This window comes from Pipra filicauda, unplaced genomic scaffold, assembly GCF_003945595.2.
Source record: "Pipra filicauda isolate LSUMZ 115617 unplaced genomic scaffold, ASM394559v2 scaffold61_size3293851_pilon, whole genome shotgun sequence".
In the NCBI taxonomy this organism is placed as follows: domain Eukaryota; kingdom Metazoa; phylum Chordata; class Aves; order Passeriformes; family Pipridae; genus Pipra; species Pipra filicauda.
Genome location: NW_024104776.1, coordinates 1,735,940 through 2,312,655, shown reverse-complemented (window position 1 = coordinate 2,312,655; position 576,716 = coordinate 1,735,940). Strand labels below are relative to the sequence as shown.

Below are 576,716 nucleotides of genomic sequence, written 5' to 3'. Positions count from 1 at the left end.
CAGGGCTGTTTTTCTCACATATTCTCACTCCTCTCTCTGGGTGCAATCACTGTTGTGCAGGGTGCACTTTTTCCCCCTTAACTACAATTATCGCGGGGCCTCTGGTGGTCTAGTGGTTAGAGTGCCTGACTCTCACCTCTGCGACCCGGGTTCAATTCCCGGCCCCCTGGGCAGGTGGAGCTCGTCAGCCTTGGTAGGCAATCCACCTAAGAGAAGGTCACTCTAAACAAACCTACATCCTGGGGACCTCACTGCCACTGTCCAAGCTTTGCTCGGCCCCGGCAGATGAACCTCAGGACTAAAGGGTGGGCTCAGTTCAGCGCACGCTGTGTCTCACCTAAAAAATCCACTGCGCAGGCTGGAAGGGTTAATGACCTTTCCCAAAAATCTTCGCTCGCGAAGACTGGCCATTACATTACATTACAATTATCGCAGAGGGGTTACCACCATCAGTGATGGACTGGCCCTTGGCCAGCATTGTGTCCATCCTGGAGCTGGCTGGCATTGGCTCTGTCAGACATGGGTGAAGTTTCTGGCAGCTTCCCACAGAAGCCATTCCTGTATCCCCCTCCCCCCACTCCCCCATCTAAACCTTGCGAAAGCAAAGCTTTGCTGTGTTTGCTTGTTTAGTACGTGCCAGCACTTGGAAGAAAATGAGAGAAATATGTTATCCCTTTTTTGCATTTCTAATTTTATAGAGAAATTCTAGAAAATATTTAGCCTGTGTCTTTTTCCTAGTCTGTGTATCAAACAGAACTGCACTATGTTTTCTTACACAGAGTAGTCTGCATAAGACTCATGAATTGAGATTTTGGTGGTTTTGTTTAACTGTTTTATCCTTTCTGTAACTAACTATATCTTCATAGGTTTGCTTTTTTGTTATATAACTTTGTGCTTCACTTTTGCTGCTGGGGAGATGGGATTCAAAATCACATCACATTTTTTGTCCCCATTTTCTTCTTCAGGCCTTGGAAGTACCTTCTGTGTCAAATTGTCTTCTATGTGTTTTCATCATCTAAGGAAGCATGTCTGGGTTGAGGTACAGTAAGGGATGACCTCCTATCCTTATACTTTCAAAAGCATTGTGGTGCTTATTGTTTCACTTGTATGAAATTGTGTGGAATAATATGAAATAGTAAAATTAAAAGTTAGTCTCCTGAACAGACAACTGAGTATTTATATGGTTTTGAGAACACTTGAGGAAGCCCAACTTCAAAATGTTACAATTCAAAAGGTTACAATTTTAGTGCTTCATACCCCTCTCAGTTTTCCAATTCCACTAATAGGAATGTTCCCATTTATTACCATGTGTACTTGAAGTGCTTTATTGGTTTTGGCTTTAATAGTAATGTAATTTAATTTCTTGTATCTGCTAAGGAAATTGCATCAATGCAGTAAATATTCTAAGTTTTGAAAAAGACTTACTCTAGCTTTTTCCTCTGAGACAAATTATTTAATCTTCTTCATTGGCTCAATAATCCTAAAAGGATCCAGTCTCTTCCTTTGTGACCCCAAAGGGATGAGTCTTGACATTTAAAAATTCAGAATTTGGCTTTCGTGTTCTCTTAATGCTTCTCTATGGATCTTGAAAAAAGCAGGTCAGGCATGCTGCCAAAGTTCAAATGTACTCAAAGTGAAGGGATACTACCCCACTCTAAACAGGGGTGCAACACCAGAGTTTACAACTAAAGCCATGTATGAAAACATATGTTCTAGATTTTTGGTGCTATCTATAGTATTTTTCATGTTTTCTCAGTAAAATTTTCTTACAAAAATAGTGACCAGAGTCTCATTCTTTTGATGAACGCATGAATGTTCTTAGTATGAACTAAGAATTGTTTACATACTCAGAGACTTCTAGGAAGATAATTCAGTTCCCTAGTGGAGGACAAGTGTTAGCAAGCTTGCTTTTGGCAATGTCTTTTCCACAATTATTACGGTGACTGAAAGCAAGGTCCGTGGTCAAATGAGACTGAAAAGGAAGAATATATTTCCAAGTAAAAATACAAAAATACCTAACTATTCCACTTATTTTTTTCAATAAATATTTACAATTGCTTATCAAATGTAGCACCATAGGTGTGTCAGGTTCCTTCCTGCCTTTCCCTAATAGTATCTCAGAGTAATTTCCCTGGTAATTCCCTGGATTCATGGAGGGAATTCAGATACTTACTTAGTATGGAAAGCTTTTGAGTTTGCTAAGTTTTGATTTTTACTTTTTTTTTTAATTTGATTCTCTCATCAAAGTCAATGATAGTTTTTATCAAAGTTTAGAAAACCCAATTCATATGGTAACTTCCCAAACTGACAGTATAATTTTTTAATTAAATTTGAATGTATCTTTTACAGTGATACAAAATCAAGATTCCTCCAAGAATTGGTGATGACTACAGAATGTAACAGAATAGAAGCTGATTTTGGGTTCACAGAGTCACAGAATATGCTGAGTTAGAAGGGATCCACAAGGATCATGGAGTCCAACTCTTAGCCCTGCACAGGACCATCCCCAAGAGTCATACTATGTGCCTGAGAGTATTATCCAAATGCTTCCTGGGCTCTGTCGGGCTTGGTGCTCTGACCACTTCCCTGGGGAGCCTGTTCCAGGCCAACTACCCTCTGCATTCAGAGATTGTAGTAAGTGAAAAATGGTGGAAAGTGAATGTCATGAATGGGTTTAAATGTGAATAGTTACAAGTTAATAACATAATGTCTAAGTTATGATGTGTGTATAATTTGATTTCTAAAATGTGAAGAGATTTCCTAAAGTAGGGATAATGGAATGTAGCCAGAGAGTATTCTGGTGGGAGATGAAATGTATGTAGTTGCTAAAGAAGCCATGGAAGAGGCATAAAACAGCTATTGCTTTATTTTAATTTTTGGATTTGGGTTTTGTTGGATTGAGGGGTTTTTTTGTTTGTTTCTTTTTAATTTGATACAGACTTGTGGTTTGGTTTTATTGTGGGGTTTAGGTTGGGTTTGGGTTTTTTTTTTGCTTTAGTTTGGGGTACTTTTGTGTGGAGTCATTTTTTCCTCAGGCTTTTGGGGGATTTTTGCTTTGGTTTGGGGCTTTTAGTTTTTGGGGTATTTTTAATATATGTCTAGGTGGGTTTGGGTTTAGTTTTTTTGTTTTGTTTTGTTTTAGCTATTTTAATGAATGTCTTTTGTCTCCTGGCAGTGGAATAGATTTTGTGAGTCATGGAACTCACAGAATACCCACGTAATTGATGAGAGTGGGAGGATTTGCTTGTTCATTTCCTGAAAATAAATTTTAAAAAAATTTTAAAAGTCTAAATATCAAACAAGAGAGGAGTCCTGTAGCTATAGCTACTATTCATGATGAAAAGACTACCTGCTATATTGCTGCTAAAAGTGTTGTGATGTTAATACAGAAGTAGAGCTATGTTCCTTTAAACTATGAGAAAGGAAATCTGGTTTCTCCATCTGAGATTGTGACATAGGAGTTGTCAGTGTTCTGTATATTATGAGGGCTTTTTTGTTTTAATGAGAAATATTTAGCTTTTCAGACCTATGGCAAATCATTTCAGCTGTGTCTAACTAGATCAGTTTTATGTCTTGAGGACCTACTGTTTTGGTGGCCTGTGATATCAGCCTTGGGACAGTGGTGTCATATGTTGTCATGTCAGTTACAAAAATCTTGAAGCTTGTATTCTGGAAGGAAACATTCCTTACCTTCTGTTTTAATATGTAGCCATAAATTTTAATGCAAAATGAGCTTCTCAAAGTCTATATTTTTCTCAAGTTTCCTCACCATGGTCTTTTCGTATCTCTCATAATCTAGAGTTTTTCATAATAATGTCCAACAGCCCCTGGCTAATTGCTGAGTTAATTATGAAAATGCATGTAATTGCAGGACCATATATCATCTAGCTGACTAAAAACTTAGTCTTATTATAAGATATTGAAAACTCAGGAGGTATACTAAGAGCAAGTAGTGGTTTAAGAATCCACTCAATTTGGTTGGGTACTAATACCTCTGCTTAAGTACTGTGATTCAAATAACTAATTTAATTTTATACATAATATTTGGGGGACTCAGTTCACAGTCTTCAGTTTAGAAAGGGAAGGGGGGGCAAAAAAAATGAATATGTAAGGCTCAGTGAAGAACAGTATGTCAAAAAGTTTTATTTTCTGTAAATGACTTTACTTAAAAGAAAAATGTGGTTTTAGTTTTGATAATGTCTGACCAATGAGAATCTTTTTCAAGTTACTGTGGAGTGGCCTTAATGCTGTAAATAATCCAATTGGCCAAGTCCCAGTACAGTGCAGATGAGAAAAGGATGCAGGAAATTCAGTTGTTTACACATGTGTCTGTAACACTGAGAAGCAAGAGGAGCCCAGAAAACTCAGAGGGTAAGGGGTCTTAAGCTTGTGGGTTTAATGTTTAATTTCTATATTTCTCTTCAGGGACAAAGCATGAGTTACTATCAGACTGATGGTAAGGAGGAAAATAATCTGAAATACCCAGCAAAAGTACTGAAGATCAGAAAACAGTATTGGAAGTATGTGGCTAAGTTATATCTAACTAGATTTTTCTCTTCTGTCTTTTTGGCTACTGTTAGAAAGTATTAGTTTTAACACCCCATTAAATATAGCTTGTTCTTCAAATCCTTACTTAATCAGGTAAATTTTCAAATTTTTCAAAGTTATTTCTTATTTTTCATTTATAAATTAGTATAAATGCAGAAATTTCAAGGATTATACACTTTTAATATTAAAACCATTTTTTAAATTACTTTGTGAAATGCATCTGCAATAGCATAAATTGGTAACTCTTTGTTACCTTTTAATAAGTATCAGTATTATGGATATAAGTGTAGTGAGAATACTGTTAGGAGTTTGCAGAAGTTCATACTCCAATTTTTATTTAGAAGGCAGTGTTTACACAGTGTTTCTATTTTCATAAGTTATAAAACTCAATAATGAGTTGTATAATCCTGACTTCCTTCAGAAAATATCTGAAGATGGGATAAGAAAAAAGTGCGTTCTTAACTATATGATATTATTCTAATGCAATGAAACATATTTATTCATACTCTGATTTGTTGATGTTGGACAGAGATATTTAGTTCATCATTTTTTTCAATGTCAAGTAACAGAGATGGTATGAGAGTGTGGGTGATCCATCACCAATGAGAACAAGGGTCAAATTCCAAAATTAATGTTGATGAGTTCAGTAAGTATATATAACAAATAGTACGAATAGGCTTCCTACGGACTATGTAGATAGTTGCATTTTGTTTATCATAGTTCTCACTGATTCTTAAAACCCTTTGATGCAGCAGACTCTGTTATAAATAGTCCTATGGCTAGAATCCTAGCTATGCTAGACTACCTATGCTAGAAAAATTACTTTTGAGTTTCTGAATGCAGTTCTTTGAGTAATAAAATGAAGATAGATGGATTTCCAAAATATGTTAGGCATCCTTTATAGAACTAGTTGTATCGCTTCCAGAGACATCTACAAAAAACTAGTGAAAAATGTGAAATTAGTTGTCTGTCTTTTTTTATGTATTTGTATGTAGAAATTTTGAATTGAGGCCACTCTTTCACCTTAAATATAAAGTACTAATATCAATCTTGGGTAGATTTGAAAAATAAATTGCTTGAAAATGAATACTCTAAAGCAGCTGGCAATGAACAGACTTAAAACACTGTCATTGACTTCAACACCAAGAGGGGTAGATCTTGGTATTGTTTAAAGTGTATCAATCTGATATTGATGGAATCATAGATTCACAGAATGGTTTGGGTCGGAAGGGACCTTAAAGATCATCTAGTTCCAACCCCCGTGATACAGGCAGAGACAATTCCCAGTAGATGGGGCTGCTCAGGGCCCCATCCAACCTGGCCTTGAACATTTCCAGGGATGGGGCATCCACAGCTTCTCAAGGCAACCTGTTCCAGTTCCTCATCCCCATCAAATAAAGAATTTTTTCTTATATATTCTAGTAGCTGACTCTTCTGTGAGTTGAAGAGACAAGCGTTACCCACAATAACAATTCTATATTGATAGCCTTTATTCCATTAGAATCTGCTAAATTTAACAAAAAGAAAGATAAATTTTTCTTTTCCAAATAGTTTTTCAGAGTAAAAAAAGCATATCTATTTTCACTTTTATTAAACAAGTTTTATTTTAACCTTTTCCTATATGTATAGTTAACAAGAACATAGGGACATTTAAGGCAACATGCTATCAGGAAAAACTTCTAGTGCAAATATAGATTTTTGTCGCCCATAAAATGTTCTTACAATGAAGTATGTATTATTTTTATTTAAATACCACTTTCTTCTTATATTCCTGTAAACTCTTGGTGTCCATCCTCTTTAATGATTTTCTATTCACTAGCTTCCTTGCTCTTAGTCTTCACTTCTTTCTCAGCTTTGAATCTTCCACTCCCCTTAAATCAGTGAGTTACAGTGCTAATTGAAAACTGAACATTAATCTCACAATTTCATAAGGGCTACTTTAATGTCAAAGATTTTCCTGCATCCCCAAACAAAGAGATATTTATTGCAGTTACAATGATGTCCGGTAAGTTTTCTATATAACTAAAAAATTAGGCAAATTAGCTTCTAAATAACAGTTTTACTGTTATTAATAGTCAATTTCATTTGTAGAGACCCTTATTTGGCTTTTTTTCCACATAGTTAGAAACCCCATTTTCTTCCCCCTGGGTATTTTAATGTGGTATTAATAGAATTGTACAAGAGAGGTTTACTTTTTATTTAACTAGGATAACATACAGGTGTATCAATATATAGTAACCACATTATCTTGGTATTAATTTCCTGTTAAAGCTACTAGAAACAATATTCATCTTTCCTTTGAAAAAGCAGGTCTCTAAGCAAAGGCTGCTTTCGCTGCTATTCCCTTATTAATTCAACCAATAATCTTTAATAGACTGGTTTATTGTGAAAATGATCCTCCCGGAACAGCTTGATTCTCTGCTCATGCTGATTTGAGTAATCTTGGTCTGATTTACATTGGGTTAAATGAGACTCTGTTTATGCCAAATCCAGTCTTATTTAATGTCAATCACATTACTGGAGGAATACCAGAGAGGAAATGCCATGAAAGTTCCTATTGTTTTGATTATTTTTTTAAAATGTATTTTCAGTTGACTTGAAGCTTTCTCCATAACTTTTGTAGGTATCCATGTTGGCAAAATGATGCCAGCTTCCTTTCTGTCTAAAGGACAATATTCAAAAGAATGTATGCTTTTTCATGCCTGAAAGAGGCAGGCTGAATAACCACCACTTATACAATTAATTTCTTCACTTTTATTGGGAGTACTCATTGCCCTACAGTGAGTGGTCACTGAGAGAAAAAAATAGAGATTCTTCTCCATACATTTAAGTGACCTCTAGGATGCAACAGAAGGTACTTTGTGATTTATTTTATGTGACTAGTCTAACAACTCTGGAATCATGGTTAAAGTGACAATATGAATTATTTCTTAAGTTTTTTTCTCTCAGAGAAGACTTACTGAATTTGGAGTCAACACAGGATGGTATCTTGCAGTATTAAAGGAGTCCTTGAGGTGTTGAAAGACATAAGATGGTGTTAAAATACTAAAATATTTAAGAAAAATCAAGAATAATTACATTTAAATGTCCAAGTAACAATCTATTTGTAAAGAATATTCTTCAGAGACATAATTATAGAAGAGATTGCTTCTAAAACTGTTCTGATAAAACTGAGAACATCTCTGCAGAACAGAATTGTTAATTCTGATGCAACTATATCAGAGTAGTTGAACAAGTCAAAGGGATATGCTCTGACCCAGAGAAAGCACGATATTCATCAGCATTCTTACTTGTCTGCTTATGTGGGTGGGAAAATCACTTGTTTCCAGATTGAGCAGTGTTTTGAAGAAAAAATGTTTTGTGTCCTAATAAGCATTGGAATGTTTTATGTTGTCGTCTGAGACAAAGTTTCAGATATCTGTGATTAGTTTTCCCAACTCCCAGTGTTATGAAATTTCTTTTTGAAAGTAGGTCATGTTTTGAATAAGAAAGCATCGTAAATGATTTCAACTCTAACAAGACAATTCCTGATCTCTCATACCATAAAGCATATGGTTTTAAAAACCTGAAGAATTTCTCAGTGTATAAGCAAGGACTAGAAACTTAACTTTTTCAGGGATATGCTATTACATCTTCACACATTGGAAAAAAAAAAGAGATTAATTTGACTTTTAAACATAAAGAAATAAAACAGTAAATAGTAGAATGCTAATATTATCAATAATTGGGAAAGGAATTTAATCATTGAGAATGCAACATGATAAAATTGTCTTTGGTCTAAATAGTGTGTTGTAAGGTTATTTATAGCTTACTTGCAAATATTGATGTCTAATATATCTTAAATTTTTTAACAAACACCCTGGATGAAAATGACCAGCTGAATGAGATGTTTTTAGATTTCTTGTCTTCTTTCACTTTTAACTTACAACTGGCTTTAATGCTTGCAAATTTTAAAGTCTTCTAAAACCAATTATGAATCACATGCTCAAAGGCAGGCCTAACCTTGTGGAGGATGTATGTCTTGAATATTATTTCCCTGCATTTCTGGAGTCTACCCTCTCTCTGAAAAGCTCAGAGCAAATCTATGAAAGATGCTCTTCTATGTCATATTGAAGGGCTGTCTGTCAGTTTAAGCAAGATAATGCATGTGTGTGCTGACTGAGTTGCATATTCTGTAATAACATACTGACAACTTGGATTGTGTGGAGACTTTTCAGATTCTCTGTTGTTGACTGACAACTGGCTCTGTTGTAACTGAGCTGAGTGGTGCAAAAAGTTACCTTTCTTAGCTTCCTTGTTCCCTGTGAAGGGTCTATGACCCCTTTAGCACTGCAGTTCATTTCAATATGGGTAAAAAATTGTCATGTTAACACTCACTGAAACTAACTTACTCTGCTTTCTATGGAAACAGAGGAGTAAGACTCATACACTTGGTTATTCTTTGCCTTAGCTGTGGAACTTCTGAAAACAAAAACCAAACCAAACAAAAAAACAGATACCATTTTAATGTGATTAAGAGCAACTCTCATTGTGCCTGAAAAATAGGATACCTATAGGTGTTTTCATAAATCACACAGAGTTCACTTGCATCTTTGGCCATAAGCATTAAAAAGGTGTGTTTCAGTATAGTGAAATAGTATTAACTAATATGAACACTATTCTTCTGAAGCAATATCTGTTTCAAGTTTGAGTACAAATACTATTGTTCTAAAGAAATCTCTCTATGCTATTCAGGAGATTCCTATTAGACCAGATGTTAAACTGATATGAATTAATTTGTATGAATTAACTATAGTCTTATATTAAATACACTCTGAATTCGTTATCAAAGTTATTATTCAGATTATTCATAACTTGTCATTCCTAATAGTCACACAGAGCATCATTCAGGCAATATATTCCATACGAATACCAATCTCCACATAGAATCAATGAGACTAGACTGGAATTTAGGGGACTTGGCTACTTGTTTAGTTCAGAAGTTTACACTAGGTTTTGTAGACCTGTTTGTAAGTTGATTATCCTGAAAAGATCTAAAAATTTGACAGTTCATACTTATCCTAATTACCTAGGAAATTTATTTTGCCTCTTTTTTTTATTGATCATATCCTAATAAAAGGTGATAAACAATCTCAAAGGGGAGCTAGCCAAGAAAACTGTTGTGTCTCAAAAGCCATAGCTACATAATTAAATCAGATTACGCTTGGTTTAGCTTTTGCTTAGTACTTAATTCTGTTTGAGACTGTCTGGGAAAATTGTTCGTTTCATACACACTCCCATCCCTCCCTGTGTAATCTGATTATACAATATATTTTTTCATGTGTAGTGACTGAGGAATGAGTATCAATTCTACAGACTCAAATGTATAAAAATTATAGTTGATATATTATGAAAGTTTGTAATCAAATGAAAAATTCTTGAGGAAATGAAGTTACTATAAATTATGTTTAAATCGGTACTTCAGAACTTCTTTTGGCTTTGTGGGTAGTAAATGACAACATCTCTATGTATAAATATTTATATTACTCATATTTAACCCTAAGGATTTGAATACAACTTCAAAGATGTGAAGAAATATCAGCTTGTCTCTGCAAAAGACTTGAAACATGTTGCAAGGATACGTAATAGCTTGTATTAACGAATAGACCTAAATCAGAATAAGTATATAATACTGGTTCTCATCCTGAAGAAATAGTATCTGAACTGGTTAGAGTTTATTGAAAGCGGCAGACAAAAAAAGGAAAGAAAGAGTAACATCTGTTTACATTTACTGGAATCTGACTACCTTCCAAGTTGTCTTTTTTATGAATGTGTATGTCTACAGTATGTATATATAGTATGTACACAGTGTATATAGTCTGTATAATATTATGTAAGATATTCATGGCTGGGCTTCGTGAACGAAGATTTGGGAAGGGCTCTACCCACGTTTGTTACAAGCGCGTTGGTGACTAAAAAGGCCAATTCGAGACAGGCATGACCAGTTGCAAAAGGCACAGCAGAAAGACTCCTTAGGTGGCATATTCTGCAAGGCACGATTCTTTCTGCTTTGTCTTTTCTCCTCAAGGGTGATCCTGCGTGCTTTCTCAAAAGCATCAGCAGCGTTATAGATGGTGTGTCTCCAGACCTCCCGATTTGAGGCCAGAGTAGACCAGTTATGATGTTGATCAATATGGCCAAGGCTGAGATGTTGTTTCAGGGAGTCCTTGTATCTTCTCTTTGGGGCTCCTCTCTTGCAGCAGCCAGTGGCAAGTTCACCATAAAGCAAGATCTTAGGGAGGCGGTGATCTTTCATCCTTGAGACGTGCCCTGCCCATCGCAGCTGTGTTCTCAGCAACATGGCCTCAATACTTGTGACTGTTTCCTGTGTTTTAAAACTAATTGAAACAGTGAAGAGGATTTTACCTTAAAGTGAATATTGAGACATGGGAAGAAAATGGTCAAAATGAAAAAGGATAAACAGTACATAGGACCACAGACAAGTCGACCAAGTTCTTTTCTGGTGCATCTCTTTTCAAAGAGAATTACAGCATTTCATTTTGAGCAAGAACCTTTAAGACCACCCACCATTGGCAACAATAATGTAAGATTTGCTGTGGAAGAATTCTTGTCCTACTTTACTGCTTTTAATTATTGGCACCTTATGTCTTAATGTAACTCAGTAGAACAAATTCTCTTTACCTAGGGGTGTTTTTGTTCAGTGGAAAGAAAAAAAATGGTCAGTCTTAAAAGCTTTTAACCATGCTAGTTTTACCTCTTCTGTGGTCAAGTTCTATTAGCATAGAAAGTTGCCACTATATTTTACAGAAGCAACTCACACATTGAGAGAAATATATAATATCTCATGGTTAGATGAATTACAGTAAAGGTATTAATTTCAATAAAGGCATCAGTCCAAATACAAAATTTTTCATGGAGAAGTAAACGCTTCCTGCAAGTCACTAATTGTTGCTATTACAGGCATATTTTTTCTGGATTGTTTCCACCTGTGCATAGAACTGACCTTAAGCCTGGGAAGTATCTGAAAATACTTGATTATCTTGTTCACCCTTTTCTTTCACACACAGTGCTCTCATGTTCTCAGTGTCTGTTGGCAGAACAAATTTATGGGGATAAAGCCTTCTTTCTTCTTTTTCCGTGTGCTTTACAGCTGGTTCTTGACAACAGTGCACAGTTTCTGCTTCTAGGCAGTTCAGTATTGTCTCAAAACTGGTTTATTTCTTATGGCCTTCTCTACTTACACGGTGTTTTGTGAACCATTTGGCTAAAAGTTATATATTCTGAGATTCACAATTTATTATCTTCATTTCCTCTCAATTCCTGATTGTTATGGCAACAACTGGAAGTAATGGGCAGAGCTCCTCGGAAATCACACTGCTCAGAGAATCATGGAATGGCTGAGGTTAGAGGGGACCTCTGAGATCACCTGATCCATCCACCTTGCTCAGAGCATCTTACTCAAGACTTCTACATAGCATCCCTTTGAAGAAAGAATTTCTGTAACACTAGAGATTTTATTTTCTCTAAAATGAGCAGGACTACTTACATTTGGAATTGTAAATCTTATTTCAAAGGAGTAAGTTATGGGAAAGGATAGCAAATGAGAATAAACTGGCAATGGGACTGTCATGGCCACCCTCAGGGTCACTTTTTTTTCTACTTGAAAAAAGGCTACTTCATATTTCTTTTTGTAAATTTATAAATTATAGATATGTACTTTTAACCTACATGTCTTCATGTGAATTATTAAAACCTTCAGGAGAAGCAAACTATGTTAGTAATAGAAAGAATTCTTCCTCTGGAGTCAGAGAATTTTTGTTTATTACAATGAATACTGGAATATCAGGTAGCAGTATACTTAGTACTGTTGTATAGTGTAAAATGCTTATTCCAACATTATGGTAATTGCTTTCTTTTCCTTTGGTTTCTGGATAGTCTGACTAAACCAGAAAAAAAAGATTAAGCCATTTCTGAGTCCTCATTTCACTTATTACTCCCTCTATGGTTTATTGTCTTTCAGTATTATCTTTACTATGCTCATCCTTTGCCTCTTCTCCTGGGAATTTAGCTATACATGGACAGCTAATATAATAATGTACTTTCTGGGGGTACTTCAGAAACACCTTGTCTGTCACAAAGTTTTATATGATAGTAAAATGCAATTTTCCCCGCAGAAATGCCACTTTCCTGAAGTTACTTTCTGGTATTGAACTTTTTAAGTCTGATAGAGTAGTTAACAAGCCTTATTTATGGATTTTTCAATAGAAAGACAAGTTGAAATGTGGGCCTCATTTTTTGCCTTCTCTCTCTCACACACATTATTCTCTCTCGTCATTTAGTGTTGATCAATTCAAACATGAAGTCTGACTCCATTTATTCCATTTTTTGCATAGATTCTACTATTGAGTGCTTACTGATATTTGATCCTACTCTTTTTACTGCCTCTGGAGTTTTTAACATCTCCTGAGATTTATTTATTTGTTTTAAAGGCAAAGCATTATAGCATAATGAAATAATGAGGAAAATAGTGAAATTCAGTTTTCCCAGGATTATATATTTGGTCCTATAGGAAACGTAGAAGACTACTCAGCACTCCTCTCTTTACTGCTTCCTCTCAACCGGTCTAAATATTTTGGTTTCTTTCTCTTTCAGTTCTATCATTTTTTTGATTAAAACATTCCTGTTCTTTAGGAACTTTGAAAACTGAAGAACTTGGAAATTAGGATTTAGGCCTCCCATTGTCTCTTACACTTCAAAAATTCAGGCTGAGGATACACTACAGAAGGAAGACATGGTTGCATAATTTTAATTGTGTGTATCAGGGTATTAATGAATTGTGATTTCATTTGATCTCATAGATTTACTTAACAATCCATACTGTCTGAATTGATGTGGTAAGAAAACCATTTTCTTTCAGACACTTCTAAGATTTCATGTTTGGATAAAAAAAACCAAAAAATCCCTCACTGAAACAAAACCTCAGAAACCCATAAATATTTATCTTTGGGAAGTTAGAAACATAACTTTATTTTTTATTATTTTCATAGCATAAGTGGTTTTAGTTACTGGACATGAGAAGTAAATAAAGCAGGATTTGGAAATCAATTAGGTTTGTGTTGATATTTTGATATTAAAATGAAGCTAGAGAAATATAAATAGGAGGAAAAAATTATCACATAACTTCCAACAGGAAGTAAATAATTTGCATTATTTGTCTCTTCAGGCCATTTTTGGCTTATTTTTAGTTATGACACATGTAAGGAATACAATGTTTGGAAACAATATAAACAGCTTAAAAATATAACATATGGTTTAATATTGTTATGATTTATAACTGTGGAAAAAATAAACAGAATCATCTTTGGCTGTGCATTGAAAAGTCTTGAAATCACTATCTTTTCATTTTCATATGGAATTGTGATAATCTGCATATGATAATCTGCATGGTCTCTTTGGATCTCCCAAATTTACGACACAGTGTACTTTGTGAATTAAAATTTATTTTATGAGCTTATGACCTCATTAGAAAAAAAACATAAAAAAAATGAAATACTCTGCCTCAGAAAACCCCACCAAAACATGCGAAGACATCAAACAGTGGTGGAATCATCTTTGTACAGACTGGTACAACACATGAACTCACTAATTTAGTATTTCACTAATTCACAAACTCTCTAACTTATGAGTTCTCTAAATCATATTTTCTCAAATTGGTTACCAAACTGTTGGTGAGAGCGCTCATTTTGTCTTCTCCATCATGGTGTGAGTGCCCCTCATATCACACCGACAAGCACAAAAGTCTCAAAAGTCTGCCTGCTGTTGGATCTGCTTCAAAAACTTTAGGAATAAGCTTAGGCATTTACACTTTCCAGGTCAGAAGTTTAGTCTATAGCGTTTCCATGAGTTAGCAGATTCAAAAGAGACTGTCAAGTAGTTACGTTTTGAAGATGCAGGAGATGATGGCTGCAGGTGATAGCCCACATGCTGCTCTCACATTGACCTAGTGACACTGCTCTCAGCATATGTCAGACTTTAGCATGAGCGGTGTGATCATTATTACCATATTATTACCATATTTTTACTTTTCTTTCCTTTAAGCATTTTCCAAGTCATTCTAGTTATCCTAACTTCAGTTTCTCCTAATACTGACAATTTTTTTTGCTAGGGTTTCAGTAATAAATTAATTCAATTCATATACCAATTACAACCAACAGAGTTTGAACATCTCTTTTACTTCTATCCCCTATTGGTCAATGACTTTGTAGCCACCACCACGGAGATGGTCACTGTTGTCAGTACTAGTTTTCTGCCATGCAGGAGTGTATAAATTGGTAATGTTCAATGTACGATCATTGTCATTAATTTTGGAACCATAATCATAGGCTCTTGTCCATCATGCAATTGCATTAAGTGAAAGGAACTTTTATTAATAAGTTGTCTGGATTGTTTTTTAAGATTGCGTAATTAGGAACAGATGGTAGCTTAATTTTGTCCATTTACATTGACTTGCACAGCGATTTTTCGGAATGTTTATGAAAAAATTCACGTGTATTGTTTTCTCATTGTGAACAGTTGCCATAATTTTCGTGGTCCACTAGTGCATGATTACTTGCCTTACATGCCAGTAGTGCCCATTTCACTCTGTTGTTGTCACAGCCACGTACAGCTTCACGTCCAGTGTTACTACATATAGTTAAATTCAGGTTAACTTTAGAATTTAGGATTAATGTAATATTATTACCTACTGTCAGTATTTGCCCTTGTGGTGTTGCAGATGATATTCCTTCTGTAACTGGTTTCGAAGTCGAGTTATGACTGATCTGCGGTACCTGAGTTGTGCCATGGACAATGTTAAAAGGCAGGATCTGTTAGAGACAATGTTTGGGTGTATGTTCCAATTAACAGTGTTGTCATGGTGATGTGGTAAGGACAGTGAGATCTTGGACATAATCCAAACCTCAGTTGTAGTTAACTTGTTCCTTTTTCATTGTAAAAGGAGAGGCACACAGATAACCCTTGAGGTGGATGTTTAACTGCAATATTATTTTACAGATTTCAAGAGAGTTTTACTTCTGTTTGAACAAGAATTTGAGCAGCTACTGATATGAATCCCTTATCTATGGTTCTTCTTGGGGGGGTTGTCGCTTGTGTAGCCATCTTAGACGTTTTCACAGATAGGATCTCCACATACAGTATTAACTGATTCATTCTTGTGTAGCTGATGGTTTAGTAGTTCATTCCATCTGTCTACTGTCATGTTATTTTGAGGTTGATACAGTAGGTAGAAAATCCATTGTACAACATTTGAAACACACCAAGCTTGTCCTACTTTATTCTTAAAATGTTATTCATTATCAGATTGTGTTTCTCTGGATAAGGGAAAAGTAGCAAACCACTGGCTTAAAGAAGTAACAGTTGTGAGACCAGTGGTAGCTTAGGCAGGGAACACATTCCCTACACCACTATTTCTGCTCCTTTAAGGATGTGTTTCCACCATCCAGGTGTTTGTTCTAAAGGATCGATATAATACACATGAGAAGTTTCCCAGATTAAATTACCTTCCCTGAAGCTAGTAGAATGCTTGTAATGTACCATTGTTTGACAAAAAATGGCACGAATATAAAATTTGTTTTGCCAGAATTTTTGCTACTGGGTATTCTTTCCTATTGAAATGACCTTGATAGCCTGTTGAAATGAATCCTAAATCTAAGGATTTAGGATTGTGTACAGTGTGTCTAAGCCATTCCTGTAAACAGGTAGTCATTCTGCCTCAAAGTTTTGTGTAAAATTTTTCGGCACAAATGATAAGCCACTTGATTATGTGTTGCCAGGATTTTTAGGGATTTGGTAACTAGATACATTTTTATGGATATGTTCTTAGATTGAGCTATATCATAAATTGCTTTCCAGTGTGATGGCTTTCTTCTGCCATAAATTTCAGCAATATTTTTTCATCCCGTTCTCTAGCTACTGATTGGAACCCTTAAGGGTTACTAATTAAAACCAGCTTTACAACAGGAACAGCCATGCATAATTTGATCTCCATTTCTTGAATCGATAGCTTGGTAGTTAGCAGCCCTTAGTAAAGAGCCAAGCTTTTTGACTGACTCTCACTCCCTTTGTTTTTCCATAATGACCCTGTCATCCCTGGCCATTTTCTCTAAGCCTTTGTCAGGCTTTTTGATTGAGTGGTGAACTGCAGCAATACTATGGAAAGTTCTGACTTTCTAGTAGCACTTAAAAAAGAACACATACAGTGTCTACATTTCATTTTGTCCTATTAAATTTATAGATTAGACAAAAGAAAACTAACTGGCTCACTCTGAAGCAGACATTTTCTTTAAAGACAGAATGCCTTTAAAAAAAGTTTGGCTGAGGTCTTAATAATTAAGAGGCATGTAACTAAGGGTTAGGTCATGCAATTAGTAAAAGGGTGTTGAAAAATTATCCTCAAGCTGCTGCCCTAGCTACTGAACTAAATGAAAAAGCTGAATTCAGTGAGCAGGTATTAACATGGGGAAAGTGCACTAATACTTTTCTCTCATGGTGATTTTGTTAACTGTACTACCAAGGGTTAATATGCTTCTGTTTGCCTATAAAAATAGCTGGCAACAATAAATCAAGAGCTCTTCTTTTTCTTACTGGTGTTCAGAATCATTAAATAAATAAGGAGAGGTTTCAATACAGTGAAATGTGGTTTAGAATTATGTTCCTTATCTCGTTCAACAAATGTTTGTCTTTTCTTTTTCTGTGAGAACTATCAGCGCTCTCACACACTGTCCCCACCCCACTCACATGGTACAAGGAATGTTGCTTCACATATTTTGTTCATACTTATTTTAAATTATTCAGTTAAGAAAAAGTACTCTGAAAGGGAATTTGTGTTCCTTATTATCCTTCAAATGTTAAAAATGGAACTCAGAAAGTTTCACTGAAGAGAAAACTCCCACTTTCATCCAATTCTTTATCTTGTCTTTCCATCCAATTATCTTTTATTAAGTAATTAAGCTCACTGAGCTCCATATGTTGTGCTAACTAGTCTGGTGCTGCAAACTCAAACTAACAACTTTAAAACTAGCTGCACACAGGTTTCTTTTTGTCAGTTTTCAGACTTATGGATTTTCTGATGTTTAGACATCTTTGTCTAATGACATTAACATATAACTTTCGTCTTTTAATTATCTTTAACATACAAGTTAGAAATTATTCTTATTCTCCCCTGGAACATATATGGATATTTTATAGATGAGACCTTTCTGAGTTCAATGTAGATATATGAAATTTTACAATTAAATACTTTTCTATAAGCTGACCATATACCAGAGAAGAGAGGGAGTTTTTTTAAAATATCATGATAACTATAGGGATGATTAAAGACTCAGTATCAACTTATTCAGTATTACAAGAGTCTTCAGTTAGCTGGACTACTTTTACATATTATTGAATAGTGCAATATTTTTTAAGAACACGAAAGAGCAAATAGATATGAAGTGCAAATAAAATAAAAAATATATTCTAATCATCCCATTGGAACAGTGAGATTTTTGACCATTTCAGAATTTTTGCAAAGATTAACACATTTTTCTAATTTCTAAATCTTTTCTTTCTTTCAAGAAATATATTTTTGTTGGGGAACACAGGGCAGAGTGGGAAGAATATCAAGCTTGGCGAAAGATCTACAGCCCTGAATGAGACAATATTTCACTGGACTTTGCTATTATCACACCGGATTTGACACTACCCTGAATTGGACAGTTATCCCTAGTTGTGTTCAGTTTGTTGTTGTATTGTTATACTGTTATTTGTACCCCAGTTGTCGTTTTAAAATTTTATCCTCCATGTTGTCTCCCTCTTCCCCTCATAGTTTTCCCGCCTTTTCCCTGTTTTCCCGCTCCTCTGCCTGCCATTGGTTAGAGTTTGGTGCAGTGCAGAGGTAGCTCTCATTGGTCCCTTCCCATAGCTACGCCCAAACTCCTCCCCTCCTTAACCAGTTATCCAATCGCCCTCTCTCTTGAGTTGTCAGTCCCATGCTCCTCCCCAGTTCTGAATCCTCCCCTCAAACCTACCCTATTTAAGTCCCTGAGTTCCTTGAATAAATTGGCATTGCCTCACGAGATCTCTACTGTGTCTCGAGCCCTTCTTGCAGTGCCCGATCCCTTTCCCTTCCCCCACGGGTCGTGGCATATTTTAGACTACTTTTTTAAAAACAGATATGAGCACAAATCTCAATAATTCATAGTTGTAAGAAAATTCCTGTTACCAACAATATTTCTATTATTTTATGTTTTAATCTTGACTCAGCCAGCCACTTAAATGGGTTATGTTGAGATTTGTGTCTTGTAATGAAAAAATTATATCATTCTACCTCTAGTAATCTTAAAGAGGATTGCTACAAAATAGTTTGGATTAGATTTTCTGAAAAGTACATAGGGTAGCTAAGACTCCTAGAAACATCTCCTTTTCCTTATCACCTTGAACTGAGCCAGTACTTCTGTTTTCTGGAGGAGGAGCAACTTATTTTAATTCTTAATTTTTTTTAATTTTAGGTATGGAGTTGGAATCATCTATCTATGATGAAAAGTGCAGTCAAAGTTCAAACTATTAGAAGGCTAAGAGACTACTAGCTTGTACAAGCCTACTTCAAATATTACACCTGTAAGTTTGATCTGACTGGCAGTGTCCCAGTCTTGATAGCACTTGAGCCATCACAGCGGAGAAGAGCAAGAATTCATGACCAGTGACTCTTTTTTTCAGTAGGTTACGGTTAAGTTTCTTCACACCCATAATGAAACCACAGCACGGAGATATTCTGATTCATGAAGATTTCTCAGGTCTTTCAGAGTTTCAGCCACAGAAAAATATTTCCATTCTTATCTCTCCAAATATTTGTAAACTAGGCATTCACTTCTTTTAGTGAATACGCAAAGCTGCTAACAAGATCCATTAAAAAATCTAATGATTATGAAGAGTGTAATAAACATTTCTATAGATATAGATAGTTTGGTACAGAAAAAAAATAAGACAAAATTTAAAACCTCAAAAGTTTCAACAGTTTCATTATATGTTTATTATATTACGTAATATATTTATATATATTATTATATATCTAAAATTTACTGTAATTTTGTTTGGGTTTTTTTTCATTAAAGCTTTAGGAAACAAAGGCTTTATCATGACCCAAAAGTTAAATTAACAGCTTATTGCAAGAGTTTAATATGTAGTTATTTTAGCTCTACTGAGCCTCATACGAAATTGTGGGTGGCAGTATCTTTGTATTTTGGATAAGACATATTCAAATTAAGTTGCTGGAAGTAGGTCAAGAAACATAAAAAAGACTTAACCTTGATGAAGCTTTGGCAGCAGCTGTGTTACATCTGTGTAGAGTTGCTCTGGGGGTTGATGCTGAAGGGAGTTTGGAGTGTTTTACTGTCCTTTTCCTTCTCTCATATCCATACTTCACTACAACAGTTCTCCATAAGCTTCTAACAAATGGTAAATAAATGTCCTGGAAATCATGGAAAAGTTGAAAACAGCTGGAAAACTGGAACACAACCTGCAAAAACATCTATTTAGCTGAAGTGAAACATGACTGAATCTCAATGCCAAAACTGCTCTTCAGAATTTTGTTTGCAGCATTGACCTTCTACATTTCACATGCAGGTGTTAATACTAATTGCAGTAACAGATAAACATGACTTTTTTTACAAATGGACATTGGAATATAAGAGCAATTTCTTTTCTACTTTAAATAACTTGGTCTTCTATTGAAATAGTAAGATTTTTAGGTTTATTTATTTGTTTTTATTTTGTTTGCTTTGTTGGTTTGTTTTGTTTTTAAGATAAACAAGAGGAAAAAAACTCAAGGAGGTGTAAGTGATTAGTCTCTACAGACTGTCCACATCAGCATTTTCTCAATACAGGAGTAGGAAAGAAATTTCTGAGATACTTTTTTTTCCTTTGGCCAAATGAGTAATAAATAATGAAAAGATAAATAATGAATAGGAAAGCAACAAGATTTACTAGCAGAGTCATATCATCAAGAGGAAGGCCGTACAGTACAGTAGGATAGCGTTACACTTTCAAGAATATTGTAAGAATATGCTGCCTGTACGTCTTCTGTAATGTAGAAAACAAAATAAAGCCCCCTGTAAAAAAGCTTGATTTTTCTCATGAAACAAAGCAAATGCAAAGGCTGGGGGGGGGGGGATTGATCACATTTTTTCCTTAGGTATGCAAATCACAGGGTACGTTTTCCTAGTATGAAATTCCACAGTTTGGAGAAGAAAGGAAATGAATTGTGATTGCAGTTCTAGGCAAATAATCTCCTCTTACTATATATGTAAAATATATATTGATTCAATTTAATCTTGTCTTGAAGGACAAAAGCTTTTTTCTGGTTTCTTTGGACTAAAAAAATTTTTGACAGAACTATGATTGTTTAATGACGCTTCCTTTGCTAGCAGTTCCTAGCCAAGTAATAAGTATGTATGTTTATGCTGTACTAGAAAAGTATTACATAAAAGATATTTTAATAGCTGTTTCTTTTTGATTAAGCACATTTCTAAAACATGAACAGTATTATTAAAATTAACCCATTATTATAGCAGTAAAAAAACTGTTCTGTTGGAGGTTATTCCTACAATCTAATTGAGTAAAGCTAAATTATTCTCTGTCTTTGTCTTTTTTAGAAGTGAAATTAGATGATGAATCAAAACATGAACTTGGGCTCCATTCAGAAACAAATGGAAGAGACACACATTTTTGGGACCCAAACAAGACAACCTTATACATTAGGTGGAGATTGCCAACCAGATGACCATCTATGTAATTCAAATCTGCCATCTCAAAGTTTCTACCCATGTTCATCTCATTATACATATATGCATATGAATTACAGCAGTGACTGGGAAATTTTTGAAGCAGTAAAAATTCAGGAATTGGAAGAAGTCAAAGCCAGAGCTGCCCAAATGGAGAAGACCATGCGCTGGTGGTCAGATTGTACTGCTAACTGGCGGGAGAAATGGAGCAAAGTTAGAGGAGAAAGAAATAAAGCCCGAGAGGAAGCAAGACAACTGAGAATCAAATTAGACAGTGCTATAAAAGAAATAAGTATGCTTAAAAAAATAAATCAAAATTTAATAAGTGAGAAGGAAAACTTAGAAAACGGAACTGCCTGGAAAACAGAATGCAGTTGCTCAGAAATATATTATGGTAAAAAAGACCGAAACCTGTTAACATTTCTGGAACCAGAACCTGTGAAAGAACTGAGTAAAATCATCAAAATTCCTGGGGCAGAAGACAAAAAGAAGGTAAAGAATGGGGAATCTTTTTTTAGTTCATGAAGAAGCAACAAAATATGGGATTTTTCAAGCATTTTGACCAAAATGCTGCCTCGTCCATTCACTAGCAAAACCATTTTTCTTCACCCATCTAAATATTCCTAATATAGAGAAATACAGAAAATAATTCATACCCATGCACTATGACTAAACATTTAAGTAACAGAGGCAGACTATTCTATCTAATAACTTACAGTATTGCTCTGACTCTCATGTTTTAAGGTAACAGATTACCTCTGTTATCGAAATTCATCATGTTCTGTGTACTCACTTTTTCTTTTCCCCTCCAAAAAAAAACAAGCTACATTCTTAGCTTTTAAAATAAAACCATTTAATTCTCTCCGAACTTCAGAAATATGGGAATAGATGAGGCAAAGTCTTCTGCAAATTTGCAAGAATTTTTGTTTGATAAGGAGGGCAACTAAATCCTGACATAGAATTAAACAATCAGGCATCGTTTAATCAGCTCCCAGTTCTATACAAAAGATCCAGTTATATTCATCAAAAATGGAACTATTTACGCATGTTTCACCACCTTTAATTTTGTGCCTTGGCATGCATTGTATAATCTTCATAGACAGCATCATGTCAAAACTGTATTTGTTGTCTGATAGATAGTAGTCATTGTAGATATAGGTAATTTTTTCATACATTGGAGAAAAATGGTTCTCCCTACATTGTAGTACATAGGAAATTTTTTACTTCAAGGGAAGTCGTTGAGATTTTAGATCTGAACATGTTCTGTTCAGAATTTTCATTCACTCTCTAATGTATGTAAATTATATTAAATTCCTGTGAAATCTGTGTGGGAAACAGTGGTTTCTAGTATTTTCTGATGTAAATTTTGGGCATTATTCTAAAAACTTAAAAGAACAGAGTGGTATGAAATTGAACTATCGGTAATCTACTCAAATGACATTAGCTTTTAAACACTATTCATCAGAAGTGGTAAAACAATAACATTTATAAAGGAAACTTGTTTATAAGAGACATTCAGTCTTCCTACTGATTATGTATTTTATTTTTTAGTTATTTTTCCTAGTTGTTGTTAGTATTGCTCATTTTTTCATGCAAAACATTTGTTTTCAAAATAGATATTTATATACTTTGCTCCTTATGAAAAACTTGTATGATCCTATCACCTGCTTCAACACAATTTACATTAAAAGTTTAAGAGTTCATAAAGTAGAATTTCTTTATATAGTGTTTATATGCAAAACTTGCATTCTGGGTTTTATTAGTTCCAGGATTCCGTCTTCACCATAGTTATAGCCAACAAATGATAAATGAAATCTATTTCTTTAGTAAAGACACATTAGAAATATTTTGGATATGAAGTCATAACAGAAGGTGTGAGACATGTCACAAAATTACAGTGATTCAACTTTTTCTTCCTATGTGACTTCACTGTCTAGAAGAGCCTTGGTAGGCTCTGCAGGAATTGTCTCAGACTTTCCCTTTCATTTGCGTTTTTCTCAGATGCCATATTTTTGTTTTCTCAGGATGTAGAGGTAAATAAAGTCCAGAGCAATCACAATAAAAAATTCGCTCCAAAGTCCCCTGATTTCTTCCTTGATGGACTTCCCAGTATCTATTTGGAGGAAGCTAAAAAAAGTTTGGACACTACAGCTAAGACAACTGAGAATGACTTAATACATGTTTCAGTCTTACATTTGCATTTGGCTGAGATTAAGAAAATCTTACAGAAGGAAAGAGAGTAAGTACAAAATATATCCTACTTGGGGAAATCTCTATTAAAAATAAAGGGGTTTAAGACACTTTCTAATATAGATATGGTGATTTTTGCATTTATATCTCATATGCTCTCATGTCTAAGCTTTAATCACTGCTATTTACAAGGCTCTGATAAAAATTTAGAGAAAGAATTCAGCATAGTGACTATGTGACTAATTTCAAAATCAGTTGAAGTTAATCAGAAAATCAAAATGAAGAAAACCTCAACCCTGTCTATTGCAAATATATTCAACCATGTCCATTCAGAGAGTGTAATGGTAAACTGTTTTGAAGAATTTCTTTACTGTCAGTTTGTTTCACAATTGTCCTGTAGATAGCACAAGCCTGAGTAAAAAAAAAAAAAAGCTTTAAGTTCCCAAATAGTATTTAATGTGTTTTGTTATATGAAATAGATAGCTGTAGAAAGTATACAATAATTCTTTACTTGAATCATATCGCAGAAGATTACCAGAAGTATGTTCTCTCTCCTTAAAAAGTGCTTAGGTTTTTGTGGAAGCAATATGTATATGTGTGTGAGTTAGGAGACTAATGCTTCACAAATTTAATTTTACTCCGGTTGAAATATTTAGAGTCTTAGGTACTTTATCTTTCAATAGCAATCAAGGATACATACATGAGTATGTATGTATAATAATTTTCTTTTAGAAACATGATTATTTTTCAACTCTTGTTTTTAGTCACTTTTTAGGCAAAACTTTTATAAACTATGCTTTTACCTAGTGGTTATGGTTTTGGTTTGTGTGTTTGTTCACATGCTTCCTAGCTGATTTGTAACTGTATTTCAGAGAGACAGATTTTGGCATTTATGCCTGGATGTATACTGACTGGCACAAAGTAACAAATTTACTGGCACAGGGTAAGAATTGAGGCATATCTAGAACATGCAATATGTGGCTGTGCCAACCTCAGGCAGCAAATGCTCACAGAGCAGTGATTTCCACATAACAGCAGGCATTGATATAACAACTCCCTCTCTAGGTCAGTTTGGGCAGCATTTCCTCTGTGTAAAGATGTTATATTAGCAGAATATATGCAACTTCACAGTATGAAGCAATTTTATTTGACAAAGCACACAATGAATAGCTAGGAATAACATTACTGGGAAAAGTGATATCATAGCCACTGGTCTCTTGAGATAGCTGGTGAATCTTCATTGGGCTGGCTGTCATCTGCTGGCTCAGAAAGGGTTGGTCTCTGCTGCTTAGTGGAATTGACTGATTTTGCTGTTTCCATCTTCAGATTCCCAGTTTTCCCTTTTAGGTTTTGTTCTTGTTCATAACAGTAATTTTGCTTCTGGATTCTGGAGCTGTTAATAATGTCTATCTCAACAATCTCACCTCTGCATTTTTACTTCCCTTATCTTGCATGGTTCTAGCTTCAGTACTTTCTCACAGCTTCTTCCTTACAACTTAGCAATTTTCTCAGTGAACTTGAGCCAAGGACACACACAGCTGTGCTTCATCCAAAGCAAGCAGATCACAGACAGCTTGAACCCCAAGGCCAAAGGTTACTTTGGTAGTCAGTATGATCTTACTCATAGACTAGAGGACTTCTCAGCAGTTTTCTGGTTTACATGCAGTACTCTGAACTGTGGCTGCATTTTTTCCAGAGCCAAGTTAGCTTAAGCAGATCCAGTGTTTGGACTTGCTCTTGTTCCCTATCTAATTTTCCTATAAGATGTTTTGTGTCTTCACCCTGTGACGACCTATGCCTATTGCAGAAAGAAAGAAGATCTAAAAAAAAAATAATAAATAAAAGAAAGAGATGAAAGTTTATATTTTGACTTTCAAAAAATGTCAGGGTTGGATTTGCAATGTAAAATCACACACCATCATCCTCTACAAGGCACTAATAGCTCATATCAAATACACATTTGAGGTCCTATTGACATAAATGGAAATTAAAAACCTTATGAGTTGTTTGAGACATTAAATAATAATTTGCCTAAAATAGTTATCTTTGGTCATTTTTTGGATCAGTGATCTCATCTAAATGTCTTCTAGTTTTAAGATTGTAGTTTGTTCCATTTTGGACTTAAAAATGTTTCTTTCCTCTAAAACCAAAAGCCCACAAACTACACTCATAGTTAATAATATCAAAGAGGAATTTCTTAGAGCTGGATGAGTAGAGTTAGATAGTGGATACAGAAGGCTCTGTCTGAATATCAAGAAGTGCTTTTTTTTTTTTTTCCATGAGAGTGACTGAACACTAGCACAGGTTTCCCAGAGAGGTTGTTGTGTCTGCATCCTTGGAGACCTTCAAAAGCCATTTGAACGTGGATCTGAGCAACTAGCTCTAGGCAACCCTTCTTGAGTAGGGGATTTGGACCAGATGACCTCCACAAGTCCCTTTCAACCTCAACCATTCTATGTAATCATGTAATTTAATTAGATAATAAGGAGTTAAAATAGCTGGTTACAAGAGCCATTAAAATGCTATGACCTTGATCTTTTTACCTAGTAGTAAGCTGCTTCACTGACCTTTGTTATAGTCTTTCTTCCACTCTTTGTTTTCTTTATTTAAATAGTAAACTTTATGTAGTCAGGATCAGTTGTTTCATTTAGTAGTATCAGAGGGACCTGATCTCACTTAAGAGGTACTGTAGCATAAAATAAAGCTATTGTCTTCTAAATAAGCTCCTCATACTGGACATTCCTCTTTTACTTTTCTGATTAGATAATTTCTAAGGACTTTCACTACATTCAATAAAGTCAATAGGCTATTATTCAAAGTATTAAGCTGTCATCTTCTATGCTTTCCCTTTCTACTGTATTAAATGTCCCACTTAATTATTCTTTTAGTTCCCCCATGAAGTCATGATATCATTCCAATGAGATATTCCATTACTTTAGAAGAAAAAATGTTGAGTTGAATTGCATGACATACATCTTGCTCCACTTTGTATTGTGAGTGATGGTGTTTATTATTATAATGTTATGGGAGCTCTAGGTGTTTGCTAAGAGAAGATGTATGATGCTAAATCTAGGCAGAAAAAGGAGATCCCTGGTTCAAGAACAAGAAGATTTTTCACTGAAATGGATTGCTTCATTAATGTAGCTAACATTGCTTCCAGGACCTGAGCTACTCCAGTCAGTGGTAACTCTTGCTATCTTTGTACAAGCCTGCAGTGTGCTGCACAGAAATGCCCCAGACAAATCCCATCAATACACTTTGCTTTAACAGATGGATTTTAAACTAAATGTTCTCAGAATATAGTTCTAGTCTAGCCTGGCAATAGCATCTTTAGTAAAAAGGCTGACGAATTCCATTAGCCTCAGAATGGAAAATAACTACAATCTGGCAAAACAATTTCTTTAATTCCAGTATTGGAATTTTTGTTTAAACTGTTTCAATATTTTTTTTCATCCTACAGGCATAGTACTTCTGAGCTAAATAGTCCATTTCCCTAAAATTCTTCTAACATTTTCTTTCAAGAACAATTATTTATTGAAACATGAAATATACATATTTTAAAAACTTTTTTAACATCTAAAGTCAATCAACTTTGATTTGTGTTATGTCTTCATACTGTATATTTTCCCCTCTAGATGTATGTTTAAACTAATCTTCTGTCTATACCAAAAAAAATGATGTAATACCCTTTCTCTGAGGATCTTCACTACCTTGATATAAACTAGGTGATCTGAATCACTAACTGAAGTCAAAGTTCAAATTTTCTTCAGTTTATCCCAAAATTTTATTTTATTAAAATTTTAATTCTGTACTACTGGATTTCTTTTTTCTCTGTAGCTATTAATTTTGGTAAATCTCTTGGAATAATTATGTGATGATAAGTTTTTAATAAAATCAAGATATATCATTGATAAAGGCAGCAAAATATAACAAGCTATGGAAAGGATATTCAAAGTAATTTGTCTTTTGTCAGCTTAAAATGGTACAATGCTGAATTTTAAAATATTTTTTCAGAATGAATGCATTTCTGGAAAAAGAAATGGAAAAGATGGAAAATGAATTATTTCTTTATAAATGGAAATATGAAGAACTGAGGCAAACCAAACTGGAAAGCCTGAAACAGGTATGTTGGCAGTACATCATTATCACATGGAATAAGAAAGAGAATTTAGACTTCTGATTTCCTGTGTTATAGCTAAGAGTAACTGGTAAGGAGGGGTGGCAGCGTTCTCAGAGATGGTGGGGACATTCTGAGATCCAGGCTGTGGCCAAGAGAGGTAACTCCTGCCTAGGGAGAGCTGAGTGCCACTTCAGACCCAGTTGGCAAGCCCAGCACATGACCCATGTCTTTGGGGAGTGGTGGTTTCTCCAGCAGTTTGCGTGTGGGAGGGAGCTGATGGCAGTACGAGACACAGCAGCAGCTGTAGCAGCACAGCCTGGAGCATGGTCTGCAGCACCAGCTGGAAGAACTGCTGTTGGCACGGCAGAGACCTCGGCTCAGAGCTGCTGAGGGAGGATGCAGGCTCCCAGGCCTTGACCTGCAGACAGCTAATGAGGAGGGCTTTGAACTAGGAAAGGAGGCAATGAGAGATTACAGACCATAGTCAAATGAAGAACTGGTGGTTATGTGGAAAGTTTGGGGCACAGGTTGATAAGAGCAAGAAAGACTTCAGGAACGATAAAAGAGTGTGAAGTGACAACTGTCTCAAGCATTGGTAAAGAAATGCACACATTCTGGAAACAAGCAGGAAAAATTAGAGCTGTATGGGGTTACAGGACTGCAACATATTTGGAACAATTCAAATACTGTGTGAAGTTCATGCAGCTGGAGTATTATGAAGGACTGCCAGAAACACTGGCAAGGAAGGGCTGAGGGGGTGGAACTATAGGGGATCTATAAGCAGCACAGGTCTTTTGAGATCTCCACCAGGATGGGGGTTAATCACACTTGTGACTCAGGATCAGAGGAAAAGGTAATAATGATATCATTATGGTAGGAGTTTGTTACAGACTACCTGATGGGGAAGCAAATAAAGTGTTTAAGGAACCCAAAACTCTTGAGTTGTAGACCCCAGTTCTCATGAGTGACTGACTAGAGCTGCTAGAAAGACAACATGGCTGTTGCAATCAAAGAGATTTCTGGAGGGTTTCAAAAATAAATTCTTCCTGAAGATATTAAAAGGATCAACCAGTGGTGATGCATAGCTGAATCTACTGTTGACTGATATGAAGGAAACTAGTTAGGGTTGTGATGATGAATAATTTCCTTGTCTGTGGTAACTTTGAAATAGCAGTGTTGGTGGTCCTGAAGGAAGTCAGAAAGATGAGCAGCAGAGTACAGACCCTGAACCTAAGGAAGCAGGATACTGGCTTACTTGGGGAACTATTGGAATCATTGGAGGCAGCTCCGACAGGTAAACAAAGGAGTCCACCAAAGCTGGCAGGTCTTGAAGTACAGGATCTTCCAAGTGGAACAAATGTTTGTCCTAGTGCTCAGGAGAACTGGTAGATTTGTCAGGAGATTGATTTAGCTTATAAGGGCTCTCTTGGTAGAGTTCTGATGCCATAAAGCAATATACTTTTATAAAGAAGATCAGCCTTCAAAGAGTAATTTAAGAACATTACCTGGTTATGTAAGATTGGTGTTAGGAAAGAAGTGTTCATTTCAATCTGAGTTCGTGAGTAGAAGAATAAGAAATACTTGTGTTGCAGTTTACAGGGTTTAGCTTTCTGAACAATGAATTAAGGACCTCTTAGATCCAACAAAACTCAAAATGTGTGTCTATACAAGTAAACATAGACAGTGAATTTAAAATTTCCTATGAATTTAACATCTTAGATTTGGAATAATGCAGGGAATTCAGCTTTCTTTCATGTTTTGGAAAAGATTTCAAGAAGTCTATTAAATCCCAAGTTCTAGTTAAAAACTGGTGCATCTGTAAATAGAATTTCCTTCGTAGATGAACATATGCAGGAACAAATCAACATCTATCTCTCATATTTGAGTTCCTTCAGATTTTAGTTCTCTATTTTCTGCTTGCTCACTAAGTAGAATTCTAGCTTGCTATTTCTGCAAAATAGAGGAAGTCTAGATTTAGATAATTATAATTTAGAAATGTAATCTTTGTACTTTATGGTGCTGTCAGCAGGAATAACACAAAAAGCAGTAAAAATTTACTGAGAATTTGTTGGAAATTGATAGCAATTTTTATGCATGTGCATGCAGACATACATGTGTTGTTGCTTTTTTTTAGAAACATGCTCAATTGCTTTAACTGCTAACAGGAGATGATATTTTGAGCATTCTATTAATTTTCTGAGATTTATAAGACATATCTCTAATTCTTAAATTACAGAAGAACACTGGTCTTGATGAATCTGACTAATGAATGAAATCTGACTGTGAATGAAATTACTTATATTAGTAGAGTTTTTGCAAGTGAAAACCCTTCCTTTACTGAAAAGAAACAAATCTTGTTTGTTGACAACACATCTGTGAATATCATTCACTATATATTACTGTTGAGAAATGGCTGCTGGAACACCATACAAGATTTTGACAGTGAAAAATTTGAAAGTGAAATAAAGGAAAGTGCAGACATGTACTAGGATAAGTATGAAATCTGATTCCTATACACACTTGTAATATTAAATCACAAAGAAATTTCTGGATTAATAACAGATCAATCACTACATCTGGATTATTTTCATGCCCTCAACTAAGAATTTTTGGGTTTAGTTATGCCTAAATTAATCTGCTATTTTCTTTGGTAGATTGCCTAACATCCCATGGGAATGTGAAAAAAGTGCTTGGTTTGCAAGTGACAGTGCCATAGTAAATTAAACCATTTTTAAGAATGTACAGCTCTACTAGCCTTTTGGAAGTTTGAGAGATTTTGTAGAATGATAGAAATTTCACAGCTGCTGAGACTTGATTATTAGTGCTGCCAGTAACTAATTAATTTCTGCTAAAAGATGAATATTTACTTTCCTTGGAACAAACTAAATACAGAAAGCCTTGGTGATCTTGATGATCATCTTTTTAAAAAATTATGCATTCTGCATAAGCTTGCAAATTGTAAATAAGTTTTCAATGTATTGAGTTAACTAAAAAAAAGTAGTAAAGTGGCAATTTATGTTCATAGTAACCATGAACACTATGGAGAGCTTTGTGTGACACTAGCATTGAATTTGTTTGGAGTCATAAATTAGATCATTTTAACAGATATATCAGAAAGCTGCATTTAGTGTTACAATTGATAATTTCCTATTCTGTTATAAGAATTCTGTTCTCCCATTAAGTAATAAAATAAAAAGTTAAGACTAACACTAAGAAGTTCATTGTTCAAATCTTGATTATGTTTGACAGGCCTCTTTATTTTCAAGCAGTCAGATATCATCTGTTTTTACTGCATATCATTTTGTCTGTTTCTCCAAGGACACTCAGAATTTGTCATTCGTTTTACTTTCTCTAACCTATCCTTAATTTCAAGTGTACTTTCATTATGACAATTTCAAACTGAGTCTTAATTGGTTATTCTTAAAATTAACTCCTCTCTACTGACTAGGGCTTAAGTTTTCCCTTACTCGTCTAAAAAACTGAAAATTGTGTCTTGTCTTTCTTTAAAGAGCCAGTGAATGAACACTTTATGTCTGCCAAATATTTTTCCAGGAAGGAAAATGGAAACTGAGTATACCTTCCTTATACTTTGTATTTATCCCAGGGAAAATGTATTCTACTATATGGAGACTACCTTAAAAATTATTGTGAATTTGTGGCCTAAGATTGCTATCAGTATCAGAGATTGCTAGATACCTTTGCAGCTTTTGAAGAGACCTATTTATGAGCTTGTTAAACAATATTTAGTCCATAAAATCACATCATAAACTGAGATTTACGTGTCTATATTTCTTAGCTGTAAAAGACATTTTGTATGTACTGTCTAGTTAATAAACTTCACTTATACTCCTAGAGGAACTTTTAGCTCTTAGTGGGATACTAAATCAACTAATATTTTCTATGCCTTGCTTTCCACATATATTAAAAATAACATATTAACAGCTGTAAAACACCGACATTTTAAAAAAGGGGAAAGCAATTACTCAGTATAAAATTACTTTTATTGTTGTGTTTGCATGAAACTCCACAGAAGGGCAAAAATCAAATTTGTAAAACTGTAAAATAAATGGTGTTGACATTAGATATATTTGAGGTTAAACTACACTTTATTGGAAAAACCAAGAATCTTTAAGCTCTCTGAAGAACATGAACATTTCTACATCAATAACATTATTTGTTGAACGTTCCCAGAAATGGACTACTCAATTTTGTCAGATACAGTTTATTTTCCAATCAATTAACCAAGAGTCTGAGAAACACAAGAAGTGTATCTGAGTCTGATTACTTAGCTGTTTGGACTCCTTCTTAAACAGAGCAAATCCTTAGTGAGTTGCCCTGATGTTTGTAAACACAGAACTGTAGTTAGCAAGGCAGTTAAAGTTTTAGGTTTTAGAAAGGTCACTTAATCTTACAACATACACAATAAAACATTCTTGTTTATACTCATTGTAAGTCTTCCTCAAAATTTTATATCTGTCTTTAAAATTCCTGTAGGAGATGAATTTCTGGTCATTTGAAAATTAAATAAGATGGAATATTTACAAAGCAATTTTATATTATACTGAAAAGAGTGAAAAAATGCATATACTACTGTATTCCACTGGTGTGCACTGTAGACTTACAAATGCCACTGTAGGCAGCAACTTCTGTGTTGCTTAAAGTAATTTTCAGCTAGCTGAAGTGAAGAATGTGCTCTTACTCATGTGCTCTTACTCTGCATTATCTAGTGTTTTGGTAGTTAATGAGGGAAATTCATATTCCAGGTTGTGGGACATGAGACAAAAATTACTCTAATTGGTACTTAACGCTTATCAGAACATCAGTAATAAGAAAAGTATCCCTATATAAAAAGGAAACCAGGCTAAATTAATATTTTGTATCTTTGGCAGAGACATTTCTGTTGTTCCTCTTTTTTACACTGTTGAAGGTAACTCACCAGCTATTGATTTTGCACTACAGCAACAAAAATAATCTTTAAACATCTTTTAAAACAAATGTTTTCTGTTCTCTTTCTCAGTATACAGACGTTTTACATTGTATATTACAGCAATCTATGTATTGTTACTTAGAAGCATTATTTTCTTTAAGAGATCATGAATGGTTCCCTACCTGTTGTTTTGCAGGTGGAGGAAGCTCCACTGATGTGAGTGAGGCTTCTGAATAAATCAAGTCTGCTACTATCACTGTAAACATTTAAATGCTCTTTAAAACAGAATGGTCTTTTTGGAAGCTCAGGTTGTTAACAGCTATGTCCTGTTGAAGATTCTCTGTGATTTCTACCTTCTCCAGAAATCTTTATTCTGAAATTACCTTAGAGTGTGAAGATGCCACAGAGTTGCTTACCTATAATTGCTTTTTTCATTCACTTAGTATATATATGAAATAGAAATAGTGATACTCTGATAATCTTATGGGAAATTTAGATACATGTAGTACAGTCATCTATTCTGTCCCATACTCTTCACCTGACTCAAAAAATGTCTTCTGATTGTCCTCTGAATCCTGCAGAAAACATAATAATCAGGCATAACTCAGTAGCCTGAATGGCTATACTGGTTACTGTGATTTTTTCTTTTTAATTTCTCACTTAAGATGCACAGAAGTATTGTGTATTTTGCATGGCTATCATAGGAATAAGTGTCCCAAAAATTAATTTTGTGGTGCTTTTATATATTACAGAAGAGCCAGTAATCTGTTTTAGTGTGTTAAAGGGGTTTTTATAAAGTTTGATATCAGAATCCTCAAGGCTGAGCTTTAAAATATCACTAGGTAATTTTGTGAAAACAACATCTGAATTATTTGAGAACTCAAATGACTTTATAGAGTGGAAACTCATGCAGTTAATTTTCCTATGATAAAATCTCAATAGTTTTAGACTAGATCTAGAATTTGGAGTGTTCCTTACTGGTCCAATCCTTCATTTGTTTGAGATGCTGTTGCGATTTTCAGGCTGAGTGAAATGGGATGATAATGGTGCCACACATCTGACTTGTACTTTGATAAAAGTATTTTAAAATTACTTTTGATAGACATATTTTTTTTTCCTGTCTAAATTGAAGTAATTGACAGGTAGTTAGAGAGTAAGGAAAGAATCTGCATTATTACTTAAGCAGCAACTGTCATAAAGTCTGAACTATTCTTTCCACTGTTTTCATAAATCAAGTCCCAGTTCATATGCAGTCTTATCTCTAGAAATTATGTACTTAATGTTATGTTCTTACTGTCCAACATGAAGTATAATTTTTCATGTTGCATAACATCAAGGTTCCATCTGATGTTTATTTTCCTAGAAATCTAATTTGGAAAGTGCAGGAAAAGTCTACTGTTTCGTTGACAGTTTTCCCCCATACTGGCTTCCAATAAGATATTTAAACTCTATTGAGTTGCACTTGCCAATGTTTTCTCTGTTTATATTACAAGTTTTGCAATGAACATAACGAGAAAGAACATGATTTTTTATTTTTTTTTTCAATTACTATTTATTTAAGGACATTCTGTTACAACTGAAGGATGAAAACTTAGTTTTATAAGTATGTTTAGTATGTCTGTGCATATTGAAACATATCTGTGCATACTGATTTCTGTGAAAGGAATACCATGCCAATATGGCATCATTTTAGATGTTTGTTTAGCCTGTTTTTCTGCTACTGGCAGAAAATACAACTTAGTGAGGAAATGACTTGAAAATGAAGGATAAATATGCACATGCGCACATTTATGTGTGTATATATATGTGTTTGTGTCTTTATATACATGAAGCAACCTTTGTGCTGGAGGTCAGCAAAAGTGTCCCTGCCCAGGATCCTTCCCAGGACATTCTATGATTCTGTGATTGCATCTTTTAAAAAAACAATTTTTCATAGTTAAGATTGAAACCCCCAAAATTAAGACAAAGTTACTTCTTTATAATGTGTTAGTGTGGTTAGTTAACCATTTGGTTCTGTACCAGAAATTAATACTTTGCTGTGTATAGCTTTAAAAAACACCCTCAAAAAGGCTTTTTAGTATTTTTTTCAATATATGTTTAAATATCCTGAATTTGCCTTTCAGTATTATATTTTAGCATTCTCTCAGTTTCTTGTTTAAGTAAATATTTTTGCTAGTATGCCTATTATTCATTCACATAAAATCAACTTGGGCTAAATTTTTTTAAAAAATAACAAACCACTGAAGAATTAAATCTAACAACAGATAGAACGTACAAAATTGTATTTAATGTCTGACATTAAACATATCAAATTAAAGATACAAGCATTTTACACTTGATGTAGTCTTTTTCTTTCTATCCTTAACTGGATACGGATAGCAATGGGTCATTTAAAAACTAACAATCTAATTTGGGGAGAGTGAGAATAGCCTTAGATCATTCTCTTTCATTGTTTTTGAAAATCAAATGCTCTTTTTTAGATGTGAAAAATCATAAGTGGTCCTCTATTTATCCAGGATCTAATACCTTTGTGCTTATGAACAGTTTCCATTGCAGACTCAGCAAGACTGCTAGGAATCACTGCTTATGTTAAGGCACAAGTCTGTGCAAGCCTTGAAGGCTTGTGAAATCCATTGCTGTGTAGTAATCTAGAGTTTCAGGTTTATTATATGGTAAATGGATTAAGTAATTTTTTTGTATGCCTTTGAAGGGAAAACACATGAGAAACTGGAGTTAAGTTTCTTGGATTTAAATGTTCTTGTCACATTCCACCAATAAAGAAGATGCCTAAAACATCTAGTGTTAGAATTAATGTAGCTTCATGCCTACTGTCTAGGATACAGTTATATTCATACAGATTGCAAGATGGTTAGGTACTTTTGCTTCATAACTTATATGTGAGAAATAAAAGGTTTCGCTGTGGCTGCTGAGATGGAATTTTCTTTTTGACTCAGTTGTAACATACGAGATAGCTGTATTACTTCTGGAACAGAGAAGTAGTACTTTCACGGGAGGTAGGAAGAGAACCCATGCTTCCCCCTCACCACTCCCTACTTTTTCTCTCTTTTTTCCTGCTTTCTTTTTTTTTTCTGCTTAATGTGTAATAGGAATTTCCTCTGATCTTGTTTAGAGAGAACTGTCTGGCAGTTAAGTAAGTGCTGTTCCACTGAAGCATTGCATTTTCAGATTACTTTCAAACAAAGGATTCAATCTTAGGAAAAATTAAGGAGTGTCTTTTTTGGATACAATCGCAAAACTTTCCTTGCTTACATCAGTGAAGTACTGTCTCTGAGTAACAGCATGATTGATACCCTGAAGTCAATGAGAAATCTGCTTTGGGTCAGTTTCTGAATTAAATTCTGTAGTAACAGGTGATTAAGAACTGTGCCAGAAGATTCTTCAGGAATGTTTGTAACTTCAAAATACCAAGATAATGTGTTATGATGGGTATGGCTCAGATAAAACAGAAGAGGTGCCATGTAAACTGTACTGAAAACAGTAGAACTATTGCTACAGGCACTTGCCACCAGACCACTCTGCTATAGAAATTATCTTACATAATTTCTTACATAGATCAAGTGACTAAAGCTGCATATTTCAAGTTCTTACTCTGAAAGGAGAGCTTTATTTAGACAATGTTTTATACTATATTTACCTGAAGTCTGAGCATCAAAAGACTTTAAAATTTCTTTCACTTTTAAAATGGTGTGGAGTGTTTTGACTACAGGAAAGTAATGATTACGAATTCTAGTGTGGTCTCACACTATTTAGTATTCTAGTAGTCTTAGATATACTTATTTGTAGAGACCTAAAGTTACAGGAAACATCCCATTACTAGCATCCCTTGTCTATTAATCTGAAAAGTCAACAGACTTCATCTGTAAGATAAGTGAAGTAGTGAAGTTCCCAAGTTAAATGTAGAAGGCTTTGAATGTTACTCTCAGTCTTGATGTATTTTTGGTACGATTCACTAGCTGTTACATCAAAAAATATACTGTAAACTGAAACAATTTTAGTTAGCATTTTATTTTCCAATTTATCAATTAGACTTCTTCTTATATCTCTAATATTATTAATTTAATAACTTCTCATAAATTAGATGGAACAGTGCTCTGATCTGCAGCATGTAATACTAATACTGTCCAGGAAATTCTTGAGACTGATGAGAATTTGAACTTGCTTTGAGTGTTTCCAATCATGGTGACTACTATTGATTTTTCTGTTTCCTGACAGTTCCTTATTTAGCTATATATTTGTCTCAATTTGGTGGTATAAAGTGAGGATGGAAAAGTAGATTAGAAATTGGTTGGAAACAAGAGTTATTGACTTTCTGTACAGCAAATAAAACTAATAAAAAAAAAGGAAAGATTTTCCATTGCACTATTTACTTTTGTATGTTTGTTTGTTTATTTTTTTCAGAACATTTCTGCATGTCTGCATTCATCTTGTGAAAAATCCCTGTATTTCTAGATGAAAGGTTATCATCTTCTTACAGTGCTTATTAGAAAGGCTTATGTCTTATTCTAGTCCCTGAATCAATTACTAATAATAAATAACAGTTTTATTAAACACACAGTAATAGATAACTACTTGCAGTAAAGGGAAGCAAGTTGTTAAAGTCTGAACTAAAATTAAATTTATACGCTAGTTATCTGTAAAGTACTAAATTTTAAAATTATCTTTGGTAAATGATAAATTGTCATTGCTCTGAGACTTAAGAATAAAAATTTAATTTGCTATTCCTTTCCATAGAATAGAAGCTTATTTTTGCTTTCAATTAAGTCTGTATGTGAATTTCTACTCATAGACATACCAACCAACAAATCTATTCTTTATCATGATATTAAAAAAAAAGTTTTGCATTAATCAGTCTCATCTCTCTGGGGGGATAGTCTGTGCTCCTTGTTTTGGAAAGGAGACTGTTCTATTAGGTTTAGGTAGGAAAAAAAACCAAAAAACCACACGCACACATGGTCCCCACCCCCAGATAAGAGAAGTATAACAAAAGTAAACTAACTTCAGATCATTTAAACTCTTCAACTGGACAACTTCAGTCTTGCAACAACACTTGGATGAAAAGGAAATTAAGCAGAGTTTAGTAAGAAGATTCAAGAGTCATTAAAAACAAACAAAAAAAAGAGGTTCTCAGCAGAGGCTTTTTACAACTTTTTTTGAAACATCAGCCAAAATGTCTGGAATTGAACCCTTAAGCACACAGTGAGCAGTCTTTCATTTCCCCCTTCCCCCCACCTCCACCCATTATAAAACTAAGATGTCACTGAGGCAAATTAAGGGATGAAAGTTCATGGTTTGCTTCAGATCATTTTGTTTAAGAATGCTCCAAACCAGCTGCCTGTTGAGATTTCAAATTAAATTAGGAAAAATAATTGCTGTAATCCCTCTGTCTAAAACAATCTTTGCCATTTACCTAGGTTTTTTAACACAGTTTGTTTAATCTATTACCACTGTCACCTCTGCTGTGTTCTGTCATAATCCAATCAACTGCAAGAAAAGCATGCTACTGTTTGTAAAGCAAACAAAGCAAACCCTTCGGTGTAAATGTCAAGAGCTCTAGCTTCCCCTTGCTTGGTAGCGAAACAGAAATATTAAGGTATGATTTTTTATTTATTTATTTATTTTAAATAAATTGATTTGAGCTACATTTCTTAGACCAGTTGATTGTTAGGCAGTATGGGAATTTTTATTTGTTCATTTCATGTATTAAAAATTCAACCTCTCCATGTGTAGTAGCAAAAGCGACGAGGCATTTGTTAGCACATTGGAATTCTCATTCACCACATGAGTGATGGCTTGTCAAGTTTTGAGAGTTTTGGTTGATGTGTGTCTCTTATAAATTTCAAGCAGTATTCTTCAAGGGATTAGCTGAAATGTGAATTCTTTCCTTGACTGAGATTAGATAACATTTTAAATTCACCTAAACCATTGTATAATGTTCATTTAGATTAAACTTGATTGGAACTCTAATTACGAAGTTCATCTCTAGGCAAAAAAGGAAATGCGGTTTGAGAAGTAATATTAATCCCATCTCAAATATCACTTGCATTTAAGAATATAGCAAATGGGCATATGGTACGTGCCATTTTTATGTAAGGTCATACTTATCTAGGCACCAATATTTTGCTAAACATAACAAAAAAATGATAATTTGAAGAGCTTGCAGTAGGGGGGACGTTGCAAAAAGATGCCCAGTGCATTCAGATGAGTTTAGATTCAGTCTCTCTGTAACTACAGGAAGCACAGAAAGCACTTCAATCTGAGTGTTTTTGTCTTTACCTTTATTAATAAAACAACCTTCAAGTCAAAGGCTACTTAAAGGTTGCCTAATATTAAGGTTATGAGCAAATAGTTGTTGAATTAAGTTGGAACCAATGCTTTAACATTTTTTTTCTGCAATCGGGAATTAATCAGAGTTGCTCTCTTCAGATTTGTACAAGGAGAAATGAAAAGTATTTGACTTACGAGCAATATCAAGGAACTGGGAAATTTTTGGAAGTGGTTAGTATGAAGAAGTAGGCTAGAATAGAACCCAAATAGAAAGCTGATATTAGATGGTCTGAAAGACCACAGGAAAAGGGGACTTTCTTAAGCCATATAGTATATTTGCAGAGTCAAATTACTGAAGTAAGCTAGCGAAGCATCTTTTTGGGGCAGCTGGGCAAGTGACCTTTGATGTAGACGTTGGTGCATTTTATAGCATGAACATTTGTTAGAGTTTGGACCTGGCTCCCTGCCAAGTCCCTGAGACTATAGCAAAAACCTCCCACTCCCTTCTCCTTTGGGCAAAGGAAAAACTATAGAAACTGAAAAAAACCCAAACCCAACTGAATTATATCTATATATATATATTTTTACATATATCATGGTTATATACAGTTAAAATACTGTGTACATATAAAAAGGAATCCCAAACACCCCACAAAGGGAAAGGAAAAGGGACAAAAAGGAAACCAAAACAGATATGCACAATCGAAATCCGGGAACAATCAATAAAGAACTAGAAAAGAAAACCTTACTACTCTCCTTGAGACAGTAGAATCACACCAAACGACCGCCCGCACCCTCCACCTCCCAAGGCCTCCGAGGCCCCACTGGGCCTCACTCCCCCACATGAGCAGGACTGACAGCAGAGAACCTGTGCCTTCAGATCCACCAGAAGGGAACAGGGAAGAGGCTTCTCTCTCCTTCTTATTTATACCCTGGCGTACATAAAAATCGTATGGAATACCGGGAACATGGCCTCTTCCTTGGTTACAAACTAGTCACCAAGGAAGGCCTAGACTAAAACTACCACAGCATTGCTTTTAAAATATGGCAAAGCCACAGAAGTAGGAGGGCAATATATCTGAACAGCTTCTAAAATAGGAAACGTAGAGCAGGCAAGGTTGTGAGTTATGCTGACAGAAATTCTGGAGATGTAGTTAGTTGCCCCAGCCTGAGGCAGAATTTTGGGGTAGGGTTAAGCAAAAGAGAAAGCTTAGAAGTGTTGTTGGAATGGGGCTAGAATCAGGGGAGCGGGAGTCCAAGGAAAGTTAGGAAAACCAAGAGATCTGTACTGTGAGGGCCTTTATGGTGTTAGCCAGAGGTGAGGTTCTTAGTCCCAGACAGAGCTGGAAAATCCTGTTGCTTATATTGTAGTATAGTTATAAGGTCTGCATAAAATTATCTATGTATATATGCATTGGGTATATATAAAATGAGAGAATATGAGTATTTTTTCCCAAAAAACAGTAAAAATTTTAAACAAAAAATTACTTGATGGACCATTTATTATTGGTAATTTAATTATAATTAATTTTTTTCAGTAAGTAAATAGCTCGCACTTATCACATTCATCTTATGGGGGAAGAGAGGAAATTTTCAGGATGTTTCCCAGCATCTTGATAGACAAGATATTTGTAACTTTTAAGTAGCTTTAAAAAAAAAAATTATTATGGCAAATTTTTCAAAATGTAGGAGGAATAGTTATAGATTTCATACCTTTTTTTCTAATCTAGAAATCTTGTGGGGCCATTTGTTCTGAGATTCAGCAAACAGCAAATCTTGCTCTGGCAATTCGCACCAGCAGATGGATGTCCCCATTCCCCACAGTAGGGAGTTTTCTGTTGCTATTATTCACCACTTCCTCCTAATGATCCTGAGTGGCTCAGCCTCATTCACCAGAGAGACTTCTCATCCACTGTAAGGGCAGTGAACCTGTTCTGAAGGTACAAGTTATCAGGTGGGACATAAACCTAGTGCAAAAAGCCACCAGTTTCCAATCTTCATCATGAGAGTTTCCACTTTACAAATTCATAAGTATAGGTTCTTCCTGCTGCTCCCCTAAAGCTGATGGTTCAGACTCTTGAAGCTGCAAGATCTCAGAGATCTAGTCCATCTGTTTCTCATCCTTTCTGATTCTGTGCAGTTTGGTGGCCCCTTCCCATATGTCTTTCACAAGGAAGGAGAGCCCCTTGACAGCTACACATCTCCTGCAGGGTATGAGTGAGAGGCTCAAGAGGCTCAAGGGACTCCCTGCAGCCTGACACTTTCTGTGTCCTTCTGAAGCTTTCTGGTAATGAAGGAGCAGTTACTTCAGTCATTCTTTATGTGACAGCAGCAGAAACCCACAAGTACCTTATGGGGTTCCCATGAGTTCCTCAGTGATCTCTGAGAAAATGCCCAGAAAGTCAAGAAGAGACTTAAATCTTTCAACTTCACCTTGGAGAATGTACTCACAGTGTTTATTTCATCTACTTAGAAATTCAGTCAATATCAATAATAATGACAAAACTGAGGAATGGTTCTTACTCAAATATTTTATTTTGAGGTATGCAAATATATGGCCTGCTACCTTTTTGGCAATATGGGAGCTCCCCAACCAGAAATGGTGATAAAATATTGATATATTAGCAAATATCAGAGAAAGCTGCATCAAGAATGGAAACTGAAATGAGGCTGATATTCTGTTCTATTTTGAAAGGTACGAGAAGATGGTCATGTTTAGTTTTTATTATTTTTATTGTTTTCTTAATTAAATTTGCATATAGAAGATACGTTAGTGCTCATAATAATCAAGTGTATGTTTTGTTGTGACCAGGGAATCCTTTTTTTTCTGTGTTTCTCTCAGCTGAAACACACTTTACTCATAACAACACTTACAGGTATTTGCGTGGACTAGTGATGTATGAAGTTTGCATCTTGAAATACAGATTGATAGTGTTCTGAAAGATAATAAGGTATCTAGTTCATTTTTCATATGCATTAGTAATTTGGTTGATCAGGACACACAGAAAAGATTGATATATTACCTGACTATAAAAATGAATAAAGCATTTATGCATTTTTTTAAGCCATATGTGAGAGCTCTGCAGTTTCCAAGACAGCCTACAAATGGTTTAGCATTTGGATTATATCTCAGTAGAACTGTTTTCTTATGTAAGAACACTTCGTTCTTCAGTATTCTTGTCTGGAAAAATCCTTATTGCTATGTAGCTCTCAAAATACATGTCATCAACCCTTTTCCCTGGATAAACTCTAAACACTAAAATAAACTACATGAGATGTATGACTTTTTCCACATAGTGTGAATGTGAATATTAATTTCAGAATTTCAATAATGTCTTGTATCAGATTGCTATATAAATATATATATATATGTAAGTATATCTCAAAACAAAAAAATTGAATGGAAACCTATATTGTTTGGTAGTCTTTTTGTTTGTTGTTTTGCTTTTTAATTTAATATATGATTGATATCTCCTTTCAATACCATTTGGTCTGCTGGAAAACTGATTTTCATATTGATTTAGGGTTAAGTATTCAGGTGCTTGTATAATTCTTTTTTGATCTGTAGCTTCTGATTATGTACACTAATGAATTGACAGCACCACTACATAAAGCTTATTTATGTGAGAAAAAAGTTATATTACTTTTGTATTTAAAAAACAATTTCTGTTACTACTACACTGTGTTGCATACAGTTTATTCCTATACTGAGCACCAGCTACTAGAGAAAGAATAAATAGATGCTATTGCTAAACAGATACTACTTGCTAAAAAGGAGTAATATATTTCAGGATCCTAATTTCAGACTCTTACAAGTAGGGCTGTAGAGTCAAGGACCAAAGCATTACAGGGCTACTATGTCTTGGAGAGATTGTAGATACTTTTCAGGGGATCTAGTTTTGTTAAGGCTCATTGAGATGAGTTTAGTCGCAAAATGAAATATACTTGTAAGAAGCCTCTTAACCACTAATTGTAATTATCAAACAGTGCAGTGTATTGCCTGTGTAAAACGTATTTTCAGTTTCTTATAGGAGCACCTTTCAGTCAGTCTGGTTCCCACCAGGTTTTGTGCACCGACAGTTATTGTTCTTGTAGACTGTTTTTGGCCTAAAGATAGTAAAAGTGCAGACTTCTTTCTCCTGCAGGTGTAATTAAGGAAGATTTTTTGTCTTTTAATTTTATTTGATGGATGTAGATTTCAGAAGGAAAGCAACTACTTCCCTTCAGTTTTAAATCCTAATTGTCAGCCAGGTCACAGTTTACCTGGTAGATTAACTGTTCTCTCTCCATCAACAGTAGAATCTATTTTGGGGGCCAATGGGAATACAGATTTTTTTATTTATTTTATGTTATACTAAAGCAGAGGAAATCTGAGACAGTGAGGCTCTAAGAAAGTTCCTGTAAATATGAAAACAGACATTATGTGGGAGAAGAGATAGCTAAAACAGCACAAGATTTATCAGACAAAAATAATCATGCTCTTATCTTCCAACTCAGAATATTCTGTGATTTATTTTTAAATATTCATTCAAATATTCCCATTTTTCTGGCATGCCTACAGGAATATCTACTTGACAGAATTGTCCTTACATCTTTTGACTATCATATATTTTTTTGACTATCAGATTTTTTTTTTATCTTCATTCTAACAGTCCTTTCTAGTTCTAACTGGTTTCCAAGATAATTTTTGCAATAGCTCATAATTCATGAAAAAATGTTGAATAAATAATCAACACTTTATAACTTGGGTAGACACTGACAGTTTGGACATTCCTCTAGTGTCAATCTTCTTATGAATTACTGATCACGGTATTACTTAATTCACTAATTACAGTGGAGAAGGCTTGAGTGGGGAGGTTGGACCAGATGGCCCACTGTGGTCCCTTCTAACCTTACCCATTCTGTGATTGTGATACTGCAAGAAACTTTCAGTATTTGCTTAGTCATCTTGACTAATTTTTTCACCTGAAAAATGTAAATATCTCTTGTTTAAAATGAGATAAAACACAAAAACACTCCATAACTTTAAAGTAAAAATGAATGCATGATGTGCCCATAATCTCTTTACTGATCTCAACAGTTTAGAGAGTTAAAAGTAGTTTCTCTGAAGTTTTTAACTATTTTCAGATAATTAGTGAAAGCAGAATTTTGATCAGGTATTATGGATATTTTTTTCTGATAGTCATTGACAGAAAATGTGATTTCCTTGAATGCATAGTAGATTCTCCTGAACCTGGGGGTGTTAATTTTAATGAAATACATAGTCCATATGAAATTGAACTTACAAGAAACTGATAAAAAGCTATGCCAGAATCTACATGGAAAGAAAGATCTCTGAGATCAAGGGTAGTTTTCCCCACCTTGTTCCCAGCATTTTCCAATTTTTGAACTTATTTATGCCTCTCCGCATATATTATTCACAATTGTTGTAAAATTTCAGGTTTAAAGTTTTTTATGTATCTATGGACAACTTATATTCCTTCATAAATCACTTCTGGTAAATTAGTCATACACACAAAAGAGTCTTCTCTGTGTGCAGATGGGGGAAAGGAAAATAAGCGCTGGTAAATCAGCCACTTTTCTTTTAGTGTCAACACAGTACAATGATATCAGCTTGCAGCAGAGTTAAGCAACTGAGTAACACCAGAAGGAAGAAATATTTGATTACTAAACATCCTGGTGCTCAGCATTGTTATGAATATAAGCATTCATTAAAAAAAGTTCAATTTATTGCAGGAATTGGTGTCTCAAGATATTGTCAGGCACATAAACATTTATCATACTTTCAATATAGTTTCTGGTGGGCTAAATGGTGTTCTTGGCAGACTTGCTCACAGTAAGAGAAAAAGCAGAGTAAATTTTTTTTTCCCTATATTGAATATTGAAGTACTTGTCAAACAAAAATGTAGCCAACATTTGTCTTCCCTTTCCTGTGGAAGGACTGCTATGGATTCTGGTAATCTTTGATTGCACCTTTTAGATGAAGAAGGAAAAGAATTCTAGAAAATGTCAGATATACTTTAAATAGTCACTGCAAAACTACCCAGTGCCACACATGCTAAGTAATAATTTGCTGGCCAGCAAACATCACAGCTGCATACAGCAGTGCAGGTTTTGGAAGCAGGAAAGCTGATGGTTTCCTTTCAGACTTTAGGAGCTTTTGCAGTTTTTATCATGTTCTTACAGACTTCTAGCAAAAGAAATCTCAAAACAAACAAAATAAATATAATTTAAAAAAAAAAAAAAGGCAAAAAACCCCAAAACACAGCCATCCCATATCCCAACAAAATACAGGTTACTTTGCAAGTAATGAAGATTCCTGTCTGAGTTGCAGAAAAGGAAAATGTACTTCTTGTGTTGAATTTTTTGACTAACTGTGGGGGAAAAGATCCATAAGAATCAAATTCACTAATTTCTTAATGAAGCTTTATAGTTATTTCAGTAAGTTTTCTTTATTAGGAGGGTGACATGATCCTTAATTCATAATCAACTTGTGGCTTATTAAATTTTCAGTTCAATATCTGCCTTGCTTAAAACGTGTAGAATAATTTGTAGCATTAGGTAAATGGAAATTACTTCCATGCACAAAACAGTGAGGATATTAAGAATCTTGAAAAAGTGTATTCATTCATCCTGCTCTGAAATATGAAAAAGACTGCACAGTCATTTAAAGCACAAAAAAAGCATATTGATTTTAAATCATCATTTTTGATCTGTGCAAACTGAAACAGATATTTTAGGTCTGCAACTGAGTGAGTCTGCCAGAGTTTTCTAATCATTAGTTTAAACAGGAATTCTTGTCTCTCTGGGTCACAAATCCATAGACTTGCCTGTAGATTCCTACTATAAAGACAGATAGCCTTAGAACTTAATATTTTGGTGTGGTAGTGTAAGGTTCAGATTGTAAATAAATAAATCAATAAAACTCTACTAGTTTTAGTCAATTTGGCTGTGGCAGATGCCTTCCATGAAATGTGAAGTATCTTGTATAGACAACTTTTATTTAAGATGTTGCAGAATCTTTCTCAGAAAATGCTGTTGGCAAAAAATGGCAGTTTTGTAGAAGAAAAATTTTTACAGGGTTGAATTGTCTTTTTCCAGTTGAATTGTCTTTTTTTTTCTGATATCACTACCAGTCAGATCAGATCAAAATGATAGGTTTTTTTAACCATAATGCTTGTGCTCTGTCCAGTTCTATTTTAAGTATTTTTTTTTATAAAGCTGAGGATCATAACTCTCTAAATACATTTTCCTACCATTTCTGAACTTTTATAGGAAGCAAACAAATTTTTGTGCTAAAACAAACAAAAAAATAAATTGCTGCTGTCTTAATCTCCCTTTCTCCTGAAGGATGTGTGGAAATTCTGTTTTCTGTCTGAAATCATACTGACTATATTTCTTCTTCATCATCTTTCTTTTTGCTGTCATTACACCTTAACTGTTGCCCTCCATCCTACTCTATCTTCTCTTGACTAAGGGGAAGGAGAAAAATGTTGTTTCAATAAAAATTTTTGAGCTTCAATCACTGTTATGTTGCCTTAAACTGAACTAGGGCATTAAGATTTTCCTGCTAATGAACTGTACAAAGTAGAGTTCCTTTTTCTGTGTCTGGCTTTTTTTCAGGGTTCTGCCTTTCATGGTAGTCATAAAAGGGTGCAGGTTAGCTCTAAGATGTAATTTTCCAGTTTCAAAAGGTCAATACACTGTACTTCATTTCCACTACTCACCTTTGCAATTATTCACTTCACTGACAGTATCTTGACCTCTCTCTATACTTCCACCATTATTCGCGTCTTCCTATTAAAAGGTAAAATTCAGTGGAGAAAAGGTAAAAAATCTGTGGAGACATTTTATGGAGTGAAAATATTCACATTTGAAGGGAAAATTAAAGATCTCAAGATTTTTTTCCAATGTTGCAAATAGTTTCTTATCTTTTGCTTCGTTTATAAATTGAATTCTGAAGTTCCGCGTGAGAGCATCTAAAATAATTATTCTCTGTACAAATATGACAATGTATATTTCTGGGGGAAAAAAGCCTGAAATTCTTTTCAGTGGAGATGTGAGAGAGGTATCACTGCTGTTCAGTCAATTTGAGTTTTTAAACTGAAGTTTCAGTAATACATTTGAAAATGAAAAATAGATATTACTTTTCCAGTGAAGTATTTTTCTGTGAAAAGTAAAAGGAAAGAGTTGAATTTAAGGCAGCAATAGATTCATTTAAAGGATGTTTGTTTGTTTGTTTCTTTGTTTGTTTTTCATGTAATGAAGTACGGGAAAAAAATTAAAAATTAAAAATGCCAGGTTCCATTTAAAGTAGCACAGGGACATAGAATCAGAGACATAGAATCATTTTCAATTGAAAAACAAGCAACATTTCAAATCATGTTTCTGCAGATAAACAGATAAGCTATTTTTTTTTTTTTTTTTTGCTTCTTTTGTTTTGCCTTGTTTTAATGAGAAGAATATATTCTCAAAAATCTAGTTAACACCTAGCATTGCCTTTGGTAATAGCACTTAATCTTTCTTGAAAGATAAAACACACATTATATAAAGAACCTTCTTACAACATCTCAAAGAGGACTGAACAAACTTGGACCATAGCCCTACAAGATTTTTTACAGAAAATTACATTAAAGAGATCACAAATTATCTATTTTTGTTTGTTCTTCCTAACTTAATTCCAGACTTGTTTTTTTGCTTTACTTTAATTTCCCTACTCATTTGGAAGACTGACATGAATGACTGAGAAGTAAGGTAGATTTTATTTTTCTGACTTTATTCTGGAGTTCTTTATATGTTTGGTACACACACAGGTAGGGAGCTAAACACCACACAGGTGTTCACTCAGTCCCCTCCAGTGTGATGAGGGAGAGTCAGAAAAAAAGTAAATCTTGTGGGTCGAGATAAAGACAGTTTGATAGGACAGAAAAGGAAGAGAAATTAAAGAACATACAAAACAAGTGACGCACATAGCACCAGCTGACTGATGACCAGACTCTGAGAAGCAGTCAGCCCCTCCCAGCCAACTACCCCTATGTGTCTTTTTTTCAACATGTCATCACATAGAATAGAATATCCCTTTGGCTAGTTTGGATCAGCTGTCCCCTCCCAGCTTCTTGTGCAGTCTCGGCCTCCTTGCTGGTGGAACAGTATGAGAAGCTGAAAAGACTGACTTAGTGTAAGCACTGCTCAGCAGCAATTAAAGCATTCCTGTGTTATCAATATTATTCTCATACTAAATTCAAAACACAGCACTGTACCAGCTACTAGGAAGAAAACGAACTCTATCCCAGCTGAAATCAAGACAATTAAATATGTAAATTTATCATTATTGGACTCATAAACATCTTGAGTGAAATGAATTGAAATTTTACAGACACAGAGGTAAGTAAATTTATCTTTGACATCAGATCTTGGTTTGGTAGTCATCTTCTGCTTAATTGCCTGATGGAAATTCAGCCTTGGATGGTTTAGTGATTTCTCTCTATTTGAATTCTGCCAAAAATGAATTTGTATTGATTAGTGTCAACACTGGGAAAAGGTGATCTTTCAGGCTTACAATTTTAGCTCTGTATTTTGGCAGATGCTTTGCAAGAACACAGGGTTTCTCATGTCCCAGAACTTTCATGGATACTTGTAAGACATTATGTCTGCATATTTATTTAGGAAAAAATATAAGATTTGTGATCGTAGTCCAATAGACAGTATTTGAACAACTATAAACCTACATAATTTTGGTAGGGAAGAAACAATATTTGGTGCCTAACAGAGGTATGTGACTCCTTCATTTCCAGTTATTGTACAGAAATTCAGTGATCAGAGTTTAAAGACCTGATTGGGAACGTGTGAACGTCAAACAACGTTGTATGCATTGGAGTTAACACCTTGTAGTCTATCACCAGCTGCTACACCATGCCAAAAGAAAAACCAAGCCCAAAAGCAATGCTACAAAATTATCTTTCCCTAATTCCCTGCTTAGAATCACAGTATCACAGAATATTGTGAGTTACAAGGGACCCACAAAGATCATTGAGTCCAGCTGTTAAGTGAACGGCCCATACAGGGATCAAACCCATGACCTTGGTGTTATTAGCATCATGCTGTAACCAACTGAGTTAATATCACAGTTTAATCCAAGAATAGATGTTTATCATATTCTAAAGAATTTAACTTGGTAAATAACCTATAAAACTTATGAAGTAGCATGAATCTAAAATACATAGACCTCTCACTCTGTTGCATTTTAATCAGGTGGACCAGACCCCAAAACTAGTAGTTTTGTAGCTGCATTAGGTCTTTTCATACAAAAACAAATACATAATGCAAAGAAAACTACCGAATACTGTAATTGTTTAAAAAGTTAAATTAGTTCCCAGTTATTTGGCCAATATGATACAGAATATGAAAGCAATGTATTATTTTCTTTCTATCTTGTTGTTTTCCTTAAACTTAGATCAAAAGCTTTAAGAACTGCTTCAGATTTATCTCCAAATACTACCATCCAACAGTGTATCATGATGTTAAGACTCGCCAAGGTTTTAGGAATACTATTGGGGTGCGGGGGAAGAGTTGTACACGTGTTGTTGTTTTGTTTGTTAAGGGGAGCACATAATCCATGATGAGAAGGAACAGCCTGTGGAAATATCTATTGCTGATAGAATAAAATGCCTTTAAACATAATCCATTCACTTTTTAAGTCTTTGAAAATTTAGTTTTCTGAGCGAAGTAGCTGGTAGTTAGAATCATAGAATCTCTCAATTGGAAGTGACCAATAAGAATCATTGAGTCCAACTACCTGCTACTTGAAGGACTACCTAAAGTAAATCATGTGACTAGGAGCATTGTCTAGACACTCCTTGAACTCTGGTAGGTTTGGTACTGTGACCACTTTCCTGGGGAACTTTTTCCAGTTACCAACCACCCTCTCAGTGAAGAACCTTTTCCTAATGTCCAACCTGAACTTTCCCTGATGTCACCTCATGCCATTTTGAGTTCTTATCATGGGTCACCAGAGAGAGAAGATCAGCACCTCCCTTAAGGATGTTGTAGGCTATGATGAGGTCACCCCTCATCTTTCTTTTCTCCCAGCTAAACAAACCAAGTATCCTCAGCCACTCCTCAAAAGTGTTGCCATCATGACCTTCCAACATTTGGTCATTCTCCTCTGGACCCAATCTAATAGTCCAACGACCTTATATTGTAGTAGCCAAAACTGCACACAGTGCTCGAGGCAAGGCTGCACCAGCACAGAGTAGAGTAGAATAATCTCTTTTACTGTCCTCTAAGAACCTGTAGGAACCTCTTTAACTTTACAGAGTTTCTAATTGTTTTTATTTACTCAGAAGTAAGGTGGTAACAGACAAGTTTGCAATTTGATTCAGCTAGATAATCACTGTTACTATTCACAAGGTCTAAATTATGTTTCTCTTATTCTGTAACAACTCATTCTCTTTACCTCACATTCAGTAGCTTTTCATTGTTTGCCAGAAATTAATTTTAGAATAAAAGTAACCAATGTCTTAAAAAGTACACCTCTATGGCTCTTTCTAAAGCACAGATATTCTGTTTCTTTAATGAAGAAGTGCCTCACAATGTTATCAGTCTCTATTTTTATCAAACAATTGATTTTAGTTCTTACAAAACTGAAAAATTGTAAAATGTTCTTAAAATTCTGAGGTTTATGTATTAACATTTCTGGTTTTTTTTTCATCTCAGTTGAAAGAACTGGAACCTTTTATTTTCACAGTTTTTAATCTATCTTAATCCCTTTTAATCTATTTTAAGAACCAGTTAATAATGACTTGTTAATAATAATACTTAGCAATAACAATCTTCTGTTCAATATGTATTAGCACCTGATAAGTACCTGTTTTGTGCTATAAAAATAAATTCATTTTACCGTTTTTCTTTTGAAATCTGAGGAACATTTAATGCAACCTTGACAAAACCTCTATGTACTTGTGTCTGAAGTATAACTCAGTTCTTAAATAATTACTTTATATGACTTAGGAACATGGGTTTTTGTTGATATATTTAATTCTTCCTATATATGGATCTGATGAATGAATTCATAAAGTTATCCTAAATTAAGGTCACAGCATTGGCCATAAAAGATAATATTTCCCTTAAGCTATTAACTGCGACCACAGGAAACAGATTAGTGTGAAAATTTAAAAACCTTCTTTTCTCTAATTATGAGGTTAGCAGTATGCAATACTGAAGACATACTTTAGAACTTCTTCAGTTTAATGAATATTCATTATCATCCTTCTAAATTGTAAACAGAGTAAAACCATGCTGATTTTTCATCTTTTGGAGAATAAAAAGTGAACTTTGACAGTGTCAAGCCAAAATCAGCCTTAATGTTATTTAAAAAATTTCATTATTTTCTTTAAACTATTTATTTCATAAATAGCAGGAAAAGAATAAGATTTTGTTACCAGTTGCTATATTAAAAAAATATTTACGCTTTACTTTTGTAGAGGTACAGTTGATGAAAAACTGACTGTCTTTGTTATTTTCTCTTCAAATTCAGATATTTAACTTTATGACATGTGGAAGACTTACAGTTTGGACTGATTTCTAAGACACTGACCTTACTTTGAGGTGAAGCCATTAGCCTCACTCAGTGAAGAACAAGAATTTTTAATTATGTTATTCCTCTTTCTTTTTTTCCTTTTTTGGTTATTCCTCCTCCCATTCCAACCCTTCCCAGCTGGAAAGAATGCAGTGGGAGAATACCTCTGAATGGGGAAAGAGAGAACGACCTGAAGCAGAAAAACACAGTTTAGAAGAAGAGACTAGAAAACTGAAATTACAGGTAAAATAAATAGAGGGACATCTGGAGATGAAAAAATAAACCAGCAAAAACTAAACTGAGTTGTGATCATAAACACACACAAAATAAGCTGTTGGTTAAAAATAAGGTACGTGTAATACTTTGATTTTCTGGGGAGAACTCGCTCCCAAAATTACTGTTTCACAATGTTCAAATGTGTCCCTAAAACAAGGATTATACAAGACAGAACAACCCATTCTCAGACCTGGAAAATTGGAACTCAGTGACTTGGAACTTCCATAGGGTACAGAAACAGAATTAAATATCTTTTCTTTTCTAAAAGGAGCAGGGAGACATGACAAGTCTAACAAGACCAGGAAACAAAAGTGAAGACTAGGAAGAACAGAAGAGATTAAGTAAACTTTGGTAGCTACAGAGTCCTGATAAAGGTCAAAGCAAAAAAAACCTATTAGACAAAACATTTCTCTGTCTTATTTAACATTGAAATACTTCTTAGGGGAGGGAGAACAGAAGGAACAGTCTTACTGCTTTTTTCCATATTCCTCTAAAGATCTGTTCACTTTTAAACCTTATTGTACTGCTAAAAATGATGTGATAAATTATTCCAAGACTCTTAGCTGAGCATATTTCCTTTATTTTATGCTTTTCTATGCCAATAGCTAAGTAGTAATCCAGAAGACTCCTACTTTCATTAACACTCTGAAAGCTGTGTAAGAGAAAGCAAAAAAAACCAAAAACCACCAACCAATCAGCAAGTGTGCATACGTTCGAGTTGGGCGGTGAGAAACAGTAACATTTTTTTAACTTGCCTAAATAACAAATCATTTAATCTAATTTATGTGCATTTATTGTTGAATAATTGATTCTGAGTAACTAGATTTAGGGTTTAGTTACAATAGATAACTCCTCTTGGGAAAGACTGAGATCTCTACTTGATGTCTGCTTTTAAATGTAATTTTATGATTTTTCTATATTTCTGTGGTGGGTAAGGAACAGCAAATTGAAGTTCATTCATATAGCATACCTTTCTAAAACATCTCACATAGCACCAGGTATGGACTTTTCGTTACTAGTATTTATTTTATCATAACATATCATACATATCAGAAAACATCATAACATACCACATCAGCATTTTCTTGATTTCTGTGTAATGCAAGTTATTTGACGTTGAAGATATGTCCAGAAAGATGTTCACCTGCTAAGGCATGCTACTGTTTCTCAAATATCTTATATGACTGTGCTAGTTTATTTATTTGTTTGTTTTTTTTTAAAAACAGTTGCTTGCATAGACTATTAGACATCCGTGAGCAACTCTATTAGTATCAGCACTATCTGTCAGTATCATACCTCTATATTTGATTTACAAGAAATGCAAAACATGGAATCACAGAATAAGCCGGACTGGAATGGACCTCAGGAGATATTCAGTGCTACTTCCTGCTCCAAGCATGGTCAACTCTGAAGTCAGAATTGGTTACTCATGGTTTTGTCCAGTGAGGTCTCAAAAACCTCCAGGACTGCACAACCTCTCTGGGTATCATGTTTATGATGGGCTGACCCCAGCTGGCAGTTAAGCATCCACCCAGCCCTCATTCACTCTGCAGCAGTGAGGTGCAGGGCAGAATTGGAAGGGCAAAATTGACAAAAAAACTTGTGGATTGAGATAAGGAGAGATTAATAGTTGGTGAAGGGGAGTGAGGAAAAGCAAAAAAAGAAAAAAAAAAGGGATGCAAAAGTAATCACACACCACCAGCAGACTGACTGCCTAGCCAGTCTCTAAGCAACAGTTACTTTGGAAAAACCATAACCCCTCTGTTGTTGCAAGGGACTCTTCTACCCATGGTGAAGGACTTAGTCATTACTCAATTTCAAAAGGTTCCTGTTGGCCCCTCCTTTCAGCTTGGCAACAGAACTTTTTGATCCCGTCTACAGGCAAGGATATTGCCTCTGCCTGCCCAGCCTCAGAGGGAGATAACAAGACCTTTATGCAATTCTCCATTTTGGGCTGAGAAGCATGCCCTGGGATGCATCATCACCAAGGCTGAGTGGTCTTGTAGTCTTCAGTAGTGCTGCCAGCCAGGACATCTTGCCAGGGCCTACCATAGTATCCTAAGCATACTTGCTCACTGTGTCCAGGGCTCCTGGCCTCTAGCTGCAGGGAGATCAAAAAGTATCACCATAAAACAGTTTTCTGTGACACTGAGCACCCATTGACAGCATGAGCAAAACAAAGGTCAAGAGTGTTAGAGGAAAGGACTGTGGTGAACCCTTAATGACAAAATGAACTCTTCACAACTGGAAAAAGTAAGGTAGAAACAGTCTTATGAGGAAACTACTCTAGCAATGAGTTCGTGTCCAAATCAGTCATGGCACTGGGGGCTTGGTCAGTCATATGTGGAGAAGGCAGAGATGTGTAGAGTTAGTTAGCATACTTTTTAAAGTTACTGCTGCTGTTAAATGAAAAATGGGAGTTAAGGAAGGACAGAGTTTCTTTTTCAAGGATTTCAGTATAATTTGTATCTTAGATGGAACCTCTCTATTCCTATGTAGACACATCCTGATATCACCACTGGACCTTTCTAAACTCTGAGACTGTTTCTCTCTAATTTACCCTAATACTGTAAATAACCTGAAAAGAATGGCTTTAACTTCTAATTCAGGAACCTTTTATTTCTGGGATGGTAACCTGAGCCCAAATAAAATATCACATCATATGTAGGGTTAGAAGAGTACAAAAGGATGATTTCTGTAATATGGGTTATGGTTAGGTGTTTAAGTTAGCAAAGATTGAAATTACAGATGCCTAAAGGTCTTTGTCCATACCAATCTCTATGATTATGGTTTTATTTAACAAGTAGACAAAAGAAATATACATAAGGTGTTATAGAATGAATTCCAGAGCAAAACACAGTTACCTAATGTCCTAGCTTTTCCAAAACCTGTATTTGGGAGATTATTTGGGAGATTCATTGTAGTTGCATAGAACAAAATAGTGGTATTAACCTATAAGTGGCTGATTCATACTTGTAGAAGGTATAAGCAAACAATGGCAACATTTTTTTTTTAATAACAGATTTAATAAGATCAAAAACATGGTATCAAAATACAGAAATTAAATCCTTACATCCTTTTCTAAATGATTTCAAGTTGACAATTATCTTGTTCTTTAATATCTATGTCTCCACAGAACACAGAATTTGTGCCATCTCTTGCCATTTATGCAGACTGAAGTTCTGAACCAACAGTATGTTAGTTTTAAATATTTCCAAATGCAGTTTTTGAAGGTTGATTTCAGTTGCACAAGATGAGCTGAATTGATGAAACAATTGTTATTATGCAGTTTTATTGACTGTACTTCTTGGAATGGAAAATACAGTTTGAATTAATAGCTATATTATTTGACAAATAGCATGGTGACAAATATTAAATGGATCTAACTGGTTCATCTAGGAAGGGATAAAATGAAGGAAAAAAGATCCTTGGTGGTGGTACAATTCAATACCCAAAATATGCTGTTTATGGAAAAATACTTTCTATTTCATCTGTGACTGTGACCATTAAACAAACTCATAAATTAATTTTCAGGAATAATAACTGGCTTTTTGTATTATCTCTAATGATTATGGTAAATAGCTAGTTATGAAATACTAGATTAACTGAATATGTTTTGCAGTGGACTTGTGCAGAATGCTGAACTGTGGAGCTTGTAGATGCATAGACTAATTTTTTTTCTAAGTTTAATTTCTAAATTAACTATGATAAGTTTATCTTATAGGCCTCATAGATCTTAAAATGGATTGATGAACAACATGTATTTTTAAGAGTAACCCAATTTATGTTAACATTAACTAGCAAGATATTTTTTAAATCATCAATATTTTAGATTTAAATTTTCAAAAGTAGGAAACAATTTCTTTATGTAAATTATTTGAAAAACTATCTGTGTCTGGTTTACACAGAAAGGTTTTGGTAGCAGGGGTGGCCTCTATGAGAAGAGATTCAGGAGCTGCCCCATGCCAGCCACAACTAGCTCCAACTTGTTCCAAAAGGAACCCACCACTGGCCAAAGCTGAGCCTTTGTGAGAGAAACAGTCCTGCTGACACTGAAGTCAGTGAAGGAGAAGGACGAGGAAGTGCTCTGGGCACCAGATTAGAGATTCCTCCTCAGTCCGTGGTGCAGACCATGGTGAGACAGACTGTCCCCTTGAAGCCCATGGCAGTCCATGGTATAGCAAATAGCCATAGTACAGTCCACGGATGACCTTTTGCTGGAGCAAGTGGACTTGCTCTGAAGGAAGGTGCAGCCTTTGGAAATTATATGCAGGAGGCAGACTCCTGGTAGGAGTTGCAGTCTGTTCCTAAAACACTTTCTGCATGGAAAGGTTCCATTCTTGACCAACTCTTGAAGAACTGTGGCCTGTGGGAAAAACCCATTTGATCATTTGATGGAGGAGTTTTATGCATACTTAATTCCTTTTTTAATGAAACTATGTAGGAAGTTCTGTTTTAGGTATTTACTGTCCTTGTTCCAAGCCCTAAGAGAGGGGATGGGGCTGGAGCATTGACAGTTTTTGAGGTGGTGTTATACTACACGTGGATTAAGGGCCATAGGAGAAGCAAAGTCTAGACTCTTGTGTTTGTGCACGGGCCTCAGCACCTGCTGCTGCCATCTGCTTACCAACCTCTGCTCTGCTGACTTACTGGTGTGAATGGGACAAATGCAAAAGGAGATGGAAACTGCTTCCTTGTCAACAGTGACCACAGTAAACAGTGATCTGCCTATCCACTATCTGAATGCCTGTGGACTGCCAGATGTACTTGAGGAGGCAGCAGAGTGTGGAGTAGGAGTTATATAATTTGCCTGGACGATAAGAAAGGAGTTTGTATAATACGGTCTTATACTAGTTGACACGTGTTTCATTCCTGGTTTTGTGTCACAGATCTCTTGGACTGAGTTTTTAATATATTTTTTACTCTTCATCAGAACAAAGTTCAAGAAAAGATATATTTATGGTATTGTACTTAAACCCTTTGATCTTCATCTAACACTATTCATCCAATGGAGAATTGTATTTATTACAATGTAAACCTCTGGGGCTGGTTGTTGCAATGATAAAGCAGGCTGCACAGTTTGCTCCCTTAACAGATTTCTAAAACACAATATATCTTGTCAGAATTATGACTTTGGCTACAGTTGTTTCTATATGATTTTTTTTTCTAATTATTTTCTGGTGAAATGCTCATTTCAATTCCTTAGAAAACCCACTTAACTGTAAAGCTAAAGCCAAATAAAAAGAGTTTTACAGATGTTTTCATTTCCTCTAGCAAGTTATGCATATAGTTAATAAAAAGGAGAAAAAAATTACTGGATTACAATCTGCTATGAATCAACTCTCAACATTGTACTTTTCTCACCAAATTATTTCCAGTTTCAAAAATATTTTATTCAGAATTCTTGACAAGAAAAGCTAAAAGTCCAAGAACAGATTTAAAAATTAATCTCTCATTTGCATCTGCCTAGTGGTATAACTTAATATGCTTCCAATTTTTCATTTAAGTTTAGTATTTAGATCTTTAATTCTGTTTTTCCCTATTTTATTCACTCCTGAAATATGTTCTTTATATTTTTGCTGCTGATACAAGGTCAGGAATTTTCCCTTTGGTGTTTCTGGTGAGGGTTTTTTGTTGTTTGGGGTTTTTTTTGTCTGGTGATTAAGTTGTCAGTTGGTAAAGGGGGGATATATGTGTGTTGATATAAAGTGTGTTGATGCTCAGTTCAAGTATCATTCCTTTAAATTCATCCTGTCAAATATGACAGTTCCAGTGATTAATCTTTCCAGATAAAAACTTTACCCCTATGTGGAATATCTGTAAGCTTGTCTCAGTTGGCAAGGTAATTCTTACGCTTACTGAATATTTGAAAAGAGTTCTTCTGATTAACATCTGACTTTGAAGTAGCAAACTTTCAAATTCACTTGTTGCAGGAACAGGAGTTGGACTTTGATGATCCCTGTGGGTACCTTCCAACTCAGGATATCCTATGATTCACGTTCCTTTTCAAGAAAAATAAAATAAATTAAAAAAAAATTAGAGAGAGGTTAACTCAGCCTTCAGTTTTGGGCATCTTTTAACAGTCTTGGAAAAAAAGTAGAAGGCATTATTCCTCAGCAGCATTCCTCTTAAGAATGCATGCTCATGGATTTGAACTCTGTTTTGTGATATTTCTTATCGACTTTGGAAATTTCAGTTCTTTAAACAGTCAGCAGTAGATGCTCGGAATACCTTGAGCTATGCCTTGCTGTGCTATGCATACTGCATTGCTTGCTTGCTTGCTTCCTTCCTTCCTTCCTTCCTTTCCCTCTTTCTTTCTTATCTATTTATCCCAGTATATTACACTTGAGAAATGGGCCAGTGGAAATCTCACAAAGTTTAACAAGACCAAGCGCAAGGGGATTGGACCATCTCCTGCTATCAACACAAGCTGGGGAATGAGCAGATTGAGAGCAGACCTGCCAAGAAGGACTTGGGGGTGCTGGTGGATGAGAGGCTGGACATGACCTGGCAATGTGCACTTGCACACTTGCAGACCAGAAAGCCAATTGTAACCTGGGCTGCATCAAAAGCAGTGTGGCCAGCAGGTCAAGGGGAGGGTATTCTGCTCCTCTACTCTGTTTTAGTGAGAACTCACCTTGAGTCCAGGTCTTGGATTCCCAGCACAGGAGTGACATCAACCTGTTACAGCGAGTCCAGAAGAGGGCCACCAAGATGATTAAAGGAAGGGAACACTTCTCCTATGAGAAAAGACTTAGAGAAATGGGATTGTTCAGCCTGGCAAAGAGAAGGCTTAGGGGAGGGCCTGGTTGTGACCTTGCAGTACCTGAAGGGAACTTACAAGACCAAGAGGGGGTTTTTACAAGGGTGTGTAGTGACAAGACAAGGGGGAATGGCTTCGAACTGAGAGTAGTTTTAGATTAGATATTAGGAAAAAATTCTTTACTGAAAGTGTGGTGAGACACTTGAATAAAGTTCCAAAGAAGTTGCAGATGCCCCATCCCTGGAAGTGTTCTAGGCCAGGTTGGATGGGGCCCTGAGCAACCTGGTCTAGGGGAAGGTGTCCCTGCCCATGACAGGGGGATTGTAACTAAATGATCTTTAAGGTCCCTTCCAGCCCAGACCATTCTATTATTCTATATGGAAAGAGTAATATAATTGGAAATAACCTGGTTTTTCTTCATTGGACCTTATTAAAAAAAAAAAAAAAGAGCAGTGCAGCACACCACCTTCAAGGATTAAGAACTACATAAAAATTAAGCCTTGTGCCAAAGAGATAACAGCAATAACAGCCTTTATTTTGTTATTAGATAAAGTAATTTTGTGTAGAGATTTCTTAAAAACACCAGTTGTTGTTTGTGTACTTTGGAGACAGACAGTCGCCAAATGGCATGAATACTTATCTATAGATCTGAACACCTCTTGTCTGGCCCCATCTGTTCCCATATGCTTTGCTTTTCTCAGTTTAGGAATATTGACCTCTCTGTCTTTCTTCATTCCAGAATATTTGTGATGAAGAAAAATGATAGGCTATGTAAGGTAACCAAAATTATTTCTCTATCTGAAGTTAAAATTCCCTTTTTTTTTTCATTTTTTTCTTTTTTTTTTTAAGATGCTATGAGCAAAATTTTATTTTTACTTGATGATGATAAAGGTGTTCCTTAAAAGACAGTGTTGTACCCTACAACTACCCTTCTAAATGCAGAAATATTGTGAATGAAATTACACTTTTTTTTTGGTTTTTGTAAGTGAAGTATATTTAATATATCTGGTCTCTTTGTTTAGATATAGTTGAAAAGTGAATATCAAAGAAAAACTCAAGATATTCTCAATATGTTGTTGTCATATAAGAGGCAAAAACCTGGAAACAAATTGCAAAGGAAAACAAATAATCTTCAACATTATTGAACTTTTTATCTACAAGCAGAAATATCAAACAAGAAGTCATTTAGCAGGAATGCTTAGATACCATAATAAATCCTTACTTCAAACCATACATTTTACCAAGGATATTTATTTACAAATTACCAAATCTGGCAACCATGTTGGAAGATGCCATTTCTTTAGTATCAAATAGTGTACTATGTTTAATACATTATTGTACACCTTACTCAAGCAAGTTTGTAGACATCTTTCCAAATGTTGTCTAGAAAATATTTTTGTCACTATAGAGTTAGGGGTCCTTGTAACTTAGTAGGTGATTAGTCAGTGGAGACTGCTTTTTGTGCCAATATGTATGGATATATTGTGTCTGTAAGTATTTGGAATCCAGAACTCCTCTTAAGTTGTACTACTGTAATTTTGGTATCAGTGTCAAAAACAGTATGTTAATGTCTACCCTAACATGTCAGAGGGACACCTGTTCCCCAAGGGAAGGAAAGCCAGGAGCTGAGCAGCACTTGCTTTTGATTTCCAGCAGAGCTTTCTGGTCCTTTCTACTTAAGGTCCTTTCTGAAAAGGGAGCAGGGGCATGTCCTCAGCTATACTGTCTCTAAATTGACCCAGAGCTCAGGCAGCCAAATCTCTGCCCTATTGTCATTTGATACGTAGTATCAAATGACAGTATCTGCATTAGAACACAGCTAAGACGCTACAAAACCGTAGAAGAGGGAGAGTGTCTAGCCTAATTCACCAAAATATTAAGTTCCTTCTGCTCAGAATAATTAAATATGAGCTGAGTTTTTTGGGAGCTTTTTTGTTTGTTTTTTTTTTTTTTTTTTTTTTTTTTTTTTTTTTTAGTATTGTTTTGTGATTATTGGTTGCTCTGGTAAATTCATCAATTAACAACCTTTATGTCATGTTGAAGGTCAACACTAGTGATTGCTGACCTTCAAATGGAAATGACTGTAATGGGTTTCTGTATAGTTGAGTGGAAATACCTTTTACCAAGCCTAATGGCCTAGAACTGATAAGTTTAAATCAATTACTCTACATTCACACTCTTGTGGTTTTATGATTACTAGGTGTAAAGGTATCTGCAGTTCTGAATTGTCTTAGTCATTTACAACTCATCACACAACATATAGAAGCCACATACCATGATTGAAGAAGGTGCTTTTTCGTGAGAACTTATATTTCTAGCTAACTGAGTGGAAGTGAATGCTTTTGGCAGTTCTGCATCCCTGGCTCCCATGGTATAAGGCGGATCAATTTACATGAAGAATATTGTTGGTAAAATCTGAAAGGTCATGGTACTCAGACATACATAATAGTCTGCCTTCTGAAAAATCAATCTGTCTGAATTGATTAGGTGAAGAAAGCTATTGATGTTTCTGTTTGTTTCAGAAACTGATGGTTATGTTGAGAGTGAACTTTATTGCCATTGACCTTATTGGGACTTCTTAAATCTAATAAATAGGGGGTTTTTGGATTTAAATACAAGAATAATCTTTATGATTTAGAAAATATCAATTCCATAAATCTAAAGTTTTTAGGAAATTGTGCTATAAAGAGAAAGAACATAAGGTCTTAGAATAAAATAATGAGAAATAGGAAAACTAGTCTATAATCTACTCTGGGGTAGATCCTCTTAAAACTATTTCAGTGATGCTCTTTCACATAATAATAAATCACTGCAGATGTGATTGAGGTGTTCAGTTCTCATCCAGCCTAAAATCTAGCAGTTAAGCTGCTATGAAGACCATATTATTTTTGTTCATCTTTCATTCTATATATAGAATGAAAATATACTGAGAAGCATATAAGCAACACTCCACTCAAGTCTCTGGACTTATTCCAGTATAAGTGGGCAAGTTTTTGTCTTTCAGTCTCCTGGGCTGTTAATGCTCAATTCTAACACTGTCGAGCTCCTCAGAGAAATATTTTAATCTTACAGATTTGAAAACAACATTAACATGAAACATAATAAATAATTTGTGAAAAGAGGCAGGCAGTGTTTGGGATCAAGGAGATTTATTTTCATTCTCTATGTTTACTTGAACTTTTCAGAAAATAAGATTCTTGAGAGACATTGCATTCCAACTTGAAAATTAGTCTTTTACCTTAAAGACAAACTTTAAAGTTTTGATAGTAAAGGGTTCAAACTGGATTGAGGTGTAAAATTAATTTGTAGTGACAATGATAGACTTTTGACTTCCACATTTAGAACTTTTTTTTTAATTAAAGAAGACGGAGTGATTGTTAACGCCGAAAGTTGGACTGTTTAGGTCAATAGGTGTTCAACCTCAACTGTTACCAAGAGAACAGAGGCAATTGTATAATTTTTTAGCAGTACTTGGAACATAAGCTTAGTGTTACTGTTCAATTTATGTAGATCTTTTTTGTTATTTTATACTGCATTAAGATACTTCAGTACTTTATTTATTTAGTTCTGTTCTGATGTTGTTGTATATAATAGTGGAATGCTTTAAAATGTATTTGTCACAGCAAGATTTAATGAGAGGATTATTTTTTATCTCATTGAGATTTTGTGAATTTGCTTAACTGTCCTGTTGTGGTTGTACTAGTCACTAGTTACCTTCGTGTATAACAGTACATACTGCTACAGTACCCCAACTTTCATACTTCATCTCAAAATAAATTGACCTTAAACTTGTATCATATTAAGACACCTGAATCTGCCAGTATGACCTCTGAGTACAGTTACCCAAAACATGAGAAATTATCTGTCCTACCAGCTTCTTCAAGGTGAAAAAAAACAGAAGGTCTTTGCTAACCGTGTCTCAGACTATCAGCCTTTGTATGACAGGGACTATACATACTGCTTTTATTTGGAACATTATTGTATTTGAAAAATTGGTGTGGATTCATATGGATACAAATAATTACAACAATAGTATTATAGTCAGGTCTGTTAGATGAAGACTTGATTGTATTAGGTCTTTGAATAGGGTTTAATCCCTTAGTTTATGCATCACTAGAGTTTGAGCGTTAAACCATTTAAAAAAAAGTCTGTGCAGATGTATCATTGCTATAGCATGGTACTAAAAAATCAGTGTTCTGTAACAAAGGACACCAAGAATAAATGTATTTTTAGCACTGTACAGAGCATAAAAACAACCTGGGCACTTTGGGTTTGATGTTCATCGACAGTTCCAAGGTTCCCTTTTTTTTGCAATAAGGTATTGATTATTTGATGAGTTCTGTGAACACTCTGAAACTCTGCTGTAATTCTCAGTATTACTCTTTATGTTCATACAAACTGTGAGAATAAGCTGTATTTTCTTATATATTTTTCATATGTCTCAATGTCTCTGCTGTCTCAATTTCTTCAGATTCGTGTGTTAGTAGTAATCACTCAAGTCTTAAGATTACATACTTTGAATAGCAAGATGTAGGTATGCCTAAGTCTGTATACATACTGTGTGTTTCTGCTCATCTGCATATTTATATAAAAATATGGACCATATATTGTCACTTTAAACTATAAATCATAAGTATCTTGCTTTTCCTTGGAAGGCAGTACAATTTAACATTTTACACATTGTTCACACTGAAAGAATTTTTATTTTCATTTCCACATGAGTGCAGTGAATGCAGACCTCAAAAATCAAATCAAATCAAATCAGAGGCAGTACTCAGATATATTCTATTTAAAGGTTTATAGATTTATAGCACGTCTTAATCTAATCTTTGATAGTGAACAGTCCTTTTTCTTCATTTTCAGCTATGAAGGAGGTAGAGAAGGCATGTTGGAGGTATTAAACTCTTTGAATTTTATGGGATTTTTTAGAAACAATACCAAGGAAGTTATACTTCAGACTTACGATAATACAGTGATATGACAGAAGTAACACCATTGAGATGCTCTGCTCTAGAATAAAATATTTCAAATAATTTTTATCAGAAATAGTTCATTACATGACAGCAAAATCCAATGGTTTTGTTGGTGTAAGAAAAAATTGTACTGAAGGTATAACTATAAATCTGCATGCTTTTAAGAGATAAAATAGTCAAATATTTTCACTTGAAATTGAAAATTGAGCTCTTACAATTTAATGAAACAAAAGGAATAATATTGTCAAAAATAAGTGTTCTGTCACTATAGAAATTGTCAATTTAAATTGGGATGACAAATAAATTTTCTTTCAGTTTTTCATACAACTGAAACTTTTAAGTCACTTTAGCACCTTTTCCCTCATCATTCAATATTATATTCTGAGCTAACTCAGTTAAATGTTTTACTTAGGTGGTTATGTCATTAATTTCTTTTTCACTAATAAATTTAATTCAGACCTATATTCTTAGTAAGTGTGTATGTAGAAAAAGTTGTGTTATCTGGCTTCATTCCAATGTTTCACTGTTTAACTGAAACATTATTGAAAAGATTAAGTAAAAATTATTTACACCAAAAGTAACTAGGGTAGCTTTTAAAAAGTAGAAATAAATCAGATATTTTAGCGTGTTTGGACATGTGTTGGAAGGAAAGAAAATTGAAGGGAAGGGAAGTCTAAAAAGAATAAATGGGTACTCTTATCAAGTACTCTGACAAAAGACATGACATAAATTACTATATTGAAACGTATTTAAACATTTTCCAGTGGTGTTACAATCTGTGGAAGCACACATGCTATAGTATAGAATGCCTCAAATTTTGCCATAGGAAGGAATAAAGAATAGCAGATGGTTAACACTCTTTGAGATATATGTCCCATTTTATTAAACTCTAAACTTCATTCATTTAATGAATTTTTATTAAACTTTTAAAATTCATTACTGTCTTTTTTTCACAGCTAGGTAATGAGGTTTAATTTAGGAAGAACTCTAAGTTCTTAAAAGTGTTTCTGTGTATTGTTCCGAAGTGTAAAAAAAAAGATCAATGTAGGATAAATTAAAAGAAGTCTGATTTGCAGTGTCTGTAATGTGATTCTGGACAAATGCAGTAGCTGTAACCATTACAAATTGTTTTCTACTCCACATGTGTTTTATTTAGTGAAAATAGAGTGTGTTGTTTTGCTACAGAAAAGAGAAAAACATACAATAAGATGTGTGTAGCTATAGTACAGTGCCTACAAGGTAATTAATTCTCTTGCAGATATTCAGAGTTTACAATACCACCGTTGGTCCCTAGTAGGTAATGGACGGTAACTGATTTTTTATATTGTGTCTTACTGTAACTTCAAGTCATCTCTTGAGTGGCAACTCGTGTAGAAAAATGAGGAGAAAGCATTTGTTCTTGTTGATCTATAAAAAAAATAATTGAGTTGTGGGCTCGTAGAGTGGTCTTGTTTTGTCATTTCTGCATTTGTGGCTACATGTGGTCGCCTTTTCGTCCTAAAACAATAAATCCCAGTGTTTCTGCACTACTTTCTTCCTAGTTAAGAGAAATGTATTTGCAGCCCTATATGTATAAGAAATCACCTCTGTCATATATAATTATAAGTACTGTAGAAGAAAAAATCCAGTGTGGCCATACCTTACATCATAATTTATTCTAATTCAATTGAAGTGATGGTGGTGATATTCAGGAAACAGACAATAACAGAATTCAAGATGTTGATCTGAGGAAAGGAAAGATGTGGTTTTGAGATTTGGAGGGGGATTGTTTATTTGTTTGTTCAAACAAAGAAATTGTTAACCCCCAAATAATCTAGCGTCACTCATCTTTCTGCACAAAAATAAATAAGTACAACAAACTCATAAATCAAATTTGCCAAATTCAAACCCAACAGATGCTACTCCATCCACTGTTATTAATGAAAAATATTTTAACATTCTTCAATACCAAAATTTGTTTTACTAGTATTTCTATAACTATGCTATCCTCAAGTACTTTATAGCACTGCATAACACTTTAATGTGGCCTTCAAATGCTTAAGAAAGAAGATATTATTCTTTCTTGGATCAGGGCTTATCGTTATGATAATGAAAAAGTTATAGAATCATAGAATCAGCTGGGTTGGAAGGGACCTCTGAGATCATCAAATCCAACCCTTGATCCACTACCACCATTGTACTAGACCATGGCACTAAGCGCCACATCCAGTCTCATCTTAAAAGCCTCCAGGGACAGAGAATCCCCCCCTGGGTAGCCCATTCCAATGCCTGATTACCCTTTCTGTAGAGAATTTCTTCCTAAATAAGTATGGATTGGATGTAACGTAAACAACAGTACACAGGCCATGGTACTAGAAATAATTTGGCAATGGAACTATATTTTTGTAAGGACCTTTGTGATTCTCTTACTATTTTACAGGAGAGTAGTGAAAATCTGAACCAATGTCCATAGTGCTTTAGAAACAATTGTTTTTCAAACATGAGTCATTGATTTTTTTTTTTAAAGAAAAGACTTTTAAATGTGGAAAAAAAAATCCCACAATTTCAACAAAAGTTAATTTTATTCTCATCCTCTTTTCTGATTTCAAAACATTCCACAAAAAACTTGCAGCTTATAAACTGTTAAGTTTGTTTCCATCAGGATGTATTGAATGCTTCAATAATGTAAAAAAATTGCGGTGTTCACACTAAAAGATGAAGGATATTGAAGACAATTAAAAACCTTGAATGTTTATAGTTTTTTGATAAATGTATGCATTCTCTGAATTAGGAAGAAATAAATTTTCATGAAATTATATGCCCTAACCCTATTGTGACTACAATTTAGTAATCTGTTACTAATTAATTAGGTAATGAAGGATTAGAAATCACATTTTATGAATTTCCAGGCCTATTTTTCACTGTCCTAGTTAGTTCTTATCCAATACCAAATTATTTTATTTTTTTCAAGTGTTTTTTTTTTTCCGAAATGTTTCAGGTCATGAAATTCAGCTTATAATTTATTTATAAAGAATTTATTATTAGTGACCCAAATATATGATGACAACTCGCAAGAGGTTTTCAAGGAGATCTTTCAGAGTGTGTGGTACTTACTAGCTTCTAAATGCAGATAGGGTAATTTCATTGAACAGTGGACACAACTCACACAGAAATGTTAAACCAAATGCTTCAGGATATGCTTATATTAAATTTCATAAGAACAAATCAGGCTTACGTGCAGAAGTTTTGCACTCTGGAATGCTGAAGGTCATATACCAATCAACAGAAGTTGTGAAAACTGGAGTTTATGAAGAGCAATGACTAGAAATGTTTTAAATTCCATTTTTTCCTCCTATAGAGGAAAAAAATATTTTTCTTCTTAATGAAAACAGGATTTGTCTCCAAATCTTGGACATGATTCCCTAACTTACATATATTACTTTGGAATATTAGAGTATGTCCTATATCATCTTTTATAATTTTCTGAATAGGTATATTCATTCCATGCATTTGTGTTTTGTCCATTATAAAGATGTGTTCACATAAGGAAATAATAAAATAGAATGAGTTGATGAAAAAACCCAACATATCTATAATCAAAACAATATAATATTTGAAAAGGAGTTTTAAAAATATTGATATTCAATACTGTAAGCTAAGATTTCATTTGTTCTTTATGCTAAATACAGTACAGTAAGGGATTTTTTCTTATCCTGAAAATAACTTCTCTGAATATGGTGAGACATGGAGAGTACAGAACTTTGGGACTTTTTTTTAACCTACAACATTGATATCAATGACAAGGCAATTTATAAAACATAGCTATGTTACATAATCCTAAATAGTATATGTAGAATGATAGAATAATAGAATCACAGAATGGTTTAGGTTAGAAGGGACCTTAAAGATCACTTAGTTCCAATCCCTCTGCTATGTGCAGGGACACCTTGCCCTCAACCATGTTGTTCAGAGCTCCATCCAACCTGGCCTAGAACACTTCCAGAGATAGTGCATCCACAACTTCTCTGGGAAACCTGTTCCAGTGCCTCATCACCTTCACAGTAAAGAATTTTTTCCTAGTATCTAGTCTAAACCTGCTCTCTTTTAGTTTGAAGCAATTCCCTCTTGTCCTGCCACTACATGCTCTTGTAAAAATTCCCCCTCCAGATCTCTTGTAGGCTCCCTTCAGGTACTGGAATTTGATCACCCTTCTATTAGGTCATACCTTCTATTTTCCAGGCTAAACAAACCCAATTCTATCAGCCTTTCCTTGTACTAGAGCCGCTCTATCCCTCTAATCATCTTGGTGGTCCTCCTCTGGACTTCTCCCAACAGATCAATGTCCTTTCTGTGCTGGAGACCTCAGAGCTGAATGCAGCACTCCAAGTGGAATCTCACCAGCACAGAGTAGAGGGGCAAAATCCCCTCTCTTGCCCTTCTGGTCACACTGCTTTTGATGCAGCCCAGGACACAGCTGGCTTTCTGGTCTGCAAGTGCACATTGCCAGGTCATGTCCAGCCTCTCATCCACCAGCACCCCCAAGTCCTTCTCAGCAGGGTTACTCTCAATCTCTTCATCTCCCAGCCTTTATACCAGGGATTGCCCCATCCCAGGTGCAGCACCTTGCACTTGGTCTTGTTAAAACTCATGAGATTCCCATGTGCTCACTTCTCAAGCTTGTCCAGGTCCCTCTGGATGACATGCCAACCTTCAGGTGTGTCAACAGCACCACTCAGCTTGGTGCCATCTGCTTATTGTTGTGGCTGCACTTGATCCCTTTGTCTTTGTCATTAATGAAGATAGTAAATAACACTGGTCCCAATATGGACCAGTATATAAAATATAGTTTGGTTACATAAATAAATATAAATAATATAAAAATAAACATAAATAAGCATGTTATGCAGCCACGGAGAATTATCGGAATATTATGGACCATCCAATTCATGGCATGTTCCAAAACTCAGGCACATTGATGTGAACTCGCATTCTTACACCTTCACACAGTAAATCAGCATAATAACAGAATCAGAAATGCTTGACAGATGCTATTCATGAACTCTAAAATAGACACTGTGCAACTCTTATTCTACATGGTGTACAATTCTTTTAACAGAATTACTATAAATTCTGATATTCAGTATCTGAAATTAAATGAGTACTCTGTGTATAAATTACTAATGAGTGGGTTTGCAATAGGGAAGGTAAGCTGAGTCTAGCTTGGATGTGCATCTAGGCTGGAGTATTTAATATCCGTCTTGGAACTGTGGCCAAAAGGATAAGGCTTTGTATTTTTCTAATACTTAAACAGTGCTTCTGGGCTAAGGAACTTCACTTGCACTGGAGTATTTGTTCAGTTTGGCTCCAGAGAAACAGAATCTGTGTTTCATAAGATCAGCTAAATTGATATTTAGAAATGTCACCCATGATATGGTGGCCTTTTCTAATATATCCCAAGGTAAACATAACCTTTCACTCAAAATTTTTGTTGTTGAAATTATGTGGTCATATAGCCTATTTCTTATTTGGAACCTTTAATATTTAAATGATATTTAAAAAATAACTGGATTTATAAGCAGATTTGCCTTTTTTTTTGCCACTCAAGATCATTGATTTCTACTATTTATACATATGGTAGAAAGCATGCCATTAGCATGGTAGGGAATGGTTGAGCAGAAGTTAAATGTTTGATCAAAGAATTCCCACTGAGGAGGGGAAAAATGAACCTTGTTAGACTAAACAAAAAGGAATTTTTGGTATGAGAAATATATATGGGTGGAAAGCATACATACCAACTAAAACTTTTTGTGAAATGGTGCTATCCTTCTATGCACAACCTTCAGAAGCCAAGAAGAATGCTGTAGTATTTTCATCTTTAAACTTTTTTACTTTTTTCTGTGTATTGTGTCCTCTTACCCTTTTGCCCTGGCCTGCTGAAAAATTAGGCATAATTCCCCTGATGACACCAGCAAACGTTGACAGAAAAATTATGCTCATAATAGTCCTCAGGTAAATTGCTCAAGGGACCTGTCAGAAATGCCTTACTGTTCTTGTAGCACACACATTAGAGTTACCTTCTGGGTGATCTGAGGGAAGAATAATGTTGCATACTTTCTTTTAGAGACTGGAAATAATAATATTATCCTGCAAGAAGGCTTTAGATGTGCTTTGAAAATTTCTTATTGTGAATCCTTTCCACCACACTGTACTAACTCAATGGCTTTTAGGAACATATCAAAATTACACAGTTTTGGAGTGGGTTTTTTTAAACCTTTGTGCCAGGCAGCATTTCCACATAGTTACTGCAGAGGTCTATTCTTCAGGAAAAAAACCCCAACAAACAATCAAAACAAAAGGAGAATCAGCCCACCAAGGTGATTACATTGCTATGAGGTAGGCAGCTCTCAATTTAAAAATCTAGTCAAGTACAGTGTATCAGTAAGAAAGAAATTTTAACTATAAAATATGAATAAATTAATATATTGTGCTAATATAAAGAGTTAATGTGTATTTAGAACAACTTTATGAAATTGCTTAAACAAGGTAGTAGGATAACCTAGGTGGGAATGTTGCTTTTAACTTATCCATATGTATTAAATATGTAGCAGCTGTATGAAATGGGTAAACTGAACTAGACTACGGTATGCATGAGATATATAAGATAACATATAATACAGAAGGAGTGTATTTACAGAAGGACTGTAACTGGCAAAATTAATGATTTTTTCAGTGTGATAGCAACCATCTCAAAATGCAGCATGAGGTTGCAATAAAAAAGAAGTGAACAAAAAAATATATTGATGTTTTAGACAAGGTGTTCATATCTCTTCTCTCCCCCACCCACAGAAATTGTATCCAAGTGGTATTCAGAGATCTTGTTTATAGATGTTTGAGAGTGGTCTTGTTCAAAATACAAGTCCTGAATGGATTACAATATTTCCTAACTGAAAAATGGGATCTTGGACAAGTCCATTATGCAGATCAGCTTCATAAGACTTGTGCAGTGACACTCTGATTTTGGGAAATGCAGAAGTTTTGTTGCAGTGCTGTGCATCATCGGTCTGACTATACACTAAATTTGACATGAGAAAATTATGTTGCCTTCCCTGAGTGTACTCATACCATTTGTGCACATCATACCCAATAAATCTGACTTGGAAATTTTGATTTGTCGTACTCATTTGCTAAGTAGGACAGCTATACATGTTGCTGAACACTTGAGCAGTATGACCACCTAAGAAAGGTAAATTGTGATAAAACTAGGTGTTTCTTTTGTAGTTTTCCTACTTATTCAAGGTGTGATAAAATGGATTAATTGAATTATTTTCCTGGTATAATTTGTTACCTTAAATATGTGTAGCTCTTTGTTAGTGGAGCAAAATCATATTTTAAGAAACAGAGCTTCAGGGCATGTTGTGGCAGCCAGGGCAGGTGCAGCAGATTTCAAGGAAGGGTGCATGGGAAGTGCTTGTCTCCCTAGAAGTCCATTCCACTATCTGAGTGGGAGACCAGGAATAGGACCTGAGGGAATGGCATGAAGCTGTATGGTTTGGCAATGGAAAGGGGTCACCAGGGAAGTGGTCGCAGCACCAAGCCTAGTAGAGTTCCAGAAGCATTTGGACACATGGTGTGATTTTGGGGTTGTCCTATGAAAGGCCAGGAGTAAGACTTTTATAATCTTTGTCGGTCCCTTCCAGCTCAGGATATCCTGTGATTCTGCGTTTCTGTGACATGGTGCATGAATGTTTCTTAAAGCAGTTTAGCACTTTTTTTTCCCTTTCTTTTCATGTTGTGCTTTGGGATTATGACTGTTGTATTCTTCCATTTTCTGTGCAGTCTGGCTTCTTGATGCTATGGTTAGAAACTAAAAATTAAATTAATAATCCAATTATACGTCATGTAATTTATTGTTGTGGTTTAACCTGGGTAGGTAGATCAGCCCCACAGAGCAGCTCACTCACTTCCCCACCTGGTGGGATGGTGGGGTGGAGAATTGTGAGGTTAAAAATGAAAAAAGCTCGTTGGTTTAGATAAAGACAGTTTAATAGATAAAGATTCATATACAAGCAAAGCAAAAAAATTAAATTCATTTCCTACTTCCCATCAGCAGTCAAATGTTTAGAGTCATTCCAGGAGAACAGGGCTATATCACACCTAACAGTTATTTGGGAAGACAAACTCCACCACTATGGGAAATTTCTTCTTGAAGGAACAAATCTGTGAGGTAGGAATAGTGGACAGGGAGACAAACACAGTGATTTCACTTCCAAAAGGACTCCGCTCACTTAGTAGCTCCTGGTTTCCCTGTAGCCATCAATAAACAGGAACACACTGTACCTACAGAGCCAATAACATAAGGTTAGTATAACTGTGTAATCCAAATATCTAGTTACTAACCCAGTTACAATGACATTAAAATTTACAGGATGAAATACCTAGGTAATAAAGAAAATGTTCTGTAGGAATACAGTTAAATTTGTGGTACCTAAATTACTCAGGTTTTCACTTTTTTTCTCTGATATTTTGTTCATCTTTCTGATGTCAGTCTAGTATCTAAGACTGGTACTCATCCTCGAGAGGGATAGGGTGGGGGAGAGGATTACAGAAAGTTATCAGTCATGAGTTCTTTTCACAAAGAAGTTTATTACTGGTGGCCATTTCTTTCTTCTCAGATGTGAGTCTGTCATGGTATTATTTTTTTTTAATGTTTTCAAACACAATGCTATTGTTTAACTTTTATTCATTGGTTGACACCTAAAAAACTGCGATTGTCTTTGCCCCTTAGTGAAGACATTTTGCAATTATCAGTTTAGGTTGTATGATACCCTCCTTCAACTCCAGTGTAACATATGGGATAGCGTTTGTTATTCATCAGCTTTGTATATTTGTTAGACCTTTGCCATAAATAATATTCACAGTCAACAGTTACTTGACTGCTAAACTCAATTCTGGTGAAGATAAAACATGAGATATCTCACTACCAAGATAACAGAAATCCTGTGGCCTTCCACTAAAAGGTCAAACTACTATATGGACTGGCATCACCACCACACTCTCGGTATAAACTTTGGAACATATTCCATGTAGACACCCTTTACTGTATGGATATTTTCATTTGGGTTTTGTTCTCTTTGGTTTAGGAGTTTTTAGTGATTTTTTTAGAGGTTTTTTTTTTTTCTGATTTTGAGGCTAATTAATGAAATTAGTTGAGACCTGTTGATCCTCTAGCAGGTAATTATAGCCAAGCTACACTACAGTTTTTATTGTATTTACCTGAATGTTCCAAATTAAGTTACGTAAGATTCATTGTCGATAGCGAAAGAGCATTTGGAAGAAAAAGATTAATAAAAAATTAATCTTTGAAAAAAAGGAAAGTAAAGTATAAGTCAATATAGAATGCCAAAGCATATCCACTGTGAGCATATCCACACTCCTGTTCTGTAGCATATGCAAGGCTTGATATTCTAAAGCCTTACTCAGTGACCATTTTTCCTGTTTTAACTTTTCATAGAAGGGGAGTGAGGGACAGTGGTGTCTTCAGTGATATATTATGAAACTAAACATCTTCAGTGGACAGCCTACTTTTCTTGTATTTTGCTTTCCCAGCTCCTAACTGATAACAAAACAAACAAAAAAATTGCCTCTCCCCACGCTCTAAAATACTTCCTTTCAGAGTGAAATAACATTTAGTTGTAGTTATGTACCCGTCCTAACACCTGTTTTCAAAATTCTCCTCAGGAACATGGGGACTTGAATAAAAATTTTTGCTACAATGCTGTAAATCTCTATAACTGAATGGCCTGGGGTCTGTGGGTTCTTTTGAAGGTGGCTTGTTTAAATCCATACATAACTGATTATACCACATCCTGGCAGAGCCTGATCACATGGAAATCTATAAAAGCTGTAAAGTGGTTCAGGTAATACCCATAAAAGAAAATGATTGACTTGGGAGTAGAAGGAAAGGCTTATCTGGTCACAAATAAATTCTTTTCCAAGATATTGTGAAGATACTACTTGTAAAGGAATTTGCTGGGATTGAGACTGAAGAGAAAGGTTAAGAGGACAAGTTCATATTAAAAGTTCAATATTAAGAGTGATTATTGATAAAAGAGGAAAAAACAAACAAAAAGGTTTAGTAAGAAGCCTTACATAGTAATTTTGGCTCTAATGACTTTGAATGGATTTAAACATTTGAACAATATTTACTGTTTTTTAAAAGAGAAATATGAGAAGTAAGACAAGAAAAGAAGGTTGTTATTCCTCTGTGTACGTATTACACACAAGCTTTAAAAGTTAACTTTGAATATCCTTTTTGTACTATTAAGTATTTTTGTAGTGGATGGTTCTTTTTGCAATTTGTCTTTCCAACTCATTAAAATTCAAGAACTTTTGAAATCAGTAAACTGACATTTATGTCCTCAGAGCAGAGAGGATAATAAATCTTTTACCTTGAAAATCTAGTTGTTTGATGCATCAAAGTCCTGTGAGTAGAAAAACTAAGGTAATACTGTTACTTAGGTCATATATGATGGATTCTGCAGATATGGAACACTGTATACCATAGATGTCTGTACTGCAGTCTTAAGAGCTAAATTTGCTGTTGAGTTTTGTTTTCTATTTCTGTGAATCGGATGGTTGCACAAGACTTTTCATTGCTTCTTCTTCTGACAGTTGTTGTCAACAGACCTGAAGAACTGCTAAATGAAACATAATGGTCATTTCTGTAATTTCCAGCAGGAAAAAGGACTCATAATTTTACAATATTTGCATCAGCAAGTGTGATAGTGGTGTGATGCCATTGTCAGTGTATGCTTCGTGCCTGCTAAGCAGAATTTCTTATTTGGCATTTTAAATCTGTGGAGACCTGCCCTTGTTTAATAAAAGACAGATGTAAAGTCAGGAGTGTCTTAACTTGAATTCAAACTCCATGTATACATATTTGCTAAAATACAGGTAAAGCAGGCAGCTGCTTTTTGACCCAGTTTAAAGGTATATGGATCTACTCAGAGACTATTTTATGCAAAGAAGGTTGGTAACATCCATTTCTTACACCCTTTTTTGCAAATTTGAGGATAAACAATCATGCTGAGTAAATAATTTTCCTGCTTACTGAATTTTGTTAGTCTTCTTGACATATCTGTTAATGGTGTTGGAAATACCACTGGGTATTAAAGTAAGTAATTATTAGAAGTAGTTGATAGCTTAAAGAAAATTTTCAGTAAACTATATGATGATATGAGATTTTTATTTGCTGCATCTATCCAACTGACAATCGATAAGGATGAAAGGTTTTGATGTACACTGTATTTTATGCCTTTTATGCCTACCCTGGAGAATTTTCAAGCTATGTGAGAGGAATTTTATATAAGTTACATCAATAAATAGACTACTTTCAGTGCTTTTTTAAAATTACTATTACAGTACTCTAAAAATTCACTATTCTTTATTTGTTTCTGACCAAATATGAAAGCAATGATAGCCCTCAACAGGTGGCATTAGTAGGAGGTCACAACAATATTTACCATAAGTATCTACATGGCATCAATGTGACACAGTCTTTTGTGTATCATTTTGAAATTTAGAACCGTATTGCAGAAGTATCTCCAAATTTCTGAAACTATGTGAATTTAAAGAGGAGAACTCCTAGTTGAGCTCTGTAATGGTACATCTCCTCTGCCATCCCCATATAATGATCTTATTGAGAGAATTTTTCCTTGAAGATGCTGCATTATAATGCATAATATATAAATATTATTTCTTGTCAATCCTTAATGAGGTGGTCATTTAGGAAAAAAGTACTGGATTAAGTCTTAACAACATGTAATTCCTACTCACATATCTTTCTGTAAAAATTCATGAATGGCCTAAAGGGTCAACAGAGACTGTTTGCTCCATCTCTAATGCATCATTCATTCAGAACAGCTTCATCTTTTGTAATACCGCAAATTCTCATGATGGAATATTTGTATCTCATAAAATTAACTTGAAAATCATATTTAACTCTTCCCAAATCTGTATATGAATGCAGAAGGCCTAAGAGAACCACTTAGAAGGTAAAATATTTTAGTTAATTTTTACTCAGTAGTTGATCTTAATCAGTAATGATTAATAGCCAGCATTAATACACTAGATGAGTAGAGCTAAATTATTTGCAATGTTTCCTGTATCTAAGTAGCTTCAAGATATGATATCTGAATAAAGATTTAAAATAATACCCACACTAATAAAGTCTAGCTTTGAGATTATGTTTATTTCTCTGTGCTTTAGGGGCATTAATTTTGATCTACATTTACACAATTTGTGATCTGTAGCTGAGAAATCATTCAAAGCTAAAAAATTGCAAAGAAGAGATGACTATGAGCGCAATATGAATAAAAGTGAAAATAAGATTCTTGACTTGGTTTAGTTTTGGTATAGTGTACTGTAAGTTACTGTAATAAACAGTAGGTCTCTCAAGGTAGTGATATTTTAAGCACTAAACTTCTTGTTGGGTAGGTAATTTTAGCTAATGCTACAATTCCTTTCATGATGGGGAAATTTTTTAATCTCCATGATTTTTTTCTGAGTGTTGCTGTAAAAAATCAAAGTAAAATAGGGTAAAAGAACACAGAATCTTTTGGTGTGAGTAGCTGCCATATATATACATGTATTTATGTTCTACCAAAGTAAATAAGGAAGACTTTTCATTTCAAGAATTTTAAGCATACTGGGATATCATCAGTAAAACTTCTACACTCAGTTAAATTTAGCTTGCTGTATTTTAGTAGAGGAATCTTAGATTTAGAGTTTCTAGATCTTCAACGACATTTTTTTAAGTAATCAAAGTGTCCCTCAATATTCTTGTAACAAGAATTAACAGGAAGTCCCCCACTAACTGAATAGAATAGGTTCTGAAATTACTATATTTTCATTTTCACAAAAGCTTTGCTTAGGTAGCCCTAGCCTCCCCTAAAGGTTTTCCTAAGCAGAGAGGCATTTTTTTAAAAATCGTGATTCTTAAAATAATTTTATTTGTAAAGATGTCTCCTTATTTTCATTGCTTTGATTTAAAAACAATGTTCACATAAAGTGAGTTATAAAATAATTTAAGTATGGATAAAGCAGCAAATCTGTGGGTTTTAACTTGTAAGAAATACATGGTTCATTTGGTTTCTGCATATTGATCATGCTGAGAATATAAAAACCTTGATAAAGTGGCAAAGATTGCAATTTGAACAAAAGGAAATGAAGCTGAAATATTAAGAAAGCCTTTGGATTAACATTGGCAAATGAAGTCTCAAAAATTTATCCACATTCCGAATCTGTGTTTTGTTTCATATAAACTGTGAAACATCAAAGTTGGAAATTAATGTAATCTATTGTGAACATAAATGATATATTGTTCATATTGACGAATATTCAACACCGAAATACAGCTGCTAAAATCAAAGAACATGGAGAGAATATTAGCTTGTGCATAACAGTAATTTAAAAAGAAATGCAGAGAGGGTAGCGACATCATTTTCCTGTGATATTTAACTTCAGTACAATTGAGACTGCAGATGTTTTTAGGTACCATTCAGAGTAGTTGCAAAAAAAACTGTTGAACAGATTAGAAAAGTGAAAGACAAAATTGTTAGAGTTTGGAGAACCTGAAGTACTGCCCTACTAACAAGTGTCTCAGTTGGCTCAGAATGAGCTTTTTGGCTACTACCAAGCAGCAGCAGGGCTACTGCTGAGTAGTTAACATGGCCATCCTGCAAGAAGATAAATAGTTCAACGCTGTTCTACCATTTCACCACCACCATTTCCATGATTACCATAGAAACAATCAAGTATGAGATGTTGCTGACAAAACTGCAGACTGCAGCTACAATCCTTAACTTCAGAAAGGCTGAGCTTCATGATTGATCAACCTGAAACTTAACAATGGGCATTTTTTCCTGCATTTTGTAGTCTGTACTTTTTCAGTGGAATAAGCAGGGGCTAAAAAAAGTCTTGAAGTAAGTGTGGATTGATTGTTGGGTATTCAGACTTTGGCTACCAGCTTATATGTCACTTTTTCTGCTGGTGCATTTATGTCTGCATGTGGTCATATTTACTTGGCAGAATCTCAATGGAATATAATCATGTAATAGTTTTTACGTGAGAAGAAATGAAAATGAGATTTCATCATAGTTCTCATGATTGATGAGATTTGTAAAATAAGAGAGAGTCCAATTACTAAACGGTGTTTCAGGCAAAAAGATCACTGAGTTTCTCAGTCACTGCTGACTGCTAATCAATTTGTTGAGTGATGATTAAAATGTTTTGCTTTGACCTAAAATGACTTTGCAGTTTGAGTTCTAACTAAATGGCTCTTTCTGATAAGGAACTGCATTCCTTTTCTGTATATAAGTTTCAGGTCCCTGTTTTAAGATGAAAAATTATGAGTAGCTCTTTTAGGGTTTTATAATTTCCTCCATTTTTTACCTACTCAAAACAGGAATTTGTCATCTTCATAACACTTGCATCATTTTTTTGTTCATGAAGGTAGGAAAAGAGGATGAAATACATCAAAGATAAAGAAGATGCTGATGTTTTCAGTCTATTTTTTAAGATCTTTCTCCTTAACATTTTGACATACTCATTTTCTGTTTCATAAAGGATGGTTGAGACAACAGTGTAAAAAAGTACCTATGTAAATGCAGGTGAACTTCTATTCACAACAGTAGAATCATGTTTCTTAGATAAATGAAAAAAATGAAAACACACTAAATTGTAATAAGAATCATTTAGAAATTTTTTTTTTCTGTAAGATTTCATGGAAGAGTTTACTTCTATTTCTGTGGTTTTGTCCCCATTAGGTTTTATTAAAAATACATAATGGTAGAACATTTGTATTACTATATTACGAATCAAGAACTGCAACTTCCAGAAGAAAAGAAAATTCTAATAGAGTGGTATCCCATTTGCAGGTAGTCCAGATTTCAATGCAAGCTCTTCAGATGCATACAGGTGATGCATGGGTACGATCCAGATAAAATTTTGTAGAACAGAGCCATCATTCCTAATAGTCTCAGTAATCCTTTTGTAAGATTTATCTAACAGGCAGATACGATCATATCCAAGTTTAATTTGTTTGGTTTGGGAAAAAAATTGCTAGTACATCAAAATGTCAAGGTAACTGATAACATTGAAGATAATAAACCTTTCCCTCATAGTAACATATGAAACCCCTGAACCTATCATTTTCCAAAACAGATTTATGATATAAAATCTTCGTGCAGAAGTCAGTTATGATTCAAACGCACAATTCTGGCCAACGTCCCAGATTAAATACTGTAGCATTAAATCTGTTACTAGTCCAAAATTCAGACTCTTATAAAAGTCTCCGTACTGTTTGTGAGGTGATTCAAAACCAAAAAAGTCTTAATACTCTTAGGTAGGTTTATTTAGGCAAAGTTAAATTTGCTTTAATGTTTTATTTTGAGTGACTGTTAGCTTAAGCAGGATATTAGGATACTAGGATATATGCTAATTAGAGAATTAATATATACTAGCTTAGAGAATGGAAATGTCTTTGGAGAGCTCTAAAAAAATTTTGATAATTTTGTACAAGTTTGTATTTAACAATTAAAATTGCAGAGAATAAAATTATAAATTTTTAGATTTATTTTTGGGTTGATTTTTCTTTTGTATTGATCATATTTAAAGATTGAATAGCTCAGGGCATATGGAAATCTATAAGAGTGTATCTTTCTTTAATTAGTAAGGAAAAGTCATATTCCATATGCAGGGCTGTTTTGTTTTATTCTTTCTGGATTTAACTGAAATCTTTAAACACCTTAAATATTCCATTAAAAGAAAATGCAAAAAGTCAAATGCAGAAAGCAGTATCGAGTCTTTAACTGTGTAGGGACATCCATGAGAGCAGAACATATAATATACAAACTTTCTTGAAAAGTGCAAAGGTGGAGAAAAGCTGAATTAGCTTATCCACCTCCTAGCAGCAGAGTCAAGCTGTTATTCGGAAGAGTTTGTTTTGCCCACAGGCAGAAGTAGTGACAGTGTTCCCTCTCGACATTTACTCTAGGTAGCAGAGCTTTTTGGGAAAACACTCTAAGCAATGCTTAGCAGGCAGTTGGAAATGCAGAGCAAGCAGACTGTTTGCTTGTGGGGAAAAGACAATCTGTTGGTGTTCAGAGGAGTAACATCTCACTTTAACAAGATTTATTGCAGCTTCAAACTGAAACAAATTTCTTTATGTATATGTGTATATATATATATGTATAAAAGAGGATGTGGTTGTCTTGATCAAAGCACTGTCCTAATGATTAACTGGTCTGTGTTGTATGTTCAGTTTTGTTCAGACTTGAAGAAGATAGGTAGTAGTTCCCTGCTTCAAATTCCTCATCAATCAAAATGGATGATAGTTTCCTACTTTGTCAGTTTGCAATGACCGAAAATTATTGCTCATAGGTTTCTAGTATTGTTGGTCCATAGTTCCATAAAGAAACTTAAAATATTAATATTCCGTACCTCTACATACTTTCATACTAATATTTCTTCATTGTGTTGTGATCTCTGCCAAGTGATTGTCCCACTGCTTTGTTTGGATTTAGAGCAATTTACCTGTATGACACATAATAGGCTGTGAGTAGCTCTACCTTTCATTTGTATGTACATACATGGAAATTATTTTTTCAGCTTGATTTTAGCTTTACACCATTCAGATATGTAATTATATGACAGCTGTTGCCTTTTTAAAACTGCAAATTATTTCAAAAAATCAGAAAAATATATATAGACCTTGTTGACCACAGATATATACTTAATAGACATTATGAATGAATCTATAAGGTAAGATCATATGAGATAAAAATTCTCTATATTCACTACATGATGAGGCATGTCTCCTGTGTATTACCAAATATTTATAATTTTTCAGTTTTCCATCTTAACCTTTTTGCTGAGAAGTGCTGTAGTTTGAATATCTTGAGAAAAACCCAGGTGATCTTCCAGCAGAGAAGTATTTCTTTAATGAATAAGCCCTTTAATTATGTTCTTTTTCTGCTATATGCTCAATATTGTAAAATTGCTGAAGAGAAGAGCAAGTAATTGAATAGCAATTTAAGTGTGAATTTATTAAATCAATTAGATTTACAAAAGTTATTTGAGACACAGTGCTGCTATGTTGGGCACACCAAGTATATAAAAAAATTAAAATAGATGCTGATAAGTGTAGCATAGTTTCTAATGGGAATTTGTCTTGCTTATAATAGTAAAAATGATTGATTCTACATGTCTTGCAAAGCTTATTCTGTAAGTCATTCTTACTCTAATAGCACCTCAGAGGTAGGCTATTTCATTTCAGATTGCTGGGGAATCTCTAGGCATAATAAAAGATTTAATAAACTGATGAAAATTTACAACAGTGATTGAAATATTTCTGTGCTTTTATTTTCCTGTAAAACAAACACGTCTTCTGTATTAACTAGTTTGATAAAGGTATTAATTTCTCTGCACTCTGAACTTCCATGAACATTATGTTAAAATTTTATGTGTAATGTACTATGCAATATTTTATGTGGTACTTAAGAAAGCTAAAGGAAAATGTTTTTGTGTAATTTGATGGGTCTGTTTACTGTAACTAGCCAAACATATGGACAGAAAATGGTTACAAGGGCTTATGTGACCAGTAGCTGCTTTAGCCTTCCTGAAGACCTGAACTCATACCATGGTGTTATGTGCATTATATCAGAGTGTGAGAGAAGTTACTAGGTATCAAAACCCACAAAGACTGAGTCTATCATGAGGAGTGTGACTACTACTCTTTGCTTACCTTTTCTACCTTCCAAATAGTGGGAAGGGATATGTCTGTTCAAGCTTTCCTTAGTGTCAAAAAATAGGATGTAATCAACACAGAATTTATTGTCTCTTAATGGAAGCAAGACCTCATGATACGCTTTTCACTGTTCCTCCAGTTTAGTAACAATCTAATTCCTCTTCTACCTCACATAAAATATAAGCAACCCTTCAGAACATCTTGACCACACGTCCTATCCCATGAGACACTGTTTCCCTGTTTGCTCTCCAGAGATACACAATACCTTGAAATACATCTTTATTCTTAGGTTTTGGGGTTTTTTTTCCTCTCCACTTCCAACTGTCCTTTGAAATCTGACAATTAAAACTTCAGTCGCTGTTGTTATGTTCTTTCCTCTTTCTCTTACTTTATTTCCACCAGGTTGCTTGGATATTCAAGGTCTTCACCCTTTCCTCTTACCAATAAATATTTTAGTTGACAGATTCTGTACGTTAATTTTTCACTATTCTCCTTTGTCATCTGAATTCAGAAAAGTTTCAGTCTGAAGAAGCAAGTTTTATATTTGATGAACATTTTTTATTACACAAATTTGTTCCTGATTACTCCACTGTTTACAAGGTCAATGTGTGGGCTACATGTTAATGTTAACATCAAAATAGGATAGGAGAGTGAAATCAATAATATTATTTGTTAAAGAGTACATACATATTCCCATGACATTCAGTGAAGAATCATAGAGATCAAAGCAGTGATCAGTATTAAATAGATAGATTAATCATTTATTTAACTAAAAGTGAGACGCGAAAAGCTTTTAGTTTAAAAGCACAAAAATGAGTAGTGAAATATTATCAACAGTTAATTTATGACCTCTTTGGGTATTAGGCAATAATTTTTGGAAGTAAAGTAATAAACCTCTGGTCTTAAAATATTGCAGCTCAATGAACAGGAAAATATCCTAAAATTCAGTTGTCTATTTTTTAAGATAGGAAGTGTTGGAGAAGCTAATGAAAAACAGTAAACTTGAACTGGTTGGTTTTATTAAGGTTCCTGCATATTTTGAATTTATAACCACAAACAAAAACAGTGAAATGTGGAGAATGGAAGACTTACAATTAAAAACTCCATAATGTCTAATTGATTGCTGGAACTGCCAATAGAAAAGCTGATTGCATGTTTTCTCTTGAACAAATCACAGAATCACAGGATGAGTAAGGTCAGAAGGGAGCACAATGGGGTCGTTTGGTCCAACCTCCCTGCTCAGTCAGGGTCATCCTAGAGCACATTGCACAGGATTGCATCCAGATAGTTCTTGAATATCTCCAGTGAGGGATACTCCACAACCTCTCCTGTCAACTCATTCCAGTGTTCAGTCACCTGCACAGTAAAGCAGTTCTTTCTCATGTTCAGGTGGATCTTTGGGTACATCAGATATTTATGTTCAGCCATCAGGGGTTGCCTGGGTAGTATTTCCATACTCAGGAAATATTATTAGCAGCAGGTAACAATGACGCTTAAACACAGAAATATCTGACTGTTTGTCAAGTTGGGGCATCAATAGGTAGAACTAAGTCTCCAGCGTCCACAATCCCCACACTCTGCTTTCACATAACTCATGAGAGTAAAATGAGTTATATTCCAGATCTCACAGCATCTCTTAGGCCTGGCTCTACTGTCTTAAATTAGTAATCGGTTGCCCCATCTTGCATTAGGACCCAACTCCATGCATCACCTTGTGTACTCTCACATACTACACACACCCCAGTCTCTGCCTCTCGCTAATTACTTGATAGAGCCATTGCCTAGCTCACTGGATAGGGTGTTATGTACTAAAGCATAAAAGCCCTTTAGATCAGCCAAAGAACACTGGTGGTTGCAGTTTCTTTCCCCAAGAAGTCTACTTGTTTAAGAATTCAGAAATATATGTTCTACTGTGAAGTAGACAAGTAGGATGCTAGTCACTTTACAACCATTTTGTTGACCCTTTTAAAGGAATTCACCTATTAGTGGGTGTAAAGTAAGTGATGTCTATTGGAAAACTTTCTGGAAATCAACTAGTGATACTGACCATCAGGAAAAACTGAAAGAGTTTTATGTACTCACCAGAGTTGGGAGTAAGGGGACGGCCCTAAGATTTTATTCTGTTTCAGTAGGGTCAATGATTTTTTTTCACTTTCTCTTTTCATCTGGAGTCCCAATGCACCAAAATTTGGCAGTATTGTTACTCAAGGAGAGAGTAAATTTCTTCGAGAAGATAACCATTACCGCTTCACTTGCATATAAAAGGGTCATAGACTGAAGAAATGTTTTATTGTAGTGCAGTCTGACTGAACATGTGACCAATATCTTACTAACTAATGCATTTTTGGTATGCACTCTTACTTTAGGCAGAAAGAGTGCCAATTCTAGGGCTAGTAGTTACTGAATTTGAATGGACATTCTTGTGAAGGCTTGTATCCTCTATACACGAGATATTTAACAGCAGGCTTTTAAATTAACATCACCCTGATGGCATGTTTGAAGCCAGGCAAGGTATGGTGCAGTAGTATTGATATAACAGGTAATAACAACTCTGTCACTCTTCAGGCAGGTCTAGTAGGTCACTTCCAGAAATAAAGTTGAGATATTGCACATTTCTCAAGGGAATGGAAAATAAGAAGACGATACTTCCTATAAGAAGATGATACTTCTTTTCAACTGACCTCAACAATAATGGCTAAAATCTTGCTGAGAGCAGTGTTGAGTCACAGCAGATGTAGTAACAATCACAAGGATCCTGGGTAAAATGTGGGAAAATCACACTAATGTGCTGTGATATGCAAATATGCCAGCAGTGAACTATCTTCTTATTTCTCCTCTTACTGGATTTCTTGGGGATCTCCAAATACTTATGGAACATAGTAAAAGAAAAAGCATTACAGTTACAGTCACTTAAAGAAAAATCTTAATGCATGTCCGACTTAGTCCAACTGTCTTAGTCTTATCTAAATGTTTTTTGTATACTGAAGTTAATGTTCAAACTTGACACTCACTTGGAAGTATGTCTTTGTCTCACTTTATCTCAACTGTTCCGCAGTAAGCAATTGTCCTTTCAGATTACCTAGTAAGTAACTAATAATAATTATTACCTTAGAATAGGTAATCACAATTATAACATGCACTTTCTGGTATCACAGAATATTCTGACGACTGTAAAAGGGGACCAAGACAGACAACAGGAACTCTGCTGTGACATGGATGGTGGATGCTATACAGGGTTATGAAAAATACTGCAAGTGTGCTGATGTTCTTCAGTGAAGCTATCTTAGCTCAATGTGCTAGTGCCTTTATCCATAGTACAAGTGGCCTGAGAAGAAACTGGCACTTTTGCCTGAATCCTTTTAGCAAACAGACTAGCATAAAAGTTCGAATTCTCACCAACTTCACTAACAATTATGTTTTGGAGTCAAACATAGGCATGTACATCTGTCTTTAAGTTCTGTCACGGGGCTGGAAACCAAAAGATGAGACAGTCAGGAGCAGTAGAAACCTCTTCAAATATTACATCTAAATGCACCAGAGCTGAGCTATTGATGCTGATTTTTGACAGCTTTTGTTTGATGACTTATTTCAACTTCAGTAGGATATATCTGTGTACAGATTTGCATTTACAAAGAATTGCAAAGTTTAAAATGAAATTACTATATTCTGGTCTGTGAATACTGTAATACAGACCTTGTTCTCTGTGTGGACACACACACACATGCACGTGTACATGCGCATGAGCGCACACACACACACACACACACACACACACACACACACGAGTCTTTGCTTTTTTGCATTCCCGGAGTTCTTTGTGACAATGAACTGTGACATGGAGACTTTTGATAGAATTGCAAACAGCAGTCAGATTTTGTTGCTGCTCTGTTGTTGCTGGTTGAAATTCTTTTTTCAGAAAAATGTTAGTTTCAATGTAAGACTTATTTTTTACACACTGGCACTCAGCACTTCATGGCTTATCTCTAATCAGATACTTTTGTGCTGGCTTCTCCAGTAGGTAAAAGGGATAAAATTCTTAGTATTAATCACTGGTTTACCATTTAGTGTAAACATCCAACTTGCTTTGAGAGAAGGATATTAGAAATGTTAGGAGATAACAGACCTAAGGCTATCATCATGGCTCATCACAATGTAGATTGATATGATTGAATCCCACACCTGTGACAAAAAAGGAGGCGGCAAAAGAGAGTGTTTCTCCAGTTACTTGGTGTGCCTAGACTATCCAGTATACTCTGCATTTTTCAAAACCTTGGCAAAACTTGTGGTATTGAACAAAGGTGTTCTTGCTGTAATTTACAGATTGAAAATTAGATACATGTTGAGAGATCATTTCTGTTTCCTCCTTTAGCTGTGACTTCAAAGATTAGGTTACCATGTGTTGGTAGGACTAAAACACTCTAATGTTTTAGTCTCACTGAATGACAATATTAAACTTTCCCCATTTCTTCACTTATGGGCTTGACTTACAAAGCGGAGGACACTCTCAGAAAAATACTTCTTTATTCAGTCACCCCAAAAGTAAAGAGTGTGCTCATTCCAGTTAATAAGGGAATTCTTATTTATTTGTCATTGATGCACATTTTACTGCTTTTCTGAGAAGTGATGATCTTCTGGGATTGATATTTAGGTAATTTCCTGTGACTCTTTAAGATCTTATGATGTTCAGAACATCTATTATGTTACGTAAATTTCTAGGTCACTACATAAATAAAGACAGTTCTCCTCCTCTAGTCAATATTCTTGCATCAATTGATATGGAATGCAGAACTGATAAACAGAATACTGTAACCCACTAGCAGCCAAAGAAATTTGCAGCAGGTAAAATATAGATATATAGAGGAACAAAAATGATTTTTTAAATTATGCATCAGCATTCAGAACTCACAGACAAATCTTGTATGCTAGTTTTTTGCAAGGCTCTTTACTTAATCCTAACTTTTTGCAGATAATACTATATCTAAAGTCCTTTTTGATTCTGTCAGAGAATCAGATGTGTTTTCAGGTTGGAGTGAATCTTGTCAACTTTGAAAGTCATAGATACAGTAACCTATTTCAAGGTTCTTGAATTATTCCAGACCATCTTTCCTGACAATGCTGTCTATATGTATTTATCTGGGGGGAGGAATGGAGGGAATTAAGCACTGTTAATAGCAAATTACAGTAGAATTCTAATTTATGTTTGAAGATAATTAAATATTAGTTATAGGGGTCTACTCTCTGAAGAAAGGTGAATATACACCTTAGCTCAGAAAGGAGTGGATAGTGTAACTCTGGTCTTCTGGAGGTAAGCTGGTAACAGAACAATTAGCTGAAAAATAGACTGTATTTAGAAAAGCTGTTTACTACGTAATAACTATTTTCTATAATAGTAGTATTTCTCAGTTACTTTGAATTGAATAGAAATATTCATTTTGTCTTTCTTTCTGTCTCCCAAGTTTTCTACCTGCATGAATGCAGATGAAATTTCAAATGTAACTTTGGATACAAATAATGAAACTCATTTAACTTAATTTAGCAGAATGGGCTATTTTAGGATACAGTTCATTTCATCCTAAAGTGGATGTCTCTCTGAAACTTTCTGTTATCTAACAAGTCACACATGCAACATAAATATAGTAGATGAGATATGAGTGTGCAAGGTCTAGAAATTACTAGTTCACTGCATTTAGAAGCTCAAAACAAATTTTATTCAGTTCATTCATTACAAATGTCATACTGACATATTGTTGTCCATTTGTGAACTGCAGAAGCTGAAAATTACAGTAATAGATGTTGGAGATGGGAAATATGGACCATTTTTTTCATATAATCACCAATGTGTTTTTTTCAATACTAAGAAAAATTAACACTATGGTAGTCAATGATAATTGTTCAGTTTTGCACCTAATGGGGCAGATTTCTTCAAATTTTACTTTCAGCCAAGTTTCATTTTATTTATGTTCTAAATTGTTCAGAGTAATGATTAATTTTTCTGTTTGCTCTTACCAGAGTGTAATGGTACTGCACTGCAGTCTAATGGTGCCAAACACCAGTACGATAAAAAACTTTTGTTTTTTAAGCTTTTGTTTTTAAGTTACTTTAACACATTTATAGCCTATTTTGTGTTGTTTCTTTCAAAAATTGGTTCCATCCTCTGCCTTTACAAACTAAAAATATTAAAATTTTTTACCAAGTTACAACATTATCACAAGGAGGGATGGTGTTGTCTCAATGTACATATACAATATTATTTCAAAGGAAATAGAAGACTGTGAACTAGTAGTAAAGCACAAGCTAATAGTGATAGTTAGAGAAATATTTCTGCTCAAAGGACTATTCTTTCTTTGTCAGTGTCTGGAACAAGGGAACGACTGTGCTGTGATAAACTCTATCAGTGACCTTTGACAATTTACACTATCTGCAAACAAGTCACAGTGGGTTTTTTTAAGTCTCTTTTTTTCCCCCAAATAACCTCTCGTATTACTTGCATTTCAAATACAAAAACATACTAATAAAGTGTGAATAACCTTTATTAGTATAAATAGAGTATGAATATTTTAAAAATAATTCTTAAGCAAGTCTTTGTCTCTGAAAGTCTTATCCTAGATAATATAGCAAATGTGGTCAAATACAGATTTAAAAAAACACCAAACAACACCAATGTATCATTTTACAATGTCTTTGTCCGTATCTACTTGGAAACATTATAATGGTGTTTTCTTTCCCCAGCAATAATCAGATTCTTCTATGTAAGATGTTGGAGTCTCAGTTTTATTTTTTTGTTCTTAGTTAAAAAGTAGCTTGAAAATCTGCAGCATGCTTACACCAAACTAAAAACAGAGTATCAAGAAAAAGTAGGAAAACTGCTATGTGCAAACAAAGTAGTAGAATAGAACAGCATGAAGTTGAAGTTAAAATACCAACAATTCTTAGGAAATCTTAGGGAGCTAAAATATTCAAAAGTTGAGGTAGTATTTTGAAAATTTATATATTTATTGGAAATTAATCAAGTCATTTGAATTTGGACAAGGATCAGTCAAAATCATTGTTGATATTGTCCTTTCTATATCTTTCCTCTCTCTATATATTTGCTTTCCTATTACCGTGTGTGTATGTGTGTGTGTGTCTATGTGTGTGTGTATGTATACACTTTGAAATGTCTGTATTTGTATAAGTAATTGAGACCATGACAGGCTGATTTGTAAAACATTGCACTGTTTGATGGCAATATCTTAATGTGTTTTAAAACATATTCAGTATAAGTTGAAAGAAGCTGATTTTTTGCTGCAGTCTTAGGATTATTTACTTTGATATAAATTAAAATTGTTAATGAGAAGGGAATTATACAGTTAGGTATCTAGAAAATGGTATTGGGGAGAGGTAATACACCCTTGTTAATTAACTGCAAGCGTATATAATTTTTAGCAGGTTTTTTTTTTAAATTCTTCATGAATACTTTATACTTCCCTCAAAAGAGACATTATGTGAAAGAGATCAATCTTTACCTTTTAAAACTGTATGTGCAAGATATGCATTCTTCCTTCTTCTCCATCTGTCCCCCTTCTGAAAATAACCTTCCTTAATACATATTTTCTCACCAGTCTCAGAATAAGGGTTTCTTCTTCTTCTTCTTCTTCTTCTTCTTCTTGTGATGTATAAAGTATCCTTAGTTAGATGATGAAAGTAGCTGCCTTTCCCATTCTCTGGAAAATGGTTGGACTTACATTATTACACTTCATTTAAAGGATTACCCTTCCTCTAGCAGTGCATGGAAGTCACATGTTTAGTTTCCTCTGAATTCATGTAAGGGACAGACAGAGGTGAATCACTAGCTGCATTTTGAAATCTATAATAGTCCTTTCTGTAATCATAGTCATGATACCAGCATAAAGAAGACCCCTCCCTACCATTCACCTTTGAGTTTTTCTTTCTTGTATAGAAGTGTGTAAGGTTAAACATTTTCTTATCAAACAATATGACCCTTGTGAAATAACACAGTGTTTAAAATCTCTGGTGAAGATGAATTAAACAAATAAATTCTTCCCTTAGTCTTAAGGATGTGTCTTTTTTACTTGAGCTTTTGTTAGGTTTTTTCATTTCCTGTGATTGCATTTCTAACAGTCAAATACACCCAAAGACCAGAATTTAGCAAACAGATCTCAAAGAAAAGATAGGAATGGTAGGAATAATAGGAAAATACAGGATGGTGAGCATTGATAGGATTTTAGGCTTGTTTTGAGTATTTTGGAATTGGGTTTTTTGTTGTCGCTTGTTTGTTTTAAGACCAAATCCTTGCTATATATATTCCTGTGTAAAAACTTCAATTGCCTCACTTTAGCTGCAAAAATAAACTTTGCTTTTTCGTGATCTTCCTTAATCTGGACATCACCTCTCCTTTAACCAGTGACCCAACAGCTTGCTTGGAGATGAGGTACATACAACTGCTCATGACTTCAACTGCCACAGGTTACAAGTTCTTTAAAACTCCGAGTGACAGATCAAGAATCACTACAGTCAGTAGGATTATCTTTCAACAGAAAAGACTCTGATTGCAGAATGCATTAGGAACCTTGACTTTATACTTTTTTGTCAACAATGTCTTCACAGTATCAATAAAGTACAGTAATATAATACAAATAGATACACACATATTTGGGATGTCTGCTCAAACATTTTTTAGTAATAAAAGCACCTGAACAAAAGTGTTTGAAGACCTCTGGACTAGACCATCTCCAGAGGCACCTTCCAACCTCTGCACTTCCGTGGCTCTATGATTCTGAAATTACTTGGTACATTTGCTAGAAGTGACAGGAAAGAGCTTATATAAGAAATTAATACAAAATAATTTAACTTCCTTTATTAAAAGATTCATGTTGTGGTACTGTGTTTTTTAATAAAATTACTGCATATCTGGAACCTTTTTTGTTGTGTGAAAACACAGGTTTCAAGTTCACAGTTGTTTACCTACTGATTTCCCTGATCTTCAGTAAAAGCCTTCTCTCTGATCTTTCTGGGGTAATAAGTAAAACAAAGGAAAAATGCCTTCAGTAGTGGAGGAATATGTTTTCCTTTATTGCTTAAAAAACCCATGGTGCCAAGGGAGAGATAACTTGTATTTTGAAAATATCGCATTTACTTAAGTTCTTTTCCTTAACAAAGCAGTTTATCAGTGATTTAGCAAAAAGCATGAAGATCCTGTTTTCATTCTAAATCTGAGTGATAGGAATAAAGGGATAATAGTAAATGCTAGTGTAATTTTCTTTAGATGGCACATAGCTATGGTATATTCGCTGCTAATATACATTGCACAAAAGAATTGTACTTAATGGTACAGGCAGTGTGTCTTTAACACACCACAAAAGTAGTTTGTTGTTTTCTCTGTTTCATTGCCAGGAAATTATCTTGTGTATTCAGATGAAATGTGCAATGTGATTATTTGTATTCCCAGACTCATAGGAAAATGGAAAGTTCTCAGGTTTTTTGACTCTGCTATTTTTATTTTACTATATGATCCATATTCATTTTTACTGACTCCTCTTAGGAGTACATTTATATAGCAGGTTTTGAAGGGATATTTGACATGTAGTTAATACTCAATCTGATTTATGCAGATTATTGCAACTGTCTGATGAGCCGTCAGATATTCTCATTATTTTATGTACTGTTTAGGACATGAATCATTGAAGTGATCAAGGCTTTTCTGAGGTAAGTGGGATTCGAAACACTTATCAGTGATTCATTAATAAAGCCTACAATTTCAAGAACAAAGGGGTTCATTTTACAATGTGTGGTAAAAATATGTAGCACTAAGTTTTGTATGTGAAATTATGTTTATGTGCAGCTCTAGATATGGCTGCAAATAGTAATATTACCTTGTTTCCAATGAGCTAATAGGTCATTATTATAATATCTTCCTGCACAATGTAGTGTGTTTTCCTTTTTTCCTACAGTTGTAAATTTTTAGATTCTGATCATGTGGTTGATGATTAAATTATTTATGATGAGTAAGGAAAACTCAATTTTTCTCATGAGAGAAAGAGATACTCCTTTAAAGATTTGCATCAAATATTTTTTGCTGCATAAAAACACATTTATACAACTAGAGTATACATGCTGAACAAGGTGTAAGTTATTTATAAACAAACAATGTTTAATCCCCAAAACAACATAATGTGGCACTGGTTAGAAACAAAGAGAATTTTGCTGCAGCAAATGTTTCCATCAATAAATAAAATCAGAAACACTTATCTTTTTCTAACACTGCTAGGGATACTGCTCTATTAATTTCTTTTGTAAGCAGGGATTTTAATTTAGTCTCTACTCTCTGCAGTGCCTTGTGGTCTGTTTTCTGAAAGAGTAAATAGTTGGGGCATTTTTTTTCATGTAGTCATTTCAGAACTTTGTGTAATCATGTTATGTTTTCACTTTACCACCGCCACTACCACCAAAAAAATAAAATTAAGAATGGAAATGTCAACAGTAATGTTAAGCTGTCCTCCTGTACCTTCTGACAGTAATCTGTTGTAACCTCCTGTAACCAATCTGACAGTTATGGATGCAGTGAGATCTGTGCTTCCCAGAAGTAGCTGAACTGATTTAAGTCTTTCAAAGACTGGAAATATTCTTCAGTATCATCTTTACTGTGTTTTATCTCAGTGAAAAATGAGGCTCTTTACACTTGGTAACTGGTGATTGGAATGTGGTAGGGAATAAAGAAGGAAGAAGAGAATAAAGAAGAGAAAATTTGAGTATTCTATGAGCCAAGAAGCAGCAGAACAGGGCATTGAATCCATGGGTAGAAAATGAGATCAGCTAAGATCTTGCTTTAGGGATGCTATATGAACAAGTGGATAATGACTTCTACGGTTAGAAGCAGTCTCACATTACCAGATCCTGGTTCCTGGTCCTTAAGGGGGACTTCAATCACCCTGATATTTGCTGGTTAATATTCAGTGATCTTCTCCTCTGAGCTCAAGAGCAGTCCCTCCCACTGAGCAAGTCAGGTAAAAGTTCTAGGAAGTCTGAGGGGATGAATATGGAACTCCTGGTAAAACTCAAACACAAAAAAGGATTCTACAGAGGGTGGAAGTAGAACAGGTAATTTGGGAGGAATACAGAGATACATTTAGGAAAACCAACACCCAAGTGGAATTTAATCAGACCAGGAATGTGAAGGGCAGCAAGAAGAACTTCTATAAGAACATAGGTGACAAAACTAAAAATAAGTAGAATTTGAGTTCAATACTAAATGGGGCAGGGGCCCCAGTGACAAAGGAAATGGAAAAGTCTTTAGTCTTGAATGGTGCCTCCATCTCAGACTTTACTAGCAAGATCAGCTTTCAGGAATCCCAGGGCTCAGAGACAGAGCAAAAGTGTGGAGCAATGAAGACGTACACTTTCTGGAAGTGGATCAGGTCCAGGAATACATAAGAAAACTGGACATACATAAATCCCTGGGGTCTGATGGGATGCACCCAGAAGTGCGGAGGGAGCTGGTTTATGTCATTGCCAAGGCAACTCGATAATCTTTGTAAAACTATAGTGGTTGAGAAAGATGCTTGAGGACTGGAGAAATGCCAGTGGCAGTCCTATCTTCAAGAAGGGCAAGAAAGAGGACCCAGGTTACTCAGTCTCTGGAAAGGTGACAGATCAAAAAATTTCCAGATGTGGTAGGTTGAAGATCATTGGGTGTAGTCAGCACGGATTCACAAAGAGGAAGACATGCTTGACTAGCAGAAAGAACCTGTCAAACCTATTGAGTTTATTTTATGAATACCAGGATCTGAAGCAGAGCAATATGCAATGCATGTGCATACACATGAGGTGACAGGACTGTCTTCATATTCAAAAAACATTTGAGAAAAGAGACTGGATTGCACGAGAAATATTGACTTGTGGGTCTTCTTTCATTCGGGACTTTTTTTGATGAGTTTTGCATTAGTTAGTTGAAGGATGGATAACAGCATATCCCCTTCTCTGTTTCAACTATTTCTTTTCAAATACCTCTCACAGCTTCTGTCCTTAAAAACTCCCATCATTAAATTGATTTATTCCTTTTCTTTCTGTAGATTAGCAACTTTTCTAATGGGTTTTTCAATTTGATCACATGGCACATTTCAACAAAAAACACTTATCCTTTCACAGAAGAGAAAAACTTCCAACACTGTGAATGTTTCCTTTCCTAGATGTATTTGCTTGCTTTTGATCTCAATTCTGCTTTTTACTGCAATAGAATCTTTTTCTCTCCCCTACATGTTTTATATCACTCTATACTGATGCCTTTGTAAAGTAGTCTGTTCATTTTAATTTCTATCAAATTTACACCTCTTAAATGATAATATATGTAAACTAGTAATGTAAATTTTATTCATTCAGTTCAATTGGGTATACTAAAATCTCTGTAGACTACCACCTAAAGAACTGTCAGAACCAGGTCATTCTTGTGCACTTGTTCACAAACACCGGAAACCCTGTTCTATATATTCCAGAGTATATGTTAAAATAAGCGCATAAAACCCCTTATATTCATAAAATAATCTCATATGGTAGCACATACATTCCTTTAAAGCAATGCTGATATACTCATAGAATAGTTGATAATAATTGTAAGCATAACTGTTTTAACTATCCCTGTTGATCCTACCCCAGTGAAAAATGGGCAAGAAAAGTGTGGGATTCTTTCTGGGAAACAATTCAAGGTGAAGTCTTGAAGCCTTCAATTGCAAATGAGATAATTAAACTCCTATTAGGCAGGGTCAATATTCGTGTTTTTCAGATTTTGGTCTTGATTACAGTTTATTTGCTAGATATTGTGGCTCCCAAAGATAAACAAGGTGGGATAGATAAAGTAAAGGCAAATAATTTTGGCCTGCAGCGTGCAAAGGACAAAAGTGCAGATGGCTAACTAACCAATTAATCACTGGGTCCAAATGCAGTTTTTCATTGCTTTTAGGTGAGAAAGTCTATGAAAGGAATAAAAATTTCTTTTGTTTTCCTTATTTCTTTTTAGTAGGATCACAGAGTGCACTAACATATCATGTAAAAGTGTGAAAATTGTCCCAAACTATTGCACAGTTTGAATCCATCAGATTTATAAGATTGCTAATTGTGCTGATAAATAATAGACATGATAACAGCTCCATATCTTTCACAATGATCTCTAGTACAGGTCTCAAACAGTTGAGAAAGCTGAAGAATTGTGAGGAAAAGTTAAATGTACAGTGTCATGCTAGTATTTATTTGAAAGGAAGTAAAGTGCTCAGCCCAACATATTCGAAATCTTTTCTGCAGGATGCCAGGTGACTTAGAATAGAATCATAGAATCATAGAATCGATTGGGTTGGAAAAGACCTCCGAGATCATCGAGTCCAACCCTTGGTCCAAATCCAGTCCATTTACTAGATCATGGCACTCAGTGCCACGTCCAATCTGCGTTTAAAAATCTCCAGGGATGGTGAATCCACCACCTCTCTGGGCAGCCCATTCCAATGCCTGATTCCTCTCTCTGTAAAGAATTTTCTCCTGATATCCAACTTAAATTTCCCCTGGCGGAGCTTAAGCCCGTGCCCCCTTGTCCTATTGCTGAGTGCCTGAGAGAAGAGACCAACCACCACCTGGCTAGAACTTCCCTTCAGGTAGTTATAGACGGTGATGAGGTCACCTCTGAGCCTCCTCTTCTCCAGGCTAAACAACCCCAGCTCCCTCAGCCTCTCCCCATAGGACTTATGCTCCAGTCCCTTCACCCTTGTTGCTCTTCTCTGGACCCGCTCCAGCACCTCAATATCCTTTCTGAACTGAGGGGCCCAGAACTGAACACAATACTCAAGGTGTGGCCTCACCAACGCAGAGTACAGGGGAAGGATCACTTCCCTGCTCCTGCTGGCCACGCTATTTTTGATACAGGACAAGATCCCATTGGCCTTCTTGGCCACCTGGGCACACTGTTGGCTCATGTTGAGCTTCCTGTCAATTAGTACCCCCAGGTCCCTTTCTGCCTGGCTGCTTTCCAGCCACTCTGTGCCCAGCCTGTAGCGCTGCAGGGGGTTGTTGTGGCCAAAGTGCAGGACCCGGCACTTGGCTTTATTGAACTTCATCCCATTGGAATCAGCCCATCTCTCAAGTCTATCCAGATCCCTCTGCAGAGCCCTCCTGCCTTCCAGCAGGTCAACACTCCCTCCCAGTTTGGTGTCATCAGCAAATTTGCTGATGATGGACTCAATCCCCTCATCTAAATCATCAATAAAGATATTAAACAGGACTTAGTTTGCATAACAAGTTCAACAGAAACTTCTCTGTACATACTTGATTATTATAGAGGGAAAATAATTTAAAATGTAGTATCTAAACATAAGAAATGATTGAGTGATCCTAGGCATTACTGAGAGGATTTGATTTTTATAGATAATTCTCTTAGTGGAATATTTGGCCATTCACAAAGTTCTTAAGATCAATATTATTCCTGCAAGGTAAGAATAATAATAAAAAAAAGATGTCTATACATGGAAGAGTACAAATAAATTGTTTGTATTCTGGAGTCGTATCTTGTTATAGGTGAACAAATGAATTGGCACTGTTTCTGTTCTTAACTGCTTTCCCTGAAAATAAGTAATAATGTCTGTCATAGCTAAATATATAATACCCCTTGAATTTAGATCAATATTGTCTGAGTAAGCTTGCCAAGATCTAATAGCAAAATCCCTACAGAGTTATATTTTTATCTTTCACTGACTTGAAGGCCAATACAACTTTATATCCTGTACATTTAACAAAAAAAGAAGACCTATGTATTTTCTTTTCAATATTTCCATAAAATAAACAGTTTGAATATATGCTCAGTATATAGTTTATCAAGTTCCTTCTTTACTTTGAACACAAACAATATTCAGGTGTGTGTGAAAATAGTGCAGTTTTCTATATGTGCAGTTTTAGATTTTTTTTCCTATGACTGTGTGGATGAAGGCTTCAAATAAGCTTACTATCATGGTCTAAACAGTTGTTATATAGATAAAGCAAGGCCATCCCCCTTGTGAAACTCTCTCCATAAAAAAGGCCACACTTGTCTATTTGGAATTAAAATTTATTGTCCTATTGTTGAACCATGAGTCCTTCAAAACAGTATGAATTCACTTCACAGAGTGAAAAACAAGAAGTTTAAGAGGGAAAAGAAAATTTAGAGATATGTTAAAAGTAAGATTAATCAAATATTTTATTAAATTATGTTTTAGATAAATGTCATAAAAACTTCTAAGAGACAGTTGAGGTCATGGATATCACTGCCATGCAACAGATGATACAGTACTGAATTAAGGCTCAGAAACCTTGAATTCTCATTCTGTTTCTGTCACTGAGATATCATGATTTCAAGAGAGTCACTTGTCTGTACTTCAAAATCACAGCCTTTAAAATAGAGATAATTACATGTCCTGAGTCAGGTATCTTCTGATATACTCATGTTTTATAATGTACTATTTCAACTGACTACAAACCATGGAGCAAAACCAACATAGAAATAACAGATTACTTTTCTTTCAGAATTTTAATTCTCTGAAGAACTATTATCAGTCTAAAATATAGTCCATTTCAGATATGATACCTGGTTCTCCTCTCCCATGTCTCCAGCCTGGAAGGTCATGCTCTAAGTCAGTTCTGTGGCAACTGAAGATTCTTACTGTTTGGAAGATTGGAAAGATTTCTAGGAGGGTCAATTATTTAAAGATAATCTATCGAATGTCTACTTCTTCAAAAGAGGCACAAAGCCAAGGTTCTGACCACTTGCAGTGGTTAGCTCCCATGGCTCAAAGGGTTTAACTGGTGTTGAGCCAAACCCTGCCCATCAATTTTAGTGAGATGATATGACTGCAACAGATGGCAGAATTTGTCTTTTGTTTCTCTGGCCTCCTTTCAAATTATGTAATTACATTCTATATAACTACAGTTATGTACGGTTTTGGTTCAGTTCAATATTTTTCATCCCCTTCATTGCTAAACAGCCTTCATACTTGAAGAACCTTTATTTCTGTTTTATGGTTGCATAGATGATATTTTTCTATATTAAAACCAGTATTTTTTATTTATAACAACGTAGCATGCTTATGCTCATATTATTGCTAAGACTCTACACAGAACTGAACACAGTGCAAGTCTTGAGGATCTTAGGGTCTACTTAGTTTGTTACACTTCTAATGCATTAAAGTCTATTTGGGACACATATTTATACAATGTCAAATGTATTGGCACTGTAACAGCCACCACTTCCAGTCCTGCAACCAAACTGAATTAAGGATGGTGTACTTTGCAGTGGGATGTAAATAAATTATTTCACCATCAAATAACATTTATTTAATCTGAAAAAGCCAAACAAAAACCCTTCAGACGAACAAAACCTCCCCCACCAACCCAAACAACCCTACAAAAAAAAACCCAAAAGAAAATAGAACAAAATACTTTTTATTAACAAAGTAGTATTATGTTCCAAAATGCATTACTAGTGGCTTGCTTCACTCTTTTCATAATTGAAGTTAAGAAATAGAGATGCAAAACAAGAAAATTTTGCTCTAAGTTCTAGCCTAAAATATGATAGGAAAATAATAACCAGAATAAATCATCTAAAGATATTAGAGTACAGAAAATTAATATCTCTGTGTGAAGAAAAATTTACACATTTAAGCATAGGCTAGTAAACTACTTGAAAAAGTAGTTATAATAATTGCAAATCTTACTAGAACTAATTCTTGACTTAGTGAGAGTCTTGATCTCATACCTATTAATGTTACCTTAGAAACTTCCTTTTCAGAGTCTTTGAAGAATTCCAACTCCTTCTCTTCCTCTAATCTCTGTCATAAGACATAAAAAAGAATTTTCATTTAAAGGAGCAGATTTTTACCATATATTAGGCTAATTATACTCTTTTGAGGTGTTTACTATTTAGACTTCACTGTTTAACTGTAGATATAACCTGAGTTTTAATTAAATTCAGCAACAGTGAGATGCCTGTGTTCTCAACTTTCTGTGTTCTTATAAAAGTATACTTTGAGATTTTTGAATTTGAATGCTTACAGTTCCAATAAACATTTCAAGTGATTTGGAATCTGTCAAATTGGAATACTTTTGAGCTTTTCCAGTTTCTTCGTATTTAGATACTTGTTTAGTTCTTACCCTCTTAATATTATCCATCTCTGCAAAAGTCCTCTGGTTTAACTTTTACATTTAGTCGATACAATCAATATAAATTTGTGTAGTTATACACATGATCTCATGGAGGTATTAAGAGTGACTACATTCCTTTCCATGCAGCTGAAGATTCACTCCAGTAAGGAATGAAGTTGTATATAGTATGCCCATTGAACCCATTTATCTGAAACTACTCAGAAATTCACAGTATGTCTTCTGGGATTCCAGAGGTCATGATTAGGAAAGACAGTTACATTTCTTTAGGTTTCTTAATTACTCCTGTTTTAAAGAGTTTTATTCTCTAGACTCCTTTACCGTGACTAAACCATCTGGCTGGGACGTGTTTTATTATTTCTTAGGGACTGTGATAACATGGCTCATTTTGTGGCTTTTTTCCACAATAAACTTCATGTAATGATAGTTAGGTCCTCCCAGATAAGATCATGATGTTATCCTAGTGTGAGTAGAACTTATAGTAAATGATGCAGGCATGCTTTGGACAAAATAAGCTATTTGGTATGCTTCATGGAGAATGAAACTCCCTACATGTGTTATGTGTAGGAGAAACTCTCTTGTACAATGAAAACTCTTAGAAAGGATATTTGATTTCTCTCTCCATCAGCGCGGTAGCCGTTGTCATCAGTATCACTAGGTATTGCCAATAACATTCGTGCAGAGTTGGAGAGGCAGATGAATCATGTTGCTAATTGTTGGGAGGTAATTTAAGAAATTAAGATAGAAGCATTTGAGCTATTACAATGAAATTAGCCATTGCAATGGTCTAGATGACCCTTGCATCTAGAAAAGAAGTTGGAGGGCATCAAAATCGTTACACTGAGTTTGTTTTCTGCTTCCTCCAGTTTGAGTCTGGTGAATACCCTCCCAAGACAACTGCTGACTTTCCAAATACTGTTTTGAATGGTTCTTAAAAAAACTTTTATTTGCTTTAAAGTCTAGGTTGCTCATGATTATTTAATTAGTTTTTCTTTTAAATAAATAATTTTTAGTCTTCTGAGAAAACTATAGAACAGTACAAATGTTTCCTTTCTCTCTTCTGTTCAGATCCTGCCTGTTTATTGATTTTAATTCTTGAGAACAAGAAGTATTATTTAATTCTTATCAGTGAGTATCATCAGTTTTCTCACCTTTCCTTCTATGAAGAAAATTCCTTTCTTCATAGAGTTACTAGGATGGTTATTACTGTTATTTCTGTCAACCTCTGACAATGAATTTTATTAACAAGATTTAGTTCCCTCATGAAAACAATGAGTAACAGTTCAGATCTAGGATATGTACAAGTGACAAGACAATAAAAAGTTATTAATATTTTTGTACAGAAATGACCCATATAATTATTGCATATTCATGATTATTTTTTTTTCCCCCAGTTTCTAGGGACCTATTCAAGTTTGGTCAAACCGTAAAAGTGGGTCTGGTTTTATTTAGAAAAGAAGCCAGGTAAAAGTGCTACACCTAGTGGAAAACTTAATGAATTCTTTGTGCCTTCTTTTTGTAGATCGAATAGTTTAAAGAAAACAACGACATGAAAACTGTATTTTTACTTCATGTTCCAAATTCGTTGAAGAGGTAATACTCCTTATACTGAAATATGCACATTAAACAGAGCTGTCAGTCTCTTTTCTCATCCACTTTTGAGTGCTCTGTTAAATTCAGTCATTCTATATTTATATCTCATAGTTCCTCAACTAAGTACAATTTCACAAACAATTGAAATAACATTCCCCATGTCTCCACTAGGCATCATGTCCTTTGTTCTTTTAAAGCAACTGGACAAAAAGCCTATTTTATCTCATTCTGACTGTTCACAATAGTCTTAAAAGTTTTATTTAAGCAGCAATAGAAGCAGAACTCACTCAGAGTGAATGCACTTTCAATTCATGACCCAACATTGTCTTAGTTTTCACCAGGTTCATACATGTGTTTTATGTCTGATAGATTTATTTGTCTACAGTGTGTAAATTATATGTTTAGGGTTTTTTTTTACCATACTTAATTATAGAAAAGATTCCTTTATTCAGTTATTTAAGAGGAATCATTTGCAAAATTTCTGAAGACAAGAGTTTATTCTAATTATTTTTTTCAGAGGTGTTGACTACTTTCAGTTCCTGTCTTCCAGAACTAACATATCATCTAGTAAACAAAAGAGAAATTATGTTGCTGAAATGATTGTGTTCAAGTTTTAAACAAAAAAAGAAATACATCTAATAGTATTGCAAAGTTAGAAACAGAAATAACTGTCCTTTTCTGGAGGAAATATTGCCAACTATGTCAATGTCACTAACCTGTCAACTGATGCTATAATATTTTATTCTTCTTTCCAAGGTAATCAAGTAACAGTATCTGTAGAACAGCAGTTTCTCCTGTGATTGATAACAGTCAGAAATACAGTACAATCATAGTAACTTAAAAGTGTGTCATGTTTGTATGGAAGAATAAAAGAATAGATACGGAAGACAGTTTTTTCAATGTCCTTTTTTTTAAAATACATTATTATTCTATACAAATTATTTCTCTTTAGCAACTAGTCGTGTAAAATTTGAACAGAAATCTGCTTTTTCCATTGCAATTCGTATTTCAAGTCACATTTTCAATATGGGACCTTCTGCAAGTCTGATTCATATTTCCTGTAATGTAAATTTGTCTCATGTAATGCTGAGTAACACAGATAGTCTGATTAATGAGAACATACTACACTATGATTGAGTACCTTTCCAGAAAATCAATATTTTTTAAACTAGCGTAATATATAGAATTTCATGTCAGTTTAGCAAACCAAACAAATGCTATTTTTTTTATTAATTTTGGTATTTCAAACATTTTTGTTTCAGTAAGACATGTTTTCCAGAACTGTAGTTTATGACACTTTATGCAGTATTGCAAATTATTAAGTGCTTTTGAATTATCTTGGACAAAATGACAAAATGTTAACTGACAAGAAACAATTCAGTATGCCAGTCATCATCTTCTTCTACTGCCTCTGTCTAGAAAAGAATTAGAATTTTTTACAAGTAGCTTGATACTGATCAGAACAGTTTCTAAGCCATAATGTCAACTCTCTCATTAAAAACTTCTCCTCTATGTTATTAAATATTGTCATTATGGGTTTGTATCATTTTCAGAAATAAAAATGTAAGATTTTGACCCCATAGGTTATGCTTTTTAGAAACTTAATTGCCACATTATATTCACTTCACCGTTCAAGACTCATATTTGTTCTTGAGACTAAGAATACAGTCCATCAACAGCCTCTGAAAGTACAGAAGGCATTGAACATGGAAACCAGCTCAAAGTCAGATAGAACCTTTACAAAAATGCTGGTCACACATCATTTGCTAATGTATCAAAACCAGAAAAGAATAGTTTCATCCATTATTAGTTTTCATTGCAGAGATTTCATAGCGCTCAAATTACATTTCTGTAATGGAAGTTAAATGTGTCCTATTTCTAAACCATCTCTGTACTATACTGAATTTCCAGTCTTGTGACATATATTTAGTTGGCAGTGACACAGAAACTGGAGAAATACATTAAGATAAAGAAACGTCCTTCTCTGTGATTAGAAGGAAAGATCTATGTGATGTCCTGTTGTCCATAAACTGTTATATAACATTTTAATGGAAGAATTTCAAGGTAGCTAAGGCAATGAGATTTCTGTGGATAGCCTAGAATATACTGTGCAATGATACACCTGCCATAAAATCTGACAACTTTAATTTCAGGCATGAAAAGCAGGATACTACTCTTTGAAGTTGAACATTTTAAAAAGTGAAATATGTACATGTATAGAAGACAGCTTGAAATATTCTTGGATGTTACTTTGCATTATAAGCAACATCAAAGTAAAAATGTGCTTAGGATACTTGAAAATTAGTCTATTTATTCTCAGCTTGATGTTTTGCTAAATTAGATTCAAAAACTACAACAGTGCCTGAATAAGCAGAAAGAAGCAAAAGAAAATCTGCAAATTCAGTTTAGGTATTTGAAAAGTACATAGATGACTTTAATAGCTGGGTCTTAATGGGGATGTTAAAATGGGTAGATTAAGGGAAGATGTATTGTAAGTCAACTTGTTCTACAGTTTACAGCAATATTTATAGTGAAAATATTTTTTTTAATTTTCTGTTCTACATCTATGTTTTAAATACAAAATGTTGGCTTTAATGGTGAATGGATGTAACAATGTTAAGACAAAGTACAGGCAAACAGTGGTGTTTCTAAAAGGAAAATAGATCATGCTCCTGTGTCAGGTTCTTCATGAGAGACAGCTAATTGTGGATATTCATATTGTGCCTATAGATGCTGTTCCTAATTGCTCTTTGAGAAAATAAAATTATTTGGCATAGATATTACATAACTGGTATAAAAAATTAATTGCATAGCAATGAAAAGACTAGTTGAAAAGAAGTCTACACAGAAAATCATAATAGATAAGTCTGATATCCCTTTGTGTTAACCCCTTTAATGATTGGATTGTTTCTCAGTATAAGAGTACAACCTCAAGGGGATCTTACACTGAATGAGGAGTGCTGATTCTTAGAATGGTTAATCTAATCTAATCAATAATATTAAATCTGTGTTTCTTTATGGGAATAAGAGCATTTGATTTTCCAGGAAGTTGATTGGAATGAAAGTGTTCTGGAATAATATCCCTAGGAAGAAATGTAATAATCTTCAAAAAATCTTCTCCAGAAAACCTCAGTCCAGACAATCCTGTTTCTCCTACAGGTTATAGCTGATCCTAAGACTGAACAGGTTCTCCTGTGTTGTCATGGAAATATACTCAGTCATTATATTGAGTTTACTGTTACATACTTTTATTGCATGGACATGGCTAGGCCACATCAAATAGCAGATTACTCCAAAATTTGATGTCCTTTGTATTATCACATTCAGAATTAATTTCAATATATTGGATGTAATGCAATAATCAGCTACTTTATTCTTAAGTAACAGGGGTTTTTTTTCTTTATTCTGTGGATGTTCTTTATGAAATCCAACTGTTCACCTTCTAATGCCACATAATCCTAATAAGCATATTTTTGACAGAGATGGACATTCAGAACAGCAAACAGTGAAAGATCAGAGAAATAACATTGTGTGTGCTAGCACATATGTTATTTGTGACACAATAAAGTTAACAGCTGCTCTTTTCTTTTTAACATCAAGTTTATGTACTTTGCAGCTTTATCAAATCTGAGTGTCATAGACTAGCATTTAAACCAAGAAATGAATGAAAGCTCCTTTGTATAGGAGACAATTAGCAATGTGTTAAATCAAAAAGATTTAACATTTACACCATTTCTAAATATCCCTTCAGTTATTTTCCACTATCTTATGAAAGAGCAGATCAGCTGGCTGTGCAAGTTTTTTAATGGCAATGCTACCAGCCACGTTACAGAAACTGGTTACCACAAGTAACCAACTAAGCTCTTAAATGCAATATTCTTCTTGATTTTGTACTGTTACCTTCTCAGGATAGCTGAAGGTTTATGGATTTAATAAAGCAAGGTGTTAATTAATACACTAAAATTGGCAGACAACTTTGTGGGGTCTGAGTGTACTTTGGAAAGAATCTGCAGGTATTGGAAAAGCTCCAAACCACATAGGAGACCTCTATATTCATGCCAGCAGATGGGATTTTGTTTGAAAATGCAAGGTTGCAATAAAAATTTGGGCTACTGCTGGAGTTGTTTGGTTCCATGAGCTTTTAATGACCAGCTGTTTTCTGTATCCATGGTTACCTTGAATGTTAAAACATCCTTTTTCAAATAGTTTATCTGTATACTACTATTTAGGTATTTTGTAGTGCTACATATAACTATTGAACAATATTAAAGAAAGGTGTGAAATACTGCAATTCTGTTTTTACCTAAACAAATACACATGGGTAAAAAAGCCTAGGTGTGTAGCAATCCAAAATTTGGATACCGGAAAAAGAAACTACTGGGTCTCAGCAGAAAGTCTTAACTGGGGAAAAAACCTGCATTTGAGGACCAGACAGAATGTCACCTGTTTGGAATGTCCTGCCAAGATACAGAGACACTGTGCTGTGATGTTATCAAGCCTCTATATAAAATCCATTGTTGCTTTCTCCCTCCCTGTGTATTCTGTAAACTTGAATATCTCTCCCCCATGTAAATCCCCAAAAATGTAATCCTAAGATAAGTGGGTTTTCCCCATGATGTAAGTACTAAACCCAAAAGGTGTAGCTTGGGTTTTTCCCTTACCTCATCTTTGCAAAACCCCCTGTTTATAATAGTTTGACCCCCCTATGAATATGTAGACTCAAGACCCTTAAAATGTCAACCTGTATGTCCAATAAACCATTCCAGTTTTTGCCCCATAACTAGGATCGTGTTAGTTTTCTTGACTCTCACATAGGTGCATCTAAATGAAAAAAAGAAGCTTATTTATTTATAGGTCTTTTCTTTTACTAATTAATACTCATGAAGAAATCAGTTACTGTATAGTCTAATAATGGTCTTACATTAAAAAAAAAGTGACCATAAATGAGAAATTCACCATTTCAAGAAAAGGAATATATTTAAATATTACACAGTGCAATGTGTTGGCATTTTTACTTAAGTACTGATGTTAAGTTATAGAAGTTATAGGCTGAGAGTTATGAAGTCTCAATAGACAATAATTACACATGGAATGGTCACAGAACATTATGTAGCTAATAAGACACATAGAGATTTTTGGGACTACAACAACCTTAGTATTTGTATACAGCTTCATTTAAGTATCTTTTTAACATATTTTTTTAGGAAAAAAAAGTTAATATTATTTTCAGGATGCCAGTTTTTTTGTATTATGCACTTGAAGTATTACACTTAAGCACTGTATTTAGCACTTGCCTGCAGCTTCTTGTATACTCAATGATTTCAATCTTTTAAATATGTTTATACACTTCCAACCAGTTCAAGATATTTTCTAGAGTTTTTCTGCTAAAAGTGCCCTGTTGTGCCCTGCAGTCAACTAAAAGCCGCTTAGTATTTTAAATTGAGTTAATAGTGAGGAGAAGATAGTATATCTGGAAGGAATCAAGATGCCTAAACATGTATGATACAGTTCTTCATAAAACAGAATATCACGTTTAATCTGCTTCTCTCTGAGTCTTGAGGGCAGCCAAGTGAACTGCCATCATGCATTTCAGAAGCAAAATCTTCAAGCCTTCAGAAGATCATTTTATGACAATATATTTATTTTTTCATCTTTGGATAACGATTCCACTTATCACCATAAAAGTGTTTTATAATATATAAGAAATACAGATATTACTTAGATTGAGTCATTATTCATTTTTTATACAAATCAAAATTACTTTGGAAGTGTAGTTTACTTCAGAGATCTTTCCAACTTTGGCTGATATTTTTAAAATTTTTGTGGTTTATATTTTAAATAAAAAAAGAATATTTTCAAAAAGATGTGTTTTAATGCCCACTAGATTTAGTAGAATATTAGTTTCTGTTCAAGAAACTAAACTGCAAGAGACAAAGTTGATATGCAAATTTTGCCCTACTTTGCACATTAACTAGACTGAGTTTATAGTTCTAAGTAAATGTTCACTGATTTAATTTGAAGGAAATTTGTATTTCAATTTGAGGTAAATTTTTATTGACACAAGGTGTTCACAGTTTAGCCTTTATGCAGTCAGGATCTTGGCTGTGTAATTGTCTAATTTAGTGTCTTCCAGTATTTTAAGATTGATTCATTTTGTAGTGTTACTCAGAAAAACAGATTTTGCTTTCCCAGTAAAGATGTGAAACAGCATACCTATGATAAATTTAGGTTTTGATATCAAAAAAGTGATATATTTATGTTGGGAATTGTACTGAAGAATGTCTGAACTCAAAAAATCTACTTTAAACTAAAAAGCCTCCCCTAGACTTGCTGTGACTTTTTGGCAAAGGCAGATCCCAGTTAATTTCAAGCTAAATAGTTTTGAAAGATTCAGGTAAAGCATAGTAATGTCAAAAAGAAAAAGAAATAACTCAATAATAATCTTTCCATTTCTCATTATGTCTAATTATATACGTCTACTGGATAAGATATCTTCATTATGTTATGAAAGCACCATTTATTGTTAGTGACATGAATGAACTGCTCTGGGTTACCAGTTGGTTGATTAGACTAGGATTTGAGACATGCTGTTCTCTGACAGTGACTCTGCAGTAGATCTTGGATCAATCACTTCACTGGTGATTTTCACTTCTTGAATCAATCACTTCTTCCCTCTTCTACATCCTCTCTTTGTCTCTTCATTTTAATTTTCTTGTCTTTTTAGACGATGAAGTACTCCTTATTATACACTTCTGTAACATCTAGAACAGTTGGGATTTGAATTGGGCTGTAATTTTAGCGCTTCAGCATATAAATATTCCTGAAGGACTTCAAAATCACTGAGGTTGTGATAATTACAATTATATGAAGTGTTTAAGATAAAATAATATTCCTGAGTCAGTGCTGTAAAAACTGAGCCTGCTGGGTTCTAAAATATTTAGCATGAGGTTTCTCTCAGAACATTTCTGCATTTTATTATTGGAGGATGCACCAAATCTGATTTTCTTATTCGTGTTCTCACAGAGGAAAAAAGATATTGCAGCCAATTACTCTGCTGGCCTCTTTCTTTCTCTCTTCCCTTCTCCCTTGCATTAACTCTGTCTTGGCTTTCTTTTTTCTTTTTACAATTGCAAATTTCTATTCCAATGAGAAGGAAGATTGTTAATACTTCACTCTCTTCTGCATGGTAGCTTGCTGGTTGCTCTACCTCTTTACTGATGGTGTTCTGGCAGCAAGTGGGTAGTAACCCCTTATTCTCTCTCTCAGTCTCATTTTTTGGTGGTCTTGTTTTGGGGTTTTTCTTGGTGCTACTTTTTGTTTTTAAGACAGGAAAGAAGTTATCAGATGTCTTCAGATATCATGGAAATGGTTCAATGAAATTTTGACTTTGCTAAAAGTTAAATAATGTAAAACTGATGTTTTCTTTAATTCAGGTTATCATAATACTCCATTCAGATGCCAGTAGTTGACTAACTGTTCCAGAGCATTTAAAATGCATAAAAATAAGCTCCATCAATTCAAAGGCTGTTGCTGGTTTTGTGAGTTCCAGATCATTCAACTGGGAACACGATGAAAACAAAAATGTCCATATATTTTACTCTGCACTTGTTAGGCATGTTGGAAATGAGAATCTGTCTCACAGTCAACTGGAGGTAACAAAATGCACTGATAGTGTACGCTGGGAAGGAAGATGCTTCAGTGTTGTTTTGGAGAAGTAGCATTAAGCATAAAGAAAGTGCTTGGATTTTGAACTTCAATGTTTTATGTAAAGTAGAATTTTGATATTTAAATGCAAAATATAAAAGTCAGTTAGAGATCACTAATGGAAAAAAAGCAACCCACACACAAAAAACCCCAAGCACTAATGAAATTTGAACTATTTTGTGTAAATCTTGTTATAGTTCTTAATGATTACAATATTACAGTATCATAGTTCTTATATATTCAGTCTTCTGGGCAGTCAGACATGCTACTTTTAGCAATAGATCTTATGCCTAATATATGGTAATATCTTGATTTCAACATCTTGACACAACCTAATCTGGCTACATTTAAGTACATCTAGTACCAAGAACCAGAAAATATTTTGACTTAACTTATTCATTTCAGTTTAAATTATATTTATCTGTAACTAATAGTACATAGCTATAGCAAAGAATCCCAAACTTGCAATAAAACATAAATTCTAGTAATAATTGAATTATTAATACATAACAAAATAAAATTCAAGAATATTACCAAATTCAAAACGAGTCTAGGAAGGACAGCTAGTAAGATGTTTGAGAATTGTTTTTGGTTCAGTTTTTCTGTATGGATAAATTTGCTGTGTGTTCTTTACTATAACTCTGCTCACTAGATTAAAAATTAGAGAAATAAATGTGTTTAAAGTTTGTATTTACTTCTCACTGACTTGTTGTAGAAGGTTTCTTTGTAATACTTACTCTCATATGAATTTCATGTACCAATAATACTCAATACATTCTGGTTTTATTAACTTTACTAAGTACTTTAATTCACAGGGTAGGATGACAACACTACCTAACCATTCTTCTAGTAAATGAAGTCAAATAAATCATAAGTATGTTATTTGTCTCCTTTAAGAATGGGCTTTGTGGTTCTGCTGTTCATATAAAATATCACAGCGAGGTCAGGGAGTAGACTCTGTATCTCTCCAGGTATTTTATCTCATTTTAGAGGGGGTGCTGATAATAAATCATCCAGAAACAATTTTACTCCCATTTTCTCACTGTGGTACTATTCTGCCAACTTATCTTCTTTTTTAGTAGCCAAGCATTTATTTATTTTTACATGTGTACTAAAATATTTTCCTTCCTTGAGCTCAGGGTCGGAGTCCATGAAAATGCACCTTTGAACACTGACTAGTATACTGCTTCCTCTGTGAGATAGCTCTGAACTTCAAATAATTGACTGTTCATATCTGATAGATTCTTACCCCTATATCTTCATATATTTTGAGTCTGACTTTTGAAATCATGCTATTACAGTTATTTGAACAGTGTAATATTTTTAGGTGAATCATACAAAAACAGATCAACTTGACATATTTCACATTCACTTATGTGTAATAAATGTTGTGATCAAGTTTGTTATGCTGTTTACAAAGGTAGTAGTTGTGACTTGGAGTCTGACTTTGGAAATAGTATTCATATCTTCAAGCATAGACATTTTTAGAAGAGGAAATCAAGAAATTATTACTCATAAGATTTTTTTTAAAGTCAGTAAATATGACAAACTTCTGATGTTTCCAAACTATTAGGAGTGGGACAGGGTAAGAAGGGAGTTGTTTGTATGCTAGCATGTATGTATAATACTTTTGTGTATTACTGTGCTTTTAAATAACTTTATAGAAAATCTAAAATAACTTGGAAACTGCCAAAATAACAATTCTGATAGTTGGAATTATGCCAAATTTCTCCATGAAAATATGAAATGCTTCAGTAAAAAAAAAGTTTTACTTTCAATTAATGATTTTTCCATTTATTTCTGGCTACCTCATTCTTCCCATTATGCAAAGCACTGTCTCCCTGTGTAACATTTATGCAACATTTGAAGCCAAGGTTTCCTTTAACTTCTGTGTTTATCCTAAATCTTACCCTCAGGTGAAGTTTTAAGAGAGATATTTTTACACAAATGTCATTTGACTTATCCTAACAGACACTTATCCTAACTTACGTACTGTAAGTTTTCCATTATATTGTCTTTAGAAATCTAGAACTGATGTTCAATTGTAATTAAAGTTCTGGCGAAAGATGGGAACATGCCGCTGTGTGTTGGTGCTATTGCATCAGAAAAGTACAGACGCAGTGAGATCTCTCATGAAAAAAACAGGTAATGAAGAACAGGAGTAGAATAATAAAAAGCAAAATATTCTGAAAATTACTGAAACAAATTTCCCTTTGGACATTCAGTAGGCTGTTACAAGTCCGTGGATGTTGATTATTTAAGGTGAAGACAGAGTGTTGAATACTTTGTCTTTCAAAGATCTTTGTCACCAACACCAGTAAAAATAGAGCAGACTTTCATTGAGTGCGTTTGATCTTCAAAGTGTATGGCTGTGCTGAGTAGATGAGTATAGATTTGTAGATGTGTGCGTGGGAGTTCTGTTTAGTGTTTGTTACAAATCTCTACCTGCAGACAAAGATTTGTGACTATCAGAGCCTTTGAAACATAAATATCAGAAATCTCAGCAAGGAAGAAACTTCTCTTTCCATTATTTTGTAATTGTGTTAGGAATTGGGCTTTCTTTTTTTTTTTTTTAATAAACTTTTTTTAGCTTTATCACAAGAACTGGCTGGGTAGAGTGCACAAAGAGAAACCCCACGGTCTACTGGTTAAGTTCTCTGTGTCACAAAGGAATTAAAATAAAAATCAGACTTAATCAAGCCTCATGAATGAATAATCAAGTTGAACATTAAATCTTAATTGCTTTTTCTAAAATATAACAAAATTATTTGAAGTCATTGTTGCAGTGACGCAGCATTTACATTAGCACTTCTCAGTCCGATAATATTTCATGTTCCTTAATATGGTTAATGAGTGGCCTTTTAATTCCTTTCATTATTTATTATCTTTCATATATCAAAATGTTTACGTATTTTTTTAGAACCATGTGGAAAAAAAACCTTTATGGGTTTACACTCTCTGATACATTTCCATGAACTATGCAGCAACATGATCCACCTGAATTATTTCAGTAAAATTTTCTTCACTGTTGTTGTACACTTGAAATAACTTATATTGCCTGATCCTACAAATGCTGCATCTTTTTTTGCAGTTGATCAAAAAACCATTTAGCAGCTTTGGAAAAGCAGCATACTTCTAATGAGTTATGAAGATTAATAGAGGTGTTCTGTCTTGAAAAGAATAAATGTACAAATGACTTTTTTAACAAAAATTTCAGATTTAAAATTGAATTTGTGAAATGTAAGGAAAACTGAGGGTTCACAAGTCCTATAAACAGAACAAATAGATTATTATTAGATTATTAGAAAGGAAATAACTTTGTGTTGTTTGCGGAAGTAACTTTGATGTGATGGTTGTAAATGACAGAAAATGACAGTAAAGCAAATAGAAGAAGTGATGTGAATGGTTGATAACAGAAGTTGAAGATTATTTTAGTTAGAAATGCATGCATTATTTTTTAATCATAATTTGCAGGAAATATATCTTTTCCAGAATAAAGTAGTATTCAAATTAAAGAGGGTCGAATCTAGCTACTAAAGGAGTTTTTGGGGGGGGTGTGGGGCGGAACGGGGTGTATGTAAGTCACTTTTCACATTGCTAAGCAGCTCTAGATGAATACCAACTGTCTCTAGGGTGGCACTAACAGTTACTAACTAGCAATTGTCTAACAGATAATAAGAAGTTGCATTTGTCATGTTGAACTGAATGCTAATATTCTCACGTCTATCAAAAATAGTAAAGAAAAACAGATGCATAACTTGACTATGCTGTCAAACTTAAATACAAATATAGTGATCTAGCCAAAGATGATGTTTGTGCCATGCCTGCAGATGCACATTTTTCCTTATAATTCTTGAAATTGGAATATTAATGGTTATAATGACATGAATTCCACAACCACTATAAGAAAAAGTTAATCATTAACTGGAATCACTTTCTGATAAATACACTTTTTAAAAGTACACAGATTCTAATGGATTAAGTACTTTCACTGAAATATTTCTGATCAAAAGTAGAAACATATGAATGCTTTTATTTTTTCTGTTATCAAGAAAACTTCTCATTGAATACCTGGATAATTCTAAGAAAAGAAGATTTAATTAGCCTAAAAGTTTGTGGAGAAATGTATAGTAGCCCTTCTGTCCAAGCCACTGAAGCCATTTATTAACACTTTTTTCCAAAGGGCTTTTCCCCTTGTCCATTAATAAAGCTAATTTGTTAACTTTTAATATTCAGCATAGTTTTTACTGTTATTCCTAATTTTTCTGTCACTGGCATTTTGATGAGAAAAGTATATTATCATAGGTGCTTCACTCTAATTTGCATCAAACTAACTGAATTATTTGGTTTACCAGATATATTCCAGTTTATTACTAAGAAAAAAAATATTTAAATAGGCTTTGGGAAAAGAGGGATCAAACTCAAATTCCCTTACACATTCCTATTTCTTTGTATTCAAGTCAATTAATAATTTCATGTAGAATACTGAGACAGTTCTTCTCATGGACAGAATCAAAGAATCTGTCCTCTTAGATGAGTAGCATTAGCCATGAAGTTCCTGTATATTCTTGCCCTGGATTTCAACTTATTCATTACAGAATTAAATTATTCTGACACACGTGGTCTATCAATTTCACTTTACTTAGACATTTACTTTGTAACTTACAGTTTCATTAGGCAGAAAATGTAGGTTCATACCCATTTAGACAGAGAAAGAATTTAATCTAGTTCTAACCTTCAAATAATGCATACTAAGCATAATACAAGAACTGACTTTCCAGGCCACCATAAAAGCACTATAGGTTTTTCAATCTTTTAAGGGTAATGAATTGCCACCAAAGAATGATCTCCTGGTCAAGTGATCTGGATTTGTCAGTGGTTTATGGTCTGCTTTTTTGAATTACTCATGACTAGGAAAAAACCTTCTGATTATAATGAAACTTTTCAGAACTGAAGTTCATATTTGCAAGTAGTGACTCTAATTTGTTCTAATAACTTCATAGTTGTGCCCAAGTAGTGATATTTAGTGTGTATTTCATATTGCTGATACTTACTCGTTCCCAAGGTGACATCATATTTGGCATAAAAAGATAATATTGAGTTGTACAATGTATTCAGAATGGTTCAGGGTGTTTATGGATTCCGGTTCAGGTCCTTAGGATGAACTGTGTAGACATCAGTAACCATTGTTATTTCTCTATTTTAATGTGTATTTAACACATTATCTCATCTAATTGACACAATAATGATGGGGTTTTTCCTGCTTTCTTATGGCGATTGCTGCTTTGGGATTGTTTGGGTTTTATCACATCCTTCATAAAACATTAAATACTGTGGCTTTAGTTGCCAAGATTCAACTGTAGTTCACACTGTCTGAGATTTCCAACCTCAATTTTTGTAGATCATTAGTTTCATGTAAATCTGTTCATTGCGTATAAAGCCAATGTTGCTTTGCCGGTGATGGCATAAAAATTGAAACATAATTTATCCAAAATGCTGCAAGTTCATAGTTCTCTTACTTTTGTGTTCAAGATTTCCAAGTTCAATATTTGTTCTCTACAGTACAGCTTGATTATACATGTTTTCTTCTTGTTTTGTTGTTATGAAACAGTGTTTCCAATAAATGGATTTTAGTGTCCTTGCTCTAACACACCAATTTGTTAGTTCACTGATAAATGTCTTTTGCTCTTTGTTATTGTGAAGATAAAATGGTTATAAGTGCTAAGTGCTCTGAGAGCTTTGTCTATTCCAATACACTGTTTCATGGCTCTGAGAGTTCAAATTTCGGTAGTATGAACCTGTAGATCTAAGGATTACCTACAGTAACAGAAAACTTAATTGTATATCTCTTTGCTTGAATATCTGTGTTTATCTCTTATTGTAGAAAATAGCACTGGTTATTGATACTTCTTTTTTCTAACTTTGTCACACACCAAATTCTACCTGCTATTTTAGTCAGTTAATAATCCCAACCCACTTCCAGAAATTATTGCAGCCTGGAACAAAATCAGAAAGTCCTATTTAGATCCAGGTTCAAGGCTAGGTTGGTACATGAAATCACTGATGATACAAATTCATTTATTTTCAGTCTTTTCCCTTGGCTTTGCACTATCTTGTATCCTTCCTGTATGCCACTCCCTCCAGAAACCAGCATCGTTACCTGAGGATATGTCCATTATTTCATAGTGAAAAACCAGAACTCTGACGCCTTCATTAATTTCATTTAAATATTAATATTTTCATTAGCATTTTTTTGCCTGCATTTTTATGGCAGGAAACAAAAGTGCCTCTATTGTAGTAAAGATAACACCAGAAAATATTTGCATTATAATGTACAATGTATAGAATTGGTGACTGGACTTGTTTAGTTTATTTTATGGGGGAGGAGGTGTTGGTTTTTGTTGTTTGTTGAGAGGGTTTTTTTAGTAGTTTCATCACGGTCCCTGGGACTAGTGGTCTTAGCAAAAGATATGACATATGGAAAAATGGTAGCAGAGAAATTTTGAGAAAATACTTTTACTGCTGCCATTATATGAATAAATAAAGAATATTAAATGTAATTATATTTTAAAAGGGATAATTTCAATGTGACACTGTCACATGCTGTATCTGTTACCCCTCTTAGAAGAATCCTACTTGTTGGATATCTTTTTATGTGTGTGAGTAGTCCCTGCCACTCAATCATCCATTGAACAAGATTAGTCATCAGTGTTTCTTAACTGTTTTTAATAAACAAGAAGAGACTTTTTTCTCTTTTCTTTGTTTTTTTTTTTCTCCTTCTCCAGACTTCTTCCTTATTGGACTGATACTGCTTAAGTAAAAGAGGGCATATTTAGTATTTCAGGCTCTATTTGTTAGAAGACTCTGGTACAGGATTCTCCAAGAATTCTGTGAAAAGGAGTTCTGTCTTCAGTAGAAGTTGAAGCACATTGTGTCTAATTACTCTATGTTGTTAATCCAAGATGCTATCAAAGTCTATAAGACTTCTTGGTAAACATAAACATTAGGCTATTTAAAGAAGATAACTTTGTGAACATATTTCTCTAAAAAAAACCAGTTAACTGTTGCATAAAAGTAAATTCCATTCAGAATATTCAGGAGAAGTAACTAAGAATTAAACAGCAATTCTAGACTTAATTTTGAGGGGGGGAGAAAAAGAGAAAGACTATATTTTTATAACATGCCTTTAATTGCACATCACACTTTTTAATTTTCTGTTTAAATTCTGTTTATATCGCTATTTTTCCTTTATGTGAAGTAAGGGTACTGTAAACTTTATAGCATAAAATTAGATATATAAAATAACGTGTTCAGTTTGTACAACAGATCTGACTATTCTTAGTAAATTATGACTGCTATCTAAGCAAATCCGTACTCATGCCTTGTGTCTTTGGATAAATGCTATGCCCTTCAGGAATTAATAGGGAAGATTATAGATGTTCTGGAACTCTTGTAGATTTTAAATAATGAAATTATGTTTTCAAGATTTTTCAAACTAAATTAATTACAATTGATACAAATCTTGACTTAAATCTGATAGTGTTTGGTCTTCAATATCAAACATTGTACTAAAATAATGTCTTCAGCAGGAACTAAGCTGTAAATGATTAATCATCTGCATTTATTCTTTTTTGTTATCAATCCAGTATATTTCTTTAAATCAGGCTGTAAATGTATACTATGTGAACTTTTTATGCTGGAAAATAATCAATGTACCTAAATACTCCTAAGAGTCTCTGTTGTAGAATCCAGTATCATGTCCTATTTCTAATTAAAATATTTGGAAACAAAAATCAGACAGCATGTTGTGTTTCCCCACCATTTCAAAGTGATTAACAATCATTACCTTTTCAGCAGTAGGAAAATTGAAAAATTAAGTTTTGTATTTTAGTCAGACCTAACTATTCCAGTTTCAGTAGCATTTTGGAATCACAGAATAATTTAGGCTGCAAAGGACCTAAGAACCACAGGACATCCTACCCAACCCTGTGCTCAAAGCAGAGTTGACTTCAATGTGATTGCTCAGAGTCTCACCCAGTCAATTCATTGGATGTTTGCAGCAGCAGAGATGCCACAACCCCAAACAAGCTCTTTTGTTGGAAGATGTGTGCATTCAACAACAGACTTTATCCTGAACACAAGAGATGGTAAGCTTCTGAGAGCAAGCTCAATACTAATGAATAAATGATAAGTAAATATTGTCTGAGGGAACAGACACAGCGTGCTTCTGAGATACCACCTATCTATATATTTGCAATAGTTCTATGGTAATAAAGAAAAGATAAGTTTTTGAGAGGATTCTGAAAGATTGAAAGAGAGTAAAAGAAACGACTAAATTCCTATCTAGTTTAAGCAAGCATAATGTTGTTGACTTAGTCAAAGCAATGCATTTTTATCTCAGTCCGGGAACTTCCTTAAACCTTGTCAATTGTAATCTCAAACTTAGGGGTTTTTTGTTCTGTGTTTTTTCATCTACTTATTTTTTTCATTTAATGTTACTTTTTATTTATTCAAGATCTCTTAACTCTTATATAAATAATTTTTTTTTCTCACTGTATTGGTTATGACAACTGTTGTTCATTAAAAGTACTGAAAGTATGAATCATAGTCAGGTTTCCAAGTCCAGTGCTATAAAACATGAGCAAAAATCTTTGATAAAGTGAAAGAGGTGATTCCATTATTTCCACAAGATGTGAGAGTGAAATATAAGTTCCATTTTTTATGTGATACCACATAAAGGGATTAGGGCTAATACTGTTTCTCTTAGAGTCATGGAGAAGGATATTTGTCTCTAACATTGAGGGAAAGGGTAAGATACAAATGTGTCTGAACTGGAGCTAGAACAAGAGGTTAGATATACAATATCTTTGTATAGGCTTTTCTGTGGTCAGTGTGCACTCTCGGTGCAAGCCAAAGTGAATTTGTCTCTCGGGGGGGAAAAAATTCTGAAGTCTGTGTTCCGAACGAAACAATTACCTTGCAGTCAACATAAACAGACAACATTTCTGCAGCTGTCTAAATCACGGATGCTTACTGTATCATTTTTCCCTGTAGTACAAGACTAAATGCTCCATCTGCAAAATGATTAAATGGATTTCATAGGTAAACATATTTGCCATTCCATTTTAATGAGTTACCCTTCATTAGAGACTGTCATTCAAAATTAATATGAGGAGCTATTACTGTGGTGTCTAAAATGAAGAACTGAATGTCGTAGTACTCATTTTTCATAAGTACGAATGCTTTTGAAATGGGAATTGAACAATGATAGCAGACTGATGTAATACTTAGTTACATTTTATGTCAATTGCTCCTGTCAGTCAAAGTGTGAAAAACTAAAGGAGAAAATACAACAGAGGAAATATTCAAAGCAATAAGCACAAACAAAAGAATGTCCTCCTCTTGTCCATTTTGCTTGTAACACTTCCACAAGCGTGGAGGAATGTTCTGGGTTCACTGTTTTTGGGTTTTTGTTTGGGTTTTGGGGGTTTTTTAGATAATAATGGAATTAATTTGAATTTCAAGAGAAACAAATGGGCAATGAGCCTATATGAGCTTAGTGAGCTAGAAGACAATTTGTATATCACTGTTGGGACATGACCAATAGACATGTTTGACGTTTATATGTCTCAGAGGAATGAGCTACATTTTATTCATTTAAAATTATTTGATTTCATTATAGTTTTTAAATAAAAATAATAATAAATTGTGTTTTAATGGTGTTGAATCCTTGCTATTATCACAAAATATGCAAGGCAGAGCACTGTATAACTCCTGTATTTTAGGTTTTCTTCTGTCACTGTAACCTAATTAGTAATGAGGTTAGTGATGGAAGGCTTTATAAGTCTACCTCTTTGCAAACCTGTTTGGCCGAATAACCACTTCCTAAAACCATTTGAACTTGTATGTAACATTTTGCATTTTTTTATCTCAGTTTGCTTTCTATTGCAAAATATTCTTGTGTTTACTTTGTACCATTGTTTGACAAGAAGTGAGTATAGACAGAAGAACAAAATATACTGAGTTGGAAGGGACTCACAAGAATCACCAAGTCCAACCCTTAGCCCTGCACAGGACTATCCGCAAGATTCACAACATGTGCCTGAGAGTATCATCCAAATGCTTGAACTCTGTCAGGCTTGGTGCTGTGACTACTTTCCTGGGGAGCCTGTTCCAGTGCTGAACCACCCTCTAGGGGAAGAACCTTTTCCTATTATCCAACCTAAACCTCCCCTGACACAACTTCAGGCTATTCCCTTGGATTCTGTCACTGGTCACCACAAAGAAGAGATCAGTGCCTGCCCCTCCCCTTCCCCTCAGGAGGAAGTTGTAACTGCAATGAGGACTCCCCTCAGTCTCCTCTTTTCCAGGCTGAACAGTCCAAGTGACCTCAGCTGCTCCTCATTTGGCTTCCTCTCAAGGCCCTTCACCATCTTCATTGCCCTCCTTTGGATGCTCTCTAATTGCCCTTGTTGAAAATATACAACACGTAAAAAACATAGGAATGTTATTGAAATGATGTTCTAAGACTTCTTTTCTTAACTAAAGTCAGAAGACAAGGGCAAGTGCTTGATATAATTATTATCTCTGGTCTATATTTTACCTTACTCCTTCTCTTCCCTCCACCCACAGACCGAATATAGAAGAGGAAATATAGAGAATATAGGACTATATAGGGGAAAGGTGTTGGTTTTGTAGAACGGAATGTACATTTCATTACTTGATAATGGTTTCTAGGTTCAAACAAATAAAAAATTGGCACTACCTATTCTTAGCTGATCTTCGGTTCTTAATCTAAGTGCAGATTAATGGTAAAGCAAATCACAGATAAATGTGAATGACTACAGTGACCATTCTACTTAGTCTTAATCCATTGTCATTTTTTTTCCTTCCCCTACTTTACTTTTAAAAAATACACATATAAAAACTGTGTAAACATAAGTGATGAGAAAGGAAAACACTCAGCAGTATTTCCATCAGAATTTAAATATGCATTATTAAAGTGCTGATCCTTCCTGATTCTTGACAGTATTCATCAGAATAAGTTAAGATTGATCTAGTGTAAGTTTATTTCGGGAAATCGGAAAGATGAAAAATGTCCACTTAATAAATGCACTGAACTGCTAGTTTTAGTTACGTTCTGTTGGTTTCATAAAGCTGAAGCCACATGTTCGCATCAGTATTCAATGAGCATATGTAACTGATGAGTAAAAATGTTATTTCAATTAAACATTCTTAATAAACCATAAAGACTAGATTGGAAAAATGACAGTTGTCCAATTTTAGCATAAATAAAGGAAAAGCATGAGAAAATTAAAGTAATCTAATAATCTTTATAGTGACAAATCAATTTTTTAAAATAAATTTTCATGAAGAAAAGCTAGTATTTTGCTGATAAGCTCCAATTTTCTGCATAATTATCTTTTAAGGAACAATCACATTTTAGTAAAATGACTAATTAACTCACTGTGCTGCTGTGCTAATAGCGAAGGAAGCAAAATAGCCGAATATTGATAGTATGAGTTTTTAATAAGAAAAAAAATTAAATAATGTGTGCCCCATATTCCATAGTAGCAATTTAAATGCAAATGTACAATACAAAAATGGGCCCCCATTTTCACCCTACACAGAAGGGATATGCATTCTGGTAAAGAACACTTTTATTCAGGAACTGCTCTGAGAAAAGAGACGAGTTAATGAGGAGATATCTGTTGTTAAAACACAGTCGATGAGTTCATCAGGGGGAGATTTCAAGCAGGGTTATCCTCCTTGAAGTGAGAATTCAAAAGCGCTAATCTCCAACAACCTAATTTCCTGAGTTCTTTGCTTCTCAACAATTGCAAAGTCCACTTGTCATTGGGAAAAAAACTGGGACTACAGGTTGTTGGAGAACAAAAATCTTTTCTCTAGGAATGTAATAGATTGATATAATATTGGACGAATCAAGGTCTCATTGCTTCCAACTCACTTCTTTGCCATAATATTCAGAATTTTGCTTTACTTAAGGAACAATGCATAGCACAAAGGGTGGCTACATTGAATGTAAAATAATGGTAAGAAATGGACTGACTGAAATTTTTGCTGAGAGAGAGAACCTGGAACAAATAGTAAAATAAAAGTAAAATGGAGATTTTTATCAGTCAATATTTTCCCCTGTCTAGTCAGAACTGGGTTTATCGTATGCATAGACCTGTATGAATAAGAGCTCACACTAAAGAGGAAGGCTAGAATTACATGGTGCTTCAAGGTATATGTGATCAACAAATTAGAACTGTTTTATACGTTATTTCAATATTCATTTTCAGAACAGCACTTACCTTCTATAGAGAAAGACCTGACACCCAAATTTTACATCCAGCTAGATATTTCAACACTACTATCATATTTATAGCTTGATAACCTTACTTTGCTTTGGTATTTCTTATTTATAACTAGGCAGTCCTCTAAATAATTCATATTGAATATTTGCACTTGCAAAGTGGAGAAAGTTGAAAGACTATGAAAGAAAAATCTTTTTCTAGCATCTTCCAATCATGCTTCCAGAATGATGAAGGGAAAAACAGATACTAAACTGACATTTGGGCATATTAGATTTGGTGCTACATTGCGTATCAATATGATATATAATCCCACAGTGTTAGTTGTGTCACTGCAAAGGTTGCTAACAAATAGTTTCCTAGTATGAAAATCTAGTATGGAAGCACTTGTATCAGAAGGTGAGCAAAATACAAAGAAATACTGGCTATGGAATTTTCAGATGGTACTTTAGATTTCTACTATTATTATTAGGTTCTGATTTTTTTTTTTTAATGAAAAGGTGTCCTAGATTCACTTTCATTCTCACATTATGTCATGTCTCTAGTTGAGAGGAACTTTTCTTCTTTCTTTTGTACCTCGTTTTATTTCTATTGCTCTTGTTCCTCTCTAATTAGAGTAGCCAGTAATCTGAAAACTGTGGGTTTTCTATGTGTATTGAAGCAAGAACTGATGAAGGGACTTTCACGCTGAATTTATAATGGACATTATAAGAACCAATTTTTTCACAATGGTGCATTTTGCTATAATAGTTCATAGCTAAAAGTACTGAGAAATTATTCATGTCAAAATTAGAATTAAAAATGAAACTTAAAACTGCAGAAAGCAAAGAAAGCAAGAATTTGACTTTCACAAAAAACTGTAACCAAGACTAGTCCTTTAGAAAGTTGGGTGGGGATAAGGATGGAAATTTACACCAGAACTCAAAAAGTGTTATGAATGGTTCCCGGGGCCAGAATTATGATGAAATACAGCATTTCAGATAAATAATGCTGATAATCAATGCAATCTTTTAACACCAGCCTTAGACAGGACCATACTAAACATAATGTGCTATTATATACTGTATGCCTGCCAATCAGCCCCACATCACTAGTTAAATAAGATTTATGTCTTTACAAACATATCTGGAAAGAAGTTTTTCACCATAATTTTAATTTCAATTATATCCAATTAGTAGCTACCCATATTCTTAAACAATATCTGTTCCTTAAAAATGTATTGTATTCTGAAATGTGAAATTTCCTGTGTTCTTGTCACCTTTTAACAGATCAGTGATGAGAATCTCCATCAGGAAATGATGAGTTGGGTCCCTGCTTTGCTTTACTCAGATTAGCAATTTGCTATTCCAGCTATAAAACTGAAAAAAATCCCATATATTTGAACTCCTACTTCAGTGCATTTCTTTAGCCTCAGTTCTCTGGTAACCTTTTCTGTCTGTCAAATCATATTCCATATGAGTATTCAAGTACAGGAGATCTCTTATTTTGCAAATAATAATTGTAATAAGATTTCAGGTATAGACAAGTGCTCATTTCTAGAGCCATTGGTCATATTTTTAATTATCTCTAATGCAGTTGAGTTGCTTGCCAGCGAATTAATTGAATAAATAAAAAGAGACCTTTTCATATACTGATACTTCATGAAGAGGATTGATCAGAACTTTGGTTGTAGTTTACAATTTAACTATCAGCTTTAAGTAGAGTCTGGATTTTGAGAGATATTGTGGTGACTAAAAAAAAGAGAAATTCATGCTATGTCAGCCTGCAGCCTTTCTTCAGTGAAAGATTAAGTTGTTGTGTCCCTTTTGAGTTTGCATTTTTCTTACAGTGGGTCATCTTCCATCTTTCTTCATTTTAGCCTTTAGAAAAGTACTGATGAAGAGATTTGTTTGAGATACAGAAATAGATTATACGTGGAAATACTTGCTATACAGGTCAAATGCTTTCAAATAATGTAAATGATCAAATCTATCAGCACACTTTTCATTCTCCTTTCTTTTGATGAGTACATAGGCAAGAACCAATTCTTCTCCTGAGTTTTTGGGATTCAGAGTTTCTGTTTGGAAAAACAAATTGGAGGTTTTCTGTCCTATCATCTGTAGGAAATAAGGCTATGAAGAAAAACAAACTTGCATAACTTCATGATTCATACTTACTTGCAGTCAAAATATAACATGGCCTCCATAATCTGTCTGAGCTGTGCTGAAAATGACAGTATATGAAATGTGAAGTTTTCAGAACAATGGAAGACTGTTTTCTTAGTGAGTGATACCTAAGCTGATACCTTTGACGGCACATCTTCATGTAACACTTGTCATATGTTCTGAAATTTGATACAATTTGAGGTTAAAATGTAATTAATTTGTAAAGGAACTATCTATAACATACATTAACTTTCTCATAACTTTAATTCTATTTCAAAAGCTAAAGATCTTACTTAAACATTCGCGGCACTAATGGGAACTTAATCTACAACTCTGTTTTAGGAGATTTTGTTCTTTTTTTATGTAAGAGGTATCTAGAAGTCTTGTCAGAATGCAGCAATTATTTTTCTAGCAGCTTTGAGAAATTTACATGTATAATATGTAGGCAACTGTTTGGACACATTAGGAAAAATCCATGGGAATATTTCATAAAGGTATACTTCTGTGTGTGAATGGACAACTTTTAGCTCTCTTAGACTGTGATATTTTGTTGGTTTGATAAAGACTCTCGGATAGTGAGCAGTAGGCAGCCTTATGTGGCTTGCAAAACCAGTTATACTTCTTGAGTTTTCAGTTAACATTGGCTTAAATCCTTGTGATTTCCCACTATATAAACTCCAGAGTGATAATCTGTCATATGCTGGAGATCATAATCAAACCCTGAGCACTGTAAAAAAAAAGTTAAAAAAGCTTACACATACGCAAAATTTCTTTTTTTTTTTAATTAAAAGTTTGATGACTTGGAATGTAGTGCTTATTTAGTTGTTTAAAATTAATATGAGCTGCAAATTCTTGCAATAAACAATGATTAAAATGTATGATTCAAAACTATGGCTGCTGGGTTGGCTTTTTTTAATTCCCAAGTATCAACTAAACACAAAATTATGTGCTGTATGTAGTGGAGCACCATATAATTACTGTCAGGAGTGACACCACTCAGTCTTCTGAGTGACAAGGCTGGGCTTTGGGTTGTTGTTGTTTTTTTCTTCTACTGTTAGAGCTATGTGTATATATTAAACTGTCAGACTCCCTGATTAAGTTATTATTGTTGAGATTGCCTTCTTCAGACCCAAATGATTTTGGAATAACTGGGGTGTAGCCTTTTTGTTGTGTTATTGTTAGGGTTTTTTGGTAACACCAAAACCAACAAACCCTCAGCCCCTTTCATTTCTGATGTTGCGGAAGTATATTTGCATCCCATCATGGGAAAAGATTTTTGCATTTGTTGTATTGATCTTAGAAAAAAACATAAAACAACATACTGCAGGCTGCTTGACTAACTTCCGCTGTTGACATCCCCTAGTGATATCTTACGCTTCCAGAAAAGTTTCTAATTTCTTACTTGAATTTTTAATCTAATGTGAATACTAATGTGATTTGTGAAAAACATTCCTGGAACAAAGATTAAACCTAGGCATAAACCCTTTTATGACAGGCCATTGAAGAAAGTCAGATTTTATTTAAGGTTATGTAAAAATATAAAGGAAATCTCTTACAAAGCTCTTCATATTCAAGATTAAAAATGTTTTGAATAAACTTCATTGTAACATACACACATGCACAGAATACAGGGAAACAAAAAGCCTGAAAAATAGTTAAAACCATTCCACCAAAGAAAGAATTATTGCAATTAAGTAACTTGTGAAGTTAATTACAGAATAAGTTATTTAAAGAGTTTAGGTGGATATTACTGTGTCCCTTGCAAGAAGTGATTTGTCAAATGAGTTAATTGATGTTACAACTGTCAAGGAATACACGGATCCCAAAAGATCTTGACTTTGTCTCATTGAAGATAACAGACGCTTTTATCATAGAATTACAGAATACCAGATTGGAAGGCACCTCAAAGATCATCTGATCCAGATTTTCTTGTTCAGAGCATGGTCTAGACAAGATGACCAGCTGAATCTTAGAAGAGTCCAATGTTAGGGAATCCACCACCTTCCTGGAGAGATTATTCCAATGGGAGATTATGGTTATTGTGAAAAATTTTCCTCTTGTGTCCAGTTGGAGTCTTGCCAGGATTAAGTTGCACTCGTTACCCCTTGTTTTTTCCAAGGAAGTCTCCATCTTTGTATCCACCCTTTAAATACTGGAACACAATGATAAGGTGTGCCCTAAGCCTTCTTTTCTTAAGGTTGAACAAACCAAGTTCTCACAGCCTTTCCTCACATAATGGGATTCTCAGTCCTTTGATCATCTTTGTGACCCTTCTGTGGACCCTCTCCAGCCTGTTCACATCTTTTTTTTATAGCAGGGATCAAAACTGAGCACAGTATTCCAGATGTGGTCTGACAAGTGCCAAGTAGAGTGGGATAATCACTTTCTTTCTGTAGGTAATGCCCTTGTTGATGCAGCCCAGCATCCTGTTGTCTTTCTTTGCTGCTGCAGCACACTTTTCAGTCTTATTGAGGTTGTTCACCAGGATCCCCAGGGCAGTGGGAATCCGTATCAAAAGCCTTGGAGAAATCCAGGTAGACAAGACACTGCTTACCTCACATCAACCAAACAGGTTACTTTGTTGTAGCAGAAGATTGAGTCTGACAAGTATGATTTGCCCTTGGTGAACCCATACTGGTTTTTCCCAATCACCTGATTCATCTGAGTTGGGAAAGCCTCCTGGAGGATTCATTCCATAACTGTCCTCAGGATTAAGACTGATGGGCCTATAAGCTCCAGGATGCTCCTTTAAACCATTTAAGCCTTCTTCTATTCTTCTAGGATACTCTCTGATCTGCACAACTTTTCAAAGATCATGGAGGGTGGTCTCGCAATTACGTCAGCCAGCTCCCTTAACACTCTTGGGTAGATAATTTCAGGGATCATAAATTTTTAGGGGTCATGCTTGTGTAATAGCTCACACACCAACTCTTCCTCTGCTGATGGTGAGTCTGTGTTTTTGTCAACCTGGATTTTTGTTCCCAAGTCAGGGGGCCTAATAGGAAAAGGTGAATGGAGTGTTGAGAACATTTATCTTTCTACCTCTGCTTTTTAACATCAGTTATTTATTTCAACACCCAGAAGGATTTTTTCTAAGATCTTAAGGAAATTCCATCTTCTAGGCACTTTTTTATATCCCTTGGATATGTTATTCTTAGTCAAAACTTTTAGAAGTTTGTCACTAATAACAATCACATAAAAATGGAAAAGAATCCAAACAATAGCATGTAGTACTTACACGTATCTTATCTATTTAGATCTTGCCCCTTGTAATTCGGCATGAGATCTGGATTTGTCTCAGGAGCTAATGAAGGGCAAAATACTCTGGCAGGAATGTGTCTGTATGGCAAGTACTGCTTATTTTTACCGCAAAGAATTGAAGTACCATCTTTATTTCTTGCCTACAATATTTTTCATAGCATTGTTGACTACTCCTGATTATCCTAGATTGTCTGACTGAAATGAGATATTTATTTGCTTGTTGGCTCAGAACCTTCAGCAGTGTTTTGCTTCTCTGAAATTGGCACTAATACTGCCTATTGGCTTTGATAATTAAATTGTACACCTGCTCAAAAATAAGCACCAGATTGTTAATGATTCTTGGCCATCACACTGTCGGTAGTTTTCCAACAATATTTCCCTTCAAATTATCAGAACGTTTTTGTATTCCTCTAATTGTGACATTAACAGTTCTAACATTCTTCCATGGCAATATATGGGTAAAAGAGTAAGGGTCTGTATTCTAAATCAATAACACTGTAGCTGAAGTGGGGAACGTGCTGTAATGAGGGTTATTATTATTAAGGATTTATTTAATTAATAAGCTCAGAATTACACTTTATAAGACATATTTAATTTTGGTTATTTCTACAAAGATATGACAACTCTACATGTAACTGGAGGTTAAGAAATTATAGTAAATCAAAATTCATCATATCAAATTCTCTGAAAAAAATAATCTCTTATATTTAAAATTGCTTGTTTCTGAGTAACTATGAAGGAACAGCAGAAGTAGAGTATAATGAAGAATAAACTATCCCATACATAAATGTTATTGCTCAACATCTTTTTTAAGTAATAGATGCCATCATATACTATTACTATTAACATATTAGAGCTTTATGAATAAGTCTTGGAAATTCCTTTACTAAATATGTTATTATGAGATTTATGAGCTTTGTGTTTCATGTAGAACCTTTCCACCAGGTCAGGGCTTCATTGCACAAAACGATTGTTGAACAAACAAAGTACAAAACGGACTAATACAGTATATTAAAACCTTTCCCTATCCCCAGTCTTTGAATTTATTGTATTATTATAGTCTCATTCATTTCTAGAGACCAGAAGGGCAGAAAGAAGAGTCATTGGATACTTCCTGAGTGTTATATGAATTAGAGTGTTGTCTTCTGTTGTCATTCACTCTTTGCAAATCTGAATTCATTGTACAGTTGAAGTTTGGCTTCTAAGGGATTGTTCAATTTTTAAAATTTTTTTATGGCACATTGCCTATAAAAGAATTTATGTTTACTTTCTTGTGAGCACAATTCTATCTCTCCTTCATAGCTGATTTTTTTATCTGATTACTTGTGGTCTGTACAATCACTAAAGCATGAACTGTTTTGCTTCCTATGGTATCTCATCCTGTTCAGTTGGGTCTCCATTGCTGGGCCTCCCAGACCTAGAAACAAAGATACAGCAGCATGTAAGCACGTCTGTCTGTTCCAAAGTGCCATCTGTGTGGTACTCTGAAGTTGGTTACTGCATCTGGCAGCAGTACTGCTTTTCCTGGGCTGTGCCTTATTCTCACCTTGCAGAGATGGAATCTCAAGAGCTGGCACTGCAGTGAGATGAGCATTACATTCAATAGGGTCATCTCCACAATATATTTTAACAGCTTCTGCTCAGACTACACATCTGCTGTACGGCCAAAGGCAAATTGATGAAACAGTCCATGCAAAACAGCATAACCAGTAACTCTTTCTCCATCTTTCATCACTTTTTATATGCCTTGACTGACTCCTGATGTCATACAGAGCACCAAGGAATCTTTACCTGTCCCAGGGGAAGTCTTACTGCTTTCTTCCTACTGATTTTTCATGTTTTTTTCTGGTTCAGTTTGTACTACCTGTCTCAAGGTTCTTCAAGCTCCAAACTAATAGAGAAAGGAAAATTTCTGTTCAGATCGTATGCATCATTAGACTATATTCATATCTGTAACAAAAAGATTTATACTGTAAATGGCACACTACTTAGACATCTTTCTATAATGTTCTCAGAGGTCAGTGTTTTAAAGGAAGGCTTATCTGGTTGTATGCTGCACCAATCCGAACTTCTTTCTGTTTTGAAGCTGAGCCTCATTTTACCTGAGCAAAAAGTCCTGCGTAATCTACAGAAGAGAAACAAATTCTGTACAGAGACAAAACATATAGTTGTGGGGTGCGGAGTTGAAGAGTAGATAACCTGCTTCCACAGTTCATGTATTTCACTAGCCTTATGTTAAAGTTACATTACATATATTCCCACTTTTACCAATAAAGTTTCCAGAAATAATTACCTACTATATTGTCTATATGATGAACATTTTTCTTTCTTATTTCCTTGTTGCTCTCTCCACTATATTGACATGGCCCTAATGTCTGCATTCTGATTTGTTTCATGCCTGTGATATCTCTTGAAGCCTGTGAATTTGCACCAAATCCTGTTCCCTTTACTTACATTCTGCCATTTTTACCTGGGAAGCTTGTCCAAAGCTCCCCAGAATCTGTGATGCACACTGGAATCACACACCCTTCAAATAATCCTGTCTTTTACATGTTTGATACATGTTTAGATGTTAGATTCCTCAGTTTTCCAACACATGCACTGAAGTCTTTCCCATTGGATTATATCTTGCCTCTTGTCATATTAAGAGTCTCAAGGGCAAGACTTATGAGGAGCAGCTGAGGTCACTTGGCTTGTTCAGCTTGAAAAAAAGACTAAAGGGTCTTAGTCTTTGGGTCAAAGTCTTTACATCCTCAAGAGGATCATGGAAGGGGGAGATGTTAATGTCTTTCTGGTGACCAGTGACAGGACACAAGGAAATGGAATGAATCTGCAACAGGGGAAGGTCAGACTGGACATTAGGAAAAGGTTCTTCCCTCAGAGGGTGATTGATCACTGGAACACCGGGGAAGTGGTTCTGTCATGAAGACTATCGGAGTTCAAGGAACATCTGGATGATGTTCCTAGTCATGTATTTATATTTAGCTAGTATTGCAAGGAACAGGGAGTTGGACTCAATGGTCCTTATGGGCCCTTTCTCACTTGAGTTATACTATGATTCTATGTGACCTTCTATTACCACCTTCTAGGTGGTAATAATAAAGCTCAATATCAGGTCTTAATCATAGAATCATAGAATTGTTTAATTGCCCTTTCTTCTCTCTAGGGTGACCACTTACTCCAAGTTTCATGTCCCACAGAGTAAGAGCATGAAAAATTCTTGCTTATTTAACTAAATGGGTTCCATTTTTTTAGGGAAAAACCAGTTTAAATAGACTCGTGGCTACAACTAGTATTTCAGACAAACTTTCTTACATCTCCTCCAGTATTTTCCCTTGTGTAGTATGGGATCTTATGGTCTTTCATTTAATCTAAAGGTAGACTGGTGTAATCCGTGGCAGTAAAATAACGTCCACACCCTCTCCAAAGCTTTAGCCTGAATCAAAATGGAGAGAATAATCCTTCCTTCATCCCATCACAGGCCACAGAAAAGAAAGTATGTAAGGGAAAATGAGTTTTGTTAATCCTGTAACTGGAAAAGCCAAGCTTATTCACTGCTTCTGATATTTTGCAGTTTAGCAGAGTAATTTGCTACAGGGTCTGTGTTGACTACCATCCCTCTATTCCAATTATCAAAAACTTTTGTCTTTACTAATTATTGTCTAACACATTAGAGACTAAAAATTAAGTTGTTCTTGACGGTCAACATTTGATGCCTTTCCAAGCCTTGGTTACCTAGATAGTCAATATATATAAACAAATCATGAGGAAAGGGTGTATAAAACTATTAAATCCAGGATTAAGGCAAAAAATAAAAATCTTTTCTTAAACAAATACATTATTCCCAATCAGACTTTGGTAGAATTAATACATATTGTTCTAAAATGACTGATACTCTCCGAAGATTATGAGGAATTTTCACACTAGAAATATACTGGGTTGATCAACAAAGACATCTTGTATAGCTATTGCAGTGCCCAAAGAAGGCTGCATTTTCAAACACAAAATCATTTTTGGAGGAAAACAAGTGACATGGTTACATCTCCGTGTTGGAAACATACTGTAGCTTGTTTTGTTTATATGATGTATATACTAAGTAATATACCAAGTAATAGAAAATTGAAAAATTTAAGAGATGTCTCATAAAATCTTTAAAAAAACTCATGCTAATTATAGGTATTGCTGGCGTTTAATTAATATTTTTGAAATTTTAAAAAATTATGTTTAGAGAAAATAAAGAGTTTCCAAGTATTTCAGTTGTGCATGCATTTGTACTGAAAACATGAAATAACAATTTTTAAGTCAATTTAGTCTTCATGGGACTTAAATTTGAATTCTTGAACTGTAGAGTTTATTCAGTGTGTTTACCTTTGGTTAATTTTTAACTCAGTATTGTTTCTAATCTTTTAGTCGGTAAGTGCCCCACTTCCCACTCCCTCCTTGCCAGTCTGAAGGCCACAGCTCTGGCACAGTATCTTACCTGCACTAGCATGTGCTCCTTTCTCTACTGTGCAGTGGGACCAGACTTAGCACCAGTACATTCAGCCCAACAAGGAATTAAGTCTGGGAAAGAGTCAGCAGACTGTCAAGATAATGGGGCAAGTGGGCCCCACTGTCCCTGGTAGTAAGAGCCTTCCTCTCTAGTTAATTAAAATTACTTTTGGATAAATCAAGTGAAACAGAGTTAAATCCACACTAATTGATAATCCCTTCATATAGACATGGTGCTGGTGTTAAATATGTTGAGATGTAATGTCATAAAAATATAAAATTCTGTAAATTTTAGAAAAACCTAAAATTACATACTATTAATAACAGATCTCTCAAATGAATTTAATAAATGCAAAATTTTGACATTTTGTATGTATCCATTTTTGTTAATGAATTCAGTACTTACTATATGTGCTATGTACTGCAATCAATAATTCATGAAGAGTTATATGACAGGTTCTACATCAGCAAGGAGCTTAAGTTGCTCAGATATTATTTCTAAATGTCTTAAAGATATCTAAATATCTTAATTAAATCTTCAACATTGAAATCAGGTTCTTAGGAGATATTGTTATAGTGTAACCCATACATATTAACATATATAAATGAACACAGAGTGCATACAGGCACCACAGAGAGCTGTCAATGCTTTCATATGTGGAGATCTACCAACTGACACCTTTCAAAAAATTTAGCAATTGTGTAATAAACCTAAAGCAGTGGAGGAATATCCCAGGTAATTTTCCTGGAAAAAAAATTTATGTACCTACAGATTTTATATTTTCTTCTAGTGTTATTGCTCTAGTTTATTCTGTAGTTTAAGAGATTAAGCTGATATCTACTGCATAAGTTTTTTTCATCTAAATTGCTACAACAGCATAATTGCCACCAAATAAAACTTGGTGAAAAAGGAAACCCAAACAACACTACACTTTCTCCGACACTGTTCGTGCCACCCATTTGCTCTTCATCAAATACATGATGTAATTTTTAGTGAATTTGAAGCAAGAGTTCAGCAGCTAGTTGACAAATAAATACTACAGGGTTTGCAGAAGCACATTTTTCAGCCCAATCTAACTTGAACTTTAAACCCTTGACTCATTTGTCATTTCAAATTCCTTTTGAAAAGCTATTCATCTACTGTATTTCCCATTCACATACAAATATAAATAATGACCAAAAAGTTGGAAAACAAACTAAACAAAGCAAAAGATCTCCAAATTAATTAGAGTGGCAACCAAATGCGAAATATGATACAATAAAAATACAGATTTTTAAAAATATTACATTTCAGAATATCGTGTAATATGTATTTCCTCTTAGAATTTACTTAACAAGAAAGTACCGGTCTTTACCCTTCAAAATCAATTCATCTCTTTTGAAATACATGAATAAATATTGCTATTTTCTGGATTCTTCCCACTGTAATTTTAAGTGTAGCATGTACTCATGAGGTTTTATTGCACACTGGAAAGAATGTGCTAGCTTCATGTACTGTCCTGCAGGTTACAAGGGAAGAATAATAAGATTTTAGCTCCTATATTCACTTTAGACTTTAAGCCAGAGGAGGCCATGGAGGCTATTAAGAAACCTGCAGTTCTCTGAAATTAATGAAAAGTGAAGATGTGCCATGTTTTATTTCTGTGTTTAGTAGATTAGAAAAAGACTGTGAACATCAGAAAAACAGTATCCATAAATGTTGAAAAGCTTTGCCCTAGCACAGTAGCATGCATGGAGAGACCAATCTTGATATTCAGAATATTGGATGGATCAGACCCTTATAAGGTAGACTATTCCATTTGCACAATCTCCCATAGTTGCTCATATATAAAAAATTAACAAATTAAAAAATATATTAAATTGTATTATCCTATATTGCTTTGCTTAAAACCAGGTTATTTTTATACCAATCATTGCACCTGGATATGATAATGATAATAGTAATAGCAATTAAAAACCTTTGCCTGTCATTATCTTGTCAGTTTGACAAACTACTATGGTAGAGCACTACATTGTCTGGAAAGACCTGAAGCTATGTGTGCATGTGTCTCTGACATACACACACACACATATATATAACTATACAATGCTGTAAGGATTTGGCAGCCTCCCAGAAAACATACTGATTTGCTTACCTTAAAATAATTCTTAAGTTTAAACTTTTGGACTTATAGTGCTCTGAAGTATATACTATAAGTAAGGTAAATTCATAATTCTGCTGTCAGATATATGCCTTTTGCCTTCCCCATGAAAACATGCAATATTCTGATGAAGCTTGCAGAGGTCAATTTCCCACCCTGGAGACTCATTAGAGTTTTGAAGAAAAATGTTTCTTGGTTTCTCTGTCTACCTTGTGTACATCAATCCTGACTCACTAGATAATGTAATATTTGTTAGAACTTCTTCTTCTAGCTGCAAAGGACATCTGCAGTGTTTTGAGGCAGGTTCTGTTCTGTTTGCAACACTCCCCCTCTGACACCCACACCTTGAGGAAGAGCAGCGAGGCTGAGATGGTCAAAGGTCAGTAGGACTGGGCTTGACATGGTGCAGAGTTGAGGAACTGGGGGGACAGAGGCAAAACAGGAAGGGTAAAAAAAAGTATTAGGTAGTAGGAAATGGGACAGAGGAAGACTGGGAGAAGAAGCGGTGATTAACAGAGCAGATGGGAACAGGGAAACAATCCTCAACCATGCACGTAAAACTAAGAGCTGTGGGTCTCAATTCTGCAATTTTTAGCTCATGAGATGTTTGATTTTGCAACTATTACCCTTGCATGGATGTAGTAGCAATGGGCAATAGGACAGCCTAACTATAAGTCTTACCTTTCCTTCATACATTTCCTCCACCGTTTGATTTTTTCACTTTTTCCCTGTGCTGAGTAGAGGATAAATTCTGAAGTTCTGTATCACATCTCTCCACCCAAAATGGTTGTAAGGCCAATTCTGTCTCTGTCTTTCTGCCAGTAACAATTTGTTTTCCAAGAGTAAAGGAGGAGGAGAAGGCAGACAACTTTTCAGAATAACCGATGTGAATGAACTGATTAATATCTCTACTGAATGAAATTAACTTTGTTTTATATATGATTGAAAGAAATAAAGTTAGTGTTTTTCCTATATTAAGGGTTTTCCTAACCTCCAGTCTGTGGTCTTACGAGGCAGTTATCTCAGTTCTATAACTCAGTTCTCTGTTGAACATACATGAGTTATCTCCACGGGAAAAGAGTTGGAAAAGAATATATAGAATTTTCATTTCTTGACATTTATAAGGGCAGTAATCTTATTTTATCTAGTTTAATCTTCTTTCACTGAAAACTTGCTTTCCCTAATAGCCATCAAATATTCAACCAATATTTAAATTTTAATTATTATGAGTTTGGTTTCTTATCCATGTGTTGTGTTTACTGCATAAAAGCTTTCAATGAGGATTTGATCATATTTAGATATTCAACCACAGAGAGGAATATAAAAAAATTAATTAAAAATTATATAGTCTATGAGCTTACCAACAGCATTAAGCAACAAACCTATAGAATAAACATTAAAATAATAGTTTAAATAACTCTTTCTTCTAAAAATAAAAATGTATTTAAGCAGATCCTGCTATTCAGGGAATGAAAAAAGGTGAAGGTTTCAATACCATAAAGCTAGATACTTGAGATTTGGAACGGACAGAGCCAAAAGGATGTAAAATCTGATTGGTGTGCATGCTACAGTATTATATCCTGCAGGAACAGTAAATTATGGCTACAAATTGATATATTGTAACATCAACAAAGTTGCTGAACTTTTATGCTTATGTCGAATTCAAAGTGAAAAGTTTATTTGAAAGTTGGCTCTCAAAAAGGATTTTTTTTCCCCTTAGTAAAACACTGTGAAGAATTGCATTTGATGCTGTTGCTTCTGCAGTGGAGATATTAAGTACCTTGAAAGGATATCTAGTTATTTTATTTTTTTTAATGGATATATATACATTTTTCATAGTGGAGCTGACGACTCAAAGAATTGTGATTCAGTGGGTCTTGGGAAATGAGTCACTTCATGGGGATTGATTGATTCTAAACTTATAGCACCATAGCAACTCTTCCTCCAATCTAGAGTTTAAAATAATCACATTTTTTGACCTACCAAGCTGGCAGCCAGGAATCACCAGGGCACTATTTCAATGAATATGAGATATTACATTGTGTTGTGCAAAATGTATGTGGGAAAAGAATATTGAGTGATATGTAACAGCTTTGTAAAGACAAGATCTTGCATGCTTCTTCTACTAGATAAAAAAATCCCAGGCAAAGGAGAAACTGCACAACATCCTGATTCTATTAGCTTGTGCAAAATAAGGAAATACTAATATTCTTTCTCTAGAGCTTTAGAATTGGTCTTCCAGAAAATTTATATTCATAATTACATATATTTTCTATGTCCTTCATTCTCAAAATTGAATCTATTTTCTAAACTGACATCAACAATGAATTTATGTCATGTCACATTTATTAAGACTTTGAATAGCTTGTTTTCATTCATAAAGTTTATTCTCATCTGTCAGATGTAGATGGGAAAATGCATTTCCCCAGGTCCTTAATCTAATTAAGAAATCAGTTTAAAAAAATAAATCATAAATTTTTATTCTTTTTTATATATTCTATATTTTCTATTTAACTATAAAATGTCTAAGCTAAGTTGCTGTCCTTTTTGAATGCTTTTACCTATAGGTCTTTGAAAATGAGAAATACATTTGTGCAAAATGGTTTTGATTGATACTTCTACAATTTAAAAAGGCAGGCTGATCTTGAGCAGGAATTTCATGAGACACTACTGTGTTGTTTGCATGCTCACAATCCCTAAAAAAGTCTCTTTATCACTAATTTTTTGGGTTTTGTAGTTTAGTAGAACACACACAGAAGCAAATGTAAGGAGATGGTGGATGGATTACTTATGAACATTTAGAGGAACATAACAGAAGGAGAGTTTCCATGTTGTTTGACTTGCATAGAACACTACAATTGTGTTTGCCCTCTCTATTAAATTGGAAAGCCAAAGTGTCTTTGATCAATGACCTGCTGAAACTATAGCCCTCTTTTCTACACTTTCAGTTGCTAAACTGAAATAGTGATTTAATGTCAGCACAGAAATGGCTTTCAATATTAGAAAGAAAGATTTAATAACCAGACAGTTCAACTCTTTTTTTTTTTTTTCATTGTGACTAACAACGTAATGCCCCCAGCATCAACCACATTGCTTCTTATAGGTTTGGAAAAGTTCAGTTAATGAGGATATTTTTATATTATGCTGATTACGTCCAACAGTATATTATATATCATACATATTGTTGGTGTGTGTATATATATATATATCTATATATCTCAACAGTATATGTATTATCTGCTTATCTGCAAAGACACTTTTCTTAATATTATCTTCTTTTGTGTTTTGTGTCTGAAATAAATATCCACCCCAGTAAGCACAGGCATTTTGACATCATTCTATAAATGTTCCAAAAGGAAAAACTTGGCATATGATTGCATGAACAAGATGCACCATTTCTATTTCACTTTTATTATTTAGAAGTGATTAGGTCACTAGTGGAGCAAGTATTTCGCTAAATCGCCAACATTTTTTGAGGCAACAAACAATTAGATTTCAATATGTGATTTTTTTTCTAATCTTCTTAATTATGGAAATAACACATTTTTTATTCCAATGGGATTGAATTCATTCAATGACTATTATGTACGGTAGAGATAACCATTGTATTATTCTGAAAGCTAACCTTAGGTATTGCATGATTTTCTGAACTATTGATAGAGTAGCACCATGATTGTTCTTAAAATGATCTTTCCTGAAATATTTCTGTCACGGAACACCATTAGTAGATCGATTAATAATATTACTAGCTTGTATTAAACAGCAAAGTGCTTTACTGATGATAATAAATATCATAGTCCTAAAATGTGATTTTATGGAGAAGTTTTAAAAGAATAACACAAGTTGCAAAACAGTTGTAAAAGAAAGACCCTTCTTTTTACAAATCATTTGGAATTTCAACTTTTCTGAATGTATCAGAGTAAGTGGATGACTTTATGCTGAACATTATAAATGTGTATCATTGCCCAGATTAGCTAATGGTCTTCAGCAAGAGTTTTAAAACATTTTTTCTAGTCAACTGTGTATTTTCTGGTTCTTAAAGATTCTTCAAAAGATAATTTGTCATGACAGTTTCTGTGTCAGCAGCTCTTTTCTTTATTCCTGAGAGCTTTAATTAAATCTTTTAGATGTGCTTATCACTTCCCAGCACATATTTCAGTTATATTTTATTCTGAAGATGAGAAGAGTAACTTTCTTCTAGTTTTCAGACAGCAACGTGAAGCATTTTTATGACACAGCTTCTTTCAACAACATTTCCAAAAAGTTAAAGCTTACATTGAGTACTTTTTTTTTTAGGGTAGCAGGTTTGTCATCCATACTTAAAAGCCTTCTGCTGTGCTTTGCACTTAGTGTCACTTGCAAAAAAATATTAGTGTATGTTACTCATTTTTTTTGAAAGAAATTTCTGAGATGCTTTTAAAGAATTGATTTTGTCTGCTTGCCCACACTGGAGGCATGTTTAAAAACATAGAAGCAAACAAAAAATGTGGAGATTTTTGAAGCATCATCACAGATCTGTAGTGACCACCATTAAAATTCAACAAGTTTCACATAGAACAATCTGAGAAAAATTCCCCAGGGTGTGGTATCATCACATCACAGCAGTAGCTGGACTAAAGTTACATTTCAATAAAAATTCTTTATTTGCAATCAATAGACTTAATAAGAGGAAGCCATATGATCAATATTTAGATTTTGAAGAGGTATAGATTTTCAAAACTTAGGCCAAACTATTTACTTGAAACACACAGAGCAGTTTTTGGTTATAGGGAATTTCATTTTAGAAAACATTTAGTAAATATAAGTGTATATTCTTTATTGCATTGTAGTTTCAAATAAAAAATTGGAAGCACTAAAAAAATTCAGAAGCACTAAAATTTTTGTGCTGGACATCTAAATGAAAAATGAATACATCTGCCCAGAACTGATCTACCAGAAAGCTTGCAATTTGCTGTAAAGTATATTGCTTCAGCATAATTAAGAAATTAATTGATATATTCACAACAAATAGACACAGCAGAAAAATGAGAATGTGGAAAGTAGTGTAAAAGAGGAACATTAATTAGAAAGTGATGCATGGCCAAGTGCTGGGATTTATGAGTAATAATGCACTTTGCAGAAGGTCCTGCAAACCTGTCATTTGAATGATTAATTATTTTCATAAGTACCTAGAAGACTTACTTCCATATTCTAGTGAAATGAGATATCTTTGGATGGGATGATAGGAAACTGTAGTGCTAGAGAAGCAATATTGTAAAATTTCTGCCAAATAGGCTATCTTGTGTGAAACTGGAGCATACATCAAAAATTAAAAGAGAGTTCTGATGCTTCCAGTGTTACATATTTTAACAAGGTGCAGCTTTGTTGGAGTCCATTACTATTATAATGGATTTTAATTCTTAAGGGACATTTATGGAGATGTTATTTCAACATTTTTAAGGCCATATTTGATCTCAAAAAAGAAATAAAATATATTATAATTATCTGAATTACTTAAATTCAATTTAGCATTGATTGCAATGAAATGTAGGGGTAATGATAGCCCAAAGTCTTTGAAAGAAGAAACTGTAATTTCGCCTCATCCTTGAAGTTGTAATGCATGCAAAATACCACTGGACTTTACTGGACAGAGAGAAATCGCTTTCTGAAACCAAATAGCCTGAATTTTGTGTTCTCTTTTGCTGCACTTTGAGACATTGGTACTGCTTTAATGTAAAACATAAACCCATGTTTATGAATCTGAAAGTTTCTCCCCAGTCAGTAAGGCTTTGTGTCTTAAATACAGTTTGACACAAAACCCAGCAGAAACAAAACATCCTCCAAGTTCTAGCAGAGTGCATTTCACACTTATAATTCTTCTTGTGCCACTTTAAACCCCGGGCATGAAAAACACCCCCTTAATTTCAGGTGTTGTTCTGTATGCTCAGTACTGCCTAATGAGTATAACAGAATAGTATCACTCAAAATTCCATCTAAACTGGTGTCCTCTTTCTAGTGGTGGACAAAAGTGGGTCTGTGCAAGAATTTAAAAGCAAAGCAGATAGGTAGACATATGTCTCAGGGGATCGTGCAAGATTCCAGGAAAATCCAGATCAAGGATTCTCAGTAAGAAGTGGTATCTTTTAAGCCTTATATTGAGTTTTCTTTTATTAAATTGTTCAATTGCTTTCTGGACCCCTGTAAAGCTTTTATAACAGTCTAATACAAGAGGTCTCAAGACTTAATTGTGTTCTGTTAGAAGTTACTCTCCTTTGCATCAAAGATGCCTTTTGCCAGTTTCATCCGCTGCTCCCTGTTTTCATTTTTGATAGAGGTTGTGACCTATTCCTATTCACTCCATCATATGCATCCTGAAGTTTGTTTAGTCACCCCTGCTGTGCAAGCCAGACCAGACATTTGTTTACATGTATGTGGTTCTGCAAACCTTTCCTTGATTTGGTGTGATTTCTTCTCAGATACTGTAAATATTGTGCTCAGTATTCAGGATGTGGTCATTTTATTGGATTAATATAGCAGCATAGCTATTGTATCCTCTATTTCTTTTCTAACACTTTACTTTTTTTTAACAACTGTTTTTCCTACAAGGAAGACAATAACATATTCTCAAAACCAACAGGACCACTAAAAAAAATATTAGTTTTCTAAATGAAATAATTCAGAAGTTTTCAACTTCAACTACAGCTTATTTAGATTATTTAGAATCTACTTATCTATAAGTAATCAGAAGTTAGTTATTCCTGTATTAAATTTTTCTTCTTTCTCTGAATACTAACAGTTTGATGATGCTTTCCACTGAATTGATCTCACTGTCACTACATTGATCTCAAACTATCATCTTTAGAGATCCTGAATGAGGACGTGCTAAATTGTTTCTTGAGCCTATTTCAAACTCCAAATATTGCACTTTTTTACTTCTATCCTTTTATTCAGAGAAATAGTAATGTATTTTTCTATATCCATTATGGTGTGCTTCAGTTAAAAAAAAAAAAAAAAAGAAAAATTAGTGTATTTAGCTACAAAAAATTTAGTGTCAAGGAGGATGTGTCAATATGGGCCTGTCAGCATTTGTGGTGCTTACAGGGTGGTGCTTCTTTATTATTATCTGTAAACTATTTGTCAACATTACTTTTTCATTATTGTTGTCATGTTTCAACTGAGATGTGTTTCAAAATTTAGAAAATATATAGAAAAAAAGAACACTCTTATAGTTCTTAGATTCATATCTCAGAAGTCTGTTCTTCCACCAGACATAAGATGTTTTAAGTCAAACAGCATCTCAGACTTGGAGAATGCTAATGTATTCCTCTTAGAAGGACTTTCATGTCTTCATTCTGGAGATGACAGTGCCACTAAGGAAGTTCTTTCCCTTCCCAGTAGAGTGATACTTGTCATAAAAATTTCCAAGTGATAATTGTGTCAAACTGAAAGACTGTAAAGTTTAAGATTATTCATATTATTTGCATACTGTTTTTAAATTTCTAGGTTATAAGGAAGGAAGACTTAAGAAAACTTAGAAATTCTTACTAACATTAAAAGAGTTGTTCCATGGAAATGATTTATGTATGCTCAGAATTCGTGTTAGTTTTGTGAAAATAGCTCTGTGAATGTTAGATACATTCTACAGTGTGGAGCTGTCAGTGGTGCTTCTTACACAATTTTCAGGGGGAAAATTGTTTCTCACATCAGGCTTATGAATAATTAAATGCTGTGTCTTCTTATTCAGATACACATACACTCATACACATACATCCATTTGTAACAAACAGACTTCTATATATTCATATATCATTATATTAACCTCAGTTTTCTAATATAACTTGAAAGAGATGAGCTACTTACCTCACCAAAATGTCATGGCCACTCCTTACTAGAATCTAATAGAGAATAATTCTAATACTCTCTGTGCATCAGTTGATGGAGTTAATGTAATTATACTGGCACAAAACTGAAGAAATCCAGCACCTACAACACAACATATGAATAGAGTTCAGAACAATATGATGAAACAAGGAGTTTCATTTTTTGCGTTTCCTAAATTTAGCATAGATTATGTATGTGCCTCTGACTTCTACATATTCTATGGATTTCTCATCTTCTATAAAATGCTGCTAAACTTCCTAAAATCTAAGAAAATCTATCATGCCATATTCTCAAACTGATTTTGTTATTTCTGATCCCGGTAGAATGATACTTACTCTAAATCCCCTGCTGTGATTCATAATTTTTAGGAAATAATGAGAATACATTGAATAAGCTATGCTTGGTTTAAGGACATAACAAAAAGCTGGATTCTATTTCTGATCACAGAAAAGCATGTCAGTCCAATACCCTATTAATTTTAATGCCATAAATAGAAAGATTTTATTTTTTTTTATTATTGCATCAATATTTTGAGAAGCAGAGATTTTCAGGTATTGAAAGAATATTGTGGCAAATTTGATCTTTGGAAGCAGCAAAAGATTTAGAGATCTGAAAAACCAAGGAATTGCAAAGCAACAGCTAGAAGGAGATTTGTAACAGTAACAAAGTTAATCAATCCAAACAAAAAAGAAAAAATACAAGATTTTTGTATTGTTACTGAAAGACAGAAAGAATGTTCAATATATAAGACCTTTTCTATTATCAAAAGCAATAAGTAAAATTGCAGCAGATGGAAAATTAAACTTGACTACATATAATCGGAGCTACTAATATTCCATCTTTATATGTATGCTTTTTTAAAAAACTTTTGAGCATAAATGTACAATAAACCAACAGTTGTGCATGCTTCAGCTTTTGAATATGTCAAATGGATGGATGGGCTGCTTTGCAAGGAAAGAGGCAGAGAGCTGAGGGGGCTATGAATGAGAATTACACAATCGTGAAGGCGCTAGATAAACTGAGCATGGCATCGTTGTTGACCAAATATAACAACTAGGGGGCACTGAATCCTGAATGAGAGTACAAATAACAGAGGCAGCAAACAGACACAGCAGTTTACACAGTCTTTTGCACAGCAAAGGGCAGAAGATGGATATGGGAAACCACAGAACAGTCAATCTCACCTTGATCCCTGGTAACAGGTACAGCTAATCCTGAAAACCATTTCCAAGCATACTGAGGAGAAGAACATGGCTGTAAGCAGTCAGCATGGATTTCTAAGGAGGAAGTCATGACTGATCAACCTGGTATAGTCTTCTGCAATGAAATGTCTAGCTTTCTAGATGATGGGAGATCAATGGATGTTGTCTATCTTGACATTAGTAATACTTTCAACAGTGTCTGTCATAACATACTCATAGACGATCTGATGCAGTACAGAATAAATAAATTAAAAGTTAGGTGACTGGAAAGTTAGATGAACTACTGGGCTAAAAGATTTGTCCTTAGTGAAATGAAGTCCAGCTGGAGGGCTGTCATTAGTGATATACCCCAGTGGTCAATGCTGGTGATAGCACTGTCTAACTACAATAATCATCTGGATTATGGGACAGAGAGCCATCTCAGGAGATGACACAAAACAGGTAAGAGTCATTAATAGACCAGGTATTTCTGCTGTCATTTAGAGGGACATCAAGAGGGTGGAGGGATGGACAGACACTGACTTCATAAAGCTCAAATGGAAATGCCAAATCCTGCACTTGTGTAGGAACAAACCCTTGCAGTAGAGCAGACTTGGGGCTACCTGGCTGAAAAATAGCTTTGCAGAAAGGGAGGTGGAGGATCCTCTTGGACAATATGCTGATAATGAGTCAGCAATGCACCCTCAAGGCAATGAAGGCTGACAACATTAGAATAAGCACAGCCATGAAGTAGAGGGAGATGACCCTTTCCCTCTACTCAGCACTAGTGAGGTTCTGAACCCCCAGTGTAGGAAAGATGCGGACATACTGTAAGGAGTCTACAAAGGTTTGCAGAAATGATTGAGGACTTCACTGCTGTGAACCTGTCTCAAAAGATTTCTCAGACTAAGCGTATTATCTCTTCTGAATTTCTGGACAACAGGTCAATAAGGCAATCCTGAAAGTACTGAGCAGGAATGCATCCTCAGATATTCCTGATACAATGGTTCTGGATGCTGGAGGAGTATCAGAAAAAAAGGACAGTAAAAACACATCCATTTTGTTATTAATTTTGTCCTGGCACTGTCATAATCCAGAGACACTAAAATTAGACTTTTCAAAGGAGTGTGTAAATAATAGGTCAATTTATCCTGAACTGTATTGAGAATTTGGTATATCATGAATGTAATTGAGATATGGAAAAACTTGAGGCATCTTTTCTTACAGAAAAAAAAAAGCAATTTAGAAAAGTAATATTTTTTTCTTCCAGATCTATGAATGGCATTTGGCAAATAGCAATTTGTTTTACCTTGGTAAATAGATAAAACTTTGTTACAAAAAAAGGACAAGGAAAAAAGTAAGAATTCTCTTTATCTTATCTACTTGTGTATTATCTCCTATCTGTAACTGCTTTACTCTTTCTCTGCTTTTGTCTTTATCTGCTTTACTACCATGTAGGGATCAGCGCTTGCCCCCTGATGTTTGCATGCATAAGATAATTTTACTGGTCCTGAGAACACCTGTACTATTTTATCAGACATGGTAGGTCCTAAGATAATGAAACCCTCACATCACTAGATTACCATCACCATTCATTGCTTTTCACTTCAGTTCCCACATGATTTCAGCAGTCAAAGCCCTACAAACCACAGAACTGGAGATTAGTGACTTGTGGTATTTGAAAGCTGAGGTCCCAAATTCCAGTTAGGTGATTTTCTAGCTGCATGCTATCTTTAACAGCTGGTGAGATAGTAGCTGCTATCATTTCAGAATTTGAAGCTGGGCAGAGTGGAAGGGAGTAGAATAAGTAATTGTAATGCACACATTCACATTCTATCTTTAGCCTTACAAGTCTTAAAAGAAATGCTTTCACTGTTGCAAAGCTCGTAATCGCAGCACAGCAGTTGTGCACAGTATTTGTTTCTACTCCAGCCGGTTCAAGAGATACCAGACTTTAATACTGTCAAAGATGAGCAGTGTTTTGGGCAATGATCCAAGGCAGAATATGACCTATGGCATAACTTCCTAGTGCTTCCCAGAACGCTCATATAATTTTCATTCAAAGATTATAAATAGGAGGCATAATACTGAATGATACCACAGTATAGTAAGCAATATTTTCAGAAATTAAATTATTTATTTTGTTGAACGCACATTTTTTTTCCTTATTTTGAAGAGAACTTCACTTTCAGTTTAAATATTAGCATGGTGTGGTGTTTTCAGAGTGAAAAACTAGTACAAAGAACCTCAGATATAATTCTGAAGATATCCCATTCAGTTTCAAGACATCTTTGGATGGAGAACAGGACATGGGTAAGGGAAGTGGGGAGGAAAGTTAATGTCTGCTACAGGGATGCACCTTTCATACCTGGAAGAAGTAAGAGGAAAGTAATGAAGATGCGTGTTGAGCAACTGTTGAAAGTTAAGAATTCTGAAAGGGTATCATAGAATCATAGAATCATAGAATAGGTTGGGTTGGAAAAGACCTCCAAGATCATCAAGTCCAACCCCGATCCAACTCCAATTACTATATCATGGCACTAAGGGCCATGTCCAATCTCTTTTTAAAAACCTCCAGGGATGGTGAATCCACCACCTCTTTGGGTAGGCCGTTCCAATGCCTGATAACCCTCTCTGTAAAGAATTTCTTCCTAACATCTAACCTAAACCTCCCCTGGCAGAGCTTGAGCCCATGTCCCCTTGTCCTATTGTTGGTTGCCCGGGAGAAGAGACCAACCCCCACCTGGCTATAACCTCCCTTCAGGTAGTTGAAGAGAGTGATGAGGTCGCCTTTAAGCCTTCTCTTCTCCAGACCAAACAACCCCAGCTCCCTCAGCCTCTCCTCACAGGACTTGTGCTCAAGTCCCTTCACCAGCCTCGTTGCTCTTCTCTGGACCCGCTCCAGCACCTCAATATCCTTCCTGAAGATAAAAGGAACTAAATTGAAGTTGGCAACCATGTAATTATTGGGAAGGGAAATGATCATGCTTTTTATCGGCCTGAAGATTACGTAGGTGAAAATATTACTGTGGCAAGTGAATCTTAATGTATAAAAAAAAGGAATGAGAAAAGAGCTTGTTCTAAGTGTACTTTCTTAACCTTTCTTCAGCTATTAAAAAAAAACCCTTCCATGCAAATCAGGAGTGTGTATATTACTTATAACTTCTCTGTAGGACCAGAAGAATTATTCCTGTCTTCAGAATCAGAAGGTATTTTGTAAAGAAATATTGAAGCATGTTACATCAACAAGTCTTATAGTACCTATTTGTAAGTCCTAATACAACCATCTATACTATCTACTTCCTTCAATATTCCTGACATCTGCCTTTCAATTTTTACTTTTAAATGTGTTTAAATTTTGAGTGCTTGGAATATGAATGTAGAACACAATGATTTAGATAACGAGAAAAATGGCAAAGTCAGTTTGTATTTAGTCTTCATGTATGCTTAGTAATATTAAAAGAGCTGGAGGATGCTTTGTATTCAAATATAAGGAAATTTTCTGTTATTGTACTATGGAAGAAATTAAATATTTATTGGCACAATTGCATGAGACTGATAAATAGTGACAGACATAGGGAAAAAAAGTATTTTCAAGCAATTTTTGAAAAGTGTAGGTTTTTTACCTTCTTTCACTGTAAAAGCATATGATATGAACATTCTGGTTCATTCCAGTAGGTTCAGAGTATTCCAAAAACCAAAGGTAGAAAGGCCGAATTTTTTTATTTCTTGTGTTTATTTTTTTGGGGAGAGAGTGGACTGAATTTTTCTTCTGTCATGTAATTGAAAGAAAGAGTGGCTTTATTTGGTTATGCCATAGCCTGGTATGATCATATTATAAAATATTAGAATTGAAGAAAGATGTTATTATTCAAAGCCAACTGAGTAAAAATATGTGATTACCTGAGAATGCAGTGGTGCATCCACCTCTCACCCCTTGCCCTGGTTTTGAGCTACCCTAAAAAACTTGTTTCACAACAATTAAGGAAAAATAATTAAAGAAAAAGGAGAGCTTTTCAAAGGTCATTTTAATTCTTATTATATGTCAGAACAGTGAAACAATTATTTTACAAATGGGAATGATTCTTCTTTTGAAAAACCTCACTGTTAACAAGACCTGAATTTACAAAAGGAGTCCTTTCCTGCTAGGTAGACACTGAGTACTATTTATCCTGACCTGTAGTTTTGATCTGTATAGTTACAGAAATACAGAAGTAAAATGTTGCTTGTAGTTTGCAGTACCAAAAGTTTGATCAAAATTGTAATTTTTGTCATATTCTACTTTAGAGAAAATATTAAATGTAATTATACAGTAAATTTCATTGGTCCCTATTGTAACACACTGTGCCCACAAATGTACTACAGAAATTTATTCTGAGACAAATTTTGAAGTTAAAGTGGGTTATAATTATATAGGAAAACACAAATATCTTCTTGTAGAAAATCAAAGAATAAATTTTTATGAGTTCAAAAAAAAAAATGAATGAGAAATACAGAAAAACATGGCATAAGGTCTTGTGGCTCTCAAAAAAGATACAACATTTAACATTTGAAGAAAAATTCATGCTGTTTGAGAGCTCGTATAGTATTTTTAATATTGGAATGGCGTAGTGGATGAGTTTGCACTGGGTCTAAGATATTTCTGCTGTGTAAAAATATGAAACCTAATTCAATATCCATATGTTCACTCACGATCTTTCACAGTCCCCTAATGCTAAAGGGCAAATGTGTTTTAATTAAATCAGAAGCTAACATAAATCCGTGGTCTATAATTTGGGCAGCAACCTGTAATTCTACTCAGAATATTAATTATTTTAGTCATTAATAAATGTCTAAAAGTAAGGTGTAGTTTATACCAGTAAAGATGCTAGCTCAAGTTTATAATGATTTCCTTTCTTAACTCGAATTTGGTTTCATACCAGAGATCCCTTCCTTCTACACCCACACTTGGAAATAATCTATGCATGACTTTTCAAATAGTTTTGCATAGCACCACAGCCACTGGTGAGACAGAAAATGAAAAATCATAGTGGATCTGGGCTGACATTTATTATTATTAAATGAACTCTCACCCTTTATATTTTAAAAATATGTATTCAGGATATTACTTATTTGTCTAATGATTTATTTGAAAAAACGTTTCTGATGCAAGTATCTGAGATGTTGTAGGGGATATTTTTACTCGAATTTCATTTTCTATATCAAACTTATGAAATAGTATATGACTCTTTTAGAAAGGAACATAAGATAATTAACAGTATTCCTTTGAGAAGAGAACTATTTTTTAGTTTCCATGAGGAGCCTTGAAATCAAACAGGAACCTTGGTAGGATTGACCTAGTGTGGGAAAGTTCAGCCCTTATAGGAGGCATGTGAAATCTCTCAAGTACCAAAGAGAGAGATAATGTGTTTTACAAATAAATTTCATCTTACCTTTGGAAATCCTGAGGTTCCTTAAACTTTAGGTTTTCAAGAATAAGTGTTTCTTGATGTATTTCCTTTAACACTGTTACACTAGTCCCTTACTATTTTGCCACTAATTTATACTCCTGGGAAATACCCACATCTGTCCTTGGGAAGTCATCATTGATTAAAACAAACAACAACCCTGTAATGTCTCTCTGTAGCATCATTACAGCAAATTGTGTGAGGATTAAATAAGACGACAATAATAATTTAAGTATCATGTGTAGCTACCTTAAAATAGTTTTATCTAGCTCTTCCTTTTAATTAAGGTTTGGAAAGAATCCCATCTTACATTAATACTTACTGTGCACTTACACTAAAAAAAAAAAAAGATTAATTTATACGGCATTGAAAAATTTTAAAATGTTCTGTGGAGAAACGCACACGCAAACTATATTAATCGAGCTCTAAATTTGTGATGCTAAACAAAGAAAGCAAGGAAATGCACAGTGAAGCAGGAAATGTACCATATGTTATTGTATACCTGGGCACAATGGGGACACTATCTTAATGGCTTTCTTAATGTTCCTGTTGTACTAGATATCAGTGGACATATGGTATGCTGCCTTTTTATGCTTGTGTATTTTCATGATTTTGTTACTGACTTTGATAGCATTTTCTATTTGTCTACTGTTAGGAAAAAGGTTTTAAAATGTTTTGCTCTGGAGTCTGAAATCCATGCATTTTATTTTGATTATTCATTTGTATTATTAGTTTTTTACTTTTATCTTTCTTCTTAAGCAGTTGTATATTACTTTTATTATTAGGCTTTCCACAGTTTTAGTCTCTTTTTGGCAATAATTTGGAATACAGTTGTGCAGTCTTTCCATGTACAGAGGGGTTTTGACTCACTGTCAGTGCTGGCCAAACAGATGGCTAAAGCAACAGCAGCAGCTGCAGAGCTCACCAGGCTTTGAACAACTATGATGGTACAATGATAGAATCATAGAGTTATAGAATTATTTAGAATGGAAAAGGTCTTTAAGATCATTGAGTTCATCCATTAACCCAGCACCGCCAAGTTCAACATTAAACCATTTCCCCACGTGCTATCTATCTTTTGAATACCTCCAGGAATGGTGGCTCAATCACTTCCCTGGGCAGCTGGTTCCATGACAACCCTTTCGGTGAAGAAATTTTTCTTAATATCTGATGTAAACCTCCCCTTGCACAACCTGAGGCCATTTTCTCTTGTCCTGTTGCTTGTTACTTGAGTAACAAGCAATTGGCTTCTTCCCTGCCTGCCCCAAGGAACCTCAACAAGCTCCAGTTGGCAGCAGGCAAGTGCAGAATTACTCAGAGGAAATATAACTTGTAAACAGAGAAGAGCAACTGAGCCAAATCCTTTTGACATGACTTACTCCAGTTATATACTGGCAAATATTCTCTTGGTTACAGCTGTGACCTCAGGAGTTCTTATAGGAGGTGTTTGAAGACTGTTGTAAAGCAGTGGGGAGATAAAAAGGAGTTGCTATCAATAGGCACTCTTAAGTGTTTTGTGTTGTTACACATCAGGACTAGTCTTTTAAATAAGATTGTCTATATGCTAGTGATTTCTAGCAGGTGTGAGTACTTTTGTCTAAACTTTCAAAGCTTACCATTCTATATATTCATGCAGCGGTTTTAGTAGCAGCTCATGATATTTTCAGCTACATTAATCTAATTATGAAACAGAAGGCAGAATAAAACTCTCTTAACTTTTTATAGATGTCAGATAGCTGTATGTGACATCTAGAAATGCAGGACTAAGTGTTTCTGAAATGCTTAAGTAAGAAATACTTTAAAAACAAATAACATGGTTTGTCCTGAAAATTTACTATGTGTATTCCCAGTGGAACAGGAGGTAATTTAAGCCCACAGCCATAAGTTACAGCTATTGTTTTTTCATATATTTTAGTTTACTTTCTTTAATTTAAAACTTTTTCAATTGCTAATTTTAGGGATTCTATTTTTTAAGTTTATATTAACATATTTTTAATTAGCAAATGAATGGAAAAGATAGAACTATGACTAATATTGCACAGGTATTTTAATAAGGAATTGTTAACAGAACTTGTATAGATTTTTTTTTAAGGCAAAGTCATTATTGAAAATCATTAAATTAAAGTAATTAAAAAGGAAGCAGCCATCTCATTCAAAAAGATTCCAGTAAAATTTGATAATGACAACTAAGTTTCTGAGCAGCCCAGTCTTGTGTATCCGGCAGGGTGAAGAATTTGCCAGTTTATTGATTCTTACTGATGTAGGGCTTGGCAATCAGTTTGTATCTGGAATTAGTAGGCATGTTCATCAGTAGACAGGAGCATCATGAGGTCTGTGACGCTATAAACAATCACATGGCTATGCTAGCTCAAAGGCTTTTATAATTGGGCAGCTTAAATGATTTTGACAGGTGATGCTGTTTTTATTAAGAACATGATTGTTTTATAAGTAGACAGATTATATTACATGTGTATTCATAATGGCATGACTGACCCATCCACACTGTCAGGAAATGGGTTACAACTACAAAGAAGCAACAAGGTATCACCTGTTATATCTGATTATTAAAATTATTAGAAATGCCTCTCCCCAAATTAAGGTGCAAACAAGATCATATGCCAAAGTCAATTGTATGTTTTTTATTTAACAATAAATGTGAGGCAGAAAGAGAGAGATAGAAAGAAATAGAAAAAAGGAGAGGCAGGGGAAAAAAGAGAGTGACACAGAAAGATTAAATAGAAAATATATCACCACTCCATGTAACCCAGTGGCATTCCGTGAATCCTCTTCTTCTGGTCTTCTTGGTGGTGAGGGTCTCAAGTTCCCATCACAGCCCAAATTCCAGTCAGGAGGCATATTCGGGAAGGGGTGTGTTTCAGTGGTCACAGACAGGTAGTTGCTTTCTTGCAGTTTGACAAAAAGTCTTTCTATGATTTTGACAATATTTAAGACATTAAAACATTTCATTCTATCACACCACCACAGTGTTCCACAGCTTTGTAAAAAAGTCTCAGGTTCCCTGATATGTTGTTCAAACAACAAGAAGACTTTTTAGGGTCCCAGAGTCAGGAATAAACCAATTGGTTTGTGGATTCCATTTTCTGAAAACTTGTTCAAGATACATAAAAAAAATAATAATAAAAAGACTAGAAATACAGTAAATTGCACTGTTGCTTGCGGTAGAATGTCAATGAAAGCGCAAAGATGGCATGGAGAGAATTGAAGATTCTTTAAGCTTAAAGCACAGGAAATTTTCAATTAACCATGGATGAAATGAAAACTAGTAATATATAGAAATAGTTTGGATCTGCCAGGATTTCTTTACTCTTACATGCAGTCTTCTCGAGTCAGTTTGTAGTGTAACTACTTCGGGCAATACTTAAGATCCTTAATTTTGATAAATCTCACTTATTCTATAAAAGGCTACTTTCTGTTCATTGTGCTCTGAATTCCTCAGAGCATAATAGCCTGTTTCTGGTGCCCAATTGGAGTGGATGTTCTTGGTCTGCTGCACATTGTTTTTAGAATGTGATTTATCAACCCCAGAATTATAAAAACTAATATATTTTTAGCATGGTTATGTTTTAATTATAATCTTTATGGTGATCACTTTTTTTGTAAATAATCTCTCGCTATTGTTATTAATATAATATGAAGATATTATGCTGAACTAGTACCTGAATTCTGTCAAATGAAGGGTTTGAGATATCTTTGATCTTTTTCACTATTTCCCACTTTCTCTTCTCATGAGTTACAAGTAAGTACTTTAAATGTATCTTGAATAACAATAGGACTGCAGTTCAGAACTGCCAATCAATAAATAATGGCTTCTAGTCATCAAAAGTGTAGCTTGCTTCTCACTGTGAAAGAAAATGCCAAGTAATTGCTCTGAAACCCTATACTTTTTTGTTCTTTATTAAGGTATCAGCTGAAAAGGTATCTGGTATGTACTATAAAGTTAAAAATTCTGAAAGATTTTCTTATCAAAATTCTACTGTTTCCTACTGAAATTTTTTCTTAGATGAAATTTGATCTCCAATTGTTTTAGCTTCAGTTGACTTTTCTGCTTCATGTTGCCATCACACCATTTTAAAAATTTTGTTTCAGAGCAAGGAGGTGGAAGAAAGTGAACACAGGATTTGGGACCAGACGAAGTTCCTTGTATGTTGCTGGAGATTCTCCCAAGACAGTGAGTGAAGATACAGGAGATCATCAAACAACCCTGCCAGCAGCAAGACCAACAGCAAAGAGGAGGAGCAAACAACTTATATTCTTCATAAAGACTTACATGAAAATGTAATTGAAGAAGTGCACGTCGGACATATAAAGGAACACTGCGTGCATTATTTTTACGTATTCCTGATTTTTTGATAGGAGCAAGGGAAACGATAGTGTCAGTGGGTACAAATTTAGAATTTTTGTTGGCCATTATCTGTCCTTCCTTTCTAGTTGTCTTAATGGCTCTCTTCTAAAGTAAAATGTGGATTTGAATTAACATGTCCTATATTTTATCTTTGGGGAAAAGTACTTTAGAATGTGCATGGCATAGCTGAGAGGTTCACATTCTGTCCTGGAAAGACAATGAGTCTGAAGTAGAAGTCGGTGGTTTGCTTCTTGCTTTGCTCTTGCATTTTGCTTTCATATAGCAGTGAGCAAATACACCTGTACTTCAGGTCTTCCTGCAAATGATTGGAAGCTGAGATCTACATGTTTTTCTGACCCTCCCTGAGCTTTTGTCTGCTGCTGGAGATGGAATGCTAAAGCAGAAGGATCTGTGTTTTGACTGCCTTCATACTTTCTTAACCCTACTTCGTGTCTATAAATGCTGACCTAATCCCAGTCATTACCTCTCAGGACAGACTAAGGGATATACAATGAGGGAATATTGTCTTTTTCTGTTGTCAGTGCTAATACACAAGTTCATCAACAAGGTATACAGAGATACTGTGAGATAATGTATTTTTAAATAGAGTTTAAACATTTTAAACTTCTAAGAATGGACAATAAAATAAGATTCGTAATATTTTTTTCATAATCCAAACTTCCTCCCTTTATTAGTTCACTGGTTCAAGGTTTTTTATTAAACAAAATGTTCTGGTCTTGTTCCCTGCGTTGTGAAATGACGCACTGACTTTCTCTAAAACTCCATCTACTTTTCTTCTACCAGCGTCTTCTTGCCACCTCAGTGTGTAACAGCAGTATTGAAAACCTTGATGTGCACAGTATTAATGGAAAGTGCATAATTATTGATTTTCAAATGCTATAACAGCCAAGTGCACTTTTATGGTTACCTTGAAGCACTTGAAAATACAGCAGTACCACTCAACATCTTACTGATAAAAGCTTGTATCATTTAGATAAGCTTTACAGATAAGATTTTTTTTTTCTCCTATCCTCTGACAAACCATTAGAAATATACTTGTTTTAGAGCCCTAGGGTTCCAGCATTGGGCAGAATCTGTATAAGCTCCAGGGTCTCTTTTCAGCCCACAGTAACATCTGTGGCTAAAAATCAAGTCAAATGATTTTATGAGTTACTAGGGAAACTGGGATTCTGTCTTTCCCCTCTATATTTCTAAACAAGTAGGAAAAACAAGTAACCTTTAAGTGGTGCTGGAGAACATTTCTGTGCTTGGTAGTGTAATAAGGATATTGATGGAAATCAAACTAGCAGCTAGTTTCTTCTCCTCTGTCTAGCTCTACCACATAAATATTTTGTACTTGTTCACTGTATTATAATACTCAGCAGATGTGATACATCTGGGTAGTCTAACAGTCATGGTGACAGTAAAAAGATCATCAGATGATGCTAGTTTAAAAATTTATATTTCAGAATATCAATGCAGTATCTTTTCTTTCTCATGAGGAAATTATACTTTCTTGTGGGGTAGTTAGTATTCGCATTTGTCCCACCCATGTCTTTGTAATCACTTATTGATCATATTTTACTTTCAAGTGCCTTCTGAGTAGCACTTTTTAAGTTTTCTTGCTTACCTATGATAGATCACGCAAGATGCCTTAATTTTTCATAATTTCTCCCTATTCTCTGACGTAGAGAAAACTAGCTACTTCCATTAACTTCATAAAATATTTATGTTGTCAATACATACACAGAGAACTTCAGAGGCGTCTATGAAGAAGTAAGCCCATGAATTAGTCACCTGAAGGTAAGCCAAAATGAGATGATGCATGATTGCCCTGGCTGGAGTTGAGTATGTCTGACCTCTTCATAATAATACTAGAATGTCTCTTGATCTTAAATAGACATCTATGATATTTGCTATATATCAGTGTTCCCGTCCATTCCTCTTCAGACTTTACACGGTGACTAAGTATAATTAACCACACAAACTCCTAACGCTAAATCTGGTTGCAAACCTTTGAGCTGTTCTTCATCTCTTAAATGAGTGGTGCCTAAAAATGTGGATTGTCTCTAGAAAAACTTCACAAAATAGTCTTTCTTGTTTTCCTTTTCAAGGTGATAGATAGTATGAATGTTTTATGTGGATCAGTTTTACAAACAGATTATAAACACAGTGATAGAAATACCTGCAAATAATTTTCACAATTTTCAATTAAACCTTGTTTAATACCATATATAAATATATATATATTATTTAATATTGGAATACATGCAGAAAGATAAGAAAGAGTGATTTATGTGGTTTTGTGGTCACCTAGTAGTTGATAGGAAAACAGTGGGTAACACTGTGTTTAGAACATAATAGAATAACTCATCTGGAAAGGATGTATAATAATCATCTGGTTCAACTGCCTGACCACTTCAGAGCTGATGAAATGTTAAAACATGTTATTAAGGGCATTGTCCAAATGCCTCTTAAACACTGATGGGCTTGGGACATTGACCACCTCTCTAGGAAGCCTGTTCATGTGTTTGATTACCCTTTAGGTAAAGAAATGCTTCCTAATGTCCAGCCTTAACCCCCCATGGCACAACTTTGAACCATTCCTATGCATCCTGTCACTGGACACTGGGGAAAAGAGTTCAGCACCTCCTTCTCCATTTCTGTTCCTCAGGAAGCTGCAGACAGCAATGAGACGGCCTTTCAGCCTCCTTTTCTCCAAACTAGACAAGACCAAAGTCCTTAGTCCTTAGTCACTCCTCCTTCCAGCCCTTTCACCAGTTTTGTTGTCCTTCTCTGTATTCATTCCAGACCTTCACATCCTTCTTAAATGGCGGGGCCCAGAACTGCACACAGTGCTCATGATGAGACCACAGCAACACTGAATAGAGCGAGACAATCACTTCTTTTGACCAGCTGGTTACACTGTGTTTCAAGCACCCAGGATGGGATTTGCCCTCCGGACTTCCAGGGCACTCTGCTGACTCACATTGAGCCTGCTGTCAACCAGCACACCCAGATGCCTTTCTGCGAGGCTGCTCTCCCAATTTATACTTGTGCCCAATATTACTCCATCCTAGATGCAGAATCCAGCATTTATTCTTGTTAAATTTCATCCCAGAAATTATCACCTAATGCTCTGTTCTTTATAGATCCCTCTGCAAGACATCCCTCAAGAGAGCCAACAGCACCTCCCAGTTTGGTATCATCAGCAAATCTGCTAACGGTGTATTCAGCTCCTGCATCCAGATAATTGATAAACAGATTGAACAGAACTAGCCCTAGAATTGAACCCTGAGGAGCACCGCTGATGCTCAGTTGCCAGTCAGATGTAGCCCCATTCACTACAACCTTTTGAACTTTGCCCTTCAGCCAGTGCAGCATAAACAAACTCATCCCACAGTTGAACAAATTGTCCAGAAGGATGCTGTGAGGGACAGTATCAACAGCCTTAGTAAAACCCAGAAAAACCACGTATATCATCTTCCCTTTCTCCACAAGGCAGATGAATTTATGATAGAAATACCTTGAATTAGTTATATAGGACTTTCCCTTTGTGAATCCAAGTTAACTGTGCTGTGTTGACTTCCTCCTTCTGCACTGAAGTGCTACTTATCTGAGGGATGTCTCAGTCTCCCTCTACAATACTTTGTAAACACTTTTCAAGATACATGCCAAAACAATGCATATTTATTCCACTGTTCACTTGATTAACAGTAGAGGATAACTGTGAAGGACATATGACCAGCCCCGAACTTTGTCTTTGGTAGGGTGGGAGGTATCAGAGTTTAATTAAAAATTGGTGACTATTTTCCACTGAAATATCTACCCTTGTATTCCCCAATCCTCCTATTTCCATGACTTCCACAACTGAAAGGTTGTCTCAGAATAACGGGAGTCTACTTCCCCCACTTTAAAGGGAAAGAAATCTCCAATATTGAATTTATGCCAGTAAGCAATTATTTCTCAGAAACTATGAAGATTCTTGGATGCTTTTTACCATTACAGATCTTCTATCACATGACTTCAGGAAGAAGGAAAGAAATTTTATTCAATTGAAATCAAAAAGGTCTATTCAAAATGATCTAAAAAATAGCACTAATTTAGGGGGATATTCTAAATATATTCAACAAATATAACTATGTTAGACTGCAAATGTGATTCACTTGCCTCCTTTAATCATGAATAGAATATTTTCCAGGCAATGCCATTTCAGGAATCTATTGATCATAATTAGAAAAGGACCATGAATGACTATTTATGCTAAGATTGGATAAAAAATTCTTAAGGTTATTAACATTTGAAAGGAAGAAAATGTAGATAAGAAAAGGACAAACAAAACCATGCTATTTAACATTGAAGCTTTGGGTTTTATCTTCGTAAGAGAATTTAAAATGAAGAATCATTTGCATACCATCAATCAGTGAACACATCAGAAGTTAAAAATGGATTTGCTAGTTTCATTAGCTCAACAAAATGCAATGGTACACATACAATAGACTGTATTTCTGTTAGTAAATTAATGCTTTTCTTCCAGTCAGATAATCAATAAAAATACAAATGGATTCAACAGCTGATGTTTTACATAGCTTCTCATTAAACATTGTACTGCTTTATTGGTATCTACAAATGGAATTTAAGAAGTGGAGCTTTGAGAATTTTGAAATGGCAGCATATTCCTGAAGGCCCTTAGTTGTTCCCTAATGTTCTATGGGCATTGATTAGAGATCAATAAAATCATGGATCTCTCTCTTAGGGAGAAAAAAAAAAATTAAAAAAATTGTGTGGACCAAACAGTGTCATGGTAATACTCTAAGAAAATAATTTAGAATAAGGAAAAATATCAAACTTTGAGCTGTCTGCATTTAAAAGAAAAAAAGAAACTCAGTATTTTTAATGTACTTTGATGTATCTTAGACAGGTATTTTGAAAAATCACGATTTTTTCTTAATATAAAACCATAAATTTATGTGATTATTCTCATATTTTATTCTTTCCTTACTGTGCACTAATTCTGCACCATATTTTACTCCTTTTATGTATTGTCAGATATAATGTTAAAAATCAGATTGAGCGGAATAGGAAGTATTAGATGCTTTTACTGCATCTAATGGAACAATAATTTTTTTCCCAACTTAAATGCCTTATGAAAGCTTACATGTAATTACATATAAATAATCATCGGTCAGATTCTCTTTTTACAGTGTTGTGGTGTGTTAGCCATGGCTGACTGCCAGGTGCCCTCTGAGATACCTCTCCACAGAAGAGAGGGAGAAAATAGGATTAAAGAGCTTGAGAATCAAGCTAAGGACGGGGTGATTTTTTATAAGGTATTTTCATGGGCACAACAGATTTGACTTGGGGAAATATAGCTTATTGCTAATTAATTATAGTGAGAAATAAAAAAACTAAACAAAAACCACCTTTCCCTCCCCCTTCTTCCCATGTGTGGCAGTTTGAGCCGCATTAGAAATCTAAAATCCAATTTCCAGGCTTCCCCACCCCTTCCTACATTTTATCCCAACATCGAAAAGAAAACTTTCAGGCCAGAGGCTTCTATAGGGAAAGGGGGAAGCATATATACATTTTATTTACACAAATAAATATACTGTACAAACTAAAAGCGGCTATATATATATCTTATTACACTTCTATCAGTCCCTTCGAAGTTTCTCCTTTTAACTTTAGTCCAGGAAAAGCCTTTCAAGGCTGATAGGTAATGCAGTCTCTCTCTCGTGGGAGTGTTCGGGGCCCCTGAACACTCCCCCACCAACCTTCAGCTGCTTGTGGAAGTCCTTCCTTCCTCACAAAGTCCAAGAAGGCAGCTCTGAGTCCTTTCTCCTTTGTCCTGTGTCATTTCTGCTGTGTGATCTCTCCCTCTCGGTCTCATACCTCGGTTCGCTGCTGCTGTAGTGTAGCTTATCACAGTAGGCATTTGGAATCGTCATTCTTCCAAGCCAGTTTCCAGCTGCCCCCTGTCAAACCTCGGCAGGGCAACTCCCGAGCCCTTTGGCCCGTCTCCAATTTCGCCTGGGATTTCTTTCTCTGGCTCCAAGCTGTTTTGTTATCAGCCAGTCCACTTGGCTGTGCTTCAATGCTGAACCTTGCATCCACTCCCACTAAAAAGTGAGAGGGAAAAACAGCCCCCTTCTGCAGCCTGGCTTTCCCAGGGGGAAAGAAGAAGAGGGCCTGGCCACAAGGCGTGCCTCTCTCTCTCTCTCGCTTACCAGTTGTTTGTGAGTCACATCCCTCACAAACACACACTCACTCCAATCCTGTCTCTAACTTTGGCCTAGGCAGAGCTGGTGGGCCACAGGGTTCCCCTCTCCCCCCTGGAGGGGGGGAAAAGAAGGAGCCCAGCCACCCCCTGTCCTTCTACACCTACACGCAGCAGACACCAACAGAAAAACTGCCAACAGCTTCCAGTGCTGTGATATATGATTTTAAGAAGAAGCGAACAAGACGAGGGGTGATTGGCTCTCCAGGGAACACTGCCCTGGCACCCAGTCATCTCTGAGCCCCCGAACCTCAGGGGGAGCCAATCTCAACCCATGACACCATGTTAAACTTCAGTCTTCACTCCTGACTCCTCTGCCTCTTTACTTCAAGTAGCACAGGAGTATGGGGAATGAGGTCCATAACATCTCCTCCCTGCCACTGCTTCTTTCTCAACATGTGGTCCCTCTCACAGGATACAGCCCATGAACTGATTCAGTGTGGGTCCTTCCCATGAGGCATGATCCCTCAGGAACAGACTGCTCCAGCATGAATTCTAAGCTGCAGGTCTTGCCGGAAAATCTGCTCCTGCATGGTTTCTCCACCGGCTGCACCTTCTTCCTGGCATGACGTGGGGCTGCTCCTGCTCTGACGTGGGGCCCTCCATGGGCTGCAATGTGGATCTCTGTTCCATCATACACCTCCAAGGGCTACAGGAAGACAGCCTACCTCACCACAGTCCTCTCCAGAGGGCTGCAGAGGAACTTCTGCTCTGGTGCCTGCAGCACCTTCTCCCTACCTTCTTCTGTGGCATTAATGTCTCCAGGGCTGTTTGTTTCACTTTTCCTCACTCTTCTTTCTCACGGCTGATGTGCAGCATTTTTACCCGTTCCTAAAGGTGATATCACAGAGGAACCAACAGCTGATGGCACAGCTTTGGCCAGTGGCAGGCTCTTTTAGGAGCTGTCTGTAATCAGCTCTGTTGGACATGGGGTCAGTTTCTGTTGTCTTCTCAGAGGCTACCTCTGCAGCCCTCTCCCTGCTACCAAAACCTTGGCACAAAAGCCCAATACAAAGGTCTTCATTCCAATAGTAAAACACTTCTTTCTGGAGTAGTCTGAACAGTGGAAAAAATATAAGTCAGAGTCAATTTACCCCATTGTCTTATTTAAACGGATTTATTCCACCATTATTCTATTGTTGTGATCTCTTATAAAGCAGTGTATCAATTTTTTGGGGCTACTTGAATTATTCAGTACAATCCTAGCTGTACAGCAGTATGCTGAACTGTTCCAAAGAGGTAAGAATTAATATATTTCTCCATGGTTGATAAGAGTTGTTTCCAATACTGTCATTCATTACACTATTTAGCAATGAAAAGTCAAGAATACAAGAATGACGCAACTCGATTAAAAAGCACAGAAAATTTTACCTAGCTTATTGTTAGTAAAGTAAAATTGTTTTCAAAACACAAGTGTGTTTCTGTTCTGTTAATAAAAATATAGCCACTTTGTAAAACTTACAAGTTCATGGAATCATAGAATTGCTTGGGTTGGAAGGGACCTTAAAGATCATCTAGTTCCAACCCTCCTGCCATGGATGGGGACACTTTCCGCTAAGCCAGGTGTTAGGATATGATTATTAAAACATACCTCTGCCCAAATTAAGGCACAAACGAGACCATATGCCAAAGTCAATAGTAACAGTAAATATGAGGGAGAGAGAGAAAGATAGAAATAGGAAGAAATAGAGAGAGATATTAAGTGAAAAGGTAAAGATACCACCACTACTTGGATTCTGACAGCATCCCACCGGTCCTTCTTCTCCTGGTCTTCTCAGGGGTGAGTGTCCCAAAGTCGTGCTTCTGGGGTACTGTTTCTATACAAGTCATGTCATGGATATTCACAGGGCATCTCAGATGTTCCCATAACTTGAGATGGCATTGGTGTAAGCAGTTGACTTCTTTCCCACAGCTTGCACAGTGGAATTTTGTTGGTGCACTAATTTCAAACCTTTACCTTCATTTAGGTCTGGAATGAACTCTTTCCTTTCTCACAGTTTTTCACTGTTCAAACCTTTATTCAGGTAGGTTACCCAGATCTGTCTGGTTCCTTTCTTTTAAATGTCTCAAACTGCTAAGCTTTGAGATGAACAGAAAATATGTTCAATAACAATATGATTTAATTATTTTCAATCTCCCTTTCTGGTAAGGAAAATTTTTTTTTCTTTTTTTTTTCACTTTGAAATTCTTCTCTCCCAGTTTTGCTGCCAAACTGAAAAATTCATTCTCACAATCCTTTTTTAATGCTGCATAGAACAGCAGAGGCTTCTGGACAGGCACAAAAATCTATTCTAGTATTTTTTCTTTAATTTTTAATGGAAATACTTTTTTTTTTAAATCTAACTTTAAAGACTTGGGTTTTTTTTTTCAAAAATATTCTCAAGGTAAGAAGGTGTTCACAGTATTTTTACCAATTTTCAAGAGGATGCATTTTTCTGTCATCAGCAAGTAATATCTGGAACTTCTTTTTTAAAAAATATTAGATGTCTCTTGCACATTTTTCCATCAAAAGGGATGATGTCAGTTATTTGTTTCTGCTCCACTGTGTTTCACAATACTTACTTTGCTTTAGATCATTATTCAAACCTTGTATCATATAACAAGCAGCAGTAAGTTAGAAAATACTGAATATAAACAAATCTTAGTGTCATATATGTATTAAAGGAAAACAGGAAGTCTTTTAACTTATTGTAAATTTCTAGGGTCAAAATTGCATTATTTTTCACCATGATCAGAATATACCTCTATATTAATTTTTAAAAATAAATAAAAATTAAGCTGAAAGTGTAGAAAGTGTAATTATAATGCTTTACTCTTTGTTAGCTCTAAAAAATCTGCTATTGTTGCATTTCTTCATTTGTGTTTTTCACAGAAATGCTTTTTTGCATATTCTGGGTTAAAATTAAAAAAATATTTTTAAAATGTATGAGAAAATGCAGCAGTGTTTTTGGAACATGAACAGGACTTCAGTGAGAATGAGGACTAGACATATAACTTGGCAGGCTAAAGATAGCTGGGAGCTAAAACTCACCATGATCTTCAAAAATAATGAAGTAAACATTCCATTTTTATTAATTCAAGCTATTAAAATTCCCACAGTTTACATCAATCTGCATTCCAATCTAGATGAGAAGGAAAATAGAAAATATTAACTATATGTTGGATGAGAGTCTTTTAATGCATTCAGGGAAAGAGGGAACCTTATGAGTTGGATGGTTATTGAAAGTCTTGCATATTTAAAATTTGGTTTCAAATGTCTGTTATTAAGGAATATAAACAGAAACTATAATTGTGACTGCTCCGTAGTTCTTTATCTATGAAAATACTGCCCATAGAACTGAAAATATGCTCCTAAAGAGACTTTAATGTCACAGTCCTTTTTAATTGAAGCTCATCCTGGACTTCTCAGGTAAAACACTACAAACGTAATTAGGTACAACACTGACACAAAAGTAATGAAGAAGATATATTTTATTTATTAATTTTCTTTCCATTCTTTCATTTGTTCACATTGTTTGCATATATGGAAGCAGAAACTTCATGTTTTAGTTCTCCCAACTCCCTCAGTAAGATGAAGTTTAATCCTTCAAAACTTAGATATTGTAGTTTGCCTTTGTGTCCACATAAGGGATAAGAAAGTCACCTTCAGTTTTCCATGTGTTTTTTTCTTAGAAAGTTGATTTTTTTCTGTGTCTGTATTGTATTATTAGGTATTTCTTTACAAACTAATCTGAGTCATGCAGAAGCAGCTTTTATTATATTTAAAGTCAAAAATTCAGGATGGTAGAGAAAAAAAAAATCAACTGCTGGCTAAGTCAGTTACATTTTCCTATATCTCTACACATGATGGTTTCTAAACAGGAACATTGGGACAGAAGTAAGGGTCACATGAATGAAGTAGTGACTACTGTCACTACTCCGTGAAAAAAAATAATTTACTATTACTGGTATCCCTCTCTTAAAGCTGATCCTAAAGAGAAAAAATTGCTTGATTTTCCTTTAGAACTAATGCACAGTATAACTCAAAGTCCTCCTTAATTGCCATTTCTTCAGGCCTGACTTCCCATAATAAAACATTTCACCCATAGGAAAAGATATATTTGGCTGCTGAAGATTTAGCCATTTTCTTTAGATAGTGCCCTGTGGGAGAGACAAGGAAAGGGAAGACTTATTTTTTACTCCTAACTAATTTTCAGACAGTAGAAAGGAGATGTTAGGGCTCAAAAGATGCTAGTCTTTTCTTCCTAAATATTTTTAGATTTACAGCACAGTTTGCTGCAGCACTGTTGAGTGGGTATATTTCTTTGATTTGGCCAAAAGTAAACTGGCCCTATAATATTTTTAAATGGAAGATTCTTCTTAAGGTTAGTTTCCAATTAAACACTTGATGCAGTAACCATCTAAGCTACTCATTTAAGCATATCGGTGTATTGGAGGATGCATAAGATGTGATGCATATATTCAATATACGAAGCACAATCATACATTTGGAAAGCTTTTGTACATTTAGCAAAAACAAACCAGAAAAATCATGGAGTTTTAGTATGAAAATACTCTGCTAATTGTTAGTTAATGCACTTCTCATTCAAGCTAGAAAGGGTATAACATAAAAAGGGAAGTTTTGTGCCCTGGAGAAACTGATATGACAGTTATTTTTTTCTGAATGGGAATATCATAGAGTGTAGTTCACTGTTTGTATTGCTTTCTCAAGCTAGAAGTTCCATATTCTCTGTTCTAAACTTTTAGATTTAGAACTGTTATTGACTTAACCTTTCCACTGAATGTTATCCTTTTCATATATCTATACTGAATTTTAATAGCAAGTGTTCTTGCATGCAAGTACAGAAGATAATAAGAAAGTGTTACAGGTACGTAATCTTAATCTTTTTCTGACACACATCAAAGCCACCTGACCAAAGGCATGACACTGAAAAGGAAGTCAAGTACTAAAGAGAGAAAAATCTGTGGACTCATGGGTCACAGCACTGTAAGAGTTCAGGCCAGAATAACATTTTTTTTTGTGAAAGGCTTGCTAGAGCTACAAATATATTTGCAATGCACATCATCTCCAGCAAACAGCATGTTCCGTGTAATCCCAGATTGAATACATTTAGCATAATTTCAGGTAGTGATATTTAGAGGCTTGATGAACCTCATAAGTATTGGTGAAAGTATCTGAATATAAATAATGTAATGAAAGATCTGTACCTATTAACTTCACAAAAGTCCTGTCAGCCTCTGTTCTTACTCATGGAAAGATTCCATCAATGAGGAACCTTTAGAACAGTAATATATGTATGTGTGTATGTGTGTAGAAGCACATAACCTAAAATACAATTTTTTCTTTACAACATACCTTTAGGTTTGACATCAATTAGCAAAGCAGAATTAAACTATTATAGATTTAGCATAAAGTGCTATAGCACATTTTTAAAAAATATTAAAATGCATAGAATTTAAGAGAACTATTCACTGTGCATGTTACTGTATCTTCCTCGGTGCTTATCACTCAAAGAAAATCTTTGTGTCCTACTTTTCTTCTTCAAGTCATATGGATTTGAAGAAAGTTGACCAAAGTGACCAAAATTAGAGAACATGACCAAATGATGAGGGGATAAAAGAAAGAGGTATTGCAGAGGTCAATAAAGCTAAGACGATTCCAGGGAGGCGAGAAAACTGGAATCATTTATTGGACATACAACTTCATATTTAAAGGATTTAGGGTTTACATATTTAACAGGAGCTTTACATATTCATGCTATTAAAATTGGGGGGTTTCACAAGGATGACATAAGGGAAAACCCAGGTTAACACATCTTGGGGTCTTAGGAATTAACTCATGGAAAAAAAACTACTTTATCTTGGGTATTTTACAGGGGGGTTATGTATTGGATCTACAGGATGCAAGGGATACAGAGTATACATATGCAAAGGGGGGAACACAATGGATTTTATGTAGAGGTCTGATGAGATCAGGATGTGGATTCTCTGGCTCAGGTAGGGCATGTGATAACATCATGTAAGGAGTCTCTTTAAATCCTCCTGAAGAAGGCAGGAAGAGTCCACAGAGATGAGGTTAGTGAAGAGGGGTTTTTCCAGTTTCTGTTCTCCATGGCCTGCTGCAGAGACCACTCAAATTTCTTTCTGCAGATATATTTTGAAACCCAACAAGGTATGAAACTAAAAATGATTAATGCAGGTAAAAGAAGAAGTGTACAAAAGTAACACAAGCAAGTATGCTCAGAAAATTGTCCATAAAAGGATCAAAACAGAAGCATAATAGACTTTTCATCCTAACATTGCACGGCATACTGGGACTCATTAGGCCAAACCTTCTTCCAAAAGTTTTCAAATGTTGTGTGGTAAAATGCATGAACTTCAGAAAGAAAGTAGATAGGAACATATTTCCATAATTCATAATACTGTACATACTTAGGTTCTTTACCTCCAGTTTAACAAGAAATATAATCCTTTCCGAGTAATATAATTTAATTCTATTAAAAATACAATTTCTCATGGTTTTGCTATTCAGCATTTGAAAATAATAGCTTCAAAGCGTAGATGGCCTGTTTTTTCCAGGATTGGTTTTACAAAATATCACTCTTCTTCTTTTTATTTTTTTGTTTCACAAAATCATAGAATGGCTTGGATTGAAGGGACCTTAAAGAACATCTAGTAACCTCTTCCACCACACCAGGGTGCTCAAAGTCCCATCCAATCTGGCCTTGAACACTTCCCAGGGATGGGGCATCCAAAGCTTCTCTGAGCAACCTGTTCCAGTGTCTCAGTAAAGATTTTCTTCCTAATATCTAATCTAAATCCACCCTCTTTCAGTTTAAAGCCATTCTCCCTTTTCCTATCATTACATGTCCTTATAAAAAGTCCATCTCCAGCCTTTCTGTAGGTCTTCTTTAGGTACTGGGCAGCTGCTTTAAGCCTCTCCAGACTCTTTTATTTTTTCCAGGTTGAACAACCCACGCTCTCTCAACTTGTTTTCATAATTTCTTTGTTTTTAACTGTGACCTTTTGAGTACAATTCCCACTTTCAGAAATGACAATACAGAATTGAAAACAGGTTGGAGGTAGTTTCTCAAATCTGTTTAGGGTAATGAAAAAAAAGCATGTTTGGGTTGTTTTTTCTTTACTAAAGCATAATAAAATCATCTTTGCTGAAGATGAATTTAAATTAATTCTAACAATCAGATGTTTTAAAATTTTATCAGGTTCATAACTACTAAATGCATAAATATTTTTTGGGTCAAATGTAAGTTTTTTTAGAAGTCTTTTCATTTACTAATTTTTACTGGTTTATGAAAATGTCAAATGGGATTGAAAAACACTTATTAATAGATTTCCTCTCTAGTGCTGGTCTTGTGATCTATCTTGTTTTATAGGTTCATTAGTGGTTTTGACACAAAATCTAGAATATGCTTACAAAAGTGCTGACAAAATAAAGACATTATTGTCCAAGCAAAACAGAACTGGCATATCATATAAGCGTGAAATAGAACTCAACAATCCAGTGACTATAATATAAATAGTGCAATTAGAAACTGACCATGTTTCTCCTTTATCTTGTGATAGATTTAGTCAAAAATGAAGAGGGCAAGGAAGCCACCAGCAGGTTTCAGAAGCACTTTGGTGTTAATAGAGGAAGTAGTAATGAGAGGCACCAGAGGACACATAATAAAGCTACATACAAATCTGGTTGCCAGTGTTCAGAAAAACAGAATTCAAATTTGAACCATTCTATTCAAGGGTTACTAAGATGGGTATATTTGACTAGAATAGTTTGCCTTCTTTTAGTTTACTATATAAAGCTGAGGAGGACTCAGAAACACACTGGATGTGGGAGAAAATGACAATATAGGCTAAGCAGCAATGACAGTGTCACATCATATGACCATAAATTTGCTATGAAAGATTTGTCTTCACAACTAGAACAAAGTCCCCACCCTCTCTTTTGGGGTCGTGGTATGTTACAAGGTGAGTGATGTAATGATTTTGTTAAATTTTAAAAATCAGTTAAATTGAAATTTAAGTATTATGTATTACATGGTGTTAAAAGAGGGATGAAAATGTGGACTGCAAGACCTTCAGGAGACTAATGCATGAGTTTAGTCTGATATATTAGGAATGATAGAAAGTGGTTGAATGACTGCAGTTATCCATCAACCAGGCTGCAAGCCGCAACACTGTGTTCCTGCCACAATAATGTAATGCAAGGACTGATCATGCTGTTCCAAGATTCCTGTTCTCCAAGGTGTTTAAGAAATATTGCATATGAACTTGTAGAAACAACTTTAATAGTAAATTATATTCAAGTGATGTGAAAGTGTGATACTATAGTCCTGTTAACAACAAGGAACCTGTGTCTACTGCCTCCGAAATTCTGCACCCTTCGGGATATTAAAAGTAAATTGTTTACCTGAGTTTGTAGACTGCATGAAAAAGTTTCCTGACATGTTTGAAATGCCCCTGAATCTCAGATGAGGATTAATTACCAGATGCAGCAGACAGCTGGCTCTGCCATTGCCAGCTCAGTCTGCAGCTGAGCAAGTCAAGCAGTGGCAATGCTGTGCTATACCACCCCTGCTCCCTGACTCTGGAGTGAACTCTGGAGAAATCCTTCCATTTCATAAAGACAGAAGAGGCTTGCTACCTTTCACAATGAGAGGAGGGACTCCACGAGGCTGCAGAGGTATTTCTCAACTGCTAAAGAGGAGAAGGTCATTAACCTTCTCCTCTTTAACTTAGTATGTTATATAATAACCTAATATATTGTGCTATGGCGTTTCTATGCTTTGAAATAACGCACAGTTTCAGACTTAACTAGATCCCCAACATTCAGTCTCTCTGTTCACAAATGTCATAGTGTTAAAATATTTATTATTCAAATACATTTTTAAGTGACTAAAAACACCAGAGACCTGAATACTGCCCCTCAAACAACTGTATGGGTCTGACTACAAGAAAGGGCTGCATTAATTATTTTGTCTTCTATGTCTTCATTCCACAGACGTTAAGTACCATCAACCCTATCTTGTCCAACAGCAAATTGACATTTTACTTCTCAACAACAGCAGGAGAATTGATCTCTATGTGGGAATGACAGCTAAAACAGTTGGTGCTCTCTGGGACTTGTTCAACATATGCTCATCCATTGAAATGTTCTACGTGTTTCCTTCATAATAGGGGTTGGACCTCAGCCATTCACAAAGTAGAGGACAGCCATAAGCACCAGGCCAAGAGCTATATTCTCTGTATGGCCTTTTCTCTGCACACCTTCTGTTCTACTCACTCCCCAGAAAATAACTTTTTTTCTAAACTTAAAGTTTTTAATCAAAATGAATTCCCCGTTTTTTGCCAAATCTGGTAATTGTTCATATTATCTTCAATTTAAATGAAGAAAGAAACACTATGCTTTTTAGCAGAGTGTTCCTTTCTTAATTAGAAAACAGGAATTTATCCCAGTGGAATAAATTATATTATAGCACAACATTTTAAAGTATCATTAAAGCATCATTAAAGCATCAATAATATAAATACATATCCTTCCTTTTTGACAGAAGTGTCACTGCTCTATTCAAAATTGAAATTAATTTTCAGACTTGCATTTCTTCAAACACCATCCTTTTCATCCGGGACTCCTAAAATAATGCATTCACTTTATGTGTTAGAGAAGTGCAGCCTGATCCCATATAACTTTTCCGATCTCCATAGCTTTATAAAAATCCTGAGAAAATAACAAATTTTTTCCCAGATAATCTTTAAGTGATAGCATTGCTGTTACTATGATCATATTTAATTTTCAGTTTCTGGGTCTGTAACATGTAGCTACTAAACTGTATTAAAAGTGGTAGGACATGGCATTGTGGTTGGGACTTATGCTGGCTGCAGAAGATCCATGAAACCATAGATGGTTATATTTTCACAAATCAATTAGAAATTTGAAAGAATGGCTTTATAAGCATTTGAGGAGCCAATAGAATTCTTCTCTGTAAAGATGTAGATCATTCATTGGTCCCTGGGGCTAAGAGTATAGGATATCAAGACTTTTTCACTGGCTTTGAGATCAAAATGACATAGCCCAGTTTGCATTCACCGGTACTCTCTTCTCCCCCAAAAGAAGTGGGCAGCAGCAAAACTGCCTGTGTGGCATGTCCTTCTCAAGAGTTGTTTGTGCCAGCCTGTGCTTGGGCAGCACATGGCAGAATGCCACCTGACATTGGCCAGAACTGTAAAGGACCATGCCAATGATTGAGTGTGCAGCCATAACAGACTGTAACCACAATACAATTACAGACCATAATTGTGGTGCTGTCTCAAACCTAACACTGTTTTGTTTATTTGTACAGATAGGACCTGTGAAACCTGTGAGATAGCAAAGGAGAGGTGTTTAACATTTGCAGAATATTAATATGATATAAGCTGATGGAAAGATTATAATGTGCTAAGAAATAAATTTTTTTTTTTGTTCTCGCTTCTATGAGAACAATGAATTTTAAAATCCTAGACATCTTTTGATGGATTCTGAGCTGTATGTTTTTATTAACTATTTAGGTTCTGTTTTAAAGAAGCCTCATCATTCCAGATACTTAAGTTCGCGGGTAAGTCTCACAGAAGTACAGGGGGGGAACAGTCCCAATATACCTGGGCCACATAGGTTAGTTATTTCCTGTAACAGGATTCCCATGTATTACCAGTCTTGCTTTGATTTTTAGCTATAGGCTCCACCTTCTGTCTTTTTTAGCAACTTTTTTTTATGTCTTTCTTACAATAGGTGTAAGTTCTCCTCCCGAAAGATATAAATAGAGGTCTCAACTCATCATTAAAAGCATATTTTAACCTTTGAAACCAGAGGGAACTTGGATAATAGAATGGGACTCACAGACACAGAAAGTAGACATTACCGTAAATAACATATTGTAGAGGTCTAGTAGAGTGAAAATATATCTCGAACCCAAATCAATACTAGTAAACTAGTCACAAAATAGATTTATTACTGCGTACTGTGTACTTAAAGTTTTGAATTGACTTGAAATTCATAAAGCTATTCCTTGTGAAATTATTTAGATCTTACCTTTATTAATATGTGTACAGAAAGTGCAAATGATCATTGAGGAAACTTGTCTACTTTTTAATGTTTTCATTTGCAGTGAACAAAGTTGCCAAGTCTATGTCTTGTAAAACTTAACACCTTGAATCCAGCTGGTATATAAAAGCAAGCTATGACCTATCAGGGTTTGGAGCATGAGTAAGAAAACACAAAGAACTGCAATGTAAGGAAAACATTGCTTACTTTTAAAAAAGTATGTGTGCTTAAGCAAATTTTTTTTTTCCTAATATCAGTCTGGAGAGGAACTTGAAGAGACAGTCACAATCTGAGTTCTAAATCACCATGTGTGATTTACTCAAACTCTGAGAAAAGAGAAAGGAAGTATTTTTTGGTTTAGATGTGTGACCAATGCAAAATCATTGTAGAGAATTTTTTTTCTTAGAGCTTTCTTTGGACTCAATTTAGCTTTTATTGTGATATTACAATACCTGAAAATCTCTATTTGTAATTAGTATAAAATTGTTCTCAAGTCTTGTGTCAGTGCTTACAGTGTGTTCTAAAATCTTTTTCTATTTCAATGTAGAATTGCCCTTTTTTGTTATAGGACCACATTTTGCCATTAAAAGAATATGGTTTTAAATACTTTAATGGTATTTCAGAGTTGATTATGTATAATGGCCAAGTCCAGAAAGCCTTTTTAGACAATAGTGATAACTAGTTCTTTCTGTTGTCTTGTACATGAAATATTGTAGAATTATGATCTCCTATGCAAGTGTGGCATCATCAAGGTCCAGTTTGAGATTCAATCAAGCTTTATTTTGGGCAACTAATGCTAAAGGTATCAAATTGGAAGTAGCAATACTAAGAAGAAAACTTTATTTTCTTCTGTTATTCCTCAATATATAACCTGGAAAAAAAGATCTAATGGAATAGCAGTTCTTTTAATAATTATTCCATATAAAATATGAAGTCCTCGGATTTTTTATATTCTGATTCTCTCTGCATCTATGAAATACTTTGCTGTTTTACTTGACTTTATTGAATTAGCCATAAAATTTTATAAAAAAACCCTGAATATTTGGCTTTAGTTTCTCTTAATATTAAAAAATTCCTTGTAATACTCCATCTACATTATGAAAATAATGCTTCTATTGCACATAGGATAATTTAATCTCATAAATGTCATGGCAGGTGTCTTTAAAATGAGGTATAAAACACTTTATGAAAGTACAGTGCTGTGTAAAGGTACAAATGCTAGTTTTTTTAATATCTTCCTGGTGATTTTTTTTCTGAAATTATGTCTGTTTAATATAAAACTAAAAAAGTTTGGTTTATATAACCTAAAATTATTATGTTTATTTGAGCATATGTTATATGTTCAGCTCCAGCATAATTTTGCTCATGCACCCTCCTAGAAGACTCAAAAAGTCTGAGGAAGACTAAAAACTATATATAACATACAATTGACCTCCAGGATCATTTTCAATATCTGAGACTTTAGGAACAGAATACATAACATTGATGAATAGGAAACATAATCAGCAAAGTCCATGTCAGTGTTCTCCTTTCTCAAAAAACTTCTTTAGCTTGATATGAACAGTCCAAATCAGGATATTTTTCATAAATAATAATTTATTTATTTTGTATTACATGGCAAAGATGGGCTTATTACTCATAACTGTCCGCTTTTGAAATCCAAGTGATTACTTATAAGAACAAAAATTTGTGTCAAGGGTAGGGACACCCACCACTAGACTAGGTTGCTCAAAGCCTTGAGCAAATCCAACCTTGCCTTAAACACTTCCAGGGATGGAGCATCCACCACTTCTCTGGGCAACCTGTTCCAGTGTCTCACCAACCTCATAGTAAGGAATGTCTTCCTAACAGCCAATCTAAACCTACTCTCTGTCAGTTTAAAGCCATTCCCACCATTTAAAGCCATTAATGTTCTGCAGGTTGGGACAGCCTGTGGGGTGTTTATCGCAGTCACGAGGTGAAGATGCAGACACGACATGCTGCACAACATCTTGCGGCTGTACATTCTCTCAGTGTCTGTTAGTCAAAATGCAGCATCTAAATATAACAGGCCAGGGGCCACTTGCACAGCATTTTGTTGACATTGGGATGGCATCACGTGCAGCCAGATGCCTACACTACCCCTCAGAGCCATATTCAGGTTCCTCTCAGTCAGGGTCAGGGCAAGAGCTGGAGGCTGCCCGAGCATCTCTCTGGTCAAGCCTCCACTGGGAGCATGCTGAAAACAGCAATATAGAAATGGCAGTAATCCTACACTGTTGTCTGTTTTATTTAATGATAAAATCGTAAATCAGAGAGAACGACAGTATTACATCCTTTTCACCTTCTATTAGAGTTCAGTGTTCCCCTGATAGGAAATCAGTTTCTCCAGAGAGAACGAGCTGATCCTGGATTGATTTCTGAAATACTCTCAAGCTTCTAGGATTTAAGAGGAGATGGAAAATTGATTTGTATTTCACATGCTACATTCATTTGTAGAACATGTCCTCAGCTGCAGTAATCTAGTATTTCTCCATTACAGTAATGTGTATGAAGCCTGATTTACATTACAGTTTTGTAATGTAATTATCTTTTAACTCCCAAGACTGCAGAAGACATTGATACTTCTCACTTACTTTTGGCATGAACACATGAAATGTTTGAAACCTGTTTCTTGAGTCAGAACTTAATGCTCCCCTCTCTGCCCTCTGAATGACCTCTTTTCTGAATATCCCAATGAAGAGAGATAGCCTTTTCAAGGCAGGAAGCAGGAGACATTAGTCTATTCCACTGTCTCTGCTACATGAATTAAGTACAATTAAACTGATGACAACGTTTAACTGTCAAAATGATCATTCCTGAGAGAAACAGCATAATGAGCGTTTCTTTTAGAAAATATTCAGGTGAAGTTTGTATATTCAGACAGAATCTTATAGACTGCATAAAGCCAGCATTTTTAATATTTTTTCAGTTCACTGTTTGATTTAACTTCCTCTGATAAGTATCAGTTTATTGTTTCTTAAATAGAAATTATACTGATTGTGAAGAATGCCCTGGTCTTTTGAAACTATTAAAATTATCAAATCAATTTCATTTATAACCCTGACCTTTTTCAAATGTGCTATGCCAGGTCTGCTCCATGTCATTTGTTTAGTTAAGTCATGGTCTTGCTTGTTTCTGTTATGATTATACAGAAATATAAAATTAGTTTTGGTTTGGTCAAGTAAGCTGAACAATCTGAATTCCAGAGTTCTAAAACTGACTGAACAACAGAAGGCTAGGAGGTAAAAAATCAGACCTTGTTCAGTGTCAGGAGGGTATGAATTCACATATGGATTCTCATTTATGACAATTGACTTTGTGCAGCATGAAATAGATGCCTCAGCACAGAAATTATGACATATTGCTTTCATAAAGTCTCTTAAAAATGAAGGAGACTCTGCAGGTAATTCCCCTAGGATTTTCAGCTTTTTATTGGCATAAACAAGTGGGAGCAGTTTACATCCTGCTACCTCTATTTCAATGGTTTTAAAAATTCCATAAAATGTAGTGTCTATTTTTGTTTGTTTCTTTTTTTTTTTGGCATGCAATAAATATCTCCTTGATTGAGAACTATAATTTTTATAGGGAATCTTATCTGTTCCTTTTCATCAAAGAACAAAGGAGCAAAGATTGTACTATTGTGCATTGCTTCCTGAAAATACTGCATTTTTTTTTTCTTTTGACATCTTAAGATGTCAACACAGAGATACCAAGCAAGCTTCCATTATCTATCTTTAGTAAAAATCTTAGTTATTACTTGAGTTCCTAAAAATTCTCTTGAGCTTTCCTAGGTACATGATGTGATGTGTAACTGAAGAATGACAAAACACCATAGGAATTGGTCCTTTAGAAATGTTTCATAGAATCATAGAATGGTTTGGGTCGAAAGGGACCTTAAAGATCAAGTTCCAACCCCCCTGCCATTGGCATGGACACCTTTTACTACACTAGGTTGCTCAGAGCTCCATCCAGCCTGTAATTGAACACCTCCAGTGATGGGGCATACACAACTTCTCTGGCAAACCTATTCCAGTGCTTCACCACCCTCACAGCAAAGAACTTCCTCCTTGCATCTAATCTAAACCTGCTATCTTTTAGTTTGAACCCACTCCCCCCTTGTCATGTTGCTACATGCTCTTGTAAAAATTCCCTCTACATCTTTCTTGTAAGTTCCTTTCAGGTATTGTAAAGTCAGAATTAGGTCACCCCAAAGCCTTCTCTTTTCCAGGATAAACAAACCCAATTTTCTCAGCCTTTCCTTGTATAAGAGGTGCTTGATGCCTCTAATCCTCTTGGTGGGCCTTTTCTGGACAACTTCGACAGGTCAATGTCCTTCCTGTGCTGGGGACCCCAGAGCTGGATGCAGCACTCCAGGTTGGGCCTCACCAGAGACAAGTAGAGGGATGGAATTACCTCCCTCGACCTGATGGCCATGCTGCTTTTGATGCATCTCAGGACACAATTGGCTTTCTGGGCAGCAAGTGCACATTGCCAGGTCATGTCCAGCCTCTCATCCACCAGCACCCCCAAGTCCCTCTCAGCAGGGCTGCTCTCAATTTGTTCAGCCCCCAGCCTATGTTGATGGTGGGGTTGCCAAGACCCAGGTGCAGCAGCTTGCACTTGGTCTTGTTAAACCTCATGAAATTCCCATTGGCCCACTTCTTGAGCTTGTCCAGGTCCCTCTGGATGGCATCTTGTCCTTCAGGTGTGTCAACTGTAACACTCAGCTTGGTGTCATCAGCAAATTTGCTGAGGGTGCACTCTATCACTTTAATGGAGATATTAAACAACACGGGTGCCAATACAGACCTTTGAGGGATGCTACTTGTCACTGATGTCCATCAGACCACTACCTTCTGGATGCGACCGTCCAACCACTTTCTTATCTATCTAACAGTCCACTCATCAAGTCCAATTCTCTTCAATTTAAAGAGAAGGATTTTGCGGAGTCTGTGTCAAAGTCTTTACAGGAGACCAGATAAATGAAATCTGTAGCCCTTTTCTTGTCCACTGATGCAGTCACTCCATAATTTTTATTGTATCCAATAGTCCACAAGATTTCTTGTGTATTTTCACCATGACAACAATTCATTAGGTAAATCTGGAAAGAACAATAGCATTATTGATATTTCCAGCAGTATTTCTAAAGAAGTTGGTGAATCCTAAGTACCCTCTGAGAATATCCATTGAACATACTTTCATACTAGAAATCCTGGCACTGACACTTTGCATGACAAAAGTCACAAGGACCTGTCGCCCAGCCAGAGGACTGAAAACTCAGACACACAGCAGGAGCCTAGACCCCAGACTTTCCCAGGCTTAGACTGTGAGGGGATAAAAGACCACGGGTATGTTTGTTTGGGGTCCCTGCTTGGAGGCACCAGCTTGAGCTGCTATTTTGTTGTTGCACCATGGTTAAATTATTTTAAGGATTGATTCTGCCATGGGAAACCTGGGGTCAAGCTGGGAAGGAAACTTGGTCTGACTGTGTGAGTGCGGGGTGTGTAGGGAGTCAAGTGGCTCACTGGAACTACCTGCTGTGAAGGGGTCTCAGTCCCAGCTCAGGCGGTGCAAGTCTGATGGCCAGAGCAGCTCCTGGATGGTCAGACAGGAAAGTTTCCTTAACAATCCTCTAGAGAGATACCACTGGCCTGTTGGTTGTTTAATGTAAGAGAGTCTGAATTCTCTTCTGTGTTAAACATACTACCCACTCAGAGTGGTAAAAATTTGCATGCATTTTTTGCAGAAACAAAGGGAATGTGCTGTCGAAACAATCTTTGCCAGAATCTAGTCCTAAATTGTGCTTTAATTCCATCAAGCCATCAGTTTATCTCCTAGATGTTGTAAGGTAGGACATTAGATTGCTATTGCTATTTCTTCCCTTAAAGAAAAATCAATAGTTAACATGATGGATAGTGCTAGGCAGAGAAAGAATGGTCCTGATTACGAAAGATGCCAATTACATTTTGCCCTATAGGGCAAACTTTCATTTCACAAAAGTGCTAATACAAAGCAACTCTTTCTCTCAATCAGCACTTATTTGAAGACTTTAGTACTCTGACTTGCAGCTCTAAAAAATATGGCATGGAAACTTTTCAGTTATATCACTGTCAGAAACACATTTTTGCCTTCAAAGCTGTTTACAGCAATGCTGTGTCAAAGAAAGCTACTTTCTACATGTATTTAGCCATTATCCCAACATGGTATCCTAAAAAAAAATTTCCCTGTTTTTTATTCTGCTGGCTCTTTCTCTGCTATTTACTTTCCCTTTCCTGTAGTTCAGCCTAGGGACCAGGTACGATTCCCTATCTTCAACCTTCTTGTCTAAATATTGCTATGTGTTGCTGTTAACTGAGATATAGGTCAGAGTACCGCATATCATTATTTATTAAATTACTGTGGTTATTACTTCGTCTTGTCATCAACAAAGGAAATATGCCTGTGAAAACTCTCTCAAAAATATTTCCATATCACCATGAAATATCTGAGAACAACAGACAACAAAATTGCTTTTTCTTCTTTTGTGTCAGAATTTATCTAATGTACTGTTAGGAAAAACTGTCTCCATTGTAGAAAAGCTTTCAATGGTTCACTGCTCTAACACTGTTCAACATGCACTAAATGCTGTTTTGAAGAGATGAAGTGACAAATATATGTGAAAAATGTTGTGGTTTTACCTGAAACACAGTATCTTCTTACAGTCTCCTTCCATACTTTCCAAATCAGAAATTGGGTAGGAGGGAACTGGATCAAAATTGCATTTAAAAAAACAACAAGTAAAAAACCAAGCAAAATTTTAAAAGAAAAATATTTTATATCTGAACTCTGTTTTCGATAATTTAGAATTCGTTTATTTATTATGTTCTTACTTACAGATACATATTTATAAAAATGTTTGTAGTGATATAGACCTCTTTAATAAAAAAAAGAGGAACTTTAAAAATCTTGCAAATCTGAAGCATCATATTGTTTAATAATTAATATTTAGAAATTCAGTTGGCTTACTTCATCATGTCAGAATTGCATCTTTAAGGATTTCTACAGCTGACATAGTTTCTGCCTGTGTAGAATTCAGATCAATAAAAAAACTTTAAATGGCTGCAGGTGTATTTTCTCTATTAATTTTCCACAGAATATAACTTAGAAAAAAAGGTGTGGAGAGATGTTTCATGATAAGATTTTTTTTAAAAGTCTCTTAGTATTGTGATTGCATTGTTGGCTAATGCAAAGCTCCAGAATGGGAAGTTAATACTTAAAGTACTCTATTTCATATGATCTCTATTTCATATAGCTTACCCTGGCCAGCAGTGTAGACCAGACAGACATGTGACAAGGAACTAAACCTCTCATATTCAGCATTTGTATCCTCTAATCTTTATTACAATCTGCACCCATTCTCACTTGCACATGATGTCCTTACACATTTACTTTTTAAAATCATTAGTGATTATTTTGTCTTTCATCATTATGCATATGGCTGTCTTTTCATTTCACAGACAGTGAGAAAAAACATCAACCTTGGAGTCTAAAGTCTCTTATCATCTCTAACTGCTAATTCTTCAGCTGAAAAAGAAGACGTGAATTTTATACTAGGGCCTTTGAAGGAAGAGTCACTGGTCAGTGTCTCTCCAGGTTCTGCTGCTGCTTTTCGAAGTATTTTTGGCACCACGATACACCAACATTTCAGAGCTGTGAGTGCCGCCTTGGTAATGCCTTGTTTAGGTCTGCCATTTTCTCTGGGAATATATCAAGCAAGAGGAAAGTAAAGTGCCGTGTCGAAAGCAAAATACTTGACAGTTTTGACCTGCTGTAGACATGATACCGACAAACAGCAGCAACGTGATCCAGTGGATGGCATTTCATGGGTGCTATGCTGTGCACACATACCTGTGGTTCTCCTGATTTCCATCCCTTTCCTTCACCTCTTGGTGAGCTCAGACAATGCTCAACCTTCAGAAGTACAAGTCCTTTTACAATAAGAAGCTTATAAACTGAGACTGTGCAGGCATAAAGTGTGAAAAGTCCCTGTAGAGTGCGGCATAGGACAACAATTTCTAGCAAAGAAAAATTAATTGCGATATTTTATAGCTCCTGGCAGTGAAATTATGATTGCTCTTTTGAAAAGTGAAAAAGAAATGCAAACTAAGTCTGATTTAAAACATAGAATGTAAACAATTATGTAAATGGCAGAAACCATAGTGTTTATCCACAGTTTTCTAAAACAGGTTCTTTTAGTGTTTGCTATTTTATATATTTTATGAGTTTGGTTATTTGTTCTGCTACTGAAACAAGCTAATAGGTGAGGGGAGAATCTTCTGGAGACAGAAGTCCTGCAGTCTAGGTGCCAGGCAACTTTATGCTGAATCATATCGTCTAAATAATGATCAATATTTTTGATGTATTCTTAGACAACAGACTTATACAATGAAAATTTTGCTTAAATATCAGGAAAATCTCATACAGAAATCAACATAATTATCCATTTCCTAGATCCCACCTTTATATCATGTATAACAGGTTTGACATCATCATAGCAATAGTTACCACACAATTTTATCTGAGAAGACCAGGATCTGCTTTACAGTTAGAATATCTAGAATGTATAGTAAATGTTTACTTTAACATACCATTTAATGAGCTCTAAATGAGATATGAGTAAAGAATAAGAAAAGTCTCACTGCTATGATACACTTTGGTCCATACCATTATATTTATAGCCAGAACTAATATATCTGAGTTAAAAAATAGCCAAAATTCAATATTATTTTCGAATGTCATAAAAACATAATTTTCCTCAGATAAAAACTTAAGTGGAAACATGAATAAAATCACTGCATTTTTTAACATATTCTTAATATTAATCATCATTGGTATAGCACCTAAGACTTCGAGCTTATCTCTTTCATTTAAGGGTCTCAGAGCTCATTAAGGGTTTAAGAGCCCAGGCATCTTTATAAGGTGAAGAAATGTTATTTTCATTTTCCAATAGGAACAGTGACAAAATTAACTTCCAGGAAAGTCAATGAAAACTGTTTCAGGCTCTATTCCTCCTCTTCCTATTCTGTATTTCTGCATATTTTAATTATCCCAGCACTCTTCAAAATTGAAAATGTTTCAGCCAGTCAAAATTCAGGAATGCTGATATGTTTTTGACTGGTTCACCCTTGCAGCTTAGTATGTATACTTATTTCTTAGTCACTCATTTTATTGCACTTATATTTGCATAATGATAGAGCTAAGTTCTATCTTAGTAATTTAGCATAGTGTGCAAATTCCCATACTCTGAATTGCAGGCAGCTATTATTAGCCAAGCAAAGTACAGGGATTTACATTAATCAATGTATTGCTCTTTCTCAGTTACTTTATGGCAATTATCTAAATCTCATTGCTCTGATTATGAAGAAAGAAAGACTCTTGAGAAAACTGAGATGGAGTGAATTGAAGTTTTGAAATCACTATAGTTTTTATTGACAATGATTTTGTGGACCATGTGCTTTCATCATAAAGATTACATAGGTGGAAAAAATCTAATAGGTAAAGACTGTAGAATAATCTGGGTGAGGGCACCATTTCATAAATGCCTATAAGATCAAATGTGTCACATAAGTCTGTAATTCATCTTAGTCTGTTCTGTAAAGCAACCATTTTCTCCAATATCTAGTTTGTTGATAACTATATTTGTTGAATACTTGAATGCTGAATACTTGACACAAAATATAAGAAGATAAAATGTTCTCAACAAAGCATAGGTGCCACGGTCCGAGGGAGGATGGGGCTGTGACACAGCACGGACAAGACCAGAGTCGAGGCAGAGGTGCAAATGGAATACTTTATTGAGGTGTGCCGAGGTTTTATGGGTTTAGGCAGGGAAAGGGCTAGAACACAGGGTGGAGCATGAGACAGACAAACGGGGGAGCAAACCAGGGTGGGGACACAGGCAAAGGGGGAGGAACGTGGGAGGAACTGGGGAAGGAAAGGGCAAATGGTAACTGTCTCCTCTCTGCAGCTTCTTCAGCCTGTCAGAAGGGGGAGCAGGGAAGCAGGGAACAGGTAAACTCATGGCAAGCCCGGGCCTGCCCAGGCTGTGCACTGTGTAGCATGGGTACAATGCAATACACTTATCTGAAACCACATAATAACTGTAAGGTCCATATAATAAAGTCCTGTCAATTGCTGTATGTCTTTCTCCATGCCTGGAACCGCTCCCATCCTGAATCTTGCTCCTTCACACATAGGTACTTAAAGATACCCTAATAATTATGGCATTAGAACAATTAGAAACATTCCCAGTATTATGGATTATCACCACTCTTTTTACTCTGAATTACATCAATTTACAGATGGTCTAAAGAAAACTGTCCAAAACATGTGACTTAGAAGTTCAACTGTAGAGAACTCATCTCTTTGTGTAGGCACATTTTCAACCTTTTGACTTATTTGTACCGGGGAAGATTTAAGAATAAAAAGTCTTAGATGATTCATCCTCCCATTTGGGAGCACTCAGGGTGATATAATTGAGAGAAAATATTTCACATAAAATAATAAGCACAATTTTTCTTCATAAGGAGACAAATCCTCTCTTTCACCTTGTCTTCAGAGCTGCTACAATCTAGTAGATGTGACCATCTTGGGGGAGGTGAAATACCCTTGCCAAGATTACAGACAGTTTATATCAAGAGTTGATTTGGTCATTAGGCTGCCAAAATTTTTTTAAGTGGTAGCTCTTGCTTTAGAGATCATATAGAATGGTGAGGGTTAGAAGGAACCTTAAAGATCATCTGCTTCCAGCCTTCCAGACAGGCGTAAGGATGCCATTCACTAGAACCTGTTACTCAAGGCCTCATCCAGCCTGGCTTTGAAATCTTCTAGGGATGCTATCTACCCATATAAAAAAATCCCTCTCCCCTCTTTTTTATTAAGCCCCCTTAAGGGGCCTGCTTCTCTTCTCCAGACTGAACAACTCCAGCTCTCTCAGCCTGTCTTTATAGGAGAGGTGCTCCAGCCCTCTGATCATCTTTGTGACCCTCCTCTGGACCTACTCTAACAGGTCCTTCTTGTGTTGAGGATCCCAGAGCTAGATGCAGCACTCCAGGTGGGGTCTCCCAAGAGCAGAGTAGGGCGACAGAATTAACTCCCTCGACCTGCTGGCCACACTTCTTTTGATGCAGCCCAGGATGTGGTTGAATTTCTGGTCTGTGTGTATGCACTCAGCTCATGTCCATCTCTTCATCCATGAGAACCCTCAAGTTCTTCTCCACAGGGCTGCTCTGATTTTGTTAGTAATAAAATTCAAGTAATATCCCTGAGTTGAGTCTGTTTTGCCCATGGCACTATTCAGTGAGTGAATCCCTGTCCTCATCTCAACTCATTAACCTTCATTATATTTTGTCTCCCTTGTCCACCTATGGAGAAGAGTGATAGAGGGGCTTTGGTGGGTGCCTGGCCTCCAGGCAGGGTCAACCCACTACAGGTCTGAACTGTTGTTTTGTGCAGTACTTTTTATTCAAACATTCTCCTTGCTGCATACATGAAAAGACATACACACACACACATCTACTATAAAATTTGCTGTTGAAATTCCTATTAGTTGAAAAGCAGTAGAGTTGCCACTGTCTCTTGAATTAAAGGAATGTAATGGATAACCGTATACACCTCTGAAATAACCTAGAGGGAGTCTTTAGAGCAACTTTGTAGCAGCTGTTTTGAAGCTATGCAAACCACCTAGAACTGGGACCCAGAACTGTTCTCAGTGGTTTTAGTTTAATATATCATCCCTCAAATTAGGATTTGTAAACATTTGTAATTGCCAACAAGTTTGAAGCAGCTGAAATAAAGCACTCATTAAACCTCATCTTCCACTCCAGTTATCTTTACTTTTTTCTTTCCCTCAGGAATGTTTTTTCTCTTGACTATTGCCAATTGTGCTAAGTTTTTGCAAGACAATAGTAAAATGTACATACATTTGATATTCATTTCCTTATTTCTCCACAAGCTATCACGAGTGATATAAAAGTTATTGTCTATATTCCAAGGAAAGATAATTTTATAGTATTATTATATATTTATATGAAGAAATAAAGACCTACATTTGGAATGGTTCATGCCTGTGTTTATTCTTTGAAGTATGAGTAGATCCCTGGAACTCAAATATAAGCACATATAGGAACATGGTAAGATTTTGCTTTAAAACTATTTTTAAGGCACTGAAAATATTACAGCGTAATTATAAGAAGAATACACGGCATAAAGAAGCATATCCTTAATCTCAAATTTACAGAGGTAGTTGTAGAGACACTTAACAGTCTCTTCATATCAACTGAGAAGGGCCTAAAGGAGTAGTACATATTTTACCAAGAGGTGTTGTACTTAAATAATTTCCTGCTTTTTTAATCCAGGATGCTAATTTGGCATCTCATCTATTTATAGTATATATGTGTATATATGTACAGATATATATCTATGTGTGTGTGTGTGTGTTTGCATGTGTATATAATAGATGTTTAAGAAAGGAATACAAAAGCATAAGTAGGCTGTTTCCTAGCGAAGGAAATACTGATCTACCAGTGTCTTGAACACAGACAGGTCATTCTTTCCTACTTCTGTTGACACCTTTCAAAAATTAACTATCAGAGCTAGTGTTGTTGTTGTCTCTTACTTTTCCCTCCATAAATTTACATATTAGAGTATTCAGTCAAGGGACCTTGACAAGGACCTAATACATATATATTACTTCCAAAGCATTCTAGCCAACACTTTGTGAGGAGTTCATCTGTGTGAACACAAGCATGCACTGAGAAGCGTGTGCACTCCTAATTTGTGAAGATTTCTGACTACAGCTCAGGCTGACATAACAAATAGTTCAGCCTGCAGTAGATTTTCTTTCTTCACAACAGGCAGAAAGATAAAATATGAAGTGTACTGTACGATAAAACTTGTGGCCCCAAAAATATTTGCAAGTCTCCAAAGTTTGGTAGCTACTGAGATGGGGTTGTTAAAATCACAGTTTTAAAGTAACTGAAATCCATTTTCGGCTTTTGTGTATATTATTCCTCTTTATCCTCACCTGGATCTCGATTAAGATTTTCTTTAAAAGCTTTGACTAAATTAGACTCTTATTACTAAGAACAAAAGCAGTGTCTCTGTTTACCTTTACAAATGGAAAAATGTTTGACTGAATTTGAAGTTACAGTACTTTGGTAAAGAATGAAAGACAATTAAATCTAACAAGGAAATCTGATAAATAATTCACTGCAAGAGCTGGGAGATGCACAATAGTTTTTCTTGTGACAGCTGTGAGAAATCCTGAAAGATTTGTTGTCCTCTGAAGCTGAACAAGACCAGAATAACAGTGAGCACCAGAAAAGCAGTATTGCCTCTAATGTTAGCCAGTTCCTCACAGCCAAGCTTTTGCCCAGAGCTTCTGTTAGCTTTTTCTTCCTGGGATCCTGAAATATTACATATTATTTCTGTTGAAGTCTTTGAACAAAAGCTAACAAAATCTCCACTATAAAACTTGGGTTCATTTTCAAACTCAAAGAATACAGTGATCAGTAACAGAATTATCAGCTGAGGCTGGGTCAGTGGTAGATGTATGGTCTGTATGTCTGGTTTGTGTGTCTGTCAGCTAATACCAAGGTTTGAGTGCAAATATATCGTTATTCCAAACGAAATAGAAACCTTTGGGGGTACAAATTCAACCTTAATAAAACAAAAAACCTAAACCAAACAAAATCCTTTCCCACATGTAGGAAAAGGAAAATATTCTGCCATTATATTAGACAGCAAAATCATAGTTTTTTAAAATATCTGGGAAAGAAATACAGGTTAGCGTTTAATGAAAATCTGCTTTGAAATTTAATGAAAAAAACATGCTGTTGTTGATGATATTGCAATTATAGTGAACTGTATTTTTGCTAAGTAAAATTAGGATGTAAAGAGACCGATTACTAGGAGAAAAGTAAAAGTGAATTTTCAGAACAATAATGTTTCCATCAGGGAAATAATCCAAAATGTCACTATGTCTGTGGAGAGATTCTTTCTTTGCTGAACGTTTTACAAATACATTAAAAATATAAAAAAATAATGAGATAATGCTTTGTAAAAACTAAGTTTTTTCTCCAGGTCTCTTGCCTAATGGCAAAGTTGCAAAGTTGAAGTTTCACAAGACTACCCAAAGGTTCATATTCCTTTGAGTTTTCATAAATTTAAGGATTAATCTGTAATAAATAAGAAACACTCTGAAATGTGTAGCAATCATATAGTTTTGATAGTTTGTCTTTTTGGACTTTTTAAGCACACAAAACAGAATGAGATTAATGTTATTTGAAAAACAAAAATGCTTGTCTATAAAAACTGACATTTAGATTACCATTAATTGTGTCCATGGACTTCTTAACTTGATTTTGTATCAGTTAAAGGTGAAGACTCACCCACCGTTTTCAAAGGAAACAGGCATAAAAGAGCTGGAAAGCAGTGAGTTGGGCTTGCAGTTTATTAAGACAAAACAGGAAATTATAGATTTGCAGCAGCAAATATGTTAGTACATTATTACATAAGAATTCCGATATTGCATATGAGATCAGTTGCTGATAAAGTAATATTAAATTAATTTGAATGACAAGAATAAGATGCACAGAGATATTTCACAGATAAGATTCTTCTTTAAGTCTTTGTTAGATATGTTGTCCTGGTTTGTTACGTAACTACAGATGTGGCTTTTGACCTGCAGAACTGAGAGTCTACTCAAAATTGCTTCAAATATTGTATGACATTTCTTGATAATCAAAGCAAAGCAGTGGTAGCTTACAGCTATTATTCTCTCTGTTTAGCTAAAGTTCTTTCTACTAGAGATGACATTGTGTTTGAAGTCATTTTGATAACTTCCCAAGATTTTATTAGAAGTATGTCATAATTATTTTTCCAACCTGCACCTACTCACAGTGTTGCCCTCTGTCCCAATATGCAAATTAATGAAATAACGAAGAGTTTGGAGTTCAAATTTATATGCAGATCTCACTGTTGGTTTTGATTTCTGTGTTCTTTATTTGTACTTTCAATGAGAAGTGTTTGGATTTGCATTCGTGTTTTAAATTTTTCGTTTTTTTCTTGATATAATTTCAAGGCCCATGAACTTCAGGCAGGATGTATTTTATGCCTGATTTTTAAAGCTTTTTAAGGATTGCTTTGTGGTTTCAAATAAATTACCTTGTTTTGGCCTGTATCTTTGCTTGTTAGCCATTACATATTGCAGTTGGCAACACTTGTTCCACAGGATTTTTCCTGGTTTTGATGATCCACATTCTATTGGGTTATGTTGCCCAACCCAGGGACCATTAACCTAGTTATCTGCATGTTGACAGAGACAGATGAACCTCAGGATTAAAGGGTGGGCTCAGTTCAGTGCACACTGTGTCTCACCTAAAAAATCCACTGCGCAGGCTCGAAGGGTAAAGACCTTCGTTCGCAAAGACTGGCCATGAATGAATGAATGAATGAACAGAGACATTCTTATTTGCTTCCATAAAAGCAGCCAAAACAGACAACTTTTGCAAAATCAGCAAGCTGCAGTTTATAATCTCCAACGATGCTCTTGCTCCTTGACTCAGCATAATCACTCCAACTTGTTTCACAGGCAGCCTGGCCAGGATGCATGTCATCAGAAATGCTTCTTCAGAACCCAGCACTATTTAGACCAGTCTCCAGGATGTAACTCATAAGGCTCGTTAACAGAACCTATGATAGGATCTTTGATATAATTTCTGATTAAAAGTTCCTCCTTGAATAGGAAAAATCGAAATTAATTAGAAATGAACTCCAACTGATCCCTTACAAGAGTTTGCTGATGGTGAAGATTCAAAAGGAGGAGGGGGGAAATTGTATTAAAATGGATTCATCTTTCATAAAAAATTAAATACTACTGAAGATAGGTTTCAGATGCTTCCCCTTACTCTGAGAAATCTCTTCTTATATAACAAGACACGGTGATGTTGCAGTCAATCTGATGAATGGAAAAAAATTATTTTTCTTTTCATGACAGTAAATATTAATATATTATGCACATCACATAATTTAGAAAAAAATCTCTATATGAAACATACTTCGGCACTTCCCTTTACTTCTAGTAAAGGGAAAAAAAAAGGTAGGAAAAACCCCCAATGTTCTTTTCACAGAATATGATAATTTTCTGCTGATTGCACTTAATACTCTTAGTTTATTCTCAGCTATTGCTTTTATACCATATTGATTTGCATATAAAAGGTCTTACTAATTCCTCTCAACTATCCATTCCCCGTACTTCTTTTTCTACCCTTAACTGATTGCTTTGTTTAAATTTTACATAATTTTTTGTCCTTTCAAACTACATTTCTTATAGAATATCAATCTTCTATAAGGAGAAAAAGAGTTGCTTTTTTTCTGAAGAGGACTAAAATGTGCACTGCACTAGAAATGAAATAAAAATCTGTGTATTTATTTACCTTATCAATTCTGAACATACATTAGTTAAGTATTCAGCCATTATTTATCTTCTTTTATTTTTCTCTACAGTGTGAAACCAAAGGACAGTGTTTGAAAAAGGCAAGACTCACAGTTCAAAGAAATAATGTTTAAGGTCATTATTACAGCACTGAAGCATTTGCTTTCTCTTTGTGCATCAAATTGACAGTTTTGATGAAAGATAGAGCTGCTGTTTCTTCCAATTTCTTTCTTAAAATAATGCTTTTTTTCTTTTAAGCGATTCTCTTTCATGTTTTCTTAATTTAATTGTGCAAACCATAGAATTGGACAGGAAAGTAGATGTGGCCTAAAGTTGTAATTATTCATAAAAATCCTCAAAGACTTAGCAAGGAGAAACTGTTTGGTGAACATGATCGATGTAACTGTCATTTGACAAACAAATGTCATCATAGCAGATGTTTTTGTGTATTCCTGGTTAGCTTACTTCTGTTAAAGACAAAGTATGAGTATGAGATAAACAGAATATTTAGTATTTAGGTTTTTTCTATAATTTATGAGAATGCAACTTAAAATTATGGCAAAGATCTTCACAAACTAGTCTATTTCAGAAAGTCAAAAATTCTTCCTCTGATCTGAAATAATTCAGAAGTCCTAATATTGAACTTGGAAGAAAATAAAATAAGACAACAAAAAAAGTGGAAATAGATAATTAGAAACTGATTTTCAAACATAAAGGGCAATTTCTCAAATATAACTATGCAAATAAGAAATATGGTACATAAGAAAAGACTAAAAACCAAAACTTTTCTGGACTAATCATAGCATATAAAAATTCCAAAGGGGCAGCATTTGGAAACAGAAGATTTTTTTATATAGTTTATTGTATGATGCAAAGACCTAAATGCTCTAATTCAGCCTGAAAGGTCACTGAGGGGTCAGAAAGGTGTTGACAAAGGTTGCACTTATGAGAGAACAGAGAAGCCAGACAGACATAAGCCTTTCCAGAAGCAATACAATCTGACATCAGAATAGCTTTTGTAAAAAAATAACTAACCACACAAACCAAAAACAGGGACACACACGCACATCCATACATGCACGCAACTACAGCTGTAAAATACAAAACGGGTTTTAGAGAATAATGCTCATGATTCTCATTTCTAGTTTTGATGACTCATTTCAGCATTTTTTCCCTCATTTCAGAAAAACTAATCTCTGTTTTTTAGTAATGATATCTGGCTGAAACCAGCAGCACCTGCTTTACGTTTTTTCTGCCACAGGCAATCGGGAAAATGTTCATGCAGGTGAATGTCCACTGGCAAAATAAAGAGTCACTAACCTGTTTTCTGTTCTTAATATTTTGCTTTCTTAGGTGACTACCTGGTCTAGCAGTCTGACAGAACCTGTTCTGTGGATCGCTGATGCCCCACGTTTCTTCTTATCTTTCTTTTAATGTTTGACTACACTGTAGTTGACTGATATCTAAAACAGCATTGATTCAGCTGGCTATCCTGCTCCAAAGCTGGCTATCCTGCTCCCTTCCCAGATATTCTGGGTAGCACAATATCTCTTGGCTTCCAATCAGTAAATTTCATTTTATTGCCTAGCTTGCTACTGCATTTCATTTTTTGGTAGTGAACTCACTCTTTAGCCTTTTGACTTGATTTCTGTCACTGTGCTGAACTTACATTAAATTTTCTACCATTTTTTCTCCCCTCATATGTTCTTTAATTCACTATCTTCTTACTGTCTCCTTCTTATCCTTTCACCCTCTGGAAGGCTACCACTTTCTTGTCACTTTGACTGCTCTGGAATAGATGGTGTGTACTCTCATAGCTCTCAAGCTACTGATAACTACCATACTTCTTTTTCCATGTGGCAGGAAGCGAGAGACTTAAACATAAAATAAATAAATAGCATAAAGTATTAGAAAACGCAAGCTCTAACATTTTTCCTTTCTTGCTTTCAGCTCTAAACTAATCTCTAGAGCAAGACTGTTATTCTATTATTTCTTAATCAAAAATGATGTAATCACTAAACCCTCAGTGTCTACTTTAAAGTGTTAATTTCTTCAAGTCCAGTGCCAATAATTTTGCAAAGGAATATAATTTCATTTCAATAATGTCGACATTTTGTCCCAGTGGTCAGAGAACAGACTCTCCTGAAAGACCTCTGTTCTCTTTTATCCTTCTAATCCTGATCTTCTGTAATCATATTCCAACCTAGAAAACAATAGTGAGGATTTTTTTCTTCTATCTATAGATGTTTATTTTTAAAGTAAAATCCAAGATATCCAGGACTGGAAAAAAAATAATATTTTATTCCTACACTGCTCATGGTGTTTCTACTGCCAAATGTCCCACGTTTGATTTTTCAGATTTTCTTTCAAACTTTTTTTCTAGATTTCTTAAGCAATGATCAGTGGAAGTAAAATATAACCTGAAGAACGCAAGGTTTTAGTATTTTTGTTAGCTGTTCTGTAAGCCACTTTCCATCCTGGAACATCAAAACCTTTCATCCAATTCAAAATGAATCATTTCAGTGCAGAAAGTTTGTTTTTGATATAAACCTGAAGGGGCACATCATGGTTTTACTGCAAGTATTTGTGCTTTGGTATTTTCAAGTACCTAAAGTAATTGCCATTCCGGAATATTTCTGAGGCCTTCTTCACCTAGCCATGGTGATGATACTAAGTAGAGCAAGAACAGGGATAGGGGCAAAGATACTGATGGTTCTTGGCACAGGAGTATGATTAGAAAGAGGGAGTGGGGGAGAAAAGAAACCTTAGAACATTTTTTTGTCAATCACAGATCCATAAAAATCCTTAAGGTATGGGCTAACTAAATTGAAGCCAACTGGAATTGTGGGATGAATCTGTCTTGACTTCTTCCTTATACTGTGATACCCAAGAAGATCAAATGACATAATTAAGCACTAAATACAATCTCAATTAGAATTTACATAAAAAATGAAGATTCAAAATAAGAGAAGAAAGAACTGAAAGTTTAGAAGAACTTTACTAATACCAAAATGCAACAAATACTTTAAAAAGTCCCTGCTGTGACTTCTGAGATCTTCCTGGCTGCTGTCTGTCCTCCTGAGCAATATCTCTATGTGAGTTTATTCAGTTTCTTCCTGGAGAGGTTAAAGATCCTCCTTTTTAGTGAGTTCCACCAAGCCAAGTTTCTCCCTTTTTAAAGGAACATTGAAATATATATTAAATGTTCTGTTGAGTCCTGTGTGTAGTTTTGGGCACCACAATATAAAAAAGACATTAAGTTATTAGAGAGCGTTCAGAGGACAGCCATGAGGATGGTCTGCTTCTCTTGTGAGGAGCAGCTGAGGTCATTTGGTCTGTTCAGCCTGGAGAACAGGAGACTGAGGGGAGAGCTCAGTGCCATCTTCAGCATTCTCAGAAGGGGAAGTGAAGGGGCAGGTACTGAAGGGATCACCCTTCACTTTTGTGACCAGTGACAGGAATCAAGGAAACAGCATGAAGCTGAGTCAGCGGAGGTTTAGGTTGGATATCGGGAAAAAATTTTGCACCCAGAGGGTGTTTGATCACTGGAACAGGCACCCCAGGAAAGTGGTCACAGCACCAAGCCTTTGGACAATGCTCTCAGGAATATGGTGTGATTTTTGGAGTGTCCTGCGCAGGGCCAGAAGCTGGACTCGATGATCCTGATGGGTCCCATCCAACTCAGCATATTCTATGATTCTGTGCCTATGATTCTATGAAATACTATTGTCTATCACAGGTTATAAAAGTACAGTTCTGCACTTTGAACCTCTAGAGAAGTTGTCTCAAAATCGATGCACTATGGAAATTCTATTCATCTCCTGGTGATTAACAAGAGGGAGTTCCTTGCACTTGATGTCCGGGTAAGTCCAATTCATATAGAAAAATTTGCATGGATTTTTCCTATTCATCCATATTTTAGAATAAGATTCTTTTTTTTTCTTCATTACAGTAAGTAATCTCAATAGGTATTGCTGGGTTGTTTATTTTTAAAGCACTATATATGTATATACACGTAAATATGTATATATATAAATATACACAAATATATTCTAGTTATCCTCCTTTGCATCCTCTAGTACTGCTACCTTCTCGACTTCTCGACTCTGTGATGAAAACTGATTGAACATCCTGCGGTTCCTGTCAGTGCTACCGTGCCATGTCAGAACACTTGGTTGCAAGTCAAACAAACACCTTTTTTTTTTTTTAAAGTATTCACAGAAAGTTTAAAAAGGCTGAAGGTGACATTTTGGCCTTGAGGCTTACTTCACATTGTTGAAATACAGACAGTGTTTTCTTCCTTATCATCTGAGGAAAAAATTCTGAATGGCAAGAGCAAAAATAACATTTCCATATGCACTAATCTCTATACAAGAACAGACTGACTTGATTCACAGTGGACATCAATATTGCCTATGGGCAATGGTATGTTTTGAGTTCTTTCAGTGTTGGTCCAGTAACTGTGCTCATTAGATGATTTAGCAGGGTTTTTTTCCACTTGTTTGAAACTTCCTTAATATTTTTCACTTGAAAGAACAGCAGCTAAAGCCCCTTATCCTCATGAATTACTGTTAGGTATATGTTGGATTGCAGTTGTATTCCCCTTCCTTCCTCTTGTTCCCTCCTCTCCTGCCCCTATATATGTAGATTATGGTGTCTACTTTATATATATATATATATATATATGTATTCTTTATTAATATGTTGCCTTGCCCTCTCTCCCTTTTTTTTTGTTCTTTCACTGTTACACTTGTTAGGACTCAAAAAGTAGTTGTTACTCCAAGATTAGAAATTTTAAATTTAAGTTTGAACTGAGAGAAGGAAAACATTGAAACAGAAATCAAGTAAGATATTTATAGCCATTTACAACACTTATAGCACTGACATAAGGTCCCAAGGGCCTCAAATTTTTCAGCAGAACTAGAAAGGATTCATTATTTTGTCAGTCAGCTACTGCAACTGACTTTAACAAAAAAAAACAGATTCTGAAGAGCCGATGTAAATGCAAATAGACAAATTCCCTTTATCTACCTCCGTCTTATGTACTGTCTTGACAGAACTGCTGAGCTTTCACTTCTAGGACAAAGTCGAATTTTACCATTCCTATGCAGTGTTTTGTATGCTTATACAATGCCTTGAAGAAATTAGGGTTGATTTTTTCCTTCCCCTTTGAATTATTTCTTTTCATATAACTTCTTTCTTTTTGCAGATAATATTTTCACTGTTCTGATGTGATAAATTGTTGTTCCAAGGAGGTTTAATAGATACATTTATATAAACACATTTCTATTTCCTTTAGTTCATAAAGCACTGATGAAAAAATGTTTGCAAAGAATTAATCAGAAGAATTATGTTGTGGTTGGAAAGTAAATCTTAAAAAGCAAACAAAAGAAAACTATTTAGTGGGTATCTACAAATTGGTTGTCAGCCTGAATTCCAAAAAGCTTTTGAATGAACAAGCAGAAAATTTAGTTAGCTACAAGGTTGCAATGTTTCATTTGAAATGTCTTCCAGATTTAGCGTATTAGAAGACAACTTTCAACAAAACAGGTTAGTGTTGCTGCCTTTTACTTCATCAAATTGTCTCCTGATAGACTTAAGATGGTCTTGTCTGAACTATGAAAATACTGAAAACTGTAATTTAGGTTCCAGTTCTACTGTCTAAGGACAGCATGAAACACATATGTTCTTACAATATTAATGACAGTAATAGAGACAGTCCCTACACTACTATTCAAAACTTTTTTTAAACACTACCTTTGCTCACAAGGGAAAAATTGTTGACTCTTTGTTCAAAAGTTGATAGCAACGGACAAGACATGACTTGCAGATGGCTAGCTGTATATTTTTGTCTCTAACAGGTGCCAGGCTCCTTCAAATATATCTTTGTATACTGCAAATCTGACTACCTTCATTTCCCTTAAATCTGGAGCTACACAGCTTTTCCACTAAGTAAATGAGGACATGTGTTGGATTCTCTTTTCAAAAGCTTGTTAACTTTTTTCCTCTCCTCCAGTATCTTATGGACAACAGGGTGATTAAAATTACTAGAAGACAGGTTTTGAATAGACTACTAATGTATTGTTTTCACAATAAATATCCCATAGCATAAAATCACAAAACAATAAGCTTTCTGCCACAAAAACTTCTGTTACATTCCCTTTAGCTCACTTATTTGCATCTTTATACTGAAGTGAGCAGATTGCTCATTGCAATATCTGTCTACATTCTCACTCATCAGTTATATTCAGTTTCTTTTTTCCATCTTGCTGCCTAGAGATGTATATCTCAAATTCACTTTGTACTTGTACACCAAGTTTAGTCTGGAAAATAAACTTTGCTAGCCTAGGGTATACCAGTCTACAGTTGGGCATCCCACTGCTTCCCAAAAGCCTCAGAACTACTGTTTCCTGCTGATTTCCTTGGTGCTGTTTCTGTTAGTCTAACTTTGGACATGCAGCAAGATATTGTCATTACATTAAACTAAGGAGCATATAGATGTTGTACAACAGTATGATAATATTATGGTAAATGATAAATGGATTTGCTTTTATCTAGGACTGAAGTCAATTTTCATTCCTAGCATATAGGTGTATGTGTATGTATCTGTTCACATACACATTTTAAGCCTTTTTTTAATATATTTAATTTTTATTTTTTGGTAATTAGAAAGCAATTGTTTTCCAAGACACTTTCTTTTTCCTGTATAAATGCCTCTGAATTCAGCAGTGAAAAAGATAACAATACTTCTGCTGCATAAAATTGATCATGAAATACCACATAAAATCACATGGATAAAATACTGGAAATTAATTAATTGGAGCTTTTAAAAAGTGTTCAGCAAAATACATTTTCATTGACGTATACTATGTTGTTGAATAGTTCTTCAAAATATATTTGTTTTGATGGCAATTTCTTTGGATTGTTTTCTTGTATGTGAACGAGACCAACAAAATTAGTCCATACTTTCTTTCCACTCTGTTTCTTTTTTTTCTCCTTGTAACTGAGACCATTTGGCTGAAATCTGGGTTCAAATTTCAGAGCTTTACTCCATTTTAGATGAAGAGAGGCCTTAAACTGGATGTCTCAGAGACAATAATTTTCTCCAGGTTAAAGACTTGCAGGTCTCCTTTACTTCAAAAAGACCTCCAAACTCCAAAAAATTGACTACTGAAAACAAGACACAATTGCTATTTTCTAACCAGCAGCTTACACCAAATTATCAGTGTCATGCTTTCCTATCAATATAATAGAAATGTTTACTCCCTGCACCAGACTGTGATAAGGATAAATTAAATATTGCAGAGCTGAATATAATAGAGAAGTCTAAATTTAGTCATTATTTTTTCAAGCTGTTGCTAGAAGGTTGTGCCTCAAACGCAATACTGGATAATAAGCATTCCCTTAGGATAAAGCTAGCAAGCTACCATCAAATTAAGAAACACACACCACCTACTATTCCAAACACCTCTGTAAGTGTGACTCATACACAGTCTTTGCTAATGTTAATGCCACTGCCTCCCCTGATCTTCCAATTGATCCCTGCTGGGAGATATGAATGAAAATTCATCACAACTTCATAATAAACTATGCAGGTTGACAAATATTTATTTTGTGGCACAGTGTTCACTAAAGGCATGTCACAGATAACATTGTGTATAGCTCCTAGCGCTAAACACTGTGCCTACATAAGCATATATTAGGTGGTGCTATAAAGGAGGTCAATAAATGAGCAGGAATCAGTAGAGCAATGGTAATTGCTCAACTGATTCCTGCTCAAGATAGCTCAAGGATTGAAAATGGCAATAATTGTTTCATGGAAACAGTGGATGGATACTCAATCGTCAGATTTCCAACAGTCCTAGGATTAAGTTATGTGTATGTATTCGAGATCCTTAGGTAATTTCCACTTTTTTTGTGTTTTATTAGCATTACGGAAATATTTCTAATATTCATACCAAGTTACTCTGTAGAACTAGTAATGTTTTACAGTAGTGTTCAAGTTGGAAATAACTGAAGAAATCTACATCCATAGTTGCATATTTGAAGAAGTAATTTCATTTTCCACCAAAATTTTCCAATAATCCAACTACATTTTCTAAGCTTTCCCAAACAGAAATCACACAATCACAGAATCAATTATGTATGAAAAGACTTCTGACATCATTGACTCCAACCTATGATCGAACACCACCATGTCAACTAGATTATGGCACTAAGAGCCACCACATCCAGACTTTTCTCCACAACCTCCCTGAGCAGTCCATTCCAATGTTTAATCACCCCTTCTGTGAAGAAATTCCTCTTAATGTCCAACCTGAACCTCCTCTGGGGCAGCTTGAGACTATGTCCTCTCATCCTATCTCGAGTTGCCTGGGAGGAGAGACCGAGCCTGTCTGGCTACAACCTCCTTTCAGGTAGTTATAGAGAGCAATAAGGTCCCCCTTGAGCCTCATCTTCTCCAGGCTAAACAACCCCAGCTCTCTCAGCTGTTTCTCACAGGACCTGTGCTCCAGACCCTTCACCAGCCTTGTTGGCCTTCCCTGGACACACTCCAGCAACTTAATGTCCTTCCTGAATTGAGGAGCCCAGAACTGGACACAATATACAAGGTGCGACCTCACCAGTGCCAGCTACAGGCAATCTACCAGAAAATCACTTCCCTGGTCCTGCTGCCCACAACTATTTCTGATACAAACCAGGATGTCATTGGCCTTTTTGACCACCTGGCACATTGTTGGCTCATGCTCAGCTGCTGTGGACCAGCACCTCCAGGTTCTTTTCTGCTGAGCCGCTTTCCATACTGTTATAGGTTAGAAATCCAGGAGAATTTTTTCTTCCCCCCTGCCCCCCACTGTAGGAAAGATGGAGTTTGAATGGAAAGAGGGAAGGGAGTCAATTAGCCTTACAAAAGAACTAGCTGGCCAGACCGCATTCCTAACGGATGAACCCATCAGAGGCTGGGGGGAGAGGGGAGGAGTTTTGGGAGGGGGTGGTTGGGCTCTTCTCGGAAGAGGAGAGGTCAGATGGCTGAGTTCTCTCTCTCGGACGGAGATGGGGATCTGCCTGAGGGCATTTGGAGAGAAGGCCTGGAGGTCTGTCTTTCTGGCTTCTTGTCCTGGTCAGCCCTGACTGTTGGCCTCAACTTGCCTGAGAGCTGTCTTTTGTCTCCAGCCCGGACCTGCTGCGTTTTCATCGGAGAGTCTCTGTGCTCACTGGGAGAAAAGGAGGAGCTTTGAAACACCGTCATCTGAGAACAACAGTGAGTTCCACGGGGGGTGGACTTCTTTTCCTCCTGCCCTTCTTCCATTGGGGGAAAGGTCTCTGTTTTCTTTTCGGCTTCTCCTGCGACCCGAGACCACCCCCCAGACCCCCTTCCTGCGCGGTGACTGCCAGCGATCCAACAGTGCCCCCTGCCAACCGTGATTAGAACCACACTGAAGGACAGAGAAGTATTCATTCAGACCTTTTTTTTGTTTGTTTGTTTTTTTCCTTTTGTTTGAAGGGGAATTTTTGGGTACAGGACTATTGCCTAGGGCTTTTTTGTGTTCTGTTACTGTTCTTGCCAGCATACATATATCTTTTAATAAAGGGTTGTTATTTCTTCTGTTTTTTCCACACTTCCTCAGTTAAAACCCCTTAATTTTGAATTCACAATTGCTGAGAGAGAGGAGTTTGGTTTGTCTCATAACTCATCCTCTTCAGCAAACTTTCCAGTCTCTTCAAACTGAGACACATAGAATCATAGAATCATAGAATTCATAGAAATCTATGATTCTATGAAAGTTAGAAAGATATCTTCTTTCTTCTCTCCTAATAAACTTGTGGGGGTTTTATGCAGTCAAGAATTAAGTAGTAAAAAAGTAGGATTGATCAACATTGCAACGATTTTTCTCCTTACTAGAATTAAAATTCAATTAAATCATTTTAGATCTGAATTAGAATGGGAATACAAATTTTAGATCTAACTCAGTGTTAATATTAGCTGGCTTCTTCAGAATAGTTGAAAAAATCCTATTTTTCTAGTGGTACACACTATAAATATATTCAACCTCAGCTGTTGCTCTTGCAGTAATAAATTACAAGAAAAATGTGATTAATTCTTCTAAAGAGTAGTCAACTTTTTACTTATGGAGAAGATCTTAGATTTTTTGTTCAGGTTTTTGGTTCTAATTTTCAATATGTGCTTTCAGTGGAGTTTTGTTTAAAACTGATCATTGAATTTGTCTCAAAGTATTAGCCAGTGGCATTGCATCAATGATGGGAAAATCAGTATTCTTTCTCAACTACTACTACTTCATCCCATTGCTGACAGTCTCCCTGATCTAGATGCTGCTCACTCCAGCTATGTGAAAATGTATTAAAATGCTTAGAGCTCTATTGGTAGTGTTGCTAACACAGAGATAGATAAACTATGACTGAAGAATAGATATTAAAATCACTACAACAGACAAAGCCACAGCTTTAAAATTAACAGTGTGTCACTATAAATCTAACCCTATTGTAAAAATTCATACACATTCTTTCCAATTCTGGATGCCATAATGCTTCTTTGAACATTTCCTGATACAAGTGTTTCTTTCTTCACAGATGCAACTGTATTTCATTTAATGTTTAAGAATCAACCACACAGGAGGCAAATATTTCAGTTGCTGCTGCTACAGACAGCATAAGTCTTTATTTAACAAGCAATCAAGTAAGTGCAATTAAGAAATGGCAACATTCCATATAGTAAGTCGAAAAATAAACACAGTATATGTTTAAATTGTGCATTCATCAGATTATTTACTCATCACACCAGATTCCATAGACACTGGACTAATCTCTGTCCACACTCGTTTGTTCACATGAAACATCCTCCAGAGTACAGAAATGAGTTTTGGAGGACAGAGAATTATTTCCCTGTTCCTTTTACAGCTGCAGTCCTCACCCAGTCCCTCTGAGAAAGATTCTCATTTCCTTCTGAAGTCAAAAGATTCAGATTTTGTTCTGCTTTTTTCCTTTCCAGGCTGAATAATATCAATGTAGCAGTTAATCAAACAGTTGTGATAATGCCCATTTTACAGCCCACCTTGTAGGAAACCATGAATTCCCAGAAAAAGAATGCTTTACCTTTGCACTTTCACACATCCTTGTTGCAAATAGAAAAAATCCCACCCGCACATATATACAAACATATATGGAAAAACAAATTATACAACAGATCTTTCGATCAGTGTCTGACATCTCTGGGAAATTTAAGATGACTAGCAAGGTGCCATAAACACTGGAGAAACAGAAAGTGGAAATGAATTCATTCTGATGGACTTAGTAGTCTAATGTACATTTTATGTCTCAGTCTTTTTGCGTCACCACAGCTTATACTACTGGAGTCACCACAACAGAATGATCTTTACCATCGCTGAGTGTCCGGCTGTGCTGTTACCTCCTCATGAAAGACTTGAACTTTCATTTTTTCTCACTAAAAGCAGTATCCTTTAGCAAAGTAGCATTCCTTGCCCTAAATTGGTTGCCATCTGAACATTCTCCGTCCTTCAAATGTCATCTCTATTTATCTGCAAAAGAAAATCAGAACTTCTCTATTAGCAAGTAAATATTGCAACTTAGCTGTACTTTCTAACTTCTGATTCTTCTGTCTTAAAACAAAACAAAAGAAATAATTATGTTGTTGGGCATGTTAAAGCATTTTTAATGACTACACGTAATGAAATATGCCTCTTAACAACACATACATATTAGTTCCTAATTGAAAATTATCAGACTGTTATCTTTGCAATATAATAGTTGTTGTTAAAAGAAATAATTGGGGTTTTTTTGTAAGATTTTTTTATAAAAATTGTTTTCTTTGATTTGTGTAGTAATAAAATCTAAATGTGGCACTTGGACATAGAAAGGCCTGATGGTCTACTAATGCCATTTATCCATATCACAGAGTATTTGTTTCACTCATTATATGTTAAAGATATAAGGTATGACAAGATAAACTTATAGGGAAATTAATGTGCTATATTTTCATCAGGCCAGCAATAGTTTGACCTGAATTATACTAGATTTAAATATTTAGTTTATCAGAAATGAACTATTCTCTCTTGAATATGCAGTTTAGGATAGTTACTTAAACATATGGCTATGAGTAATGGAGTGGTACTTTAAAACATGTTTCTTAGTATTCATAAAATTTTACTCCTACCTTTCAGAACCACAACCTGTCATTATTACACTTACTATTAACAGACTATTTCAGCTTGTTTATTTTGGAAGATAATGGCTTTTAAGGCTATGTATTCATCCTGTTGCATTAGAATAATTTTTGTAATTCCTAATAACATTCTTGGGAGCTACTCGTACAAATCCTTATTGAATTAAGAATAAAGATAGGGCAGCATAAATGGAAAGAACATTGAAGGCAATAAAAACTTTCGTTACAAAAGATTAAAAGTAAGATTTCAGTGCCCAGTGGCTAATTGGTTAGTTCAACAGTGTCTCAGTTTATACACAGTCAAAATAGTCATGATTTTCATCAGTATTTCATCTTGCATCCAGGACTACAGGATTGTAAAAAACATAATTAAAATAGAATAGTTTTATAATAATTCATGGAAGATATGACCTAAAGGTTGCTGGTTAAGTTTATTTGTTATTTATACTCTAGACATTTCTTACTTTCTCATCTCTGGAAATATGTTCCCCCATAATTTTACATTTTTCTCTCCGAAACGTAAAGAGAAATCAAATGACCTTTTAGCTACTGTAAATGTCATTATGAGCTGTGATGTGAACAAGAAGGAATTGAAAGTTTGTCGATTCAGTCTTATAAATGTCTAGCAGATATCCAATGCAAATAAGATGAGGTGGAATTTCAGGAGCTCTTTAAAGTGACCTTACTTTTACTCCAGTCAAATAGACACATATATGACCTGACCAAAGTAATAAGCAGACACAGCATCTCACTTGTCTTACAAATGACCTTCATTTTTATTAAGCATTTTTAATAGGTATATTAACAAGAAAGAAGTCTTCATATAAAATATCCGCAATAATACTACACTGGAACTCTTCCAGTTTTTGGTATGCATTCTTTGCATTTGGTTTTTGTCATCACAAAATGATAAATAAAAGTATTACATGATGCATTATCTCAAGTGGGAAGGAAAAAAAAAAAAGAACAGAATGGGATTTATTACCCTGCCTAACGATCTGCCTACTCAGTGGAAAACAGCTGGACTTTAGCAAAAAAAGAGTGCTCCTCTGCTGTGTATGCAATCTTTGTGAATGATATGGAATTTGTGAAATTATGGCAATCACTAGCAAAATAAACATCTGACTGGCATTAAAATATGTTTGGGTGAGAGGGAGAGGAGCTGGGAGTTTTCTTTAACATGTTCAGCCTGGCATATATAATTTTGTCTCATGAATTGTTTGTGACAAGTATTTTCATTCCATCAGGATCATTATATATCTTTTTCACTTAATTGTTAAATGCCAATTAGTCTAGGAGGAAATCCATTATCATATTTCATTTGTCAAGCAAAGATATGAAATTTATGTATTAACACTATCAAATCCAAGAAGAGGAAGTTATTAATCTTTTATCTTAATTAAAACATGATTTCAGTGCTTTGGAATTCTGTATTCCTTTTATATCAATGATATTACAGACTGTGCTATGCAATCTGACATGAAGATTGACTATGAAAGGTACAGGATGCCACAGGCTTTATGTGGTTATAAATCTAATTTTGTCAAAATGGTTAAAGTGTTGGATAATGACTGGAATATTAATGAATATCCCATTAGAAAGATTAACAATATATAAGCTAGATTTTCATTTTGGTCCTAACATTGATACAGAGAACTGTAGTGAAAGCACACAGAGACATACTTAATTTTGATACGTCTGTTAATTATAAAATCAATTGCATGGGGGAAAAGGGGAAAGTCCTGTTTATGTGCAGTAAGTAACTCATTTGGGTTAAACATCATCTGAAATACAAAAGGGAAGCAATTGAACTCAGTAAAAAGGGGGTTAAGAGAGGAGAAGATAAATAGGAAGGCCAGGTTTGACTGCCTAATTTATAGATTTTGGTCTTGCTAAAATTATATTGCATTTTCAAAAGTCTGTAGCTGTACTGTTTTCAATGTGCTTTGTTGCTGATACTCCAGATACACTGTGGTATAATCAGACAATGTAACAATTGCTTCCCACAGACTCCTTTCTCTATTTCTTTCTGGACTTGGAGGTAAATCAGCAAAGTGTCTACTCATACTGATTAGATGAAAGAACTAACTTCATCCCCTGGCTTGGTTGGCTACTAATTTTCAGAATTGTAGGGAGCGAATGATCAAATTTAACAAGAGGACAAAAATCAAAGGGCTGGTGTCCGAAGACAATATCATCTTCTAGAAGCAGAAGATGGCAGTCCAGGGCTCATCAGATTATAAAACTGAGAGTCCTGGGTAGGCGAAAGCATAAAAATTAAATTAAGAAGAGGGCATAATGAGCTGTATACTGAATCCTATCTTTTCTAATATTACCGTCAGCTATTCTTCACCTCTATTTCTTCATTTCTGTTTTGGTTATTTAGGTCGTTCTCTTAAGATCAGTTCCAGATGGACAGAGATTTGTGTTTAAACAGAGCAAGGCAGCTTCAGTAGAGTAGACTTATTACAAAACTTTGATTATAAGTACTCTAACTCACCAAATTTTCTTAATATTTCTGTGAAGTCTCGAAAGCTGTTATTTTATGGATAGCCGATATCTGTGAGTACAAACCTGAATATTCTCTGGGTGAACTTCTGTTGACTTTTCTATTAGAATATTAATATTTTATTGTTGTTTTCTCTGTGAATAGTATCTCATTTGACCCTGTTCTCAGTAAAAAAAAGAAGTAACATAGGAAGGTTACATTTAGGAAGGTATCTTCCTTAAATAAGGTTACACGTGGAGATACTGGAGCGGGTCCAGAAGAGTGTGACAAAGATAATTGAGACTTTGGCATTCTCTTACAAGGACAGCCTGAGGTAGCTGGGCCCATTCAGCCTCAAGAGGACATGACTAAGAGAGAATTTCATAAGTGTACATAAGTATCTGAAGAGAGAGTGTCAGGAGGATGGAGCCAGGCTCTTCTCAGTGATGCTAAGAAATAGGACAAGAGGTAACAGGCAGAAACTGATGTACATGAAGATCTATCTGAATACGAGGAAAAACTTCTTTACTTTCCAGGTGACCATGAACCAGAATAGCTTGCCCAGAGAGGTTGTGGAGTCTCCCTCAGTGGAAATATTCAAGAACCATCTGGATGCAGTGCTGTGCCACGTGCTCTAGGATGACCTCGCTTCAGAAGGGAGGTTGGAGCAGATGACTCTCTGTGGTCCATTCCAACCTTACCCATTTTGTGCTTCTGTGATTTTAAAGAAGGTTTTTTCCTCAAAAATTATGGAAACTTTCATAAATGTAAACACTACCATAGAATCACTGATCAGTTTTATGTCCAATTTTATTGTACACAAGAATTGTCTTACAATTAGAGACAGGTCTGGTACTACATTAGGAAAGTTCCTGTTCAGGAAAGACAATTGCTACTGAGGGTTTTCTTGTCAAGGAGAAGAAGAAAAAAAGCCACTCAGAAGAAAATAATTTAAAAGAGTAGGCAAAGGATGCGCAGAGAGACCAGCAACATGAAAAGCTGACATGATTGTGGAATAATAGGAACAGAGAATGGGAAAACTAAGTTGTTTGAATGGGTAGACATAATTTTGGTATGGTTATGATAGGATTATTTGATATGATGGCTTCATTGGAAGTGGTGGGAGAAAGCTTATTTAGTGAAGGCAATTTAAATAACTAGCAAGTATGTGACTTAAAAGTTCAAAGGTACCAAATCAAGAAGGAACCAAAGTTGTGCATCTATATCCACCTTGCACCAAATCAGCACGGATGGTAGAACTGACTCCCCTGCTACTACCTTCCGTGGTCAGCTCAGGTAACAGAGACTTGGCAGGTTACCTGCCTGAGGCAGAGATCATAAGCCTACTTCAGGCTGAGAAACAGAGAGGAAATTCCAGTAATGCATCATTCCAGCAATGGATTGAGTGATGAAACTCACTTCTCTCATGCTCTCCATTCATTCTCCAAAATATATTGTCTTGACAAACCCCAAGTTATGTATTAACGACTGGCAAAAGGACACAGGAAGGCAAGTGGTGATGTTGAGATAGAGCAGCAGTGTTCCCACCACTTGTTACTCAGCTTGGAGACCTTTCATAACACTGATTCTCTTTGTTGCTTTAAGGAGGTGTCAGTGAAAGTGTTAATTTTGCTACTTGAGGCAAACTTGTTTCATCTTTATCAATACATTTTGCTTTCCTTTCTAAGAAGTATTGAGGGAGTCTCGAAAACAAAAGAGGCAAAATTCCCATGAAAACAAGTATTCAATAGACAATGCAAGACTTAATGTGAGTAAATAGCAAAGCTTATAGAGAAATTAGAAACTGGTTTGATACTTCTGAGAGTGGCTGGACATGCAAGAATGTGGGAGACATCACAGCAGAAAAGTAATCTAAAAGCAAGCTATATAGGTGTTGGATATATTAGGTGAAAGAAAGAACAATGAGGAATATGTTACAGACAGGAGAAAAAGAGAGAATATGGTAATAAAATTTGTATCTAATAATCAAGACAATAATTAGCAGAAGTGAAAAAATGTCAGGATTTCAGAAAAAAGAAAAGCATAGAAAAAATATTTGTTTTGGGTTGTTTTGGTTTTTTGTTTTTGTTTTTGTTTTTTTGTTTGGTTGGTTGGTTTGGTTTTGTTTTTATTTCAGTTCAACTGACAGGTTCAGAGATAGACTAGAAATCACCAGAAAGTCATTTAGTCAAAAGCATAATGTGACCTGAGGACCAAAGAAGTAAAACCAAACATGTAAGCATACAATGTTGGAAATAAAGCAAGGATAAAGGAATATTCCTGGAAAAAGCACTGGACACTTGATAAAAGTGTAGCTGTCTGGGCAGTCATGATAGGAACAGGAAAAGAAATCACTTAGAAGAGATCTTGCATAAAGAAGATGATACAAATCTTTTCAAAACTAGAAGTCCTCCCTTTCAAATCTATATTACTGGAGTGAGACTGCTAAGAAAGTGCTTCGAAAAGAACCTTAATCCAGACTACAAGAAGATAAGTGGATCCAATTTAAAAGCAGATGCTTCACAAGACAGGATTTTCACAGACTGCAAGAATACCCTGCTCATGATGTCAAATTATGACTTAATCCCCTTGAAAGGAAGGGATGTGAATGAATGTTGTTAGCAAATTACATTCATATTTGATCGCTGTTCACCTAAGCCTCTTTTAAATACATGGCACAACTAATGAGGCTGGGAAAACACCAAGCAAAAATCATGCTATCAATGTGAGTAAATTATGATTTGTGCATGCAAAAAAGATAATTCCTTGGAATGCACAATAATTAATAAGTATAATGGTTTTGGAAATTCTTTTTGTATAGATACTATTCATGTCATTCTGTTCCTTCTTGCTGGCTCCCGAGCTTTTAGTCCTAGAAGTACTGAATATGTCTGTATAACTCCAATTGCTTCTTGTTCCCAAGAGGGTATTTTACTACTTTAATTCCAGCTCTGAACAAAGTAATATTTTTTAAAATTTAACACCACCACCTTTTTATGGGTGTATAAGCAGCATAACATGTAGTGTTATGGAGATATGGAGGTGGCATCCATCACTTTGAAGTCTGAGGTTATGATTCAGAGCCCCCAATGTACAATAACAGTATCAGCAAGATTGGATCATTTCCTTCATTTAAATATTGCATTTACTTCTCTGACCACACAAAGTTACTCAGCAGATCAAATTGCTTATTTTCAAGGTTTAATTCTAACCTAACCCCTTTCTATGGCAATTATTTTCCTTCTCACAACTCACAATTACTGTGAAAACATACTTCTATGCTGCAAAATAAGTGAAACTGCTCAATTATTTTGAATAACAACAAATATTTTTTGAGGAAATCTTGCCACCATTTGTACAACATTCAAATCTGTAAGTTTTCCAAACTACCTGAGTGAATTTAAAAAGGGGCTGTTCTATATGCACTATGAAGATATGATATGCTTGTTTTTCTGCTAAGAAGCAAGTTTTATATTTCAATGTCATTTATATTACCCATTGCAATGCAAGTCAACTTGAGTATAGTTAAAAAAGTCTGTCGTGCATTTTCAAAACCGCCAGTCTGCCATGAAGAATCAGATTTTTCTTCTGAGAAATAGAGTGTGCTTATTAGTCAAGGAGTCATGAAAGTTTTAGATTCTCATTAGAAAGATAGGCAAGTCCAGAAATATCTGCACCTTGCCTGCCCTTTCTCCTTCACTAACAGAATTGAGATCTTTCCCAGTTGAAATGGCTGCTAGAACTCAGAGCAGGCTACATGTTCACCCTGGTCCACTGAGATTTATTTATGAGGTCTTATGTAGTGTTCTCTACTGCTCTGAAAGCAGCTGTTCCTCCAGCCTGATTTCTGAAACTTTATTTCTCTAAAGCTTGCATCATCACTACAGTTATAGAAACACACATGTATGTATACTAAAAAAAAAATGTTTCCTTAGAAAATCTTTATCCTCAAAAGACGTCAACATTAAATATCTGCAACAAAACTCCAAGTCATGTATGTCTATCATGCAATTCTTTGTAAAGACAAATTAAGATGCTCAAGAAAATACTTCAAATATGAACCATTTACTCCTTTTCTAAGGTAATTACCCAAGATACCTGAAGACTTTTCAAGCACAAATTTTTACTATCTGCTTAACTGACACAATTAACAAATCCTTGCAGGTTCCTTGGGTCATATTCTTCTATCATGGTATAAGGAGATGGAAAAGTCTTGAATCATGGAATCATAGAATCAGCTAGGTTGGAAAGGACCTCTGAAATCATCAAGTCCAACCCTTGATTCAACACCACCGTGGTTACTAGACCATGGCACTAAGTGCCACATCCAGTCTCATCTTAAAAACCTCCAGGGACGGAAAATCCACCACTTCCCTGGGCAGCCTATTCCAATGCCTGATTACCCTCTCTGGAAAGAATTTCTTCCTAATATCTAACCTAAACCTCCCCTGGCACAGCTTAAGACCATGTCCTCTTATCTTACTGATAGCTGCCTGGGAGAAGAGACTGACCCCCACCTGGCTACAACCTCCTTTCAGGGAGTTGTAGAGAGTGACAAGGTCTCCCCTGAGCCCCCTCTACTCCAGGTTAAACAACCCCAGCTCCCTCAGCCTCTCCTCATAGGACTTGTGTTCAAGTCCCTTCACCAGCCCTGTTGCTCTTCTCTGGACCTGCTCCAGCACCTCAATATCCTTCCTGAACTGAGGGGTCCAGAGCTGAACACAACACTTGAGGTGTGGCCTCACCAATGCAGAGTACAGGGGAAGAATCACTTCCCTTGTCCTGCTGGCCACACTGTTCCTAATCCAGGCCAGGATGTCATTGGCCTTCTTGGCCACCTGGGCACACTGCTGGCTCATGTTCAGCTTCCTGTCAATCCAAACTCCCAGGTCCCTTTCTGCCTGGCTGCTCTCCAGCCACTCTGTCCCCAGCCTGTAGCACTGCATGGAGTTGTTGTGACCAAAGTGCAGGACCTGGCACTTGGCATTGTTGAACCTCATCCCATTGGAATCAGCCCAACTCTCCAGCTTGTCCAGGTCCCTCTGCAGAGCCCTCCTGCCTTCCGGCAGGTCGACACTCCCCCCCAGCTTGGTGTCATCTGCAAATTTGATGATGATGGACTCAATCCCCTCATCTAAATCATCAATAAAGATATTAAACAGAACTGGGCCCAACACTGATCCCTGGGGGACACCACTGGTGACCGGCCACCAACTGGATGCAGCACCATTCACCACCACTCTGGGCCCGGCCCTCCAGCCAGTTCCTAACCCAGCACAGAGTGCCACTGTCCAAGCTGTGGGCTACCAGTTTTTTCAGGAGAATGCTGTGGGAGACGGTGTCAAAGGCTTTGCTGAAGTCCAGATAGACACATCCACAGCCTTCCCCTCATCCACCAGGTAGTTTATCTGATCATAGAAGGAGATCAGGTTGGTCAGACAGGACCTGCCCTTCTTAAAGCAGTGCTGGCTGGGTCTGATCCCTTGTCCATCCTGTAAGTGCTGAATGTTTCTCTCATAGATTTCCCCTTACCTGGAAAAACTATGTCTGGTACTGTTCACACCAGTTCCTACTAGATTGCAGGACTGGCCTAACTGCTGTCCTTTCAACTTAGCTCTCCTAAAGCGAAAAACTTCTTTTCATTATCTTAGTCTCAGAACAGTATTAGATGTTCAAAAATACCAAAATTAATACATTTCAAGAATATCTGTCCTTTTTTGTATTGAGTTACAGTCAATACAAAAAAATCATCTTTTTCCCTTACGCTGAGAATATTGTGATCCTGTATGACAATTAAATATTGTCTTACTACTCCGCAGTGTGTGGTACTGCTGTGTGTTAATTACTTTACAAAAGGATAACATCTCCTGCATCTCTTGTTTCATGTCTTTCTTACTGACAGTTTACATGCACCCAGTTGTGATTATGACAATTTTGAAGGAATGGCAACTTAATTTCCTTAAGAGTCATGAGAGAGATTACAAACATGCTACAAATATCTTCCTTTTCACTGGAATTTCTTCATCCTCCATCTCTGCATGTACTAAGCCTCTTTAGATCTTTCTGCTTTATTTTGAGCACAGGGAGATAAGTACTCCCATATCTTACACTTTTTCCTCTGCATTAACATTTGATCTGTCTTCATCCTGTGGTCTGAATTCCTTCAATTTCATTCTGATTATTTGTCCTGAATTATTGATTTCCAATTTTCATTCCCTTTTAAGGATACCTCATCTACCTTCTTTAGCTTGGATGCATGATATATGGGTTAAGTTTTTGTCTTTCAATTAAAAATTTAATTTAATATTTTTAATTTCTTTTTAATTACAGGATTTTTTTCACTATCCGCAAAGTTAATGAGTTCCCATGTCTAGCAAAAACATTTCTCTGCTTCTCATTATCAGACAAAAAACATATCTTCATATTGTTTCATTTTCTAGCGGTAGAGTATTCATCTTATAATTTTATCAGTTGTGTCAATGTTTCAGATATAATTGCTGACAGTGTTTTCACAGATATGTCAGTTCTTATGTGTCAGCCATGCTATTGATTCATGAGACTCCATTCTGAGTTACTCACAGCCCCCATCATATGTTTTTGTAGTGTCTACATCCACTAATATATGTAAATACATTTTTATCTGGAAGTCCAGCATTCTGTTCTGTTGCTATCATTCTCTGATATGCTTTTCCCTGCGTTTTTAATTACTGCACTTTATTTATTTATCACGATTTCTTGTTCTGAGTGTTCCTAGACTGGTAGCTTCCATTATATTTCATTCATTTCTTGCTAGAAAATAGGTAAAAGTGAGATGTTCATGGCAACCTATGACCTTTGTTAAGAGAGCCATTTATCCAAAATGCTAAAAGCAGACCTAACTGCATACCCCACAGTGTTATTCTCTGAAGCATTAACCAAATACCTCTCTTTGTAATTTCTATTCCTTCATCCAGTTATTTTCATGTTAATAAAATTATTAAAGTAGGCTGGATTTGCCAGCAATGGAAAGGTCAAAGGGATGGGCAGAAAGAGGACAGGAGTGTCTGAGGTGTGTCTGAAGACTCTAGGATACCTCGCTGAGCACTTAGAGTTTCAGGAAGAATCAAGTGGGATTCAGAAAATGTGAGACGATGCGTATATTTGAGAGGAGGGTCTTTCCCTCCCTTCATAAACATTCCTATCTCTGTTTTGATCTCCACAGAAGGATTTTACAGCACCGTCCTAAGTCTTTTCCTTCCTTCACACAATACCCTGTGGGGCCCCTCCTCTTCCCCCTGTGCATTTTTTCTGCCTTTCTGCGTGTTTGTATTTTCTCACACAGACTTGATTTTCCAATTATTCTTAACTAACCATTGCATTTGCAAATACTAGGCTTTAAGATGCAGCAAAGTATTATGTATAAGAGTATGGATTTCTGTATAAATCTATTTTGAAAACTGTGTAATGAAATTTTGTGAGAAGCAAGTGATAACCAAAACATGCACAATAAAATGTCAGATTTCTAATTTCTCCTTCCTTCTCAACTGGATAATAATCCTTTTTTCCCTTGGAAGCTGCAGTGTGAAGTCTGAATGCAAACCTAACCATAATTGCCTTTGCTGTATATTAAATCAAAGGTAATGCGAAAGATAGAGTACCAGCAGGAAGATCATTTGTTGGTCAGATTATGTTAGGGGTAAGTCAATTCTAAGTATATTTTCTGTTATTATGACTAGTGTATAAATAGAGCTGTGTGACAACAATGTGCATCTGCTTTCGTCAGTGCAGAGTAACAATACAGAGAGAGTGTCTGTAAGAGAATGAAATTTTATATCTCAGTTGGAAAAGACAAGAAGTAGTTCCCATCTTGTTGCCCTTGTAGCCCTTGCCACTGGTAATGCAATAAAAAGAAGGATCTGCTACCTCCTCAGCCCAGAGGCACATTCCTTCATCAAATTTGCTTGAAGAATTATTCCTAGAGCTTGAATACGAGAGTGTTGAGAAGAACTACAAGAAGTGAGAATGGCAACTGAGTTACAACAGAAATAATTATTAGTTGGAAAAACACTCTGAAAATTGCAACAAAACCAAAATAAAAATAACCAAACAATTACATCAAACAAAACCAAGCAAACACAAAACCCACATCCAGCCAACCAAATAAGCACATGAAGATTCCTAGAACAAATGAGTTTTCCTTGGGGTGGAGGGAAAAAGGAGGTGAAGTACTCTAATTGGATACAGAAGCTGACACCATGAAAACCATCAGTGAGTTTCAATGAGTTTGAAAACCAGCTCAGGAGTTTCAATGAGTTTGAAAACCAGTTCATGTTGAGTTTTTCATCAATCAGCACTCCCAAGTCTTTCTCTGCAGGGCTGCTCTCAGTCACTTCTCTATTTATGCTTACACAGATGATTACGATTAGATTTATTGCTAATATGATATCTAAATATTGCCAATACAGTATAGAATATAAACAGGTCTAAAGGGTTATAATATAAGCAGGTTTGGATAGACAAGTACAGGTTTACAGTCTTTGGCATTGCAGAACGCACAATTACCAAGCAACAAAGCACCTATGGAACTATTTTAGCATTTTATCTCTGTATGTGACCTGATCTTTGCACTTTTATTCACCTGTCCAAGCGCGTTTCCTGTTTTTGGGCTGGACATACCCTGCAAACATCCCTGCCAGGGTGGAGGTTCACCCAGAAGCTGACTGTAACTTTGGGAGACCAGTTTGCCCAGTTATCTCAGTCTCCAACAGAATTTTATACCCTTTTGCAGACCCATGTGTACCAAAGTTAATTGCAATCATCACAGCTCCCCCAGCTCTGCATTCATTATGCAAGCATCCAGAAAATTCCCAACTGGTGTCCTGCAATTCCCACCTGGTGTTCTTATGTTAGGACTAATCACAGTTCCCAATAAAAACAATTGCAAGGGAGAGGGAGTGTGTGAGAAGGGAGGAGCATGCAAAGACCCGACTGTCTTTCATTCCTGTCACAGTAAGTTTAAAGATATTAGGGAATTCACTGGCTCAAGGAATGTGGAATAAAGTTTTGTCAACATGAAGTCCCCTATATGTATACCTACCAATGCAGAGGATTTTATTTTCTAAGCCATGGTGTGCTAGAAAGTGCCATATTTTATTGCATTTACGTTCTTCAGACAGATAGGGAATTATGTTTTTTCTGTTACAATATTACATGTATACTACAGAGTGGTTGGACTATGTATGCTGTGAATTCACCACTTGCTTAAGAAGAAAAGCATCATCAGAACAAAACAGATTATCTCTCCAAAACTGTTGATAGGACACTGGCTTCACCTAGAGTATTAATTGTGGTACCTCTGAGTTTGTAAAATGATCTAGGTTCTTTCTGGAGAAGAAAGAACCATCTGCTTGACAATTCATTAGGTAGAAGTACAAATATTGCCTGCTAGAAGTACAAACCCTTTTGAATTAAATTATTATCATAAATGAAAACTAGGAAAATTAAGAATAAATCCCCAGACAACTCCACTCACTGTAAAGATTGTAACTATAACTCCTGTTCCTAAAATATTGTTATATATGCTATTTGACTCTGGTTTATTAGATTGATAACTTTCATAGAAAATTGTGTTTTCTATGAGAAATAAATTTTATGGGTACATTCTTTGGGATTAAAAGTATTTTTAAGCATCTTTTGCATGACAGTCAGACTTACGATAGTGGATGGAAATATAAGTCCCCTCAGTAGAGTTCCCAGTTTAAGACAGTGCACTGGCTTATGCATTAAAGATAAGCTACATAACTTCTGACAATTCAGATCCAGTGAGGTGTTTCAAATCAGTCATGAATTAACTGAGGTACTAAAAATAGCTAGACATTTTTAGCAATTTGACACAGACTTGTAAATTTGAAATCAAGTTTCAGTTTTCCAACAGTCTAGCCTTTTACATTCTCTGTTCCTCTGTCTACTGACATATTTATCAAAGACAGTATTTATAAAAACATTGGAAAAAGTTAAGGATAGCCTTTTCAGTGTCCCTAATATAATAATGTTACATTTTAACGGGTATAATGATGATAGAAAAAGTACTACTTCAAAACATAAATACCAGACTATATGCCACTGCTAAATGGACAGAGATTCCTGATGGAAAATAAAGCAGTGTTTCCTGGGTTGGATCAGATTTGATCTGTATAATGTATAGGGTGAATAAAATATTTTAAAATTAACATACTTTAAACTGCAGGCTTGTTTATCTGGTTGGTTTTTTTCTTTCTAACATATACATGAAACCTGAGGTAAGTAATTTTTTTATGTACCCATCTGGAACCAAAGCCCTTAATGATTCAAGAACAAAGTAGATTTGATGCACTATTGATTTTCTACCTCAGCAGTATAAAAACAATTGCTCTATGCAAAGATCTGTTTTTCTGGAGCTCTGCCATCAGTCTTTTGAGCATTTATGTAATATAGAATTTACATAGAAAAGGAATATCATAAAAGGTTAAAAAGGAAAAATACACCCTTTCATAACAACTTTAGGCAAGTCTTCATATTGCAAAATAGCTTCTGAAAGGTATTTAATATGCCTTCCAGTATTACGTATCTGTACTTCTCCAGAGTAAATAAATTCCCTCATCTCAGACCACATGCTGATCAGTCTACCTGCAGTGGTGCGCTGACAGGTTAGACACTATGTGCTGAGTTTCCTTTCCTAGAAGACTTGGGTATAGGGGTTTGGCCTTAAACTTTCCTGAATCAAACTGCAGTCTGTGTAAGAGGCATCAGTCAGACATCAGTTTGGTAAATCAAACTTGACGCCTCTCAGCAAACCTAACAGACCTGTGTAAAGGAAACTCCTGTTTGGCATCTGGTTCAAATGCATCTGAGCTCAAAATGAGTTTGTCTCTGTTCTAGCATTTCTTTGCCTGCGATCTGCAGACAGTTTGGAGCTCTTTAGAAGTGAAGAACAAATCACAGAAGCACAGTAACAGTGTAACCTTCTTGCGATATATTGTGCTATAAGGGCTATTTTACAGCAGCATTCCCAAGTCACTAAAAAGTCCAAGACAAAGCAGTATTTTATGTGTTTATAGGTGCAGACAACAGAACATTTAAGGCAACAATCCCATCAGTTTATAAATCATTAAAGGTCAAAGTTCCCCTAGTTCATTACAAAGTTTGAGAAGAATAATATTGTGTAGAAAATATATGATATCTATACAGAAATCTGAGGCATTTATACATGCTAAACATAATAAGTACCTTCCTTCAAAAGGTCTGTTGCAAAACCTCTAGAAGATATGTTATTGCATTCTACTGTCAGGTCTAATCTTGTCTCATCTATTATGTATTTCAAATAGGAATTCATTCCTTTACAAGGCTGATCAAAATTCAAAGTGAACATTTTCTTTCCATAAAATGAGTGTTTTATGGAAATGTTAATAGGATTCAACTGACTGGTCGAACCATGGGGTGGTGCGAGAGTCTGAAAGCCTGAAAGAGTGAATGTCATCATAGCTAGGCTTCACGAATGAAGATTTAGGAAGGCTCTATGCACATTTGTTACAAGCACGCTGGTGGCTTATGAGGCCAATACGAGATAGACATGTCCGATTGCAAAAGGCACAGCAGAAAGACTCCTTAGGTGGTATATTCAGCAAGACACGGTTCTTTCTGCGTTGTCTTTTCTCCTCGAGAGTGATCCTGCGTGCTTTCTCGAAGGAAACGGCACCGTTATAGATGGTGTGTCTCCAGACCTCCCGATTGGAGGCCAGAGTAGACCAGTTATGATGATCAATATGGTCGAGGTTGAGATGTTGTTTCAGGGAGTCCTTGTATCTTTTCTTCGGGACTCGTCTCTTGTGGCAGCCGGTGGCAAGTTCACCATAGAGCAAGATCTTAGGGAGGCGGTGGTCCTTCATCCTGGAGACATGTCCTGCCCAAATCAGCTGTGTTCTCAGCAACATGGCCTCAATGCTTGTGACTGCTGCTTGCTCTAGAACAGATGTATTGGTCACATAATCTGACCAGTGGATGTTTAGGATTGTACGGAGGCAACGTTGGTGGAAGCTTTCTAGGAGACGCAGGTGGTGGCAGTAGACAAACCATGATTCAGATCCGTATAAGAGAGTCGACAACACTATGGCTTTGTAAACACTGATCTTGGTACTTTTCTTCAAGTGTTTATTACGCCATACTCTTTTATGGAGTTTTCCAAAAGCACTATATGCCTTTGCTAACCTGTTGTCTATCTCCCCATCAATCTTGCCATCTGAGGAGATGAGGCTGCCCAGGTAAGTAAACTGCTGGACTGATTTAAGCTCTGACTGGCCAATGGTGATATGGGGATGATGAAAGGCTTCCTGAAAGCCTGAAAGAGTTGATGTAAAGCATTAATATCTCAAATACTGGCAGAAGAGAAAAGGAATGTTACCACGCCAATAAAATAAGGCACAGTTAGAAAAGAGGGTCTTCTGGAGGAAGGATGGTGCTTTTCTGGGACCAACTTCCTTATTTTGGGTAACTATAACTGAGAACAGTTTTGAGACAGCATTGCATTTGTGTCCCTGGTGGGGGAGGGCAATTGAAACCCATGAGATCTCCCAATCCTCTTCTGAAAAGTTTGAGAATAAAAAAATATGTTCATGCACAAGGACTAGCCTGTAAACAACGAAGCTGAGAGGGACTGTAGGTGCACTCACCACCTGGAGGAACTGGACTAGAGATGTCACTGGAATCCTGGGTGATGACCTGGATATTTTATTCTACCTCTATTTTCCTATCTTTCCTTCTTTCTTTCTTCCTGTCCCTAAAAGTTTTATTTGCTGCTTCCACGGGGCATTCAGAAATCTCTGTTGCCACAGAAAAGTTTAATCTGTGGGCTGTTTTTATAAATTGTTGCTGCCACAGGCTGTTCCACCTGTCATAAGGTTTCAATCGTTGCTGCCGTAAGTAAAAACTTCTAATTGATCTTTTTGCATTGTTTTACCTTAATTTAGCCCAAGGGCATCGGGAACGTCAGGTACCTCTGAATAGGCAGTCCAGGACAGCCCTCAAGGTACCCGAAATTTTGCAGCTATCCAAGACCAGGTGGTCCAGGTCCACTCTCTTAGGACCCAACACCATCAAGAGGAAGAAAAAAAAGGGGAAAAAATTAACTGGAAAAATTTCACAAAAATAAAAAAGTGAAATATATTGACTATATTTGCACCATAACTAGTGTTTGTGTGTTTTGATATTCTGTCCTGCTACTGTCAACAGAAACCCAGATCAGCATCCTTCATGATGCAGCATCATCCCCAGATATTTCAGGATGAAAAGAAATATTGGAAAACTTCTGCTTTGAATGGAGGAACTTTGTTTTTCAAAGTCTTTTTCTAGACTGAATACTCTATCACAATTCTGATTCATTCCTTCAGCAGTAGTATCATCCACATAACAGTGTTCCCATACTTTAGTTTAAAATTATTATTTTTACAAACATAATGAGTTTTTCTCCCTCTTTTCCCTCTTTTTATATTTTGTCACATTGCAGTTGTTATTCATGACTGATATTTTTCTTTGCCCAGCCTCAACTCTTCCTCTGCTCTCTAATCGCCATTTGGTAACCACATCTTTTCAGGATTTCAACAATTTAGTCTGTAAAGCTTCTTCAGTAGTACTTTATTAATATAGAACCAAACAAAACTGAAATACCAGTACAGATGTTCCTATGGAAAATTATATTTATGAAAAATTTTTATCTCCTTAAATCTTGGATTTCTTTCTAACACAACAGATATCATCAACAGTCTTTCTATTTCCTTCTGTATGCTTGAGTTACAACATATGTGAGTCTGGTGAATAAAATTTTTATCTTATACGTGCAACATGAAGAAATGAATAGAAATAAATAAGGAAGTTTGGGGAGAGTTAAATTATGCAAATAAACATTATTCCATTGATTTGAAAATGGCCTGTTTTAGAAATAAATTAAATTAACTTACATCAAAGAGCAGTATCCCGCAAAAGACATTTACCACCTGTTGCTCCCACCTTATGGGCCAGATGGCTTTGAGGAAGGAGTGATGATCGGTGGAGTAACTGAATATAAGAGCCAATGCTCAAAATTTTACTGATGAACCAAATAATTGCATCTTTCCAACACATTTTACAGTTTTGTATTTACCATACCACTTGGACAGTTGACAGTAGATTCTGAATGGCATGAATTAAATAATAGCAGCTGCTAATTTTTTCCTCAGTTCCATATTCACATGTTTTTCATTTTCTCTTCTTCTGGTTAATTTTGTTTTGCAGAACTGTGCATGGGTCCTAAAAGTGCTCCATGATAAGATTTTGCTAAAAGGACTAAGATAATAGACTAAGATAATTATCAGTATAACCCAGGAAGGGACTAAACTGTTGTGATTAACTTGAGAGAATGTTAAAGTCTCCTATTTCTAATTGCAGTCTCTTTTTACCTAGTATCATTGGCTTCTTTTGTAAACTTTATTTCAAGATTGATTTTCATGTTTATTCAAAGAATGATTGCCGTATTCTGATAGATGTTTATGATTCAGTTAGATTATCATCACTGTCAAGAAAACACAGCTTTGGAAAGCACAGAAACAGTCAAATAATAAAAAGTGTGAAGCATGTTCACGCAGAGTGTGCCAGAGACAGAGGGACTGATTGATTGAAAAGACAAAATGTTACTGTAAAGTGTTTGGTTTTTTCTAATTTAATAAAAAACTAAAGAACATTATGTTATTTTTAAACTACTAAGCTTCAGACAGATTCTAAGAGTAAACAATTCTTGTTTTTACCCAAAAGAAGTGAGTAAGATTATGTCAAGAAGAGCAAAAACTCTGAAGGAACCGTAAGAATTGTCTGTCAAAGCTTGTAGTTTACAGTTTAGATATTATAAGAGGTTAATGGTAGGTTTCTTAGTGTGAAACAAACTGACTTCTTTTCTCCCTGTATTTTTGGACACGTCAGTTTTGTAGGGTTCTCCAAGGTTTAAGAAATGTTTTTACAAGACTGGTGATTTATGTCTTGATAAGCAAGTGAAGCCACAGTAAACCAGAAGAATCAGCTGAGATGTCCTTGAGCTCCATACTAACAGAAAGCTATCTACAGAGAGAACTATAATGAATCTGTGTTTGATGCATGGTAATTCACTGGATCAAGCAATGATATCTACTATTGTAAGGAAAGCAAGAGGTGCACCCATTCTGCATAAGGACTAATAATCAGGAATCTCAACCAAGTTTGAACAATAAAGAAATAGGAATCCATGTATATGGTATAAACTAACATAAACCTCCAAATTTCTGCTTGTACACCTTCCCCTCTCCTCTTCTGTTTTTCTTTCATAGCAGGAGTAGAAGCAATAAGGAAAGAGGAGTGAGATTTTGGTCCATGCATGCTCCCTTTCTCAATAGGGAGCAATAGCTATAAAAGAAATCCTCAAAGGTTTTTAAAATTTTAATTATTTGATCACCTTTTGTGTTGAAGTTTAGGGTTTAAAAAATATTAAGTCAGTTTTTTAATTCATTATCAAATCTTAAACAAACATAGCAAACACAGAACTCATTACAGAACAAAGGTTTATAAAACTCAAGAATGAAAAAGATGTCTAATATATTTGTTCAATTCTAATATACATTTACACAAAGTGATTAGTCATCAGAATATCTGATATCCTTTGTTACATTTTCACAAAACCAATCTAAGTTTGAAGTTTTCCTATTGCTGAGTTGTCTGTTGAGTCAATCAAGTTTGTTTCATTGTGACTATACATTGCCCTGAAATGTATATGACAAGTATATATTTGTCACAGTTGAAAAATCATACATGGATCTCTGGTAAAAATCGACCTCAAAACTTTTAATGCAAATTTGAGCAGCCTGAACAACTTTGTTGGTGTTATGAAGTCAAACCTGCATGTTTGCATTTTTAGCAACCATTAATTGCTGTCTCGCAGTGTTCTCTCTGCCTTCCACCTCATTAATCACAAGATAGTGGTAGGCCAGGGGGTGCATGATGCGAGCATCTAAACTATAAGGAGTAGATTTTCTGCTTCTGCTCGAAATTGGGCAGTAAGCTGCCCTTTCAGCATTCTTTTTTCTTTTTTTTTTTTTTTTAAATAAGAAATTCTATTTGGAAACCTCTTGTGGAAACTGAGCTATCTCAAAGTCATAGTGAAAGGCACTATTCTCTGTTCTCTTCAACATCTTCATAAATTACTCGGACACAGGACTGGAAGGGATACTAAGCAAGCTTGCAGATGACACAAGGCTTGGAGGATCTGTTGACTCCTTTGAAGGCAGGGAGGCCCTGCAGAGAGACCTCAACAAATTAGAGGACTGGGCAATCCCCAACCATATGAAGTTCAGTAAGGGAAAGTACCGGATTCTGCACCTGGGATGGGGCAAACCTGGATGTTTGTACAGACTGGAGAATGAGATGTTGGAAAGCAGTACTGTGGAAAGGGACCTGGGGTTCTGGTCAACAGCAAGTTGCCTGGCAGCCGGGAGGGTCAACTGTGTCCTGGGGGGCATCAGGCAAAGCATCGCCAGCCAGTCGAGGGAGGGGATTGTCCCACTCTGCTCTGCACTGGTGCAGCCTCACCTTGAACGCTGTGAGCAGTTTTGGGCACCACAATATAAGAAAGTTAAGAAGCTGTTAGAGAATGTCTAAGGGAGGGCCACAAAGATGGTGAAGGGCCTGGAATGGAAACCAGGCAAGGAGTGGCCAAGGTCACTTGGTCTGTTCAGCTTGGAGGAGATTGAGAAGAGACCTCATTGCAGTTACAACTTCCTTGTGAGAGGAAGAGGAGGGGCAGACATCCATCTGTGACCAGTCACAGGACCCAAGAAAATGGCCTGAAGTTGTGTCAGGGGAGATTTAGGTCAGATATTACAAAGAGGTTCTTCACCCAGAGGGTGCTTGGGCAGGGCCAGAAGTTGGACTAGATGATACTTGTGGGTCCCTTCCAACTCAGCCTATTCTGTGATTTTGTGATTCTATGATTCTGGTTCCTGCACTAGTTTCCTTATCTATTACCTAGTGATGGTACATTATGGTTACCATCCTTTGTCACATAAATTTAAAACTACCTTTAGACTATCTATGGGAAACAGAGAAATTAATTAATAATGTATTTACAACTTGGGTTTTGTTGTCTGGTCATTTTTTTAAGCACAAATAAAAGTAATCAAACAGCTGCAATGAGTGGCAACAGCATGTCCTGTGTAGGGTGAGGCTATGAGCTGCCCCATGCTGGTCACAGACTGCTCCAGCACTGATGGGAACAGCACTGCAGTCTGTCAGGGATCCCTGGTGCACCAACCCTGATATATTATTAGGAAAGAGACACAGCCATCATTGGGAGGCAACATGCGAGGAGAGAGGTGAGGAGAAATGAAGGGCATGTGAGGCATGTGAAGGAGCCTTTGTTGGGGGATATGGCTGGAGGTGCACTCTGTGAAGGATGTGCTTCATGCCAGAGCGGAGATTACTGAGGGACCTTGGCTGTGGGTGACCCATGCTGAGACAGAAACACCCCTGAGCGAGTGAGGCCCTTACTGAAGGTCTTGGGAGGCATCGAGTATAAAATGCAGCAGAAAACAATGGGAGATGAAGCTGAGGAAATGCGGACAAAAGAGGTTTCCTGAATGTTTATTTAACTGACCATGTCTTTTTTATATTTGAATCAGTAAAAAAAGTTTCATTAATTGTTAGTAAATTAAATTAAGTAAATTTACCTATGTTGAAGCTATTTTGCCCACAGCAATGTGTTAACATGACCAGTTTTCCTGATATTTTAAGGTATATTGTGGTCACAGATGTTTCGATTTAAATTATCCTGGCTGTGTTCCTCTCTCAATAATTTGACAGTTTATTTTGCTGACCATATGGTTGTAACTAGAACCATAATCTATTGTATTTGAACCGAGGAACAAGGTGTTGAGGACAAATGATAACAGAATATTTCACTTTCCATCTCTGCTATTCCCTGCAGAAATGTTTTGCATAATGAAAATAACATTCTAAATTAAAATGGGTCCTTTTCTCATATCAAGAAAACGTCATATTCAGGAGATTTTTTAAAACATATTCAATGCCTTTTTAATGCTATAAATATATTATTACGAGTAGAAATTGAATTCCTAGAGTCAGAAAAAGGGAGAAAATTATGAGTTCCTGATTTCATTAGTCAAACTTCCAACTAAATATTCTGTGCAAAGTGTGTAAAGAAGGATTGGATATTCAGCACTTAATTACTTTAGCCAATTGCCATCTGTTCTTTGAATTCTGACCTTTTTTTCCAAGTTGCAGCTACATGGAGTGTGTGCAGGCAAGCCAATTAGATCATGGATGTTTCATGCTGACATTACAACAGACTTAATGTTCACCTGCAGAACCCAGGCTGATAAATTTAATACTGATGACACAGTGGCCTTCTGCAACCTTCATCCAGCAAGAAAATAATAATTTATTATGCTTGGCATTGTTCATTTAAAATGTGGCACAACAAGCAGCGATAAAACCACATTTTGATTTGTCTCTTCAGCCCATGACATTATTCATACGCTGTCAAAAGCTTTTTGTGCTAGTTTCTCACAAAGATGATGCAAGTTAACTTTAAAAAACAACCCCATAAAAGTACCCTTTTCTGGGCTAAGAAGAATAGTCACAGACTGAAATAACTTCAAGTTACCAATTCTCCCAAAAAATTCTCAGACAGTAGAGGTTGAACTTGGTTGGAAGTCCATCACTCTACTCTCATACCTCTTGTTGTCTGCTTAGGAAAATAACAGTCTACAGAGTTCTTACACTAGAAACATGAATATGTATGAAATACCACCCTATTTCTAATAGTAATTATATAAAAAGATGATTTATCATAACATTGTATGATATGATACAATGTTACTTTAATACTGTTTACTAGTAAATATTATCAAGGACAAATTCAAGTCTATTTCAGCATCTAATGAGGACCAATCACTTTCATGAACTTCAAAATGTCATAATTTGCGAGTGTAATATTATCATCAAAGAGTATGTCTACAGAACTTATTACACAAAAGTTTCTTTGCAAAGAATCTTCTGGAAAAATATATAGCTTCAGTTTCAGTACCTATCTGAAAAAAATAAGAAGAAAGAAAAAACTCTTCCTTGAGGAACATTTTGAAGCTGACTCTAAGTGCAAAGACGAGCTGGAGGGCATGATGTGAAGCCTATCAATGTCAGTGAGAGTCAGCTCTTGTATTGATTTTAACAGTCCTAAGTGTGGGATTTTGATAACCCATTAAAGTGTCCATATTTTAAAACTGAAGTTCTTCTATTGAGCTACTAACTCAAAGACAGAAAATAAATGTTACATGAAGAAGTGTAAATCCCTACCGTGGTATGGGAACACTCTACTTCAGTTCTTCTGGTGCTTACAGTGCTGAGCCAGACGACTGTATATGTAAAGTACTATGTTGCAGAGTTTCAGAAGCAATTTTGTTGAGTTTCAAGGAGATTAATCTCTTAATAGAACTGCAGGTTATCTGTTTGCTCTTAATAGGAATCTTTTGTTCCTCTCTCCACTTCTTCAGTGCTGAAAAGTGCATTAAAACAAAGCACATTTGCACTGAATAAAATTCATTCTACTTCAGTGCTAAGTAGTGACGAAATTTCTAATGAACCGCTTTGCCCATTATGTTTATTTGGCAGAATCAACAGACACCTCATACATCACAGAGAAAAGTCTACAGGTTATGTGATCTTGCTGGATTTATACCCCTAAATGGAATGTTTTCAGAATTCTGGATAAAGTACTAGGTGTTATTTCAGCCTAGCAGTTGAGTCCAAGTACTGAATTTCTTCAAAGAAAAAATAAAGCTTCTGAGATATTTCAACCATTCCACAATAACATCCAAATAAAGGGAAAATTAAAATTACTTAAATGAAAATTTAGCATAGAACATCTTTCTCAAAGGTGAACACATTACATTCGAAGAGTCACACAGAAATTAAATATATTTTTAAATTGATCTGTGATGCATATATGTAAATATTAATTTTTTCATTTGAAATAATTAGGCACAATAATGTACTTCTTTCCACTAAAGACTGCAAATCACATCAATAGCAAATGTGTCAGTCCTTAATTTACTGAGCTACCTCTATGATCCTTTCTTTATTACCATTTAACCATGTCTGTGGGAAGAAAATCTGAAGACCAGGCATGATATTCTTATGTTGCTTTCCACCATTACTTTCTACATACTTCTTTTCCAATTAAATTTGGTCTAAGAAAAAGTAGTATTCTCTTTGTATCATGACTCTCTTGGTCCCTCATGATAATTGACATGATTCTTTTGGTCCCCTTTAACACTTAAACCTACATTTATTTTTTTATTCTACCAGTATATTTAGCATATGTGTGTGTGCATATACACACAAACAGGCTTAGTATCAGTCTTGTTCAAACCTTCTACTGCCCAGTATACAGCAGATAATATTCAAGCAAACAGAAGTACAGGGGAGGGGGGTTTGTGACTCCTACATCTACTTATTTTATGATCTGACAGTGTGCTTATTCTCACCTGGCTGGTATTTTAAGACTTCTTCAAAGAGCAGACTTATTAATAGCATGGTTGCTAAGGGCTGCCCATGTGGTCTACTCAAGGTCTTTATCTGCTATTGCCTGTCATTTTTGGGCTGCAGATGTCTCCTCCCTGAGGGGAGACTGAGACCAGCTCTAACCTTTTCTTATCTCTGAGTTTCTCTAGCAAGGGTATGTTTCCATCTACCCACAACTGCTGCAAAACTGTAGACCTTGGGTGAATTTTCTCCAATAAATCTATTCCCCCCTTCCCTTCTGCTTTTCCCCTCACTTCTTTCAGTGTTGTCTTTCCCATCTTTCTCACCACCAAAAGGCCTATAAATAGTCTGGAACGCCTTTCTTGTCTTTATCTAGGCACTCCAATTGTCCTTCACCCTACTTATACTCCTAACTGTTCGCTTGTGCCCTCATTGACCCGTACTGTCTAGCATCATGCCCGCTTTAACTTCCATCTGCCCAAAGATATGATTTGTATTAATCACTCCTTACGTTTGTTTCTCTTCTGTCTTGGTGCGGTTGAGCAGCAAACATAGTTACAAAACATGCTTTATAAAGTGCTCAACAAGCCTTGTTCTCAGTTCTGGAGCTGGATCCCCAGCATCTCTAGATGAGGTCTACTTAACCATCAAAGACAGATAAAGTCTACTTTACTCGTAAGCCTACACAAAAAAACCAAACCAAACCAAACCAAACCAACCAACCAACCAACCAAACAAACAAAAGAACCAAACCAAATTTATAACCTGCTTCTTAAGAGCAAAAAATGAAAAGGACTAATAAAAGTAACGTCTCTATCAATTCAGTATGTTAGCCTACAACAGAACAGAGAAACAGTTACCCCCCTACTGCTTATTCCATGTGCTTCCATGTGTTCTCTTCTCTCACTCATGCCTTCACTCGTTACTCTGCTGTGGGGTTGGCATTAGTGTGATGCAATGACCAGAGACAGCCAGGCCCCTAGAGTTCAGAAATCTATTTTTCAAGAATATACCATCTTCTTTCTCTCTGTTCACTTGCCATTTTTTGAAGGAATTTTTAAGTTCAATTAGAAGACTATGAAGAAACATTTGACCTCCATGGTTTAAGGCCAGATTCATGCCATGTTTATAAATTTTTTATTACTGTGCTCTTGAATTCATGATAATACTACAAAGCGAATTGCTTCTAAGCAATTATGGATCCAACAAAACCAATGTTCTTGCTATTTTTATCTTTTACAAACAAGAAGTAAGTACCAGGGAGCATGTAGAACTGACCATTTTTAGGAATAGATTATTACCTCATTAGAAAGCAGCTTATGCTGTAGATATTAGAATTTTCTTGCTCCCCATTCAGATTAGGCAATCATGGAGTTAATTGCTTACTGGCTAGATGAGCTGTTTCGTTAGTTCTGAAGTCAGCTCATCAGTTACACTAATGGTGACAGTGGAAATCACTGAAGGAAAAAATACTACATCATTATTTTAAAAAATCAAAACAAATTGAAACAAAAAAAACCCCTGTATTCTAGCAGTAGCTAAGCAGTTTGTGTCAAAAACCTATTATATACTGAGCTACACTGGGATTAATCATAACACCTAAGAATAAAGGCAGGTACTGAGATAAAAGCAAGAGACCACTGTCCCAAGAAATAATGTCAACAAATAAGAAGAAACACTTTGCTGACACTATAAATTACATAGTTAGACAGAAAGTGGTTTGATAAAAATAAAGGAGATAGAGTTCATGTTGCTGCATTAAAGACCTAACAGAATGTTATGCTCAGTGAAGACTAGGAGAATTATTGATTATATGTACAACAACTGAACAGTTAGTAAAATTCCAAAGGTGTCTCTCAGTCTCAGTCCTAAAACCAGAAGTCAATATGGGCATTTTTATCCTATTCCTGTAAGTCATCCATCATTGTTATAGCCAGCAAGAGAAGAACTTGTGTGTTAGTCACCATCATTCCAGTTGACTTATAGATTTAAGGCTTGTATACTTTATATACAGTACATAAATGTTATCAGTGGCTCCTGAGATTTAAGAGGAAACTGAGCACTCTGCAAGAACAAAGCCCTTAATAATCATTTGTATTCTATTTGAGTAGAACCTAAAGCAGAAAGTTGATTCACATTTCCTCACTGATTGCATTACAATGCACAAAAAAGAAGCCATTCAAAAATAGCAGAAATATTTCATTTCACAGCTTTTTGGTTTAACCAGCAAATTAACAAGAATAGCAAAGCCAATTTCCTTATTTTTAATGTCTGTGATCCTTTCAAATTTTTGGAGAAATTGATCATGCCTTCACTTCCTTGAATTAAATATTATTTTTGTCCTTGATGAAAGCAGCTAATGTTGCCAATTATTTCTTTTCAGGCATGCCTGAAACATTTTAATGGGAAAAATTCATCCCAGTGACATTTTTAAGTAGTGGATTCATGCATGCTTAGTGCAAAACTATTCTTTATTTAGATTAAAGAAGCTGGGAAGTTCTTAATATTGCAAGATATTTAAGACCTTTACTACAATCTAAGGCATTAAAGCTAACAATTTAAGAGAAAAGATTAAGCAGATAAATTTTATTCTCTTAAAATTTGCAGATTATCCCCACATCAATAAACTATGTGAGACATTTGATGAAACAATGAAAATAATTTATAGAGATCTAGTTTCTTATATGCAAATACTTAAAATGCTGTTTTGAATTAATGAATTTGGGGTCCTATGTAAGTTTCAGATGATAACTATTTTTTAACTCAAAAACTAAAATTGAATTAATCTGAAGTTATCAAAATTAGAGTTTTGAAATGTATTTTTTCTTTTACATTTAGCTGGATGACAACAGTGTTCTCCTATCATTGAATCTGATTTTGATAAATTAACATTTTCTGAGAAGGTGTTCTGAGAAATTATTCCCCACAAACTCAAAAGCCGATATTTAATGGAGTATGGGTCAAAGTTTGCCATTCACGATCCTTGAAGACAATAAATTCCCAACAATGACTGTGTAGAGCAGCAATATTATTCCAGTCGGTCTCAGAAAACTGGAGTAAATTCTCTAAATATTTACCTTTACAAAGTGTTCTTTGTTCTAGACACGAAGTAGCTAACAGAATGAAAGTTGCCTGCACAGTGAGGAAATGTACTAGAATTTGTAAAATACTGAGAGAAAAAAAGGATTCTTTTTACAACAGAACTGGCACAAATTTCTATATTTGGCTAATATAACATGAACTACCTTACAACAGAAGAAAGTTAGTATAGCTTTTTGGTTAACCACGCTATGATTTAATAAACTATATTATCACAAAGAATATACACTGGTAAGAAATTTAATTGCCCATAGTCAAATTATATGAGTCCAGCTTGAAACGTCTGGAACATCCTGTAAGCCATCTGAAACATCATCAAAAGCTTCAATGATTAAGCAACATGAATTTTATATTAATATTTCTGGTTTTAATTTACCAACTCATTTAACTGTGAACCAAACTTTATCTGTGAATTTCAAAGCCCAGTCTAAATTATTCATGTCTTTTCCAGGTAACACTAAACATAGAGTAATACAATGGTAGGGGCTGGAAGGAACCTTAAAGATTTTAATCTTTTTTCTCTTTGGTTGGTCAGTTGGGAAAGATTCTAAGTATGCTGCAAGTGCAATATTTTAGAGGAATATGATAACAGTGGGAACTGTATGGCATACAAGGGCTCTTTAGATATTGAATCATCCTTATCTTCCTGTGGTATTAACCATCACACCAGGTGTTCACTTAACATGCTTTGACTGATTTGCTATGTTAGGACAGAGGCAAAGAGAAACCACCACGTAAGGCAATAATTTTTATCCTTCATTTTTTTGAGATGTTATCACAGATTCCAAATACTTTATGTAGATTAAGTTAAAATATATTTCCATTCAGATATGAAAAAATAGAAGAATTTTAAATATTTACTCTTTTGTATGATACCTGTCAGCCGTTACTCCTAAATGAATGATAGTGATCTTGATTTAGTACTTTTCATTTGTCTCATTCTCATTTCTTTCTTATGTGTGTGCGTGTGTGTGAAACACACAAGTATGTTCCAAACAGCACACTTGCTCTGGTTCCTAAAGTTTGTTCTAATTTTAGATATTTCAGATATGAAGAAAAAATGCATTTTGTTTCTTTTGTCATGTTTTATGTTGGAAAGATTTGAAAGATGATTTTTGTCTCTATGTTGCCTTTTACACCTTTCTTCAGACTACTTTCTGTCAAGTTTGTTTGACTTTTGCTAATAAATTCAGTATTATTAGGGGAGATAGATACATGTGACCATGTGCGCTTCATTTACATAAGAAAACAAGTTAAATGTACACTTGTTAAATATTAGTTTTGATAGGGTTTTTTTTATAAAATTCTCTGCTTGTTGTTTTAGCAAGTCAGTGGAAAAGCGAGAGAAAAGAAAGATGTGACAATAAATTTAACTAATTCTTTAAGTGGAAAGGCTATGAAAATAGGCAGACAATAATTAATTTTATTTTTTCTTTAATCAAAAATTCCACACAAATTGCCTGACTCTTTTAGACAGGCTGAAGTTCTGTTTGACTGAATATTCTAGGTTCTAGACCATGCCAATACAACACAGAGTTTTCGACTACAAACATGACTAGATATATATCTGTAGCATCAGTGAACTCATGTACCAGCAAAATACTTCATCTGGAAAAAGGAGAGATATTGCAAAAGAATTTAAAAGGTGGAGAGTTAAGTGGAATATACCAACTGATACTTTCAGTTTTACAGCGGTCACTTTTAAGAGAAGTCATCTCTGGTTTCCCAGCATATTGTTTTGCATAACTAAGAAGTTACCTGGCAGTGCAGCCCAGACCAATGTTTTTGTATCAGTTTACATCTGTGAAGACAATTGCTGATTTGGCCCATACATTCCAGATTGTCAGATTAAGGACAAAAGCATATATTTTCAAGGCAAGTGTGGCTCATATGTGAACTACGTTAGACACAATTACAAAAATTATTGTTGGCTGACTGCAGTCATGAAATAGTTACTATTCTTTTTTGTTGATGCATTTTAACTGCTTTCTTCCATTTATACATTCTACCTAAATGTATCTCTCTGTGAATCGCTTCCATTTTGCTATTGCCCAACTGGTCAAAGAACCATGATGTGTGTTTCCAGGGGTGCTGGTACCTGCCACATGAGGTTGAACTCACTGGACTTCTAGCATGAATTTGGGTGCCTATGCATTATAAACTCACATTGTAGAGAAGTCATGTTCCAGTTGTTCTAAACCAACAATGTCAGTGGTCACTGACATTTTGAATTGAAACTTGCTGTTGATTGCGTCTGTGTTATTGGATAATAGGTTGGGCCATAGAATATATTTTCTTCACAAACTAAGCAGGATTGCAAGAGTTCTCAGGATCTCACTTCCTTCTTTCATTTGGAAATAAGCCATTAGGTTAATCATTCAGTTTTCTTTATATCCTTGTTCAAAAAATAGAATTAATGATACAATGGACCCAAGTCTTCTTGCTTTCACCAGTGAATCCAGAATTCAGTTTAAGAAATTTGAGAGACTTAAGAAACTTAGCTTTCCATAGAGGCTTAAAAGACTTCATGCATTTTAAACCACTTTAATATTTTTAAACAGTTTCCTGATGCAAAACTAGTTTTGCATTGGTTTGAAATAAGAAAACTATTTACAGAATCTAAGGTGTCCTATGCTCCTATTTTAAATACCTTATTATCTTATCTTTGTTACACAGTCTTTGGTCTGTGTTCGTAGTTTAAAGTCAGTTGCAAAGCTCTGGAAAAGATGCACTCCCTGACTTTAAAAGAGACAGAGGGCACAAGACTCTAATGTGATATTGCTCCATCTACTTCTTGGAAAGCCTCGTCCTACCTGTCATCTAATACAGGAATATTTTTCTTTCCTGAGGAAAAAAGCAAGGCTTTGCTGGCAGAATTTAACAGATAATAACCATCCTGAGTAATAAGCCTAGACTTCTTATTTGAAAAATTCTTATGTCCCACCATATTTTGATAGACTGCCTGTTTTGCAGCTAGCTTGTTTCTCTTGTTTTGACAATGCATGAGTTTACTACAAAAAAACATTTCCTCCTTAGTACTCGGTGGCTTTTCCATACATATTACCCAGGACAGCGGAAGTTTTGGAAACCACCTATGGCAAAAGAGGTTGTAGGTCTGAGTTCAGACATGAACATTGGCAAATGTGGAAAGCAAGAGGCACGGAACCTGCATGAATCCAAATCAACTCAAGAGAAAAGTGCTGTACAGCATTTCAGTTAACCATGTTGTCACGGTTTAACCCCAGCCATCAGTGAAGCACCACATAGCCTTTCACTCCCCCAGCAGTAAGATCAGGGAGGGAAACAGAAGGGTAAAAGCTAGAAAATTCATGAGTTGAGATAAAGACAGTTTAATAGGGAAAGTAAAAGGCACGCACACAAGCAAAAAAACAAGGCCTGCCCATGGGAAGCAGTGTGTTAATTCCTCACTTTGTTCTCTCCAGTAGAGCAAGGCTCCATCACTAGTTGCTTGGGAAGACAAACGCCATCACTTCAAACTTCCCCCTTTCCTCCTTCCCCCCACTTTATATACTGAGTTTGATGCTATATGGTATGGAATATTCCTTTGGTCGGTTTGGGTCATTAGTCCCGGCTGTGCATTCTCCTGATCACCCATGAAACTCCAACTTCCTTGCCAGCATGGCAACAAAAAAAGCAGAAAAGGCCTTGACTGTGTGTAAGCACTGCTCAGCAATAACAAAAATGTCTCTACATTATCATCACTGTACTCAGCAGAAATCCAAAACATGGTTCCATACTAACAACTATGGAGAAAATTAACTCTAGCCCAGCGAAAACCAGCACACATATTCTTGAAACATTGCAAATAAACACAGAAGGGCTGAGAAGGGTAACAAAGCTGGTGAAGTGTCTAGAGGGTAAGTGCTATGAGGAGCAGCTGAGGGAGTTGGGTTTATTTAGGCTGGAGAAGAGGAGACTCAAGGGTGACCTTATTGCTCTCTACAAGTACCTGAAAGGAGGTTGTAGCTAGGTGGGGGTCGGCCTCTTCTCCCAGGTAACCAGTGACATGACAAAAGGACACAGTCTTAAGCTATGCCAGAGAAGGCTTAGGTTGAACATGAAGAGGAATTTCTTCACAGAAAGGTGGAGAAAGTTGGAGTCACTGTCTCTGGAGGTGTTTAAGAAAAGCCTGGATGCAGCACTTAGCACCACGGTCTAGTTGACATGGTGGTGTTTGGTCAAGATTGGACTTGATGATCTCAGAGGTCTTTTCATATCTAATTTTTTCTGTGATTCTGTAACACCAACCAAATAGCATCTCAGCCTACCATAAGACATGGACTGTCACTCTCTCTTCATCTCAGTGGATCCCTGGATCTTATATTCTGTTGCCAACAGCAATAAAGAAGCAATATCACAGGTTGTCACTGTTTTCATAATACATAGTCCAGTGATGAGGACTTTACCTCGGAAAAAGACTTTGCTTCTAACAGGTGTGGGAAACTGCCACATGTATAGAGAGAAGACAGAAACACCAGAGACTTCCCAGTCTTGAATGTTGAAAAATTTTACTCTCTTAGTAAGGATGGACCAGGTGACTTTTAAAAGCATTTTCTGACTGGTGCTTTTCAAAGTGCCATTTGGTAAAAATATCTTCTTATTCTGCCTATGGTCTTCGTTACTTATTATTGGTAGATAATTGAAAGAAAAGTCTAAGCCTAAATTGTGCTTTACAGTTCTGAGATTATAAACAGTGATTTAGAACACATTTGAAGAAAGTGAGATGTCTAAGGTCAATTACAGAACATGAGTGAGGGAAATGAGGTCAGACTGGCTGCAAGAAAGGCTGGAAGAATGACTTTACAAAAGTCTATTTCATGAACCTTTCATATTATTATAAAAATTTTAAATTGCATTCAGAGCTGCATAAGATTAAAACACATATTTACATCTTACTTTTAGTAAGAAACTTTCCTCTAATTCCTTCTCAATCTGGTAAAATGAGTAGAAGATATCTGAATGAAGAAGATTCTTAATAGATTTCTATAGCTAATAGGAGTCTAATTTCTACTGCATATTTCAGAGATGAAATTTTATTATCAGAACTTCTGTTTTAAACAGTTGCTCCAAAGATACTCATGAAAAGCTTTGCAGAATCCCACTGAAACACAGAATGGTTGAGTTTGTTAAATCATTTAGCCATGGATCTGTAGAATAATTCAGATTGCAGGAGACTCTGGAGATCCTCTTAGCCCAGAGCAGGACCAATTCAGATGATGCATCTAATTAAAAAGTGAGGTCAGGTTTTTCAAGACCTCATCCAGCAGAAGTTTAAGCCTCTCCAAGGAGATAATACAATTGTCATTAAATTATCCTGAGGTTATCAGTCAGCTTCCTCTCTGGTTCCAGCAAGTCCACTTGGGGAGGCTCCTTAGGTTTGAAGGATTTGCATGGTGCTTTGGAAGCATTTATTTCAAGAATAAACATATTCACACAAATTCTTCAGTGCTAGGTTCACATATAGGCCTTTGTCTCCACGCTGACTGAAAACTGTAGCTATGACTGAACACCAGAATTTCCAAAACCTGTTAGTGTTATGTTAACCAAAGTGGCTTCTAGCCAGGTCAGAATGACTGCAGAGCCCTTTCATGTCTATCTGTAAAACAGACTTTATAGACTGGATATCCCTAGTGTGGCATATCTTATTTGCCTAAGGAGCCTGAAAGAACCATCTGGTCGGTTTTGATCCTCATAGTAATTGTGATGAGAAATTCATTCAGGCAATTCTTTCACAGCTGCAAAAAAGTGGTGAGACAGGCAGTATTCGTGAGAGAAAAAAGAAAGATCTCAAATACTTCTAAATATGTTTCAGGATAATGGTTTCAATAGCACATCTGATGGGTATTTAGAATAAAAGAATTCTGAATGACTTATCAGTGGTAACACAGACAAAGGTTATCAGCATGTGCCACACATCAAACATTGATTCCACTGCAATTAATTTAAGTGAAAAATTGTCTCTATCAGCAAATGCTTTTACACAACATCAAAGCCTATTTCTTTGTTGTTGCTCTTCTTTTTAGCAGGAAACTTTGACCTGTCCAAACAAGTTAGAAATCTCTCTTTTAATTTATTGGTTTCCCATGCTTTGTCATTGACCTCCCAGCCTTGCAGCCTGAATGGTGTAGAAATTTTTACTGATGTTTTCATAAATGGCATTCTTTTTTCACCTTATTGGATTATTTTTATAGAAATATAGGTATTGGATGATCCAAATCACCTTCAGTATGTTAAGAGACCTTCTACTGACTCTATTTTGTACTATCAAAAATTACTCAAATCCCATTTTAATGAACATTCATATTCACTGGAATTTTGAATATATGTCATCATTGCTATTAGAAGGTACTAGTATCAAGGTTAGCCTCTGAGATACAGCAAGAACCTTTTGAAAAGATGATGGCAATGTAGATACCACACTAGTAGAGTCAGTGTGTGACTTGCAAAGGCACTGAAGAAAATAAGCTCTTATAGAGGAATAGAGGCAAAATTCTGTCAGCAGTTTCTTGAACGCAAATAGAAATGATGGGCCACCTTAGATATTTATTTAAAAATACCAGCAAGATGTTTAAAATAAGAGCCGTAATTAGATCACAGGGTAACTGCATTGTGCTCAAAAGACACCTGGAGCAAACTATTTGAGCAACAATTATGGGCATCATAAATCAGTTCAAGAGGTCACAGGCACTGAACAGTGTGAACACAGAGCCACACTTTTCATTTTACCCTATCCAAGTCACATCGTGGAACTGATTAATTGGCTGTGGTCAATGCCACAGGATTGACTACAAAAGGACAATGCCAAAAAGTACAGTAAACAACTTTGCTAAGTAGAAGTACAACCACACAGTCCAGTTTTTTTCCAGATTACTATGTTATTATTTCAACTTTGTAAATTATGACAAAAGAATGATTATTATAAATGAAAGACTGGCAGACTTTTCAAAAGGGCAACACAAAAAATATGAATAGATGACCAACAGTAAAAATATTATAGGGCATGCAAAAAGTATAGGTATCATATATAAAAATGCAGAATTTCTGTAATTATTTTCATTACTTTAACATTTAATTTGAAAAAAGTTGCACTCTTTAAAGCAAAACATTTAAATGGATTTTTCAGTATCTAACTATTCAATACCTATATATGCATTACCTTTTCAAAACATTAAATGTCTTCGTGCACTCTGCATGAAGAGATTGATTATACTAGAGTATTGTAAACTAATATTCTATTTTCATAACATTCACTGGAATAAGGAATGTTTCATTTAATTTTACTCAGCTTTGCCTTAATTTGTAAGAAAACATACACAACCAGTGAGATGTGCAAGAGTAACACATACTCCTAAGTACAATTTATGAAGTTGATATACCATCAACCAAAACTATAAAATTATAGTTTGACTCATAAATGAACCCATAAGAAATTTTAGCTACATGAGGATGTGATTGCTGTCTGATAATGACACATGTAAGTGGCTGAAATAGATATCCTGCTGAAAAACAAACTACAACTTGTTCTTCGAGATACAAGTCAAAGCCTTTGGACAACAAGAACAACCCAACAGTGAGAGTGATACAGTCCTTGAGGTAGAATTCCGAAGTGATTATTTGAAGAATTGTAATTTTCAGAGAGAAGAAATTATTCTTATGGTCTGCAATACTGTAGCTCCCTTTCCTTCAGAGCAGATACAGGGCGAAGAGTAGGTCACATAGAGACCAAGGTAAGAGGTGAACGGGGCAAATGGCAGGAGTGATTTGAATACAGGTAGATACCCTAGTCCACAAACTACTCACTAGAAAAGAAGAAAATTAACTAGTGTTTTCTCCATATTTCCGTAGCATTGTAAACTTAGAAAGCAATATCACTGTGTCACATTTGCCCCCTTATCTAGTTTTTCCCTGCACCAAGTTTCAGAAGTCTTACATAAGGAACAGAGATTATACATGTTTACCCAGTGACTTTGTACCTTTCAGTAGTGCTCTGACTAATACAGAAATATTACTGAATCATTCTCTACCTATATGGTACTTAGATTAAAAGTTACACATTTCTAGTGTCACTTGCTAGTATAGCCCATAGAAAATTGAGAGAGTGTCTGCACTGTAGTTAAACCACCTCCTTCCAAATTTATAAATCACAAATAAGAGCCAGTTTTGAAAGATTTACAGTAAGATTTACAAGCCAAACCTAAATGGTAGAGCAATAGTTATACAGATTTATATCAGAGCCTACAAATTGTAGAGCTACTAAAATCCTGCCAGTTCCTGACATCCAAGTTATATGCTTTTGCATAAAATTAAAGCATCTAACTCATTTTCATAATGGCCCACAGCTTTCTCTACCTCAAGCTTATATATCTTTAGAAGAGAAAATAGTTTTACACCTCTAGCAAAAGCAGGAGAACATTTATTTATCACCAGATGTGAAAGGAAGATCTTCTGCCTTTAAAAATAGCTGCATATGATTACTAATAGCAACATACTGTAATCTTAATATGTTACAAAAAATTAATTAATGCACATTTCCATGGAGATGCAGAAAGTGGATTTGTTTGGAGCAATATCTGACATTAATTCACCAAAAAACAATGATGAAATACATATATTAAATATTAAATATAAAAAAGGAAAATATTTTGGGTCTAGTATTTCTGATAACTTCTCATGGAGAAGTTTCCTCTGTTAAAGAAAAATGTTTCCAGTCATATTGTCAATGAGCTATCTCTACAGAGCTGAGTATTAGCATTTTTAAATTATTTTCTTAGGTTTAGATACACTGCAATGTTATTTATAACTAGATCGACAGTACACAAAAGAAGAGTAATATTTAGAGTGGAGTGAAGCTAAGCCCATGAGCACTAGTGACTGGTGGGTCTTTCTGGTCTACAAAAATAAAAAATATTTAACATTTCTAATTATTAAATAATTTAACAAATATGGAATATGAATGTAAAATTCTCTGTTATCATGTAAAATATGACATGACAACCCAACTTAGAATTAATTCTGAGCACTTTTTCTTTAAACCATTTTTTAACTGATTGGGAAAAAATTTTGTCCTTTTTAGTGTGACAGTACCATGCCATCCAGAGGCCAACTGATCTCATTACAATATTTGTTTGCTAGGGTTATACAAAGGACAGCCATCTTCTGGTCAACATAAGGTGTGGTCCCTTCTTCATCATTACGAAATACCTTTTTTACTATAGGAAGACCTGACTTTGCACTGAAATATATTTAGGTCTTACACAACTCTCAACATCTTCAGAGTTTCTATACAACAGCACTGTTCTGTTAGGTGGCAAACAGGAAGCTTGAGAGGAATGAATATTCTGAAGAATACACTAGCAGAATAAAAGTTAAGCATTAGATAACTAATACACTGAGGCATTTAGCTTCCTAAAACTCCCAGTTCCCTCATCTACTTCCTGTCCTGCAAATCACAGTCCTTGAATGTCATAAAGTGGCAGCACAATGTCGTCCCAGTTTTCACTGGCAATAGCAGAAATTTTATGTATTGCTTTGAAAACCCTTAGGAGCTCATTCTCAAAGCAAATTCTGCACACTCACTGAATATCTAAAAGTAAAACAAGAACAAAACAAACACACAAAACCTTTAATGCCATTGTCCCAGGCTATTTATCTTTGGATCTGATATCAGGACAAAGTAAAGTGCAAAATTCTGTTAAGTTATATTCCAGCCTACAGTGTATATTCATTATAATTAGACCAGAATATTTCTATCTAGAAAAAAAATACAACTTTTTTCTATGTAAACAAAAAATTAATTACACCTTAAAAATTTTGTTTAGAACTAACGTTTTTCATTTTTCCTCCAAAAAGACATGTTGACAAGATTTATGTTGCTTTACACCAAGACAAAATCATTGCTTGTGCATTACAAAAATATTTTTCATAGGAAAAAAAGAAAAAATGCCTTAAGACAAGGGCACATTAAAATAATAAATTCACATTTCAAAGATTAAAGACCTTCGGAATGGAAAACAATCCATAATTAAATGGAAAAGGAAAATAAAATTAATTCAATATTTTACTTTTCAGTGACAATATTAGACTTGACTTTGTTTATAAACGCTAAGCAAAGATTAAAAATTTGACCTCTGTGATTAATTAGTTATGTTCCCAAAATTGGAAAAATTATCTCCAAATATATTTTAAGGTGTGAGAGAAATTGACAGAAAAATTTATGACCATGGACCAGTCAACTCCTACTTGCAGATTTGCTGAGATTATCAGGTTGATTCTTTAACTATAGACTATGAAGTAGGTAATGAGTAGCAATAAAAGCATAGAATAAACTGGCAGGGAGAGACTCAGCTGGAATTTGTAGACATGGCGCATATCTTCAGATACCTCGGTTTCTGAAGAGGAAAGTCTTTCCTCGGAGTCAGTAAAGGTGCATTTAAACTGAAAGCTAAGCTTGAGTCAAGGCTATCTATTTGCTGCACTTGCCACCCCCATGGGCAGCAGAATCACCAAAGTGAGAGGCTTTAGTGCTGAACCATAGCAGAGGAGCCCTGTAGTGTGGTGAAAAGGAGGGTTTCCCACACTTGAATTAACTCCGGGGGAGCTGAGAGAGCCACCAGGAGCTCTCAGCTGGTGTGACAATGGCTGATGAGACCTGGGCAGGGCCAGGAGCAATGGCAGCCAAGCCCCTCCCTCACTTATATAAGAAGCCCTCAGGAAACACAAGTGACCAAGGGCATGGGGTGGCAATTTGGGAGGCAGGGAGGGCCCTGTAGCTTGACCAGAGAGTAATGGTACCCACTTGGCAAAAAGCCATTGTCTCTTTAAGGTCTGCACCCACCAAGACTGAGGCAGCTGAGACAGAGGGAACATGCTGCCAGGTGGGTGCAAGCCGCAGGGAATGTCCCACCCACAGCAGTACTGGCTGGCAGCAGTGAGCACTCCTGTAAGGAGGTGTATCCAGGTGGAGGAAGTCCCCCGCTTAGTGACAGAGGAGAGGGGGAGTGAGAAGATTTAGGACTATCAGGGAGTGAGAGAGACCCACACATCTGGAACCACATCTGGCCTTTCCTGGGACAGGTCCCAAAGGCAGACAATACACCTGATATGGAAGATTGCCTGCTCTCCTGCCACCTGGCTGAATGCAGTGACTGAAGGGACAAGGGGTAATGGTGACAAGTTCCTGCCCATTGCAGCACCTGTGGCACCTCTGTGACTGCCCAAGTGCTCTCACATAGTAGGTATGGGGCTCTGCAAGTGGAGCCAAACAATAACCAGAATGATGGTTCATCTATCACAAAGGTATCACTGAGATTAAGTTGGCCTACACCGTGCATCAAAACCACTTCCATAAAGAAAATAGAAAGGGTCACTGTCATAGGAAACTCCCTTCTGAAGAGAGCAGAAAGCCTGGACCCACTTAGGGAAAACTGCTGCCTCCCTGAGGCTCATGTTAAAGTGCCCCCTCAGTCAGTTTGCAAATGACACTAAGCTGGGTGGGAGAATTAATCTGCTGGAGGGCAGGAAAGCTCCTCTGCAGGGGGATCTGGACAGGCTGGATTGATGGGCCAAGGGCAAATGCATGAGGCTTTACAAGGAGAAGTGCCAGATTCTGCACATGGGACACAACAACCCCATGCAGCGCTACAGGCTTGGGGAAGAGTGATTGGAAAATGACCTAGCAGAGAAGGACTTGGGGGTGCTGGTTGACAGGTAGCTGAACATGAGCCAACACAGTGCCCAGGTGGCCAAGGAGGCCAATGGCCTGTATCAGAAATAGGGTGGCCAGCAGTACTAGGATAGTGATCATACCCCTGTACTCAGCAGTGGTGAGACTGTGCCTCAAGCACTGTGTTCAGTTTTGGACCCCTCACTACAAGAAAGACATTGTCGTGCTGGAGTGTGTCCAGAGAAGGGCAACAGAGCTGGCAAAGGGGTTAGAGCACAAGTTTTATGACGAGTGGCTGAGGGAGCTGGGGCTGTTTAGCCTGGAGAAAAGGTGGATCAGGTGGGACCTTATCAGTCTTTACAGCCACCTGAAAGGAGGTGGTACCAAGGTGAAGGCAAACTGGAGGTCTCACAAGCAACAAGTGACAGGACAAGAGAAAATGATCTCAAGTTGCAACAGGAGAGGTTTAGATTGGATATTAGAAAAAATACCAGAAAGAGAAGGTTGTCAAGCACTGGAACAGGCTGCCCAGGGAAGTGGCGAAGTCACCATACCAGAGGTATTTAAAAGATGCGTAGATCTAGTGCTTAGGGACACGACTCCACGATCATCACAGAAGAGATGTTGTTTCACTGTCTGTATTGGGTCTGGCTGAGCTGGAGTCCATTTCCCCATAGTAGCCCTCACAGTTCTTTACTTTGCATTGGTAGCTAGAAGAGTGTTGATAACACACCAGTGTTTTGGCTACTGCTGAACACAGAATCAGCACTGTAACATTCCTTCCTCAACTGAGGACAAGATCCTGGGAGGGGACACAAGTAGGCCAGCTGACCCCAACTGACCAAAGGGATATTCCATATCATATGACATCAGCTCAGATACAAAAGCTAAGGTAAGGAGCAGGAAGGCAAGAATTCATTGTCTCCAATGGCTTCCTCCTGAGGAACCATTATGCATGCTGAAGACCTGCTTCTTGGAAGTGGCCGACCATCGCAGCTTATGGGAAGTAGAGAATAAACCGTGTTATTTTTTGCTTCGCTTCGCTTTTTGCGCGTGCAAGTTTCTGCTTTGCTTTTGCTTTAAATAAACTGCCTTATCTCAACCCACAAGTTGTTTTCCACCTTACTCTCTCCCCTGTCCCTCTGGGAAGGAGAGTGATAGAGTAGCTGGGTGGGCACCTGGCTCCAGCCAAGGTCAACTCACCACACTACCTCAGCTCTCTTTAGACACTCTTTTCCTGTTCTCCAGAAAGTTGTAATGAAAAGGTAGCTTTGAGAGGAATATAGCTGTTTCTGGGAGAATTATATAAAGATCAAGTGTTTACTAGCAGTTACCACATAGCGTATTATTTCTTTATGTTACAAGGAGCAAGTGCCTATATTTATTTCTCCTTGAACAAGTTGAGAATACCCTCATAATCATAAGCAATTAAAGAATTTACAAGCTATTTTCTCTACAATGTTTGAAGTTCTCCACTCTCTAGTAGATCAAGTTTTAAGCAGTGGCATCAAAGGAGTTGAGATCACTGATTTACTTACATTAAAGCTTTCAAAAAAAGAATTTTTTTTCCAAGTGTTAATTTGAAGAAAGAAAATATTTTATAAGTTTTGTGTAGGTATCATTTATCTTGATAGAAAATCTAGGAAGACTATGTTACATGATTTGTAGTGCTATAACAAATTCATGAGAAAATACAAGAGAAAAATTTGAAATTAATATATTATCATTATTGCAAGTTCAGTCATTGCATTTTTGACCTGTTTTATTCTATGAACTAAAAGACTGTATTGCGAAAATACCACTAAATTAAGCATGAGTTATAACAGCATTAAACTGGTCTTCTGTAACTACAACAAAATTAGAATTCAAAATCTATGATAAGTTTGTAGCACCAGTGATAATTGACCTCAATCAATCATGGTGCGTTGTAATTTAAGTACTAGATAAATACTGAAGTTTTTTAGTAAAACTATAGAAAACCTTTACCCAAATAGAATTACCTTACCAAATAGAATTCATATTATAAAAATTCCAAATTGTCCTCTTCTCTCTGAATACAATCAGTGATTTTTCTATAATTCATTAATATTCTTGCCTTCCCTTACTGTATTGTTGTCAACTTGCCTCTCTTAGAAAGACAAAGTTAATACTTCCAAAAAAAAAATCATTTTCTAAAGAAGGTTCACCCTTCTAAAGTGCTCATGTGAAAAACAAATCCAAAGAAATATTGTTCTGATATTATTTTAATAAAAAAGTAGGATTTAAATTTGCAAATACTTTAGAAGAGCAGAGATATGTTCCCATGTTTAGTAATATCTGGGTTATTGTAGTTACTAAATTCACACTATGTTTACTTCGGTACTCCTACAGTCTTGCTTCTGCAAAGGTTTATCCACCAGCTTAATTATATACAATAAAATTAATCATACAAAATTAAGATTTTGATGAAATTATACATTACATGAAAGGTTGTGGTTCTGGCTATCTATTTGAAAGTTAGAATATAAATTTTAAAAAGTGTATCAATAAGCAGTAGAACGGAAGCACTCTGGACTTCAAATGACCAAATCTATAAATGTTACTATTTACAGTTTCATCAGTTCTCAGGATGGTCAGGTGGGCAAACTCAGCACTTTCTGTATCTGAACAAGAAAAAAGCATGGGAAACCTGGGGGCTGAGAAGAAAATATTAACAGGAGCATGTTTTAGGTATGGACTACAGGTATTTCCAAAAATGGTGGTTATGGTCAATAGGGCAAACCATGTGGTTTCCAACATGCACTACCAAAATTGAATTTGGGTGCATTCTGTCAGTTTGTATTTCTTATACAATTAAAATGATGTATCAGTCTTCTTTTTTTTTTTAATGGCTAGTGACTTGGGTTGTTTTTTTCTCTATATTTCTAATGGTACTGTTGATTACTCTAAGCAATATTAAGAAAACTAGAAGTTGCTTTATTTGTGAGAGCTGAGCTACTTTCAATTATGCAGAGAATGTCAGTTTTCCTTAGCACAGTAATAAGGCTATAAGGTTGAACTGAAATGCTGATTTCACTCGCAATAAAATGCAGTTAATTAACTTGCAGTATGAAGTTCATGCTAAAGAGTCGTTTGAACTGAGTGAAAAAGTAAATTTAATTGAAAATCAAAAGGTAAAATGATCTTTTTATCCTTTATCCTGTGTTTTGACTTGCTCCAAAGTATTAGAATATAACTCCTGAATGTTTTATTACCTTCCTTTAATACTTTTTCTGCCCCTCTTCTGTCTCTTACTTTTTTTAATTTTGATCAGGTTGACTTTGATTAAGACATTTTATTTGTTAATTTGAACCAGTTAGAGCTGATCAAATGGAAATCTGTCAGTGAGCCCCTGAATGTCACAGCACCTCAGCTTCTGTCTCGTGTTTCTAGTCTCTTCTCTGAGCCAATATTTGCATTTGAAATGTATTTTCTGTGACACACCAATCTCCCCCTTGGTTGATCTAAATGTTAATATGTGGCATTTCCAGCAGGTAGTCTCATCTCCAGAGGACAAAAAACATGCAAATTGACATCTCTGAATTTATCTTATCATTGGTAGAAAAAGTTCAATAGGTTAAGTAAAGGCAACCATTTTTTTTTATCCTAGAAATTAAAGAAAATATGTATTTGGCTTTGTATGCTCATGTGAAAGTGAACACTTCAATATTTGATGTTTATATCTTTGGAATTCTGTGGACAATGACAACTTTTAACTGATTTAGGATAAAAATAAGTGATAAAGAGTTTTAATTTATTTCACAGCAGAAATCCAAATTTTTAATCAGATTAATTCATAAGAAATGGTCCAGATCTCCCTTTTTTCAATAAATAATATCTGTCTTCTAAATATGAGCTGAAAAGGCCAGTCGTAATTTATTCTAACAAACAATTTATATGGGACAAAATTATTTCTTGTCTCATTGGCTTTTACTACTCAATGAACTTGAACATATTTCAAGAATAATTTGAAGGATGCAATTTGTAACTTGGAGCCTGGAAATTAGTTCTGTTTCTCCGCGTTCCTTCTTCTCAAAATGGAACTTCGTTAGAAATGGTGATTTGGTCTAACAAAAGATTTTGATTTCTCACAGTTCAATTTAAAAGTTTCACAGTCTGAAGGGAAGTTCAGCCACATGTATCACTAAATTAGGAACTTTGAAGTGTTTTGGTTTTTTTTCCACAGCATTTCTCACGGTCTCAGTAGAAAATGGAAGAAGTATAAAGGACATATTTTTATATTTTTTACCTGTAACTGTGATTCTGACCTATTTAGATGAAAGTTAATATTGACTCAGATTTTAGAACAGGAGCACAGCTAGTGCTAGAGCATAGTATCAAAAAAGGTAAGCATACAATCACAGAGTGGTTGATGTTGGAAGGGACCTCTGGAGTTTACATGGTTCAAACCCGCTCTTCAAGCAGGTTTGGGCAACTGCTAGTTGCCCAAGACCTTCTCCATATGCCTTTGAGTGTCTCCAAAGAAACTCCACAACTTCTCTCTGCAACCTGTGCCAGTGCTTGGTGATCTTTGCAGTAAAAAAAACATCCTGATGTTCAGATGGAATCTCCTGTGTTTCAGTGTTGCTTCTGGTCCTGTTACTGGGTACCACTGAAAAGAACACTCCCCTCAGCTATTTATATACCTTGTAAACAGCACTCCAGGTGTGGTTTCACCAATGCTGAGTACAGGGGAAAGATCACTTACCTTGACCTGCTGGAAACACTCTTCTTAATGCATCCAGAATACCATTAGGCTTTTTTACCACAGGCACACATTTTTGGCTCATGTTCATGCTGTTCACCAAGAACCCCAGCATCCTTTTCTGCAAAGCTGCTTTCCAGGCAGCTTTCCTGCATGTATTAGTTCCTAGGTGTAGTTCTTCTCCAGGTGCACAACTTTGTAATTCCCCTTGTTGAACTGCATGACATTCCAGTCAGCCCATTTCTCCAGCTTGTTGCTGACCCTCTGGATGGCAGCACTCTCTAGTGTATCAGGCACTCCTCCCAGCTGTGTGCCATCAGCAAATTTTCTGAGGTTACACTCTGACCCATCATCCAGATCATTAATGAGGTAGTTGAACAGGATTGGACTCCTGGGGCACACCACTGGCCTCCTCCTAGACTTCATGCCACTGATCAACACTCCCTCAGACCATCTGTTCAGCCAGTTTTCAGTTCACTTAAGTGGGCTGCTCATCCAACCCATACTTCATCAGCTTTTATGCGACAACCTGATGGGTGGCAGTGTCAAAAGCCTTCCTGAAGTCAAAGTAGAAAATACCCGCTGCTTTCCTCTCATCTTCCAAGGCAGATGTCACACACAATGAGCCACAGAACATCATTGTGTTCAAGCAGAATTTGGTAACCCCTGAAAGCTATGATGCAAGAATAGTAGGTTACTCGTATTGTTAAGTAATGAATAAATAATTATATCAGTAATAAATTCACAATAGTGGAAACAGTAAAGAGGAATAAAGATACCATAAATGCAAAACCAGTATAATGATAAATAGGTAGCTTTTAAAAAGTACCAATTAAGCCCTTCAGAAAGATCACTTCAAAACAAATGGCTCCAAAGTAATAACTAAAAGACCATAAATAGTTAGACAACGCATACCATATGTTCTTTATTCTGTGAGCCAACAATAAATTGATGTATTAGTTAATACTTTTATTATCTATAGAATTTGAAGAAGCTCATCATCATCATCACCCATCCTACATATTATTTATTTTTGTCATAATTTTATTCTTTAATGTAATTAAGTTTTTCAATTAATAAAAAATAAAACAAATAAAGGGAAATTATAATCTCCTTTAAAAGCTTATTAAATATTCAAAAGCTCTTATATGGAGTAATAAATTCTAGCCAAAGGCTATACATAAAGGTCACCAATGTCTGTCATATATATATATCTTACATCTAAGTGTGAGATAACAGTTTCTGAAGGCTGCTACTGAAGCTGAAATGCATTAACAATTGTGTCTTGGAAGCTAAGTCTGTATGATATATTTGTTAATCTACATACACGAGTGCAATTGATAAATATATTAAATTGTCAGGTATGATTTTTATGAAATATCTTAAATGAGTTATTAGTGCATTTAATATTACTGTAGAAGTCAAAAGCAATAAATCAATAACTGTTATGCAAATTTAGCATCTGAAAAAATACCAGCATTTAAAAGTAAACTTTTGCTTTAAAGCTGAAATATTAATGCTAATATTCAGAATACAATGTAAATCTCTTTTTATTTTAAATGCATTCCCTAGTTCTTAAAGTTTCATATTATAAAACTTCCTCCAAAAAAGATAGCTCATAAAATTCAGGAGTCTCCAAGGCGATTAATTCTCTGGTGGGTAACTAGTTTCACCATACAAACTTATTCCCTAAATACATCAAGATAAAGTAAAGAAATAGATGAAATCCTAGTATCAATATGTCTTATTCTGAAATACCATTAAATTCTCATACTGCAGTGAAACATGCAATATTGTCATTTAAGTCCATATCTGCTTACTTTCCCGAGGAGACTTAAGATACATGTTCTTTAGTGACCTATTTTGCTGAGTGATTTCTGCAGATGATTTAAAATTAAAAAGTAATACAAAGCCTCTGGCACCTATTTCTTCCTTGTTTATAGAAGAGTAACTTTGTGAATGTTTTCATCTAGTTGGAGGGAGACTGTGTGAAAGGTACTGTGAAACTTCTGTTTCATTTATGAAAGAGATAAGATTTCACAAAACTAAAACTGTCCAAATATTGATAAAATCTTCCCAGAGGAGAGAAAGCTAAAAGAGTATCTGAAACTATCTTACAGAAATTATGAAGAGAACCGAGGAAGAAATTAGTACGAGATTTAAACTCTTCTTAAATGCTTGAGGAGTGGCTTGTAGACAGATTGCAGAGCCACATAGCCAATCATAAAATATTTTTGCTCACTCAGAAAAGTTGCAAAGAATCTGACAGATCCTGAAATTTGGTTATGTGTACACATCAGAATGAAGAACCATCAGCAATTTCTTTGTCTTAGATAAGGGAGAAACAGGAAGGGAAATTTTAAAATTAATGGAAAGCTTTGGACATGGAAAAATTTCTTGCTTAAAATGAGCTGAGTAAAGAATGCAGGAAAAATTGTGAGAGGGAGAAACTATTGTGGAAATTATCCATTTGAATTAAAAAAGTGAGGGAAGCCAGAGAATTTAAGACAAGGGTTGTCTAAAACTTCCATTTCTCAGTTCAGATGAAGAAAATAAGACTAAATCAAAATCAATGGAAAAATTTGCTTTTCATGGAAAACAAAATTCATCAGATTTTCTTTAAACTCAATTTAATATCATATTTCTACTGAATAATTTGAGAAACTCATAAGAACAAATATTTCTAACAAAAGCTTTGAGGAGTGCAATAAACAATACTAAACCTCTAAAGAAAAATCTTAGTTAAATAGATCTAGTACAAATGCTCAATATGTGACTTGGATCCATAAAACATCTTTTGTAACTGTGGCTCTTCTACTAGAAATTAACAAGTGACTGGAGAAAGAAATCTCACTTTAACAGTTAAGAGATTTGAAAAAAATCACAGAATTACAGAATCTCTAGGGTTGGAAGGGACCTCTGGAGATCACATAGTCCAATCCCCCTGACAAGGCAGGGTCACCTGGAGCAGGTTACACAGGAACGCATCCAGGTGGGTTTTCCGCAACTCCAGAGAGGGAGACTCCATGACCTCCCTGGACAGCCTGTTCCAATGCTTTGTCATCTTTAATGTAAAGAAGTTCTTCTTCATGTTAAGGTGAAACTTCTTGTGTGTTACTTTATGGCTTTTAATCCCCATTCCGTCGCTGGGCACCACCAAAAAGAATCTGGGAGCATCCACTTGCCATTTGTCTTTGAGATATTTATATGTATTGATGAGGTCCCCATTAGTCTTCTCTTCTCTAGAGTAAACAGGCCCAGATCCCACAGTCTCTCCTCACAAAAGAAATGCACCAGACCCCTAATCATCTTTGTAGCCCTCTGCTGGACCCTCTCCAGTAGCTCCTTGTCTTTCTTGTACTGAGGAGCCCAGAACTGGACACAGCAGTCCAGATGTGGACTCACTAGGGCCAAGTAGAAGGGGATAATCACCTTCCTCAACCTACTGGCCACACTATTCCCAATGCACCCCAGGATACTATTGGCCCTCCTGGCTGCAAGGGCACACTGCCAGCTCGCAGCCAACTTGTGACTCACCAAGAGTCCCAAATCCTTCTCTCCAGAGCTGCTCTCTAGTAGGTTAGACCCCAACTTGTACCTGTACTTGCGGTTATTCCTCCCCAGGTGCAGGACCCTACACTTGACCTTGTTGAACCTCATTAGATTTCTCTCTGTCCAACTTTTCCAGCCTATCAAGGTCCCATTGAATGGCAGCACAGTCTTCAGGTGTATCAGCCACTCTCCACCATTTCATATCACCAGTAAACATGCTGAGGGTACAACCTATCCCTTCATCCAGATCATTGATATTGATCCTGAGATATTTAATTAGAAATTACCATTTTTGTTATTCATCTGTGAAGTAGAACAATAGAATGAAAATGGACAAAGGACTAGAGGAAAACTATCACAGCTTATCTAATGGAAAAGAATTGGAACTTTTTACTAATTTCAGTGTCTTGGAAATATCAATGTCTTGATTTATCTAAAATAAAATGAGAGGGGACTGTAGGGCTCTCTAATGCTGGGCAGTCTGGTGCCCCTTCATCACAGGATAGCCAGAACAGAAGTACCCCACTGCCAGGTCGAGGCAGGTCCCCAGAGATGGTAGCTGCTCTGCACCTGTGCAGTGTCCCAGAGGAGCAGCATATGGCAGCATGCCAGGGATGGGAGCATGGACGGCACCCCAGGCATTAACCTCTTCTGAGGGCATCATGCAGCCAGAATACTCCTGGCTGTGACTGATTGACCCCTGCCTGTGACTAGCCGCAGACAGTGCCAAAAAACTATGGTAGTTTTCCAATGTCGTGGTTTGAACCTTGTTTTCCCCCAGAGGCTAAGAAAAGTGGTAGACCCCAAGGGGTGGAAACTCTGAAAGTTTTGAAGTTTTGCCCAATGGGTGCTCCTGCAAAAATGTAAACATATCACAAGCAGAACGGAAGAGATGAGTTGTAGTTTTTGGTTGGTCGAGGAGTGGTGACCATGTTGTAGAGCCACGAGGAAGGGGCTCGGAGCCCCTTGGGGCCTCTGGGGCCCCCCAGCCCCAGTTGGGGGCTACAGAGACGTGGAACAGTGTTAAGCTGGACTAAGTGTCTGTGGCTGAACCTGGAGATGTTTGTCCAGGTGAGCAGCAGCAGCAGCAGCAATGGCAGAACTGCACTGACCGGAGCGGTGGCAGAGAGCCAGAAGAGATAAGATGCGGCAGAGGCATTACAGCCAAGCCGGAGAGACACAGTGTTGTCCGAAGAAAGAGAGCTAGCAGCAGAGAGACAGAGTTTGGGGTAAGAACTAATACCAGACACCCCCCCCCAAACTCCTTTGAGACCTCCGAGAAAGGAGGACATGGACTCCTATTTTGGAGAAGAGTTTTAGACATGCAGCACCAGAGAGAGAGAGAGGAGCTAAGAAGCTCAAAAGACGTCCCGGAGCTGGACCGGGACGGCCAGATGGAATGCAGGGGGGGTGTTGACCTTGGCCCCCCTCGCTGCTGCTGACAAGCCTGGCAGCCTGAGACAGAGTACAGGAGCTCTGGTAGAACTCTTGAGGCAAAGGCTTGCAACTGAAAGCTGCCCAAGATGTTCTGACTCAGGGGTGAACCCCTGAGGAAGGGACTTTCACAAAGATGCCCCTGCATTTCGTGATATACCTGTGGTGATGCGAGTCTTGTCCCTGCTGGCAGTCCACAGGTGAGGCCTTCGCTTGGACCAAAGGAGAACCGAGGGGCTTGGAGACCCTCTTGTGTGTATTGAAAAGAGGTCCAGCTACAACAATCTAGTTACTGCTGCATGCATGAGATGAGGAAAACTTTCTGCCTTAGAAGATTCTCCTGCTTTGAGACTGGAAGGGATCTGTCCTTCTTTCCCTCCTGGACTTTTATTTGGAGGGGAGAAGAGATCTGATCCATTGTAAATACTATATGTCATGGTAGAGGTAGTTGTGATTGTGTGTATAATGTGTTATAGTATTTATTTGTACAGTCATTGTAATATATTCCCTTTCCCCCACTTTGAGTCTGGCGTGTTTTGTCTGGAAAAACCCATCTCACATTAGGATGAGATGTGGGAGGGGGGAATGGAGCTAAGGAATTAGATTTTGGGGCTATCTCAAACCATGACATGTCTGCTTGTACCTGGTCCTCTAGGATAAGGACATTTCTGAGCTCAGCTCAGAAACCCAACCACATCATGGGGTGCATCAAAAGAAGTGTGACCAGCAGGTTGACAGAAGTGATTCTACCCCTCTGCTCCGCTCTTGTTAGATTCCACCTGGAGTGCTTCGTCCAGTTCTGTGTCCCCAGCATGGGAAAGACATGGACATGTTGGAGCAATTCCAGAAAATGGACACTAAGATGATCACAGATCTGGGGATGGCTTTGGAGAGATCTCATTTCAGCCTTTCAGTACCCAAGGGGGAGCCTATAGGAAGGCTTGAATGGGATTTTTTACAACAGCATGCAAAGGAAACCATTTTATGATTCTATGGTACTAGTATGTAGAAGAATACTAGTTGATGAGAAGCCCTACCACCTAAACAAAGAAAAGGTCTTCAAAGACAAATGAAAGCCTAAGCCAGAATAAGAGAATTATATGTTCAAGTCAAACTGGGAAGAGTATCTCATACGTGTAGTGCAGTATCTTAATCTGCTAGAAAACTGTTAAAAATATTGCTCAGTACAGACGAGACCAAACAAATACCAAAAATCAAAATACGCTTTTTAATCTTAAACAGCAACAATTGGTACCTGCTTATCTGGTACTAAAAGCAACATACCACAAACTGTGTTCAAGAGATGATTTTTCACAGCATTTGACAAGAAATAGGCAAATTCTTGTGTATGTCTGTATGCTTTTGAGTATTTGTGATTGTATCTGCTTGTGTGTGTGTGTATACACTTATACATATGTGTTTGATAGAGAGGATGGATACAACAGCGATGTCAACTTGACCAGCTGCTTTGTAAAGATAAGCAGCTGCTGCTGTTCGTGACATGAAACACATCTACTGCACCAGAAGGTGCTAATATTCCTTTAGCCAACTCAGACACTTCTCTCAATATCACCAAAAATACTGTGTTGTCATAATATAAAAGGTGCAATTACCTGGACATTGGAGTTTTAAAGTGTTTAACCACCTTAAGTGGATAATTATCCTTTAATCTGAAGATGACATTTGATTGCCTACTGCTGAATTCACAGAGTAATTATATGTTTATCCATATTATAAAGTAAAATAAACCTTTTAAGATAATAGCTTGCTTCTTAATAAGTTTGCAAATACATCACCCACGAGAATTTATCAGACAAGTTTTTTAATTTATTTTTTTTTTAAAACTGCATCAGTTTAAATGAGTCAAAACTTTAGCACTAATGTCAGTTTTAGCACACTGAAGTAGGCAAACAATCATAGAGAAAACACATTAATTCATATTATAATACTCAAGGGATATTGAAAATAGTAGACTTTGTAATGGAACTTTTGGGAAACCTGCTCCTTGCTTCTCTGCTTGTTCATTGTGTCAACTAGCCTGTAAGTTCCAAGGTCAGTGACAAGTTAATGTCCTATCACAACGATGTTATGTTTTTGTAAGAGACATCATAGCTCTATAATGTAAGAATACACTTCCTGATTCTTTCTCTTCATGAAGCTTTAGCAGTTGTTGAGACAGAACTTAAAAAAATTTACAACTACAGAAAATTTCAGTAAGACCAGGAAAGATTTCTCATGACTCCCATTTGGCATTTTTATCTGCTGCAATGTGAGAGAAACGGTAGTTGCACACGTAGTAGATATGACATTGAGAAATTCAAGAGTACAATAAATAATACAGATTATGCAAAATCATTGCTCTTATGTAACACAGTTACACGAACATACAAATAATGGCATAAGTAGTGTTACAAGTTTCCAGAATTTCATTGCTAATGCTGCACTTAGAACAAAGAAGAATCCTAAGAGAGGAAAAAAGATGAGACAAAAAAACACTATTAATATTTCTGAATAACTTTTCTCTTTGAAATTAAAAAAAGCTTTAGGGAAAAACTTTGTTTCATCCGTTAAATTAAAATATGTGCTTTCCTAAAACAGAAAAAATCCTGAAATACCCCTCTTCCAAAAGCAGCAATATTGCTGCCTATAGTCTGAGCGTACAGAGAGTAACGGAATAATTTTGGGCCTTAGCAATTAGATTTCATTATTTTCATTAATGAACTGAATTGTGTTTATGAGATTCAAAATTGTAACCAAGATGAGATGGATTAAAAGACAAATAAAGAGACAATAGAAATTTCAAGTGGTTTTGACAGATAGAAATTATATCTACAGTTTCTGAGAAGAAAAGACAGACCTGAGTAGGGACAAGCATAGTGTTTTATGGTGAGAAATAAGCAGCTACATAAAGATAACATGGAGATAACTGATAAAAGATCTGGCTACAGGGATCACAAGACATTGAGAATCAGTAATGTCATGTTGATGCAAATAAGGACAAGTACCTATCTTCCTTAGAATCGTAAAGAATAATATGGTCACAGAAAAAGGAATATATTCTTTACCTCTGAGGAAGATGATAGAAAAGATTTGCCCACATCCCAACATGAGGACTCCAGTTCAAGGAAAATAATGCTTGTGAGAAAGACATCAGAGGAAGTCATGGTTATGTGCTATAAACCTCTGAACATACTCAGTAAAGCAAGCTTTTCAATTAACTTTAGAAACGTTTAGTCTGAAAAATAATCTAGTGGAGATAGGACAATCTTCTCATGTATAAAATATTGCTGAAAATAAGGGGTTAATTTGCTCTTAACAGTCATAGGACAAGAAATAAGAAGTTTAAATTCTAGCAAGGAAAGTTCTAGTTGGATGTGAGGGACAGGAATAACGAAATCTGAAAATGGGTTGTTTAGAGAAGTTATGGACCTTCCTTGTAGAAAACTTATTAGAACTGGCTATCCTGGATTCCTAAGAAATTTAGTCATATGTTACAGGTCTGTCCACATGTCTGTCCACATCTGAGCCACCAAACAGATTTGGCAGAACAGTACCAGTCTCAAAAATATTTCATTTAATTGCAGGAAAATACCCTAATGGGCAAAGGTGAGAATCTTCATTAGAATTCCCTACATGTGTTTCTATGTAGCCTTTTCTAGATAACAAAGACACTTCCTATAAAAACAGGTGTGACATGACTGTATACAAAACCTAGCTTCATTTTCACTGATTCTACCATATTTTGGATAGACAAAAATTTTTTGAGGCATATGGAGTTACAGCTCTATGAGTGCTTCAGTTTTGGCTGTTTGCAACTGTTCTAGCTGACTTTAAGACCAATCTGAATCTAAAATTTAGTGTAAATTATGTTTTAAAAGTATTTTCTCATCCAAATTAACTTTCTCCCTGTGCCTGTTCTGTGATGGTCTTTCCCCTGAATTCTGATTCCTCCTCTGTAGGATTAGAAAATTTGAGAAAACTACTGCCCACATCTCTCTGTAATGTCAAGCGTTTTCTCATCATCAGGAAGACAATAACATCTCTGATTTGTTATGGGGTGGGCACAGGATGATCCATTACATGTATTGCGTGATGGAATTATGTCTGGTCTCCTAGGACCTACTGTGTGCATGACGATTTATCTCAATCCCTTCTGTCATTTTCCCACTAAGCAGCGATGAGTAAGTATAATAGGTATATATTCTAGCACTTAATATTGGAGCAATGGGCTATATGTATATGGTACTCTCCAGTGTCTTGATCAGTATAATGCCATATACTTTTCAAACAAAATTAAACTTTGTTAACTTTCAAATAAGATTATATCTAAGTTCTTATTATTTAACTAATTTTCATATCCATAGCACAAAAAAATGTTTGGTCTCACAGGAAAAAGCTTTCCACTTAATTTGGTACAGATAGAAATATCTATATGTGTTGTATATGTGAGCATAACTGGCCTTTTCTTTGAACATATGATGACTGTTGAAAATTTTCTTTAACCAGAAGATACAGAGTCAAACTATGAAATGTAGTGGTCACATCTGATCTGTAGGAACACTTTCTGTGTCATGGAAAAACCCTGGATGTTCACTCTTTGCTGTCTTCTCTTCATAGAAACTTAGGGTCAAGGTTGGAAAATACCTCTTAGATCATCAACTCCAACCATCAACCCAGCACCACTACAATCTTCACCATTAAATCTCAAGCACCATATCTACATGTTGTTTGAACGCTTCAAGGGATGGTAACTCCATTCTTTCCTTGTGTGGTCTGTTCTGATGCTTTACAACCTTTTCTGTGAATGCATTTTTTCTAATATCCAATGTAAACCTCCCCTGGTGCAGCTTGAGTCTATTTCATTTGTTGTCACTTGTTACCTGAGAGAAGAGATTGACACCCACCTCACTACAACCTTTCAGGTAGTTGCAGAATGCCAAAAGATCCTCCCCTGCCCCAAGTCTCCTTTTCTACAGACTAAACAACCCCATCTCCCTCAGCCACTCATAAGACTTATGCTCCAGACCCTTCACCACTTTTGCTGCCCTTCTCTGTCTTTCTTGAAGTGAGGCACCCAAAACTGGACACACTACTCAAGGTGCATCCTCACCAGGGCTGAGTACAAGGGGGTGATCACTGCCTTGGTTCTGCTGGTCACACTATTTCTAATGCAGGCCAGGATGCCATTGGCCCTCTTGGCCATCTGGGTACACTGCTGGCTCAGGTTCAGCCAGATGTCGACCAGCACCTCCAGGTCCTTTTCCACCAGGCAAGGAAAGCTAACCTTACTCTTTCAGCATGATCCTTGGCAGAGAACTTCTGTCCATGCAATTCACCTCGGTCTCTTCACTGAAATGGTCTCTTCTTCTGTTTCCCAACAGGAAAAAAAGCAGATCCTTCAAGCAGGATGGGAGGCAGGCTTTCCACACTGGATGAACTCACAAGCCCTGCAGCCATGGCCACAGCACTTGTGTGCTGAAATGCTCATTACAGCACCAGGTCTTCAATAGCACCAGGTTACCACAGCTTTGCTGACAGCAAGGTAAGCTGATGCTCCACTCACAGATGGGTTATCAGTCCTGAGTAGACTGGATCCACACATGCAAAAGGGCTAACAGCACCAAAATTTTTCCCTATGCTGTTTGCAAACATAATATGTTATTAAGGGTTTCAAGCATACTGCTCAATTCTTGTATGGAGAGGAAGAGGAAGAGAAGTGATAGACAAGTTCAATTTACTTAAATATAAGTAATGCCTGTCACTCACAATGTATGGTCTCAAAACTTGTTTTGTTTGTAGCAAAGGATTTTAAGCTGGAAAAATATGACTAACCCTGCTTAGATTTTTTAGAGAGCTTTGAAAAGCAACTTTCTTCCAGTTTAACACTCCAAAAGTCTTTTTATTCTATATATATATAAACATAAGGGGGAAAAAAAAGCAAATAAAAAACCAAACAGTTTTGGTGGAAAATAAGAGTTAAAATATGGTTCCGTATTTAGTTCAAAACATACCTGAGATAAATGACTGAAAGATTTCATTGTATTGAAATAAACTTGATTATATGAAGTTCTCTTAATTTAGAAAAAGAGAAAATATTTTCAAGCATCCTGTACTACTTGTCCACAGAGCTATAAGAAACGTGAGAAAAATAAGGATTTCTAAATATTAGGTTTCAAGAAATCCATACTCCTCCTTGTGATGTTGTTTCTCCAAAATCCCTATCCTTCCAATATTAAATGCTTGCAAATTGACAACTGAAATACAATATCGCCACTGAGGATACTGATAGGTGAAGCTACCAAAAACAACAGAGTAACTATTGCAGTTTCAACTGTGACAAAATTTCTGCTATCACCATTACTTTTTGGCAAAGCATAGAAATCCCTTGCTTGCCAAAGTACTTTCAAGGTCAATGACAAAGCATTTACTGTGAATTCCAGAAGCTGTTTTGTATTTTAACAAAATTTCAGAGAAAAAATAGCCTAGTTGCTAAGCTTAAAAAACCCACAGAGCCTCTCAGCAGGTGGAAAAGTAAAAGACTAATAGTTTGGAGTAAAAATAATAAAATATATTAAGAAATAGTGAAGATTTATAGAGAAGTATTTGGCATTTATGACTTCACTTGTCATTTTGTCTCTCCACAATTCTATCTATTCTATTCAAAAGCTATAATATATATATATTTTAAAGCAAATATTTTTTCCAAAATTTAAATTACAACAAATAAAAGGTCTGTTTATAACAGTATGAGAATTCAAAAGAAGATTTACTTAGGGCTTAACACACTTTTGGGACCAAGTCTTGAATCTACTAATGCCGTGAAGGCATATGTTAAAATTTTTTTAAAGCATACATTGTTGCGTCTTAGCACCACAGTTAGATAGATAATAGAGTACACACGTGCTCCTCAGAAAGTGATTAATAACAATTTCCTGACCCTGGAAACAGTACTAATCAGTGCTACTGTTTTCACACACAAAAAAAGGGGAGTTTCTGTAACCTGCTAGTTTGGAGACTTGAGTCTGTGAGGAAGTACTTGGATAACACTACTATGCTTTAAAGGCAACTATACATTTAAGTGTTTAGCAATGAAAAGAAAAAGCAGAATAAACTTCACAGAATACTTAGGGGGCCAATGTAGCTGCCTTCCTAACTGCTTTCGGTAGATACCTGCATTAGACAATGATGGAATTTTAAGGGCTCAACTTAACTAACTTAACTTTAGCCCTTAACTTTAAGGGCTCAACATAACTAACCCTTCTCAGCCTCTGCATTGACGTTATCTGTCTTTAGGAGATCATTTGACTGAAGGACATGCATACAATTGCAAGAGACAGCCTTTACTTTACTAGTGATCAGGGATCAGTGTACAGTAACTTCTCTCAGTTGTTTTCTGTAAAACTTTTTATACATTCTGAGGTTGTACTGAATGGCACAGTACCAAGAGGCTACCAATAGTTTAAGTGTGAGGGTTATATCCTATTTAGAGAAATTTATCTTATGTTTTAATGTGTTTATGAAGCTATCTATAAAGAACAACCTGAAATGAGTTCTGCTTATTCAGAGACTAGAGGAGAAAGTCAGTTATTTTGGTTTTCTGAGTCTGCTGCAGGTTTGACTAAGCTTCCTTCATGGAAGGAAAAAGGGGCCCTGTGTGAGGTCTTTCATATGTGTTAGCAATAGGGAATGAGGCAGGTGATATGGCTCCCTAAACATGAAGAGTGCAGAGGTGGACACAGACCAAAAAGACTACTGAAGGAAACCTGAACGCTGAAGGAAGCCAGGAAGCTAAAAATACCATGTTCCTAAGGGTAGTTAGTTATTCAGAGCTGTTGGTACAGTAGTAGATTATCACTGTTGTTCAAAATAAGGTGAACATACACTAGGCTACATAATCTTGAAAATCCTTTAGTTTTAAGAAGGATCTCATATTAATACGAAAAAAGAGATCACATATTAATCTTGGAATGGAATAGATATTGCAGGTGAGTAAGAAGCCAAAATGAAAATATTAATCAATTCATTTTCCAAAACAGTGATTGCAAGTAACCTTATAGACTTGACTTCCTACAGGGAATGAGTTACAAATGTTCTTAATGGAGTCTGGTGGCATGAATGGTGTGTAGGAAGCACCCTTGAAATATGTGGTGTCCCTTTGCTCTCCATTGTGGAGGAGGCAGATACTGTTCGGGGTTGGTCTACACAAAAAGTAGCACATCTTGCTTTTTCACTTTTGAATACCTTCAGTATTATAGTGGTAGCTCAGTGTACTGTTCTCATTTTACATCACCTTTGTGAGCTGATAAAAGTTGAATATGCATTGAGTTTTAATAAAAAGGACAGGCAGAGATGTGAATGGGATGATTTCAGAAACTGTGCCATTGTGACTTTACAGCATCAGGACAATATATTTCTGAATTCTACAAGAAAATGCTGCATAAAACTTTCTTCTGATAAAGGAAAATGCAGTTTTACTTTTATAATAAAAAACCCAAACCCCACCACCACCGCCAAAGCAAACTCTGTTCAGTACCTGCAAAATATAGTAAATGTCAGATGTTTCTTTTATAACTTGATTTTTTTTTTTTTACTGCTTCTTAATGTTAAGACAGAATTCACTTTATATTTTGTTTTGGAATGCTGCAAAGGGTCAATAGGTAGCATGTCTGCCTTTCTTCCACTGTATGGTCTATATGCATCAGTGTATACATGTAACCTGTTAGCCATTTCATCTGTCAGATGTGTTCTCAACATAGTGGTAGACAATCTGTTTGCATGCAGACACCTTTCGAACTCTGTAGCTAAACATAATTGTTGTTTTCTCCTCAGAAGAAAATATTTTTAAGGAAACACAAAGAAGAAAAAGCCATGGCCAAGCTACTGTCACTCTTCACGTGTAAATTTATGTTTTAGGTTCTCCAGCTGGATTCACCTGCCTCAGTTTGACAAGACCATTACCATTAAAGAGTAGCAGTTTCTTTTCCTTGACTGAGCACAGAAACTGGGAGATTTCAACCAGAAGCCATTCATGCATTACCTAAATAGGCAGTTCTGGCTGCCTTCACCCTATCTTTTGATTAGGATAGAAACTGGCAAGTAACTGTGGTCTTTCAAAAAGAGATGCACATATGGGATAGGTTTAGGGATGCCAGGTGCATAGAAGATTTTACCTCTCCAAGACAAAATACCAATTCTTTGTTAGATTCCATTCCAAAACCTGTTTTTTCTCTTAACAAATAGCACAATAACCATGTTCTGGGGTGCATTAAGCACAGCATTGCCAGCCAATCAAAGGAGGTGAAGGGTCTGGAGAGGAAGCCTTATGAGGAGCAGCCGAGGGCACTTGGTCTGTTCAGCCTGGAGAAGAGGAAACTGAGGGGAGACCTCATTGTTGACTTCAACATCCTCACTAGGGGATGATGAGGGGCAAGTACTGATCTCTTCACTCCTGTGACCCATGACAGGACTCAAGGAAATATCATGAAACTAAATCCATGGAGGTTTAGGTTGGTTATCAGGAAAAGGTACTTCACCCAGAAGGCAGTTGGGCACTGGAACAGGCTCCTTGGGAAAGTGGTCACAGCACCAAGCCTGGCAGAGTTCCAAAAGTGTTTGGACAATGTTCTCAGGAACATGGTATGATTCTTTGGGTGTCCTGTGCAGGGCTAGGAGCTGGACTCAAAGGTCCTGATGAGTCCCTTCCAACTCAGCATATCCTATGATTCTGTGATTCTATGATATGTTTTTTTTTACCATACTAGCCTAATTGCACTGTAGAATAAATACTTGTAGATGTACAGGTCTTTCTACCTGAAGATAAAAAATGTTGTGTCTTTTATTATAAGACTGTTTGCTATGTCATGCAATCAATGAATAGGTTACCTATACAGAAAATGAAAAGACTATCTTATCTCTAATGAAAATAGATACCATCTAGAAGTGTATTGTCCTTGTTTCTAGAATGTATGAGGGATAAGGAAGTCAAATCAGCAAAGTCTTATCAGTCTAGCCATCCAACTGGACAATTCCATTCCTTTGATAGCAATTTCCTAGTTCATTTCACCTCAAAGCAGATTTCTCCCTTCCTGCTTTCTTTTTTTATTTGTATTTGGCCTCTGAACCGAAACAAAAACCCAATTATTTTTTATAACTGTCTAGTTTACCCATCTATAATTTTCTTCAAGGTTCTTCTAGAAAGTGTCTTGTGGATAATCGTGCTGTCTAAAAGATTTAGCTTTCTTGTAGAATGCAGTTGGAATAGATAATACATAAAGAGAGAATCTCATAGTTTTGATACATCGGCTGGTGCCAAAGTCTTGTTGGTGAAAACAGAACCAGGAGAAAAAAAAAGGAAAGGACTTAATAATAAAGAAAAGGTATCCTCAACTTTCACCTCCAAAGACTCCTTCACATCTCTCCTCCCCTTCCCAGCAAACAAATTAGCAGCCTGATTTTTTTTTAAGTGCTGGTCAGCCTGCCAGTCACATTTGCTCTCTCATAACTTGCCACTTCTCTTGTTCTATTGTTACACATGAAATCCCTTTCTCCTGGATGATTTGTCTGTAGTTGAATTACATGGACAACATTATAGAAGATGGTCCAATGAGAGAGAATTACTTTTCCATGCTTATCAACTTCTCCCAGAAATTCACTTGGCTTTCAAAAGCAGCTTTAGTCAGTACTCCCAGTAAACCTCCTCCTCCAAGCAATTTATTTTTTTTCTTTTGTCTTTGTCATCTAATTATAGGCAAAGGCCCATTCCTCTTGTCATAGACACCTCTGACATCATGGACTGTTAAAAAAACCCAAAGTGCCATACAAAGAAATGCATCACCCAAATGTCCATCTTAGTAGATGATGGTAAACTTACTGCATGATTTTGCTGAAGTATGTGAGAAACCTTAATATTATTAGAATTTCTGTTAAGTTCTCATTGCACATTTGTCTTTTTAGAGTCTCTGGTTACCGTGGAGGAATATCTGATGAGTCTAAATGTGGTAACACCTGACAGAGAGCACATCTCCACTGCAGGAGTTCCGCATATCTTGTCTGTTGTACATCGGCTTCCCACTCACTGACATTTAACTGTCATTTCTTTGACAAATTCAGAATATGGGGTTCTCTGAGGGCACCGTGAGATAGTACTCGTATTATATTCTGAATACTTTCTAATACTGAAAGATATGCCCCTGTTGTAACTCACATATATTTTCTTCCTCCATCTACTTGCTCTTAGCTTTCCTATTCTTGTAGTTAACCAGCGTGCTCCACCACAACTTGTGCCTAAGTGGCACTAACAGTGAGCTTTACAGGTCTACTTCCACCATTTTAAAGACATTGCAAGGTCCCTCCCACTTACAAATGAATATTTAATATCCTTCATCATTTGTGCAGCTTATTTGACTACGTTAAAAGGGTGCTGCAGCCTCAGAGACCAATACAGTTGTATCAGCTACATGCAATCATTTAAATAAAAAAGTGACAGTACAGCTCTTTTGATTAAGAAAATAAACACTTATTTTTGCACTATAAATACTTCTTCTTGCAGTTCTTGACAGGCTGTTCAGAATTTAAGCTATACCAGAAAAAAGTAATAATGAATCCTTCTCCAAGCTACTGAATTAACTGAGTGAATAAACATTATTTCACTTGTTCTCTTTTTTCCCCAACCCAACCACCAAAAAAATAAAATACTAGTTCTTGTTTTATCCAACATACTGCAAGGATTGTGTTCTTTGGTCTGGAAACCCTAAATTTAATGTTGTTTTTGTTGATTAGGGTCCACTGTATTGACGTATCAGGTTCTCGTTGCAATCTTGTTTAGTTTGAAGAGCACATCACACTCCACTTGGGTTAAATATGAGAAATGGAAGTGAAACAAGCTTTTTTTTTTTTTCAGCTTTCTGTTGATGGAGATGATAAAAAAATAAAAAAATAGAAAAATTTTAAAAGATTACTTCTTTTGAAAATTTTGTGATTTTGGCTGGGGATGGTCATAACTCTTTTATTATAACTTTCTGTGTTGTGAAAAGAATAGTAATTATTTTTAAGAGAGCTTTTCCACCTAAGTGTGATTTCTATGCTTAAAATAAATCATCAGAAAATTTGCTTATTTTTATCAAAACTACTAGTAATATTTATTCTTTATTTTCTCTGCTAACAAATAAGACTGAATTTAACGTCGTAAATGAATATTACATCTAAATATAAGCTTTAAAATCAGATACACATAATTAATAGAGAGTAGAGATGTCTGTCAAAGTTGTATTAAAAAAGTTCTTAAAGTTCATTATAAATTTTTTATGTGATACTGACTGCTCACCTTGAGAAAGACTCATTTTCCTGATTTATTGTGCTATTGTGTAACTTGTATTAACCTACACTGTTGTGCAACCTTCATTTTGTGCAATGTTTGTATAGTATTAAAGTCAAAGCATGTAAGAGATACAAAATAAGTCAAATTAAGAAATCTTCTATTTTGACGTTTATTCTCATTGCTTCAACAAACCTTACTCTATGTTTAAACTGACCAATGATATATTTAAATTAGGATTTGAGGTCACTTATTCCATACTAGCGACTTCAGGATACACTAAAAAATTCCAAAGTAATGTTCAATTGAATTATGCAGGAAAATAACTAATGTTTGTGCTTTGTTCTCCTTGAAAGTAAGCAGGTTAAAGCAAATGCAATCTAGAAGGGATGAGGAAGAGAGTGAACAGGAACTCTTACAAACTCAACTTTTTCACCAAATCCCTATGTCTCAGAAGAAATTTCTCTATTCCTTGTGTATGTTTTAATATCCTATTGACTTTCTTTGCCTATGGATTTTTGGAAGAATAACAGCAGGCTTTTGTTCTCTCATCACACTGGGGGCAAAAGCTGTGAATGCTTTTTCATGGAAAATATGACTGAAAAAATCTTAGAAAACAGTGAAACTATAAACAGAAGTGTATAGAAACGCAAAATTTTTAAAATAATAATTATATAATTTTCTATCAGTATCTAAAGCACTGGTTCAGAGTTCCTTTTCAAAGACTGATAAAAAACGTGAACATAAACCACTGCTTGTATTCATTTGCTCTGTATCAGCCCCGTGTTATTCAGGTTACACAGTGAAGTGCTTCAAAGTTAACACAAGGTATGACTCCCTGTCACTGCACATTGTCCAAGGACAATCAACAATTCCCTATGAAAAATCATAGTATGCCAAGTAACTAAAGGCTATACCACCAAGCATTCAGGAAAAGGGTGGCTTGAGGACTGCGCAATCAATCTGAATTCTGACATTTCCAAACCCACCTTTCAATTCTCTTCCTTCTCCTGCTATTGCAGTAAAGTGGTACTTCCAGGCAGCTTGATGTGGCTGTGTTATACATTGCTTAGCAGCAGTATAAACCTGGGCTGGGGATGTGCCAGGGTGAATTTGGCATGCAGCCAGTATTTTTTTTCCTGAGGAACAGAACTTAAGAGAAGAGACATTTCATTTCTTTGTAGCTTCAGTCAAATGCGAATGCGATTGCAGAAGAAGAGAAAAACCAGTCTTGTCATCTTCGTGTTGACATTTCACATTTCTTCTCTTCTTGTGGCAAATAGCAGAAATGTGGACATTTTGAAAAACTTCTTTAAATTGGAAAGAATTTTGAATATAAGCTACTATTATAATATTCAGGAAAGGATTTTCTGATCTCAGGTCTTGACACAAAAAAGAATATGCCCTTCACTATTAAAAATAAACTAACAAGTAAAAAAGCATTGAAAACCTGAGAGAAAAAAAGTGCCTTCATTGCCAGTAGATTAAAAGAAGTCTTGTTTGGTCCATCTTTCTGAAAGCACCTCTGTAAAATAGGTTTATTTCTTATGCAAATGTGTAAGGCAAAAAACTCCCATAACCTAAAAGGAAATTTTATGAGGTAAAATTTTTCAGTAGCTTCCTACACATAAATGAGGGACTGCACATTTTTCGGCATGCAAATGGAATTATCTCTGTAAGTTATACATTAGACCCACTCAAAACCCAAATGCATGCACACACACTGGTGATAGCAGAATAGGCCTCCAGCTGCACAGCTTTAATAGAAGGAGATATGGTAGTTCACTACAGGGCTTTGTAACTGCTGTGTAACAGAGAGAGATTTTCACCTGCTGCTATATGGTTGAGCTGTAGTAAGACATAATAAGTGGGAGGGTATTAATATATATAAATATTTACACACGTATAAATCTACAATTTATGCATAGGTTGTTTAAAATACATCAGCAGAGTGATTGTTAAAGCATTATATAACTGCTAAATAGAAGGGGGGGGGAAAGAAGAAATCATAAAATTAAGTGTAGAAAGAAGAAGAAAACCAGCTTACAGAATGTTACATTCCATACAAGACCACAGAAAAACTGTGGTTTTGTGTAGGTTCATATGTTGGACCTGCTTATTTGGTCCTTTGCAAATCCTAAATTGTTTATGCCTTATATGGAAAACGGGAAAGTATGAATAGGCTCCTTTCTCTGACACCACTGGGTGAATACATCCAAACAAAGTTTCAGTTTTCTCTGTTGCTCTGAGAACCATCGTTTAAGGCCTCTGAATACTTGGCTATTGTTACATGTCAACAATCTTAAGAGATCTTTAGTAATACTCAGAGGAGATACTCTGTTGCCTTTTTTTAGAGATTTGATTCAATGCCACAGTAGCCATTGACCCCTTGTTAGACGTTTACAGATTTGAAGGGTTCAGAATGAAAACCACCAGCAATTACAACCTACATTCACTCTGTCCTCAAACAGGAACAAATGTCTCTCCAGTAAGATTTTGAAATGATGTTTTTCTTCTCAACTTCATGCGGAACCACACATCTTTTTGATGATACATAAGTAGGTTTTATATTTTTATGGTTTTCATCTCATATTCCTGTGTCATGGGATTACATGTACTTTCTCTACCAAAATCTAATGTCATTGGTTTTGTTTTCATAGCATTAAGGGAATGGTAAAGAGCAGACTGTGTAGTTCTCACTTCTGCAGTGACCCAGCTCCCTGTGGAGTTATGAAGTTTCCTAGGGATGTTGTGTCTTCCTCATCTCTGGCTACTTCTCCTGGGCTCATTTGAGATGCTTTTTTCATCCTTCTTAATTAAAACAAAAAAAGCACTTCCACTAGCAGGCAGTAAAACGAAATGAGTTTCCTTTAAACAGCGTATGAGGGAAAAAGAGATTTTGCTTTTTCCATTTTTCTTCATTGGCTGGGATCATGTGACAATAAGAAGGTGGTCTTAGAGTGAAGGAAGTGTGTCAAACCTGCATTTAGCAATTAGCTACTGTGCACCTAAGTTGGAAGCTTTCATATTGCAGAGGAGGGAAGATTTAACTTCACATGTCTACGATGTTTTGTTATTAGAAGGTATTTTGCTGTAGGCATACTGATCTATAGAAATTATTCTGTTATGAGTACTAGACTCCCTAGTAGTGAGTAGTCGTGAATTTGTTGTTTAAATTTAAAATTAAAAAGAAAACAAACAAACAAACAAACAAAAACCCAACAAAACAAACAGGAAAAAAAATAAAAACCCACAACATAATATTTTGGGAAAAATAAAATGTTTTTATTGTTTCTTAGCTGTTTTTTTAATTGAAAGTGAAATGCAAGACTTACCTGTGATAATAGTAAAGCTACAAATTACAATCAAAGCTGATCTACAGTTAATATACAATTTTTGTTTGTGTGTAGCAAGTAACACTGATAGCCTAATGTACTAAATAACACAAAATGAACATTAAATGAATATTAAATTAAATAAGATACAGAGAATACACTGAATGAGTTTGAAGGTTTTTCTTCAAAGCTTTCACCAAAATGGTGTTTCTGGGGGTTATATGACCCTCTTTTCTGGCCTCTGTTAAAGTCGAGAAGGTAAACCAGCAACTGGTCTGATTATAATGGAAGAGGGTGTTGAATTTGCCACTTGATTTCTACTTAGGAGGCTTTCTGCTGTGACTTTCCTTAATACTCTTAATGTGACCAGTCAGAAATGGAAGCATAAAGCTATACAGAATTAATTAGGATGCTTTCAATGTAATGTAATCTCATTGTTAAAATTATTATGTCACCAGCATCTAGGGTTGCTTTATTACTAGACTCTGAAAACATCACCTACAATCTCATACTTGCTATTAATATTTGTTTATTGAATTCTGAGGAAAGATCATGAGGGATGTAATTCAAAAACCTTGTTTTAGGTTCCTCTTCTTTGTAATCTTGGCAGATGCCTAGGCTTCATCACCATGCTGTTGTCATTTCAAACAGGCATAACCTTCACAGAGGATGACAGAGATATGTTATTTGTTGTAAACTTCTGCAGTATTTTTAAAATTAACAATCTGGGGAGTATAAAAAAGTATTAATTTTTTAATTAATAAGTATTTCCCACATAAAAATGCCTTCCAGAAAAGGAGCAAGTCAAGAAAGTACTGGTCTTAGAGCACAAATTGGAGATTCATAGGAGAAGGAAAAATTTCTCAGTTTTCAATAAATATAATAGCTACTGGAAATCATATAACAGTTGCAATTATCTCACCCTTGAAATGAATAATAATTCTTGTTCCTGATTAATATAGTCTGTCATATTTAAAAAGTAAAGCCTGAATCATCTCTAGGAAAGAAAGAAAGAAAGAAAGAAAAATAGAAAGAAAGAAAGAAAGAAAGAAAGAAAGAAAGAAAGAAAGAAAGAAAGAAAGAAAGAAAGAAAGAAAGAAAGAAAGAAAGAAAGAAAGAAAAAAAGAAAAAAAGAAAGAAAGAAAGAAAGAAACAAACAAACAAAGAAAGAAAGAAAGAAAGAAAAAGAAAAGAAAGAAGAACAAAGAAAGAAAGAAAAAATACAGGCAGCAAAAAACAAATACTAACATCACCTTTTAATAAAAGATGATAGGGAAGTAATAGCATATCTGACAGTCACAAATGGTCAACTCAGAAATTCTTATCAAATCATTGCAGTTGTCTGAAAATACATTAAATTCATTTAGTGCTTCAAACTGTTAGGTTCATGGAAAGTACTCCTTTAAATTTACTGTCTTTGGAACAAAAGAATGAGTTAGGTGCCCAGATCTGTATAAGTAAATTGAAGATATATATAAAAAAAAAAAAGATTACAGTCAAGTAAGTCAGATGCTGATGGATTCCTGGATGATATTTAAACATTCATAAAATGCTTAACTCCATTTTATAGATATACACAAGAGCTTTATTACACTGTTACGGCAGGAAAACAGATAACAGTTCTATTATAAGTTACACTTTGGACCCTACATTTATTTGTGCATGAACACGTCCTTATATGCACATTTAGAGGCAAATGAATGAATGTTAGAGAAGATTTTCTCATTCAGCCTAAAATGTCACAAATGTTTTCAAATGTGATAAGAGAGTAATTTTTCAGAGAAAAATTATTTCATCTGAAAAGCCTTTTTTGAACTGTTTGACCTAGAAAAATTTTCGTGAATACCATTTTTTTTTTGAAAATAATGTCTATCCAGCTTCTATTTTCTCAAGCTGCAGCATCAGCTGCTCTATACAGAAAAAAAAATGCATTCACTACAATAAAATAGTACTAAATATTAACCTTAAAAGATTAAGTACTGGCAATTTGCTTTGTGCATAATGCCTCTATTACTTCTAAAGAGTTACAGAAAGTCAGTGTTGTTAATATTGAACCATTCTGCAAAGGTATTCAGGTAAGATTAAACTGTGAAATCATAAACGTGTGATTGAAGATAAGTAGGGGAATTTTTATGTTTTATACCATGCATTCCCTAAAGGGGTGCCCACAGCCTATTCTACCCAATATTGTAAGCAATGAAGGATGAGGAATGATGACTTGGTTACACATTAAAAACAGCCACACAACACAACGCTCCAGTTCCAGTGGAAAAGCACATGGCTGTGAAGACTGAAATAGATTTTTCCTCCTGCCACTCCCCACCTGCCCACGCAAAGGAACCAAGCTGGAATTGCTGGGGTTATGCAGTAGAAGATGTGAAGATGTGAATGTCAGACCAGGGAAAATGCAGACTGCAGCCATGATTTTTGCAGACTAACAAATTGATGCTGTGTTTCTCTCTGGATTCAAAGGTACAGTCATGTTAAGGGTTATCATCATCATCATGGCTTAAGGGTTATAAATATGAAATATAATCCCCAGCTCTTGGACTACTCCCAAAAGATCATGCAAGTTAGACCTCCTCACGAGCTCATACTTCTGTTTGGGACTCTGTGAGTCTCAGTCCTGTCCTGTGAAAGTTGCAGGTATTGACAGTAACTGCAGAATATTTCTTCAGATGGAACAACCACTTCCTAGTGTCAGTCCAGATACACCCACATAACAGTGGAATATGCACCAGTTTGGGGTATGGTGTATCCAGGATGTTCTCAGAAGACCAAAGGTTTACAAAACTGTGGGTTTGTACGCTCTTCTGGAGGACATGTCTCGTTAAGTTCTCTAAAAATTCAGTACATTTTTTTGTAAAGTAAATAATGTGAGGTATTATGCTGAAGCAGTGGGATTGTGGCAGTTACCTCCTCTGCTACCATTAATAATACTAAATCCTGAAATGTCTGATATCCATAAGGGCCACTATTTGAACTAGTGAAGGCTGTGAATGTGTGGAAAAGATATGCATTCAGATGCCTTTCTCAGCTGCAGAGGCTGCTCAGTGTGAAGGTGGTGCACTGTCAGTGCAGCTCAATTTTATGAACAAATGCAATGAACTCCAGACTGCTAGGAATTTGTGATTTTTCTTCTCTATTGGATGTTTTGACCTCAGTAACTATATGTCACCTGCTCTCTCCTACAACACCTGGACATAAGAAACTCACACTGTGTATAATTCAGAGCGTGATCATGAGGACTGGCTGGAAGATAACAGCAAAGCTGAATACGAGACAGATGAACTTTATTTGCCTTCCCTTACTGATAGGATGAATCACAGTCGTTGTTCTTTCCCTGACATCAGTTTTCACAGAATTTCTTAGCTGCTACACACCCTTTTTTTTTTCATTCCCACAAGACTGGGTAGACTGCTAAGCTGTGTCATGCTTCACAGGGATCCTGTGTATGTTGTCAAGGATGGTTGTACTTAGACAAGTTTCCCAATATCTTCCTGCACATCCAAAGCTTTCCTTCCTAACTCTTGTTAATTTGCTTTTCTCAAATCTCCACGCAAGCAACTCCCTGATGGTCTACAGAATACAAGAGGAGGTACATGTTTCTGCTTGGGTATTTTGGAGCAATATAGGTGGAAGCTGGATATTAAAACACCACAGCTCCTGCAGCTTAAGGATAGGCTCATTCACAGCTGTAGTAATGGAATACATTAGTTTGCATATGATCACTAAGAGTCAGCTTTCCTAATAGACAAAATCTAAGGCTAAAAGAACACAGTTTCCTTAAACCATGGAGTTGTTACAATAACACAAAAATACAGAAAAAGAATAAGGCAACAAAATGTCTGATGTAGGCTATATTTAGCAATAGTCACATTTTATTCCTCAGCATTTTGGCTAGATTCCACAACTGTTTTGGTCAGGTCAAGCTGGAATCTCCTTTGAATTTTAGGTAGATCTCTCTTCCTTTATTTTCTCAGGCTCTTGCTGTCTTCTTCTCTCAAGAAATGGTTAAGAAGGGAGGGAATGATAGGTCAACTACAACACAAAACTATGCCAAGCTTGACTGTCCTAACTTTCACTTGTGTTTTGGAAGACTTTGCTTCCTGGTTTGTGAAATTTGACACTGAGACACTATTCTGTTACAGACAGTCTCTTTTCTCCACATTCTTAAGGTTCTTTATTTAACATTTCTATCTTACTTCTTCATTATCACATTCTTGGGTTTAGGCTGTTTTTTTCCTTGTGCATATTTCCAGAGACATATTCATAACAGAAGAAATATAAAGTGAACAGATCTCTTTTCTACATTCATTCTCTTTCTCAATATCACATGGTTAATTTGCAATGGAATCTATCTTTTTTAAGACTCTATCACAATACCGGAATTAAAGGCTACCTGAGAGGGTGGAATTGGTGGACTAACAGATAGGTCAATCAAATACAATAATTTCCCAGTGGGAGGGGAGGAAGTTGTAGGAGTAGAATATGCTTAGAATGTATTTGATAGGTTTTGTTCCACTATAGTTCTTTTCATTAACAAAATATAACTCTGATAATTTATAGACAAAAACCCCATACAAAATATGAGAAAGGTACTAAATAGGTAGAATGTCTTTTAGTACAGGACTTCCCATGGTAGACACAGTTGAAAACTTGGATGAATCAGAATTCAAGTTTGTCTTAAAGCTTAAGTGCACTTAGCTAAGTTTCAGCCTTTGAGTCTTTAAAGATAATCATAATGGAAAAGAATACTTTTTACACAATATGGGATATCATTCCCTAAAAGTTTTCCTGCAGCTGTTTCTGAAGATTGTTGGAATATTGTAGGTAAAATGCCAAACACATTTTTTTAAATAAAACACTTCTGTGGTATTTACCATGTTTCATGTTTAGAAATTGGCAGAAGCCAGTCAGGAAATTAATGTCTTTATAGCTATATTTGCTTGCAAAGGGATTAAGTTTAATGGGTTCTCTAAGATATAGCTGCCTTAATTTGAAACATTATTTCCCAACAAGCAGAAGCATAGTACCTTACTCTTGGATGCTGCCCTTCATAGTCAAATATATCAGTCTAGGCCCTTTATGATAAAGTCAGTATACAAATTCTTCTAATACAACTGCTGCAGGGCATTGTTCTCCAAAAGCAGATCGAGGCAGACATCTGGGGAAAGTAGTGCCTCTAGCTGGTGTGGTTATCACCGAGAGAACACACCTGTGAAGACAAAGTTAGTTTGACAGCACAGTTACAGGGGCCCCAACCATGCCCATAGTACTTCTTGGTTTGGGGCAAAGACCAAAAAGCATAAATTATGATTTGTGTCAAAAGTCAGAGTCTCAGAGGAGCAGAGATTTCACTCTCACTAGCTGTCTGATAGAAAAACAGAGGCAACAATATTGCCTTTTTTGATTTCCAAAGCCAGACTAAATCAGCTATATCACCACATAAACCAGGAGATAACACTTTTTTAAATTTACCCTTCTGACACAGGCCAGGAGGAATAGGGTAAGATATAAGCCTATATGTCTATCCCATATTTGGGGGAAAAAAGAATATGTACTATGGATCTGGATAGAAAGCCAGTAATAAATATGCATGTGGTTTCACGCAGGAACTAATGGCTTTGCTTTTTACAATACCAATGGAAAAAAATAGTTTTTTAATATTGTCTATCTAGATGATTTGTATTTCACACTAGTTCACAAAGGACTCTGGTTAGTATGTGATTTATGGTTGGAACAAAATAATTATCTGAAGCTTAGCTGAAGGTAGGCTTTCAGCACATTAATAATACATTAGCTAATGTTTCTTTTTTGGCATTGCCTATGCAAATTTCTATTATCATAATAAAAATGACTGTTTATTTTAACAGCTTCAGATGAGAACACGTATTTTATCTGATGTCTTGATTAAATACTAACTGCCAGTTCCCAAATAAACTTTTAACCAGAGTTTTTCTTTTAGTCTCAGCTGGTATTTGGTCAGTAAAGTAAAGGGAGAAACAGCTCGCTTTGCTAAAAACTGAGAGGAGCTCTCTGTGGTCCTCTTTGGCAAGTGTGGTGAAAGTTCATCCTGGTTGGAAACTTCAAACACTGATAGCTGTCACAGGAAAATCACTCATGACTGTGAATCATATAAAGTCAGATTTAAAACATATACTGCCTAAATTTGTTCACTTTGTTGAGCAAGCATAGGTGAAGATAATTTCATTCAAATAATTACTTTCTGACAAATGGCAATACATATTGTCTGTCCAAAATAGTATTAGATTTGATTGCATTTAGGTAGATGAGAAATTAACTTCTCTGCTTGAAATAATTTGTGACTTGATTACCTGTTGAATATTTCCCTTTCCAAGCTATGATTTCACACCAACAGGCATATTAGAAACCATATTTTAGAAAATATATAAGGCATTAGTCATGGCAAGGTATTCTTCAGATGGGATCATACTATGTCTTCCCTGCCACTGCCCATTGAGTTTGTCCCTGTTGAGTTTCTGAGAACATTTGACTTACTGAGATTTCTGAACAGAAATAGTATAAAACATTTGGGGTAACTGCTTTGGGGAATCTTCCTTCATAAGTTATGACTTTCTCAGCAAATACAATATATATGTCTTACAAGAGTATTTTTGTGGGGAAGTAACAAGACAGTTTGTCTGCATTCCTGTGATTCAGAGTGGCCTTGCTATGTATTTGTGTCTCAAGCTGCCCATGGGACCCCTATGCAAATGAATATTTGATTATTTTGGCTGATGCTATCCAAAGCAGCTGAAAATAAATACCAGTCTGATCATTTTATAAGCTCAGGCTGGCTAATTTACACTCTGTAGAATGTAAAATAAAATGCTTTGTATTTTACACATATTTTGCTTATCTCTTGTTACATTTTTTTCCATAAAAAAATAAATAATAACAATGCCATTTGTACCTGGATATTAAAGAAAGATAAAAGAACAACAATAAACAATTGGAGAAAAATTTGTTGAAAAATACTAATATATATATAATTATTATAAATCAAACCCATTTTCCATGCATGTTATATGATAAAACTATACTAAAACATCATACTCAAGAATAAATGGCTGATTAACTTTGGAAATATAGCACCGTCTTCAATTTCATTGGCAGAAAATTTTGCACAGTAGAGTTCTGACAACAAGACATGAATGTTAGGGAGGTGACACAAGTTCTGCTTGTTACCTCTTACTGCAGAGATTGGAAAACTAAAATTTGCCCAGGAGTGTTGTGTGTTCTGAAACTGCTGCTCTCTTTGAATGATATACAGAACAATTTTTTTAAAAAATAGCATTAGTTCTATCTCAATTTGAGTACATATCAATTTTTTCTCAGATCCTACAAACCACTTTTTGTGTAGCTGAGAGGTGGTGAAGAGGGAGCAGGAATTACATGTGAAAACAGCTCTACAAACTTACAAATCTTTCAGGGTTAATCTGTAAGGGAAATGTCTTTTTGTCAGTTAATTGAATAGGATTATGTACTTTTCTGGTTGGCAATTGAAAGGAAATGTTCCTTTCCTTTTTGATCCTTCAAGAGCTTTCTGTAGTTTAAATAATTGTTAGTCTCATTTTGAACAAAACTTTTGTTTAATATGTTGTAAAGTGTCTTGAAAGAATTCTTTTGTAGGTATATCTCAGTTTTCTCCCTAAAATTACTGAATATTCTGATTTTACATATCAATAAAACAGAAATTAAGGAAGAAATCATATTCTATCCAAAGTAGGAATTCAAGCTCATACTATCCTTTTGACATTTCACTAGAAATACCAAGGAAACAACAATAAGCTAAGTATTTTTATCTATTCCTTTTTATGATCTTATCTTTTATTAAAAAATTGCACAATTACATAGAAGTTTTTGCTTGGATAAAAATAATACAGACCCTTACTCCAATAAAAATAATGCAGACTCTTGCTCTGAAATTTGTATAATTGGGAACTGAGTTGCTAGAATATAAAAGTGTAGGTAAATATTCATCTGCTTCACCAATTACTATGTGACTAAGGTAAAGAAATTCAGAACAAAGTAAATAATAAGGGTTATTCTATGGAAAGAGAGCAATAAGAGTGTATTTTTTCACACTCGTTAGACGTGGATACAAAGCTAAAAGCAGTCAATGAAGATGCAAGAGTCTTTAGAGCATAATATTAAGATTCTGTTTTGTTATTTTTAAATGGAACACTATACCTAGTTGATGGTGGGGTAGCAAAAATACTTTAGTACCCAGTTGTACCCTTCAGGTACTGGAAGACCTGACACTGGAAGACCAGGTCACCCTGAAGCCTTCTCCAGGCTGAACAATCCCAGCTGTCTCAGCCTTTCCTCAAAGGAGAGATTTTCCATCCCTCTGATCATCTTTGTTGCCCTCCTGTGGACCCAGTGCAACCAGTCCATGTCTTTCTTATACTAAGGGCTCCAGAGCTGGATGCAGTAGTCTAGGTAATTATAGAGAGTAAAGTTAGGCTTCATCCAAGCACTGTAATAATTTTTCTAGATTGTATCTTTCCTATTTGATGCAAGACTTTTCTCCAATATTGTCTATTGATTTTGAAAGTCTGAAATAAATCTGCCAAACTTTCAACTAGAGAATTATGTTTCATTGCCCCAGTCTACAGCACACTGCACACTGCAAATTCCTATTTCATAGAACTTCAGGGCAATGGTGCAGTAGAATGTAGATATCTAGGAAAAGAGCTCATGAAGCTTTCATTAAGCTTATCATACCAATCAAACTTTTTTTATTGAAAGCATTTATGAAGTAGAATTTTATGTAACAACAGTAATGCACTATCTTGTCAATCCCATATATTTACAGTTTATTGAGCAGCCAAGGTTGATTCTTGTCCATCCCTATTTTACATGTAACTAAAGCAGACACAAACAATTCCCTGTTTGTTTTTGTTTGGTTTGCTTTGGTTTGTGTTTGGTTGTTTGGTTTGGTTTGTTGTGTTGTTTTGGTTTTTGTTTTTGGTTGGTTTTTTTTCCTTCCTAATCTCTCCTAAATTTTATCTGTTTTCCTCAGAAGTCATTCTTTTGCTAGATCGACCTCAGTGAACAGTAGTTAAAAGACATGGTCATCACTGTGGAGGGCACAGAATGCCTATGTGTGACACCTTATTTTTTAACTTCAGGTGGACTTTTTTCCTTTCTTTCTTTTTTTTCCCTCCCCACTTCTGTTAATATGTTTGTTTCATTAAGTTTGTTAAATTAACACAAGAGTTCAGTGTTTGCTGGCGGGCTACTACGCGGTTTCCTGAACACATGAGGCGGAAAGATGCCCTCCCGGACCGTGTTTCCAAAGGGATCTGCCGCACGAGCCGGGGATGCCGCGGCCGCGACCATCTGCCAGCCTGGAGAAAAGTAGGTAAACCCACTCGGCCGAGGCCGAGGAGGGCATGTGGCCGCCGCCCGGTGTCACGCCCGGGGTCGCGGAGCTCTCCTGGCACCAGGAGACCCGCGCCACCCACCCTGGGTCCCCGTCCCCCGGCGGCGGGAGGGTGCGCGCTGGGGGCGGGCTCCGCGGCCGCGGCGCCGGGGGCGGTGTCCCCGCTCCGCCCCGCCCCGCCCACCGCCCCGCCCGCCCCCGGCCGTAGGCGCGGGCAGCCGCGAAGCCACCGCCGGGCGGAGCGGAGCGGAGCGGGGCCGGCGGCCGGGGCGGCGGCGGGGCGGGGGCAGCGAGGGGCCAGCGGGGGAGCGGAGCGGCCGCCACCGCCCCCCGGGGCGGTGCCGGGTGAAGCGGAGCCGGGCGGCCGCGGGAGCGGCGCGGAGCGGGCGGAGCGGAGCGCGGCGGCTGCCGCTGCCTGGATGCCAGAAGCGCCTCTGGAGCCAGTGGCCGGCGGCACCCGGGAGGGCCCGGGGGAGGAGGAGAAGGAGGAGGCGGCGGCGGTGGAGGAGGAGGAGGACTCCGGGCGCGGAGGGGAGGAAGCAGGCAGCGCTGACCATGGCCTCCAACTTTAACGATATAGTCAAACAGGGCTACGTGAAAATCCGCAGCAGGAAGCTGGGGGTGAGTGAGTTCTCTCTTCGCCGGCCCTGTCCGGGGTGGGGGCGAGGCGCTGGCGGCCGCCTCGCCGGCCTGGGGGGCGGCAGTGCCCCGGGCCGGGGCTGCCAGCGCGGGGCGCGGCGACCTGCTGCTGCTGCTGCTGCTGCCGCTGCTGCTGCCGCTGCTGCCGCTGCTGCTGCTACCGCTGCTGCCGCTGCTGCCGCCGCCGCTGGGGCTCGGACTTTGCTCCCATCTCCGTAGGGGTCGGTGGGGATGCGCTGCCATTGCTCTCGGAGAGAGCCGGTCGCTCCTGTCTCCAGGAAGGCGCCGCTCCTCCCTTCTGTCTCAGCGTTCGCCTGCCAGGGTCACTGTCCGCTAAAAGCTGCGTCCCGTTCCCTCGTCCTCCTCGGGCCGAGGATAACACCCCACTTGGGCGTCCCTGCCTCTCCCGCTTCCCCCCCCACCGCCGTCCCCCGTCCCTCGCCCTACTGCCTCCGACGGGGGCTTGGGCGGGGAGAGGAAGGCGCAGGCAGGATCTGTAAAAAACTTTGTGCAGAGATTCTCCTTCCCTCTCTCCCTCCCTCTCCCATTTTGGGAGAGGGATGTCTTCAGTCAGGGCAGGGTCTGAAAACACTGGAGGCTGGTACCAGAGCAGCCCAACAGTAACTGAGAAAAGCGGGCGTGGAGATGTGGGGATGCTCGTGCCCCAGGGCATAGAGGACTGGGCAATGGGAGCCTGCAGCGGGCCGGGGGCGGGCGGGGAGGGGAGGTGGGTGACAGCCTTATGGACCGAAAGGCAGATGCAGAGTCTGACAGTGATAAAAACTAGGGGCGGTCCCTTAGGTGAGCGTGGCTGGTCTCAGTACACACCGGGGTGCTCAGCGACACAGTGTTATCGAATTGGCCAAGTGCACTTTCCCTGAGGGGGTACAGCAAACCTTGAAAAGGCAGTGAAGTTGGAACAGAGTGTGTATAAGGGTCAGGATTTTCTAAACTTCAGTCGGTACCGGGAATCATCAGTTTGGGCATTCTCCTTACCCTTTGTGTAAGAACGAGAAGGCTCGCTGGTTTGCACAGCTAGCAATGTTACCAGTGATCCCAAAAGATCCTGTTGGCTCGAGACTAAACCCGACTAGGGCTGAGAGGAGGTCTGGAGTTCTTTGAGTTCATGCTTCATTTTTTGTTTAGACGTGCAGAAAAGTGAAGGGTCTCTACCTGCTCTCCCTTCCAGGAGAGCCTCTCTTCCTGCTTCCCCTGAAACCTAATAGAGCAGGGACCATGTGAAATCTGCCCTCCTCCAAGTCATGATCTTTGAGCTTATCACAATGCTAATATTTATCTCCTCCTCCTTCTCTCCCCTTTTCCCTTCCCCCAGATGCTGTGCTTTGCTTGCAGACACATTGTGCAGGATGGTAGGACAATAATCAGAAATTGACCTTTGGAGCACTTTGGTACCTTGGCAGGGCTGTTAATGCCAAAAGAGCACAGGAAAGTTTGGTCCAAGCCCTTAATTGCCCCAAGTCCAAATGTATGAGAGATGATGTAAATCCAAAGAGAATGGATGCTCTTATTAATGATTTTGCAACCTCAAAGTCACTCTGTGCATCAGTAAAGCATTAGTCTTATCTGAAAGAGCAATTTCTAAGCCCTAGTTTGTTTCTGGCAGTCCTCTGCTTAACCTTTGCTCATCAGTTTTTCCCCAGCTCAGCAGTGTTACTAGATGGGCCCAACACAAAGCAGAGGGATGATGGTATTGCATTGCCTTGATGTTAGTAGTTGGAATCAGAGTTAATCTGTTTGATTTGCAAATCTGTATAGGAAAGTATCTCAGTGTCCTTTAAGTGTGAACTTATGTATATGCATATGTTTATGTATGCAAATACTTTTATATACCTATGTGTGTGGCATATATGCAACAAATGTAGAGTTCATATCACAGTAATCTTGGTCGATACTTGCTGACTTGTGTAAAAAAATTTATGAAGGTGGTATTTCATTGCAATATATCTTAAGTAGCTTGAATATTTTGTTTTGAAGATGTTAATCTGATTTTTTGAGGGGGACACGTATAAATGCTTTTTTTTGTGTGGATATTATTCATGGTCCTAATGTTATCATACTTCTACACTAAGCAGAAGGGAAATAGTTCATACAGTGTCTACGGAGGATTTTCTCCTACTGAAGTGGTTTATGAGGGTGACAATTCAGACTATACAGCCTCAGGCAGGTGGTAGTATAAGCTTAAATATGACATATGGAAATGCAAATCTGAATAAATCTATTAAATACAATGTAAAATGGATTATATTTTATAGAAAATAGCATCAAAATTCAAATGAGTGTGATGGTTGAAAGGTATGAATATGTGTGGATATATCCATAGCTAATTGGATTCTTGTGACTGAATATCTAAATTAATGCAATTTTTGTTCACCAAGTGAAACATTAAAGGTTTGTATTTTTTCCCTTTATGTCTGTCTCCAAGTCCAAATGTTAATGAATTACACTAGAGCTGTCATAATGTAGGTGAATACATCAATTTTCAGGGATATAAATGTCTGGTGGTGAATGAATATTTTTAACCTCCAAAAAATATTGAAAGGAGGGAAGAGAGTTATGGGTTCTGAAAACTAAGACTAAGATAATTTTTAAATATGTCAATAGGATTTTATCTCTTGCTGGTTATGTTACATTCCTATACACTGGAACTTACTGGCATGGGGTTTTTTGGTCATAACAGTCTACATTCTTTGAATATTTCAAAGTCTCCCAAGAAGTAGATTGATTAGAACTTGGAGAACTGAGGTGACTAATACCGATTTTAGTGCTAGACTTGGGCAATAAAACTAATTCTAACCTTTGGGCTGGTAGCCAATTCATTACAGAAATTCTTCCAATGCAACTTTTATTCTGTCTTGTTCTGTGACTGAGGGAGCCCTGGCTGGGAATCAAATAGAAGATAGTTCAATAGTGTATTTTCATTTTATTGAAAAAACTCCACAGCAACAAGCTTTGATTTGTGCTGAACTTTCTGATAGAATTTGGTTTTCCAAGAACCTAATTTTCAAAAACTCAAGTAGTAAATCTTCATCTAATTGTAAAATAGAAAGTATTTTTTTTTTAAAGAGGTATAACATGTTTTCTTCTGACTTCTTATGGCTGTCTTGCGTTAAGTACTTGTAACCCTGTCTGCCTACTGCCCACATACCTGCAAATTGTGTTCATAGTGTGCGTGAGGATTGTCTCCAGTCATGGAGGATGGACAAACATCCATTCTGAACTGTGCAGTCAGGACTTGGAGCTGTTTTTCCATCATACTGTTCAGAAGGCTGATTTGAAGACAAAGATGAAGCCTAAATCTTGATGGAAATACATGGCAAGAAGTACTGTGAGAATTTACCCTTTTTGTTTACTGGTACCTGATCATTAAGATTTTTTTGCCCGCTTTTCACCTTATCCTTAATTGCTCATTTACTGTTGGATTTACATCTTAATGGATTTCTGTATATTTTCTGGCAGTCCAGTATTTTCAAGTCGACCTCATTGTTCTGATACCTTTAAGTTGTTAAAGTAGCTTCTTTTGTTGTAAGATCAGATAGTCAGCTGTGGAGCTTTACCAGCCTCTCTCTTGTTGGATTCTGACATCTGGGAATATCATGGTTTCTGCCATAGAGATATCAGGCCACGAAGAGACATCCAGCCAGTTAGACCACTTAGCCTATCTCCTTTTGTTAAGTGTGAACCGTACATGAAACTTTTCTCTGGTGCCTTGAAATTTTAAATATATATTAAAGGCTATGTAATAGACAAGCTCACTTGTATATATGACATCTTCATTGAGGTATCACAGTATCTTTGAAACTTAGAAACTGTAGTCAGTGAGGTTGACATATAATTAAAATATCTTTATAAAATCTGTTTCCCTGCAGCCTAAATATGCCTTTCTTTTCAGTGCCCTGGCATTCCTGCACTGTTTGATATTTTGCTTTTCTCTAATGCTACATAAAGGAAATACCTCATTCTTGCAGCCATTACATTTGACCTGTGCAACCCTCCTTTGAAATAAATTTGATTGTAATGTGTTGTGCTGTTCAGATCAGAATAGGTCATTTGTGTAGCGTGGAACAGGACTGTGCTGCCTTTGTTCTTTTGGAATCTTTCATACTTGTGTCACATTAAAATTCATATGACACAATTTTATACTGCACTGGCTGTGCTTATAGGCTGAAACATTGTTGTAGCAGATTGGAATCCCTTTGTTGCCTCCTAATAAACTAAGCTGGGAGTATTTCATGCCTTGTTGAAGTGCTGTTTCTTAGAAGAAAAACAATTTGATGTTGCATTAGGAAGTCTAATTAAAAATGAGCATTGTGTCACTTCGATAGTCTTGTTTTGACCCATATCAACCTTCGAAGTCATAATCTTATTGTTTGTTTGTTTCTGTCTTTTTTTTTGGTCACGCCTTGGCCACAGAACAAAAGAATCCTGTCTAATGGAAATTTTCACTCAGTTGATGAATAATTACTGATTTTTCTGTGATTCCACATACTAAGTAGAATTATTTTCTGAGTGGTTTAGTTTACACTCTAATATAGCTATCCAAAGAGAAAATTGTATCTGCCACTCAGTCTTGATTGAACAATAAGTAGCAGGTTTCTCTTAGTCACCAAATGAGAAGTTTTACCATATAAACCCCCCTATTTTTAACCATACTTTTAGGTCATTACAGGTACCTTTTGTGGAAATGAACATCGTGTTTCTCCTTCTGCTGTTAACCCTGTCTTCAATCAATCAGCACTAACAATACTATGAATACAAGTGTCTGATTGCAACTTGGTTCCTCTTGAAAAAATGCAGTATGTGTCTTACAAAATCCTAACATTTAATTGATATCGTGTGGATACTTATGGTGAAGAAAGCAAAGGGACCTGCAAAATGTCCTGGGTTTGAGATTACATTTGATTGATTGTACTGACTCTGCAAGTGGGTCATGATGAATACAGAGGGCAAAGTAAAGGTTCTTCTGTTTCTTCGAGTTGCCATAGCATATTCTAAGAAACAAACAAACACATGAAGAAGTACAAGCAAGTTGTGTGGCCTGGAGTGGATATCCTTTCTGTAGATTATTTTATATTATTATCTGTGGGAAATCTGCTCAGCCTGTTTGAAAGCACTGAGATTGCCTTTTATATAACCGCATCCTGACCGATGATATAAACTATGAATTACATCTTGGAGCATGAAAATATTTTGAATGAAACTGTAAAACCTTAATTTTGGTTTATAATGTATCTATTTATAATGTATCTATTTTAATTTTTATAAAGCTCTAGATGGACAGGATTTAGGTTCCAGATTCCTTCCACATAAAGGAGTTTCTTTTTCATGATAGTTCATGGTAGTTCAGCCTGAGATACGGAATTAAAAGGATTTCACTGGGATCCATTAAAGCAGCTGGTTACATTCACTACATTATACTGAAAGTATCATTTAAAATACCAATAATTACTGCTTTCAGTACTTCTTGCCAAGTCACATGAATGGATTTGAAGAATTAAAAGGAAAATATGTGGATTTCCAATTTAGTCGTTATGGAAAGAATAATCATTTTTAGCTTCTGACCAGTTATTATTGATTAAGCATTGTACAGGAAATTGAAAGAAATATCTTGCAGCCATGGTAAGCAAGGACAAAAAGTCCGACAACTTTTTATGCTAATGTTTGTGTTTAAAACAACTTGTGAGTCAGGCTTGTGGTAAGCACTTTGGAGTTGCTATGTTTCCCAGTTGATTTTCTTGATGTGCTTTTCCACCTTTTAATTCCCAAGAGGTATGATAGCCAAAGGTTAGTAATTTTGTAATGGATGGCTCTTACTTAAAGAGACAAGTAGTTCTCTTTTGTAGATAGCATATCACATCCATGTTATCAATGTATTATAGATGCTTCTATTTTTACTTTTGTGTGTAATGCCATTAGCCTCAATGAGATTAAACCTTAGCTGTATGAAGAGTACACAAAGAAGTGTTCGTACAGACTCTCTCTCTTTCACTTGCATATTTTGAGATGGTAAAATTTTATTGAGAATTTATTTGTGTCTCCTGTAAGGTGATGGCCTTCTGTTTTTTCATTTAGGAGTCTGTAGTTTTTGTCCTGTGATAGATGTTAAAACCCAATGAAAAGATTCAGTGAAAAGACCCTGAAGTCAGTTTAAGGAACCCATTAACTTTGGTGGCTTTGGTTCAGAGTCCATGTGGGAACATTAACTGCATGCATAGAACATGAATTTCCTTGTTGTAAAATGCCCTTCAAATCCTACTCAAAGGAGTTGTCCTTTCTCATTTCAGTAATTGTGGAAGGAACATTCTCTATGAATCCTTGAAATATACAAGGAATTATTCATGTAATTCCAGTAGTGAGTTTTCTTCCTAGTATTTTAGAAATAATCTCTCTTCGAATCATTCATTCAGATTTTTGCAAGCAGTGCAAAATGCTCTATAGCTGTTGCCTGGCAACAACAAATTCAAGCAACAGCATATGTGAGCTGGTTGTTAGTTATACGTTTATATATGTTACTGTATAGAGAATACATTTTAGATAGGTACTAATGGGACATTTAAAAAAAAAAGCATGCTATGAAATGCTCTTTAAAAAAAAAATCGAGTAAAGGTTTTGGGGTCTACATTACCCTGGAAAGTTTGTCTTTTGTTTTAGGTTGTATGAAAGATCAGTTAGTTGAACAACTTTTCACAAATGTCATGATGTAGTTAATATACTTCTAGGCAGTCTTGGAAAATGTAAAATATTCTCTTTGTTGAAGGTGAGAAATACTTTCATGTGTATGCATTTTGAATTATATCTCTCACTGTTCTTTAAATTAATAATATATTATTTAACCAAAGCATGGGTGTTTTACTGTATACTATATCCTCTCATATCTGCTATGTTTAAAATAATAATTATAAATGTTTCACTGCATTTTGTATTTTTAATCTTTTCAACTTGCAGTGCAGCTCTAAGATTCAAAAATATCCTGGTGTATTAATGTAATGAATCATCGTTTGGTTGAAATTTTTTTTCCAGAGGAAAATACATACTTCAACTCTAAATACTATGAAATTTCTTGAAGAAAGTCAATGAAGAAAAACAAGGAAACCTTTTAATCTTGTGGAGAAAGTTTTTGTACAGTAGGACAAAATTGCAAACTTATTAAAAAAAAGTTGAGCAAGAGTGTGTGCAGTAACTGTATCTTGACACCTGTGTCACATAAATGCTTGCTTTTGATTAATATTTTTTTTATTGTTATCCAGAATACATATCCACACATCACGTCTGAGAAGAAAAATTGTGTGATTGTTCAGACCAGCACTTAAACCACTGTCTCTGAAAACTTGGTACAGGCAATGAGATTTCCAAACACTGAGATTTTCAGCTGGCATCAGACTTAAATCTACTGACTCCAGGAGTACTCTTACGGACTAGGATAGGTCTTGGAAAGCTGAGACTACCACTGAAGGGTTTTGAAGATGAATGTTAATTTTGATGTCTGCTTAGAAATTAAGGGAAAAAATAGTGCAGTCTGTAATCTAGAAATGAAATATACTTCTTTTCAAAAGTGATCTTCACTGCAGATCACTGCAGATCACTGCAGAATCACTGCATAACAGAGAGAGTAATTAGACATTGGAATAGGCTGCCCAGGGAGGTGGTGGATTCACCGTCACTGGAGGTTTTTAAGATGAGACTGGATGTGGCACTTAGTGCCATGGTCTAGTAACTACAGCGGTGTTGGATCAAGGGTTGGACTTGATGATCTTGGAGATCTTTTCCAACCTGATTGATTCTATGATTCTATGAACATAAGTCTTCCAGATTTTGAAGCTTTTTAAAAATTTTAATGTGTGAAACGTCATTGCTGGCACACTTAGAAGTTACAAGACCATGCAAATGGAGCCTTGCAGGAATTACTCTTCACTTCAGATGCGCATAAATTAGGAAGATAATTAATGGAAGTGTGTAAATCTTTTAAAAATTGATCTTCTTTCTCTCTGTTGTTCAGTTGCCAAACTGACTATCATCATCTCTGGCTTATCTGGACTGAACTTTGGAGAGGTTGTATTCATTAATATGTCAGTAAGGAATTAGAAGGACACAGCATTGACTAGACCTGGGGAAAAAATTTGCACACTGTCTGTCTACTGGAGGAATGGCTCTTTGGTGTATTTCTCCTACCTGTTCATTGCAAAAAGAATTAATAGCAAAGTTTAATATTGAAAGGTTTTCACTACTCTAGAACCAAATTAGTAACATCTTTGAGCAGGAAGCTCCTGATACTTCTAATACTCTTTATTGTTTGTCCCTGGATTTTTTTTTTTTTTTAGACACTCTTGCTCTGAGGTTCCCTGCCCTCAGAGTGAATTGGTATATTCTCTTTTGTCATGCAAACGCTTTTTTTCTTGCAAAGAAAAAAGAGTACATGAAGTCTTACAAAATAAGAACACAGAAGAGTTTTCTGAATGAGTAGTCATAATTATTGGTTTTGTACAGTACCTAAAAAGAGGACATTTTATTCTTATAAACTTATATTTATTATAATTACTTTTATTTTTGTTTTTATTTATCAGACTACTTTTAGATAGTATAGTCTTTGATAAAGTAATTACTTCATACAGTAACTGTTATCTAACTCTAGTATGATGTGCGAATGTGAAATAATAAAGTATATGAATAAAAACTAATAATGGAGAAAGCCTTAATTTTAATTGAAGGTGATATACTAATAAACTAGATTAATATGATAATAATAAGGCATACACTATGTATAATATATATGTATATAATAGTATGATAATAATAGCGTCATAACAAGAAAGAGAGAAGGTTGATTTTCCATAGTTGTAACAAGAAGGGTAGTAAAAAAAATGATATTTTACTGATTTTTATTTTGTGTAGTCCTAGTATCTAAAACTATGAAATGTGTTTTGGAGCTTTTTGCACTGTTAATGAAATAACCTCTTTCAAGAAGACAAAAATCTTTGTACTTATATGTTGGAATCTATATGAGAAAAGTTAAATTTTAGTCTTTTTCAGAGATAAAATTTGTAATCTTGAGCACTTGAATTCATTCCAGCCTTATTCTAAATTGTACTAAGCCCACTGTACACTACATAAAATAAATTTGAAGCTGTGTTAAAGCCCCTTATACTGCCAATATAGTGAATGCTCTTAGTGTAAATGGGAAACAGGCTTTCTGTGCTGAACTTTTCTGTTTGTGAAATTAGTATAATCTCTTTTCATCTGCCACTTCTTTATTTTGTCTGTCTCAACTATAAACTCTTGTTAAGTTCTCTGTTAAGATATGTAGGTTGGCTAGTGCTGATTATGGTCAAAGTATTATTAGGTGCTACAATTGTATAGAAAACATTGGAATAATTCAAATTTTATTTTTAGTAATTTGAGTTGCATAACTATGGAATGGCTGAGGTTAAAAAGCACCTCTGGAGGTCACCTGGTCCAACCTCACCACTCAGCCAGATTCACTGTCTATTTTAATGTTGTATGAAGGCTTTTACTTTTGGTTGGAAAATATGTTTCACTGAATTCTTCTATGAATTCTCTTTTTACAGTCAGGATTTGTTCAGGTGTCTGACATATTTAGATTTTTGTATATAAAGAAAATAAATATTTTGCTTTTTTCCCCCAGATCTTCCTGATTGCTCATCAGTTTTCAGTTTTCATCTTAGAAACAAGTGTCACAAATAGGAATGCTAGAAGTCTGAAACTGCTAACTATGATAGGCCTTATGTCTTTTTTGCCTTGAGGCAGAATTGTAGCGCAAAATCTGAAGTGTTGAATGGTAGATATTGAAAATGTTTAAGGTACAGTTATTCAGATCTTATGTGGCAGAATAATTCTGAAAGCTGAATATGGTGCATGAGGTAATTTCGTAACTGCTTGGGTTACTGGTCTGCAATTGTGGATGTAAATTTCTGACCCCCGACATGCAGAAATTAGCCATATTTGTCAAATACATGTTGCATAATACATCAATCCTTATTAAAGGGGGGTGAAGGAAGAGATATTACTGCAACATCTCTTTTCTTCCTCGTGCAGTGCATCACTGGTCAGATTTTGAGAAGATATCAGAGTTTTCTCATCTCCAAATTTTATAAAAGGCATATTCTTCCACAAAAAAAAATTGAAACACCATACTCTGTGTGTGTGTACACCAACACCATTCTGCTAAGCAATACTAATGCTTAGGCTTAAGTTGTGCATTTTACCCATAATATCTTGGAGCTCAGCACGAGGAACATGTATTTGTATGATTCCATAGAGGAAAGTCTGTGGGACTTTGTGCAGGTTATAGAGTGAAACAATTGAGTCCACTTTCAGACTCTCGAGATGACAAAATGCATTTTTTCTTGAGGAAATCTATCTACACAATATGTGAAATAAAAAAGCACTACAGAAGCATTTATTGAAAGGAAACGTCTAAGGTTACAAAAGAAAAAAAAAAAGGGGGAAAAATCAAATTATGAGTTGTCCATTACAGTAATGCTGGTGTGAACATTTCCAGAAGGAGATTTGTAGCAACCAAGATTTTCAGGGTCCTGGTTTCCCTTTAAAAAAAAAATATTTTTTTTTCTGCAGAAAAGAAATCACTTTGAGATCACTAAATGATTGCTATCCTCTTCAGTGGGTCATAGCTCAAAGGAAAAGGTTGAAAATATATTGGATAGCCTTTTCTAATATGATGCATACTGGTTGAAGCTTATGCAATGTCAGCACATTTAGGTAGTAATGTGTTTAATGAAACCCAGTTCCCTCATGATGTTACATTTTTCCAATCATTGAATCATCTGGACTTTTAGGTTTTTTTAATAATAAAAATTCTAATGTAGATCCATCCTAAAGAAAAGTAAGAGAAAGAGTAAAAAATTCTGAGATCTATCTTTCCCTGATAGAACAGAATCTCTGACAGCTTTTATTCCCAATAATGATATGTGATGTATTAAATATATAAATATTAAAAATGTAGCAAAAGGAATACGGACCAAAAGAAAGGAAACAGACTGCTCTAATCTCATGTCACTGCAGAAAAACAGGAATGGAATTATTTTTATGGTCCCAGAGTTCTTAATAAAGAAGAACACTGCAGTTTTTTAAAAGAAAAGTAGATATGTGAATGCAAAGGCTTTATTTCTAGAATATAAGCAACTGCACGTTATAGGACTTGCTCAAGACCCAAAGGCCAAACAGGATATTACCAGATCATGGCCATTTCAAAAGATTTCAGGTTATTTTGAAGAGTTACGTCTGAATGCCTGTAGAGTATTTTCAGACACTTACTAATCATTTGGGATGAAGATAATGCTTACAAATTGTAAAAGGGAGCTCTTTAACTAATGGTAACAGTTTAGCAGCTGGTAGAGAACATTGGTTAAACTACCAGAATTAGGTGTCTGAGGTGCTTTGAAAATGGAAGCCTCACAGTGAAACATAAGGGGGGATCTGCACAGCAACAATGGAATAGATTTAGATGAGATTTATGGGCAATGAGAGGAAAATTTGTACTGGTGGACCTCATAGTATAGTTATTTGAGGACAAATGTTGCTCTAGCAGCTTTTATACAATAATATACTTACAGTGTTTAGATGTATTGCTTTGGGATTTTTTGAACTGAAGGAGAAAATAGAAAAGTAAATGTTACTTGTAAATATTTTTGACATAATTTCGACATGATCATAACATAATGTAGTTTGTGTCCCAAGAGAACCCAGAGGTTAAATACATTTCAAAATGGGTTTGGAGGTGTATTTTCCAGAATTCTTGATGTCAGAAAATAATTTTTGCCTGGATTTTTTTACCTTTCTCCTCTGAAATGACAAATGAGTCATTTCTGCCGTGTTTCTGTATAATGTTATTTTGTGGCTTATAGTAATTTCACCTAAAAAAAAAATATTCAAGGTGAATATATCCTCCACTACAATCTGAACAAAATTAAATTTAAAACTATAGTGAGGTGATGCCTCTTGTTTGATTCCTCAGAATCCTTTTTTTTCCCATCTGTGACTTACCAGAAACATTTCCTAGACCAGGCTGTAGGTGAATATTGATCTTCCAACAGCAAAACTAACACTTTCCTTTCTGGAAAGTTACTAGAAAGAATGATTACCTGTTCTCATTCAAACAAACAGATACACTTCCTAATATACTTAATTGATTTATTTGTACTAATTAAAAGGTGTTGAAATAATGGGCCAAATATCTACATGTCCGTAGAAAAGCATATGAAGAAATACAGTCTCCTTCGGTACAACAGGCTTTTAAGTCTAGGAAAATGTAAAAAGTTGTAAATTATATTGATTTTCATTGACCTGAGCTTACCCACAGTAGTGCCACAGTGCACTCTCTCTAATGCTTATGAGTGAGCTGAATGCACAATAGATGAACTGAGTTAAACCAGGGGATTTGAAATGAGGAATGCGCTGACACCCTTTGAAATCAACTTTAGAGTGCTATAAAACAAAGCCTAGCTGACTGCGTTGCTGTTAGGATGATCATGACTGAAATAGTGAAAATGGAAGCTCAACCAGCAATACATAATTACCAAGAGATTCTTAATTTTTGTCACTAGTGTTTGTTCATTAAATTAGGCTTTCAATGAATTTATGTACATATACAGAGGAAAGACCTCTGTTAAAGAGGGCCAAATCTGCATTAGGCACATCTGATTGTGCAAGTATCTCTGAAAGTGTGTTTTCAGGTGTCACATGCCAGCCAAAGGGCTCACCATAGCAGTAAATGTTTTGATCAAGTTTCATTCAGTTCTTTGTTACAGCAATTTCATAAAATTCTATCAATTCCAGAAAATGCTATTAAAGACTAAGCTGAACAGTTAAGTTCCTCATCATGAAAATTTTTTGTCTAGGTAAATAAGAAATTTTAGGAATGCATCTCATGTAAATGGGATTTGTTCAGATTTCACATTTCAGCTTTTTTCAGTACCAAGAGGGTTAAAAAACTTAATTTTTGAAACCAAAAATTGAAATGCTTGTGCAATATCAAGACCAGATGCCTTAGGCTTAGGCCTTTAATCCCTGTGCCCTAGTTACACCAATTAAGGTTCATGAAATATAAATTTTGTTACATATGCATCTTGGTTTCTCCTTTTTTCTTCAGTTTCAAAATCAGTGTGAAATATTAATGATCATATTAAATGGACTCTGTTATGTGAATTGCTGTTAATATTGCATTCTAGTTATTCTGACAGATGCAGTGAATGACATTTTCTAACATTTAGCCTTAATGCGTGTTCTCTTGCTGAAAGAAATCTTGACTTTCATACAATGGTTTCTTGTAGGCCTGCCTCTTTATCTGCATTTAAATAAAAAAGATGCTGAAGTTGTGCAGCACTTTGAAAAACCACAGTTTATAATTGTTCATGATTTCTAGTGCTGCAGTGCAAATTAATCATTGTCGAACTGTGCTGGGAAGAATAGAAATGCCTAACAGCATTGTGGTCCCTGCCTGAAAGAGCTTGCATTCCAACATCTGAAATGTTAAAGCTATCCTTCAAAGTCTCTTGGTATTTTTTTTCACTGAAAGATTTCTCTCCATATGAATTTATTGTCCATTTCTGCCATCATGTATATGCAAATGGATTTCTAGAGCTTGACTCTAAGTTCCCTTCTCCCCCCATACTGATGAAGAAATGGTCACTCATGTGGATGAAGTCCCCATCAGATTATTTGTATTGTACAGTTTTTCTGGGGATCAGGGAAAGCACTGATAGAGGAGGATGAGGGTACAAACAGAAGTGGAAAACAATTTTGTTTAGATCGTTCAAAGCTGAAAACAGTAAAAGAATTGCTGTCTGCATAGCAACAGGTATAGCAATGCTGGATTGCATTTCCCTTAAAGAGATAGTAGTTGCTTTGGTATAGATATGAAAGCTCCCAAATGAAAAATTCACAGCCTTCTGGGGGGTTTGTTTTGTTTTTTAAGGCAGAGGCGTATGTCACTGTAAAACAACTATATGTACTTTAATGTGGCCAGAAAAGAGGCACTTAGCTGTTCCACAGCAAAAAGAATGAGTTAATAAACCCGGCGCACAATCTGTCTCTGCTGTAGCTCTTGGCACACAACAACTCTAATTGGTGGAAGCTATTGAGGCCTTAATTGCTGATTTTGCAGTACTGCCATGTTTACTGATAAGGTTTAATGCAAGCTAAAATTTGTTAACTAGAGAGAAACAGTCACACTTGCGTGAAGAGTGTGAGGACAAACAGCAGGCTTTTCTGAAGCACCAACTGACGGTGAGGTATTTCAGCACGTGGCATCATTAAATTTCTCTTTTGAGAGTAAAGAAAGGCCCTTCTTTGAGAAGAAGAGAAGGAAAAACTTTTCTGAGTTATATGTCACACAGCTAGTACTAAGATAAGCCTACAGTTGAAGTGATAGCTGAGAGTTCATCTCACTGATTTACATTGACTCTTTAATATAATTATTTTTTTTCTTCCTGGAGAAGGATACATGCAACTATTAGATTTGCATGGCATTGGGAGATCTGAGATTCAGCTGAGTATAGGAAAAAAGAAATGCCAATTGTGCTCCTGAATCTAAGTTTATCTACATAAATAATTTTATCTTGCTAATATTAAAATTTAGACTTGACATCAAAATTTATTCACTAAACTGTCGTTTCATTTAGGTTGCTGAATATGACAAAAGCTTTACTGTCTGACGAATGGATGGAGGACCACCGTATTTAAACCTTAGGATATTTAGTTCTTGAACAGAGATAGCCTCTCATTTTATTTTGAATGTGGTATGATTACATTGTAATACAGTAGCCTTTTAAGCTACTAACCTGCTGTTTCATTCCTGAGCTATTAAGTTAAAAACCATTGTTATTTGTATTTGACTTTATGTAGTAGTAATAAAAATACCAAGTAATGTTGTTATATGGCTGTTTATGTCCCAAAAGCTAAAGGGAAAAATAAATGGAAATGTGTTTTGTACTTAACATATCACTCTGGAAGTACCAGTTTTTTGTGTCTTGGCATGTTTTTCATATACTGCATGCTTAGCTTAGAGCAGAGGAAAATATAAGATACTAGCTGAGTGAAAAACCGATGCTACCGTAAACTCCAAATGAGTTTTTATCTTCATGTTTGAAAAATATGTGATACTATTCAAAGAGATTTTTTGCTTGCATATGATTAAGATCTATTTAGTTACTGGACATACTGTATTTAGAGTGTATTCTCTAAGCTCAGATTGTCTCACACAGTTCATAAAATGTATATCTGAATGTGTATAAAGGAGTAGATAGTAATGTACTTTAACACAATGCTCTAATCTAATATTTATTAATGTTCAGAAGATGAGAAACAGGGCATGTTCATCAAGTATACTAAGAAAACTAATAGTAATTAGTGTTATATATAAGTTTTTCTGCAGTTTAAATGGAAATTATATCAAACATACAGTAATTATGATTGTAAATTTTCCCTACTTCTCAGTCAATTTTGTTTCAAACAATATTCAGTTAAGTAACTTGTAATTCCATGTGGATCTGTGACAGCGTAAAATATTAGCTGTTGTATTACATAGTATTTTAGATATGTAACGGGACAGCTTTTTAAAATACAAACAAGTGGTTGGTTTTGAGTTTCCTCAGGTCTCTGCAACTTCTGTAGTAGTTGTTCCGTATTGTTCCATAGTTATAGACAAAACAAGCCTATCATGGTTAAACAAAACTAATCTACGTAGATGTGAGAGGCACTCCAAGTCCAAGTCAAGAAGGGCTGTTCTCCTCTCCGCTTTTAAAAATCTTGGAGGCTTGCAATTCTGGCTCACAAGAATGACCTTCTTGCCAGGCTTTTTGGCAACCTCGTGTAAATATCCATGCAGTGGATTCTTTAGGCAATCTGATTTAGAATCTGTTACCTACTATTGCTCTGTTACCCACAGATGCAGCAAAATGTATCTAAATCCTATTAATGTTACTAAAATTTGAACGTCAAAGTATTTCCAAGAAGAGTTATGGAAAATGCAGAATAATAATTTGCATTACCACAGGTCCATGGTCTCTTTAACTCCAAAGCTCTATGCTTCATTGTGAGGTTAAAAAACGAAACAAAACAAAACAAAGGGAAAGAAAAGATGACACTTACTTTCCTTCCTGTTGCCAAGAAACAGTTACCAAAATGTATCTGTCTACTCTGGTAACATGGGAAAGGGTCTTCAGTCAAATAGTAGTGACAGCAAACTTATGAACTCTTTCCTCTGCCTTTTCCTTTCGCTTCACTGAAGTGTGAAACAGAAAAATATGAAATAATACGTTTTTAATAAAACAAAGTGGAAAACAAACTACTATGTTCTTGAACTAGGTAACATTGATGTAGAAATATTAACTTTTTAATTTCCTAATGATTTAATCTGGATGTGAGTGTTCACAATACTATGATTTAGTTCTATGTTTAATTTTGTAACAGTAATTCTAAAATACTATTTACTGCATGAACTTTTTGGGGTAAATCACACATATGGCAACTCTGCTGTGCAGTACTTTACTATTAATGGTCTTATAAGTTTATGTTTCATCTCCTATTCCAATTCTTGTCTTCTTTGATACCTTCTTCCTGTTATAAATTGTGATACAGAATTAAAACGTGGAGAACAGGTTTTAGAAGAAGAAAATATTATTTGTTTTTGTCTTCCTGTAGTATATATTAACATGGATATCATGGTATTTTCTCTGCCTGCCATTATGCTGGCAGAGATGATGATTCCAATATTCAGTGTTAATGACAAATCAAAATTGTGAAACATAAAATTTATATGTTAGTGCACATTAAAACTGTGTATTAGTGCACAATATTGTTTGCTCAATATTCTAAAATAATAATACTAAAGAATAATTCTACAGTTTTGTCTGTTGTTATGCTTCATCTGTCCAGAACTTTCGTTTGCTTTACCAGCAATAAACAAATTTTAAATAGAAAATTGCCTTTGTCAGTAATGATATGCTACTTATATATTTGCTTTTTGTCTACTCTGAAATCAGGAGTGAAATATATAGTTTAATTTTATGCTCTTTAATCAGTAGAGGTCTCTACCAAGCCACTGTCATGTTCTGGTCATGGTGGTTGCATATGATTGAGGGCATTTGAGTGATTTGAGTAAGTAGTTAAGATATTTGCAGGTGAAGGAGGTTCTTCATAGCTTTTTTTTAATTATTATTCTTTTTCCATATAAATTAGGAAAAAAACTCACGGATAACACATCCGATGTAGATATTTCAGGTGCTAATTGCACTCAAGTGTTGTACTCCTGTGATTGACAAAGTCATACCCTAGGGCAGCTTGTACTCACTTATTTTGAATATGTTGCAGCAAAATACCTTAAACCAAAGACAATTTTGTACTTTAAAAAGCAATAGACTAAAAGTGTAATCTGAATATAATAATTAAAAAAATTTAGTAAGATTGATGCAATATATATTTTCATGCCTCTATTCCAGTTGATTCCTCAATTCCTTTAAAAAAATTTTCCTTTGAGTGCTTGTCCAGTGTATTCTTTTATTTATTGCTGTCATTTCTTAAAGGCAGATAGAACCAGTGATAGCTTATATTTGTTTCTATCATGTACAGTTCTAGGGCAGACATCTTATATGACTTAAGCAAATAGAAGTCCTACTACCCCTAGAGAATTTCTCCAAATTTTCTGTGGACAAAGGCATACAATCCAGGAACAAGAGAAAAAAAAATAAAAAGAAGAACTAAAATGAAGAAACAGTTTGTTTCCATAGTTGCATTTTCCCCTTACAACTCTTTGATGCCTCATAAATGCAGCAAGGGTGGCTATTAACTCGATTCACTCTCTATCACAATACATTGTCTCTACTCTGGAGAGAGATTTCAGATGGTGCTGGACAAGCAGAAAAGAGATGTGGTGAAACAGAAGTAAACAGTTGGAATGAACAAATGAAGGAAACTTTAGAATAAGTCAATATAATGTATTGAAAACATTTTCAAAATGAGAAATAAAGGAGTATAACTTCTGTAGTTAAAATTGCAGCTTGTAGTTTCTAGCATTGTTGCACTTGTTATAATAGGAGTTTTAGCCCACAATAGTTGCTAGTCTTGTGTAGGAGGGATTTTACTACAGGAGAAGAGGTCCTATCTGATTTCTTACTGTGGGGCTGTTTAATTCCATGTTAATATAATGTCATGTACAAACACAATAACAGATAAACTGCACACATATGTTGCAATACAGTGGTTTAAATTTTAAATGTTTGGCCAGATCTGCCTTTTCAATTTAATTTCTTGCAGCTGCCAGGGGTTAATGTATTATTTCTGTGACTGGAAAGAAAAATGAACTGTGAAATTCCAGGCACTTGACTGCTCACATTTGAAAAAACAGCTAAGTACATGATGTCAGATCTTGTTTTCAAAGTAGATAAGGCAAGCTTGGGATCATCCAGTTCTGTGATGCTAATCATATGTGGCCAGGATAAACATAAAAGGGAAAGAGCAGGGAAGATACGTTCATGTTTTAGTTCCAGTTTTTGGTTGGCCCTTTACTACCTACTTTAAGGCAATTCAACAGCCATCTGTGATGAATAATAGAAAATAAGCAGCTACAGTTTGTGTTTTACTCTCTCAAACTCCCTGAACCTTTTTCTGGCTTACGCATCTGCTACCAGTGCTGTTGAGTCAGCAGCTTATTTCAATTCCAGTAATCAAAACTCTGAAAAATTACTTTTCTGCTGTTTGCCCCACAAAAGCAGCTTCTGTCAACATAATCTCCTTTCATTTTATATACTCATACAATAGTTAAGATTGGGAAAGACCTCCAAGATCTTTGAGTCTAACCTTTGACCAAACACCACCATATGAACTAAACCATAGCAACAAGTTCCGTGTTCAGTCATTTCTTGAACACTTCCAGGGATGGTGATTCTACCACTTCCCTGGGCAGCCCATTCCAATGGTTAACCACCCTTTCAGTAAAGAAATTCTTCCTAATGTCCAACCTGAATCTTCCCTGGCACAGATTGAGGCCATTTCCTCTTGCCCTGTCCCTAGTTGCCTCTGTTCTTCACCCTTTTCTCGACTGGAAATCTACGCTTGCGTCTGCAAGGGTTTAATTTCTGATCAAGGTCACAGGACACTGGACTTACCAAGCCTTACTGGCAGTTGGAAAAATTGCATTTGGCAGCATGACCATTTTTTTTGGAGCTCAATGAATGTCAGCATACTGTTCAAGCTTTGCTCTTAGCTAATATGTTCTCTACTGGAGGCCTAGAAAACTGTAGACGATTAAGATCTTGTTTCTCTTGGTTTCATCTCCACAAACAGCTGTCATACTACCTCTTTGTCAGTGTTGAAAATTCCCTTTTCCCTAGCAGAAGAAATAGTTGAGGTGATATCATAAACAGTATTGCTTAGGACACCTTTTATTCATTATTATTAGGTAAAATCAAACCATTATTGTTAATCACAGTTAACAATTCACACAACAGTTTACTTTTTTTCTCACAGAGTTTACTCACATGCTTGCTTAAATTACTTAGAGGAGGAGTGGTGGAAAGTCAATGTGGCTGTCTACCCAGAAGCAGAGGGCTGTGCACACATGCCAGGAGGGGCTTCTAGGTAGGTGTTGAGGAAGAGCTTCAGGGGCCTGTTCACTCATCAGGGCTGCAAATGGAGCTGTAGTCTTTGTCTGTGTGTACTAGCCACAGATTTCTTGGATGGCACAAGTTGTACAACGTCTTGTTGACGTCTGTGTGTGCCCGTGGCCTTGTCCTTCTAACAGGTTGTCAGTGTCATGAGTGTATCAGTGTTGCAGTCTCAGTGGAACAGTTGGTCTCCAGAGCTTGTCAGTCCTTGGGAAACTTTCACATGCTGCTTTCTCAGCAGCATTAGAGTTCAAATGTGTTTCCTCTCTTTGGACAGTTTTTGCTAAATAGTTTCTCCATTCAAACATATAAGAGCCTTGATGGCAACCAGGAAATCACATGTGATGCTTGTCTCACCAGTGATGAGAGTAATCTTTTTCAAGTTCTATGTTCACATTTCACTCCCACTTTTCTGCCTGCCCTTTTGGTAATAATCATCAGTATTAGATTAAAACTGAATAAAGAGCTTCCAGCAAGTAGAACTGATGCAAAGCTAAGTGCTGAGTGAGAAGACAAGCCATGCAGAGTGAAAGAATGCCAAGGCCTTTGTTTGTAAAGTGCAGAAACATGTGATAAGACTAACAGCCTCATATATGGAATTCAGAATCAGTGTCCTCTCTTGTAGCTAATGTGGCTGGTCAATAAAATTCACTATGTATTTCTTAATTTTTTTGACTATGTGTTTATGCAGTGATGTTACACTGATGGGAAAGCAAGCAGGAGGTTGCTTGAACACAACATTAAAAGCCCAACCAGTTTTGAGAAGGTTTATAGATGCAGACTTACTCAAAACATGCACTATTTTGCACACCATTTCAAATACTGTGTAAGTATGTTTATCTTTCTAGTCCTCCCTCTTAAATTAAGTTGCTAAACAGATTTCATATCTTAATTTAAGGTGAATTAGGTGAATATTTCTCTTTACTGATAACAGTTGTTGCAAAGGTTGTTCATAACTGAACATGCATTTACACTGGTGATTGTAAAAATACTTTTATCCTTTTACAGAATCACAGAATATTCTGAGTTGGAAGGGACCCACAAGGTTCAACGAGTCCAACTCTTTAGTGAATAACCTATAAAGGGATCAAACCCATAGTCTTGGTGTTCTTAGCACTATGCTCTAACCAACTGAGCTAGCCTTTACCTTGTAGTCTGTGGCCTTTTGTACCTGAATGAAATGCTGATTTATTAAATGAACACTTCTTTCAATTGTTTTCTATAATTTCTAACAAAAGCATAAATAATTGTAGTAATTAAAGGACGATGTTTGACATTTACAACTCAATGTTGTAATCAAGTTAAACAAATCCAGTAATTTTATTGTTGCAAAAATAAACAAAAGAGAAAGTACCTGTGTGAATAATAGTTTCATTAGAAACAGTTGTTGCCTGATATTTTTGTCTGAACTCTGACGTTACTTACTATAATAGCTATCTATCCAGATGATGAGAGAGGTGAGAAAGGAGCAAGAATCAAGTAAAGGAATATATTTAGTTTCACCAAAATTACTTTAGACAAATTGTCGAGTGCAATTTAATAGATTTGAAAAATTCTCTAAGATGTGTCTCTGCAACTCTGCTTAGAAAATCATGAATAAGCCACATAGCGAGGACTTTACCTATCTAAAGCATTTCTGAATTGTCAGTCAGTGAATAGCAAGGTGTCATACTGATTTGAAATTATTATACTATGTGCTATGACAGAAGCTTCCTGCATGCATATTTCTGCAATGTTTCTCAAGACTTCTGTTGAGAGATAACCTCTGGAATGACAGTATTGGTGGCTTAGAGTCAGAACCCAATATAAAAAGGAAGATCTTGATTTCAGTCTGTCAGATTTAAGCCATTTTATGTAAGATAGGATTTTCCTTCTTTGTGTTATGCGATCCTTAATCTTCCCATCGAAAATGGGAACATGTGTGGTTATCTTCTCACAGAAAACTGAAGCTAAGAACTTACTAAATAACACTGTGAGAAATTGAATTATATGGGTTTAAGACTGACTGAAGTATGTTAATTTGTGCAGTGCACTTGTACTCTAGGATTTAATGTTTTCTTGCTTTTATTTGAGGAATATTGAGATCTCAAGCATTTTGTCACTTCTAGATAAACCAGCTTCACAATTTTATGTCTGAAAGGCCTTTGAACAATTTTGTTGCTGTATTGGCATGCCACTCTCTCACATTATCAATGCTTTTAATTCTTAGAAGACAAGTCCTCTTTAAATCTGTGTCTACTATATGCAAGCATTTGTAGGTATTTTCTTTGAAGCTTACAGAACTATGCAGAACAATTTTATGTCAAGTTCTGGTTCCATATGTTGTTTTGCTATTCTTTTCCTATAAATACATCAGTCTAACACGATGAAATTAAAGGAGAGCTGGGTTGACTTCTGTATGCGTATCTGAGCACATGAGTAGCAAAGCACCAAGAGGAGAAATGTATCTTTCATTTTACATATGATCTAATATGAAGTTGAATCTCCTTGTAGAATTATTTCCAAGCCACTGCTAGTGGTCCTGCAGAAACCAAACGGGAAGGGATAGAGGTTGTTCTTCCTGAATAATGGGTTTGGTGACCACAGGGCTGCATGAAGCATTTTACATGGGATAACTAAAAGTCTCCATGGTTTGAGAGTGGTTGGCCATCCTGTCTATTCAAGTAGTGATAGATACTTAAAGGTCTTTTAGTAGCAGCATTCAAAGACCATTTGCACCAACTATTATGTTGGAAAATGTCTTACATATTGGTTATGTGTGTTTCAACAAGGGTGGGTGAGCCTAGGCATGCAAAGCTATTAAAACTTAATGTTCTTTTGGGTTAAATCTTTCATTCTTTAGATTTTTCAAGGGGATCTAACCCAAATCCAAAGATCTACTGGATGTGTTTCCTCAGAATCTTTTAACACCTGTCTTTCTGTAAAAAGCACAGCTGTATGAAACCAGTCTTCAAGTGTTGCAACTCTTTTCCTCCCTCACACCCATAATAAAATGCCTTACCACTTCTTCTGATCTTTTAGAGCAAAGAAACCAATTTGTATAACATAAATTGGTTTCATTTTGCGGTGTCTCCATTATGTTAAGCATATCCCTAGCTGCAGATGAAATAATTTTAGATTAATGTCATCAAGGTGTGCTTTGAAGGTGGGAGAGTAGGCCCTACATTGATAGGAATGATATTAATAGATGAACATGTGATTTTTCTTACAAAAATGGGAGTAATTTCCTTTGCTTATGCATTCACATGAGACTGACCCTTTTTAGCATGGGTAAGGTGTCCTGAATAAGCATGCTGACAGAAGAATAGGAATCAAACTGCCACTTTACACTAGAGATTCAGTTTAATATACTACTATTTAATATTAAATTAGTTGCCTCAATATTAATACAACAATGTTATTTTAGAGGTGACCTTTTTATGGTGGTAGTGTAGAACTTCCATTGCAAGTCTGACTTACTTCCTCATTTTTTTCTTCATTTCATCCTGAATTCTCAGTGATTTGTTAACTGATTTCCCACCTTCTTTGCCAGAAATCTGTATCATTTCATCTGTATTTTCCTCTTTAATTACTTCAGAAGCTACCCTGAAGCCCATGTGGTCCATTTTATGACTTGATTACAGTGACTGAAACCACCCAAGTTCACCTTCCTATTTTACTTTCTGTCAGTAAAATACAGACGATGTTAGTTAAATGTGACAGAACATGCCTTTTCTCTTTAAGAAGACTAGGACTTGTCATTAACAGCAGTAACAGTATGAACCCTTCTATCAAAACTCCTGAGTGCCTGGCTCACATAAACCCTCAACAGATCTTCAAGCAGAAGTATAAGTTTGTATGCCTAACCTTAAGCACATAGAATTCAGTAGAATTCAGTGTTAAACATACTAATAGGGCACGCTCAATCCCTTTTAATGAACATATGCATATGCTAATTAATAATATAATATGTTGGCTGTTTTTTAATTGGGAAATGAAATTCTTTCATTCATGACTTTCAAAGCATCTGGTCCACTAGTCACATTTGGGAATGTATATCTTCTACTAGTTTATAGAGCTTTTGTAACTACAAATCATTTTCCATAATTCTTCCTACTGACAAAAAATGCAATTAAAATTTATCCTCCTGGGGAGAAAAATCTTCTTAGGGGATTATGCCACTTATGTCATAGTTAGACAAAGTATTTTAGCCCTGTTTAATGGTTTATTCTAGTCATTATTAAGACAATACAATTTCAGGTGCACTAAATACTAAGTACTTACACATTTTCACATTTTCACATTTTAAATGTGTTCTTTCCTTTAGAAAATATGGTCTAGATTCTTTACAAAGTTTAAGTCTTGAATTATACTTTTCTATAGCATATAGCTATGCTGGATTTGTACAAAAGAAAGTATTGAGTATAGATTTGTACAAAAAAATGTTGAGTTACAGCATTATAAATCTAATTATTGCATGGTTAATATTTTGTATATAAGCCCAAAGGAGAATTCCAGTTTTAAACTCCTGGAGTTTAGTAATTGCTCATCAATTGCAATTTGTACTTATTCTAGACAATAGATATGTTATTCAATAAAACAAACTTTTTAATGTCATTTGCTTTATTGCTGGAGTGTAACTGAGGAGCAGTAGCAGAAATATGTTTGCAGAAGGCAAACAGAATACAAAAAAGATGATAACTGGTCATAACAAAATATTTAATAATAATACTGATGAAAGTTTCAAATGTGAGTTCATAATAGGCTATAAAGTTCACAGTTGAAATATGCATATCTTTTGGATTTTTCTCCTTAGTGTTTAGAACCTAGAGTGAATAAACTGCAAGACACTGAATGTATATAGAAAAGGAAAATGTTATTAACCTAAGGGTAGAGAATGCTGCTATTAATGTTTTTATAAAAAGTTATCTGAAAAAATTTTAAAAAAACCCCAAAAACCAAAACATTTTTCTGACCTTGTGCCTGGGTATGTGGTTCAGTTTCTGCTGAATTCTTTACAGCCAGGTATTAGTTTTGAGGGGTTTTTCGGTTGTTTGTTTTTTGTTGTTTATTTTTGTTGGTTCTAGTTTTTTTGTGCTGGGGGTTTTTTTTGTGTGTTTTTGTTTCTTTGTTTTGTTTTGGGGGTGTTTTTGTTTTCTTGCTTTTACATATGTCTGAGGTAGCATAAACAAAGCAAGTTTCTGGTTTGGGGAAAAAACAAACATAAGATTTCTAGGACATAATAAGATTAAAAGTGAAGTATTTTTACAGAAATATCTAATATTGATTTGATTAATTGTAATACATCAGAGAAAGTAAAAATTAAAGCCAGGAATAAAAACCTGTTTAATATCTAGGTACACACTGCAGACAACTCCACCATTTTGAATAACACAACAAATATAATTATCTTATTTATGGTCTTTGTATTAGTGGAAGGAGCTTCAGTCAGATTTTATTGTTCTGCTTTTAACTAAGGACCCATTAATATTGTGTGCTTTAAAAAGCTACAAAATCTTGCAAACAATTAATTACAGGGTAAAAAAATAAAACAAACCCCCACAAAGTAACAAACATTTCTAACAAGCATCCTAACACTTATTCAGCCCTGATAACAACTGGTTTCTGTGATGATATGACAGTACTTTACCTCAAATTTATGTTTCCACATAAAATGCTGTTGTCAGAAAACCAAGACTCTTGTTTTGAATATAAATGACAATTGAACACATTCCTAATACAGGAAAATCCTCATTGTTCTGAATTAGAATGAAAATTAGGTAATTTTTTTTAAAATGTATTTTCAACTTTCTTGTTTATCAGATGGATGTCTATAAAAGTAAAAGCATGAATTAATAGATTTTGAGAGGAAAATACATCAGAATTTGAGAATATAAACAACACAGCCAAATGTTTGAATAATTCTGCAGGATTTGATTCTCTAAGTCCACTTGTATATGCCAGGGAACCATGTTATTCAACAGATACTCTTTTTACTCAGCCTACTTTTGAGATAAATCCTGAAATTCATCTGAATTAATCCTGAAATCCTGAAATAAGGAAGAACATTTATGAAATATGAAGATATCATCATGGCAGTTGAAATACAGTGCTACAGGGTTCACTGCATAAAAATTAAATCACTCTGCTGTCTTTGAAACCTTTTATGATACTTCTTGAAGCCCTCGCAACATTAATTTTAAATCAAAAAATTATTCAAAAAATAAGTGGAATAGCATGTCTTTGCAAATGGCAGAATGAACTGTTAAACAGAAAAGGGATGGAGCCATAAAAAACCCAAGTTCGTTTCAATTCCCTTGTATAGTCAATAATGCTTATCAATGTACTACTGTCAGAATTTAAGATTCTTCTTTGTTTCAGTCCATGATTTCCTTTACAGAAGAAATTTTAACTGCCATGCTAGCTCAATGTTAATAATTATTTCCCATTCTTAATGATCAATGAAAAATACAGAAGTCTTTCAAGGTCAGATACTGTCATGTTTTCCAATTCCTTTTCCCTCTGCCATTTTTTTCCTTCAAAAGTATCTCTCCTGAACATGCTGATGGGGAAAAGATGTGGCATAATAACAATGTGTGTGTGAGAGTGCCTTTAAAAAGCACAAAACTGATGGACTTGTTGCAAATCAGAGGGGTGACAGTAAGAAAAACTAAATTTTTTTCTGAAGCACAGCTTTACCTTTTATTATGATTCATAGTTATAGAGGTAATGTCTTCTTTCAGTTGAAGGAGAATTTAAATGATACTTACTATATGGTGGACTGGTCTTTATGTGACCTATAACTATCATCACGTTCTTGAGAAAGCAACATTGCTTCTCTTTTAGCATCGTGTCGGAGATGAATCATAACATTCCTTATCCTTCCTTTGCACTGATAAATACAGTGATCATTCATTTCTGATCTTCACTCAACTCAGGACTGTAAAACCGGGCAGAGAAAAAAAGCAAGTTGTCATCATTAGGAAAATGACAGTTCGACAAGTAAAAACAATTCTTTCTGATTTTGAAGTGAGGTAGAATGGGTGTCCCTTAGGTGGGGTTAAAGAGATTGCTTGCCCCTTGAGTGATGGTTGCACACTCAATTTCAGACATAAAAAGATTGATCCTAAGCCCCCAGAAATCAATGGTTTTTAAATTTTTTGCTGCCTTAATAGACATTTTCTTGTGTCATAACTTTACAATCTTGGAAAATTTGATCGATTTTTGAAGCACTTGCAGTAACTGTATAGTCCTTCCTTCCTCTTTTAGTGTAATACATCAGGCAGATTTGAAACATAGAATATATCTTGCTTTCAATCATCAAATAACTTATTTTTTTGCTTTATAGAAAGCTTGTTCTAATACCTGCATGGAATAGATCCTACAACTGCTTACTTCCTAAGTAGTTGGTAGCTGTGAAGCCACTTATATGACATACTGCATAATGGCACAGCATGGCCCTAAATCTCACTCTGCTGGTTCTATTTGTTGAGGATGTGACCGTCGTTGTAACTGTGCCACTTATTTAGTTGAGCCAGGCAGCAAATGGCGTGGTGACATATGTAAACAATTTGCACAGGATGATACAGTATTTTGAGTTTGGATGCTGTATTATCATAAATAGGACTTTTTTGCTACTGACATTTTGTATGAGAATTTTGGATACGTAAGGGACACTTAAATGAGGTTTTAGAGTATCTATTTTTCAAAGACATTTTGATTAAATCAGTGCCCATTTTCTTACTCATGCTATATTTTTAAAAGTGTTTATTCTCTGTATTATCTTAAATGATGGAAAGCCTTTCCTCCTCACAGTTTTGTTCAGTCTTGTTTTTCATTAAAAAATTCCATGAATTGTTGTGCCTATGTTTCAGTATATTCATAGAACATTTTATGCTAGGTATTAACTGATTAATCCTCCTGCTTGAAGATTATGAAGTCCTCAAATCTGCGTATAATTCAACAAATCCAGATTAAACAGCTTTTAAGCACTGAGAGTCATGGATCTCTCGGGGACTTGAACAATTATTTCATTTTTTTGCCAAGGAAACCAAACCATTAAGAATCATCATGTGCTTTAAGTTCTCTAAAGCCAAAGAACTGACTGACAGTATTGTCTGTTTCTCATTTGTTTGATCATTTGCTTCTTTCCAGCTGGCTCCTTAGAAGCTGATTTTGAAGAGCTCTTTCCACACCAAACATACTCATTCACATGAGAAGGATACAGCCAGTTTGCACAGATACCTAAAGTTCATGAACAAAAGAATAATTTTATCTTTCATTTGATTTCAGCCCTTCCCTTCTCATATTTTTTTAAACAGTCTCTTAGAATTAATAATTTACTTAACAAATATTTTTGGCCTAATCCATAAATAACCATTTTTGTTTCAAGATATGAATTTGGAACGGTATTGATTCTGATTTGGAAGGCCTCAAAAAAGTGTGTTGTTTCTAAAATTCAGCTGATACTAATTTATCTATTTTGGTATATGAGTTTTGTGCAAGTTAGATTCTAGTTACCCAACTACTGACTGCCCCTTTTTTTTTTTTAATCCATGTGTATAATTCTCTCTAGGGTTGAAAATTTATTTTTTCTCTCAATTCCTCTCTGGTTTAGAGGGGACTTTTGGGTTCAGTGTTTTGTTTTGTGTTTTTTTTTTTTTCATTTTGAAAGGAGTATCTTCAAAATTACTTATGCTAAACATTGTGTTTAATACCAGTGGGCCTGAACCATGATTAAATGATTACTTGGAATGGCAAGCTGCTATCTTTTAAGCATCCACCTGTAAGCCTTCCAAAGGAAGGAAGAGGAGAGTTTGCCCACTGTTTTATCCTAGGTGGTATATCATTCATACATATAATCACTGAAAATATTTGGAATCATACTAACATACTAAAGTTTTTTTTGGTTTGGTTTTTTTTTTTTTTTTTTTAAGGCAGATACATTTTTGTTGGCTATTTGCTGCCAGAACAGTATTTCCTGCAAAATGTGAGATTGTAATTTCTATTTATTTTCTGAAAACGCAGAATGATGTATGATTGCCCAGGTGTAGGCTGAACAGATCTGAATATTTGATCTTCTGTTCTTCTCACTGAACTCCTTGCATTTAGTCGACATAGGTAAATCACCTGTCAGGAACTCGAGTATATTTGGAAATCTGCTGTCAAAAACTAGAGACAGATACCTCTAAGTACAACTCATCCCAGATCCCATGGAGACATGGGCTGCAGTTCTGAGATGCTCTTCTGCTTGTATTGCATAGGAAATCCCAGGGAGAAGTCAAGGATGCAGAAGATAATGTTGGGTAGTCTTGAAATCCTAGATGAAATATTGTTAATAAGACCGTGAGACAGAAAGTAAAGATAACAGAAAAAGAACAGGTATTATTCAAATCTTCTACTTTTTAGTACTTTGTGCTGCTCTAACTCACATAGGACTGTGGTACCTGGATGAGTGCTTCCTTACTTCTCCTCTGCATGCTTTTTGTTATAGTAATAACTATTGTTCATTCCCCCCATTAATAGAAATTCTGATGGTTGTACCAAGGAGAAAATTTGCCAAGAACAATACCCTTTGAATCACTTAAGGATAATTAGACTTCTTTTGTTTCTTTTTCATTCTCTTTTTGAGAGTTTTTTCCCCACTGTATGCTTTTAGGGGACTAAAATAGCTTTCGGCACAAAAGGACGAAAGGACTTTTTAGGATAAATTCAGTAGTGGGTTAAGACACTTATTTCTTGTGAAATTTTTTACTTAAATCAATATTGAAAGTGTCCTTCTGTCTTGCAAGATTTCAAACTAAAAATAAATTTTATCAGAATAATAATAATAACAATAATTCAAAGGTATGATGCCTGACCCCAAGCATATCACTGTTTGCTTATTTATCACTAAAATATATTTACTTCAGTAGCAGCAAGAAGCAGAAATGACACACTGAAATATTAATTACTCACTAAGGAGACAGAAAACATATTTGAGATTTCTTTCAAACCATTGTGCACATTTTCTTGGCACGCATATACTGACTATATTTTCCATATTATCACTTCATAAATTCTTTTATCTTGTCCAAGTAGACCTTTCTTACATTTTTCCAAGACTCCAAAAGCTTTATTAAATAGAATTTGAACATGTTTTTGAAAAAGCTAACCTTCTCTTGAGATTTTATGTTCTTCCTAGCTCCAATTTTTGTCTGGTAATTGTATAAAGAATTTAGAGACTGACTCAGTCCAGGTTACTGCTTTGCTTATACAACATATTCTGTTCTAGAACACTCCTGAGGATGACAGTACAGGCATGTAGGTGGGTTTCAATCAGTAGGTCCAGTCCTAAAGGAGGGGTGCTCTCATTACAAGTTTTACATGGTTCCAGAAAGGAGTTTAGTAATTTGTATCATACAAGGAAGGCAGGAAATAAAAATACTAATTTTTCTTAAACAATTAAATTGTATTCAGTTAAATTGAATTAATACTAAAAGTCATTGTTGATGCCGCAGTGAAAGGCCATTCCAATTCAGAATGCAAAGTCAGGATGAGAAGAAACTTAATCCATAAAGATTTAGTGTCTCTTCTTCCTCTAGTATTTCTTTTGGAATTGAGCTATGAAAACTTCGTAGCCTGTATCAGATACCAGCCAAACTACTGGTACAATCAAGATACCGTCAATTTTCTGATGTCTGTAGTGTCTTCTCCTTTTTTCTTATTTTAGTTATTACTCTCCATGATTTCTGTGCCTCTCAGGACAGCAGCATAGTATGAAAAGGTTAAAAAATTAGGCTGGATGTGTTACTAGCCATTCCTGGAAGCTTTTTCTTCATTCTTTACCTCATCCGTGCTCTGATCTGACCCATGGACAGCCTGGAGAACTCTCTTTCTGAGTCCAGCAGAAACACGCAGCTGCTTGGCATTCAGAGGTCCTCTAAACCCTTGGGTTTGAAAGGGGACCTTTAGTGAGACTAGCTCCCATATCACACTTTTTTTCTGAGTTTGACTTGTGCCTCCTTCAAAAAGAGATGGTTGTGCTTCATGCAAGTTCTAGCTCCATATACTCTACAAGTGAACTGGATTAGTGAATGGAGAAAAAAACCAATGATTGGTTGAATTATTCTTGATCACGTGTCAGACTTAGTCCTGAGGATGACATTCTTTGTTGTGGAGTTTTGAGGTGTACCGTGCGTCTCAAAACTGCAGCCTCTCTTGCTGTGTGTCTGAATGTGAATTTTCTTTGGCTACCTTTCCCATCCTCATTTACTTTCATGAATAATTCCTTCCCTGGTGGCTTAGCTGATTTTGCATTGTGATTTGTCTAGATTCAGGGGTTACTAGAAATCTATAGGAGTTTTGAACAAGAATACTGATTTGACTTTCTGTTTACTGTAACTAGTCTATTAATAGCAAGTCTACTGACTTCAAACACTCAAGTATAGAAATAGTCACTAAAATTTGACCATGTAAGGTAAAGTTTTCTAGTTTATTAATTTTATTTCTTTAAGGAAAGTATGATGTCTTTGTTAAGTACCTTAACTACATCTAGCCTTTTCTTTTAAGGGCCTGCATTCTCACAAGGGAACCATTCAGTGCTGTGATTGTATTAATACAAATTGGATGGGAAAATTGGGCTGGGGTAGGAGCAATTGAATTTGGAAAGTTTATGAGAGCTGCTAGTTCGGGGTGAATAATAAAATAAAGACAGCAGTTTTGCAATTTTGAAAAGCTCTGTGCTATGTAATAGACTATAATTTAATTCTGAGAGACTTTTTTATTAGATTTTTTTCCAAGTAAAATCACAATTCCTATTGTTTCTTATCATATGTCTCATTACTGCTGCAAGTATTATCCTCTTTATATGATTATAGTGATTCATACTTCACTCTCTTGGTTGTTTTGTACACAATTGAAGGTAAATAATGGTAGCAATTTGATTTTTCTGGATAGACCAATAGGTTCTTTGGGTTTTTTTCTACACAGGGATGTACATTTTAGCAAAGGAGTGATGATAAGCCTTACATTGAGATCAGTCAATGGATGCATAACTGATAAAATATCTTAGCATTGGTTAAAGTAACGAGATGAAGAAATGCCTGTGCCAAACAGTGGTTCATGGTTTTACAATAAACGTGTATGAAGGTCATTGTCATTTACATTCATTATCCTTTATAGATACTTTTTGAAAATATATTATCATTTATATATTTGAACATACAACTGTCCTAAATGTACGTAACAAACAAAATAATCACTTTTTGTGGGAAGTTGGCTCTATGAGAGAAGGAACACTTTTCATGCTCCGCTGAGTACTTCCAAATCCAGTCAAAGAGCATTGGGACAGCGAGGTTTCGGTTCGCTCTGTTGTTGAATTGAAAGGGCTTCGCTGGTTGAGCAGAAAAGAGCAATCAGTTCCAGTTCCTGAAGGAGCAATGGTTTAAGAAACCTGAAACCAGGGGAGTGATGACTTACAGAAAAGAAATATGGTGTTATTGGTGAAACCATGTGATGAATTGAGACTTTGTCCTTGCTCTTGCTCAGAGTTGGGTGTAGCTATCAAATTCAACAAGGTGGCACTGTCTGAGAAAGTGAAGTTATCTAACTGTTGATTGCCTGGTTATTTTTCACTTTAGAATTTCAAATTAACGCTTAGGTAGGGGAAGAGATCCTGCATTTTGGCACCTGGATTTTACTTGTGGATCAGAGCACTAATTTAAATTCTTCTCGAAAAGTGTAGTTAAACTTTCACAAAATGGATCAAAGGATATTGGATATTACTTTTTGCCTGCCTTAGGGCATCTCCAGAAATTTGGTTTAGTTATTGCATACCCACACTAATTATTGTGTGGTTGTGCAAGAACATTTTTTATTTATTAGCTTTTCTACCTCTTGAATTTTCAGTTTTAACTGATGATTAAAACTTTCCTAAAGCTGCTGATTTGTATTTTTACATTTCCCTCCTCTTTTACCTTCCTCCTTTCCCCTTTGAATTTAGTAATTAGCATAGTAGGTGTTTTTAAATGTGTTGAAAGTGAAAAGACTCGGTTATAAACAGTGTTATTAATATATTGAGAAATGACAGTTTTGGGGGTATGTATGGTTGTTTTTGGTAATCTCTCTGTTTATCTCTAAGAAGAAAAGAAAGACTTGTAAGTCAGTAAAGCCGAAACTCCATTGATACAGTGGTAACAGTAATATACTGAAAGTTGTGCATACCAGTGTTAAGTCCAAATTATATAGAAACATTTCCTGTAGGAATATTTAATGTTTGCAAAGGATACTGTACAAAATGGACAGAACTCTTAGGGGAGTAACTATATGCAATTATGCAAATACATTCAAGTGATTCATTGGTTTAAATATATCAAGAAACCAAGTCTTAAATTTGTTCTCTACAAATCAGTGTCACCTTCTCCTTCATCATGAAGTGGTCCCAATGACTGAATGCAGCAGACAGCTTTCTGCTGTCAGATCTATTCACTAGATTCTGAAATAAACACACTGGTTCAGTATCAATAATTTGTGGTGGTGCAAAGCTCTGTTAGAGAACTAATGCTCCTTCTTCAGCTTGGATTGGTAATTTTTCTCCTCCTGTCATTAGGCATGTATTCAACCAACAACATGTACAAATATACAAACATGTATACTTGTCATACTTCTGAAAAATGTAGATGCTATTTGTATATTAAAAATTTGAACGACTTTCTCTGGATCCCTTTCCCCACCCACGACGTGGGGGAGCCCAGTTCTAGTTCCATCTCCATCTGAAGAACCATTCCGACGTCTTGAGGGATGGGGAAAGGGAATTCCAGGGGTTTCTTCAGGGGTTTCTGGCCCCGAGCCTGGAGGGGAGAGGTGCCCTCCCCTCCCCCCAGCACCCACGTGGTCCCATGGCTGGTACAGAGACAGCACACCGGCGTGGAGAGGAGGCAAGAGAGAGTTTATTGTTGGGAATGTTACTTTTATAGGGTTAGGGAGAATCACAGGTTAACCAATTAGAAGTCTCAAGGGGCTTACAGGAACACCCAATCACAGGAAGGGGTTAACAAGGTCCAATGGGAAACACCTCAGGACACCTTCCCAGGACATTCCTGAGATAACACTTGTCGTGGGGGGTGTTGGGAAGAAGAAACATGTGTTTGCAAAGAGACCACCAAAAAGCCATTTTAAGACATGTTTAAACAACAGTTTTCCCATATAATGCAGCTTTAGTGCCACAATTTTCCAAGGCAGGGATAGTACAAGGTGCTTAATTATTATTTGTCACATTTTATGAAGCATAAGACTGAGACACTGTTGTTCTTTGGGATACTGTTTTTCTTCATAACTGCAAACATACAATAAGAGATAAACACAAATTATATGAAATTTAAGAAGTGGAAATAAAAGGAGACAGTAATAAAGGGAAGATAATGGTTACAGTGTGAGAAGCAAGAGTTTAAGGATCTATATATGTGTAAGTTCAAGATGCTCTTCTTTGGGATGCAAATAACAGTGCATGAAAATTATATTGACCTGTTAATATTTCTATTATTTTAATCTATTGTATTATATTATTTCAACTTTGTTTCTTATGAAGAGCCTTCCAGGGACATTTTTATCACAATATATTATCATGATTCTAATTAATATAAATTATTTTGATTCAGATGGGAAATAAATGTTAATAGTAATGATAGGCTCTAATCATGGAAATAATACCTATCAGAAACTTAAGGATCATCCTTTAACATTTGTGTAGTGTAGGCTAAATCAATGTGAAAACCATGTCTTGGTAAGAATGGGGTGGCATTTCTCCAAGTGGAAGTAATCTTTAAGAGCTTGTCCAAAAATGGTTACAGATGTTTTAAATAACATTAATTATTTTTCAGGTTTTAGTGCTCTTTCTCTTAGTTTTCATTAGCATTTACACTTCTTAACTGCTGCTTTTATTCAAACCTAAGATGTCGTGATTTCATGATGTCTGTGTTTATGATACTGCAACATGTTGCTGTTTAAATGATTAGAAAATCATAAATAAAAGGCCTACTTCTGAATGATGCTTTGGTTTCTTTACTTCTCCCTATTTATAAATTTATTAAACTTAACAGCTACTGCAAATATTCAGTATTATTCAGGATATAATTATGGAAGTAGAGCCAGAAGTGCAAGTAATCTCTAGATATTTTAAGAAAAGTCTGGAATGATCACTAGGAATTTGGTATATCTCCATCAATCCTGATGTTAAAAACAGCTGGTTTAATATATTCAGCCCAAACGTCTTTTGATTTGCAGCAAAATTACTTTTATTTGCAGTAATATTACTTTTCCCTGTACTTTTCATCTGACTATTTCTAAGCTTTCTTTCCCCAAAACATTAATAAAATTAATGTTCTGATGTCCAGTAGGTTAATATAATTTTCATTTTACAGATGAAGAAACAATATCTAAGAAGGTCACATCTCATGTCAGTGACAGATGGAGGTACACAGTACTTGTCTGCATTAGCCATTGGGAAAAAATAAATCTTTCTTCAATCTGTACATTTACAACTATTACCATAACCAAACATAAATGCTCAGAAATTAAACTTTTCATTATAAGACTACATATTTCCATCAGGTGAATGAGGGGAGGAGGGAATGAAAACTTAAGTAAGTAGCCAAAGCAGAGGAATAACATCATTCAAGTGGACCAATCACTAGATATTGAACAAAAATGTTTACATATAGTAGGTGTATACATATATATGTGTTTATTTATGAATGTACATATACTTAATGTATTTTTAAACCAATTCCTAAAAAGCTTTGGAAAATATTTCAGGAGATTGGCAGCCTGATTTTATCTTTAGGGATATATCAGAAAGGATCATACTTTTCAGAAACATGTATTTCTCCAGAGTTTCAGAGGAAAGGTGCTGCTCAGTAGTCCAAACCAAAAACTAATGGGAAAAAAAAAAATCTGTAGTGGAAGGAGCATCTGGCATATTCTGCAGAATTGAAATTCCAAAATTTTATTTAGAGAAAAAATGTTTCATTTTAACCTTTTAAGTAGGCTTTGGGGACCCTCTCTCTTTCTCCTTGAAAATCCTAAACATTCTTAAATTCCAGCTCTTAGGAATTTTGTCTACAGAGCATCTTGGTCAGATTGAAGATCTGACATCTAGGCTTCCGAGGATTTCTAGGTTGTTCCTGAATAGATTTTGAGATGTCTGAAATGATTTCTCACTTAGTTGAATTTGAAAGCTCTGAGATCTGTATCTCCTCACCAACCTAGTTCTAGACTGTGAGGGCAGAAAAACTTGTTAACTTTGTCTTCAGTACAGTTTTTTTGTGTAGGAAGGACATTTCTAGGTAATTTGGAACAGTTTTCTAACAGAAAAAAAATTAAGAATTTTTATGAAAACTGAAATTTTCCCTTGAAAGTCATGACACACTTAGAATACACATTTTCTACCCAAGTAATTGATGAAAGAGGAAGTTCCAGACCAGAACCACCAGTCAGTTTGAAGTAGGATGATTAATGATTACTGAAAAGATATAAGCAAAGAAAACTAGCTTTTGTAATTAAATGTAGCAGGGTATTTTCATATAGGAAGTAATTTGGTTACCTAGTGATGCAATTAGATACATATTTGTCTAAATTTAATTTTCAGCAAGATGCTGAGATGACTGCCATTGCTTGTAATTTTTCTCTATAGCCTGAGTGAATAGGATCACAGTATAACATCTGGATAACTTTGCCCTCATGAACACACAAACTGGTAAATTTCTCCGCAACTGATTGAAACACTCTGTTTTGGTTGCACTTAAGATTTCCTTGTTAATTTTTTAAATAGGTGATGATCTATCCCAATCTTATTTTCGTTTATGTTGTCAGGGAAGCCAGTTGTGGGGAGCTTAATTTCTTCTGTTGTGCAATGTGTGCACAAGCATATTACAAGCTTCTCCTCTTCTGTACCTGGTCTTAGACTCTCAATCTATGCAGTAGATGACCCCTAGAATGTCCATCTCCCCCACTTACAGCACTTGGACCTATGAGTCCCTGTCATTCATGGTCCCGCTTGAGTTGCTGGCACTCAGACCTCATGCTGTGCTTGCAGACTAGTCCAGCTCAAAGTTCATTGGTTCCCGCATGTGCATACTTAGAGCTGAGAGTATACCCACACAGATTGACTTTAATAAGGAGGTAGGATGGACCATGGTGTAGCACAAGACTCAGTCAGTCAAGCATGCTGAACAACCTCTTTATATGTGACTAGCCTCTGTTCTTTTCTATTTTCCACTTTTATCCCTCTCAGATCCATTTTGACCCCTCTTTTTACATGTCTTCGGTCTGTTCCTTAAACATCTCATTATAAGTTTTACACAGTACCAAATATTCTCTCTGCTTTATCCCCAAATTCTCTTCCCTCATAATAAGACCTATACTCTGATGACCCTATTTGATGTTCATGGCTTCCTAGTGAAAGTTTCCTTGTTTACCTCCCTCCGTGGGTCTCTTCACTAGGTACAACCATCTCTTCATTTTCCTTTGATGGTCTTTGGTGTATCCTTTCTCAGGTTACTGGGATTCTGACACGTATTACTGCTCCTCGTGTTTATGGTTGTAACCCATTTTTCAGATAAGCTAACATTTGCTATCAGGCAAGATCACTGTTAGTTATCTTAGGCTGGAGGCCATACGAAAAAAATTGCCTCAGGTATCCAAAGCAGAGGTTGCGTAGGACTAAGGGTCCTCATCCAAAACTGTGATTTGCAATACTCCCTTTCACAGCTGCTTTGTGTGAACTCTCTTGCTCTCTTAAGTCCGGTAGAACTTTGAACTCACATTTCACAAATTAAAACTGCTTCTATTTTTACCTTGGAAAAGCTAGATTTATTAGACATAGTGTGGTCACTTTTACTAGATTGAAGTAGAAGTTGCCCATTTCTTTTTGTAGCATACCCACTGCACTATATATATCCTACCCTAAAGCAGTACTTCAGAAAATTACTGCAGTTTAGATCTAAGTGCAAATTGACCTCCCCTGAAAGTTGCCTAACACATGGAGGGATTGGATTTAAAGAAAAGTTCAGCTCTTTTGTCTCTCTACAAGAGATGATCTGCAAAATATTTCTGCAAATATGATCAGGTATCTTCTTTTGTAATAACTTGTTTTGGGTTTCTTCCATACAGAATACATATTTATACATATTGTAACCTTCCCCCTAATTTCCTAGATAAATAGGTCTTTTAGTTAGGACAGTTATTTTTTTGTGGGATCAAATGTCTAAAATGGAAAATCAAATGGAAAAAATGGAAAATCAAACTGACTTTGATAGTCAAAGCATCTGAGGAGTTTATTCAGCTCTTTATGGAAATAAAGGGTATAAAGACATAATCTAAGATAAATACAGCTTTATCAAATGTCTAAAATGGAAAATCAAATGGAAAAAATGGAAAATCAAACTGACTTTGATAGTCAAAGCATCTGAGGAGTTTATTTCTTTATGGAAATAAAGGTATAAAGGCATAATCTAAGTTACAGCTTTAAATAACTTAATGAGTGATAATTATTACTGTCTTCTGGGAAAGAAATGGATAATCACAAGGAAATTGAGTTTTTAAAAACTTACAGCTTTAGAGGTATTCTCCCTGTGTATCCTTTTATACGTTTGGAGAATGGTGTACTCCTGGAACAGTTGCCTCAGGAATTATTTTATTCATAAAGGAAATTGTGTTTGGCAGATTTACTCAGTGAAACTTTATTAGAATAAAAGCAGTGGTCTATAATACCTTATTGGTTCAGCAGAACTAACTTTCAAGACAAGTAGTTCAAGCTCCTTTTGGAAAACTAAATTGAAATCTACCATGCCTCTTCTGCCTTCCCTTCAAAGTTGCTTTTGTATTTTCTTACTTTAAAAGGACATACAACAGAGTAACAGTAGAGAGATTCTTACTGTTAGATAAACAATTGTTATTGACAGGGATATAAGACACATGTGCTTCAGACTAGGTCAATTATTGAGAGCTTTGTCTTAGTTTCAATATTGATGTTTACTGGTTTTCTAGAGTTGGAGCTTAGGTATTATCATACCTGGTTTTTTGTGGTGGGTTTTTTCCTTGGAAGTTTTGAATGCATTTTCCACTTTCTTTTGCATTTTCCTTAGCCTATTTCTATTGATGTTCTTATTGCTGTGTTTCTTTTGTTTTACATTATTTTCTTGTATTGCACTTTTCTTCAGGAGCATTTTGGTCGTCGAGGTAAAATGTAACCTGATGTACTAGGTTCATCCTTGCAAACCTCTCATACCTTGCCCGTTTCCAAACAATGCAGGCATCCGAAATATATGGGAATGAAACACCTGTGTCTTACGATACTCAAATTTTGTCTGTGTTCTCTGAATTTACGTACAAGAATAACTGCAATGTCACATGAAATGGTAGGGTAGAAAAAAGCCCACACAACAAACAAACACAGAAAACCAACTGATAATCATTTGGTTACTGTAAACTTCAATTTTATGACACTTATTGAACAACTAATGCCATTCACTGATGTTTTGAAGATATGGTGTTTATCTTGTCCATATAATGTGTTATTGAGGGAAAGAAGTGCTGATACGCTTTAATGATATCATTGAGGGGAAGGAGAGGTGACAGAATTCTTAAGAAATGATTTTGCAGTCAAGTTACTAATAGTCTCAGATATGAAAAGCACAGTGCTGTTCTTTGCATGAAAATTTGTGTTGTACAATTGTGTGTGATTTTCCACTCTACTCCACAAATAGAATATGGTAAAAGCAATGTAATACAGTAGAGTATGTCACCATGGGCTCTCTGGAGTAGCATAAGGTTCTCTTAAAAGAGTTCTGATATTTTATACTAAAGATACAAATACTATTTGAATTTAAAGCTACATTTACATAGCCTTGTGTAGCCTTACATAGCTGACCCCAACCAGCAGCTAAGTACCCATACAGCCATTTACTCTCCCCACCCAGCAGGTTGGGAGAGAGAATAAGAAAAATGAAAGTGAAACAATTCATTGCTTGAGATAAAGACAAATTAGCAGATGAAGCAAATCAAACAAGCAATTCAAAAGAAATTACTTATCTCCTCCCACAAGCAGACCAATGTCCAGCCGTTCATCAAGCATCAGCTGCACTGGGAGGCAATCCCTCATCCCCCTTTTTCTTCCTCTATACCAGTTCTTATTGCTGAACATTATGTTATGTGGTATGGCTAATTTGGGTCAGTTGGATTCCCTTCCCAGCTTCTTGCCATCCCAAGCTAGGGACAGGGAAGAAGAGAAAACCTTGGTTCTGTGCAAACACTGTTCAGCAATAGCCAAAACATTGCTGTGTTATTAATGCGCTCGGCTGCAAATGCAGAACACAGCACCATGCAGGCTGCAACAAAGAAAATTAACTTCATCCCAGACAGACAAAGTACACCTTGTTAGCATCACTAATAAATGGAAAATCATGCACTAATTTTAGAAACATATCTGACATGAAGAGAAGTTACAGGAGTAGGTAGTGAGTAATACATTTGGGTGATGTCTTAGGTGTGAACAGAGATGTACATTACACAGAAGTGATGGTGGTTAGAGTTATATGAAAAAGTTGCAACCCTGCTTTATTTCTTAGGATATCTTTGCTCATTCTGCACTGTTTTCCATTATTTCTGTTTGATGTATTTGCCATCGTTTGTTCATGGCAGCTTACAATGAATGGTTTCATTTGTTTCTCAGTACAGTCAGGCATTAGATCTTGCTGACCTTCAGCAATGCAATGTGTTAGTCAGCAGAGTCATGCTTTTAAGTCTGGATCGAGTAAGGCCAAAAGTAACTGGCTCTGTTATGTTCTTTTTTTCTAATTCATGCTTAATCTCTTTGAAAATGTATAATTTATTGCATTAGAACTGTTCATTCTTTAGCTTATGAAGGCAGATAAAAATGCAAAGATAAAGGAAAAAATGCATAGTGAATATAATTGCGTTGTGCAACAAAGAGGGAAGAAATTAATTTTATTGTAAAAATTTGAGCTCTGTATTTTATTTTATTCCAATCTGCATTGTTGTAATAATTTTTCTTCCTGCCCAACACATTGCTGGAGCAGTATTTAGTCCATAATTATTTTTTACATAAACATAATTCAGATTTGAAAAAGACGTTTTATTCTTTTATATATAACGAGTTTTTTGTTAGTCATTACAAATTCATGTTTTTATAAATCACCTCCCCAAATCTTTAAGAATACAAAGAATGGTATCTAACACCTACATTCCAAAATTTACCACAATACAAAAGAGGACTGCCAATAAGTATTATTGTCTGAGAACATTTAATAACTGAGGACATACACTGTGTGTTTTCAGTATGACTAGAAAATTGGAGGGAGATTAAGGTAAACTAAATCCTAAGGAATTGGCAAGGCATACTGCAGGTCTATGTGGATCTTCCAGTATGTTTGCAAAAATGAGCTTCACTGAAGTATTTGCTTGGTGGTATCTTCAGTTACAGATACTTTGTTAATCCTTAAAAAGTAGCCTGAAAAATTCCAGTCCTCCTTTTGGATTTTTCTTTTACATTCCTGTTGGATATTTTCTCTAAATGCAGCCTTTTTTTTTTTCCTCTACCAAAAGTCTTACATAAATACTCATTTTTAAGAAGATATTCAAATGTCCATCTGTTCTCTAAAACTAATTCTATAAAAAGCTGACAGTCGACATGCTTTTAAACAAATTTCAGATTCAACTCAAAATTTATATTTAAAACTGATTTAATGGGAAGGTTAGAAAAGTCCACTTAAGACTTCATATTATCCATACAATTCTGTAAAACGTTTTTTGTCAGATGATAGCCTATATTGATCTCTGTGTTAATAAGATAAATCTAATATTTCCTAATACTTTTGTCATCTAGATGAGACGCAGCTCAGTGAGAAAGAACTTTACTTGTCCTGATCATTTTAGTAGTGGACGAAAGACCAGGGAGTTACTAGCTTGTAATATAAAACCTGAGTAAAAATATATTGACTTTTTTGTGAGACTTGTACACTGTGTTGCACTTTATGCATTCTTGTCATGTAATAACGCATAATATAAAGTTCAGTGTTAGAAAAACTGGAAAATATAATTGTTTGAGTAGCACAATAAAGAAAGTGTGGTTTTGTAAGCAACCAGCTTGTCCAAAACTACTATCTATTCTTAAAAATGTCTTGAACATATGGACTAAATAGTTGATAGCAATGAAAGAATATTTGTGTATGAGCATGTAGGTGTTTAGGAGAAGGGAGGAGAAGTAGGTGTTAAACATGACAGCAAGGTGGGAACAAGTGACAATGGGAGAATGAGAAATCTAATGCAGAAACGTATCTTGTGCAAATAATCCTTGACACTTATGTAACTGTGTGTATAGCTATATCTACAAGCTATATCTGAATCAATACCTGTGTGCTCTTACTCTGCTGTAAATGTGAGCCAGCTCATTCCTATTTATTTTAAGGCAATCTGTACACATAATCATATTCTTTCAAAGAAAATAATCTTGAGTACTGTCTTATTTGTTAACTCTAGGATCCTGGTAGCCATTGGAATAAGTTGCTTTTCATACAAGACAAATAAGTCTCTTCTGTTGTGCTTTGGAAGTCCTTGAATATTTATAATGAAAATTTAATGTTATAAACTGTGTCTTTACTAGGCAGCATTCTTAGATACTGAAAAGGTGACAGATTTTGTATTTTTAAGGAAAAACTGATGTTTATCATGTACCCAATACTTCATCTTTTCAGGTTACATTTCAGTCAAGTGTTCACACAATAATTGAAATTAATATTTATATATATATATATAAAATAAATGAATATACTTATAATGTATATAAAATGTGGAATATAAGAAAGAAGTTATTTACTATATTTAGATTTGAGGAAAATTTTTCTAACCTTTAGCAGCTGATTAATTCAGTTGCTGACTGATTAAAAGAGCAGTGGATTGTATTAAGAAGTTAACAGCACTCAGTAATGACCTGTTCCCCATTGGCATGCCTCTAACTTTATTACCTGTTGTGATAATTAAATAAAAAACAGACATGTGTAAGCTCCCAGGAAACACAACAAATGCTAAAATATAATCTATTGTGTGTCATGTGTCAGGATGAATTTTGTTGCATATTTTATGGTTTTGTTTTCCCTCTGATTGTCCACAACAGGTTTTCTTCATTATGTGAGGGTTATAGCGTGTGATATGGGTTTGCATATGGAAGAACTAAAGATGAGAGATTAGAAAGACTGTGTCAGAAGCTCATTGTCATAAAACAAACTTGACAAGAGATTAAGTTCATTTTTATAGATAACTTAGGATTTTGAAAAATAAATTGTGTGGGTTTTTGACAATTTGCATTGTTTAGTTTGATGGTTTGCTCTCCATTGTATTAACAAAAATGTTTAACTAAAATGATCAGGCTCAAATTTCTGTATAGATAAAAAAGGATATTATCAGTGTTTCATAGGCCATGCAGGTTGTCTTAATCTAAAAACGTCTCGTCTTTAAAACTCATTTCTTTGAAAGTTTCTTTGTCTTTAAAACATGACAGTTTTCAGTTGTACTGGTGCATTCCTTTTGTTGAGAACAATGTATAGGAATAGCTCATCTAGGGGCTTCACTGTCTGGCTCGTAAACACTGATCTCATAAAGAGAGCTCATAAACCTGAAAGAGCTGGGAGAACCTGTCACTAAGAGCACCAAAACATGCTGTTTAGGTCCTTATGACCTTTTATTCAGGGCATGTGCAGCCTTCTATTATTGATTAAATGATCTGAAAACCACTCTAGAAAAATGTTTTAGACTTTTAAATATATATTAATATTTCTCTGTTGTTTTTAGACTTCAGAAGGAGCATGAGTTAAAAAAAAAATGCAGTAGAAAATGGTGACAAGTTCATTCTTCTTTGTATCTCAAAGTTCATTCCAGACTGGTATGATACTTTTTCTAATGAACCTCTTCTCTGAGCAATTTATGTACCTACATGGAATATCCTTTATGTGTGAGAAATGGAGATTGTTGGAGGTGCCCCGATGGAGACTTATGAGTGGTGGAAAGAAATTAGTGAAGAGAAATCAGAAGAAGAAGGATAACAGGAGTACAGAACTGGGAATAACACATTTTTATAATAAAATATATTATACTACTAATAAAACCATTGCACAATGGAGTAAAGGCACTTTGGAACAAACACTTGGGCAGTCCTGACAGGCACACTCAGTGCACCAGGACGTAAGTACACTCTGATGTTATTTCTTCTGATTTCTTTTCACTAATTTCTTTCCACCATTCATAAGTCTCCACTGGGGCACCTCCAACAAATTTCGACCTTGATCTTTGTCCCATTGCTTTGTATATTCCCTTGGTGTCCTAGACCTAAGCATTTGTGATCTTGTAGATGAGCAAAAAAGACTTTGTGTCCTGTAAACAGATAGTGTGGGGATCTGGTATGTTTTCAGTTTCCTGTATTTCTGAGTATGCTCCTTGCTATCTTGTGAAAGTGTCGTATGTTCCTGAGGGATGGTGGCTTCGTGCTCAGGTGTGTTGCATTTCTGGAGCTAGGAGGCAGGAAAGTATATATTATATGCTGTCAGTCTGTAACCTACTGGTATGAAAGTCACTGTCTGAGCCAGCTATAGATAAGAGAACACATTCTTTACATAAAGGATAAACTATCATCATTTAACATCCTAAATTCAGGAGTAGTCCTACATTATAATCTGTGTCAAGCATTTTATAAACATAATTTTTTAAAGAAAGGAGATGGCATTATAGATAAAAATTCTCAATGTATTTTTCTTTGCCAAATACAAGCATATGAACTTTATCCCAGGCTGATACCAGTCAAGTGTTAGCCATCCAGGTAAAATATTTCATCCTAGTGGAGATTGTTTTGGGTAAATTTGGACTTGTTTAACAAGGTGTAAGGAGGTTCTGCAACCAGGATATAGATAACTTGATTGTAAAGCAATAATTTCTTGCCTGATATAGGTAGGACCTAATGAGCTCTTAGGTTAAGCATGAATGTGCTTACAACTCATATGTCTTTGCTGACCAGGCAGGCAGCATTTAGGAGAGGAATGGTTGGTACCTGCAACTCTCTGGAAAGGTCTTCATGGCTCCTGTGTATCCACCACCAGTGCTGACGTGGATGACATTGGTGACACAGCAGTTCCAACCCAGACCAACCTTATTTTCTTTAAGGTTTTATACCTTTCTATGTTGGCATTTACTTCCTTAAACCCTTGAGCTGCTAATGATCAGTAATCCTACTTCTATCTGTAACTGGAGCCAAAGTTGGGCAGCTGTGTCATATCATAGCTAAGCCTTCCAATTTTGGTACACAAACAGGAGTTTGAGGTGAGGGTTGGTTATGGTGAGGGAGTGCTGTAGCTGGGTTTGGAGAAAGAAAAGGTGACAAGTTATAGATTGTGATTAGTTATCCTTTATATTGGTGTGTATTAGTTACATATCATGCAGATGTGATTTTTCAAATATTAGTGCTCACTTTACACCTTCCTCTGAATGTGAACGAGAATAAGGATGACATTATTTTGGGATTCAGAAGTTGGTACACAAACAGGAGTTTGAGGTGAGGGTTGGTTATGGTGAGGGAGTGCTGTAGCTGGGTTTGGAGAAAGAAAAGGTGACAAGTTATAGATTGTGATTAGTTATCCTTTATATTGGTGTGTATTAATTACATATCATGCAGATGTGATTTTTCAAATATTAGTGCTCACTTTACACCTTCCTCTGAATGTGAACGAGAATAAGGATGATTATTTTGGGATTCAGAAGTTGGTTTTTAGTCTAGGTGATGATCCCCAGTAGCACATTTTTGGCTTTTTGCTCAGAAAGCATTAATATATATTCAGTAAATTGCTCTGCCACTGTCACCAGTTGGAGTAAGAGTGCCACAGAGCAGTACAAGACAATTAAAATTAATGGATTCCCACCAACCAATGGCAGCAAAGGACCATTAAAAGTCATCCACTTCTGTAGACTGCCCTGAACCCACATTATACCCACCTAAAATTGTGAGCAGGACTGAAGAACAGGACTTGTAGATGAGAACCCGGATGTGACTTGGCAATGTGTGCTTGCAGCCCAGTAACCTAATCCCATCCTGAGCTGCATCAAAAGAAGCATGGACAGTAGGTCGATAGAAGTGATTATGCCCCTGTACTCTGCTCTTGTGAGACCCAGTCTGGAGTATTCTGTCTTAGGTCTGGGACCTCAAACATAGGAAGGACATTGATCTTCTGGAGCAAGTCCAGAGGAGAACCAGAAAGATGATCGGGGAGCTGGAGCACCTCTCCTATAAAAACAGTCTAAGAGAGTTTGGGGTTTTTAGCTTGGAGAAGAGAAGGCTTTGAGAAGACCTTATAGCAGCCTTCCAGTACCTTAAAGGAGCCTACAAGAGAGCTGCAGAGGGATTTTTTACAAGGACACGTAGTGACAGGACAAGGGGGAATGGCTTCAAACTGAAAGAGAGTAGATTCACACTGGTTCTTAGGAAGACATTCTTTACTGTGGGACAGGCGAGGCGCTAGAACACATTGCCCAAGGAAGTTGTGGATGCTCTATCCCTGGAAATGTTCAAGGCCATGTTGGATGGGGCTTCGAGCACCTTGGTCTAGTGAAAGGTGTCCCTGACCAGGATGAGGGGAGTTGTAACTAGATGATCTTTAAGGTCACTTCCAACTCGAACCATTCTGTGATGCTATGATTCTATCATCTAAGTTCATTAACTTTTGTAAACAGGCCTGAAATGGGCTTTTAGCTAGATTTTAAAACTTTATCAGAAAAGGGAGGCTTAACTCTAGTTAGTAGTTAGCTAGATGTGGCTTGTCCAGAGTGCATTTTTTTTCCTATCTGCTGGATATTTTGAAGATGTTAAAAAACAGTAACCTTCTCTTACAAGCTAGGAAGGAAGACTCAGATGGTATTTCTCATGTCAAATTGTATTGTATTGTCAAATGCATCATAGCATCTTCTGCTTTCTTCTATCAGAAGATAATAGGGCCTAAGTGAAGGAGCGCAGGTGGAGTATTTTCTGGCAAGAGAAAGAGGGATTTATGCAGCATAATGCATTTATTTTAGGTCATGTGTGTATTAGTTTTTCACAAGGCCTAGAAAAGAAAGAGTTAGTCTAACTTTCCTAGGACTCATCTGGCCAAAGTGTGTCAAAACAAAATAATTAATGTTGAGAAAATGGTTTAATGTTTTGGGTGGAGTTCATCTATTTTTTAGTCCATACAATCTGACCCTAAATATTTGTTAAGAATTTGAAAGTCTGTGAAGAATTGCAGTGTATCTCCAGCAATAAATATGAAATAGTAGTACTCCCTAGTAAAACTGAAAATACATATTTTTATATGTCTAAGAAAAATATAGCAGATTTTTAGAGGCAATGAAAAAATAACATAAAATAGCATAGTGTTCTTTGGGGATACAGTTTCCTCTGTTATAAGCATATTAAAATAAACTGGTATCTCCTATTCATCTTTTATGACTTCAACAGAAAAGGTAAAACTATCATATTTCTATAATTCCAGTGCTTTTTCATTGTTTTAAATTTATATTTCTCAATGATTATTTATGTTGTAAGTTTTCCTATTTTATTAGTCATAAATCATCTTTCAATAATAGCCTGGTCTTTTCTACTTCTAAAGTCATTATACTATAGCACTATTTAATTTACATAACCAGTAGTAATGAAGTGGTATTGGAGCAAACTAGTCTTGACTTCAATTAGAAAATGTAATTTTAGTAAGTCAGTATCCCAAAGTGAAAAGATAAAAGTAGTCTCATGTGAATGGACAGGATATTTTGCTACCTAGAAGAAATGCATCTACTCATTAAGAGCTACTTAAGTAATCTTCAAGAAATGTGTTAGAATAATGTTTTACCTCAGGTATTGCCACAGAAGCACAAATAACAATATGTGTTATTCAGCTTCAGTTTAAAACAAGTCCCTGTTCCTTTGTAGAAGGACAATATAGTATCAATTTCTGGGAGTTCTACAGTTTATGGTCTCTGGAAGGTCAAATGAAATGAGATCCTTTTCAAATTCTAAACATTCAAAAAAGTAACTCTCAAGGACAATACGTAAGACATTGAACAGAGTTTCTGCTTTTCTATGGTTATGTTTTTACAGTAAGATAATATTTTTTACTTCAAAAGAACCAGTTCCTTTCAAACCTTTTTTTTTCTTCTTTTTTTGTGAGAATTTCAGTACCTATAAATAGAAGCTCTTGACATTTTGCATCATTCTCTACCCTTGCTCTTTATATAGAACTCTCATTGATTTCAATTGTGTATATTGAATTAGACTAGGGTAGATAGCTTTTAATTTATAAAAGGTGGTGACAATATTAACTACTGTGCTCATAGAAAGTCTGGTAAATCTTTCATTATGAAATGCTTTAAATAACACCTCAGGATTAAATTTTATAATTTCTAGGCCATCACAAATTGAGATGCCATGAATTTATGAAGGCAAGTACAATGAGTTCTGAACATATTTTTTAAAATTTCCCTGTTCCAAAGTTGTGCAAAATTCTGGAAAAAATACTGGATGTACCACACAGACTCTACAGGCAGTAAAGAGAACATGTGAGTCAAAATAACTTATACACAAACCACAGAAATTGGTATTTCCACTATGTTTGAGTTTCCAAGTTGTACAAAAGGCAAAGTGACTTGAATACAAACCTTCTCCAGTATGGAAAAAATTACCCAGCTGTAAAACAAAGCATAACATCCTTTTTACTATTGTGCTATTGGTTTTCCTATTTTATATTTGGCAAGTGACGAGAGATAGCTAACATCTCTGAAAGCATTGTCTTGAAAGGAATGCATGTGTTTCTAAATGAAACAACATTCTTCTCTAGTAAAAAAGGAACTCTTGTGAATATGTTTGGGGGATAATGCACAGTACTCCTTCTGAATAGTGATTTAATGCCCCAAGCCTTATTTTTAAAGCTTTGAGTAGCTACAAAATGCTGAAGACCTCTTCCACCTTAGAAACCTGTTCTTTAGGAACAGCTCAGTTTTTAGAAACTCTGTTCTTCAGCTATGAACTGAACTGTGTTTTCCCTAAGAGAGTAATCCAGATTTTTAAAGAGAGCAAGTCTAAATTACCGTGAACCAGATATCCTACTTCTTTGTTTGAATAGCTTTTTTTTTTTTTAACATGGCTTTAAAAGCTTAGCATCTTCTGAAATTCCTTTCTTTGGATATTTCTGTAGAGCAAACAGATTCATTCCTTGTCACAAGAAAACTAAAGTAATGGAATTTTGTGTCAAAATAGTAATTGGGATTACTAGTACAAGGAGGAAATCTAACAGGTATGTTGTTGAGGAAAGAGATTTCTTTATTAATTGTGCATGCTGTTCAGTATTTATTTGTTTGATATATTTTTTAAAAGGAATTATGCAATTAAAAGTGTGGTATTAAAAGGTCTTGTGATAAGAATGCCTTAGGTAGGTGGATTTTTCCATTCATTCATGTGAAAGTAAATTATGAAAAAAAAACACTGAAGGAAATTAATAAAACTCCATATTAAAATAATTTATCTTTATACTCTTGGTGATTTAAAAATTCATGGTAGATAATTAGTCTCTAATACCTTGTATTTACAGCTTAAGAGATCAGGAACTTTGGTTATTCCATTGGTTCATCTGCATTATGGTTAAACATATATGGAGTTAGAATAAAATTTGGGTGTTTTGTTGGTGGAAATGAAAGGATATATTGTATCTGTTCCATGCAGGGAGACAAGATGTCAAGATATCAATTCATTTGGAAAAGTAGGAAATATTGATCTCTGGTAGATGATGCTTGAATACATAAACTTTCATGGTTCATTATTTTTTCCAAGCTTTTGCTTTAGGTTTAAGCTAGATTTGCTCCATTTTCTCAAGAGAGTGTAGAGTGACACCTGACCATCTACTATCTGATGCATAAATATATGTTTTTAGGAAACAGTTGAGCCTGTCTTGAGTATAGGGCCATATGAAACATTGGCCAAACGAAGCAAAACAATTCAGCATTTTAATGTCCATCGGTTAAAAAATATATTACAAAGCAGTTTTCTCCCCTGCTAAAGGAAAGTAATTTAGCCCAATATGTGGTTTATATATTTATACTTATTTCAATTTATTATAATTTCTTGAATTCTTGCTTTTTGCCTTGGGATAGAAACATGAATTTTTTAGTTTAATCAAAAACTTATCAAGAAATACAAAAGAGATTGCATGTGATTGGAATTAAATCTGTGTTGTTAAAGGGCAGATATATATATTAATTCAATTTATTTTTAAATTCGCTGGGCCTGTAGTAAGAATTTTCTTAAAAGAGAAATAAACCTTTTAAAGCCGTACAAAATACAAGTATGCAGACAAGTGATTATGGAATTACAAACTGGAAAGCTGCTGTTATGTTGACTCTGTCTTGAGTGAAGCAACATCATTTACCCAGCTTTTAGCAAAATCAAAAACTGTGGACAAATCCTGAAGTGCTTGCTTAGATTTTTTTCTCAAGCAAAGCTTTCTTTTCAGTCAGTGATGATGAATTCTTAGAAAAGGAAATACATACCACTTCAATTAAGTCAAATTAGCTGGAAAGAGGACACTGAAAAGTAAATAAAGTGTGGGAATCAATAAATTAAGACAATTAGCACCTGAAAGGAAGTAGACACACTTTTGTGTCCATTTTAGCCTTGTGTCCATAAAGTGCTACTTTATTAGCACTTACTAGATTTCCTGACATTTCTCATTATAAAAATTGATTTAAAATATTTATAGCTTGTGATTTTTATTTTTTTTTAATATACTTTTGCTGTATTGAGTAGAATTCAGCCCTTATTTTGATTTATTTTTTTCAACAGTTTCAGTTCTGCCTTTTGGAAAGCAATGTTGAATAAAAAAACTTGTTTAGCTACAATAAAATAAAGAAACTGCCGTAGATTACTGAATTTAAGGAGATGCATCCAAGGATAATCATTTGAGAAACTGTTTTGGCTTCCTGCTTTTAGGTATAGATTTGGTACTGGAAGCATTTCTGACAGAAATACAGAGAGGTGGACAACCTGAAATTTGAGGAAGATCTTGGAATAAGGAGCTGAACTGACTGATGGGTGGAGGATGAAGAAGAATGTGAGCAAGAGGGATTCTCAGAAGGAGAAGGATAACAAAGAGAAAGAAATTGGTGAAAAAAAGGAAGAGTCTGGGATGCTTTCCCAGTTGAGAGATTAGCACTGGTGGGTAGTGAGCCTTGGTTTGTGTTTTGAAGGCTTTAGGAATAGGTTAGATAGACCAGAAGAATGGTAGTGAGACAAAAAACAGAGAGGATAAAAGTTCAGAGTAGAACACAAAGCAACGTAAAACTCTGCTATAATATGTGTGCACAGGGATAAAACTCCAAGATTGCACATGCAGGGTGGTTTTGTTTGTGTTTTTTTTTTCCTTTTTTGGGGTGGGAGGGTATGCCTAAAAGAAATATAGGAGTTTAAAGCAAACTGGAAGAAGAAAATTATTTTTCACTGTGTGTTTTGATACGGATGCCCACTTTGTCCATCAGATTTAAAATTGTGGATCCAAGTCATGGGGTACTTCAATTTGAAAAATAATTTGATAAATAATTTGATTATTGAGAGTAGTTAATTTCCTTTTACTCACAATAGAATCACATGTAAAAATCACTTTTCCACCAGAATTTAGAAAGCAAGTGTGGATTTGAGGAGCGATAAGTTTTCTTCTGTATTTTCAAGGCAATGTTTCTCTGAGATTTTGTATCTGAAAAGATCTCGTGGTATTTATTTGGAAGATCTGTCTCTATTATTTCTTTTTGTGATGTTGTAACATTTATATTAGCATAAACATTCTCTCTAGCCTTTTTTACTGAGATGACTATTGCTATGAAAACAGGTATTAAAATAAGAAACAAGCTAAAATTGTATAGAAGACTTAATATTGTGATACTCTTAATTGACATACATCAATTTGTTAGATAATTTTGTTTTAGTAAGTGACAGTCCTGTGGATATGGAATTTTATGAGATAAGAAAGAAATTCTAGAACAGTTTAGAAATACTTGATAGGCTTCAGGAAAATCATTGGGAAAAAAGATATAATCTGATTTGAATATTTTTAGACAATAAGCAAGATTTTCTATGTGTGGTTATTTTTTAAATTTTAAATAGTTGCAGCATTTTACATGAATTCTAATCTCCATAAAACTGTCAATCTTAACTGGCATTTGTGAAAAAATAATCATAATACTTATTCCTTCCACCATTCAGTCTGCAAGGTGAGTGGCTCTTGGCATAATCTGAGCTCAGTATTCTTTCATTGCTCTGTGAATATTCTTTCAAATATTATATATTAAATATAACTGTTTTATTTATAGTGTTTGAGCTCTCTTGCATGAACACAACTCTATTTTTGTAATAACTCGTTATAATCATCTTTGAAAACTGAATCACATTTCAACGTTACCTCACAGCCCAGAACTTTCTCTGAATAATAGTTTAAAAATATGTGTAATACTGATATTCATCTGAACATATTTTTTTCTTCTTCATCGTAATATGCTACACTTTGATTATGAAGGGCTGAGGCTATGAGACAAACATTGTTTTTTTGGCCCTGCTTTTATTTTTCTGAAGCTAAGGTAGTCTTGCTATCGGGCTTTAGGTTGATTTGGTGTACCATTCTCACTAGTTGCTCTGTCAGGATTAATAAAATATGAGTAAAATAAAATGTGTTTCAAAATTGAATTGGAATTGCCAAAAATGCAACAAGAGAACTGCTGATATGGAAGAAATGCTCAGTTAATTCATTGTATTCTATAAATAAGTTATACTTTTTGAGGGAAATTTAGCAATGTTTGCTGCTGTAGTTGCCTGATACTGCAAATCATTAGCATATTTTGAGAAGAAGCATTCTCTTCCTTCACCACTATAAATATTTATGAATTATTTTCTGATTTGTTTTAGAACTGATTTTTATGAAATATATTTGGGAAAATTTAAGCATATTGCATCCAAGTTACAACTAAGGTTGGGGTACCAGACCCCAACGAGCAGATATATGCAGGTATATATAATGGTAATAGGTAAAACTTACCTATACTTGTGTGTCAGTTTAGGATATTAGAGTCATCAGTTCTTTGAAGTCAGGTTTCTTTATAACTAGCTGGGATTTTTTTGTAGCTATATGCAAACTAAAGATATTTCTCTTAGGCTGTCCATCGTGAGTAGCTGCACTAGGTTGCTACACAGTTCTATAAATGCTTTAGTTATACCTTAAATAACCTTTCTTTGCACTTCTCAGTAACTCATCTTTTATAATTCACATTGATACCATTAGGCATTATGTTTCTGAGGTTTATCCTGTCTTGTGTTACTACTTTTGTAAAAAGATAAAGTTTGTGGTTTTTTCTTCAGAAATCTGTGAGATCTGGCTTCATGATAACATTACATTTATTAGCACAGTGCCATTATGATATTTCCATATTATTCTACAGTTAATCTAGGGTCATTCAGTCTACAAATCTAATAAGGTCATTAAGAGATATCTGATAGATGGATAGTCAGTGCATTCATAACTGCTTGTTACTAATATCTTTTGTTATCACATTATCTCTAGTCCTTTATCTAAATTGCTTTGTTATAGAGTGATACAGTTCTTATGCTGGTGGGTGGTGCTATAATACGAGAAGTAGCTGATATGTTATTTAGACTTCCATAGTGCTTTTGATACTGTCTCATAAGTGTGGAAAACTTACAGAATTCTACAGTCATAGAATGCCAAGTCCACCTCTAAACCATGTCCACCTCTAAACCACATCTAGATGTCTTTTGAATACCTCCAGGGATGGTTATTCAACCACTTCCCTGGGCAGCTGGCTCCAATGCTTTGAAACCCTTTTGGTGAAGAAATTTTTCATAATATCCAATCTAAACCTTGCCTGATGCAACTTGGGACCGTTTCCTATTCTATTGCTTATTATTTGGGACAAGACCTACCACTGCCTTGCTTTCAGGAAGCTGTAGAGAGCGATAAGGTCTCCCCTGAACCTCCTTTTCTCCAGACTAGATAACCCCTGCTCCCTCAGCTGTTTCCCATAGTACTTTCTCTAGGCCCTTTCCCAGTTATGCTGCCCTTCCCTGGATATGCTCCAGTACCTCAATGTCTTTCTTGTAGTGAGGGGCCCAAAACTGAACACAGTATTCAAAGTGAAAATGAGTGCAAAATGGTTCAGGGAACGTTATTAAAACAGTGTTTAGGGAACATTTGATCACAATTAAAAAGAAGGGTGTAACTGAAATGTACTTGGGATCATTGTGTGTCCACACTTCCAATAAAGTTCCCTGGTGACCTAAATGAAGAAGTAGAAAACATGCACATCAGACTTGCAATGCAGTATGAGCTACTGCAAATTCTTTGAAATATATGATTAGAATTTGATAAAATTTTGATAAACTGAAGAAGTATTTTAAACAAATATGAAGAGCCATAATAGGGTCATGTATACAAAAAAAATCAGGTGTGCAAACTTACTGTGAGAGACTTGAAGAAAGGAAATCCAATTTGATAGCCTTTAACAAAGGTTTGTAAGGTAGTCTTATTAAACTAGGGCGAAAGGTCCGATATAAATAGTGTGTATGTACATTCTAAGTGAACCTGAATGGAAACTTACTCACTGACCTGGGTTGCTAAACCACAGTGATGATTGAAAAACTTTATAGCAGTAAATTTTGCTGTCAACTCAGATAGTATCTTAGCAATTTTGAGAGTAAACCACAGATTTATCAATAAATAGTTTTTCACATATTTTATACAATAAAAATTTGATAAAATTTTGAAATTACAGTAATACAGAGCTGAGTCCAGCAATCTGGAGCAGGAGAGCACAGAAAACCTTTAGGCCATTTGGAAAGTATGTATTGAGGAAGAGTGTGTCTTCACTAAATTTAACAGAACCTTATTTAAATAGATATGTGTGAAAGCCGGAGTCTAGTTACCTAGAATAAGAATAGTTTGTGAGCTTGTGAAATTGCCCATGTGCAGGGAGACAGCAGAGGCCTTCAAACAGATATCTTTTCTGAAGAGGCTGGTAAAGTTTCATGTAATTAAACATTTAGTTGTTTGCTCCTAGGTCTAGGAACAGGGACGCTCAGCAAAAATATATGGCAATATACAAGGACTGGAAAATCATTTAAAAACTAATAGAATTGTCAGTAAATGGATCTATTGTCCTCTCTCTATGTTTCAGTGATGTAATTGGTACCTCAGAAGACATTACAACCTGTGGGCTGAAATAGGGTGACTCTGAAGAATTAGATGAATACTGAGTTGCTCTAGCCAGCTTGGAAATGTCCCAGAATACTTTTGGTCTGGTCTACTGTTCTGGCTTCAAGAGTGTTTTATTTTCATAGTTTTGATGCATAGTAGAAAAACAACAACAGTCCAAATTTTCTGTCATAGAAAACTGTATACATGAATTACTTTTCAGTAAATAGTCCAACTTTGAACTGTATTTTTATAATTTCTAAACAATATAATTCTTCCTGTTTAGCATAAAAATTACTGAATTGAGGAAAAGAATTTAAGACAGAGAGACTAGATACACTGCATACTGCCAGCACATCTGGAAGACAGTTATTCTGTAATTACCCAAGAGACAAAAAACTGGCAGCTTTGCTGCTATTATAAATCCCGTCACTTCTAAAGGAGTTAATGGATGCCCAGCTAATCAGTCTTTGTTATCTTGTAACATTCAGAGACAAAATAAAGGCCATAAAAATAAAAAGCAAAGAAAACTCACTGGTCTGGTACATTAAAATGTGTGATTTGGTCTTTCCAATGTACTCCCAGCAGATCTGTCTTACAGTGTTTAATTTGGTTTTAAAATGTGCAACTGTTTAGTTTTTTGGATGAAAATTGGTTCTGTAGATGGAATGGCTGTTGTGGTTACTAACTTACATCTCATCTAACTTTCATCTCATCATTTGAGCTGTGTGCCTGACCTATACTTCAAATGGTTTTATCAGTTTTACTACCAGCTGCAGAACAGGTTTGCCTGTAACAACCTTCTTTTCTTTATTTTCAATTTGACTGTAGAAGAAAAGAGAGCATCATGTGTGAAAACCCAGAGTATTTATCTCCCTTTTCTTTGAAGACAAGAGCCACAAATTACTTAACTGTCAGTAGAACTGAATGAAAAAAATCAAATTCTATTAGTGTACAGTGCTCTCACCGGAACAGAGAAGCTGAAAAATAAATTTGCTAAATGACATAAATAACAGCCCAATTTCGAAAGGGTCCTGAATATCATTGGGGACATTTTAACTGCCAAAATAGTGACAAAATTCAGTAACAGGTCAAAGAGAGAACTTCATATCTCACAAGAAAATTCTACTTATATCAGTTTCTCAGTAACAGAGTGCTTAGGAAATAAAAAATGTATGGTATTTACTGCACATTCTTCACTTCCTGAGGCATGGAGTGAAAAATAATTTTATACTGACCTGGAGATGATGGGGGGTATTCCCTTCTGAAGTTAATAAAAGTGGATTATGACTCACTGTGTTTGACACACATTATATTATCCCATACTTCATTAAAAAGCCACTAGTCCTTTTCCTCAGTATCCAGTAGAATAGCTTTCTTCAGGGGTTCCTATGTCTAGAGCAGTAGTGGGTCACAGTATAGTTCTAATTATCTATCTGATTTTTTTTAGTATGAAAAAGTGATGTAAGTAGACATAGTCACATATCCAGAGTTTCAAAAGAGGCAAGTGGTTATCTGTTGGTAAACTTCAGTGCCATATGGTAAGCTGCAAGCTCATCTTCCTTGGAGTTCAGGATTTTGAACATCCAGCTCCAAACATTTATTTCAAGTTTGTTGTAAGGGAATACTGTAATCTTTCCAGCTTTCATTATGTATAGGATTTCCTGCTCTGAATTTCACACTCCCAGAGTTCATGGATGAGTTCAGGCCTGTGCTGAAGCATTCTCAGTCATTTGCTATAGTTCTTATGTTGGGATTTTTGTTTTGTTTTGTTTTGTTTTTTTCCCCAAACGTACTGATATATAGGAGTAGTTTTATTGTCACCTGATTTAAGATGACAGCTATACCTGGTTTGAGCTAAGAATCCATGTCCTACAGCAACGTATTCCTCAGTAATAGGTTGGATCTGCTCAGATATAGCAATGAATGCTTTCTTGGAAGTGCCCTTGGTGCTCTGTTCTGGTGTCTTTATAGAAAGGTGAGACTGTTAGAGCATAGTGTAACAAAGTATCATGGCTCGGACCTTAACAGATCTGCAAGTTCATCTGGGGTTTATTTCAGTGGTTAGCTCCAATGAAGTAAACAAACAAGTAAACAAACACCCAAGAAGTCATATAGACAAACAGCTACATATTGATTGCATACACATATAAGAAGCATTATTCCTTATGATTATATGAATGCAAGATATATTTATAGATCTGTAGTCCGGTAATGGAGGGTTATAGATCCCCATAACATTCCCTTAGTACTAGAATATGTGTTAGCTCCTCACAGGAGTGATGTGAGTAATAGCCTCATGCTGCTCTGAGTCATAGCAGGAAACTTCATCAAAACAGAAGACTGTCAGGGTGCTTTTTACTGTGTACCTTGTCATCCTACCTTGTAACTGTCTTGTGGCAAAGCTGGTTTGTGAATGGGTGCGTTTTGCTTGTACCCTAAGTGACAGGAAACAACTTAAGAAGAATCTTCCAGAATAGCTGGCCGATTTTCAGTTGATCATAAACATAACATCAACTACCCATCCCCACTCAAAAATAGCAAGACAAAAGAGTCCAATTGTATTTCTCTGTGCTTTGCTGTCGTGGGATACTTTTTTGTTGAATTGTTTCAGGAAACCCCAAGGGGATATTTGTCAAACTGCCATTTAGGGAGTGTGGCCAGATGGACTTTGAATGTTCTGCTTTTCATTTTGCAGAATTTTTGAAGTCACCAAATCAGATTTTTTAACAAGTATTATTTATGGCCAACACATGACAAAAAAAAAAAAAAGGCTTATGTTATTTGAGTTTGTAGTGGAAAACATCTTCAGGAGAAGACAAAGGATCTAACATTCTTTTGTCTCATGCTTAGATCAGTGACTAGCTAGGTAATTACCTGAAGTCTTAATTCATGCCAAACACTCTCAATGCCAAAAAGAATCAGAGATTTGTCTTTGGTTGCATTAATTGACTTAGCTCAAGAATGATTTTCACAGACCTGGCCATCTTAAATATTCAGAACTCTCACATCCTGGTTTACTAACCTGGGATATTACAGCCACTGAATTCTTAATAGTTTACTTTAAAGGCTTTGGGGGAGGAGAAAAGAGCTGCAATTATTTTTTCTTTTCCTTAGCCCGCATGATGTTCCTGTAAGGGTTTCACATGGCAGATGGTACATGGAAAAAATACTGCAAAAGAATATAATCTGGAATATCCCTGAGAAGTTCCATTTCTTTTTATCCTATTTCAACTCCTATGGTGATTATAATCAATGTGTCATGGCACTATCCCTGTTTTTCTCAATTATAAACCAGTCACAAAGTCAGAGGCCAGACTAATCACAGTGGAAGAAAAGAGATATGAGAAGAAAAGAACTTCGCAAAGTTTCTGCTTGTGCGTCTGACTCATTTACTTTCTGCATTTTCTACAGATTTCTCTGAGAACCTTTTCTTTATAGTGTCTTGCTATTGAGCTTTTTGCTTACAGGCTTAGTGTTATGCAAACGCACTGTGAACTCCTTTCACACATTTCTTCAGAAAAAAAAAGTTCATTATAGCAGTAGTAAGTAGTTTGTTTCAGATGGTCATCACCATGCATATTTTTGAATTCTAATACAGCAAAACAGACATATTTGTTAACAAGACCCTTGTATTCTCTATAAAGTAGCCTTCAGTACTGTGCAAAAGGAAGAGAGATTACTGGGAGGGAACTGAGAGGGTTCATAATTAAATGGGTGTGCAGAATTCTGTGGCTGTGGATTGATGATAGAAATGGGTCAGTGGCTTCCTGATTTTGATCAGAAAGCCTCTCTGATTTTCTCTCTTCCCTGTGCTTTCCTCTCCAGAAAGCAGCAGTGCAGCTATTTTGTTGTGCCACCTGAGAAGTGGCTGAGGAAACTGATCCTGCTTTAGAAACACATAAATAATAAAATAAGTGCAATAGGCCTCAACATCCTCTTGCCAGCCAAAATAATTCATTATATGGTTCCACAAACAAATATTCTTTTATTCTGGCACCAGCAGTGCAGTGAGGTAGTAGGCACAAATAAATGGTTGGAGACAGGAGCACCTAAAACTTCTTTTGATGCCAAGGGCATCTTAACATGAAAACAGAGCCTTAGAATAATATTAGGAACAGAAATATTTATGCTCTCTCCAGGGAGCTGGGTCTGTTTTCTCTTGTGTTTGGGTAATGTAAGTTTAAAAATAGAGAAATATATGAAACCCTCAATGATTGTGTCCATTTCCTACTAATGAGAGAGCAAACACAATTTCGTCACAATTCTTGTAGATTGGAGGCTGGAATCCTGAAGTTTTCTTTTTACCTCAGACAATGTATTTTAGGGCATTTCTTTTGAATAGTTAAAGACTGAAGTAACTATCTGTTTTTTTAAGACCTTTGTGCTTTGCACCCATTCCAAGGTGACCACTGGTCATATAAGAACTGTAAAGCAAGAGCAAGTGAACATAACTTCTTGAAAGTAAAATTGTTTTCTATAAAAAGATTGGAGCATCTGAGTTTTGTGACACTACGTATTGCACATTTTTGGCACCTGCTGTGAGAGTAGAGTAAGACCTTTTATTAGATACTGTAATCTCTCAGAAGTCACAATATTATCAAATCTGACCGGATTCTCTAAAAAAATATATACTTATTTGGGTTTTGCAGGTAGTTTTCTTATGGAAGATTTACTGCTTGCCAGCCTAGATGCTTTAGGGATTCAATATATTTTCCTCAGAGATACCAATTTAATCCACAGATGTTCATACTCAAACTACATAAAAGGAGAATTATTGACCAGTCAAAGGAATAAAATCATGTCTTCTTTCTTCGTATATTCCACAAGGAAAGAAACGAGCTTCAAATAAAATGCTAAGTCATGCTTTGTAGAAATGCTGCTCTGTCTTGCTGTCTTTCACCTTGTGAAGGCTTCAAAAAGGGACAGAGGGTGAATACACTCAATACTTGAAATGAAACTGAATTTTCTCATCCACATTGTGAGACTGAGTCCTCATTCAGAATTCATCCTTTCTGGCCATATTCCTGGATTCATGAGCTCTTATTATTACCTCTGGTTTCCAACATGTCTCTTGTGAGGGCCAACTATGACCTCTTTTATTCATATGAGCCAGCACTAGCTCATGGGAAAATGTTTTTGTCATTTCAGTGTAGACTTTAGAGCATGAGATTAACAGAAGAAACTTCTACAGTTCCTTTTTACTAAGATTTTTTACTCAAAATTTCATATGAAAGCACAGATAAATTCCCGATTTAAAATCCTTAAAGAGTAAATGAAGACATTTAGAATTAATATAATGTATTAATGTATTAGAAATGGTAAAATGAAGACCAGAAATAGCAAAGTAAATGGATACTGTTTTTTTTCTGAAATGTGCTTTATGTAATAGCCATACTGTCTTATCAATGCAGTGTCCAATGAAAGTAGTAGAAGACAGCTATATTAGTAGCAGTAAAACACTGGGGCAAATTCAGAGTGATACTTCTTTCCTCAGGTTCTTATATTCCATGTTTTCTGACCTAAGGAATTAATTAATAGTGTCATAAGTACTACTTGTTGGTGAGCATTTCCCCTCTGAATTTGTCTACATTGTCATCTGCTACAGCTAAAGTAATAAGTTCCACAAGATTATTTTTATGGATATGAAGAATACTTCCTTTACCATTTTATTTACTGAAAAAATAGTTTCCTCTGATACCCCTAATTTTTTGCATCATGAAACAGTAAGCATTTATTCCCCATCCATCTTTACTGTGCCAGTCATGATTTTATGTGCTTGCACAATCTCTCTCCTCAGGCATGTCTTTTTCAGACTGAGGCATTTCCATTATTTTGGTCTATCCCATTACAGAATCTGTTATATTCTTTTAATAACTATTCTTTCCATATCTCTTCTGAGAAGCAGTAGCCCTTGTTCCAAAAGCTACGTTGACATTTCACAATTTTATGATGCTTATCTCTTTCCTATTCACTTTGTTCTTTGTTTTGTTTTTGACTAGTTTGAGTGGTATTGCAGCCAGGCTTACTGCTCTGTATTTCCATAGTTCATATCCAATCTCTTGGAAGAACATTTTTTTTTGTCACATTTCCTACTTATTGAAGTACTGATGGGGCCAGTTTAAAGGCTAATTCATTCACTTTACTTATTCTTTGGAAATTTTGCATTTGAGTTGTTCAACTCTTGTATAACTGCTGTTGTTGTGTTGTAGTAATCTTTTATTATTAATTTTATCGATTATTTTCCAAAGCCTCTTTTACTAATGCTTTCACTGAGACAACCACTTATTTGATGCCAGGAAAAACCCAACCAAAAACAAAACAGTGGTTTGGATGTCAGTCAAGCTCCTTGGTAGATTGATGCAAAGAATTAGTTTCATTACTTGTTTTATTTTTTCTCTTACAGTCTTATGTTCTTTGAACATTTCTTTTACATGCTGATAATCTTTTGGCCCTGCAGGCCTCCTGGCACTGGATATTCTTTTTTTTCAAGGTTTTTATGTCTCAAAATGTTCTTTGACCTGACTTAAATTTTACATTTAACTTGTGAAAATTTATGCTCATCTCTGTTTTCTTCAACTGGACACAGCTTTCACTTTTTAAAGAATGCTTTTTAAAAATTATTTCTGCCAGTTTCTGATTGTTAAAAAACCAGCTTTCTTTTGGTCCTTTTCAGATGTGTCATATATATTCAAACTTGTGTTTACATTAGTGTTTTGAAAATGTAAAACTTGCTTTAAAAGACTTTAAACTGCTCCATTTAATTTCAGTTTACTAACTTAAATACTTATATATAGTTGATCTCTTTGAAGTGAATGTTACTGAGTGAATGTTTTAATTTATTAAGCTTAATTATCTTGTTTCTTCTCTAAAACACCATAGTATCACTTCCTATGTATATTTTTATTTCTATACCAGAATGTATTCAACTAATTATTTTAATGCAATTTCCAAGTTGCCTAACATGCCAGTGTCCTAATTTGTAATTACTTAATTAATTTGAATTACTTTTTAATGCCTAGCTGCTATCTGCACTGTGTATCTTTTCTTACGACCTATTACTTCAGAGCTGTCATGCTGAAAATCTGTTTCCTTAAAAAAAAAAGTCAATAATAATTTTAGAAAGAAGAGATTGTTGCTTGTGTAAATGTGCATCCTTGTCCCTTTCCACCGAGACACTGAAAACTCATCAGAGATCATTGTTGCAATATCTCCTTTTCAGATAACTTGTGATACTCTTTGCTCACAGAAGGAGTTAAAGTGCCTTAAAATCCAAACAGATTCACTGTCCTTTTCCATCTCTTTTTTTGCATTGTACTGGAGACCTAGATCCCACATCTGTGTTTCTAGTTTTACTTCTATTACTGTTAATGCACCCTTAAATACAAATTCCCGTTCAAAGGAAGTGCAGACTGAATACATATAAATTTCCTGACCTGGTCACACAAAGATCTAAGGGAGAAAGCTAGTTTCTAGTTACTTCAATAGCATTGAGCTTAAGCTGAGACTGTATCAAACAGGAGTTTTAAGGAAGATGTGAGACTAACAGTATAACTCCACAAGCATGACTTCCTCTTTTCAGATGTGGACATAGAAAGAGCAAGGGATCTTTGAAAAATAAATGTATATGAACACTAATAAAATAATTTACTACTAAATAAATCTGCAAATACATGCTTAGTTTCTGAATTGTTTCACAGAATGCCAGAGGAAACTCTGACACATTTTTGGCATTTAATCTTTCTCCTTTACATCCTGTGAAAATCAGTAGGATTTGCTAGCCAAGTCAAGTAGTCTACACCACTCTTGCTGTACTTTCTGTATCTCATAAACAGCCAAAACTCACAACATTTGGTTAACAGACAAATCTGTTATGTAGACAGTAGCAGGTTACCTGTAACGTATCTTGACTTGTTTGCTAAAAATAGTCTTGATTACGATGAATTTTGTTGTGAGAATACATATTTATATATCTTCCTGTTTAATTTCAGTGAACTTATCAAAAGGTAACATTTTACCTTCATTGGCTGAGAGAAACTATATATAACATCTCTTATACTTTGGAACAGTTGTGATATTTGTTCCTTTTATTTTTATTTTTTTTTATTTTTTCCCAAGTAAGAGTTTGTCATTTATAATCACTTAGTTAATGGGACGTTTTTTGTTTTAGTTTTTCACTATTTTGTTTATGAACTCAGTGGTAACATTCTCAACCTAGAAGAAACAAATACCAAAATGTCAGCTTCCTTGCATGAGCATTCTCTTATAATATATGCATTGCATATAAAAAGTACTTTTTCAACAGTCTTTAAATTCTGAATTTGCATGAATCAACACAATGTTTGCTTTCCAGAATGACAAAAAACACATTGTAAAAGACTGAAAGTGCGATTTATGGTGGGGTTTGTTTTCACTGCAGATATTGTCTAGGATTAATTGTTGGCAATTTGTATTTTAAGAAGATGCACTTTTTTTTTTGTCATTTTCCCCAGAACTTTAATTTAAGGTAGTCACATTTCTAGTCCCTACTTTTAAGTGTCAGCACTATCATTGTTTAAATAATCTACATCAGTTATAATATAAAATATATATGGTTTTGCACTTTATAAGTGAAGTTGGACGAATATCCATGAAAATTAGTAAGATGATCCAAGTTTTTTTTATAATTTTTTTTAAAAGTTTTTGATCTTCTGATCTGTGTTTTATCACCTTCATATCATCAGAAAGAGGTTTCAAGCATTCATAGGATTCTGTTCCAGGTAAAAGTATTTTGTATACATAATCAATGGATGAATACCAGTTTTCTCCATTCTATACAGGAACAACAGTGAAGTGCTGTTTTCATAATGAGCTGTCATCTCACAATTGTTTTATTTTATGTGTTATTACCGATATTTTTCAGGTTGATATGGTCAATAGAAATTTGTGACTGGTCACTCGTGCTTGTCCTTAACTTTAGCTATTAGTAATGAGAACTTTCTCAATCAATTCACAAACTGCAGTTTTGCTGATGCTGCTGATTTAGTGCTATGGACTTCTGCCAACGTTAAGCTTGTGAAGCCCTGAGCTAATTGACTTTTTCCAATTTCACAATTGAAGTAATATTGTGCCAAATTTCTTGGAACATAATTTTATAGAAATTCCTGCACAAAATTGACCCATATGAATTGTTTGCCATCTGTTAATAAAACCAGAGCAAACAAACCGCAAACCAGAAATAAAAGAAATTTACAATATCCTTCATGCAGAAGTTGACAAGTTGGCGTGCAAGAACGTCATAGAAGCTTACATTCAGAATCACATTTTTAATGACACTTCTTTAACAAAGGGAGAAGAATCTATAGTAATAGTTATAGAAAAAACTATGCTAGTGTATGCTGGCTACTGCACACCTTTTCCTGTCTCCTCACCAAATCAAATATGTCCTGGGTTTTTGTTTCATGGAAGGCGTTCTACATGTTCACCATGATTACAGTGGGTATAACAAAGTTTTACAAACAATACTCCCAGCTGGAACAAAAATAGAGAATGCGAAGGTTTAATATTTTATCTGGCAGAATCATACATGCCAATTTTTGAGGGTTTTTAAATTTAAGTGGTATAGTCTGCAAGAGTTCGCAACACAGCAGGCTAAAGATTTTTAATGCACCATAGTAACATTTACAATACAGTGACAACAGCAAAAATGAGAATCAGATTATTTGCTTTGTTTTCCTATAAAAAAATATCCCATCGATCCATTTTTACTTTTCCCCTTTTCCTTTGATATTTCTTTTATGTTTCCAATAAGCACTTACCACTATTTTTCTTCTTCTGATTTAATAGGAGATTTTCAAATGTGCCTTGCGTCAGATTGCAGCAATTCAGCACTACGTATTTGTATGCACTTGAGTTTGTAGATTAATGTAAAAACTATTACTGTAGCATGTTTTTAAAGGCTAGGTTGGGAATTATTCTAAACAATGAAAAAATAGCATTTCAGCTCTGGCTTCTGCAGTGAAATGCCAAATTTTAGAGTTAGTTTATTGGCTTTCCTTTGATGGGTTTAGATGGCTCAGACTGGGTTCCAAAATATGCTGGCTCAGGAGTAGTCATAAGGGCTCAGAATACAAAATTGTAGCACAAGGATACTCCTTCTTTCTCAGTTGAAGGATTATTCAGAAACCTAGCTTAATAATTTCTAGTTGGAGAAAACACTTATCAGGGTTTTCTCTTAAAAAAAAATAGTCTATAGCCAGCTTTTCTTTTATAATATCCTAAAGAAAACATTTATTTGAAGATCCAGACATGGATCTCCTGTATCATAGGTATGCCAAAGTCTACATAAGCAAATACAAGGATGGGAAACAGTAGTTCCTATATTTTGCTCTTGCTTGGTTTTAAGCAAGGAAATGGTATAGTTCTGTCCATAGAGTTGTTGCATTTTGGAAACTGGAATGGGCCGTGAGGGCTCATCTTGCCCATGTCCAGTAACTCCATAGGATCAAGCATTCCAAAGAATTCTCTGATGTTTCTCCATCTTGTTTAGTAAAAGTCTTTTAGTCACTGTATTTTAGTACTTTATGATCAGTTTCATTGTTTTAGGACTGAGAGGCTTACAGAATTTTTTTGTTTGTTATCGTGTGGTGTTACCTTTTATGTGCTGTGCCTTCCAGCTTGTTTCTAAAAGATGTCCGAATAGATTTGTAAAGACAAGGCAGTGTCAGAAAGGATATTTTAATTTTTGAAGTCAGAAAAATTTATAAACAAAGTCATTTACCTACAGAAAAGTCCTAAAGGGTTGTAACTGACTTTCGGTTGAGAAAGCACAGTATGTGCAACAGTGCTCCTCAGCAGGCTTTAAGAAGGCAGGCTGGTCAGTGTAGAAATATACTTCTGTATGTTTGCATTCTGTCTCTTCGATGCCATTGCCTTCAGTCTTGTCAAATTTTACAAAAGGTAACATTTAGCACGAGAAGGCCTTTGAAGAAAAGATAAATGACTGCAGAAAATGGGATGTTGTTACTTTTGAATGGTCATTGACAGAAAACTCAGCCACCATTTTTTTCAGGATTTATGTTACAAATCTTGAGCAAACACAAAGCCTGAAGTTTTCAGTTTGTTTTAATGTCCCTTCAAGACTTTCACCAAGAGCAGAAAAGTCACTGCTTGGGCATTGACCCAGTTTATAAATATAAAGTACGTTATGGCTCATAAGAATAAAAAGTGCATCTAGCTCAGGCATTTTTCTCTGTCAGTGCCCATAAGCTGATGTGCAGTGAACAGTAAAAGCAACAAAAATTTATATGCTTTTCACAACTGGAGTCCCAACCTCCAGTGGTTTCTCACCCATGAGCTTTCCTAAGTCTTCCATGCTTTCTCTGCTTGGTAATTTTTAACAGATCCCTCCTCCAGTGCCTGTCCAGCCTTCCCTTGAATCCACTGCTACATTTGCATCTGCAATACTCTTCGGCAAAAATATATCTATGGCTTCCCACCCATTGCCAAATAAACACCTGCTGTGGCTGTTTTGAATCTGACTCTTGCTGTCTTCGTTTCCTACCCTCAGTTCCTCTATTGGAAGAGTTGGTTAATAGTTTTCCCCCAACTCTCTTACACTATATTGCTTTTTGATCTCGGAGATCTGGACTTTATTCTCCTACTCTTTTTGGCCACGCCATACCTTCTGAAGGCTGAAGAGGCCTTGTTGCTCCTCTGACAGGAGCTGTTTCATACCTTTGTGATAGCTCCTGGTTCTTCTCTGACCCTTCCTATTCTCCCTCTTGGAGAAGAATGGAAGATGAGATAAGCTCAGGTGTGGGTGAACCGTCACCTTAGTGGCACAAAAATGGTCTCCATTTTTCTCTGTTGCTTTTGTGATCATCCTTAGCACTTGATTTGCCCTTCTGAGCACTGAACAAATGTTTTTAGGGAACTCTCTGTACTGATGCTGAGGCTTAAAGCCCCTCTCTTCCTAAAATAGATGACTTGTGTTAAATGATGTGTTTCCATGCTGAAATCTGGCATATTATTGGCATTGAAACATTCCCAGTATTACTGACATACCAGTGCCTGGTTGCTCAGAAGTGCTTGGTGTGCATTCTCACAGCCTACTCTCATCCCAGCATATCATCACTAATTTGCCTCACTGCTTGCCATCTTCTGAGGCCTAAGGGGATGTGATGAGCAGTACTGAACCCAGTGAGGGCTCTCAACAGAGCCTTTCTGCTGACCCTTCTCCATCACAAGGACTGAATGTGTGCTCCCACCCCCGTTTCCCATCTTTTACTCAGCTGTTTATCCATTCTATGATATTCCTTACATCAGGGCTGCCCTGTTTCCTTAATAGCCAGCATCAAAAGTCTTTTGGAAACCCAAATATGTATTAAAAATTTGTATAATATGGACAGTTATACTTAGATAAATTGCCCTCATATTTTAGCTTATATGTTATCTTCTGCCTGTGTCATACTGTGTAGTATCAGTATATGCTTCCTCGTCGTGCACCATTTCTTCTGAAATACAACTTCATTAGAGGGACATTAAAATGCATTAATGACGTGAGCTATATTCTTATATCAAAGTTCAAACTTCTTATCTCAATTTGAACTGGAAAAAAATTGCAGAACATAAAACTTGACGTTTCAGATAAATCTATTCTTTTTTAAAAAATTTGGTTGCTACTTTCATCCTCTAAGATCAAGGAACTAAATATGTGTTCAGTATAAATTTTGTGCCCTCCTAACTGAAAGATCTTTATCCGTTGCATGAGAAATTAATGCAAAATCAGTGTCTCAGGTACAGATTGTAACCATAAATCTATGGGTTATATAGGTAGATATTCATATTTTCTCTAAATGACTATATAATGAACTAATATTCTGTAAGAGATGTAAGTGATTGAGAGGGAGTTCGTTTCTGTTAAACAATAGCAATACTGCTAAAAATTATTTTAAACAATTCAGTGGTGATACATGTATGTAGTTTCTGATGATGTATTAACTTACTTTCATTAAGCTGATCTTTCAAAACTCAGAGTGTTTAAATTTAGCCTCCCAGCTTTTGGAGCATCCAAATTTACTAATGAAAGTCTTGCTTGGTCCATAGTAAATTAACTATAGTTAAAAGCTGAAACAATTTAAAAATAAAAAAGTCCTTGATGTCACTACTGAAAATAGATGTACATTGAACGTTGTTGAGGACTTGAGATGCAGAATGGATAACCTCACCTGAAGAAAATATGGAGGAATGAGTCACTTGGCTTTTCACTCTTGGAATTCAGGACATTTCTTCCTTTTCAGCTCAGAAATTAGTTCAGTAAATATTGCAACAGTTTTCTTAATTCAAATCCTCAAAGAATGAATTTGTCTTTGTGGAAGTGTTTGCATGATCAGGGTCTGGAATAGCAAAAAGAAGATAGAAGCCATTCTACAGATAGAGGAAACAATAATAGAATAAGATACCAGGGAGATGGTGCCAAAAATAGGTGTTTATATATTGGTCAGTTGTGTACTCTATTCTTCAAATAAAAAAATGTAAGATTTTTTTACCCCAAACCGAAATTATTTTGATAAGAGAAATGCTATACAGAAATGTACATATCCGGTCAGCTAATTATTGTTATATAAAATCTATTAAAAATTTCCTGCCCTTCTGAATTTGCTTTTGCAATTCAAAATTCAAATTAAGGCTCTGATGACTACATATTAGAATATATTTTATATGTAAATAGAGTAATTGCAACAGACTGCTCTAAAGACAGGAATTTTGTCCCTATTTGTATTGTTCAGTGAAGCATAAGCAGCAGAAATCATGCTCTCAAGAAAGATAAAAAGAGTAAAATCCTGCGTAACTTTAAAATAATTGGCTTTGTATTTGTGCATGCACAGCAGGCAAGGACTTAATGAAAACTTTAAAATCCTTCATTCATACAGCCTCATGGAGTGTAAACAACCAGGTAGAAGACTTTGATAGACTGCCTCATTATAGAGGTGCCTGTGCCATTTAATCACAAAGCAAACAGCAAGCCAGTGGCCTCTTAGAATGTAGAATGTAATTTTTCTATTTGAAAACTATTTTGCACAAGCCAAACTCAATTGCTTAAAAAAAAAAAAGAGACACCTATTCCAACCTACTTACATTGACTCACACACATTTTCCTTACAGCTTAGGATGGATATGCCTGGTTGATATTCAGAGCTGTCAAAATATTAACACTAAGTTTATTTATAAAAAAACTAATTAGCTTTGATTATGAAAATTCTTCATAATTTCTCTATACCCTTTTATTTTAATTTTATTATAATTGGCATTAATAAAACCTGCCTCTCATGCAGCTTTTGTGATTTCTTTGTAATTTTTCTAGAATTCTGATGCAGGCCAAAATCCAGGTAAAAATATGTTAGAATGGGATGCAATTTAAAATTCTATATTAAAAGTATTTGATTTTAAATTTTTTATAAACTGTTTATTATCATCAGCATTTTGAGAATAAGTCTGTTTGAAGATGTTAGTCAAATCCACTGTGCCATGCTGTCATATCATAGACTTAAGTTTTTTCCTTTCAACCTTTAGTTAAAAGTACCTAGTTAAAAGCAATATTCGGATATTTGCCAACTACTAAATAATTTGTGTTTTCTTAATCATGAGTGCACTCTATCTTAATTATAACACTTAAATTCCATCTTGACAGTATAATTAAACTTTAAGAAAATATGTAATTAAATCTTCCCTGATGGAATTCAATTTATAATTGTCCCGGTTTAGCACCAGTCAGCAACTAAGCCACACACAACTGTTTGCACACTCCCCACAGTGGGATGAGGAAGAGAATCAGAAGGGTAAAAGGGAGGAAACTCATAGGTTGAGATAGAGACACTTTAAAAGGCAAAGGAAAAACCATGCGCCCAAGCAAACCAAGACAAGGAATTCATTCACCACTTCCCACGGGCAGGCAGGTGTTCAGCCATCTCCAGGAAAGCAGGGCCCTGTGACGCATATTGGTGACTTGAGAAGACAAATGCCATTGCTCCAAATGGCCCCCCTGCCTCCTTCTTTCCCCAGCTCTGTATGTTGAGCGTGGCACCATATGGTGTGGAATGTCCCTTTGGTCAGTTGGGGTCAGCTGTCGTGGCTGTGCGTCCGCTCCCCACTCCATGTGCACCCCCAGCCTCCTTGGTGGTGATGTGTTGTGAGAAGCAGAAAAGGCCTTAATAGGCCTGTGTAAACACTGCTCAGCAGTATGGAAAACATCCCTTTGTTGTGAGCGCTGTTTGCAGCACAAATCCCAAACACGACTCCATACTAGCCATTGTGAAGAAAATTAACTATATCCCAGTCAAAACCAGCACAGTAATATAATATTCAGCAAATAGAACCTCTCATTGAGTTATGCACAATTTTGTTAGAAGTATAAATGAGTTATCTTTCACCTTTTTTTTTTTTTTTTAAGAAGGATGTAAATACTGGGCTACAAAGACTACAAAGCGTGTTAAGCATAAATAATTTTGAACAAATGTATACAGTTCTTCAGACCAAGAGTGAAATTCTGTCCTGCAAAGAGCTGTAACAAAAGTCTGTGCAAAGACTTATATCCCAAATAGCTTGTCAAAGTGAGACTGAAGAGTCTTGTTTAACAGAATGAACTGTCAGCTTTCTGCACAGAGCTGGATTCTGCCCTACAGTTACAGCAGTTTGAAACATGAACTATTTCAGCCATGACATTTTCTTGCATTTTAGGTGAATGTTTGAATCAGCAGATATTTATACAGCTATAGCTGCTTTTTGCAGTCAGTCTCACTGAAGGTAAATGGAGCCTGGTTATGTCTGTCAAGAGATTCTGTATGCAAATATATGTATATCAGAAAGATGAGGTGGCTAGATGGACTGAGTGATGGTATCGACAGGGACTTTCTGTATAGCTACCCAATTTCCATTGTCTGAAGGGAAGTAGGAAATACAGGTACTTTTTCAGGTATTGAGACTGTTCAACGTTATTAATTTGATCTTTAATATGTAACTAACCTCAATCGTGTCAAAGGGAAGCAAAAAAATACACAGGGAAAGCCCTGTATGCAGTTATAGCAGGAGAAAGAGTGTCTGTGAGCACAAAGTGCTGTTTTATGAGATAACCTTTCTGCTGTAAAGGTGACGTGAAATATGCAGAAGCTACTGCAGATCAGAGCAAATCAAACTGCTAGAGCAATCAGGTTGCCATCTCTGCTTTTCATTTTGAATAATTAGATACTTAGCTAAAAGCCTCCGCAATTTACATAGTTGTTTTTCCTTTATGTTATCTTTAACTTGCTGTTTCTTTAAAAAATATGATCAGTAAATTATAAATTCTGTGTATTCTTCTATAAAGCTCATCTATTGTGAATAGATACTCAGTATTTTTGTTTCATCTATACCTAAGCTTCATAGGACAGAATAAATCCAGATTCAGTAAATCAGCAGCTGGTTTGCTGTATTTTACTGTGTACTTTTTTATTATTATTATGTGTGGGGTTTATTACCTGTACAATATATGTAGGAAACCTGTGCCAATTTCTGGACTGGACTCTCACAAAACTTGGCACAGTGGCTCTTTGTCCTGTCCTGAAAAATCTGCATTTTTCAGATTTCAGTGAAGAGATATGTGGTTTGTGTCATGATAAAGGAGAATCTTAATAGTTGTCATTTATCATCCAAGGAGGAACATGGATCTTAAGAAAAAGCTGATTCCCATTAATGCTTCAGACAAATGAAGTTTGTCTTTCCTTTTCTTTAGGAAAGCAAATTCACAAGCTCTGTGGACTAAAATTCTTAGAGGGTCAACCTTTCTTAGAGGGCTTCAGTATACCTATGCCTACCAACAGTAATGTCTTGATCGTGTTCTTCTCGAGTAAATGGCAGGTTTTCCATTGATTTGAATGCAGATCATACAGAAAAAAAAAAGGACGTCCTTATGCAAGAGACCAAAGGAAAACTACTGATGTTTAAAAACTATATGAAAACTCAATAAAAGCTTCAAATTTAGTATTTGAAATAAAAAAAACAAACAGAAGTTTCAAATCCGGCTGATTTTGTTTGTGTTGCCTTTATAGAAGACCACTGGAATTAAGTGCCTACAATGAGACATTTATGGAACTGACAGAAACAACAATTAGAGACCAGATGGGAGGTTTCTTCACATATTACTTTTAAAGAAATACAATTCTTATATCAGAAATTAAAGAATGTAAATTGATGTTTTTGATTTACAATTTGAACTTAAATATTTTATTTTGTGGAAATATTTAATTTTTTTTTTCCTTTCCTAGGCTTCCTTTCAAAATTCATACCCCATGATGCAAAGTTTAGTTTCACCTGTAGATACATGTTTTCATGGGAGTCACATAATGGGCAATGTAGGATTCTAGCCTATGGAGAAAATGGTATCAGTCCAAAATACAACTTAAATGAGGCAGAAGCAACTCATCACCACTGGGAATTAATTCTATATCTGTATGTTTGGAAAGTGAGAGATTTCCAGTTATTTACTGTCTTTCTGTAAGTTTAAAAAACTCCATATTTCATCTGCTCTGTAACTTAAACAAATATTTAAATACAGTTGCTTTCACTAGATCAGATTTCCTGAAAAACTTTACAGCACCTAACATGGGACTCATAGAAAGTGAAGTACATGGCAAATACTCATTATCCTTTTAATTTCATACTTAATGTTACTGTAATTCAGATACAATATTAACACAGTGCTTTTATGAGGTAATTATTCTGTCACTTTGTTAGTTTGCTCTTTACATGAGTTAGTGCTTATTTCACAAAGCAAAGCTATATCCAAGATAACTGAGATGACCAAAGAAGCAGGCCTGTTCAGCCAAAGGTTAATAATGAGAGACCTGGATAATTTAATTCGTAACTCCCTTTGTTACTCCCTTTGTTACTTTCTTCCTGGTTACAGTGGTTGCCTGCACAGCTGCTCTAGGGGTCATAGCAAGAGTAATAATTCATTGTACACACCAAAAGGGTTCTCTCAGACTCTGAGTACTGCTAATTATAGTAACTATATTTTAACTATTAAAATCCTCCTTTAAGATGAGGAAATGTAAGCTTTCAAAGTTAAAAAATGGTATTGCCATTTTACTTGCTTGGGGGTTCAAGATCTAATGAAATTAGAGATTTAAAGTCTTATGCAAGGATGTAATCATCTATATTCAGTGATTTGGCAGAAGCACAGTAAAGGTAGAGATAATACCAATTCCACCATCCTGTCTTCTCTAAGTGTGGCTTCTGTAGGCTGCTCATACCAAATTACATAAATATCTTTGTTGTACTTTTTAAATCTTCTGGATCTTTGCTGACATTGCTTAAAGGTATGCTGATTACTATCAGTTGTTGTAATACTGGACACCTGTGAGCTTGGAACTGGGCAAAGACAACCAATTTATTTTAGGTAGGACACTGAACAGGCAGCAGGTAAGCTTCAGTCAACACCAAGCTGAGAAGGATTCACACCACCAAGCTAGATGTGGTAAACTCAAAATCCCTTGACTAATCCCATGAGCCAGCCATTCTCCCTAATTGTGTCCTTCCATAAGAAGATGTACTTTACATGTTCCAGTCTCAGCTGAATGAACAAACATGATTTAATGTACTGACTGTAGGATTTTACTAATCTATTTATTAGTTCCCCTTTCAAGGGAAGTTATAATGATGTGTTTTCACTTAAAGCAATTACAGTGTATTTTTAACAGGGGAAATGACTTAGATTATAATTACAGAGCATTATGCTGTACTTTTAATGATTTTACTCTTTAGAAAAATGAACAGTGAGAATCCTTTTGCATAAAGTTATTACCTTGCTCTTAAAATCTAATACTGACTTCCTTGTCAGGCTGTTGGGTCACCGCAGCTGTTAGACCATGGGCCTCTTTCTTAGACTAAAACAAAAAATAAAAAATAAATAAATATTTATAATTGCATTTGTAGCAACTGAAATATTTGAATCTTTGTATAGTTTTGAGGCAAAACTCAAACTACTTGTGTGAAGAATTTACTGCTGTTTCTTATATTTATAGTTCCCAATGATGCATGTCTAAACTAGAAAGTAAAATCTAGTGCTATAGCAGCAACAATTCTATGAAACAGTAAAAGCAAGCATGCCTTGCCCTATGTGTTCAACAGATAAGGACGATAAAATGAAAGGTAGAACAAATGCAATTCCACTCCATAAAGCAAAGGAAAAAAAGGGCCAGGAAGAATTGGTTTACAGTCTCATGAGAAAAGTGGACAATCACAAAATGGTAGATATGGAGCGTGGCAGGTAAATCTTCAGCCTTGTGCATCCACTGGTTTACATGGAGGCATTTTTGTGATGGAGGGAGTGTCACGTGCTATGGGCTCTGTATCAGTATGAAAAGAAAATTTCATCCCTCTTCTTCTTGGCTACTGTGTAGACTCTTTTATAAGAAGGCTATTTGGCTGAGCAGTTTTTGCAATGTTTTTCTTAAAATACATTAAGGAAGTGAGGCACATTTTCCTAACCTTGAGTCTTTCAGCTGGTATAGAAATTACTAAAGAGAAATCTCACATTAGTGAGGTTATTTCAGTAAATCCTCTGTACGGAGACCTAAGTGAGGGAGAAATGAACTATTATTCTTCTCTTTCATTCTCCTAAGTTACCTCACATCAACTAGGTCCCCTTGTGTTGAAGGCACTTTTCTAAAAACAAGCAAGTGAAAAGCAGAAATGATACTGTGTTGTAAAAGTGAGACAGAAAACAAAAAAGTTAAAGATTATGGATTTACAGCCAAATGGTAGCAAACATTATTCCTTTAACAGTATTGCTGTTATCTCTTTGGTAAATACTTGCACTTTTTAGATATTTCACTGTGCAATGTATGTTAATAAAGACTGCTTTGGTGAGTTGGGCAGTCTGATATGAGGGAAGTTCTGAACTCTAGGTATTTAAAGCAAGAAAGTGAGAGACTGGCTCATTGCTTTCCTAGACAGGAAGTGCATTGAAAATGAAGTGAGCTGATAAAATTTGGACCTTAAATGCACACCTGAAATATGGGACTGAGTGCAATGAGAACAAAAGTAATGGGATTGAATGACTTCATGCTGCAATGAAATTGGAAGAAATAAGAGGCTGAGAGGATGGGGTGGGACCCATCTTGTAATGCAGGGCTTTCCTTTAGTCACAGAAGTGTATTAAATCCTTTAGGTGTGGGATGGCTGTTTGTTTAAGATGAGCTGGCTAGGTGCCATTAGAAGCATTTTGTTCTGGTAAAAGTCTATCAAGACTTGACATTTTTGTTGTGAATCTCTGAAAGGGTTACAGGATTTGACAAAAAACTGATACTGGCTCTTGGGGTATGCGGGTGGGCTGGAGTTGTAAAGATGTGAGTGGGGAAAAAGCAAAGTATGGAGGTTTGGTTCAGAGCAGTTCTTTAAAAGACAGAGGAGACTCTGTGGAAGACAAAACATGTGTTCGATGTGCTATTAATTTTTCCTCCTTTTGCTTTTTACTTTCTATCACAAGGCTGCTATTGTGTAGGCAGCTTGTCAATGTACAATATATTTGAAATGCTCTGATAGGAGCAGAGCGATTAATTGGCTTGGCTGTATTGAAGGCATAACAATTTGTAGTCAAATGATTTTTTTGTCAGCATTAAGATCTCTTCTGAGAAATATACTCTATGGGGCACTCCTTTAAAAAATGTGTTTTAAAATTTCATCAGAGTTCAGATTTCTTCCTAAAAAAAGACTATATTAAGTACTTTTTTGTTTGTTTTATCATCATCAATTATGATCCTGTTACTAATGTGGTAGCTTTCTTCCAGAGCTTTCTTGTTTGTTAACTAATAATGAAACCTATGCTGTTGTGAATTTCAATTTACTATTAGTGTTGTTTAGTAAATAAAGAATGTCAGCAGTAGGCAAAGATATTTTAAATCAACTTCAGATTTTAAACCTAGTATACATTGTATTCTTGTATCCTCTAAGGGCTTTATATTGAGTACTGATTCAGTAAAGCATGTGAAGAGCACATCCTTTATTTAGATAATCTGTATTGTGATACAAATTATATAAGGAATGGGAATGAACATTAAAATCAAGTGTCTATATTCAAGTAGTCATCCATTCACTGTTTGAGATTTACTGAAACTATCTAAAGAACTTCGATCTTAATATTTATTTTAAAAAATCCCAAACAAACGCTTTTTTTGTTGGTTGTTGTTTTTTTGAAAGTATTTGTGCTAGTATTCTGGTTGCAGATAGAGAGTTTGATCCACTTTAAGAGGATACTTGAAACTAGCTCCATGTTTGAATGCTGGACAAACATTCCCTCAGTCTTGCTTTTATTTCAGCTTTCAGTAAGGGTGGAGCCATGACAGTGCTTGGGAAATTGGAGTGTTGCTATGGAAATAGATGTGATACCACCAGTTTATGCTTCATTGCCACATCCAATGCAAACATATAAATGAGGGAGAAATTTCTAGGATACTGTATCTACACAAAGGAAAAAATAAAATACACCAAATGTTGGTATTAATTATGAGTTAATTGAGGCGTTTTCAATATATCATGACATTCAGATTTATTTTTCTTCTGTAGCTGATCAGTAAAGCACTTGTCTGAATTTTGAGAGGTTCATGTTTTGTGCCTGATTCAGACTGATTGGAGACAAACCTATTTCAACCCAGGAATTAGGGTGCTCAACAGAGATGTCAAATTACAGCAGAGTTTACATAAATACTCTGTTGTCCTACTCTCTTGGTTTCGTCTGGGATAGAGTTAATTTTCTTCCTAGTAGCTGGTACAGTGCTGCATTTTGGATTTAGGATGAGAGTAATGTTGATAATACACTGATGTTTTGTTTGCTGCTAAGCAGTGTTTATACAGCATTTTGGGCCTTCTTTGCTTCTCACCACACCCCACCAGTGAGGAAGCTGGAGGTGCACAAGAAACTGTGAGGGGACACAGCCAGGACAGCTGACCCCAGCTGACCAGAGAGATATTCCATATTCCATATATACTGAACATGGCACCATGTTCAGTATATAAACTAGGAGGAAAGCTGGCTGGGGGACACTGCTCGAGAATTGCCTGGATACTGGTTGGTGGATGGCGAGCAACTGCATTGTGCATCAGTTGTTTAGTATATTCTAACTAATTTCTCAAATTGTTGCTGTTATGGTTGTTGTTTTCTCTTCCATTTCTATCCTATTAAACTGTCATTATCTCAACCCACAAATTTAACTTTTTTTTTTTTCCCAATTCCCTCCCACATCTCACTGGCAGGAGGCAGTGAGTGAGCAAGCAGCTGTGTGGTGTTTAGCTACCTCCTGGATTAAACCACGACACCTGTATTTTCAGTTCCCATGAAACAGGATGACTGTTCTCTAGTAAGCTGTAAGCACAAGTCCTCTCTACTAAATTCAAGAAATTACCAAGGTTGTTGATGAAGGAACTGCCAGCAATCATGTACTTTGAAGTTTCTGCTTGGGTATCTGTGTGTGTACATGCCAGGGAAAAGGTTCTGTCAGACATTTATTTTGCTTACTTTGGAAGGATTAAGTAAAGAAATTGGGGGCAGGGGGGAGGAAGGGGGAGGAGAGGACAGTACAGGAGGGGAGAGAAATATGGTAATTTCTGAGACTTTGACACTCTGCTTGTTTTGCTGCAATACAGGAAATATCTGTCCTGAGGGCCTGAACAGGATCATTCATGTACGAGATGAATGATTCTTAGGGGTTGTCCTCTAGAGCCACAAGAGCCTCTTCTAATACAAAATGTGTGTCTGGGTCATAGCTCTCATCTGAGTTTTCTTGAATGATGATAATGATCAGGTAATTCCTGAGGTAGCTCATTTTTTTGTGGATGGCCTTCACCCATGAAGCCAGATAAAACTGCCTCCAAACTGAGTCAGTAGCTGACCCTCTCACTAGATCACAAGTGTACTTCCTTGGACCTCTCTTTTTCTTCCATGTTTTAGTCATTGCTGCTTGAATAGGTGCAAAGTTTCAGGTCTAGAGGTGAAATCCTTGCTCATAAATGAGACAATTGAAGTGTCAACTTCAAATCACTGAGGTACAAACCACCATTTCCACTGGTAAAATTCTCTTGTTTTCAGACTTGGACCATCTGTGAGTCTTTTCTGCAGAGTAAATGTTAATTATTTAATTCTATCTAAAAAAATGCTTCTTCAGTGACACAAGATAAAAATTTAGTTCTCGTTTCCTTCTAGTTCTCAGAAATCAAACGAGTTTGTCCAGTTTGTATTTAGTTGTGAACAGTTGCTTCCCTGCAGTGTGATGGATATTTATGTGTGAGTAAGAGAAAGGAAGTAGGGTAATATGAAAAGAAGGATAGCGAATCTCTCTTTATTTAAATATTTACCACTATCATATTTTCTTAAAAGAATCTACTAATGGGAATTGAAAATGGAAAATTCTTTTAAACTTTTTTGTGCTTCTGGTCTATCTGACTACATGTCAATAGATTGAAGTAACTTGTTCTGCCTGCCTTCAGCAGTACTTGTAGTTGTTTAGATAAAAAATGAAAGACGTAAAATCTAGTTATTCATCCTAGGTGTTTTCACAAAGAAGTTTTTGTCCTATTCATTCAGTTACATTAATTGCAGATGACATGCACAAAATCAGGTTTTTGCAATGCTTAGAAGTAAATTCTTTTCTGTTCAAGCAGTAATTTACATCTGTGGAATCGCATCAGTCTCAGACACTTAGGACTCCTGGATTGTTAATGAAAATGTCCAAAATACAATGAAGGACCATTTTAGGATCAATGAAATTTCAATTTTTAGTTTGCAAGGTGTTAAGTAGGTTTTTGAAATCATCAGAAAGCAGTTGATTTGAGCCTTGGGTCTCTCTAGCTTACATTGTGGTGTAACTCGTGATGGATGTTGCCGTCAAAACCACTGCTACAAGAGTTGAAGGATTTAAAACACAACATGGAAAAGGGAAGAAAGGTACCATTACACACACACACACACAAAATATTAATTTAAAGCCCCATATGTTGGCCATATGCTATTTCTTCTCTAAAATTTAACAAAATGGTCATACTTAATCTGTGCGGCATATGTTTCCTAGACTGATAGGAAAAGGTACAAGTTTTGAACTCTCACAGAGATGTCTTGGTACAAATACCTTGATGTTGTGATCAAAACTTCAAAAACTTGTAAACAAAGTACATTGTACAGTGGAAAGTAAAAGCAGGTATTTTTATAATAGCGTTATCCCAGATACAGAATTATTTCCTTCCCTTCCTGCTTTCAGAAGAATGGAAAACCCCATTCCAGTGTTTGCAGTCTAATTTCTATTCAGCTTTTGTTCAGAGCCTGACATCTGCATGCATGTTTTGAACTTGACAATGTTTAAACTGAAGAGATGAAGTCAGAGAATTATGTGACTTGAAGATATAAAGCCTGATGGATTAAAAAAAAATAAATTACATATTCTTAGTCTAGAGAAAGCAACACCTAACTTTTCTTTAGAAATTACTGAATCTTAATTCTGAGATGTAATCATATTTTACAACTATATAGTGGGCCACAGCCATTGTTAAAAGACCCTTACTTTCACTGAAGTTAACAGTACCTAAACTTTCTAGGAAATCCTTTATTTGGAAGGGAGAAAGTTGAATTTCAGCTCAGAAAGGGAAAGAGCTGTCATCCTAAATGACTTTTTCCAAAAAGTGATGAGAGTTTTGTTGCTGAGAAGAAGGTAGCAATATAAAAATGGGGGAGGGGAAGAGGACTAAGGTTGGCTTGGGAAAAGCACACTGTATTAATGCTTTCTACAATTTCAGAAGTAGTCCTGGATAGACAACTCCATTTGCTTGAGAACTCTCCTTCTAGGGTCTACAAGTGGCAAAACCTCTTGTAGGCTCTGTGAACCAATTTCGCTCCAGCTCATTGAATTCCAGTTTTAAAGAGAATAAAGGGCAAAACTGAGAATAATAAAAAGGCTGTTGTTTAGAGAAAGGGATTTCCAGGTTGTTTTCCCTCAGAAATTCCTTGCGTAGACAATTATAACTAAACTTGTCTCTAAAAGAAAGTTTGAGCATTTAAGGTTGAATTTAGTCATTAATTCTCATATTCATAGGATCACGAAGGTCAACTAGTCCAACACTCCAAAGTGGGACTGTGAACTACTAGCACCTGACTTCAAAATAATCTCAGCCATCATATCAAACTTTTGCTGTTCATGGTTTGCAGGAATTCTCTTCAGCAGTAATGAAAAGGACACTAAAATACATTTCTTAATGTAAGCACTTTCTTAAAACACGTGAACCATCTCTCTGACGGTTCTAGGAAATTTTAATCACTGATAGCAAAGTCAGAGAGTGCTGTCCTAGAAGTTAAGAACTTCAGCCAGCAATGCTTGCAAGTGCTTATATTTTTTAATAACCTATACTTTGTTTAAATCTTCTGTGCTAATGAATTTTTTTCTTGAGGTGCCTATAAATGAGTTAAATTTCAACATCTTCTGTGCCCTCATTTTGAGGGTTTGCATTCCCTACAGTAAAACTCCCGAATAAAGGTATACATACACACTGAGACTTTTAATTGTAGGTGTATTTTTAGAACAAACACCCACTTACATACTTGACTTTCATCTCTGGAGAAGTGTTGTAGTGTTGTTAAAAGGACCGGTGACAAGTAGAATGACACAACAGGCACGACCTTAAAGGAATTAAGTATGTGTTGCATTGTGTTACTGAATTAGCTTATGACCACTAAGGGATTTTTTTTTTTTTTGCGGTTTGTCTTGCTTCTCCTGAAAAAACATCAAAGGCTTATTATATACTTTAATAAATTAAACTATTCTTTTCTATTTATAGGCATGGGGGAAATGGAGAGAACTTTAACTTCTCGTTTAAAACAATCTCATTGTAAATAAGCAGTAATACTCTAAGACAATGCTGAGAACATGGTCTAATCCAAAGTTTGTTCTAGACAAAAAAATTTTTATCCAAAAATATTTTAGTTAGTCCTAGGCAAAATTATTTGGATGCAAGTGTTTCATATTTCTTCAATTTTAATTTGAGGTAATTTGAACACTTCTAGAACTAAAGATTAAGATAAAAAATATGTGGCCTTCTCACAATTTCTGGATGGTGAAGACTACAGAAAGACAAACTGAATATATGTGGACTACTTTTGTAAATTCTGTCAGGACAATTCTAATGTTTCTTGCACGGAAGAAGTTTAATACTATAGCATAAAGAAAGATTAATACTACTGTGCCTACAGAAAGAATTTGTCCCAAATGTCAGCTCTGGTATTGATCTGTGTAAAGTATATCTTGTAAAACCATTTTTTCCCCTATTTTTTTTCCTATGTTTTGATTGTGATTTTTTGTTAGCAATGAGAAAAAAAATCTGAAAAGAAACTGGGGAAATCTTTACACTGACCTGTTCAGAGTAATTCTGACCACCCATCTTATGACAGGATTTTGAAGCCAAGCTTGGCTCTCTTTTGTGAAATAGACTCTTCCCTTCTTGTTTCTGCCTGTGGTCAGTGGGAATATTGCTCTCACTTCCTTTTGATCAAACCCTTTGTCTACAAAATATGACTGGAAAAGTTCAGTATAAATAAGTCATGAAAACCATGTAGTTAACTATGCAATTACTTGCCACAAAGACCAAGTTCTGAAAAAAATAAAAAACCCCATAAACCTTCTGTCTTCAGTGCTTGTACCATTGAAAGCTGCATTTGAATGATGTTTCTGCAGCTTTCAGATACAGTGATAGGAGCATCAAAAAAATCTACAAAAGATTTTAAAACACATTACATCAAAGCAAGTATTGTAAATGATGTTTGCTAATGATTAAGAATAGGAGAATTCAGCTATCTATGTAGAAAGAGATAAACAAGAGTCCTCTATGGCATTGCATAGTATATCTGCTGGAACATATCCTGTGAGGCAATTACTATTGCTAATAATATTCTTCATTTGCTGTGCTGCTAATAATAAAAGAATGGAGACTGTTTATAGCCGAAAGGAATTCCTGTAATGTAAGTAGCACTAGAGAGGGGTATAATTCTGTGAACATGTAAAAAAATTCAGTGTAAATAGGGCTGATATTCTGTTACAAGACTGCTCTATTTATGTAATATTTTATTCATCTATGAAGTCTTGGAGCTTAAATCTATCATAAACCAAGACTGAACTAATTTAAGGTGATTATTGAAAGATATTTTAAGTCCAGCAGGGCAGACTTAAGGAGACCATAGGGAAAACAATGGGAAGTAGGGACTTGTTAATTTGAAAGGTAGAGGAGCCAAAGGAGAAATTAGATATTGTGTGCTGTCTGAGAAGAATAGAATTGGATCCTTCTAAAGAAAAATAGAACAAAAGGCTCTGCCATCAAAAGATAAGATGGTACAGCATCCTCAACTGCTGAGTGTCATGGTGGCTGTCTTGCTGTGACTTGATGCTGTGAGTTCGCTGGTGAATGCTGCACTGAACTACCATGTCTTCACCTGAATATCTCTCTCTGCTGATAGATTCCTTTTAATATATGTTAAAAATACAAAAGCCAGCAGAAGAATGTACTAAATCAAATGATTTGGACTAAAAGGCAAAAATCCTTTCGTGCACATGTTAGCTGCGAGAATTAGATTTTCCACTGGGACAAGGCTCAAAAATTAAATCCCAATAAAAACTGTCTTTCCAAAGCACAATGGCTGCATATTAGCCTTTGAGAAACTGTGAAAACAGAATTAGGAATGTGAAATGTCCGGTGTTTTTTCTCCTTACTACTCCTCAGAAAGGAAATTATTTTTATCCTCGTAAGCCAGTACCATGAAGACAACAAGAAAAACTGACATACTTCAAATATCTCCTTAGATATAAATTGTGTGACTAGTAGAGAAGGAGATCAAAAAGTAGCAGGCACCTATTACATGGCTTTCTGCAAGTGAAGGAGACAGGGCTCAGTGACTTGCACATTTTCTCATACATCTATGCCCAACTCTTAGCTAACTTTATTTTGGCTGATATGCAAGCTGGGTCATTTAAGTGCACACTTTAAAACTAAAGGGGAGTATGTGTAGCAATTGCTGCTCTGCAATGCTGGACTTAAACCCATTTTTATAATGGGAAGAGTTTAATGACCACATAATAAGAGTTGCTTGGATTAATTTCTAAGATACTGGAAGTATAACTGTGATTTTAGAAGCCTATTAATGATATAAATACATCAATACATCTATTGGGGAATGACCAGAATATGTATTGATTAACATGCAGGGACTGAATTTTATCTACTGCCGTCAGTATATATTATCTGATATATATAGATGATGTAAATATAAAAAACCACCCCTCAAACTGTGAATTTTTTGGTGAGGATGACTGAGATTTTGAGTGCTCTTATATTTTATTTTAACTTATTGTCACTGTCCCACCTCCAAATCAGAAACTTTAAGGTATTGAAAATCACTTAGAATTCTCCCCATGACTTCGTTACAAATAAAACAGGTCAAGAAGATGCACTTTCTATGGACTCCTTCTGTGTAAGACAGTACTTGTGGTAAGCCAGTCAACTGGCACCATATACATAAAGAAGAAGCTAAGGATTGGTCATAATATTTTGCTTATTTAACTTTTCTAATACAAAAAATGATAATAAAATTGTTAGTTCATTCTCTGACAGTATCTGTATTTATTTATCTGAATATTTATTATTATTTATCTGACAGTATCTGTATTTACTGCCTACAGAATTTGGTAATTTTTTTTGTAGTTCATGATTCATAGTATGTTCTTATTCAGAGTAGCTATTAATAAAGGTAATCGTTCTATTAAACCTACTGTGTGTTTTCCATAAAATCTGCATATTTTATTTTGTAACTATAGTTTTTTACTGACTTTTTGCATGGAAGGGTTGCTTAACAAGAAAGCTGGCTTGCTGTGGTCTTGTGAGTTTGCTCATTGCTGTCACTATATAATATAGCCGTATCTGTAATAAGTCTCCTACTCTTTCAGTCTTATCCTTAAACTCTTACTGAAACTTCATAACTAAAATAAAAGGATTAATCAGTTAATACTGCAAAGCCAGATGTTTCTTCTGGTATAATTAATACTAATGAGCACACAACATTCCCCTTCCTTTCTCTTTTGCGTTAGACTACGCATTACAGCTTCATATCTTGTATCTGAGACCATCTCAGCAGTGGCAGGAAGTGAGAAGTGAGCAACACAATTTTCTGTTGTCCTATCTGCACTTTTAATACTGTGAGTGAGAAAAGGTGCTTGTGTTAGCTACTCTTAAACCAACATGCTGGATATTTGTGCTCTAAATTTGACCAGAAATGCTACAATTTTTTTCTCTTCTTCCACCCAGTCCTGTCCTCAGGTGGTCCCCAGAGCACAGAAAATCAATGTGTTTTCTATTTATATGTGTCTGATGAGAATATCAAAATAAATATCATCAGTTGGGTAGACTAATAATTTTCTTCTGCCTATAGGAAATGATTGTAAAAGGACAGTTTTAGCTCCTACAAGCTCTGGAATGTTGGTGATAATCAACAATAATCAGTGGAAGTGGAGGGAGGGTTGGGAAAGTTTTTTTTTTAGTTCCTCTAACAAAGAAATTTGTGTTTGATCTATGATACATGGAGTGTTACTGATTTGAGTGTGAGCCAAAGCATATGAAGGCATGGCTTCTGTGGATTTACCTGAATAAATTTTTGGTGAATCTCTCAGACACTTCTATGGCAGACTTTTTTGAGACCTATCGCAGGTACAGAGCAGGGAATTTGGAGTGGTCTTTTGGACTTCAGAAGTCTGGATTTGGAAACCATCTGCTTTTCCTCTATGTTATTTCCCTGGGGTCATAACAACATTATTCCTAATCCCCTGTAGTAGCATATTTCCCCACAGGACATCCTGTCTGGGAATGTAACACACCAGCTGCATTTGAGTTCTCAGGGAAGCTATTTCATGCTAGTTTTCTTTGAGTAAAAGCTCTTTTTCTCTGTTAAAAAATTGTTGTAAAGCTGAACAGAACTGGTGTTGGTAGTTACAAGAGCTGAGGGCTATAGCTTTTTCTTTCAAATCCTCTTAGTTGTGTGTAAAAGTGCTTGTTTTCTCATCCTTTTATTGCTTTGGATTATGTCTTTATTTGGTGCAATAGTGATGTATTGTAATAACAGACTGGTAACATCTTTAAGCAGATTTTCAGCAAATATAGTAAAAGAAGTATCATAAGAGTGGCAAAAGCAAATCACTAATATGAATGAAGCGGTATTTGAAATATGTATCTTTCTGTCTGTATGCATGTTCCTCTTAAACTTATAAGACCCAGAGGAAATTATGTTGTTTTTTAGGTGGGTGCCTGATTTGACTTTTTTCATTTTGTTTTTTATTTCTACTTTAAAAATTCAAGGTAGTTCTGTGTATGAATATTGCAGAAAATTTCACTGAATTACTCCATTTTTGTATCCATTTAATTTCTGCTGCAGACGATTCTTGCTAACTCTTTTAACTATTTCCACTTACCACAAGATGTGAGTTTGTCTTCCTCCCCTTCAGTTAAGTTAAAAGTAAGAAGTAATGAAGGTCTTTGGGGGCACGCTAGCATCTACTAAAACTGTTAAAATCTATTTGACAGGAGGAGATTTAACCTATAGGTTACAGTAATGCAGGTGATCAAATTTCAGAAAAATCATCACTGATATTAGACATCCTCTTGAACATTACTATTTGTATTGTCCTCCTTGAACTCTACTGCAGGCTTAATTTTGCAGAACACCTTATTTTCTACAAAGATGAATTTCTCCATAAAATCTAGTGGACATGTCACAGTACTTGAAGGGGAGTCAAAGCAGAATATTTAACTACATAAAAAAGGTTGTATTTGATTTGTAGGAAACCAACATGATTGATTCATACAGTCTGATACTTCAGAGGTTTATTGAATGATATGATATGATAGATATGATATGATATATGATATGATATGATATGATATGATATGATATGATATGATATGATATGATATGATATGATATGATATGATATGATATGATATGATATGTCATGGATAAATGTCATTTTGAAAATCTGTACCTCTTCTGTAGTACAATGCATCAGAGTATATTTGAAGAGCTTTTCTTCTTCATTGTCATTTATATATTGTTTAGTCTCACAATATAAACATATTGCATACACTTCATGCATGCATGTGTACCAGAGGCTGTGACCAGGTATTTAATAGAGTCGCTTATAGATTACAGTGAGCTTTCACCCATATATATCCATGTGGCTGGATTTGCAAAGTTTTCTAAATATATGCTGAAATGACAAAATGCGTTGAAGAATAAAAAACACTAACTTTCCTTATTCTACTTTGAGGATCGATTGCTGTTAAAAATTGTACACCTACACAAATATACAGTGGCACTTAACAGTCAGCTCTTGTTGTTTTTTCTTTGCAGAAAGTGCTTTAGACTTAGTGCTGTGCTCAGCTATATTAAATCCCATGCAAAGCAAAGTTTCCACTTATTTATCAGTCAAAACAACAGCATCCTGAGGACTGTGATTCTTCTGCTAAGGTGCATTTCTGTATGATAATGTAGAGAAAAATAAAGATAGATGATCAGAGGACTGGAGCACTATATCCTCCTATGAAGACAGGCTGAGTGGATTGAGGTGGTTTAGCCTGGAGCAGAGAAGGCTCTGGAGAGATCTTAGAGCACTTTGCAATATCTAAAGAGGGCCTTCGAGAGAGATGAAAAAGGACTTTTTACAAGGGCATTTAGTGATAGGACAAGGGGCAAATGGCTTCAACTGAAAAAAAAAGTAGGTTTAGATTGGATATTAGGAAGAAATTCTTTACTGTGAGGATGATGAGGCAATGGAACAGAAAAGTTGTGGATATCCAACTGTGGAAGTGTTCAAGGCCAGGTTGGAGGGGGCTTTGAGAAACCTGGTCCGGTCAGAGGTATCCCTGCTCATGGGCTGAGGATGGGGGTTGTAACTAGATGATCTTTAATGGCCTCTTCCAACCCAAACTATTCTGTGATTGTATGATATGTTAGAATACTAGCTGACGTAAACCTGGGGAATAATTTTGGATTCTGAAGATAAATTCGAGCTTGTAACCCTCTAAATTGAAGCTGTAAAAATTATTTGAGTCTTTGTCCCTCAGTAGTATAGAGTAAAGGTTTGTGATTACTGTTTTGTTCTGAAGCTCTGCTGCATTTTAAGGTATTTAGTTGCATGGTTTTGATTTTTCTAACACTTGCTTTCACAAATCCCTGCTTTCCTAACATGAAGTATTAAGGATCTGAGCAGACAGATACCATGTTTCAGTTGTAAGGATCTTATTTCAGATTGTGTGTGAAGGTCTGAATTTTGTTTTCTAGAGATGTAAATAAGAAATCTATCTCAATAACTGTCTATTTCTCAGCATTCGGTTCCCTTGTAGATACATTAAATGATGATATTACAGAATATCAAACCATTCTTTGTGGTTTATCATATTCAAGAGTACTGTGTAATTGTAACTAAAAAATGGGGGGGGGGGGGGAAATCTGGTATTTCCACTAAAAAAACTTCAGATGAGTTAAGTAAGGTAGTTACTCCAGTTCAGTTTGAGAAGTTACTCAAATTTAATATTAAAGTATTGTGAAACCATAACATTCTCTGTTGGTATTTTTTTCTGATTACATTTAGAAAAGTACCTGTAGAAGGAAATACAAACTTGGCTACATAATTGCTCCTAAGTAGATGCTGCACATTCAGCTTAAGCTCAGTGAAATGCCTGAGGTTTCTTGAGCATAGTATTTTCTTTAAAAGTATTGCAAGATCTGGGATTTTTCTGCTAGATGCATGCTAAAACTGTTGAAACCAAATTTTTGTTCTGACTTTCAGGGCTTTTTGTCATCAACTCTGAGGGCAGACATGAAGCAAACAGTGTTAGTTTTCCTCCAAAAGAACCACTACAGTTAGTTAGTTGACCAAAACTGAGTCAGAAATGCAGAAGCAGAAAGAAATGGCTACTTGAACTGATTTTTTTTAATAACCATAAGATCAATTCAAATGTAAGTTATAAATTCTGCTGATCTGCAAGCTGCTATGAAGTTGGAGTGTGTTAGTTGTGCAGGCTGCCCTTCTGTCCTTGAATTGCCCTGCTGGTACTTCAAAGCAAATTAACGGTGGTGAGTTTTTAAGCTGTGGGTGCTTAAGGATTGATAAAGTTCTATAACACTTTTCACGCAAATACAACATGCAGATCTGTTCAGATATGTATGCTCCACTCTCTTTTAAACACAGAAAAAAAAACCTTCAGATTCCATAACTAAAGTGTTTATACACAGAGTAGGTTAGCTAATAGAGGAATAGTTGGAAAATTGCTATGGTGTACTTTGATTTCACATAAATCTCTAATAATAAAATAAATCCTTTTATGGGCTACATGTATAGCCTGTGACTATAACACCATAAATTATAGTATATTATAGGCATCTATATGAATCTATAATGGCATGTTATGGCAGCAGAAAGATGACGTGTGTATACTATAACTGGGTGAATTGTCCCTAATCATCTCTCTCTAACCATCCTAATTCTCAGACTACAATCAAGCCCACAAGGAATGATCTAATCTTAGATGAAACAGTTTGTAGCAGATGTTTCTGCATTTCTTCAATTCCTAACTTTAAATGGCAGCAGATTTGCAATAATAAAAAATGTTATCAGAAATTTTAGGATTCGAATTGTGACACTAAAATGATCTAAGGCCTAATTGTATTGTTGCAGAAGGTCATGTTGCAAGCTCAGTAAACTAAAGCTTAACCTTGCTAATGGATGATGAAATTAAGCTAGAGGATATAGACAAGGTTATCATATATGAGGAATATTTCCCTGTTGAATATTCTTCATAACAAACTTTGAGACTGCATTTCTTATTAAAGAACTTACTAGTGATCTTTTTGGGATATATTCGTGTTTTTTTTTAATCCTGACTTTACAGTTTAAACAGCTTTGCTTTAAATGTGGTTGCTTTGTGGTAGATAGTTTGGTAATGTTTGAAGAAAATGTGTTGAAATAGGCAAGAGCAGGTGGAGAGTTAGAATCAATTGAAAAAAAGGAAAAACTCCCAAGGCTTATCGTATCTTGTGGTAAAGTCTTGGTCCCACATCCCAGAGCTGCTGACACAAGCAAGTAACCTCTTGCTTATGAGCAGGGCTGTGGGTTATTTTTGCCTCTCCTGTTTGTGGGGTGGATGTCAGATGACTGTGGAGTATCTGCTCTGCTGCTGGGAGATGGGAGTTCCCAGCAGTGTGATAAAGGAGCAGGAGCTGGCCTCAATTCCCTGCCATTCTGCCCCCTCTGCGCTAATTCGGGAGCTCAGTGCTGTGCAACAGTGTTCCGCCTCTCTTACTTCTTCATACGAATACAAATATGCCACCTGAAATGCACCCAATTAGTGCAGTGGGAACTGCATTTCCAAAAAAGTAGACAGTGAGATCAGTCCTGTTCAAGATAGGGAAAACAGTTTCTAGGGCAACTTAATTTCATTGATGCCCAGAAACCTAAGTGCAGGAGGGATGGCAAGCCTTCTTGCAACAGTACTTACTTTTGCGTTCTTAGTGCAAAGTGTTGGTAGCACTAAGCATGTGGATTGCAACCATGAGGTATTTTGGTTTGTGGTTTGGGATGTTTTTTGTTGACTTTACTCAGCAATAGCTTAGATCCTGTAACTTGCTCTTCAGCTGAGGTATGGATGGTTTTGTCTTCCCATTTTCCTCCTGGGCCTTTTTACAGACAATAACTGCTTTTCAGTTTCTCTTAAATTTTACTTGAATGCATGACAAGTGTAGTTTCACTGAATCAGTAAGGTGTCACCCCTTGTCTCTACTCCCTTAGCCAAATATGCACAGAAAAGTCAAAAAGTGGTGGGTGTCAAAACAATGGTTAAATATGACTTTACTGTGACAACTATTTTTATTTTTCTTTCTGTGAGTGCCACATTTTTAAGTTGTGAATAGATTTTTTCTAGCTCACGACATACTGCATTTCTCTCACATACCCCATAAAAAACAATATCCATTTTTAATGAAGATAACTAACGAGGTAAATTTGAACATATTCATATTTTAGTGTTTTTAATGCATACCATGCAGGTGTCTTGTCTAACAGGAGAACACTGCACATGGCAAGTCAGGGAGGAGAAATCAACAAGCCTTTCCTGCAGATAATGAGATGTAAATGCAGGACTGAATATTATTATGTAGTTGTCTCTCTGGGAGAACAATTTGATGGTTATGCTAGCAAAAAGCCCCATGAGCGATGCTTCAGTGCCTGTCCTGGTCAGTGATGGTTTCTGTTAGTAATTAAGAGCTGACTCATTGCTGCTTCTCTCAAGAGACAGATGTTTCTACAGCTAGTGGCAGAAAATTAGATGGTTTTCCAGTATACCTAAGAAAGCTGTCATTTGTCCTGTCTTTTGAATAGGGGCAGGGAAATTTCAGAACATTTTAAGTGGTTTGGAAAAAAGGCTTATAGTGTTTTAACTTTCCTTTTTGGCATTATTTAAAAAAAAAAATGGATGAGGCGTTATTTTTTTTGTTTCTGGTTTTCTATTGGGTTTTTTGAGTGGGAAGGGAAATTTCTGGAGTAATGTGTAGAGACTAGTCAATAAAAATCCCTTCTCTAAATATTAGTGATGACTGGCAAAACTTTATTAGCTACAGCTGTGGATAAAAAAAATGTTAAACTGAAAAGCATCTATTGTAAATGACTAGGAAGAGGCTTTAGAAATCTGTGGGAAAATGGATAATCATACAAAAGATTTCCACTGTAAACCAATTATTTTAAATTATTTTAGAAAAAGTAAAAAGTTTTTCTTCTTTTTGAAAAAAAAAAAAATTGACCAGTGAATTTCCTGTAATATGTATTTTAATGGATTTATTATGAACAACCATGGCAAAAATAAAACATAACTGTATGATATGACCATGAAATGTAATGGTCCATTCAGAGGCCAAAATTTTGCATAAATTAGTCAAGAATATTAAAAAATATGATCATGCTGGAAAGGTGAGATGAGTGCTGAATTAAGCAGAAGAAAAAGTACAAAAAGAAGATTATGGAGAGATTTTATATTAATTGATCTTTTACAGAATTTTGAGTAAAATATAAAAGAAAGGATCTCTGAAGATTAATAGAAATGTATTAGCACTGGGAATCGAATTTCTGACTGGAAAGATTTCAGAAATCATTTAGGGGGTGGTAAGGTTATATAGTTCCAGGTCTGGAATCCTTTTCTCTCACTAACGAGATGAACCTATTCAGGGTCCATCCTCAGGAATAGAGACTACTGTCCCCTGCAAGCTTGTACATTGTAAAGAGTATCATTCCCATATGTTATTGCAATGGACAACTGAATCAGTTCTCACTAGACCACAAGTGTGCTGGGTTACTGCCATGGCTTACTGATACGTAATTGCATAGAAGGTAATGAGATCTAGAGGAATATTTTATTCTGCTTTGCTCATCTTGTAAAATTCAGAGAGGAAGGGTGTTTTTTAAAAAAGTTCTGCTATGCCTAGGGCTCAGCAGAAAATTTCAGTAGAATCCTTCTTAAGTTTGTAATGAACAAGTTTTGGTCCTTCTAATTGACACAATAATAAAAGAAAACCTAAAAATAACATGTACTTAATGTTGTCTTTCTGAATGTCTGCAGTAAAAAAAGCAATGGCATAGGGTGCCATTTTTTACCCTCGATACAAATTTTTAAAATCATATTCCTTGAGCAGTGAGTGCTCATCCAAGTATGTAAACCTGATTAAGTGATCAAATATTTGGCATTTCTTCAACTATGCATATGTGGAAAACAGACACTTAAATCTCACAGGAAATATCTAAGTATTATGGAGGCAACACTGTGACTGGTTCCATTCCCTCTGTTGTTTAAGGGCTGATGCTGATTTCTCTCAAGATGGCTACCCCAATTATCTGAGGACTTTAGAAGTCTTTCAGAAGTTTTGATTGCAGCCAATGGCATCCTAAAGTAGGCCAGGGATAAAAGACTATCTCAGAGTTCGTGAATAATTGAGTAGGCTTTTGTATAACAATGAGGTGCCTTATGAAAGGCAAATGTTTGTTTGCTGTTTGCTTGCATCTGCACCTATTTATTCATATTTATAGGTAAATTCATATGCTAATGCTTTTTCAAACACTGAAATACAAACTTTCTGTTGGTATAATGAAGTAAAAGGCTGCTGAAATGCAGTGGAACTCTATATGTTTAAACCAGCTTTAAAATTAGGTTAAAAATGTAAAATCCAGATTCAAGGATGTACCTTTGTGTATGTATGTACTGTATCAGGAGTCCTCTTTAAGCCATTCCATTCTTCAGATTCCTTCTCTTCCTAAAGGTCTGGAAAAAACAGATGCCAATAAATTGAAGCCGTAAAAGTTTAAAGGACAGACTCATGGAACTCTCAATTTGGTGTTCTTTAAAAGCAAAGACTGTTCATTCCTGCAGACTATGTCCCAGTTCTGAAATTTGGGGAAAGGACTGGTAAGGAGCATCCTTAAAGATAACTAGCATCAAGCCCTAGAATTCCACGGAGACTTTGCAGCACCCAGGTTCTTCCTCTAGAATTTCATCAGCTTAGCTGCAAACCCTCAAACTCACTTTCACGCTGTCCTGAATTGATATCCACTGAAAAAAAGCCTGAAACTGTCATTCAGGATAACCTTCCCCTTTGTCACTGAAGGAAATGCTTTAGAGTATGCATTAGATGACCCTTTATCCAGAAAATGTTCTCATCCTCACAGAGAGAAATCTGACTCCTCAACTGTGATGTCTAGTTTGCCTTTTTTTAGGGATATTTCTAGTGTACTGGATCTAACGTACTTTGCATTAAAATGAAATATGACTCTGCAGTATATGTGTATATATATTTTAAAAAACCAAAACCAACTCCTACCAACCTTCCAAAAATTTCAGTTAATTAACATAAAATATCTGTTACATTATCACCAGCTGTCCAAAATTCAGGTAATCTGTAAAATGAGGATTCCATGGCTGTGCTAAAACCCACCATCACCGATGATCTGGCCTTGGGTTGTTCTGTATTTTCTAAAGAGAATTTTTTGAAGACTGTAAACAATTAAGGGCAGATAATGAAAATAAGAAAATCAAGAAAATGAAATGAAGAGAGTGGGTTTTACCTTGAAAAAGAACTTTCTCCTCAGAGTAAGACAGATGAACCGAAAATACGCATGGACTAAAAAAAACATCCAGAAGATGTTTTTTTAATAAAACTCCTGGCTCTTTCCAGAAGAGCCAGGAGTGTTATTAAAAGTGACACTTTTATTAAATTAATAAATATGTCCGCTTTGGACAGTTGGTGCTATTGCTTTTAGTAAGGTCTAGGTAGTGCGAGTATTCTATACCTGTGTGTGCAGCTTTTCACCCTCTAGCATTGTGTAGTTAATATGGTTTAATCAAGAAATAACTGTGGGAGCACTGCTGTAGCTTTGGTGAAGTCAAGTTGCAACACTGCCTAGATGTTGTTTAAAGAAAGTACTATCTAATAAAGATGGTTTATGATGTCTCACAGTGTAATGTCATTTTTTTCAGGAAATATGATATTGTCTTTGCTTTTCCCCAGGTTAGGTGAAGTAATTTCTGAGACAGGAAGTACAATTGTACAGTTGACACTTTACAACCTTAGTTGAAAAAGCCTAGGAGTTGTATGCTTTGTAAGCTGTATACTTGCAGAGGATATAATTAAATGCTGTGCTTTCTTCCAAAAGTCTTCATAATTAAATGTATTGATACTGTAGTCCAATGATAGTTTTTTAAAAGAAAACACTTATTTTGACTGATAACATTCATCTGAGGTAATGACAACAGTGTAGTGTCAGTATTATTATATCATAACATGGTTAATTAAGCTTAATTATTTTAATGACCCTATATTTTTGCTGCATATACTCAGTTTAAACAGTATCACGTTGAGGGGAAAACTCCCTGCTCATACCTCCTTGATATTTTTAATTCTTTTTTTTTGGTAATGAGAGATGTGGTTGATTCAAATTAAATAGTACTGTATTTCTTGTGCTGTGTCATTAAATTCTGTAGAATTTATACAAAAGTAAGGCTCTTCACATATGGCCAGTGGAATCATTACCTAGTACTTTGTTCATGGTGTTTTTTTTCCAATATATCCTTGAATTAATAACATAAAATTCTGTATGGTATTGTTTATAGAGCTGTGCCAGTACTGAATAGGATAATGAAGTAAACTACTGTCATAGATTATAAAACTAGATTAATATCTAATCTCTTACTTGCATAATATAGTCTAGAGGATTATCATTAATCAGCTTCTCTTTGAACTGCAAATGTATGATTATATGATAATTCAATTCTTATTTTAAAATTCTGGTTACAGCAATACAGTGAGAATGCTTGGTAGGTAGTCTAATAAAGTACCCTTGTTGTTTAAAAATGCTTTTAAAGCAAAATCTAGTGCATTTCTCATTAAAATGAGAGGATAATACTATTTTGCCTTCTACTTTCTGAAGGGTTTTATTTTTCGCTACATGTTCTCCATATTTAATAATCTGCATAGTTTTTCCTTAGAAAGTTTGTCATTGAACTGAGAGAACTAGATGTGTTGTCCAATAATGGTCACATTAGTGCTTGCTTCAACCTTGTGTTTTCTTTTCTGGGTACACAAGGCAATGCTGACTGCTGATTACTGTGTTCTGTTAAAAGCTGCAACAAGTGTTTCTAAATGATATCAATACTGTCATAGAAATAGAGCACAGACAAATGTGAAAGATAGAAATGTGTGAAGTGATTTCTGAAGATACTTTCTCTAAAGACAGTCTTACAATTCCTTTCATACTCAAAGTCCATGGATTTACTTACATCTCAGGAATTGTCAAATTTGGCATTCGTGAAAGAAATTGAAGCAAAAAAGTCTACAAATGACTGACAATCAAAAAGTATAAAAAGACAGATTGAGTATACTTGTGTAGAAATTGTTGATGTTCTCAGAATTTTCCAGACTTTGTCATTTTAAAATATCTTCCTAAGTCAGTTATGTAACTGAATGCATTTATGTTACTGTCCACCTTTAAAGAAAAAACTAATAGAAGCCATTGATTTTGTTTGCAGATTTTCAGGCGTTGTTGGTTGGTTTTCAAGAAGGCTTCCAGTAAAGGGCCCAGGAGGTTAGAAAAATTTCCAGATGAGAAGGCAGCATATTTCAGGAACTTTCACAAGGTAAGTCGTGTCATGAACTGAAGCATTGCCTGTTTACCACTCATCTTTGGGAAGAGTGTGGTCTTAGTATGTCTACCTTGCAAACAATACAGTGAGTCTTGTTGAAAACCTAATCCTGACAATAAAAGCACAGTAAAATGTCTCTAAGTCTCAGTGATGCAGGTGAGATATCACACTGGTTTTTCCTAGATGAGCACAAAACCCTCAATGTGTGTGAAGTGACAGAATAATGTGGGGTTCTTTATTTAAACATTAGCTGTTCGGGAATGTGTAAAATTGTGTGCCTATTCAAATGTTGAATAGGTACTTATTAACTAAGTATTGAACAAATTCTGAAAATGCTAAATGCCTCAGTTGTAACGGTGACACTCATTGAATACATAAGGTTTTTCTGAGAACTCTTCGAGATTTACAGGGTCTGTCAACAACAAGAATTTTTAGCAGTAAGAAGATGGGATTCACTGAGTGAGATACTCCGTGCTTTCTCTGTCACCTGCACTTCTGTGATGGGAAACAAGATATTTGAGCATGGGTTCTTCTTTCTGTCTTGTAAAGTACTGTTATCAGCCGCCCCCCCCCCCAAAGTCTGTCAGTAGACTTCACGTTAGTTAATCCTAAAATAGGGCAGGGCTCGGTGCTTGTACTATCATCTTCTCTCAATTCATCTTTAGCTTATGTCATGTCAATGTTAGATATTACATTAAAACTGTCAAGTTGAAACACAAAGAAGACTCAACCAGGGGCCACACAGCAAACAGTGAAAAAGTGTGGATGTAAGCCCAGATCTCTTGAAGGCAAATCTGATGTTTTCATCATAAAACTACAAATTAGCCTTTAAGTTCTAGTAGCCTTATGGTATCTCTAAATGAAAAATGTATATCTAATAAATTCCAGGAAATTATCCTGTGAATATTTGTAAGAAAAAGAGCCCTGGTAATTTCATATTGACAAAAATCCAACTTCTTACATTCAGTTGCTATCTGGGTTTAAGACTGACAAGTACTAAACTATCAGCACTTTCACTAATGTACCACAATGTCAGCGTTTGTTCCCTGTGTGGAGGAGGGCAAAAGTGATTCTACCCTTCAACATAAATTAAAAAGAAAAAAAACAAACTTTTGCTTTCAAAATGTAACAATGATAGGTCTTTAAAGGGATTAATTGGATGGTTTGAGTTTATAGCTGTGGTGGATTCACCCTGGCTAGATGCCAGGTGACCACGAAAGCTGTTCTGTCACTCCTCTCCTTGGCTAAACAGGGGAGAGAAAATATAGTGAAAGGTTCATGGGTCGAAATAAGAACAGGGAGAGATCAGTCTCTGGTTACCATCACAGGCACACTCAACTCAGGGAAATAATTTAATTTATTACTAATCAAATCAGAGTAGGGTAAAGAGAAATAAAATCAAATCTTAAAAATACCTTTCCCCCACCCCTCCCTTCTTCCTGAGCTCAACTTGATGCATGGTTTTCTCTCCCTCCTCCCCACTCTAAGTAGCACAGGGGAATGGGGAATGGAAACTGCCATCAGTCCGTCACACATTGTCTCTACTGTTCCTTTCTCCTCAGGGAGAGGACTCTTCATACCCTTCCCCTGCTCCGGCATGGGGTCCCTCACATGGGATACAGTCCTCCACAAACTACTCCAGAGTGAGTCCTTCCCACAGGCTGCAGTTCTGCATGAACTGCTGTGGCATGTGTCCCTCCCATGGGGTGCAGTCATTCAGGAATAATCTGCTCCAGCGTGGGTACCCCATGGAATCACAAGTCCTACCAACATCTGCAACATAAGCTCCTCTCTCCATGGGCCCACAGGCCAGGAGCCTGCTCCAACATGGGCTTCCAACATGGCCACAGCTTTTGTAGAAGCCTTTGGGGGAAGTTATTTTTTTTTAGTTCTTTTTTGAGCGTTATGCCTATAGCATACTTTATTTTAAAAGGGACTCGGACTTTCCATGTTGCTTGTCAACTGTTGTCATTGTAGAAAAATAATATGAAATACAAGAATCGTTTGAAAAGCTAAGAAAATAACCATAGATACAGATGCAGATGAATGTTGTAGTATTGATGGAAGAGTGGCCATCTGCAAAATGGAAAGCAGGGGTGTTACTCTTTTTCATCCCTTTTTTCCTTCTTATTCCGTTTCTTGAGCAAAATGAGTGGGATGAGAAAGAAATGAATACTCTTTCCTATTTAAAAGGATAATGGGCTTCTCGCAGTAGAGAAAGAGGAATTCTATATATTCGCTTGGATTGTACCCATTTTTCAAATAAAGCCATGAAATCATTTCTGAAGGTATATATTCAAAAATAGAAATCCTGAATCTTATTATTTGGCTTGATTTTTTTTTCAAGGATATTTTATTATTTCATAGTGATTATTCTCCTCAGTTACCTCCATTCCAATAAATGAAATAGTGGTGAAATTGATGTGCATGACTTGTGAATAGTCATCAAGTGTAACTATTGATGGAACAGTGTAGGTCGCTGTAGGATCAAGTATAGTTATTTGATTCCTGGTATTGGATGAAAATACCCTGATTCTCTTTCTTTTCTAGAGCTGTTAAGTGGTTTGTTATATTTTGAAGTTGTTCAAAATGCATATTTATTTCTAGCCAGTGCAAACTGTTAGCCCTGTTTTGAAATTCTCAATTTCTTTATTCACTCACAAAATATAAGGAAGGCATATAGTATTCAAGTTTAAGATTAACTCTGAACTCTGAGAATCAATGGAAAATAATTATTAAATATTGAGGAAAGGAAAACTGGTGTTTTAAGAGATACTAAAATATAAGTTGCAAGCCTGAATCCTTATGAAAGGACAACATGCTTAAAGGGGCAAGAGGCACTGCTCACACTCTAATATTCATATAAGACTATATATATCGAACCTCAGATCCTTTTTCTTGTACAGTCTCTTTGTAACTAGTAGAAGAAAGTGGGTGCTATGGCGTGGGACTGTTATTGTCCACTGTGATTGTCTAGGAACTTATGTCCTTCAGACTTTCAGATCAGTCTAGGTTACATTGGAGGAAGGTCTAGAAGTAGCACAGAGATTGTATTGTATTGTGCAATTTTTTTAGCTCTCATGCAGAATTATAGAAGAAAATGTTACATCTCAAGCGGAAACAACAAAAATTAGTATCTTTGATTTATCTGCATTCAAATCAGTATCCAGGATCACAAGCAGTACCTCAATAAAAGATATCCATCAAGATCTCCACTATGTTTGAGCTTGAAATGAGGGTCAATGAAATTCCTCTTTAAAGTATTTTACCTAGATGATTGTATGTCTGCTATACTTAGGTAATAAACTTGTGTACTGGGCAATGTGAGTTATAGAAGGGGCTAAACAAAGGAAAAAAACAAGAACTGGTAGCATAAAGCTAAGAGAATTAAAAATAAAGACTTTCTGGTATACATATCCTAAAGAAATATTCATTAATGAGTAAATAAGCTGGCATCTTTAGAAAGTAGACTCCCTCCCCCTCAGCCACTATCCAGTTTATATATGGGTTTATTTGTTATTCTACAATTTCTGTAAATTGCTGTTGTGCATTGCTTCCCTGTTGTTTTTTTAACTAGTAATTTTCTTATTATAAATAACAGTAATGACATTATTCCTAGACAAGTGCCTCCTGACAGCAGCAGTGCATATTACATTCATTAACCAAAATGTGACCTCATCTGTTCACTCCAGTTTCTGGTATCAAATTAAAACTTCTCATTACTGTAAATGTATATCATTACTCTCTTGCTCAGGTAAGTTATTGCTCAGCTGTACTGTTTTCCCTTGAACATTCATTGTAGAGGTTGTGCAGAACATCTGTGTTAACTCCCAGTGCTCCCTCCAAAAGGGGCATAAAATGGCAGTAGCTCTGTGCCCGTCCCAGGGGTGGGTAAGTTCTTGATATCTGTTTCTACACTATCAGAAAGGGCCAAAAACAGACACCACAGCTTTACCAGCTTAAAAGAGGTCATATATAACAAGCTTGCCTATTTCTGTAATAGAAGATATAAGGTATGTAAAAAGTGAAATTCTTTCAGGCTTTGGAGACATATTGATCAGACAGTACCAGTGCCTGTTACCCATTAGGAGAGGTTTGCAGGAGCATTACAGGAGATAAAAGTGGTTAAGTAACAACATGAAGGTTACTAGTAATAAGCACAAAACCTGAAGTGCATCCAAGTGAACCAGGAAAAACATTACACAGTTGACCAATGAATTGTTAAAGCGGAATTAGAAAGGGCAAAGTAAAGTTTGAAGAGCAACTAACCAGAATAAAGACTGGTTATAAATACAGATTCTGAACCATGGGGGGCAAAAAGCTTGCCAGAGACCCAAGAGTATGAAGAAAATGTGCAAAAAAGAGAGTAGAAATAAGCACTTTTGCATTGGGGTTTACTGTAGAGAAACGTGACATGTTCTAGTGTGGTTATGCAAGGGAGGATTCTGCAGAGATGTCTGTGTGTCATAAACTTGATCATAGATACTTTAGGCCCAGCTACATGGAGAACATTGTTACTCAAGAGCCCAAATGGAACTTAATGATGACATAGCTGAATTAGTAATGGTAGTCCATAAATACAAGAATGAGAATCAACAAACAAGGATTCTTCCATTCCTTGTAAAATTTCCAATTCCATTCATGCACGCTTCTTTTTCACTTATAAGTTAAATAACCTTTACTTGAAGCAAAGGTCTTGTGAGTTGGGTCTGTTCCTGACAAGATATAGCTATCTTGGAGCAAGAGGAGTTTGAATCTGTAAATAGCTGATGTCTAGTATAGAGTTCAAGACTTACTGACTTAATCCCCCCAATATGTGAGATTGTTCTGTTAAGATTGTGTAAACAACAGCTATATCTAAGGTTTTGAGTTTTAAGTTAGCAAGATTTAAGTAGGATAAGGTTTTCAGATTTATGTTATTTAATAGTTTTTCCTGTCATTTTGTTCGATTATGATGAGCTTTATATAAATCTGCAAATGCAAAATGAAATAAATTGCACATTTTAGTAATGACTTCTGATAGTCAAAAATATATATGAGACAGATGGTGTTAAGCACGTGTTATATAATGCGTCCACAAAAATAGATAGTAATCAAGAAAAAGAATAGCAGTACCCTTTTAACTGTAATTCACTGAATCATATTTGTGGCCAGGGCCACACAATGGGAGATACCTTACAATTTTCTTTCTCTGCCTGATTGTCCTGAAGAAACTTATGGAATGCAATCCCAGTGATTTATGGCAAGTTGTTATATCAGCTACAGCAGTTTCTTGAACAAGTCTTGGCATTATGACCTCCTGTGCATGTGTGCACAAGCACACACCCATAGTTTCTGTTGTACGTTCATAGTCCTGTTTGGTAAGAGGAAGGAGGGGATAGGTTATATTTGTGTTTAAAAACACTATATTCAGATACAATAAGATATTCATTCTTCTACAGCACAGTTCCTAGTCTGTAATTGAGATGATCTTAAATCACGAGGTGTTTATTCAGGATAAGTGAATTCCTGATTCTTTTGAAAACAACTAAATTTTGCCACAGTCATCTACATGCTAGCTCATACAAATCTCAAATGTAATTACAACTCTGAAATGAAAAATAAAAATCTTTATATATGGTAACATTACCATAATCCTTATAAGAACTTCTCTCCCATGGTTTCCATTTAGTTACCTTTGGGTTGTTCTGGTTTGTTCTTTTCCTTCATGTACTCTAGACACTGCCAAATTGCCTAAATAACACTTCTAGTCACTAAAAAAATGTGAACTGGCCTACCGTTTACTGTAGGTTTGTCCAAGAGTCCTGTTTTATTGTGGAGTATTTCAGACTCTTGTGTTGCTCATGTTCACTACAAATCAGAAGTTGTGCAAGGCTCCTTATGGGCATCTATAATCTGGCATGCTACTATTATTACTTATGATATTGCATGGCTTCTTAGATGCACAGGCATTCTCAAAAAGGAAGTTGGATAACCATCTGTCAAAATGTAATTGTTAGGCTTGATTGATGTGCTTTTTGTGATAAGATATATTGTAACATTTGATTTGCATTCAAATTTGAATATTATTTGAATTCCCCTTCTGTGCTTTTTTTTTCCCTTGGTATAATTGTTATACTGTCTGTTTTTCAAAATGGCAATTTCAAACCTGTCTGGTTTTGCTCTGTTGACCATTATGCTTCTATTATTTGTTTGTTGATCTGTCGTTCCTCAGTAAGTCTTTACTTTCTCATCTGGTCAAATTCACTCAAAAATTCATATTCTACAAAGCATGAATAGGAATACCTTATGAAGATCTGGTCACATTCACAAATTTTGAATTTTTGCTTTGAAAATCATCCCAATCTTTGAACACTTTCTCCTTTCCCTCTGTTCCCCTAATGGTCCTTCCTTAAAAGTATTGTTGCCTAAATAAAATTCAGGGAGAAAAAAACTCCAGGCAACTTAATTTGGAGGGAAGGTAAGGGAAGGTTTTAATGATGCCTCTCAGGCATTGGGGTTATAATGGTCATGCCCTGCCCCCCGACCCAGTGTTACAATTTTATAATAATGTCCATCCAATCCCTGATTTATCCACCCTCCGGCCTTTGCCCCGTTCCACCCCTGACCTGCCCCTCCGGAATTGAGTCTGGGGTTGTTTTGGGACCTTTCTCTCATCATCTTCCTCTTCTTCAGGGCACACCATCCTTGGAGCTTGTCCAAAGTTCTGGGTGATATCTGGTGGTCCATGCCAGGGAGCAGATGTTCTTAAACAAAATGAAGGCCTACCTTGAAAAGAAGACTAAATATGCTACTGGAATTTAGGGGAACTTGATATGGGAAATATGGAATGGGGTAAGAGGATTGGGTGTATGTGTAACTACTGTGCTAAAGGGTGAGGGAATAAATGCAGCTGCTTCTAAAATCTACATAACTACTTCTAAAAATTAAAAATCAAAAATAAAATTAAAAAAACCCCAATCAACAACAAAAAACCTTAAGGCAACAGTATGGTCATTTTTTTTCCACAGAATTTCTTTCAGAAAATGTGAAAATAGTGATCTCAAAGTAGCATTTTCTTAGGAACCCAGTGAATGTGTGTGTGACTATGTTAGTTTTGAATAATATTTTGCAAGCTTTTATCTGCAAATTATCAAGAATTTGACAGTTATTTTTTGTAAGTCTTTGCTCTTTGATGCTGAAAGAGGTGCCCAGATATACTTTTTGTGGTTTTTACACCCTTATTTGCCAAGTCTTCCACAGAAGAGATAACTAAATTTTCCTAAAAACTGTATTCTTATTTTCCCCCATTTTGGCACATAATTCTCTTCAAATATTTGTTTACAGCACTTTCAAGTAATGTCTTCTAGTAAAATCATCTGGTTGGTATGAGAAGGTTATGAAGGACGTTGCTTTCGTAGGCTGCTATTACTCAACTGATGAAATTAAAATGAATGCTATTTAAATTAATAACTGTTAATAAAATTACTCAGTTCCGTACACCAAACAAAAAGATTTGCAGTAATTATCAGATCCCGCTTAAAATATAGAAGTATTTGAACAACACAGTTGTTCAAAGCAAGCATTCTATGCACCAGAAAGCAAATTGCAGGAATAATTGGAGCTGTGCTGGTAATAAAGCTGTTAATAGAGTCTGAGCACATCAAAGGGCAGCATGCAAACTAATAAAACAAAATCTTTTTTCAACAAAGATTGTGTTAAGACAATAACGTCTTCTTTCCTTAGCAATGTAATGAAGAAATCTAGTTGAGCATGCTGACGCGACTTTGAGCTGCTACAAACATGCATCTAAAATGCATAAATAGTCCCTTCCTATATGGGACTCCATTCATCTGTCTAAACCTTGGAGTCACAATGTATTAATTTGAAGAGTCAATTCACAGGGTAAATAAAGAAGCAATGTCAATGGGTGACGTTTAACTCCTCAACAGTGGCATCAGTGGCTGAATCTAAGTATCAAGGGGGAAATAAAAGTGTGAAAAATAAAGATAATCTCTACTTGTAACACAAAGCCACACCAAGACCTATTGGTGGTGGTTCTTATCTGAAGATCCATGTACACTTTATTACAGTATAATTCATACTAGTAGTTGAGTGTGTGTACAGTTTGGCAGCAAAAGGGACTCTCTTGCCCTTACAAATCAGCTGTTTAAATAGAAGCCTGTATTCCCATTATGTTATTAACACAAACTGGAAGACTGAAACTTTTTCTTGGAAAAAAATAGTATTGGATAGAGGAGGAATGTTTAAACATTTCAGCAGGAGGAGAAAAAACAGTTACAATGTAAAACTTCCAAAATGCCATTCATGCATAGAACAAACCTCTGGAGCCCATGTAGTTCAATCCCCTGCTCAAAGCAGCATCAGTCAGATCACACTGTTCTTGCCCATGTCAGCTGGGTTTTGAATATCTCCAGGCATGGAGGCTCTGTAATCTCTACGAAACTAAACATGAAGTCCTGCACCTGAGACCTGATAACCAAAGCAGTAAAAGAGACTGGGAACTGAATGGCTGGAGTGCAGCTCTTCTGAGAAGGCCCCGAGGGCAGTGGGCTGAGCTGAGCCAGCTGTGCGGCAGCAATGAAGGCAAACACTGTCCTGGATTGCCTCAGGAGGATCACGGGCAGCAGAGCGAGGATGCTCGACCTGGAAGGCTTCTCTCTGCTGAGAGCTTATTAAGCCATACCTGTAGTATTGTGCCTAATTCTGGTCCCCTCACTGCTCCATTCAAGACAGAGGAAAAAACAGAGTGCCAGTAAGGAATCTGGAGGTTGGAGAACTTGAGGAAAGACTGAAGGAACTGAGACCGAAGCAAAGACTGAAGGAAGGTTTGCACTAGCAAAGAGAGAAGGCCTGGGGGCAACTAATAGCAGGCTTCCAGTTTTGATAAGGTGACTGAGGTGTTCTCAAGGGTGCCCAGAAGAAAAGTGTCAATGGGCAGAGGTTACTTCAGGGGAAATTACCTTGATATAAAGAATAAAAAAAAATAGCCATGAGAACAACTAAACATCAGAACAGGCTAAGCAGAGAGGTCAGTATTTCCTTGTTGGAAATCTTGAAGGCCTAGCTTGAAAAGGCCCTGGCAACCTCATCAAAGACCCTGCTTTCAAGGTGGACCAGGAGTTCCATCCAACACAGACTTTTCTGTGAACCATGAATTAAAGTTGCTACTAGTTCTTGATATATTCCTGAGCCGCATGTATTGTGTCAAACTGGTCTTGTCCTCTCCTGAGTATGCTTTAGCTATTTTTAATGATGGAAGAAATATCTTCCTAATGTCCCTTAAAACAGTCTCAAGAGAACTCTTCTTTGAACTGCTCTTGTGTTGTTGCTTTACAGCAGAGAACACAGTGTCTCAGTTATGTATATTCAGCTTTTGCCATGAAAATCTAGCCATGTTTTGGCAAAGTTTAAAGCCTTGCAAACCTGTGTTTTGTGTGTATTTTTTTGAAACACTTCTGACTTTGACAGCTAAAATGTCACATGTAATCTGTAAAGCTTCAAATATGATGGAAATTCAGATAATTTTCTCTCTTGAGTAATGAAATATGTTTCCCCCGGTTCTTTCAGACCTAAAGCCTGACATTCACTGTAATAACTACTTGTCATTTCTGTAGACTAGTACAGGGGCAGGTGTTTGAGATGAGATCATGGAGCCATTCTCTGTATGTATATCCTCTGGCACTTGGTAACAGGGAAAGGAAAATCGTTAAATTAAAACTTAGAGAAGAAATAGACCAAATAGAGGAAGGGAGAAAAATAAAGAAATAAATGTTCTACCACTTTGTGAGAGACCTTATCCATTGAATATCTGTGGGAAACATCAAGGTTGATAGAAAGCAGGCTGTTCAAAGAATTGATATGAGAAATGCTAAAGCGAAGAATGGAATGCGAAAATTTTGAAGAAAGTGTATATTACTAGAGGTAATAAATCTATTTTAGTTGACTGCACAAAACCAAGGAGACTGGTGCAGAAATAAAATTCCTAACAATGAGAGAGAGGTGAACAAGGAAGTAAAGAGCATGGACATAGTCTCTCTCTTCTGCTCCATTATACCTGGGGCAAAGACAGTCTTGCAGCAGGACGGGTGCACATTAACAGAAAGCAAGGAGGGATTGTTCAGTCTTTGGCATCCAAGCAAATTGCTCTCTGATGATACTACCTCATTTATTCCAGCAGCAGGGAGGTGTGCACTTCTCAGACATTGCCCAGGAGTGGCCAGTTCTGAAATACGAAGAGCATGTGTTTGGAAGTGAGGGTTTCAGTAGCAGGGACCCAGATGAAGCTGGGGAATAGGCACTTATGAGAAGAGAGACTGGAATTAAGGTCTCTGAAGCAGGTCCTCACTGGTCCTTGGGGGGAAATCAAGAAGAAACAATTGAACTAGGATATAAAACAGCTGGCTTCTGCTGTGGAGATTTGCACTAATCAAATTCCCCTTTTTAATGCAGCATTGTTGAAAAGCCGAGTCCTGGATATCTTAAATTCAAATCAATAGTTTAAAGGACATATTTTTGATTTTCATTTGTTTTCACCATGTTCTTCCCTGCCAATATAATCCACACCTCTCAGAACTGAGGAAGGCGGGAAAGAAAATTATTATTTTTGAAATCATCTGTGTGAAATATACTTGTGTGATGACCATTACAGAAGAACCACAAGAGAAATCAGGTTGTGTACTATTAAGTCAGAAAAACGGTATGAATTTAAGACAATCAAACAAATTTATAAAGCCTCTATTCAACAGAATGGTATTTATCATTTTTTCTGACTGCAGTGAAAAATAGTTATGAAAAATCAAATGCAATCGTTTAATTATGACTATGTGTAAATAGTCATAATATGCATAAAAGAATGTATGTATAGAAAGGGTGCCATTAAACATAAAGGTATTTATTTGTCTTAAGATACAGGGTAGGAAGGCTGTAAATCACACCCAGTGGGGTCCACTGCCATAAACAACAAGAAAATTATGGACTAGACCTATAGAACTAGCAGTCAAAGTAATATTGAGGTCTTCCTTTCCTAGCCTTTAGCACTCGAATCTGCTTATTTTTTTCCCATATTCTCTGTGTCTATTTTCACTATTCAAGTGTATACTACATAAATAATAAAAGTTCATGATGAAAGTTAAAGACCTAATTATCTAGCCTGCTGTTTATAACACTAGTAAAACAGTGTTATGTGAGAATTTTTTTTTTCTTTCCTAATGACAACGTTTTCCCTTGAAGCTACTCTGAATTATGTGTCTGTGTTGCTGGGGAATGTTTACCATTTCAGTGTGGAAATGGGAGTAGGCATGGGCCCTTGTACAATAACTATAAAAGGAAGCAGGCAGGTAAAAACAACAGGTTATGGTATATGAGGGAGGGGAGACAGGTTTGTCACTGTAATTTACTTTTTCTTAATAAAGGGAAATGAAATATAGTAAGTCTTATGAGTACTAGGTTTCATTTAAAGTTTTGATTTACTTAGAGTAAATAAAGAGCAATTTATTATGAAAATTAGCACAAAACTATCTAATTTTTACTTCTTAATAGAAGGAAATTTGAAATTCAAATCACTGCCTGATGAAGGTTATTAAAATGCATTAGAATTGAAAATGTAGCTGTATGTAATTGTCATAATAGATACTCAAAATTAATTTATCCCCAATGACAATTAAGCTAAAAGAATTTTCAAATTATCAGCCAACAAATTTCAGTTAATTTTAAAAACAAATAAAATGAAAACATTTCAAAAAGTTTATAAAAAACCCCCACCCTCTTTTAAATAATCATAAAAGAAGGATTTTTCTGTTTAGAATCATTCCTTTTCTTCTTTTCCAAATTACTGCACTCTTTTAATTTTTTTTTACCTCAGTTTTGCTTTATTGCATTTTTCTCTCTTTCACCTTTTTCTCCCAAAGAATTTTGGACTACTTTGGGTGTATGTGTACACACACATGTACAGGCATGAGCTGAATTTAGATTAAACCAAAGTAACTAATTTTCTTTCTATATCTGGTCGTTTTTCCTCTAGTTCGTGCGTTTTTCTGATGAGCACCCAGGAATCTCATAGGTAGTCTGATGCTATTAATACTTCCTTCAGAATATCTGAAATACCTATTATACCTATGTTTATGTTTAAGAACAGCATCAAAATCCATTGGGTTGGGAGTTATTTTTAAAGACACTGGGACAAATTTACACCCTTTAAAAATCAACAGAGGAAAGTTGTTCTAAAAAGTACTGGGTTTGTGCTGGGTGTGTATTTATTGTTTTAATGCTTTGTAAAACCAAACCAAACAAAACCATTTAGGCTAGTGGATATGTCTTTGATTGTGCTTCTACATATACACACATGGGCTTGCACCACTTGCTGTTGTCCACGACCATCAATGTGGCAGAGACCCTGGCTAAGCCCTGTGCCTGTGTGTGTCTTCCTCCCCTTTGGCAAAAGGTGGTGAGAAAGCCAGGAACAGGGAGGGCAATGTGTCTTCTCCTTTCCTGGCTAATGTAATTTATTTTTTTTCAGAATATAGCTCTTGATAGTTCAACAGATACTCAGCATCTGAGAGGTCCTTAAAATCTGCATCAAGAGTTTCCTCTCAACTCTTACTTTTTTTTTTTTCTCCTGTGAGTGTTACAATGGAAGTAAGCCAGCATTTTTGTCACCTGGTTCTGACCCAAGGCTCCCCAATGGATTCCAGATCTGACTGAAGTGACCTACAGGCAAAGTCTTTCATAGTTTGAAAGGGATAGGAAGGGGAGTTAAATCTGTGGCTCAGCCACTGGCATCATGTATGGCATAGATACAGCCATAATAATTTATGTACATTGAAAGCCTGTAGTTACTTGTAAACACTTCTGACCCAGTTTGTCAATCCAGTGACAGCTTTCATGGTTAGGGTTATAACTAGCCGTTTAGGAGGAAGAATTATATACCCATCACTTACTGCACTCAAGCAATTACTGCACGTAAGTGATTTGTTTTCAAATTTAGTCTGTGTTAATAAACACTTATTTTTAATTGAGCTGTTCTAACAAGATAAATTTGGAAACTATTACAGGTCAGCCAATTTAAGTGAACCAAGAGAAAAATTTAAAGAAAGTTTTGGAAAAGTACGTTTTTCCTTTTCTTTCTAGTCAAAAACAGGTAACATATTCTTTTTAATTAACCAATACATTTGGGCTAAAAATTGAAAAGATCTGAGCATAATCATGTACTTAGAGAATGTTAAAAGCAAAAACTCTAAAACATGGAAACAATTTCTAACTGTCTAGTATATTTTAGAAGCCTCATAATGGTATTAACACTCATATAGTGATCTAATTCATTTACACATTCATTGTGAAATGTTGTCTACTCTACTTGGATAATTAAACTACAGTAATGAAATACCCAATTTTATTTCTCAGGCATAAGCATTGTTTGCATGCCTACTAACTCTAGCAGAAAGTTAGGTATTGAAAGCATTTTTTTATTGTATCTGAAATTTGGAAAGATAATTGTGAAATCTATTTTATTTCAGTTCTGAATCATCTTCACTCTCTGCCGTCTCTCTAGCGTAGTGTTATTTTTCCAGTGTGAGCCTGGGTTTCAAATTAGTGTTCTTTCAGCATTAAGGCAGTAGTTTAAATTTTGTCAACATTCATTTTTATAGAAGTCTGTATTTTCCCCTTTTTTTTCTAATGCTATACACAGTAGTCTGGTATTCAGATTGTACTTCAAAATGAAAGGTCAGACTGGAAAACATGTTTCAAAGGGTCTTTAGGACAGCAAGGAAATGGGATTTTTGTATTGCAAATGAATGTCTATACAAATAGTCTTTGAAGTGTGAATGCATTTTTTTCAGTATGTATTTAAAAATCCTAATTAAAATTTTGTTAAGGGAATAGGTCCACATACACATGAACTGATCATATTTTAACTATTGCTTTAGAACACCAGGCTACGAGCCAAAACTAGAATAATCCCAGCAGGCTGTTTGTTTTTATGGGTTAGGCAGCAGATCAACTCTAGCAGTATTAGAGCAGCACAGTTTGATAAAAAGTAACTTGGCTTGGGAAAATCCCTACATCCTTCCCTGCTAAAGGTAGCTTATATGACTTAATATGCTTACTCTGCCCTGGTAGGTTTGATTTTAAAACACTGTCAGATAATCTAGCATTTAAGGTGGCATAACAAAAGCTAGTCAAGCAAGTTTGGTTTCCATTCCTAATTTTTTTAGATTTCACTGAGACTAAGTGAAGAGTTTGTAACTGCTTATGTGGTAGGTGGTCAGAGTACAAAGTGAAAATGGGTACCCTGGTGGTAGCCCATGTGAAAGTCAGATATACTAATATTTAGCAATAGTGAAGACTTAAAAAGGGGGAGACTTGAGGTAAATATTAAAAATTTCTCTTTCTCTTGCATTTATTTAAATTTTTAAAAATTAAAATAGTTATTTTATATTCAATCTAAATGTACATAATGCCATGTACATTCTCCAAAAATGCTGAAAAATTTAAACTTCTTCATTTTTTTAAATCTCAGTTTTATCTGGAGGGAAAAAAGGAATTATTCATTGTCCATCTGCTATCAGATGTACGCATATTTCTTCCCATCGAAGTTCACTTTCTTGCCCTGATGTAACTACCTTATACTTAGCCTAATTTATTTTTAATATATTCATTAATTCTGTCCATTTTTGTTTATTTATTTTTATTATCTACTTTTTCAGTTAACAGACAAGATTCTTTCTGTTGTTATAGGCGTGGTTTCCATTTAGTACTTACAGGGATCAACATTTACTTGGTAGAAGTTTCTTAAACACTTAATCCTCTGAAATAACAGCTGGAGACCTGCCCTAGAGGCTGATATGCCATTCTTTGGCAAAATTCCTTGAGAGTGTTGTTACCATAACAACTTATATTCCAAGGGTAAATCTGCATGCAGAGATGGGAAAAACTGTTCTCTTTGTGAATTGTTTTTGCCCTTTTATGATCCATTCTTTCACTTCTCTGATCTTGGGATTTCTCCTCTCCCCCATTATGTTGCTTTATTATGTTTCTCTTGTAATCTTGTGGTTTAAGACTTGCTATTCTGTCATGAAATTTTTTTCTTTTTTTTTTTTTAATGCCTCTTAGTACATTTTTATCTCAAGTCATGTTTTTCAGTCTCTTGCATCCCCTGATGCTATTGTTGATTGCTGTTCTTTTTCAAAATATGCTGAAGTCAGGAAAATGTGTTTTATCTTAGATACTCTAATCCCCTAATGGTTTACCCAAACCCACAAGGGCCAAATATCCTTAGAGGTTTGTTAGCATCCCTTTCTTAGACTCAAAAGTTAATGGAATTGAAGAGTTCTCTTGTTCAACTCCTGCTCACAGTAGAGCCACCTCTGAGGTCAAAGGTCTGAGCAAACGTGGTTGCGCAGGGTACTGTCCAGTTGGGTTGCCAGGGGTGGAGACCACAGTCTCTCTGGGCTGCCTGCCCCACTGCTTGGCTTTCTTTCTGGTGAAAATATTGCTCTTCGTATGCGTTCTCAACATCTCTTGTCTCAATTTATGCCTGTGTTCCCTCTTCCTCCCACCAGACACAGCTGTGAAAAGCTTGACTCTCTTTCCTAGATAACCTCCCTGCAGGCACTGGGGCAGTTTGATGCCCCCAAAACCATCCTAGCTGCAGGCTGGAGAAGCTACCCTGCACAGGGCAGGTGGTCCAGCTCTGACTGTCCTGGGGACCTTCCTCTGAACTCACTTTGTCTTATCAATTTCATTGGAGTTCCAGAACTGGACATGGTATTATAGATGTGATCTAATGAGTGCTGAGTAAAGAAGAAGAGTCCCTTCACTTGATGTACAGCCTGTGCTTCTGTTAATGCAGTCATTTCCCTGGTCCCAAAGGTCTTTACGCTTTTCAGGCAGCACACTGCCTTTTTTAAGAGCCAAGATCACATCCAGCTCTGTCTGAAGCTGTAACAAAACTTCTACTCTGTGGTGATTGGATTTAGTAATGTCAAAGGAGCTGCTGCTAGCTGCAGATAGTATGACTGAAAACCAAGCTGGAGACAGATGTTTAGTTGCTTTGAGATCCTGTCTGTAGTCCTTTCATCCGCAGTGAGCCAACATTTCCCTTTCTCCTTTTGCAGACTGGCAGCAGCATTCGGAGTAGTTTTAGCATGTTGGTGCCTCCTTTGCCCTTTTCTTGAGATGATAATTAACATAACTCTTGCTTCTTGTATCGCTCTCTTGCTGTTGCCGTGCTGTCTCTGTTTTGAGGTGGTTCTTTAACTGTCTGGGCATCACTCACTGGAGTTCCTGCTCCTTGCCGCCGTGTTGGCTTTTGCTCTGTTACATTACTGCTTGTGTGGTATTACACAACAGATGGTAGTATGTGGGCCACTATTAAGAAATAAGAGGATGAACGGTTGCATTTTGTAGCTCTCTCTTCTGCTTCTATTTTTTTTTTGGTTGGAAATTAAATGATAGGAAGGTAGTGTGCAATGCAAAACAGAAACCTATTTATGTAAATTCAGACCTTTTCCTCTGCCCAGGCAATTTCCAGGTCTCTGCACAGTGGAAATAACATTCAGTAGATGGAGTCGCAGAATCATTTCCCTCCCAGTTTCATATGGGAGGCACATGTTTGGAAGAATTCAAGTAGGATATAACTCAGAATGGAGCACTTACGATTTTATGTATGATTTTTATGGTTTTCATCTCTTTTGAACCTCCTTTCTTATTTACTGTGGAATTATAATTTTTGTAGTGATGCAAATGTAATATGTGATTTGGAAGTAATATTCTTGTAACTGTGGAAGAGTTATCTATTTAAACATATAATTTGATCACCAGAGCCCTAGATGTGTTATGTACATACAGTCTTTACATGTTCAGGTAACATAAAAGTAAATCCTAGATCTTGAGCTGCGTTGCAGATTTTTAGTACAACAAGCAAACAAATAAATGTCCAGTGTGGGTCAGTGATGAGGTATGACAAATTAAAGAGAAAGTGTATTGAATTGTTCTTAAAATCCTTCTTCTTTGATCGAAATAAACTTAGTTCTGAAGAAAAAAGGCAAATTACATTGACTGTTAAGAAACAATGCATCCCGGTTAATATAAACCTTTCCTTAAATTAAATGTATTTTGTAATTTAATAGCCTTTCACACCTAAGAATGTAATTAAGATATCTAAAAGAAAAGAAAAAATAACACAACTTCCAAACATGTTAAAGAATAAGTATCTTAAGATGCACTGACATTGACTGTTTCATAATATAAAATATTTTGCTAGCATAATGAAAATGATCTTGTAATTATTTCCTCTTATTTATCTAAGTAAAAAATGGTCTTTCAAAAAGAAGACTTTAACTTGATAAAACATGGGTCACAGAAAAATTGTAGGTATTTTTTCCTTGTAAAAATAGGCTCTTAACATGGATGAGTTGTTACGTCCAGTGGTCAGATGGAGAGAAGAGGGGGAGTTCTGAAATGTCATGTCAAGACAGGCAAGGGCTAAAATGTTTTTAGAGAGGCCAGAAGTTTGTTACTAGCAATAGTTACTTAATCTATTATCTGATCTCTCCTGGCTAGACAGAGGTAATTTTCTACTTCAAAGGCTTGATCTACTGTTCAGAGGTTTTATTTTTCATATAACAATCCTGAATAATTTCCTTAATTGTCAGCCTATACCTGTGTATCTTGCTTGGATTTAGACCATGGCTACCTGACACTGCAAACTTTCTTATGTTAGTAATTTTCCTGCACTTGAATTATTTATTAGGAATTCGCATCATGACTTTACACAAATGAAATTACGGTTGGTTTAGGTAGAGACAAGTGGAGTTGACGTCTGAAATCTATCAAGATATTTTTCACATGTTTTCATATGGTTGGCACAGAAATGCACTAAAACTAATATAGACCAATCCTTTTGTGTTCCTTGTAACTCACTCCCCTGGCATCAGACAATGCTTGGGCGTTCTGGCAGGGAGTAGGGAGTTGAAGCAATTTGGTATAAGCATCAAATTTGGGATCTTCATACAGAAAGGTGACTTCAAGTTTCTGTGAACCTCTCAGATTACAAATTATTCTCATAAAACATCAGATTAGGGAAATCTTCAAGGAAACAAAAATTCCATTTTTTTTTGTTTTTCAAAGTGAGGGCATTAACTTTCTGCTTTCTCTGATCCTCCTGCCTTTTTGTCCCTGTAACGTGGGATTTGTTAACTGTTGGTTCATTTAGAGTCCTTCTTAGCTTCTCGTTTTTAAGCTTGATGCACTGTTCTGTATTTTATTAATTTATTTTATTTAGAAAAAATTATAGAATTTTTATGCTGGCATGATAAAAAGAAGCAGGGAGCTTGTTTTTTTTCTTTTTTTTCTTTTTTTTTTCCTTATGATTAATCCACCCAGATGTGACTAGACAGCATTTACAAGGCGTTGATGTTTATGGACTTTATTATTCCTACATAACATTTACTTAAAGGGAGCAAGTAGAAACTCTCAATGTGGTGCTCTTTTCAGATGAGGTTTTACACCAACACATTTAAGTTTTTGGCTTATCTGCAGACCAAGATAAACAGTGAGAATGAGAGGAAGTGCATTGCATTATTTGAAGCAATATTCGGATAATTCATGAGATAACAAAAAGCTTATGATAGGGTCTTTTACTTTCTTGCTTAGTGCTTGATGTACATCTGTGAAAAAGTTTTACATTTTGGTGAACAATCTGAGACTCATTAAAAAAGAATTGTGTCCAGATCAAGTGCATTTATTTTCAGCTGTGCTTTTAAAGAATATTTGAGGTGATCCAAATTCCTGACTATGAGAGGAACCAAGTTACAGTAACTAACATTGATGTGTAGCCCTGAGACCCTGATGCAAACCATGCCTAGTTTAATTTTGCAGGAGTGAGATGCTGCCTTACCAATCCTAGAAATTATCCTACCTAGTAGCCCTTCAGGCTTATGTAGGCTTTGATGTCCATTTATCAAATATTAATGAGAAGTAAAGAACAAGGATGTCTCTGATATAGTTATGTCAAACCTTCAAGAAAGAAAAAAACCTGTTAGATATGAAAATTAAAAAAAAAAAAAAAGCTTGGCAAAGGAAAGTTTATTAACTTATAATTTAAGTAACAATTCTACATCTTTTCATCAACAAGTGTAAATTGTCTTTCTAGGGGAAAGTGGTCTTAGAGACTGATACAAAAACAGATCAACAAACCAAATAGAAAAAAAGAACCAGCAAGGAAATGTATGCGTGGGATGTTGAGTGATGTACATATGAGGCAGGAACTATTGATGAGGAGTAGGAGAACTGAGAAATGGTCCAGGTGCTAAGAGTCCTTATTACAGACCACACTGAGCAACATATGGAGAATGGCACTGAATGGTAGCACCACTGTCTAGTAAAGAACGTCTAAGTTAACAAGCTAATGTTAGTGAAAAGTTGTAATCTATAAAGGATATATTTAGCTACTGGAAGAAATCAAAGGATAATGGTAGACAAGAAAACAATTTGCAAGATTGCTCACTGAGCAGGTAATATTAGGGATTTTATTTATTGATGAAGTTAATTTCATTCTGGAGAGTTACAAATGGGGAAAATAAGAAAACTGGTTTTCAAAGTCTTTTTGGTTTTGGTTGGTTTTAACTTTGCCAAAGCTTTAGGCAAAGTATAATCCCGCAATGCGAAAATGCCCATTTTTTTTTGTGGAAAGTCTAGGTAAGACTCTTACATGTGTAATGGCACAGTAAATTTCCCCTTTTTTTTCCTACTGGTGCAAGTTAAGTAATGGTCTAAGTAGTTTCAAAGTGCTATTTTGTTGTTGTGAAGAACAGCCATTATAATACCACAGGGAGCAGATTTTGGTATAATATTCCTTCCTTAAAAAATAGAATTACCTAATGTACTATTCATAAAAAAGGAGGACTTTTTTATATAATTTTCCAACTTTATTAGTCTTTTAAAACCTCTTAAAGTCTGCAAAAAGATATTTTAAATTGTTTCAAAACAGTTCTGACTTTTTACTGGGGGTTTTTTGTCTTTTTGGTAGCTTTGATACTTTTCTCCATTTAAAAGAGTTTATTGATTTATATGTTTTTAAAAAATGATAGATAAAATTTAAGACAGAGCTTTAAAAATCCCTGAGATAAACCAGTCTGGTTGCCAAGACAAAGTTAATTTTTTCCTTCATACAAAATAATCTAAACTCTCAGGTGTTAATTTTTTAATTTTAAGTGTTCAGCAAGTAGAGAAATGACTCATGCTCCACTGGCATTAAACCCAGAATTCAGAATTTGATTAACTTAATTCTCTCTAGCGATGGGAGGATAGACTTTCACAGTCTTGCCTCTATCTTTCTGCTCTGATTATGGAGGGAAGCATGCAGTATTTTTTAAAAGATTAATATGGAAGCAAATATTCATCTCTATTTGATATTAAAAGTTACATAAACAATAGAAATACTAAGGGACTTATTTGATAATATGGCTCCTCTTGTTGTTAGAGTCAACTTGTGTTCCTGAAATGTTAACTGCTGGGGTTTCTTTCTGTCAGCCTGCTGACTTGCCCAACAGATAAAAATAAAACTGCTCCTTCAGCTTGTTGGTGAAGGTTTGGTGTACACAAGCCAGCAACATGCTCTTTCTGCAAAGGAAGATAACAGTATCCTGGTCTGCTTTAGGAGGAGTGTTGCCAGAAGGTTGAGGGATGTGATCCTGACCCACTACTCTACACTGGTGTGGCCACACCTGGAGTGCTGGGTCCAGTTGTGGGCTCCTAGTATCAAAGAAGCATGGACATACTGGAGGGAGTACAATGAAGGGTCAAAAAAAGGATGAGGGAACTGGACTGAAGGTTCTCGTCTATTAGGAAAGGCTGAGAGAGCGGAAACTGTTTAGCCTGAATATGAGAAGGCTCATTCATTATATATTTATTAATGAGAATATTCTCTACACTTGAAGGGTTTAGAGAAGACAGAGCCAGGATCTTTTCATTGATGCACAGTGACAGGACCAGAGGAAGTGGGGATAAACTGAAATGCAGGAGGTTCCCTCTGAATATTAGGAAACACTGAACAAACACTGATACAGATTGCCTGGGAAGGTTGCTGAGTCTAACTCACCTTGGAGATATCTGGATGTGGTCCCAGGCAATTAGGTAGTCCTGCATGAGCAGGGTGGCTGGACCAGATGACCTGCAGAGATTCCTTTCAACCTCAGCCATTCTGTGAATCTGTGAAATGCACTGCTTTCTCAGATATGATGGGGCTGAGTGCTAAAGCTCAGTTAATTTGTTTCTCTTTTTTTTCTGTCTGTTAGCTTGCCCAGTAAAATTAGTTATTTTTCCTAAAATGTATATAAATTCCCTATATCCTCAGAATATTATAATGACAATTATTATTTCTTTTGGTTCTTGTAAAACGAAGCATTTCAATGAGAAAGATATAATTGTTAAAATTTTTTTTTCAACTGGCAGAAATATTTTCTCCACCCATATTACACCATTAAAGCATTTGACAAGACAATAGATATCTCACAGTATCTCATGGTAGTTTCAAACAGGTCCATTTTTGTGCAAAGTTATACACAAGAGGAATATGACTTCTGTGTGAAACTATGAATGGCTCAAAAAACCTTGACTTTAAGAAAGAGAGTAAAAGGGAGTTTGGAAGAGGCAATTCATATAACTTTGCCTGTTACATTGGAGTTATAAGAAGTTTTGTGCTATCTAGGGAGGCAGTATGATTCCAGAGACATTTTGATTTCCAGAAAATCAAAATGGATCCCCTGCAATGACACAGGCTTGGGATGGGCAGGCTGGGAGCAGGCCTGTGGGTAGGGTCCTGGATCTTGTTGCCTCAGCTAGTAAAGCTCCATGGGCAGTATGAACAGCATCGTGGCCAGTAAATACAGGCAATGATTATCCCCCTCAGTTCAGCACACATTAGACAATATTTACAGAACTTCATCTGGTTTTGGCCCACTTGTTACAAAAAAGATATTGACAAACTGGAGTTAGTTTTGCTGCAGGCTGTCAAGATAGACCCTAGAGCAATCTTCAATTCTAATCTCAAGTTAATCATCAACACATAAACTTTACATTTCATGCTTGTCTCAGTTTCTTTTGCTGGCTTCTTGATGCCTCTCACTGCTCATCTGCTATAAATATTATTTGAAATATCTTTGCCCCAACATGTTGCATTTCTTTACTGCACCATATAAAATTTCTGTTGCCTTAAAAACATTTCTTCCAACCTATGAGAAGGAATGCTAGACCTGTATACTGGGAGCATAAGAATTTCAAAGAAAAACAAAGAAACCCGCACCTACTTTCAGTCCATTTTTTCCATAGTCATAGATGGCCAGACTCATATGAATGACATTTTTTTTAGAAATTAATTCTACCTGAGGCAAATGTCCTGCCTGAATAAACCAACTATAAACAGATAAATTTTGCCCAGAGTTCCAAGAAACTGAGAAAAAGATTTTATAATATGAAGTGTTAAGCAGATTAATATCAACTGTGCCACCAGCTCTGGTTTTAATAACGTATTTTTCTTCCATTTGTATTAATAGTAGTTATCTACTTGCATCAAAAGAAAATGGAAATAGACTGAATTTTTTATGCCGTAAATTTGCTGGAAGGGTATTTTTTTGTAGATAAGCTTTTCAGATATTTAGAAAATAAAATAAAACCTTGAGTTCTTTTGGGGGTGACTGTTACACTTTAAAAACAGATGAGTATCTATTCTTACAAATGTAGTGATACTATTTGACATATTAATTGAGTTACCGCACTTAACTAATAAAACACTGTCCTTCCTACATTAGGTTTTCTATTTGATGTAGTTTCTGAAACTGATCCAAGTCGTATGAATATAGAAACTGAAAAATAGATTGCTGAAAATCATAAGGCTGACTTGATGTCATTGTAAACAATGATTTCAAGTAGGACTTTATTAGAGAAATAGAGCATTCCCTTTTTAATACATTATATTTTATAGAAAGTTTTGCAACTTTAGATTCTACCTATGTATGTGTTTTTATCAATTAAAAAGCTTATAAATATAAATAAGCTTAGGGGGTGTTGTGGTTTCGGAATGGTATTCCCCCGTTTAGTTATCCCACCAAAACTTAAGGCCACAGTGCCGTTCACTCAGTCCCCCCTTCCCTTCCTCCTTCCTGGTCTGCAAGGACAGAGTTGAGATTTGGAGGCACAAAATGTGCAAATCACTGGCTGAGAACAATTGACTGGAAACAGTGATGAGATAAGAAAACTAACACTAACAGCAACAATATTAATAAAAAAATGTGTAAGGCTAAGAAACAATTTACACAGAAAGCCCATGACAAATATGGACCAGCTCTTCCCCACCAGACTTTTTCTCCACTGGAAGGAACGCCCTTCTCCTGGGAAGTGAGAGTCTCTTACTCCCGACCCGGCAATGTAGTATGGAATAACATCTGGGTTATTCCAGGACCCTCTCCCAACTTCTGTAAAAAATTAACCCTGACCTGGCAGAAACTAAGACGGGGGAAAAACTGTTTATAGTAAAAATGGAGCAGTTAAGGTTAATATTTTTATTTGTACTATTTATACACTGATCTAAAGTACTTTTCTTCATTTTAAGGTAACTGAGCTGCACAATATCAAAAACATAACCAGATTGCCTCGGGAGACAAAGAAACATGCAGTGGCAATTATCTTTCATGATGAGACATCAAAGACATTTGCGTGTGAGTCAGGTAAGCAATTGGTACTGCATCTCTAGCTTGAAGAAATCAAGTTACATGTCAAAGTCTGGCTCAGATGAATTAACTTACAATGCCAGATAGAAATCCTTCACTTAAAAGAATTCGTGGTAAACAAAAACTTTGCAGTTTGAGATCTGGGTGTTTTAGGGTTTGGTAGGGTTGTTTTTATTATATGTTGAGAGGTGTTGGGGTGTTACAGAACTCTTTCTTCCATTATTTATCTTTGACTGCATGCAGATGGCCTAAAGACTAGAGATTTTCAATTAAACTTGTAAAACTGAGTGAAAAATAAGATGTTATTAAGTCAAGATGTGAAACATTCTTTTTTTAAGAAGTTTTGCTATAGGCACTTACTAAACTCATAATTATCATACCATTGCAAATAAGAGGTAAATACCAGCTAAAACCTCAGGATATTGTAAAGCAGGGTGTCAAGCAATCTGTGGTTTGAGCGACTACATAGCATAATGAATGAGTTGAGAACAAGACTTGGGCTTTATGGTACTACATAATGGCAGGTAGTTACTTGCAAGACACTGAACATTGCAGTATTAAAGTGCACTATTTTCTTGTTTGAAAGTACAGTTGTAGACATCTGTGTCCTAGGGTATATTTTAATGGGAAAAAAAGTTTTTAAAAATAATGGGAAATTTTTTAATGGTAAACTTTTTATTTTTTTTAGTGGCATATTTGAAAGGCATTTAAAAAGTTTATATATATAATACTATATATATTTTTAAAATATATACATATGTAAAATTAAATATAGGGTGAAGGGCCTAGAGGGGAAGCCATATGAGGAGCGACTGAGGTCACTTGGCTTGTTCAGTCTGGAGAAGAGGAGACTGAGGGAAGACCTCATTGCCATATTCAAAATCCTCATGAAGGGAAGTGAAGGGACAGGCACTGATCTCTTCTGTCTGGCAACCAGTGACAGGACCTGAGGGAACAGCAGGAAGCTGTGTCAGGGGAAGTTTACACTGGATATCAGGAAAAGGTTCTTCACCTAGAAGGTGGTTGGGCACTGGAACAGGCTCCCCAGGGAAGTGGTCACAGCACCAAGCCTGTCAGAGTTCAAGAAGAGTTTGGACAACCCTCTAAGGCAGATGGTGTGACTCTAGGGGATGGTCCTGTGCAGGGCCAGGAGCTGGACTTCAATGATTCTTGTGAGTCCCTTCCAACTCTGCATGCTCTGTGATTCTATATTAATACTATCATATAAACATTGCATCATGTACAGTCTAAATAATAAATTAAAGTGAAACAAAGTTTGAGAAATGTAGAGGAAGTTAAAAGTGTGTAAGGTCATTAATTATGTGGATTTTGGATCAAATATTATGAATGTTGATATATATATCCCATCATGAAAGATGGATTGCAAAGGTGTGTTTTGAGTGGACAGAGGCTTGGGTGAAGTGGCAGACCACTGGAGAGCTTTTGGGTGGCGATCACATTTCAGACCAAGATCGGTGATATAGTAGTAGGTGCCTGCTCTAGACCTTCTCATCAACAAGAGAAGACAGATGAAGCGTTCTTAAGAGAGGTGGAAAAAGCCTCAGTCCCAGACGTTGGTATTCTTGAGTGACTTTAACCACAACAGTAACTACTGGAGGGCCAATAAGGCTGAACACAAGCAATCCAGATTTCTGGAACAGATTGAAGACAATTTGTTGATACACATGGTCAATGATATGATGAGGGGAGATGTTTGTTCAGGGAGGTGCTTGTCAGGACCCTTAGTCCTTGAGGAACAAAGAAGCCCTTAGCCTCTTCCATAGCCCAAAAATTGGTAGAACACAGAATGGATAAAGGCACTTAAAGTAGACAGAAAATAGGTTGGTTTTAAAAAGCCAAACTTGCAGCCAGTAGATGGTGGATCCCTCAGGGATCAGTGCTGGGACCAATACTATTCCCTGTCTTCACTGACAACCTGGATGACGAGATGGAGATTACTCTCAGCAAGTTTGCAAGCCAGATTGAGGTGACCCAAATTGGGAAGGGAGGGCTGCTGTCAGAGGGACCTGGACAGGCTGGAGAAGTGGGCTGACAGAAACGTTATGAATTTCAGTAAGAACAAATGAAAGCTCTTGCCCTTGGGTTGTGGTAATTCCAGCCTTAAAGCACTTTTGGGGTCTACTGTCTGGAAAGCAGCTCTGCAGAAAAGCTCTGGGGTCCTGGTGGACAGCATAACCTGAACAGCATTAGTGAAGGTGTTGACAGCAGGTACAGGGAAGTGATCTTTCCCTTCTGTTCAGCAGTTGTAAGACCACAACTGGACTACTATGTCCAAGTTTTGTGCCCTTAGCACAAGAATATTGACATACAGGAGTGAATCCAGTTAGGGCCACCAAGAGTCAGGGTCAGGAGTACCCGATGTATGAAAAGAGACTGAGAGCTGGGCCTGTTCATCCTGAGAAGAAACAACTTCAGAGGACCTTACTGCTTCCTACAGCTCCCTGATGTGACAACACAGAGAAGATGAAGCTATAAAAGTGTCAGATACTTTGCTGTTTCTGAAAGACTACAAATCTTAGCTGTGGGCATGATGGAGTTTCAATCAGTTTGCCTTTCTCCATGCCTTCAGTTTATCTAAACAGTATAAACCGCATCATAACTATCAGATGAGAGAGATACAGTATTTTGTTTCATTAATGTATGACTCTCTTGAACTCCAAATCCTTTGTGTGTTCTGAACTAGGAGAATGTGGTCTAAAATTTCTTTGCCAAGTCACTTCCACAATGAATTCTGTCTTCTTAAAAAGAACTGTTACCATTTTCACTGATGCTGAAATGTGTCAAGCTTCACTGTCTTTTATGAAACTTATCAAAGTTTAAGGAATATTTAGAGAACTGCTTATTATTTAAAACATTTTTTTTTTCTTCGCATGTTTAGTGCAGTGGTTCATATGGGAAAATGAGTAGACTTTTAACAGCCTCATGATTTATAGTGGTGTACAGACAATGGGGTTTGTTTTGGCAAATCAGGCCGCTTCTTTGGTTAACACAATAATAGCTTCACTCTATTAATACCTCTTCTTTCACATGGCTTCAATGGGAAGGGAACATTCAAGTGGTTTTGACTCAAGTCAAAAATCTTCTAGAATCGTAACCGGTTGACCTTGAATATTTTAGGACCCTGAAGTTTCATAATGTGAACATTTTTCCACCATGAAGTCTTTGAATATACAGAAGCAGATACCTTGTTTCCTATTATCTTGACTTCCAGAGACAGATGGAACGACAGTGACACTGAACCCTTGCAAAAAGTTTGCTGAGCATAGAGTCAATAATTCCTTGGAGATGAGGAGAAAGTATTACTCAAATCTGAGTTGATTTTATATGGGGACTGAACAATGTGACGTAGGGCTTTTGTCAGCATTGTACCAGGAGATGATTTAAAATAACAGTATCATTTTGGTTTTGATAGTATGAGCTGATATCTTTCTCTCTGTGCAGTCTTAAAATCTGAGAAGCAGCACATTTTTCTGGCACATAGCTTTCTTAATTGTGGAATTAAGCACAATAAAATGCTATTCTGTTTTAAAATAGGTCTCTAAAGTTGCAGAACACTTTGGTTCTCCCCAGAAAGCCTGAGAACTGCGATACCAGCCCACTGGGTGTGCTGGCTCAGAGCCTGTGTTTTTTTCCTGAGCTCCTGCAGCTTTTAGTCCCTCAGCTTGCTTATTGTCTTCAAGGCAGCTACTGGCAAGTCTGAGCCCTGGGTGGGCTGTAGTCTCTGTATTTCCATTAGGATTTCAGCAAATTAGTCATCTGAGGTGCATCTAATTGTTGGTAATCTTCATTTGCTAAAGAAAACATTCTACAGAAAAACAAATAAAAATCCTCCATATGCTTTTGTTATCATCTAGCTGTTCCCATCCCTACCACCAGTGCTTCTGACATCTACAACAGCTGTAAAAATCTGTTCAATTCTGAAGCCCTATTGAAATATTTTGAAGAACAAACCAGCCACCAATATTACAGTTCCCTGAATAAAAGCATGGGTCAACAAGTCTTTACAGAAGAATTATCCCCCTTCAGGAAGAATAGGAAACTTCTTGCTGTCACTTAATCTATTTCTGGCATCTGCTCTAGCAGCAGAACCTTGTGACTTTGGTGATTAGCAAGCAACATTTTTAAATTCTCTGTTACCATGAGGATTGTTTCAGTGGGAATAAACTAATGAGAAGTCATGGCTGATTAACTAACATGAAAAATAGTCTATAACTCAGTGAACTTCAGACAGACTCTAAAGAGTGGGAATTCTTCTTTAGACCTTGAGAAACTACTGCTACCTTAGCAAGGAACATGTTACAGGTCTCAATTTCAGCCTCCCTGAAAATCATATGAAAGTTATTGACATTAAGGGAATTTTTACAAATTTATTTTTAACAAGAATCATGAAATTGTGAGTTGCTTCAAAAATAGGGAAGTGCAAAACTTTCAGGTTGCTAACACATTGAATCTTGAGACAGAATTAAATGTTGCCAAACACATAAGCAGATTAAGGGGAGGGGCAGAATACTGTGAAGAAAATTGAAATAGTTTTGGGGAATTTAGCATACTTACTCCAGCATAATAACAGTTTAAAGATGTTACTGTTGTCTTTTAAATACATAAAGGAGATAAAAAGCGGAAAGATTTTAAGATATAAAGTGACATTATCACAGGAACAAATAAAGAATATATGCCCAGTATCATTCTGTGTTGCTGTGGCCATTCAAATAACAGGAATAACATAGACTGAAAATTTAGAGTAAAATTTCTTGGAGTTAAAGGAGTAGGGTTCCACACAGCCTCAAACAAATCCTTCTTCTTTCCCATAAGGTTTGTTTTCTGCACTCTGCAGTGTATTATCAAGCAAATAGAGAAGTTCTTTTAGCTCTGGGTTCCAGCTACTGGGTTTAAGGTGCTATCTTTCCCTGATAACTTTGTTAAAAAAAATTGTTGGAATGGGTTTTGTTTGGTTGTTTTGGGTTTTTTTTGTTATTGTTGTTGCAGGCTTTTTAAGGTAAGTGTACTGTCATATTTTGCATAGTTTATAGCCATGCTCAGATGCATGTATCTGTTAAGAAGCAATTCTTCCTGCAAGCCTGATATCTGTAGTGTGACTGTAAGACAAGTGTCTAGACTGATATAGGTGTTCTGAAATGACCTTTAAACTCTCACAAAACTTGTAGATATGATGCAGTGAGCAATGGTGGCTGTGCAGGACCAGCAGTAAAATTAAATTGGTGGACGTGAGTACTGATTAAAGCTAGAAGTTTATGATGCTATTATGGAAGTCAGTAGCATGATGAGGATTGTGCCTGAATAATAGCTAGCTTTCAAGGAGTGATGCTTCTGGGTTGCACTAGTCAGTGGAGCTTGCTTTTCCCTTTGCCAGCAAAATATTAAGTGATACAAATCCCAGCACAGGTTTGTGAAAAATCTATTTTGATTTCTAAATGACAGAATGTGGGGAAAATTGATGAACTTGTAAACCTATTGATAAAAAAAATAGGGAGGTTGAAAATAGTATGAAGACAGAGATAAGGGAGAAAACAGATTAGGACTGAAAGGTGATTTCAGTGATTTGAGTATAGAATGAGTTGTAACATGAGGGGAAAATCACAGAGAAATCTTAAAACTGCAACTGTTAAACAAATGCAGATATTCCCCAAGATACTGATGTTTTTCTGTCTTCTCTTCAGTACAATGCCCCACTCTGTATAGAAGTAGATGAATTGAAGGGCTTTCTTTCTTTCCAGGCATGCATGAACTACAGTTCTAGAGTCATTACAGCCAACAAACATCTTAATTATTCTTAAAAGGCTATACTTTGGCATTCCCTTAAAATTTTCCCTATTCAAGTCCTGGGGAAAATAAAATTGGGTTATTGCAAAGTGTTTATCAGCTACTCTATTTGAAAATTCTGGTTTAGGGATTTATCCATTCCTGTGGTTGCTTTGGCTCAATCCACCATTTTTATTTCTTGAATGTCTTTCTGCTGTGATGGTTACCTTGATAAAACTCTTTTATACATCAATAACATAAACAGTCTTTTTCTTCTGTATTCTTATACTTTCAGCTTTTTCTGAGTGCAGTCAAACTGAGATAAGTAAGTCTTGTTATAACTCTGTAAAAAAAGTTTTACTTCGTCGAAGTTGAAGGATTGTTTGTGTTCAAGTGGCAATGTGTTCAGCAATATGGTTTTTTTTTTTTAGTTTTGTATATATTTTTTTCTTTTTAGGTCTCTTTTCACCGTTTGTTGGTGTTGCTTTGTTTTCTTTAAAAAAGTAAAATTACGTTGCTGTTATCATTTGAAAAGGCACAAATTCAGTTCATTTTTGTTCTGAAAAAGCTTTTGGGCAAATTAGTACTGGTTATGGGCTGGGCTTTTTCTCCTTGATAGTTTTGACAAGCAAAAACATTATGTGCTGAAAGAATTTGACAGATGTCAGTGGAATATTAGATGTAATTCATATTACTCTGACCTTTGACAGTTAAGAAGCCTGGAGGTTTTGGATTAAGATTACTGTGAAGCATTAAGTCTTCGAGATGAAGCATCAATGATCATACTTGCAGTTATTACTAACAATACAAATGGCTACACGAGCTTTAAAAAAAAAAATAAAGTTCCCATTTTTGCTGTTAGTTTTGTGAGTTTGAAGCTCAAGAATCATAGAGGTGGTGGAAGTGAAGAACAACTTCCCAAAAAATGTTTGGGTACTGGAAAGAAGAATACAGAGTTCACCTTTTGGATGCAGCAAAATAAACCTATATAGTTGAAACTATTCCAAAACATGGTATATTTCTTTGCTAAGGTGTCAGGGATTGTTCTAATAAAGTTTATGATCATGGCTTTTCTGCTTTCAGATTTTGCTTATATATATATATATATATATATATAGTGAAGGAACCTGCCCTCTCTGTAAAGCATATGGCTCACTGGAGATCAGATACATGTTCTCACTTCCACACATGCCACAATGTTTGAGATCCAAAAAAGAGTGAAAAGAAAGGCATTGAATGAAGTTAAATATGTTGCTCTGGATTCTTACATTCTCCCTTTTTTATCATAATATTTGAAACACTATCCACTTTCAGGGCAAAGTTCGTTCTGAGTCATGGTAATAAATGTTAAAGTCTAAGATTAATATTTAGAATGTATATTCTTTTGTTCTGGAGAAATAGTTCCCTTTTCATTAATAATGAGTTTTAGTTTCTAATTTTTTTTCATTTTGCCTATAAGTATGCATCTCTGTTCTAACATTTATGAATTAGAAGTATTGGATTTTTCCTCTCATTTCTCATAATTGGTTGCCTGTTGATCCTCATTTTTCTTAGTTACCTGTTTGAAATACATTGTTAAAATTTTCTGACACACATTGGTAATAAGTATTACTAGCAAATAGAATGAATACAGAAAATTATACTCCATCTTCATACCCACTGATGTAACAGGTTCTGTGCTATTGCTTTCCATCCTTTCCAGCCACTTCTAGGTTATTAATTGACAGCAGACTTGGTTCTAAAATTAATTAGGATTTTAAAAAATATTTTTGGAAGACAAACTGTTTGTTTTTTTTTTTACTAGAATAGCCATGTGCTAAATTTGAAAACAGTAGACACACAAGATGGTCACCATCCTTTTAGCACTTCTTCCAGGCAATTTTCTGAGCTGGGAATGCTGCTGCATTATCAATTTGTAGGGCAAATGTGGGACAACAAGGAAATAAAGTTAAATTCCAGACAAGCATGCACAGGTGCTGTGACAAAATAAGTAGGCAATCTGTAACATTTCTAAATGCAGAAATTGGGAAAGGTAAACTTGCTCAGAGACTGCAATATGGGAAACTCTAAATTTAAGCCATGAAAAGTCAAAAAGTTGAAAACTTTTTCCTTCCCTAAATTTTCCTTATGTAGTTGCGTATATTTGAGGGGTTATAGGGATTCAGTTGCCTTTGCTGTTTACATACGGTAAACTTGTCTGGAGACTCTTTAACAATGTCTAACATAATGGATCTAGGTAGGTACTCTCCATGATATGTCAGCCAGGTGAAGTCCCAGGTGACTGAAAAAAAGAAAAAAAAAGGAAACATTGTACCCATCTTTAGAAAAGGTAGAAAGGAAGACCCTGGGAACTACTGACCTGTCAGCCTAGATGATCTTTAAGGTACTTTCCAACACAAGCTATGCTGTGATTCTAGGTAGAGAAGTTCTATATTATTGTTTCTTTCTGGACAACTGTATTGAAGTGTAGACACTGTAGGTGCTTTCCTTAACACAGTTGTACTTGAAGAAATTGAAATTTGTATGATATATAAACTGCTCCCATAGGAACAAAAGTCAAACAAGATAGCTAAGATAATACTGAATCATCCATTTTAGAGTGTATGTAGAACTCCTCAAGAGTAAAGGAGTTGAAAAAAATCTTCCTGCCTGCATAAACTGAGCAGCTTCAGAACAAAAAGAGAAGAGAGCAAGGAGATTTCAGCTTCATCTGACAGATGGTGCGAGGTTAGCACCATCTTGAATATTGAATTTAGAGAGACTAGGAGAATATAAATCTCAAAGCCTCTGCCCTAGAAGTTCAGCATACGGTTACCTTTCCCAGTAAGCACAGAGTGGAGGTAGTTTAGTAATGGTGAAATCTAGGATTTCAGGCATATGGAGTTATGGAATTGTTTGTTTGATTTCAACAGAAAGCTTCTTAATTGCTCATTTGTTTGTTTGGATTTTGGTGTTGTGGGGGTTTTCTTTGTAAGCTGTTAAAAATCTGATGAACCTTGTAGTATCTGCAAGTTCTATGTTTTATACTAGAACAAAGTATGTATTAGTGTGATGGCACAAGCAGACTAACAACATGGTCTAACGTTTGGCTACAAAAAATAAAAAAAAAGTTTTTCTTATCCTCTGGCTGTTTACCTTAAACTGAAATATGTAAAATAATACGTTGTGCATCTCTATACAACAAGATTTCTTTCTCATCTCATTTTGACATTCTTAGGGGTTGTGATAAAAGTACTGTGCCATAAATATCTTCTGGTCCTGTGAAACAAAAATAGAGAGATACTGTGTTATCCTTTATATAGCTCACGCCATAAATTGATTAAATTAAGTTAAAATAATTTTTAATCATATTATAAGTGTGAAAGTCATAATCTACTCCTTATTTTAATAAATAAATAAATAAATAAAAAGGAGTAAACACATTTTATTGGAACGCAAGGCAATAAGTCACTACCTATTTTATCTGCTTTCATGCTTTCTACACCTTCTTTTTAAAATTATTTGCCTGCTCTACACTTCCAAAAGGCATTCACGTGCAATAATAAAAGTATTACTGGAAAACATCAGAGAATCTTTATGAGTTTTATACATAAAATTTCGTCATATTTTTAGTTGTTATGAGCAGTTTGCAGAAGAGGGACAGGAAATGCAACTTCATTAACTGGACGAAAGATGAATGTGCCAAAGTCTGGAAAGAAATCTGAGACGGAGGACTTTTCTCCATATTAAATATTTACTATAGATATATGTATGGATATAGAATCTACTTTCTCTAAAATATCCATGTGTGAGATTGTAATATAGATTTGCAATTGCTATTACTGGTAAGAAGCATGAAATATTTAAAAAAGTAAATGCAAAATAGAGAAATGTTTCTCTTGCTTCCTCTTCATCCACTTATTTCAGATCTTGCTAGATTCTTGTATTCCTCAGCCATACCTTGCTATTCATCACAGATATTGCACGTAAGAAAGTTGTCTTTCCATACTACTTGAGAATAGATGAACTATTTTCTGAAGCAGGAGTACATCCATGCCTTCTTCCTCTTGAAAAAACCCCTGCTGATTCAAATTGCTGCATATTTTGTATGATGCAGAAACCAAACCCTCTCCAGGTTTGTTTTTTAATGCATTCTTACATGCAGGAGTCATGGTACGAAACAACACATTGTACCTGAAAAGGGTGACATTTACAAGCAAATTTAACGTTTCCATTTTAAAATTACTTTTAAACATCCATGTTACTAAACACTCTGGTGTTTGTAGAACAGATCAGGATAAGTATTTTTCATTGTATACTAAGCAAAGTAATTTCTTTTTTTCTCTCCACAATGTAAGAGTTTGGGGATTTTCTAAAAGACTTTCTACCATTGTCATTGTACTTAAGGTTGATTTTTCCACATGCTGTTTAGGTTCTTTGGCATCTTACCTTGATTTTATGATGAAGATCATAGAAGTGAACCCTTAATAACCACCACATTTGAAATGATGTTCTGATTGGCATTTAGACCATTGTAACCAATCAAATTTAATTATCGAAAAGTACAGAACAATGTTTGGTACATCTTGGGAAACCTCTCTGTCCTAAGGAAGTATAAGTTATACCTATTTGTAGGTGTATATGTATATTATTGTATATATGTAAATCAGTCCTAGAATCATAGAATTATTAAGGCTGGAAAAGACCTCTAAGATGAAGTCCAGTGATTAACCCAGAACCAGTGTATTCACCACTAAACATATTCGTAAATGCCACATCCACATTTCTTTTGAACACTTCCAGGCAGGGTGATTCCAGCACTTTCTTGGGCAGCCTATTCCAGTGCCTGACCACCATTTCAGTGGTGAAAATTTCTTCACCAGTGAAGACATTTTTCGTAATATCAATTTTAAACCTGGTGCAACCTGATGCCATTTCCTGGTAGGTTGTGTCTATTCTGTTTAGGTTTTTTTGAACATAATTAAAAGAAACTAAAGTATATCAGAAGTACTAAGATTGAAAAGAAAATGGCATAGCAGTATGTTGTTGAAACTAGAACAAAAGCCTGTCTTTTCCTTCTTGGTCATACCCCAAGCATTATGCATGTGGTAGTCTTTAACTGAGTATTTTGTTATAAGGGCCTCTGCTGTGGTAGGTACTTTGGAAGAGAAGTGAATGAGACTTGGTGTTTTAAGTAGTTTTTTGTAAACCCAGGAGAAATGGATTCAATTTCTTTCCTAGGCTGATACTTTCTAGCACCCAGCACTACCAAAGGTAATAGTGGCTATTTGTATGGTTTCAAATCTGTTACTTCCTGTAGATTTTTAAAATGTTCTTATAGGAAGGAAATTCAAACAAGTTGTTTTCCTTCAAAATTCAGGCAAGACTCCAGAGACTGATTATTGTAGTGTAGTTATTCTTCCCATCTTTTGGGCTTCTGACCCCCATCACCATGATACAACTGCACTTGATGCTGAAGTCATGGATTCTTCAGCAGCCTGCCAGGCAGGCGGGCAGTGAGATGGGTTGATTTCTGACAGTGCATTTAGGTCTTGATACACCTACATTTAGTCAGAAAAGTCCCAGTCAGCTCTAGGAGTAGCAAATTTTGGAGCAAATCATCAGTGCCTTGAGATTTATCCCTTAAAACTGTGCAGAAAAGTTAGCACCATATTAAGGTATGTCATCTGCAAAGAGTTTCATTGTTTGATGGGCACAGTCAATAAAGAATTATTTTTTTGGTTATGTCTTCATACCTAGATACAACCAGTCTTGGCTGCAAACCACTTCTAGTCTGCAAATAGTGCAGCTTTATGTTAGGAAAGCATCACATCTCTGCAAATTACCCGTGCTTCTCATCTGGTTTGGAGTAGAGTTAATATAGAAAAATGGTCACCTGCTCTTACCAAGAAACATGATACACCTGCAAGGAGGCAAGGCATGTTCAATGACAATATTCAGACTTTATTGTTAAGTAAAAGAAATCTGCACTATCTGTGGTTCCAACATTCATATCTAGAACATGGAGAACATGTAGTTATGTTGCAGTGAGTTGACCTTGGCTGGCTGAGAGGTCTCCACTAAGCTTCTCTCTCACTTCTATTCAGAAGGACAGGGACATACAATGAGAAGTTCATGAGTCAAGGTAAGGATGGAGACAATGTTCACGAAGTAACAAAACAAGCAAAACAGACTTGACTTGGGCTACCTAGTAACAGAGTAGGATAGTGAGAAGCAAAAAACCCTGAAAACATTTTCTTTTTCTTTCTTTCTTTCTTTCCTTCTTTCTTTCTTTCTTCTTTCTTTCTTTCTTTCTTTCTTTCTTTCTTTCTTTCTTTTCTTCCTTTCTTCCTTTCTTCCTTTCTTTCCTTTCTTCCTTCCTTCCTTCCTTCCTTCCTTCCCTCCTTCCTTCCTTCCTTCCTCCCTCCCTCCCTCCCTCCCTTCCTTCCTTCCTTCCTTCTTCCTGTGGAAGTAGTAATACTAGGTATTAGTATATATAGTATATATAGTAATACTAAGGCTCTTGGCTTTTTAGCATATCTGTTTACTTTGATTATCACTCACTGCAACTCCTAATCCTTTCAGTCTGCTCTTCTGGAAAGTGCTGGTATGGTACGTTAATGACTCAGTACTAAAATGCCAACAGAGAAGTACATAGGTGGTGAAATTCTAGAGTGTTTCCTTTTTCTCATAATTTTTCCCCACTCAAAATTTCTATAAACATAATAGAAGATACAAGTACTTAACTCATACCTATTGTGTTTGGGCAAGTTTCTACTTCCTTTCCCTTTGGTATTAGCGTAATACCCTATTCACTCTCCACAAGTTTGGTAACACTGGAATTGAATCCAGGTATCAGCTGAGATAAAAAGGCTTCTGATCATCTATATGGAATATAGATCAGATCCCCTGGGATTTGTGAAAATGTATCATCCTGTAAAATTACATGACTTCTGCAGTTCCTGACCTCTCCTGAGAACAGCATACAGCACAAAAATCATGACATTAATTTATAGATTGAGTTTGGAGTATTGACAAATGATGTATGGCTGGCTGAGCCTAGGGATGGTTCAACAAATAACATGATAATTTACTGCTCCCAACCTGAAACATCCAATCTATTTTTCATTCTCTGTCACTGCTCAGCTTGCATTACATTTGGCTACTTATGGTGTGGACGGTACATGGGACTGCTGGCAGGTTAACTGTTTCAAGACTTTAAACACTTTAATTACTGAATGAAAACAAGCTGAGAACAGCAGTGTGTGTAAAACAACCAAGAATGCTCTGTGTGCTACTAATGTATAATTGATCAGGTATTCAGCATGGGATATTCCACTTCGTGTAGAGTATAGGCATGGAAATTTTGGGCGAATTTGTGCACATTCAAGAAAAGCCAAAGAAAAACAAAGCAATAAAGATAAGTATTTAATGTTCACTGTCCATCCATCTTCATAATGTTTTGAGAGGTTGCTACAAGTCCACTGCCAATATGAGTATTGCTACAAGCATTAACACAGCCCAGTGGGCTGTTGAACATTCAGAATGGTCCCTACAATGAGGGTAATTGGTAAAGCTTATATATTTGCATTTCACTGCTGGCTAGTGCTGAGAACTAAAGCAATTCTTAAATGTGTTGGGCTACTACAGCTAAGCAGTGATAGGCAAGACAAGATTTTTTGTGTCTCTTGACTACATGTTCTTATGAGATCTTTCTTGAGTTGCCCTAGCTTTTATACCTGCAGAGCAAAGTTACTTCATGCATTGTCACAGCCCACTCAGATTTTTTAATCTCTCTTCCAATATTTCATGAGAAAACATTGAACTGTGATATATCTTTAAGAACAGAAGTAAATAAATTTTAGGTAATAATAATTCTATATTTCAATAATTCAAATTTTTCACTTTTCCTGTGTATTTGAAAAGACTACAACAGATATGGTAGGTATGCAAATGAATCACAAATGCACCAATTAGCAGATATTTCAGTTACTAACTAGTGTATTCCCAGACAACTGAGATTCCCCTGTTTACAGTAACTGATGATCCCGTGTCAAAGTTCCAAGCAAGACAGCATTAAATTTCTCGAAGAGAGGACTTGGCCTTTTCCCTGGTAAATATATAAAAATGATTTCCTGAGTTAATTTTACTGTCTGAGTAGTTCTTCTGTCAATTTGGAATGTTCAGCCTTAAATTCACTGGAGATCTTATTTTAAATAAGGAAATTCAGTCTAACACCAAGAAGAAAATTGTGCTTCACATGTCCAAAGAAGCTTAATTAAAAAAAAAAACCAAACACAAAACTTTATCAGTCATAATCATTGCTCCTCTTTATGTAGTTTTAAAGTAGCATGGTTTTAAACAGTGCCCTAAACTGCGCTACTTTTCTTCAAATCGCTATGACATTGATTGCAATACAGTCCTCTCTATGTGAAGATTGCAGTGAAGGAGGAAAATATGAATGTATTCTCTGTAATTGCAGTTCAAGTACATTCATTCAATGTTTTCATAACCTATACAGATAAATTAACCTGTTTACTCTAAAAAAGCTTTGTTTTTTTCCAATTTCTTTCCTAAAGCATGGCTGCTTTTAAAGTTTTGGTTTAAGCAATTTCAACTGCTTCCAATTGCTACTAAATCTGCTTTGCTAGTTAGTGTGAGGTTAAAACTGAAATTAATCAATGGAAAAAACAGTAGAGGGAAGCTGTGGACTGGAAGTTGCCTTTTAGCTTTTAGTCATTTAGTTAACTCTGTTTCTCAATTTTTATTTGTTTTCAAACTTAGAAAATAGTGTATTAATGTGAAAATAAGGTGTTATTGATGACAAATATAGTAATTTTCTCCCTCCTGCTGAAACAGCTAGAATTGATATGAACAGCTTATATAAAAATAATTTATGTTCTTATTTGAGAACTTTTTTTGCATTTTGCTTTAGATTCAGTTTTTATCAATTTGTAAATGTTCCAGAAAGCAGAATAAACATCATATTAGGTTTGAATTTTACAGGTATTTGGTGGATCAAATTTGCAATGCTGTTCAATAGGTTTTGATGATCACTGAGTGTGACAGTTCACTACATTCTTTCAAGCAAGTTCAGGATTGCTTCATCTTAGATGGAGTTTTTTTCTCAATTCAACTTGACCAATCACTCATTTCAGTTCTTATACATTTCATGGAGAAGTCAGAATCAACAATTCTGTTCACAAAAGTAGTGCAAATACTTCCAAAGTATATTAATGCATTCATTTAGTGTTCTGGCATGTGTTAGAGGTTTAAGATTCATATTCAGTAAAATCTATATGACATGTACTAGTCTTCTGATGTCTTATGAAGATTATAGCCTTACTTTGAACTGAAATCTCTACATTAATTAGAATTATGAGGAATCTTGGTCTGCTTCTAAATGATAGAACACTAGATCCATTTACTTTCTGTAAAACTATAGATTTTGAAAATGTGGGGCATTTCTTATTTTTTCCATATTGTATCTGTATTGGGACTTAGTTTTGCAATGAATTTTTTGAAAGCTTGCAGCAACATAAAATTTCTAGTGACTCTCATGAGACTATCACTTTATTGGGTAGCATTAAAGAGTGATTAGCCTGCATTTTTATGATCATGTAAGACAAAGTTGAAAAACTAATCTCAAGTTCCTTATTTGTTTTTAAAACTAAGCCTTTCTTTAAAAGTGTTTATAGTTCTCAAGTTAAAATACATAGATAGTATTTTTATTTTTTATGGAATCATATTAACTGGTCTATTATGAAGAATCTTTTTTTTTCCCCTAAACTAGACATATATAAAAATAATCCTGAATTTAGAAGAAAATTTGTAAGCCTGTTGGCTAACAAAAAAAATTAGTAGATTAGAATTAGTGAAGTGGAAAACAGAACCAAGTCCATCAGCAAGCTGACTATTTAATTTCCAAATAAGAACAATGGCTCACTAATATAAATTTTTTCTGTTTCATAAATGGGATGTACTTTGTAAAGTGTCCCCCAAAGATAACTCTTTGAACTGCTGTTGGAAAACAGTCAACTCCATTTCAGAATGGTACTTGCTCAGTGACAGTACGAATTTTTTTGTCTCATTAGAAAGTTATTCATTGGCCAAGCTTCTCAGTAGCTTAGCATTTGGTTTCAGTTTCAAGAGGAAAAAAATCCTGTATCTGAAGTTTATATTCCATTAATATAATATTCCATTGATTTAATATTCCATTAAATCAATATTACATCTGTTACTGATAATTTTGACAGGACCTTGAAAATGAAATAATCAAATTATAGAATTTGCTGTGAGCGTATAAAATGAATATAATAAATGTAAAATGAAAGAAAATTTGAATGTACTAATGGATAAACAGCTAGATAATTAAGCTAACTGGTCTAGACAAGACAGATACATGTTAGGTATGTACCTATAAACATTATTCCAGTAAGAATGACAAAATGTATTACTGTGTAGCTTCTGCTTTATATTCGAAACTTCAACAATATTACTGTGGTAAGTTTGCTTGAATGTGTAAGGAGGTTAGCCTAAACCTTGCTGTAGCTTGCAATCACCTCACTGAAAAAATAAGAAGGGAATTAAATAGGAAGTCTGACATTTATCTCTGCTCTTCTCTCTAGTGATTGAAGTGAATTAATGCAGGAAATTCAAAAAACCAATGTAATTTCAAAATATTTCTACTCAGTGACAGTGCCAATCTTTTTTCAAGTGTAGTACAATGTCCACGACACCTATGTGATACAGGATGCAGTGCTCCCAGCATATGTCACTAGATATAGCTACACTTTCCTGTTAATAAATGTTGCCCTTGCTGTTAGTACTCATCAGCAGTAGAAATCAGCATTATTCAGATATGTATGTAACTTCTCTATTTTATGTTTATGTTTATCTATTTTATGTTTATCTAACAATAATTCCATGGTGTGCTGAGTATAACTAGTTTTCTTCTCAGATGGCACTTCATACCAACTTCATACCTTTTTTCTGGGAAGTGTTTATTATTTGTCTATAGAAATATCATTTAGATGAAAATGTAGTTTACTGTCGTTAAGAACCAGCTTAGAAGAAACTCTAAGAATCCTCTCTCTCATTAACTAGTCCTTCAAATGCAATGCCCCACTATGCATTTCTTGATATCTGGCGATATCCTTGGATTTATATACTATCAGTGTGTCATTTTTCTTAAAATGTAGACATGAGTATAATAAAAATCAATAGTGTAAGACAACAATCTCAGTAAAAAGGCTTAATTTCTTAACATCTAAGGGTTTCTTTTTAAAACTTATGATCATAGTAGAGGAAAATGTGAATAGGAAGAAGTCGGAAGGAGAGTTGTATGTTCCTGCATGTGATTATGTTGAACTACTTAACAGGCAGTTTGTAACTGTGTGCATGCTAAATTAAGAAAATAGTGATAGCCCATGAATTATGAGGTTTTAAATAATTGGATTTTTTAAGGTTGTCACAGCTATAATTTTAACCTCCTTTGTGAATCAAATTGTTCACAGAATGTCAAAAAATTGTATGTATGCTGATGAAGATTATTATGAATTCTGAAGAAATAAATATTTTCTTTAATAGAAGTCTTGAAAAACTACAAATTTATAACTCTAAGTAGTGGCTATGTAAAAACCTTTATTGAGATTTGGGTCTTTGTACATATAAGCATTATACATGTATTTGTTGATATAAACGTTGGGCTTCATGAAGGATCAAATCAAGGCAGTAAATGAAGATGTCAATTTTTCTGGCATAAACAAAAAAAGGTTTCTCTCTTTCTAGCTCAGTAAAGCACTACTTCTCCAAAATTTCACTGTCACTTGTATAACAAATTTTTTTTATTCATGCTTCAATCTACTATATTGCACTACTAGTTTTGGACATGGAAACTGATTCATTAATTCTATAAGTTATCAAGATTCTCTGCAAAGGCATATTTTAGGGATTATTGTGAAAATGTAAAGAATAATAATTGTTTGTCTGTCCTTACTCAATTCAGGAAGGAAAAAAAAAAGAGAGAATTATACATATAATTGGCTTTTATTATTTGGTTGCTGTTATGATCTTGTTGTAACACTGTGATCAAGAAAAAAAAAACCTGATATTTTATTCATTTGTTTATGACTAACTAATAAACCCCTGGTGACCTTAACTTATCACAAAATCAAGAGAGGAGGTTTTTACATTTTTTTAAGGCCATGGAACTTAGGAGTAGCCACTCAAAGCAGAAGGGAGAGCAATATCCAAGTCATCCATCTTCTCATTTAAAATCATTAATGCAGAAAATAGGAAAAGCATATGCCAGCATATATATTGTACTTTTGTCCATTAGTTGAGTGTGCTGATGGTGCTAAATAACTCCTTTTTAAATGACAGTGATCAATTTTCTCATCCCTACTGTTAAAATCTCATTTTTCTGTAGAATTTGTTTTCTAGATTGGTCTCTCCATTATAAGATATAAGCCATGCATTTGAATTTAGCTTAAGTCATGAGAGATTGGGATCTTTTACCTGGAGTCTCAGTAAGGAACACAGAAGACCAGTCTTTACTAGTGTGTGACTCCAGCTCTTCCATAAAGGAAAGGACGTCCATCCCCTGCCCTCTAGTTCTGTATGTGCTTATAAATCAATTCACAAGAAAGCTGTTAGTGGGCAACTGATCACCAGTTTCATCTTCAGATGCTGCTTCTCACAGTAATCAGCACCTCTGATTTACAAACTTAAATCCTAATCTTTTGCCACAGTTCTTGCTCTATATGGTCCAAATATTAAATTTAAACAACTCACGATGAGTTGTTTACCCTTAAATAAAGATGAAAGATTTGAAATAAAACAATCTTTCATCCTTGAGTCTCCAGTTGACATGCCTTAAGCCATCATTCAGCAGAGTTCTTGAAGTTTCAAATGATTTAATCTTGGTATTGTCTGTAAGATTGCATTCATCAAAACTTATTTTCTTGGAGGAAAATGACACATAATTGAAGATGGATGTTTGCTGTTTTCCTGGTTCAACAAAGGACATGGTTTTACTGTTCCAAATCTTAGAAGTCTATTGAATTAAAAAAGAAAAAGAAAAAAATGTCCTATTAACTTAATGAAAGTATGGACTATGAGTTTCAGCTTCAAACAGCTGTCTCTTGTCAGGTGGTCATATGTGTCTCTTACTTACGATCATGTTGTAGAGAAATCAGTGGTGTGTATTAAAACCCAGGAATCTAAAATTGTACACTTTAGATACAATTTTATTTTAGGAAAATTATTTACAGGAGGTTTTGCCTGATTGGAAAGCATCTATATTCATAGACATCCAAAGAATGTCTATTTTCATAAAACATTTCCTAATTTAAATAATATTTACATGAATCAAGTGTAGGAATCCACTTTATACTGGGAATAAAATATAAAAGTGTAAAAGGAGAGGAAGAAATGGGAAGAATTGATAATGAAAAAATAATCCCCCTTGGGTTTAAATTCTGTAGATGTGAAATTTGAGAAAGATTTTTCTAATTATATGTTCTTAAATACTAACTCTAGACTATGAACTTTTAAGATCTTTTTTTTTCAGTAGCTCCACATTAAAATCCAGCAAGAATAAAGCAGAAGACACAGGGTAATTTCTAGCTAATACTTTGTTCTGCCTGAGAGTAAAGTTTTATGCAACTGAAAATCAAGTGGAATACATGCTGCATTATGATCTTACAGGTGATTTCAGTCAGAATGAGTTTCTTTAAACTTCCAATGCCACAAAATCTTTCTTTTTAACTCTTGTAGTATCAAGGAGTCCCATGGAAACACAGAAAGAAAAAAATTCTTTCAGGAGATTTTTTTATTTTGAAACAGTTTTTATTTTGAAAATAGTTTATAGTACCATGCATGAATAAATCTAAGTATTCACAGCTTGAAGTCTTGCTCTAATTAGGCATGTTTAGCTAAAGAAAGGAAGAAAGGGAGATTACAAAGACATCCTAGTCTTGATAGTCATTGTCTGCTCCTTATGATTTAATGCAGAAGATATTCAGATGGCTGGAGTGAAAGTCACGTGTTCAAAGGCATAAGAGCAATGAAGCATACAGTATGCATTTTTTCTTCCATGTATTAAAATTAGTCCTTTTCACCTTGATTTTCTATAGGAAAATAATGTTTTTAGAATTATTTATCTAACAATATTTCTGATCTTCAAGTGGCAAGATTTGTCAATAGTTCAAAGATAAGACTGAATATTTAACATATTATTAAAAAAAAAAAAAAAGAAAAAAGGCAAATGAAATGAACCTTAGGATTTGTTCTATTTTTGGGGGGTATTAGATTCTCTTGCTAGACTGTAACTTAAAAGCTTGACAACAGGAGAGAGCAATGCTTCAGATTTACACAGAAGGTATTAAATTTCCCATGCATTTAAGAAATAACCCTATAACTTTTCCAAGAGGAATAAAAATATTGTGGGAGTAGACTAAATCTGAAATACTGCCAATTTTTAAGACAGAAAAATGCTATTGCTGACTGCCAATCATGAGGTAGCTGCATAAGTTGATGTGATAGCATCCTCTGTGTGTTATGTTCCTGGTGACAGACCCATTTTGGACACTTGACTGATAGTGTTTATGTCATTCCCTCTACAGACAAGCTGCCTCAGGTTATTTTACTTTCATGCAATTGCAATTTAACATTAATAACTGTTGAAACAGGTATGGATTGACAATCCTAGGGAACTGTCTAATTCCCATGCCAGATTCTTTTAACTGGCCCATTAGTTTCAGACATAATGTAAATGCTTCTTCTGTGTTTAGGCAGGTTTTCATAATTCTTACTTTGCACTTTGAAGAAAGTTTGAACTGAGAGTGAAATTTTGCAAGGCATATTTTTGAGCAGTGATGCTCTGTCAGCTCGTTCTTTATCTGTTGGACATACTAAGACTTGACAAACATTCGTGGTATAATGAGAGTCACTAGTCCCCAGTGTGAAGTAGAATACGTGATTTTTAAGAATACCTGTAAATATATCCTCAAGGACTAATTTCTTCACTAAATAGCATTTTCTTCCTGGAATGGCATCATTCATTTCTGTAGGACTAATCACTGACTAAAGTGATATTCACTTTTTTTTAATAGCAGAAATTGCCATTTACCTAAAGGAGAAAAAAAAAAAAAGAAAAGAAATGTCCTATAGTTTCATTAGTAGTAGTATTGAGCAAAGGAAAATGCTTTCTTGTTTTTGCTTCTTATTTTTCTTCATTTTCCCGTACATTCTCTATTTTCAAAGAAGTCATCTAAGTTCTGCTTCTGTACAAAAACTGCATTCTCAAGCAACACTTCATATGGGAAACTTTCCTTCTTGCTGGTTAAATTTTGGTTAGGGACTGCTGGTCAATGTTGTGGGGCATTTCTTTTAGGATTTAAATGGAGGGTGCTCTTTTGCTGCAATTTTACACTGGAAAGGAGGAACAACGCGGATAAGAGTAGATATTATATGCAAGTAAAGTCTATTTTAAGGAAATAGTTTAATGGACAGCAACATCTATATGATAAATCTTTTTGAATACTGTTATTGCCTTCAAAATGATTCACTTAGCATTGTATGTGCTTATATTATTGACAGGACAACAGACAGACCAGTAGCTGGGTGCTTGTTATTCAAGCTGAAACTTTTGATCAGACTTGCAGAAACAAACAGGATATTATCAGTATATATCTCAGTAACTACAGGCATGTACAGCTGGCTATTTGCAAACACAGGTACATAGTCAAATTAAAATTATCAGAATCCTGTTCTTGATGTATCTTGAATCTCCAAATAAGTGTGGCAGAAGTATCAGTTTTAAAAGCTAATAAATGCCTTTTGATAATTTTTGTAATTGACTGTTCTGTCCTTATGCCAACTCAAGTTTAAAATAGCAAATGATGAAGAAATGAAAGTTTCTTTTTATATAATACTTAGATCATATCTTCCCTCAGTAAAAAAAAGTACATTAGCAAAGTATGCCAAGAGTTAAAGTTACAGAATATGTGTTCATATTCTGTAATTATTCATTCAGCTTGATTGCATCATTATTTAGTATTTCCTTAAGCAAAAAAATTATAATGCTCAAATTATACAGAGAAAGATGAGTATGTCATTAAACTAATGGTATAGTCAAAAATATGCATACGTTTTAGTAGCTGGAAGTAGTTCAAAAGTAAGGGTCTTATAGTATTAAAAGAAAAAAGTGGCAATGACAAGAAATTTTGGGGGAACATGACTCACCAACTTCTTTTTCAAAGAATATGTTCAGGATTCCTTTAAAATATTTTGTCACTGCTTGAATATATAGTATTTTCAGTAAATTAATATAATTTAACAGCATATGTCATTTTTTTTCATGACTTTCCTTTGGCTTTTGTTTCAATGATTTACACTTATATAATAACAGGACACTTTACTCTGGGTAAAATATTCAAAAATCACAGTTCAAGAAAAATACGAAAAAGTTTCCTTTGAGGTAGTATTATTTGAAACACAATCAAAAAATCTGTATGAGTCCCATATGTCATAACATATCTTCAAATATAAGTGGTCAATAAAAAACTAATTTTAATAAATCAGTTGCTTTCAGACTTGCAGCCCATTATCTGCTGCTAGCAAGTTTTAGTCTATATGCGGTCTGATTTTCTGTTCTCTTAGAATAAATAGGACATATTTTCCTTCATTGCTTCCTAGCTATCATTTAAAATAAAATTGCCTAATTCATTCATAGCCAATGTTAATCAGTTACCTTATTACAAAAATAAGCACTATCCCTCTCTTCCTCTGAACGAAGATAAGAAATAGCCACATTGCTTTTGATTTGTATCTGTGTTTGACTGTGTGTGATGTGCTTTAGTAAAAGTGCCCAAAGTAACAGAGACATGGCTAGAATAACAGATTTTAAATATTTATAAAATAAAATTATGTTTGAATCATCAAAGGATGATATACATCCTGATAAAGGATAGATGTTTTATGGTATTATTGATTTTTATAAGAAATTACATGCCTGAAGGCAATAGTGTTATTTGTTAGTCAACCAAAAAAAAAAAAAAAATAAGTTGCTGCATATATTGTATGTGATGCAGTGTAACAGGACATCAGTCCTGTGGGAATTTTATAATATGTTTTTCTTATAAAGTTCTAATTAAGCCTGGGTGATTTCTAGAAGAGATAAATTGACCCATCTTTCATCATCATCTTTCTTTCTTGGTAGGAAATATCAGGTCTAAGTCCTACTAGTCTGTACAGAAAAGATTCTCCAGTTTCTTCCAGAGTAAGAATATTTAGTTGGATTTGGATTTCTTATAAATGTAGTGTAGAGGGAAGAAGAGTCAAACCATTTGTGCAGCAAATACATAAAAATGTTTCAGAAGTGAAGAAACGTAACATTTTAGATTTGTACAGTTTGACATCAGGCAAAACCGAAAGTGAGGTTTTTTGATTTGCACAAGGACAGTGTTTGTTGTAACCCTCTAATATTGTACACTCGCTGTTTCCAACTTAAATTATTGATCACCTCACTTTACGTGGGCAGCATGAGAAGGAGAAGAGGTCTGTCTTTAAGGGATGCATATAAATTGAACCATTTTTTTTACAAATACAATAAGTTGCTGGTTATAATGATGAAAAAGATCTCCTGGAATGGAGATTCCTTGCAGAACAGGAAATGGCCTTACTCAAGGAGACAGAAGCTGAACTGAACAGGGGTTCAGTAGGGGTCAATTCTTTGGGGCTTTATCTCAGCCTAGAGGCATTTGATTCTTCTGGCAACTTGTGGTGGGAGATGGAAGGCTCCTGTAGGATTGTGCCATGTGAACACAAGAGGTTAAATATGAAAGAACATGAAGCTATCAGGACTCAGAAGGTATTTGGTTAAGTCCACATACAAAATGCTTCTTAAGTTAGGAGTCTGAAAACCATCCCACCTCTAGCCTTGGAGATCTAGAGGCCAGATAGAAAGAGATCTAGAGCATTTCTAAGGACAGTAAATTTAAATGTGTTCATATATCTGTATCTCTGCTCCTCCCTGTAGAGTATGTTGTGCATAATGAACTGTTTTAAACTGTAAGTAGAAAAAGAACACTTTCACTATGAAAATTTTATATTTCTATATTTCATTGGCCAATATTATTTCATCATTGCTATTGTATCAACAAACCCACTTATCATCCTTGGTATCACCTATTTGCAATATAGTGCTCAGACTAGGTACAGCACCAGTTTAATCACCTGAGAACTGAAGCAGAAATTACATATAACCTCAGGTGTGACCTAGAAGCTCAGTTTAACTGTGGAGAAAATATTGCCAATAACAAGATGAGTAAGAAGTTTACAGTTCTTAGTAATGTTTCTTATGCAATAGACAGTACCTAATTAAGGTCTCCCATCTCTTTGCATTTTATCTCACCTCATGACATTTGTATAGCAACATTTTATAATAGAATAACAGTAAAGATAAAAATTTGAGTATTTTGATTTTATTTATAGCTGTGAGAACTCACTTTACAATTTATCATTCGACCCAGGAATTCAGTTATCTTAAAAGGAAACTAAATTTTTCAATGACAAGTACCAGTTATGACTAAAAACTCAGCATTACCACCAATAAATCTAATCTACATGCATTAAAGAGAAAAATTTTCCTGACAGTTTTTTATGACTTACTCCCACTGTAATATTTCATCTGTTTCAATATATGCATATAATCAAAATAAAGAAGTAACTGTGATATCTCTGTTTTGAGACATAGTACCTGTCATTCTTAAAGATTGCTGCCATGAACAATGCATTTATGTACCATATAATAAATAATTTTTTTAAATAATAGGTAATATTTAATTTGTTATCCAGAAACACAAAGCATTCTATAGATCTTTTACAAAAGAACAGTGAATTGCTTTAAAGATGGATATGATGAAAGGAAAAACAAGGCTTTGGCTGTGAAAGATAATTCATCTGCTTCTAAAGAAGATTCTACGTGTCTGTAAAGAAAAAGGTTGAAGGCAATTCCCTGCAAGTAAGCAATAGCTATCAGGCTGCACTAGGCAAAACTAACTCACACACTACCTTCACACCACTGACCTTCTAGACACATTTGTAGATAACGTTGATTCTTCTGACAGCAGACACAAATCCTCACAGTTCTGTGGGAAGATATTTCAGTTCTGCATTGAAACTATATTTTCTGTAGCATTAAGTTGATCATTTTTGTAAGATAGAAATTTTGAGTTATACAGCAGTATAATGCATGTTATAGCCTATGCTTTGCAAAATATAACCATGGTCTTATAATGCTCATACTAAGATAAGTTTCTTCTGTATGGCAGTTGGAGAATGATCTAGTCTGGGCCTAAGCATTGATGTTTGGCAGCAAAGCAACAGCAGCTTAAATTAAACTGCCAGAGTCAAATACTCTGAAAGGCAGTTTCTGGGTCCAAACTTTCAAGATCTAGATGTTGCTGAAAAAGAGAGATGCAGACAGATTGAGGAGATGAAACAAAGACACACACGAGAAGCAGCTTCCTAGAACAATGCATTTGTTTGTTTGTTTCTGAAAATATCTACTGGAAATGTGATGTGAGAATAGAACTATAAATAGAACTTGTTGCCTTTGTATAAGAGTCCTGTTCTGAATATACATTGATATTAGGCTGGATTTATGGAAATACCAATGTTTCCCTTTCTCCTTAGATATTTGTAATATTTGAAAGGTTAGTTTAGTGTTTGTTTACCATCATCTCATTCTACATTTTCAGTACATGCCCTTTCAGTCTGGGTCCAGGCACAGTGAAAAAAAGTAATAAAATGTGCATTTTGTAAAATATGTAAAATGTTATGTCCTGACCACACTTCAGGAAAAAATGCAAGCTTTATATAAAGCCATGCATTCTTTCAGCATGTATAATGTTCTGTGATACAGCTTAGGCAGGAAAGAAGGGAAGGAAGCATGGGAGTATTTGCCTAGATTTGCACTGTCTCCTTTGTGCTACCACCTTTCTGCGATGATTGCCCTGTGTTTATCTGTAGCTGGAAGCAGATGTTGGGCAACACAGTGCAAACTCTCCCAGAAACGGCTTAACTTACCTGTGTACAGGTGTGCTGCCCCCACGCCCCTTCCACACACTGCTAGAATATGGCAGCATGTCTTGGGGTCCAGTTCTGTCATCTCCCTGGCATGACACCCTCTCCGTGGGAGAGTGTGGTTTGTAAGGCATGGCTTTGGTTCAACAGACCTCATGAATATCTAGCGAAGGCTGAAGGAGAGGAAGGGAAAACAGAAGGGATATTTCTTCATGCATGAACAGAATGTTTTTAAACAAATTCGTCTTGCTCATTTTAAAAGCCATAAATTTTTATTGCTACGCAGAGATATACCTATTTGCTACTTCCATTAAGGAGGCTGTATCTGTAGAAGTGTTGAAAAAACAGTATGCTGTTACCTCAATATTTTCTTCTCACATACAAAGTTAAATGTCATCTGGATGTTACTGACAGAATGTTCTGTCTCTTACTACAAGAAGCTGAGAATGTTATGAGAAGACCAACTCTTGCCCTGAGACAAAGACTGAAAAAAATCAGGAAAGGTTAAGAGAAACCACTTGTCCCACAACACTCTGAAGAAGTCCCCCCAAATTTTTGTGACAACAACCCCATTTGGCTATCAAAAATCCCCAAATAGTCTCTATTATTTGAGCTGTCTGTCTGGGAACTCAGGCAGCTGATAGCCAGAATAAATCAGGAACAATCTGTTCGTGGATTATTCAAGATCCTGAACAAAGGAGGGTATCCAAAGGTTCTTGGAGACCTGGAATTGCATGCCAGTCTCCCTTTCTTGTCTAGCAAATGTTTCTGTCATGTGAGATCTATGCCTAACCAGGCAATAATTTGATGACTGTACCAATTAGACATAGAACAGTTTTTTCTTGGATATAAATTTTCACTAATTACAATGAGTCATCATCACTAAACGCTTTGGGGCTTGCATGTGATATTTTTCTCTCTCTAAATTTCAGTACTATGTTGGAGAGATTGTCACAAAAGTATTTTCCAGATGTCCCCGAAAATAGGAGTTAAAAGACTGTGGCAGTTTAAAACAGACATTTCTAACTTCTGGAGTCACTCACTCCTAAAGATGATTGGATATAGATTGACTGGGACCATGGATGCTGAGGATGCTTGCCTGGTGCCAAGCTTGCTTTCCTGAAAGTGTCCTATCTTTTATTACAAGATAGGAGAAGCGTATCTTGTAATAAAAGACAGTCAGGGTAGTTGCATGATTTTTCTTAGCTGTGATTTCACACTATTAACACCAACTTGAGATGTTGCTTGTTTGACCAATGCCAGAGATTTCATGATATTAAGTTTGGGAAGTGGAAGGATGAAGCTGGAGGTGAATGGAGGGGCTGTTGTGGCGTGTGTAGGATTTACTCCTTGGACTCTTTACATCTTGGTAGACTGGCAGATACAGAGCTCTCAGATGTACATCAATGGGATGCAATGGAGGACTCAGAAAGGACTGGGAGGTTTTGAATCTTCATATAAACATTTCAACTAATGCCCAAATTGCTCTGAGAACTGAAGCTGGTAGCCCATGGCTTGGACAAGTGTACCCTCTCCTGGATTAGGAGCTGGCTGGAGGGTCGGGCCCAGAGAGTGCTGGTGAATGGAGCTGCATCCAGCTGGCAGCCGATCACCAGTGGTGTTCCCCAGGGGTCTGTGTTGGGTCCAGTCCTGTTTAATATCTTTATTGATGATTTAGATGAGGGGATTGAGTCCATCATCAGCAAATTTGCTGATGACACCAAACTGGGAGGGAGTGTCGACCTGCTGGAAGGCAGGAGGGCTCTGCAGAGGGATCTGGATAGACTTGAGAGATGGGCTGATTCCAATGGGATGAAGTTCAATAAAGCCAAGTGCCGGGTCCTGCACCTTGGCCACAACAACCCCCTGCAGCGCTACAGGCTGGGGACAGAGTGGCTGGAAAGCAGCCAGGCAGAAAGGGACCTGGGGGTACTAATTGACAGGAAGCTCAACATGAGCCAACAGTGTGCCCAGGTGGCCAAGAAGGCCAATGGGATCTTGTCCTGTATCAAAAATAGCGTGGCCAGCAGGAGCAGGGAAGTGATCCTTCCCTTGTACTCTGCGTTGGTGAGGCCACACCTTGAGTATTGTGTTCAGTTCTGGGCCCCTCAGTTCAGAAAGGATATTGAGGTGCTGGAGCGGGTCCAGAGAAGAGCAACAAGGCTGGTGAAGGGACTGGAGCATAAGTCCTATGGGGAGAGGCTGCGGGAGCTGGGGTTGTTTAGCCTGGAGAAGAGGAGGCTCAGAGGTGACCTCATCACCGTCTATAACTACCTGAAGGGAAGTTCTAGCCAGGTGGGGGTTGGTCTCTTCTCTCCGGCACTCAGCAATAGGACAAGGGGGCACGGGCTTAAGCTCCGCCAGGGGAAATTTAAGTTGGATATCAGGAGAAAATTCTTTACAGAGAGAGTAATCAGGCATTGGAATGGGCTGCCCAGAGAGGTGGTGGATTCACCATGCCTGGAGATTTTTAAACGCAGATTGGACGTGGCACTGAGTGCCATGATCTAGTAAATGGACTGGATTTGGACCAAGGGTTGGACTCGATGATCTCAGAGGTCTTTTCCAACCCAACTGATTCTATGATTCTATGATTCTATGAAGAAATTAATTATTCAGACTAACTTGCCAGACACAGACATTCACTACAGCAGAGATGGAAGTTTAGCATTTGAAGATCATTTTATTACTTTTTCTTTGCTCCCAGAAAAATGCTTTAGCACCTTTAGAAATAGAAAGTGCTTTAATAGTTCAAACTCACCTAAAAAGCAGTAAAGAATATTTCAGCTATAGGATCTAAAGTTTTTCTAAATTGCATTTTTTCTTTCAAGAAAGTGTAGTAGAAATATACAGCCTTGAAAATTCATTATTCCTCTTCTTTGTCAACTTGACCTCCTATCCTCAAATTTGGGAATGGAAGATACAGTAAACCCTTTTTAAAACTTCATAAATCAAGGCAAAGAAATTCATGTGGAACTTTACACTAGTGACTCATGTTTCAACACAAGCATACTGTCATAAAACGTATCAGTAGGATACGCTTAATACTTTTAACTTCACTTTTTTATTGGTAAAATGTCAATATGAACAACTTTTTTTTCTGTTTGCCCAGAACTAGAGGCAGAGGAGTGGTGCAAACATCTTTGCATGGAGTGTCTAGGAGCCAGGCTCAATGATATAAGTCTTGGGGAACCAGATTTGCTTGCTGCTGGAGTTCAGAGAGAACAAAATGGTAAGTAACTTTGTATTTGCTCCTAGATCAGTTCTTAGGAACTGTCCCATGTTATCTTTGCTTTTGTTTGTTGTCATGGGGACTTTTGCTATTATCTAGAAGCACATCATTAGTAACTAAACATTTGGGTGTGTTTTTGAAGCTTAATCCTGTTTATTTCTACAAATAAGGATAAATAAATTTCATGCCAAATAGCATATGTAGAATGAATTCATGTCTTCATAGTGATCTCATTTTCCTGTCATGGGAAATAATGACCATGACCCTTCTGGTTCTGGAAATTATGGCCTCTGTGCAGAGGAATAAAACAGCAGCTCTTGTTCTGCAGCCTTTTAAAGACAATGATGAACATATTAACACCAATTTGGACTGCAAAACACATATTTGCTTTAAATTCACACCTGTCTTGAATATTGAAGACAGGATCATCTAAATGTTGTCAAATATGGGTGAAAAGGGCAATGACAGATGCTAGTCAGCACTAAGCCTGAGGTTTAAATCTTCATCTAAGGGCTATTTGGATTAGACACATGCACAGAAAGAATGCTAGTGGGTGAAATATGCAATAACAAAAGAAAATCTGTGATTATCCTGTCATTTAATTCCTATTAATGAATATGAGGGCAACACAAAATGTGCTCATTTATTCCTCCCTAAATTACAGCTCTCAATGATTATTACTGTCTTGATGCTTTTATAAGATGCAATAGCTTTCAACAAAGTAATAACACACACTGCTTCAATGGTCATAAAACATCAAGCCAACTATCATTATAAACAAAATTACATAATTAAATTATAGAATGAATGGCATTATATTGATTATATTGTATTAATTTCTCTGAACCTTATAGCATATAGCACAAAATATACAGAAATCTTTAAGGAATTTTGGTCAAAAAACAGATACGTTGAAATGTGATTTATAAGAAGTTCAAATGTTTGTAAAATTATTTGCCTACTATGAGACACAGAATTCAATTTGTAGTCTCAAACTACTTAACAAAGGGAAAGCTACTAATGTTGTAGGAAAGTGATAATGATCAGACACCACTCAAAGCATCCCATCTGCTGTATGTTCATAGGCCGTAGGTATAAAACTCAATGTGTGCTATTGAAGAGAGAACTTATGTGAGCAGGGGGAGCTCCTTCACAAATGTGATAGGAAATAAATCAAGCCAAAAGTCTGTGATGTGAGCAGACCATTCATGTACCATCCAGCAGCTTTTGGACATAGATGGAAAATATTACATTTTATCATGTTCTTGAAAGAGATCCAGTTACACACACGTGACCTCCAGGCAACATAGATGAAGTCTGTTGTATGAACTAGTCTTGATTCAATTGCCTTAGTCTAGAAATTAATTGCAGTGCTACCAACCAGCATATATGAACATAATTAGCATCTTTATTGTTCTAAGTAAATAAATGAAAGGAAACAAAGAGGCAAAGCATGTATTTGTTGTACAAATCACATGAATAATAATGCATGGAGGGTATCATTAGCTGTATTCTTTTAAAACAAGTGACTGAATACATATAATCCAATATTTGACAATCACGCTCTACTAAATCATTAGTTACAGTATCTCAGACAAATAATTCTGACACCTATCCGCATCCTTCCCTCATCCCCTTGATGCACAACTTTGCATTTTAATAGGCATGCTTAATATTCAAAGTCGTCTTGTTCAGAAGCAAAGCAAATTCTGTTTTGAGTGTCTTTTAATCAACTTGGAAGGAGGGAAAAATACAGAGATTCTTACTATTGGTATGAAATCTACCATTTTGTTCATTTATCTGGCTGTAAGAACCTGCAGTTGCAATCAAATTTCTGTAGCAGATTCCTTTAGTAAAATTGGTTGAGTGGAATCATGACTTCAGTTTATACTTGTTATTTTATTCTGCAAACCTGGCGGTATCATTCCCCATATGACAGTGGTATTGAAAAGGTGAGTAGTTGTAGGGTGGAATCATCTGGTTGGCTATAAAAAATTCAAATTTTTAGTTTATTTTCTTACACATTTTCCCCATATTATAGCTCTTACGCACATGCTATCAAACATTGTAGTTCAAAAGATACCTAAAAACATTTTAAAAGTTTACTGATCTTTTGTTGACCTGAAACTGAAAGGCCAAAGTTAATTTTTGAATTGGAAATTCAAGAAAAGTGGCTATGTGTATGAAGCATCTAAAATTTTGCTGATTGTGAAAGTGGCAGCTGTGTCACTCTCTGAATAATTTTATTTTTTTGTGTTAAATAAAAACTGTACACTGGTATAGTACCTTTGAATGTCATTATTTCAAAATATATTGCAAGTATGACAACTTCATAGAATTCCTCTTGAGTTAGTCAATTTATTGATGTTTATTTGAAACAGAGATGTGAGAATACAGTTTGTAAAACCTGTAATATAACCTCAAAGCCTCAGCATCTAGTTTCATGAAAGTCCTGTTGCCTGAACCATACAAGGACTTTCTTTCAAGTCACTGAACAAAAGATGTCTCTTGATATCTGAGCAAGACCACAGTTTGTAATAAACATTATAATGTCAATGGTTTTTCAATTTTAGATAAATTTTTTTTTACACTTTTAAAAGCTAAGAGAAATTGAATAATGATGTTATACTGTTGATATCTCCATGATATGACAAGTGTTAATACCATTAATCCCACAACAACAAATATATTAACCATTAATTGTATCTCATTCCACTGAGTTTTTTTTTAAATGGTTACTTTGCCCTAAAGAGTTTCTGAAATGTTTAAAATTTAATAAAGATACTTCCTTGGTCATAGAAGAACTAGCCTAATAAGGTGGGATTTTCATGGAGCTGCTTTCCATTTTCCAAGCAATAATATTTTTAATATGCAATGTTCATCTGTTCAACTACTTGCCCATTCTTGTCCTTAAAGGACATTTGCATGGTGTAAAGATATTCACTGAATGGATCAGGTGAAGTGCCTCGCTCTTGAAAAAAACAAACAACAACTTTCTGTTCTGTAAGTTTGTGGTTTAGTTTTTGTATGTGACCACTGAGGGCGCTACCCTCAGTTTGCAACATTAGAAATAATTTTCTTAATTGTTGTTATATATACCCTGGGACCATTAAAATTGCTACATCCTTCTTATATTTTTTTATACTCAAGGAATCACATTTCAGAAAGTACTTGGCAAGGAAAATACGTGTTTTCTATCATTTGTTTAATACCTCTTTTTATTACATCTGAGCCTGTTTCTTGTCCCGCTCTCAGTCTTGAGGTTCTCCTGAGATGAACTTTAGATTTCAGAAGGGAAGACACCTGATTCTCTGTGATAGGAATGCAACAATATGATTTGCAAAAACCCATATTTTTTATAGTTCTGAGTTGTTCAGTAAGTGCTAGTGAGCTCTGTTTTACTTTAGTTGCAGTGTTGCTTGGCCCTCCAGCACCAAGCAATTCTGCAGTGTTGACAACAAAAAGAGGCAAACTGTAAAGCAGCACTGCTTACAGCAGAGAGCTCTAGCTACTATGTCTTGTAGGAAGTAGAGACAAGACATCTAAGCAATTCTTGTGCAAAGCACATCAGTAACAAAAAGCTTCTTGCTGGATTTTACCTCTGTTATTACTTTCAAGAAGTATTACCATAAGTCTTGCTGTGTAAACTCTGATGCAGAAAATTACCCTTAGGTGGTTTTCTTTTTAAATTTAAGGCTCACAACTAATGGCTGCTTAGTTTAGAATGATACGCAGCTTCCAATAAAAGTGAGATGTAAAATGAAGTTTCTGTTGCCATCCAACCATCTCTCCTGCAAATCTAAGAGACTAATATGTGTTCCTCAGTCCTAAAGCAGCAACCTTGTTTCTGTTTAAACTTCTTTTCACACCAAACACAGTTTCTTAGTGCTTATGTATGTCCATTTGGATTATTTGCTGAAGAATTAAAATACAGTATGATAGCAAAATCAGTAAAGGCGTCACCTCCTGATCCTATTCAGATATTTCAGTATAATGGCAGTGAAGCTGTATATGAAATGATAAGACAAATAATAGTACAGAGTTATAACTCCAGGAAAGAAAATCTGGACTAAGTTGGATCTTATAATACTGTTGACTTCTAAGCAATATCCTGTGATACCTACATACACATTTCATAATCCTTAGGTTTCTCAAGCTGCTGCTAAGCAAAGAAATTGTGAATGTAGAGTACTGACTTTGTTTAGGGGAATTGGAAGCTTCCTTTTCAGATCTCAGTGAATTTGGAAGCATTTCCAATATATTCCAAAATGTAATGACAAAAACAAATGTTTGGGTTTTTTAAAATTTTTATCTTCCCAGGTGACATCATATCTAGAATTTGTCCATGCTCACTGCTTCCAATGTGTCATTGTTTTCATTCTCTATAAAAGGAAGCAATTTCTAAGCAGGCATCCAAATGGACAGTGTACAATGACAGACTGTATTTACTGTGAAAAAGAAACCAGAATATTCAAGACAATATTGGTTAAAAAAAGCATTATGTGTAGACTATTGATAAATTCACTCTTTAGGAGCAGGTGCTTCTGTTTTGTGAAGACTCTATTCCTGTTTTTTTTGAACACTAAATAATAGCACTAACAGAGCTGAATACTTGTACTAAATCATATTCTATTAAACTGTACTTGTAAACCTGATTTAAAACCTGAAGAAAATGGGCAAATGGTAAAATGCAAATTTTTAAACTGAAGACAGGACCAGATCCATCTTTTACTGCTACAGCTAGTTTATTGTTACTTATCATGTCTGTGATATCAATATGATGCTTTTCTATTACATGTTTTGGGTTTTTTGATTTTTTTTTTAATTTTACTGCATTATAAAACTAATTTTGATTTTAAAAGTCTAAAGAGTTTAAAAGATAATTGGTTTTTTTGCTTTTCCTCCCTGTCTAATATTTAAATTAATATCCCATAAAATTATTTCCTTCATAAGGTTTTTCTTCTTTCATAACTTTGGTTTTGCCTTCTTTTTTTTATTTAAAAACATTCCACAGGAGTACCAGTCTTGCTTCCTGGATTTTAATTGCAAGAAACTCCTTAATTCTTGTTAGCAAAAATGTAGCTTTTCATAGTGAACAACATCCTTGAATCCTCAGAAGAGGATTATGAGTTATTTCTTTGGGCTACATATTGAGATTATAAAATGTAGCCAAAGCATAGAGACTTCGTAATTACATTCACAGAGCTGACTTGTTTTAGGGCATTTTCTAGGGTCTGTAGAATCTCTGTAATTTAATACATAAAAACACTTTGAATGATTTTGATTCGTCTTCTGTTATCCTTAATCCATTTTCATACATTGGATTTGTTTGTTCATTTTTCAAATAAATGAAACACAGACAGCTTTATTCAGAAATGTAAGGTGTTTACAGTTTAAATGGCTGGTTAATCCAGTAAGACTTCAGATTCTTCTCTACCTTACTGCTTATCACTGAAACAATTCAAAATATTTATCTATGGTAAGCTTCATATTTTTATTGAGATGCTTATAAACATTTTCATGCATTTTTAATGGAAGCAAAGCAGAATATTTCTAATCAAAGGAAAAAAATTATTTCTGAAGTCCTGGTTCCTCACTGTGTACAGCAGAAGTGAAACATTCTAGTAAATCTGACATATGAATGAACACAAAATGTTGTGCTTTCAAGACTTAAAGTTCTCTTTCCACCTGAAAATTAGCCACAGGTGGAAGTGTCATAGGTGGAGGAGTTTATTTCATGTGTAAACTGAGTATTTGCTTTTAAAGCCTGTTCTTATTTATATAGGCCCCACGAACCAGACTGTCTCCTTCCATAAGTAATTTTTTACCAATCATTAAAACTGAAATGAAACCAAGCATCTGGATTACAAGATTGCGATGTCATCTGGTCGATTTTCCAACTGGAGTGATTTAGGCAGAAGAATCCAGTGATAAAATGGCAGAACCAGGATCACTGGGTTTCGATGATTTTTCTTCCCCAGTACAGCAGGAAGGTTGATAGCATTTTGGAGTTGCTGCCAAGTCTCCATCTCAGTCAATATGCTCATTTTAATAAAGACTCTTATGCTCCTATGCCCTGGAAAACATTATTAAGTGTTGTATTCTTGCCAAAGCCCAAATGCTAAACACCTTTTTATGTACAAAGTGTATGATGAAGCATTGCTCTGCTTATTCAAGGAGATGGGAAAGAGCAACTGCTATTCCACTGAGTGGAATAATAAGTGTTGCAATATATCGGCATTTTTTTCTCATCCTGGTTCCCCCAGTCCCTTAACTGGGACTAGGAGGTAGGAGGATAGGGGTGCTGAATGCTGAGGAATTGCACCTGCTCAGTCTCTGTCTTACCTTGTCCAACAATACCACATCTACTTGCTTGGTTTCTTCCATTTCCCTCCTTTCTGGGTCCCTCACTAACTTCATTTGCTTAGTCTTGTTATCCACTGAACTCTTATTATCTCATCCCACTCATATGCAGATGGTGTCTGAACCACAGAAAAGCTAAATGAACTATGGAATGTCATTCAGAAGATCTGGTGTCAGAATTCAACTGGGATTCCCAAATCTGGCTTATGAATATTTGTACTTGCCTGGATAAGTTTAAGGGCAAAACATGCCACTAAAAATTGAATTGACTGTATTACCATTAGCTAATAGATACCTGTTCAAATATTTTCTGAAATTGAAAAATTGGACTCTGCAGGTTAATTAATAAAATCATTTAATAGTATCTACACTTTTCCCTGTCCTCATTTGCCCACTACTCAAAAGTATAGTTTTTGTTCCAAAAGCAAATATATCCATCCCAAATCATGTCCAGCACATATATTTGTACCCTTGGTTTTCTTGCCAATTTGATTACATTCCAAGGGTGCTACATTTTGCCCTGCAGCTGATGTTCACTTTAATCAGACATACTTCCTTTAATCCATGATATCTCACCTTAGACACTGACCTCCCATGCAAAGTCAGCAAATGTCTCCTGACAGTTTGAGGATACCATATGTCCTGACTACCCTTCATGCAATAATATCCTGAAATACTTCAAAGAAGTTGAGCGTTTCATGAGTATCCTGGTAACATCTAAACCAAACTGAAATGTTCTGTGCCTTCAACACAACAGTTTAATGTTTACTTCAGAAAATAATTGTACCTTTTAATTTTATCTGCTGTCAGAGACATTCTGTCAGTGAAGACAGGGAAAGGGAAAGATTTTCATTCTCACGTAGTAGCCCCATTCCCCCATAGATACATTGTGTTATTTCATGTAATGTAAGAGAGAAACATCTTACATGTCAGTCACCTGCATCTTTCTTTCAAATAGAGCAGGGAAGTAGCAATAATATGAATATTGAAAGGACATTTATATAGAGATATATCTAATTCCAGTGCAAGTATAAGTTATGTTTTCTTTACTATTCCCTTCCCAATGTGGTCATCAGCCCATATTCCCATGTGTGAGTCTTTCTATTTACTTTAGTAGGCATTACATTAGACCTCTGCCCCATGAACTCCTCTGAGGGTTGGGAGAAATTCTTTTCAGTGACCTCAGCAGCTTCTGCTAATCTATTTGATCTGTGTGTCAGAAGACTTTTGCACAATGTTTGGACTTTCACATTTGGGACCTTAATCATAAAATGAAACTTTTAGGGCTAACACACCCATTAGTATGACTAATGAGAACTAGGGCCTAGGAGAAGAGGTTGTGACTGAATGGATCAACTGGGGAGTCATTAATAGGACAAAATTAAATTGACTGAAACAGAACAACATTGGGGATGACAAGTTTACTTATATCTATGCAGGGCAGCAATTTTTACTGCTCACCCAGCAGTTCCCTGCTTTCACTACTTCCTTAACCAAACTTTTGCTACTTTATTCACACACACACACACTCATCCGCTTCTAAGATATTTACTTGCAATATTTTGATTCTATTGTCAGACATCTATATATATCAAATGTCTAAAAAATGGAGAAATAATGTCTGTGATATTGGATGTCAAACACATGCATCTAATTTTGACTATTGCAATAAATTTCTCTCACTTTAATTTCAATTCTTTCCTAATTTTTATGAGGACACTGTGAGAAAATTCAGTTGAAATAGTGGATGAAAAGTGTCCCACACCAAACTCTAATTTCTTTTTTGAGTAATTGGAGACAATTTTCCTACAAGTTGCCCCTTTAAAGAGCATTTTCTCAGTATCATTTGTTGAATGAGCATTGCTCATGCTCATACTTTAAATTATTCTTGCTTTTTTGTCAACAACCTTTAGGCAGTAACATTGACATTTTGCATTTCTACCCTTTCCAAAGATGAAAGGAAACTGTGACATAAAAGTTGTGAATCAGCTGCACTCTCCCATATTATACTATTAAGCCTCAATACTGCAGTTCATTTGGAGTTAAAATATAGGCCAGCACTTCCAACTGTAGCACCGGAAATTTAACAGAGTTTTTCACTCTTTGTAAAAGCAACTTACAGAAAAAGAAAATTGCATTTTTATTTAAAATTCTCTTGCTAATAATGTGGTTTACTTCCTTCCATATGAGTTAATTGTCTTTTATATAATTTCTGGGTTTTTCTTTTTTTTTTCCTTTTTTAAGGATTTTTTTTTTTGTGCGTTGCTTATTTTATCACATGCAATTTAGGCACTTCAGAAAATTACTAATGCCCTTGACTCCTACCACAGTAAGTGCACTTTGCAAGGGAAGTGCAGCTGATAGTGATTGATGTCATGACCATACTAATATGTTGTGTTGAATCAGATTTTTCAAGAAAGCAACAGATGATTAAAATTGTTAATTTGACAAATAATAATGTCTTTGGCAAATAAATAGAAACAATGCAAGGGATGTAATTATTAACAAGCTTCAATAAGTAAACCTTGGTTTGCAATTTCAAGGGCAGTTTTTCTGAGAGGCAATATAAGGTTGCGCATATATGTTTTGTCAACATACATATAGTTCTGGTTTTGAGTGAGGAGTCTCTGTCAGAGTTCATGTTATTGTGAATTTTGATTTGTAAAGGGTCATGGACGTTAATGGAAAGATAAAAGAGGATTTCAGTTAAGTTGCTGGGAACGTATGTCCAAGAGGACTATGCAGATCATCTGTGAAAGATATCTCAGTCTGCTGCATCATTTATAATGAAAATGAAATGAAGATGATTTCCCTCTCACTCTTCTCATTTGCACAAGCAAGACTTTTTCAACATCAGTGGGTCTTCACCTCTGCTAAAAGCTAGAAATTTGGCCTTGATTTCTGAACCATCAAAGCTAAAGATTTTATTTCAATTTTTTTTTACCAGTATAAAATCTTGCTTTAACTTGTGATGTCTTACCTTGTGTTTTTTTTCCAGAACGATTCAATGTATATCTTATGCCTACACCAAATTTAGATATCTATGGGGAATGTACAATGCAGATCACACATGAAAACATATATCTCTGGGACATCCACAATGCCAAGGTCAAGCTGGTCATGTGGCCTCTGAGCTCTTTGAGGAGATACGGACGTGACTCAACGTGGTTTACATTTGAGTCTGGAAGGTAAGAGCTAAGGAGATGGAAAAAGAAGAAGAGATGAGCAGAGTTTTTTGAAAAGCAGTCTAATAAGTTAGATTAGCCTCTCATTATAAAACAAGACAGAATAATGGCCTCTCCATAAACTCCTGTTTGCTGAACATTACTTTTTAATATATTCAGCCCAGTCTTTGAAATAAATGTTACTATGTCTTATATTTAAAATGAGCTTAAGCTTCCTCTGACTTTTATTTAACTGTATTGAAATGTCATTCTTAAGGTTTATGCATCTCGCTGTGCTTAAACACTAGTGTGGTATAATTTGAGTACTTTCAATGTAGAAGAAATTAATTCTAAATCATGGAAAAGGTTCATCACACAGTATGAATAGAATAGCTTTTATTACAATGGATATTACTCTTTTTGGATGTTCCTGATGACTGATTGCCACCCTAGAATATAATTACAAGCAGGAATACAGAGAACACTGTAAATCCATAAAAGAACTGGCTCTTTTTTCTGCCTGCAGTTTGCCGTTTCCGTTCTCGGATCAGTTTTAAATGTCCATGGAGCTCTGTTTTGGTTTTTTTTCATATCTTTTTAATGCATTTCATATCTTGCCATTTAGTTCACTGTCTTTTCTTCATTTCTGCACAAAAATTATTCTGCATTTAACACTCCCTTTGGTGGTGTTTGATCTTGTATTTTATGATTCTAGACTATTGTTCTTTATGGTTTGGTTTGGGTTTATTATGGTTTGTTATACTACTTTATGAGAAGCCTGAACTTTCTGAAGCAATCTGTGAAATTACAGGTGTCTCTAAACTCTTGGGTTAGACACATTGTCTTGTTAAAGAACTTTATACACATTTTGATGTATACTTATTCAATATCAATAACAAATGTTCACAAAAGCACAGTTTGTGATCAGAAACAAAAACATAGATCAAATGGACCCTAGTGCCTAAGAAGGTAATGTCCAGAATTCCTCTGCAGGAAGGGAATTACCACTTTACAAGTAATTTGTATATCCAGACTGATGTCACTTGACCACTTTGGTGCTCTGTTACTTTTCTGTGACAGCTTCACAATTAAAAATCTTGAAGGCATCATTACTTTTTTTAAATTTGATCTTTTTAAAGTGAAAATTAGCAAAGCTAACCCATGTTTCAACTTGATTTCAATGATTAAGCTGAGTGGCTTATTCAAATATACAATTTTAGCAAGAATTAGCATTTCAAGCCTCCTACAGTATTTTAATTCCATTTCAAGCCTCCTACAGTATTTTAATTCCATACTAGTATCTGAACATCATCTGCCCTTGCAGTCCATGGACCATGTGACCTGATGAAAAGTGGATTATTTGTCTTTGATCTGATTCCTCCCTTTTTACTTACTTGGGAGTACTTTCTCTATCTGATTTGGAAATGCTTAAAGTAAAAAATAGGGCTAGAGAAACATTAGAACTTCAATAACATCTGAAGGCTATATAGGGCAACACTAATACTCATTTTAAAACCAGTTGTTGATTTGCTTGGGGTTTTATTTTTATTTTTTAATCAACAAATCATCTTTCTCATCTTTCTGAACATGATTTTCTTTGTGCCCTGATCTGCTAGTACCTTAATACAATAAATTCCTGATGCATGGTGTTTTATCAGAAGTGAAGCACTCATCCATGTTTTATGAGAATATTATGCAGTAAAAGTGTTGTTGCTTTAATTTTCCCCTAAGGCTTAAATATTAAATGTAGAAAATTGCTTTAAAGGAAATATTTTTAAATAGGTTCTTATGTTTTAGGGAGTTTTAGCAGATATCCAGTATATGTGTATGAAGTTTGCATGAACATTAAAACCTCAGTTTCATATATTTATTATACATCCTGAGTTTTTGTATTACTTTGTTTGAGAAAATAAATCCCCACCATTAAAACAAATGGACATATTCACAAAGGGATACTATGTTAAATAAATTAATCAAAATGAAGCTTTTTGACAAATTTATCTTTTCATAAACATATTGCTTTGCACTTAAATGGAATATGGATTCAGATGTATAAAACTGAACCTCTCACTTGCCCAGTGAAATGTAATGGCTATACAATTTGAAGAATGTCTAAAATATGTGACGAATGGACTCAGATTCTTTTAATCTGACAGATTTTTCTGTTTAGTTTTGCACTGAGTTGGAGTTTGTAAATATGTATCTTTGGACTATTATGAATTAGACAAGTCCTTGTTTTTCATTATTTAGTGAACCAATGAAAGTATTTCTTGCTCAGTGATTTCCTTAATTTTTTTCTCTATCCAAACTCTGCTAAGATTTATGGGAAGCACAGTTTTGTGTGGCTTTGTTCAATGCTAGATGGAGAGATTCTCATTATTTAAAGTACCTGATTAGGGAAAATCCCATACAATCTATCCATCGATCAGAAAATAGTAATTCACAGCTCCATTAGGCACTACAATAGCTTTGTGTGGATTAATACAGTGCATCTAACACAGTGGATGGAACCCGTGGTAATTCAGAGCACCTGAGGTAAGAGCTTAGCATTTACCTTTTTAAGAGCTAGGCTTTCCACCTGAGCGGTCTTGGACTGGGGTGGGGAGTTGTACTGGCTTTTGCTGTGGTAGAGTTAGTTTCCATCACAGTAGCTAGTATGGGGCTGTGTTTTGGATTTGTGCTGAACACACGGTTGATAACACAGGGATGTTTAGTTATTGCTGAGGGCTTTTCTTCTCCTCAGCCCAACCCACCGGCAAACAAGCTGGAGATGCACAATGAGTTCGGAGTGGACACAGCCAGGGCAGCTGACCCAAACTGCCCAAAGGGACAGTGGGTGTCACACTGTGCATATACCATGTGTGTGTCACACTGGGCATATAAAACAGGGGGAAGAAAAAGGAATGGGGGTCACAATTGGAGTGATGGTGTTTGTCTTCCCAAGTCACTGTTATGTGTGATGGAACACGGCTTTCCTGGGGATTGATGAACAACTGCTTGCCCATGGGAAATGTTGAATGAATTCCTTGCAATCTTCTTCTTGTGCACATGGCTTTTGCTTTACCTATTACACTGTCTTTCTTCACTTTTACCCTTCTGATCCTCTCCTCGGTCCCAGTGGAGGAGTGAGCGAGTGGCTATGTGATGCTTAGTTGACAGCTGGGATTAAAACCACAACAGGAGTTTTAATGTTTAATCATCAATGAGTCACAGGATTTCCTTAATTTATGGATGTGTATAATGTATTCAGACACCTCATTCTCATTATTTTGGGTATTCCATATGTTGGAGACACTGTGCCATTTATCTGCAGTGGTGCTCTTATGTCTCTTGAAACTTTTGGAAATGCTGCTCCATGTACATGGACATTAGTCCTTGACTGTCTCTAAGTCCCTGAAATGGAAAGTGTGTCCTTATGGAACTGCCCACCTAACTGTCCGTAAGGTGCTGTTAATTTGCACAGGATTGCATTAATTACATGCAATCTAAGAAACATGCCAGAAAAGTAATAAAACAGATACAGCTGAAATATCTCGTGGTCCAGATTAAGTGTGAAGACATCCTTTTCAGACTCCTACCCAAGTTACAGGATTCGTTTTGCTGATGTAAACCAAACAATTCATAATAAAGCCATAAACAATGTTTCAAATCTATTCTCTGGAAACTGCAAAAGGCAGTTGTCCAAGATTCCCTTTTAGCAAAATAAGCTGTCTGAAGCACCTTTTTAGGAGCATAAGAAGAGACTCCTAAGAATTCAGAATTGAGGCACTGAGAAAATTAAACACACATGGACTCTTTGTTCCTTTTAAAATGTTCTTTCTTTTGCTTTACCGTAATTCTGCCTTTTACATTAAACAATATTTTCTATGTATGGAAGCTGTCTGGTCAAGTCTACTAATCCTGGCCAGAAGTATAAAAAAAAAAAGCTAAGTCAAGTTAAACATGGTGAGAAAATACAATGAGGGAATGGGCTGTGGAAGCTCCAGCCAAACTTTGTCAAATACTGTGAGCTTCCAGCTGAGTTGAGAGTTTGAGACAGAAGGTTTTTCTTAGATTTTTGAGAACAGAAGGAGCCACAAATCCATGACACACTTCTTTTTCTGAAATATATTTTCTCTTGTTTCGTAGACAAGATGTTGAAATATAAACAATTTCAAGTATTTCCAAGTTGTACATTCAGAACCCCACACACACTAAACTATTCCTTCTTTATTTGTGTTTGATTTGGGTTTTTTCCTTCATCAGAGAAAATGTAATGAAATGTGGTATTCTCTATCATTTCTCAGATCTGGAATCTGTTTCTTTGGTTGAGAAAAATATTAAGCTCAAGCATTACAGAGTGGTGACATGAGAATTTCTCAGATCTTTTTTTTTTCCCAAGACTGATACACTCATTTTCTCAGTTGTAGATACACAGATGCTAGGGTTATCTGAAGCAGAAAGTTCACTGTTTGCTTCAGGCACTACATCTGACTGTAATCTTTCATTTTTCTGTCAGTCCTGTGTGGTGATTTTTGGTGTTAATGTGACATGCATTAGTCAATTAACCCTTAAAGTTCAGTTACAAAAAACATCCTCTTTTTCTCTTATGTGGAAGAGGTCCCTTATGTATGTGCCTCGTGAGACAGCTGTCATGAGACTTCATACGCTGTTGTACCTATAAGCTCAGGTCTATACCTCCTTGAAGAGAAGCCTGCAATTCCTGATAGCTGGTGGATTATCTAAGTAGGGGATTAAGTTCATGTATCATGGGTTTTTCATAGAATTATAAATCATATATTATAAATTATTATAAATATGATTATAAATCATAAGCTTGTAATAGAGTTTGTAAGTCACTTTGGGTTAAGCAGCACTATGAGCACTTGTGCAACTGCAATAAATAAATTTATCATTTCACATAAACATTAGCTCAGAGCTTTCAGTATCCCACACTTAATAGTTAAGTTTGTTAGGATCTTTTTCTTCTGTTACACTTTTGTGATACTTTAAAAAAGCCTAATTACCCATGATGTAAATTTCCTATTATTTTGTTTTATGTTTTCTCACTGTGTCTTCAATTCTTTCTCATAGACTTTTAGGCACGTATCCCTAAAATCTGAAAATAAAAAACTTTCTTTAAAAAGGGAACATTAATCTCTTTTATGTATCCTGCCCTGGATTTTTTTTTTTCAGTAATGACATAGCTCTAATTTTAGGGAAAGTGGCATTTCTTAGCACTAAAAAGGTTTCATTAGTTCCTGCTATTTAGCAGTGCCAAGGTTATACCATAATATGTTGTAATTGTAGTTCCATTCCTACTTTTTTCCATTCCAACTCTCAGTTTGCCTCCTGCCAAATTCTTGGCCTGGAATAAGTTCTGTGTTAGTCATTTGATTCACTTAAACCCTACTTAAAAAGGAGTTGTGTGTTTAACTCATCTAAAGAACTCTTACTCTGTTTGGGATCGTGGTACCTAATCTAAGAACTCTTTTACTGGTGGAAACTAATATAGCTCACTTTAAGTGATTTATAAAGTGCTCATTAAATTTTCTTTCTGACAGGGTTCCTCTCAGACTGCTCTAGCATTGATAAGTCAGAGTGAGTTCCACAAAACTCACATAACAATGACATTCTCCGCAGTATAACTGAATAATGGAAGCAGAGAAAAGAAGGGGTTGCATATAGGTTTCTTTAATCTAAATTTCTGTTTCACCTTACAAAGTGTTATGCTTTTCTTTACTGTTGTTTTGAAAATTCAGGCATAATATACAAACCTACAGAAGATTTTTTCCAACTGACAAAGAATGCCTGAGCCATTCCACTTCGCTGTGAAAGCTAATTTTTATGAGAAAAACAATGGACAAAAAAACCAAAGGACAATATATTGAAAGAATAAAGTTACCTTTATTAATTTTATCAGAAATAGATTGAGGAATCAGTGACTCCTTAGACAGAGCAAGAAGCTCTATAGATGAAGTTGTGTAACATAATAATGAACAAGTTTATGGATATTAAATTGATAGGAATGAGGACATCACTAACTCATTAATTCACCATTGCCTAAGGAGTAATTTTCCTTATGAATTTGTACTGAATGAAACATATGCAGTTAGAAAAACAGTCACCCAAAGTTTGTCCAGTGAACACAAAAGATGTACAACTCAAAAGGAAAGCCATCATGTCTGTGACATCTATAGAAGTGGCTCATATTTGCAGATCCCAGAGGGATTAGCATGAGTTGTCAACTGATCACTAGATATCCAAAATCATTGGTTTAATTCAAATGTTTCAAAGCTTTTAAATGAAATCACTGAGAATTGTATTGTGTTTGCCTAATGTATTAGCAGATAGCATACTTCTGATGATCCTGAGGTAGCATGAACTGTGCCTTTCGGTTGAGTGCCTAATTTGCCTTCTCCCTTCATAACAGTCATGTCATAGTCAAAGAAGGGCTTGTCTTAAAATATTTTGAGACCAGCTGCCATTTAGCTTTCATGTGACTTTACATCCATTCATGAGCCCAAGGGATTTGTCATTTACTTAACTATATTCTAATTGCCTCTTTTTCACACATATGCTCTCCTGTAAGCATGCATTGTTGGATTAATATTCCTGAAGTTCAAAATGGCTAGCAAAGTTTTTGCTGTGTAATATATGAGTGGAGAAGAAGCAGATTAAATAATTCGTACATTATTAATCACATTAGGACTCATTGTTTCAAGTGTACATTTTAACCTTTGAATTCCACAGTAAGCAGCAGCAATAGTTAATCTCATATGGCAGTTCTGGATAACTTAAGATGCTCCAGCAGCATGTCCTTTTCTCTCCAAGAGTCATAATAACATTTAACCTCCTACTTCAACATACAGGAGGACTGAAATGTCTCAGATTTGAAAACTAAAACAATTTAGTTTTAAGTGCCCCATTTAAAAAAAAAATCAACATCTAAACTCCAAATCTCTTAAATACAAAATGCTAAATAGATTTTGCAATGGTCTGCATATAGATACCATTTACAATAAAAGTGTCTATGTTGGCACTGTTTCATCTCTCCCCTAGCAAGCATATTTGCATGAGGTAATTAAAAAGGCTGGAACTTGGCACCTAATTATTTATACAGACAGTGTAAGAGTGTTAAACACTTCACAAAGGGCAATCCAGAAGGCCACATTTTGCCCAGAGAACCATCTAGCCATCAATAATACTAAGCACAAATAAATCCTTTTCTCCAAAGCTTTTGAATGTAGAATCATCGATTGAGGAGAAGGTTTGAAATACCCTCTATGCTGCGGCTCTGTACTGTACAAACATAGAAAGAAGTAATCAAAATGCAAAATGCAAAATTTGCACAAAAAAAAGAGCTTTGTTCGTGAATATGTAGGGAACTGCAAACCCGTACTTGCACGTACACACACAGAGCATTGCAGAAGCATAAAGGGGCCTGCTTTTATACTTTTGTAGGCTTCATTTGTTGTCGGGAACTCTGATTCCTCTGCTTCAGCTGGCACATAGGTTTATTCTAAAGGTCATTTTAGTGTCTGAACAGCTGTTTTTTGTATGTCGCACATGAAAAAATTGCAATGGAAGTTTTATTTTTCTCTCAGGCTTGGGTCTTCATTCTACTGGAACCAAGTTGAGTATAGCTTGACTGCCAATCACTACTTTTGAGCTGAGAAAGCTGCTTTAGCATGGTGGTTTTGGAAGGTTTGCCCAATATCTGTTTAATTCCCCCTGTTCTTTCAGGCAGTATAAATTCATTGTTCTCACAAATAATAAACTCACTTATGAGGAGTGACTGAGGTCACTTGGTTTGTTCAGCCTGGAGGAGACTGAGGGGAGACCTCATTGTGGTCTTCAACATCCTATGTGAGAGGAAGTGGAGGGTCAGGTACTGATCTCTTCACTCTTGCGATCAGCGACAGGACTCAAGGAAACAGCCCAAAGCTGAGTCAGAAGAGGTTTACGTTGGATATCAGGAAAAGGCTTTTCACCCAGGGGGTGGTTGGGCACTGGAACAGGCTCCCCAGGGAAGTGGTCACAGCACCAAGCCTGAGTTCAAGAAGCATTTGGACAACTCTCTCAGGCACATAGTGTGATCTTTGGGACTGTCCTGTGCAGTTGGACTCAATGATCCTGATGGGTCCCTCAGGGACTCAGCACATTCTATGATTCTTTAAAATATCTATTGACATCTTTTTGTTAGCTTTACTAAGCTCTTCTGGAAGATGTGGGTATCCAATAACTTCTATTCTTCAAAAAGGGGTCAGTAGAGTGGTTTTGGTGTTTACTGTCATTCACAGATGGAAAGCAGTTCCAGAAATACTTCTGTATTCTGGACATAGTAGGAGAGTAGAAACTTTATAGTGTAGAATTTTCCATGGTGATTCTTTATTTCAGTAGCTGTATTCTGACTTCATTAGTTGAATGTCATTACCAACAATGCTTTATATGTATGTATATTTATTATACACATTTCCAAAAACAGTTATTATATATGTGATCCCACTGTATCCATGACTGTGTTGGAATATGTAACTGTAGAGGCTACTGGCTTTTTTTTTTCCTATTGCTGTAGGTTTTCTTACAATTTTTTTTTTTTCAAAAATCAATCAATAATCATGAAGATAATTAATATTTCCATCTATTAGCTTAAATAATCACTTATTAATTTCAATCATTATGCCATTAATTAGAAAAAAATTCTGCTCTTCTATAAAAAGCTATTAGTAAACAAAACCAAGACAATAATATTGAAATATTAATGGGAATATATTAATGGAGACAACATTCATTCAGAAACCAGAGAATTTTCTTGAACTGGTGAATACCTGGGATATTTTGGTTCAGACCTTTAAAACTGATAAACAGCTGCACCCTTAAAGAAATCCAAGTTACTTTGGGTGAATTTTTACTACTAAGGGAAATACAAACACACACATACACACACAAAAATGTTTAAAAACACATATAAAATAATATAAATGTTTTCATCCCAAAATATGTATATAACTAAATAAGAACATGTGAAAGAACTACCCAATTGACCATTTATGAGTAATTCCTTTAATTTTTTAGGTAGCGGTGATAAATGCTGCTTGGATACAAATTCACTTGCTAAATTTCAGGGTTTTTTTCACAAAGCACTTTGCTAAGGAGAAAACAAACCTAATAATTGAAAACCCTGTCACAGGCCTCCCAGCATTATCATACATTATGCCCCCCTCAAGTCTTTTATTGCAACTGTCATCTCACTCTAATTTAAATTAACTAAAGAACTATTAAAATATTGTCACATAGGGGAGATAGAGAGCACTTTACAGGCAGCACCTATTCGGTAGCTTTCTGGAAAAATCAGGCTATTTTTGATGTGTGCTTGACTGGTCCCACCAGCTCCTTTAATCTTCCATTTATTTATAAGGTACCAAAGGAAGGTTTGTCCCTTAGCCCCTGTTAGAGAAAATGCTATTAGCTACTGTGTCCCTCCTAATAGTACTTCTTTGCTATCACAGTAAGTTATTACTATTATTGCACTATTAATAATGCTGTACTCTGTAGCGTGTGATTTATTTCTGCTGTACGTAGTCATTTGTCACATATTTTCTAAAAAGCTTTCATCTTATTAGAAAGAGGGGAGGGAGAGGTAGCATCTAATGGAATCTTTCAATCTCAGTGGCTCCAAAGATCGTTTGATCTTTCTGACTTTTTGGAAGAAAATTTAGTCAGTGCTATAATTCACTGAGATCCTTCATCTACTTGATTACCCTGTCAGTGGCTGAAAAGTCAAATATAGCAGTGTATTCGCATGGCTTGCTTGAACCAGCACCAAAGCAGATTTTCACTTTTTTTTACTATTTTTTTAAAAATTCCCTGTCCAACTTGGAAAATATCCCTCCTTTAAAATGGTACTTTAAATGGTCCCTGATACACTTTCTGAAAACAACATTTTCAGATGAATGACGGGAGAAATTTTATTTACCTGAAATGTGTGCTATTATGGCTGAAATTTCATCAAGTTGACTATAAAGGTAAATAAAAATTATCACTTATTGCAAAACCTGCATTTATTAGTTTGAATTTGAAACTGTCTGACCATAAGTATCATTTACAGTCAGGAATGGGATTAAGGACAGAAAATTATATAGTCTTGGGGATGATTCAGTGAAAAACCCTGAAGTTCTTTCAGATGATGACTGAGGGTTCCAAACCCATATTTAATGATAGAACAGGCTGGATCATCTATATTTCTGGTGACTTCCTCATCTAAGAGTACTGCCACTGCCACCAGAGAATAAAGAGCAACAACAGCGATGCAAAAACACAGTGGTCTGGAGAGGACCAAGGCATGAGTGAGCTGAAGCTATTTTGCATACACACTAGACATCAAGTGGACTAGCTTGCTGGAAATAAAAGAAACTCAAGGGATTAATGAAAATAGGAGGGAAAGTTTGTGGGGTTGGGACACAGAATGGGCTAAGCGCATGGAATAGGAGGAGATAGGAATGTGGTGATTAAATACGTGAGTCAGTAAGACAGAAATAGATGGGGAGACACTTCTGAATAAAAACAAAAGGTAGTTGACTTCGGAATATGTGTATCACTTAGGAATAACATCTAGTCAGGAAGTGTAGAAGATATGAGCAAAATAGCACGAGTAGGTTGTCCAGGATAAGTGTTTGTCATTGGCAGTTGTTGAAAACACAACCTCAAATACTAGACTTCACAGGTACTTTACCTTTGTTATCAGGTACTTCTTTAAGGCCCATAGGACAAATTTCTTAGAGAGAAAAAAAAAAAAAAAGAAAAATCAGTATGATTAGCTCTCAGCTTTAGAAGCATAGATGAAATGGAGGGCAGCCAAGAAAAAAGTGTTCCATACACGTGGAAGTAGTATCAAATAGCTGGCAAAAAGGACCATCAGAGAAATTAGAGCAGAAATAGTAATACACAGAAATAGAAATGTATATTAGCATTTATTATCTTGAGACTAATATTCTGTCTATGATATGAAGAATAGCTATAATATGAATGTTCCAGATTGACAAAATGGGGAAATATTTTAAAAGACTTTTCAAATGTTACCAAGGATACTCAAAATGGTTTTAATGGCATACATTAAATAGCCACAAACATACCCAAGCTATTACATCTAAGTGTCCAGGGAAAACACGGTCACCTTTGCTGCATAAGGATCATGAATATACATTATATATCATTCTACATATAAGGAATTTGTACTCTTTTTCTTCTGCCACCAATACTGTTTTCTTTTTGGATAGCTATATATAAATATTTGATGAAGCCAGTAGGTATTGCATCTATAGTTCATGGGTTTTTTAGCCCTGGCATACTGAATCAGGGACAGAAGGGATTGACACATTCCAGTGTTCAGAGCAGTTCCATGGCTGTCATAAATTTCTTATAAAAGTATTGCTAAGTCAGCGTAGAACAGTAGGAGCCTAAACTCAGGAATATTGAATTAGACAAGTAAGCTCCAGTGGAAAAGAAGTTTGTTAGTGTTTTTTTCACAGCAAAGGACGATTTTTCATTCTGCTTTCAAACAATGCCCCAAGTTCCCTGGGCAGACAGCAGGCATGCTGTGCTTAAAAAATTTATGCATTACAGAAGATGGATTTCATAATTTTAGATTCTACTATCCTAAATTTGTTTTGCAGTCTTTGTTTTTCCCATTTTGTGACAGACATATGAAGGTGCATATCTTGTCAATTAATAGCATCTTAATGCTACGCAGAGAACTGGCCTGAGGGAATATTTGCCCCGAGTACATAGTGGCACTTACACACAATGGCCACAGTTCTTGCCATTCTTACTTAAATCTTTATAGTTAAAGCAAAATCCTCATTAAGGTGGTATAAAATGTGTCTTTAGCCAGTACAGGATCAGTAGTTTCATACAGGACTCATAGTAGATATTCAACAAAGAGAACCTAATCAGCATAACTGATTGCTATTAATCAGAGGGGAAAATATGCATTTATCAAAACATCGGAAAATGGCTGGCTAGTGCATCCCATGATTTTTTAGACAGAAGATATTATATGAGATACGAGATACTATAGGAAAATATGTAAGAAGCCCAAATGTGTAAATATAAACTGTAAATGATGCTTTCTACTTCTTTTTCATCCTTCTGTACTCTTTTCCTGTCCTTTTTCAGCATGATCTGAGCTATGTGATTATTTGTGATGATTTTCTTTTGCAGGACTCTCTTCTTTTGTTTCTTTGTTTTTACACTTCTTTTATCCACTTACACCTTTTCCTACCCACTTACTAGTGTAATTGAACGGAGTGTCTTTTTTTATGTAACAAAATTTTCAAAATCTAATTTGAGGGTTCTTAAGACCTTATCAAGCTGCTACTTACCTGAACATAACTAAAGTGGATTTTAACTATCAGGCTAATAAGAAGTCCTTACAGAGAGTTTTCTCACTGCTGGAAGCACTAGCACAAGCATATCCTATGCACAACCATACTTGGAGTTAGAGATGTCAGGTGAATGCACTGGGAGTTGTTTGATCTGTAACAGAATTGCTGCTGTTTGTGTTTGAGATAACAGGGAAAATCTGTCTACTTCACTTCTACCTGGCTTGTGTCAAAGAGGAAAAGTTTAAGCAAGTACGAAAGAAGTCATGTTTCCTCTCTAAATTAAATACCACATGTAGAGAGTTGGTGCAAGTTCAGTGAATTTTTTATACTTATGGTGGAGGTTGTACATTTTCTGTAATTACTTTTTGATATTATTATTGCACATCCACTTTGCTGCCAGAGGCATTATTTGACTGCTTGTGTCTGCACACATATCTGGCTAAAGTTCAGACCAGAAACATGGCCTTTGGCTAAGATGTTCAATTGTTACTGTAAGCAGGTGAGAGATATACAGCTTTGGGTTTTCTAAACAAATCCCTGCCTTGTCTCATCCCTAGTGCTATTGCCCATCCCTGGGGTTGCTACTGCAGGATGCCTCCAAACTGGAGTTGACAAGCCACTAGATTTGAGATTACTGTTGATGAGTCCTTGGATATCATTAGTATATGCTAATTACTCATTAGTGCATGTAAATAGTGTGGTGAGTGTCTCTGGGCAACACTGTGTGCCTGTAATATTTGCATATGACTTTCTGAAAATTCCTCTGTGCTCATGCATTGGGTCTGGCTGAGCTGGAGTCCATTTCCCCATAGTAGCCCTCACAGTGCTGTGCTTTGCATTGGTAGCTAGAAGGGTGTTCATAACACACCAGTGTTTTGGCTACTGCTGAGCACGGCATCAGCACTGTAACATTCCTTCCTCAGTTGAGGGCAAGATCCTGGGAGGGGTCCCAAGTAGGCCAGCTGACCCAAACTGACCAAAGTGATATTCCATGTCATATGACATCAACTCAGATATAAAAGCTGAGGCAAGGAGCAGGAAGGCAGGCATTCATTGTCTCCACTGGCTGCCTGCTGAGGAATCATCACGCGTGCTGAAGCCCTGCTTCTCGGGTGTGGCCAACCATCGCTGCTCACGGGAAGAGAGAATAAACCATTGTCATGGTTTGAGAGCCTCAAAATCCAATTCCCTAGTCTAAGCCCCCTCTCACATCTCAAGCCAATGTGAGATGGGTTTTCCAGACAACCACACGAGACTCAAATTGGGGGAAAGGGAATATATTACAATGACTGTACAAATAAATACTAACATACATTATATACAATCTTAATTATCTCTACCATGGCATAGTATTTACAATGGATCAAACCTCTTCTCCCCTCCAAATAAAAGTCCAGGAAGGAAGAAGGAAAGATCCCTTCTTCAGAGCAGCAATGTCTCTAAGGCAGCAGGTCTATCTGTTTCTCTTGCATGCAGCATCTGGATCTGGATCTCTGCCAACACACACGAGGGGTATCCACCAAGCCCCTCGACCACTCATCTCCAAACGCGGGTCTTCAAGACACAAGGGGGTCTCCTTTCACCCCTCTTGGCTCTCCTTCGACTCCAAGCGAAGGTCTCACCTGTGGACTGCCAGCAGGGACAAAACTCGCTTCACCACGGGCATATCACGAAATACAGGGGCATCTTCGTGAAAGTCCCTTCCTCAGGGGGTTCACCCCTGAGTCAGAACATCTTGGGCAGCTTTCAGTTGAAAGCCTTTGCCTCAAGAGTTCTACCAGAGCTCCTGTGCTCTGTCTCAGGCTGCCAGGCTTGTCAGCAGCAGCGAGGGGGGCCAAGGTCACCCCCTCCTCATTCCATCTGACCGTCCCAGTCCAGCTTTAGGACGCCTGAGCTTCTCAGCTCCTCTCTCTCCAGTGCTGCAGCACTCCAAGACTCCTCCCCTTAAATAGGAGTCCATCTCCCTCCTCCTAGGAGGGGTCTCAGAGGGGTTTTGGGTTTTATTTCAGTTCTTACCCCAACTTCCTCTCTCTCTGCTGCTGTCTCTCTCTCTCGGCTCTCTTAGACAACTTTGTGTCTGCTTTGCTCAGCTGCATGCTGTTTCTGCTGCTTATCTTCTGCTGGCTCTTAGCCACAATCTCTGGATGCTGCCGCTGCTCTGTCTCTGCTCACTCACGGTGGAGAAAACTTTTTTTAGCTTTCAGCTGCAGGCACTTAGCCCAGCCTCACGCTGTTCCAAGTCCCCGCAGCCCCCCCAGCCAGGGGCTGGGGGGCCCCAGAGGTCCCAAGGGGCTCTGAACCCTTTTCCTCATGGCCTCAGAACATGGCTACCACTTCTGCCACAAAAACTACAACTACAACTAAGCTTCTCTTCCATTTGCTTGTGGTATGTTTATATTTTGCAGAAGCACTCATTGGATAAAACCTCAGAACTTCAAGGGTCACCACCCCCTGGGGTTTTACCATTTTATAACTTCAGGGGGCAAAACTGTTTCCCCCCACCACAACCATGTTATCTTTCACTTCACTTTTGCATGCACAAGTTTTTGCTTTGCTTTTGCTTTAATAAACTGCCTTATCCCAACCCATGGGTTGCTTCTGTCTTACTCTCTCCTCTGTCCAGCTTGGAAGGGGAGTGATAGAGTGGCTGGGTGGGCACCTGGCATCCAGTCAAGGTCAACCCACCACAGCCCACAATGGTCAAAGCAGTATCTCTCATACCTTAAAGGTAGAGAGAGTGACATTGAAAGAAGACAGCAGTGCTTAAATCCCTATCACAACAAAATCACAGTGAAGGTTTCAGAGAATGGCTGACTAAAAATGCTTTAATGGCTGAAATCACTCTTGGTGGTCCATTTAAAAGGGGAAGGGGTGGGAGGAACACTTGAAATGCCTTATTTTGAAGTAGTCAAAAAACTCAACTTAAAGTGCTCAGGGTGCTCCCTTCATTATTTCTTCACATTTCTTGTGTCCAACTTTTGGAATGAGAGAAAAATGAATGAGCATTCATTTTTCATAAACTGGAAAAACTGATGTTGTAGCTATATATGTGACTACTTCACCTTTTTTTCCTGGTTCTGTGGCTCCAAACATGGCTCTATATTAGTTCCTTAATAATTTTTACTTGTATTCCCTTCATATTATTCATCAATCAAAAATATTAATTGCATTAGTTCATTCCTGTTCAACCCTTCAGAAATTTTCCCTTCTTTCCTTAATTGCATATACTTTGATCAAAACACAGGAAATATCTATTTTGTATGCTGGCTGTCAAAATAAAATGTACAAAATAAAACACAATATCTTCCTGCCTCACAGTAGGTGCAATTTGTTTCCAATAGCATTCAATGCACAGACAAGAGCTTAATGAGGCATTATAGAACAAATGCACTTGTAAATGATTTAAAATGTTAAATGCTTAGTATCATATTTATAGACATGTGCAGATGCAAAACTGGTGTTTCTTATAGAATTAGAACCACAGGATCACAGAATGGGTAAGGTTGGAAGGGAGCAAGTCTTTTTAACTTTTAGATTAGGCACGATCAGGTACTCCAAATATTGTTGGCAATTCTACAATGCTGTCCAGGGTCATGGCTTCCAAGCCTACCAAGTTCCTCAAAGATGAAGTAAAATTAGCATGTATACCTATGCAATTTCAGTCCTTGGCTGTTACTATGCTAACATTTATTAGCTGGCAAATGTCTTCTTAAAAAAAAGTTACTTCCTGAGAGAGAACTGAGTTAAGTTCAGAATTAAGTCCCATTGTGTTCAGAATTTACGCAGACTCTAGTGTCATCTGACAGGATTTCCATCTCAAGCACCCAGGGCAAGGAGTAGTCCCAAACATAACAGTGACTGTAGGGCTCCAAAATAAAAAAGAAAAAAACAAAGAAAATAAAGATCTTGGGTCACTAAGTTTTATTGCTTTTGTTATAGCAAGTAGTGATGTGCTGCCACAGGGCTCCTGTATTATTACACTATCATTTATTTTAACCAGTATTATTTGGGTTTTATATCTAACATTTTTGCATTTGTCAAAGTCAAAGGTATTCATGTAGACTAATGGTATTTCCCCTATGTTCTGCTACTAAAGACACTGAAAGAAACTGAGTACTATTTTTATGGGATGTATTTGTCTTCATCAGGGAATAATAGCTCTTAACAGGATTGCAGGAGTCCTGTAGCAAATATCTGTATTTTAATATGATCCCAGGTTCCAGGTCTTGGAACTTGTATCCCTCTCATTCAAAAGTGAGATGAAAAATGGTAGTCAAACCATGATGACTAAAAAGATTTAGTCAGAAAAATTTAGCTAACAGTAGTCTTTGCAATCTCTTTATTTTTATCAAACCAATGTTTTTCATTATGTTGTGCAGCCAACCATAATGTCTGCTTCTGTACTAAAATGACAATAGTAATATACGAGTTCTTGGTTTATCTTTCACAAACCTGGTAAGAATAGATACTCGTCCAAGAAGCTGTTAAATAGTATTTCATTATCATTATCAACAAGACCTGAGCTTAACAAACTAACAGAACTAATTATCTAACAACATTTTCATGTTTGTTCTATTTCTTAAACTGTCAGCATTGCAAATATCTTGTGTATTTAAGAACATCAGCAATTTTTTTTTAATAAATGTGACTTTTTCTTTAAAGAAAATGTTGCATTGTCAGAACTCTCCATTGTCAAAAGGTTGTTTTGCTTATACAAATGCATTAATTACCTACATTAATTTCTTAAATAATATGAACTGAATACTGACACAAGAGGGTGTGTATTGCTTGTAGGGTTGCTTGTGCAACTTAGAATATTTCTTACTTAAAGTTGATGAAGCACAAACAGCACAGTTCAATTGTCCCCATCAAAATGTCTAGGTCATGTTTTATGAAATTAGTCTATGCAGGAAGAAACAAAAAATGGAGTTGTAGTAAAGTATTTGTGTTCAACTTCTCAGACTCCAGAATATTTCTTCTAGTGGTGAAAAACAATGTCTTGGGTATTGGGTGTATTGGTTTTGTGTGACAAGGCTTTTGTAGCAGGGGAACTACAGTGGTGGCTTTGCTGAGAAGCTGCCAGAAGCTTCCATGTCCAACAGAGCCAATGCCAGATAGTTCCAAGACAGACCTGCTGCTGGCCAAGGCCAAGCCCATCAGTGACAGTGGTAGCCCCTCTGGGATAATGTATTTAAGAAGGAGGGGGGGAGGACCTGCACAACAGCAACTGCAGCCAGAGAGAGGAGTCAGAATATGTGAAAAACAGCCCTGCAGACACCAAGGGCAGTGAAGAAAGCATGGGTGCTCCAGGCACTAGAGCAAAGATTCCCCGTGAAGCTTGTGGTGAAGACCACTGTGAGGCAGCCTGGCTCCCAGTAGTCCATGAGGTCCACAGTGGAGCAGATATCCACCTGCACCTTGTGGAAGGGACTCATGCCAGAGCAATTGGTGAATGACTGCAGCCTATGGGAAGGACTTACATAGGAGAAGTTTGTCTCTTGTGGGAGGGACCCCATGCTGGAGTGGGGGAAGAGAGTGAGGAGTCCTGCTCCTGAGAAGGAAGCAGCAACAGAAACAACATGTGACTCAGGAGCTCTTCCTTATATTTTCTCTCCCCTGTCCAACTGAGGATCAATACAGGAGCTTCGATGGGCACCTGATGTCCACCCGGGGTCAACCTATCACACTATAGCTTAGTTTCTAGGATCTAGGACATATTAAACAGGGCCTTTGCACAGCATGTTTGCTATTACACATGGATATATTTCATAATTGCTTGTCAATCTCCACATTCTACCTTTTATGCATTACTTCAATAAAGCCCACTTTTCTGCTTTTTATACTGTAACTAACATTGAGAATTACTTACTATCCTTAACTATTCAGCACTAGTTAATTTTATTCTGATACATCAAAGTAATTAGTATAAACAAGAACATTTTTATGATAAGAGATGGGGAAGTTTAGTGGACAAAAACAAGTCCCAGACAGAATCCTCCTTCTTATCAAAACTGAACCTAAGGAAAAAAACTAAAATATGTCTTTTTCCACTGTATTTTATGACAGACAGGGATAAAACCTGTGTAAATGAAATAAAGAATTATAGTGCTAGTGGACAATCATTCATACAGTCCAGAGAAATTCACAGCCTGCTTTCTGCACTTCCATTAAGCAAAAGGTGGAAAGCATCTGACATGTAGGAATGGATTGGTGTCCCTGACATGCCCCACTTGTCTAAATGTGCTGCCACAGAGGGCATTACAGAGACAGTGAGTGTAGAGACAGCACAGGCAATGAGAAAAAGAAGTATCCCAAGAGGCATAATTACCAGTAGTACTGTGCAGAAATCTCTCCTGTCTGATGAAACAAAAAAAAACATGTTTTCATGAGAAAATTTTTGTTTCTGGTGTATTATACCACTTAAATGGTCTTTTTGTTTAGGCAGGAAAAGCAATAATCTTATAATGAAAAAATACTATTCGTACACAAATTCTCCCTATAAGAAGGAAAATATTTAGGGTATCACATCTCTTCTTAGAAAGACTAGCAGTGTATTCATCAGACTAACACACAGGATTTTTGTTGCCATGACTGCATATAATATCTTAAAAAGATTTGCAACTTGGAATGCATTAAGATCCTCTAGGAAATATTAGAAGAAAGGACTGCTGGATTCTTTTGAGTGGTGGAGTTCCACCTATCTGGGAACAAATCATCATCACTCATTTCCACTCCATCTGTGAACATTTTCCTTCTCAAAATTGCAAAATGTTTCCATTAATTGTCTTAGTAGGAAAGTTACATTTATAGCATGGAGATCCTTTAGTTCATTTATTTGAAAACACTGAGGATGACTCCAGAAATACAAGATCTGACCTTGAACAAATCTTCATGGCTAAGCTCCATGATCAAGTTACTGAGCCATATCAGAGGTGCGGTAATACTTGAATTTCCTTGTACTAACTGGAACCAAATTCAAGGAGATTCCACTATCTATATCTCATGAGCATGTTCAAGAGCAGTGGAAAGTTACTCGCCTCAGTTTAAGTGCAATAACAAGACAATAAATGTTACGGAGGAATGTCTATAGTTGGCAATTAGTAGCTATCATGCATAATTGATTTTTCACGTTGTATATTCTTACCAGTAAATAACCGTCATTAAGGGGGCAGGCAGATGCCTCATATATCAGAATATTTTTAGTATTTGCTTCTCAGATCATAAAATGAACAGGATATCCATTTGACACTCCAGATAAAACTCTAAAATGCTGACAGCAAGTTTAACTCATTATTCCCATAAGGAATGCATAACAAACCACACTCAGAGTCTCTGTCTATTTGTTCTGAATGTCACCCTTTGTATCATTTCTGTGCTTCACATTGTTGATTTTCATTTTCCTTTCACATATTTTTCACAAGACTTTTTCCTAGCTTTCACTGACCTTGTTCCAACTTCAGGTCTTTCTAAGCACGGCTACTGTCAGTCGTATATGTGAATAAATTACACATACACATTTCCTGTTAATTGTCTTCTCTCTGCTTCACCCATAGACCTTTCCTAGATCCCATACATATTATGTTTATGTAGTTATCTTTTTTCTTATTGATTCCCCCATAAACGTATCCCTTTTTAGCCTGTTCTGTAGTAAGTTAGGATGCTTATAACCATTTTCTTCTTTCTTCCTCTGTTTTTCTATCCTTTCCACATAGAATTTGACTTACAATTTCATAAAAACAGACATATTTTATTTTTTAGTTTTCTTGATAAGTATTCCTAGGTATAAAGAGAGCTTTTTATCTAAAAATGCTCCTGCCACAAAGAGTTTATTTGCTTTCCTTAGTTTTTTTTTTTGTTTTCTCGGAAAAGAACAACTTTGGCAAGTAAGCAAGCTAAAATTTGTTGAAGGCTGGAATGAGCAAAGAATTTAGACCCTCAGGGAAGCTTTGCATTCATTTTATAGTGAGGTCTGCTGTTTGGCTGGCCTGTCTTTAGTGTATGCTGTGTGTATCTTCCTTGCACACAAAGAACAAACAGGATTTCTGTCAAAATGGCTTAGCTCAAGTTAACAACAAACAAGGAAAGAATAAAAGTTAGATATCCACAAGAGAGATAGTGTTCCTGTGTCTCCACTGATAATCTAATTAAATTGGAGTCAAAAATTGCTATAGTTTTCACCACTTTTTAGAAAATCAAAGCTATAGCAACACAAGAAATAAGTGTCTCAGTTCAGAGTTAAATACTGCATACCAATTAGTTTTTTCATGACTGGCAGCCACAGCTTCAAGCCTTTAAAAGAAAGGCTGACTTTTATTTACTACTCATCTTAAGAGTAACAGGTCTGGCCTCATATGTGGGATCTGACCATTTCTTCAGCACAGAGGAAATAAGCACTAGCTAATTAAGCATTTCTGGGGTGGATCAAGAACTGGCTAAGTGGCAGAGCTCAGGGGATTGTGACAGAGGAGTAGAATCCAGTTGGAGGCCTGTAGTCAGTGACCAATGGTATCCTGGGGTGCATCAGGAAGAGCACGGCCAGCAGGTCGAGGGAGGTGATCGTCCCCTTCTACTCAGCCTTTAGTGGCCACATCATATGTCCAGTTCTGGTCTCCTCAGTACAAGAAAGACAAGGAGCTACTGGAAGGGGCCCAGTGGAGGGCCACAGGGATGATTAGGGATCTGGAGCATCTCTCTTATGAGGAGAGACTGTTGGAGCTGGACCTATTTATTCAAGAGAAGAGAAGACTGAGAGGGGATCTCATCAATACATATAAATATCTCAAAGACAGGTGCCAAGTGATGGTGACAGACTTTTTTGGTGATGCCTGGCAACAGGATGAGGAGCAATGGCTATAAACACAAGAACTTTCCCCTTAACATGAGGAGGAACTTCTTTAGGTTGAGGGTAGAGCACTGGAACAGGCTGCCCAGGGAGGTTGTGGAGTCTCACTCTCTGAAAACATTTAAAACCTCTTGGACATATTCTTGTGTAACCTGCTCTAGTTGACCCTGCCTTGGCAGGGAGGTTGGACTAAATGATGTCCAGAGGTCCCTTCCAACCCTAACTATTCTGTGATTCTTTGATTCTGTGAACTTAATTTCCTTGAAGTGTCTGAGTAAACAGATCCACTGTTTTAAGCAAATCACTTTTCCCACACACCGTGTGGAGTATGCAACAGCAATTGCATCCAGCTTCACACTGGTAACTTTTAGCACTCTGATTACTGGACAATACCTGTTCATGATCTGTTCATTTAAAAATTTAAAGGCCATTTTTATTTCAAGAACTAGAAATGCTAAACTAAAATAGTGGTTATTTATTATGTATTAGTTATTAGTAGCTATAGTTATTAGTAGCAGTTATTAATAGTAAACATTTTTAGTATGTTTTTCCAGTTCCTATTTGAGTTCCTTTTTTAGTTACTTTTAAGTCATTTGATACATTTTTGAGTATAGAAATCAGACATTATTTCTTTAATCCTAAATTATTTGTTGGTAAACATTTGGTAAATTATTTGTTGGTAAAAATTAGATGTAAATATATGAAGAGCTAAATTTTTTTCCTTACAGTTGCAAGTTATCTTTTATTTTAAAACAAGGAAATAATTTTTCTGGGCATCTCAGTTTTCAGACAACCTTCATTATCATGAAAATGCATTTTATCCTTAACCAAAATAGTGAAATGAAGCTGAGATGTCAAATTATTGTCCTCTCATGCAGTTTTCTGAATATTGCACTATGAAACTTTTAAGACACTTCAATCATGACATGATAGCATGAACTTCTATTCAGCAAAAAGTGCTATTTTTAAATGATGGTCAAGTCAAGTCAACAGTTTCCTTTTTGAAGGGAATTCTACAAGGTTAATATATAGCATTGATTCTGATCTAAAAGACTGAAGTTACATAGTGAGCAGAGGCAGTAGGAAACCATTATATGAATTTGGGAAATGTTGAAAAAATCTGACAATAGTGGTGGGAAAACCTTTTTGACTTGAACAGAAATTTTTCCTTGAATAAAAGCAAGAGATTTCACTGTTCATCTCTGAATTCAGCTTGTCCTAGGCCACAAGCTTAGCTCTCACCATATCGCTATTCTTTCTCCTGGCTCTTGAGCCAGATCTACTAACAATGACGATTGTGAAAAGCTGTTGCAGCATTTTAAGAATTAAAAAATTTGCAATTATTTGCAACACTGTTTATCTACTGGTGTCATTGTCTATCCTGTTATATCATTCTCTAATAATACAGGCAAAAAAACCACATTTTCCTATTTCAGTCAAAGGACTTCATGCATTTTAATGCATTGAATCCTTAAATATCCTAAAGCATAGGTTAATGACATCCCTGTTTTAAAGTTGAAAAACACAGAAATAGATCAGCATTTTTCAAGCCCCTGCAGACTGTAAGTCTCTCATAAAAAAATTAAACTATACAAAATCATTGACTTTTTTGACAGTGAAGGTCATACTGAGTTGGTAGAGCTGCACTGCTTAATTGTGACAGTACAGGAAAATAAGAGGTCCACACCTTTGTCCTACCTTTTCTCTAAAGTGATTCTAGGGCATGTAAAAGTTATGAAAATGCTATTAAATTGGCAACTGATTGACCATGTGTTCTTTGAACATAGAGAAATTTGAATTTTCCCACAATTATTTAATTTTTACTTGTAATAAAGCAACACATTAGCATGGCTAAACCTGAAATTGAAACTTTATATGGACAGTTATCTGGCATCTAAGAGGGCTGTGGAGAAAATGGGGTTTTGGTTTACTGACTATGTTTTGACTATAAATAGAACAAGACAAGAAGTCTTGTTTCAGCTCATGGACTTGTCCATTCCTGTTAGCCAGATAAGTAAAGGTCCTCTGCTTTTTTGGCAGGACCCTTTAGCGTAGGAGAGCACACTTACCCCTTTCCCTGTCCCCATCTCCATCATACTTAGGAGCGCTTCTATTTTAGTCTATGTTTCCTTGTTCTAGAAAGACTGAGAGTAACCCTAATGATACTACTGATCTTGATTTGTAACTGGAAAAGAATAGAATAGAAAAAAGACAACACTAACTGGACTAGAATAGACTAGACTAGAAGGTCTAAACTCAGATTTTCATCTGATCAAAGGAATAGTGTTACGAGGAGTTGAACAAGAAAACTTTACTCTGGCAAAGGGATTCATCTCCTTGGGAGACAGATTATTAATAATAAGTTTAGACAGATGAAAGAAAGTTTTATGCTAACAATTTTTGCTGCTTTTGCCTGGCTCAAATGTGCCAGATAACAACTGCTTCATTTTGGGGGGCTTCAAGTCCTGTTAAACTTCAAAGCAAGTTAGGGGAATTCAGCACTTTAAGAAATGATGCCCACAATTCTCCTCCACCTTCAATTTTGAGCAGCTGTGTGCACATCATCTGTTGTTAGCCAGGGAAGCCCACAGGGGAAGGCTACCATCAACAGCTTTCCAACATTGGCATGACATGTCCACCACAGCCACCTGTTGAGGTTGGGAAGCAGGGCCCTGCAGCACTGTCCTGAGTGGTGGGTCAGGTGCCAGGGCAGTGCCACAGCCCACACCATTGCCTTCACCAGGGCTCACATAGGCAGTGCAGACCCTACTCTGATCGGCAACAGTGGTGGTTGGGGTTTGCATGCTGAAAACACACAGCTAAGTCCTGAATTTTAATCATGCCCAGTTGTCCACTTCCTTGTTTTTATCCCTGTAGGATTTTGCATCCTCTGAAACCAACAAAAAGATCATATTTTCCTTCAGTTTCTGAAACCCCATCATTTTTTCCAGACTTTCCATTTCATGCTGTTTGAATTTTATTAAGATCTTTTCACACAAAAGCAGAGTACCAGCTATATGATGCCCTGAGGGATATGAAAGGCTGTTGCCATAATGTCACAAAACTCTGGAGACAATTTATTTCTACCAGAAGCTCTTTGGAGGACTGTGGCTAAGGTTATAAAATATCTTAAATGTTTACAGCAGGGATCTTGATCTCCGTTGGAATTTAATACAAAACCTTTTTTTGTTTTAATCTATTAATTGGCACATCATGTTAACACTGATTAAGTAGTACCTGTCTACAAAATGAATTATATTTTATTTACATCTTGCAATGAAGAAAACTGGGTTTTATTCCAGAATTATGGATAATGTCAATATGGATAATATTAATTATATATTTTTAAGACTATGACTTTCTTTTCAACACTCAGTTGATCATTTGTAAGTATTTCCACCAGGTATTTTCCAGAAGTACCTCTGTTTACTCTTTCTGCCTCCAATACTTTTTATTCTTCCCAAACGCAGGCATGCATAAGTTCTTTGTAGGAGGCTCACAGCAGCATGTCTCCTCCAGTGAACAGGGAAACATTTTGTAAGTGTTAATAAGATTTTATTTTCACTGGTCAACCTTGAAATCAAAAGCAACTGCTGAACCCCAACAGTCCCTTATACAGCTCAACAGTCCTGCTAAGATGACTTTTGAAATAAAATTGTTTAGGAAGCTGTATTCTAATTTGACAAAAAGATAAGTCTCATGAAAAAAATTATTCCATTTCCTAAAAGCTGAAATATAATTGTGTGTGTGTGTGCATGTAATGTAGAAGGAGATGTATATATATATATATACAAAAATTAATTAATTTAATGTGAAAATATTTTGTAAAATTCAGTGTATGAGTAATCATACAGAATCTGGGATACAAATTCTAAAGATATGTTAGACTATTTGGGACATATTTTAATAAACTATTTTGTAATTCTGTATGTTTCAGATTTTCTGGGACCATGCTGAAGGTGCTGAGATATTAACAAAATTCGATATTCTAAAAATAATATAAACATCCAAAACATTAAAGTAATCTGGTGTTTTAGGCAAATCTAAATCCTCCTATGGTATACATCGGTGACTTAAGTCAACAATTTTCTGTCACAGATAACTGAAAATCTTTACTGGAAGTATCAGGCCAAATAAAAAGGATTTTTGAAGTTCCATTTCTAAAATTGCAAGAAGTCTATAAAAATACAGAAATCAGATACTGCTAATATGATGGAACTACTAATATAAATCCATCAAATTGCAGCACTCTTTAACACCATATACACCCTCCAACAATAATCTAACATTATTCTCTATTCCCATTTCCTGTATCACCCAGTACTACTCTTCCTCAAAATAATTCCCCACTGATACCACAGATAAGGATAACAGCAGTTACTCTCTCAGAAGAAGAAAGTAAATTTTGTTTCTGGAGGATTTTTTTCGTTATTTATCTTCTTATATGACAGAAATACTGTTCCCATTCTCAAATAGACTTTTGTAGAATGGCTTTTGTAATTATCAACATAGCTTTTGATGTTGCCTCACATAAATGCACTGAGATAGTTATAATTTAACCCTTTTAACTCTGTCTTTCCATACAACTTCTTTGTAATAATTAACCATAATAGAATTTTTAATTGGTCAGCGTTCTTTTAAAAGGTCAGATTTTCAAAGTCATGATGTTCTATGTTCTTCTGGCATCAATTGATTAAAATAATTAAATTTATTTCCCACTCACCAGTGCAGACATTTGGAAAAATGTTGGTAATAACTGACTCTATTACCTCAAGTTTTTATTCCATGCTAAAACTTGCTTTTCACTATCCAGACGATGACTAAAACTGAATTTAAAGATTACATTCATGAAGTTCTGCCCATCTCTTGGAATTTTTCTGTCTCCAATTATAAGAATAACTGCAAATGTTTGGAATTTCAGAGTTTAACTACAAAAGTTGACATTTTCCATTGTGAGATGTGTACTTTTTATAGTAGTTAGGAAAAATTACACAGTATTCATTTTTTTTCTTTCCATTTTGCCTAAATCTCCCTGCAGGATGTGTGACACAGGAGAAGGGCTGTTCACGTTTCAAACACGGGAAGGAGAAATGATATATCAGAAAGTCCATTCTGCAACACTGGCAATAGCAGAACAACATGAAAGATTAATGATGGAAATGGAGCAGAAGGCAAGGGTAAGGTCCTTTCACTAAAACACTTTAACTGTATAAAAATTGGTAATAAACCAAAGAATTATGGAGTAACAGCAGTCTGTGGATTCAGCTGCAGTGATGGTATTAGCTGTGTGGCTAAGACAGAACAGACTTTCAGATTTATGTATTTTCATGGTCAGGTATCTTCAGCACACGTAAGACAATGATCTGTTGTTGGTGACTTTTTTGGAACAGTGGATACCATTAGACATGAGATCCATGGTCACCCTCTCTAAAATTGTGGCTCTGTTACTCAAAGATTAAGTGTGTTGACTATCGATGAATGAGTGTTCATTGCGCCTCATGGCCTCACAGGTGGAAAATATACCACTATAAACACTCGCTAGGTGACAGCAAAAGTGTTCTGTTGTTGTTAATGCCTGAAAGAAATTACTTTCCCTACATTATGATAAGCAGCAATGCAATGTTAGTTCAAAAAGACCTATTTTAATATTAGTAGTTCAGAATTTCAAATTTGCACAAGTGATGTTTAAATGACTACTAACGAAAAGTTTGGAGTTTTTTAAGACAGTAAGAAAAAAAGTTTTCTCTGTGTGCTTAGAAGTAGAAATGGTCTTTACCAATCGTTCTGGAAAGCTACCTTTCAACTGTGCTTTGAAAGTATCTTTATATTCACCAGAGAGGAACTATATGAGGAGGCTAGGGAACCTGGTCTGCACGCTTTTCTTCTCAGATGACCACGTATCTTCTTCCCTGGAAAGGGATTTGAGGGTAATTGTACCATTTCCAGTGACTTTCTCTTCCTTCCTTCCCTCATGATCCTATCCCCCCACAATCCACGAGTGTCAAAATATTTTCTTCACAGTCATAAGACAAAGACTCTTGCTAAGAGCAACCTTAGACCCCAATGTTCAACTTCTCCTAATTATTCCTCAGAGAAGTCTATCTTCCTCTATTCACTGAAAAATAAACTTGAAAAATACTTAGATTTCCACACAAATCTCTTATGTTGAATGTTCCTCTCAGACTCTGCATGTCTGTAAGAAAAATCTGAGTTGAGAAGCCATAAAAAAGGCATTTTTTGGTGGTTTATGGAGAAAGATAGATGAGTTTTTCCATAAAACTAGACAAAGTAGGAGCATTTGCATAGTAGCTGAGATGACAAAATTTGGCCAGAAAACACAGGAACAGGAGAGTTCACAATCAAGATTACAATAAGTTTAGGGATACAGGAGCAATTGCCGGAAAGCCTAACACAAGATGGAGTGAGTGTAAGTGCATGTGAAGTAGTAGAAGGGCTGGCAAGAAATAACTGAATTCTACTGGGCAAAAAGTGGTTGAATAATAGTCAAAAAGCGTGAAAAACCATCATTATAAGTATGTTTGCCTTTAAAATGTCCACACCAGTGAGAGAAATTAGAACATTTTCCTGCTGCCAAAGAACTTAGACCAGGATCATACAGGATTTTTCTTTCACGGAACCATCACTTTCAGCTCTTCCTGTCAATTATCAGCTTTGCTGCTTAGCGAAGCCATTTCCATTCTGCCATCGGATGACTTCCTTAAAACCTCATTTATGAAGGCTGTGGCCATATGGTGCGTAATATCAAACTCCGAGAGCAGGCTGAGAAATAGAAATGACTCATCAGCCACACAGTGTAAGATGTACTTGGCTCTTGAACGAGGCTGCACTGTGATCTGCAGAGGGAGATAAGTAGAGGCCCACATGGGCTACTGTAGGCTACATGGAAACTGTGAGCTGTGTTAAACAGGCTGAAAAACCTGATTTTATCCTTCAACTAATAAGCTAATGTTAGCTTGAATTTAGAAACTCCACTGCTCCTGACTGACAGGGTAATGAACATTTAAGGGGTCATCTGTGTCATCTCCAACATTTGACTTGTATTCATATTAGAAACAAAACCTGAATATATCAAATAGACTAAGTATATATTACATAGCTTTTATCAAGTATGATTGCTTCTCCAATATCTAATTCCAGCAGTTTCACCAAAACCTATGTATATTTTTTCCATAAAATCTGAAATTGAAATGCAGGTAAAAGTATATTTTAAATCAGGGATTTAGCTACCATAAGTGTCTTTCAGTGATTTTTTTTACTGGAGCAACCTTGATGAACTATATAGATAATGGTTAATTTTCATAATGAATATACAAAGTGCATCACCTTAATAATAAAAAAAAGCAAAAAAAAAATAACTCGCAAAACACACAAAAAAAACCCCAGAAACAAATTCTTGTAGAAGAAAAGAGGTAAAATTAGTTACTGCCACCAGAGACTTATCGGATAAAGGTATTGCAGGCAGCCACAGGCCACACTTACTCCATTTATGGACGTCTCAGCACACAAAAATTCTGTTTCTGAATGCTAAACAATAAATTCATTTTAATGCTAAGAAATCTTTTGCTCAAGCTAAGTAACATGCTGAATAACTGTTAATAAAAGAGAGACTTCAGAAGGAAACTAATTCTTCCCATTAGTGCGTGGACTGGAAACAAAATTCTGTTCTGTGGCGGTTCATACAGCACCAAGTCTGCCTCATTGTCACCCTGAGCAGGAGAAACCCAGTCAGTTTAAACAGGCAGTCATGTGCACACTTTCATCTTCTGCTCATTTACCTTTCAAATAATCCTTTCAAAAATCCCTTCATAACACTTGAAGAAAGACCTGAAATATGAGATCAATAGTCACTGACATAGGTGTGGATTCGAGTTGGTTGTCGGTTTTACTGAGATCAAAGCAGACTGGATTTTATTCAAATATTACAGCAAAGTGGACAGTGATCTAATTTAGCTCAGGTGGTTTTCTTGATTAAGTTTGAAACATTACGCTGGCAGAGCAATAGTGTTTTATGCTCGCTTTGTTTGGGACAATAACAAATTTGGGTTAATGCTGGTACTTAAATCTAAATTCTTTTCAGAGAAATTATCTGTATATCCGCTTTTTTCAGTCTTTGTTTTTTTGATGAATCAGTGTAATACAGATGATAATTCTGTTTTGTAGTTGTTTTGCATGAGAGAGGGCAATATCGCAGTGTTTTGTTAGTGGGTTTAATTTCAACATAACAAATTAATTAAAAAGAACAATGATAGTCTTTCTATTTACATGATATTATTTTTTACTGTTCTGTTACCTATAGGAGAGTGTCAGCAACTCTGTTTTTATCATCTGAACAATCTGCATTCTTACAAATCTAGTGGCTTTTCCCTCTCCCTCCCCTCTCTGCTCCCTACCCACCTTGTTTGTTTGGGTTTTTATGTAACGTTTAGAAATCTGGTTGGATTGTCAGTCTTGAAATTACTGTGAAAAAAAAAAAAGTGTTAGCCTCAAGAATAGCATGTATCCCCACTACCTGTAGTGTGGTGTTGAGCATGGAAAATGCATTTCTGAGTGTCTTAACAGCCAGCTCTTTCACCCTCCCTGTCCCCAGGCTGAACTGCAAGCTCCTTTTCATCTTCCTTTCTGTTAATTTAGGTGCCTATCTGACTCGGTGAGTTCAGTTCAGTTTGTTAATTTGGCCAAAGAAAACCCCAAAAACACCTAACTAAAAGGAGAAGGATTCTTCAGGTTTACTGAACTGAATTGGTTTACAGGCAGCAATGAACCATTATATCTTCTCAGTTGATCTGTCCTGAGGAGAAAAGGAAAAAGAATAATTCATCCTGCATAAACGCTTCACTTACATAAATACTGAGTATCCTCCTCCTTGCAATCAGGAGATGATGTTAGGTTTGGTGATCTTTTTTTAAAGAATCTCAGTTCAGATGGTTTTCACACATCAGCATCTGAACAGTTGTACTCAGCAGCACTTGTCTATCTAACCTCTGCACCAGGGTGACAACATGGCATTGGAATTTTAACACCTGATTTCCTCTCTAATACCAGCTTTGATCTTCTGCCATTCAACCTCCACTGAAAACACTCCTGATATAACTTCTGCCCCCACTGTTGTTCAGGTATAACATGGGGGGTTAAGAGCTGTAGATTTCCTATGTTATGACTCCACATATGAGGGAGGCATGCTGAGGAAATACTTATACCTTTGTAGCCCTATAAATTACTTCTTTCAAGAGCTGCCAGCAAAAACTTATTATGCAATCTCAAAAGAATAAAAATTTACAATGTGTAAAAAAATAACTCTAAATAAGATAGCACTAAAGTTGATGTTAACCAGCTGAAGTTAATCAAACATGAATAAAACTGAAGTATAAATGCAGGAATAAATGATAATGGCCCAAGTTTCATAACTTACTATCAATGAAATTTTCTATGACACTTGTTTTACTTTAGACAGCAGAACTATAAAAATGCCATTTTAGATTGTGATCTTTTTAACATTTCCCAGAAGATAAATACCTCTATGAACATTGCGTCTGTATATTTTTTCTTCTATTCTCACTATTTACAAGTCTTGTCTTTAAAATTCAACTTAATGTAAGTGGAAAAGTCATCATGACAGATTTCTGTCATTTAAAAAAAGATAGTATCAGTGAGTTTTTATATTATTTCTTTAAAAAACATTATTAGGAGGGAAATAATAAATGTGTCAAAGAAGACAAATATCAGGCAATGGAAGTGGGCTTAAGGAGAGGTTGAAGAGGAAGGTGCTTAAGAAATAAGACTGAGAGTCATTTAATCTTTCTCTTTCTTATCTGAAAAAAAATGAAGAGGGTAGCAGTATTTCATAAGACTGGTCAGAGGATAAATATAAACTACAGTATTGTCAGACACAGTATTAATAAGAATGGAAATAGAATTAGGAAGGTTAATGTAGACTGTCTTAGGATCAGAAAAAACAACTCTGAACCTGGGAAAATAGCATTAGTTTAATAGGGAACTTTTAATTTATCTTTGCTTTGTAAACAAGTCTGTATTATCTATAGCTTCACATATTTTGAACCTGATCACAACCTAAATACATACTCATGAAACATTACAGGGTCAAACATCATCAACAAACATATTAAACATTCTAAATTTCAATTTTAACATGATGGTTTCAATTTGAAGCATCCTACCTTTTCCACTGCATCTTCAGAGCTTTGACTGGTTTATTTATGTCTCTGTGCAATGGTATGCCTATCACATATTATTTTCAAGTTGTGAAGTATGGGAAATACTAGTGGATGCTGCTGACCCAGTGAATGTATGAAATATTTAGTTAAATACATTTTAAAGGTTTTTTGGGCTTCATTTCAGCACTGCAATTTACTTAATATAACAAAGCCCATTCATGTTGTAATTCTGCCCAAGTGCATTTGAGTTGACTCAATACCTGAAGGAGAAACAGAAGAAAATTCTACAGTTCATTCATAGATGATCCCATGTCATGACATACTGGTCTCTTAGTGTGTTTTCTTCTCTTTCTAAATTATATATAGGCTGAAGTACTGAGATTCTAAATTCATATAGTCATTCATAAACTCATGTACTTTATGGAAGTTAAAGTATAGCCTCAGGTCAGTTATTCATTCATACTTAGCTCAATATTGTTCTACACTTCCCATCTGAAACTACTGTATGATTTTGCTGTATAATGTTTGTTTAGAAATTTTATAACCCTGTAAAAAGCTGGCTGCTTTATTGCAATACACAGTTGGTGAATGGTTTACTTGATTCACGTGGGTGTTGTGAAGCTTTTTCTGTTATAGAATTGAATAGAGTAGAATAGAACAGAATATTTCTGTCAGAAAGGATCTGCAATGACCATCTAGGCCAACTATCTGACCTCTTCAGGGCTGACCAAAAGTTAAAGTAAGTTGTTAAGGGCATTGTCCAAATGCCTCTTAAAACACTGACTACCTTGAGGTATCAACCACCTCTCTAGGACGCCTGGTCCAGTGTTTGACCACTCTCTCAGTAAAGAAATGTTTCCTGATGCCCAGTCTAAGCCTCCCCTGGTACAGTGGAACACCACCGTGATCAGGTTGTCCACGACTATCTGTAAATTTTGCCAAGATTAACAACAAACCCAAGAATGCTGGATTCTTTTTTTTTTTTCACATAAGTGTATTTTTGGGTTTGAGTTTTGTAAAACCAATTCCCAGAAGTATCAGTAATTTTCCATAGTGTTCTTGGTTCATTAAACACATAATGACATTTTTCTTGATTCTGATTTTTCTATGAGAATTTTTAAAGAATTTTCCCAGACTCCTTGTTAGTCTTCAGGCTCACAAAACTTGTGTGTACTTGGATGAAGTAAATGCTAAACTTACATCACAAGTCTGTTTCCAACATTCACCACTTCATAAGAAAGTAGAGGGTTTGTGGGTGTTCAAACTGAGTGACAGTTAATGATTCTTCCAACTGGACCTCCTTTATTTTTTAATTCTAAATAAAATATTGTCTTGAATGTAGATTTATTTCAATGGCATTTTTTCAGAGACTATTAGTCATATCAAAATACAGCAGCAACATTCAAAAAGTATGTAGCAGATACCATTCCCTTTCTAAAAGAAAATACTTCATCCCACTATGAAATTTAAACTTCCACAGCCACTAAAGTGTCATCCCATTTATTCCTTTCTTAGTGAGTCAACATCTTTTTTACCCCCTCTTCCTCTGTGAGCTGCAGGGGTCCATTGTGCCCCTATACAGCACCTCGAAGGCAGAGGGAGGTGTAAAGATGAGGTGTAAAGATTCTCCGAGGAACGCTGTAGGTGGCTGGTGTTCCTGGATGTTTGCTGTTTGTTTGAATGAAACCACAGAATAGGGAAAATCCTCACTATGGTAACAAAGGGTTAGTGCAGCTGCTTCTAGGAAGTGTTAGAGTATCAGGATGGGGGGGGACACAGAGCTATTCATCATGTTTCAAACACTGCAGACAACATAGAGGTTTGTGGGGTGTGTAGGTAAGTGGTGTGGGTAGGTGTGAGAACAGAGCTGGAAAATCCTTACATAAGAGTGTGTCAAATATTTTGGTAGTTGGTGATGTAATTTCAATGTTGTTTTGCCACTTGAAAGCTAAATCTTTGAATTTTTTTTGAAGTGGTAGTAGTCATGAGGGTTTTCATTCAGAGTATGGTGGGAAAAATTCAATTCTTAATTTGACACAATTTTGAAATCTCTCTTATCTGTAGTCATAAGGCTGGATGATCTTGAATGCAAAAAGATAATTCTCAAAAAGATAATACTCTAAATCTGTCCTAGGCCTAAAATCCCAGTCCCTTACCACATGGATGTGCATCCTTACTTAGAAATTACTCTTATTCTTTCCTCCTTAAAAATTTCTGGAATAATTTGTATACTGTTACAGTATTCTTCTAGCTTTCTGTCCATCATGCTACCTAAGACTCAGATTGAAATCTGCCTTCCTCCTTATATAAAGTATGATGTGAACCAAAATTTGTATTAAAAGTTTTGCAAATGTGTCTCATAACTAAGACAATACATTTTTTTATTTACAAGGAGCCTGTTGCATCCTATGAATCAATCCTAAAGCTGCATACATGAATCCTATGAACATTGTTTTCCCTGTTCACCTCAGTGATATGTGTACATGCAACTGGGCTGTACTGTGAGCATTTCAATTTAAGCTGCTATGGTCTGGTTAGCTTGTTTAAATGCAACAGGGCAAAGATATTTACATAATAAGGTATCCGAAGATGCAAAGACTCCTGAGAATTTAGCATGTAAGCACTTTAAAAATCACTGTAGCCACCTATCTACGTTTCTAGGCACTGTTTAAAGAACTATTTCTTAAAAGTCAGGTATAATTTATTTCAACTTTATGAAGTTGCATTTGAATATAAGAGGATTTGAAGGTTGGTGACATAAGCACATTTGTGACTTTTTTTTCGCTTTTCTTGTGCTTTGCAGAATATTGCATATTTGCAGAGCTAAAAAAGTAGTTGGAGAGGCACTGTCAAGCTGAAATTCATATTTGTTTCCATAAATGCAGAAAATAAAGAGCCAACAAACTTTTCCCTGAACAAAATTGATGATTTGTTTAGCAGTCTTATTTGCTGAAAGCTGTAGGTGATACGAGTGATAAATTAGGAATGGTTGCTGTAATTATACGGTAGGTGTTGCATGCCTGACTGAACCCTCTATGGCTATTCCCAACCCTCTCCTTAACTTACCTCAGAGAAGCATTTAATATGGAAGGGAAGTTTTGTTTGGCATTGTGTACCTTTAAACCAGCTTGCTTATATAATTGTACTGGTAGGTTTATGTCATCAACTCTCTTAACAGAGAAGTGGGTTATGTTGACTTAAGTATTAGTAAAAAGTAATACTGAAAGCACATCACCAGTGGGCTTAATCTATTATTAATATCATATCTACTATTTTCAGAAAACTGTTTCTTATAAAATAAACTGAAGTAACTATAGAGCTTCTATTATTAGTAGTAGAAGCTGATGAAGTTATCTGATGCTCTCAGGAGACAGGTATTATTATAATATTTATACTAATGAGTAAAATGAGGCACAGAAAGATTGAAGCCAAATTCAACTGCATATGAATTGCCCAAGGTCAGAGACTAATCGGCTGTATGCTAGGAATAGCACAACAACAAAACAATAGCAAAGCAAGTCCTGAATAGTAGTCAATTGCTTATTCACAGAAGAATTAACTTCTAAAAAAGGTTTTTTCATATGGTTTTCACCAGTCTTTTGAGTTATAGTATTATTCTGTGTCTCCTGTCAAGCAAGGCCTTCCTCTGTTTCAGCAAATCTGTTTAGGAGTTCTTTATATCACCCAAGGGAATAGTTAAGGCTTTGCCTCTGACTAATAAGAAACTTCTTTATCAATGATTTGCAGAGGGGCAAAGTGTTTTTTAGAGAACAGGAGAATTATAAAAAGTAATAATCTGAAACGGGATCAAAAATTCTCATAACAGCCCTAAAGTTAATCTGTAATTCCCTCCTGTGCTTTTTGTGCTTTGGCTCATCAGGTACCTGTTGGTAGGACAAAAATTAGGTGAAATTCACCCTATGTCTTCAATTTTTTTACTTCTTTTTATAAAGATGACAGGGTTTTTAATGTGAAAATTATTTATGATAATCTCTCTGATTATGTTTATCTTTCTGATTATGACTGAAGAGAACAAATATTGAGTATCAAAAAAAGCCATATCTGAAATACAGGAACTTTTCCAAGTAAATGCAGTCTTTTGATATGTATTTATCAAAGCCTATCCATATAGGGATTGGTTCTGTTCCTTTTTTCTGTCAGCTGTGGGTTGTTCTCATGTTACTGATATCCCATATCATGCTGCCCATGCTAAGAGTTTTTATTTATCAGTTGTATAGGAATCTGGTTCAGGAGAAGTGTAAGCCAATAGTACAAACTATAGACCCTGTGCTGTTTATTTGACTTACTAGAGTAGCTATATTATACAAAGATGTGCAGCTACTACAGTCAGCAAAATAACATCAGTTTGACACAATGGCACAGCACAGCTCTCAGATTTTCAAAGTTATTGAATATAGGATCAGAAATATTGGCATTGGAAAGGAGTGCTGGTGGTCAGATCATCCAGTTGTCTGTTCAAAGCAGATATTGCATCAAAACTAGATAAAGTTACCCAGGATCTTATCCAGTCAAGTTTTGAATACCCACAACAATGCAGATTATGGCTACTCATGCCAGCACTTCGCTGTTCACCTTGTGAAGAATTTTTCCTTAAGTGTATGTCAAATTTCCCCTGCCATAGCCTGTGACCTGTCAACTCTTGTCCTTTCACAGTGCATCTCTGGTAACAGTCTTCTCTACAACATACCTTTAAAAAGAGAGAGAAAAACTGGAGTTAGATTTCTTTCAGTCTTTGCTTTCTCATTGTGAGTAAACACTGGACACATAATCCATCCCTCATATTCTGCTTCTTAGTGGTTCTCTGCCAGACTCTCTTCAGTTTGCCTGGGCCCAAACCTGAAGACTTCGTGCACGTCTCTAGACTTCCAGATGTGGTTTCACAAGTGCCAAATAGTGGGGAAAAGTGACTTCCCCCATTCTGCTGGCCACGCTTTTGCTAATGTGGACCAGTGCGTCACTAACCTCCATCACTGCATATGTACGCTTGCCATTCATATTGTCACCAGGACCACTAGATCCTTTTGGCAAAGTTTTTACCCAGCAAGTCAGTCCCCAGGCTGTACTTGTGCACACAGTTGCCCTGACCCAGTTGCAGCATTATGTCATTGCTGAATTTCATGACATTCCTGTCAGCCTTTTCCTCTGTTTTTCTGAGGTTCCTCTGAATAGAAGCCCTCCTCTTTGAGTGTTTGACTGTTCCCCCTGGTTTGTCATCCCCAAATTTGCGAAGTTGAATTCTTTCCCACTGTCCATGTTGGTAATGATGTTAAATGTAGTGGAGTACTGTTCCATCTAAACTGCAGGAAAAGGTTTTTCAAAAATGTTTCAGTTCTGCAGCATTCAGCAGCAAGGAATTAATGAAGATTTTCTGTGCTATGTCAGAAGCATACATCGCTCTGTTTCTTATGACTGTCTCAGGGTAAAAGCTGCTAGTTTCATAGCATATTCAGTCTGTCAGAATCCATTTCCATAAAGGCAGCTGTCAGGCAAGACTCATATGGATTCATATGAGTGGCTGTTGAATACATATGTCTACAGTCTTTGTGATTCAAAATCCATTGACAAAGAAGCATAGGTTCTTCCTTGTAAGATGAAAGAACTTGTAGTCTCTTCATTATTCTTATTTCCTAGTAGAACATAGGTGTAAAAGTTGCAATTGCTACTACCAGAGAGGTTTTATAAAATCCTTGGTAAAAAGATGGCATTTCTGTAATGTTTCCCACATATTGTGTGGTGATCACCTTTACATACATTTTGTATTACATGAAGAAAAAAAAGCAATGGAGTTACAGATTTCCATGGCAACAGGTATAATTCTGTTTCCTTTGTTTCGTGAAGCTGAAACAGAGGCAAAAGATTGTTTCATTAAATGGTAACTATGGATTTCACGGGGCTTGAGTTATATGGCATATGGTCATGCATCTACAACTTCTACTGTGTCAACCAACTTCTGCCAACTGATTTTTTGTCTGAAAATGAAATTAGATGAAGAAAGGTTGCTAATGGTAGGATTTATTAGACTGATGCAAGTATGTAGAAAGATACAGCAATCAACAAACTTCCCTGTCTCCCACGTTTCTAAACTGGATTCCTAATGTGCAGCATCAGTAAGGAAGCAAAAATTTCGCAAGCTTCTTTTACATGCAGAATTTTGGATTGTAATTCAGAGCATCTTGTCTCTCACTGTAAGTTTTTTCTCGGCTATAAAAACCCATATGTTTCCCATTTTCATTATGTATATTTATTTAGAAGTGTGTGTGTTGCTTTTTAATGATTGCTTATTGCAATTTTAAAACAGCAATGTCAAGAATGCTCTGGCTATATCTATCTATATACGTGATCATGATGTGATTCCTTTGTATGAGCACACACAGTGGAAAAGAGTTACCCTTTATTGTTATATACCGGCATCTCAGTTGATTTTAAATCTGTCAAAGCTCACTAAAGGCAATAGAGCTGCTGAAGTAAATATTAAATTAATTACGATTAAATTTCCTTAAATTAAATTAATGCATTTATTTGTGTATTCATATGTGCAGACATATTTTTTAGCCCCCTCCCTACAGAAATACATTACATCGCACATATATAACTAACCCCAGTATGTGTGATTTAAAATGAATTTTAAATGTTTAAAAGTAACTAATTAAAAGGAAGTAAATGTGTTCTTTTGGAAGATATTGAAGAGTCATCTGAGAAGACTTTACACCCTAATAGTAATTTTTATGTATTCCAGGTTTGCTATTTCTTCTTTTTAATTGAATTGTCTTTGTATGACATATAAAACTAAGTTCTGAAAATGTCAGAAAGTAGAGATCAGCAAGACTATGTGTGTTACTGAATACTGGAGTCACGCACTGATAAGCTTAATAAGGAATATTCATGAAAGGTTATTGATGATTATTGTTTCAGCAAGTATTCAGAAAATAGTCTTCCTGTCATTTTATTAAAGTTCATTGGTTGGCAATTTCTGTATACTGAAATGAAGAAGCTAAAAGAAATGTGATTTCCACAAATATGTGTAATTGGAAACTACTGATCTGGTTTAGACAATAGAAGAAAAACTTCATAAGAAATTTCATGAAGTCCAAGTCATTTACTTCATCAGAAGTAATGAAAGTCAAATGACTGTGCGTTGAATAGTGAATGGAGATTCTAGCGTTTTTTAGAATTCAGATTTTTCAGCCCCAAACTTCTTCCAGTATGGTTCTGCCAGCTGGTGAGAATGGACAGTCTATGTTCATCCATATTTCACTTTTGTTGCTGCATGCTAAAGTGTGTTTTTGTGTTCTCCACTGAGAGACGTTTTTTCATACCATGACTTCTACCATACCAGTTCTAAAACTGGCCAAAGCAGCTTCAACGAAGTCAGAAGGGCTGTCCTTAAGGTACTCTCAAGTAAAATACTGGGACTTCGAGTGTCCTAAATACCTGTTTAAGATATGTCATATCTTTTGGCAAGTAATTCCATGCAAAAAAATTGCATACTTTGAAGACTTTGCCAGAGCATATCAGGTTGGGGTCAGACTCTAGCAGCTTTGTAAGAGAAGGGAATACTCAGCAGAGCAAGGAGAGGGAAAAACAGGCAGAGGAAGGAGGACAAGACTTTGCATGTCAGCACTGATGGCAAGCCTCACTATTTTTAACTTTGGCTCGACAAACCTCATGAAAGAACATCTTCTGGAATACCATAACTGTCAGGTTGAATTCCCAAAAAAACACTTACTCTGTTTGAAGAATACCAGCCTTTGTTAATAGTCTCTTTCTTTGATCTCTCCAGCTGATGCATTTCAGTCTGTTCTTTCCAAATCCAACTTACTTATCCTTATACTGTTCAGAAGACAGATCTGGCACTCTCCCTATTCAGTAAAACCTTCTCTATAGTTTTGGAGATGATAATCACAAACTGGCTGAGGATGCAAAGGGACCTCTGTAAGTCATCTTTTCCAACCACCCTGGCTCAAGCAGGGCCACCAAAGCTGGTTGCCCAGGACCATGTCCAGATGGCTTTTTGAATATCTACAAGGTGGGAGACTTCACAACTACCCTGGAAAATCTGTGCCATCTAACAGTAAAAGTGTTTCCTAGTGTTCAGAGGGAATCTCCTGTGTTTCAGTTTGTTCACATTGCCCCTGGTCCTGTCATTGGACACCACTGTAAAGAGCTTGGTTCTGTCTTCTTTGCACCCTCCCTTCAGGTATTTACAAACATTGTAAGATGAAGCCTTCTCTTCTCCAGGCTAAACAACAGGCTCTCTTAGCCCATGTTCATTGGTGAGGTGCTCCATCCCTCTAATGATCTTCATGGCCTCCTCTGGATCCACTCTAACAGATTCACATCCTTCTTGTGCTGGGGGATCTAGAGCTGGACAGAGTACTCCAGGTGGGCAGAGTACAGAGAGAGAAACACTTCCCTCAACCTGCTGGCCCAGATGTATTTGACATTCTGGTCTGCAGGCATACTTAGCTGGCTCATGTCCAGCTTTTCATCCACAAGAACCTCCAAGTCTTTCTCTGCAGGGATGCTCTCAGTGAGTTCTCCCAGTCTGTACTCATGTCTGAGATTGCCCCACCCAAGTGCAGCACCTTGCACTTAAGACTTGTTGAAAGGTACTTGTGGGCCCAATTTTCAAGCTTGTCCAGGTCCTTCTGGATGACATCCTGTCCTTCTGTTGTGTCAACTGCTAAGGTCAGCTTTGTATCATCTACAAACTTGCTGAAGGGTGTACTTGCTTTTGCTGTCCGTGTCATTGATGAAGATACTGAAGAGCACTGGTCCCAAGACAGAGCCCTGAGGGACACCACTCATCACCAACCTCCACCTGGACTTAGAATCATTGACTACAACTGTCTGCTTATATCCATCCGATTCCTTATCTACCACATAGTCCACCCTTCAAATTATCTTCCCGTGCACAGAGGTGAAAACAATTTTTTTTGCTCTGATCGTCCCCAGTACCCTTCTGGAAAGAGCCATGTCTTTAAAAAAGTGTATCAGTGCTAAGGACCTTCAAAAATCCTAGATTTTTACTTTTAACACCTGGAGACTGTGCCCTGGGTGACGCTATTTGGAGAAATTATATTGTAGTTCTACACACTCTTGTCCCCAAATGCTGTATATTTTCAGGTCAACAAATGTCTGTCTGAAAAATCTCTTCCTTTGTCCAATACCTCTCTTTCATAAAAGCTCCTTTCATGGTAAAAGAAAGAAGAATCAGTAACCTCAAATAATGTCTGTGCAATACTGGATTCTCCATGTATTTCCTGAAGAAATTAGTTCAATTATATTTGCTTCCACCAAGACCTTGTAGGCTTGGTGTAGTCAGGCTTGAAATAGTCTCGGCTCTATTCATCTTGGCATCATCTCCCATTTTATTAGTGAATGGTTTTGTGCAATGAAAAATGGATAAAGTATTTGCTTGTGTATAATAATACGGTGCAAACCATTGAAAGATATAAGAATCTGACCTTCTACCCTCACTGTAATTAGTATAGTTTCCAGAGGCAGGAAGCTTCTTTCATGAAAGGAACCAACCCACAATGTTGTGATAGAATATGGGCAAAGACACTCACCTTACAGACATTCAATAAATATAATCCCAATATGCTGTAAAATCCATCTAATTTTCCTCCAATGTTAAGCCATTCTGTCAGACAACAACGATCTATTATGAGCTTCTTTTAGAAGAAAGGAAAAAAAAAAGAACCCAACACATTTCTGCCAGAAAAGGAGCAAAGTGTCCCAATTCTATCTTTATAATGTGGCCAAGGAGATTAGAAAAAAAAAAAAATCAGTCCCAATGAATCTCCCTTCAGAATGCTTTCCTTTCACCATTGCTTTGTTATTCATAGATAATGTTATTCACCACCAAAGAGTAATCATCATCCGCCTTGGCATTGCAAAGCAGTGTTACTAGTTTGATTTTTTTTCCTCCATAATTGATTAAGTAACTCTCTAAAAGGTAGTAGCAAGTCTGGAACCGCTACTGAAATCCAAATGCTAGAAATATATTATAGAGGCTGACATCACTCAAATTACTTTCACAGCTAGCTTTTCTACAAGTGTTTTCAGAAGACTTGTGAGGTCATATATTAGTGGGGGTTTTGCCAATATTGTGTATTCTGTCAGGAACAGCAAGCTGGATAAAAACGTAAAAATAAATATAAAGCAATGCATAGCAAATAAATAGTATGCTGATAACCTACAGATATTTATATTAATAGTAGGCACCTTTACGTAATGAATAGAGTCCAAGTAACACATAACTATTTTCTAAGCAAGTTAAGTGATTGTGAACAAAGGGCTATAGGGAAATTATAACCAAAGAGTATTACTAACACATCAGCAAAGGAAAGAATATTCTCACTGGACTTTCATAGGAATATACCCTGCATCCAGTTTTATTAAGTATTTTCACTGAAGTTCTGGATCAAGGCACAATCTAATTACTAGACTTCCAGATCTTACATTTATAAGATAATATGGAAGTGGATCAATGAAGAGACAGAATTCAAAATGACAAATTGAAAAATTGTTTGGAGCAGCAGAATTGATTTCAACGGAAACAGAGGCAAAACTGTGCTTAAGAAGGAAGAACAATCTGCTTCACAGTACTGGATCAGAACTGCTTTTTGTAAAATAGATCTATGGGTCATAGTATACAAGTTGAATGTGAGGCAGCAGTAGCTGCTTTTGAGAAGCTATGGTCATTATGAGAAAATGAGAAAACACATTTTAAAAAACTCAAAAACTTCTTCCCTCCTTCTTGTTCTCTAACTCAGCTGATATCTGAGCTGGTACCTCAGCTGATGCTACCTACTAGATAGTGTGATTCTTAAACTCTAGTAATATTTTAGCGTGGATACCAGTAAAATGAGTCTATGCTATTCCACTGTCAGCTAATTGACACTTGAGAGGTGAAATATATTTCTCAAGTCCTCTTTCTCTTCAAAGCATAACACACAAAGCAACCTTCTTGAAAGTTATAAAGAAAAAAAATCTAAATAATGGTATTTGATTCATATTTCAAGACTAAAACTCTCATTAGTCTTCTGTGACCTAATTCGCTTGCTATTTGTTTAAAGACATTAATGAGAATGTGAAATGAGGCAGGGTTTTTTATCCGTAATAAACTAACCTATTTTCAAAGCGTATCTGTGAAAAGCAAACTGTCTTTATTGTAGGCTAAAAAAAATGGAAAGAACTGTATATTTCTCAGTTGGTCTCCCTGAGCCAAATATGTTTTCTGTTACCTTTAGTGTTTTGATATTTTTAATGGAAAAAAAAATTAAAAAGAAAAAAGAGAGAGAATAATATGCTAAAAAGATCAAAGCCCAGAACTCTAATACAGTTAACAGCCTCCATTCTTGGAATTGTATTCATTATTGATGTCTGAGTAAAAAAATCTATTTAAGTCAATGGAGATGGCCTGTGGTAATTAAAAGAAAATTTGGTCCTTAAGCCTTGTCTCATGAAAGAACAATAATGAAAACTATGGGGAACTACTTACAGTGACATATTAATAGACTTAACTATTTTTTTGGTTCTGTTTTAATCAAATAGACCTTTAAGAATTATCAAGTTGTCACTGGCAAAGCAAAGGCTTCATATGACTTAATATTTAGATATTTTGGGTTTGGATATTGCATTGGGGTATGAGAAAGAAATGTAATGTTCACTATGTGAAAGGTATTTTATCAAAGACAGATTCAGAAGGAAATAAAGGAAAGCTAACTACTATTATTTTAGACTAGATAAAAATTCCTCAGTCATGGATTTTTCTTATATTCCCACTAAAAAAATCCCTGAGCTGATGTGGTTTTGATGTATGCATTTCTACTTTTCTTTTAACCTAAGTTCTAATTCCATCACCGCTTTCACCCTCATAAGTTCTGGATGCACCTTCTTCATTCTAGATGCATGTTTTATTTAATGCTATGTTACTATATTACGTATGTTTAATTTGGTACACTGCTTTTACTTTCCTCCATATTTCTATACCTAGATACCAAAGATTGAGGTGAGTCTATAGATGAAACACAGCAAAACAACCCTCAGTGAAATCATAGAATGCTTTGGGTTGGAAGGGAGCTTTAAAGGTCATCTAGTCCAACACCCCTGCAATAAGTAGGGACATCTTCAACTAGACCAGGTTGCTCAAAGCCCTGTCCAACTTGACCTTGAATGTGACCAGGGATGGGGCATCCACCACTTCTCTAGGCAACCTTACCACCCCCATCATAAAAAATCTCTTCCTCATGTCCAATTTAAGTTTACTCTCTTTTTACCCCTTGTCCTATTACAGCAGGCTAAATGTATAGCTAAAATGTCTGCCCCATCTTTCTTATAAGACCACTTAAAGTACTGAAAGGCCACAATAAGATCTCCCTGAAACTTTCTTTTCTCCAGGCTGAACAACTCCAGTTGCCTCAGTCTGTCTTCATAGGAGAGATATTTCAGCCCTCTGATCATTTTTGTGTCCCACCTCTGGATGTGCTCCAGCAAATCCCTGTCCTTCTTATACTGAGGACTCGAGACCTGGGCTCAGTACTACAGGTGGGGTCTCAGCAGAGCAGAGTAGAGGTGCAGAATAGTTTCAAATTCATTCCCAGATCAAAACATTTCTCTAGAGAAAATAGATTTTTGTGAGTAGATTATCCAATTTCCTTTGAACACAGGAATATTTTTACAAACAGTAGTTTGTAGAAGTAAGCATTCTGTCATTGTCAATTATATTTGATAAATAATGTGATTTTTATATGGATAAAACAGAGTAAAAACAAAATTACAGCTAGTAGTCTACCATTCATTAAGAAGAGAAAATAGATTTTTGTGAGTAGATTATCCAATTTCCTTTGAACACAGGAATATTTTTACAAACAGTAGTTTGTAGAAGTAAGCATTCTGTCATTGTCAATTATATTTGATAAATAATGTGATTTTTATATGGATAAAACAGAGTAAAAACAAAATTACAGCTAGTAGTCTACCATTCATTAAGAATAACTTCAAGGACAACTTAAGGTGCTACTATATTATCATCCTTTATATGATATACAAGGTGATAAGGTCTTCAAATCCATACATTTACTTTTGCATTTTAAAGTCTCAAATTAAAAACAAAATCGGCATTGTATTTTAAAGTATTTTTTTTCTGAAGATGATATTTTAATAAACCAGAAATTACATTTTTTCTCTATGGAGCCACCAAAGAAATATGATTCATCTGGTCCTACTGCAGTTAACATATGGTGATACTTCTTATCCAAAAGGTGGTATCAGAAGTTGTTCTTTAATTAGAGAATCTGAGGAAACATAGTACTGTGAATGCTTGCAGTGCAATCTTCTGCACTAGAGCAGCTCTTACCTTATTTTATAATGAGAACAGATTTTTTTTTATTCTTCCAAAGCTTTAATGTTTACCAATAAAGTTCTTCTGCATCAGTATTGGTCAGATCAGGCAGGAACTAATTACCCCAGATCAGGAATAATGATTTAAGTTAAATCACTTCCTTTCAGTCCATGGATTTAGCTTTAAGATGATAAACTCTAGTCAACATGGTTCTCTTTACTGGAATTGTTTTTTTCAGAATGCATGCAAGGAAAAGACTTGTGTCAAGACTTTAATTTACCTTTTGGGTAAATAAATTATCTTACTCAACAAAATTACCCTTGTTACCCTTGCTATACTAATATGGTAAAATAATTTAGAAGGTTTGTTATTGTTCTGATCTCTACAATAAAGGAAATTCTGTGCGTCAGTAAACTTTAAATCCTCAACTCTCCCTAAAAATAGAATTCTTGTGATAAGGATTTTAAACTTCTTTTTTAATGGAGGAAATGTTTTTGCAAGCTCTTTACTTGATATCAAATATCTTCCAGTGATGATCTGCACTACCAACAGCTGAAATGTAATACTTGGCTATAAATGAGCAGAAAAGACTTTAACTGTAGACAGGGAGTAATTTTGATGACAGTTCTCAAGAAAACAACAATAGAAGTAATTACAGCAGATTGATCTGAAACAAAATATATGCCACACGTCAGTGTGTGTTAATACTCAAAATTTAAATAATTTTAGATCTTTGTGTCTCTAAAAGTTTTTGGGGTTTTTTGTGTTTTGTTTGTTTGGGTTTTTTTTAAAAATTACAGAATAACATGAGTTTGTACAGATAAAAAGAGCTTTTTTAATTTGGCATTATGATTCTGAATGAGGAACCCCTAGGAGTTAATCACTAGCCTGCAGTAAATGACCTAGACCTAAATACCTTCTGCTCTGTAGCTGAACTCTCTGAAAATGTTTCTAGGCACACCCTTTCAGAGTGCCACTCTCATCATCCTGGTGCCACTCCTGAAACTTAAGTTTTTCATTCTAAATCTTCAAACATAATTGGTCCTTCAGTGTTGATCCTTCCAGATATCCTCTGAAAAAATTATTCCCACAATGTTATAATGATTTGTTAGATCCCAAAAATTATTGATCACATTTTATATTCTGTAAAGCCAGAGGTATAAAAAATTTGCGGATGCATTCTAATTTCTTCTAGACACAGAAAGCATAACTTATACGGGAATATCCAGAGAGGAATATCCAGAATGCTTTAATCCTTCCTGTATCTTTTTTGTCTATAGCTTAGTCTTATCTTTCACTCACATCAATAGTTTGTTGGAGACAGAGATCTTTAATAAGGCTTACATTCCTCCTATCAGGTTTCTGTGCTGTAGCTCATGTACACTTACCATGCAATTCACTATTTCAGTTACATGAAGTCCCCCTGACTAGGAAAATTTGCTCTTGAGGCTGGAGGCTGCTACTGGTGATGAGATGCCTCCCCTTCAAAGGAGGATTAGGAGATTAATGACTCTTCATTGCTAATTCTCTGCTGGTTGTCTCAGATTCTCTCTTAGCATCTTTCTGGTTATTCAATCCAATATGCAGGCTAAATGACCAAAAAGAAATGTGATTGTAGAGGGGCTTAAGATTTCAGGCATATTATTTCAGGCATATTATTTCAGGCATATTTCAGGCATAATCCATCATTATCATAAAGTTAAAGAAGAAAATAAAAAAACTTCTGGCAGCAATAAGAATAGTTGTAGATAAATAGGAACGCATTCTGATGTCCTAATATTAACCTGTGCTAATGAACCTATATATTTAGACACACTTTTGCAGGTTTTTCCTGAACATTCACGATGCTGATGCTTATAATACAGTTCAAATGATTGTATAAAACCCATGGTAACTCAGGAAATAGTATCTTCGTGACAACATAGGTTCAATTTACAGTTTTGAGATTATCTATCAATTACGCTTATGTATGATCTTCCATTTATGTTTGCTTTGGCTTTTAGCTCCAGACCAGTCTGTCTGAACCAATGACTTTATCCAAGTCGATCTCACTTCCTCGTAGTGCATATTGGCACCACATCACCCGGCAGAACAGCGTTGGAGAAATCTACAGTTTACAAGGCAAGTTACTTCTAATGCCATGTCCATTAGCTTCTTTCCATTTGACCAGAATTCATGAAAATTGCTTTTTATTTGCACTGGTTATTTTCTCTCCATTTCACTTTATCAATTGTCGGGAACCTCAGCAGGATTCCCAAATTTACATAAAACAAGTTTCTTTTAGTCATTTTGTAAACTAATGGTGAAAATTATTCCCAGAATCACCACATAAAGCTGGATAGACAATTTGGCTCAGTGTAGCTTCTCAGTAGCTAATGAATGTCAGGTTGTTTTAGTATTTTCTTCCAATAAGATGGGGCAAGTATTTGGGCAACCTCAGGGTGCCTAATTAAATCTACATAAAGTGGCTATATGAGTTGCAAGATTAAAACAAAGTAATTCTAGGAATAAGAGCTATTCTTGGTTATAGGCCTTCTGTATAGACATCATCTTTTTCTGTCTCCAGTTTTCTATCACGTTTAGATTTGCTTAAGCCTTTAAATGCTATAATTAACAAAACTTGATGATGATAATTCACTGCTCTTAAGCTGAAATTGATTTGTATCTTTTAGGAAACAAATTATTGTTACAGTTTAAATGTAGACCTTTTAAAAATAGCCTTTCATAAACATATTCCTTTGTAAACTTCTAAAGGCGTTAAGAATTTTGTTTAATTTCTTTCTTAATAATGTATTTGCATAAACATTTTACATTTTGATAGGAGGTTAGAAACTACTCACAAACAAGAGTATCCTGTGCAAAAAAGGGTACATATTTTCATGAAAATAAGTTAAATGCAGTATATAGATGAAAGACATGAAATGTTTTGTTTTGTAAATTATCACATAAATTAAAACCAGCAGGTGAGCTGTGAATTCAGTGGGTGACTCATTAAAGGGTAAAGCATTTGTTTCCCATCATCCCCCATAGAGCAAAGACAAAGTTAATTTCTAATCACGGTCATAGTCTTACGTTTAAATACCAGTAATGGAAAAAAAAAAAATTAATTTTCTAGAAGTTGTTTGGGCAAAAAAAATTTACTTGTACATCACCTTAAAAATATTCATCGTATCAGTGGCATTTTTTCATGGACTCAATTAGAATGCAAAAGGAAGTTTATTTGTAGAGATGTTAGAGTTCCTCTTGTGTTCTTGATGTGTCTTTTCTTCATCAACAAGACAGTAAATGTGTTATGTTCATTCTCTACAATCTTTCTTTTCTTATAAATGGCCTTCAAAATGAGGGAAAGCAAAACTTTTTTATATGAAGTAAGAGTTCAATATCTATACCAAGTAGCTGTGCGGGATTCAACATATTGGAAGTGTATTAATAAAAATGTGAGAATTTTACTTTCTGGAAGTATGCAGATTTTGTTAACACTTCCACTGAAACATGGGACTAATAAATATTTCAGAACTTAAGATTTTTATTTACATATGATTTTCATCATATGTGCTATGATGACTTAAACTTGAGAAAGTGTAGTTGATTTCAGAAGAGATTAATTCAGTCTTACCAGTGGGCTAGGAAATGCATTCACAGGACAACTTTGTCTCCCTCTGGTTGCAAAACTTTTCCATGCCAGAACATTATTCATTATCTGTAATGAAGATCTCCTTTAACCTTCCTTCTGCTGCAATGACTAATTAAATGCAATGTATTAGTACAGAAACTGAAGGGAGCTCAAAGTACACCTTTTCCTCCTAATACCTTGTCATACTGGTAGTCTTTGCACTGCAGGGTTGTCAAAGCATCAGTCCACAGAAGCTTCATAGATGTGGGTGTAAGGTGGGTAGCAAGGAAGCAGATTGTGAGCATCACTTCAACCCTCACCTTATTACAGCAGCCAGCTGAGAGGGGCTGTTGCAGAGGGAAAAACTCACTTTCTGCTGCTGTGATCTCCTCTGAGCTTCAAAGCATATATGTCCTCTCAGAAAGGAGATGTTTTCTTTAGAGAATAATCTGTCAAACTGCATAGGCAGTTCTGTAGTTCTGCACTGCATAGGCATTTATGACAAAGCTTCGTGCATTCAAGAAACAAATTTGGAATTTCCCCACATACCTCTAAATATCTCACAAACTCTGAAATGAAATAACTGGAGTGGTGTCTACCTGTATTCAGACAACTATCAATATCAGTAAAGTAATAGCCGAGCTCACTGTGAAGTGCAAGTGTTTCCATAGTGGCAATTATTTCAAACTTGCAGTCTGAAGTGACCAGAATTTAATTAATAACAGCTGGTGATGTACAAGAAGAAATGAATATGTGCTCATACTGCCTGAGATAAATTGGCTCTTTGGGAGTTATTTAGCAGTCAGATTTAACTTAATTAGTAGTGTGAGTTGGTCTGATAATGAATATGCTGTGGAGTAAGAAGGTAGGGGGTTTTATGGTTTTTGGTTTTTTGAAGACTACATTTCAGATGAGAAAAGGCAATTCAATAAATGGGTATTGGGTCTATCACCCTCCATTAGCCCATGAAAATACATGTAAAAACCTGTAGAGACTAACACACAGAATAATAGTACTAAATGAACACAGGTTGTGCAAAATATCTTAAAATGAGATGGGCTGGTTTCTATCTTTATACAGCTTTTCTTCCATTTGCACCTTCCTTGCACTCTTTCAGTTCTTGATTGCACTACTGAGATAAAAGTAATTTGTCTAATCTTGTCAGTTGGAACAACTTGGTTGTTTCTTACCAGTGTCAGCACATCACTACCAGCATTCTCTTCAAATTTCACAGTGCAGTGCTGCAGGTTGGACAGTTTCCATCTGTGATCTGCAGCCGCTGTGGAGGTTGTGAAGTGGGGCCTCATTAGCTGACACAGTGCTGCCCTTTCAGTACTGCCTGTCGCCTTTCCTCTCTGTCTGATGTGATATTGGGCATGGGACAAGCCTCAGCACTGCACAATAAAAAGGAGAATTGCTGCCATGCCAAAAAATAGCGCAGTTATCAGGTGAAATTCTGATCTAAACTTCTGTGTTGGAGTGATTTCACTTAAAATCCCAATTGATACCCATGGCTTTACAGATCACAATGCCTCTTTCTAAAGTGTATATATTGCCTTTAATTACAGTTCAGAAATTAAATAGTGTCCTTACATATTTTTAATCAAAAAATAGCTTAACTAAGAGAGAAAAAAAAGAAAAAGATCTCTACACCATTTTTGTGCATACATGAGTATGACATAAATGAATTGTACATTTTCATAAATATAATAAAGAATAAAGAATTTGAGCCCAACAGAAGATAAGCGTTCATTGCTATGTTATGCACCCTATAGATCAAGATCTACAAAAGCATGAAAATTAGAAGCCACGATTAACCTTGTTAACTGAAATCATGCTTAAGAAGAAAAAAATACAAGACCCATATAAGCATGGGAAAAAAATACCCTACGTGTTTCCTTATAACTCGTTTGTTGCTAATACCTGGCATAAAATTTAGCACTGCTACACAAGATATTTAAAATTGACAAAAAAATCACATGTGTTTTTATACAATAAAAGATATTAAAGAGAATAAATCCTTTTTTTTTTTTTAAGGCTTTAAATTCACTTAGGATGAAAAAGGGAGAATTCAGCAGACTGAATTTTCAGCTATCTTAAGAACTCTAGTTCTTGCCCTATAGAGTTTGGATGATACAAATGTTAAACAGAGTCAGTTTGTATATTATTATAAAATTAAGGCCAAATAAATTTTTGGTATTGAAATGCTCATTAGCTTTTTGTATTGCAGTTATTGAAATCCCTGAGGAAATTATGTTCAGAAAATCTAATTACAGCCTGGTCTTTTTCCAAGAAATTCAAAATTAAGAAATGCTTTCAGTCACTCCTGTTGTGTTTGATCTGGCTTGTGCTCATTTTTTGAACTTTGGTTTTGCTATTCATGCTCAAAGTGATGAACACCTACTCACATAAGCAATCCTATTCATTTCTATAAGAGTACTCATGTGAAGGAGTATATATTTATGTAAGAATTGCACCTGTAACATCTTACAGTTTTCCTCTAAAAAAAGAACACTAATGCTTTTTTCTGCAGTAAATTGCTTATCACAGTTTGTTTATAACAAATGCTTATTTGTTCTATCACAAATGATTACCACATTTTGTTGGAAACTCTTATCAAAGTAAATAAATTACAAAGAAAAATACTTAGATGCCTGCTAAGCACTAGAGTTGTATTTTTAAATTTAGTGAGGAATTCTGAGAAATAAAATTATGGTCTTCAATGAGATAACACTTAAGCGAGAAACATCACTTAATATTCTAAGTACCTATCAAAACCAAAACCAGACAGAAATAAAAAATGTCCTCTATGAAGTCTGTAGGAATTTTGCTGTTGATATACAATTAGCTATTGTATTTCACACTAAAGGTGCAAGAAACCTGGTTTTGCAAATCAAAACAGAGGGAAGCTCTGGCTCCTCTTCAGCCTTGGTAAGCAAGCCTGCATTGCCCCTTGTCTTTTGGCCTTGTTAGGTGAGAACTCACCCTTCTCTCTCTTTTTTCTTTTTCCCCCACTATATTTTAAGCAAGATAACATGTAGTGTTAACTCATTCAGCTAAAAGGTGTTGTATGTAAAAGGGAGACAAAGTCATACACAAATAATTTTTCCCACCTGCATAGGTTTTCAGCCTTTTCAAAGTTGAAACTGATATGTCACTAAAAATAATCAGAGAATATTCGAGTTGCTAAATATTTAGAGGGGTTTGAATCATCCTGTTCAACCCCCTTTAAGCTAATCCTGCAGGAAATTCTCATATAGGCTTCTGAAGTTTTCTGCAAATTAAAGTATGTAAAATGAATGGGAGAACATTCGTCATTTTGGCATTTCCATTGTTTGTTCATAAGCCCAGCAACAGAGTACAGAATCCATTTCCCCATCTAATCTTGGTGCCTGAATAATGTGAATAACATAAAATGTTAGAATATATCTGTTATATAAACCTGATCTCTTAGTAATGTTTCACTAAGTGTCTACCAGCAGCTAAAGCTGAAATGCTTTATAGCCTGCCACATTCCCATTTCCTTTGCTGAATCTCATCAGGACTTTCACATTAGTAAATGAAGCCTATAAAATTTGAGATATGAGTAAAGGACACCTGAAACAAGATACTTACTGAGTATAAACTGCTTAAGAGCTACATTATTTAGAATGACTGTATAATGTGCTTCTCGAGTCTTATGCAGTAGCTTTGAATTTCTGTGCAAAGTAGTGCATCACTAGACTGATTTTAGTTCCCACATTGGAAGTGGGAAGTGTATTACTCAGAAACTAGTAAAAAAGAATTTCATTTTGTTCAACAGTGACTGCTGTAGCTAATTAAGAGCACTACTGACAAATTCTAAAGAGTATCTTGACATGTTCCTGTTCATTCAGATAAATTGTTGCTGAGTTAAGAGGTTGTTGCAGTTATGAGCTGTGAAAAATGGGGTGGCAGGAGAAGCCAAAAAATATTCATAAAGTATATTTCATTGTCAAATACAGAAGTTCTGATTTCATTTAAGCCCTATATTTTGATACCCTTTTTCTCAGAAGATGATCCTTCAGTGAAATCACTTGTCAATGGCTTTATTCTGTGCTAGACAGAAAGCATAGAAGTCACTGTAGTCTCAACTTACAGCTGAAAGCGCAAACAGTGTAAGAAGAGCAGTTAAATATTGGCCGATTGCCTCCTCTCCCCTCCAAAAACCAACAAATGTGCAAACTTCAGTGCAAACTACACAGATTCTTAGCTATAAGTCTCCTTTTATGTCTTAGATTAATGACTTCATAATAGCTTCTCACTCACTGTTAGAGTGAGCTCTAGCTCAACTTAAGAGGAACCAGGAATCTTTACCCTGAGTTTGCTTAAGACTCACTACAGCTGTGCTACATTCATTTGATCTCTGCTGTATCATAAAATTCAAGGACCTGCAGTGTATCGTGAGAGCTGTAGCTCAATAAAAGAATATGAGTAATGGGACAATAAGCATAACCATCTCCATGGGTGCTGCCAGCTAGTGACGGGTTGTCTGAAGAAGAAAGGTTTGCAATGTTATATCAAAGAGAAAATTGAAATACTTTTTGAAAGATCAATTTTGTGAGAATTGCTTTTTTCTATCAAATCGTTTCACCAATAAATCTGGACTGCTCTAGCTATGACTGACTGATTTTGTGTTAAATATGTTATCACACTTAGAATCAAAAGAATTGTCAGTTCATTTTTGTAATTTCAAACAAATTGAAATATTTCTATGCTGACAAACCAGTCAAATGATTACCCAAAGTCATGAATGATTAAACCCTCTTTAAGACAATTTGGGGTGAAGGGAAGCCTGAATATTTGTGAAAAAAATACCTGGGCAAAAAGATGTGTTTTCTTTAGTATTTCTTTGCAGGACCTGGTTATACTTCTTTTTCTTTCATTAATTATTACATAAAGCAAAAAAAAATACTGAAATTGACACTTCAGTAGAATGTGTTCATAAAAATGTTTTATAAACTAGAAAAAATGTAAGTTTGAAAATAAGCTGTGTAACAGGAAGAGTGGGAGAATATTAATAATACCAGCTGTGCCAGCAGCAACAGGGAAAGAAGCCAAGCCGAAGGATGTCAAGTGCAATTGATTGTGTTCTACTTTAAGTGGAAAAAAGATCCACCTCCCTCCTTCATGTTCTAATCTTTATAACATAAAGTAGGATCATATAAATGTATATTTAACAGCTTGTGTGGAGTGGCATGACATTGATTCTTATTGGATTATTTGGAAGTTTAAAACATATCTTTTTTATTGAAGGAGCATCATACGATCTCAAATACATTAATCTTCAGTTTCTGTAAGATTTTCTTTTGCATGTATCTCACTTTACTAATATACAACAAAATTATGGTGACAATATTTGTGGCACATGACATATACTCTGTTGCTAGTACAGACCTATTTATGTTCATGGTAAGGCCAATTTAAGCCCCATGGACACTCTACTCAGTATGTTCAGTTTAATCGAGCCATAAGAATATGATCTTTATATCTCCATAGTGAATTTCAGCTGTGCAGAACTGATTAAAAATCATAGTATTATTCAGTAGAGAGGAAAAAAATGTTCAAAAAATCTTAGAATGTCTTTCATTCTCTATTTGTTCAAAAAAGCCTTTTCATCTTGGTGATTTTTTATATCCTGCCAACTTTTTATTTGATCAAAATGATACATTGTAAGAAACTAAGATAAATTTCACAGAAATAGGAACTATGAATAACAAAGGAAATGTCCTCCCAATGCAGAGTTAGCAAGATTTCACTAAAGTTTTTCATCTTTTCCAAAACTGAAGTCTGCCAACTCCTTGCTGTTCCATGTTTGAATACTAGAAGCAAGTTTGCTGTTTAGCTGCTGGATGTTTGTTTATCCTTCAAAATTCTTTGAAGATGCTTTTTGGGAAAGGATTTTAATGAAAGGTTCATTGCCCTGAGTTTAAGAAAAAAATTAAGTATTCTGTTATAAAGCTATATGGAACAAAAGGAAATACAAGAGAGAGAAAGGATTTGGTAGGAACTGGAGTTGGATGCTCTGGAATTTACATTATAAGTATCAAAGCAGAGTAGGGATAAAATTACAAGATTCTCTATTACTCTTTTTAATTACATAATTATTTATGTTATTGTCACTAAGCCAAGTTTATATGCAGAGGAACTGCACCAAGACTGTTTTCTCTGATCTGGTAGTGTGTGATGTAAACTGTCATGGGTGGCTGTGTTCCCAGCAGTGTCCTGTCTCCTCTGGTGAGCAGTAATGCCACTCCTAAGCCCAGCAAAAGAAAGTGATGGAAAACCACCAATGAGGCACAGCTCGTTGCCCTGTGCCAGTGAGGCTGTTCTGCCCTAGCTGTGTTGACTAAGAAACTAAGGACGCATCTTCTGTCTGTCTCTTGTTCTCCTTGTACTTTCATTCCCATGCAGTATAGAAAGCAGGGGCTTGTCCAACCCATCTCTGTCCCTGTGGGTAGACGGTGCTTGGTGGGGAGTGCCACTGTCAGTAATGAGTTTCATTTTCTCTCTCCAAACTCTGTTGAGCCCAAACAGCCACTGCAGGATGTTCCAAAGCTGCTTTATATGAGCTAAATAGGTGCCACTTACTTATAGTCACTGTCATCATGCACTCAGTGTCTCCTTTATCACTTAAATACTTTAGTTGAGAATTGTGTAAAGGTGTTTTCAGCATGAAGAAGACACATGGCTAGTTAGTTATGGCTATACCATATCTTTTGACTTTCCTGAATGAAGTATAATTAAAATAGGATTTTTATCAGCTGTTTGGTTTCAACTTTGAAGAAAAATACTCTTCTCCTGGCTTACAACACTGCTTATTGTTTTTACATTTCACTAATTAAGCATTAAAATGCTATAGGCTTTATTCTTTTCTGTACTGAAATTCTCTAAAGTTGTCATTACTGGGTATGGTTCTTCTCCATGGAAGTTAGTGAAAATTGCATGAAGCAAGTTTTCATTTTTACCTCATTTTGCCACTTTTCCACACATCTGTATAAATAGATAGCAATAACAAAATATTTTCTTCCTAAATACTTATTACGTACATGCCAGAGTAGCACCTGTGTCTCCATATGCTTGCCTAACTTTTTGCTAAAATAGGAATGAGTTTTGCTTTTTCAGTAAGATTTCTGCATGATGACTAGTGGGAAGTTGTCAGATTTCTAGTTTCTTGGTTATGGACTGATGGCATCAAACCAGGAATGCAGGTACCCAAAATGTACATTCTACCTCCTCATTTCATATGTGGACATGCCAGGTTTTGGGAATATTCCCAAGTAATGTTGCTGAAAATATGATTCAGACTCAGTTTACATAAGTGTCGAATCTTTTAATTTGAAAAGTCCTATTTTCATTGTAATTGTTGTAAATGCAGCCTCAATTTAAATGATTGGTTGTTGACAGATTGTGGCCACTTGTTTTTGTCCATTATTGCTGTTATACTGTTCCAGGATGTCTCAACAGGTTTGCAGGGTTTCTGTTTGTGAGATGGCAGTCCTATCATCACCAAACATTTGATGTCACAGACATTTTATGATGGAAAGGATAATCAGGTTTGGGTTAGGATATGAAAATGTATTTCATTCAGTCTTGTCAACTGTCTCATTATTCCCTATTCATCAGAGCAGGTATTTAATTCTGAGACATAGCTCGGCAGTTTTTCATCCCTTTCATGCCTCTTATAAAAACACTTTCCTTTGATCAAACATGCATTTTGGTTTAAATGTCAATCTGTTTCTGAAGAGTCTTGTTTTTTTTCCTGTCACTATGTACTAACCAAGATAACCCATTTTTAACAAATAAATGGGGAGGAGGGGAGGGGAATAGGGTCAGGGACAGCAAATGCTGGACATTACCTGTACCAGCGTGTGATTTTTCACTCCTAATATATATTGGTCTTCGTGTACTAGTAATGCCTTTTGACTCCCTAGGATACTGATGAGAATACCTGTGACTGCAAAGTTCTTGTAACTTCTAGGCCATAGATCTTTTCTTCTTCTAGTGTAAGAATGAGGAAAAGGGATTCTTCTTGAGTTTCTTTATCATTTTGTTTCCTGATTTGCTGGCTAACATTTCAAAGCAAAGAACTGTTTCATGTTACGTTCATGGATTGGACCAGCACCAAGGTGTTTTAGGGCTGAAGAAATGTAAAGAGCAGCTCAAGATGCTTCTTTACATACTCTTATTACCTTAGTTGTACTTCAAACCTTGTATTGAACTGTAGGAATATGCCACATATTTTTCAGATGTGTTTAGTGTGTAATAAAATACCAAAGAGGAGGACAATTTAAGCTTCTATCTTCAGAGTCTGACTTGTTTTTTGCTTAAATTGCAGTAAATAACAATGTTGCCAGGGACATGAATGACAGTATGCTGGTGGTGCATGACTACTATAAAAAGGGAAAATGTACAGAAAACTTGAATATTATCATTGCTATGAATATAAGATGCTTACTCATTTTGTTTATTTAATTCATATCCGTACAAGATGTAAAAGAAAACCTTCCTAACCAGGCAAAAAAAAAGAAGTTAATTTGTTAAGGCATTGGTCCTCAGCTGTTGCAAGTCATCCTTGCTCATGGAAAAAAACAAAACAAAACAAAATCAAAAAAGCAAACAAACAAACAAACGAACGAAAAACTTTCCCTATAGCTCATGTCCACAGTCACTGTAGCATAAACAGAACCCCCACTTCTGGGCATTTTTTCAGTGGCCCATGTAATTATGCAGAGCCTTTTTTGACTGAGGTTAGTATTTATTCTGATAGTTATGGATCTTGATGCATTTTATGTGATAGAACATCCCCATATTTACTTTGACCTTAAAATTATCCATATGAAAGACATTTCTTTCACTTTTTTTCTACATTGATGTGGTTGGACCCCCCAAAAAAACCTACCAAAAAAAAAGCAAAAAAACAAAAAACCCAAACAAAAAAAAAAAAAAAAAAAAAAACAAAAAAACAAAAAACAAACAAACAAAAAAAAAAAAAAAAAACAGAACAAAAAGCCAAAACCACCAAAACTCTGGTTTTGATTACAAAACTACTACACTACAACTGTGGGAATGGTATGGTTAAATGGTTTAATAAAGCCTTGTCAGTACCATCATGCAGCATGAAATTGTCCCAACACATGCAGTGTTGCAGTATAGGTTAATACCTAGAGAATGGGTCCATACCATTAAACTGTCAGTAAAGCAATATTCAGCCTCAACAGTAGGGAGGTGATGATGCCCTTATCTCCCTGAGAACAGCTCCTAGTCAGTAGGAGCTCTAACAGCAAACTCTGTGACTTGCTGCTTAAAAGTATTTTTCATCCTGAAATGGTAGATAAAATCAGCTTTGAACCCTGTTTCTGCTGACCTCAGAAGAGTAAATTACCTTACTCTTGGAGGCAGCATGACTCACCGTCTGACTGTTCCCATAGCGTTTGCAGTTTTCACCTGCCTGGGGAAGAATCATTGATTTCTGACAATTATTGTGTCATCTCTCATCTGACAACCAAGCACTGTTCTTCGACCGTGGTGCTAGAGTTTATGAACAGTTTTAGCACATACTGTTTGAAATTTGTTGTTTCTTGAAGTGGCCACTGAAGCCATTAACCCAGAGTTATTTTTCCAGAGATTTTTTCCTGGGAGAAACTTATTAGTTCATAGCATTTTGTCTGAAATGGAAATATGCATTTTGCTTACACACATGTACTTACAGGATTTTTTTTTTTTTCCAGATAGTTACAGGCACGGTCTTTTTGGTCTAGAGTTTTGCTAACAGAAACTGAATACAAAACTCATGCATACAAGTATATCAGTCATTCTCCAAACTGTCATACAAAAATGTTAACAGGTTTTTTAAACCTTAAAAAAGTTTTTAAAAAGTCTTATGCGGATCAAAATTAAATACATAATCATAGATAATATTTGAATTTTGTATATTATTATACATTAATTTTGAATGCACTATTGTAATGCAGATGTTGTTTCACTGTGAAATCTCTTCTAAACTGTATAGCTAAAATACATCAAGATGTGCTAGACCCTGATTATGTATATTATATGTCTTGTAAATTATATATTCAGTTCTAGATGACTGCAAGCTTGAATAACTCACATCCAGGGTTTTTTTTTCCTCGCAGAAGTGTGTATTAGATAAAAAATATTATTCAGTCAAAATTGGAGTTAAGCAGAAAGCCATGTTACCTATCATATTATCACATGTTTATTTATGTAAAGTATGTGGCCATGCACAACATATTGTAAATCTTCCACCATCTGCAAGGCACAGTTGTCTTTTATGAGTTGCCCAATGTACTTTATATTTTTTATAAAATCTTTTGTCAGTTCTTTTCTCTGTAACATTATTTTCATTTCTCATAGATCATACATGGATTTATTCCCTATTATTCAAATGTTAGGTCCAGTATTCCTGATCATAGAATCATAGAATCATAGAATCGATTGGGTTGGAAAAGACCTCCGAGATCATCGAGTCCAACCCTTGGTCCAAATCCAGTCCATTTACTAGATCATGGCACTCAGTGCCACGTCCAATCTGCGTTTAAAAATCTCCAGGGATGGTGAATCCACCACCTCTCTGGGCAGCCCATTCCAATGCCTCATGTGGCAGAACAAAATGAGAGCCAGATACCAATCTCTTCTAGGTCAGCATAGCTTTGCTAAAAAGACTTCCAAGTGTTTTTGCTGAAGAGACACATATTTTTAATTCTACCCTACATAACATGTTGCAGTTGGAGGGGTTTCTGGGGGGTCACTGCCGGCTGCTCTGTGAAGGTTTTCGGGGCTGGAATCACCCCCCCGCCGCCCGTCCCTCGTGGCAGGGACAGGCGGCGGAGGTACTTAAGACAGGAGACAGAGACCATGCAGCACGCAGGGAATCCAGCAGCGAAGAAGAGACTTTATTCAAATTTCCTGCAGCTTATAAGGGCTGCTGGGCCAAAGAGGGGATCGACCATTTGATCAGCCAATGCAAGGAGACAGTATAATAACTATGGCAACACAGAAACCAATGGTAGACAAGTGAGTTAACAACTTCCAAACCCCGGCAGTATCAGAAGTGTTTATTTCACCACAGTTGCTTTTCTGTACTTGTACAATTTCATATCTTAAATATAATGGTCATAGTTACCTTTTTAATGTGCTGAAAGTATTTTTCATTTGAAGCCTGTTCTTGTCATTCAAAAGTTTTCTTTGTTTAGCAGATGTTTTGTTTTTTATTCCAAACTATGACTTAATTTTTTTATGCTGGCATTTTGGCTACGTACAAAACAATATCACTGATGTTTACTGTGTGCTAAATCTAGTGTCTCTGGAAAGTGCAATAGACACGTTTACTGCCACAGGATAACTGGAAGCTTCTTTCCTAAGGACAGGCACTTCAGACACAAAGACAAAAAGAAACAATTTCTGATCTGGATGATCACAATGGAAGAATTATGGTTCCCACAATATTGCACCTTTAGACCAAAATGTAGATGCCTTTGACAAGGTGATAAGCAATTCAGGTCTTTCATATTCACTATGAACATCAGTACACTGAAAAATGAAGTGAAAGGCAAGAAGAAAGTCTATCTAGTAGTCTACATTCGGTGATGTTAGTGAGCATTGTTAAGTTGAAAGTCTTCAAATCTTCAGCTTCTAATTCAATGAAAGATCTTCGTGTCTGGTGTTTCTTTTTTTTACTTGTTCATTCATAATGAGAGAAGAATCCTTGCATGGATTTTGATGCACAACTTAGAGATATTATAAATGGTAGCAGTGTCTTGATTAAAATGTTGCCTTGTTTTCTTATGACCATCTTGATGTATGGAATAGGACTGGAATTTGACAAAACAGGAAGTTCAGTTTGAAAGTGCCTATTGCCGGATAAGAAATGTCATGGCTCTGTGATTCAGAGTGCTGAACTGACACATACTCATTAAAATAGTTCACATTTGTTCAAAATACTTTGATAAGTAGTTTTGTGAAGGCAGACTTTATGCCAAATGAGGTATCATTTGGATATTATATCAAATCAGATATTGTCTGTTCTCCAGTTACTGGCACAATGCCAAGTTCAAGGCATGTGGCATGAACACTGCTGTGTGTTATCACTTACTCACTGTAAACAAGATCATATTCTGAGGCCTGATCTAGATTCAGTCTGTGTGATCAAATGATGCATCTGTGCCTCAATGGTGTGTCATGGCACCATGACCCAAATCTCCATTTTGAATTTTTGTCCTTGCTGTGGCAGTTGTGGGGCTCAGATCAGTATTTAACGATCTGATCTCCAGCAGGGATGCAAGAGCTGACACACAAGTTTTGGGATAAATGAAATTGGGTCAGAGCTCTGAACTAGTCTAACATTTAAATTGCCCTAAATCAGTCCGTCTACCTTCCAGATGTAGATTACTGCTTCCTCAATATTGCAGGGGTTATGTTTCCTTAGGGCACTGGAAGGTTTAAGTCCTTAAATAGAAGTCAGCAGTGATACTGATATGATTATAGCAGTTCATGCAAGCTGAAGGTGTGACTCCTGGGAAAGCAGATAAGTGCCCCGAATTTGCAGCAGCTATGAGAGTAGTGCTGGTATAGGAACACTTTAAATATCAAAAAAAAAGCTCTCAGTCCTTCTCGAGACCATATGACTCAGTAAAGGCTTTATAAAACAATGTGAGTAGTCCAGATACCAATGTCCACAGAGGTTTTTTTACAGACTCTGTCCATGAAAATCTCAACATTTTAAAATTTTTGTGGGATTTTTCTTAAATAAAGGATTTCTGTGATAATTTTTTTTTCTCAGTTCTCGCAGCTTATGCTGTGAAGCGGGATCACTGAACTGGCGCAGATAATGCAACATTTCTTTGTATTATGGAAGAGAATGGTAGATATGTCCCATGGGAATTCTTTCGAATAGGTTGTTTATCTCTGAAATTAGTTTTTTTTCCTCACTGAGGCACATGATGATTTGGAAAAATATTATACATAACCATCATTGTATTTTTATTACATGATTGAGATAAAGGGTGTTAACAAACATTATTAATGTCTGATTCTGAAATCAAGCAAATAATTATTATTTAATTTCTTGTCATGATTCCTCAAGAAATGTTTAGTATTAATTGCTTTGCTGTTTCATTTTTACTATTAACACTTCTTTCACTAATGTGAAATCTCAGTTTCATCACTTTACTTGGAAATCTGTCTCAGGCAGTAGGCAGAAAATAGCTGAGATACCTTAGGATGGGAGGGTAGGAGAGGGAGGATGTTTTTCCAGATTCTTTCTCTGGAAAGATAACTTTTCAAAATGTGAATAATCAATTATGTAATGTCCCTCCCACTAAAGAAGCTGTGTGCCAGGATTTAAGCTTGTTTTAAATAACTGCTGTATTTTCATCACTGGAGAGTTTCACTTTGGTTTTGAGCTTGTGGATTTTAGAAGAAACAGGAAATGCATTAAACTCTTTTTTCTTCTGGTTACTAATTGCTTAAAACCAGGACATTGGACCTACAGCTTATCTCATGGCTACTAACAACAAGTTTAATTTCTGATCAAATGGTAGTAGGGCTATACAGTCTATCATTGATTTGACCCAGAGGAAGAAGTGTATTTAATGTCACAGGCTCTTGTAACCCCATGGAAAATAAAGAGGGAAGAAAATGAGGTTCTATTTTACTGTGACTAAAAAATAGAAAAAAATGAAGCATTTTTTCTCTGCCCTGGAATGTTAATAAAAGCACTGTAGTGACAACAATATAGCCTTTTCCAGGATGGAAGGAACGGAAACGTATGTTCTGCCTTCTGGCGAGAACAATGGTTAGGCATTTTATCTGTCAGATCTATCTGTATGTGTAATGCTTCCAGAAACATAGTATCTGTGTACTGAAATATGTGAAATTTAATTTAAGAATTCTACAAACCAAAGTCATGGTGAAAACAGAAAATATATTCTGAATTATATGTGTAGTTTTTAGGAAAAGGAAGAACATTAAAGATGTTCATGTAATATCCACTATCTAACTATTAAATAGGTTTTTTTATATATGTATGTAATATAGATGGTGCTCAAAGAAGAAGTTGGCTTCTTTAAGACACTGTTAAATAGCTCAGTTTTGACATAAGGTTTTTCATATTAAAACTATTACTGGATATATTCCAATAAATTCAAAGTTTAAATACAAATCTTCCAAATTGTTTGGGAGACCTTACTTTTTTACCTTTATCTTATGAGAGAGTGACCACAGATAATACCACATTTTCAAATATTTTGAGAAGTACAATTATTAAAATCTGATAATTTAACACACTATCAATGGTAAGAAATTAAAATACTTTTCTAAAATGTTTTATTTTAGAAAAAAAATCTAGGCAGTGTGTTCTATGCATATAATTCAATTGGTTGACTCAAATTTTCTTTTCATCATTTTACAAATTAAATGAAGTTCATAAATTATAAGAACATTTACTCAAAACTACTTTTTAACTTTGAAAACTCTTTTGTGTAATATATATACTCATGACCTTATTTTCTCACAATGCATGCATAAACTAACTCAGTTCTGCATCTGTATTTGACTAAACTAATGTTTATATTGGATCATTTTATTATTTGTTGAAATAAGACAGTACACTTAGGAGTGACCTTTTATTTGATATTTTCACTTTGATTACATTCACATTTTTTATCTTGCATTTCTTCTAGGACCAACAATCAAAACCAATTTTGGACCTCTGTACAGATGGATGCATTTAATCTTTTGTTACTATATTTTCTGGTGATTATTTTCAGGATTGCGTTTAACATGCTGAGGAGATTAAGCGCTGTTATCAGACAAGAGCAACTAACTGTGTCTGGGAACAAATTACCTTATCTGTAATCATTCTTAAAGACTTAGATCACATGCATAGATTTCAGTGAACATCTGGATCATTAATCAGCTTTGTCTTAAATATTTCCATTATTTTACTTTTCCCTTGAAATTTTCTAGCAAAAAGGAGGAAAAGTCATACTGACTTACAACATATCTCCTTACTATCGAGATGTGATCCACTGATCTATTCTGTAATTTCCTGGTAGTATAAATATAATATATGATAGAATTATAATTCTGTTTGCTGTATTACCAAAGGCCATCCCTGTGTGCAAAAAAATTCAGGCAAAGGCAGTAGCATAAAAGAAAAACAGACAAACCTTAAACCAGTTATAGCACATTCAAATCTTTCTAAGAGGAAATAGAAAGTACTGCAGTGGAAGACTCAGATGAAAGGTTGAATGAATGTGGGAGTACTCCTTCTCATTTATGCACAAATTTTATCTTAGCACTTAGCCTTTTCTTCATAGTAAGAATACTTTTTTGTTGTTCACATTGAATATCCATGCAAGAAACAGTTAATTATTTTACTTTATTTGCATTTCTGTCATTCTAAGTATAAACTTACAGCGAGATGATATAATATATACCTAAATGTCATAAAATCATAACCTGTCATCAACATCTCTGGTTTCAGACAAAAATACATATGATAAGAACACTGGCTTTCATGACACAGTCTTATATTACTGAATTGGCTGAAACAAGTGCTTCAAACAGAGGCACATAGATTTTACCCAAAGCTGAGGGGCATTCTCCACTCACCATGAGACCAGTAGACATGAGTTACTTCTGGAAAAAGGAACAAATTAGCTGAACACCTTCAAGAGGCATGCTAGGTTTCACTGCCCCATGCACAGTATGTAGCTATGGATTACGATTAGAGGACTATATGAGTAGTACTTATTATAATTATTGCCATTGAATGGCACAAAAGTACATGTCACTATAAGAAAATGTGTTTCTTGCCCTCAGGAGACTTCAGATATTCTGTAAATGGAAAAAGGCCGATATTAGGTCAGACCTGAAATATGCTTACTTGGGGGGGAAATTCTGTTATTTTTAGTGGGTATAAGAAGGAGTGACCTCTACCAGACATTGTAAAAATTCAATGAGAGGAACATTAGAAAACACAGAATCAGGATAGCTTCTTAGTCTATAATTCATCATATTACTTTTTCTAACAATGGGGTAGATAATTCATTCTCATATTTAACAGAGTTATATATTTCTCTGAGATTTTATTTTCCTCCTCGCTTCTTTAGCTGGTCTCAGAGCTCCACTGTTTCCTTTGCTCCTAGTCCATTAACTGCTCATGAGTAAGGGAGGGTTCTAAAGTCTAAATAATGTCTAATATTGAAGCCATCAAATCAATGTATGAAACAGTTTCTAAAGACTAACTTGGTAAAACTAATTGGTTTGTAGACCAAATGTCATTTTGTGGTCAGAAGCGATGGCAGGTACAAGGCTATTTAAGTGCATTCATATCACAGTTAGAGAGAAAATAAGTGACATAAATACTCCTCATGGCAGATCTTAATGCCACTAGGCACTATGTCCTTAGAGGAAAACAGGATTGGCTAAACTGGGGCCAGATGAGGAGGGCTCAGATTTTTTTTAGGCAACTGTACACAAGCAAACAAAGCACTATATCTATTACATAGCAGTAGAAATACTACAGTGTAGCAACTTCTGCAACTTCTACTTTGATTCCATATTAATCATTATTAATCAGACTAATTCATAAACTTGATTGGATTGGTCTAGCGAGGGTGCTGAACAAAAACGTGTTGATGACTGCATACAAATGATTTTTCTGTCTGCCCAAGTGCTGAACCCCTTCTCAATCAAAAGAGGAAACTTCAAAGGAATGCTTTAGCACAAGAATGTAGCTGATAGAAGTTAAGTTGTTCACACTAAAATGTTGTGGCAGAGGAGCAGAGTTGTTGGCATTACTGGTCTAACAAAATTCCATCCAGACTGTTCAGCTAACTGAAACAAGAGTATCTGTTGAGATGGGCTGTGTTTCATGTCTCTGTATTTTACTATTCAGAAGAACTTTCCAATGTGCATCTTTATACTTTCCTTCTTCTCTTTGACACTGTGATGGTCTAAAGTGCAGCACAAAATCCTTTTTCCTGAAAAAATTATTTACTATGCATTTTTACATGAAAGTAAGCATTTCTTAGAGCAGGCTTATCATAGTTCTGCATGTAGTCCTGACAGTGGGAGAACTGCTATTTTCTTAGCAATATGAAACCTACAGCACTGGGTTCCTTTTCCATGATTTTAGCATAACAGCAGGGTTGAGAAATTAATTTTCTGGTCAAACTTTTAGAAGTTTAAAATTTTCCTTCTTCTAAAGTTTAAACTCTAAATCCAAATGACTGTTTTGGTTTAAATTTGGAAAAACAGAGCATAAAAAATATAATTTTCATTTCTTAGTATGATATTCCTTCTTTTAATCGTTGTGATGTTCTCATATGAGTTGTTAAAACAGGACTTTGTTTTATTCCCAACCTGTTAGCAGACAGTGTTGCTGGTTTAGCATTTTGTTTGTATTTGTAGCCATATGGTGCTCCTGGTTCAGTGTTATTCTAAGTCAAAGTATGTAGGGGGGATAACATCTATGCTACCATCAATTACTTTCCATTACACAACACATTCTAATTGTTCTTCTTGTTTGTTTAATAATACGGTAAAAATTAAATATTATTACGCCATCGGTCTGTACTTTTATACAATGTCTGATATCATATGGCCAAATTATCACCCACTATTATTAGAAAATAGTGACTTTAAATATCCTCGTTATTAAATACATTCTCAGACTTTTTACTGTCTTTCTGGGAGTATGCATGATGGATGAATCTGCATATGCCTGGGTGAAAGAATGCATCCTAGAGACATAAACACATTTCAAATTGAATACTATGCCATGTGACACAAAAAGAACATTTTCTAGGTTTGTTTTGAGTTTTGGTTTGGTTTGGTTTGGTTTGTTGTTTTTTTTTTTAAATGGGCCTAACTAAACATGGTTTGACTTCAGAGCCAGGGAATTAAGATTCTGAAAGTACTCTTGGCATAAGCATAAGTCGGGGAACGGAATCTTCTGTCTCTAAAAATAATCCTACAAGGTGAAATCATATTCCAATGCAATTTCAGTTTGTGTGAGTTAGGTTTGGTAAATTTAACGCCACCAAAAGTTGTGATTTGGAATGGGAGAACACAGAAATAAAGGATGCACAAACCCTTTGTCTTTTGTGGTGCTGTGCTCTGTCAAGGCAGTAACCAGCCTCTTGGAAATTACCACATGAGTAATGACAAATGTTCTTTTCGTCTGGTCACAAGTCTTTCTGCGTATTCACTATTTACCTTGTTAGGAAAATGGCAGCTTGACTTGTAGCACACCGCCAGTAGCCTGAACCACCAGAGACTGCAGGGAGAGAATAAGAGATTCCCTGTTTTGTTGTGCCTTTTTGTTTCAAGGGAATCTCTGTTAAATTGGATCCTTGGGCAGCCATCAGCTCCACTAATGTCCAGCAACAGCGTAGATTTAGCACATACATATATTATGTTTTTCAGACTGTACATTTTTACCCCATGAAATTCACAGAATTATCTCAAATGTGTCATTCTCCCTAGCTCATTCCTAATGGAAGGGTAATGTTGAGTCCAGCTGATGCTGTTTTTATGAACAGAAACTTCTGCACCTACATTAGCAATCTGAGCACGTAGTATCTTAGTGAATAAAAGGTGTTCCTTTCCATTCAGTGGGTTGTGTGAAATACAGGTGGCTGTTCTCCTCAATTTTTGAAGTGAAGATTCCCACAAAATATATCAGTCTGAGATATATCTGCAATAGTTGTTGTATGTGCTGGAAGTCTGAGCAAATAAATGAAAATTTTGGAAAGAGTTTGAAAAGTTAATTCAGGGACCGAAAGATTAAATGCAGGAAGATTTTTAAAAATAAAGAGATGCCCTCCAATAGTAGATTTATTCTATGTTCTTTCTTAACATATCTTTGGATTTTCCTAACTTATAGGGAGAAAACCGTGGAAAAAATTAAAGAATTTCTATATATAATATTTATAGTATCTATACCTCTCTTTGGAATGTATGATTTGAGTCCTTGAATGCATCTGACTTGTATGATACATTTAGAAAGGAGTCCAAAGTTCTGACCCTAAATCTTATCTTGTGCTCTGGCCACAATATAAGTAGCATGTTACACTGTTTTATATACATATATATGCGCCTACAGTTGTAAATGTAATATAACTGCAATTATCATTCTGCTTATTGCATATGAGATGATTTCAGAGTCTGGCTTGAACCTCCTGCACTGAATAACCATGACAAGGCTGCCAAGACTTGCCGATAGGGTTGATCAGTCAAACCAAATCACCTTGTCAATAGCTTGTCTATGAAACTCCTTGTATGTAGGTTGTCTGGTACTAAAAGAGAAACAAGGTGGGTGTTGGCTTCTTTTTTCCTTTATTTTTTTTTAGAATGGCTATAAATATCTTTGCTGAATCTCAAAACAGTGTTTACACTTTTCCTGCAAGCCAAGCTTTTAAAGCAGTACGTTTTCAAGTATTTCCAAAGTGAAAACATTCTTCACTTCAGAATTTGGTCAAGTACATTTAACAATGATCAGAAGCGTGTGTACATCTTCCCCATTTTGAGTTGTGATTCATCAAGTTTCAGAGTCATATTAGGGAGAAATCTTTTACAAGACTTGAGGAAATCAACCCGAATAAGTAAACTAGGGATAAAAGAAAATTTCTTTATATTTCTAGCTGTTTCACTTGGATGGCTGACTCTTTTCACTCTTTGATAAGAAAAGGGTATTTTTTTATTGCATTTAAGCTTTCCAATTTGCTTTGTTTTCCCCAATAGTTTGCTTTCCTTGACTCTGGAGGCTGCAGCACTAGGCTGGAATGAACATTTAAAATATTTTTTTCCTACATTACATATTTCCAGAAGCATAGATTGGATGTGATCACAGGATTCACAGTGAGGAACATTGAGAAGAGGGGAGAGAGCCTTGCTGGTAGCTTGTTTTGAGATTAAATAACAGATCACTTCCCTCTCTCCTTGCTTCTTTCTCTCAGTAGTGGGGTTATATCCATCCAGAACAAATCTTGCAGCTACCACATGTAGGAGTCTGTGCTTTGACCCTTAGAAAACATGTATCCCTGAGTCGATTAATGCCAAGAGAAGTCTTCGGTTAATTCTCTGTCACCTTCCTTACTTTTCCAGAAAGGCTCTAACAGAACTAATAGGTTCCACAAAGCATTATTCAAAAACTGTGGCTGAAAGAGGAAAACACAGCATGTCTTTAAAATGCACTTATGGCTTTTCTGTATATAAAGAACTTAAAGATAAACATGAAATATAAAGAACCAAAATAAACAACTGAACATGTACCCAGCCATATATATTTCTGCAGAGGGCAAGAAGTAACTTTTATGGATTGTACATTAGATCTGTGGTTAGAAATGAGACTTCAGGACTACGTTTCATGAGCTCATTTCTTCTCACTATTTGTATGGCTTGTGAGATTTTTTTTTCCCTTGTTTTCTGTCAATGACAATCAAGTAACTTCTTGAGCTACAAGAACCACTTACTCTTTTTTTCTTCCTTACTTTTTCTGGACAGAATATCAGATATAGTTATTCTTACTGAAACAGGGTAGAGTGCTTCAAACTACAGGAGTTCTATTCCTACAACATTCCAGCAACTTCTTCAGTGTTGCAAAAGATTTTCACCTAATACAGTTCTGCAGCTGAATGAATCACAGCTCAAAGCCAGGTGGCATATGTCTTGTGACTATACACTCTCATAAATACAGTACAGCAGAAGCCTAAATAGAAACACATCTTTTTGAAACCATCTGTTCTTACAGATATCTTCAACAATAAAGAAAATAAAGGTTTTAAAGGCTGCTATGCTGTTTTAAACCTTAGAGGCATTTCCTATTGGTCTTCCTTTATATTCTGAGAAGCTCAATTTGTTTCACTTGGAAATAGCTTAACTGCCATGTTTGTTGCTGTTCTGTTTATGAACTTCAGCGAATGACTATATCTGGCTTACCTATATTTGAATATTTATAAAACAGAACCTTTTCCATTGTGGAAAGTGCTAGGTTGCCCCTCTGGTGAATGTGGTTTTGTCTTTGTACATTTTATTATAGCTTACAGGGTGAAACCATTCCTCTAGTTTCTTCATTTGAGGGAAGTTGCGTGTGATCTGTTGACAATACTGCAGCAGCTCCCATGATGCTGATAATCTTTAACTGTTACTTATTTATTTAATTGCATCACATCGATCTTACGATATCTTGACTATAAAAATGCTTGGCTGGAATGATATTCCTAAATTTGTGTATTTAGATTGCACTCCTTAATGGGTACAGTCTATATAATATTAACACTGATTAAAAAAAATATTCTTACTGGGGTTGATCTATTGCTCTGTCAAAACTGTAGTCCTTTTTCTGTTGCAGCCAGTGAGTGCTACAAAAAGAGAACTACAACAGTTTCACATCCAACAAATATCCTCGTGACTGAAACCTACTTTATAATATTACAATATCTTTGCTAGTGTTGTGGTCAATATTTTAATTCTGGTTTCAGAATTTCTGTAGTCTCTTACATTGGTATTAGAGATTCTTGTAAAGTGAAAAAGATATGAAAATTCTTAGAAATTCAAGTTATAAGCCAATGTATGAAACTGAACCACAGTGGCATAAGCTGTCCTATTCCCTTTCCCATAAGAACAAAAGTGGCAAAGGGAGAAACAGCAAATAGAGCTACAATTTCTAACCTAGAAGGTCACTGTTAATCCATGGACACCACTGGTTTATTTGAAATAGTTAAACCTACAGGCCACATACTTGGCAAGAAATTCTGCTTAGACATCAGAATGAGCGGGGAGGAATGGCACAGGCATCATACCTTGCAACTGGCAGGTTTTTTTCTGCATATAACTACCTGACAGCATGAGTTTGGAGGAAGCACGTTTAGTCTCTTTTTCCATCATGTCTCATTTTCAGCAGGGTGATAAAGCAGGGGAATGTTGCTCTTGACCAGCCTGGAAAAGGTGTCAGACCCTGAACCATGAAGCATAATTGGCCTTTTACTCAGGGCCAGAGGCATGTGCTGGAAGAGAGAACATTCTGTCCGAGCGTCTTCTCCCAGCTTGGGAGAAATGGGATGTCACACCAATTATCTGAGCAGTGGACAGTGTAAGGAAAACTGCCTCCTTTGTGAAGCTGTGACTGGAACCACAATTACTGAATTAGGCTGAGGAGGGTTTTTATACTGTTGGCCTTGCACTTGTCTGACAACACTGCACGCAACAGATCCCAGCACACATACCATCACCAGGTGTGACTGCAACATAATGAGGCTGTGAGCCTTCGGAGGGCTTGGACAGAAGCATTAAGGCCTAAATCAGCCTTTGCTTTCAAAACCCAAAGTCATTTTGGTGGGATTCAGAAACAATCCCCCTGAAGGACGTGAAATTATGCGGCTCCAGCTGATAGCTGAACAGTGATGAAGATTGGAGTGATGCCTGAGTGCACAAAAAGCTACGCTCTACTTCAGTGTTGTGTTGTTGATGATAGAAAAAAATAAGTCAGCTTATCAAGAACGCTTAAACAAGATCAGGGATTTTGACTAATTATTTCTCAGCAAAACTCAGTCTGACAAATAATACAACTGAATATGAAATATAATAGGCTATTGTTTTATCAAGAAATTAAATCTTTTGCGGAAAAATGTTTTCACCTTTTAGGTGTGACCAGGTCATTCTCATCCAGATGCTTTATATCCAAATTATACACTTTCTGGTGCATGAAAAAAATTTGCATTGTGATACAGTTAATTAATATTCACAGTTTTCAGCAGGTGTGCTAACTTCTCATATGACAGTGGGATGTTCTGCTAAGTGCTGTGACATGACAGCAGCTCTGATAAATGGAACCGAGATACTAAAATCTTTTAAGCAGCAATGGTATTCCAGTTGATAAAGCACCAGTTTAAAAAAACGGATTTATTTAGAGTTTCTAAGACAGGTAAACAGCCAAAGGAGTGCAGCCAGACACATTACAGGTGATAAAATGGTTAATGGTGTGTCACAGCTTACTATACTTCTATATATTTCTCTTCATTTCCCTCAATAATATTTAGTATATGCTCTATAAAGCATCCTTTTTTATCAAGTCCCCTTTTAAATATATGGGCTCTTGAGGAACACACAATAGAGAAAGACGGTTTTTTACCTGAGACACAATCTAGGTATATGAAATAAATCCAACAAATAAATAAATCCTATAAAAAAACCAGTGAAATAGTAAACTGTAAAAATATTCAGAATCTACTACAATATTTTTAATATTCTTGATATTAGATTATATATTTTCTGCAGATCACTATCCAGTGCTTAATGGAAAACATTTATGCGTGATATTGCTGATGAAGTTAAAAACAAGATGTGTAAATATGCTAATAGGGGTTGTATGAATCCTTGTAAAAGTCATATCTAATCATCTCAACAGTTTTCCGTGATCTATTGATTGAAATATTTAAGTTATTTGGAATTCTGGGGGGGAGAGGAGAATGAAAAATAATATTTTAGTTTAATAATAATATTTATAAAAATTTTAAGCAGTCAACTGTATTTCTTTTTTATCATTTATCAAATTCAAATTGCTTGTAAAAAGACTACCATATTCAAATAATATTTTGTGGGAGTTGGGTTGTTTTGTTGTTTTTTTCTTGTTTTGGTTTTTCTAGAAACAATGCCACCCTTCCTATCTTAATAAATAATATTAAATGTTGCATATAGTGACAGAAATAGCAGTTAAATAGCAGACTTTAGAGAGACACAGGAAACGAACTTCAAATAAATACTTTATATTAGTCATCAGGTTTGAAAAAATCCTCACCAATTCCACCTATTTTTGGAAATGCATGTTTACTACATTTAATTTAGAGACAACACCTACTGCAATATTTCTGCTTTCTAGTCATTTCTAGTTAGGCAGGAGCTGGACCCATTACAAGATAATTCTAAATGGGAGGAAAATGAAAAAAGGCTCTGTTTGAAGAGGTGCTCTCTTTTCTCACTAGAAAGGACTGTACTCCATCCATGTGCCTTACCTTTGAGCATCAAGGAATAAAGCAGGTAGCAGAGTGATTGCTCTTACTACAGAATGATGAAAAGAGTGTCTTACCCTCTCTATGACATTCTGGGCAGAAAGATTAGAAAGCTGAAATCCTCCCAGCCCTGTTCCTACTGCATCACAGGATTGAGCAACGGACAGATCCTCTTAGTGGTTTGGTATTGCTAGTAATTTGAAATTATGTTCACTGGTTTCATAGCTTCTAGTTGATAAGTTAAAGATATGTGCATATTAGGTTCTTGTTAGGCAAAAATAGGGCATTAAGAGAACTGAAAAGGATTTTGTGCAAAATCACAGAAGTGACCACAGTATCAAAAGGTGATACTCATTAAATCAAAAATCACAGTTTACTTTAAGGAAAGGAGGAAATGCCTTCAGATGGTGCCTCTGTTCTTAAACTTAATAAGAATGTTATTTACCTTCTTTACTAGGTTCAAAGTTAAAATCCTAGCATAATGCTTCCTTTTCCTCCATCCCACTTCCTGCAAAGGTGCTGTCACCCAAGCACTAAGCAGATACTACATTACATTTTTTTTACTTTTGCATACCTCAAATTCAAAAAAGAAAACAGTATGTCCTGCAGAGGTCTTCATCTTCTTCTTCTTCTTCTCTTCTCTTCTCTTCTCTTCTCTTCTCTCTCTTCTCTTCTCTTCTCTTCTCTTCTCTTCTCTTCTCTTCTCTTCTCTTCTCTTCTCTTCTCTTCTCTTCTCTTCTCTTCTCTTCTCTTCTCTTCTCTTCTCTTCTCTTCTCTGCTCTTCTCTTCTCTTCTCTTCTCTTCTCTTCTCTTCTCTTCTCTTCTCTTCTCTTCTCTTCTCTTCTCTTCTCTTCTCTTCTCTTCTCTTCTCTTCTCTTCTCTTCTCTTCTCTTCTCTTCTCTTCTCTTCTCTTCTCTTCTCTTCTCGTCTCGTCTCGTCTCTTCTCGTCTCGTCTCGTCTCTTCTCTTCTCTTCTCTTCTCTTCTCTTCTCTTCTCTTCTCTTCTCTTCTCTTCTCTTCTCTTCTCTTCTCTTCTCTTCTCTTCTCTTCTCTTCCTTCTCTTCTCTTCTCTTCTCTTCTCTTCTCTTCTCTTCTCTTCTCTTCTCTTCTCTTCTCTTCTCTTCTCTTCTCTTCTCTTCTCTTCTCTTCTCTTCTCTTCCTCTCTCCTCTCCTCTCCAAATCTCTCCGAACCTCTCCAAACCGAACCTCTCCGAACGGAACCAAACCTCTCCGAACCTCTCCCCTTCCCTTCCCAAACCTTCCCTTTCCAAACCTTCCCAAACCTTCCCTTCCCTTTTTTTTTCTTTTCTCTATTCTTTGCTTTTGGGGAAAGGAAATTCAAGATATTTCACTACATCTCTGCCGCTTTTTCAAGGCAATTAATTTTTAAAATGAAGAAGAACAGATGGTAGAAACTGTAACTTCATTTTTCAGTGTACTCCTTGCTACTACTGCTTCTTTACTTTTACTCTTAAAGTAGGAATTTAATAGTGATCTAGGATGGGTTCTGTAATGCATCATGATAGTCCAGTTGCCTGACTCACTGCTGCTTAGCCATTCTACCAAAGATATAAAAATTGGATTTCCCCTTGCTCATTGCCTCCACTAAAATCCCCAGGTATTGTCTGAAAAACACATTTATAGGCACAAAGCATATGGTTCACAGGCTTCAGCAGCAGGTCTGAACATCTTCTAAAATTCAGATAGCTCCCCAGTTGCATTTTAAATTCAATTCCTGATTATCCCCTAAAGTAAATGGACAGACAGATTTCACATCCCAGAAAAGTTCCTTTTTTAGTATATGATTGTTCTCATGAAGGTCTTTAAAAAGGCAAAAATGCTTACTTCATTTTGTTTTGCCTTTCAGTGAATTTATGAAGCCAAGTATTGTTGTACTGAGTACTGACTGGCAGATATTTTGAGACAGTACATCAGTTTCTGAACTACTTTAGAGGCTTCTGTGGCCATTGCTGTATTTCATTAAATATCCATTGCAAAGAAACAAAAGTGGAAGTAACTAACTGTTACTGGGATCCCATTCTCCCGTTTATGAAGAAAAATATGAAATCTTAAAAGAATGCAAAGATCTCATCTTGTGAGAGACAAAACTCTCCAAGAATCATGTAATACTCCCTCTTCTGTGTCTTAGTGGTGCTCATGTTTGCAGCTGCAAGACTATATAAAGAAAATTATTTTAAGTGCAAATTCTAGCAATGGGATGTAAATATGGTGATTTTGCGATATACAAAGTGTCCTGAATAATCAGGATGGTGCAGTCATCACTGGTGTGAGCTATAACATAAAAGATTTTAGTTCCTTTTCTGCTTGTGACATAAATCATCTATATTTTGCTACTAATAGCATACCTGTTCCATGAGAGTTATCTCACACTTCAGCTTGAGGACTCAGCTAAGGAATACTCATTATTGCTTTGTTCTGTTTAACAAGTGATGAGTAAAAGTCTTGGCAATTACTGATTTTTAATTATTATATCTCCAGGGAAAAGGAGGCTATAAAGACATAAATTGAAAATAACTGGTAAAAGCCATTTGCTTTCTTTACTTTATAAATTGCTTTGTTAGGGTTTTTTTTTTGGGGGGGGGGTGTTATTTTTTCCCCTTAAAATTGTCCTCAATGTGCTCTTAAAATAGAGGATATATATGTTTAATTTTAGTTTGACTTTACTCTTGCAACCCAAAACCAGTACCTCATACAACACAGTTTTGCAAGCTGCCATTTTGCCTTAACATGAAGGTATGTCATCATGTTTCATCAGATATGGTGCCTTCAGAGTTGTCTTTTCTGCTGAACTCACAATTTAACTTCCTTTTAAATCACAGCTGATTTCCAGTTCTCAAAAAATTCCCATTTTTGTGCTGCTGAAAAACTACTTGTATTCTGTTATTTACTTCCCTCCCTTTAAATCTGTACTAGTAAACCTAAAAATTTATGTGCAAGTTCATAATTTTGCAGTGTTCCTCGAGAAGTAGTACCATAATTCAAGAATACTGTCTCATATTGTATGCTTCTACATTATATGCTGCTCTGTTGTAATAGGCACTGAGAGGAGAATAGCACAAAAGGCAGCAAGCTGTGGTGGTGGAAGCTGGTTTTAATCTCTTTTGTATTTGAGCTGCAAATTCTAAATTTCACCTGCCACTGTGTGGCTGCAAATAGCTGAAAATGACTAGAGCACTGGGTGGTCTAGCCATACGTAAGAAATTCCCCAGATTTCATTCAGAAATTATGAAGTGGGTTCTCTACGTTAACTTTTCTTTACCTTCTACTGCTGATGGCTCCATGTCATCTGTCTTGCTCTTTCCTAAACCACTCCCCAACACCCATATCTGTAACATTCAACCATTCTGTGAGATTCATTCATCTTTGTTCACCTCGTCGTCCGTTACCTGTATGCTACAACGGCAGGCATTCATAATGAATTCAGCTGGTGTTTTACAGTTCTTTCCGGTTAAAACCAATAGCAAAATCGCCAGCAGCAACACGGCTTGCTTTAGTGCAAGACACTCTTTTCTCTAAATGCCTGTATGAAGCATAATTACTTTGTACATGTCATGTTGTGAATATGATTGCTGGTTATTGCCTTGTGCTATGGGCACTTTTTTTTTGTCATTTGCTATCTTGCTTTAGTAACACTTCACTAACGGGCAGTGAGATAGGACAGAATGGATGTCGTTTAAGAGGTGATAGTTCTCGACCCCTTACTGCTTCAACAGACCGGACAATCGGTTTGCCAGAACGCAAGTTCCCAGCAGTTGGAATTAAGGAAATCTTTTGAAGGGATGTCTGCTGCCCTGCTCTAACAGCTTCTGTGATTTGAGATGCCACAGAGGGAATATCAACAAAAAAACATCCTCAGTGAAGTGAGGAACAAAAAAGACAAAACACAGGACGGAATATTTACAGGTTTAATAACAAATTTCCAGAGAGAAGGCACGTAGGTGGTAATATCAGTGTGTCTTACTATTAACACTGGTTTTCTTATTATGTTTATTTGCTTATTGCAGGGGGGTAAGTGGATGTTGGAGGAAATAAGTGCTTTGGCTTAAGCTGTTTCTTCTGTTTTCTAAAAGAGTGAAGAAAAAGGGACTCCTCCCACCTCCAGACACAAGCAGATCAAGCACTTTGACACACCTTTACCAGATTTACCTCCACTCTACCATTACACAGGTCTGATGAAAAAATGACACAGTTTGTTCACACTGAATCACAGCGAATTCCCTTCCAGGGATAAAAAAGCAAAAGAACGCCACTTGCATCCCTCAGTGAATTACAGCCATTGTTTTTGATTTCCTGGTGGGTAATTGAAGGCTTTTACAGCTAGAAGAAATTATTTATAGAGTCATGAAAAATGGATTAACTTTCCTGAGTGCTTCATTGATGTTTTAGGCATCTACTTTATTCCAATTAAACTTATATAATCTAAAAATCAATGAACTTCTTTATTTTAGAGAATAAATTATAGAGGAAAATAATTTGTTTAGCCTCTGTGAACTACCTTATTGCCACATATTTTATATATGTAATCTCTGCAAGGAACAAAAGAACTCAGAGTGCTATTACACTCAGTACAGACAGAAACCCTTCCTTTATTCCATCCATTTAATAAACTTGCAATGGCAACAACCAAATGACTCAGAAGAAGGGATAGAAATGTGCAGATCAGACATATCCATCCCCAAAATTAAGTTTATAGTTTTCTGTTACTTACAGAATTTTTCAAACTCAACATATACCTCAAATACCTGTCATAAAATCCATTTCTGTATTTTTTGTGTACAGAGGGTATGCTTGTCATCTAAATACTCTAGAATTTGGTTTCCAGTTCAGATCAATGCATGAAAATTTACGTCTAGAGAAGATGTAACTAACTAAAGATAAGTGGCATGTTTAACGTTCATAACTAAACAAACTTTAAAAAAGTACAATACAATCTTTATTCAGGGGAAGAAAATAATTCTCAGTCTGGACACTGAACAGAGATGGAGATGGGAAGCTCTTAAGTACCGCTGGCTGTAAGTGGGCACTATTACCATGTCAGCAATTAGCATCAAGTCTGAACCAAATCCCTTTGCCTATGTCATTGATGAAGATGTTGAACAGCACTGGTCTCAACACAGACTTCTGAGGGACACCACTCACTGTTGATGTCCATCAGGACTCTGAGCCATTGAGGTAGTTGGTCATTACCCTCTGGGTGTGACCATCCAACCAATTCCTTATCCATCTAACAGTCCACCCATCAAATCCTTTTGTCTCCAATTTAGAGAGAAGGATGTTGGGGGGACTGTGTCAAAGGCTTTACAGATGTCCAGATAGGTTTAATCGATAGCCCTTCCCTTGTCCACTGAGGTAGTCACTCCATTGTAGAAGTTTGGTCAGACAGAAAATGCCCTTGGTGAAGCCATGCTGCTTCTAGGAGTATCTGTTCCATGATCTTCCCAAGCACAGAGGTGAGTCTGACAGGTTGGTAGTTCCCAGGGTTACATCTTTACATTTTTAATTTAGGAACATTTTTAATGACTTCATGTCGTTTAGCAGATTGTCTTTGTTATTTCAGTGGGAAAGTATCCAAGCATTCTTAAATTGGTAGTTGCAGTTTTTTAGTAATTCAGTCTGTCCTTTGAAGTGAAAGTGAAGAAGGTAAAGTGAAAGGTGAAACCCTATTTTAAAGAAAGTCAAGCAATCTTACATTTTAGAAAAATGCCTGTAGTCTCAAGTCTTATTAATTAAGAACAACCTATAATTTCAAATGGAGTTTTAAAAAAAAAATAAAATAAAAAATTATCTTTTCTCCTTTAGAGCTTGTGGAGAGGTATGTCTTTCTGTCTTCAAGTGCTTGAGGAAACTTTTTAATATAGCCAAAGAGCTAATTATCAGCTAATGCAATATTTTACTTTTATATGGCATCTACTATTACTATCTAGTTGCAGCTTGAAATAACATTAAGGTCCTCTAAAGAATATTTCTAAGGACAATTTCATAGAAAGATATTTCATAGAGAGTTTAAATCTGAATAACAAATGGTTTAATAAATGCTTTCAGTATATGGGTAAAAAATAGAATAGCTTTGGAAAGGTAGAAGTTTTAAAAACTGAGTTTCATCCCTGCATATATTAATGTAAGATCTATTATCCTTTCTAAAATTTGTTCATTGGTTGAAGAAAAAAATGTAAAATCTTTCGTTGGTTTAAATAACTCATTGTATTAAACTGGGAACTGTGTTTACCTCCCACAAATCACCCTTCCCCTCCCCTTCCCAGCAAAAGATACATAAATAAGACTAATTCCCTTGTTACAACATATATACAAAGTTCTTTGAAGGAAAGACATTTTACCAGAGTCCAAGACTTTTTTCTATCCTTGGAGGACATTTCCTACAGTTCGAACAGCATTCTGTCCTTAGATACCTCTAGGGAAGTAATGGGGTGACTCTGAGTGGTGTAACAGAGGTAGAAGAATATGATCAAAAACAGATGATGAATTTTGCTACTTTTAGGCAGCAAGAAGCTCTAGCACAGCTCAAACAGGACTGAGTCTGCAGTGCAACCATTTGCTGAGGCACAGCTGATGCCAAAAGGAGTGGCCCAATTACACCTCATAACCATTTCCAACAGCCAGGCATTCCAGCCTCTTTGAACAGCCCAGAAGTAGAGCATATCTGTCTCCACAGTAAAAACCAAACTGGCATAAAGTATTTTTTGAATTTTTGTTTGCTTTTTTCTGTGTTTGTTTTTGATAAGGGTTAGTTTTGTTACCATTTATCTCCCTATTTCCCTGGTTCTTCAGGTGTGCAAAGAAACTGCCTGGGAGCACCAGAGGAAGGGTTCAGCTGTACCACCTGAATGTCTTAGACCTTTTGTTTTGTATGTGTTTAGTTCTCACATCATACTCACACAATAAAATTGTCTTTTAAATACAGTATTTGTAGAATAGATATCCATTTGGAGTGGCATAAATCCTTCGTCCTCATTTTTTCCTATGCCAAGCAATGTAAACTATACTTCCTGCCAATTTTTTTCTCATTTTTTTTCTATCAAAGCTGTATTTTACTTACATAAAAATGTAGTGAAAAACATATTCCCTCCATCCTGTCAGACCAAATTTGTTCTCTGACTTCAGACCTTATGTGCTGAGTTTCATTTTATGGCAATTTTTTTATAGGGTAGTTATAAATCTTTGTGAATGGAGTGTTTATAATGAAAATACTACCAGGCCAGGAAATATTGGCCACACTAAAGATCAGCAGAATTATAATGGCCACAAGATTGAACAGTACTGATGAATCAACCTCCAGTAGTATCCCATTTTCAAAGGCAGTATACTATCTCCACCCTCTACTCTTTTTATCAATGTAAGTATTTTTTTCCTTCATTTCACTTCAGATACTCTAATACAAAATTAGAAATTCACTGTTTCACTCTATCTCTGTAGTATCAGTAAAATTGCATGAAGCCATTCCATAGCGTTTTTTGGAATAATGTATCCAAGGGGAAATGTCAACATGATTTGAAATGCAATAAATATTTAACAGTGACATATTCCATATCATCAAAGTGATATGCAGTGTATAAATCTGCATTTTTGCATTGCATTTTTCAGTAAGATGCTTTCTGCTACATCAGTAGCAGATTTAGGTGTTGATTTTTTAACAATATGTCTGATAAAATCTGTCTTTTGATTGGGCATTAGTTTGGCTGTAATAAAAGCACAACATAAACATTTTGAGAAAAGGAAAAGTGAACACTGAGCTAGCAATTGGTAAACCAAGATAATAAAACTAGATACATAGCTACCAGTTTTAAATTAATCTGGTAGATGCAATTTGCAAGGATGTAAAAGAAAATTATGCTCAAAATCCATTTCTGCACAGAAATCAACAATCAGTTGATTCTCAGAATGACTTCATGCTCTACACAGGAGTCAAAAGCAGACACAAAAGTGTGGAGCTCTACTTACTTAAACACAGAAGAAAATCATTGTTTAGAACAAAGTAACTGAATTCACACATTTTTATCTATCTTTGGCATTTGTTTCTTTTTTCACTAGCTTTATACTCTTCCTACTTTTCAGTTATTCCAGAAGCAGGGTAATTTTTCTGGGTATTTCCTTTTATTGGTTTGTTATGACACCATGACACAAAGTAAAGACTAAAATAATTTTCTTCTTGAAGTTTTCTGTAGGTGTTTTCTCTTCCCACCTCTTTAGCCTTTCCCATACACACTTAGAATCAGGGCATTCTTTTCTTCTCAATTCTTGCATTTTGCCATCACCTTATCATTCTGATCTGATTTGAATGTTCCTTGAAGTGAAGGAAATTTTCACTTGCAGGAATTTCTCCTTTATCTTTTTTTTTTCCTTAGTATTACCAACATGGAATGTCTCAGTTTCATGAATTTTCGTTTAAAAAGCTCATTGAGCTTTGAGCTTGAATGGGAAAGTGAAACTACATTCATTGGGTATAAAAATGCTTAGTCTCTGTTTGCTTTCGTGGTAAATGAAATAAATTTACTTGGCACAGGCATAAAATTCAGAAACAGCATTAATATTCTCATAATAAACCTCAATTTTACAACTTATGTTGTAAGAAGAAGGTTTGTATTAAGTTTTATATTAGTTTCTGGTTGACTGAGTCCATGGTTTAAAGGATAAATTAAGCCAGGAATGCTAGCCACCTTGTACAAAGTACTCAGCCTTTTCGGATAGATTTGTTAGGGTACTCATTCAAGATTCGGTTTGCTGTTAATTAACTTGCTGATATTTTGACACATTTCAGAATTAAACTGCCCGCATTTCCTCTGAAGAGCTTTTCTTCAAGGTCATGATGCCTGTATCTTTCAGTATAAAACAAAATCCCTGACCATAGTCTCTTCTCTATATACACAAATTTTGTGTCACCTGTACAGTGGTCCAGAGAAAACAGCAAATCTCCTTCGTGTGAGTCCAGAAGAGCAGATTCTTTAACTGATTTAAAACAAAGCAGGGGATTTTTTTTCTCTCACCACCAAAATGTCTGAAAAGAAAATATTGTATTGTGTTACAGAAAAGTTTGGGTTGCAAGGTGGATCTGCTGAATGCAGGACTAGCATAGATCAGGGTTCCCTGATAAATACTTTAAAATCTATAAACTAAAAATTGAAAGTATCACTGCTGAAAATTTGATTTCTGCAGAACCTGTGAAACCAAACTGAGAAACCCTTCTTTCTGAGAGTCTTCATCTGGAAAATTGTGTTTGTTTTGAAGCAAAGTTGGACCTTAGCCTAATTTTGTGTCAAGTGCAAACATGATTGCACCTCCTCCAACTGTGTTGGCATAGTTAAGGAGCTGGACTCAGAACAGAGAGAGAGAGGAGGGTGGTTTAGTACTGCAACATTAGCACAAGTGTAAAAAGCTGCAAAGATGAAATCAATTAATCTCTGTAAGGACCGCTGCAATCTGTATAAGGAAGACAACATAAGAAAGCTAAGAACAATCTTAATGTGTTTGTCTGCACATTGGCTCAGAGTGCAAAACTACAAAAATTGCTACTCCTGTCAGACACTTTCTTTTACTTAATCTCCTTGTAGTTCAGGCATGTAGGTTTACAATTATGTATAACAAATAGAAGACCACAAGTTGAAGAGATATAGCATGTAAAATAGATCATTTTTCTTAAATATATGTCGTATTTTGGCTGCAGGAATGTTGGCAAAAAGGGAAAGGATTATTTGTAATGTGAGACATGCAAATAACTTACTTTTCCATCTCCTAGGTGGAGATGTTAGGTTGTGGGTGTTTATATATGTCTCCTCCCTTTATAAACACACAGAACCAGAGAAAGATGTGGGTGATGTTCTGATATTTCTACCACAGGAGCTACATCAGCTTGTGATAGCCTAAGTAGATAATGCACAGGTTAAGTGCAGTAGAAGAACAAGTATTTAAAAACACTATCTGGAAAAACGCAACAGCAAGTAAGCTGACCTGGCCTTCAGTCAATACATTAGATTCAGTTATGTGTTTCAAGACATTGCTTTTAAATGGTTGCTATTTTGGGTAGGGGTGCAGATAAAATAATGCTCATTTTTCCTGTCCATACTATTTACAAGCAATTCACATTGTTTGTAGGTATTGAAACAATTTTTCTGTATTTCAAAATATTGACATGTAGATGTGCTCTTCATAAGACTCCAGCATTCTTGTGCCAAAATTGGAATACTGAAAATTTTTTTCCTAATACTCAAAAATTTGACATATTGTAAATTTACTGGTTTTAAACTGTCAATCCTGCAATCTTTCCTCCATGCACTTGTAAAGCTTTTTCTTTTCTAGAGGAGGGCTTGATAACAATGCCAAAAAACTTTTAACTTTTAAGTTAAATAATAATCTTTTAATTCTGGAAAGTGGTAGAGTTCTGTAACAAGAATATTCTACTTGAATACTTATTAATTTTAATACCGTACAGGAAAAAAGTTAATATTTTATTTCAAATTCTAAAGAAAATGAAAATGTTTTTCAGTTAAAAAATAAAAGGAAATTTTAAACTGGGAGGGGAGAGTTTAACATTCATTCTCTTAATATATTTTCTATGTATTTTATCATCAATTTAAATTATTTTTATTCAAAAGTATTTCTAATAAATAAACTAAACCATTTTCTTAAAAATCTGTCTCAAAAATTAGGTTTACCACTATTCTTCCTTCCTTCAGAAAGATATATACTTGATGAAATGAAATCCAAGATTATTTTAGAATATGTAAAAGCTAAGCTCAGCTGTGCGCCCTGGAGTTTTAATTCTAACTGTAGTTAAATTCAAGAGAAAATTTGTTTTTCTTCATTTCTTCATTGAAAGAGGCCCACAGTTTCACTTTCAATAAGTGTATGGAAATCAATATGCTGTAATGTAGTTTATGCTATTTTTCTGTTTCCATCTGCTTCCTTCCTTTGCATCTTTTTGTGAGTGACAGGATAATAATTGCTGTACCAATTAATGCCCTTCCAATCCAAGTGCATCATTACTGCAAAATAAATGTTTTGCTTTGTAGCAGTTTGTCCTGCTATGAAACTTCGCTTTAGTTATTCCAATCATCTAACAACAGAAAAGGAAAAGCTGCTTTGTCATCAGTAGCTCAATAGAAGACACTGTATATTCAATATGGAGAGTTGGCAGAATTTTAACCAGTATCAATTCATAAATAGGATAACAGCAATCATTTATTTTCTGCCTTAAATGAAAGTATCCTTTTTTGCAATAATAGCCACTTAAATGATTTGAGATTGAAGTAAGGGGGATAAAAAAAGGAGGATAAAAAAAAAAAAGGGAGGATAAAAACTTCCATCTGAAATAAGCAGTCATAATAATTTAGTTTTTTCCAGTAAGAGTTTCATTTTCCCTTGTGGGCTTTCAGTGCATAGCTACAGTGCATTTCCCACTTTGTCCTGTGTATTAACAAAAATGCGGCAAAGAATATCAAACATTGAAGCACTTTGAGATATACTTCCCCATACAAGTAATATCCTCATTACAATTGGTGGACCTCCTTTGGTATAAATAGGATCTTTCACTGCTGTTGGGAAAGTCCATAGAGAACACAAATCTAGATTAAAGACTGGTACTAGTTTTGTGAACTTTTCTGGCTCAAGGGCTATATTTATATTGTCCAGTGAGAATTGTGTGAGGAAACAACATAGAACTAACTCCTTCTTACTAATGTTTCATTCCTCGAACATATGTTAGCTAACTGGTTTTTTTTCCACCTCCTTGCACTATCCTTTGTGCAAGGATAAAGTCTCATCATCTTTGTTTCTGTTTTCCAGACTGTTCTGTTTATTGTGAACAACAGAATTTTCCAATTAATATTTCTAAAAAGAAAAGATTGCTTTACAATGAAATTAGTGATTCACTTTATTTGGTCTTAGCTTGCACTTATTGATTCATAGAAATTTCTTTTGAGCAACCATGTTTTTCTATATGATTTATAGAAACATCTGTAGCAATTACAGAACTCTTGTCCTCATGAAGTCTCAGAGCACTCCCAAGAACAAAACACAGTACCAATAAAATATCCAATTGGCTTAAATTTAATGACTTCAGTTTTGTGCTCATAATCTTGGAAATGAAAATGTCAAATTTTATTTTCAAAAATAAATTTATTATTATGTAGAAAAATAAAACTGCATTAGAACTACACCCTTTTGTTTGTTCAGAGGTTGAGAAATCTCAGATGAAAGCTTGCTGTGCAGCTGCAAAAGTCTGTTTCTTTATTTTACCTAATGAGTATCTCATATGAGGTAATTAAAGGCCTGCAACAGAAGCTGAAACACAGGAGTCTCTGGTTCTATTAATTTTTAATCATTGTACTGCAGAAATATAAACTTATATTAGATCTTGTATTACAAAGCTTAGTCAGAGGATTTCAAAAGTGGTCCTTCCTCTGGCATGTAAGTAATCCGGTGGCAGTTGCATTAACCTGTATTTGGTTGCATATTGCTCACAGGTCATCAATCACCAACAAACTGGCACTAAAACCAGCCTGAGAAACCCTTGCCAACTTCTTACCCTTGGCTTGGCTGCTTGTTCCTGGTCCTCAGCTTTGCCAATACAGTGATTTGTAGGGCTCTTGCAAAAGAGATGAACAAAGTGCTTCAGTCTACAAAACAGTCTTTCCGTCGCAATGGCACAACTGAGGGCAGTGAACAGCAGCGTCGGTACAGAGGAGAAAGGGAACATTTTCAGCTGATTTTTTATAGAAAACGCAATGTCGAACCATACCCACAGGCAGAGGGGAATTTTAACACAGGACTTCTACATCAGAGATGAGTGCTCTAACCAAAGAATATCAGATGAGAATCCCTTGAATTCTTGTATTAGAAAAGTGTGACCTTTATTTCATTTAGAAAAGAAAAAGGTTTGACACCTGCCTTCAAGTTAAGAATTTGAATTCTGAATCCAAAATGGAGAGAAACATCTTCCAATAAGCAGCAGTAAGGGATTTTTTGAAGCTTATCCCTGGATCTCTTCTCCTCTTTTTTTTTTCTTTTCATTTAGCTGGGTACTGGAAGTTTTCTCTCAGAAGTTGTGATCGATCTACTTATATGTACATCAGTCACTGCTGTTACTAGGAAACCATTGGGTTTTTCCTCTAAAGAATTGTTATAAATAAGCACCATGCCATGAAATAAGATCCTTCTGTATACTGCCTCTGCTTCCAACATAATTAAGATCAGGAAAAATCTAATTTTAGTGTAATTTGCTGGGTTACATTAGATTTTCTTGATGGATCATTCATACCTAATTGCTTTGGACTACAGCTCCATTGCATTCTTTAATCCTGAGAGTAAATTTGAATAAAGGATGAAGTGGGCTGAATAATGCTTATGTTTCCAAGGTCCTGTCCTACAACAGAAAAAGAAATACATTTCCTCTGTAAACCACATGAAAAAAACCTCTCCCAGTACTATTGGTGTCCTCAGGTCATGAAGTGTGTGTTAATCAAATTCATCTTATGCTGACTTCAGAAGAATTTTAGAGAAGAGTTGGGTTTGTATTCTTGAAAACAGCTGTGGTACAAAAGAGCTGCAAAATCCAGAAACAGCATTCTTCTTCTCTCTTAACCTCTTAGGGCCCAAATATGACTGAAGCTGAAAGTTTAGAAAACTATGAAACTTTAATTCTTTACTTACAAAAAATTCCCCTGTATCTTTAATTTCAAAATCCTTACTGCTGACATAAAGCCTAACTTTGGAGACACTGCAGTACCTAAGATTCCATAAGGCTGATCAGCTGTATGAGTATTAAAATAATATTTAGTAGGAATGCAAATTAAAGAATCTGTTATAATTTAAAATTGTCAGTATATGATACACTGAATTTTAATAAAAAGCTGAAAAAAACCCTAAATTTTGGGAATTTACTACTTAGAAATCTTAGTTTGGAACCATTGGACATTATTTTGCCATGATTATTTTTTTATTCATTTATTGAATAAAAATAATGTAATAAACGATGTATTAGCATCGTTAATTGCTTTTTTAAAAATGTAAGTTGAAAGTAAATATATTGTATAGATCCATTCTTTCCTAAACTCACAAATTGTCTATTACCCATAGCTTTCTCATTTCATTTGAACCAATGTTGTCTATTCTTTATGCTATTATTTTCGTAAATTGACATCATACTGTTCGACTTGACATCAACCACGTGTCTTAGACCTCTTGGCTTTATTAAACGTGCCTGAAATTTTTTGGATCTGTGTGTCTCTCTGCTCTTTCACTACATATCCTAGCAGTCAGGAGAGAAGAAGTCACTTATCCTCATTAACCGCTTTGATTACAGAATGGCTAAAATCAACCCTTTTGTGAGATTTAACAGCTACAAATTTTCTTTCAAAGAACAGTACAGGATGTGCTAACATTTGAGGCATGTATACAGGAAATGAAAGAGCTGAATTTAATTTCCTTTTTAACCCTAATAGGGTCAAATTCATCTGCATTCTAAGAGACTCTCTTAGTTCCTTAGCTAGAAATTAGTTTAGGGGCTCTCTTCATCACTGTATTAAAGTTGCACTGTTCTACAAAAGTGAATTCAAAATTAATTATATGAGATACAGCATATGACAAAAATAGACCTGGGTTAGGGAACTCCCTTGACTGGTAAGTTTCTTTACTTCTGATTGTTGTCACAGGGACTGTTTTAAATTTTTTGGATAAAATACATTAAGAGAATGGAGTTAAATATACCTTGATATATTTTATTTATCTTTATTAGTAAGAAAGAGACAAATTTTACATAGGAAATCACACGGCTAGTTTAGCCATTCCTTATGGCCCTTAGAATACAATGATTTTCGCTTCTGGGTAAAAAGAAAACAAGGTTTTACATCCTTAGAAGGAAAAATGCCAGATATGGAACACAAAATTAAAACCAATCTTGCAACTTTCTATGTTTAGGTTTGCATTAAATTAGAAACAAAAAACCCTGACAATAACAGTGATGCAAATCCCAAATAAAAGTAAAAAATGAATGAAGGCTTTACTTAATATTGTGGTTAAAACTTGGTCAAAGCAATAAAACCTTTAAACTAATCTCAAACATTATCAGTGCTTTTGCCTTGTTACACTTTAATTCAGTTTGATGCAAAAGCTTTTTGAAGCAGAAAATATTTCAATTTCTCATCTCAGGCAAGTTTTGATAGCCAATGTCGATTTAACCCAGCGAATGAATAGTAAAAATTCGTTAAAAAATTCATTCTGTTTGGTTGTGCTATGAAAGGGATTTTTATGACAATTGACATGTCAGTGGGAGTTTAGTTTCTAGTTTTATTGCCTCCAGTGTCACTAAGATGTACCTTTTTTTCTATTTTTCATTTAGCTGGGTTTTTTTGCTCTCTTGGTCTGATCATTGTTCTGATAGACTCATGTTCAGGGGAAATCGTGATTTTTTTTCATGAGGAAATCAGTAACATGTCATAATCAAACTTTTCCAAATGCAAGTTATGACAAAGTTTTCCCAAATCCGGTGAACATCATTCTTGGTTCCAGCACTACTGGGCCAGTCTAGAAAGCTGCTAACTGTTTTGAAAGATTTCAACATGAGCTAAATTCTTTACTGTTTGTGTCTATACCATCGCAGCTATTTTTTAATATCTCTGTGGTTTAAGTTAAAATATGATTTTGCATTCCTACAGATAATTCATATCTTAAAGACATTTTTAAAAGCATTACACAGAACCATTTTAAATCCAGGCTTCAATATACATTTCAAAAATAAAAAGACAATATAGGTTGCATGAAGATATACACTTTGGAAGTTTACTTTTTGTTACTAATTAAATTTCAATTTCAAAAGGGTATTCTGAGATAGGAAAATTATCAAGTTACAGAATTGGGTCATAAGAGTCACCTGAGTTTTGCCACTGGCTTTTCACACATGGTTTCCCATCTTGTTAATGGAAATCATGGTTATATGAGATTTACAAGCCCATCTGAAAAAACATCTTGCACATCCTCTCCCCAACCAGTATTCTGCCATGTGCACCATACTCCACCTCCAGTGCATTTTGAAATGACAATGATGCTGTGTTGACCTGATAAATTTGCATCCTGTTTGAAAGACAGTAAGTACAAGAATCGGCATTTGTGGTACTAATCCCTTTGAAACTTCTGGCATTACTTCTGCCACTTAAGCAGTGCTTCAGATAAAAAAGAGGAGCATTTGTCAGCTCTAACATGACTGAGACTTACAGAGTAGAAAAGATACAGATGTTACACTGAAGTTTTAAAAAACTTCTGACCCTAAATTATGCCTGAGTTGGATCTGGGATCTTCTGCCTTTGCCGGGAATCTGTCAACCACTTGTGCCCTCAGTCACAGGAAATACCCTCTTCTGCAGCCCCAGGAGGGCCCAGTGTAGCGTGGCTGCTCTCCAGGTGCCCTGGCACAGTGGGGCTGTATGAACTTCATCCGTCTGAGTCCGTGTCGGTGGTGAAAGGCTTCAAGCCCAGTTACATCTTTTTTGTTCATGTCTTCCCTCCCTCCAGGGCACAGCCTCAGCTCAGCAAAGGTGTCCCGGGCGCAGACATTTCCCAGCTACCCCTCGGAGCAGGACGAGGAGCACCAGCAGTCCCTCTCGTTGGCCAGCAGCTATGCCTTCAGCTACGGCTCGGGGCTGGTGCAATGACAGCCGGGGGCGTCCGGCTGAGACAGACAGTTAAGCCTGGAGCCTGCCTCCAGGGCCAGGGAGCCACTGGCCCCCTTCACACCCACCATTTGCCGTGAAAACTGATGCCTATCAGCTCCAGCCGGGTCACCGCCAATGCAGAAACCTGGAGAGGCGGCTTCCCTGAAGCAGAGGCTAAGTCTTTATTTATTTATTTTGCCATTCCTTTTGTCAATATGTTCAGAAAGGAGGGGTTTGGGGGGCTGGGGGGAGGGAGGAAGGGGGACATGTTCGTGTTGTGAAAAAGTGGTGGAAACAAATGAAACTGTGTTGGTTGATGTGAAGGTTTCTGCATGACCGGAGAAGGTTCCTTCTGGGGCTCCATCACGATGGCGCATTTGACATTGGGGCCTTCCTTCCCGCCTCCACCAGCACGCCAGCCTGTCTTCACCCGTAACCTTTTTAGGTCCTTGCTGCAGCCTACTGATTCCCACTGGAGTCACTGAAATGTCACCAACTCCAGATGCAGCATCAGTGCTCTGGGGGTCACCTTCAGAAGCAAGCAAGTTCACTCACTACTGTAGAGGGTGGTTGGGTGTTTTTTGAGCCAGACACCAACACATACTAGAATATCAGGCTGATATGTTTTGTTGGGAATAGGGTTTGATGTGTTAAGGTAAGGTTATTGCCTGGTCCAGCTCTAATCTTAAATTCCCAGGGCACAAATTCATCGTGTGCTAATACCAGTGCAATTCTCATGATGCCCCTGAGAGCTGTGAATATCCATATCAGCAGCACAGTCTTGTTCTCAAAGCTGCTGCGATGTCTTCTTATTTGCAAATTATTTAGGTAACCATGCCTGCAAGCCTGACTTTAAAAAGCGGGAAAACTGTTTTTCAGACAAATAAAAGTGGGCCACATCCCCAGCTGGCGACCGCCTGTGCCACAGCTTGGCCAGATATGGTAGAGCTGAGCTCTGGTCTTGTCTTTCTGGTCAGCGTTACTTTGATTTTCTCCGTTTCCTTCTCAAATTTCTGTTTTAAATGCACATTGTATCTTGTATGATCATGTGTCAAGAATCTGTTTACTTTCAAAAGGAGGATGAGTACGTCTCAATGGAAGTTTTCTGTCTTTGGAAGACATCTTTGAAAAATGAACTGTAGTAGGTGTTTGTAATCAGTAACGAGGGAATAAGTTGGAAGGCATACCTCTAAGTGGGGAAGGAGTTTTATCTATCCTGGACATTTAGATTTTTGTAAGCGTTATCAAACATTTATGTACTCCTCACGATGCCCTGAAATGTTTGAAATTGTGAGGAGAAAAATCTGCCCTCTTGTATGATCTGAGCAGCTTTGTGTTCTGTTCCCAGTGTGAAACAATTGCCATGATTACCAGAGGGATTCATCTCATTGGTTGTTTCTCAGGACAAGTTGAGGAAACGTATCAAGGAGGAGACACGTAGACTCTTTTCCAATGAAACAATAGAGTTTATGTACCATAATTTAACTGAAAAATGCTGTTGGGTTGTTTTATATATGCACATATAGATATATGTATTAAAAGGTATAGAAGAAACTTCTGCTTTTGATTAAACATTTACTGATACAGTATGTTCAGCTTTTCTCCAACCATTTTCCAGGCAAAGAGACCTTGCAGACTTACAGCTTTCTACGCCTCAGTGAACAGCTGCTGAATAAAAAAAGCATTGTGATCCGCCTGAATGGAGCACTTCTACCCCACCACAATCACCATTATTTATTTTTTCCCCTTTTTCCTTGTCTTGTTTGCTACCTCTTTTCCTTCTCGCAGTGCTGCCATACTCAGGAATAGAACAGCTCCCTGCAGAGAGTATTTTGATAAGCTAAAATGAAAAACTGCTCTCCCACGCTGTCAGGGAGCTGTACCTGTGGTGCTCTCTGAGCTGTACCCATCAAGGAAGCTTCATTCACACTTTCATTTAAGAAAAAAATTTGATTGACATTTTGTTTAGGGAAAATTTCCAGTTTGCAAATGTTAAATGAAAAATGTGATATGAAAGGATAGATATCCTGCTGGTGTAATTCTGTTATTCCATGCAGCTTTGCCGAGTATATGCCTTTTGAGGAACTGGTCAGTTATTTTTATTCTTTTGCAACTGGGATTCTTCCACTTGCCCTAAAATTATACGTATTTTCTTTAAAACTCCTTATATTAGGTTTTCAATATGTCCTACAGATTTCAATGCTGTGTTCATTTTCATCTGCGACTTGAATACTAGGCATTTAATAATTACATATTCTACATAGTGCCAAAGTGGGGAAAAGCCTAAACAGGAGAATACCAGAACTGCTTTATAGTTCCACTGCCCATGAACTTTAAGAACTTACCTAAATCCTAAGCCTAGTACTTTAGCTGTGTTTAGATAAAAAGCATAAGATCTATATAATGTGCTCTTTCCATTTCCTGGGGAACGATTGCTGTCTGTGGCTGTCTTCCTATGCAGTACATGAATATTGTGTAGTTATTGAAAATGTAGATGCTATTTTCAAAGAAAACACAAAAAAAATGGAAGGAGGTGGGATTGGCTGTGTATAGCAGCTTTACTGAATATTTTGCTTTAGTTGCAAACCATCCTCTCAACTCATACATTCAGAAAATAACTGTGAGGTCTCATTTTGTAGCAATACACAGAATATTGAACTCCAGGACAAAGCTGGAGAACACAACCAATCAAAAGCATATCTGACTTGTTGGGAACCTATTTCTTGTGGAGACTAAACACAAGCACACTGGAAGTTTAAAATAACGATGCAACTTCACAGTGTCCTGCAACACAGTCTAAGAAAACCTGGCACCTGAAGCACAAAGGTATTCAGCAGCCATTGGATGCTGCCATTAGTGCCATTCCAGAACAGAAGATGATATTGCTATGTGTATTCACATAGCTTCCACAAATGTTCCTCAGAAAAGCTCCATGAGAGCCAGGCAGACACTGCACCAACAGTTTGCCAGAAAATTCTGTTTTCATGGAATTGCTTTAATTCCTGGCGTATGCCTGTTGATAATCTAAGTGATGCCCCACTGAGACTACTTGGTACAGCTCCTAGTGTTTCCACCAGAAGGAAAACTGTCTTTTGGAACACATGGTAGAGCTGCCTGCCTAGAGACTACAATGGCCTTTAAATAGACCCAGGGACCCCATGGGACCCTGTTCAAGTCTCGGCTTTCTTCATGTGCAAGGCACACAGATAATACATCTGCTCCTGACCCAAGAGTTGCTCTCTGTTTTCAGCTAATGAGCTGTGAAGAGATGGAGGGCAACAAAATGTCTTCAGTGGTAACCAGGTGCAACTGGTACAAATGGAACTTAACATTAGTACATTATAAAATAGAAGAAATAAAATAAGGCTCTTTCTCTCACTTCAGTTCTGAGGATGTGTTATGAATATATAACTGTAACCATGACTTACATTTTTTAAAAATCACCCCTGATAACAATATACTCGCCTCTATGAACAAATAGCACACAGCGTTACTAAATATAGTTACTAATATATCTTAACTGTGAATATTATAGATTGATGCATGCTGGCACTTTTGATTTTCAAGTCACTTGGTGCAGAAAAGGTGAAATTGAAAGAGACTGGTAATAAATCATCAAATGGTGCTAAGGAACTTGAATAGTCCCATTTTTTAAACAGCTACATGTTGTTATTGATAGTTTAAATCGTCTGTGGTTATATTAATTTAAAACAATTTTATCTGCCTATGTAAAGGAAAAAGAAAGAAGAATTTCTTGTTGCATGGAGTTTGCTGTTTTACTGAGTAAATATGTAGGCATTACTCTCTGTGACAGGCTGTGATTCCAGATCCTCACATATATCAAGTCTATGCAAAGTTCTGTTGCTGGGGTTTTTTGCTGGGTTTGTTTTCTTCTTTTTTTTCCACAAAAGCTACAAGTAAAGCTTGAAAATATATTGACAAACCAAAGAAGTTTGTTAGACTTTGACAATAGCTGCTCTTTTTTGTTTAGAAAAAAGTCTACCATGACATTTTGGGAAAATCCTTCATTTCAAAACACATGCATAGAAATCCTGTTGCAAAGCAGAAAACTCTAATCAAGTTTTGTTCTAGGATAATAGGACTTTGCTAGAAGGAGGGATTGAAATTGAGTATTGGAGGACAAAAGTGTTTTAAAGTGCTCTCTATAGCAATAATTTAAGTACAAAATACAGCCTTCAGGCACCCATTTATTTAGAAGTTGCTACGTGCAGGCAGTCTGTGAAGACCTTTACCTGCTTATGGCAAAGAGGAAAAAAAGATGGGTCATTAATCATATTTCTGTATTGAATTTATCAGAAAATTAATTAACTTCATGCATGTTCAGCTCTCCAGTCAAATGGGCAATGCTATGAGAAGTAGTGGGGGTTTTTGAGATATTTAGTCTCTAGGAATTGACAAAGACCATCAGCCTGTAGCATATAAACCTCTAACTCAGACTTAGCTCACCAGCCACAGGTACCAGTTTTCATCTGGTAACCTAGAAACTGCAGGGTGAGAAAATATAAGATTCTTGAATGGCTGTGCTTTTATCATGAAATAATTATTTTTTTATCATGAAAGAATTATTTTCTTCCTAAAAAGGAAGGAGTAATGAGTTCCAATTAATCTCTACTTTAGTGTTTAATAAGAGTGTGTTTATGCGCCTTTTTATACCTGCTGCAAAGGAGTAAGTGTGGTTTTTATCCACACACAGAGTACATTGGACAGTGGAGAAAGTGTGAAAAGCTGCTGTTTGATTACAAGAACACATCCAACAGCACTGGAAAGTTTTGTTTTTCCATACATCATCCAAATACTTGTGACTCTTTCCAAACACACTTATCACACAACGTGATCTATTAGAATGTTACATTTTTCATCTCAGACAACTGGTCAGTATGCCTGCTTATGTTTTGTAAGTAGAGGGTAATGACTGTGCAACACCATTGTAATGGCATAACTTTAAAATCAAAGGTTGGATGTAAGATTGGATATATGAATTCTGCAGTTCTTGCACTCCATGAAGGGTGCTGTGTTTGTTCTTGATAGTATCAATAAATGCTCTTCCCTTTTTGTTTTAGATAAAAAGGTACAGTATATTGGAAACAAGTATAGGCATGTGGTGGAATGAAAGAAATGTCAAAGAATATTGACTTACTTTTTGTAACAAGAAGTTTGTCTCTCTGTCCAGGTCCTTGCAAGACAATAAATGGTGATGGGTGAAGGTGCTGTATATTCAGCAATTGTTTAAATGGCATTATGCTTAGAAACCTAAGTAGTAGAATCTGCTGGTGAATTGGTGCTGTTAAAGAAAATAGAAGTTTCACCTTCCGGAGACACTTTTCGCATCTTTACGTGCATATGCAGCTCAGCAGATTTTTACAGACACGATTAGAACAGATATGAAAGGAACTGAGGTTTAAGTATGATTAAATATAATTAAAGCATTTTAAAATGTCCATATTGTTATGGATATTGCAAGCTGTAATGGAGACAGTATTTCCTTTTCAACTAAATGCAAGCTCAAAAAATAATGTGCTCCCTAATATGAAGTTAATCTTTTTAAATATCACACTCAAAATCCTAAAGAATTAATTTCATTGGGGTTTTTTGTTGCTTTGTTACAGAAATGCTCATGAGGTTAAATAGATTTACTATGTTCTCTTACAATCCTGGGGTTGTCAAGTGTATTAATACATTCTACAGTAGATTTTTTCCTGTGAGAATATTTGGCATGAATGAAGTTAATTTTTAATTAGGCTACATATTGTTTTCAGCCTTTTTTTGAAATTTTATGATAGCAAGACGGCAGTGGGCATAGAAAATAGCACAAAATTAATCAACTCTTTTGGCAATTCCATACCAGTAACAAAAATAAAGATTTCAGTTAAACATTTATTCTCATCACTGCTCCTATAGTTACAACAGAATAAATGATGTAAAGTAAAATTATCCTTGTTGGTGTTGGTTGTTGCATTTCCTGAGTTTCAATAGATGACAGGAGATATCCAAAACTGCTTTGTGTCAATTGTTTGATTTAAGATGGTTACAAGAAAAAACAGACAATACAGGAAAAAAAAAAGTGATATGACTTTCTACTAAAGAATGATACACACTAAGCTTTTATTTCTTTTTACTTCTTTGAAAAACATCATTATAGAAAGGTAGAGAATTTTTTGAAAGGAGATGAAAAACAGGGTAAGAAATCAACAAAAATAAAAACAGATTCTATAATCCTTAAAAAGATTATGAAAAATTAACAGACATTTAAGCACACAGCAATGGGCCATGTTGAATGCAAAACAGTTTCCTGGAGCATTTAACTTCTTCTGAATTTATCAGGAGCAGGAAACAATGTGTTCAGTCTAACTCATAGCACTGATTTACTCCACAGCAATGGAGTCAGGAGTGCTGGTCTCATTTTCCCTCACCTGGCTGGAATAACCAAGTGCCAGTCTGCCTAACATGCATTATGCAATATAGATGCTTGAAAAATAGTATTTTGCACAATGCACTACCATTGTTATCACACAGCTTTGTGAAAGTTACTGCAGCCAGCTATTATGAATAATATGATTTCACGGCTGATCAAATTCTGGATAATAAAAGCAACATCTGCATTTATGTTGCATAAAAATACATACATAGGTGCTCAACCTTTATTTAGCTAATTACAGAACAATTTGACAGAGTTCTGTGGGAAAGTTCCTCCCATTCTACCATTGTTGGGTAAATTATAGGAATTTAAAAGAAAATAATAAATATCTGCTTCAGAGTTTTATTTCAGAAAGAAAAAGGAATTAATTTTAGTACATGTCAATATTTCTAACAAATTTCTCTCTTCAAATACACATACAGACATCAGCACAAATAGAGAAAGGTATTGGGAAAAAAAAAGAAAAAGGAAAGATACTGTGTATTTGTTTGCCTATACCTTAGTGTGATAAGCTATTGATCACTTAAATCATTTTATAAAACTTAGTGGTTAATACTACAAATGAATTATTTAATGTAACAACCTAGTTGTATAAACTTTTAAGAGAAGTGTTAAATATCCTTCAGAACCACTGAGATTTTTTTTTTCTGAAACTACAAAGTTCTCTTTTTAAGCAAGCATAAGGTTGGAAGAAATACATCAGCCATTGCTAGCAATTCATATTAGTTATTTTATCTAACTATACCAGCTAACAGTGTGGATAGTGTGGAAGTAATAAACATATTATTCTTTAGAAACTTATCTTAGATAGCTTTATGCATTTCCTTTGGTATTTCTAACTCAAACATTATATCCTAAGTTGTATGTAGAGATATATAACTGCAAGACTATAGCACAGATAGTAAGGTAAATCTACAGCTTTACAAATCAATCCTAATCAGGGCCAAGAAACTAGTCAGAGCAGTGGCACAGTTCTGTGGCATGGTGGCAGCCTGCCCCAGTAGTCTCTGAGCTCCCACAGGTGGGGCTATCTCAATGCTCCTGAGAAGAGTTGGCAGACTCATCATGTCTTTATCCCATGGTTATCCAGGTGCTCATCTTCTTCTCATAACTCTTAATGCATTTTACAATTAGAAAAGAACAAAAAAAAAAAGTTATGGGCAAAAGCAGACACAAGGACACTCCTGCTGGAGGAGTGTCCTACCAAGCCCTGCAGGCTCTTCTCCATCCTTAAAATATGAGTTGTTTCTGTGCCGCTTCAGGGAGCAAGGGAGAGGGGGGTTATGTCTGATGCAGGCTGGGGGAGAACTGGGCCAGGGTCTCCCATTTCCTAGCTGATTTGGCAGATAGGATGCTGGATGAACCAACATTTCATGTGATAGTGAAAAGCCTGATCCATTTTAGTGTTTTGAAGACTACTGTGTGTCTCTAGCTTTGGGGTGGAACCTTTTGCACTAGATATCAAAGGGACTGCGACCACCCTGACACAACACCCCAGCAAAGCAGGTTATGAAGGCAGGTCTTGTGCTCTAGCCCAAAACAGTTCCCCAGGAATATGTGAGTGTTGGAAAGGTCTTTTAAGTTGCCTTACTTACACCTCAAATAATACAGTCTGAGAACTTGACGTATAGCTTCTACTCCTGGGGACTGCAGCCTAAAAGAACATTTTAGCACCTATCTTGTAGACAGACAGAGCTGTTTTTGGAAGTAGCCCTTAGTGTCAGGCTTACAAAGCTATTTAGGGGGTTAACTCTTATTGAGTATCTCAGCTTTAAAAGAAATAAGTCTAGGAGTACTAGAGAGGGAGTACTCACTGAGGCAGAGCTTCAACTACTGTAAATAAATACTATTGATTTGAACTTTCACATAGCTCAATAACAGAGTAGATTTAAAGGAGCATGATGCACATAAGATTTAAAAAAATCAGAGTCCTGGTGCCCTGGCATCTTTATTATTGCAAAAAATCCTCATCATCTCTTAAAAAAGAAAAAAAAAAGAAAAAAAGAAAAAAAACCTAGACGTTAATCTGGTAGTGAAATCAATCCTCTGAACAATCCCCTAAATCTGACATCTTTCCTTTTTCTGAAGTAAGGTTTCTTATTTGGATCTCTCATGAGTAAACTAACAGATGCTGGTAGCACCTATACTTTAACTGTTCTGCCTGCTTTGTTGCCTTAGTCCTCTCCTCCTGTCCCCTAGTCCTGGGGAGGAGGCAGGTGGTAAAGCTGCACAGCACAGTTAGAACAAGCTATTTCTGAGTGTTCTTGAAAAAAATTAGGGGCCTAACAGAAAAGGTGGCTGGGAATTTAGGGCAGGTGCAGGTCAGAAAGAGGACTACCCTGCCAAATGTGGGGGTTTGGAGTCCAGCTTCTTGTGTTCCTTGGTGGGTCCAGCCCTTAAAGCAGTCTGTTTCCTCACAGAAACGTTGTTTTATCCCAAGGTGCACAGCCACGGGAGAGCAGAAGACAAGCAGAAAGAGCAGTATCATGAACATATTAGTGTCAGAGAAGCTCTTTAACGTAAAGGAATGTATCTGAAATGAAAAAAAAGAAGATAACAGGTTCTAATTTTCACCTTCTTTCATAAACTGTGAGTTTCTTATTCATCCTGTTTATCCAAACTGGTGATTGTCTTTCCTACATTCAGAAGTCTTTCTCAAAGAGATGTGAGTTTACACCCTTTAAAGGCGGTAGTCGTACTGAATTTTCCTTTAAACATTGAACTAAAATGTTTACCTTTTTGACCCAGCATAAAAGATTAATTTTATTTTTATGGAAAAGGTTTTACTTTTCTTTAATCTCAGATTTTCATTTTCCAGTCACACAGAAGCTAGTTACCCTAGAATACCCTTAAAGGTGTTCAAGACTCGTTTTTTTAATGACAATATGTTTTACTATATTTCTTTCATTTCATCAAAGTTTCTAAGACCTTAAAACAATCACAGAGTTATTTTGCAGCTTAGATAGTATGTTGAGCTGGTTACTTTCCATAGTTGTGTCATTTTGCTTCCTTGATTTTTTTCCTCTCTCTTAAGTATTTGATCGAGTGGTACAGCATGAAATAGCACAGTAATTGTTCAAAATAAAATTTCCAAATTATAGTTGATGAAGTTTATTCAAAAGAAATGAAAAAATTTCCAAAAGGATAGGACAAATCTGTGGTAAATATTGAAACTAAACAGCAATAAACAATAGTCTGTACTATTTTACACTAGAAAGTCTACTTATATAATCCAAACAGCAAAGAAACTCTTGCTGGGTGCCATTCTGACAGATTTATAAAATATTTAAAGAGTTTTAATATTGCATTTCAAATTGAACTTTTGGAAGTTTCTCTTGTGTGTAGCTTACTAGTTTTTAAACCAATGAGAATATCGATACATTTTGGGTTGTTTTGGTTTTGGTTTTAAATTGTATAAGTCTCTTGTTCAGCTGCTGTTCACTGATATTACTATGGTACAAAAATGAGGCTGTTGTTTTGGGTCTGTTTTTTTGAAAAAAAAATAATATATTGTTCTTATTATGCTATGTGTGATGTGATTTTCACTGTGGATTATCCTGTTAGAAGTAATATGTCTGCAGAATTTGAATTAAAACAGATTAAATACCTGCAAAGGTGCGCACTACAGATTTTGTTTTCTTCCTGAAATCTCAAAAATAAGCAATTGTTTTGAAAAGACAAGCTAAAAGTACCAAGAGGGAAAAATAAGGGCATTACCAGAAATAATCAAAACAGTCTGGTATTCCAGGTACTTAACTTCAACCTCTCTCCCTTTTTTTTTTTACCCTCAGTAAAGTAGGAATGTATTTTGATTGTCTCTATAACCAGTGAAACAATACCATCTTCTCAGCTTATGGATATTTCTGTGTCAGGATTCCAACTGAGAACCTCTGTGTAATCAAATCCATTGCATTATCATTTTGGCATTTTAATATCAATGGGATCATAAGAAATGACCCAATGCTAAAAGGTTTTATTTGTAAAGCTGTGTACAACTTAGAATTATCTGCTATGACATTTGATAACTCAGGAAATAAACCAACTTATTAGTAGTACAGTTTTGTGTATCCTCATCAACTTCACATGCAATCATTTATATATCTTAAAACCTTCAGTAAGTGAAATTAAAAAACAAAAAACATCCCTTGCAATGTGTCCTTGTTCGAGAGTACACAAAACCAAAATAAGGTGTTTTCTAATGGCATATGAAATTGTAAACAATGTAAGTCTTCAGTGATAAGTTGAAAGGACACTTTAGTTTAGGATTTTAGGTTTTTAGCTGAATGACGCTATTATTGCTCAAATAGCGAAGAGAAACCTTGTGTCCATGTTATTCTCAGAAGAACCTAGACTCCTATTTTGCTGTGCATGTGAAGAAAGCTTTCCATCGGAGAAGGCAACGCAAAATGTGCTTTTCTCTGTCAGCTTCCTTTCTAGCCATCTGAGTAGAAATGGTATCTGATTTGTAGGCAGACTTATGATGCCTCCACCACTAGCCCCTTTCAAAAAAAAATTAAAAAACAAACAAACAAACAAAACCACACCATATCCAGCAACACTTTTAAGTACATTTCAAGAGAAAAGGGGAATCAAGCATAGGTGGGCCAGGGACACAGTTTGTAGTATGCAGACATATATGATTATCAGCCATCCTGGTAACATCTTCATTTACTGGGATCCTGTCCTCAGTAATTCAGCAGATTTGTAAAAGGCCAAAAGATGTGTAGATCCTAATTCTCAGGTCTGCCTTCTAGTTCTGTTTCTTTAAGGATTAAATTTTGTTTGTCTGTTTGTTCAATTTCTGTGTGATTTCTTCTGTATTTTTCAGCAGAATATATACATATGCACACATACAACTACATATGTATGTGTATTGTTTTGTAAATGTTCTCAGTCATGCTTTTTTCTGCTTTGCATCATTTATTCATATACCTTCCATGTTCTCATTTATTTTTTGTGCAACTAAACCTTATAATAAATTATTAAATATAGCCTAACAGTGACAGAGTCTTCATGTTTTATTTTCTTCTGGGCATGAGGGGAGATGTGGATGGGACTGAGGGAGGGAGAGACGAAAGCAGGGGCTACACTTCTATTCCATCCCCAAATAGAAAACACTGAAATAACTGTGATGAGTGGCAAGAAGTCTGTAAAACCACACAGCTGTCAGATACCAAGCTTCTGTGCATACTTTTAAATCTAGGTTCAAGGAGCTCTAATATATTTGCTTTTGTCAGTTGAATAGTACTGTTTTCCCAGCAGCAAAATAACACCTTCTGTGTGGAAAATCATGGGTATTTATTATTCTATAGAGTTCTCAATTTGATATGCAAGAATCATGGACATAGACAACATCAAGCACATTTTCTTTCTCACCCTGTCACATAAGCTCCTCATACACATAGAACTCTCAGACTGAATTAACTTTATGTAAACATATGCAGCTCCACTCTGCACATCAGAGCTGTTCTAAAATTGATACTTAAGAGTTCACCTACTGCGTAAAAATGTTTAAATTGTAGAAGTGCAAATAATCTCTAATTCTGCATATGAATCAAAGGATACATTAATGCTGCAGGCTGCAATACAACACTGACACATCTGGAATAGCCTGGTCCAGATGGACTGGACAGCCAAAGCAGCCCAGGCAGTGTTCAGCACAGTCAGTTTGACCTTCCACATCTTGCTGGTGCAAAGAAAATAAAGTCTTTGCTGCAAATAAAAAGTTTGTGCTTTGATTACTTCATTCTTAAGAAAGAACCTAATGGTCTTTTCTTATGTTTGTGTGAGGCATTTCTGTAGTTGACTTAAATCTCTGTCTACCCGAGTGATGATTCTTCTCCTCTTCTTTCTGTCCTACTATGCATGCCATGAAAATTGGATCTCCTATAACTGTTAGCAGGCTAGAAGAACTTTAAAAAGAAAAAAAAAAGGTTGAAGTACTTTTCTCAACCATCAATAATTTATTTTTTTGTCTTCTTGTTTTCTGTGAATAGACTTCAGATTCAAGTCATATGAAAAAAAGAAGTTACAATTTGAATATATTTCCCATTTGTCCCGCATCAGGTCCCTGGTAAAGCACCAGTGAAATGCTCCCTTCCCCAAGCATCCACACTTCAGGTACCAACGCAGTCACTCCTACATCAGTCTTATGACAACCTAATGTGAGAGTGCCTGGGTGAACTGACATGACAGGAAAGGTGGTTTCTAAAACACTTTGATTGCTGAATGAAAAGCTTCATCCTGGTAAAACAGTGACCCAGCAGTTAGAATGAGAAAAATAGGTTTTATAAGGACATATTGGCAGTGGAGCTTACCACCAGCTCATACAGGAGTGAGATCTGAGAGAAAATAGGTGGAAAGCCAGTCTCATATACACTGTGAGAATAGCATCATTTCCATAAACAGAACATAACTTCATACCCCAACTTAGGGCATGGAAAGGACAAGGCAGAAGCAGTGAAATGGACTCCTATCTCTCCTCTTTTAAATTTCAGGGTTTTAATGGGGTTATTAAGGGGGAAAGAAAAGACTCAGAGTTCCAAAGCATTGATTGTTACAACACAAAAAGAAAGGAGAAGCACTGAAACAGCTGTCCCAAAGAATTATGTTGAAGCTGAACTGGAAGAAATAGATAAGACAAAGGGTATCATAGCATACAATTTTTTGCTTCAGTTTTACAAGTAGTGACTTGAGGACAGAAGACATTAATAATACACAAATAATAGAAAAACTATCAAATCAAAAGGGGTAATTTGTTAATAACACGGAACAGAGTAGAATCTCTAAATGTACCTGTAAAGCATTGAAAAGTATTCATCAAAAATAATGAATAGCAGTAATCATACTTTGAAATCTTCAATTTTTCCTATTTATATATTTTAAGATTACTATAAGATTCAGGGGATATAAAGAACAAATACAGAAGAGAAAGGTCTTAATAAATATACAGTATGAAACATGAGTAACTCCATCTCAACAGGTGACCTTACCCAGGTCTGAATAGAGTACAAAATTTTTGATAAGGCCTCTATGATCCTCTTCCTCTTCTTTCTGAAGATATACACTTAGTCAGAAACTCCCTCAGAAATCAATAAATACCATAAAAATCCAGGTGGACTAGCAAACTGTAACATGCTAGTTACAGTTACAGATTAACACTGTTTCATAAAAGCCTGGACTCAGCTGAAAAGGCCCTTTGATTCAGGGGGAAATACAATAATATGTTGCCCAAAAGTTCCAGCGGCCTCATATGTTGTGGCAGGGGAAGGAATAGATTTTCTGCTCACTATTTCTTTTCATTGGAAGCAGAGAGATTCTGGATCAGACCACTAGCAATATTTGGCAAGGAATACACCAAACTTAGATAATGGTTAAAACTATTAGTTTGGATCCATCTGTGAGTATGTTAGAAGATCTAGAAAACCTCAAGATGTCACCTGGCCTCCTCTGTGCACAAAATAGGAATAACCTATGCCTAGTTCAATATTATTCCTGACAAATCACCCTTAACATGTTGTTTCAGCTAATATCACAGGAAGCATTTAGCTGACTAAGAAACTTGAGTAAGCCATTTGTTTTTCTAAGATGAAAAAAGGGAAAAAAAAACCCAAAGATAAAATGTCACTTTTTTCATAGGCTGTAGAACTGATTAATTTTTTCAAGGTTAAAATTTAGATGATAAAATTTTATTTTCACATATACCTTTTTTTAGTTGGTTCTGAATAGGATAGTAAGGATGAGCTGTTGACACAATCATACTTACCTGCTTCAGTATATTATGCAAATTGATTTGTTACTCACTTTTTGCAAAAAACAGTGATGATGCAGATCAATAGGAAAACTAACAGCAAAACAGCAGGAGAAATTCCTCCAGCTATTTAGGTAATAAACCATTTGTGATCCCAAGTTGCTAAAATATGATTGTAATAAATACGATTAGTATTTTGTATAAATATAGATCAGTATGAACTTTTTATGACAAACTAAATTGAAAAGTCAATGATTATATAAAGAGATCATTCCATGACAGCTCATGCTCAATATTCCGACTTCACAATTTTCTCATTTCTAAAACACTTTTGTTACGCTGAACTAGCTCTTAGGAAAGGTGTGACTGGTATGACCAAAGGTGAGTGAACACAGCACAGTGGTATGGAAAAAATAGCAATGCCTTGTATAATCCTTTTTTATCTTCTTCCCTCCCCTGGTGAGAAAGCAGTTCATACATAAGTGACTCAATATATGGTTAATAAAAGCTCTCAGGCTACTTAAGTGAATGTTCTTGGCTGGAAACAAAAAGCTGGGAGGAGTAGCTGATACCCCAGAGTCTCATGCAGCCCTTCAGCAGGACCTCGATAGGTTGGAGATATGGGCAGAGAAGAACTGTCTGAAATTCAAGAAAGGTGAATGAGGGGTCCTGTACTTGGGGAAGAATAACTCCATGCACCAGTACAGGCTGGGGGTCAACGTGATGAAAAGCAGCTCTGTGGAGAAGAATGTGGGGGCTCCTCGTGAACAACAAACTGTCCATGAGTCAGCATGCACCCCTTTGACCAAGAAGGTCAATGAAATCCTGGGAAGCATTAGGAAGAGTACTGCCAGCAGGTCAAGGGAGGTAATCATGCCCCTCTACTCAGTCCTGGTGAGGCCACATATGAAGTACTGTGTCCAGCTCTGGATTCCTGAGAGAGATATGGAACTCCTCAAGCAGGTTCAGCAGAGGGCTTCAAAGTTCACATAATCACAGAATGTGCTGAGCTGGAAGGGACCAACAAGGATCATCAAGCCCAAACCTTAGCCCTGCACAGGACCATCCCCAAGAGTAACACCATGTCCCTGAGAGCATTGTCCAAACGCTTCTTGAACTCTGTCAGGCTTGGTGCTGTGACCACTTCCTTGGGGAGCCTGCTCCAGTGCCCAGCCACCCTGTGGGTGAAGAACCTTTTTCTAATACCCAACCTAAACCTCCCCTGACACAACTTCAGGCCATTCCCTTGGGTCCTGTCACTGGTCACCACAAATAAGAGATCAGTGCCCACCCCTCCCCTTCCCCTCAGGAGGAAGTTGTAACTGCAATGAGGTCTCCCCTCAGTCTCTTCTTCCGGCAGAACACGCTAAGTGACCTCAGCCACTCCTCATACAGCTTCCCCTCAAGGCCCTTCGCCATCTCTGTTGCCCTGATGGCTTAATATCTTTCTTATATTGTGATGCCCAAAACTGCACACAGTATTCAAGGTGAGGTCACCCCAGTGGAGAGCAGAGTGGGACAATCCCCTCCCTTGACTGGCTGGTGATGCTTTGCCTGATGCCCCCAGGACACAGTTGGCCCTCCTGGCTGCCAGGGCACTGCTGACTCATATTCAACTTGCCATTGACCAGGACCCCCAGGTCCCTTTCTGTGGCACTGCTTTCCAGCATCTCATTCCTCAGTCTGTACAAACATCCAGGGTTACCCCATCCCAGGTGCAGTATTTGGCACTTCCCCTTGTTGAACTTCACGTGGTTGATGACTGCCCAGTCCTCTGATTTGTTGAGGTCTCTCTGCAGGGTCTCCCTGCCTTCAAGGGAGTCAACAGCTCCTCCCAGTTTTGTGTCGTCTGCAAACTTACTTAGTATCCCTTAGAGTCCTGTGTCCAAGTCATTTATGAAGATGTCGAAGAGCACAGGGCCCAAGATGGAGCCCTGTGGAACCCCACTAGTGACTGATCACCAGTCTGATGTTACCCCATTCACTATCACCCTCTGCGCTTGAGCCATGAGCCAATTGCTCACCTACCACATAATGTATTTATCCAGTTGTCTGCTGGACATTTTTCCAGAAGGATATGGTGGTGAGAGACAGTGTTGAAAGCTTTACTGAAATCCAAAAAGATTACATCAGCTGGATTCCCTTGATCAGCTAGGTGGCTTGCCTTATCATGAAAGGAAATCAGGTTTTACAAGCAGGACTTTCCTGAAGCTGTGTTGGCTGTGACCAGTGACAGAGTTGTCTTTTAGGTGTTTTTCAATACTTCACAGAATTCTCAAATGAAACTAAGGAGCAACACATAATAACTAAATGGTAGAGACAAACAAAACAATAGCTTCAAGGTGTAAGCCAATATATTCTTATAGTGCTCAAGTCTGTGGAAAGGTAATACTCATTTTTGAGGTAAAAAACTGGAGGAAAGAACAGAGGTGATATTATCAAAGTCATGCAGGTAACCCACAACTCAAATCCTCAGCAATCCATTGGTGAACAGGGACTAAAAAACTGTCTTCAGGTGTAGTTCCTCTTTAATATTCTTCTCACTGTACAGAGGTGAAACCACAGCTGCCCCAAGGTACTTTCAGTTCTGGGTAGACAAGAAAGTTATGTGCTTAGTTCACAGGCAAAGGAAAATAATCAGTACCACTAATGACAATAATCCCAGCTAACCAACTGCTGAGCCATCACCAGATGGCTTTTCTCTCCTGCATCAAAAACGTTCACAGCTTCTTATCTGGCTATCCTGAATACCAGATGAGGCTTGCTAACATACTCCTTTTTACTATTAATGCCCTCACTGGAAGGGATAACGAAAAATATTGATTACGGAAGAGCCTTATCCTTGAATCCCAGTGTTATTTTACTGGAAAGAAAAAAGAAAGAAAATTCTCTCAGAAGTATACATGTTGTAGGTATGTGACACTTCAGAGAAGGTTGTCTGATAACAAAAACCAGTATCTTTTGTGTTATAACCACATATGAAATCACTCTACTTCCAGAATGTTTTCAGCTCCAGTGTACTTAAAATGACAGGATAGTGCATATAGTTATGTCCAAATTATAATGTCTTTTTTCCCAGATTTTATGCCACCCACCATAGAAAATCATTATCTGTGCCTGTGAATACTTACAGAAATATGAAATATAAGCAACAAAGGAAATTTTTTAAGTCTTGTATTTAATTGTCATCAAGGATGGGTGAATCTAGATAGAGTTGCAGAGTTCAGAAATATCCCCATCCTTCAGTTTAACTGCTTTAGACTTCATTACTCTTTTTTGGAAGTTTCACATTCAGTTTTATCAGGTCAAGATAATAATCCCTCAATTAATGAGTTTGAGAGCTGAGATTATCATCTGTCAGTTAAATTCGGATGAGAAAAATTAATAGATTTTTTTTTTTTAACTAACGACAACTCAAAACCCTTATGCTTTTCTCACTTAAAGTGAGCAAAACCTTCCTTAGGCATTTGTTTTCTTTAACTATACAAAACCTTTTGTGATTACTGACTTTAACATCCCAGTCAAGCTTTTGCAGAAACATGTCAGATGCATGTCATGTGTCTCTTTAGTTCTTATGTTCTCAACAAAGGTGATATACTGACAGGAGGTTATTAACTATATTTCCAGCATCAGTACAATTTCTGTTAAGTATTGGACAACCCATCATAGCCTTGGTATCTTCTCTGCAAGTGTGCAAAAATTTTTTGTAGGAAGGTTTTCAACCTTCAGTGCTCCAACTTTGGTTTAGAGGAGGGAGCACTGATGAGTCATACAGTTATTTGTTTTAACAGGAGATTTGAACTTCACTGTCAAGACCTTCATGTATTTTGTCACATGCATTGCTGGATTGGCACATATGGTGTGCTAACTAGACATCACTGAAATAGTTTTCCACACAACTGAAAGGCAGAAATCCAGCACAAATGCATTCATGCCTAGAGAACAGTGGTTTGTTGAGTAGAGACCCACAGACATGGTTTGATATCTAGTGTTTGTACTGAATGATTGCATGAAGGAAGACAGAAGCTAATTCATTCCTATCCTGGTTCTGCTCACCCCCTTACTGCAGTCTTACCTTCTGGTTGTTTCCTATGGCCCAGAGCTCCTCCCAGCTCACAAGGGCTATATGATAACCCCCAATGACTGGACAAATAGTCCCTGCTTTTCATCTGGATGCTATGAAGATCCTATTGGGTGCAAGTGAAAGACATTTAAGGGCACAGTCAACATGCATTCACAAAGGGAAAGTCCTGTTTAACTAATTTGATATCCCTCTGCAATAAGGTCACCCATCTAGTGAGTGAAAGAAACAAATCCATCCTGTCTCTACATCTGGGATGGAATAATTCTGGACACAAGTATAAACTGGGAGAGAAGCAGCTAGAAAGAAACCCTTCAGAAAGGGATGTAGGGGTGCTGGTCAGCAGCAGGCTCAGTGTGAGTGATCAGTGTCCACAGGGCAAATCACATCCTGGGGTGCATCAAACTCAGCAACACCAACCGATTAAAGGGGGTGATTATCCCACTGCAATCAGTGTAGGTGAAACCTCACTCTGAGTCCTATGTGCACTTCTTAGTCCCACAAATTTAGAAGGACGTGAAGGTACTTGAATGTGTGTAGAGGAAGGCAAAAATGCTGGTAAAAGGGCTAGTACAAATGTAATTCTGACCCCCTAAACATACATGTAAATACAACTGCCAACCACCTTTTCAGATCTAGTGGGAACACACAGAAACATGTTTCTATTTTATTTTTTCCAAGAGAGCTTGTTATCCCATTTTCTGCTAAGGCAAGAAAAAAACTTATTAAATCTTCCTAAAAATGTCTAGGTCTTCAGGATGTTTAGATCTTTCAACCCTGCTAAATTTTCAGTCCTTTCATATGACATCTCCCCTTCTTTCTGAATCATCTACCAAAACTGTATGAATTATAAGTGTGCTTCCTCTCTTCAAATACTGTCTCAAAGAAAAAAGTATGGTAAGAAAAAAACCAGAAACAGGTTCAGATGTGAAATCTGGTGTCATGAACAATCTCTCTATTGATAGAATTTTTAGAAGAGATACGGTGAAGAACACATCAGAAATGAATCCCAGGTCTCTTGAACACATTGTATAATTATGTAATACTCAGCTTTCTGTTTCTGTAAGAGTTGTCCAACAAAACCTACACTTTTTTACACACACATTGCCTTATATGTTCCAGATTTTGAGGTCAAAAAATATTTGCAGATGTCCAATTTCAGTTGGAAATTCCTGTTTCTGAAAAACAAATCACAACATTTAGTGGGCTGGAATCAATAAACTTAGTGATAATTAATTGATGTCATGGTTTCATTTTCACTAATGTTCAAAAATATTAAGTGCATGCTGACTTCTGTTGATACAACTGCAAGAAGTGCTTTCACAATGCTTGAATACCTATTCCTTCCTCTCTCCCTTTTTTCTTCACAGGCATTCCATGCTGTTTTTCTTTGCAAAAATATATTAACCTTTAGATAAGAAGAAAACTGCATCTTTCTACTGTACCACCTCTTGGAATCAGCAGTTTTTGAATTGTTATCAGTTCTGCAAGTAATCCTGTGCTCTTAATACTGCTTTTCACCCAAGATTCCTCTTCTTCAAAAGTTCTTGAGGTCTTTTCAAAAACAGCTTCAAAAAAAAAAAAAAAAAGAAGAAAGAAAGGGTTCTTATCTTTTATCTTACCATCTCTCAACCTAAACAGAGTTTTCTATATTACTGTTTACAGTGCAGTTCTCCTCTCACCACCTAGACTCAGTATTTCAAAAAAACTCTGGCTTTTCCCATGCAGAAACACACCAACAGACTTAAGCGTTGGAAGAGCTTGGTAGCAAATCCAAGCTACAGTGTGGCTCAACTGTAATGCTAAGCCAAAGAAAATTACATGACTGAACTGGTAGAAAATACATAATAAAAATAGTGTGTCAGGTTCCTGGCACCACTTGGTTTACTCAAGCCAGAACTGTTGGATCAAGAAGAGTAAGTCACTCATGAGCCTGTGAGAGACTTCACTAGCTGTGTCACCAGGTGAGATGGAAGCTAAAGTAAACAGAAAATATTTCTATTGCTCTACAGTTAGGATATGTTTGATTCTATCAATTCAGGCAACATTTTGACATTCCAATATTTAAAATTGTCAGAGGTGAGAGGACATTTTGTCCTGTTTTCTCTATTCTTCTCTATTCTCTTAGTTCCTCTGTTCTCACATTCTGCTCACTTTCATGGATTTTTGTGGTCAAGTATTCAGAGTAAAACAGGTCATCATGTTTTTTTCCAAGTACAACCTTCACTTCTCAATTAACCTAATCACGGATTAAATATATTCTGCAGTTTTACACCCTATGCCACAGTATTGTCAAAGAGATGTCTACTAACACTCATGTGTTACCAGGAACAAAAGCAGAAAAATGAAAGCTGAACTGAATGCAGCAACAGAAGAAGGAATGGGGTGGTACAAGAATCATGTCTTCAAAACATGTTCTATAGAGAAGAAGTAAAACCAAGTCTTTTTCTTTTTTTTTTTTTTTTTTTTTTTTGAGTCATAACAGAAAGTAAACATAAAGGTAGGATTCAACACACAGTTTGAGAAATCTTGGGTCTGTGTGTGGGGACATGTAGCTGCCATTATAAGCTAACTGTGACAATAGTTACAGCAAAACCTAGAAAGCTGAGAGAGCTCCATGAGGAAACTCCCTACCTGAATAAAGTAGAGGTCAGTTTACAAAATTCTACATTTTCAACTGTGAGTGTGCTCTTTGCCTTCACTGAAGGACAGGTCTCATCCTCAGGGCCCTGCAGTACACTGTACTAATGGGGAATTTCCCTCGTGCCTTCTTTGGTAGAATGCCCAACTCTCCCTGCAAACTAAGGCAATCTTTCCCCTTCCAAAGCATCTCTTTCTTCTAAGTCATATGAGGAGTGGCTGAAGGAGATGGGCTTCTTTAGCATGGAGGAAAGGAGGGTCAGGGGAGACCTTTTCACTCTCTACAACTACCTGAAAAGGTGGGGACCAGCCTCTTCTCCCAGGCAGCTAGCAATAGGTCAAGAGGCTCCCTCAAGCTTCAGCAGGGGAGTTTCAAGTTGGACATCAGAATTTCTTCACTGAAAGGGTGGTCAGGCATTGCAACAGGCTTCCCAGGCAGGTAATGGAGTCACCATCCTTAGAAGTGTTCAAGAAACAACTGGACATGGCACTTAGTGTTATGGTTTGGTTGACATGATGGTGTTTGGTCAAAGGTTGGACTTGATGATCTTGGAGGTCTTTTACAACCTTAATGATTCTATGATTCTATTCTATTCTATTCTATTCTGTGATTCTTAACATCAAAACAGTTGCTCACAAACAGTTCTACACTCCTATAATGAGATCAGACGAGCTTAAAGCCAGCTTGCTTCTGTGGAAATGAGATTGTTAACTTTGCTGTCTTTTACATCCTGCTAATTGGAACACAGTACTTAAATAAATCCTCACTTGTTACTGAAGAGTTATTTTGTATGGGTAAAAGTGCTAATGTGTCAGAAGGTCCTGTTTTGAAAACATTTAACTCTTCTTCCTTTACTTACCAGACACAGTAGAACTCATCACATAGGTTTCATTTCTTCCAGCAGCTACACAGCAGTACATTGCAAAGTCAGAGGCTGCAATGTTTCGAAAGAAAATCCTGGAGTTTGCCTGATGAGAACAATCCACCGGTGTATGCTCTTTGAAATCTGAAACAAAGCTTTGCTTTCCTGAAGAGTTGCACAGAATGACAATATCTACTCAATTTGCTTTAATCCTTTCCAACGTTGCTTGCTGCACCGAATCTCCAATTTTATAAAGGCAAGAAAAAATAACATTTCCTCCTGCTTTGGTAAACATGGTATTATTTTGTTTCTCAGACACTTCAAAAGCATCTGTTGAAAAACACAAAACTCAACAAAAACCTGCTTATAACTGACTCAAGGGAAATGTAATATCAGCAATTCCTATATGGCAAATATTAATGAAATTGACTTACAGCAGAAAGATATTCAAATAATTTGAAATGCTGAAAAATATCGTTTATACCCATCTATGACTATATTTTTGTGCACATTTAGATAAAACTGTTTATAGAACTGTGGGGCTGTGATGACACTGCAAGAAAGCTATTTCTATGCATTTCGAGTACATGAATGTCCTGTTAACAATTTCAGAATTTCAGCAGCATAAATTATGGGCCAGTCTAATTAAATTTGTGATAGTCTTGTTCTACTTTCACACTAGTTATCATAAGAAAGTGGTTTGATGTGACCCTCAGGACATGCATTAGTAAATTATGTTAAAAGTCATTCCAGCCTATGAACTGCAATTCCCCCATTCACAAACCTTACGTCTTCAATAAAAAAAATTTTATCTCTTCAAATGCTCTACTTGTGAAAAACCGCTGTGATTGTCTGTGGTATGAAAGACTTCCAGACAAATTCAAGACTTCAATCACGTAAAAACCATAGATACATTATATCTCAAACAATTTTGACTGAAATCCCCTTGCTCTGTTATTGTTTTAGTAATATAATTCACTGATTACAGATTAAGAAAATAAATTTTTAAAAGTCTTCAATTGAAAGATTGTCAATTTCTCTGATATTCAGAGCCACTTGATTTCTAACAACTTTGTAATGCCTTTGTCTTGTAAGTTAGGACTAGCACTGTCATCTTTCTGAAGAATTTAATGTTGGAAAAGATTAATGATCAGACTGTTTATCCTACATTGTAAAATCATTAATCTTTCAGGTTCTTCAGTGAGATCCTTATTTTTATTAGATGTTTTTAAGCAAAAGAAGTTACTGCTGTATATTTTTAATGTGTTTGCCTCTATCTGTGGCAACAACTGGAAAGTAAATATCTGACCTAGGAAGAAATTATTCCATTAATGTTGACAGGATAGAGTCCCTTGTGGGAACCTGTAACTTCAGAGACTTGTTCAGTCTCTGTGAAAGAGTGAATGGAAAAGTCTAACCTGAAACTTTTTATCAGTGGAACACAGCACAGTAAAATTACATTCTCTCTGCCTTTGGAGACCAGAAACATGATTAAAACATTGAAATATTGAAAGACAAAAGGAACTGTGTCTAATGAGTTTACCTAAAAGAAAATTATTAAGAACTTAAAGATCCATGTAGACTGCAATCAAAGAGACTGAAAGTTAATGACAGACAAGGACAGAAGAGAAATAAATTCACTAAATTAAACAGAAGGTACAATACAGTGAAGCTAATTGATTCCTTGGACAGCTTGCCAAAGACAGCTAAATTTCTATTACTGAAGTTGACTGCCAAAGCTGGATAATCATTTAAGTTATCATGCTAGTTCCAGCAAAAATTTTTATTCATGGAAGTCTAAGTGTTATTTAAATTAGACTAAATGACTGCTATGATGGGACTCTACACTTGCAAAATATGTTTGTTGAAGTGCAGTCCCTCAAAATTCACTGCATTAAAACAGGTAATTTTTTTATACCTAGCAGATGCAGACCTGTAGATTCATTCAGATCTGCTAGGGAAGTAAATGAAAAAGTCATTGAAATCAATCCTCTCTCTGATTTGTCATATTCTTTGAGGTCAGATCCTTTCCTCAGACCTCTAAATTCCAGCAACTGCCTGCTTTACAGTAAACTGCATATTCCTTCCAGAGAAGTCTTCCCCTTCTTCATTGTGCAGTCTTTGCTGGCATCTTCCACTATGAGCAAGCCCTACTGCTGTCCACATTCTCCTCAGAAGCCTTGAGGTCTCCCCGTCTTCTCCTGGGTGCATCCTTCTGGTCCTGTTTGTTTCATAGCAATGCCACCCTGAACTCCAGGTATGTCAACATGCTTAATAGGGAAATTATGTGTATGATGATGCTGCCTCCCACCTTCCGGAGGATTCCCATCTGACCCAAATGACAGCTAGCCAGGACCTTGTAACAACCAGACTTCTTCTCTGCTGCTGTGCTGTATATTTTCTAGAAAAATGTACATTACACATGTGGTCAAGTGGGAACAAAAAGAAAAAATATTTTCTACCAGAATTATTAAAATTCCCACTGTCTTAAAATTTATTAGTTGACTGTTGTGTTATATTTGCCAAACAACATATCCCAGTTTCTCAATAATACATGATATTACAACATTGTGATGTACTTTAATAGGTACCTTGCAAAGTTAAGGTTGCCTTTCAAATTCGGTGGAGACTTTCCAGATATGAATCTTGATATAATTGTATGACCTGCTGGTATTCAAATAATAAATGTTATGTTAATAGTGAGAAATGTGCACAAACACCCAAATTAAAATAGAAACAGTTTGGAGATTCTTGGCTGTTCTATATTCTATCATAACTATTTTCAAGCACAGATATTATGACTTCTTCTTTTGGTATATGTATTTTATCTGAAACTATGCAGCAACATTAAGATATTTTCACTCTTGATGAACAATGTAAATGCTTCCCCTTCTTACAATATGGTGCATTGAACAATTTATATGATTATGTAAGGTACAAACAATGGAGAATCAGGCCTACATCTTTCTAATTAGATCTTCTAAGGACACCAAAATATTCCAGGCTTTTGTTTTAAGCAATTGTCCCATTTTATTTCGATACCAGCATCAGCAGAGTTCTTTCATCCTCCTTCTCCTCTGTTCAACCACTCACTTTATTTAACACCTTTCTAAACAGTTTCTTTGCTTTCAGTCGGGTACACGTGGGATGCAAACCTCCCGCTCTGAGAAACATTTCCACAGGAAAAAAGCACACCCACACACCTTCACCCCTACACATGCACAACCCAAGGTGACACGCCATGCGTGAACATTTCAGAAATGCAAAATAAAAATTTATCATTACATCTGATAAAAATAGGCTTCGCCTGCCTGCCGCTTACTCCAGACACTGCCACTGCTGCCCATGGTCATGTCATCCTGCTTCCTGAATAGAAAGTAGGAGGAGGTAAGAGCACTCACAGTCCATGGGCCTCTGCTTAGTAAGGAAGTGCTCTATGCTTGTTATCCTCCATGCACCTGTTTCAGCAGGATGTTATCTCGTATTTTGCAGTTGTATCTATTTTTATCTGCTATTATTTAAAGGGGAAAAATGCAAGCTTTCATATTTTTAAGATACATAATCTTCTAATATTTTTCTTGGAAAGCAAATCTCAGAAATATAGAGGTATAAAAGAGTTTAGACCAACCCTACAGGATTTAAAGGATCAAACAACTAAACTAAAATTCTGCAGCAGAGAAATAGTTGAAGTTGAGAAAATCTTTCGGAGAAATAATAAAATAATGGTGTGATTTCCTCCCTGTTCCCTGCACTTGCTACAAGGACTTAAAGTCAAGACAAATCTCATGTAAAATTTTGATCCCAATTCTTTTTGGTACCGATTTTCAGCCTTTCTCCTTTTTTCCTTCATATATCATCTACTTATTTTTTTATTTTATTTAGTTTGTGTTTTGGAGGTTTTTTTGTTCTTTTACTATCTGATAAGATTAGCTGATTTTGTTTCTTCAGAAGGAAGTTGCTTAGATACCTTTACTTGTATTCAGGTATTCATTTTTAAATTCAGTATCTATGATGTTTTAGTTCCTGTTCACTGTAATTTTCACCAGTCCCACACATATAATTTTCCACAAAGTTCCAGAGTTGCACTCTGGATCTGGATTGCACATCAGTCTCATGCACTCCTCCTGGTTTAAAATCATATACAAAGAAAACAAGATTCAAACTTCAACATCAGCTCTGCAAGTCCAGAAAGGCAAAATTCAGTAAAATCAAGAAACAGTAAAATAAAATGTATTGAGATACTCCCCCGTCTTAACACATTTCTGTATCTCTGCAGAGGCTTAAAGCGTAGGTCAAGTACTACCAGACCTGGTTTTATACCAAGACAGTTGCACCAGTTGATGGAGGCAAGTGAACACAGAACCGAGCAACAAATGAAGGGAATCGTATCCTATCCTAAGTCAGACCAGCACACAGACATTTTCGATGTGCTTGCATTTATCAAAAGGTCAGGACAAGCTCATAGTTCTCAGACTGATGGTAACAGAGCTGCCTTCAAAGCAGTTCCCCTTAGGAAGTAATGTTCTCCTTCAGAAATAACTAATGATCTTAGCAGAGTTATCAAAACTGCAAAGCTATCTTAACTCTACAGCAGAGACAGGTTCCCAGGTCCCACTTGATTTGCTGAAGCTCCACATACAAACACAACTTTCTTCATCTACCTGAAATAAGCAGTGACGAAAAAACAATTGCAGATGAAAAGGAGGCTTAAAATTTTATGAAGATGAACTTTCTCTGGGGCTCTTCTTTTCACCAAGAAAATCAGCTTTCAGGAGAGAAAATATTTTGAGTGAACCCTTCACCTTTACTGAATAGACTAAATAAGTCATTACATTTGGCTCCTAAACTGTCTTCCAACTGTATTAGCACATACTACATGATTTTGTTGAGTTTCTATAAACACAGTTTTGCCCTTTTTTGGATGACACAGAGTAACATTGAAGCTTAACTATTAAATAAGTTGAAACAGTAAAGGTCTCCATTGTAATGAGCTCCTGACACCAGTTCTACCATCAGACCAGAAACCAGTGTTGTGTTTGAAAAGAATGCATTCTCCTAATAACAACTAATTGGATCATAAAAATTAAAATGAAAATACTTATACTCCCATACCCTCAAAATATCCCTTTAAATATATATTAAATTTTATTGTTAAAAACTTGGTGAATCTTTCCATACACATTATTAATTCTGCATAATATTCTGACCACTTAACATACAATTTTAATTCACCTGCCAGTTCCAGGTTGTTTGCAAATATTCCATTACTCTTTGTTGCTATTTTACTGGTTTGAGCTGAACTTTATTTGCCTAGAGTGCAAGGAAAGGGAGAAGTCAAAGAGAGGGAGAGAGAAAGAGTACAGTGCTAATAAGAGTGAGAAAATCATCTCCTCTTCAGGTATAAACATTCATGAACTTCCAGCAAGGAGAATTTAGTTGCTGGGGAAGAAGTCATCTGATAAAAGCATGTAACACACAATGGCAGGATTCAACTGCAGGAGAGTCTTGAAGATCTGAGAGGTCAGAATTTCAGATTGTCATCCTCTGCAGGAATTTCATCAGTTCAGGATGAAGAGATTTTATGAACAATAGGAGTTTAGTGAGAAGACAGGAGTGACACAGAATACTATGCTCAGCCTTCACTTATTTTTAATGACCCATGCTGTCTCACAGCGGATAAAGGAAGAGAAATGCTGTACTGAGCAAGTGCATGTCACAGTGTGCATTTGTGCCGGTTCACACCTTCCACAAACCTCTTGAGGGTCAGACTTTAGGCAGAGCAGAGGATATCATGGTTTAAGTCACAGAGAAGGAAAAAGACAGGGAAGAGGGAAGGAAAAGGGTGTGAAAAATCAAGCTGGATCCTAAGGACAAGTGCTTGAACCAGTGTTTCTCTAGAGGGAAAACGAATGATGCCAAGGCAATGGACAAGGTACACACCCAACTTGCTCAGTCTCAGAAGAGATATAACACCCAGGACTGTAGTATGAGGATACTCTATGGGAATTTTGCTGCCCCGCATCTCAGATCCAAGCTGTTATTTTGAAATAGATTGTTCTGTGGGCTGAAAATATATTGGAGAAGAAGAAAACAAATAGTTTATTTCATAAAAAGTTTGTTATGTAGATTGGTACCAGGTAAGCAAATGGAAGAAATCAATATATCATCAGTATTTTTTACAAATGTTTCCTTCCCATTTCTTTTTGTCCTTATTAAGTTATAAATTATATTCCTGTCTAACAGGTCAGATGAAAGAAAGGTTCAACATTAGAAATATAAGCAGGAGAAAGTGGTTTTGCAGATAGGAAAATTTCAGAACTTAAAATAGTAATTATCTGTTAGTGATTTCCTTTAGAGTACTTTGACGTTGAACTATCTGAATCTGTAATTCTTTTTATGCTCTGCTTTTCATCTACCTCTGTTCATTCTATAAGTTAACTTGTATTTCCCAAAAAAAAAATATTTTTCATCTGTCCTACACAAATTAATGCTATCTCCTTCATTCGGAATATTTTAAAGCTGTCACTGTGCACTTTTCATTTTCCCCTGCAATTACATCCAGTGATGATTTCCAAATTGCATTATCTCAAAATTTCATCCAGCACGTTTACACTTTGAGAAACAAAAAATTAAGTTGCGAAACTCTTGGATATGGATTTAACTACTGGGTGCCATAGCAGTTATGGTGGGTGCTAGAGATAATGCCATACTTGAGTTAAACTGAATTTCCAAGTGATGGCTGCATTGAATAGAGTTATGGAATAGCATCTGAGAAGATGCATTATTTTTGGCTTATAGAGGTAGCAGAATACTTACCACGTAAAAAAATTTTTTTAAACCACTAGATATAACACCAGACCAGTTTTGGCTTTCCTAACTGCACCTATTCTTCCTTGGAAAGTGTTCCCAGTTTCCTGCCAGGTCAACTGCTCCTGCTTCCATCACATCTATACTTCTTTTTATGTTTGAATCTAGTCAGAAGTTTCGTATTCATTCAAGAAGGCCTTTTGCCATTTTTGCTTGATTTCCTGTTTGTCTGAATGGACCATTAGAGCAAGTTTTCCTTGAAAATCTTTTCTCCATCACCCATAGGATTATTCCAAGATTTCTGAACAGGTCAAAGTCTGCTCTTCTGAAGCCCAGGGCTGTGATCCTGCTTTTCAGTTTTTATGTTCTTCTCTTGAGATCATGAACTCTACTAAGCAGTCAAGGTTACCTCTGATCTTCACAGTCCCAACAAATTATTTCTTCTCTGTAAATCTGAGGTTGAGTAGAGTGCCTCCTCTCTTCATCACATGAGTGAAGAAGTTATCACTGTACTGCAGACACCTGTCACACTGATGGTGCCCTGCTGTGCTGCTCCTTTATAGATACCAAGTGGTTGAACTCTCCCATGGGAATCATAGAATGTGAAGCTTCTTCCAGTTGTCTAATGCAGCCCGCACTATAACAGGCCTGATCACTCTGACCAGGAAGTCAGAGGCAGACACCCACCACAACATCACCTGCGTTAAAATGACTGTTTATCCTGATCCATGAGGTCTCAGCTGTCTCATATGCATCGTTAGGCAGAGTTTCTCACATTCCCACTGCTCTCTCACACAAAGGGCAACTCCCATTCACTACCATCCCGGTCTGTCTTTCCTAAGGAGCCTGTATCCAGCCATTGTAACACTCCAGTCAATTGGGCCATCTCACACCTCTGTGATCTCAACTGCACATAGAATTCTAATTCTTTGTTTGTTGCCTATGCTTCACTGGTATACAGACACTTCATATGGTCTTCCAGTCATGTTAATTTCCCAGAAAGTATATGAGAGATTTCTAACAATTTGTCCTCTCAGCATTTCCCTATTTGTGTGGACATATTTGGAATAGTCACCCTTGTGCTGTTTTCTTGTTTTCAAGGTGTTTCCTGTCCATATAATTGCACAGCATTTGTTTGTCAGTCCAGTCCACTTTCTCTCTCACATATGGGTAGTCAGCTCACTTTCTTGTTGCAGGTCCCCTCACCAGCCTGTTGGTAAGGATGCTTTTTCCCTAGGTGCTCAGGTGGATCCTGTATCTTCCTAGCAGTCCCTGATCATCAAAAAGAGTCTATGGTGATAAAATGTAAAATGTTGTTGCTGCCAACAGCCATACAACTGAGCCTTGTTATTCTCTTCCCAGGACATTTTCTTCTTCAGCAGAATCAAGAAGACACCACCTAAGTTGCCCGACTCCTTGATCACAAACTCCAGCACCATGTAGTCATGCTTGGTGTGCTCCAGGCCTCTCCTGGACTCATCTTTGGAACACATGGAAAAGCATCAGGACAAGCCTCGGCACTCTCACTGCAGCATCTGAGTCCACCCTGGCAAGCAACAAATCTCCCCAGACAGAACATTGGGTCAACAGATAAAAAGACAAGTGAGATTCATCCCCAAATCATCACAAAACAGATAAAAGTCAGATAATAGTTATAGCATCCAGCTGACACACAATGCATATTCATCAAAGCAATGCTTGTAAGGAACATATAAAACATTCCTTCTAATTTTATCTTACTTTGGTAAAAGCACAGCAGCCCTCATGGGTACCAAATGTTACAATTTTTTCCTTAACATAGCATATTCTGTTGCAAACAAAGTAACCAAGGGTACATAATAGCATCATTATTCTTAGTAACTAACTTAACGTTCAAAATGGTAAGAATTAAAAAGAAGAAAAGAGGGGAAAAATGTCAAAAAAGTCCCCAGAGCTGAATAAAAGGATCTGGATGCTCTGACTGCTAGCCAAATAGAATTGAAAGTGTTATCACATTGTCCGTTTACAAAAGACAAATTTTCTCAGGTATGTCAACAGAGAGTCATATACAAGACAAAGGAGGCATTATTCTGCTCCACTTAACAATGGTAAGACCTTAGATGCAATGTGGCTTTTCATTCTATGTACCTTATTAAAATAAGGTTATGCACAAACAGGAGAACATTCAGATGAGGACACAAATGATGAAATTTAGAATCGTGAATTGAGAAGAAAAGTTAAAAGAACTGTGCTTGTGCAGAAATATCATAGAATCATAAACATCTTGGGTTGAAAGGGACCTTAGAGATCATCTGGTTCCAATACTCATGCTGTAGGCTGGGACATCTTCCACTGAACCGTGTTGCTCAGAGCTCCGCCTAGTCTGGCCTTGAACACATCCGGGGATGGGGCATTCACAACTTCTCTGGGTGAAAAACTGAAGGCTGGGAGCATAACCCTTTCTCTCCTTTTTTTTTTTTTTTAAGAGGACTACAGTGAATAAAGTCAGTATTAAACAAGAGATATCTAGGCTAGATATCTAGGCTAGATATAATGGGAAAAACATCTCCTTATAAGGCTGGTCCTGCACTAGTGTGACTACACAAGAGTTTAATGCATGCATTTCCAACATGGGAATCTGTCAGATATGTTAAAGTTACGTTTATCCTGCCTCAGAAGGCAGAGATGGATGAAATTAATTTGGAATGTCTCTTCTAACCTGAGCTTTCCACAATTCTATAATTCCTTGTGATCGAAACTTTTCCTTCAGAAGGGAAGAGGAGATATCTGTTCTACTCCTGGCAGGGCTGGTTTGGTTTCTCTCCCCTTAGCCTTTTATATTGAAGGGGCATCCAATCCTTAGTTCATCATAAAAGATAAAAAGTAAGAAAAGCAGTATTTAACAGGTAAATAATCACAGCAGAGATGTGAAAAAGGGAGCTTCACTTGCCTCCATCCTCTTGCTTCCTAATTAGGTGCTGACAATGTGGTTGACACAGTGTAAGACACAGAGATAGTTCTTGCTCTGGGGAGCTCAGCATCTGAGCCAAACAACGAAGATCCCTCAGGATTAGTTCTTGCTTCCATGTGCTTTAAAGGCCTGATAATTTTTCGCTGTAGACCTATGAATCACATTCTAAACTGAGACAGAGATAAATAGAAAGCAAGTTATTTCAGGTGAATAGGGACTTGAAAAAAATCCTATGCAACGTGCTGCTTTTGGCAGGCAGAAGAGCATTAATATAGAAGTAAGTGCTGAGTGGCATGGATATAATCACACTATCCAAGAATAGAAAAGCTCTATCTCTGCTATTACAGAAGAGGTTGATCACTCTATTTAAAAAATGGGAGTACTTCATGGTACATCTGGCATTTAAATACTCTATTAATGAACTTCCATTCTTATTCAGAGTTGCTAGCAAAACAAATCCCCTGAGCAAATGGTCCATTGTCACCGATTGACAAAAATACAAATTTACTCATGAATTAAAAAAAAAAAAAGAAAGAAAAAAACCCACTAAAACAGCAAAAAAACCCCAACAACTTATGCAATTCTGAAACTCTGAATAGTTCACATTATGAATACAAAAGTCGCCACTAACATCAAAAGAATATTTTTCCCATTCTATTTGGAGCATGGCATGGAAACTTCTAAATCAAACTAGTACTATTTTAACACCTAACTGAAATAAAATTCCTGAGAAAATAAACACAGTTTTCAAAATATATAGAAAGTCTTGCTAGAATTAACAGTTCTGAAAGACAAAAAACACAGGACAAAAATATTCCAGGTAATTTTAACTTCATTTGTTCATTACGTAAATAAACATACAACACTGTTTGACCATAAAGTCAAACAGTTTTCAATTAAACAGTTTATATGTCACGTAATTCTTCACTGCTAAAGACTTTTGACTTCCCATCTAGATGTGTAGTAAAGGCATAGTGTATAGTTAGAACAATATTGGTTTGTAATCTCTCTAATGGTGTTTATTATATTCTATATTTTAAGGTAAATTTGCATTGTAAATTTGCCCATCATGTATTATAAGATCACTGGTCTAGCTTTGGCTGATTGAGTTCTACATCACAAAGCTCTTCACAAGCTGATTTATTCTACTTCTAAGACCATTTTTTCATACATTGAATCATTTCTGCTTCTGTTATATTTAAAATAATCAATAGCCTAGTTATACATTTCAGTTAAAACTTTAAAACTCTTAATTCAGGGACTACTACATTTCGAAACAATGCAACCTAGAGAGCTAACTAGTACAAGGCCAAGTGGTTTGTGAGGCTGTGTGAAACCCATGAAGCCAGATGCACCTATCAGCACTTCTCAATGCAGAATGAGTCAGAGGATAGTTTATGATTGTGTAGGAGGCATTAATACAGTGGTCTGGAAATGGGAAATTATTGCACTGAACTGCAGCTGACAAGAAAATTCTTCACTTCATACTTTCATAAGGGCAAGACAGAAGAGGGTAAGATTATTGTTATAGGCAATGAAAATAGAAAGCTATAACCTAGCAGAAATAGTACATCATGTATCATCACAGATATGAGAGTGCAATAGGTAGAAAGTTTTACATAGTGTCTATACAGGGAGCCTAAATTATACTCATTAATTTCTACAAAACACTGGACCTGGAAGATATTTTTGCATGTAGATTATCACTAATTTATTTTGCCAGGTTGGGAACAAGACAGAAATACACTTCAGATTTGAGAAGTCTTAAGTTCTAGATAAACAGATACTAATGGAAATCATATTTTGAACCAAATGTTTGTCTGCTATCTTGTCTTAACCTTTCCTGTTGATATATCCTCATTATAATGCTCCATAGAGTCAAGTATGGCTGAAAAACAGCAGACTAAGAACTTTAAGGCAGATAAGTACAACAGGACGACATGACAAAACCTTAACTTCCAGGCCAGAATAATTCCTTAAACTCTTTTTCTGTAAGTTGATACTTTATTCATGTTTTAAAATAGAATCCCATCAAAAATGAGTAACTGCTGTACTGACGGCTTTAACTGAAGAGAGAAGAACCAAAGGACTGAAAACAGGTCTGGAAAAGTAACAAGTAAACAAAGGGATCCATGTCTCAAATGGCCATAGGTAAACAAATAACTGGACAAACTAGAAAAAGACATTGCTCATAGCACGAAGAGAAAAAGAATTTTCCCACTACCTCTTCCCACACCTTTGTAAATGAAAGTCATTCAAGTCTCCATTCCAATGTGCTTGACACAGGAAACATAACCTTTCTCTGCACACACTTCTTTGCAAAAGTTAATAATTTAAAACATAAGAAAGATTGCAAGACATCCTGCTGTTGCTTTGCTGCTGTTATGTATGTGGCTGGCAATGCTGGTGAAACGACACAGTTGTTTAGTGTGTTTTGAGTGGCCACCTGGGATGACAAGTTAAAGAGGCACCTCTGTACACTCGTGCCCAATGGACTGACCAGTGCACTGCTCTCTCTATGCTTTCCATTTGAAATTAAAGTTGCAATCTCTGCAGCTTCAAATGCTTTCTCTTCCAGGCAGCAAGTGCATGAATTAACATCTTTTCGATGATCAACAGTTCCTGCGTAACATCTCACATTCTAGTGACATTTCCAATTCTAACACTTCTTCTCTTAGTAGTGACTTCAATCCCTGCTCCTCACACTTCATACTGAGCTCAAAATCAATCTTCAGACATACATCTCTAAGCACTGTACATAAGAAACTACAGATCACCCTTAAACTGTTTGTTAAGAATGATGGAATAAAGATAGTGGCTATTCTTACATAATCTTTATATCTTAGAAAAAATGTACAAGAAGTCTTCACTGAAAGTGAGAGTTTTGTCTGCTTAGTGCAGGAGGATTTGTGAGTCATAAAATGTGGGAACATTAAGAGTAAAAAAAAAACGCTGAATTTAGTTCTGAAAACTGTTGGATATATGCTCACACTGCAGGAAAAAAAGAAGTATCAGATTCACCCAGCCGTCAAGTATCTTCCTGTGGGTTAACTAGACTGTTCTTTGACCATACATTCACGTGTAACTGTGGAAGCACGAACTCTCAAGTTCTTCGCAATTATGGTACAGAATTTCAGCACTGCATCCACTTGCAGGAATATCCTTTAGCTACAGTATATGTGAAGTTTCTAGTATAATATCCTGAATATTATTTCTTTTCTATCAATCTGTTTCGTTAACTGCCCATAAAGAAAGCATGGGTAACATTGTGCAGTCTGCAAGAGTTCTCTCTCACCTATTTCTTAGATGCCGTAGGAAATTTTTAGCTGAAATTTAAGGCAAAAAGAATAATATCTATACTAACATTTTTCTTGTATATTCTGATAAAGTTCCAGGACTAAGCTCAGGCCAAATCTAGTAAAAAAAAATATATATATATATATATGTATAAAAAAATCAGTCATTTGAATAATTGCATCAAAAATCTTACCTAAGTGGTGATTTATCACCACTTCTAGGGTCTTCCATCTACCAATGATACTGTGAGGATAGAACACCAAGAAAAGGCCTCTGTAACAAGAGCTATGACGTCCCTCAGACAGTTATGCCAGTTCAGCAATTGTTTAAGATTATTTTGCTTCTTACTTTTGTCCCTGATTGAAAAAGATTTGTGTTTGCCCCACCCAGACCATGGCGGAGTGAATCGCTGTTCTGCAACCAGAGATTGAGCCAGAAAGAGAGTCCTAAACAGAGTTTCGCCACCATTATTTTGGCACCTCAGACATTATAAGTCTGTTGTGGTCTCTTATTTCCTCACATATGAAAGGGTGCACCATGGACTTTTTTTATAAAGACACTTTTACTCTAAAGGGAAATAAATAGAGATGCTGTCAAAATACTAATGAAAACACATGCTTAATACTTTTCAAATAACTGATTTCTTTCTTCTCTTTCTCTGTTTTTGCTTTAAAAGGCAAGCCATGATTTCCAAACTTTTTTAACTTCTTAATCTTGCAGTATGAGGGTCTGGTTACCACTTGAATTGCTGGACCTAATGACACTACTGTCACCATTAGACACTACTTGAAATCTTTATTCATTAAGCATCAGCACTTAAGGCTTCAAACTATGCAAATCAGAATCATACCAAATTTACTCATTTCATATTCATACCTTTAAAAATTATACAAAGCACATGGAAAAGCAGAATCAGACTCATGACCTCTGTTGATTACCAGGAATGAAGCACTAGAGCAACTTTAAACAGACTGAGTGCGGAAATATTCACTGTTTTGCAAGAAAGCAGAAGTTAATCCAAGATACTTTATCCAAGTTTATTAAATGCTAGCAGATATGATTGACATGTGAAGAACATTTTCCATTTAGTGTAGTTAAGAATCTCCATTGTTGGAGGAGAGGAGACAGAATGGCAAAAATATCAAGCCTGGAGAAAGATTTATGACCCTTAAATGGATGCTTTTATACCAGAATGGACATGATATTACTGAAATGGACACTCTTACACCGGATATGACATTTCCTGGACTTGACAGTTTTACCCCAGTTCTACCCAGTTTATTGTTATATTGTTATATGGTTGTGTATACCCCCAGTTGTTTTAAAAGCCTACCCACCATATTGTCTCCTTCCTCCCCTCACAGTTTTCCCTCCAAAACCTGTTGTCCTCCCCTGTTTTCCCGCTCCCCTGCACCTGATTGGCCACTAAGTGCTGCAGTGCAGGGAGAGCTACCATTGGCCCATTTCCCCGGTTACACCCAAACTCCTCCCTTCCTTACCCAGTCACCCTAACATAAGTGTCCCTGAGCTGCCAGTCCTAGACTCCTCCCCTCTCCTGGTTCCACCTCCTTATCCTACCCTATTTAAGTCTCATGCTCCCCCAATAAAGTTGGCATTGCTTCACGAGACCTCTGCTGTGTCCCGAACCCTTTTTGCAGTGCCCGCTCCCATTCCCTTTCCCCGTGGGCCGTGGCACTCCATCACAAGCATAATGCCATATGGCATTATTTCCCTTTATTTCTACTATTTTCTTTAAGTGGAAATTTTGAAAGCAAATAATATATTCTATATCTATATCTATATTCTGTTGTCAACTTTCATCGAAGTATGAGCTGCAGATTCTTCAATGGCATACTTACCTGATTAAGTTGGTGCAGGAATGTCTCTGGGTCCAACAGTAATAGGTCAGTGTAGATAAATCCTGGCAATTTTCAGTGCCTTGATAGCTTACAATTTAAATTATAAACCAGGCTTCAGTTTTGATTGACACAAAAAATCCTAATATCTACTTAAGTTCACTGTGCCAATTTACCAAGCAAGCTTAAGATTCATGTTGAATATTATGTTTCCACAAAGTTGCACCCTTTAAAGGCAGACACTTCACAACTTTAGCCTAGCCAACCAATATTTGAAACTAAAAGCATGAACTACAAGGCATTAGACACCATGCAATTCACAAAAAAAAAAAAAGTCTATTAAATTTTTCTTGATTACCTGTTCGAAGAAATGGATTTTTCAGTAAGTTGTTTATTTGTCTGGGGGACTGTAGGTAAATTAATGCTTTTAGAAAAGTAATGTCTATTGGGAATCAATAACTTATAAATCCTAACACTGTAGTTGGAAAAAAGTTTAATTACTTATAAAATGATCATTCCAGTATGTTAGTCAGATTTCATAATTCCATCAAAAATAAGATACCTTAAAAAGCACTTAATATACCAGGACCTCAATCATTTCTGTATATTAATGTTCTAGAACAAAATCCATATGCAGTGAAATTATAAGACCAACACTCAGCTTGCTCAACACTCTTGCAGAAAAAAAACCGCTTTAAAGACAAACATAAATGTCCTAATTTTACATCTTAGAAGACAAAGAAGAAAAAAATATATAACTGGTCTCAGCAGCAAGTTAAAGTACTGGTTGCATGGAAGTGAATTTGAAGTTTACAGTTTAATCACAGCAAGATGTCATCCAGGACTTTAAAATATTTAGTATTGACAAAGGTGCTAGTAAAGTAAGATAAAACCCAACTGACAGTTCCACTATAATTATTTCATAAATAAATATCTTCTCTAGACTCTTGTTTTAATAACATATTTAATTTTCAGTGTAGATTGAAGCTTCAACATTTTATCTCCCCTGATGATACACTTCATTCTCTTCAGATCAGTGTTTATAAAGATCATGTTTCTACACATATATCAGGAGCTGAATAGGATTGTTCTCAGAAATCTTGATTATTTAAAAGGAAAAAGATTAATTTCTATTCAAAATTATTATCTCCCTCTGTAGTAGATTTAAATGGACATACTTGAAGTATGCAGGGTTTGCTGTTGATTAAGCTTTCACTTTTAGTGTGCTCAAACCAAGACAGAAATCCCATGTACTGAGAATACTGATCCCTAGAGTATCATTTAAAAAATCATACCTCTGATACCCAATCCACTTTTCTGCGGTTTACAGTGTGCTGAAATCTGTGAGGCAATTGCCTATTGGAGGTATTGGACAGAAGCGTAACGTTCCACAGAAAGATGACTGCCTTGTTTCTTGCATCATTTCAGATTAACTCTAGCAGAAACACCCAGGAACAAATAGCTGAGATCACTAATGCCTTGGCCGTGAAAAGGACTAAATGAACTTACAGATCTCTACTGCATTTAACTTTCAGGATTATACAGAAAATAAACCCACTGTGAATAAGGGTTTAGCACTGCCAGAAGCCAGGTTGGACTGAACCAAGTAAGAGGTCTGTTTTGCCTGTCTTTCAAGTGCTAGAAACTAAATTTCCTTTCAATCCATTATTTCCTAGCTGGGAAGTAAAATGAAATGTTGAATGGCATCTATTTTCACACTGGAGAATGGGAAAAAGGACCAGAATCTTTCCACATTCAGAATAAGAAATCAAAAAAACAGCAAGAGAAACTACTTCTCCTTTGAAGGTTATTCTGTCATATGTACATAACAATCTTCTAAAGATTCTCTCCCGTCAGAGATACTCAGTAATTTGTGCCATAGTTGTCAGTTGACCAATGCTGAATAAGCATGCACAGAAAATTACTAGTAAAGAGTTCTATCTCCTCTTAGTCACAGAGCTGAAAGGGAAACCAAATGGATGAGTGGTCAGGTAATTACAGCTACACAGAAAGTACATGGTCGTAAGTTAATCTTTTTCTCTTATTCTTCCCTTTTCCATCTTTAAAAAAGTCTCCTTTTAAAGAAAGAGGTTCTTTTTCTTCATTTAAGCTTCCCTACTTCACTCCCTTTTGTTGCCACACCATTCCTGAATGTTTTTTTTTTCCTTCTGAAAAAGCAAGCGCAGGAGAGCTTTAGGTAAAAAACAATCCTAGTTTCAGACAAGGAATGTCCTCACCATATAACATGATCAAAATATGGTACCCTCCATGGGGAGTTACAAGGTTCATCCATGTAATTTCACGGGTAGTTGCAATTTCATCCTCTGAAGAGTTCCTACAGCTTGTTGGAATGCTATGAGAGCCTTGTCCCACTGGAAATATCACCATTGCAATGACCTGTAGTCTGCCATGTAATCCATGGCTGTTGTGAGTTCTGTCTGTCTTCTCCATCTCTGCTTCTTAATTCCCACTTCTCTTAAAATGATCTTTTGTCAAAGTACTATTTTTTTTTCTGTTGTGCTAGTTCTTTTCCCCAAATTACTCCATTTCGGCATCCTATGTAAGTGAAAAGAAAAATTGCAATGCCAGACACTCCATGAATTGGTATGGATTTCTGCATATATCTGCATATATCTTGCATATGTCTGAAATTTAAAAAACAATGAGGGATTTGATTACCTGCCTGAATAATTCCTATTCTCTTTTTTAATATTCCATCTGGGGTAGTTACAATGAAACAAATGTAAAGATCATCATCTTTCAAAATGCTCTTGATAAAGGATGAGGACTTGTCACCCTGGAAGCATTTACAAAATAAATTCTTCCATTGTATTTGTCTTTTCTATGAATGTCATAGGTTGGATGTAAGACAGTTGCATTTTCTTTATGAGTTACAGTAATTTTCATCCAGGATGTCTGGATTATCACATCTTTTTTTTGGATATATACATTATAGTTTCACCTTCTCAGTAAGTTTTACAGATGAATCCACAAACTATGCTTCCACACTGGCTAAAGCACACACAGAAATTCAGTTTCAGAATTAACATAATTAAAAATTAAATTTGTAGAGAAACCCAGAGACAATTTTGGTAGCACTACAAGCAATACACTGAAGAAATAGTTTGCTAAAAAATCTCCAAACCTTACAAATTATTATTACTTCTGAATTGTGAATATCATTGAACAGCTAAAATTTGTCTGACCCCCACAGTCACACACTCATGAATTGCAATCATAATCTGTCATGATATGATAAAAAAAGGAAAGATGCTAGGTTTAAGAAAGTAACCTTGCTTCCACAAAGCTGGAGGTCAACAATAAAAAGAACTGTGTGGTCCATCTGAAGGAACACTGGAATCAATGACTACAGTGTGACATGGTTTTATTCAATCTCTGCACACCAAGTGCCTCTCTCACAGGATGTTTATACTTTTGAAATATGAAAAACACAATGTGCTTTTTCCTTTTACATTCTAAGAAACACCAGGTTTGAGGCCTCAGTGCAGTTGCATCAAAGATTGTCTGAATTCCTACCAAAATCCATCTCAGAATGAAGTTTTCACTACTAATAAATATACAGCAATATGCATAAATACTGTGATGAAGCAGGGATCTTTAGGTTTCATCACCAGAATTCTTCCATTTGATGTATCCAAAATGAACAGAATTTTTCAGACAGTGCAGTTCAACATTTATCTACTATTCAGGAAGTACAAAATCTAAAGAGAAGATAAGAGACTTCCTATATATTACAGGTCATAAGTCTGTGAGTAGTTATAAAAAGTAATGTCTTAAGGTCTGAGAATTTATTTGTGATAACATGTCATGAGGTATTATTTTGGGATCAAAATTATGCAGCTTGAAAAATCTTGTTCAAAGGTGTAAGAATCCTGACTATTCATGACTCATGTTGAAATTTGTCAAAACAAGCCTCACTCTTACATTTTTTATGGATTTTTCTTGGGACAACTGCAAGCATAGTTTGTACCTTAGGAGACTATAGTTTTATGGAGCTGCTTAGAATTAGAACAATATAACTGATTTGAAGTCAAAACTAAGCTTGAATCAATTCATTAAAATTCTCAAATGAATAAACAAATGTAATTTGAACAGAAGCTGACAGCAGAAATTAGTACTTCAGGTGAGTAATGACCTGCACAAGCTTGAACAGGACTCAGCATTAGATCTGCTTAAAATACCTTCCACAATGCAACAACCTGTCTGGAAATAAAAATCTGTCTATATTTATCTCTATAACGATAGGTATGTTTTAGGATAATACAAACTAGAGTTTTTTTCCAATTTGATTGATTCTCTGATTTTCATTGTTTCCAATGACTCCCTTTTGCCACTTCCCAGATAGATCTGTAACTCCCCATTGTTGCAGTTACACTTATTTCTACTCTGCCTTGTCAACAAGCAGAATCTTCCAAATGATGAAGTAATAAAAAAATTGTGCTCTGTAGCACTTTTTAACTCAAAAAGATGTACTATCTGAATACACTTACTTTGAGAAATCAATAAAAGGTAATATATAAATATATTAATAAAAATGTCTCTTTTTGTCAAAATTTAGAAAAAAAATAAAATTATAAAGGTTACTTTTTACAGTCTCTTAAGCTGACGTGATTCTTGTGTTCCTGTTATCTACGACAATTTTTACAGAAATTTCAAGTATCTTATTAATTTTCTTCTTATGGAGGGCAACTCCCTGAAAAAAAGGAGATCTGCATTTCAGTGTGAAAAGGCAATAAACCTTGACTTTTTTTCCTTTTTCTTTCCTTGTGATTTTTTGCTTTAGCAAGTGACTACCTATTTTTTCCTGTGTGGGAAATCATGTTCAAAGCTGTAGGTAAGTGCAGTTGCTGTTGATAATGTATTACTCTAAACAGGATTGGTTTTTCCTTTTATGAGGAAGTTGCATACTTGGAATTAATAGAATCAAAGAATCACAGAATTATAGAATGGCATGGGTTGGAAGGGATCTTAAAGATCACCTGGTTCCAAGCCCCCTTCCATGGGCAGGAACACTTTTCACTAGACCAGGTTGCTCAGGGCCCCCGTCCAACCCCACCTTGGTCACTTACACAGATGGGGCATCCACAACTTTTTGGGGAAACTTGTGCCTCACCACCCTCATAGATTCACTAGATATGTTACAGATCAAAAAGATCCTTAAAAAATAGAAAAATACTATATGCAAAATCTTTTCTTAAAAGCCTGAGCTTAGTTTACAAATCATATTTAATAAAACTGACTCTTTGTTAAAATTTCTATTGACCTTGTCTCTTCATTTGTGCATTGTTTTTATTATTACTTCAATATTCTGAGAATTTCCTCAAATACTGGAACTTCACAGCAGCGAAGCAGCTCTGAGGATTAATAAAGTCCTAATACATGATTGGTTTCTTTTAACCTGCCTCATGATTTCTAAGAGTATTATTTACTTACATTTTAATTGAGCAATTGAAATTGTCCCTGACAATCCAAAATCTAGATTCACAAGGTACACCTAGATATTCAGTAGTCCATCTGATGCTCGGTATACATATCTAAATAGAAGAGAAATGAGCTGGAGACTGAGCCTGGTTCTATTTGCATGACAAAGTTATCTTTTCAAACAGATCAAAACATTAACTTATATTTAGCTTGTCTCAGGAAACACAGAAGTATTACTGATAAGAAAAGCAGGAAATGGGAAGCTTCAGATACTATACTGCAGATTTTGTATTGAAAATGAAAGGATTTAAAAGTCAAATGTGTCATGTTCCTAGATGTTTTGTGGCATTGTAGCCTTTAAACCTGTTACATTGGAACTATATGGATCCCATATTTAAAACTTTAAGCTCCTCCTAGCAGTTCTCAAACTGCAGTTGCAGAAGTGGCAAAAAAAGAAATTACCTCCGTAACTCGAAATATTATTCTTTATTCAACAATATATATGCATATAGTAGTTTACAGATAAGTGATGTTCCGCAAAAATCTAAAGTAGAATGGAAAATATAAACAAAATATGTTAATTTTTCACCATTATTATTACAAATTAAATTTTTGACACATCTGTCTTGTTTAACCAAAGCTAAGATAAAGTATTCATGCAGACTCCAAAACAAAGATATATTCCCTTAAATGGAAATTATTTTTCACTTATCTGTCTATATATATAAATGGCAATTTTATTGCTCTGAATTTCATGTTCCATTCCATTTCTCCCCATCTGGCATTTAAAGTAAAACAGAAGTTAAGAAATAAACTTCTAATCCCATATGATGACTAAGTATTGATGATATGTTAATGTCTAAGGACATTTAATTGCTCTACAACAAACACAGTTACTACAAACATCAGGAATTCTTGTCCAGCTAGTCCCAAGAACAGTATCCCTCATCATGCCTGCTGAAAAAAACCCCTGTAACCAGAGCACTACCGGATCTCCCTCCAAAGGCTGCAGTTTAAGGCTCCTCTAGATGCCAGTAGAAGTCACCTATACAGATTTGTCAACGCACCCATGAACCATAAATCTGAAAACTGTAGGCACTCTGAAAGTTTATTTCACTGGTATAATTTGGGGATTGGTACATAAAGTATCATATTTTTACAGAAGCTGTAACCTATAAAAAGATAAACACACACCAGAAGATAAATATACTTCCACCCTACCCACCTGGGCAGTGAATGTGTCAGGGCAGGTATTGTAAGGGAAAACCCATTGTGCAGCCCACTCACTTCTAGCCTCTCCTCATTCCTCCCTTACCTCTTTTCGCCCTACCCCCACTTCACTGAAAGGCTGGAAAACCCTCATTTCTCCGATCATCTGTGGATACGAGACTCACAACAACATCAGTAGCACATTTCACAGTCACTCCATCACTTGAGCAGTTCCTTGGTCTCTGCCTCTCTGTTTTTCTGCCCACTCTTCCTCACAGCATGTCTCTTCTTTCCCAGTTATACCACTTTCTGGCTATCCTTTGAACCCCAAAGCAAAGGGAATGCTCACAAACAAGCCATATTTAACTAATAGTTGGCTAAATGCCAAATACAGTTTGAAAACAAAAGTAGCACAGTGGAATTTTCCGGCTGAATTTACAACCGTGGGATGTGGTTTAAAAGAAAAAAAAAAAGAAAGAGAAAGAGTAAAAAAGATTGTGCAGCAAACACAATGTAGATCTACAGCTTGGATTTTAATCATGACTTCAACATACATCTTCAGAGACCCTGGATGAGTCATTTCATTTCCTGGTGAATTAATTTTCCAAATTCCAATACATAGATAATACATAATGAATGTTGCTGTTTCAAAGCATGTCACAATAATCTCTGTAATGAGGTTTTTTAATAGAAATTGCTACAAAACTGTGAAGAATAAGACACACATATAGGGCCAGCAAGTATGTTAATACCCTTTTTAATGATTCATTAGTATTTAAGATTTAGCAGATAGGCCTTTAGCAATAATGTAGAAAGAGTAGCAAATATACTTGCAGAAAGCTGCTACCACCAGACTGTGGCAGTGCAGTGAAGCAGGAGATAGCTAAAAACATCACTTCAGGTACTACTGCTTTACCTGCAAACATGACCAAAATGACCAGGGCAAAAAGGCTTTTTAGTTTCAGTGACTTTTCAGTGAAGATAACAAAGCGAGTGGGCTGGAGGGATGGAGGTTTTAGCAATTTCACACCTTCTGTGAGCATCCCTGTAGATTAGCTCTAACCCTGTAGAAGCCAGGTTAACCAACCAAGAACAAAAGTTCAGTGATAAGTGATGTAACTCCTTTCTCCGTGAGTGAGGGTCTACCATCAAGAAAAATACCTCTTTTTTTCCATTCACCATTCTATGTTTCTTTAAGCAGGATGGCTGAGTGGTACAGCCAGATAAAGGCATTATAATTCAATTTGCTTTTTCCTATTCTGCACCTAATTTAATTGAATCAATAAAGCACCCCAAACTGGATTAATCTATAGGCATGCTTGATTCAGTAACATAATGGATTAAATTCTTCAGTGTGTTTCTTTAACCTCAGAGGAGAATTAAAATGTACATCATATATTACTACGGAGAGAAATAAAAAAGTTGCAAATTAAATACAATCACATATTAGGGATATATTGGTTAAGATGATTCAGAGAGGAAAACAAATTGAATTTAAAAGGCTTTCCCAAATGTAGAGAAGAAAAGAAAATATAATCCACATACTCAAATTCCTGATAATTTTTTATTCTTAAAAGTGCTGGTCTCCAAGATTTTGAGTTATATAAATTATAGTTCTAGAATCAAATGCTTCAACCAAAATAAATCAATTTTTTAAGAGAATATGAATTCAGGAATCTTTATATAAATGACGATGTTTCTGCTTTTCTGAAACTGGCAAATTATTTACATTTTTGGATATTCATCCTAACATTACATTGAATACCTAAATGTGTCAGTATCATGGTTTAGTAATGGTATCCTCCAATTTAGTGTTCTCTCTGAAACCATTCACTCACCCATCTGCCTCCTCTGTGTAGGGCTGGAGAGGAGAACTGGAGGAAAAAACGTAAAGATCATGGTTTGAGATAAGAACAATTTACTGGAAACAGCAATGAGATAAGAAAATGAACAATAACAGTAACAATATTAATATCAAAAGTATAGAAGGGAAGCAAGTGATTCACATGCAAATGCTCACCACTATATCATGCAGAGCCCAACAACACCCGACCACTGCCACACTACTCTGAACTAGAAGGGATCCCTTCCCCTGTCCCTGGAAAATGATGTGAGGTATAGAATAACCTCCAGGTCCTAGCCATGCTTCCTCCTGGCTACTGCAAAAATTAACCCTGTCCTGGCCAGAACTGGGAAAGCGAGAAAACTAAAGACTGTTGATCAGAAAAACTACAGCTCTATGTGTTGTTTTTAAGTAGATTTCATCTTCTTCACAGTAGCTTGTATGTGGCTGTGTTTTGAATTTGTGCTGAAAACAGTGTTGTTAATATAGAGATATTCTCCTTATCGCTGAGCAGGGCTTACACAGCATCAAGGCACTTTCTGTTCCTCCTCCCACCCTGCCAGAGAGGAGACTGGGGGTGCACAGCAGCCGGGACAGCTGACCCCAACTGACCAAGGGCAACATACCATATGGCTCAGCATACAGAACTGAGACAGGAAGAAAGAAGGCAGGGCATGTTCAAAGTGATAGCATTTATCTTTCTAAGTCACTGTTACAGGTGACAGAGCCTGGCTTTCCTGGTGCAGTGGGTTGACCCTGGTTGGATGCCAGGCACCCCCTAAAGCTGCTCTATCACTCCCCTCTGCAACTGCACAGGGAAAAGAAAATATAGCAAAAGTTCATGAGTTGAGATAATGACCAGGAAAGATCACTCGCCAAATACTGTCGCGGGCAAAACAGACTCCACTTGGGGATATTAATTGAATTTATTAGTAACAAAATCAGAGCAGAATAATGAGAAGTAAAACCAAATTTTAAAATATCTTCTTCCTTCCTCTCCCTCCTTCCCAGCTCTACCTTTTCCCCCCAGCAGCACAGGGAGATGGGGAATGGGTGTTAACAGTCAGTCCATCACAGGTAGTTTCTGGCACTGTTCAGAGAGAGGAGTCCTTTTCCTACTCCAATATGGGGTCCCTCTCACGGGAGACAGTTCTCCAGAGAAATTCTCCAATATGAGTCCATCCCACAACCAACAGTTCTCCACTAACTTCTGTAACATGGGTCACTCTTCCACAGGGTGCAGTCCTTCAGGCACAGGCTGCTCTGGCATGGGTCCCCCACAGGGTCACAAGTCTCTCCGCAGATCTGCAGGTCCCTGACAGGACGCTGCTCCAGCATGGGTTTATCAGAGGTTCACAGCTCTCTTTTGGATATCCACCTGTTCCAGCATGGTGTCTTCCATGGGCTGCAGGGGCACAGCTGCTTCACCATGGTCTTCACCATGGGCTGCAGGGGAATCTCAGCTCTGGCACCTGGAGCACCTCCTCCCCCTCCTTCTCAACTGACTTTGGTGTCTGCATAACTGTTCCTGTCTCATATTCTGACTCAGCTCTTCCCTGCAATTGCATCTGCACAACAATTTTTTTTCCTTCTTAAATATGTTATCACAGAGACATTACTATCCTCTCTGATTGGCTTGGCCTTGGCCAGCAGTGGGTCTGTCCTGGAGCCAGCTGGCATTGACTCTACCGGACATGGCAGAAGCTTCTAGCAGCTTCTTACAGAAGCCAGCCCTGTAGCCCCTCAGCTAACAAAAAAACCCTGGCCATGCAAACCCAATACATTCCACCCCTCACCTCTGTGAATCACATATTTAAGAATTATCATTAAAATACACATTAATCACACAGCCTTACCAACAAACTTATATCAACAAAACCAACCGGTAAAAATAAAACAAAACAAAAATTCCCAACATAAAATTCAAAATAACGTCACTACAACACTGAATGTAAGTGGACAATTTACACAAAATTCACACTATTGTGTTATCAACACCTTTCTAGCTACCAATGCAAAGCACAGCGCTGTGAGGGCTGCTACAGAAAATGAACTCCATCTCAGCTAGACCCAATACACCTGGAGATGGCTGAACACCTGCCTGTCCATGGGAACTGGTGAATGAATTCCTTGATTTGCTTTGCTTGCATGTGCAGCTTTTGCTTTCCCTACTAAACTCTCTTGTCTCCCACGATTTTTCTGGTTTTTCTACTCTTCCAGTTCTCTCCCTGATCCCACTGGTGGGTGACTGAACAAGTGGTTGTTTGGGGCTGAGCTGCCAGATGGGGTTAAGCTATGACACTGTAATATGAAGGCTGATGACACTAAATGTTGAAACTAAGGAAGAATATTTTCACAGCTTTATTCAGCTTTCATGATATGTGTGATGGATGTCATTTGAACATGTAAAAGATACATTTAATCACAGATTAAGCTAATGGAGAGACGTATTAATGGTATAAAGGTCTGATTTGAGCAGTGGAAGATACACCACTGCTGAACAATTTTTGAACACCGAGAAGCACTACTGCTGCCAACTTTCAAGTGAAAGGCAATGTTAGTAGGAGATAAGGTCTGTGGTATTTTCAGGATCAGTGTGTAAGTCACATTCCTTTGATGTGTTCATAGCAGGAGTGTCCACCTGTGACGACTTGCTGAACTTGAGGGAAGTTTGTGTGTCTATGTGTGAAGGGGAAAATCTGAAAGCAACCATCCAAATACTTCTCTGCATTTAAATAAAATAAAACTGGAAAACATGATGAAAAAGTGAAGATAATTTTGAAGACAATGAAAAAAAGCAAGCTGATCTACAAAGAAAAGAGAGAGAAAACCTCAGCAAATAATCTCAATAAAATATCCAGTTAATTAATTTTGATTGTAGTTTTATTTACTTGATTTTTTAATGATAAAGACTATCACCATGCAATATGTCCACTTTTATAATAGGAAGATAGTACTAGATTTCTATTCAAAATTTTTTGACATGCATTTCCATCCAGTAATAACACAAAAAAAACATTTGAAAGATATTAAAAAAACTAATTCACAAAGGAAAATAGTAAAATATATTTGAGTCTCTAAGAATTGAATGTACTAATACTGTGTAGTTGACTGTGCTTACTTCTTTCATTTTAATTCCTCTTGAAGTCTCTGATTTTATTAGTTTGCAAAAAAGTGATGTTATTTGCAGAAACATAAAAGTTTCATTTTAATGGAAGAAAAATGAAAGCAGAAAGGCTTCAAGGTCCTCATACAAATCCATTATTGGGACAGGAAATGGACTTTTCTGTTTTAGAGCACAGCCATTCTCATACACCTTATTATTTTTCCTGAATTATGCTTTTCCTGGTTCCACTCTATTTTTTATGTCCATCATGCTACTAAAAAAAACCTGTTAAAAGTCTGTTTAAGGACATGAATGTTGCTGGATTTTTTTCTTTTGCTGGTAGAGGCTTACAGAGCTAAACAATGCCCTCAAATACAACCTGGATGTGAAAATGTCCTGCAGAGGGAACTGTAAGGTTAAGGCTATCTTTAATTATAGGATGTTATCAAGTCAGACATCTCTCCAAGAAAGACCTCTAACTTTTATATGACAAAGAATGAGTTTTTAAATGGCTTTCAAAATCCAGGGAGAAAGTTAAAGAGAGCAAACTATGCATCTTTCCTATATGGCATCTTTAACCTTTTTTTGTTGATGCATCCAGGACCAAACACAGGTTACTTTTCTAGCAAAGAAAGTTATCTATCTCATATATCTTCTTTTTCTTACGCCCTTTTTGTGGCCTCTTATTGGGAAAAAGCTTTGTAAACAGCAAAGTGACAGTTAATAATTTTCTGGTAATGAAATCTCTCCTACAAGAATAACTCAAGCAAACAATGTTATCTGAAATCTCCCTCTCCCCCAGGGAGAGGGAGACAAAAAAACCCAGAGAAAATCAAAATCAAAGGAAACCGCCCCAAACACCAAATACCAAACCCAAATATCCTCGAGTTAGTAGTGATGATACAGAAAAGCAGAAAATCAGATAACTGCTTGCTTTGTTTTACTCTGGCCATGTCTAGTTTAATGATTTATGCAAATTAGTTTTTTCTGTTTAAAAAAGAAGTGGATATGGAGGTGCTATTTAGCACAGAAATGGAAGCTGCTGGTGATACTGGGCTGGGTGTCTCATCAGAGGTCAGGCTCTGCCCTGCCCCACAGCTTCTTCTTTGAGGAAATACAGCCAAACACACCAAGATTGCACCATGGTACAATGGCTTCAGGGAAAGCAGCAGTATGTCTCACATGCTGGCTTAGTGGTCCTTTACAAAGAAAGGGTTGCATCCAGATTTCCAGACCAATGCCTTGGCAAAAATGTATGGTCACTTCTTTCTTCTCCACTTTTTGATCCTTGACTGGCATTAAATGTTGGAAGAGGTACAAAACCAACCAGTCAAACTGCCCCTTAAATGAAGCATTCTTCAGAACAAAGAAGCAACATCTTCTCCAAAAAGTGCCCTGTTTAGAGATATTCAAAATTGAAAACAAAAAAAAACATTTGCTAGCAAACTTTTGAAGTAATAATGAATTAAATGCTTCTCACTCTAGACCCTGGAGAGGGGGTTAAAAAAGATACAGAAAGTATGTAAAAAACAACTACATCCTACCAAAACTTTACATATGTAATGAAATGAAAGAATCATCAACAAAATCCAAAGGAATATATTAAATTCTGTTCTATTGTTATGAATTAAGTTGAACTGGTTTGGAGCTAGTTTGAGGGGTTTTTTACCTTTCCAACCCCAAATATATTGATATATAGCAACTCCTCAAGTAAAAATCCCTTTCTTACTAAAATTCAGCACAGATATTTCTTAAGTATCTTGTTGCTTTGCTGAAGTTCATTTGCTTAGGCAAAACCCAACAAAACAGTAGAGCTTTTACAAGAAAGGTATCACAGTCAAGTGTGAATTTATGGAACCAAAGTGTTCAAGGAATATCTGCTGCAATCATTTTTTTTTAGTAGAAATAGCATAATTGTGCCATAAACTTCTGCCTGCTACACTGCAACATATTACATCTGTTTTATGCTAATGTAGTTCCAAAGAAATCCATGATATTTATACTGACATAAAGCAATGATGAGTCATATTCTCAATTAGTGTCTTCAGTTTGGGAAGGAATATCAGAGATTTTTCTTTATTTTCCAAAATTTAGCCTGTAACCGTATTCACTGATTTCTAAGAAGTTGAAAGTTTAATTAAATCTATAGAGCTTAAGAGCACCCATTAAAAAATCATCACAAATTATTTTAGGTAGATTTAACTTTTAAACTGAATTATTGTGACTGCATAGATCTTTTGTTTCATTAATGTGTTCATAACAGGAGGCACTGATCTCTGACAGATTTTTTTTTTAAACTATGTGTGTGTGACCAATAGGAATCATAAAATGCCTGAAAAGTAGCATATCTGCTAAAAAAAGGCTTATCAACTATCCTAACATAGCTATCCCAACATATTGATGCTGCCATCAATTAAAAATATTATGTTTTGATTTTTTGTGATTGGATTCAACACCCCTTATTGGTTGGATTCAACTCCCCTTAGTTGAAATCATGTGCAAAACCTCTGCCAGTTTTAAATACAGCAAGGTTGAGAGAGTTGGGGTTGTTTAGCCTGGAGAAAAGGAGGCTCGGGGGAGATCTTATCGCTCTCTACAACTACATGACAGGAGATCGTGGCTAGGTCTCTTCTCCCAGGCAACTAACAATGGGACAAGAGGAAATGTGCCGAAGTTTGCACCAGGGGAGGTTCAGTTTGGACATTAGGAGGAATTTCTTCACAGAAAGGGTTGTTAAGCATTGGAACAACCACCCAGGCACGTGGTGGAGTCACCATCTCTGGAAGGGTTCAAGGAGTGACTGGACGTGGCACTTAATGCCATGGTCTAGTTGACAAGGTGGTGATCAGTCAAAGATTAGACTCAATCTTGGATATCTTTTCCAACCTATGTGATTTTGAACCACCCAAAATGAAAAGCTGAAGATTTTCTTGCAATTATGTCTTTCTATTTTTAGTGGAATTTTTTTTTAATTTTTGTTAAAGTGAAAGAGATTTTTTTTAAAAAAAGGTAGTGAACTGATGTATGAATGTTTGATGTATGATGTATGATGTGTGAATGTTCAAAGGCAGAATAATCTGAGGCATTAGGCAGGCAGGAATTTAAATAGATAATCTGAGGTCAACCTTGCTAGGATAAATTTAATGAGTTGGTTGACTGAATTTAGGTTGATCAGAAACAACCAGAGACCTAAAGATCTGACGGGAGATGGCTCCTCATGCACATGCTGGACTGTCACACATACAGCTCCAGGTTTTGGGTTATTCAAATGAACATCCTGGATAGAGGGGTCCAAGGTCAAAATTGCATTCTTCAACTTCCTTGCATCAGTGTTTGTATCCATTGCAAACTATATTTTTTTTGCAATGGGAAACCTTGCTATATAGGACTACTATTTTTGTTTGATTATTTTTCAAAACATAAAATGAAAGATACACTGTATTGTTATAGCTGTATTTTGTCCCTGGATTCCTGGGATAGAGAGCTTTGTGTGCTGTTTTTTATTGTTTCTGTTTTAAATGATAGTAAATGATATTTCCTGGATATTATTTCTCTATCCCAATGAATTTTTTTTACACAACTGAATCAACTGTATTTTTTTACTAACCCTGAGACGAATACACGTCCCCCTTTCATTTAAGTAGAAATTCTATTGCTTCGAAAAATATTTGTATAACAATATACAAAATATGGGTGCTGAATTAACTCATCAAGTGGTGAATAAATTCTTCTCAGAGCAAAGATACAATTTCCTGTCATTCTAGTATTAGTCATTCTTTGTACATAATGGGTAGCATTAAAAGCATCTTAAATAGTTCTCAGTTTGCTTTTCTGAAAAGATTTTGACAGTGTTAATTACTTCAGCTAACAAATTTCTGACACTTATATGACCTTTGTCTGCATATGAAAGAGGCTGTCATGGTTGGTGTACTGATATATGCAATGAAAATCCTGGGAAAATAAATGAAATTAAACTAAACAAATCTTATCCTTAGCATTGTTAGCTACCAAGTAAGGCATTTCCAGTGACTTCACCAAAACACAGATTATACTTCTTCTGGTGGGGAAGGGGGATTTTTGTTATGAAGGAATGAACTCCTTTGGAGTGTAGCAATAACATGCTACACATGGTTGCAACAAAGAACAGAATCACAAGGTTTGTCCCAGACAGAAGATGATGGTGGTCTTGTGCATAATTTCACTTTGCTGGTCAGCATCAGATTACCTGTAATTCTAAAACTGTGCTAGTCCCAACGAAATCAGAAGAAAATAGAGAAAAATTCTAACTAAACCCAAGAAAGAACTACTATCAGAGCACAGGAGAATGGCAGAATGGGGAGGTTTTCAAAACTGGTAAAGTAGGTCATTGTGTATTCTCTTTATTTTCCATGGAAAAGATCGAGGGCTTTGCTGTGCATCCAACTTGTACCTTTACACTGCCATGGTTAAAGCAATGCCATCATTCTTGGACAAGTGCATTTGTACCAACAAAAATTCTGTTTATTCATCACTTAACTTTTCATTCATTTATGAGAAGGCAAATACACACATGATAGTCGCCTTTATGTAGCATGTTTGTTACGTAGTATTGTTACACTGGTATTAAAAAAAAACCACCTTAACCTACTGTAAACATGCAACATTAAAGTGGTTGGCACAAAATCTGTTGACTGATTGTTAAATTGCCATTCTTAGAGTAAGGGTCAACAAAAGTTTCTAGAACAGCAGTAATGGAAAACCCTGTAAATAGGTCATTGCTAAACACAAATAAAAAAAAGAAAAAGAAAAAGGAAAATAAAGATTAAACAAATGAAATTCAAACAATGATGGCAGAGAGAGCTGCTGTTTTCACAGGTGTTCATAGCTATGGTCCTTTGAACTTATTTTCTACAGCATCAGGCTATTTTACCTGTTTTACTCTTTCTTTCTCTCTCCTTCTTCTTCTTTTTTTTTTTTTAATGTTCAATTTTAGTTAGATTTCAAACCCTTGGTTTAGCACTTACCACCTACCATTCTTTCCAGTTGGCCATTTTATCTCTAACTGAAAATTAAGTTATGCCAGCACGTTGGAGAGGAAGCACAGAACATTTTAGAGAATCATATGAATGAATGCATAGGCTGTTAAGGATCTTTCTTCTGATATACTATGGCAAATACATTCCCAGCACAGGATAAGGAGATTTATTGCCATTAAGAGATATTTCAATTCAGAGGGAGAATAAAATAATCCACCCAGAAGAGCTATGTTGTGGGTGATTACATTTTGACCTCAATTCCTGCTATATTCCCTAGTGAATTTGTCCATACAATAATGTTTCCCCTGCTGGGACCTAGTCCAATACCTCTAAAGTTAGATTTTTCTATTGATTTTTATGGTCTTTTGCTTCTTAAAATCAGTTGTTGTTACATCCATAAAAATTTTTTTCCATGTCCATTGTTCTATCATAAAATATTTTTAAAAGCATATTGGATGAATCCCACAACATTAAACTGCATGTTTAACCACACAGAGACTAAATAATACCCAGTGAAGAATACAAATCCCTATAATCCATCGCTGTGCTACAATTTTTTTTCTCATTTTATTTTTACAGCATGCAAACTTCCTGTCACTAAGAAAGTCAGCTTTAAAAATTATATTTAAAGCCTCAGTTATGTTGCCATCTGAAACTGTATAAAAATATTTATTCCAATTGGAGTGGGGAGGAGATTGTCCTGTTGTTGTATGATAAATGCAGTAAATGAAAACAATACCATGGCAAATTACTGTTAACAAACACCCAAAGTGAGCAGAGAGAATTTTTCTCCTATAAATGTGAAATGCAAAAAACAGTAGGAAAAGATTTTTGGAAACCCTCATTACTTTTAGGCTAAACATCACCACTCACTTTCGAGTAATTCTTCCAGTGTTTGATTGCTGACTTTGCCTCCCCACCAGCACAGGACACAAACAGGGACGGAGGGGGAGTCCTGAGCAGCAGAGGCAGCCACAGGCTGCACAGTGCCCTGAAAGCTCAGAGCCCTCCCTGCTGGCTGTGCCAGCTTCTGGCAACCTCCTGCTGAATGGCTCCACTCCTCATGTATTTATACACATTTTTGCAGGGTTACTTTGCAAACCTTTAATTATCACAGAGTAATTTTGAACAACGCAAGATTTTTCACTCGAGAGTAGCAGTTTTATTAGGTCAGAAACCAGCGTGCAGGTGAATTTAATATTCCTTTTTTAAACTTATTTTTAATGCTGAAAACTGTACATCTTGCAGGCATGAAGCAACTACACCAAAGGTTCTAAGGAACAGTCTGCTGAGTTGTGGATTAATGAGCAGCTGATGTCTTAATTTACACAAAGAGATTAAAAATCACACTGAAAGTTTCAGAAAAATGTGAATTCCAGTGACACTGCTTCTACCTGCAGGAGTAGGTTATGTTAACCCTTGAAAGCTCATGATTATTTGCCATATATGAAAAACTTTCAAACTGCAGAGCATCTAATTATGAAGGCAAAAAGCTTGTCAGTAGATCTACAGGATCCACAGAGTCACAGAATTGCTAGGGTTGGAAAGGACCTCTGGAGATCATCTAGTCCAACACCCATTCACCACATTCTAGGTTCAGGAAGGCTCTGAAGTTCCGATAAATTAGCTTTAATTGGAAGCAACTCAAAGTTCTTATTCAGGTACTGTTATTCAACTCTGGAAGACATCTTTCTGGAAAAATATTCTAATGGGCAAGAAAAGCTCTGGCTGAGAAGGAGTGAGTCACTCCTCAGCTGCCACGGCAAGGGGAGAACATTCCTCTGCAAATCCTCAGTTAGAGAGACTCCTAGAATGAAAACTGAAAAGAAAGACAATTTTCCTTATCCCAATTTGGTGAAATCTGCCTTTGAAGTGTAGTCACTTTGAGCTTGTCTACAACACACTGAATTTGGATTTATGTGATGAGTACTACTATGCCGATGCTTGCCTTAGTTGAGAGTGTATCTTTCTCAACTCACCTAGATGTTGACAGCTGTATTCTCTCAAAAGAGGGCTTTCATTTTGTTTGTTTGTTTGTTTGTTCTGTCAGAGTTTTTTTGTTCAGACACTAAGTGATCTCTGAAGTCAGTGGGAGCCTGTGACGCAGTATTACACAGGAAATTAAACTGAAGACCTATTATCTTGTTGTTAAACTCAGTTAGCAGACACCATCTAAACTGGCTATAAAGTTTTTAATAACACACATTTATTACCCCTGGATCTAAAACACAGACACAGGTGATCCTATAACTCCCACTATGTGTAAGACACCAGGCCACAGGCTGTTAGGACATCCCCCCCATCTCCTGTTCTGCTCTGTCTCTGTGAAGATCTGCACTGCCACTTAGGGTTAGTGATGGGTATTTCGGTGAAGGAAAAGATTTGGTTTTAAAAGGCACTTGCTGCTGCTATTGATCTCATATATATTTCAACTCCAGGTCAGTATTCTGAAGATAATCCCAATTAGGGAGCATTACTAAAACTGGCTTTTTAAAAGAAAGATGTGAAACACCAGTGAAAAATTGCAAGTCATATTTATTACGTATTCTAGCGAACTAAATCACATATTACCTAAGCACTGGAAATTGTCAGCCTGTGTTCTGGTGGCTTCAAGTGCTTCAAACCTTCAATGTGCTAGCAGGGCTTCTTGAGTCATAATACCCTATGCTTCCTGTTGGTTTGAGAAGCACTTTTCCTATGTAAAAAGAAGGAGAATAGATACAAGTTTTACCTGCAAAAGTTCTTACAGAAAGTATGTATGGGTAAGTACTGCTTGTAGGTTCAGAACTGCTCTTTATTGGCCATAAGAACCTGCTGCTACTCAGTCTATCCTGCCTGGTTGATGAGAGAAATTTATTTCACACACATATGAAAAAAAATTTTCCCCCCAAATTTCTTATGAGTCTATTCACTTTTAGAGTTAGTTTTATTTGTCCTTACTTCTTTTTCTGCAGCTCTTAGTATTGTTAAAGACAATAATAAATTATTATTTTTAAACAGTAAGCTAGCTAAACTTTTTTTTTAGAAACCAGTCATAATATGCATGATTTGGGGTTATTAACCTCAGGTTTGTCAAGACAGCAACAGCTTTGAAACTAGGAGTCAGAAATCCCCTCGCAGGGTGATTCTTTTGAAAGCAGACATGACTTTGCCTGCATTAACTGTGAAAGGAAGTACAGCAGATTTTCTTGACCGTCTTTCTTCTTTTCCAAACATTCTGTCCAGGTGAGACTGGACAAATTGCACAAAATGGTATAATATCAAAAATCAGAGAAAAATAATCAACTTCTGCTATCCTTGTCAGCATCAGACCAAGAATATTTAAGGCCCATCTAAAACAGCTTTTCCATCATTTTTAGAGAGACGCAATAAATTAATTGGAAATTGGTTGCAGTTTTTCCTTCTTATCAATAAACTTAGAAACTGCATTTATGCAGAGCTTTCCTGCTCTAAATGAAGTGAATCAGTAGTCTTTGACAAGTGTGTCCTTTTAAAAGATGTAGATGAATGGATTCTGTCCTGTCAGTTTGAAGTTAGTTTCAATACTACCATCATTGATTGTGATCTCAGCTATACCAGACTTGGTTTGCTCCCAGGAAAACTTTATTGTGAAATAGCTATTGAGTCAAGGATACTGCTTATTTCAGTTCATAAAGTGGTTTGGGTTGGTTTTTTTCCACCATATCCCATAAAGTCTCTCTACATCCAAGTAAACAAAATAGCACACATGAGATACCAGACTACTCATAATTATAGAACCCTAGAACAGAATCCTAGAATCATCAAGATTGGAAGAGACCTTTAAGATCATCCAGTCTGACGTCCACCCAGTACCGTCACTGTAACCCCTAAACCACTAAAAGGCATCACCCAAGTGCTAGATCCAGATGACTCTTGAACACCTCCAGTGATGGTGATTCCAGCACCTCCCTGGACAACCCTATTTCAATGCCCAACTACTCTAACAGTGAAAAAAGTTTTTCTAATATCTGATCTGAATTCCCCATCTCAGCTTAAGGCCATTTCCTCTGGTCCTCTCACTGCAGGCACAGTAGAAAAGACCAGTTCGCACCTCACTGCAACCTCCTTTCAGGTGGTTGTACAGAGCAACAAGGTCCACTCTGAGCCTTCTCTTCTTGAGACTAAACAAACCCAGCTCCCTCAACCATTCCTCATAAGACACGTTTTATAGACCTTTCATGAGCCTTGTTGCCCTTCACTGGACACATTCCAGCACCTCAATGCCCTTTTTAAAGTGAGAGGCCTAATACTGGACATGGTACTCGAGATGTGGCCTCGCCAGTGCTGAATACAGGGGAACGATCACTTCCCTTGTCCTGCTGGTCACACTATTCTTGATACAAGCCAGGATGCCATCGGCCTTCTTGGCCACCTGGGCACACTGCTGGCTCATACTGAGCTGGTCAAAAAGCCCTTGAGCCACTCTTCCTCCAGCTCTGCATAGGGTTGCTGTGGCACAAGTGCAGACCCAGTACTTTGTATTGTTGAACCTCATGCAGTTGTCCTTAGCCCCCTGATCGAGTCTGTCCAGATCTCTCTGTAGAGCCTTCCTACCCTCGAGCAGATCAACATTCCCACCCAACTCACTGTTCTCTGCAAATTTACGGAGGATACACTCCATCCCTACGTCCAGACCATCAGTAAAGATGTTAAATAGGACTGGCCTCAAAACTGACCCTGGGGGAACACTGCTAGAGACCAGCCACCAACTGGATTTGGCTTCATTAAACACCCAGAATGCTCTGGGTCCAGCATTCCAGTCAGTTTTTTACCCATTGAGTAATCAGCTACATGAGATTCCACATTTGAGAATGTTTTGTTTTCTACAAAATGCTTATTAAACTAGTATTCCAATATGAACAAAGAAATGTTGCTTGTAAACACTGTAAAAGTTTTAAACGCTTTACACACGGTGATACATTTGTGTAAAGTACTTTGAACATTGCACAATTTTTTACATGCATAATTTAGCATTAATGAAATATTTTTGGTTGCAATACATAATGGTCACAACTATTAATTCTGATAACTTCTTGCACTGGTTTTGTGAGAGAAGGAAGCAAGGTTAGCAAAGTGTTCAGCTTTTTGCAGAGAAAAGCATGTTCTCTAAGTTGCAGGGGCATATCTCTGACAGCTTAGGGATATCAAAAGGGGCATGCTTTGCAAACCCAGACCAACAGATACCTGCTAGCCTCTTGAGAATCACCAGTTACATTTGGTAGCAGAAGATCTCAATAAATTCACATGAATTTTGGTCTTAAGGTGGGCAAAGTAGAAAAAATAAATTATGCTACTTAAAAAAATAAAGGACAAGAAAAATTGTAATAAACTATGTCATTTTCTATTAAAAACCAAGGAATATTGAAAAGTGTTTTTTCTTATTTAATTTTAAAAGAATCAACGTTCTATTTCAGATAGTTTGAGAACAATTACATAATTGTTCATATTAAGGATTAGAAATGTCCAATCAAATTCAAGATTTGTGTATTCAACAGAATCACCGGGCAGAAGAATTTACATTTTTAGGTTCTAAATAATGTATTCCTGGATCTAAAAGGTAGATAATGGTGTGTCAGTAATCCACAACAAAGAAAAAGAGACAGAATAAAAGCAGAAAAACATTAGCATTTATTAGAATTTTCTGAAAAACTAAAATCATCTTAAAATACATGAAAAATGCAAAAAATGTAACACTAATCAAAATATATTTTTATATTTATTTCTTTATAAAGTAGATTATTTGTACTTTCAGCTGAAGTGGAAAGGAAATGTAAAAATTTTGTGGAACAAATAATGAACTTGTTTCCAAACAGCTCCATCATTTATTTATTGAAACCCCATCGAACTGCAACTGTCTTCCAACACTTCCATTTTGAACACAACAGTGTCATATGCCATACTGATTTCTACTAAAATTCCATTTCTGCTCAGCAAGGACTTGCACGCATATAGTAAACACTAAGAACTGGGATCTAAAAATGTGCAAATTTATAGTCCTGTTGGCAAGCAGAAAAGAAGCCAGATGATGACATAACATCCGGATGGATCATTCAAAATAGGTCCATGTGTTCCTGAGGAATGAGTTCCTTTGTGAACCTGAGCACATATGTTTGCTGTAAATCTAACACAGACAATCTCCATTTTGGATGCAGGAAACCAGGGGCTCTGAGAATCTCCTCTTCAGTGAAAACAAGACCAGCTTTTCCATGTATTTTTTTTTATCTTGAAAAAGTTGTGGTAGCTGACATAGGGTTGAAAGGGTGGAGGGCAACATGCAGCTGAATACAAAATTGAGTAGTAAAACCCCTACTGCTGATGTTCAGCACCTAAACACCAGTTATAAAACTAAGATAACTAAGATGTGCCCAAGAATAGCTAGGACTGAGGCCAGAGGGCACAGACTGACCCTCACCCACGGGGCCAAATCCTTCCCGGTTACACAATGAGGAGAGTAACCAGGTCTTGGGAATGCCCAGAGCCCACACGGAATTGCTGAATGAGGTCAGGTAACCACCAAATG

At 35.9% G+C, this 576,716-nt stretch overlaps 3 protein-coding genes across 3 annotated transcripts; 2 read left to right on the top strand and 1 right to left on the bottom strand.

The window, feature by feature from the left end:
* Positions 1 to 21,248: 21,248 nt before the first annotated feature.
* CCDC102B (coiled-coil domain containing 102B) lies at positions 21,249 to 150,813 on the top strand. Its single transcript, XM_027723124.2, is given in 6 exon segments — positions 21,249 to 21,857; positions 23,390 to 23,604; positions 27,570 to 27,678; positions 51,603 to 51,737; positions 51,739 to 51,819; positions 150,677 to 150,813. Coding segments are annotated over 6 exon segments (1,233 nt in total). The 3' UTR covers positions 150,761 to 150,813.
* Positions 150,814 to 269,875: 119,062 nt separating this feature from the next.
* DOK6 (docking protein 6) lies at positions 269,876 to 517,116 on the top strand. The gene is made up of 8 exons (XM_027723126.2): positions 269,876 to 270,220; positions 365,316 to 365,423; positions 389,038 to 389,152; positions 418,119 to 418,238; positions 427,600 to 427,789; positions 454,011 to 454,149; positions 474,541 to 474,658; positions 516,741 to 517,116. The coding sequence occupies exons 1-8, from the start codon at positions 270,155 to 270,157 to the stop codon at positions 516,878 to 516,880; spliced, it is 996 nt and encodes a 331-aa protein (XP_027578927.1). The 5' UTR covers positions 269,876 to 270,154; the 3' UTR covers positions 516,881 to 517,116.
* A 13,074-nt stretch (positions 517,117 to 530,190) lies between these two features.
* On the bottom strand, positions 530,191 to 560,365 carry CD226 (CD226 molecule). The gene is given in 9 exon segments (XM_027723118.2): positions 530,191 to 530,369; positions 531,120 to 531,228; positions 535,142 to 535,253; positions 536,564 to 536,715; positions 538,648 to 538,980; positions 556,240 to 556,356; positions 556,359 to 556,488; positions 556,490 to 556,555; positions 560,318 to 560,365. Coding segments are annotated over 9 exon segments (1,221 nt in total). The 3' UTR covers positions 530,191 to 530,215.
* Between the last annotated feature and the right edge of the window lie 16,351 nt (positions 560,366 to 576,716).

Bases quoted from the DNA above. Each gene is read 5' to 3' on its own strand.
- DOK6 (XM_027723126.2), top strand. From the start codon at position 270,155: ATGGCCTCCAACTTTAACGATATAGTCAAACAGGGCTACGTGAAAATC. The intron at 389,153-418,118 runs GTAAGCAATTGG...CTGTTTGCCCAG, and splicing joins GACATTTGCGTGTGAGTCAG to AACTAGAGGCAGAGGAGTGG. The intron at 454,150-474,540 runs GTAAGGTCCTTT...TTTGGCTTTTAG, and splicing joins AAATGGAGCAGAAGGCAAGG to CTCCAGACCAGTCTGTCTGA.